The sequence below is a fragment of the Gopherus evgoodei genome, chromosome 12, assembly GCF_007399415.2.
Source record: "Gopherus evgoodei ecotype Sinaloan lineage chromosome 12, rGopEvg1_v1.p, whole genome shotgun sequence".
In the NCBI taxonomy this organism is placed as follows: domain Eukaryota; kingdom Metazoa; phylum Chordata; order Testudines; family Testudinidae; genus Gopherus; species Gopherus evgoodei.
In genome coordinates, this window is record NC_044333.1 from 38,401,346 (window position 1) to 38,978,061 (window position 576,716).

The 576,716-nt window shown below is 42.7% G+C and overlaps 2 protein-coding genes across 5 annotated transcripts; one reads left to right on the forward strand and one right to left on the reverse strand.

Annotated features, from left to right (window-relative positions):
* Positions 1–3,665: 3,665 nt before the first annotated feature.
* On the reverse strand, positions 3,666–23,307 carry CA5A (carbonic anhydrase 5A). 3 transcript variants are annotated; one of them, XM_030581742.1, is made up of 7 exons: positions 23,169–23,307; positions 19,750–19,947; positions 13,884–14,002; positions 10,215–10,310; positions 10,005–10,067; positions 7,820–7,975; positions 3,666–5,833 (listed from the first exon to the last, which is right to left on the reverse strand). In XM_030581742.1, the coding sequence occupies exons 1-7, from the start codon at positions 23,305–23,307 to the stop codon at positions 5,654–5,656; spliced, it is 951 nt and encodes a 316-aa protein (XP_030437602.1). In that variant the 3' UTR covers positions 3,666–5,653. The 3 variants fall into 3 exon arrangements, with proteins under 3 accessions (XP_030437602.1, XP_030437605.1, XP_030437604.1); XM_030581745.1 differs by lacking the exon at positions 23,169–23,307 and adding an exon at positions 22,345–23,131; XM_030581744.1 differs by lacking the exon at positions 23,169–23,307 and adding an exon at positions 21,355–22,324.
* Positions 23,308–54,581: 31,274 nt separating this feature from the next.
* BANP (BTG3 associated nuclear protein) lies at positions 54,582–305,446 on the forward strand. Of its 2 annotated transcripts, none has more exons than XM_030581415.1 (13): positions 54,582–54,667; positions 72,586–72,738; positions 75,806–75,900; positions 80,368–80,567; positions 106,140–106,262; positions 108,003–108,178; positions 147,362–147,601; positions 183,689–183,856; positions 202,829–202,959; positions 207,204–207,275; positions 210,081–210,125; positions 298,833–298,976; positions 304,636–305,446. In XM_030581415.1, the coding sequence occupies exons 2-13, from the start codon at positions 72,669–72,671 to the stop codon at positions 304,705–304,707; spliced, it is 1,536 nt and encodes a 511-aa protein (XP_030437275.1). In that variant the 5' UTR covers positions 54,582–54,667; positions 72,586–72,668; the 3' UTR covers positions 304,708–305,446. The 2 variants fall into 2 exon arrangements, with proteins under 2 accessions (XP_030437275.1, XP_030437276.1); XM_030581416.1 differs by having other exon boundaries at positions 207,213–207,275.
* Positions 305,447–576,716: the final 271,270 nt, after the last annotated feature.

Consider the following 576,716-nt stretch of genomic DNA (forward strand, 5'->3'; position numbering starts at 1 on the left):
GCCTTATGAAAGTGACATAAGAACTGCATCTGGACAAATGCACCACAAAACCAATGATATACTGGAGATGTATTGATGATATTGAAGTCCTCTGGACAGCCGACCTAAACTTCCTCCTAGATTTCCTTCACAACTTCAACTACCACCACTCATCTATTAAACTCTCTCCAGAACACTCCCACACCAGCATCTGTGTCCCATACCATGATCAGCTTCAACAAGGGAACCTTACAGATAATGATAAATAAGAAATCGCACATCATCACACCTACCTGTACTGATCCAGTAACCACCACAAACACACTCAGTCAGGCACTTAGATACCACAGAATATGCTCAGAGAAGGAAGTCCAGGATATACGCCTTAATACAGTTAAAACCACCTTCACCAAACAAGGACACTCCACCAGAGAAGTAGATCCCATTATGGAACGGGCCACCCAAATATCCTGAGAACTTGCTTCAATTCAGAAATAAAATCCCCTCTGACTGCACAGCTCTAGTTGTCACCTACCATCCCACACTGGAGCTCATACAGGCTATGTCAAACAATTACAACCCATACTTGATGGGGATCCCAACCTGAAAAATCTTCCTGAACCACGTCTTCTGGACTTTACACAATCCCCCAACCTCGCCACCCTCATCATCAAAAGCAAACTCCCCGACCACCTCAAAGCACCACCAGACCCTTCCAGAACAACAGATGCAAAACCTTAAAACTTATCTCCACTGCTACAGTGATCAACACTCCATAGTACACACATGGTTCCTACACATGCCAATCACAACACGTGGGGTAGCTCATCCAATAGCCTCTATGTGAGTTAAACCAGACAAGCACTATGCTCTCAAATGAACTCACACAGGAAAGTGATCAAAGACAAAAATAGTCACCTGTGGGTGAACACTTTTCCTAAAGCAAACACTCTATACCTGATCTCTCCATCCTTATCATCAAAGGAAACCTGCACACCACCTTCAAAAGATGAGCCTGGGAATTTAAATTCATAACTCTGCTAGCCACTAAAAATCATGGACTGAACAGAGACGTTGGATTTATGGTGTATAACAAACTAACCTCCCTTTCCCCATTTTTTTCTCTTTTCTGGCTGGAGAGGTGTTAATAGGGCATTTCACCTTCAATGGTCCTTTGAAATGTGTAACTACTTATACTAAACAAACCTGTTCCACCTCGTATTTAGCTGTGATACTGTGAGTACATTTGTCAGACCTGAAGAAGAGCTCTGTGTCAGCTTGAACGCTTGGGTCTCTTACCAACACAAGTTGGTCCAATAAAAGATATCACCTCACCCTCCTTGTCTCTCTAATATCCTGGGACTGACATGTCTACAACACCACTGCATATAAAGAAAACTGCAAAACACAAAACATGAAGGTCAGGAAATTATGAGCTATAGCAATAATGCTTAATTATGTTCAGTGTTAAACAAATATGCAATATTAAAGGAACTTAGCTGACCGTTTCTTTAGGTCATGTCTAATTCTAAGTGTTGAATGAAATAGTAGAGTAAATGGATATTCAAAATGTACAGTCCTAGTTTCTCACAGCTCAAGAGGACAATGAACCTTAGTTACACAAATACACATGCAGATTCTGTTGTATTATTTTATTGTGTATATATGTACTAGTTGAATATTTTCTAAAAATACAGCAGCTAAGAATTTCTTTATATCAGGTAACTAAGAATAAATGCATTTATCCCAGGAGAATAAATAAAATATCCCATGTTACCAGATGATTCTATAAGTAAATAATAATTATGAGCATAGGATATATTTATACATATGTTAAAAATACACAATGCAATAACTGCCAAGTATTAAGTTAAGTACAGATAATGAGGAACATAAGGTTAAAAATGAAGGCTTTCAAGCTTGACAACAAATATGAAGATTAAAGAAGGAAAACCACTACAATGTTAGGTACTTTATCAACACCTAGGATTACCAGGAAAAAAAGGTCCCTTGACACGAATAATTAAATTCCAGTACTCTGGTAGCAAGCAGACTTTTGAGAGATCAAGATAATCTCCCATACAGGTATGAATTTCAAGGCAAGAAGGATTCTTTTTGCCAAGACTTGAGGTAAAAAACAATGCAGCTCAAGTATAATATAAGTCAATCACAGATTGAATAGTGGCCTGAGAATTCTGGAATGTAGTAAATATTTTGTTGCAAATACATTCTAACATTATGAAGCCACCAAACAGCTAGGTTTTTAATCAGAGTGATACTTAACTCACAATAATACTCCCTGTGCTGAGTTTGCTCTTACTGGCAAAAGTGTGACAGTAAGACTTGACAGGTACTGCCCTGCAGTTACGATCCTCATCTCAGCCTTCCCTATCTCAATATCACCAACTCCAAGGTCACTTTTACCCTGCAGTAAATTAGTGCATAGAAGTCCCCTTGTCCACTAGTTCCTAGGAGTATAAGCTGCACATTTCCAAAAAATGTGGAAACTTTTCATTACAGCTGTATTAAATACTGAAAACGGTCATCATACAAGTCAGAATAGAATTATATATTCACACCCCTCTACACTGTGCCATCTAAAGTAAGTTAAGCCTTAAGATAACTATGTGGACATCTGTCAGACTTAATGCAAGCTTGCAAAGTCATGATGAAATGTAATTACCCACTATTAGCTAACATATCAAATCATTTGCTTTTTACCATGATGATGGAGAAATGAGGAGAAAGGCTGATGTCCCACTTGCTGCTCCTAAAAGAACAACTCTTTCGGGGTGAATATAAGTTTGCAAGGCTGATACAATCACCATACATGTACAAAATAAAAGTCAAGCTTCTGCTAATTGCATGAACATGTGACAATTTACCGTGTAATTTATATTCTTTTCTTGCCACAGACACACAAAACCATATGAACATGTAAACACCGATGCAGACACAAGTTGTAGTGAAACTAACAGAAAAATCCCTGTACAAATCTTGTTTATTGTGCTAAGAAAATATAACAAAAGTCTTTAATACTGAATCTGTTTCCAGATATTTTATCTTCATCAGAGTGTAGAATATCTAACTGAAATGTACCTCCTGACTGCAGCTTATCATCTGTATAACTGGTATGTGTGCACATGTTTACGATAGCCCCCAAAGAACAAAACATATTTTGCATCTATGTGTATCATGAAAGCTCTATCAACTAGTGAAATAATCTTTGCAAATCAAAAGAGAACAAGAACTTGCTGATAACTCATCAAGGAAGCTAAAATGCTTAAGTCCTGGGTATGAAATTATCTAAAACCTGCAAAATCCATTCCACTGTCAGTGACTTAAAAAAACACCAACAACTGTAAATCAGTAACTAGTCAGAAAAATAACTTACAAAGGCGATTGTGGGGTTCCTACTTACTTCAAAGTAACAGTCACACAGTTTTTCTACCAGAAGGAACCATTTTACAATCACTTTTCCCCACTATACCCATGTGAATATTTCAGATACATTTAAGATACATTCAAAAAAGAACTAGATAAACTCATGGAGGATAGGTGCATCAATGACTATTAGCCAGGAAGGGCAGGGATGGCATCGCTAGCCTGTTTGCCAGAAGCTGGGAATGGGCAACAGGTAATGGATCACTTGATGATTACCTGTTCTGTTCATTCCCTCTGGGGCACCTGGCATTGGCCACTGTCAGAAGATGGGATACTGGGCTAGATGGACCCTTGGTCTGACCCAGTGTGGCTGTTCTTAAGATTTATTTACTTATAGAATCCTAGTCATCACTAGCCTTTAAATGTAAAAGCAGCATTATTAAGATTACAGAATACCATAGTTAGCAATTTCTAACAGTTTAAATATCACTCCCTTACTGGAAGAGTGGCCGTGGTCTAGGAAGGTATAAAAGATACCTTTCAGTGACTGATTCAGAGTTACTGCCATCTTCAAGTGTGGTTCCACTCTGAAAAGTAGACGTAGAAATGGCATTGCTGAGCTTCATGTTCACTTTCAATGAATCCAGGTCAAATATGCTCAGTTTAAAGAACAAAATGATGCTTTTCCTAACTTGTTCGCACTGTTGTTGTAGCAGTGTTGGTCCTAGGACACGAGAGAGACAAGATGGGTGAGGGAATATCTTTTATTGGACCAACTTCTGTTAGTGAAAGAAACAAACTCTGAGTACCTTTCCCAGACCCGATGAGCGGTTGTTGTAGCTCAAAAGTGTTTCAATCACCAACAGAAGTTGGTCCAATAAAAGATATTACCTCATCCATCGTGTCTCACTTTTCCTAGCTGTGAGTCCAGCTAACTTCACCTCATCTCCAAGAGTCACATCTGTGCCAGCCACTGTTTTCAGTTACAAGTGATTGAAAGTTAATAAAGCGTTCTGTTGATGATGCAAAAGAAGGAATAGAATCCAGCTCAATCCCACCTAGGCTGGGGGGGCTCTGAAGGGCTAACAGATGTGAAAACCTATCTGTATCGCTTCAGTGCGCAGATCTGATCTGACTACACACAGGAGAGCAGATCTAGGGAACGAGAATAGCCATTTACACACAGTTGCATTTTAGAATAGAACCACACCTTAAGGCAGATGGGAAAATGTCATTCTCAAGGCAAAAAGGCAATCAGCTAAAGGCAGAGTTAATGAAGGAAGCATGGACAACAATAAGGCACTCAAATGAGCTAGGAAAAGCCTACACTCAAAATAAACTGAGTCTCCTGCCCCTCCACCCCACCCCACAGTGTTTTCCAACCAAATATGCAAACATGTCATAAGGCTCAAAATCTAGCATTGAAGGGCTAATGTACTGATCTCTCTCACACTGAGTGACCTCAGTTATTGGAGTCTTTCCCATTTACTAGCTAAGGTCAAGATTTCTCTTTTGTTCTCCAAAATGACTTAAATAAATCTACTCCATATCACTTCTAAGGTCTAAAGATAGACTTCCTTTCCATCAGAAAAGAAGAGTTACTTAGCCATTTGTACACAAATTTCACCTACATGACGGACATTAAACAAAGTAAAACATACAAAGTAAGTGAAACACGATGAATATGGAGAAAACCATTGCTAGCAGAGGTAGATAAAAAGAAGACCCTCTGGACTATACTTTAGGATAAGTGCCACATTCCTCAAGAAACCGTTTTCAATCTTTACAAAGTGTATCCATTTTCTTTTTGCCTACAGAAAGCTGTTTTCCCCTCCTCTCCCAAAGTAATCCTACAGTGGACATGATCTATTATCTATGAGAGACTTCTTTTTGTGCCCCAATCTGCTAGTGTTGCTCTAATGGGGTTATTAGTTTGAAAACAAGTTTTTAAGCAAAAGCGTTTCATGAGACACAAACTAACTATGACATGGGATAGGGCGGTGAAACCTCACTCTCTTATTTTGCCTTAAATTCTCAAAATAACTCCTGATACATGCTATGAGTTATTGCTATTTGCTTTAGAAGTTTGGTAAAAAATAAGTTTGTACTTTTATAGAAACGCTGACCCACTGAAGGTAAATGCCAAGCAGTAACCCCCAAATCCCTTTAAATGACTGACCATGAAATTCTATAGTGTACACACACACACTACATACAGAATTTTTAAAAATAAAATGTCTGTTAGTAACTTTGAGATAATGTAACATGTGCGGTCTCTTTTTAGGCTATCCTATGGGCTATGTTGGTGGGCAAGTTCGCTGGATCTTGTTTCAATGTTCAATAGGTGGTGGTTTCGGAAGGATGAACGGACGGTCCGATTCATCAGTGGCTGAAGCGGGCGGAAGTTGTCTACCATCCTCTTTTCCTCCTCCCCAGCTGAGGTAAAGAGCAGCATCCGAAACTCCTCAAGCTGGGAATGACAAATAGTGAATATGAGTGACTGAACAGTCAGAACAACTGGAGTAAAAGGAATACAGGATCACTCAGGTTTGGAAACTATCAGAGCTCGCACTAAACTCAAGTACTGAGAGGTTTTGGCATTAACTTGCAGCATATCTTCACCACCGGCTGATAAAGATCATGTTCTGAACTATATCAATACAAGATATGAACTGCCAATCATCTGTCATCTTCAGGTGAATGACGTCTTTATTCACCTTTAACTTCTTGCCAATCCCGAGACAGTGATGAGTCCTGAGTATTCATGGGTTGCATATGCACCACCTTTATATAAATCTTTCTGTACTTCATCATTCTTAGATTACATCCTGCCTGCAAAGTCTGTTCTCCTAATTCAGACACACACGTTGATGCATGGGAAACATAAGTTTCAGCAACAGTCACGTGTTGCTGCTAGCTGTCAAAACCCAGGCATTAAGCAGATGAGGTTTTTAGCATAGTTTCTTTAAAGCCCATAAGGGAACTGCAGTGACCTGTTCTCTATCAGAAGGGATGGGATTTTTAGGGAGAGAAAGGAAAGACACAGTACAGAAGAGTCTGAATTGAAAAACAGAACACACTATACCTCAAATTAAAGTTTTCTTCTTTGCTCTGTTATACCTTTCTCTTCCTTTCAAGCCACTCTAACTCTTGCATTCCCCTTTGTGTAAAATAAAGCCATATGCCCATCTATACTCCTATTCTTAACAATTTGGAATCTCTGAATTTATTGTTGGACATTAATGTCCCATGGAGCTTTTACTGGGAATTGTCAGTCTTGCATTTGTCATTGTAAACCCCTCAATAACTTGGTGAAAATGAATGAATTTGCCTTCGGTGCCTCCTAAACTAAGAGGAATTGTCAGATCAGATCATGTGTCATTCAAATGGCACATTTTCCCTAGATCTGAAACAATCACTTTAATGTCACAATAATTGGCCATTCTTGATGCGTGTTTTCCTGGATGGTTGGAGAATACTGAGGAGTGCCAGCGAGAACTGTAATTTTAGCCTCTTGCTGCTCCTAATCTCTGTGCCTCTTCTGTCAGTTTGGAACTTCTCCACCTGTATTTTAAGCCAAAGAGCAGTATTAAACTGGCAACATGAGGCACTAGAATTAAGAGCAGCAGGGATACACAGTGACAAGAACTGGATGAACGTTAGAGCACTAAGTATAAATATCAACCTAAAACTGCTAAGTTCCTATTTGAGGTGGCCTCTAAATAGTCCACTTGTGGGCACCCTTCCTTCCTCTTTTTTTTTTTTCTTTTTCTTAAGAAAAAGCTGACTGCCACTCTAATCAACTATAAACAAATCTATCTCCCAAAAGGGCATTAAAAAAAGCTGATAAGCTTTGAGCTCGCAGCACCCTCAGCAGTCAAAAGGAACCAAAAAGCAATTAGGGACTCTCCTCTTTTTTTAAAATATATCCTTGGAACCTTGCACAAGGGGAAGGGAAAAGAGGGTGTGTGTCCCCAGCGCTCTGTAGAAGATTCTGGAAGTCTATAATACAAATGCCTGGATTCCACAACCATGAACATGTATAGCCAACGCTCACTGACACCAGAAGACACTGAGGCCAAGATTTAGCAAGACTCCAAAAAGGATAAGATGTTTCTCTGGATAGTTAACGCTATCAAAATATTTTTGAAGAGCTATTAAACGTCATGTTTAAGCCAATCTCTTAGATCAGGATGAACCCTATTTGTGGAGCAGATTATCCCACATCTGCTACTGTGAGGTTCTTACACCTTACTCTGAAGCATAAGATTCTGATCTCTGTCAGACACAGGTTAGACTAGACTAGACTAGACAGACCTTGGGCCAGGTGGCAATCTCTATGTCCTCCACCTTCCTGGTAAGTAACTTCTCTTTCTGTGGAGCATTTCTTTCCCCCTCTATCCCAGAAGGAATAAACCATCTTTATTTAAAAGCAAACTATTAGCATGATAAATACCTGATTTTGATCAACTTCTATTGGTGTCTTCTTAATAATCCAGGTGACAGATTCAGTAAGTGGTGGAGTGGTCAAAGATCCATCATAGGTCCAATAATCTGGGCATGATGGCATCAAGCAGGAGGGATCAAAGACATCAAACTCAACAATTGTGTCCTAGAGTGCAAGAAAATTCATGTATTAAATATTTTAACCTCTAACAAAAAAGGCCTAGAGGATATATTTGAAAATAAGATAAGTGATAAGATTAGGAACAATACAGTAGTTATTATCAATTTAATGCTGTCAATATTATTATTGAGCAACCATAAAAAAAAGGTTAAGCACTTAAGTCCACTTTCAAAAGTCCTGAGTGTACTTTGACTTCAATTAAAGGTGCAGAATGTTCAGCCTTTTGGAAATCAGGCCACTTACTTGGGTACCTAAAAATAAATGTCTATTTTTTTTAAATGTTGGCCCAAGATTATTTCAGTTTTATATGCTGAATGTGTTTCCACTCAGAGTTGAGAATTTTGTAGGACAGGGGTCGGCAACCTTTGGCTTGTGGCTCGCCAGGGTAAGCACCCTGATGGGCCAGGCCGGTTTGTTTACCTGCCGTGTCTGCCGGTTCGGCCTATCATGGCTCCCACTGGCCGCAGTTCGCCGCTCCAGGCCAATGAGGCTGCGAGAAGCGGTGCGGACCAAGGGATGTGCTGGCTGTTGCTGTACAGTGTTCTTTTCGATGCACTGGAAGTTCTCTCTGAGCAGGCTCGGTCAACATTTATTTAGAGGGGCTTTCATGGCATAAAATATATATATATATATATGAGGGTTTATTACAGGAAAAGATGAAGAGAGATTAATAAGACTGTGACTTTTCATCTTGGAAAAGAGATGCCTCAGCGGGGATATGATAAAGGTCTATAAAATCAAGACTGGTGTGGAGAAAGTAAATAAGGAAATGTTATTTACTCCTTCTCATAACGAAAGAACTGGGGGTCACCAAATGAAATTAATAAACTGTAGTTTTAAAACAAAACAAAAGGAAGCATTTCTTCCAACAATAAACAGTCAACCTGTGGAACTCCTTGCCAGAGAATGTTGTGAAAGCCAAGACTATAAGAAGGTTAAAAAAAGAACTAGATAAATTCATGGAGGATAGGTCCATCAATGGCTATTGACCAGGATGGGCAGGGATGGTGTTCCTAATCCCTGTTTGCCAGAAGATGGGAGTGGGCAACAGGAGGTGGATCAGCTGATCATTACCTGTTTTTTACATTCTCTCTGGGGCACCTGGCATTGGCCACTGTCGGAAGACAGGATCCTGGGCTAGATGGACCTTTGGTCTGACTCAGTATAGACGTTCTTATGTTCTAAGAGTGATTGCAAGTCACTGGGTTGATAGCTTTTCAGTACTCTCGGAGGCAGTTCAGGCATGGGTCAATGTAGGTTCAGGTTCAAGGACATTTGCAAGAGGGACTGGAAAACTTTCAATGTCGACACTGCAAGCTGGAAAGGCATAGCTAGCAACGTGCTACACTGGATCACTGCACTATATCAGGGAATCAAGGAGGTCACTGATAAAATGTATAACCACATAAAGCCAAGAACCAATCTCTGCAGGACTGGAAACATACCTGCTTAATAAAAATCACCCTTAATATCAGCTTCCTGACTGTGAAAATAGGGGCTGCAGAGACTTGAAAGTTATACTCATATAAGAAATCTTGACTGTAGGCTTTTATTAACAAATGTACCCAGTAGAAAAATAACGGATACCAGAAAATCTAATATCACAGACAGTAACCATTGACTATCTCTCTTTACAGCACTGAGTGATTCTCTGAAAAAATTGGCTTTTAGTTACTATGTGGAAATTTTTTAGTAGTTTGGCTTTGTATCAGAGCTCCTCAGCCTCCAGGTAAGGAAAATGCTTTTCTTGATTCAAGCAGATTGGAAAGTGATCACATAAAGTACATCTAAAATGTTAGTGGTTTTCTCTACTTGAATCCAACAACTTTCCCTATCGTTTCAAAATTCCTTAACCTCAGTCCAGTTCCCACCTCCCCACATCAATGACAGTAATAAAGAATTTATTAGTGACTTGATACTATCGAAATATTCTGCATGTTGATAGACTCACTAACAATAAGGATGGAGATATGCATTGGAATATTTAAACATTCCATTTAAAAATATGTATTACCTTGTGTTTAACTGCTGGTAACGCATCTACTAACTTCTGTAGTCCTGCATGATGAGCTCCCAGCTGCATTACACAGATATAAATGTGTAAGTCATCAAGCACACATTACAGAAATACCCACCACAAGAAGTTGAATAAAAAAAGTCTATATATTTTAATTTTAAAAAATTACATATAAAATGCATCACTACAGATGCAGTAACCATTTACCTTCAAAAATACTCCTATGACAACCAAACCATTATTCTCCATGATAGCTTCTTCAAAACTTGTGGACGTGACAGGATTCCAGTGTACTAAATGCAGCTGAAATACAAGTGAATGACAGTTTCACACACATACACAAGACAGACAAATAGAATCAAAACAAATGAAGTTTCTCCTGGTTTTTGTCCTACATTTCGCCTTTGACAATTTGAGATGTACAGCAGCTACCTTAAAAATCAAAAGCCACAAAATGAGAAACTAAAAAATATACTTGAAACTAGTATTTGGTTCTTAGCTGCTTTTTTTAAACAAAAGAACTAACCGTAGCCCCATACTTTTCATTTCACAGAAGACTGATTTTGTTTGTGAGTGACAGATGATAAGAGGGTTATTCAAAGGTGCAGAAGTAAGTTAGCTGCATTAGGCACCTAGCTCCCCTTTGTGTCTTTAAAAATCAAATGGAAACTTTCCCTCATTATAAGAAAGAGATGAGAGATATAGAACAGACAGCTCTCCTAGGGTTAAATCCATCCCAAGTGAAGAGCCAGCCCAGCACAAGACCTATCTGCACAACTTTAAAGTGCCATGTAAGCCTTCTCAATAAGGAACTTAAGTAGCGATACCCCTTGTGCTAGCTCTCTATAAGGAGGTTAATTTGACATCTTATTCATAGTCTGGTTTTTAATAAATCTCACACTACCAAACAAATAAGCAGACACCACTATGGCATCATCAACGGGGGGCGGGGAGGGGAAGAAAGAGGAGGAAAAAACCATTTTCAAGTCTATCTCCATTTTCGTCGCATAAAAAGAAAATTATTTTCACATCTGTCACACTTTCCTCTCTGAGCCTAATGGGTATTTTCTCCCCTAGTTCCACCTCCTTTATTCACTGTTCTCTTATCTTAAGACTTGTCTACACTAGAAAGTAGTACTGCTTGAACTATGCTGGTATAGTTAAAGCAGCCAAACCCTGCCCCACTCATGGTGGATCCAGTTATGTTAGTATAAAAGTGTTTATATCAGTTTGTAGGCTGCTGGCTTGTCCACTCAGCACAGGAATGACTGACACCATGCCCAGAGTCTGGTTCAGGCCCTTCCGAATAAGAACATTCAATATAATTATCCCTTCTCCACTAACCCATGATTTCCTGAAGGATCCTTACTATTCCGTCCCATCCTATACACCCAACTGAGCCACCTGCTGCCTTTTATTGATCTCTACCTGATCAGTCTCAGGTGGCAGGTAGCTGATCCATCACAGGTGAGGCCGGTTCAGGGTTGATAAAAATTGATGACAAAAATCTGATTTTTTTAAATTTAAATCAAACATTTTTATTTAAACACAGGCTTACGTTTTCAAATTAAAATTAAATTTGAAAGTGACAACCAATACTAAGGCCTAAATGTACACGTTTCAAATAATCTAAATTAAATAAAAATAATAATATTAAACAGTATATACCTGCTGCCAACTTTTAAAGAAAGTCAAACCACTGAACTGGAGGAAGTCACTGGCTACCTACCTGTAATCAGAGTTTGCTGAAGTGCTAAACCAGCTTTTGACAGCAGTAACCTCTTCTGCAGGTGCAGAGATTTTTACATTTCAGTTTGTTCATCTAATTCAGTTCAATGACTATCTCATACAAAGTTAAGAAGCCAATTGGGAGTTGTAAAAGCAGAAAAGCTTGTTTTTCTCTTCCATTCTATAAACAAAAACTAGCTGAGAGAGGATAGGGTCTAGTAGTTCTAAAATCTTGAAGGATATGCTGACCAGAAACAATCAGTTTAATTCATTAACTATAGATAATACGGCCTTTGTTTAATATCAATCTTAAATGCAAAGCATGTTTTGATCAACTTTTTTCTTATGTATCAAGCACTTTTATTTAAGAAAAGATTAAAATGCTCTTTTTGTATATTTTTAATTGAATTTGAATTTCCATCCAAATGGAGCTTGACACAAATCACAGGTAAAAAATTGATCATTTAGTAAATAAGAAATGCACCACTTACATTTTCTACCAAAACAAAACATAAAAATTATGAGTCTGAATAAATGTAAGTTAAGCTATATAACTACTTAAATAAATGGGTATAGGTACACTGCATCCTCCTGGTTAGCAAAAAACAGCACCAAATTCAGTGTAAAGGTTGTATTTAGTTGCAAACAACATATTAATGTTCACTAACTAATGAGAATCAACCTTTATCTAGGAAAATAACTAGGAAGTTCAATGCAAAACACATTTAAAACTAGTGATTTAAATCAATCTACCCAGCACTGGGCCAAATTCCCCTTAAAGGGCCAGCCGCTCTGTGACAGAGTTATAGTTAAGGCTATGTTTTATTCATGGCTATTTTTAGTAAAAGTCATGGATAGGTCACAAGCAGTAAACAAAAATTCACGGCCTGTGACCTGTCCATGACTTCTACTATATACACCTGACTAAATCTTGGGGGAGGAGGTGGCCCAGGGGCGCTGCAGGTGCTGGGGGAAACGTGGCCCAGCATCCCCACTGTTGTTGGGGGGTGGGGGACAGCAGGCTCCCTACCTGGCTCCATGCCTCCCCAGAAGTGGGGACATCCCCCTTGCTCAGCTCCTAGGTGGAGGGTGGCCAGGCAGCTCTGCACATTGCCCCCGCCCGAAGCGCCAGCTTCATAGCTTCCATTGGCCGGGAATCGCAGTGAAAGGGAGCTGCGGAGGCAGTGCCTGAAGGCGGAGGCTGCGCACAGAGCTGCCTGGCCACATCTCTGCCTAGGAGTTGAGGGAGGGGGATATTGCCGCTCCCAGGGAGCCCTCCGAGGTAAGCGCCACCCAGAGCCCGCCTCACCCCGTCCTATGTCCCAACCTTCTCCCACACTCAAACTCCTGCTGCTGTTGGGAGGAGGGGGGCATGATGGCCCAAGACTGCCCCAGCAGCAGCTGGTGCAACTGGCGCAGGGGCTGCCTGAGCTGCCCATGGGCCAGGCGCACCACCCACTGCGGAAGTCACGGGGGCCACAGAAAGTCACGGAATCCGTACTTGCAGCCTCAGTTATAATTGATTTAGTCTGAGAAGCAAAATAAGCTCTACCAGCGTAAAGCACCTTTACACAAGTATAACTACATCCACAACAGAGTTCATACCAGTATAACTATCGGTTAAAAAATATAATTCTCAACCATCATCGTTGAATGGGTAAAGCTTTTCTAGTGTAGACCTGGTCTTAGTCTCATCCGCTCGATTTTCCCTTCTACCCTTTCCCCTAAAAGAGAGTAACACGATTTGGGCAGAGACACAGTCCTGCCATCCCAAGCAGCATGGATAGTAACAGCAGTGATGTTTTACTGCATGCCAAGGGCTCATTCTGTGGACTTCATTGTCTGCATTCAAAGAGTGCCATATACCAGAAAAAAAGTGTTACTGGAATTTTCATTCAAGCAGCCAACAACCAATTTTAGGACCACGTGCTTTTCTGGAATGTATGGCAGCTCTCATCTTATTAATAGGACAATGGCTGAACTTTGCTGCTAACTAGGACTGACCATTACTGGTAAGCAGCAGTTCTGTACATCGACCACAGCTTCATACTAGCTTTCTAGCCAGGATTAGGGCTGGAATCACTGAGTTCTAGCCTCCTGCTTGTGCAAATATCAGATAGGAGTACTGTTCAGCATTCCTCCCCATACCTCTGCTGGGTAGACTTTGCTGTCAACCATGTGCTCTGAACCCCATTCATTTATGGCTCCCCAGTGGAAGTGAAACTGCTTTAGCCTGTAATGGTTTTCCAAGGGTCCTCCCATAATTACTGGGGAAAAAAAAGAAAAGAACAACAGTTACATATAGCTGATAACTGATTTAGAACTGCCTCAGTGACATGTGAAAATAATACAGCTTTCTTCTCTCCTTGCATTGTATTTACCCAGCAACAGCTTTACATTAATGTTCTCCCCTTAGCTAACTTTACAGCTCAATTCACTAAAGCATCTAAACAAAATTGCTTGGGGCAAAGGTGTGACTTTAATTAGCTCACAGATGAACTCAAGCTAAAGTTAATTTATGACTTCCCATTTTATAGAGTAAACAAAGCTTCCTCACCCAACTCCCTGCAAGGGAAAGAATTTTTACAAGTTCAATCAGGATTTGTCTGGCAGAGTCATGGTGACTATATGTAACACCTTCTCTGAGCAGGTGCATCAGAAGCGGTTCAGTGGGTTGTCACTGAATATTTACAGCATCAGGATTCAAAGACAAAAATAGTTTCTCCATCTATGACATGATCAATGAAACCTGGAACTGTAGAAGATACTGGAATTTCTCAGATGATAATACAAACCACAAATATCCTCCAAAGTCTTATTCTAACTGTACGAATACAATTAGTATATTTTGGCAAGCATACGATCTTAAATCTTCTTTAAATGTTACAGAAGTTTAGAAAATGTGACTCTGCAAGAACTGTGACTGACACGTTTTAGAGCATCAGTCCAACACTCAACTATTTCCAAAATGCCTGTAAAATATGCTGATATTTTGTATGTTGAAAACTATTTGGATGCTGATCAGGAAGTGTCTAAACACTGTCTGCATATGTGCAAAAATCCAAAGTTTGTAGAAGTTAGACTGTATTATTTACATGTGATATTTTGAATTGGCCTAAGTCATAATAGAATGTAATCCTTCCTAGTCTCATATTTATTAAATTATTAAAATAGCAACTCATAATTTAGTTTAAGCAGGCATTAGACTTTTTGTAATTGGTATACTCACCAAAACTCAAATTATGTATCTGGTTTTGAATGAACTCCTGATGTTTACCGTTTTTCCTGGTGGGAATGATCCACAGGGTCACTCCAGATTAAAAACACAGGATCCTCCTGGTTCTAAATCCCTTTTTGCTAGTCACTAGATCATAGCACCTTCTAAACTACTAGTACCAATTACATATAACGGACTATTAACTAACATTGTTATGTGCTTTACAAACTGATTTACTGATGTTAAATACATAGTACAGAATTACTATTTTATATCAAACCACTATATAGAGTAATTAATTCTAACCGCACTCTTGGAAAGAGGGGAATTAATTCTTTTCAGAGGAGAAAACTAAGGTGGAGGGATTAAGGCCTAAATTATCAGAAGTGACCAATGATTTTGGTTGTCCAATCTGTAACACCTTGGGCCTGCTTTTCGCGAGTACCACAACCCCACATCATCCACTGACCTCAGTTGGAGTCATGAAAGTTCAGCATATTTGAGAACTTTAGGCAAGTCGCTAAAAGACAGAGCAGCTGAGAGTCAGAGCTTGGATTAGAACTCAGCTATTCTTGGCTTTTAGTTCCACGTTAAGTCCACTAGACAATGTTGCTTTTCCAGCTGTAGTTAAACCAACCTAACATAGAATCATAGACTTGAAGGTCAGAAGGGACCATTATGATCATCTAGTCTAATCTCCTGCACAACGCAGGCCACAGAATCTCACCCACCCACTCCTGTATCAAACCTGTATCTGAGTCACTGAGGTCCTCAAATCATGGCTTAAAGACTTCAAGGTGCAGAAAACCTTCCAACAAGTGACCCATGCCCCACGCTGCAGAGGAAAGCGAAAACTCCCAGGGATTCTGCCAATCTGTTCTGGAGGAAAATTCCTTCCCAACCCCAAATATGGCGATCAGCTAAACCCTGAGCATGTGGGCAAGACTCACCAGCCAGACACCCAGGAAAGAATTATCTGTAGTAACTCAGATCCCACCTCATCTAACATCCCATCACAAGCCACTGGGCATAGTTACCGCTAGTAGTCAACACCTTGGCCTTGGCCTTCCAAAGTAGGTGTACTTACTTATCGGAGCAAAATCTTGCCTATGCAAGACTCCCCCAGGAACCTTTCTATATGCAGGAGGAAGCAACTCCAGAGGTCAGAATGCAGACCAGGAGTCATATGACTCATTTGTGCCAAAGACTGGCTATATGATCACTGGCACGTCACTTCTCCTCCCTGCTCCTCAGTTTCTTCATGTGCATAATAGGGATGCTAACACTTGCTCACCTCTGTACACCACTGGGATCGGGGGAAAAGGTGGGAATAAAAGGACTATGGTCCTGATCCTCCAGCATGGAAGCCAATGGGAATTTTGTCACTGACTTCAGACCCTATATAATACAAGGGTGTTATTACTAACAGAGACAGTGATTTGTTCACCTCCTGGCTAAAGGAAAGATACTTGAAAACAGCTGATGGAGCCATGTCTTTCTTAGAAAAATTTCATGCATTTGCCCCAAACTTCCACTCACACTGTAAAATTCCAATTATTTGTTAATGGAGCAGTATAGCACCAAGATGTACAACTTGACATTTAGCTCATCTAACACCCCATGACTAGTTATCTCAGCTATTTCTTTGCATCAGTGAAAAACTGAATATTAGTTTTAAAATACATTAAAGCTTTCTTTCTTCATTTTTTAAACAGGTTCAAAGGAGACAGTAAAGCAAAGTAAGTATAATGAGAGAGCACTGGGGGGGCAGGGAATTAAGACCCCATTCCTATAATGACCTCCACACCTGATCCTATTTGTACATGTGAATCCATGAATACTCAGACTAGAGTGACCAGATGTTCCAATTTTATAGGGACAGTCATGATTTTTAGGTCTTTTTCTTATATAGGCTCCTATTACCCCCCACCCCTGTCCTGATTTTTCACACTTCCTGTCTGGTCACCATAACTCAAGACTCATGGGAATAGCCCCACTCACCTACACAGGTTACTCATGTAAATAAAGTTACTCACAAGCATGTCTATTTGTGAAATCAGACCCTTATGACACGTGATAGACAAAGATAATAAACAGGGTTTACAATCTCTTTCCAGTCACTGACACTTTTTGGTTTTTCATGGCCTACAACAATGCTGATTGGTTTCACAACACCATACTTTAAAGGGACTCCCTCTTTAAAAACAAAAAAAAGTAGCAGCAGCTTGTCTGAAACTTTTTTTTTTAAACCTAAAAAGACAAGGTGAGTGAGATAATATCTTTTGCTAGACCAATTTCTGTTGGTGAGAGAGACAAGCTTTCAAGCTTACACAGAGCTGTTCTTTAAACTTAGCAATGTTACAAGTCCATTTCCATCCAGTAGATGGCAGTGGTGCATATAAATAACCAGTACATTACATACCTTTCCCACACCCCTTTTTCCCCTTGCTCTCTTCAGTCTCCTGTTCTGCTTGTCTAAAGCACCCAATGGCAGGGCTAATCTCCTTTTGCAAGTGTCATGTTTTTGTCTCAGCTCAGGAGTTCAGCATTTCTGTTTACCTTGGATATGCCCTTCTCTTTTCATCATTTTGTACTTTTCTTCAACATTTTTAATCTTATTTTTCAACTCCACTGCATTTTATCCATGTTGCTTTCACCTATCTCTCTTGCAGTTGAGTGATAGAAGCTGGGAGGAAGACAAAGCAGAAAGAGAAGCCAAAGATAGAGGAGGAATAAGAGAGTGAAAGCAGACTGTGGGGGAAAGAGAGGGAGAAGTTTAGAAAGTTGAAAGGCATATAAAAGAAAATCTCTGTCAAAGTAAAAGCAGAACAGGCTTGTACAGTACAATACGGTGGCTAATGAGCTTGTGCTGCTTCTAAATAGTGCAATTATCCTAGACTGCTCCACTGTAATTAGCACACTAATACAATTACACACTACCCTTTAAAAACATGAATGTGCTATTGCACGATTTCCTTGTTCTATATACACCTGGATAATGGATTAATATACAATATTAAATTAGCAAAACAGTCAGTGACACGGGTTGTTATAACTTCAAAGAGGAACCTGGAAAAGCACAGGGGTTTCAGAAATGGTGTACAGAAGTTGTAGCAAATGAGGTCTACACACAAAGTAGTTACATGACAGGCATTGCAATTTGGCCAGAAGGAGATGTTTTAATATGCACAATCAGTTTGGGAGTGACATTAGGATCTTCTGTTCCGAAAGACAGAAGAAAGGGAGCGATCATCATCAAGTGACATGAGGTGTTAACACTTGCAAATCTCTGCTAATAGCAACAGAAGTGCAAAGCACAAATGTTCATGACAATAAGGAGGGGCAGCCAGGTGCTTGACAATAAATTTTGAGGGGAAATAATGGCTCAGAATGACTGGATAAATAGAATTCCCACACTTCCCTCCATCAAGAGATCTGTTTCTGTGCTTGTAATAAGTGAGAACAGGGACAGTTTCCACTCCATAATACTATTATTTGGGCAAATGTTACTTGCTTATAAGCAACTTCAGGACTTGTTAATCTTCCTTTTCTTGTTAACCTGGGGATCCAACGTTCTATGAAGAAGCCACAATAATGGATCTCTTTTATAAGATGTTTTCTCAATCCCTCTTCAAACATCATCCAAAATAAAAGTGTTGGTATCACAGAAACAAGATGTTTACGAATACAGCACTGAGACACCTTCCCCAGAGTTTTTCTGATAGAAGTATTAAAACTGTGAACCTCCTAAGCTAGAGATGTTCAGACGCATTTTGCTCTTGTCCCATGAAAGAGTCAAGCCTTTCCTGCACTGCATAAATACTCATCCCAGACCACCTGTGTTTCTAATTGGGAAGGTCTGAACTCATCCAACTCTAAATATTATCTTTCCACATTGACAGTTTGGCTAACTAGGGTGAATCAAATGCTATCTAATATATGTGACCAACTGCTACTACTTCATAGATGTTACTAAATATTCTATACATACCTAATTGTAATAGAAAACTGCACTAATATGCTTTTGTCAAATAGATTTTAAGAGAATCAAGGATGAAAAACCTTGAGTTTAGCAGTAATATCTTGAATTTAAACTCACTTGAATTTGCAGTCCAAATTAAAAAATGTATCTGGCAGAGATAAAGCATTTAGCTGTTATCTATAGGTAGAGCTTGGAGATTTTTTTAAAGCAACCTGATCACATGTATTTGCTTACCACATTATCAAATCAGCATTATTTATTTTCCCTCAAGAGTTTACTCAGATTAAATAGTTCTACCAGAACAATGTACTCTTCAAAAAGGAATGTGCACCTCGCTGGCTGATTATTTCAAATGCATTACTTTTATGTTAACACAAACAGATAAACAGCCGATTATTTCATTAATGTTTAATTCCAGAATTACAATTTTAAATCCAGTACACACACGCAAGCACTACCTAAAAAAGAGAATGAGGTAAAATCAACAGGAAGGACATAAAGGCTTGTGCAACAAGTGTAGAAGGTTTGCACAATACACAACTTAAACCCTTAATACAGGGCTTCGGTGGAGCTTGTGCAGAACCAATGCACTGAGATACTGATTACAGTGAATCCTTGCTTAGAGAAAAGCTGTTCTGTAAAAGGGGGAGAAAAATCACCTTCTTTAGAAGATGATTATACTATAAATTGGTTTTCAGCCTTTGTTTTCTGATTCTTACTGAGAGAGAGAGACAGATCTTATAGTATGGCATGGACAGGATTTTTCAGCTGCAGATGGAAATAACACATCAACCTGATCTTGTTGCACTCCTTACCTGATTTGTCTGCAGAATCGTCAAATTCAACCTGGAACGAGTACCCATTGTTCCAGATATAGAGACATGTGGTTGGGTCATAGTGGATTTTCAGGGGCTTCAGGTGAGGGTCATAAACACTGTCTCTCCACTGGATGTTGATTGGAGACTGCCGAGTACCCCCAGAAACGGAAAGCTCGCTCTGCCAAAGCGGATGCACTAGAAGCAGAACCCAGAATCAGTCCCTAATGTGTTGTACAGCATTTATGACAGAATACGTTATATTTTTTTGGCAACAGAAAGTGCCTCAGAATATGACTTTCAAAGGCTAGATTCACATCAGCTTGTCTACAAGAAAATAAAGAAAACAGTACATTCCACTTGCATGACTCAGATTTACCCAGGGAAGTTTAGTAACTTGCTTCACAGCTGTGTCTGTCACAATAATAAAGCTATTCAAAGCAATTTTGTTTTCTCTCATTTGTCAGGGATAGATTTTTCCTCAATTGTCAACAAATGTACATAGGTCTTCTGTTTCGCTACTTAGTTAATATAGAGCTGTGTCATGTTACTTTATTTTTGCTTATGTATAGGCACAGCAGGATTCAATTTTAATTTATAACTATCAATAAAACATGGATTTCAGCTGACATAGTAAAATTGACCATAAAAAAAAAATAAAAAGTCAGTAACAATCAGCATATCTGCAGGGAGCCCTCTGTAGTCCTGCTGTTACAGGAGTGAGTGAGCAGGTCCATGAAAGCGGAATTACAGAGCTATTCTTCCTCGGGGCTGGTAACGGCCTTTCCTTGCAGGATTAAGGTGTGGGGGGAGGCTGTGTTTGGCCTGGCCCAGTGCAGCAGAAACCCCTGGTTAGGACTGTACAGAGGATGAGCCCCAGCTGTGGGAGAGGCCATCCTGCTGCAGAACAGTTCCTGCCAGAGAATGGCTCCCACACTGCCGGCTGGCGGTTGAGCAAGTTAAGTGGGGCGGGTGACACCCTATCCCTGCAGGCACAAGATGAGGGGAAGGCTGTGGTCCTAGCCAGGTGGAGCATTGATTCTCCTGAGCCAGAACTGCAAGGAGCCATTGTCGTTGTCATCGTCCCCAGGAGTGGGGAAGGTCACCATGCTGCTGAATGCCTGTCCCCAGGCAGAAACCATAGAACAAAGGGGTGGCCCCGTGGCCAACAAATCATCCTCCTCCTTGCGGTCCTGGCCAGAGGTCTCTGCCATGCCCCACATTTTGTGCCTGTATGGATCTTGTGTCACCAGGCCTGTGGCCATGCAGGGAGCCCTCAGCAGGTCTGCAATCACCATCCACGAGTGTGGAGCCAATTCTGGGCAGGAACTCTTCAGCAGCACGTTGACCTCCCTCGCAGCCATGGCTTGTCATCTTCCTTACTATCCTCCCCAGGGTCTCTGCTCTGCCAGGCCAGGACTTCTGAAGCCTCCCCCACACCTTGCGCCTCAGTGTTTTGGGCCCCTCCGCTGCACAGGGAGCCCCCTGCAGCCCCACGGTCAGCAGTGCCCTACCCCCATCTCCCACAACTGTCAAAATAAAGTTAAAAATTGAAAAAAATTATCACAGAAAAAAATTTGAATTCTGCCAAGCCTACTTATGTACTGGTATGACCAACTGACATCAGCGCAGCTCCAGACGCAGCAGGTGAACTGCCAGTTCAGAACAAGAATATTCTTTGGAAGGCTCCATAAAAATTGGGTCTTTTCCCATCACACTTCTCTGTTTATGCTGCACATGGCTGGTAATGGATCCCTATTAAGCACTTCTAAAGCACTTATTACAGTATCACCACTGATCTCGCAAGGTGGAATAAAAGACAGATCTTTGTGCCTGCAAGGAGCCCCACTAACTGCCTATGCAGAGCAACTTGCAGGATTGGGACCTATGCATGTACTCAACTTCCAGAGAATCATATTCAACTCATGTAAGGAAATGAGAATCAGGAGGCTGACAAAACTTGCCTGGATCTGGGAAGTCGGGGGTGCTAAATGACTAACGGGCAGCGATTCTGGTAGTCAGTGAACTACTGAAGGTCCACCGACAAATTTCTGGTCATCTACCAATTGGTCTGAAAATTTACCATAAAAATCTTTGAAGTGAGATGGGCTCAGCTATTTTATTAAAAGAATTTGTACAAATTTACCAGCCTCATTTTCTTTTATGTGAAAGGAAAGGTTAAATATTGTAACAGACCATTCACATGACAGGTGACTAAACCATTTTCCCTCCAGCCCCTCAACATGAATCTAGGCACGCTGAAGGTCACTGCTCCTGAGGAAGCTTGCAGCACTGCAGCTCACTTATATGTCAGTCAGCGCCCAATCAGGACCTCACCTCTAGAGGAAATGCACATATTTGTCTCCTATTATTGTTAACACTGTTTCTGGACACTGTAATCAGGAAAGTGTAATTAACAAGCTGCTGTAAATCTCAGCAACTTTTAATGTAACTTTTGAAGAACAGGCAGTCTATCAAAAAATGTGGAACTGCAAATGTAAATTTAAAATTAAACAGAGACAGACAAAGTGGTGATGTTAAAGAAGATCTTTCGCACTGGTTTGGGATAGCAAGAAAGGATGTGACAGTACTTACTAGCTGGAAGGACTCAAACTATGTGACAGTCCAGCTGAAGATTATGACTTGTCTTCTGCTATCAATTAACTCTTGTGCCAAACTGATCACAATGCATCTATATTAACACTTAAGACGCAACTGTTCATAGAATTGTGATGAACTGGTGGCACACGCATTAAAATTGCATATTAACACATGGTTGATGGACTGGCAATTTTTTCCTCTCAAAAATGGTCTCTTGCAATAAGTTTGAGAACCAATCTTGTGTAAAGACAGGAAGCCAAACTAATTAAAAGTTGGAGGATTTCCTTTTTAAAAACGAATAGCCTGACAGAGGAGTGGAGAAGAGCAGTTATGCCGAAAACCAGGAGTTTTTAGTAACAAAACCAGGAGTTTTTAGTAACGAAACCAGACCAGTTGTGAAGGAGAAGAATGTTGTTTACAAGGGACTGAGCCTGCCCCTGCATCGGGATCTGATGGGGGGAGTGAGAGACCGCCAGGAGCGAGGCTGAATGCATCCACCCTGGGTGTAGGGCAGTGCCTAGGGTGCCCTGGAGTCCCCAAGGGAGGGGACGGGATGCAGGGGCTGCCCCGGTTCAGGGAGCCTGGAGGTTTCCGGGGGATAAGAGGTGCTGGGTGCCCAGGTAGGGAGAGGCTGGGGCAGGCTGCCGGGGGGTTACCGAGGAACGGGTGCAGGGTTTCTCGAGGGGGGTCCCGTCCCGGGGGAATATCCCGGGGAACGGGGTCCCCGAGGAGAGCCTATCCCGGGCCGGGGGGGGGGGTGAGGGCTCTGTGGCGGATGGCCCGGGGGAGCCGCCGCAGGGGCCGGGGGTCGGACTCACGGGCGTCGCGGAGGCGGAAGGAGGAGCAGGCGGCCAGGCTGCAGCGTCTCGCCCCCCGCGGCTCGGTGCAGGGGGCGGCGGGCGGGCGGAGGCGCTGGGCCGAGGCCGCCAGGGCCCTTCGCAGCAGCTGCAACGGCATCTCCGCGGGGCCCACAGCGCCGCGTCCGCCCTCCGCCAATTCCGGAGCAGCCGCCGGCTCCGCGGGGCCTGGCCCTGGCCCTGGCCCTGCCTTCGCCTCAGCCGGCCCCGCCCTCCGCCAATCCCGGAGCAGCCGCCGGCTCCGCGGGGCCTGGCCCTGGCCCTGCCTTCGCCTCAGCCGGCCCCGCCCTCCGCCGCGCCCGCCTGGCTGCAGAGCCCAGGGCGGACAGCAGCCGGCAGCCTCGGGGCCCTGGGTGGGAGCTCGCGACGGTCTGTCTCCCCGCCCGGCCTCCCGCCTCTCGCCTCTCCGAGTCTTCCTGTCTGGGCCTGTCCTTAGGCCTCTCTGCCTCCCCTGGGCCTGGCGCTAGATTGTCCGTCCTGCCCCGGCCGTTACACTCATTGTCTGTGCCAGTCTATATGGCCCCTCTGTCTGTCCGTCCTGCCCCGGCCCTTACACTCTCCTTGTCTGTGCCAGTCTATATGGCCCCTCTGTCTGTCTGTCCTGCCCCGGCCCTTACACTCTCATTGTCTGTGCCAGTCTATATGGCCCCTCTGTCTGTCTGTCCTGCCCTGGTCCTTACACTCTCATTGTCTGTGCCAGTCTATATGGCCCCTCTGTCTGTCTGTCCTGCCCCGGCCCTTACACTCTCATTGTCTGTGCCAGTCTATATGGCCCCTCTGTCTGTCTGTCCTGCCCCGGCCCTTACACTCTCATTGTCTGTGCCAGTCTATATGGCCCCTCTGTCTGTCTGTCCTGCCCTGGTCCTTACACTCTCATTGTCTGTGCCAGTCTATATGGCCCCTCTGTCTGTCTGTCCTGCCCCGGCCCTTACACTCTCATTGTCTGTGCCAGTCTATATGGCCCCTCTGTCTGTCTGTCCTGCCCCGGCCCTTACACTCTCATTGTCTGTGCCAGTCTATATGGCCCCTCTGTCTGTCTGTCCTGCCCCGGCCCTTACACTCTCATTGTCTGTGCCCAGTCTATATGGCCCCTCTGTCTGTCTGTCCTGCCCCGGCCCGTACACTCTCATTGTCTGTGCCAGTCTATATAGCCCCTCTGTCTGTCTGTCCTGCCCCGGCCCGTAAACTCTCATTGTCTGTGCCAGTCTATATAGCCCCTCTGTCTGTCCGTCCTGCCCTGGTCCTTACACTCTCATTGTCTGTGCCAGTCTATATGGCCCCTCTGTCTGTCTGTCCTGCCCCGGCCCGTACACTCTCATTGTCTGTGCCAGTCTATATAGCCCCTCTGTCTGTCCGTCCTGCCCTGGTCCTTACACTCTCATTGTCTGTGCCAGTCTATATGGCCCCTCTGTCTGTCCGTCCTGCCCTGGTCCTTACACTCTCCTTGTCTGTGCCAGTCTATATGGCCCCTCTGTCTGTCCGTCCTGCCCCGGCCCTTACACTCTCCTTGTCTGTGCCAGTCTATATGGCCCCTCTGTCTGTCTGTCCTGCCCTGGCCCTTACACTCTCATTGCCTGTGCCAGTCTATATGGCCCCTCTGTCTGTCCGTCCTGCCCTGGTCCTTACACTCTCATTGTCTGTGCCCAGTCTATATGGCCCCTCTGTCTGTCCTGCCCTGGCCCTTACACTCTCCTTGTCTGTGCCAGTCTATATGGCCCCTCTGTCTGTCTGTCTTGCCCCGGCCCTTACACTCTCATTGTCTGTGCCAGTCTATATGGCCCCTCTGTCTGTCCGTCCTGCCCTGGCCCTTACACTCTCATTGTCTGTGCCAGTCTATATGGCCCCTCTGTCTTTCCTGCCCCGGCCCTTACACTCTCCTTGTCTGTGCCAGTCTATATGGCCCCTCTGTCTGTCTGTCCTGCCCCGGCCCTTACACTCTCATTGTCTGTGCCAGTCTATATGGCCCCTCTGTCGGTCTGTCCTGCCCTGGCGCTTACACTCTCATTGTCTGTTCCAGTCTATATGGCCCCTCTGTCGGTCTGTCCTGCCCTGGCGCTTACACTCTCATTGCCTGTGCCAGTCTATATGGCCCCTCTGTCTGTCTGTCCTGCCCCAGCCCTTACACTCTCATTGTCTGTGCCCAGTCTATATGGCCCCTCTGTCTGTCCGTCCTGCCCCGGCCCTTACACTCTCATTGTCTGTGCCAGTCTATATGGCCCCTCTGTCTGTCCGTCCTGCCCTGGTCCTTACACTCTCATTGTCTGTGCCCAGTCTATATGGCCCCTCTGTCTGTCCTGCCCTGGCCCTTACACTCTCCTTGTCTGTGCCAGTCTATATGGCCCCTCTGTCTGTCTGTCTTGCCCCGGCCCTTACACTCTCATTGTCTGTGCCAGTCTATATGGCCCCTCTGTCTGTCCGTCCTGCCCTGGTCCTTACACTCTCATTGTCTGTGCCCAGTCTATATGGCCCCTCTGTCTGTCCTGCCCTGGCCCTTACACTCTCCTTGTCTGTGCCAGTCTATATGGCCCCTCTGTCTGTCTGTCTTGCCCCGGCCCTTACACTCTCATTGTCTGTGCCAGTCTATATGGCCCCTCTGTCTGTCCGTCCTGCCCTGACCCTTACACTCTCATTGTCTGTGCCAGTCTATATGGCCCCTCTGTCTTTCCTGCCCCGGCCCTTACACTCTCCTTGTCTGTGCCAGTCTATATGGCCCCTCTGTCTGTCTGTCCTGCCCCGGCCCTTACACTCTCATTGTCTGTGCCAGTCTATATGGCCCCTCTGTCGGTCTGTCCTGCCCTGGCGCTTACACTCTCATTGTCTGTGCCAGTCTATATGGCCCCTCTGTCGGTCTTGTCCTGCCCTGGCGCTTACACTCTCATTGCCTGTGCCAGTCTATATGGCCCCTCTGTCTGTCTGTCCTGCCCCAGCCCTTACACTCTCATTGTCTGTGCCTAGTCTATATGGCCCCTCTGTCTGTCCGTCCTGCCCCGGCCCTTACACTCTCATTGTCTGTGCCAGTCTATATGGCCCCTCTGTCTGTCTGTCCTGCCCTGGCCCTTACACTCTCATTGCCTGTGCCAGTCTATATGGCCCCTCTGTCTGTCCGTCCTGCCCTGGTCCTTACACTCTCATTGTCTGTGCCCAGTCTATATGGCCCCTCTGTCTGTCCTGCCCTGGCCCTTACACTCTCTTTGTCTGTGCCAGTCTATATGGCCCCTCTGTCTGTCTGTCCTGCCCCGGCCCTTACACTCTCATTGTCTGTGCCAGTCTATATGGCCCCTCTGTCTGTCCGTCCTGCCCTGGCCCTTACACTCTCATTGTCTGTGCCAGTCTATATGGCCCCTCTGTCTTTCCTGCCCCGGCCCTTACACTCTCCTTGTCTGTGCCAGTCTATATGGCCCCTCTGTCTGTCTGTCCTGCCCCGGCCCTTACACTCTCATTGTCTGTGCCAGTCTATATGGCCCCTCTGTCGGTCTGTCCTGCCCTGGCGCTTACACTCTCATTGTCTCTGCCAGTCTATATGGCCCCTCTGTCTGTCTGTCCTGCCCCAGCCCTTACACTCTCATTGTCTGTGCCCAGTCTATATGGCCCCTCTGTCTGTCCGTCCTGCCCTGGCCCTTACACTCTCATTGTCTGTGCCCAGTCTATATGGCCCCTCTGTCTGTCTGTCCTGCCCTGGCCCTTACACTCTCATTGCCTGTGCCAGTCTATATGGCCCCTCTGTCTGTCCGTCCTGCCCTGGTCCTTACACTCTCATTGTCTGTGCCCAGTCTATATGGCCCCTCTGTCTGTCCTGCCCTGGCCCTTACACTCTCCTTGTCTGTGCCAGTCTATATGGCCCCTCTGTCTGTCTGTCTTGCCCCGGCCCTTACACTCTCATTGTCTGTGCCAGTCTATATGGCCCCTCTGTCTGTCCGTCCTGCCCTTGCCCTTACACTCTCATGGTCTGTGCCAGTCTATATGGCCCCTCTGTCTTTCCTGCCCCGGCCCTTACACTCTCCTTGTCTGTGCCAGTCTATATGGCCCCTCTGTCTGTCTGTCCTGCCCCGGCCCTTACACTCTCATTGTCTGTGCCAGTCTATATGGCCCCTCTGTCGGTCTGTCCTGCCCTGGCGCTTACACTCTCATTGTCTGTTCCAGTCTATATGGCCCCTCTGTCGGTCTGTCCTGCCCTGGCGCTTACACTCTCATTGCCTGTGCCAGTCTATATGGCCCCTCTGTCTGTCTGTCCTGCCCCAGCCCTTACACTCTCATTGTCTGTGCCCAGTCTATATGGCCCCTCTGTCTGTCCGTCCTGCCCCGGCCCTTACACTCTCATTGTCTGTGCCAGTCTATATGGCCCCTCTGTCTGTCCGTCCTGCCCTGGTCCTTACACTCTCATTGTCTGTGCCCAGTCTATATGGCCCCTCTGTCTGTCCTGCCCTGGCCCTTACACTCTCCTTGTCTGTGCCAGTCTATATGGCCCCTCTGTCTGTCTGTCTTGCCCCAGCCCTTACACTCTCATTGTCTGTGCCAGTCTATATGGCCCCTCTGTCTGTCCGTCCTGCCCTGGTCCTTACACTCTCATTGTCTGTGCCCAGTCTATATGGCCCCTCTGTCTGTCCTGCCCTGGCCCTTACACTCTCCTTGTCTGTGCCAGTCTATATGGCCCCTCTGTCTGTCTGTCTTGCCCCGGCCCTTACACTCTCATTGTCTGTGCCAGTCTATATGGCCCCTCTGTCTGTCCGTCCTGCCCTGACCCTTACACTCTCATTGTCTGTGCCAGTCTATATGGCCCCTCTGTCTTTCCTGCCCCGGCCCTTACACTCTCCTTGTCTGTGCCAGTCTATATGGCCCCTCTGTCTGTCTGTCCTGCCCCGGCCCTTACACTCTCATTGTCTGTGCCAGTCTATATGGCCCCTCTGTCGGTCTCTCCTGCCCTGGCGCTTACACTCTCATTGTCTGTGCCAGTCTATATGGCCCCTCTGTCGGTCTTGTCCTGCCCTGGCGCTTACACTCTCATTGCCTGTGCCAGTCTATATGGCCCCTCTGTCTGTCTGTCCTGCCCCAGCCCTTACACTCTCATTGTCTGTGCCCAGTCTATATGGCCCCTCTGTCTGTCCGTCCTGCCCCGGCCCTTACACTCTCATTGTCTGTGCCAGTCTATATGGCCCCTCTGTCTGTCTGTCCTGCCCTGGCCCTTACACTCTCATTGCCTGTGCCAGTCTTTATGGCCCCTCTGTCTGTCCGTCCTGCCCTGGTCCTTACACTCTCATTGTCTGTGCCCAGTCTATATGGCCCCTCTGTCTGTCCTGCCCTGGCCCTTACACTCTCTTTGTCTGTGCCAGTCTATATGGCCCCTCTGTCTGTCTGTCCTGCCCCGGCCCTTACACTCTCATTGTCTGTGCCCAGTCTATATGGCCCCTCTGTCTGTCCGTCCTGCCCTGGCCCTTACACTCTCATTGTCTGTGTCCAGTCTATATGGCCCCTCTGTCTGTCTGTCCCTGCCCCCGCTTTGCCTTGCCCTGACGGTAGATTGTCCATCTCCATCTGTCTGTCCTGCCCTGGCCTTTACATCTCATTGCTTGTACCCAGCCTATCAGGCCCTGCCCTTAGACGTTCTGTCTGTCTGTCCCCTGGTCTGTCTGTCTCTGTCCCCCGTCTGTCTGGCCCTGCTGGTAGACTGTCCATCTGTCTGTACTCCTGTCTCTCTGTCTCTGGCCTCCTTTGTCTGTCTGTCACTGGCCCTTAGACTCTCACTGCATGTACCCCCATCTGTCTGTGCCTTTGATTCTCGCCTTGCCTACTCCTGTCCTGACTTTCCCTCTGTCTGTCCTACAGTCTGACTCTGAAATAGAGGTTTTGCAAATTGCTGCATCGTCCCCCAGAACAATAGTGTTGTGGCAGTTGGCAGGTCGCATCCCACTGCAGCGCAGTCGTTTTTCAACAGTTGAGATGCTGCCGTGCATGTCGCAAGATGAGAAAGTCTGGACAGTCCTGCAAACGGTAGGGCAGGTAGCAGCCTTGCTGTGCCCCCCTCCTCCAGCTTTAGATTCTCAGGGTGCCTTACTGACCTGAATGAATTAATCCTCATAACTTGCTGTTACCAGGGCAGAAACCAAGGCGTAGCGGCTGTGATTCACTAACATTTGTTCCTAAAATCTCTGTTATGCTAGCACTAGTGTAGCCAGGGCACAGGCGCTTTAATCATGGTGTCTGCATTGGAGTAGGTCCTGCTTTGTAAAAATTTATAAGTACTGTATGTCAGGGGTTCTTAACCTTTTTCTTTCTGAGGCCCTCCCCCTCCCCTCCGAACATGCTATAAAAACTCCATGGCCCACATGTGCCACAATAACTGGTTTTTTGCATATAAAGGCCAGAGCTGGCATTAGGAGGTAGCAAGCAGGGCAATTGCCTGGGGTCCTATGCCACAGGGGCCCCACGAAGCTACATTGCTCAGGCTTCGGCTTCAGCCCTTGGTGGCAGGGCGCAAGTCCCTGGGCTTCAGCATCATGTGGTGGGGCTTCAACTTTCTACCCTGGACCCCAGAGAGTCTAATGCTGGCCCTGCTTGGCCCCCTCCCCCGAAACCTGTTCACTGCCCCCAGGGGGCCCCGGATCCCTGATTGAGAACCACTGCTGTATGTTGATTGGAGATATTTACTATGTGACTACAGTATATTGGTATAGTTTAGCAGGGAGCTGTTAGGAAAGACAAGCAGGAAGGAAAAAAATGGCTCAAAATCAGCCAGAAAATCAGGCTGAAACACGGGGATCATGCTGGGGTGTTTGAAGAAATTAGTAAGGCTGTAGATTAATTGCAGTTAACTCATGCGATTAACAACAATTAATTGTTATTTAAAAAGTTAATTGCAATTAATCAAACTGTTAAATAATAGACTACCAATTTAAACTTGTTAAATATTTTTGGATGTTTTTCTAAATTTTCAAATATATTGATTTCAGTTACAACACAGAATACAAAGTATACACTGCTCACTTTATATTATTATTTTTTATTACAAATATTTGCACTGTAAAAATGATAAAAGAAACAGTATTTTTCAGTTCACCTCATACAAGTACTGTAGTGCAATCTCTTTATCGTGAAAGTACAACTTATAAATGTAGACATAGGAATCTTTAGCGCATCTGGCAATTAAATATCTTGCAACGCCAGCTACAAAAGTGCCATGAGAACACCAGTTATCACTTTCAGGTGACATTGTGAACAAGAAGCGGACAGCATTATCTCCTGCAAATGTAAACAAACTTGTTTGTCTGAGCGATTGGCTAAACAAGAAATAGGACTGAATGGACTTGCAGGCTCTGAAGTTTTACATTGTTTCATTTTTGAATGCATTTATATTATTGTACAAATTCTACATTTGTAAGTTCAACTTTCACAATAAAGAGTTGTATCACAGTACTTGTATGAGGTGAATAGAAAAATACTATATCTTTTGTTTTTTACAGTGCAAATATTTGTAATAAAAAATAAAGTGAGCACTGTACACTTTGTATTTTGTGTTATAATTGAAATGAATATATTTGAAAATATAGAAAACATTGAAAATATTAAAAATAAATATTTTATTATTGTTTAACATTGCAATTAATCGCTATTCATTTTTTAATTGTGATTAATTTTTTTAATTGTTTGACAGCCCTAGAAATTAGGCCTGCATAAGTTATCATCAGGGGTAGGTAAGATTTTAGGTAGGTCAGGCAGGTATGTACGTAGACTGGTGTTTTTAAAAAAAAACTTTTTATCTAAATGCTTTGTTTTGAATGCAAAATAAACAATACTTTGTTAAGAAGGCTGTTTTGTCACTGTCAGAGACGCCTGAAGCATAAAACCGTAGGTGCCTGAACTCACTTGGATCTGCCAGGTAACAACAATTGATGCATAAGGTACTGTAGCTCAGGGCCCAGTCTAGGAGTGGGGAATCGTGGAATTCCGCCCTGGAATAGGTAAAGGTATGAGGCTCAGTATCAGGAGGAGATATGCTCAGGCCTAGTTTACACTAAAAAATTATGTTGGTTTAACTATGTCAGTCTGGGATGTGAAAAATGCGCACCTTTCGGGGAGTTGGATTACCTAGGCCGATGGAGAACCTCTCCCTTCAGCATAAGTACTGTCTGCACTGAAGCAGTGTAGCTGTACCCTAGTAGTGTTTTAAGTGTAGAGAAGACCTCAGAGAGGCCACAAAGGGGACAGAGGAGCAGCCAGACCTGTAACGATGACAGTGTCATTTAATGCTGCTCAGAGCAGGTCTACATGAAATGGTTTAAAATGTCGGCAGTTGCTGCTGCCTGATCTATACTACAGCTACCTCCCATGGAAAACACCAGTGCAGGAGCAAAAGTGGGAGGTTTTAAGAAAAATATGAAGTGTAGCTGAAGCCAGATTTTCCTAAATTCGTACAGTGAGTCAAACTGAATTAGAACCCACGTCTCCTGACTGCTAGTCCTCTACTCTTACATCTTGTGTTTGAATCATGTTTTCTGAAAACTTTGCTTCAAAATCCTTCTTTTGGAATTCTTTGTTTATCTCCATGGGATCATCAGTAAAGTTATTGTTAAATCGCTGCTTTTTAATTTCTATGAAAAATCTGGCAATGCCCTGACAATATACTGCTGAAATGTAGAATTGTTAAATTACCCTGTGTAAATTAACAAACTGGACACCCAACTCTAGTCAACCAACAAGTTATTTTTAAATTGTTTGTTCTAGCTGAAAGGGATTTGGTTAAAAAGGATCCAATTTGTTCACGGTAGAATATTTATAACGTTAGTTGAATTGGGTAACAGGAGGAATCTGGCTAATGATTTGCCTTGAGTGGCTACACTGTGGGAAAGCAGATGATGGGGAAATAGACAAAAATAAAGAGGTAGCCCAGTTCTTGATCCTATGCCAGTAATAGGATTTATTAAACAGGCATTAAGCCTAGTTTACTTTGTTCTTAAAGATATGGCTTCCTACTTCTTAAATTTAGTTTATTTTTTTAAATTAAAACTTGGATCATTAAAATATTGAGTTCTGGTTATGAATATGATAAGTATATTTTTGGTGTAGAGGAAACATTACCTCTCGTGTGACTGCAACCTTTGTAATGCATTCTCTCTCCTAAAATATAAAGCTTCCTTACTCTCTGCTTTAGAGACTGAGAACCAATCACCTCCCACATTAGTACTGTAACATATCTATTAATATTGTGGAATACAATACTTGCTGCTGTAGAACATAAAATACCTTTATATATGGCATTGTTTGCTATGTATTACAGCCATCTAAAAATAATACCTTAAAGCATGTCTAAACAGACATGCCTTTCACTGTGTCCTGAAAACTACCAAACCCTGGGAAACTCAGAAGAAGCAAGTGAGATCCTGTAAGGGGCTTGATCCTGCAAGTGTGGAGGACTTTGGTCCTGATGCAGCAACGCACATGCTTAACTTTAAATACATGAATAATCCCTACTGAAGTCGTGAATATGTGTGCCACGTTGCTGGGACTGCATGCACTTGAAGTTAAGGGCCTTGGGCCTTGAGCAAAAAATTGCTATGTAGACATTTGGGCGTGGGCTGGAGCCCGAGCCTGAACATCTGCATGGCAGTTTTTCAGCCCCAGAGCCCAAGGCACATGTGTCAGAGTCAGCTGACCTGGGCCAGCTATGGGGTTTTTATCCCCGTGTAAACATACCCCATATGGTTAAACACTTTGCTTGGTCACAGTGCTTGGCTTTTTGCAGGGTTGAGCCTTGAGTCCTTCTGATGAGACTGCTCGTTGCCAGACCTAGAGAGTTCTATCCCAAGAACCAGCTCCAAAAATGCTCCAGCGGCTAGTCACAAAAATTAAGAAACGTAAAAGGCAGAGGTAGTTTCTCAGGTAACCAGGTCCCAGACTATTGCTGTTATCGCTGATTGTGACTAGCACCTAGAATTGCACCCAGAAGCAGAGAGAGCCCATGAACAGGATAGAACTCAGGTGTGTTATGCTCACAGTGCCCCAGCTCCCTCCACTCAGAAGGCAGGTAGCAACACCCTGCACCAGATTTAACTTCAGGGATCAGCAAAAACAGCAACTTAATCTCTTTCTGGAAAGGTATTTGAAATACTGTGCCAAACTGGTACCTGTTGTACTGCATTTTTAAAAACTCCTCCAGGGTGTAACTGATCTTGGTATGTGTGTGTACCTACACACCTAACATACCTAACACAGTGGGCCGAAGAGATCCTTTCTGGGGACTATGGGCACTAATATACTGCAAACAATACAGATAAGTTCATGGAAGATAGGTCCATTGATGGCTATTAGCGAAGATGGTCAGGGATGCAGTGCCATGCTTTGGGTGTCCCTAAACCTCTGACTGCCAGAAGCTGGGACAGGACGACAGGATGGATCAATCCATAATTGCCCTGTTCTGTTTCGTCCCTCTGAAGTATCTGCCACCAACCACTGTTGGAAGACTGGATATTGGGCTAGATAAACCATTGGTCTGACCCAGTGTGGCCATTTTTAACTTGTTATCCTTTTGTGAATAGAATAATAATTCTCTGCAATAATATTGCCACAGGGCACATCTTGGTACATATATGCTTTCAAAAAATGATGGGGTGTTTCTCTGCATAGCAAACAACAGCAATAACTTTATCTACAATACGCTGAGTTTTCCAGTGGGCTAAATGGCATACTGGATCTGGATGCCATATTCCTGGGGGCGTTTCCATCAATTTCTGCAGAATTTAGGTATTGAATTTAAAAAATATTTCCATTCCTATTATTATGAAGAAAACCTTCAGCATGTAAACAGGCAGCAATGTCTTTTTGAATCTGCAGACAGCCTGAAGGCCCAAAGCCTGGCTCCAGGATACACCCAAAGTCCTTCTCTGCATGCCACTGTAGAAGTAGTGTTGCTACCCATCCAGTTTTCATCCAGACAGTCCAGGTTTTGTGTGTCTGAGTGCCACTTGATAAGCCCTGATATCCATTTTTTTTTATCTGTGGAAAGATGGCAACTCTCAGCAGAAGGAAGGAGGCAGCGCATCAGCAGCAGACGTCAACATTGCTTTTCGGGCTAGGCTGCTTGTGCATCCTGTGGCAGCAGGTAGCCCTGTGCAGCCCACACGTCGTGGGCAAGGTGGCTTCGGTCATGCTGGTGAAGTCCCTGTGGACGACGGGAGTGGGGTCTTGGGGGGGAAGAGGTGGATAAGGGGGCAGGGCCTCGAGGGAAGAGGTGGAGCAGAGGCGGGGCTTTGGGGAAAGAGGCAGGGCAGGGGGCGAGGCCTCAGAGTTCCAGTTACCAGCTATTAGAAAGATGGCAACCCTACGTAGAAATGGAGTCTCTGCTTGACCACTCCTATATGGACCATTCCCTTCAAGAGATGCTTCAGCTCTTTCTCTTCATGCAATGGGGAAAAGGGGGGGGGGCCTACAGAGCCACTGCTCCTTTGCTGTAGTCTAACTCCTTAAAACTGTTAAGTGACTGGAAGTTTTCATTCATCCCCACTCCTTCGTCCCAAGCCCTTTGAGCACTAACAGCAAGTAGATAAGTCTTCTGGCCAGTGGCCTACCAGATGAATTGTTTTAATACTGCTGGACCTACACAGAGAGATAAATCAATAGACCTAACTCCTAGATTTAAAACCACATAATACAGATTTTTTTAAAATGCCATGTATACAACTACAGTCGAACTCAAGATCTTTGGCTATTGTTACTTTTGTCCTTTCTCTCCACCCTTTGTTTTGTTTGTTAACTCTTTGTCATGTCTAATGTGGGCCCCAACCCTCATCCCTGGGGTAAGGTCCTGTCTATGATCTGTCTTCTAAGTACCATGCACATCTATGTTGCTGTAGGAATAATGGTGAATATGGTAGACCCAGAAATGATCTAAATGCAACAGAACAAATCTCCTCTATATGTTATACCCTTTGCACAAGTGAAGTGATATTTGATTTCAGTTTACTCTGTTTATATATATAAGTGCATCTTTACTCTCTGGCATCATCACGTCCTAGATTTTTTTCACCTTTGCTGTTTGAAATTGATAGATTAGGACTACCTGAATGGCTTCATAGGTCTTTGAATTGTAATTAGGTCCAGTTGCAGGGATTTTACAAGAGCTCTTTGAAATCACTCTTGAAAAATATATTTGGAGTTGGTGTCAGAATCAAAATCCTTAGGGAAAGTTTTTCACAGACCTTTAATGTGTTCAGAATTTACTAAAGAGGTGGGCTGCAATCTATAGGGTAGGTATTGAGACTAGTGTATTACACTATTCAGACTTTACGATCGAGAATCAATCATTGGTAAGATCTAATGGGTTCTAGTTTGACATACTGAAAGCAGAAAAGTTGAAACACTCATGTTATTTATGTTGAAGTTTGAACTGTCCAGAGCCATGTGTGCCACGTGACAGTTGTTATAACTTATACAAACTTCACAGAAAATAATTTGAAAGCCCGATTCTAATCTTAAAGAGAGTACTGTAAATCCTTAAATAACTGGATTTACTCCAGATTTATATTGCTGTAACTGTGATTAGAATTGGGCTCTACATCTTTTCAATGATATATCAGAATCTGCTTTTGGCAGAGACAAAATAGCTTGCACTTGTCTATGGTTTCCTTAGCTACTCCTGTGAAAAAGAAAATCAATAAGAATTTGGGTATGAAATTAGAAGAAAGAACATTAAAATTAATCCCCCTATATTTCAGTGGAATGAGAGGGGTAAAATTACAATTCCAATTGGTTCTCAGGCTTATGGGTGGTCAACTTTCTTTATTCAACAGATCTTTTAAAATTCCTTTTTAGTGGAGAATCTTGGTTTGTTTCCAGGGGAATCCCTGGAACACACTGACTGTACTCTGAAGCAAAACAGTGAGAACAGGAAACCAAACATTTGGCAAGCTAAACATTTTAAGAACCACACCCAGTTAGAGGGGGAAAAAGATTCTGATGCTGAGCTGGTGTACTTTACATGGCAACATCTTCCAAATGGGGAAATATACAAATAAACATATGACCAAAACAAAATAAAGAAACATATAAACCGTAAGAAATTGTGGCTCTGCTTCAACCACTTGGATTGAATGTTAACAGAGAAGTCCAGAATGGGTTGATTTCTTTTTATGGCTCACACGATAAATGTTAGATTTGCTCGGTGATAACATTGATGACTTGGCTATGTTCCATCATGGCAAGGTGTTGAAAGTTCTGTTGAGTTTATGTCAGTTTTGGATTACGTTGCAGGCCAATTTATTGATGTAAACAGTCTAATGCCTTTACTTTTATCAAATGGTATGTAGTGGACAGAGTTCTGTAAGCTCGTTAGGAAAGCAGCAGCAGATTGTTAAAGGTTGAGCTTCTCTTTGCTTCAAAAGTCTGTGGTTAAGATAGGAACCTGATAAAAACCAGGTAATTCCAACTGGAAGGGTAAAGCTAATATGGATTTAATCTTCACTACAGATACACTGTTACTGAAATTGTCCACTCTTTACCAAGCAGGCTCAAAATCTTGGGGAGGTTTTGGAGCTTGGACATGGGTCATTCAACACGTTTTCATAGGTGACTAGTAAAGAACTTTGTTAATTTATTTTGACTGAGACAAAATAAAAAGCACCTATTCATAAGCTCTGGGTGCCCTGCCAATTACAAAAACAAAATACAGTGCAATCAGCTGAACTTTCTCCTCCAGTCGCAGCACCTACTCAGACAGTGACCAATACCTGAATTCACTTACACCTCTTCAAAGGCCAGATGAAGTTCATGGGTCCTACAGTGTGCCCGGAAAGTGATTACCTCTAGGCTATTTGGGACCGGGGCAAGAAGGCATTTATGGAGAACACACTATCAGCCACTCCCTCTCTGTTATGGATCTAACCTCAACACCGCCACTTAGAGCTCTGCACGGATACAAAAAGGTGTATCTGCATCTGAGTCGTGATCCACAAAAATTGTCTGTGGATATCCATGTCCGAGCTGCAGACATCCACGTATCACAGGTCACCACACAGCAGTGAGGCAGGGCTGTGTCAAGCACCACTTCTCCCCAGAGACCTCCTGCCCTGCCTCTCGCTCCACCCCTACCGTACCTCCTTCCCCGCTCCAGGCAGAGAGGCTACAATTTGGCCCATGGGAGGCTCGGACATCCCTACGCAGTTACAGTAGCTCTAATGCATGCAGACATTGCCGCCTGCTCCTTTAAAGAACCACCCTAACTTCAAAATAGTTGTTGGCTCACTCCCTTCTGGGAGTTGTAGTTTACCTTCTCCCTCTGAGCAAGCTAGGGACTACAACTCCCAGAACTGACTACAACTGCCCTGCACACTGCTGTGTGATTCAGAGAGCCCAGCTGGAGCCTGCAGGCTGGGTGATAGCCGCTCCCTTTGGGTGAGTGTGTGCTGCAGAGCCCTGTGCGCCAGATACAAAATTTGTACCCGCATCCACACTGCGATCCGCAAAAATGATCTCTGAATATCCATGGATGCAAAGCGGATACCTGCAGATTTGCAGGGCTCTACCTCCACTGACTGTAATGATGACAGGGCATCACAAGGAGAGCTATGGCCTTTATTTGCTGATCTGAACCTTGACATAGTCAGCCACGCCTTTGTCGGATCCAGGGTGGGCTACAGCAAGGCATCCCCTTTGGAGTTACTCTTGAGGCCCACTAGTGGCAGAAGGCAGTTGGTCACTCATTTAGCTGAGTGGGTGGATATGAGCACACACTGCAACTTTGCTCCTATGAATGGCAGTGGCAGACCTCAGCAATCACTTCTCTCCCTCAGCACCATTGTGACAGCTGAGATCAGCTCAGACACTTTTACTTTATAGGCCATGATATGCAGTCTTCGTCTTTTGATGCAGTGATTTGTGTGTACATCTCGTGTCCTTTTTCTTACCCAGCTGAAACCAAAAGCCTGGTACTTGCTTTGTCTGTAGTCAAGCATCAAGCACATTAACAGAACTGATTTTTTTTTTAAAAGGTAATTTGCACATACCTCAGAAACTGTATCATCTATTTTCTTAAAACTGTGGTTCTCAAACTTGGACCGCTGCTTGTTCAGGGAAAGCCCCTGGCAAGCCAGGCCTGTTTGATTACCTGCCACATCCACAGTTTCGGCCGATTGCGGCTCCCGCTGGCCATGGTTTGCCGCTCCAGGGCAATGGGTGCTGCGGGAAGCAGCAGCCAGCACATCCGTCGGCTGTGCCTCTTCCCGCTGCTTCCATCGGCCTGGAGCAGCGAATCACGGCCAGTGGGAATCGCAATTGGCCAAACCTGCGTATGTGGCAGGTAAACAAACAGGCCTGGCCCGCCAGGGGCTTTCCCTGAATAAGCAGCGGATCGGCTTTGAGAACCATTGTCTTAAAAGATAGATGTGAGTCTATAATCCAATCTGATGTTTCAGAGTTTCAGGATGTCATGTGATCACCTACCATGGGGACGGGAGAACTTGCCCCACCTCCATACAATGCATCACATAGTGGGTTGGATTGAGAAGTGAGGTATGGGGAAATTCACCATTCTCTGCAGCTTCAGGAATTGACCACTGTCAGAAGTAGGATGCTGAACTAGATGGACCAGTGGCCTCAACCACTTTGAAGACTAAAGGCTGGAACCACGAAAGAATCAGGCATCACTCCTGGGATCTGATTCTCTCCCTGTGGGCTATGAGCAAAGTCAGTGGGAGTTAATTGTATTTTTGGGTACGTCTACACAGCAAAAGCTGTGCGTGCCGCGGGGTAGCATACCTGAGTTAGGGCTGTGCGCAAGCTAGCTTGAATCCAGCTAGCATGGGAAACAATTATGAGAGGAAGACAGCATAGCATGGGCTTCAGGGCAGGCTAGCAAGCAGAGTATGTACACAGGAGTTGTGCCAGGCTTGTACTACCCCTGCTAAAGTCTGCTGTGCGCTGTCTTCAGTGCTATGTTAACTTGTGCTAACTGGATTCCAGATAGCTCAGATAGGCTAGCCTGCCTGTGCACAGCTTCTGCTGTGCAGATTCCTCTGGGACTTGGGTGGTCTCTTTTCTTTAAGTGTAATGCTCTCTTACTCTAAATTAGGAAGCAAATCTACCCAGAGTTACATCTGTGAAACCTCACATACATAAATGAGGTTGGTTGGGTTTACCATAAATGAAGACAGATTCTGACCTCTGTTTTTAGATTAGTTTAGAGAAACTAAGGCCTTGTCTACACTACGAGGGGAGCTCTATCTAAGTTACGCAAATTCAGCTATGTGAATAATGTAGCTGAAGTCGACATTCTTAGATCTGCTTACCGCAGGGCCAAATTACGCTAAGTCAATGGGAGAGGGATCTGCAGTCAATTTAGCGGGTCTTCACTAGACCCGCTAAATCAACCACCGATGCATCAATTGCCACAAGTAGATCCCCCGGTAATTGTAGACAAATCCAATTCTCAATATACTCTCTCTCACACACACACACGTACTCTAACACACACTTCGGAACATGCTACACACAGTAAATTAATTCCCTTAAACTCTATTCAGAGCTAATAATTGATAATGTCTGATCTTTCTGATTTTAAAACTAACACAGCGTCACTCTTCTTCAAACAAATGAACAATGCCTTGATCTTCTTTTTTTTTAAATGTAATAAGTCAAGCTTCCTGAACAGGCCTGCAATAGAAATAAAACTGGCAGGGTAGCAAGTACAAAATTTTTAAACAGACTGTCATCTTGTACTAAGAACACATCTGAAAAGGTCAGAAAAGGGAAAAATACTGTCATCTGACTAATTCAAACTGTGCACTAGAAATAAATTATTAGATGGTTTTTGTGGATCTGTTTCTACATTAACAAGGTCTGGTGCTAAGTAAGCGTGGTTCTGGAGAGAGAAAGTATGCATTTTTCCAGATTAAAAAGTAAAGGACAGTTTTCAATTATGGTGAAAGTCCTATAGTTAAAAGTCGTGCCACTTGTTGAACGACTTATTCTGTCCTAAGAGGATTTAGTGCAGCTTTATTCACTGAAATTTTCAGAACACAATAAACCAACTTTACATTTTCTGTTCTGTGGAGGACAAAACAGGGAATTGACTGAAATTAATTCAAATTCATTAGGGTAACGTTGCAAATGCAATTTACATGGTTGTAAAATTATGTTATGAATTAATATGGAATTGCTGAGTGACAAAAAGTCTTGCATGTTGTATGTTACGTAAGGCTTCCATGCTCTGGAAGATTTATACAATACAATAATACATCACTGCATTTGGAGAGTAATCTCACAATAACTGGCTTATTGAAATGCCAAGCAATCAATGGCAGAATATTTATTTTGTGGTGTCACCTGCCAAAATGCATTTATGAATGAGGAGCTATTAAACATCTGCATTCTGCTTTGTTTTCTGCCACCCAAGTAAAATAAAGCTGTTTGGTCATCATGTAAGTGGATATAAAGAGTACTGATTGATTATTCAGTTTAACAAAGTATCACTTCTCTCTGTATTCAAACAGGGCCAAAATCGCATTGTTGAGAAAACTGAACAAAACGAATACATTTACAGAAATGAAAAAAGTATTCTGGATGAAATGCACTTTTTATATGTAGGATTTTATTATTTGTTATTACCCTGTGACATGATCTCCATACAAGTGATTAGTTATGCCTACCTCATGAGTAGCCCAACCACAAGTCATTTGTAGATATGTTAATAGTATTGTATACCACTAAACCCCTTGTATCACCCATATTATTTTGAATTTTAGTACGGAATTTAATGTGGATCTTCCATACAACCCATCTGGGGGCTTTATGTATTTCTATCAAACCCTGTTTTCTTAAATTAATCATTTCAGTGTTTAATCTGTATGAGCCTGATCCAAAGTTCTTTGAAGTCAAGGGGAATCTTTCCACTGACTTTGGATCAAGCCCTAAATATGGTTTCAGTTACATTTACAAATGCAACTTTCATAGAAATCAGTTAGATCATCAGGTAGAAAAAAATACTTCTTTTGCACCCTCTGCATGTTTACTAATTTAGAATCATAAACAGCCCAATGACACCCATTGGCTCTCACTGCACAAATACTGAAGAAGGATGTTTTAATCTCACACAACCAGGAGTGAAGGAAATAGTCTAGATAACATCAGGCTTTTCCATCTCCAGTTTCCCTCATTCTATTATCTTTTGAAATTCTACTCCTTATTTATTTATTTATTTATTTATTTATTTTGCAATCTCTTTTCAAGGTCTCAAGTTTTGTTGGTCTCTGCTGCTATATTAGAAAGACAGTGAGAGCAAAACTTATTATTCTTATTGGCTGTGCCCGGCCGCTCTTTGATAGCCCTCACTATTGCTAACTCATACAGGTGTTCAGGGCACTATTTTAATGAAAATGAAATATACTTACATGCTGCATTCCTGTTTATCTGAGTGCAGGTGACCATGCTGCAGGGTCTTGCTGGCACTAGTCGCTGCCCCCAGATAGTTTTCAGCTGCTTGCATAAATGTGCCAGACTAATTACCTTTATGCTATTCATTAGCACAATCCTGGCCCTTCGGTCAGACTTACAGCCAAAACAGCTTTCAAGAGCCTGACAACCTATCAACACAAAGCAGAGATAAAAAGCTATGCAAGTACAACTTTAAGATAACCAAATGATCTCCGATCCTTTTTATAAGCCATTCTGAGTGCATGGTACACACCTTTCTTTAGGGGGAAAAGAAACAACCACCCCCGAACAAACAGTTAAATTTCAACAGCTCCCTGGTCTGGCTTCCTCATTGGTTGTAAAAAAATGGGTGGGGGCAGGGCTAGTTGATGATTATTCTGCATGTGCTTTTCATGCCTCTTTTTTTGTGTGGCTCTACAAACACCCCAGATTCGGAGAAATCATTCTTGTCATATGGAAGGAAAGGTTTCTTATTCATAAATATTACAATTGCTTCAAAAAATCTTCATGTTTTGTTACTTTTGTGATGTTAAATTGATCTCAATTTTGTTTTTATAACAATCACAAACACGAGGATTGCTTGTTATTCAAGCTGAGCAATTTACAGAAGGCAACTGGGGCAGGGGAGATATAAAGCCCTTGGAGGAGAACAGATGGAGAAAATATTTTAATACAACATGCCATGCAGTGCAGTCTGATGCATTTCAAAGGCTATGGATTTGTTCTTTAGAATTATCTTGATAAGACATCCCAGGAGAGGAGTAGTTTTGTAGTATCTAGAGACAAGGATGAACTTCCCCAGAATCAAGGAAATCTCCCTCACTGTCCCTCCCGTTCGTAAAGTTCAACCACTGTGTTAGCCAGGTGGTAGTGTTTCCATTTGGGGACAGATTTAGAATTTTTCCAGTCCTGTAGTTTTAGGAATAAAAGCACAAAAATTCTATTCTCTATTTGTTGTTCTTTCACATAGTTTTCCAAGAACTCTGTTGCTTTATATGATATGACTGTATGTAAATCTCTTCCTTTTATTTCTTCATTTTCCCCTTGCAGTGCTCAATATTGTGACATGGCACATGGCTTCTGAATCTCTGAGGTGGTACTGATACAACAAGTAGCTTCTGGAGCAGGGTTTCATTCAGGCCAGGTATGCGATCTTGGGAAAGCGTTTCACTTGGTAACGGCTATTCATAATGTTATAAAGTAGCAACCAGGCCTGGACGAAGTGAAGCTATTAGAAATGACCCCCCTAAATGCCTGATGGCACCTTTCAGGGTTCTCAAACAAGTGCTTACAGAAGTTACATGATTATGTACACATTGTAAGGAGAGTTTCAGGAAGAATGTATTTGTAACTGTGTTTAAGGAAGAGGAAAGTTCCTCAGGGTAAAATAGAGTCATTTATGAACTGGTAGCAACTGTGAGACGTTGATTAAATTGTGAGGTTAAGTGTGTGTTGCTTTATTTTGATCTTAGCCCTTGATCCTCCCTATGTTGCTGTATATTAGGGCTGGTCTACACTTTAGGGGGAGGGATTAATCTAAGATACGCAACTTCAGCTACGTGAATAGCGTAGCTGAAGTCGAAGTATCTTAGATTGAGTTACCTACCGTCCTCACAGCGTGGGATCGACGTCGGCGGCTCCCTCTGTCGACTCAGCTACTGCCGTTTGCGTTGGTGGAGTTCTGGAGTCGACAGGAGCACGTTTGGGGATCGACAGATCTCATCTAGATGAGACGCGATATATCGATCCCCAAGAAATCGATTGCTACCCGCCGATACGGCCAATAGTGAAGACATACCCTTAGAGTCTAATTAGAGGAAGGATGAAGAAGACCTATATAGGAGACAATAGTCCCTTAGTTCTACCACGCTGTGTTGCCCCCTAGGTTTGCTGATGTGTGAAAATAAATACCAAATAAATTCAAGTGTCAGTCTTAATCTAATAATGTAATTTTCCCCCCACAATATTACCTAACCAATAAGTCAGAGAACCAGTGACTGGCATGGTTCAGGCCAGATCCTCAGCTATTGAAAAATCAACATCATTCCACTGAAGTCCGTTGAACATACCTCCATTGAGGTAGATCTGGCATTTTGCATGGCTGTACAACAAAAATGGCCGTACAGTTTGGATGCTTTGCAAAATCCTATATGTTGGTATCTACTTCTAAGCTTAGAGCTGCTCCCCAAAATGTCCTTGGTTCCAAGACCCTGGTCAACAAATTTTGAAGCCAAAGCAAGTTTATTTTTGGCTTCAGCCAAATATGGCTTTGGTTAAGTGCACCAGAGTTTCCAATGTATGCTTCCTACAATCGTCTAGTTTAGCAAGTGGATTTAAAAAATATTTGCTGATCTGTCTTTTCAGAGGCTTCTCATTCCAATGCCATATTTTAATCTCTTTCCCAATTAATGAGTTAGATTAATTAATATCTTGAGAGCACTTTGAAGATGGAAAATGCTACATAAGGACTATTACTATTAATAACTTAATAAGACTTTCTCTACAAAAAGGAATATTAGCAAAAGTAATAAACACACATCTGACCTACTTTTTCTTATGTTTGTTTGCAAACTCCATGCAGTTTTAACCCTACAAAACAAATGCATCAATCAGTACTGGCCACTCAGTTTATGATTAGTCTCACAAGATTTGGGGTTCTCTTTAAAGCTCCCTTCCTTCCTGGAGTCAGGAGACTACATGAAAATCTTAGGATTAATTGAAATAGAAGGTACGTTTCTAGCCTTCTCCGTTGTAAAATAAAGTTTGGAAAATCTGATGCATGCCTGCGACTCAAAAACAGAAGGCAAATGAAAAGTACTTCAAATGAACTGGTAACCAGCTCTCAATTTTTAGGGGCTGACTCACAATTTTTGAATGCTTAGGCTCAGTAATATTTGTTCAATGCCCATTTTTTCCCTAAACACTGAGGAACTGTATGCTAGGCCAGGCCAATAGCTTACCTATGACAATGCAGATATAATAGGCACGGCCAAAATCTGCTCTTATTTACCCTAGTATAAATCTGCAGTCTCTTCACTGAAATCCACTGGGTGCAAGTGAGAGCAAAATTTGGTTTATATATTTTGAAGCATCGAGATTCAACCACAGGAAAATGGAAGTGAAGAATTATGAACTTTCAGACCTTTTTTTTAAGTTCACTAAAAGTAAACCTGAAGCGTTTTAAAAAAGTCTTAATGTTGTTTTTAAAATTTTCTCGCTCTGGCTTCAGGCTAACTGATGCTTCAGTTTCCCCCACTCAGGTCGGATCTTTTGACCTTCCCAGGAGGGACACACTCCCATGCTCAAATTTCCTTCCAGGCACAATTTTATTCTTCAAACATAAAACTTTGGCAAAACATCAGATCTGAAATTGTTCTTCTCTCATCCACAGGCTACAGATCCCAGGGACTTTTCCCTTTGCCTCTCTCAATGCTGAAAGAATACACCCTTCCTTTCAGTCCCCCTGCATCAGAGCCTAGTACAGGAACCCATTTCCCCTCCCCAACTCCTTTCAGCTGATAGCCCTCTGTCCTTTACAGGGATCACCTGACACACACCCTCCCCCTTCCCAGCTGGGTCTGATAACTGATCAGGGCTGAATTGACCCAGGCCCTTCAAAGGTGCGGATCACCTTGTTACAAACTCACTTATAACAAATGGGGTTTGGGATAGGAAATGTCTTTCCTTATTGAAACTGGTTTTTGTTCATCATGCACATGCACTTCAATGTGTTATTGGGGGGTTGCTCCTTATGAATGCAAAGCTGAAGGTGTTAGTTTTGCACCCATTAATCTCATTTGCTTTAGTGGTCTACCAAGGTTGATTTTCCTTTCTAAAACCTACTGCTTAGGGTGAGCTCTCTGTTAATATATTGATCACTACCTTAGCTGCCAGCCTGGAATCAAGGTGCCTACAGATCACATGAAGTCAATGAGAGTTCTGCCTCCAAAAGGACTGCAAGATCAGGCCTTTAAGCATGCTCACAGATGTGATTGGTTGAATGCCTGCTGTATCCCTCACTTGTGCGCAATAGAGACACACTCTTTCTCTTCATGCAAACTGAAAATCTGTTGTCGTCACTGTCAATTTCACTTCTGCTGGGTGTACTTTTCAGATTGCACGGGCAAAACTAATGCAATTAATTAAATATTTGCTTTCTTTCAACATACACCAGGGTACTGCCATCATGTAAGCCCCAGCCAGCTCCAAACCCATGATTTTAGTCAGAGGAAAATATTGCCCCAGTTAGGATTCTGATTCATGCCACTGGTTTGGAATTGTCCCACTCGGTTTTGGACAGAGAGAGGAAGAAATGTTATGAATATTCTTCATATACCAGGACGTGGAAACAACAAGTGTTCACCCACAGACTATACCAGCACTTCTCTGATGCTATCTTCTTCTCACAAGCTCAGCTTTCATTCAGAAAAGAAGATTCAAGCTGTTATGGTTGCAAAGAAAACCTCAAAAAAAAAAATGAACTGAGGGCTTGTCTACACGTGAAATGCAACAGCAGCTTAGCTGCAGAGTTGCAGCTGAACTGCTGTGCCACTTCAATGTAGATGCTTACTACAGTGATGGACAGATTCTCCAATTGGTGTAGTTAATCCATCTCCCTGAGCGCTTGTCTTCACTTGCAGTACTGCAGCGTCCTAGCTGCATCCCTTTAGTGAAGATGCTACTATGTGTCGGTGTAGTTAATCCACCTTCCTGAGAGGTGGTAGCTATATTGATGGGAGATGATCTCCCATCAACATAGCACTGTCTATACCAGGGTTTAGGTCGGTATAACTGTGTCACAGGGGTGTGGATTATGCCTGAGCAATGTAGTTATACCGATATAGGTCTGTACTGTAAACCTGCCTGAGATGCGGTAGCTCGGTGAACAGCAGAATTCTTCTGTCAACCTAGTGCACTGCTCTCTACACCAGAGATTAGGTTGGATTAACTCTGTCGCTCAGGGTGTGGATTTTTCACATTCCTGAGAGATATAGCTGAATCATCTTAACTTTTAAGTATATACCTGGCCTGAGTATAACAGATACAGAGATGAGTCTGCAGAGAGTCTGGAACAATAGCTCTGCAAGGGCTGAACTACCCCATTGATATCAATGAGGTGTTAACTCAGATGCTCAGTGATTATAATTTGAAAGTCAACATCACTGGCTATTTCATTATGCATGAAAGAGAAGAGAGAGTGGGTCACAGACGTGCACAGTTTATTCGGAGTAATGGCTTACTTCCATGCCATAAGTGGGTGATGTTGGGGAGGTGTCACCACTTTTTGTTCCCCAGTCAAGAAGGAGCCAAACCCACGGACCCAGGAGAAGCCCAGTGAAACCAGGCAGCACTGACAATTACAGAATATTTGCACAACCTACTGTGAGCCATGTCTCATTAAGGTGATTCTCATGAGTGGAGCATTCTTGTCCAGTGTGATCCCTGCCATGCAGAGAGGACCTGTACCTGCCAATAATGTGGGGGCGGAGTGAGGGCAATGGCTTCAGCAGATGTTACTGAGCATGCTCAGTCCGTGTGAACATACTCCGTATAAGCCAAGCTGCAACTCTGGGGGAGCACGTGATCTGCCATCATTTTTATAGACTGAATTAGTTCTATTAAAGTCATTCTACTCAATTAGTCCTATTACAATAATCCTAAGACTTCAACTTTCCTACAGAAAGCTGGAAAAGCATTATATAAATTTCTTTGTTCACAGCTGTTTCTCTCAGGCCTTGATCCGGCTTAGTATGCAGTTGTGAGCACAATGATGTTGCACTCCAAACAAACAGGAATGGAAGCTAGATTCAGGCACAAGGAAGGGTAACTATGATGCATAAGTTATGTCTACACTGCCCCACAGTTCAGACTCTGGGGGTGTGAATAGAAGTGTGGCCCAAAGTGCTAAATTGTAACTCGCCCACGTGGACGTTGCTTCTAGATCAGATTGATGTAGTCCTATTTGAAGAGAACTACGTTAATGTGAACTAGCAACCTTTTAGTTTGTGCTGCAGCATCTATGGGGGGGAATTACAGGCAGAACTTTGGAGTGTATTGCTGTTCACAACCCTGCAGTCCAAACTGTGGGGCAGCATAGACAAGCCCTTAGTCTTCTGCATTGAAGTCTCAAGCCTTCAGCATACCAGTTTCTTTGTAAGTAAGCAGGATAAAAAGCTGGTGGAGACCAGGTGCATCCGAAAAGCTTAGCATTTCCTTCTTTGGCCTCATGACTCACGTCCTCCCTATACTAACTTCCCATAAATTCTAAATCAAGCTCAGGGTCTCAATTCTTATCTTCAAGGTGCTCCATGGCCTGGACCCAGGACACCTAAAAGACCATCTAAAACTCTGGGACTCTGATCACTCCTCTATCATAATGAAACTTTCCTTAATAACAGCACAGCTAGTCTGTGCAAGAGACAGAACTTTCTTCAGGGCCCGTGGGCCATCCCAGACTGGAACGAACCCTCTCAGGAACTGACCACCACAATCCTTGCCATCTTCTGCTCCAAATGCCTTTTTGTTAACATTGCCTTCTCTAACACGTATCTCTAAAAGCAAATAAATCCATACCTAAACAAGACACTCCACTGCACATGATTCTTCCCCACTGGCAAGAGGATGAAAGAACAAACAACACATGACAGGTGTTGGTCACATTGCTTAATGCATGACTGGCAGTCCCTCAGACCCCATAGTGATATAAGAGCCTGTAGACTAGAAGAGCTGCATATGTTAAGCAGTGCAAGAGACAGAACATGGGATCTGATTCCCCTGTGTTACCTTTGTGCACAAGACATTGTTGAGTCAAACTCAGCACTTTAGGGAATAGCTACTCGTAAGCAGTTATTTTAAGGGCACAGTATTTTACTGTTAGAAAGACAGTTTAAGTGAATGAAATAGACACTTAAAACAATTCTCAGAAGAAAAGAAGCAATGGCTGCCCAGAATTGCTGGGTAAATTTTAGATCTGGAATTTGGTGACCGTGAGCAGTCGTCAAGTCCAGTCCCTTGCGCTGGGGCAGGACCAAGTAAACCTAGATCACCTCTGGCAGGGGTTTGTCCCACCTGTCCTTAAAACCTCCAGTGATGGAGATTTCACAAGCTCAGTTGGAAGCATATTCCAGAGTTAAACTACTCTTACAGTTAAAATGTGTTTTCTTAATATCTAACCTAGACCTCCCTTGCTGCAGATTAAGCCCATTACTTCTTGTCCTGTCTTCAGTGGACGTGAGAACAATTGATTCGTGGCCTTTGCATAACAGCCCTTAACGTATTTGGAGACTGTTATCAGGTTCCCCCTCAGTCTTCTTTTCTCAAGGCTAAACATGCCCAGTTTTTTTAACCTTTGCTCATAGGCATAGACACTGACCTAGTGTGTCGGAGAGTGCTCTCCCTGGCTCCGCCCCAGGCCCTCCCCACATACCACCCCTTCTCCAAACCCCATCCCTATTCTGCCTCTTCCCGTCCCCACTCCACCTCTTCCCATCCTGCCCTGCCCTGCCTCTTCCTGCCCCTTACCCCGAGCCCACCCCACCCTTACTCCACCCCCTTCCTCACTGCATACCCAGTGTGTCCTGCACACTGTGGAACAGCTGATCCATGGTGGGTGGGAGAGACTGGAGGGAGGAGATCACTTGATCATTACCTGTTAGGTTCACTCCCTCTGGGGCACCTGGCATTGGCCACTGTCAGTAGACAGGATACTGGGCTAGTTGGACCTTTGGTCTGACCCGGTACGGCTGTTCTTATGAGGAGGCACTGATGGGCAGCTGCCGGTGGGTGCTAAGCACCCACCATTTTTTTTACATTTCTCTGGTACCTGAAATCAAGGAGGTTACTTATGTGCATGTTTGCAGGACTGAGGCCTATGAGGCTGAATTACTGCTTAGGGTAAGGCCATGTCCGTACTCCAAACTTTGGTCAATACAAGTTGTGGTAGCATACAGCTGCCAAAGTTTGTACATTGCTCATGAACATGCATATTTGGCTGCTTGCATTAGTGCTGCTCATACTCACCAGGAGTGCTTGTGTTGTTGCAAAGTGAGGTGTACTACGGGCAGATATTCCACTGTGACACAAGCTGCCATCTGGTGCAATGCTCTTTGGGAACTTTTCATAATGTGTTGTGGAACAGAAATGACTTGTCAGGCACCTCTCAGAGCCAGCGATCAAGTTCCCAGCATACAACATTTCCCATCCTATAGTATCATCCAAATCTCCTTTTTTTTTTTTTTTGGTAAATGGAGATATCCTATCTCCTAGAACTGGAAGGGATCTTGAAAGGTCATCAAGTCCAGTCCCTTGCCTTCACTAGCAGGACTAAGTACTGATTTTGCCCTAGATCCCTAAGTGGCCCCCTCAAGGATTGAACTCACAACCCTGGGTTTAGCAGGCCAATGCTCAAACCACTGAGCTATCCCTCCCCCACATAATTTTCATACACTTTTTTTTTTAAATTCCAGCATTTTTCAGTGTCCTATAGCTTGCACAGCCCCTTCTGCCCACATGCCCAGGAGATCAAATTTCTCTTGTCTGCTCCAGGCAGGACCTTATCTAGTGGAAGGAGCCAGCATGGTCAGTTGGGCAGTTGCACACAACAAAGGAGAGCTGCTAAGTGTGCTCATCAAGGTGGGCAATGAGGAAAAGGCATTTCAAAAACATGTGAGGTGTCTTAAAAGGGGAGAAGGATGGCTTCCATTCTCTGTGATCCCCCGGGCAGTTACAGGGAATGGGGCATTGTGGGACAGTTGCTGAAAGACTGACAGGGTCCACGTAGGTCATGCAGTATCTACACTTGCATTGCTTTGACCTCAGTAGGTCAACTGGCTCCATGCGATTGGAGAGGTGGTTCTATTGCGTCACTGAGACATATTTGATCTTAGACACATGAGCAAATAGGTCAATGCAAGGCGACTTACGTCAGCCTAACCTAACTTTGTAGTGTGGCTTGAGAGTGAAATACATTTAGCAGAGCTGTGGAAGCAGTATTGAAATTGCAGGAGACGCTGTAGGTTGGGATTGAGGTGCACTGACAGATATGACTATGGGAGTCCAGGATTTCAGTAGTATGGATGTTTCAAATCAAACAGACGTGAATTCATAGACAAGGCTTACAAATCTCATTAGCAGTCATAAGATGATACCATTACAGTGCTCCGTTTCAAAAATGCACGTTATGTATTTTGTGACATTTTGATTGAACAGCTTTTCTTTTAACATGCACCGTATTTCAATTCAATGTATTACTACAGCACAATGTGCCTAGGGCCATGTGTGTGCTTCTTCCTGAGTGTCAGGTTTATTATCCAGAAACTTAATAAAGTAAACTCAAACAAAAGTCTCCAAATATAGATCATATTCAGACGCCATCGCACAGATTTTGTTCATAGTCAAAGAAAACATCCCTAAAGAGATACTGTAGCTAATGTTCTTCAGCTGCTCATATTCGCTGATCACCTCTTCTCTTTTCCTCCTATGTTCAGTTTTCATCTGCTCACAAATACCAGTGAGTTCAAATTGTGAATGCCTGTCACTTGTTTAAACAAATGCCCTGGAAGAATACATCTGTCTCTTAGGCAACCTTTGTTCTCCTGGTGTTGGTACAGTTGCAAAACTGTGTGCACAGAGAGTTAATTTTTTACCTCTGATGGTGTGCTAGGCCATGTGATTTTTCTAAGAGCAAGAAAGGGAAACTGATGAATGAGATATCAGCTGGTGCCAAACATGGTGATCCATACTGGAGATGTGAGAGTAGCAATTTCCCCAGGAAATTCTTCTCAAATGAAAGCTAAAACAAGGGGGAAATAAAACAGATGTCATCTGTGAGCAAATGCTTTTCAATAGCACAGTAGATAAAAGTTAGCGTATATATATCTATTTTGCAAAAAAAAAATATGGGCCAAAATTTGGCCTTTTGAATTCAAATAACAAATCAGGTATTCTTATCTGAGTGGGAATAACAAAGCGCGTTCTGGTAAGACACATTTGGAACTATATAAATAAAGAATACATTTAATACCCTGAAATTCTTACTCATTTTTCACTCCTGTTGAAGTCTATGGGAATTTGACCCAAGTTAAAAACTGAGATCCAGATCAGGCTCTGTTGATCTAGGGGCAGAGAAGGTCTCCAAGGTGGATTCCTTCCCCGCCTTGCATGGAGGAAATGGGCGGCTCAGTTACCTCTTCCATGTGTCCCCATCTGTCACCACTCCTTCCCATACCCTCCACTGGGATCCCTCTCTGGCTGTGTGGATACGTATGAACAGAGAAAGATGTGGGGGCTGAGATGGCAAGAGTGAGATGGAGATTACTGTGTGACTGTCTTAACAAAAGCTTTCATAAGAAAAAGCAAATTGGCACTGATAATTATAACAAATCTAAAATAACACTTCCCAGTAACCCTTAATGGAGTTAATATACTTTTATACTACCACCTAGTGGTCACATTTTGTTTTCAATCATAAGCGGTCCTACATATTTCCTACAAACCCAATGCACAGGACAACAGAGCCACATTCAGCCAAATGCAATCAGGTATTGTAACTAATTTGGTAACTTTGGAGCCAAATTCAACTATGACATAAATGATAGTATAAATAGGTAGTGAGATGGGTGTCGGGGTAAAGTACTGTAACTTGTACGGATTTGGGATTCAGCGGCTGTGCAAAACATGTGGAACTGATATGCCAAGGGAGGAGAAAAATAACTAACAGGAAAGTATATGAGGGTGCTGCACAAATACACCTAATTCAGAGTCTGGCTGTGAGCTTCAAGGCTCTTCTCATGCACAACTGTTTTATATTAGACATGCTTATGAGCTATACGGTTACTTTAGAAGGTGTTAAATAAATGCAGAACATAATCTCAGTCCTACACTCTGGTACCAGACACTCCTCTTCAGGCAGTGATCTTATCAATTCTTTACTTTCACCCACCACTAGGCCTGTCACACGAGCATCAGTTCCAGTCACACCTTGGTACTTGTGGTGCACTTGTGCTACTTTTGGGGTAGCAAATGTTGCGACTGGGCTCTGCATGATTTTAGCTGCTGTCATCTCTGCTCTTTGGAGCAACTCTTCTAGAGTCCCCCAGCTTCCTTGCTTTCTTTCTCCCTATGACTATCCCCAATGATGCCTCACAGTTTTTCTTGCCTGTTGCTGTCTCTAACGTGCAGAATGCACATTTATGCATGGGAGCAGGTCTGTTGAAGTGCTGCACCTTTCTACCAGGCTATTTCTGCTCAGTTCCTCCAGGATCTCCTTGCTGAAGCAGCACATTGTCCCAGGTCTCTCTGCCACAATAGCATACAGAGTGCTGCTAACCCCAGATCTCTTATTATCACTCTATTTACTATTGTTGCAAAGAGGCAGTGTGCTGCTGAACCACAGAGCTAAGAATTGAGTACACTCCCTGGTGCCAGTTCTTTGCTGCACCCTGGTACTTTGGTGATGGAGCATGTGAAAACATCCCCTGGGCAACACTCCTCATATGGGTGTTTCCCAGCCAGCAGTGAGCTGCTGCAATGGCCATATACTTTCCTCTGCATCCCCAGTCCCAGGTGCAGGGAGATACCAGACGCAGCAAATGGAAGAAATACTGGTGACTGGAGCACGTTGCGTTCTTACTCTTCAGGGCTTGTGGATAACTCCTAAAGAGACTTTTTTTTTTTGACCAGAGCATAAATGAGAGCAGTCCTACTGCTTCTCTGGCTTATGCCAGAGCCCACCAGGGCCCTCAACAGCTTGAGAATATGAGAAACACAAAGGTAGTTTAAAGCCACTTTTGCCTGATCCCCAGTTCATGCTCCAAACACAGGAATGGAGCAACGGAAACCCAAGCCCAGTGTGTCATTTTTGCCAATTCCTACTGGCAGCCTCTTTCAGCAATATGCTGAACCTCATTAAATGCTGCTATTTTTTTTTTGAAGCAGCACAAGTGCTGCAAGATCCATTAGCCTGCCCACAGGGATGAAGATGTTGGAATTTCCTTTGAACACACATTAGGATCTGCAGTTGACTGACAATCCACCATTTGGGCATGGGTAGACTTCTTCGGGAGACTTGGGAAGGGAGAAGTAGAAGGCAATGTGTCAATATGTGACAGGCGTGATGGTGGAGGACCTGTAGTTCTTATGCAGTTAGCCAGCCTGCTGCCAATTTGACAAGCTCAGTCAAGTGGCTTCTTGAATTGACAAATCTGGAAGGGTTCAAAAACACAAGACAACACTGGGTTTTGCAAAACCCCAGCGATACCAGACCAGGAACAGAAAAATGGGTACAGTCCCGGTTTTCAGCAATAACCAGACACAAGGGAGACCAAACAGCAAATGTGAAAAATTGGGATGGGCGTGGGGGTAATAGGAGCCTATATAAGACCCCAAAATTGGGACATCTGGTGACCCTACCAGACAAAGAAGCCCCAGTGTGACTCAGCATTGGTGGTTATGTATTAAACCTCACCAAGCCCTGTGATGAAGTCATGGGAAAATCTCCTTACTCCACAACTCCGTGCGAGACCACTGCACAATGTGATGCCAGTGTGCGAAAACACCATAATGCTGCACGATGATGTCATGTCATGTCATGTCATGATGCCCCAGCTCAAGGTGATGAGATTTCATGGACTCCCAATATTCATCCCTCTGGGGGACATGAGGATGGCACCTAACTGGCATGAAATGGGGCTAACTACCCGCACCAGCTTTCACAGAAGATCCAGGGCTCCTTTGGACTACAACTCCCAGCAGGTACGGCTACAAGCTATGGTACTACACATCCCAGCCTGCCCCCCGAGAGCGCCGGCCCCCGGGCAGCGCGCGTTGTGTTCTGGGAGTTGTAGTCGACATTAGCCCTGCGGCGGTTAAGGGCGGTTGCGAGGAGGCTTCTCTGGGCGGCTGCGCAGCCTCTCGGGGAGGGCGGGGGAAGGAGTGGGAGCGGCAGCGGCACGGTGGCGCCTGCGCAGTGAGGACGCGGAGATCTCTCGCGAGGAAGGACGCCATTATCGCAGCCGCTCGACAAACACCACGAGAATTCGCCACCACACACGGTAACCGCGGTTTCCCGCGGCCGGCTGGCTCGGGTCGGCCTCTCTGGGGCCTGATGGCCGGGGCCCAGCGCGGCTTCCCCGCTCCTTACAGCGTCAGCCAGGCAACCGGGCCGCGAGCGAGATGCTCAGGGAGGGGCCGAGCCCGGGGGGGCTCTGTCCCCGCCCCTACGGTCTGCGGGTGCCGGCGAGTCTCCGCCCCTCCCCCATGGGGCTACTGCCCCCGGCACTGTGGTGGGGTCTCCCCGGGGGGCTGGCAGGGGGCGTGTCTCCGCTTTGACTTCCCCCTCCCCCGCCACTGGGCCCCTCGCATTACTGTGGGGGAGGGGCAGGTCTCTGCCTACCTCAATGCTGTGCCCCCATAGTCCTACTGGGAGGGGCGGGGCTCAGCCCCCCCATGCCCATTGGGTTGCAAGGCTGGCACTGAGGAGCGGGGAGTACCCCACAGTTCTTCTTCCCCCATGAGTAGCACTCTAGTGCGGGAGCTACTCCCACCCCCGGTTCTGTGATGCTCTTCCTGAGAGGGCTGGGGGGAGGCAGATGTCATTCCACCCCCACGCTCCCAGCGTAGCACATACACTGCATCGCGAGGGAGCTTTTAGCAGGGATGCCCATTTCTCCAGGTGCACATTCTACCCCACAATGGATTGTAAATAAAACTAGAGCGAGTGTTTACTCCCTTTTCCCACTCCATGTGTCACTTGTGGAATTCTGTAATGGAAAGGGGTTTGGGCTTGCACATACAAACACTTGACTGCAAAAATTATGTAGCTGGGCATGCAGTTGGAAGTGGTGGATGACCTTTCCTTTCCCTTTCTCCCCCACCCCCAAATTTGAGTGGATATTTTCTGAATCAGTCTGCACTTAGCCAAAAGACATTTTCTTCCTCTTGTCTTTGGAATATTAAGATGTTTTTAAATTTTTTTCCTCATATGGTGAAAAGTACTAAACTTATAACCAAATATAGTCAATTCTGCTAGGGGGCTATATAGTTTGTATACCCGTTTATTTTTAGTATTCCCAAGAGAAGAGTTTTGTTTTATCTTTTTAACAGAAGCACAAATTTAAAGAGGCATTATGAACATAAAAAAACCTCATTTTCTGAAAATTGTTTACCTACTGTTTTTACTGATAACACTTCATATTACTGTAAGGGAAAGTTTAGAGCATTTTTTTTGGTTTTGCTACTTCTCCAGTTAGTTTCTGTATAGTTAATTTCAGTTTAATTATAGTTTCCCCTCTTTTGTAGGTCTTTCACACAACATACAGAGAAAGAAAAACACTTAAAATGTGGCTGAAAACCATCAAAATATGCAGGGACAAGAGTGGTACTTGAAATTTTATCTTTTGAACACAGAACTTCAGTTGTGTCCCTTTAATATTTTCTCTGAATAAAACAACCAATAAATTAATTTATTTAAATGCATGTTAAATGAATGTGTAAAATCTAACAACTAAAAATTCTAATTGATTCTGAAACACTGTAATAAACTTCAGTAAGTACAGTAAATACTGTATTTTAGCCTAATAACTCAGTTTGCAATGAGACATTGGAAGATGACAGGTAGCAGAAGTTTATAAATTGTTAGGGCAGTTAAAGGCAGAATCCAGTTTTCCTAGATGTGAACATCCTGCCTGTTTCAGAAAGTGTTGAGCACATTTTGTGGATGTGGCTTTGTCCCAAAATCTAATTTATGGTAACGTAAAGGTTTTAAAATCTTTATGATCCTGTCAAGTTTAATTCATCAGGTGGCTGCAATACAGGCCTAAAATGTAAGGCTCTTTAAAATACTAGTAATGTTTAATGCCTAATAGTATCGCACTAATCTAGTGGACATTAATTCTGGTGTCTGATAATGTTATGTTTGGTGTTAAGGATTCAGCTGGTTCACGTTCTGCTAAATAATTTTTTTAAGTAGTCCAGTGCTTATGTTTAAGGCCACGTTTAAGTCAGGGAAGTCATGGAATCCGAGACCTCATGACATTCTCTGCTTCAGCCCCAAGGGCTGTGGGACTCGAGCTGGCAGCTAGCAGGGCCACTGGGTTCCAGTGACAGGTGATAGGGGGCCCCCTGCAAGGTTCCAGCGACAGGTGACCCTGAAGGGACCCTCAGGGTTCCAGGGATAGGCAACAGCCTAGCGTGAGGCGAAGAGATATGCCTTGGGCGAGTGGCTGGGCATGACCTGTTTTGTCTTTGGGAAATATGGTCACCCTGCCAATCACAGGCACCATGGGTGGAGGGGTGCACACACACCCCCCCAGCTTCCAGCTGCCCTGGGCAGAAGGGGAACCCCATAGCTCCCAGCCACCACGTGGCAGGGGAAATCATGGAGCCACAGTAGCAAAAGTCACAGACAGGTCACAGCATCCGTGGATTTTTGGTTATTGCTTATGACTTCCATGACTTTTACTAAAATTAACCATGTCAAAATCTGAGCCTTACTTATGTTCCCTGGACAAAAATGAGACTATTCTGTGGTGCACAGGATACGTTTTATACTGTTTTCCATTGATTAGCTAAGGAAAGGTTAAATAGGTGATATATCTTCATACCATAAAAGATTATTCAAGGTTGTCCTGATTAAGATCCTTATTCTACAGTGAGTGCAGTGCAGGCTCAACCCACATTAACCAAATTTGCAATGACTTACATAGGCATAGTGTAGGTTCTTTCTACCCCTTATTTTCATAGGAAAAAAATGAGATGAATTCACAGAAAATGTACATTCTCATCTTATCAGAACTTCCATGCTCTTAATATTTTTTAATGAGGCGTTGCTTGAGTTGGAATTTCTGTGGTTCTTGTAAGAAATGTATACATAAGGATACTTCACACAATAAAGTCAACCATTTGTTTTTAATGGGAACTTGTCTGCATACATAGAAGCACATACAAAAATAACACTATTCTATAGGTCTGCAGAATATTTTTGTGCAATGAATCTAACAGGCCAACCAATGCTATAATTGAAGCAGGAATTTATGCAAACCTACTAACCACACATTTTTGTTGTTGAATGCAGTTGTGCTATGCATAGTAAACTCATTTTCAATAAAATCTTTTCTTCATGTGTGTAATTTCTCTTGGCCTGGAATTTGGTACTTAGTTGCGATTTTTAATTATTGAAATTACTTTTTTATTTATATTTTAGTTTAAAAAAAAGATTCCATATTTTCATTTTTTTTAAATTTGTGTGAGAAAGGAAATAATTTATTTGAAATCAGGTGCAGGGCCTGTCTTACCATAGTTTTAAGATTTTGTTAAAGCTACGTGTAAATCCTTAATTTGCTCTGTTATTGTGTTGCAGAACATATATTAAGGCGCTAGTCAGAATGCGCAATAATTTAAAATTTCCTTATTTTAAGTACACTTGTATTCTGGCCTATAAATGAGACTATGTTTTGACAAATAAAATCATCCACTGGACAGAGCCCTCGAATACCTTTCTGCAGAACAGTCATTTAAGGATCAGTTGGAATTTTGAACTTAATTTACTTTTATTCTCTTACTGTAAATTTAGAGCTTAATTATTTTACAATTAAAAATCAAATACTTCTTTATGTCTAGGGTGTGGATTTGTAGAAATAATAAAAATTAAGACTGGATCTATTGCATAAATTCACTCGTATTTGTCTTCTAAAGATCAGTGAGTAACTTTTGAAAGCACATAAACTTTCATAGGTTTAAAGGCTGTAGCTATCATGTTTTCTGGGAAGACTTACAAAATGGTATAAGCACAACAGGATTGTGCTAGGAACATGAAGTAAAATTCAGAAGGTGAGGAAGAACTTCAAGAGTCAGTGTTCTCCTTATGATTGTAGATTTTTCTTCAATTTAATTATTTTGAATTATATATACTTAGCAAGAATTTGAACAATATTAGTATTCTCCCTGTATCTTGAAGCTCAGTGTGATAGTTACATAAGTTTCCTAAAGCTTAATGCCCTGAATAAACAATTAAACTATTCCTTTTTGTAGAAATCTAGTGTGTGTTTGCAGGAAGTAAACATCTTAAAACAGTTCTTTTGGGGAATAAGGAAGAGCCTCAATAAATGGAAGTAATCAAAACTGACTTATTTTACAGTATATTTTACAGGTTCACTACCATACTTTTTCTAAATTAGTTTGACTGGAAGCTTGTGTTAAAATGTTTACTTTTTCTAAAATGCTAGGTTGGACTATTTTAATATAGAAATTTAATAATACATGCTAGAAAGAGAACATAAAGTAATGTTGCTCTTTCTGGTTGTGAAGCATTCTGAGACGAATTGCATAAGAATAAAACAGATATAACTTAGATAATGTTTTCTCCCCTTTAGCTGGAAGGCACATTTCCCTCACCTCCTCAGCTAGATTCAAGTGTATCCAAATCTGAAGTCGACAGATTTGTGTTTGAAAAAAATTATTAAAGGCTAGTTTCCTGAGTCAAATAAGGCAACTTGAGTCAGTATTTATTACTAATATAAGTAATGGTGTCTGTCCTTATACTAAGTGCATGCTTTTTGCCTGATATGAATAACGTTTCTCCAGGCAGAAACCTCCATGACACCATAACAAAGCAGCTTAACTAGATAGAGAAAGGAAAACTTAGCATGCAAGCTGAAACTTTGCAGTACTGTGTCTGGCAGTGAAAAGCTTGAATTAAGTGTTGCATCTTGCAAAGCTTCCTGAATGAAGCCAGATACATGTATATGTCTTATTCCTTGATGGTGGCTAAGGTCTTTCACTGAAAGCACTGCCTGCTGCTCCCTTCAGCCTTACCCTTATAAAACAGCTGGACAAATATAGTTGGTCTAGTGGGTCAAAGGGATGCTGACTGTTGAAGCAGCTGTGCCGTAGGCTCTATACATAACTCTCAAAGTCCTATCACTTCTAATTTTACCGGGAAGGTAACTGAAACTGCAGAATTCATCTTGCTGCAGCTATTTTCTGCGCTAACTAAAGTCTCCCAATGGTCTAAATAGTTAGCTCAGGAAGGTATTGTTATAGTTCTCCATCCTAAAATAAACACAGGCATGTATATAACCGTGGTGATGCAGGAAAAGGCTTAAGCTTTTGATCAGTCAAAGATTAACAAAGGCGTTTCTGGCCACTGTTGTAAGCTGGCAGTGAAAGAAGAGCTGAATTTAGTAAGAGCTAAACAGAGATGAAAAGGTAGCGAATAGAACTTTCTTTGAATGGTTTTCCTTACCTGCTTTAAAGTTTTCACAAGTGATATTGAGTAGAACTCATCATTTTATCAAAAATATTATTACAGAATAATTTTTTGATATTTTTTGTTTTTTTGATGTAAAACTGACAACTTTTTTATTTTTTTTTGGGAAGGCAGTTCTTTTGTTGAGGGAACTCCTCCCCTCAAAAAAAAGTCATGGGCAATCGATAAACGTTTTCCCAACTAAACTTCCTATAAAACATTAGAGTACCTTTTTTTAACCAGAACTTAAAACTATTGAAACAACATATACTGTTTTGTAACAGATGTTTTTCAACAGGTACTAATAACATTTTCCAGGTACTAATAAGCAATATTTATTGATCTGTGAGCCAAGGTAGAATTTTCTTCTGCAACATTTTTAACTTATTTGGTGTTAGCTTTAGATTTCTAAGGCAAATTGGTGAGAACCTTTGGTTTAAATTGCTCTCTCAGAATCTCATCCATCTACCCCAGTGGTGGGCAACCTGTGTGCTGCACGTGGCCTGTCAGAGTAATCCACTGGCAGACGGTGAGACAGTTTGTTTACATTGCCTGTCTGGAGGCACAGCTGCCCGCAGCTCTCAGTGGCTGAGGTTCGCCATTCCTGGCCAATGGGAGCTGCCGGAAGCGGCATCCGGCATGTCTGTGCGGCCTGCACTGCTTACAGCTGCTCCCACTGTCCAGGAACAGCGGCCACTGGGAGCTGTGGGCGGCCATGCCTGCAGACGGTCAGTGTAAACAAATTGTCTCGTGGCTGCAGGTTGACCTCTACTGATCTACCCCTTTCTCTGTGGAAATGGTGTTAGCTTGCTGCCATGACTCTATCCTTCCCTTCCCATGAATATCACTCTGTAAGGCTGGGGTTCATGTTATAGAGAGGGTTGAAAAATATGGGGTGGCTCCTTGTAATGTGGCTGTATTGGAGCAGAGCTGTCTGGGGCAAAATCTGATGAAGAGGTGCATGACCTCCATGTGATTTCCATGTCATCACCCATTTTGGGGGCAGATTGTGCAGCTTTTTGCACTGAGTCAAACCCTGACCTGAACCCTCTCCCCTCAGGATAAAGTTGAGCTCTGCAAGGAAGAGTCCATCTTTAGAGTCCTTTTTTGTGGGTTTTCCATAAAAGAGGGTGGTTAAACTTTTATAATTAGGTAACTGCATTCATTTGAACCAGACAGAAATACTATCTGATTAGTTTTCTGTTGGGCTCAACTTGTCACTGTGTTTATTAAGCTGTATATTGTAAATGCTAAAATATAGAGATTTTTTGTCAAAATCCTTACTTGGTTGTACTGAAACTGAAACGTATGTAGTGGAAATCTGAAATTACATCTGAAGATAATGAAGAATGTGGCAGTTTCTCTAAAACCTCTTCATAGACACTAGTACAAATACATTCCAATCTAGTACACAATAAAATGTCTTAATATTAAATAGGGATGTTTAGTTCAAAATGTCAAAAACAAGGAAAGGCAACAAACAGATGTCATAAAATACCTAAGGTGGTGTGTAGGTTGTGTATTATTTGTTTAGCAATAGGAACAAAGCATTAGAGGAGAAAATAGGATATTAAAACAAGCAGCCAACGCACATTTGTTGCCTAAAGTCCTGCTGCCCTTTGATGCTGAAAGGCAGGTTTAACTTCTCCTGTTCAGCAGGTTCCGGTGTCTGTCTGGCTTCCTCCAAACTACTGCTTCTCTTGAAAAAGTGTTTTAGTGCTGCCAGAGTTTCTTGTTCTTCTGTGCTTGGTGGTTCATAAGTAAGGCTGCATGTCTGTCGCAGATTCTGTGACGTTTCATGACCTCCGTGACTTCTGCAGTAGCTGGTGTCAAAAAAGTTTACTAGAACACCCAGTAGTTAGAGGCTGACATGAAAGAGGAATTGGGGGGCCCACAAACAAAGTACAGGAACAATGAGATTGTGAGAAATCTAGTTGCAACTAAGCTACCCCTGCTGAGAAGGGTGCTGTCCCTAGAGCCTGCTTGCAGTTGCCTATCTTTCATATACAGCACACACACACACACACATTTCTGCTGGAAGGAAGACTGAACTTTCTGTTTTCCCACACCATTTTGATAGTTGTGGGTTCACGCTGTGTTAGCTATACTGTGGGAGAGGTCTTTACTACTTTTCTTTCTTTCTAGCTGTTGTTAGTGATAGTGAAACTCATCAGCCTTGTTAATTTCACTCTGCTATGTGTTGTATGTGTTATACTGAGGAGGATATTCCTTCCCTAAACACAAACCTCAATGATTTTCATTGAGTTGAATGAAAACATGTTAGTAAGTGGAAATTTTTTTACCTCCCATGTAATCTGTGCTTCTCTGCATTCATCAAAAATGGGTTTAAAAATAACCATGAACGTAAACTTCAAAGCATATGCTTCAGATTGGTATAGATACATATATCAAGCTGTCTAGAGTAGCTCATGAGCATGAGTGCCAACCTCAGGGCAGACTGTCAAGGGACAGAGCACAAATCCCCAACTGCTTGTAAGTTCTGTGATTAGATTTCGCCAACCAAGTAACAAGTGTGAACTCCTAAAGCATTGTAATGTGGAGTCACAGTCTCCTTGGGCACTCTGGTCTATCTTGCCACCTGGCATGCCTGTTTTTGTGATAGATGGTCCCTTACACCAGAAATCACAAGTTACTTACAGTCCCAAAGGACCAGTCACTTACCCAGGTCAGTTGTTTTTAGTTTGAGATCAGAGGTACAATATTTGTAGCCAAGCCTATAATACTAACTAAAGATTTATTAACTATGGCCTTGTCTACACTGGCAAGTTCCTGCACAGTAAAGCAGCTTTCTGTGGTGTAACTCCCGAAGTGTACACACTGCCAAGCCACTTAGTGCGCAGAAACAGCGCGGTTGCAGCACTGTAAAACAAAACCAAACAAAAACCCACCCCAGCAAGAGGCGTACAGCGCTGCAGAGCCAGTGTAAACACCCTGGTCGATTACAGCGCTGCAGTTGGCTTTGAGGAGGTGTCCCACAATGCCTCTTGCCTCTCTGGTCATCGATTTGAATTCTACTGCCCTGCCCTCAGGTGACCAACCATGAGCTCCACCCTTTAAATTCCTTGGGAATTTTGAAAGTCCCCTTCCTGTTTGCTCTGTGACACGTGCAGTGGTCTCAGTGCATCTTTCCAGGTGACTATGCCTGCACCACGCACCAAGCGATTCCCCCTCTTGGAGCAATGCCGAGCTGCCGGACCTAATCAGCATTTGGGGAGAAGAGGCTGTGCAATCCTAGCTGTGCTCCAGCCATAGGAATTACGATACCTATGGACAGATTTCATGATGCATGACAGAAAGGGGCCATGTCTGGGACACACTGCAGTGTAGGGTCAAAGTGAAGGAACTGCGGAAAGCAAACGGCTGCTCTGGGGTTGCGCCCTTGAGCTGCCGATTCTACAAAGAGCTGGACGCAATACTCGGTGGCAACCCCACCTTCGTTGTGAAGGCCACTGTGGATACTTCGGTAGCTTGTGTGCCAGTCGAGAGTGGACCAAGCCAGGAAGAGGAAATCTTGGACGAAGAGTGGGAGGGGGACCCAGAGGCAGAGGACAACTTCGAGGTCAGGGATGCATGCAGCCAGGAGCTCTTATCTACCCCGGAGGAGGCTAGCCAGTCACAGCTGTTGGAGTTTGGCAAAGCGCAAACAGGAGAGGAGGGCCCTGGTAAGAGGTTTTGATTTTGGGAATCACTAAAGCAAGCTGTTGGGGGCAGAGGGTTGCAGAAAGGAGGCTTGTGTCTGTATGATGCGCATACCACCACATTCCTAGTCTGAACCGCAGAACAGAGTGTTGATTGACTCCCTCACTTCACAGGAGTCTGCCTCAGAGATCTCCATGAAACTGTCATGAAGATACTGGACAATCCGCTGCCACAAGTTCTTTGGCAGAGCTGCTTTGTTTCTTATCCCCATTAAGGGTAACTTTCCCGTGCCACTCTGCCGTCACAGGGTAGCATTACAGCACACAGGTGAGCTGCATAAGGGCCAGGGTGGAAGCCACAGTCTTTGAGAAGACCCTCCCTTGATTCCCTGCTCACCCTCAGCAGTGAGATACCTTCCATAATGAACACAGCCTGGGGAAAATGTGGGGACGGTAATGATTATAAGCCCCCCTACCCCCCAGTGCTGGTTCTCCCCGAGAGCCATGTGTCCAGTGTCCAGTACGGTCCAGGGACAATGATTTCCCTTGTCCCTGTGGTTACTCCCAATTTGGTGGTCTTGTAGCTCATGTGTGCTTGGCTGGGGTCAGCCAGTTAGTGAATAGTGGCTGTTTTTTAACTCACTGAATGAGTATTCTGTGTGTTGCAAACAATACTGCTTCTGTAAAATGTTGCATTTTGGCTTCACAGATACGACCTTGGGAGCCCAGCCTCCCTCTTTGGTAGTGCCGCCTGAATGGCTGCGCAGAATTAGAAAGCAGCCACGAAGAACTAAAGAGGACTTTCTGCATTGTGTTATGAAGCACTGCACGGCCAAAAAACAAGAATTGAAGGAGTCGCGGGACAGCGATAAGAGGGACCGAAAGGAGAACGCGGTATGCTAGAATGAAGCCACAGACCGTCTCTTAAACGTTATGGAGCACCAAGCGGACACGCTCCAGGTGCTACTAGCACTGCAAACTGAACAGTTCCGATCCCACCCTCCCTACAGCCGCTGTTGTAAAACTCTTTCCCATGCGCCCCACAGACAACCCCAACTCACTCTGATCAACCTCCTGATTCCAATCTGTACCCGCCGCATTCCACTCTTGCCCCGTCACAATCCAGCCCTGCAGACTCCCAGTACCCACTTCACTCAACACCCATCCCTCTGCAGGTTAGCCCTGCTGAAGTACAGTACCTGCTGCCCTGTAGTCCAAAGGAGAAGGTTGGATATGATACCTGGACATACACAAATCTGAAGCCATCCCAGGACTCCATCTTCTCCTGGGACCCTACCTTCCCTCATCCCCCACAGTGCTGATGTGTTGTTTTTTGTTTATCTTTCTCCTCTGGTTGTTTTTTTTTTCTTTTAAATAAAAGAATTGTTTTGGTTTGAAAGCAATGTGTGTTCCATTAATTGAAAGAAAAAAGAGCTCTGCAAAGTAACAGGCAATTTTCTTAAACCTTCCTAGTGCATCATCTGCACCAATCACAATCAACTCCTAGCATTACAAGCACCGCACTCCCGAGCATAGCGACAAATATTAGTGGCTTTCAGCTTCAAATTGCTGCTTCAAGGCATCCCTGATCCTTATGGCCGCACGCCGTGCCCCTCTAATAGCCCTGGTCTCTAGCTGTTCAAATTCAGCCTCCAGGCGCTGAGCCTCAGTGGTCCAGCCCTGAGTGAAGCTTTCACCCTTCCCTTCACAAATATTATGGAGCATATGCACGCAGCTATAAGCATAGGAATGTTGTCATTGGCCAGGTCCAGCCTCCCGGATCGGTAATGCCAGCGGGTATTCAGTACTTGCTCAAGCTGTTGAACTGCTCCTTGCTGCTGTCAAGGTTCCCGTGTATGGCTTCATAAACCATGGCATTAAGGGGTAGGCAGGGTCTCCCAGGATCACAATGGGCATTTTGACTTCCCCTATGGTGATCTAGTCTGAGAGGAAAGGCCCTGTTTGCAGCTTCCTGAAAAGGCCAGTGTTCTGAAAGATGCGTGCGTCTTGCACCTTTCTGGACCAACCTGTTAATATCCATGAAACGCCCACGTTGATCCACAAGTGCCTGGAGAACCATAAAGAAATACCCCTTCCGATTAATGTGCTAGGTGGTCTGGTGCCAGAATTGAAATATTCATGGCATCTATTGCCCCTCCGCAGTTAGGCAACCCCATAATGTCACACACATTGCCCAGAGTCGCGGTCTTTCAGCGCAGGATGTGATTAATGGCCATGCACACTTCCGTCAACTCATGTCCAATGGTCAACTTTCCCACTCCGAACTGGTTAGTGACCAATTGGTAGCAGTCTGGAGTAGCCAGCTTCCGCAGTGGAATCACCACAAGCTTCTCCCGTGACAAGGCAGCTCTCATTCCCTTGTCCTTGTGCCACACGGCTGGGGCGAGTTCATCACACAGCCTATGAATATGGCTTTCCTTCTCCAAAAGTTCTGCAGCCCCTGCTCATTGTCCCAGACGTGCATGACAATGTGATCTCACCACTCAGTGTTTGTTTCCTGAGCCCAAAAGCGGCATTCCACTGTGGTCAGCACCTCTGTGAATGCCACAAGCAATCTTGTGTCGTAGCTAGTACGCCTGGCGAGATCGATATCAAATTCCTCTTGCCTTTGTAGTTTAAGGAATAACTCTAGTGAGAGCAAGCAGCATATTGGTCAACAGTGCGGGATCCATTCCTGCAGACCGAAAAGACAGAGTGCGAGTACACAAACCGTTGAAAGATGGCATCAAATGCAGATGGAAGTATAGGGATTGCTGGGATGTGAAGCAATGCATCACAGGACATTGGGACAGGACCCAGCATGCCCTGCGACTCCCTCTGCCTTCCCACAACTCTTAGCAGCAGAAGAGATGCTCTATGGGATAGCTGCCCAGAGGGCACCGCTCCAAATACCTCTGCAAGTGCCGCAAGTGTGAACACACTATTGCACAGGCAGCTGACAGTGTGAACACACAACAGCAGTTTCCTTTCAGTGCTCTGCTGTAACTGCCAGTGCTGTAATTCTGCCAGTGTAGACATACCCTAAGAAAAAGAAGTGAGTTATTTACAAGGTTAAAGCAGGTAAACATACATGCACAAATCAGATATGGTCTTAGGCTCCAAAATGTACTAGTTGCTGATGTAATACGCAAGCTCCGTATGTCCTTTAGAACTAATCCAAGCCAAGCAGCTTGGGGGTCCTTTGCTTATGCTTAGAAATTTTGCCCTCTCTGAATTTCAAGCAGCATAGTGATAACAATGCCTCTTTGACAGGGATATTTATACCCTTCCCTCAGAATTCAGGCTACGATGGGACTAAGGTTTGGGAGGAAGCAATCAACAAAGTCTTTTGTCTACTAATTTCCCTCAATGGCTTGTCCGGTATCTATAGGCCTATTGCTGGGGAGAAGATGACATCTCTTGTTTTTTAAAAGAACAAGAGTACTTGTGGCACCTTAGAGACTGACAAATTTATTTCAGCATAAGCTTTCGTGAGCTCACTTCTTCAGATGCATAGAATGGAACACACAGACAGGAGATATTTATACATACAGAGAACATGAAAAGGTGGAAGTATGCATACCAACAGGAAGAGTCTTATCAATTGAGATGAGCTATCAGCAGGAGGAAAAAAAAACGTTTGAAGTGATAATTCAGATGACCCATAGAAGGTGTGAGGAGAACTTAACATAGGGAAATAGATTCAATTAGTGTAATGACCCAGCCATTCCCAGTCTCTGTTTAAACCTGAGTTAATTGTATCTAATTTGCATATTAATTCAAGTTCAGCAGTCTCTCTTTGGAGTCTGTTTTTCAAGTTTTTTTGTTGCAAAATTGCCACCTTCAAGTCTGTTACTGAGTGGTTAGAGAAGTTGAAGTGTTCTCCCACTGGTTTTTGAATGTTATTATTCCGGATGTCAGATTTGTGTCCATTTATTCTTTTGCGTAGAGACTGTCCGGTTTGGCTAACTCTTGTAGTTAGTTAGCATTTCATGCTTGGTAATGTTTCTCCACTGACTGTGGGGATTTTCAGTCTTAGCAAACATATTTATGGTTACAGAGAAAACATTTAAATGTTACCAAATAACATGGCATACAGATCTAATAAGCAAGATCTTACAAGCATTTAGTAAAGTCTAAACACTAAACTCACTCTTCTAACTCTGTCTGTTTTAACAATACTAACACAAAGGTGAGTCAGATTGCTTTTCAGCTGCGTATTTGTCAATATTCAGTGAGGCCCAGGGGCTTTAGCATGAGCTGGCATCGTTCTGCCAGCATCACTACATATGCAGTTATTCTCAAGGGATGACCATCTTCTGTACCATGCTAGAACTTCCTTTCTGTTATTTGTCTTTAGAGGTGGTCTAAACAGCTTGGGTAACTGAATTAAAATTTGCTCAGGCCAAACTTGCAGACTGGTTGTTCTTGCACAAGCATTCACAAACACATTTCTGAATAGCAGATGAATTAAATTACGAGTAAGATTTTTTTTAAAAATCTTGGATATTTTCCTCTTTCTGTGACCATTTTTGTTTCGTATGTGAGTACTTCATTTGGTCAGAACTTTAAGGTATGGTGAATCTTCCTCTCCCCCTGCCCCAGCTATTGGTATACGCCGCCACCTACTTTTCTCAAAGATCACCAAAGCAATATTGCTGAGATGTAGCCAACATTTAACTACTTTTATTTTTTAGACCCCCTACATAAGTACCCCCAATGGCAACTACAGTTGTTACCCCAGGATGCCCCTTCAGGCAGCAAAGCATTGTTCAATGTTCTTTGAATAGAAGATAAAATATACAGGAATTGATCCCTGAGGTGTCCACCTGGAGTAGTATCCTTGTCTAGACCAATTTTCTGAAAATTAGTAGCAATTGTCAGTAAAGATTCTCCACCTAGTGGATGCAAGCAATACAACTAAATAACTACATCAAATTCTGTACATTGTATTAACCGTAGGAAGGGCTATAACTGATGTGGGTAGCTCTTGTTTCTTAGAGCTGGTCGATACAGAAAACTTACACTGGCATAGCTACGTGTCTCAGGAATGTGGAAAATCCACACCCCTGAAAGATGTAGCTATGCTAACCTAACTCCCAGTGTAGTCAGTGGTAGGCCAAGAATAATTCTGCCATTGACCTAGCTATCTCCTCTCACAGAGGTGGATTGACTATATCAATGGGAGAACCTCCCCTGTCGCTGTAGAGCATGTCTGTATTGAACTGCTACAGTGGCACAGCTGCAGCCGTGCTGCTGTAGAGTTTTAAGTGTGGACAAACTGTTAGGGTGTGGATTTTTCACACCCCTGGGAGATGTAGCTATGATGATGTAAATTTTCAGTTTAGACCAGTCCTGATTTGCTACTGACCAATAATGAAACCTATGGCTGAAGTTAATTAATAGCCAGGATAATTAAGTGTTGCATACTGGCTATGGTACTTCAATGTATGCATAAACTTGGATTAATTTGGGCCTGGTCTAAACCTAAAATGTAGCTTGACCTAATTATGTCACTCAAGGCTCTGAAAAATTCACACTCCCGAGGGACATAGTTAAGTCGACCTAAGCCATTGTACAGACACTGCTAGGTTGATGGATGAATTCTTTTGGCCCAGCTACAGCCTATCAGAGCGTGGATTAATTACTGCAGTGGAAAAGCCCCTTATGTCACTGTAGCAAGTTTCTATGCTACTGTGCTACAGCAGTACAGCTGCACTGCTGTAGCGTTTGTCTGTAGACAAACCCTTAGGCTGACATCATTCTGCACATATCTCTCTCTGGGTATGTTGACCTTAGAACCGCTACAGCGGTACAGCTGCAGCACTGTAGTGTGGACACTTCCTACACCGACAGAAGGGGGTTTTCTGTTTCTGTAGAAAATCCACCTCTCTGAGAGGTGGTAGCTAGATCGATGGAAAAATTCTGTTGACCTACGGCTATGTACACTGGGGCTTAGGTAGGTTTAACTGAATCTTTCAGCTATGTGGATTTTTCACACTCCTGAGTGGCGTAGCTAGGTTGACCTAGTATTTTGGTGTAGACCAGCCTTATTTGTTCAAAGGCCTGGTCTACAACTAAAAATTAGGTTGACCTAGCCACGCTGCTCAGGGATGTGAAAAATTCAGATCCCTGAGAGAGACAGTTAAGCCAATCTAAGCCCTGGAGTAGACATTGCTAGGGTGATGGGAGAATACTTACGGCTATCTAGTTACCACCTTTTGTGGAGGTGGGTTAACTACAGTGATGGAAAAACCACTTCCATTGCTGAAGCAAATGTCTATGCTATGTTGCTGCCACTGTAGCTCTTGTAGTGTAGATGTGCTATTAGAGGCAAATAACTTGTATGTAACAGCAACTCACCAAAGGGGATGAGTAGTTGTGAAGGCACTCATCACATTTCTTAAATGTGCTGTGAAAATCAACAATTTAAGACCTTGATTCTGCAAACATTTATATGCACCCTTAATGCTTGTGAATAATCTCAGTCAGTTCAGTAGGGCTGTTTATATCTGTAAAGTTAAACATGTGCTTGTTTTGTTTGCAGGAGTAGGGCCCAAGTCATCAAAGTAATGTTACCATTACTTTTTCAAACCAAGACTTGAAAAATTTACTTGATACCTGCTAGCCATAGTGAAAAATATTTGCACTGCTGCACCTTCAAAGACACACTCACTACAATTTATAAAGTAATAAAACAGTTGTGTATTGTTCATTTTATACTTTAGTTCATTGTAACCTATTATCATTGTTAGCTGGTCAGCTGTAGTCATCATGGTGTCAGCTAATGTGACTCTTCACAATTATGTTTAAACACACTAACATTTTGTAATGTAGATAAGCCCTTTCAGTGTTTGGTTTAATAAGAATACCATATCTTGGCTGTTTTAATCCTTATATTCATTAACTGCTAAGAGACATCTGTCCAAGCTAGGATAAAGTGGGGGCTTTGTGCCTGGATTTATTTTTTTTTTAAACGTATGCCAGTATTTCACCAGAACATGACACAAGAGGCTAGGAGTGGAGAAAGGAGGTCAGAAACGGGAAATTGTTTTTCACTTGCATTAGGAGAGGGCTTAACTAACTTGAACTAATTTTGTTATAACAAATGGATTTTGGAAGGGGAAAAGGTGTGCATTGTATATCGGCCTAAATTGAATTTAAATAAGTGAGTTACAGATCCCTTGAAAGTGATTTATAAAAAGCTGATGTATTCATAACTAGAACAGAACTGCTGGGCTAGGCTAAAATGAACCATATGAAGTATCACTGCTATGTAGCATTGTAAATACGATTTTTTTTAAATATCAAAATTTGACATAGTTTGTCCCTTTTCTAATGTGTGGATTGAAAGATGCATCCCTTCAGATTAAGGGCAGGGTTCTGAACAGTACTCAGTTAGTGACATTATGAAACAGTAATTCTAGCACAGCTGTTTTCTTATGTTAAGACTGGCCGGTTCCCAGGACTTCTGAGAAATGGCAAATTTAACTTGCCAAAATGGCAACCACATGTCCTAACCTATTGCCAGTTTTCTTAGGCACCTTTCCATAGTCTACACGATCCCAACAGTTTTCATAGTGATCAGAATTTCAAATGAGTCAGTATTGGCAGCAACATCATTTTGAGTAAATAACTCTGATATTCGGTGGTGTCCTCATTCAAAAGATACAGGCTTTTCTAATGAGCATTTGCTGCTGAGGCCAATCTCAGAAGTAACACTGTATTTTATTTTATTTTTTTTTTTAAATTGCAGTCCACCTGCCTGGTTTAATTGCTTTCATGTGTTCAAGTGGAAGAAGGAAAGAGGAAAATGTTTATGCATAGTTGGATTTGATTCAGCGTCAAGGTTAAGGGATAAATTACCATTTCCATTGGTAAACCTCAAATTATCCTTCTAGTATTCTTTGCGCCAGGTATTAAAAAAGACTGGTCTCCTGGCACGCATTGTCCATCCTTCTGTAACTGTGAGGAAACACAGATGTGAACTGTTCCTATGATTGTAATTCAACTTTAGAGGCTGAAGATTTTCCTTAATATGGTTACTAAAGACCTTTGACAGAGAATTCTGCAGGAGCAAGGCTGAGAAATGTTTGGCTCTAGAATCAGGACCATGCTTTGGAAATAGAATTAAGCTTCACCAGAGCTGAGCTGTAGAAGCGCCAGGCAGAGGTTGGAGCCAAGAGAGTAAAAATTGAACTTTGGTTCAAATTTAGTTTTAATTAGCAGCAGAGAAGTCCCTAATCTCAGTGTATGTTAACCAAGATTTGTATAGATCCCACAGGAATGTCACACTTGCAGGGACAATGTCTCCATATATGTTTGTATTGTGTATTGCAGAATGGGGGTGCAATGCTGATTTGGGTCTTTGGATGCTATTGCAGTATAAATGTTAAATAATTTCCCTGTTTTAAAAAAGATAGCCCATAAATTAAAAGAACCCTGCAATTTAGGAATGTTATTCCCTTAGTAAAGAGGCCGAAGTGTCATGTGATTTATTATTTATTGCTGTATATGTATGTGTAAGTATTGTTGCTATTTTTAAAAATTAAATTTTAAACAAAACTTACATTTAAAATAAAACACAAATACTTCACAGTGTATTTAGTGCTGGTGAATGGCATTGAAGTGCCAAACTGGGGAGACAAGGGACTAATTGTCTTTATTCACAGAAGAGGTACAGCGCCTACGCTGGGATAGTGCAAGCTTTCCTCACAGGTCCAGGGAGGACCAACTTAGAAGCGATTGGCGTATTTCAGTCTTGGTCTTCTTTGGAGATGTTACCAAACAAAGTGGCAATTAATGGCAGTTGGCATAGTAGTTTTTGGGATGTGGACACGTACCCTCTAGGAACTGGGCCAATATTTACCCTATCTGTTTCACTAGGATCACTGAATGTTCATTAGGTGGCCATAACCAAACCAATCTGAATTTGAACCAATGACCTAAAAGTGAAAGGTTCTGATTCTCATTATCAATCCTCTGAATCAGCTCCTTTTAAAGAACATGAATTAAAGTATTAATTTACTTGTGTGCGTTAACATTCTTTTTTGCTGCTGTCTTTCAGGGTAGTACGAAGTGGCAGACCTCTTAGAGTGTGAGTTTGGGGCCTTCCGTGGTATTTGAGCGAATATTGTTGCCTGATTCTGAATGATGTCAGAACAGGATTTGGCAGATGTGGTTCAGATTGCAGTGGAAGACTTGAACCCAGATCATCCAGGTACAGTAGGGGATAGTATTGACACAAGGAAGAGCAATGAAATGTTACCTTCTAAACAGGGAATAAAAATCACTATTGGACTCCTTTTACAAATTTAAAATGGCACAAAAGTTTCCTAGAGAATTTAATTCTGCCTTTAAAAGTGAGTTTGTTAACATTACTTCCCAGTAACTTTATCAACATGGTCTGAATTTTCTTACTACAACAGTTTTTATTGTTAACATTTTGCATTTAACATCTTTAAAAATAAGAGGGCTATAGCCTCTCCTTGTTCTTTGTACAGAAGTATTTTTGTACCAAATATCTAGGGTTAAACATTGCCTACAGTAAGTTTTTCTTCTTGCTGAGCATCTTTCTCAGGCTTTCCTCCAAATGAGAATTGCTACCTAACAAGTTATGAACCATAGTTTTGTACTTGGTATTTACTATTTCCTCCTTTACATGTTTGAAATTCTTTGTATTGTACCAAAGTGGTAGCAGATTGAAATCACCTCCAAAAGCATTATTGTGACATTCATTGTTCTTGAGAGTTTGTTCATTAAGGGAGAATATCAGTACTGGATGCTAGTTATTGGCCTCAATCCATATATGGCCCCATTGGAGGTAATGGTTCTATGTGTACGAGTAAACGTGGGCAGGAGTGTTTGTAGGATTCTGCCCATAATTTGGGAAGACACTGATGTTAAAAAGGCCCCATTCCCACACTCAGAACCATGTGGGTGAACCTCTGCACTAATGAAGAACTTCAGTGAAGCTGTTTGGGTTCTGCGTGTGTGCAGTGGTCTACCTATATAGTTCCTATTGCAAGACTGGGGACTAGCTTTGGAATGCGGTATTAGAGGATATGAGGAAGCAGTGAAACACCAAAGACATTGTAAGCCTCTTGGTTATATTTTTTTTCTTGTTTTTGTCCAATCTATATATTTAGGACGTATTATTTGTTTGTGGGGAGCCATGTTATTTATTTAACTTAGGTTTCTGCAAGATTTGTTAATGCCAAATGCATCTTCGTGAATAGACGTTAATATCCAAGTGCCTAGATGCTTTGATAGGTACCTTTAAACAACAAATGTAAATACAGAAAATCTAGAATAAGAGAGGTCACAAAAACGTTATATTGGTACATCAATACTTTTCTGATGAAGTTTAAATAAAAGGTGAGACGTGTGTAGTATACAAATGTGACATATGCTAGCGATTATCTTAATGTATAGTATTAGAGTTCATTTGCTGTAAAATGCTATATCCATGAAAAAGCTCTGGAACATTCTTGAATTTTTTTTGAGTAAACATGGCTTTACATCAACAACATGAGGATATTCACAACTGAGTGTAGATCTTAAGAAGGCTGAATATTAAAAAATATATTTCTCAAAAAACAGACTACAAATCCCATAGAAATCATACAAACATAAGGTGGAAAGGACCTTAAAAGGACCCTGTGCTGAGGCAGGACCAGGTATACCTAGACAATCATTGACATGTGTTTGTCTATCCTGTTCTTAAAAACCTCCAGTGATGTGGATTCTGAAACCTCCCTTAGAACCTTATTCCAGAATTTGTACTTAGAAAGTTTTCCTAAGTATCTAATTTAAATCTCCCTTGCTGCAGATTAAGCCCAACACTTTCTTGTTCTATCTTCAGTGGACACGGAAAACAGTTGATCACCATCCTCTTTAAAACAGATCGTACCATATTCGAACACTGTTATCCGGTCCCCTCTCAATCTTTTTCTCTCAAGACTAAATATGCCCAGTATTTTTAATCTTTCCACATAGTTCAGATTTTCTAAACATTTTGTCATTTTTGTTGCTCTTTTCTGGGCTCTCTCCAATATATCTACATCTTTCTTAAATTGTGGCACCCAGAAGTGGACATAGTACTCCCGTTAAGATTTCACATTTGCTGAGTAGAGGAGGACAATTACCTCCGGTGTCTCACATATGACACTTATGTTAATGTATCCCAGAATGATATTGGCCTTTTTTGCAGCTGCATCACACTGTGGACTCTCATTCAATTTGTGATACACTATAACCCCCAGATCCATCTCAGCAGTACTACCACCTAGCTAGTTATTCCCCATTTTGTAGTTGTGCATTTGATTTTTAGCTTCCCAAGTGTAGTACTTTGCCCTTGTCTTTATTTAATTTCATTTTGTTGAATTCAGATCAGTTCTCCAATTTGTCAAGGTAATTTTGAATTCTAATCCTGTCCGCCAAAGTGCTTGCAATCCCTCCCATCTTGGTATCATCTGCAACCTTTATAAACATATGCTCCACTCCATTATCCAAGTCATTAATGAAAATATTCAATATTACTGGACCCAGGACAGATCTTGTGGGATGCCACTAGATATGTCTCCCCAGTTTGACAGTGAACCATTGATAGCTAGTCTTTGAGTTTGGTCTTTTAACCAATTTCATCTAAAACACGTTTGCTTATGAGGATGTCATGTGGAACTGTCAAAAGCCTTACTAAAATCAAGATATATGATGACATACTGCACTCAGCATTTCAGTGTTGCTCTTTATGAATATGCCATTAGAATTATTTCATAATTTCTAATAATATTGACATGATTTTCCTCATTCAAAAGTAAGCGTATTACCAGTATCACAGTAGTTTCTCCCCCGGAGATAAGATCACCCTTATTTTTTCTAGATAATCTACATGAGATATTTAAGAAGCTAATATGCAACACATCATACTTAAATTGTATATGGACATACCATATATGTACAGTGCTGGATGTTTTCATTAGTCCAGGTGATGTATTTTAGAACTGACATTGTTTCAGAGAGAAATATGAGAGCATATAATGGATCAAATAATTGAAATATTCAGTGTGCAAACGGTGCTTTTCTTCTGAAGTGGTAAGTAGAGTGCTTACCTATTGTTGTTACATTTTAAAATAAATAAGCAAATAACTGCTCTGCGTAAAGCTCAGTCAAGCTAGAGCTGTTTTTCTCTGTGCTGCTGGATTCTTTCAGTTAGTCACTTCAGTGTCTTCATAATTTATTTTGCCCTAGAATTGTAGTGTGACAATGCTTACTTTTGCTTGCAGTTGTATTGGAGAATCATGAGGTGACAGATGAAGATGTAGAGCCTGCTCTGAAACGCCAACGGATAGAAATTAACTGCCAGGATCCCTCTATTAAGGTTGTGATAATATACTTTTCTGTTGTTCAAAACATCAGATACATGCAATTGCTTTTCTTTGCGGGAAAAAGTATGTTAAAAGCAGAGGATGGATAATAAAATATTAATAGTATATTTAAATGTGAACCGGGGGCAGGGGGTGGTAGTTACCCTTTCTGCAAATGTTTTAGAATTATTATTATTTTATTGTTTATCATTATTTATACAATTATAGTACTATGAGTTACGGATCAGGACCCCATACTAGGCAGAAAAAACACAGGAAAATAAAAGGTTCCTCCCTTAAGGGCTTACAATCTAGATGGTGATGTCTGCAATGATGGAGAAAGGAGGTAGCAGGGAGGGCTTGCGGGGAGGGGGAGAAAAACTCTATTTTAGCTATGTTGAGTTTGAGCTGATTGCTAGATATTCCTAAAGAGATCTGAGAGAGAGACACCTAGATTCTAGTTTGGACAGGAGGAGACAGGTCTGGAGTAGAGAGGTAAATCTCTGAGTTGTCAGCATAGAAACGTTAGTTGAATTTGTTTTGTGTGGATGAGATCACCCAGAGATGAGGTACAGAGGGAGAAGGGGACAAATACGGAGTTCTGTGGATCCCCCATGGAAAGCTGTAGAGGGTGATGAGGAAGACCCTCCTCAGGACACAGTGAAGAAGTGATTAGAGGTAGGAAGAGAACCACGAGTGGAAGTCACAGAAGCCAAATGAGGTCAAGATTTCAAGAATATGTGCATGGTTCACAGTGTTGAAAGCAGCTATGGCAGGTCAAGGATATGAAGATGAAATACTGATTTTGAGCTTTAACTAGGAATATGTCATTAAAGACTTTAGTGAGAAAAGTTTCAATGGAATACAAAGAATGGAAGCCAGATTGGAGAGGGTCTAAAATAGAATTGGGGAGGAACTTCAGACAGTGATTATAAACAGCATATTCAGTGATCTTAGAACTGAAAGGGAGAAAAGAAGTGGGGTAGTAATAGGAAAGGCAAGCTGGGTCATGGGTGGGAGTTTTTAAGATGGGAGAGACTCAATAATACTTGTTTGTATGGGGAAAGAGCCAGAGGAGAATGAGAGGTGAATGAGAAGAATAAAGGAGGGGATGAGAGTAGGCATGAAGAAGATCAGGAGATGGGAAGGGATGAGGTCACTGGGATTAGAAGAGGAGAGCAGATGAGAACCTTCTGTCTCCCTGACAGGAGAAAAGGACAGAATTGTAGGAGGGGAAGGAAAGGGAAGCTATGGGGAGTGGGAAAGTCTCATCAGATTTTGTCAGTTTTCTCTTGGAAGAAATTGGTGAGATCCTGTGTGTTTTATTGGTAGTTAGCACAAACACCCATATGGCTTAAAACCTGGAGGTTTGCTGAGTACCTTGTTATCTTCCATAGCCAAATCAGTTCAGTCACTTTTTAATAATTCTTTTAAAATTATAGTTTTCTTTGAATCAGTCCAGCCACATTTGACTTGATTTCCCTCTGTTCACAGACCTTCCTCACCTCTCTCACATATGTTTCTTATTGGTAGTGTGTATTGATAATGTTTCAGTCTTGAGCACCGACAAACATGTAGATAATATTCTGCTGCTACACAGATTGGCGTATATAGTCTTACCTTCTTAAGATTGCCCTAGAAGCTGTGAAGATCAGACAAGTCTTCCCAAATTAAGAGTGCAAGCTGGCCAGCAGCATTATCAAATAGTTCTATACTGCTCATTTTATACAATGTTTTCTGTAAGCTAGGCTAGCTGTTTAAATTAATTTTAAATGGAGGCCACTAGGTGGCATGCTGGCTGTTTCTTAAAGTCAATTCAAGGCATATGTATTATCAGTAGGGCTGTCAAGTTAATTGCAGTTAACTCATGTGATTAACTCAAAAAAAATTAATTGCAATTAAAAAATTAATTACTATTAATCGCAGTTTTAATCACACTGTTAGATAATAGAATACTAATTGAAATTTATTAAATATTTTGGATGTTTTTCTACATTTTCAAATATATTGATTTCAGTTACAACACAGAATACAAAGTGTACGGTGCTCATTTTATATTATTTTTATTACAAATATTTGCACTGTAAAAATGATAAACAAAAGAAATAGTATTTTTTAATTCACCTAATACAAGTTACAACTGTAGTGCAATCTCTTTATTGTGAAAGTGCAATTTACAAACGTAGATTTTTTTTTTGTTATGTAAGTGCACTCAAAAACAAAACAATGTAAAACTTTAGAGCCTACAAGTCCACTCAGTCCTATTTCTTGTTCAGCCAATCACTAAGACAAACAAGTTTGTTTACATTTATGGGAGATATTGCTGCTTGCTTCTTTTTACAATGTCACCTGAAAGTGAGAACAGGCATTTGCATGGCACTTTTGTAGCTAGCATTGCAAGGTATTTACGTGCCAGATATCTAAACATTCATATGCCCCTTCATGCTTCAGCCACCATTCTGGAAGACATGCTTCCATGGTGATGACGCACGCTAAAAAAAGAAGTTAATTAAATTTGTGACTGAACTCCTTGGGAAAGAATTGTATGTCTCCTGCTCTGTGTTTTATCCACCTTCTGCCATATATTTCATGTTATAGCAGTCTCCGATGATAACCCAGCAAGTTGTTTGTTTTAAGAACACTTTCACTGCAGATTTGACAAAATTCAAAGAAGGTACTAATGTGAGATTTCTAAAGATAGCTACAGCACTCGACCCAAGGTTTAAGAATCCGAAGTGCCTTCCAAAATCTGAGAGGGACAAGTTGTGGAGCATGCTTTCAGAAGTGTTAAAAGAGCAACACTCCGCTCCAGAAACTACAGAACCTGAATCACCGAAAAAGAAAATCAGCCTCTTGCTGATGGCATTTGACTTAGATAATGAAAATAAACATGCATTGGTCTATACTTCTTTGGATTGTTATTGAGCAGAACCCTCTGGAATGGTGGTTGAAGCATGAAGGAACATATGAACCTGGCACATAAATATCTTGCAACCAGACATGCCAAACCCATGAAAAAAATGCAGAAATTCAGCTTGTTTTTGGCTTAATTGGCTTGTGAGTTGCCTGTTGGTTAGTTTTTGGCTTTTAGCTTGTTGTAGCTTGTTGCTTCTCTTTTTTTTTTGATTGGTTTCCGGCAAGTAGGAGCAAGGGGCAAGCAGAGGTAGACGGGAGAGAGAGCCAGGGGTGCATAGCAGGCCCACCACAGTCCCGGACTGTGCACCGGAAGGTCTCTAGTCACATAGAGTGTTGGGGTTCTTAGGGATTCGCTTGTTTAGATCTTGTTTTGAAATGGGATTTACTTGATTTTTGGCTTATTGTGAATGTCGGGGGGGCTTATTTACTGCATGAAAGTTGGCAACTGTGTGTTGCAAAGCTGGCTACAACAATGCCATGCGAATGCCTGTTCTCACTTTCAGGTGACATTGTAAACAAGAGGTGGGGAGCATTATCTTCTGCACATGTGAATAAACTTGTTTGTCTTGAGTGGACTTATAGGCTCTAAAGTTTGATACTGTTTTATTTTTGAATGCAGTTATTATTTTGTGCATAATTCTGCATTATTAAGTTCAACTTCCATGGCAAAGAGATTGCACTACAGTACTTGTGTTAAGTGATTGAAAAACACTATTTCTTTTTTTTACAGTGCAAATATTTATAATAATAAATATAAAGTGAGCACTGTACACTTTGTATTCTATGTTGAAATTGAAATCAATATACTTGAAAATGTGGAAAAGCCCAAAAGTATTTAAATAAATGGTATTCTATTATTGTGTAAGAGTGTGATTAATTGTGATTAATTTTTAAATTGTGCATTTAATTGTGATTAATTTTTTTAATTGCTTGACAGCCCTATTTATCACTGTTCAATTGCGTAATTTCCTCCAGAAAAATCTTGCAGAATATGCCTTCAAAAATGGATATATTTGCTTATGAAAACAGATCTTATTTCTTTCTTTGCGTATGCCCAAGTTAGCTGTTTGATATGGAATGAAAGTCAGCTACACTTGTTGCCTTTAAGGTTATGTTGTTTGTTTTAATGTATTGACATGATCATTCTACACATTTGTAAGCAGCTAACTTTATCTTTTTGGGGAGATCTTTTCAGACTTATCCATTAGTGCGCTGAAGCATGTTTATAATCTTTTCTTTTTTATTCATGAGAGAGTGAGATGTTTTGGCTTGTCATCTTAAACTTTGTTGTGGCAGGTGAAATCATTAATAAACATTAATAAGATGTTTGGTTTGGTTTGGATGCTGTTGGCTTTTACATGAAAAATTACAGGAAGTCTGAGAATGTTAATAATGCTGCTGGATTTCATCAGTTTTAAGGATGATCAAACTGTGACTAGAAAAGTTGATAGTGTCCCTTGAATTGTTTGCCAATCATATTTAGGTGGCTGTTGCTATATATAAGTTCCTGAAGATAAATTTGTAAGTTTCTAAAAATGGCTCTTTTTACCTTCTCTCTTCCTCAGTCATTCCTGTTTTCCATTAACCAGACAATATGCCTACGACTGGATAGTATTGAGGCAAAGCTGCTGGCACTAGAGGCTACCTGCAAATCATTGGAAGAGAAATTGGACCTTGTCATGAATAAACAGCATAGCCCTATCCAAGTCCCAATGGTGGCGGGTTCTCCTCTTGGTGCTACACAGACATGCAATAAAGTGCGATGGTAAGAAAAGAACAGGCCAGTCATCAATGTACTTTTTCAATACTATCCCAAATCCATCTCTCTCTGGCAGTACCAAGCTCTGCAGCTTTATGTATACCTGTCAGCAGCTTGGTATTTTGGTTAGAATATAGAATTAATTCATCTTGAAGGTAATTGCTATGCCAGTTCATGACGTTACTTCTATTTAGACTGAGACTAAACATATCACGTTGGTCCATGAATGGCTTGGAACTATTTCCACATTTCATTTTGATTTAAACCAGACTGATTCATCCTTCCTTTGGAAAAGTCGCATCAAATATTAGATGTGTTTTTTAAGCTTTTCTTTTCTTTATTTTATATTAACATTTCTAGTTAATGTGTTTATTGATTGTTTAGGCGATATCATTCTAATCACTTCTCATTTTATGTTTATCTACTACAAATTAAACAGAATTGCTTAGTTACATGTCCCTGTTCCCTAAAAGTTCTCAGTAAAATAATATCTAGTGTTTATTTCTCAGACAGAATCATAGAGGTTAGAGATGGAAAATACCTATTAAATAATCTGATCCATTTCACTGCAACTGCAGACTTGACCTACAGTACATTTACGTGTATATTATCCAGTATTGTTTTAAGTATCTGAAGCATTGGTAGTCCACCCCTTCGCTTTGAGGATTCGTCCAGTCTAATAGATTTGACTGTCAAAGGGTTTTGTGTAATGATGAGCTAATTTTTCCCCATTCATAATTTCATTCAGTTTTCCTAGATATGCTTCCGTAAATAATTTGACCTAAATAATTAATGTCTGTCATTGTTTACATCTTTGTAATATTTATAGAGCTTTTTCATAGTCCATATCCTCCTTGGTCAATTTGTAGTCAAGGTACACATATTTAACTTTGCTTTCATAAATCAATTTTTCCAGCCTCTGATCTCTTTCATTACTCTTCTCTGAACTCTGACTAGCTTCTGAATATTTTTCTGATCTGTGGTACTCAGAAATAAACACAACATTGTAGGTGCACTAAAGTCTTATATAAAAAAGCAATTACCGTCTTGCTTCATACTGTGAGGCCCATGAATGTACACGTTAAAAAAAAACAAAACCTTTGTTCTTCTTTTACTGCCATATTGAACCCCAAATATCTGTGTAATTTGCTGGCCACTGTCATGTCGGGTTCCCCTTAAGCTTTACTACTTTATAAGTTAATATGTCTTTCAGATTGCATTTCCCCCAAGATACACACTTATATTTTTGCACTTCTGTTCTGAGGTTTGTTTGCAGCTAACTTCAATTTAGTAATGACAGTTCATTAACATACTGTTTACACCCTCTCTCAGTTCATTAATGAAGATGCTAAACTAGACTGGACCTAATACTGATACCTTAAAAAAACACATAGATTAAGATATTTTACAGTCAGAAGGAACCATTATGATCATGTGATCATTCTTTCTTACTGCATAACACAGGCCACATAATTTTGCCCAGTAATTCCTGCATTGAGCCCAATAACTTGTAGTGGAAGTAGAGTATATATTTTAGAAAGACATCCAGTCTTGATTTAAAGACTTCAGATGGTGGATGTTCTTTGGTAAATTGTTTCAGTGGTTCAAATGCATCTTTATTTCTAGTTTGAATTTGTCTAGTCTTCAACTTCAACTTTAATCTACTACTAGATAGTGTGCTGGTCACACATAACTCAAATGACTTCTTTGGGAGCAGTTGAGTGCCCAGCACTTTTGAAAACAGGCTGCTTATTTAGGTACTTAAATATGACGTTTAGAATCTAACTTTTTAAAAAAATAGTGGCCTCTTCTGCTTTACTGGTGATAGAAGTTACTCATGGGGGATCCATAATTGTCAGGATTATATTTCTTTGAAACAGGTACCTCATAATTGTATATGATCTTAAGAAATAATTGTCAGCAATAGGTAATTCCCTTAATAACTCAGCTGCATTTTTCAGACTGTGGACATGTATGGCAGGTGCTAAAATGTTGTATGTTAAAACATTGCAAGTACCCCTTCACCTACTCTTTATCATTATCTATTGTTACAGGGACTTCCTTTCTTATTATTCAAATTATTTGTATATATTTGTTTTTGTTATATACAGATTTTTAGAAATGAATTCAGGGTCCTATATATAATTTAAAAATGTCCCCTTATAGTGGGCTTTATACACAAAGCATACATTTAAAAGATTTATTCACAAGTATGTGACCTTGTCAGGAACCTATCCAGTGTGCATTATCCTTCCTCAGCAGGTTTTTCTAATTATACTGTTTTAATTCTCTAATGGATTTAGTGTTCAACCTGAGGCTGTGTTCTCTCTCTTAAGGCCATGCATGCCTCCCGTAGGCATTCCTGTGAAGCTTAGAAGTTAATCTCTCACTTCAGGATTTCAGATTTTTGTGACTGTTTTTCTGGTAGTCTGAAAACATTTTAGGTGATGAAGCCCCTGCTACCCTGCTTCACACATACTTTTCAGAATTATAACTGAACTAAATGATCTTAAATATTTTGTGCATTTGTTATTAAATACTAGAGAAAATGGATTCCTGATCCAATGATTTCCAGCTAGTGTGTGGCTTAGGGTACGTCTACACTACCCACCAGATCGGCGGGTAGCGATCGATTTATCGGGGATCAATTTATCGCGTGTAGTGTTGACGCGATAAATCTATCCCCGATCGCTCTCCCGTCGACTGCTGAACTCCAGCAGTGCGAGAGGCGGAAGCAAAGTCGACAGGGGAGCTGCGGCCTTCGATCCAGCGCCGCGAGGATGTGAAGTAAGTAATTTTAATTCGATCTAAGATACGTCGACTTCCTCTACGCTATTCTTGTAGCTGAAGTTGCATATCTTAGATTGATTCCCCCCTCCACTCCCCCAGTGTAGACCAGGCCTAACTAGAAGCTAATAGCTTCTTTGCTAGTCAGGGGAGAAGGTAGGGGGAAGAGATACTTGGTATAGCTGTGTCTGTGTGTGTTTAAAACATTCAGTTTGGTTTTTCTATTTTGTAGAATTACTTCTGTCCTTTGATTTTAATTAAAAAGATACTTAGCATGATACCCAACAAACAGCAGCATTCCCTCCATTAATTTATTTTAATGAAATATGAGTGACAGGTATAGTACATCAACTTAAAAAAGTTTTAAATTTTTGACAGCAAGTAATAAATTGTTAGGAATATCTTCAGCTTTTGTTGTGAAGAAAACATTGACTTTCCCTGAAGTTCAATTCAATTTCTGGGCTATATAACCAAAAAGAAAAATAGGAGTATATACTCAAAGGACATGTATTTAACTTACAGATCATTTCTGCTTTAACAAAGCTTCTGGAGAGTAGGTGAAGAGCTGTCAGCTAAATACCAGAGACTCATTCATGTGGAAAGGATCCAGACCTGGTTCTGAGCCAGCCCAGCTTTGTTAATGGCTGGCTCAGTTTCACTGTGATAGGATGTATCACTAAATGCCCTATCTCTCATCTCATAGAAACTAGTTCCACTTGTTGATTATTTCTAATTAAAAACCTGCATTGACTGTTCTGTCGTAGGACTCTCTCTTTATGTTCTCCCCCTCCTTAAAACACAGATGGCGGTGAAGAACTGCCAACTTCAGTTGGTATTTCAGACACAGATTTACAGATTCTACACATGAATGAGATCCTTCAACCCCTTTCTTCTCCTCCTGTAATTACACTAATACCAGTTCTACCATTGTAATAAAACCATTGTGTGCAGATAGCAGAGCCATGTCAACCAGATGGTGTTACACTTCATGACAGTATCTTAGTTGTGTGTCAGCAATGCAGACTTTCCATTTTTTCCCAGTAAATGATTTAAGGTTGTGATATCTCCTCTTTTCCCCCCAAGCAACTTTGAATGTTGTTTGTATATTTTATTTAGTGATTAGCTGTTTGTATTGATGTGCTGCAGATTTACCACTATCAAGTTTCATTTGTTACAATATTGTACATAGTAGAGTGTATACATTATAAATTCACACATCAATTTTATTGCTCTGTGATATTTTGCTATTTTTAAATACTTGTTATATAAATTTGTTCCCTAAGGTTTGTTGGTTTCAAGTGTGTCTAGGCCATCTTGTAAGGAGAACAAGGGTGACTTGGATACGAGCTATTATTTTTCCTTCGTCACCTTGTGGCGGGATCTGACAACTGTAGTGAAGCAGCAGAGTTCATAGCTAAGCATTCAGGCCATCCTGGATTATGATTTGGAATGTCATACTACCTGCTTCTGCTGCAGAGGTCAGAATAAAATTACACAAGGCTTGTTTATAAGATTGAATGATGTAATATAATCTGGCTATGCAACTGATGTTTTATAGAGCCAGGAGTCTCACTTATGTAAAAATTGGCAGTTTGAAGCTCAACTTTCTATTGTTTTCCCTAGTAAGCTTAACATGCTGATTTATTGGGATAACTGATGCTTTCCTCCTTTTTTAAAATGCCAACGTGTAGTTTCCAAGTTTTAAAAATTCTCATTAGGGAAATAAAGCAGAAGTTTCAAGGACATTTGCAGTAAATCACAGACCTCGCTACATTATTAGCTTTCAGAACAGAAATTTGTTGCATTCAGAATCTGAATCTGATTTTGATTTTGATTAAACGTAGGAGAATTGATATATCAGGGTAGAACTTTTCCAGCACTCTTCCTTGATTTTATTTTTTTGTTTTGTTTTTCTTGAAGACTTGCTAACACCTCTTGGGAAAACTACAAAATATTGAAAAATGACGATTTCCCGTGCTTTTGGTGTTTTCATTAAATACAGTGCATAAAAGCTGAAGTCTTGTTCCCACAGTTGTTCTGCTCCTCTTAACTCCCACCTGCTGTCATGGAACTCTGTTACACACCAACTAACTGCAGTGGAGATGGATCTGATGTTACTCTAAGGTTATAATCTTTGGTAGCAAACAAGCTGAATGAACATGTGGAGTCTTGAGAAACAAAAAAGATTAATCTTCAGAACTCTTAATAGAAAGGAACAGATAAAGAAGTCACAGAAAATCTGACACACAAGAGGAATTCTTTCTAAGCAGAATGTTACTGAGTTTTCCGTAAGATGTTGGTAGATTTTTAAAAGGGACTTAAAGAAAGTAACTAAACACAAATAAGCCTTGCAATCATAAAAACTTAATAAAAGAGACTTAGAAAATAATTTCTTAATGCTTAATGACTGTTGTTTAAAAATATGTGGTTTTCAACCTTATCTATGAAGCCAGGACTATGATGGTTCCATAATATTACTGTTAATATGAATTAATCCCCCTCTCCCCCAAAAATTAGTAGAATAGACAGATGTTCTCTGGCTGTATACAGAATTTTGTTTAACTGTACAGAGCCTTAAAATAGCCAAGAACAGTAGTACAGTAATGTAATAAATATCTTAGTAGGAGAATGTGTATTGTTTTGGTGTTCTGAGTCTTGTCTTGTCTGACGTCATTCAGCCTCCCACTCAATCTCTCCAGAATCTGACTGGCTCTGTGTCACTGCCTTCATCATTTTTTGGTAGAATGACCATCAGCTGTATCTTATTTTTGAGGTAACATGCAACCAGAACTTTCAATAGCTCCCATAAGATTGTTGGAGAATTTAAGGTAGTTCCTTCAGTTCGCTGTAGTGCAACACTTGATATCACTTAAATGCAACCTCAAACAGAAATTTGCAAACTTGGAACATGTTCAGACAGAAGAGAAGTGGTTCATAGGTTTACTAACTAAATATATGGACCTGATAGTACAATGAAACTCATGTTCGTATGTCTTTTAAAACATTTTCCTTGGAAAAATTCAACCTAGATACAGCATTTTTTTACTTTTTTTTGTTAGCATACTGGTGTTACCCAGTTTTTGAACTGAGTTAATCTAGGTAAAAGCTGTTCAAATGGCTAGTTAATTGGTTAATTATGCCAACCACTGATTAAAAATCAACATTGTAGTTTTATATTTTTCTGTATAGAACATGGACTGCAAGGCTAAATGCACTGCTCACCACTGTCAACAGATTTCGAGTGACATCCACTAATAGGAAGTTTTGCTCATGTTGGCAAGGGAAGGAGGATGGTGTCACTTTTTAAAAATGGAATTACTCTCCATAGACTCTCCTCCAGCATACCATGTGGGTAGCGTCTGTCAACTTACATTTTTTTTTCAAAAAGCAGCATTTGTAGCTTTTGACTAAGGTTGCTAAATAGAAAACAAAAGGGGCATGACACAGTTCCACTACTAGGTGGGATATGCAAACTTCTTTTTATTTGTTTTTATATGAGGTGTTGTTTGTCCTGTAGTCAAGTAAAATCTGACAACAGGGCGGGTTAGGTTTGGATTAATAGGATGTATTCTTCTAGTTTGTATCTCCAGTGAGCCAATTGGAATGCCTTTTGGCTTTGGATTTTCCCAGTTCAAGGAGTTCAACACCTGTAATTTCTGGACAAATGTTTTTTTGTTTTCAAGTTGTTTTGTATTCCAGTGCTATGGAAAATTAAAAGTTAAGAGAAAGATTTAATTTAAATGGATTTGCAAAGCATTGAAGCAAGAAAACAGAATTAGAGCACAGTTGTAATTCAGGAATAAGATAAAAGAATGTAAGATAAACTGCTGCATAGAAGGTCTTTAAGAAAAAACAAAACATGAACAACAACAACAAAAAAATCCAGTCTATAGAAATTAAATTACAACCAGAATAGAAAAAAGTAATTAAACTATATATAATATGAAAAAATATATTTTCTGTCAATTACGAGTAAGTAGCATTACACACATGCTTATGTGCTTTGCTGGATTGGTGCCTGTAGAATCAGTGAACCAATAAATGCAGGTTCCAGACTTCTGCAGTTCTCGGTCAATAAAACTGGCGTACAAACAAAGCTATTTTAACTTGTTAATTACTATGAGCCCAAATCTGTAGCTCCAGCCTACACAGAGTTCCTTTTAAAATCAGTGGGATTTTTACATGAAAATCAGCTCCTGAAAGGGCATGATTGTTCAGCCCTCATGTGAACGGTTCTTAATCACACAAGTCATCCCACTGATGTTAATGCATGGGAAAAGATTGGATGATTGGGTCTATGATCTGTGCTAAACAAAATCCGCCAAGTTCATTTTAGGTCTGTTCGCAAAATGGGGGAATAAAACCAGTATTTGCAAAATGGAAAAGGACTGTCTTCAGCGTGAAAAAATAGATCTCCAAGTTTCCAGAATGTGTTACAAAAATAAAATGGGAAAAACCTTCAAAACTATGAAGAGTTTGTCTTGTTCTTGTAAAGATAAATTGTATTTTTCATACTGAAGTACACCTTAAAATAATTTTGATATTAAAAATATTAGACTATTAAAAAATACAGAGCAAATCCTGCTATTTAGGCTGGTGAAGGTTAGTAGCATTATTGAGATGACTTTGGAAGAGAAGGAAGTTAGTGGTTATGTTCTTAGAATTGCAGCTGTTTCTTGGAGGAGTTTAGAGCATATTTTTTTCTGTGATATTCCATGCCAGGGGAAATATTGTGGCTCCTAATAAAGGGATGGATAAAAATCCAAAGACACTGCATTAGTAGCACAGTCATTTTTGGGTAGATGATTGCATATTTGAAAATGCTGCTGGAATGTAAGGAGGGGCTATTTTAATTTAGTCTTTTTGAAACTGTTTAACAAATCCAAGACTAGAGTGCTGAGTGTAGTCTAGTTGCGTATCTTTCCCCATATCCATGTCACCTAGAATAGTAGAGTTTTAGTTTCTCTTGGATTCAGTCTGAACAAGTTCTGGCCTAGTTAGTTAACCTTCTCGTTTGTCACATGACCACTTCAGTGACATGTTTGAAAAGTTTGATGTTGATTCTTCCTTTGTTGGATCATGGAGTTACTATATACTGATTACTTACCTTGCTGGCCAAGCCTCTCTGTATGTCACATGCGTGTATTCATGCTCCGGACGAGGTGGACCTGTATCATTCTTTGTACTTAAATGCAGCACAATTCTGCACTGAAAATATTTTAGCCCAATTTTTATGTTTGTTTTTTGATATTTTATCATTTGTGCTAGTTTAAGGGTATGGATCCGGTGGGTACTAATCGATCTATTGGGGATCAATTTATCGCATCTTGTCTAGATGCAATAAATCGATCCGTGAATCAATGCCCGTACTCCACCTCAGCAGGAGGAGTAAGCAGTGTCGACGGGGGAGCCGCGGCAGTCAACTTGTGCCTCAACGATGTGAGAACGGCCAGGTAAGTCGAACTAAGATACTTAGACTTCAGCTACGAAATAGCATAGCTGAAGTTGTATATCTTAGATTGATTCCCTCCCGTAGTGTAGACCAGCCCTAAGATGCACAGAAGCACTGTTCTAAACTCCAGTTAGATCCTCATTCTGAATATTAGAGCTGGATACTAGGTATTTCTGAATTTAGCCTTTCCCATTTCCTTTATTTTAGTTATATGAAGTCTTTATAAATTCAGACTTAGTGTTTGTATTATGAATTGTTGAACAAATACTAAAATGCTGTGTGTTTTATCATTAATGTAGATTGCATTTCTTTGAGTGATTGCTCATGTTGATTCCAACTAGATGTATGCGCGCCACATGCACAGTCGCCGGAAAGTTTTTCCCCTACTGGTACCTATCAGGTTGGCTGTGGAGTCCCCTGGAGTTGCTCCTTCATGGCAGTGTATATATGTCCATGCCGACTCTCCGCCTCTTCAGTTCCTTCTTGCTGCCAGTGACAGTCATAGGAGCAGCTCCTCTCTTGCTAACAGCAAGCAATTCCATGGTGGACTTTTTTTCATTACCTGTAAATAGTTAAAAAACTAAGTGTGTTAGTTCAGATAGTCCTAGATAGTTTAGAGAAGTTTCAGTTGGAATCCCCCCCTGCATGTCACCGACCGGGGCATGCCTTAGGATTTCAGACCGTGCGGATTCTGTCTGAAGCCTATGCCAAAGGAAGACTTACAGGACTCCTGTCTGAAGTGCTTGAGGGAAGCCCATCAAACAGATTAGTGTAAGATATGCAGAGGCTTCTTACCCGGGACCAAGAAGGAGAGGGACTTTAGGCTGAAACTATTCCTCATGGAGTCAGCCCTTCGTCCCCAGCTGGCACAGGCATCGTCTGACCCCAAGCCCAGCACTTCAGTGCGGAGCGTGGTGAGCATCACCTACTGTCAGTTCACGGTCCTCCCCTTCAGTCTCTCGACAGCTCCTCGGATGTTCACCAAATGCATGGTGGTTGTGGCAGCCTTCCTGTGGAAGCAGCAAATGCAAGTATTCCCATATCTAGACAACTGGCTAACCAAGTGGAGGACCATGTGAGCCTTGTGTGGACAATGTTCCACAGGCTCGGCCTCATTCTGAACATGGAAAAGTCAACCATAGCCCCCACTCAGAGGCTAGAGTTCATAGGAGCTCTTCTAGACTCCGGTCAGGCAAGAGCATTCCTCCCGGAATCTAGCTTCCTAGCCATGCACCATCATAGAGATTTCTCAGAAGATTTCCCACTACTATGGTGTGAAATTGCCTGTAGCTGTTTGGACATAGCCCAGGTATACAGGCCAAATTGAGACTGCCTATACAAATTGGTCACACTCACTCCTCCAGTCCTCGAATCCCTCCGGTGGTGGCTTGACCCGCAAGCAGTATGTGCAATAATACCCTTCTGCAGGCCTCAACCATCACTGTCCCTGGATGTGTCAGCGATGGGTTGGGGGGCACACTTAGGAAGATTCAGGACCCAAGGTCTCTGGTCCCAGGCAGAACTTTCGCTGCACATCAATATCAGGAAGCTGTGTGCGGTTCACCTCGCTTGCCAGATGTTTCAAACTCATCTACAGAGCATATGTATATTGGTATTGACAGACAATACCATAGCAATGTTCTGTATAAACAGACATGGTGGTGCTCACTCCTCTCTACTGTGTCAGGAAGTCCTCAAGCTGTGGAACTTCTGCATTGCCCACTCCATACATTAGGAGGAATCGTACCTGCTGGGCTTGAAGAACGAACTAGCCAATCACCTCAACAGGTCCTTTCATGGCCACGAGTGGTCCCTCTGCTTGGATGTCGCAATCAACATCTTCCAAAGGTGAGGATTTTCCAGATAGACCTGTTCGTGACACGACGCAACAGAAAGTATCAACAGTTCTGTTCATCCTGAATCACAGCCTGGGCTCGCTGACAGACACCTTTCTCCTGTCTTGGAAGGGGCACCTGCTGTATGCATTCCAGCCCTTCCCGCTTGTTCACAAGGTCCTGCTAAAGGTCTGACAAGAAGGAGCATCAATAATCTTGATAGCACCAGCATGGCCATGTCAGCACTGGTTCACCACGCTTCTCTACCTGTCAGTGGACACATCTATAACTCTATCCCTGGTCCCAGACATGATCACGTAGGACACTGCTGCCTCTAACATCCTAATCTAGAGTCTTTCCACCTCACGACATGGAAACTCCATGGCTGAATCCATTAGAGCTTGCTTGCTCAAACTCAGGCTATGTCTGCACTAGCATGGTAAGTTGACCTATGCTACACAACTCCAGCTACGTGAATAACGTAGCTGGAGTTGACATAGCTTAAGTGGAGTTACCACAGGGCCTACAGTGCGGGGGGGGTCAATGGGAGAAACTCGACACCAGTCCTGTGACCTATTGGCGGAATGGGGTCACTGGTCACCCTCCTGCTGGCACCCATCGTTGAGACACGAATTCTCTCAGTCAGAGAGATTCTACTGGCAATTGGCCCACTCCGACTCCCAGTCCCACTCTAGATCTCGGTATAGGTCAAGCAGTGTGAGGCATAGATCGCTGGTCTTTCGATGCAGATCCCCCAAATGCCAAAGATCCCCAGGGTCCTGTGGGAGGGACTCGTCCTGATCGGAGAGGTCAGCGTCGAGGCACAGTGGCCAGAACCACTATGATGAAGCCCGCTGGGCCAGCCGATCATGGTCACTCTGCAGCGTCTGCTTTGCTTACAATTCTGGTGTTGATCAGGAGTCCCTGGTAGCAGAACAGGCTCTGGCTTCAGTGGTACCGTCAACTTCATCGGCACTGCAACTGACCCCATGGTCTCTGGGCCAATGGCCGGCAGTGTGGTACTCCGAGAATCCTTGGGAGTTCACCCAGCATTTACAGGCCGCCTGGTCAGTAGAGGGGACCTCAGATAGGCCATTGGTCACAGCATCCTGCCCTCCTCCTGAGGTGGAGGCCCCACACAGGAAGAACCCCCAGGCCCATGAGGACCTAGGGAAGCAGCCAGTTGGACCACCAGGGGATGTGGAGGATACCTCAGTGCTGGCTACGTCCTCCTCATTACCAGATGAAGTGATTATGGGTTCCCTCACCCAGTTCCTCAAGATGACGCCGAGGCTCATCAGGAGCTTTTAAAGAAGGTTGCCTCTAGCCTGGTGCTCCAGGCAGTCATCGGACTTATTGTTCAATGTCCTTTGCTCCACGGCTGGAGTGGCTTTACTTCTACAGGAGGGAGTATTGAAAATAATTAATGCCCTATGGCAAACCCCCTCCTCCCTACTACCCATCTCAAAAAGGATTGAGCGCAAATATTTTGTGCCAGCTAAAGGCCAGGAGTATCTCTATACTCATCTGACCCCAAACTACCTCGTAGCTGAGGCCATTAACCAGAGAGAGAGGCATTGCCGACCCAGGGCTACACCCAAGAATAAAGACTTGAAGAATCTGGATCTGTTTAAACAAAAAATTTATTTGTCTTCCAGCCTTCAGTTGAGAGTGGCCAACACCAAGCCCTTCTTGGCTGCTATGACTACAATATGTGGCAGTCTGTGGCCACATTTGAGATCTCGATGCCTGAAGGGTCCAAGAAGGAATTCCGGGCGATCTTTGAACAGAGCACAGCTGCAGTGAGAACAGCCCTCCCAGCAACCTTGGACGCAGCAGACTCCTCAGGTTGCACCTTGGCCTCAGCCATCTCCATGCGAAGAGCGTCCTGGCTGCTCCTCTTGGGTCTGTTACCGGAGGCTCAGCAATTGATGCGGGACCTCCCCTTCGATGGCTAGACCCTGTTTACAGAACAGATGGACAGTAAACTGCATGGCCTTAAGTACTCCCTCACTGCCCTGAAAACCCTGGGGCTGTACGTTCCCAGTCCAGCCTGTAAGGGGTTCAAACCGCAGCAGTCTTGGGGCCAAGGGAGTCAACCCTGCCAGGAGCGCCCCCCCATAAGTAGAGTAGGAGCTACAAGCGCCGGCTGAGCCACCCACCTTCGCCCTCTGCCCAGTTGGGTTCGACCCACAATAAGCAGAGGGGCAAGCGAGTGTTTTGAGGATGCGCTTGAGAGCAACCTACCGAACTTTACCCCAGATTGGTCTGTGCCGCTGTTATCCAACCGCCTTCCTTTTTTCTTCCCTGCATGGACAGCTATAACTTCAGACTGCTGGGTTCTCAATACTGTGGCAGAGAGTTATACCCTACAGTTTACTTCTTCCCACCCTGCTTCCCCCTCCCTCTTCAGGGACCCGTCTTTCGAGAGTCTCCTTGTGCAAGAAGTAAAGGGGTTGCTGCAATTGGGTGCAGTGGAAGAAGTTCCTCTCCAGTACAGGAACAAGGGGTTCTATTCTCAGTACTTCTGTATCCCAAAGGCCAGGGGCGGTCTGCGGCCCATCCTGGATCTGAGGGACCTCAACAAGTATCTAAAGAACCTGAAGTTTTGCATGGTTTCCTTGGCTTCTTTGAGATGTGTTGCTCATGTCCATTCCCTGACCCGCCCTCCTTCCCCACTGTCAGAGTTTCCGACAAGAAGGAACTGAGGGTTGGACAGCTGGTGGCGCCCCTTATACCACGGCATGTTGGCATCACTCTAGAGAGTGCCAGAGCCAATCCCCTATGGATACTGCTAAGGGAAAAACTTTCACCACCGGTGCACGTGATAAGCGCACACACCTAATATGGAATGCACATGAGCAACGTATCTCAAAGAATACCAGTTACGGAAAAGGTAACTGTTTTTTCCACTATTGTTGCACTAAGATGTTAAGGAACCAAGTATGCAGTAATTTGGTGTCAGGATATCGCAAGTCCAAGAAAACATACAGCTTCCAATGTAAATGTTTAGTGTTGAGTTTCACAAGGTCAATTAAAATAACCACTTAATAATAAAATTTCATCTACATTTAAGAGAGGAATACAATAATTTATACAAATATGTTGCTGAATGCATTTGTCAAAACATTTTGATCTGACCAAGATTTGACCTGGGTTGATTCACATTTCCTAAGCCAATTGCTATTAGTTAAATGGTTTCTAATGAGACATTGTGAATGGTTGTTGAATGATTCAGATAGCAGTTTATTAATGAAGATTCAAGCATTTGAAAGATAGAAACAGATTGGAGTTCACATTTTTTATTTGGGGCTTGACTTTTAATTAGGCATAAAACAAAAACCTACCTTTTAAAAAATATTACTTTAAATTCTTTTATAAAATTTAATACTGTTCAGTGAAACTTTTCAGTAACGTGAACTTAACATAAACCCTACTTAAAATCTCTGCAAGCTTTAGACTTAGACTGATTTTATTATTTTTTAAAGCAAAAAGAAATCTGAGAAAATAATCTTAATGATAAATAAAGGAATTTACAGAAGCACAAACATCTGTTTTATAATGGAACACAAAGATATTTATAATAGTGCACCAAGAAACAACAGAATGCTGAACACAAACACACAAAAAATTGACCTTGACCTCTCAGAAATGAATCCAGTTTGATTATAAGTGGCCTGAGGATGAAAAACAAGAATAAATGCCTCTGGCTTTCATTAATAAAGATTTGGTAGGGTGACTGGTTTCTAAGAACATACAATAGAAGTGTAGGGATATAAAAGTCCTTGGATTAAAAAACAAAAGCATAGGATTAGATTAGAGGATTTGTGGGTAAATCCTAGTACCCCCATCAATTATTGGATTCTGTGAATGTTAACAAGTCATGAGTTAAACACTTCTGTTAGCCAGGTGTTAGATGCGACTGACTTGGGAGAATGGTTCAAGACAATCCCCTTCGTTTATTAATTTGTTTCTCCCTCTGTCCAAGTAAATAGGAGGAGGAAGTTGTACAGTCTAGTTAATGTAATTTTTATCTCAGCAATATAAACGATTTAGAATAGTGGCTGCAACCCTGCTGTGTAAAATCATCAAGAGAAATAGCTTCATTGAGTGTTTGTAAAGTGAAGAAGAGTGACTATTCAAGATAATATTACAATGTAGCCCTAAAAATTTTGATTATATGTTTGAAAGCAATGCAACCATGTCTTGGGAGCATATGTTATATACTGGATATTGATTGGACTATAATATATTAAGTTTATAATAAACAGAAGGGGGTAGAAAATCCTTATATATTAATCTTAGCTTCTGTCAATGAAAGTTTAGAATGTATTGCCAAATATTTTTATGAAAATACAGAACTAGGTTGAGAACCAATTTTTAAAAGCAACCTTCCTTGAAATTTGTCCCATAAATCAGGGTACTTGCAGCTAAGGTACTATAAAAATAGTGAATCAGAAGAGATCATGTTACCAGATCATTACGGAAGGGGATTAACTTTCATCCCTCTTTGGAGGGCATTAGGTGCATAATGTCCAAGTTGTAAATAAATGTGCAGATTATTATGAGTCACACCAGAGTAAGGTGTCTATAACAAATGTCACCCATTACAAATATTTGCCAGAAAACTAGTGGTCTGATCTTGTAAGTTAATTAAAGTAGTATATAAAAGTTCAGGTTTTTTTTAAAAAAGGAAGAAGTAATATGGCCCATGAGGGTGTCTTTGGTGGATTTCATTTAATTTCTTTGGGGTAAGTGGACTGAATTTTAGATGAATAGGGTGAGACAGCCCAACTTCAGAAAGGTCTGTACAAGAGATTGATTGGTGTAGTGCCATATGCCTTAGTTGGCAGTTGATGCCATTTTAATGATACACTTCCAAATGTAAAACACAGATTATTTGGAATCTGAAAGACTTCCCGAGTAGACTGTTTCCTTTCTGTAGCGCTGTGCGTTTTCATACATCTTTATCCCACTCTCTCTTTGTTCCACACTGAAGGGTGAAGTATGAGAAACTGAAAGCAAAACTGTGCATAACTTCTTTTAAAATTATTTTTGTTTTAAAACTGAGTAGCTGTGTGTGTTTAACATCACATACGCTCATGTGCTGGAATGGCAGCATAATTAAACATTTTATAAAATGATGCATTATCATGGTGCTAAGTGTGGATACCTTCATGGTTAAATATGAAAAATAAGGTATCTTTCTATAATGCTAATATCAGTGGTTTATGCGCTTAAGGTGTCTTTTAGGTGTAGAAAAAATACCGCACATAGTTGTTATTCCATCTTCATTCTCACACTCTGTCTTCAATTGCTGCACTTTTCCTGGTGCTTTCCTTCAAAGACTACTGTATAAAATTGTTTTTCCCTGGGTACATCAGTTGCATGGTGAGCTGTGCAGCAAACATTAAAACCTTAAAATTGCCTATCATGTAATCGTACTAATCAGTCACTGCATAGTATTGAAGCTTTACACAAATCTTTGATCTAGGAGTAAAAATATTCTTCTAAAACTATAATATATAAAAATGTATACTAATGTGACCATAATGTTTAAAGCAAGTACAGTATTCATTGGGCCTTTTCAGTATTACCTTAGTCCAGAGAAGCCTCATTAAACAGTTTTGAAGGAACATTTTTAAAATTAAACTCTGGATGTAGTGGGCTCAAGTTGTGCAACTATTGACTTTTCTTATTTCTTCTGACAGTCGTGTTTTTTGAATACAATGGCTCCCTCTGACAATAAAAGATATTGGCTTAAAAGCCCGCAAATTGAGGATATTAATGGGATGACAGGAATAAAAATGGTCCAGTTAATGCAATAGCATTCACTGAATCACTGGAAATCTGTGGATAATTTTGAAAAATAAGCACAGATGTAATCAAATTTATGTGAGTATTAGTACCCAGGATAATTTGTCCCTTGATAGGAGTATGTCCTTTTTAGATAATAAAGTCTGCATTACTTAGAACTGTGGCTCGTTTTTTTGCCCAAGCGAAATCTGGATAGTTAAAGTCTTCCATGAACATTGTAAACTGTGGTTTCAGATACCTTGATAATTGGTGCGGGAATTTTTCATTTTCTCTCTTCTACACTCTTGATGGATGATAACTTATATGTTGTGTGATGCCTTTTCGGTTTCATTCCTTGTCTCCTTACCTGAATAATTTTACTATCACATTCTGTTTAGTTGAATCTGTCTGACTCTGCAGATACTTTTGAAATCTAAAATGTGTAGCCACCCTTTTACTGCTTCACTTTTTTACCTGTGCAGATTATATGCATCTATGTTGATAATTTGGTTATGTGAATCAGCTGATAGATTTGTGGCATGCCCATCAGATCACTATTAGTTCTTGCTGTTTATTGTACTCCTTGCATATGAAGCTCTTTGACACAGGAACTGCCTTTTTGTTATACGTTGGGCTCATAGCTATAGATTCCAAAATGAGAAAAGATTAAAAAAACTGGGCATGTTTTGTCTTGGGAAAAGTAGACTGAGGAGGGACCTGAAAAGTCTTAAAATATGAAAAGGGCTGTTACAAAGAAGATGGTTCTCAATTGTTCTCCATGGGAGAGACAACATGAGTGAGGTAATATCTTTTACAGGAGCAACTTCTGTTGGTGAAAGAGACAAGCTTTTGAGATACACAGAGCTTTTCTTTAGGCCTTTGTATAGCTTGAAAGCTTCTCTCTTTCACCAACAGAAGTTGTTCCAAAAAAAGATATTACCTCATCCACCTTGTCTCTCTCTTAGCTTTGTTTGGTCCCAGGATGTAAGAACTCTGCAAACAATGTTCTCCATGTCCACTGAAGGTAGGACAAGAAGTACTGGGCTTAATATGTAGCAAGGGAGATTTAGGTTAGATATGAGGAAAAACTGTCTAACTATAAGGATAGATGAGCATTAGAATAGGCTTCCACAGAATGTTGTGGAATCCCTATCATTGGACGATTTTAATAATAGGTTAGACAAACACCTGTCAGAGATGGTATAGGTGTACTTGGTTCTCAGTGCAGGGGGTTGGACTAGATGACCTCTTGAGGTTCCCTCCAGCCCTGCATTTCTATGATTCTATGCTACCACAATAAAAACAATAATATTTTTAGGTGGAGACTAGCGAATATAAACACATCTTCTTTCTCAAAGGTAGTCTAACATTCTGTGAACCTAGAATCCTCCTCTATGCTATGGTCTCTCTTGTCAGTCATTCTTTCCTCTCACTCAGTGTGGAAGGATATCAAAGATGTTCTTCTTCACTGTCTTTGTTTCGCTCCAGTTGCCAGATTCCCCAAGTTATCCTTGATCTTGGCCAGATTTACAAAAGCATTTAGCAGATAAGTGCCTAGTGGGATTCATAAAAGTGCCTAACCTGCTATCTGTATCTTTAGGCACCTGAATACCTTTGGAAATTTGACCTCTTATCCTGTCTTCCTTTTCTTGCATTTTTTTGTTTCCATATGGACTGTAATTTTTGGAAGTCTACCTTCGTTCTTCAGTGTGCTCCACTCTTCTTATCATATATCTCCTATTCCAGTACAAGGAGCCAGTATACCATTCTGTACACTTGATCTGTAATCCAGTTAAGTCTGGCCAACTCCTTTCCTATGAAGAATTATGTATACCTCTTCCTTAGTGGGAAGTTAGTGAGGATGAGATCAACCTTTCTGATCCCTAGTTGCAGTTGATCTTCAGGACTGCATTACCTGGCCATAACTCAGAAATTTAAGGCTCAGGGAATGGTTATCAGCCATACATTTCTTTTTATGGTTGGGTCAAAGATTTAATTACTCTAATGTTTTGATTTTATATATATTTTATTCATATTTATATATCTATATTTTGTTCGCCTTAAGTTACAAGTTAGTAGTATGTATTGTTCTATTTTTGTAACCTTTACCTGTCTCTGCCTAACAGTAGAATGTTAATAGTTAAAGGAGTTAATACAATTTCTGACTGTTTTAAAATAGCCCAGTTTTCTTAAACTCTGCCTCTGTCAATTATAACACTGTACAGAGCTACTGTTTTTTTCTGTTTCTCTGTATCACCAGTCAAGAGCTGAGACCAAAGGGTTCTTTGGAGACCATATATTGCTGTAAATTTAATTTTCAAAGCACTTCAGTTGTGTTAACAATAACAGGCGTAATAAAGAAAATGCATGACAGTTATATTTATGGACCCGCAGGTATTGTAAACCCCCTTAAGTAACCAGCCTTTGTTTTTTGTGGTGATAGGATCCTGGGGTCCCTTGTACCTTACTGTTGCTTAGTAGGTAAATTTTTTAAAATCTTCATTTATGAATGGTTACCGTGGACCATGCCAATGTGTTAAATGGCATTCCTCAGAGAACAATAAACCAAAACAGACTTTGTTTAAACAGCTTTCCTCATTTTTTGGTGAAATTTGTCTAGAAACCAGTAAATCATCTCTGTGTGCTTGTCAGCCAGTTCAAAGGCTCTCTGTGTGTAGCTAAGGCTGATGGTAACACCAGCCTTTGTACATAAACTCTGCATAAATGTCTTTTGTAATTTGGAAAATCTCTGGTTCTGACTTACATATTTGAGCTGGAAATATCAGAATGCTTAAAATGTTAACACTATGTTTTAATAAATGCTGTTTTTTGCTTTGCCTTTTTGTACTATCAATTGTCTACAACTTCATAAATCTGTTAAATATATAAGAAGTTACTCTGGGATGATGGCTGGTGTACTTTGGCCTCTGTCTGTAAAGAACCTAATCATAAATGCTATCTTTATAAAGGCTGGCATTCTGTGATACTCTAGATGCTAGGGACCCAAAGATAATTTTCAGTGACGGAATCCTTGTTACATTTTATGAATAAAATTATAGTTTTGGATGACAGTCAGATGTGGCCGGGGGATGAGAGATGTAGATGACAAGGCTGCTTCAAGAATCAGTTACTGAATGTCTGTCCATATGTAGCTTTTGACACCTCATCCTCCGGACATCAGCTTGTTGTTTTCCTTTACTGTGATGCATGACGCATTCATTCTCATGATCTTTCCTCTCTGGGACTTTAGGGACCTGATTTGTTTAAAAATTTGGATTTGTGCATTGCTTTGCATCCATCCATATAGTAATGCAAATCCTCAGGTCAGGGATTTCCCCGTTCACTGGGTAGTTGGGAAATCTCAAGTGCTTGTACAATTCCTGTTAGAAAGATCAGCCTAGAGTAGAAGGACCCTGTGAATGAAAGCAGTATGGACGAAGATAAAAAAAAATCCAGTAATCTGCTGATCAGAAGAAGTGAAAAGATCTGTAAGAACAGATATTTTTCTTAAAGATGCACTTGGGTACCAGTGAAAGAAAAAAAGGTGTGGATAAAGAGTTAAATTTATAAAATACTTTCCTGTACATTACTTATTTGTCTGTTTGTGAGTGCAGTTCTCTGATTTGTGCATGCATATGTGGGATTGTACATGCAGAGTAGGCTCAAAGAGTCTGTCAAAACATGAGGCTGTCTAAGTTCCCCTCCGTCCATCCTACTTTCCTTACCAGTTGGAGTTTTGCTATAAATATCGCATCGGTCTATATAAGTGTGTCTAAGGATGCAAGAAGAGAAACTGCCTGTCTGAAATGTTCCAGTCTCAGTTTTTCCATAACTCATTTCCATCCATTTGAAGAAACTGATCTTGTACATTATGGGAGATGAAATGTCCGTTGGTTCCTTCTGTTTTATTTTTCTCTCCTAATTAGAAAACTAATCTGGGAAGGGAGGAGATGTTGGTTTTAGGGGCAGCAAAAGTTCTCTTCTTTTATTGTCTGCATTCTGTATAATTGAAAGGTGATTGTCCAAGAAAAACAACAGCTAAGACTGATGGATATGAGTCATACATTTTCCCTGTTAAAAATTACCTTTGGCAGGAACCTTCCTTTGCAAAGTGTACAAGGTTCTTTTGTTGTTGTTTTTTAAAAAGTCAGAGACCAAAATATGAATACTTGAAAATAATTATATTGCTTGAAAATCATTGTATTTCATGTTCATTACTTATATAAATAATATTTTGTTTGGAGGTGTCATGGATTGTTGACCTGGTAAATTGTATTTTTTTTTTTCAATCCATAAATATGTATTTACCTATAGACAATGTAGATTTTTTTAAAAGAATTTTTTATTGTATTCAGAGCTCAAAAAATAGCCATGAGTATTTTCTTTCCATACTCCCTCAGCTCCCTGATCTGTCCCCAAAAGTGTGTATGCTGGCAGCACTGATAGGAAGAGTTGTCTCATTCTTTCTGTTGCTAGTTGATCTTTCTATATTAACACAGGAGTCAACATCACATTATTATTCGTCTTCACTGATGAATGAGCAGCTTCTGATAAGCTCTGTGAGTTTCTGCGCTGAATATTTAGTCTATTTATTCTGCTTCCTTCTTAACTATGGAAGAGGAACAATTTTAATAGGGCTACCTAAAGATGATAATAAAATGTTATATTATTTTCCTCTTTCAGATCTCCTAAGGCTGGCTGTGTCCAGGATTTTCATAGAATCATAGAACTGTAGGACTGGAAGGGACCTCAAGAGGTCTTCTAGTCCAGTTCCCTGCACCCAAGGCAGGACTAAGTATTATCTAGACCATCCCTGACAGATGTTTGTCTAACCTTGTCATAAACAGATAGTTAAGGGTTAATGTCTCTCTTACCTGTAAAAGGTTAACAAACAGGGACCCCAAACACCTGACCAGAGGACCAGTCAGGAGACAAGATAGTTTAAAATCTTGTGGGAGGGAAGCCTTTGTTTGTGGGTTTGGGGTTTGGCGTTGTTCTCTCTGAGTCCTGGATGGGGCTAGAGGTGTAACCAGGTTTCTGCCAATCTCCCTGCTACAGTCTCTTATCTGTTCAGAATTGTAATTAGAAAAGGCGGTCATAGTCTTTTAATTTGTTTTCTTTTTCATTAGTATATGTGTACTTGCTGAAAGTAGCTTAAATTGTGTTTCTGCTGAAGAAAGGTTCTTTCTATTGTTTATAAGTTGAAAGACCCTGTAACTTTTTACCATCTAAAGTGCAGAGATAAACCTGTTACTTTTTTCTTTCTTTTTTTATTAAAAGCTTTGCTTTAAGACCTGTTTAAGTGTTTTCTCCTAGTTAAGGCTCAAAGAAGCTTGAGTCTGTATTGCCTGAGGAAGGGAATGGTAAAGTTCCTCTTTGTGTTAGATTCACGGAGTTGAATCAGGTGATCTCCTAGTGTTCCCAGGGCGGGAAGGAGCTGGGAAGAAAGGAGGGAGGGGGAAGGAAATGGTTTATTCCCCTTTGTTGTGAGACTCAGGGAATTTGGGTCTTGGGATCCCCAGGGAAGGTTTCTGGGGGAGACTAGAGTCGATCAGGCGCTCTACTCTAAGTCCTGATTGGTGGCAGCCTATCAGATCTAAGCTGGTAATTAAGCTTAGGGAAATTCATGCTAATACCCATATTTTGGACGCTAAAGTCCAGAATTTGGAATTATATTATGACAAACCTGCTCTAAAAATCTCCACTGATGGAGATTCTAGAACTTCCCTAGGCAATTTATTCCAGTGCTTAACTACCTTGACAGTTAGGAATTTTTTCCTAATGTCCAACCTAAACTGCCGTTTTTGCAATTTACAGTCATTACTCCTTGTCCTATCCTCAGAGCTTAAAGAGAACAATATTTCTCCCTTCTCCTTGTAATAACATTTTATATACATAAAAACTGTTATGTTCCTCCTCAGTCTTCTCTTCTTCAGACTAAACAAACCCAAGTTTTTTAATCTTTTGACCTGGTGTAGAGCTCGTTGGTAGTTTTGTAGGTATTGTGCAGACTTCTTCATATTGTCCCTCAAGACCTTGATGTGAAGGTCCTGTTCTTATCTAGATTTTGCTTTTTTTTTCTCTTGCAAGTGCAGAATTGAATTCTCTTTGACAATAGTTCTGTAGATAGCTGTTCAGAATGCTGTGGTATTGTGATTTGTTTGTTTTAATAAAAAAAGCCCTGGCATCTTGGAGGATGGAGGAGTGTTTGTAAAGGGACTTTATTCCACAAACTGATCTATGAAGGCACACTCTTGTGCCTGTGTAGTGTCCCATGGATTTCAGTGGAACTCCATGCAAGGGGGCCTCTGCTGTGGAGCAGTTTACAGGACTGAGGCATTGGTGTGTAACTGTTGTGTCTTAAAAAAGTCATTATGCTTGCAGATTGGTAAAGTGGCCTAAATCATAAACTCCTTTATCTCCCAAATAGGTAATTGCTTGGGCTTGAAAACATCAGCCCAGAATAAACTTCATCTGGTATAAAGTACAGCCGCATACCTCAGCAACATGCATTGCCAAGAGCACATCAGCCACGCTGGTGGCTCCCCTATAGGATACTGATCCAAATTTAAGATCTCGATCAAGTTATTTTTGAGGTTCTGAATGGACAGGAACCAGGTTACCTAAAGGACTTGCCTCATCTTCCGGACATGGATTGCCCTCAACAGCTCCACTCCTCAGGAATGGTAGAATGCATTAAGAATTGTAAACGCCTTCATATTTAGGACCAATGTCAAATTCAATAATTAATACAAGTGTCTTTGGACTAGCAGATGAAAAGTTTCTATTTCCATGTTCTGTATCTACCATCAATATTTTCTGGCAATAGATGGGGAGCTACGTACTGTTATTCTGAAACCAGATGTAGCCTTCTCACACTGTTAAATTAGCCAGTGCCAAAGGTTTAATAAATCTGTGTCTGGATTAGTAACCCAGGGTTTAATGCTTCCAGATAGAGCCTCTTCCTAGCTGGTTTTGGTTTTGCTGTGACCCAGTTTCCTCCCCAAAAAGACTATTTTCCCCAGCAGTTGTTGAAGCAGAATAGCTATTTAGTTCTAAAAGAATAACTTAATACACGCAATTTGGCAGTTGCTTGCTTACAATGACTTACTTCATCGTGGTAATTGTACATGGTGTCTGTATAAGTCTGTGTATGCACCGTGATAGACAGCTCTTTTTCAACAAAAGCATATTTAGTGGCCATACAAGGAGTATAGTGGCTTAAAAGCCAAATCACTGTGCTATCGCCTCGCTACTTGTATTCCATTTGACCCATTTGGCCAAATTCATCTAGAGCACTGATTTCATGGGCTTTTACTGGGGACGAATTTGGCCTCATACAGAAACACTGAATGAAGCAACCGTGAGCATGCTGTGGTGTGAATGCAGAAGAGGTAGGAGAAACAAAAAATTGCAGTGTATTGGCAAAGCAAAATTCACCCCCAGTACTGAGGAGCCAACACACTATGTGGCTCTTAAATCCAATATTAATGGCTTATATCAGGGTGTTTCCTCTCCATTCATTTTTAAGTTGGCTTATGTTAACTAAATGCCATCAGGCACATTTTAAAATGCTCTTAAAAATGAATTAGTTATTTCCTTAAAAAATAGGTTTTCCCATTTTATATCAATTCTGAGTTCTAAGATTTTGGAGTGGGGGGAAGAAAGCCCGAGGACTTCGTAAATAGAAGCTTAATTTTACTGCATTTATCTCTATAGCTACAATTAATTATTCAGCGTATCCATTAAAAATTAAGCCTTGGTAAGTGACACTTTTAAGCATGCATTCAAAATTTATTGAAAATGGGGGAAGTGATGATAAAAAGAACAATGTCTAAAAGAAAAATAAAATATCTTAAATAAAATATCTCAATCTGTCCTTAAAAACTTCAATATATAACCTTTAGTACATATAAAAAGTGGAAGAGGAGGGGAATAGAGCTGGGAAGCAATGGGAAGGAGTGGGTAGAGCAGGGCAGCTTCCAGTGTTGCTAACTTTCATGATTTTATTAAGAGTCTCGTGATATTCAGTGCTTTCTTAAAACTGCAGCTGCTGGAATGACGAGATTACATGAGAATCTGAGCTTTTGTTAGATAAAAATTCTATTACATAGTCATGGAGAAATGCTTGAAAATGTGAATTAAGTGCACCATAAACACTCAGAACCCAGAAAGCAAATAAAAAGAATTTCAAATGCATTATTTAAAACAATCTCATGATTTTAGGCCAGTCTTGTGATCTTTTGAGACTTGACTCTTTTTTAACGTTTGGGATTGGCACATAAAAGGCCCAGAACGTTCTGTACTTGTTCACAGTTCGATTAAACCCCCTCCAGAGTATGTGAGGTTCACGGCTTCAGAGCCAACAGATGGTTGTCAATCTATAATGAATCCCATTTGTTATGGGCAACAGATACAATTATACATAGATTACACACATATCCCTTGGCAGTGGGGCTAGAATGCTGTTCTTTTAGCTCATAAAACACAGACTTCCGTCATGAGAGATAAAGAACAATTCCCTTAATTTACTGTTAGTTCTTGTAGTATGTGGCTTATTGTCTCTGTAGGCCAGTCATGAAAGGGGTGACATCACATGCATATGGAGACATACATATACACACACAAACATACCATATGTAACAGTTGAAATAGACAGAATATTGCTATCAGATTGCTCATGTTATTTCTTATGAGTGATTCTAATATATGGCAGACTAAAGTTAAGAAAAATGAATAAATATCAGTGATATTTTTCAGATGTTGACCAATAAAAACAATAGAAAAAATGTGTACAGTGTTGAGAAATCAGTTAGTCTTCTCTTGCCACCCCAACAGGGGAAAATGTATGTGTGTTTTACGCGTATCATTGAGTATAATGAAAACATTTAGTTTTGCACACCAAAACTATTCCATGCTTTTGAAAGATTTTTGTAATAGGATGATGGTAATCTCTGAAACCAATTAAAATAATAAACTGCATGCCAAATAAGTTTATTTACTTTACCTTTATTTTTATATTAACCCAAAATGTTACCCTATGCATTTTTTGTTTGGATCATGGAATTCTTATCAGATTTTTTTGGCACATTAAATACACACAAACAATGGTCTAGTCCCATCAGTAACTAAAATTAGAGTCTTTTCCATTTTCTCCGTTCTGTCTCCATGTCCTAAAAAAAATAAAATAGATTTGTTAGAAGATCAGATGTCTTCTCAGTTAAGCCCATCAGCTCAGTTTACAGCAGAATGCCTTTCCTCTCCTTTTCCTTTGGGGGAAATATTCCATTAAAATGTTGCTTTTTATTGTACAATGGCCAGTTTACCTCACAAAATCTTCACCTTCGTAGTAATTCTCCAAAGCAGAAATTTGATGGCCCTTAGTAACATTTTTGTTTACAGATTTCCTCCTGGTTATCTTGAGTTGATACATTCTTTATCACCCTAGAAGGGGTCACAGACTGTTAATAATTTCAGTGAAGCAGTCAGTCCCTTGGAATAGTATGGATGCCAAATATGTGGATTACAAGCTGTAGCATTTGATACATAGTATATAGCTCTGATGTTGGGGGTGGGGGAAAAACAAACCCAGAAACTGTCTTTCAGTTTTAGTGTAACAGTTCATTTAAATACAAAGACTTGGGTTAATGTATTATTTAAAAAGGTTTGCTTCTTTACATTCTGTTTCTCTCTGATTTTGTCTTGTAGTGTTGTCCCACAGACTACAGTTATACTGAACAATGATCGGCAGAATTCAATAGTAGCCAAGATGGTTGGGCAGGAAGAGCCATTGAGCAGAACAGCGGATTCTCTGGAAAATATCCTTAGCAAGTTAGTAGCAACAATTGCAATCCTTCCCCTACACTTCATTATTTCTTACAGGAAATCCAATAGAGGTCTGTCTACTGCAATTACAAGTGCAAAATAAGAACATCCTAGGCAACTGAGCTTGAGGAAAAAATATTCACAAAGTAGTGAAAAGGGCCAAATTGACAGCCCTGCACAGCAAAGTCCTCTATCAACAGAACAGGTACAGCGCAGTGCCTCAACTTTGAAGTGGAGGGAGCATCTCTGAGGGGGAAGGGTTAATTCAGTCTCTTTGGCCCACTGAGTCCTTAGTATCCATGCTGAGCTCTCCAAGAAGGGGGCCCATTGTGACGGGTTTTGCAATGTTGACTTTTGTCGACTTCGAAGGGTACTGAGACCTACCAATTCATTAACAAAAGGACATTCAGTGGCCATCTGTAGTAACTTTTGTTGTAGCCAAGGCTGGATTTGAACTAGTTACTTGAAAATAAAGGATCTGTACAGAAAACTGTTTGAAGTAACAAGCCATGCTAATTTAACAGTTATGTAAAGAAGTTTCTTTATACTTATTGGTTGTATGTAGTGTATAGACATTTCATTGATAAAATTTTCAAATAGACTTAAACAGCAAACTACCTTCTGAGTAATTAACATTAGATAGTAACTATAAAGCAAGCCAAAGAGCACTTACTTTTAAACAAATATTGACACTTACAAAAGGTTTTCATTTTCTAATGCGTTTATCTGTGAATAGTATGTACAGCTTTTTTGTGCAATTTGTATAACGTTAACACATGGACATTTATTTTAGAAAGCTGGGGTTATTGTTAAAATGTCTTTCATCTGTACAGAACATGTTTCTTTCTATAAACTTTCTTAGCTCTTTTTGGAGGCTAATGGAGTCAGTTGAGATGTCTTCAGTTCATTCATGCCATACAATTAATAGAATATACATTTTATTTAAAGCTTACTTAACTGAATAGCTAAAAGCTATGGAAGGAAATTAGTCAACCTGAGTTTTCTATAAATTGTCCTTCATCTGAACCAGAGGCAAATGGATTTATTTTTATTTAATGTCCTACAGGGAGTCATGTTTTGATGCTTTCTGAAGAAGAAACAAAATTCTTGTGTAGCTTCTTGTGTATTAATTTTTGTTAATATCAAAAGATTTTTGGGTTTTATGTTAACTTAATTTGTAGAAATATAGTATGTAATTCATTACTTGATGTCAAACACCTGCTGAATGTAAACAGTTTTAGGGTTATTCTGCTACAGCTGTCAAGGTAGCTCTTAATCTAGACCAGGGGTCAGCAACCTTTGAGAAGTGGTGTTCTGAGTCTTCATTTATTCACTCTAATTTAAGGTCTCATGTGCCAGTAATACATTTTAATGATTTTAGAAGGTCTCTTTCTATAAGTCTATAATATATAACTAAGCTATTGTTGTATGTAAAGTAAATCAGGTTTTTTAAAATGTTTAAAAAGCTTCATTTAAAATTAAATTAAAATGCAGAGCCCCCCGGACCGGTGGTCAGGACCCGGGCAGTGTGAGTGCCACTGAAAATCAGCTTGTGTGCCGCCTTCAGCACATGTGCCATAGGTTGCCTACTCCTGATCTAGACAGACTAGCTTTTACAAGAAAAGTCATATAATCAGTAAGAAATCAAATTGTTAATATTTTTTAATGCACTAGTAACTGTCTATTACATTCTTTGAGTCTGTAATCATGCTTTGCCAAAGTATGAATTCTTCTTTTCTTTCTCAGTGCTGTTCCCGGTCGTAGACAGAACACCATTGTTGTGAAAGTGCCAGGGCACGATGATAGCCACAATGAAGATGGAGAGAGTGGGTCTGAGGCCAGTGACTCAGTTTCCAACAGTGGCCAGTTAGGAAGCCAAAGTATTGGGAACAATGTTACTCTTATTACACTGAACTCTGAAGGTATGTGATCAAACTGTAAGGCTGTTTGAGCAAAATGAGCAGGGTGGAGGAATGAGCTAAAATTCTATCAGAAGCTCTTGAGATCATGTCACAGTTCAATCCTTAAAGAACTATGAAAAAATGTTGAAGTGACCTATCCTATAGGAAGCATCAGATAAGACCTAGTAACAAGCCAAAATAATTCAGTTTCCTTTAACTTGCTATTCATTTTTCTAGGCGAAAGCAAATTAAGTGTATTTGTAATACTTAATAGGTATGCCCCAGAGCACAGCCCTTGATTTAACAGACTCTTTTGCATTAGCAGTATAAGAACACTTAATTTCAATGTTTTTAAATTTAAAGATTTGCAAAACGATAACGAAATACTTTGGTCCTATCTCAAAGTTGAAATAGAGAACTAGGGAAATAACTGCATTCTCTGAGAAGCATCAAAATGTACCAGTTCATTGCCTCCTTTAACTACTTATGCCATTCCACTGATGCTGAACTCTTCTGAAAGTTAACAGTTAGTTATTTTGGAAACTCTAAACAGTTTTTTAACAGGAAATTCCTATCAAAAATGTATTGTTTACAGTTTTCACAGTTTCACAGTTTTCTACAACCTCTACACAACCCAAAATCTCTGCAAAACAAAGACAGTAGAATATAGCACTTTGAAATGTGTCTTCTGTAGACAATCTGTTACGTGTTGTAAGTACATAGGGTATTAAAATAGAAAATGAATGCTAGCTGCTATATTTTATGCAATCACAAAAATGATGAAAATATAAAACAATTAGAAAGACACATGTTTTAGGTGAAAAGTGTCATGTAAGTAAAAAAAAGAAAATCACAATAAATCATAGGGTTTTTTTAATAATTGGTTTAATTAATCATGTCACTAATTTTTAAACAGAGGGCTGTAATTTGAACCTTAGACCATAGAGTCTTTTAATTAAGATAATTACCCACTAACTCTTCTTTTATTGAATTCATAAGTGAACCATTCCTTATATTTATTTCATATATGTTAGTTTGTGTTTATATTCATGCACCACAGGGGAATATATTAGTATTTGGGTGCTCAGTTTATCACATCTTAATACCTGATTTTTCAGAAAATGCTGAGCATCTACCCTCTGAAAAACAGAGGTATCTTACACTGAGCACCCAAAAACTGAGGCTCTCAGAATGACTAGCCACTTTTGAAAATGTTGGCCCATGCTATTTGGGGCAGATACTTTACATTTTTTATATATACATAGGTTATGGTCGCTACCAGAAATAAATGAATAATGATTTGACTATTTCTCATGGAGAGCTTCTTGACTCTTCCAACCTCTGACATGTCTCGTGACGAAATCTGTGTCCAAAAAGTAGTTTGTATTGGGGGGGAAAGACAGGAGATCCAAATTTTGAAGCTCCCACATTACAAAATAGGCTGGTTGAGGACAGTAATGGCATTGCCATTTGAAAAATCAGGTCCTGTAGCAATGGGACTTGGAACACTTTATTTGTACAGTTGCTGATGTTTTTGGCTATTTATTTATTTATGTATGTGAAGAAATTGAGTTTCACTGTTCTGGTGTCTACAGAGTCAAATTCTTCTCTCAGACACATATGTTCATGTCTTATTGGCTCCCACTGTGAGGACATTTGTTCATACTTTGTGGATAAAATCATGTGGAGTTAGTCCCAAGCTGACTGCTTCGTTAGGGTCAGGGAATATCTTAAAGGACGAATGCCAAGTCATCTGCTCTCAAGTTTCAGCCAGTGTCACTCTCTGAGATACTAGATGTGTTGGGTGTACTTCAGTTTTACAGTCCATGTTCTGGACACGTGTGTTCTTCCTCACTGAAAAAAGCTATTGAGAAGGAGGCTCAGTCAGATAAGACTGAGGTTTATATCGGTTAGCTGGGGGAAGCAACTGGAAGATATGGCACTGATGGTATTTGGCCTTCTGATTGCTGTTTTATTGTTTGTTTTCACAATGTGGAATTCTGATTAGATCACTGGCTGCTGCTAGATGATTTGGTAGGAGCAACGGCTAGGAGTGCATTTTCCATTTACCAATGCCTAGGAAGGTTGTGACTGTTCAGCTGGACCTTGCGACTATCAGAAGTGCCTTTGTCACTTTGAGATTAGATTAGTGCAATATGTTGCACATAGGGCTACATCTTAAATATATCCAGAAACTAAACCTGGTGCAGAATTTGGCAGCCCATTTGGTCTAAGCAGCATATGTTACAGTGAGCGTTTTACACCAGTGCTCCATGATCTGCAGTGGCTGCCATTTGGTTTCTGGGTGGAGTTTAAGGTCCTGGTTTTGACATAGAAAGCCCTGAATGGCATAGGATCTGCTTACCACTCTCCTCCATGCCACATTTGTGGCCTGCAAAGATATTAAATTTGCAGTTCCTTCAGTATAAAAGATGAGAGCTGCAGACATGGTGTTCTCAATGAGGGCCCCTTTGTATATACCTTAATTGGAGCTAGGGGGCTCAAGCTAGCATGTTAAAAATAGCTGTGTGAATGTTGTGGCATCAGCAGAGGCTTGGGATAGCCCCCTGATATTGGACACAGGAAGAAGAGTGAGCGTGAGCTCCAGTGGCTAGACCAGCTTCCGTTAGTGCTGCTATGTCCACTTAGCTATTAGCATGCTAGCACAAGCCCTGCTAAGACAGGTCTCTCTACCTGGGCTGGGTGGCTTGCTCCCAGCTGCAATGTAGATGTATGCCTTGACTTTGGAACTCATTTTCACCTCCTTCATCTACTTTCGTCTAAGCCTGTTGACCAGTAGAGTGTACTGCAAATTCTTCTTGTATTTTCCCTAGCTTCCAGAGAGCAGAGAGGATGATGAGTAAGGGGCTTTCTTGTTGTTAGATTTTTACCTGGCTGTAATTCATTAGGATGAGTGAGGTGCAATTGGTAGAACAGTAAATTATAACAATTGTATTTCTAAATATTGTCAAGGGCCCTAGAGGATGTGCTAAAGTTTTTTTTCCTGTAAAATGGAAATTGAAATAAGTAATATAAATAAATATATATTTTATTTTTAAAGGTTAATGTCACGTTAATGTGTTTGTTTTCTCCCAAAGATGGCCTTTGCAAAAGTCTAATGTAAGTCTGACTGGTTTCTGAGATGAGAATTTTGACATGCACAGTGTTATCAGAAAAGACAGTTTGTGACATTGTAATCCAGATGTAGTTAAATACCTACAACAGCAAAAAAGTATTCAATAACTCTTTCCTAAACTCTTGTCAGGTGGCACTAAAATGTTGCCTGTTGCAAAGACTGTGCACTTTCTGGGAAGAGAGATCCTCTGCAATTTAAATTTCAATTATCTCATGTTTGACTGAAATTGTGCTGATTTTGCAACTACTCAGGCTTTCAAGATGGATTTAATTTTCCTGGTTTTAGGGCTTTTTCCTGCAAGGGAATCTATCTACAGGGGAGACTGATGTTGCTCAGTACCTTGCAAAAACCAGCCCCTTAATCCTCTGCTCCTTTGGAATGGCAAAATTCATCTTTTGGAACTACCCCGTTTTTATCAGCAAAATATAGACCAAATGGTTTATTTGTTAAAATTTCATACAGCTCTGTGTCAGTTATTTGTTGCAGGGATGAAGTTTCTAATACTATGAAAATATTTGTTGTAATCTGCCCTCTTTGACATGCTTGTTTGGCATAGGTTTGTACAGAGATAGACATTGGCCTTTTATGTGATTGTTGTATATGTAAATGTAGATGAAACAGCTAATCCATTAATGTCTCACATCCGATTTACCTTGGACCTTTGGTAGAATCATCCATTAAAAATCTCTGAGATTTATGAATGCTTTGAGAAATGGATTAGCAATCCCCCTCTCCCTTGCCCCTCCTTCACTCCAAGGTTAGAGAAAGCTTTGCTCAGCTGTAGAGAATACTAAGGAAACGAGTTTACCATATGTCACAGAAATTAAATGATTAATAAGAAAAGTTCTGCAGAATGATAGATCTGTCTTGCAGATTCATTTTCTTTACTGATAAAAGCCAGAAGTTGCAGTTTATTCTTATATTTTGCAAAGAGCAGAATTTTGAATGGCTAAAGTTGTTCAGAGAAATCTTGAATGATCATAAAAATTTGTACAATTTCTTGAGAGGCCAAAATGGCACAGAATAAGTAAGCCTATTTAGTGGCAACAAAAATTATCTAGTCCTATCTACTTTACAAAAATAATCATGTTTAAACAAGTTTGTGAAATGCTATGGTTTCCGTCAAAGGATAGTCCCGATCCTGTAAAGGGATTCACGTGGACTGACTACTGTGGATCTGCAGAGATATAAGGGTCTGTCGTTGCTCATTTAGATGCCTTTGCAGGAGCAGCACCCATATAATAACATTTATATTACTTGTCAGTATATGCAAAAACCATGTTATAACCATGTTGAAGAGCCATGTTTGAACTCTTGTAGATTACTAGACTAAAACATAGTTTTCCAATATGATTGTAACATGCAGGGCCGGTGCAAGGATGTTTCGTGCCCTAGGCGAAACTTCCACCTTGTGCCATCCCCCCCCGTGCCCCCGCCCTGAGGCACCCCCCCGCTCCAACTCACCCATGCTTCTCGCATGAGTACCCCAAGTACGCCGTGGCTGCTTCACTTCTCCCGCCTCCCAGGCTTGTGGTGCCAATCAGCTTAGGCACCGCAAGCCTGGTAGGCGAGAGAAATGAAGCAGCCACGACGTGCTTGGGGAGGTGGCAGGGCAGGGATGAGCTGGAGGGGGGAGTTCCCCTGCATGCCGCCCCCCCCCTTTGCTGCAGGCGGCCCTCCCCGTGCTCCCCTATCCCAGCTTCCTCCGCCTAAATGTTGGCGGCGATCAGGGTGGCCGAAGATCTGTCTGACGCAGTCACTGCCGAAGAAAATGGCGCCCCCCAAATGCCAGTGCCCTAGGCGACCGCCTAGGTCGCCTAAATGGTTGCACTGGCCCTGGTAACATGTTTTTTTCTATCAACAGAGGCAGGAATAAACCATGTTAAACATAGTTTGGCCACAACTGGCTTTGAATATGGTAATTTATGTTGTGACAGTGTGGATAAGGCCAAAATTATGTCAAGACATACCATAGGCTTTCAAGACCTATCACACGATAATCCTTTCTGGTGGATGTTACTGTGCCTCATTCCTTGTAGCTTGTGATGCTTCATAAACTAACCTGGAAATTATTTCAATTCAGTGTATCTAGAGACTCAGCACTACGGACCAGATGCTTGTAAGGTGATAAATGCTTCCTGAGAGGCAAGGGGATTTAGCACCTTGAAGAATCAGGTTCATAGTATTGGATAACCACATATTTAGGTGTTTGTTCGCTGTTTACATAGGCCATTTTCCCCTACCCAATAGTCTTGCTCAGTCTTAGCAATACAGTTTGTGCTCCATATCTGAAAAATCCAGGTACTACTAGAGGTGCACTGAATCAAACCCCCAGATTCAAGAAGCTCCAAATCATGAATTTTGTAGCTTGTTTTTATTAATAGTTATTCAAAATAGTTTTGTATGTGAGGTAAGGGATAGTCTTTGTTTCTTAATAAGACAGTCTGCTTTAAAAAAACTCATAAAAACCTAAGGTATTTACCCATATTATAAATACAAATTATTGCCTGCAGAATTTTAGTTTTAAATATTTTGCAGTAATTTATATGAAAAAAAGCATTTGAAAGTGACACGGTTTTAATTTTTAAATGTTAAATTTCACCGCCTTAAAATGGGGCTCACAGTGGAAATACTGACGACTTAGTGAAATACAAATGGAACTGTAGTAATAAAACTGGTGCCTATGAAGTAATCATGCTGTATTGAAGATAAAGCTCAACAACATGTGTTTTTTGGAGAACAATATCGGTCAAGAAATTCCCAGTGTGAGTCCGCATTAAATAGGCTGAAAGGCTTATTTTAAATAATAACCGTTACTTTCTCATATTCTTACATTAATCCCATATTTTTGACATAGAAAATAGCAGGTGCATCCTTAATTAGTCCACTAAGAAATAAGTCTTTATACTGAACTCTTATTTTACCCCTCAGCTATTAATAACACTGTCAGCAAAGATTAACCTATTGTCATTTTGAGTGTAGGCTTAATAAAGTGTGTGTCTTGTACAGTATATAACATCTTAGTTACAGTCTGATTTTATCTCTTGGGAGATCAGAGAAGCGTGGTGTGTGAGGACTGGTTGTGTGAAGTGTAGTACAAGGACATGGTGAAGCATTTTAGATTAAAAACCATGTGTCTGAGGGTGGGTGATCAAGTAATGTTGATGCAAGCTGGAAACCTTTATTCCAGAGGGTCTCTTTTGAAGAGACTACCTCTTCCAGAAATAATATTGTAAAAATAAACGCCACTGGTTTCTAAGTGATTAAATGGTGCTTTGCTTTAGGCCTTCTGTTTCTGGGGTTCTGGGTTTAAGCCTTCACTTGATTCCTAAGTGAAAATAAGTTTGTGCTCACCTTAGTCCACATCAGAAAATCCCCCATTCAAATAAAGCTGCTAGCAATATTTTTTTTTCTTAAAGATGAGACTAGTTGAATGTGTGCCATTAATTCAAACTTCTCAAGACTTTAACGAGGGTACAACACCTACTTTTTAAAGTTTATCATCCAGGTATTCTTTTTTAAGATATATTTTGACTTTTGTGTCTCTGGGTCTTCTCTTGTCTTGGTTATTATTTTGAATAAAAATCCCCAATTAACTCACTGCCTTTACATAAAATATTTCTGTTTATCAAACTGAGGAGACAGCTATTGGATTTAGCTGACATGGTTTATCTGAACAGAATATAATTTTTTCCCCAATATTTAATCACTTCCAAAGCAAATTAAGCTAAACTGAATTAAGGTCACTAGAATTCTAAATGAGTGTGTCCACACAAGGGACAGTTTAACTAATCCACGTTAAATTCTCATTTTTAATTCATTTGGAATTTTCCTGAGTGTCCCTGTATAGCCAAACCCTAATATACCAGTGAAAATAAGAAACCAAAGTTATGCAAATTTTAAAGCATTGATTACATGTATCTATAAGAAGACAAAATAACTAATATCAACAATTACTTCATTGGACTAAATGCCAAGAATCATAGCTAAATCTCCAGTGGAATACCAAAAACGTGTGATTGAAAGCTGCCTGTCTTTTATCCTGCCTTCTGAAGTTAAATCTTCTACAATCTTTTTATATATTATTTTACACTCCAGGGGGAGCTCTGTGTCAAGTGAACTCAACTAAAGCTTTTTTGATTGCATCTAGTTTAATTTACAGACTTTTAAAAAAGAAATTTAAATGTTTCATAATGTTTGATGAATTAATATTTGTAGTTGATTATAGACCTAAGAAGGGAACTGAAATATAAACTCTTTTTCTGTATGGGATTTTCTTATTCTTTACGTAATTTGCCTGTAAAATTGTACATACATTTTATTGAACGTCCCACCCTGGTTAAAATAGACTGAAGTCTTTCTAGGTGATATAGGTTAAAACTTCCAGAAATGTTGAACTAACTTGAACCTAAATCTCATTTTCAAAACAGAGTTAGGCACTTAAAGGCTTATGTTTCATTGACAGTTAATGGAAACAAGGCTCCTGAGTGCCTAAAGTCACTTTTGAAAATGGAATTTAAGCTCCTAAAATCAACTAGGTGCTTTTGAAAATGTTACTTATAGACTGAAAGATGTGTGTTAAACACTCTTTAGATCCATGACAGAGTTTGTTGTTATCCTATCGTTGTTGAATGTGTGCTCAGGGTAACACTGAGCAATATTTGGAGGAATCGTTGGATTAGAATTGGCTAAATTGCTGGCTCTTTTGTGACTGTTTCGATTTACATTACAGTTATGATGAGAAAAATGAACTGTTTTAGTCTTTTGCTATATGCATTTCTAGTTGTCAAGGTCATAAATATGAAGATTTTATCTTGTGGTGGAAGCACATCAATGGAGTGTCCATCTGCAATGAAGTGTTTTCATATGAGTGACAAGGTGATAGGTTGAATATTTGTCAAATGTAGCATTAAATGTTCTTATAAATCCATTTTTTCCCTCTGAAGTATGGCTTTTAGATATTTGATGAGTTACCTGAATGTTTCCATGTGCACACTGTTCCCATCTGCTTCAGAAGTCTTTTGGATAACAGTCATTCTCTGAATAGAGAGACATTCTTGTTTCAGTACAAATGCTTACTTAAAAAAAACATTCTTGTGAGTTATAGCATGACCTGTCAAGTATTAAACAAAACATTTTGCCATGCCAGCATTTATCAATTTGAACAGAGACTCGTCTTCTCAAAAGTTTTGGTGGATAAAAACAGAGTTAACATTCATGAAAAGCAATGTTTTTTTTTTCTTTTTTTTTTTTTTCCGCTTTCTCATCAGGCATTTTACATTTTTCTTACTCTAGAGGAAACTTTAGTTTAAGACTGTCCATAGAGATCTTTTTCTTTTCATTGTTCTTAATGAAAAGTAACATTTTTTGACAATGCAGATTTTTTTAAAGTGTATTTTATTTTATTTTTTAGAGATGAAAGATGGTTAAGGGGGAGAGATTTTATGACCAGGATTAATCTGAGGTTGACATTAGTGATAGATAGATGTGCCTTTGTTCTCTGTTTTGTTTAGCAGTCCGATATTATTGTTGCATTAACATTTTCTTAATGTTGTTTTGGTGGGCAGCATATTCTCAACCTTTATTCGACTGTTGCAGCTTTTTTGTCTGAGAACTACTTTTAGTTAAAGTTTATAAAAATATAAATCAATAATTCTGAAAATTCTCATTTAAGATTCTGGCACCCACTTTACGCTGTCCCCATTTATCTTCTAACAATGGCTCAGAGACCTTCACCAACTGCTATTTACGGCCTGGTTGTGTATAGTAATTCCAACAATATATATATTTTAGGTATATGGTGCATTTACCCACACTTGGTCTTTTAGCTTCTATTAGGTATGGGACGGATGTGTGTCTGTTATATTTTGGGAAGGTGTTGGGGGGAGAAAAAGGGAAGAATCATTGATCTAGGCTATCTTCTGGAAAGGCCCCTGAAGCATGGAATAAGTTACATTTTCTCTTTCTGAGCTTGTGTATCTTGACTACAGCTGTGTGAATAACTGATATTTTTGACTTGCTGACAGTTCTGAATAATCAGAAAAAAAAACTGGTTTGGGTTGAACCAAAACTGAAGATTTTCAGAGTTTTTGGCAAATTGAAAAAGTCAGGAAAAATTTGTTGGGGGTATTTTCAATAAAAGCAAAGGCAGTTTCTGAAAGAGAGAGTATTAAAGGCACAATCTCAGATTATCCTGATGTGAAGGAAATATAGGAAGGTCCTCTCACGTATCAGTAACTAGTTAATATAGGAAGAATATAAACCGACCATTTATTCCTAGCCTTTGTACTGTGTGTACTTCCTTTTGTTTGTTTTAAACCTGATGCTTATGAATTTCATTGTGTGACTCCCGGTTCTTGTGTTGTATGAAGGGGTAAATAACACTTCCTTATTCACTTTCTCCACACCAGTCATGATTTTATAGACCTCTATAATATTTCCTTTTAGTCATCTCTTTTCCAAGGTGAACAGTTCCAGTCTTTTTAATCTCTCCTCATATGGAAGCAGTTCCATACTCTTACTCATTTTTGACCAGAATGACCGGAACTACATGCAAGATTCAAGGTGTGGGCATGCCATGGATTTATATAGTGGGATTATAATTATTATTTATCCCTTTCCTGATGATTCCTAACATTCTGTTAGCTTTTTTTGACTGCTGCGGCACATGTCTATCAGGGATAGATTTGGTCCTGCCATGAGGGCAGAGGACTGGACTCGACCTTTCGAGGTCTCTTCCAGTCCTAGAATCTATGAATCGAGTGGATGTTTCCAGAGAACTGTCCACAATGATACCAAGAGCTCTTTCTTGAGTGGTAACAGCCATCGTTTTGGATGTATAATTGAGATTGTTTTCCAATATGCATTACTTAGCATTTATAATTTCATCTACCATTTTGTTGCTCAGTCACCCAATTTTGTGAGATCCCTTTGTAACTCTTCACAGTCTGCTTTGAACTTAACTATTTTGAGTAATATTTTTTATCATCTCCAAACTTAGCAGCCTCACTTTCCACCTGTTTTTCCAGATCATTTATGAATATACTGAACAGCACTGGTCTCATACAGGTCCCTGGGGGACACTACAATTTACCTCGCTCCATTCTGGAAACCGACCATTTATTCCTAGGCTTTGTTTCCTGTCTTTTAACTAGTTACTGATACGTAAGAGGACCTTCCCTTTTGTCCTGTGACTGCTTACTTTGTTTAAGAGCCTTTGGTGAAGGACCTTGAAGTCCTGGTATGCTATATACACTGGATCACCCTTGTCCCCATGTTTTTGACCTCCTTCAAAGAATTCTTATAGTTTGGTGAGGCATGATTTCCCTTTACAAAGGTTATGCTGACTCTTAGCCAACAAATAGATTACATTCCACAATTAGTAGTTCTGCAATTTCATATTTGAGTACCTTCAGAACTACTAGGGAAATACCATCTGGTCTTGGTGACATATTACTGTTTAATTTACCAGTTTTTTCCCAAACCTCCTCTATTGACCCCTCAATCTGGGACAGATACTGGAACAAATTATTAAACAATCTGTTTGTAAGCACCTAGAGGATACTAGGGTTATGAAGAATATCCATCATGAATTTGTCAAAAACAAATTATGCTAAATGAGCCTAATTTCCTTTTTAACTGGGTTAAAGGTCTAGTGATTTTGGGTTGAGAGGAGGAAGTAGTAGACAAGATATATCTTGATTTTGGTAAGGCTTTTGACACAGTTCCACATGACATTAGGGTGACCAGGTGTCCCGATTTTATAGGGACAGTCCCGATTTTGGGGTCTTTTTCTGATATAGGCTCCTATTACCCCACACTTCCTGTCCTGATTTTCACACTTGCTGTCTGGTCACCCTACATGACATTCACATAAGCAAACTAGGGAAATGTGATCTAGGTGAAATTACCTTAATGTGTGTGCACAATTGGTTGAAAAACCATACTGAAAGAGTAGTTATCAATGGTTCACTGTCAAACTAGGAGGCTGTATAGGGGTCTGTGCAAGGGTCTGTCTTTGGTCCAGTAGTAGTCAATATTTTCATTAATGATCTGGATAATGGTGTGGGGAGTGTGCTTATAAAAGTTGCAGATGACAACAAGCTGGGAGGGATTGCAAGCAACTTGGAAGATGGGATTATAATTCAAAATGGCTTTGATAAATTGGAGAATTGATTTGAAATAAACAAGATGAAATTCAATAAAACCGATAAAAGGTTTAGAAAACCTGATCTATGAGAAAAGGTTAAGAAAACCAGGCATGTTTAATCTTGAGAAAAGAAAACTGAGGGGAGACCTGATAGGTCTTTGGATACAATAAGAGTTGTTATAAAGAGGGCTGTGACAATTATTTTCCATGTCCCCTGAAGATAGGACAAGAAGTAATGGGCTTAATCTACAGCAAGGGAGATTTAGGGTAGATATGAGGAAAAAATTTCTAAACATAATAAAGATAATTGAGTTCTGAAATACGCTTCCAAGGAAGATTATAGAATCCCCCTCATTGGAGGTTTTTAAAAACTAGTTGGACAAATGCCTGTCAGGGTTGATGATCTAGATTTACTTGGTTGTGCCTCCATGCAGGGGGCTGGATTTGATGACCTCTCAAAGTCCCTTCCAGCCCTACTTTCTATGATTTCTATAATTCTATGAAATGAAGGGCTCGTTTCACAAAAATGGAGAGATGGTGGTGCCTTTCTTATTACCTTTTATCTAATGGTTAAGGCACTCACCTGGGATGTGGGAGACTGGGGTTTGAATATCTGCTCTGGAGCAGGGACTGGAACCCATGGGTCACCTTCTCCCAGGTGAGTGCCCTATCAACCAAGCTATAGAGTCGGTCTCACTTTCTCTGGCCCAGTGACTATTAAAATATTTGGTACAATGTGGAACAGCTTCAACGGGAGAGATTGGGAGGGACATACCCCAGAATACCCGTAACCGAGTGTTAGGACATTCACACGAGAGCGGGGAGACCTAGGTTCAGGTGCCTCTAGTGTTCTCACAACAAATTTGCTGGTGGCCGCTGTGACAGTTTTTCCAAAAAACTTAATTAACTTTAGGAAAAGCAGATAAATGTGTACATATACATGTCCAAATCATTGTAATTTATTTATTTAGGGCTTTTTTTGTAGATTCGATAACAACAACAATGTACGGTTTTCTCTGTTCTTTACTGGACCTAAACTGAATAGAAACACAAATAAGAATAGAAACACATGCTTTGTATGTTCTTGTCTTTTTTTGGTGGTGGTGTTTTTTGGTTGTTTATAGAATTGCTAACTAGTAAGTCTGCTTCGGTGAAAAGGGATATTTATATGATTGTTAATATTACTTTTCACAGCTGCAGACTTGTTAGCTAGCTTGGAGACAATGAAAAGTGATATTAACAAACATACAAATATCACTTTTCCCCCCAGATTTACTCAGCCATGACAAGCCGGGGAACAGATTAAGCCTTGGATGGGGAGGTGGGTAGGGAGGCATCGGAGGCCAGGGGCAAAGGGGTGGATGGGTTAGGGGCCGAAGGAGGCAGCAGAGGCCACGGGCGATCAGGTGGGTGGTGAGCCTGAAGCCCAGTGCCTGGAGCCTGATGCCTTGCGGCTGGAGCTTGCTGCCCGCCACCCCAGGGCTGAAGTCTGAAGCCTGAACTCCACCACCCACGAGAAGGTGGGGAATTCACACTAGCTGTCTGCTCCTCCAGTGTTTGTGACTCCAGAGTAGGGCAGGACCCAACCCCTCCTTTCAGCCCCAGGAGAGGAGCCACTGCTTTGCCCCTCTCCCCAGTCACCACCCAGGAGGCTGTGGCCACAAGAAAACCCTCTGGTGGCCACATTTGAGAAATGCTGCTCTAGAAGCAGGGATTTAAATCTGGATTTCCCAGATCCCAAGTCAGTGCACTCACCAAGGGGACTATTGCCAACACCCACTCCTCCAGTGGTGCCTGCTCCTCCAGCGGTGCCTAAATCCTCTTTTGAATCTAGCCAGAAAGATCAAAATGTTTTTGCTTTAATAATCTTGAAATGGTTCATTTTGACACTTTGGAATTTTATTTTTTTTTCATTTTGACTGAAGCCATTTGTGGAAATTGACACACATTCGCCAGATGTTTTAGTCAACCTGAATCTACATTTTTTGTCAAAACACTTTTTGTCCAAAACATTTGCCCAGCTTTAATCTTGACTTCTTGACTTGATGTTGGAGGTGCAAATAGGGCCTATGAACCTACTGTACTTAAGAATATGCTTAACATTAAGCATATGAATAGTCCCCTTGAAGTCACTGGGACTACTTGTTTTTAAAGTTATGTGCTCAAGAGCTTTGCTGAACTGGGGCCTTAACCTGGAAGTAAGGTTTTCATTATACTCATGTCAGTCCCAGCTCCGAAGAGCTTACAGTCTGTACCTAATAGAAGGCTGAGAATGGTGTCCAGGATTTCAGTGCCAGTACAAACATAACCATAGCAGCATGAAGTTTAGTTTTTAAATTCTCAGTGTAAAGACTGAAGCAAACTGCTGGATCTGTTCCCTCCACCGCTCCAAATTTTGTGGTGCTCTGGATGCAGGTATTGTGCTTTACGCCTATCTCTATTGAAAAGATAATTACTTTATTTTAATTGTGGATTTGTACATTTTCATGGTTTGTAGCAGCAGTCATGACCTCTGGGTCAGGGATTTCCTGGCAGTTAAAGACTAGCTGTAAATGGGCCCAAAGCAAAATTAAAGCAGACTTGGATTCTTCACTGTAGCTGATCATTAGCTGACAGAACGTCTGGCTTGAAGGTTATTATTGCATAATTATTTTCTACTTATCTCTTTGTATGCTTGCACAAGTCTGTTACCACACCTTGGTCAGAAGGTCTCTTTTCCTACACTTCGTAAATCAGTCACATTCCATTTATTGTTATTGGGTCATGTCTGGGCTGCATTAATTCCCTCAGGACTTTTATGCCTATCATGGGTCTTTTTCTTTTGCTCATGTGTTGTTTTCACTACTAGATACATGGTTTATTCATTGATACATCCTACCCTTTGAACTGTCTTTACATTCATCAGTATTTAGCTCTCTCCTTATTACTTTCCTTGTTCAGAATCCCTGAAATAGCAATTTAAGATGACTATTGAATGGGGATGGCATATCATAGAACAGAGGTTCTCAGACTTTTGTACTGGTGACCCTTTTCACACAGCAAGCCTCTGAGTGTGACCCACCCCCCATACATTAAAAACACTTTTAAATATATTTAATACTATTATAAATGCTGGAGGCAAAGTGGGGTTTGGGGTGGAGGCTGACAGCTCGCGACCCTCCATGTAATAACCTCACGACCCCTTAGGGGTCCCAACCCCCAGTTTGAGAATCCCTGTCATAAAACATCAGCAAGTCCTGCTTGACAATCTAGTTTTTCCAAGTCCTCCTGTTGCGTTTTGTAACATATTTTCTGTTTCTAGTTATATGCTCATATCAACCCTGCACTTGTCACTGGGTTTCAGACTAGCAAATTATATGATGGAAAGAGAGGTCTTGTCATGTAACTAAGCAATGGGCTTATTCTGAGCTGTTCTGCCATTCTCTTTGGTGCTTTTCAGCTATTTTCTTTCTTGCCCTTAATGCCTGGGTGGAGGAACCTTTAGGTGATTAGATGTGATTTGGCATCTGATTTTTCTGCTTCTCTAATGTTTTATGTTGTCCATTAATTTCTATTAGCCAGGATGGGTAAGGAATGTGTCCCTAGCCTCTGTTTGTCAGAGGATGGAGATGGATGGCAGGAGAGAGATCACTTGATCATTACCTGTTAAGTTCACTCCCTCTGGGGCACCTGGCATTGGCCACCGTCAGTAGACATGATACTGGGCTAGATGGACCTTTGGTCTGACCCGGTACGACCGTTATTATGTTTTTAAGCTCTTATGTTCTTAAAAGTGTCTATGCAGACTCTGAAAACATATCACCAAGTTGAGAAGATACTATAGATGTTTTTGTATCTCTGCTGCAGCTACTCACAGAGTTTATTTTAGCAATTGATTCCTCAGGTTTTCATTAAGTCCTTGCAAGTAGCTGCCAGGTATTTTTCTTCATTCTGATGTTAGTAAATTCAATGGTTTTGATGTATGGCTGTAAACTTTCCAAGGAATTGTCTTTCACCTGGTTAAGTTGTAGCATGGTAACAACAGAAACTTTCAAACTCACCAGTCTGTTCTGCAAATACATTTGAGAATGTAATGGGAGAACTTTTATAAAACATGCATCTGACGAAGTGGGTATTCACCCATGAAAGCTCATGCTCCAATACATCTGTTAGTCTATAAGGTACCACAGGTTTCTTTGTCACTTTTTATAAAACTCGTTAATGAGTGAGAAGTATTTGTCAGCATGAAGCGAAGCTCCAATATTTAAGAGTAACTTTTATGTCTTGCATATTCTTTCTGCATAGCATCTGTAAGATATGGCCTTTCCTGATTCATCCACACAGTTAAAACTCTCATCCAGGCGCTGATTATTTTGTGTCTCAGTTATTGCAACACCCTGCTCTCTCTCTGGCCTTAACAAAAGCAATCTTGCTCCACTCAGTTCTGTCCACAATGCTGCAGCAAGGATAATTTTGCTAGCTATTTGTTTGACCATGTCACCCCTCTCTTTTTTATCCCTCTGCTGACTTCTGTGTTGCATCAAACATAAGCTACTTGTCTTCACTTTCAAGGCCTTTCACGGTCTATCCTAATCCTATCTATCCTCTCTCATTCACTGTTGAGATGCCAGACCCTGCCTCTGACTGGCCCATGATGCCAGCCTCTGTTGCCCACTTGTTAAATTTTCAAACGAGCATCTTTGTGCTTTCTCCCATGCTGCCCCTCACATTTGGGTTCCCTATAAACATCTGCAAAATTAACTTATTTTTCTCCTTCAAAACTCTCATGAAAACTCTTTTTCTGTGGTCCCTCCAAAAAGCTTGACAATAGCTAATCCACTGGGTGCGCTGAGACCACTGCTTTATCATGCTTACTAATACTGTCTCATTGTTTCCTTGTACCCCCCTGTCTGTAGCCATTTGTTGTTTCTTGCATTATAGATACTGATTATAGATTATTAGATAGTAAGCTCGTTGGGGCAGGGAGTGTGTTGTGTATTTTGTGTTGTGTGAGTGCAGTGCCCAGCACAATAGGATCCTGGTCCATGACTACGGTTCCTAGGTGCTAAAGTAATACAAATTAAAAAATATCTCATAAGCTTTTTTGAGATTCTTTTATAGTCTTCGCTTTTTCTCCCTGTTGGAGATTAAAAACAAAAACAAAAACCAAACAAAAAACCCCAGGATTTTTTCCTAAGTTCTTTACTGGATTCCTTGTCTTTTTCTGTTTTGTTTCCTTTTTTATTTGTTTCTGGATTAAAAGCAAAGTAGTCATATCTTTTATATTTAACTGGGATGTGTTGTGAGTCTGTGTAGCCAGATGTGGACTTTGCAGGGGTGAGGTGGTAGAAAAGGCCTCATGAGGGCCCTCTGTCCAGCAGTGAATTTCATCCAAATATTATTATTTTCCAGCTTGGAAATGGATACTGTAGAAAACATTAGATCCTCGACAGTTTTTAATTACGTCACAGTGATAAGCCTAATTGTAAACTACAAACATGATTCAACATTTATTCTAATGTTAAAAACATAAAAGGAAAACTACAAGTGTTAACAAATGAGGATAAACAGCCTTTTCACAGAGGGAAAAAAATAACCTTAGGGTACAGTTGCTCAGTTAATTAAATATTGAAATCTGACCAAGGATTTTTGGTTCATATTGCTTCCAGACAGAGGGACAAAAATTAATGAGCCAATAATGATGATGATAATTTATTGTATATGTCAAGGTTACAGGGGTAGCTGCAACTCTGTCCCCTTTCTAGTTTTTCTGAATGCAGCCCTTATGTCAGGCCTTGTGCCATTATTCCTTCTGAGGTGGAAGAACAAGATTTTCTGACTTTAGACTGAGCCCTAGGCTATAGTAGTATCAACCATTCATATCCTGCAGGTCTGCCTGAGTTCTGACACCTGTTGTTCTTCCTTTGGGAGTCTGTGACCCATTGTATACAGTGACAAAATAGCCTTTTAAAACCATAAATATTATTTATTTTGCAGTAGGAACAAAGCATTTAGAGAAAAAAGATTTTTAAAATTGCACAGTCTACAGTTGTCTTTTTTACCTGAAGTCTTACCATCTCAGGATGGTAACCTAGGCAGGAATAATTTCTTCAGATACCCCAACCAGGGTCTTGTGTCTCAGCCTGGTTCCCCCGAACATCTACCCCTTCCTTCGGGAGAGTGTTACTTTTCAAGCTGCCAGAGGTCTTTAATCTTTTCCTGGCATTGTCTCTTAACAACCCTCAAGTGTTTGCAGAGAAGTGGCTTATCTTGAGCCAGTCTTTCCTTTCCTGATTGTTTTCTCCAATAGTCCCCTATTAAACTAAACTAATATATTATACCACTACTTCCCAATAGCCATATGAATGTATAGTATTAATAAATTATTGCAGAGCAACTCCAGATCTGTCACAACATAAAAGTGTGTACTGGCACGCAGATTTGTTTGTACAGATACTGTCTACTGTCTGTAGAAAAGTCTAGTTTATTTTGGAAGGGTAAAATTTACAGAACCCCACATTGTGGTGGGGAAAACTACACCTGACTCAGTCGTTATAGTGATTTTCATCTTAGTAACAAACAGTAAGAGTATGACTGGCTCCTCTGTACATACCAATTTTGGTGGAAAAAAGTGACTTACTGAATTAGTAAATTTAGTTCAATTCTGATGACATTTGAAAAAATAATGTACCAGGATGCTACAGATGGATTCACGCATTTTTAGAAATACATGTGTGCAAACAAAGTGTGGCTAATTTGAACACGCAGTTAACCATGGTTGTGTGAACATGCAACTTGGTCAAGTGCACATGCAAGAGGTCAATTCTATAGTTATGGTTGTTTGCAATCTCAATTGTGGCAGCTGCACACACAGTTGATACTTGGATGCACAAACTATGTTTGTATATACGTTTCTAAAAATTTGGCTCAGAAATGAAATAGAACTGTTAAGGAAACAACATTAGACAATTATACTGTTGATTTTAACAGTTTTCACTTGAAAATTCTTTTTTATACTGAAATTCCATTTTGGATGTTTTAGGAAGTCTCAGGATTTGGAATGTGTGTGTAACATTTTTTGGCTTCATACTATCTTTAGGCTCCTTTCAGTTTGTTCAATGTCAGCAGCTAACTTGCTTCAAACAAATCAAAGGAAGTTCTAGCAATTCCAAACAATGCCCTAAAACCAAAGTTGTGAATTTCGCCATTTCAGATGAGGTTGTTCAGGTATAATGCTTGTATTTAACAGATATTAAAACCAGTTTTAGGCCTTGTCTACAATACCAAGTTTTGTTGACAGTAGTGATGGTGACACCCAAAAATCGACGCAATAAAAATCGGAATGTCATGCGAGCAATGCACTGTGGGTACCTATCCCATAGTCCAGCTCAACATCTTCTATTGCTAGATGTTGTGGGAAAATGGAGTGGATTGCGGTGCATCTTGGGACTGGGCTCAATGTCCCGTGATGCATTGTGTTCTGTCACAGCACTCCACGGGCTTATGGCTTCCTTTTGTGGGATTTTTCAACAGCCCTTCTTTGCTGTGCACCCCGGCATCTTTTGTGAGCAGGGATGGATCCCACACTGCTCTCCTGTGCTCTGTTAACTGTCATGAAGACATTGCGGATTGCAGTGCAGTTAATCCTGAAGTTCCTAACTGAAGAAGACTCCCAGTTGCCTGACATGCTGTGTGATATGGATAGGAGCAACTTTAGAGTGCTTTTAGCATTCACAGAACAGCTGCATAGGGTAGACTGTTGCTTTTAGTTTTGGGAAACAAGCACTGAATGGTGGGATCATATCATCGTGCAGGTCTGGATTGATGAGCAGTGGTTACAGAACTTTTGGATATAGAAAGCCACCTTCCCAGAACTATGTGCGGAGCTTGCCCCAGCACTGCAGTGCAAAGACACCAGAAAGAGAGCTGACCGATCAGTAGAAAAGCATGTGGCAATTGCTGTGTGGAAGCTGGCAACTCCAGACTACTACCGGTCTGCCACGAATCAATTTGGAGTCAGGAAGTCGACCACTAGAGCTGCATTAATGCAGTTGTGCAGGGCAATTAAGTGCATCCTTCTACGAAGGACCGTGACTCTGGGAAATGTGCGTGAAATAATGGATGGATTTGCAGAAGTGGGTTTCCCTAACTGTGGAAGAGTGATAGATGACACACACATTCCAATTTTGGCACCAGACCACCTTGCGACGGAGTACATCAATAGGAAGGGGTACTTTGCCATGGTGTTGTGGATCACTGTGGGCATTTCACTGACATCAACGCAGGGTGCTCCAGGAAGGTGTATTTTGACATACTCATCTTCAGGAATGCTGGCCTGTATAGAAAGCTACAAGCAGGGACTTTCCAAACCAGAAGATTACAGTGGGAGATGTTGAAATGTCCATGGTGATCCTGCGAGACCCAGAGTACCTCTTACAGCCATGGCTCATGAAACCTTGTATGGGAAACCTGGACAGCAGTAAGGTGTGATTTAACAACAGGCTGAATAGGTGACAATGGAATGTGTCTTTAGCAGATTAAAGGCATGCTGGCAATGCCTTTACGGAAGGTTAGACTTTAATGAGGATAATATTCCCATGGTCACAGCCGTGTATTGTACGTTACACAGTCTTTGTGACGCTAAGGGTGAAAGGTTTATTCAAGGGTGGAGTGCTGAGGCAGACTGCTTGGTAGGTGATTTTGAGCAGCCAGATACCAGGACGCGATTCGAATCAGGGAGGCTTTGAGGCAACACTTTGGAAATGAGAACCAATAATGTATATCTCTTTGATTGGTACTGCAATGTTACATTACATGTAGTTTTCTTATCTGGCATAGATGCTCGGTCGGTGTGTGTGGGGTGCTGCTGAAGGCCACATCTGCCGAAGCACAAGGAACAAATGCACAGCAGCATGATTATTAAATTTACGCACAGCATTAAAACATTTCAGTAAAATACACGTTTTGTAACATAACAATCACTTTCTCACTGATCCTAGCCAGGCATACATCTCTGTGAACACCCAAAGCATGGTGAGTGTTGGCGGGGGGCACTCCACATGGGGAAAAAAGCACTCACTCTACAAGAGTTGTAGTGCAGCTGAGTAGGGAAAAACGTCTAAAATTCTCCCACACTTTCCCACAAGTGGGGGTCATTCTAGCAGATATCTTAATAAGACAGGACCTTAATAACTGCAGGGAAAGCAGCAGTATCCTTTTGAAAACAGTCATCTGCATGAAAACTGATATGGTATATTTTCAGCATTGTTTATGTCAGACCAAATATGCAGATTCTGCTATTTTTAATATGTGTTGTATATCTAATCTACCATACACAAATTATTCTTGTGTTCAGAAAGGTACATAAGCACATGGCTGACTCAATATTGGTAATTCCAGGCATTCAAAATTCATGAATCAAGCTCCCTAGAATAGTTAGATTTAAATAAATAAATTAAGTGCTTTTTATTTGCCTTCTGGTATTTGAGCTTTTAGTTGGCATTTGGGGTCACGTTTTCTCTGCAGCCATGAGGGCTAGAAACGTACTTTTTTCAAACGAAAGCCATGATTCTCAATGTCACACAATTTCAAGAGCTGTGACTTTAAATAAATATTAAATATAGCAAGACACACATTAAAATCACAAGAGTTGGCAACAATGCAAGTTTACTTTCAGCATCTGAGTAGTACTGTTGAACTCAGTTAGACCTACTTGCATACTTAAAATAAGGAACATCCAGTTAAGAACCTTGCTGAATCAGAGCCACAACTGGTAGAACTATACTTAGAGAGATTTAAAAATTATTGTTGAAAATATCTTTAATTTTTCAAGCCTTACCCTTTAGAAATTTGAAAATGATATTTAAAAAAGTTCTAAATAACTCTATTCTATGTGCACATTTGTTTGATATTGTAGGGTTATTTGTGAATGTTGGGTTGCTGACAATAGAATGATCTAGAGCCCAAAGGAGTCTCCCAACTTGACTACAGTGGGCTTAGGTCAGGCCCATTGATATGTTGTTGTTTTTTAATTGTATTCGAAAAAATAACACCATTTTCTATCCTGCTTCTTGTCCCTACCACCATAAATAAATAAATCTAAAGAATTATAGTTAGCAAAGAGGTGATTTAAAAAGTACATCTTTGTGCTTCCAACCTTGTAAGTGTGTCACTTTAAGAATAATTGCTGAAGAATAAATAGGAAAGCATATTGACATATCATGATGCATTTGTATCTGCAAAGTACTTGGAAAACAGCTAATAACTTACAGATTATTAAATATAATAAATAGGATTTAACAGTTAAAATAGATTAGAGATTTATTTTCCTACAAGCACAGTAGCTTGACAGTGTTTTTCATATTTTTTTTTTGTTTTGTTTTTATTCCATTTTATGTTTTGTAAGTGTTCTTCCTGCTCCTTCTAATGCAAAGCTTTGACAGATGATTGGAAAATGTAAGAGAGCCTAAAATCAGGAAGAGGTGATTGAGGTCTGCCATACTTTTTCCTCATTTGTTTTCCACATACCTCTTTAAAATGGATACTGACAAATGGATCTTATTGTCCCTAAGCACAGTGGTGCTTCTTTCAGTGTCCCTTCCTGGTAATTTATTCCAGATGTTTAGAACCCTTTGTGTGTAAATGTTTTTCCAAAAGTATTTGTGTTCCCAGTTTCCTAGTGTTGAGATCATTTTCCTCGGGTTTATTTTCTTGATCATTTTGAAGTGTTTGTCAGTTTCATAAATCCTCTTCATAATGTAACAAAAAAAAAAAAACAATTAAGTCACCAGAAATTCATTTTTCTTGCAAAAGTCCAACAGCAAAGGAGCCAGTATTACAGTAGATGTTGGAGCCAGTGTCGTGCAGAAAATCACAGGAGGGTCTGTGTGTATTGTATGTGGGATAAGTAATAACTAAAACTAGCTAAAGAATAGGACCTCAAGGTTAATTTTCTTAGAAGTGGCACTTGTTCCCTCTTCATGGCTAGTTGATTGTGCCAAAGTAGGAGCTTGAATTCAAGGCTGAAAAATTGGTTCAGACAATTGGCTGTTTGGTTGGTGCTACTTGGAGCTGTTTTTGTATGTGAAGGTGAGATATAACTTAATTGAACCATCACCAATATACTTGCAGAGAAGGACTCCTTTTTAATACTATAGTATATGCCAGAAACCATGCTGAAAAGAATTCCGTACAGTTAGTGAGGGATAGCTAGTATCAGCCAAAGTCCTCTTGTAAGGCAGTAGCTAAATAGTAACAATCATTAACATTAAAGTCCACATTTGCGTAGCTGTCTTCTTCCATACAAGATCCTGGCTATAACACCTATGAAAATGTTGAACTTTCCATTGTACGTCTGCTGAATTTTCTCTGTTTTTGAGGGAGGGAAGCATCTCCAAATTATTCTGTTTGGAACCTGTAATAAATTTCCTTTAATTCATATTTCATTTCTGTAGATGTACACTCCTATTTCCTGTTTGCTGCTTTGCTACATCTGCATGTTCAGCTGAAAGCATTAAGGACTTTTCCAGAATAATTACCAATTCCTTTATTTTTCCTCCTTACAATGCTATAGTGCTTTCTATTTAGTGAATTTATGTATTTTTTCTTTGAATCAGTTCTTCACTTCAGTACAGTTTTACATATATGTCTGCAGAGCTGCTTTTGACGTATAAGACCTCAACTATCCAAATTGTCCAAAATCATCCTTTCTAGCCTGTCATTTTAGACCTTGATCCTGCAAAAACAAATACATGCTTCATTTAAACCATGTGAGTGACCCCACTGAGTTCAGTGGGACTACTTATGTAAAGTTAACATACATCGAAGTCTTTGCAGGAAATAGAACCGTAGAATTTAATCTCACATATGAAACTTTGTCAGATGTATATTGTATTATCCCTGAGATTAATGTCTACAAATAATACGGCAAAGTTAGTGAAGCATGACCTTTCCTCCTGAAATGAGGGTTGCAGTCTTGTATGCTAGTTAGAGCATGAGACTTGGAGTCAGGATTCCTGATTCTAGTCTTGTCTCTGCTGTGGAGTAGTCAGATCTTTCTCCACTTCCATTCATCCTAGTAGTAAAGTGGAGATAGTAATACCTACCTAACTTAAGAACTTTAATATCCTCTCCTTAAAAGGTGATATATAATTATAAAATGCTATTATATAAACCTTGTTGGTGTCCTTAATCAAACTTCTTCCTCCTTACTGTGTTCCTTTGTTTGATCACACAAATTGGGTTTACAGTCTTTCTGGAACCCTCACTTCCATAGTAAACTAATATATAAACTAACATATTAATTCATATGTTAAGAAATATATTACATACCTTGTGGAAAACAAGCAATCATTTTGTACAAACTTCCCTCATTTCACCTTGCGATACATTGCATCTAACCTAAAAGATGAACAATCAAACCTTTACTGACATGAGTAGTTCTGGATCGATTGAAGAGTTCTGCTGACTTCAGTGAGGTTACATGCATGAGTCAGGATTACTTATGTAAAGAAGAGTTTGCATGACCAGCTCCGAGATTATAAACTTCTTGAAGCTGGTAACTTTTCTTTGTTCTGTCTATGGAGCAGCAGAAACACTTAGGGCACTAACAAAAAATATTAAATAATAGCTTTTGTGGGCCTGATATCAACTTGATTTGTAGTTGGCTTAGAATCCAAGTCCCTTTGTTGACTAATAGCTTTGTAACAACCATTTTTCACTACTTGAGGCACTTTCTTAAATTGAGTGTTTAATCGGCCTACTAAAGCTTTTAGTACTCTGGGATGGGTGTGGGGTTCAGATGTGCAGCCTTGTGAATCATTGGAGCGTTTAACTATTTAATAACCTTCTGGTTGGCACTTTCATAATTCTTCATTTTTTATTCTGAACTATTTGATTTAGGAAGAGAAATTAAAAAGGGGGGGGGAGGAAATATGCAAACTTGCTGCTCTATATCTGTTGTGTTCACTTGTCTCTGAATCCCAACGCCCTTTCCTCTCAGGATCAATTCTTTTATGTTTGGATGTTCCAGCTGATGTTACTTGTGCTAGTGTATTGGCTTATTTCCACTTCTGTTGTATCAAAAGTTTTGCTTCCTTTTTTTCCTTTTTAAATTGATCCCATTTCCTTGCATCTTTCTTTAATTGGTTTGATTTCTGTTGTCACTTTAGACTCTTAGATATTTTGGATTGAATCTGCTGTAATATTGTTTCTTGCCTAATTGATCCTTAAATGATTTGCCCCAGTGTTTTATATAGTTGATTCTTCTTGCCTGTAGAGGGTTTTAATAAACATTCTGCATGCCCTCACAGTCTGCCCTTTTTAAAAACAAAAAATAATACTCCAGTACTTCAGCACTCTGAACACCTACCCTTTTCATTTTTCACATGTCATTCAGAAGTATGCTATGCAAAATATTTCTGTCAAACCTCAAATCCAGTTAGGTTGAGTTTGGGCTTGAGGCTTAGTATATTTGTGAATGTCGGCAAAGGTTGATCGCACCTCCCTTCCTTGGATGAAATCCTGTCCCCATTGAAGCCTATGGGAGTTTTGCCATTGGCTCCAGGTGTTGCTAGGATTTCACCCCAATGCTTTTTTCTATCCAAATCGAGTCCCTGTGAGCCCAAAGGCACATGCCTTCACATCATGTTCTGTTGCTTTTCCCAGTTCTTTGGGGATGTTGGATGGACTGTTTACTGTTTGGTAGGCCACTGTGTATGGATCACTACCATCTTCACATCCTAAAGGGACTTCTGGAGTCGGAGAGAGGCACAAATAGCTTGTCTCCCAGTAGTGCAACAGGAGAGGGGAAAGCACTTCCTTTGTCTGCTGCCAGGCTCTAGAGAGCTCAGGAGCATGGTGCCCCTTTGGTGTTAGCAGACTTTGTCAAATTTGAATGTCCAAGTGAATGCCCTCCAATCCAAATTATAAGGCTGAATTTGCAAACTAAACCTGCACGATTCTCAGAGCCTTGGAGTTTTTAGAAATCCACTTATTTAACAAACAACTGAACATTTGAAAAACATCACAGTTGTGACAAAACCCAGCAACCCTGTTCTTAGCTCACAATGCTGAAAGCTCTACTTGTGTGTGTAAGAGAGGGGAGATGACAAGATAGGGCTGTAGTTTTATCTTTAATGCTTTGACAGTTGTGTAGTGTTCTCACTAAGCTGCAGAAGTCTGAGTTCTTGCAGTGTGGCTGTTTGCCCAAAACTGAGTTCCTAATAAACAGCAATATGTATTGCAGGATGTAAATCCACAGTTCAGTTAGGAAGTAAATAATAATCATGATGTTTTCAAATACTGTATTCAAAATTTGAGCTGTTGCTTAGTTGCGATTGTTCAGGTAAATCTCTTGGTGTTGCTCCACGGTTGGATGAGCTGCAAATATTAGTGTGTATAAAGACTGCATAGGCAGTTCACATAGTACTATTTCTACTAAACTTTGAACTTAAACTAATTCCAACTGGAGCTTCAGAATTTTCTCCTATTCAGTGCTATGTTACTCATAATCTGGTCAGTTTGTACTGTGCAGAGTACATCTGGGCAAATAATGCAAAAAATTGTCCAAAAATATTCATTGTAATTTTTCAGTGAATTCTCTTCTGATGTGTTCATGCGCCTTTTGTGCATTGCTTTCAGTGAACATTCAAGGCATTGAGTTTTACCTTTACATGTTTTTTCCCCCAAGGAAATCTCATTGCACAGTCTGAGTATTGGCAGAAACAGAAATTTTAATTTGTGTGCATATTTGCAGTTCATCCAGTCAAGGAACAGAAATATCCTGTGATTTAAATAAGCTGTTGCAACTAAGCAACACAGCTCAAAATTTGAATGTGTGTGAACAAGCCATAGAGTAAAATATTTAAAAATATCATGATTATTATATACTTCTCCTACCTCATGGATTTGTGGGAAGACTATTGATTAATATTGGTGCAGCACTTTCAAAATCTAAAGGACTATTTAAGTGTTAAGTAATATTATGCGTACATTTTATTTACATACTCTATTTATGGTGTCTTGAAATATTTAGGTTACTGTACATAAGCATATGAAGTAGAGCTGCTGATATCCTTGTATAGTGAATGTATTCTAAATTTGGTAGGATGCTGCATCATGCCTTTCTTTGAGATCTCTGACAACAAATGGCATTATTATTCTTTTTCTAGGATGAGAAAAAAGCATAACCTGTTCTCTTTGTACTATAGGATGCCCCATCTTTTAGTCAGTTTCCTCATGCTGGCTTTAAAACAGTTATTCTTTTTAGTGTCTAAGCTAAAGTGGAGACTTTGAATTACTAAGAAACATACTATGTCAACTGTTGAGAGTCTCAGAGATATGTGAAGATGCATTTTTAAATTTCAGAGCACTCCACTTATGTGGTTAAATTAAAACTGCAACATTAGTTGCTTTAGACTTCTAAGCAAAGCCTGGGGAGTGTGGGATCTGAAGCTTTGTTTTCTATGTTTTGAGAGAGACATTTACTTTTAAATATTTTTTTGGTATGTGTTATTGACACAAATTTTACAGAGTTAGTAGCAATTAGATATTGATAATACTGTCTAAAGGCAGATATAGTGTAGGCTGGTATTGTATAAGCTTTCTCTGCACAGCTTGGCCATTGTGTCTCAGGGCTGTCTTGCAACCAGGGTTAAAAATTATCTTTTTTGGAGGGCTAGGGGAAATCTGATCCACACAGATTTGTTCAGCAAAAGGCAAAAACTTCTGTTTAAATATAAGTGCTTTATCACAAAAGTGCCTCTACAAGGGTTATTTATCAGTATACTGTAACTGGCCAATGGTGTTCAGAATTTGTCATCTTAAGTTCTGGATACCAACAGCTTATCCAAATCGGCAGGCTGGAGCTTTAGGCTGATCTGTGCTTAGGACTTTCTTTCACTTAACCAATTTAATTCCCAGTTTTTAAGTCCTTCTTGCCGCAATGCTGGTTTTGTAGTGTCAAAGCTCCTTCTGAGCAGAGGCTGACAGTCACAGCAAAATCTGTGCTAGTTTTGTGATTTCTAGCAATGCCCATTGGAAGCTTATTAGAGACCTTCAAATTCATTTCACTTGTGATATCAAAATTAAATCTTTGTATTAAAATATGAAAGGCTGGTGCACGACAGCATTGCCCCACTTAAGCCTTAACATCCTCACCCCAAAATGTTTATTTTTTACATTAAACCCAAGCTATATTATAGTAGACATTAGGACACTGAACATAGCTCTTGTGAGAACAGTCTTTATTAAGCTCCTCAGTGACATATTAAAGCCAAATAAAACTAAAGAAACGAAACTCTCTAGCCAAATGTTCCTGCTAAATTCCTTCTTGTTTTGAAAAGATTTTTATTTATTTTCCGATTACACAGAAATAGACAAGTGAGGAATAATAGCTCTCAGGAGTCTTTCCAATGTTTAAAATGACCTCGATAACAATACAGATCCAAGTCAATAAGTGTAAAGTTGGATTTAATAAAGGAAAGAGAAACTGGAAAGTGTGCATAACTTAATCAGTTTAGATTATCTAAGCATATGACATTAAATACTTTTCTGAGTGTATCTAAATCCACAGATGTTAATTTGTTGAATATTATCCAGGTTTACAGGTAAACAATTTTAAATAATGGCTGTTCAAATCATGTTTAAATGCCCTAGACCACCGTGAGCCACTAAGTATGAGTCTCCTCTTTATGTCCCCAATTCAGCAAGGTAATGACGCACATGCCTTATTTTAAGCATGTGATAATCCCATTGACTTTGTACTTAAAGTTAGGCACACACTTCAGCACCTTGCTGAACTTGAGCGTATACAAGTGCTTTGATACGGATGTGCATGTGTTTTTCTCCTTAATATATATGGCATCACAAATAAATGTTCAGCGATGGAAAAATTAAATGATGTTTATATACAGTATTCAGAATGGCTCGCTTGGTAGTGCACCCATCTTCCAGCCTGAAGAGTATGGGTTCATAGAAGTATACTGGAGCTATCTACTTCATGTAATCCAATTTTTTGTGCCATCCTTCAGATGAGGCTTCAAACATAGGTCTTTTCTAACTATCTTAGATGGCTAATGTCCTCATGGACATTAAATGTATATTTTCCAAAAGAATATAGGAGAAACCCAAGTGTTGTAGCCAACGTTCTTCTTCAAGTGCTTTCTCATCTCGATTCCAATTAGGTGTGCGTATGCTGCATGCATGGCTGTCAGAGAATTTTTTACACTAGCAACACCCAGTGGGTCAGCTGTGAAGGCCCCCTGGAGTGGCGCCTTCATGGCACTCGATATATGCCCCAGCCAACCCAGCGTCTCCTCAGTTCCTTCTTACCGCCCATGACGGTTGTTGGAACTGTGGAGTCTTGCTTCGCTGCTGAGACTCGTGGTACTGACACTCCCCAGCACTGCAATCAATATCATCAGCCTGGCACTGCTCCCATTCTCGTGCCAGAAGCAGCACTGGAAGCTGGAGAAGGGTGACCCACCTCCACAGAGACCAGCCTCCCTGGAATGCTCGTGGAGAGGTGTCCTGGAGAGGAGGCACAGCCTACGGCCTCAGCACCGTTGGGGAGAGCCATTGAGTCTGGTACTGCTGGACAGCCCAACACGCAGTGTGGTTGAGGTCCAGTTGCTGTCTACCCCAGATACTTTTGTGGCTTCAAGGGATCTTATTGCCATGACGGCGTTGGCATCCCCTCAGCCACACTCCAAGGCCCCAGTGCCTCTACGCACAGCACCGTCTCGGGGCAAGCCGGCCCTAATCCACCTGTCAGCACCATTGGTCAAGCCACAGCATCAATCCCACTCTTGGCACTGTTCCCATTCCCGCCACCACTCACAGTTCCGGCACTGCGCTCCTTCGTGGCACCAGTCATACTTGCAGCACCAGTCGTACTCGTGGCACCGCTCCAACTCCCATTGCAGGTCCTGGTCATGGCAGTGCTCTGCCCGCCAGTCGTCGTCGAGGAGCAGATTCTGGACCTGACACCGCTCTCGACACCGGTCATCATCTCAGCCCAGATCCAGGTTCCGGTACCAGTCCAGGTCCTGGCACCATTCCCCAGAATTGTGGCACCGTTACTCATCGACATGAACTGGCATAGATCCGCTCGACACCACCATGGCCCTCACATTCCCTTTCTCACTCTTCGGGATCGGAGGCAGAGTCGTGTTTTTTGGACCGCTGCCATTTGGACCATAGCTGCCTGGAGTCGGGGCTGGGCCCTGGCATGCGCAGGGGCAAGGACTCGCTCAGGGGCCAACTCAATGGCTATTTTAGATGCCCTGGGCGTACCACCAGGCCCAGGGTGCTCTGTCTGGGGCTTCCCGATTGGCTTCCCACCCAACTGCTAAAGGGGTGGAGCAGACATACGTTGTTCCCTCAAAGGGGTGTGATTATCTGTTCACCCACCCACAGCCCTGTTTGCTCGTAGTGGCATCAATGAACAAAAAAGAACGGCATGGCCACCAGGCCCCAGTGCCCAAATCAAAGGATGCCAAGCGCCTTGATTTGTTTGGGTGCAGAGTTTATTCTTCAGAGGGACTTCAGCTCAGGATTGCTAATCAGCAGGTGCCCCTGAGTTGTTACAATTTTAACTCCTGGAACTCCATGCAGAATTTTAAGGAGTTAGTACTGCCTGAGTCCAGAAACGAGTTTGGGGCTTTGGTGGATGAGGGAAAAACAGTGGCACAGACCTCATTGCAGGCCTCCCTGGACGCTGTGGACTCCGCCGCACGTACTTTGTCCTCTGGGCTACAAGCCTCCGGCCTGCCACTGGAGCTTCAGCAAACAGTGCAGGACCTCCCCTTTCTTGGAGAGGACCTGTTCTCAGAAAAGACCGACTCAAGGCTACATAGCCTTAAGGATTCAAGGGCGACAACGAAGTCCTTGGGCATGCACACACCGGCTACCCAGCGGAAACCCTTCAACTCCCAGAACAACGCTCCTATTCTCCTCCTTGGCCAAGGCAGGATTTCTACAGGAGGTGGGGGTGTAATAGCAGGACAAAGCCCTCCAACCCCACATCTGGGCAAGGCCAGGGCACGTCAAAGCCTTTGTCAGGCTCAAAACTGGCCTTTTAAAGGGATGCCATTCAGGATCCTACCCTATCTTTCTTGAATCATTTATCCCATGTCCACAGTGCTTGGTTTCATCCCAAGGTGGTGTTGGCCTTCCATATCAGCCATGACATTTTTCTCCCATTTTTTAATCTAAAACCACATGCCAGTTGCCAGGAACAGCGGCTGCACTCCCTCAGTGGCTGTAGGACGCTGACCTTCTACATTGAACGTACAAAGCTGTTCAGGAAGATGACCCAGCTCTTCATTGTGGTGGCGGACCGGATGAAAGGCCTCCTGGTCTCCTCTCAGCAGATCTCTTCATGGATCATGTCCTGCATCCGTGCTTGCTGTGATCTGTCTGGTGTACCAACCCTGCTCGTCATTGCTCACTCCACAAGGGCCCAGGCCTTGTCTGCGGCATTTCTGGCCCAGGTGCCAATCCAGGAGATCTGCAGAACCGCGACTTGGTCCTTGGTTCACACTTTTGCTTCACACTATGCCATCGTCCAGCATGCCAGAGACGACGCGGTGTTTGGTAGAGCAGTCCTGCAATCCACGTTACTTCACTCCGACCCCACCACCTAGACAAGGCTTGGGAGTCACCTAATTGGAATTGATATGAGCAAGCAAAAAACGGTTACTCACCTTTGTAACTGTTCTTTGAGATGTGTTGCTCATATCCATTCCAAACTTGCCCGCCTTCCCCTCTGTCAGGGTAGCCTGCAAGAAGGAACTGAAGAGGCGCTGGGTCGGCCGAGGTATATATTGAGCGCCATGAAGGCGCCACTCCAGGGGACTTCACAGCTGACCCATAGGGGTGTTGCTAGGGTAAAAAATTCTCTGATAGCCGTGCACGCCGTGCGCGCACACCTAATTGGAATGGATATGAGCAACACATCTGGAAGAACAGCAATTACAAAGGTGAGTAACTGTTTTTTCCCTATTCCATGAATAAGCATGTTTTATGTTTTTCTGTCTCTCTTTTTTCCTGAACTGTCACTTTTTTTGCTTAAAAGTCTTTTGAAGAGCATACGTTTAAAACTAGTTCTACTGGGTTCTTTTCCGTAAGGTTCATGTTATGTGACTAGTCCTGGATTTTAACTCACTGCTTGTTTTCAGTCTGTGATGCTCAAGCATAAACCTGGTTTTAACTGTGCTAGGATTGGAAGTTAATAAAGTCTGCACTCTAAAGTCTTTCCATTAATCACTGCCACTTTGAACTCTGGCAGTGGCAAAGGAGTCAGCCTAATTGTTGGAGGTTTATTTAAAAAAAAAAAAGTTGAATCCCTTACTAATCTGCCAAAATATTATTTAATTTCTCTGAAGACAGGAGTTTATTTTTGTGGGTAGGAATTGGTTTATTTTCAGAAGATTAATTCTGCTTTGTGCCTTCGTACTGCAGCTACCAGGCATGTTCCTCTGGCACAAGTGCCAGAGTTGTACCCAGCTTTGTTAGTAAAATAAATAAAACTATTCTGAATAATGGAACAAGTTAATTCTTTAAATATTTACATGGGCAGGTGTTTCACTTTATTTTTCTTTGTTTTAAAGGGATGATTGACGGCACCTAGTGAGAGAGCGGAACTTAGCTTTGCTTCTAGTTTTATTGCTAACACTCATGTATCAAGCTAGTTAAGGGAATGAATCCCAGAAGAACGAAGTGAGTAACAGTTAAGGGTCAACCATCTCCCTGTGCAGGAAAAACGCACATGCACACACATCAGAAGGTATTCCACGAGGCTGAAACAGCAGCAAACCTTGTCTGTTTTTTGTTCTCTTGACGCAAGGGTTTCTCTTTACTAAAAGTTTTAAGTCCCTCACTCTGTTTCTACAGCAACAAATGTTAGTGCAACAGCTCATAACACCCCTTTCACTCCACCTCTCTCTCACACACATACATTCTTGTTGAAGCCAGTACAGTCTCTGGTCACAGTGAGTGGCCAACTGTCTTGTGAGATGAAAGCAATTAACATAATATGGCTAAGAAGGATTTGAGAATGGCATTGAAAAGCAAGCTGCTTTTCTATGCAGTAGAATGGGGCTAAAAGAAAATGTATGATCTTGAAAGAACAGCAGAGAAGAGCTAGATGTTCTGATCAGTGTCATGAACTGAGCTCCTGAATTAGTGAAGAGAGCAAGCCAGACAGAAACAGTATGTCTTAAAACTCTGTATTTAAAAGTACTGATGAGGGTAAAAGTCCAGTTCTGACCCCCTCTCCCCCAATATTTTGGAGAAGAGTTTCAGGATCTGAACATGGATCCAAACGTAAATGTATACGCCTAACTGCATGCACACGTATAGTAACTGCTTTGCCAATAATCAGTTACCAGTATGCATCTAACTCCTCAACCTCTTCTGCTCCATCAGTAATGCCAGCTTTGCCCACCCCTTTACTTTCTCAGTCCAGCTTCTCTCACTTCAGCCCTTTCTGCATGGAACACTCTCCTTGTACACATCTGTAAAGCCCCCTCCTTTAAATCCCCTCTTCAAGACCCACCTTTGCTGCCATGCATACAAGACATTAGCTAATTAAGGACAGCTAGGTTGAGGGGCAGATGGAGAAAGTTGCCAGTGTTTTTGTAAATATATCATTATTTTTAAAAATGCATGTGTATATTTGACTGTGTCCCTGGTCCTACATCCTTTGTGTTTCTTTTATCTTTAAAAATTCTGAGCTCTTGAGGGTAGAGTCGAGGGCTTTATATGTGTTTGTACATTGCCGGGCATAGTGGGACCACTAGCTACTACAATATACATATTAAATAATAATAACACTGGTCTACAATTTTTGAGAAGTCATCTGCTTCAGAGATAAAATTTGATATTTATTATGTATTTTGATGTGCTGAATTCAAATATGACAATTAAAACAACTAATTGGCTACTGTTTCTAAGATATTTAAGTTTTTACATTTTATGTCTGTGTATATTGTGTAGATAGTAGAGTTTTAATCATAAATTGTAAACCCAGGTCTTTTCATGTGTTTATGCTTGCTTTACATGATAATATTTCACCTGTCCTGTTAATGTAACACTTTAAAAATCAGCAAAGGATTATATAAATAAACTTTATTATGAAACAAAAGGCAAAAAACTATTATGTACATAGTTTAGTCCTATTCAGTGTCTACTCGGTGCTTCTTTGGCTTGTTTCTTATATTCATTAAATGGAGCATCTCTTGTCACTGTCCAGCAATAGTCTACAAGCATTGATGGGCTCCATTTGCCCTGATAGGCTGTCAGGAAATTCCACTGCTGTAGTCTGGAGCCCAACAGCTCTGCCTTACTCTTGGGTAGTTCCAAATCCCTGACAAGGTCATTCAGTTCACCTTGTGTTATGAGATGTGGTTCAGAGGAGGAGGATGGGAGAAAATGTGGGTCCTGTGACATTGATGGTTCAGGACCAGAAGTTTCACCCTCTTCCTCTTCCTCGTCTGACTCAAGTGAGAATGATTCTGGTGCACCAGGAACCGGCAGTCCTTCTCCGTGGGGTACTGGGCGTATAGCTGATGGAATGTTTGGATAATGCACAGTCCATTTTTTCTTCTTTGACACACCTTTGCCAACTGGAGGCACCATGCAGAAGTAACAGTTGCTGGTATGATCTGTCGGCTCTCTCCAAATCATTGGCACTGCAAAAGGCATAGATTTCCTTTTCCTGTTCAACCACTGGCAAAGATCTGTTGCGCAAGTGTTGCAGCATATGTGTGGGGTCCACCTCTTGTCCTGATCTCCAATTTTGCAGCCAAAATAAAGGTGATAGGCTTTCTTAACCATAGTGGTTAGACTGCGCTTTTGTGATGCAAAAGTCACTTCACCACAAACCTAGCAGAAGTTATCTGCACTGTTCACACAAGTACGAGGCATCTCTGCTCACTTTGGCTAAACAGAAAAGTGTCCTTTTGCAAAATCAAACACTGACAAATAAGAGAGCACGACACTGTATGATTTCTAGAGCTGATATAGGGCAATTTGTTCAGCAGAGTGATGTAAGCTTTGTTATGATTGCATCATCCATGACTTCTAAGATTAACATGATGCATTTCATATAATGTATGACGCAATACCAGCTTCAGATTGCATCATTCATTGTTTTGCCTAAAAAGGAAGTACTGTCCAAACCCAGTCATAGATTTATTCATAGATCCAGTCAAAGATGTATTTTAGTCATTTCTGGTTTAAATTGAGATCCCTTCCCTTTATAACTCACTTATCCTCCGCCATTCCCAAGTCAAGGGTCGTATATACTGACCCAATAGCGTATCTTGAAAACTAGAGCCAATCAACAATTTTAAGCATCATTTTCGTTCTCAGTGACCCAGAATTAGTAAAGTTGGGCTACATTTATTTCAGAAGCATTTTGGCTGTAGAGCAGTGTAATTGGTTAATTGGATGTGTAGTTCCTGCAGCTAGAGTGCAGTCAGTGCTGGGAACTGAAAATCTGTCTTTTAATCTAAACTGCCTACCTCTCTAGTATTTGTGTGCCAGAATCATTCCCCTCTGAACCCCCTCCATTCCAACTCCACTGGCCTTCATTCTTCTTTTGATTGCTCCATTCCCTCATTCTTTCTTCCATGCCACTGGAACAGACACTTAACTCCCATATGGCTGGCAACCTCCCTGACCTCTAATCCTCTCTGAAAACTCCACTGTTTCTATGATTCTTCCACCATTAACCTTTACTCATGTTCTCCTCTACCACTTGCATATCAGACCTTGACAGATGAAGTAAGTAAAAATAACGAAAATGGATTGTAAACTCCTTGGGGCTGGGACCTTGTCTTATTTTCTATGGGTAAAGTGCCTGTTACATCTATGATACTCTATAAATAATAATGCATATGTATATAATAAGGATACTTAGTAGCTATATTGCCTTCATACAGTGTGAATGTAACACAAATGCTAGCTAATTATTCCCCTGATCTTGCAGAGACTTATGCATGAGCTTAATTTAAAGCATGTGAATAGTACCATTGAACTGAAAGTTAATTTAAAGCTTTTCAGAATTGGGGCTTAGAATAGCAATATTATATGTATATGTAGCCTAAACTGCAAACTCATATGTGTATCCTGTATCTGAACGGTTGGCAGACCCTTTGAAGTGTCTAGTCAATGTATTTTGTAATGTTAAAGATTTCAATACGTGAATTTTTATGTATACTTTTATTAAAGATATAAGGCCCTGAAACACTAAAATAAATTTTAAAAGTGCTACAATATTGTAGCAACTTTTTCACAATATACTTTGTGGTTCTGAAATAATATTATACTTACAGGGATCACTGGTATGAAAATAATAAATATTTTCTATTTTTTAAAATAAGGAAAGGAAACAACATAGATGTTTTTCTAAGTGAAGGCAGAAAACTCCACAAATGACCTGTCAAGCAACAGAAACTTATAATAAAATATAAATGAAATATAAATGAACAATTCAGTTAAAAAGTTTAACAAATTAGGACTACAGTTGAATTTCTTATATTATTAAAAAACTGCGCCCAACCCACAGAGGAAATGCTGGTGATTGATATCAGTGTTATTCAGAATATTAGAAGTAACATTATCTGTTGTCACAGATTACAGAAAAAAATTCCACCACGTTATTTGTTTTTCTTTATATTTTGCCATAGTTGTGGAAATTAGATTCAATTACACTTTGGATAAGCTCTAGTCAAACTTTTGAAAACACTTCAGCTTTAAGATAATTCTTTCCTGGGTTTTTCGGTTTTTCTTATTGTTGGTTTAAAGATAGTATGACATGTTGATTCGTCTTTCGATATTTGTGTGTTTTCTGTATCTCCTCTGTGTAATGTAAGTGCATTGTATTCAGGAAAAAAAGCTTCTGGATAATTTCTCCTCATAAAAACAGAAGATACTTTGGTTGCTGTATATTCTGAGATGCAATTTCCCTATTAATTATTGGGAGTTGAATAAAGGAAAACTAATTATACTGTCAGTTTAATTTCTTTGCAGAAATACTAGGCTGTTTTAACCCACTGATCTCTCATCACTGGGAGCACTTTGGTACCATTTCCAAATGTCTATCAGTCTCCAGAAGGGTTTTCATTTCAAAGGCAGCACTCCAACACAGAGAAATGCAATAGCCTGACACATTCAAGACGATTTTGTTTGGATTGAATCAAAGAATTGCTGTAAACATTGAGTAGAAATGTAAAAGGGCAATTGAAGGTTCCACACAAGCCATTTTTTGTTTGGTGAATTTCACATTGACCAGTCCTCCTGCTATGGGATATAGAGGCAAAGGCAGAATCTATTGTAATATTTTTAAAGTACAATGTGAATGCAAGAGCTGAAACGGTTATGCAGGGCTTACTGTATAAGTCAGCACAATCAAGTGCTGTATTCTTTCCCAAACTGTAAGTAACAAAAGTAGAATTACACATAGTAGAAGTTGTAACTTCAGTAATCAGTACTACTAGTAAACTTGCATTATTCTGTGAATGGAAAAAATCTTTGATTCATATATGCTGAAATCATTCATTAGCATGGCTGCAGATGAAAGGTGCTTTATGATTGTAATGAATTATATTATTAAAAATATTTTTAATCATTTGAGCTAAATTGAAATCAGGCAGAAGAGTTCTGATAGCAGTTTATAGACTAGTTCACTCAAGTTTGCTAGATTCTCTTGGAAATAAAAACATAGGAGATATATTGGAAAACTAACACAGCCATACAGTCATTTCTCTGCTTTGCCTGGTGTGTCCTGTTTGATCATTAGTAGCAGGATATTTTTTTCAAATCTTGTTAAATGCCAGGAATAGTTGCATTCTGAACAAGTTATAATCAATCTGAGCAATTGACTTCCCTACCAAATCGCGCAGATGCCATCTTGCACATTGCAAAGTGTAACTAATGCACTGCAGGTTGGGTATTAAAAAAAAATATATGAACAAAAACAATTAGGGTTCTTCATTTTTCTAGAGCAGTGATAAAAATGTAAGAAACAAGCAAATTCATTAGGGAAAATCAGATTTTTCTAAATTAAAAATATAATTATAACATTACATTATGCTCACATTTTGATGCTCTACAATAGTTTGATATAACAGTAATGGTTTATGTATGGAGGTAAATATTTGCCTTTACTTACAAATATATGACCATTTGAGATTTCTGTATCAATACTGTATAATTTAACATTTACTTAATATTATCACTATTCATTGCAATAAACTTGGATCTGATACTTGCTTTATCAGTCAGTCCCAGAGATCTTGTCTCAAAAGCATTCTTTAGAGTGTGAGTTTCTTTCTTATTGCTTGCTTCTGGAATATAATCTAACAGAATGCAGACTAACACAATCCGATATCTGGAAATAAAGATATTGCTTTTTCAGGGGTCACATAAACCTATTCACCTTGAAAAGTGCTCATTCATGTGAACTTTGTCATGGTTAGCAGATGAATAGGATGATTATGAAAAACAGGCATTTGTGCCTTTGTATATACCAGCGTTCTTCACTACATGCATGTCTTAAAAAAAATAAACCATATAGTTAAAAGATCTGTGTCATATTTATACCACTTTTTGAAAATATGTATAAAAGCAATACAATGCTAGCATGGCATGAATGAATGGCATGAATCCCAAGTCAGCAGTCTTTATGCCCTTTACCCCACAAAGCTGTGCGAACATTGAAATTAAATCCATACAGTCTGTGTCAGTCATTATTGAAATGTTAGGCTTGACCACTGGGTTATTCCCAATATATTGTCAAGATTGTTATAGGAAATTTCATTTTAACTGGAACGAGCAAACTCAGCCTGGCTTAGCATCTCACTCAAAGGGACTGTACATTTCCTTGCAGCTGTATCCCACACTCCAGGTGTGATTCTGGTGTCCACACTGAACTTTAGTCCAATTTGTGATTAGTGACTTGAATTCACAGACATCTGGCACTGCCAACAAAATTTTATTTCTATTAAGAATTCAGTGCTTCCCTTAGCTTAAAATTAGTATTTATTTTCCCAAACCATGAGAGGCCAGAGCAAGAGCAAAATCCACGGTCTTCTGAATACAATATAAGCCAGGTATGGTGCTGGAAGCCAGTATAATGAATACATTTTCTTCAGCTAATGAGCTCACCTTTGACCAGGAGGAAAGAGACACTAGAGAGAGGAATGGTGATTCATTCTCAGTGCTGGGGCTGGTCCTTTGGTAAATGACGTGTTTAGGAAATAATGCAGACTACCGTTCAGTAAGTCTGAAACAAAAAAACACACAAAAAGTTTCATTTGGGATCTTCAGCTACAGTTGAATAATTGTCCTTGGTAAACCCCTTAAGTAATTCTTCAAGGAAATTACCCCTCATCACTAATTATTTATTTTCTCAAGTTGTCAGCCTTGATTAAGTTCATCTTGTTGCATTGCTTAAGGGGAAAATTGTGATTCAAATTAATGAGGTTGGCGGGACAAGCCTTACCAGAAAAGTGGCTCACTTTAAGATCTCAGCTTCCTTACCCCACAAACATGCCCTGATCCTTATCTTGAGGGGGCTGAACGAGCACAACTGAGGGTGAGAAGATTTTCTGTGTTCTTTTGCTCATTGGCCTCTTCAGAGACTGTTTAATTTCATTTGTGAGTTGGATGTCTGGACCAAGACCAATTGCTCATTTTTTGCAGGCCACAGAACAGCTGTTAATGGTAACCACTTTTGGTCACTGCTGATGTGGGTTGGATAAACACTCTTAATCCATTACAAATCTTGTGAGCCAGCCAGTCACTAAGAGCTTTGAAACAAGTTAATGGAGGACATAAAGAAAATAGGAAGAGCTGATGATATTTATACATTTTAAATATAACTCTTGCAGCCTGTGCCATCACTTAGAATTTCCTTGTTTTCTGTTTTTAGAGGATTACCCCAATGGGACATGGCTTGGAGATGAAAACAATCCTGAGATGCGAGTCCGTTGTCCCATCACCCCAGCTGATATGCTGCATATCAGCACCAACTGCCGCACAGCTGAGAAGATGGCACTGACGTTGCTAGATTACCTCTTCCACCGGGAAATTCAGGCCATCTCCAACCTTTCAGGGCAAGGGAAGCATGGGAAGAAGCAGCTTGATCCTCTCATGATTTATGGCATTCGCTGTGAGTATAACTAAAGTATCTGATCTTGTGCTGTATAAAGAGATTTCCATCTGCTTTGTCTGACAGTTGAGAGCAAAAGAGACAAACAGAGCTAGATCTTTAGAACTAAGTGTTCTAAAATGTTCATGCACGTTCCTTTTTTGGTTTATTTGTCTCAATAATTTTGAGTAGGCTTGCTCAGTAATGGCTAATGTTATAACCTGCTCAGGTATTTGTATAAACAGCGAGGAGTATGCATCTCTTGACTCCAATCCTGCCTTTCCTTCTCCCCCTCTCTGGTCTTCTTCCCCCGCCCCCAAAAACCAACAGCCCATAGTAATTAAATTGTCCTTTGGACATCACACATTAGATACAATGTTGATTGCCCTTTACTGAAATAAGAGTGAGGTCCATTTTATTTATTCTGGTGTCATCTATGCCTCTAATTTATTTAGTCTAATCTCTGTATGAATAAAGCTTCCATTGCTGTGGCACCGATGTGCAGTCGTTAATGTAGCTAATCACTTCCACCTGCTTGTTGCTCAGATATTGCATTATCTGCTCCATGCTCTGTATTTTTTTGTAGTTCCATTTTGAATCTCACTATAGGAAGTCCAATCCCCGAAAGATGATTGGCCGACCTGGTAACATTATTCTAGGCAGCAGCCCAAGTCTACAGATATGGTCAGGCAGGTCATGCATCAATCTGACCAACTCCTCCTTTACTCTACAGTTATTTTGGTCTGCATGTTTATTTTTAAATAATATATTTTTATGTGGAGGGGTTAGCTCTAAAGAACTACAGCACATTATAACAAGTCATGGTCCAAATTCATTTTTCTAATATCTATGTTTTGTGAAGTGTGGTTCTGCTCTAAAAAGTAACTTCATTATGTTACTTCTTCAGTTATTTTTGTAACAGACTTTTATGCTAATCCCCCATGTAACATTGAGCATACTAGCTAATCCTCCGGAAACCTTGCTAGCAGGCTGTGTGACAGTAGATTCCAGAACTTGCAGTCATGGAAAACCTGGACAAAAAATGCATCAAATTCAAAATGTGTTCGGGAGTCAGCTCAGATGTATTTCCCTTCAGGTGAGTTGTAGAGAATGCTCTGCCTCCCTATTTCTGCCAGTCTCCCTCTTCGGACAGACAGCTGAATGTAGGTGGCATGGTGGAACAGAGAGGATGTTTGAAATTGCTCCTACAGTGGTGCTGAAGTGTGTATTGCACAATGGTCTTCCAAAGAGCTGGGCTGAGACTGTCCATTTATGTTGGGCCCAATCCTTTTCTCACTGAAATAATTGAAAACACTTATCTTGATTTCATTGATAGCAGGATTAGGCCAATTATCTTATTTAGAAACATGTTGTGGGTATAGATCTTATGCTGCTGTAGTGTAGGAGGCAGGTGGATCAGTCCTTAGAAACACCAAATACAAACTAAAATGCTTCTCTCAATTTACTGTGGTCTGAAGCGTAATGATAGGATCTGGAAACATAGAGAATTGCAGGTTTTAAAGATTCTTGTTATATCATGACAGTTTTCACCAAGTTTCTCATAGCCTATGGTAGGCTGAGTAGAAAGACATTTATGGAGAATAGTCTTGATGAATATTCAAATTCTGGATTTGTTTTTTAAGTCATGAAAACATTAGAAGTAACATTAGAATTGTACTCAGCTATCTCAAATGATCAAATTAAATTACATTCTGTGAGAGTTGGGTGTGTTTTTTGTTGCTATTGCCACCAGACAGATGTTTTCTTAGCTTCTATTTATGGGAGGATCCTAAAGGACCAATTTAAATTAGTCTGCAGTGGGTGTTTCCTAGAAATATCTCGGGCTCTCTTTTTTGGTTTAGGAAGCCACTCTGAGTTCATACTAGTTCAAAGGCACAGAGCATACCAAAGGTAGCACATTTCTAGTTGAGAAATACCAACCATGGTGATAACTGAAATAACGAAAAAAAAATCAACTTGGTTTTTGTTAGAAATATAAATAGAGATCACGTAATCAAAATAATATGAGCTTGGATCTCAGTTTTGACCTATTGGAAACAAATGGGGAGTGTGGATTGTCTATAAATTCAATGGAACAAACTCATTTTATTTTTTATCAGTATGTATCATTTCAAAGGGTGGATCTCACTCAAATTGAGATGAAGGAAATTGTAGCAGGCTCACTGCAGTTCACACAAATGTTTCTCTACTTTAGGGAAAAGTTAAATACCACAAAGTGTGTGGATTCAAGATAGGAACTCTTTGGATGATAAAGCACTATGGTTCATATTGTCTCTCCTTGTCAGGATGAGTGTTAGGAGGCTGTCACAGTGTTGCAATGTATATTAGGGATATAGACAGTTTTTTTCTGTAGCTTTATGGGTAACTAAGATGCTGTGGGAAGTAGATTATGGTACATAAAGTGTCTGAAATGTTCTTAGACATGGGTAATGGACAGCCTGACTGTTTGAGTAAGCAGTAGGCACCATGCTGATATGACACTATGGTTACTAGCAGGGGATTACTGAACCAATTGTTTGATGACAGCAGCCAAGTTAACTTTATAAGCATAGTTTACATTCAGGCAAGGTAAACCTGCAAATGCCTTCTGAATAGTTGAAATCCTGACACAAGCTATAGCACATATCGGGTACCTTTGCTATCCATACTGTCTAAAGCAGTGGTTTTCAAAGTGGGGTACTTATACCCCTAGGAGTGTGTGAGCTCTTGTCGGGGGTAAGTGAGAAAAATCCTGTAATGCTGGATAATGCATTTAATTTAGCAAGACTTGGCAATCTGATCATAGATATATTCTGACCCTATCTCAGATGGGGGTACATGGTAGACTACATTATTTGAAAAGAAGTATGCAGCCTACAAAACTTTGAAAACCTCTGGTCTTAAGTATACAAAAATACTAATGTTAACGTGGAACTATATGGGGAACCATTGAAAAAAATGAGCAACATTCCTGATTGAAACAAGCTCTATAGGCTACAAAAGCACCACTTAGAGCTGTTTTAATTTTTCTGAGGAATTCAATACTGCATCATTATATTTCTGCTAGTGCAATACAGAGTTACATGGAGAAAATCTGTGGAAAGTGATTGCTAATGAGCCTGATAGCACTGTTCCTTCTTCAGGCTGGACTGAGTTTGGGAAGTACGCTCCTAATGGCCTCATTTTGTTGATGGTGATGTCACCTGACTACTGTGGTGGGGACCAGTGGGCTAAACTAGAAATATCCTGTTGGACTTGTTGCGTTGTGGCCTATCATTGGTTCACTCTGTAAGGGAAACAGAAGCCTTCAAAGGCTTTCACAGTGTTGTTTGATCATGTTAAAAATGTGTTGATGGCTCTGTAAGGGCTAATAAGACCTACAGATAATTTTGTTCTTGCAAATTTTGGAGACCTCTTCAGATACTTATGCAATGTAAATGGTACTTTTCTAGGTTACTGCATGTAACACTATTATTTTCACAAGTTTTTATAAGGCTAAATAGGTTTTGTTTGAAAATTTGTTCATAAAATGAAGGGGGGTGGGAAGCAGTGTGCTTGCAAAAAGTGCACATGCAACCCCCTAAATTGAGGTGTGCAGATCGGATTATTGTAGCTCTAAGTGCTGTTTGTATGTGCAGTTACCAGATTTGTATATGCAAAGCAGGCTTTTGAAAATGAGTCTCCTTAAGTGAAAGTGTGATCATATTGGCACTATACGGCTAAGCTGATATAATGTAAAAGGGAGATTCTTTGTAAAAGTAGCATTGATTGAAGTTAGGGGTACTTACAGCATCTAAAACAGAGGTCTGTTGGCTTCACTCAGTATCTCGGCTAACGTGTTGCCTTTGTTCTGGAGCAAATCCCCATGCATCAAAAGAATAATACACTCCCTAAATATAGACTGTTGCAAGAATACCCACATACAGTGTGTTTAGAGAATCTGAAAGTGATTGTGTAGTTGGTGAGGCTTTAAATAACATAGCCAAGGCATCATAAAATTACTACAGCACTGAATCGGGGCGAGGGGACCAAGTAACCTTTCTAAAAAGGGGTCCAATATTAATGTGACTGGCTCAGCTGTAATGATTTCATATCATCACTGGTAATAAGTGAGTGAAAATGAAATTTCCTTTTGGTAGCTTGTTTATTATTGTCTGTAATGTAAGTGAGCATGTGGGTGACTGCATATCTGTAATGACTAGGGTTGCTAGCTTTCTAATCGCGCAAAACCGAACATCCTTGCCCCGCCCCTGCACGGCCCCTTCCCCTATGCCCCGACCCCACATTGCCCCTTCTCCAAGGCCTTGCCACTGCACCACTCCGTCTCTGAGGCCCTGCCCCCACTCACTCCATCTCCCCTCTGTCACTCACTCTCCCCCACCCTCACTCATTTTCACTGGGCTGGGGCAGGGGTTGGGGTGCCGGAGGGAGTGTGGGCTCCAGCTGAGGGTGCAGGCTCTGGGGTGGAGCCAGAAATGAGGGGTTCAAAGTGCAGGAGGGGGCTAGGGCAGGGGGTTGAGGTGTGTGTGTGTGGGAGGATTCTGGCTGGGGGTATGGGCTCTGGGGTGGGGCTGGGGATGAGGTGTTTGGGGTGCAGGAGGGATCTCTGGACTGGAGCCGAGGGGTTTGGAGTGCGGGAGTGGGCTGAGGGCTGGGGAAGGGGGTGCGGGAGGGAGTGTGGGGTGCGGGCTGCAAGAGGGAGTTTGGGTGCAGGAGGAGACTCGGGCTGGGGCAGGAGACTGGGGTGTTTGGTGAGGTGGGGTATGGGCTCTGGAAGGGAGTTTGGGTGTGGGAGGAGGCTCAGGGCTGGGGTTGGGGTACAAGAGGGGGTGCAGGCTCCAGCAGGGAGTTTGGGTGCAGGAGGAGCCTCAGGCTGTGGCAGCGGTTTGGAGTGCGGAAGGGTGTGCAGGCTCTAGAAGGGGGCTCAGGGCTGGAGAAGGGTGTTGGGATGCGGGCTTTGGCAGGGAGTTAGAGTGCGGGAGAGGGTTCCAACCTTGGGCAGGAGGGTGGGGTGTGGGAGGGGGTTCAGGGTGTGAGCTCCAGCTGAGCAGCACTTACCTCAGGTAACTCCCAGTCAGCAGCGCAGTGAGGCTAAGGCAGGCTCCCTTCCTGCCCTGGCTCCCCGTGGATCCTGAAGTGGCTGGCATATCTGGTTCCTAGGCTCGGGGCGGGGGGGCTAAGCAGCTCTGTGCGGTGCCCACTGCCAACTCCCGCAGGCACTGTCCCTGCAGTTCCCATTGGCCTCGGTTCCTGGACATGCCAGCTGTTTCCAGGAGCCGCAGAGAGCCAGGGCTGGCAGGGAGCCTACCTTAGGCCTGCTGCACCACCGACCGGACTTTTAACGGTGCAGTCAGTGATTCTGATCAGAGCCGCCAGGGTTCCTTTTCGACCGGGCATTCTGGTCGAAAACCGAATGCCTGCCAATTCTCATAATGATTCATAAACACCAAGGGTGAAAGCCTGTCCCCGTTGAAGTCAAGGATAAAACTCCCATTGACTTCAACGTGGCCAGGATTTCATCCCTACAGTTTATCAATGATGTACTGAAAGAAATGCGAAGCCCTGCAGTGCTGTCTTCTCTTGGCCTCACCAGTCTGTAGACCAGCTGTCTTTTATTGCTGATATGTTGTTCCATAAACTCCAACAAAAACTAAGTACAGCAGTAGGGTGGGAACTGAATCATATCATTGTCCTCCATATGCAGTTTGATGCTGCTCTGTGCAGTAATACTGTGCTGCGTTTATTTTAAACTTACATGAAGATCTAATGTCATCAGTCAAGCATATGCCAATCATAGCTAGCAAGTTCAGGTCATCATGGAGATCTTTTTGGCACAAGTTTCATCTTCTAGTTTATCAGTGGAAAGATTTTCCTCCCTTTCTTTTTCTGGGAAAAAAAATAGCCAACCAAATCTTTATTTAATAGAAAATATTTTGAAAAGTATAGCATGCAGAAGCCACTTTTTCCAAATGAAGGGATGTATGTTTATTAAAATGTCTTGATATATTGCATACATTCTGCCACAACAGAAAGGCAGAGTTTATCTTTTGGAGGTATATATTTTCATTTAGTTGCTGGTGGGGTGACAGTGGTAGTGAAGAGTTTTGGGCAAGTAACCAGAGCAGTATAAATATACTATGGCTTTAAGTAGCTCACTACTTCAGCCTACCAAAAATGTAGGGATTTTCTGGTGAAATATGATCTAAGAATGCCAGCAGTTAGGACTTTCTTTATTGTAACTGAAAATGTAGGCTTAGCTCTTATGAGATTTCATGATAGCATCTGCAAAGATGCTTTTTTAAAAAGATCCCAAACTCAAAGTCTGTAATGTCGAAAGTGAGAAATGCAGTAAAATGATGGATTGCTAAATGGCTTTACTTGTGATCTTAGAAAATACTGTAAAAGAGGGAATTTGTTGTTGGTGATGAGCACTAGTGGGATAGCACTAGTGCCCTTATAAGTCACTTTCAATATTTCACAGTTCTTTTAATTTATCTAACAATATAGAAAAGCTGTAAAATGTTAGTTACCGCCTGAATGTGAAAAAGACGTGAGGTTTTGCAGTTTTGTAATAATTTTCACATTAGCAAACATGATAGCTATGAAAACAATTCCATTATAAAATCCTCTCTCTTCTAGCTTGTAACTTTCTGGAAAATTTCTCTGTGTAGAAAGTTTAGGCAAAATCTGCGCAGCCTTTTTCAAGTTCTTTTCTGAAAGGAAGTAGAAACTAAATCTGAAAAATAATGAGCAATACCAATGTCGGAAGTAAGGGCATTAGATTTAAAATGTCTGTTTAATGCTGCAGAGAACTTAGCACTGTTCTGCTGAATCTTGCCCTCAGCCTATTACAGCACAAACTGTTGCTGACTTCAGTTCATGGTGGGTTAACGTTATTTCATCTTGAATACGTCTGTGTGGAGATGTTTACAATAGCACAGATCTACTGCTAAAATTGAAAACACAGATTATATGGCACTATCAAAATATATGCAGGAAAACAAGCTTTCACATTTTTCATATTATGTTAAAGTCCATCTGAGAATATGTCCGAGTCAGAGCTGTGCTATAAAATGTGTCTTTTCTTTTTCACTTGGCATGTGGCTGTTTTTTTTTTTTAAGGAAGGTCAAAGTCATGTGATAGAAGAGACATGGTTACCAAAGTTTAGTACTCTTGTTAGGACATACTCCTAATACCAGTAAAAGTAGATCTGTCTTTCTAAGTGACCAGATTAGCTCAAAGAGTGTAAACATAGTGCCTGATAGAAAAATGAACTATAGGTTTGCCTGGTCCAGGAGAAGTAGTGTGAACAGCTTAATTAGAATTGAGCATCCCACTGCTTTACAAAAATTGATTAACATGACCTTTCTTTTCATGATGGAGAGGCAGATCACTCAAATCTGTGTATTAGGAAATGCATTTGATTGAGCCTGATTGTGTAATTTGTGCCAGTCTGACCGGTGTATGTATATAGACATTCATTCACATAACCCAAATATATGTCACAAGTTGTGCTCGTCTGAGCAGCTCATAAATTAAAAACGTATCCTGCCCCAGCTTGCTAGGCCATGCAGTGTGTGGAGAGGCCCTGCAGGTGAATTGTGTGCCAACTGCGTTTGAGAAAAACTGAGCTGTAGCCAATGAACTACACAGATCATTGGAGAAAAACTCTGCAGAGGAGAGCACAATGAGCTCAAACACTAGATGGCTATGTAGAAGTGTTCTGCTGCATGAAATGGGGATTTCTTCACTTCTAGCCACCTACATAATTACCCCCACCAAACCTCTTTAGTTGGGCATTGCACAGTTTACAATGACGTCAAGATGGGAATCTTATAAAAGTGATGGAAGTGATCAAAGTGATTCCATGTACTGGGATTTCTTTTATTATTTTTTGGCCTTCTCAGGAAATATATTTGAGTGTTATAAGCTGTGCATGTGATCTTGAATATCCAGATCTATGACTGAGGAGACTACCCTTTAAATATTAGCATCTTGACTGATCATCAAGTTGTCGTTTAAAATACACAGATCACTATTAATTTATTGTTGTGTCAGCTTCAGCCTCTCTTTCTGAGGATTTTGGTCTTAACAATAACATAAGTTAAATCACACATGTTCCACGGGTCAATTGAATCTTCAGTAGATACAGAACATTTAATAACAGAGGAGGAGCAATGGAAAGTCTTGCATTCACAGACCATAAGCCCTGGAACCACTACGCCAATGTGACTGCTTTATAGGTTACTTCTAGTAGTTGCCATTATTATAACTATTGAATAAAGGTCTATCAAACTTCATTTATAAAATAACAGAAATATAAAAGATCCCTAACCATTCTCCCTTTGTCCTTCTCTTTGCTCTCTCATCTTTTTATGGGTTTCTTTGGCACCCTTTAATTTTTTTGCCTCACCTCTATTTTTATGTTGTCCTTTCCTTTCAATGATTCTGCACTGCACCATGTGTGATGTATGGACACTGATTCTATGCCTTGTATCAGTCTCTGTATGATGGAATATAATCAGAAATACGGTTTAAAAACACTTGGACCAGATAAAACAAATGTAGCCGCAAACCTTTCTTGGGCCCAACACCTGGAGTCATGCATGCGGCACTTGGATTCCATCAGAAGAGCTAGAAACTCAAGCTGTTCTCATTTTGTTTAATGTCTTGTTTTAATAAAATGCTCATTAGAGAGCTTAAATGACTCGTAGAGCAATCTGTATTTTATGCACCAGATGAACTGTGTAGGGTTATGTAGATTTGAGAAAAACTAAAAATCTTGCTCTTTAAAGAGGGTGTATGTTTTAACTGGGGTGGGTTAATACTCTAGGGAGCCCACTGTAGAAGGCCATGTCAATCATGTTTTAAAAAAACACCCATCACACTGATTTCATCTGATCCTTAATTCCAAGATCACTGGCAAACTAAAGAGAATGGGTCCATATTTCATACTTAAGTCTGTAGCTGAGGTATTAGGGAGAATAATAAAGGAGTGTTGGGAAAACAACAGTCCAGTGGAAAGATTGGGTATAATTCAAATTCAGTGTTTATATCTAGGCTCCATTAATTAGCATAAATTTTGGTGTGATTTTTCCTTTCTTCAGCCTGTGGCAATAACTAGTCATACCTTATCAGCCTCCTCCCTTACTAATAGCCCTCCGATGGCTGGCACTATAATAGAACCTCAGAGTTCCGAACTCCAGAGTTATGAACTGGCTGGTCAGCCACACACCTCCTTTGGAATTGGAAGTATGCAATCAGTCAGTAGCAGAGCCGGAAAGAAAAAAAAAGAAATACTGTACTGTATTAAATGTATACTACTAAAAAAAGTAAAGGAAAAGTTAAAAAAAGATTTGACAAGATAAGAGCACTATTTCTTTGCTTGTTTCATTTAAATTAAGGTAGTTAAAAGCAGCGTTTTTCTTTTGCATAGTAAAATTTCAAAGCTGTATTAAGTCAATGTTCAGTTGTAAACTTTCGAAAGAACAACCATAACGTTTTGTTTAGCGTTATGAATATTTCAGAGAAATGAACAACCTCCATTTTGGAGGTGTTTGTAACTCCTGAGGTTCTACTGCATATAATATGTGGACATACATAAGGGGCCAAAGCAGGTTTGGACATGGTGCTTTCACTGTAGTCAGTTTACTGAACAGAAATAAGCCTGGCAAAAAGGAACGAAGAAATAAAAGATGCACTCTTTCTTTTACTAATAACCTTTCCTGTGTTCTAGAGTAGCCCTTTGAATCCAGTCTCTTAAGACTGTGTAATGCAACAAGTGCAGGCAGGAACTGATGTTAATCCAGATGTGGTGCCTCAGGATGATCCTTAAGTCTCCCACTGATGTGAGTTGTCTTCAAATATTGTAATCTCATATTGCAGCTACTAGTTTCCCAGTATGCCTTGCTCTTAAAGGTGCCACACACAGAGTAATAATAATAGTGTGTTTTGTGAGTCTCCGTCTATGCCAGATTCACAGAGGATCTGAGTCTGTTACAGCCCCAGCTATAGGGCGTGTGCATCTGTGCTGGTGAGCTGTTTTAAAGGCAGTGAGAAGTGCTTTTAGTGAGAGATTTCTTCTACCAGTAATGCTTTGAACTATGGCTGTTTGAAGACACACCATTACTTCTGCCTGCCCCCGTCAGATGCCATAGTCTATCTCTACGGCTGTCAGTGTGTTATGTCATGGCTTTGAGGTAGGGCAGTGCTATTATCTCCATTCTACAGATGGGGAACTGAGGCACAGAGAGATTAAGTGCCTTCCCACGGTTATACAGGAAATCTGTGGCAGAGCGGGGAATTGAACCAGGTCTCCTGAGTCCCAGGCGAGTGCCATAATAACCACTGCTATGGTCTCCCTGTCTAACGAACCAGCCCCTTTTGATAGCCTCCCAGAACCTGAATCATGGTTCATTCTTGGGTCATGTGCTATGGATTCCCAGTTAGAAGTGGTATTTACTACAAAGGAGGACTTGAAAACAAAAAAAAAGGAGGTGGAGGCAGTGCTGGCCTCCTCAAGTGGAGGAGAGTGCTGGTTAGCATAGAGCCATTCAACAGCTCTTTAAAGAGAAAGAGAAGAGGTAAATCTTTTTGTTGCCCTCTACCCCCAAACAAACCCCTTATTTTTTGAAGAGTGTCTTAGGGGAAGGTGGTGATGCCACAATGCTGCTTTTTACAAATACTTCTCATTCCTTACAAGGAGCTGCAGAATTGTGGCTTCAGTTTCGAATGTCTCCTCCTTTGTAAATCAGTTAAATGCTGCCACATGGAGGGACGTGATAACCCTTTTTTGGGCTAGGCAAGAGGATGATAGGGAGAGCCTATTGAGTTTAACTCAGCACCACAGTTCTAATAAATGGCACCAGTGCTGGCATCTGCTTATAGATTTGATGTAAAATACTATAATTTTATATTGGCAGGTGTTCCCCTCTTTTCTGGGTACTTGTATGGATTGCATTTACTTTTCCTGGCCAGTTACTGTTTAATAAACTGACATTAAGGCAGCAAAATTCAAGAAATAAATTATTGGCAATGTTTTTTTCTCTCCTTCCCACCCTCTCTTTCCCTGTTATTTTGCATTACACTAATGGAGAATTTATTTTCCACATCTGAGCACAACTGTTTAGTCAGTCAATCATGATATCTTTTAGCTTGATTGCGCATAATATGCTATCAAGATGCCATCTGTTCATAGACTTATAGAAGCTAGAGATGGAAAAGACCTCTACTGTATTAGGTCATCTGCACCCTCCGTTTCCAGCCAGTGCAGGATTGTTCCATACCATCTGTTCCGACTCCAGTACTTTGGTCAGACTAGTTTTAAATGTGTCAAGTGCAGGAGGTCCCCCCCCACTTCTCCTGGGAGGCTGCTGGTGTTGTAAAAGGCCTCAAACTAGGTTATGAACCTAAAGATAATTCAGGTTGAATCCCCCATCCCCCCTCAGATTTTGCATGTCACTCAGGCATACACAAGATCAGTTTACAGCAGGGGGAACAAAGATTGTTTAGGAAATGCTGATGCCTTTAAACATGAGAATTGGTGCTCCACCTGGATGGCTGAGATGAAGATGAGGAGGAGGAGGAGAGTGCTTGTTTTTTTAAAATGAAATCCACTAAGTTCTTGCATTTTTTTAAGCCCTTGTGTGCAACCCCCTCCTTCATTGCTCTTTGCTCGCTGCAAACTCTAATTACTAAAATGTAATGTGTTGCATCCTAAGAGCTTCTTTACTGTACTATGAATCTATCCAAAGCCACGAAATTACAGATGGAATGGAAGTGTGGTTGTATCACAGTTGTTCTAATCAGTACTCGCTCTGGGTTAATTCTTCCATATGTGGAACTTTTCTAGAGTAATGACTATTTGCCTGTTTATTTACAATGCAGGACAGTTACTAGAGTAACGGAGTGGCAATGTTGATTTAGGGCAGTGGTCTCCAACCTTTTTTATGCCCAAGATCACTTTTTGAATTTAAGTGCAACCCAGGATCCACCCCACCCCTTCCCTGAGGCCCTGCCCCTTCCCCAAAGCCCTTCCCCACTTGCTCCATCTCCCCGCCCCTTCCCTTCGCTCACTCACTTTCATTGAGCTGGAGCAGAGGGTTGGGGTTTGGGAGGGAGTGCAGGTTCTGGGCTGGGACTGAGAGGTTCGGAGTGTGGGAGGTGGCTCCAGGCTGAGCCTGGGGCAGAGTGTTGGGGTGCAAGAGGTGGTCAGGGCTGGGGCAGGGGGTTGGGGTACAGGAGGGGGGATGGGGTGCTGGCTCTGGGAGGGGCTTGGGTTGGGCAGGGGCTTGGGTGCAGGAGGGGGTTTGGGGTGTAGGAGGGGGCATGGGGTGCTGGCTCTGGGAGGAAGTCAGGGCTAGGGCAGGGGGTTGGGGTACAGGAGGGAGTATGGGGTGCAGGAGGGGGTGTAGGGTGCTGGCTCTGGGAGGAAGTCAGGGCTAGGGCAGGGGGTTGGGGTGCAGGAGAGGGTTCGTGGTGCAGGAGGGTATATGGGGTGCTGACTGTGGGAGGGGGCTCAGGGCTAGGGGTTGGGGTGCGGACTCCCACTAAGCAGCACTTATCTCAGGTGGCTCACAGTCAGTGGCACAGCCTGCCCCAGCTACATCCGCTCCCAGAAGGGCCCAGTGTGCCCCTGCGGCTCCTTGGGGGAGGCATTTGGCTCTGCGCACTGCCCATTTCTGCAGGCACCACTCCCGCAGCTCTCATTGGCCACAGTTCCCTGTTCCTGGTCAACGGGAGCTGCGGGGGCGGTGCTTACAAGCAGAAGCAGTGTACGGAGACCCCTGCCCTCCCTCCTCCCACCCAGGGCTGCGGGTGCATGCTGGCCCCTGCCAGGAGCGGTGTGGGGCCGGGGCAGGCAGGAAGCCTGCCTTAGTGGCAACCCCGCTGCACCACTGCCTGTTATTGGCCAGAGATCGCAATCGACTGGGATAGTGTCCGGGATCGACCAGTTGATCACGATCGACCAGTTGGTGACCACTGCTTTAGGGCATGATTCTGAGATGTGCTTAGCACTCTCAATCCTCATTGACTTCAGTGGGGGCTGGTGTTTACTCACTATTTCTCTGGCTCAGGCCTTGAATAAGCAAAGTATCCTAACAATGCTTGAATGGATTCTGGAAAAGAAACCTTTACTTAACTATCAAAGGCTGTGTAAATGACAGAGCAATATTTTTTATCACAGGGCTTAGAAGACAGAAAGCATCTATGAAAACATTTAATCCCTATTGTCATGGTGAGAGGAAAAGCAGTCCAGCCACTGAATACAGATTGTTCAGTTGCGCAAGAATTAATATACATCTCATCTGGAAAATGCATTGCTTCATGCAAGAAAAGTTTTATGATTTCATGAAACTCATAAATTGAATTCCAGAAAGTTGCATAGCCATTTCTCTCAGGGTTGGAAACCTACATATTTCCTTTTTGTTTGTTTTTTGTTTTGTTTTGAAAGAGTTAAACAATGAACTATGGAGATGCCTAAGGCTGATAGTTCTACTGGTGGTAAAATGTAAATAAATTCATACAGTGTTCAGATTTCTGTCATGCCAGTCCTTTCCAAACCCACAAGCTCCTTTGGAAGGGGAGAAATTTTTGTTGTTGATTCATAAGTTAGTTTTTCTTGGCGGCACATATGGTGGCTTTTGCCATCCAGATGGAATTCTGAGACACTGTGGAAAGGGCTTATGTAACAGGATGTCTCAGAAAGGATTTTAAATTATATATATTTTAAAGTGACAGACCTACATTCTTCCATCAGCTTTGCTGCACATTGTGATGTCAGACTAAATTGTGCTGCTTTTTCCAGCATAAACATAAGTGTTTTTGTTAATTTATCTTTCAATATGTGGCTATCAGAAACTGTATAGAGCATTGCTGTTGGCAACTGCTGCTTAGAATCAGAAATATTTATTTTCACAGAGAAAGTACTGTCATTTCTGTTATAGGTGATTCCTCCTACTTAAACGTCAGGCTTTAATTTCAAACTGTGGATTGCCCCACATAGCTGTAAATTCATGAATTATTTAGTTTTGCTCCAAGGCAAAACAGAATTACATTTGAGGAACACTGGGGATCTGTTTCTCCATAAAGATCAAATGCAGAAAATTACCACTTATTCACCCAGGTCATAAATAAATGCTGTGATATTAGTACCTGCAGTTCAGTAAGGTAAATGGAATTACAGCACTTTGGGGGATGGCCTTCTTGAAGATTGAAAGTTCTAGTAGAGAGAGTTATGGTTACTCAATAAGGTGACAATATATCCCTTTTTGCTTGCTTGCTGTTTTAACAGAATATCTGGGGAAGGCTAAGGCAAGCAACAAGTCCCTTGCAATTCTTAACACTGTTAAAAACTATTGAAGAGCTGACGATATTTTGAAGATCATTTTCAACCTATCATGAAAATGGTTGTGTGCTATTCAGTAAAAGTGCTTTGGTCTAATATTGTAATTACAATTTATGATTGTTTAGATATAGGAATATAAAGTTTACACTATATTAGTATACTTGGATGCAGGTTTCAGGTAAAAATATTTAGTTGACAAAAGGAAATGAAATGTGAATTGTTTGTCCATTTAGAGGCAACTTCCATTGTGTGCCATGGATTCCTGGAGCTGCAAGACACACATCAGAGCGTATTTGTGCAGGATACTGCAAAGGGAATGGTAGATCTTCATGGTGGAAGGGAGGGAATTTTTGTGTTTTGTAGAGCTTTGAGCTCTGAAGGCGTGTGGATTGCTATTTAATTTTAATTTGGTTCTTGTAACTTTTGTTGTTCTTCGAGTGCTTGCTCATATCGATTCCAATTAGGTGTGCGCGCGCCGCGTGCACGCTTGTCGGAAGATTTTTACCCTAGCAACAGTCGGTGGGTCGGCCTGGCACCCCCTGGAGTGGCACCATCATGGCGCTGGGTATATACCCCTGCCAACCCAACGGCCCTTCAGTTCCTTCTTACCGCCTGTGACGGTTGTTGGAACTGTGGAGCGCAGCTTTGCTGATCTCCACATCCCTAGCTACTCTAGTTCTTTACTGTTACTGTGTCTATAGTTCGAGTTCTTCTAGTTATAGTTAGTATTAGTTCTTGTCTTTATAGTTAGTGTATATAGTTCAGGGGGGGATCGGGGATTAGCCCCTTTCCTCCACCCTGGTGCGGGCCCATGCCCAAAGCACCAGGATTCAGACCGTTCTCGGCATGCCAAAAGCCGATGCCAATAGGGGATCCCCATGACTCCTGCCTCAAATCCCTAGAGGAATCCCACCTTACTGATAAGTGCCGCATCTGCAAGTCCTTTAAACCAAGGACGAAGAAGGAGTGGGACTTTCGATTGAAACAGCTCCTCATGGAGTCGGCACTTAGTCCTGCAGTGTCGGCACTGAGTGCCCAACAGATTGCTTCGGTAAGGAGCGCCCCTTCGGCACCGGACTGTTCCGGTACCGAGAAGGAGTCCTGGCACCGACCCTTACCGACGTCTGCTCGGCACCGCTCCCTGTCCCCGAGACCTGGGAAGCAACATAGTGCCTCAACTTCGGCTACACGGAAGGAGCACCCTTCCAAGACGATTCGTCCGGCACTGTCATCTGCCATGGCACCTTCGACTGTGACACCGCAGATTGCGCCTCCGCCAAGCTCGGCACCATCGATTCCGGTCCCACAAAGGCCGTTGAGTCCGGTGCCCGACAGCTCCCCGGCTTATGCTGTGGTTGAGCTTGCCCTCCCTTCTACGCCAGAGACCTTCTCCATGGCAAGGGAGTTCATCGCAATGATGGAGTCAACATGGCCTCAACCCCCGGCACCGCCGGCGCAGATCATACAATCCACCAGCAAGCCGGCCATGGTAAGGCCTCCTTCCGTTGGTCCCCCAGAGAGACGTCGTTCAAGATCCCGGTCTCGCAGACGCTCTCAATCGCGCCGTTCCCACTCCCGGCACCGCTCGCAGTCCAGACACTGCTCTCCATCGCGGTACCGGTCGCACTCGCAGCACCGTTCGACATCTCATTCACCGGACAGATACTCATGGTACCGATCTGGCTCACGGCACCGATCTCGGCACCGTGTATCCCGCAGTCGCTCCAGACGAAGGGACTTGAGATCTCAGTCAATCTCCTGGCACCAATACATTAGAAGGTCCCAGTCTTGCTTGCGGTGCCGTTATAGCTCCCGGTACTGCTCCCTGGTACCGCCCCGGGCCTAAGCTTTGAGAACAGTGGCGCCCTCCCAGGGTGTATCGGCACCGCCGTGGCCTTCCAGACACACATCGGTGTCATCACAGGCTGGTAGCGCATCCTATCATCAGGAGCGTGACTCTGACGTCCCTAGCCATATATTCTCAGAGAGACAGAGCCACGAGCAAGGGCCTCATCACTGATCCTTCTGGACACCGTAGGCATACCACCAAAGCCACGGTGCACCATCAGTGGCTCAACGGTCGGCCCTATCAGAACACCGGGTACCAGAGGCGACAGTAAGCTGCCCCGCTCCCCACAGGCATGGATGAGGCACCAATACCATCTACAGTCGCCGAGGTTCCACCGGATGCAGATGATGCCCATCAAGTACAGGAACCACCACAGGAGCCTTTAGTCCCGGGCCTCTCCTCCTCCTCGCCGGATGAGGCGGTGGCAGGGACCTCCTCCTCAGGCCCTCCACCAATTGACCTCAGGGCCCATCAGGACCTTTTGCAGCGAGTGGCTCAGAATATGAACTTGCAGGTGGAGGAGGTCCCTGAAATAGAGGACCCGGTCATGGACATCCTATTGGCTGATGCACCTACTAGAGTCGCTTTTCCGTTCATCTGCACTGTACAGGCTAATGCAGACACCATTTGGCAATCCCCAGCTTCAATTCCACCTACACCAAGGGGAGTAGAGAGGAAATCTATGGTCCCTTCAAAGGGGTATGAATATCTCTACATTCACCCACCTTCTTGCTCTCTAGTTGTCCAATCGGTGAACGAACGGGAGCGTCATGGCCAGCAAGCCCCGGATCCTAAGTCAAAGGAGGCTAGGCGTATGGACCTACCAGGCCACAAAATATACTCGGCGGGGGGCCTCCAGCTTAGGGTGGCGAACCAACAAGCCCTCCTAAGTAAGTATAACTTTAACACTTGGGTGTCCTTGGGAAGTTTATGGAGCTTCTTCCCCAGGAGTCCCGTCAAGAATTCACGGCCCTACTTGAGGAGGGTAAAAAGGTAGCGAGAATCTCCCTCCAGGCCTCTGTGGATGCAGCGGACTCTGCAGCCAGAACTATGGCGTCAGGAGTGACGATGAGGCATATCTCCTGGCTCCAGGTATCAGGCCTTTCCCCTGAATTGCAACAAACTATTCAGGATTTACCCGTTGAAGGCCAGGGCCTTTTCTCAGACAAGACTGACCCCAGGTTGCAAAGTCTGAAGGACAATCGCTTTATAATGTGCTCGCTGGGTATGCACACGCCAGTGACCCAACGCAGGACTTTCCGGCCCCAGATACACCGTCCTTATGCCCAGACTAGGCCATGTCAGGACGTTACCAAAAGGCGTGGCAGGGGGAATCGTCGGAGACAGTCTGGCCCTCAGGGAGCTCAAAATCAGGTGCCCCTTATACCACCAGCAGGGCCTAAGCAGAACTTTTGATGGGACGCCTGAGGACGGCCCACCAGTTACCCTACCGGATCCTTCTCCTCCCTTTTTCAACCGCCTCTCCCGATTCCTCCCTGCCTGATCCCAGCTAACTTCAGATTGTTGGGTCCTGCGCATGGTGGAAGAGGGATACCACCTCCAGTTTGCTTCAACTCCACCTTCCCACCCTCCCTACCCGTCCCTCTTCAGGGACCTCTCTCACAAGCAATTCCTCTTACAAGAAGTCCAGTCGCTCCTAGCCATGGGAGCCATAGAGGAGGTGCCAAAGGACATGAGAGGCAAGGGGTTTTATTCCCGCTACTTCTTAATCCCCAAGGCAAAGGGAGGTCTATGACCGATCCTAGACCTGCGAGAACTCAACAAATTCATGATAAAGCTGAGGTTCCGCATGGTATCCCTGGGGACCATTATCCCATCCCTTGATCCGGGAGACTGGTATGCCGCCCTCGGTATGAAGGACGCGTATTTCTACATTGCAATTTATCCACTACACAGACAGTACCTCTGTTTTGTGGTCAACCACCGACACTTTCAGTTTACTGTACCTCCGTTTGGCCTTTCTACAGCTCCGCGTGTCTTCACAAAGTGCATGGTTGTAGTTGCCGCCTCCCTCCGGCTTCGTCGAGTACACATCTACCTGTATCTCGATGATTGGCTCATTCGAGGGACTTCCCAGTGGCAAGTATCACAGCACCTGCACATCGTCAGAGACCTCTTCAGGAACCTAGGTCTCATGATCAACACAGAAAAGTCTACTCTCTCACCCACGCAGAGAATAGACTTCATTGGAGTGGTTCTGGACTCCAATCTGGCCAGAGCCTGCCTCCCGCAGTTGCGTTTTCAGACAATGGCTTCATTAACCCGAAGTCTTCAAACCTTTCTGACAACCTTCCAGTGCACCTGCCTCAGCCTAGTAGGTCACATGGCCTCCTGCACCTGGCTTGCTTCAATATACAAACCACGCAGAGACAGCCTGGACTTGGTGCTCACTATCCCCAGGAAGGTTCTGGGCTCCCTAACCTGGTGGCTAGACCCCACTCTAGTCTGTGCAGGGATGCCATTCCATCCACCTCAACCCTCGATGGCCCTAACCACGGACGCGTCATCACTGGGTTTGGGTGCCCACCTCGAGGGACTCCACACTTAAGGCCTCTGGTCGCCTCAAGAACTGGCCTTACACATCAATGTGCGGGAGCTGAGAGCAGTCCGTCTAGCATGCCAGGTGTTTCGAGACCATCTCCAAGGCCGTTGTGTATCAGTGTTCACGGACAACACAACGACCATGTTTTACATAAACAAGCAGGGCGGAGCACGCTCCTCCCTCCTTTGCAAAGAAGCCGTCCATCTTTGGAACTTTTGCATAGCCCACTCGATCGAATTGGTAGCATCTTTTCTCCCAGGAGCCCAGAACACCCTGGTGGATCACCTCAGCAGATCCTTCCGGTCTCACGAGTGGTCGATTCGCCCAGACATCATCTATTCTGTTTTCCGGCAGTGAGGCTTTCCCCACATAGACCTCTTTGCCTCCTGAGAGAACAGGAAATGCCAGGTGTTCTGCTCCTTCCAGGGACGCTCCCTGGGCTCCCTCTCAGACACATTCCTGATCCCGTGGAAGAAGCACCTACTTTATGCCTTCCCACCATTTCCACTCGTTCACAGAGTCCTACTCAAGCTCCACAGGGACAGCGCCTACCTGATCCTGATTGCTCCAGCGTGGCCGAGGCAGCACTGGTATACCACGTTGTTCGACCTCTCTGTGGCAGACCCGATTCCCCTGCCACTCTGGCCGGACCTCATAACACAGGACTTCAGCAGGCTTCACCATCCAGACCTGCAGTCCCTTCATCTCATAGCGTGGTTGCTGTGTGGTTGAGCCAGTCTGAATTGCGTTGCTCTGCCTCGGTCCAACAGGTGCTCTTGGGCAGTAGGAAGCCTTCCACTAGGATGACATATCTCACCAAGTGGAAGCGTTTCTTCTGTTGGTGAGTTCAGCGTAACTTAGTCCCCAGACAAGTGTCCGTTCCCAGTGTCCTGGACTATCTTTGGTCCCTAAAAGAGCAGGGCCTAGCGGTCTCTTCCATAAAGGTGCATCTGGCAGCCATTTCCCCCTTCTATCCGGGGGAAAATGACTGATCAATCTTCTCTCACCCAATAGTTTCAAGGTTCCTCAAGGGATTGGAACTTTTGTATCCTCAAGTTAGACGCCCAACCCCTACCTGGGATCTAAACCTGGTGCTAGCCCAGCTTATGGGTGCTCCTTTTGAACCACTGGCTACCTGCCCGCTGCTGTACCTTTCGTGGAAGACAGCCTTCCTCATCGCTATTACTTCGGCGAGATGAGTATCTGAGCTTCGGGCTTTGACAGCGAAACCCCTGTACACTGTTTTCCATAAGGACAAGGTACAGCTGCGACCACACCCCTCTTTCCTCCCTAAGGTGGTGTCCGCCTTTCATGTCAACCAAGACATCTTCATCCCAGTCTTCTTCCCGAAGCCACACCGATCACGTCAGGAACAACAGCTACACACCCTGGACGTCCGCAGGGCTCTCGCCTTTTATATCAAGAGAATCAAACCCTTCCCAAGGTCTCCTCAGCTCTTTGTAGCAGTTGCAGACCGGATGAAAGGCCTACCGGTCTCTTCCCAACGCATTTCATCTTGGGTAACATCCTGCATCCGCACATGCTATGAATTGGCTCATGTTCCGGCTAGCCACCTCACTGCCCATTCTTCTCGGGCACAAGCTTCATCTGCCGCCTTCCTGGCCCTTGTCCCCATCCAGGAAATATGTCGAGCAGCTACCTGGTCATCCATTCACACCTTTGCTGCTCATTACGCATTGGTTCAACAGTCCAGAGATGATGCAGCATTTGGCTCAGCAATTTTGCATTCTGCAACATCTTGCTCCGACCCCACCGCCTAGGTAAGGCTTGGGAGTCACCTAATTGGAATCAATATGAGCAAGCACTCGAAGAAGAAAAGACGGTTACTCACCTTTGTAACTGTTGTTCTCTGAGATGTGTTGCTCATATTCATTCCAAACCTGCCCTCCTTCCCCTCTGTTGGAGTAGCTGGCAAGAAGGAACTGAAGGGCCGTTGGGTCGGCAGAGGTATATATCCAGCACCATGACGGCGCCACTCCAGGGGGCGCCCTGCTGACCCACTGAGTGTTGCTAGGCTAAAAATCTTCCGATGAGCGTGCATGCGGCGCGTGCACACCTAATTGGAATGGGTATGAGCAACACATCTTGAAGAACAACAGTTACAAAGGTGAGTAACCGTCTTTTCGGGGCACCTCAAACCTTCGATAGATGCTCCTTTTAATTTCTCTGTAAATCAAAACAAATCAATATATTTTAAAAAATGTAACCCATGTTACTAATTAAACTTGAATTCATTGGAATTTTTTTAGAAACATTCCAACATATTGGGAGTAGCAGGTAGTTTACCTTTGTTTTATGTTAGCTTTTTTTTTTAATGCTGATGCTGGCTCTTTTAATATGTTAATATGTGTCTGTGGAGTCCAGTGGGAAATGGGCATCAGCATTTGAGTCCAATGGCTTTGGTTTGTGGTGTTTTTTAGCACAATATACCACTGACGTTGCATTCTAGTCCAGAACTTAAACTCTGGACTAAGTGCACCTGGCACTTCATCATTTTACAGAGGGCAGGGAGAGGATTCCCTCCTTGGGTTTCATTGTCTCCCCCCAGCCTTCCCACTTTTGCTTGTCTAGCTATGGCCCACTTTAAGTCAAAGTATTATAGTTTTAATTCAAAATACCATAGACAGTTCTCTGGAAGGGGCAAGATTTCTGGCAATTAACTGTAAAGGATGAACAATCTGATGCCCTCATCCTGCAATTTGTAATGCATGGGCAGCAGTTGCATTTGCATGGAGCTTCGTTGACTTGAATGGAGCTCCATGTGGGTGCAGCTCACCTGTCCTCACATAGCAAATTGCAGTGTCCAAGACTTTTAGATGGCAGAAGAATGTGTTCTGATTGAAGCATTGAAAAATATATATGCTCATTTCATCTAATGTGTGTAGATATTTATTTCTGGAAAAGTTGATTTCTGAAATTCTTTCTTGATTTGATGGAATAGTTTGGCTTTTATTATAGCTTCAGTGCAGCTTCTTGTGTGATCTTCCAAACTATTAGAGCTCTATTTACATAAAACTTTCATCAGTAAATTGTCTGAACTGTCTAACAATTTTTACAAATACCAGCTAGAACCTGGCAGACTATAGTTTAACATTTCATCTGGTTGTCTTTAATGTTGGCAGATTAAACCATTCCATGTTGATCCCCAAGAATTGTTCCGACCAGACAGACATTTAGTTAGAGCTCTGTTTTGTTTTGGGAGTTGGGGCAAGGGATGATGGTTTCGAGTTGGTTATGTTGAAATGACTACAGTATGTTTTCTCCATATTTATTAGAAACTAGCATTTTCATTATAAAGAGATGGCAGTGAAGGATAGGTTGCATATTGCTGAATTTAGGGACTTCTCACAGAGTAAGAAACAGATAGTACAAGGATAGGTACAGTTACAGCTGCATTATTGGATTTGGAGGAACAATGAAATAGACTAACAGTTGTATGTTCAAAGCTATATTTGAAATAGACTAATTTTTTTGTTTTTGTAGTTTTAGGGACATAGTTTCATTTCTCATTCCAAACATTTTGTAAAACGAATACAAATCTAATGTTTAGGGTTCAAATCTTTAAAGGCTAACATGCAAATCTGTGTAACCTCTCCACATGCAGTAGACCCATTACCATAGTCTCTGGAAGCCAGCAAAATTATGCCAAGCAATATACTCTTAGAAGGACCATAATCTCCACCTGTCCTGCACTTAGTCCCTAGTTCAGCAGGGTACTTAATCACATGCTTCGCTTTAAGTCAGTTGACTTCAGTGGGCTTACTCAGGTGCTTAAAATGAAGCACATGATTAAGTGATATGTTGAATTGGGGCCTTAGTGCTATTTGTGTGACACAGGTTTCTATTTCTTTTAATGGTGGTTGATTTCTCTTGCTTTTCTCAAGGGAAATTATTCCTGGGTCACTCTGCAATATTTATTGTTGGGAGGATTGTGCAAAGTGATGGACTCTGCGTTTTGCCATGAAGTGACATGGGGACAGATTCATTGTGTTCTCTAGTGGGATAACTGAGGGGTCTCAGCAGAGGAAGTATTGCTCTGCCAACTGAGAGTTTCCCTTTAAATCACATTTGTGATGCACAAAGGCTCCGAATATTGCCTTTTAGAGCTGGTAACATCCAGTTAGAAAATGTAAAGCCACACGTCTGAAGGGAGCATTTAAAATATGTGATTTCATGTGCCAAGATTTTTTGTGTTTGGTGTCAGCAACAAAACAGTTCATAAACCTATCTGTAGCCATGTGATGGCATAGGACTTTCACAGTTTTTGAGACTATCTTTTCAAATGGGCCCTGTATAGAATTTTTATTGTAGTGCACACATCTTGCACCCTGTAACAGTCTTTGAATAATAAGCATGCCTCTTTGTTTGATAGCTCTGGGTGTGGAGTTTTAAAAAAGACCATGGAAATAAAATTGAAAACAAGAATTTTTACTCAATAGCTGAGTCGTTTCCCCCTTTTTAAAAAGGCCCATCTTTCCCCCTTTCTTTCTTTTTGGATGTGGGTTAGCTAGGGAATGAGAACGCTATTCTGGGATGTGATCACCTGATGCCATAATTGTGCTTTGGAAACATTGCCAAATGTAGGCAGTTCTGGCAACAGGCTAGCTTTTCCATGAATGTGCACATTTTTACTCTCTTCTCCTTCCTCTCCTCTTCCCCACAAACTTGAACATTTTGGGGTTATTTAAGAGAGATACGTTGGCCTCCATGCTGTGGATATGAAATATGGAATTTACAAAAAATAAAAAATCTCAAGCAAACAGTGACTCTTCTAAAATTATTTCTGTATGGTCAGTGCATGACCACAATTACACTTGGAAGAATTGAAACCTAAAGGCACAAAACCAACTTCAGAGGTGTTTACTGTTCAGATATTAAGCATTACGCAGAATTTAGTTGTCACATGCTATTATCATTGCCAGCGTTAGACTTGCTGGGGCTCAGGGCACAAACAAGGAGTGAGCCTGCAGACCAAGGTTGAAGCCCAAGCCCTGGGGCTGGGCCCGAAGCCTGAGCTGCCTGGCGTCACTGCTCGCCCCTCTGCACCACCCTAAGGGGATGCACCCCACAGTTTGAAAACCTTTGCTTTAAGTGTGATTTATTTCTACTTTTAGAGATTAAATTACTGTAATACTCACTTTACATTTACCCACAGTGACTCTCTAGATATGGTGTAACTTAGCTTCACTGGGCCCCCTGTGCCATGGGCCCCCAGGTAATTGCTCTTCTTGCTACGCCAACACCAGCCCGGTTTAGTAGAAATGACTCCAAATTTGACACCTTCTATTATAAAGAAAGAAGAGTTTTGCCAGCCAAAGTCCCAAATAATCACCCCACTTCACTATTCTGTGCATGCAATAATTCAAAGCCTAAAATATTTGACTTACAGTTTTCATCTAATTCAGGTCAATTTTTTGTTTTTAAAAAATGAAAAAAAATGTGCATCTTTTAAATTTCTAGTTGACAATCTACTTTTCCTTCAGAAGTTTGAAAACCATGTTGTAATTGTAAAAAGAAAAGAACACGACCTTTATTTATAGATTAAATATATATATTTATTTAAATTTATGAAAATGCACTTATCTAGTGGTTATGGGGTATATGTATTTATTATATGTAAAAAAAACAAAATAAAACAAAAAAGAAATCCCACGGTAACTAGGATCAGTGAGAAGTAAATATGGAATTCTCTCAGATACCTGAATATAATAAAAATATAAACACTCTTATCTTTCATATTCGTAGAGCAAAGGCAGCATGCTTAATTGTCCATATTTATAAATAAGCAGCAAAGGCTTATCAAGAATCCTTCTAATTTTATGATTAGGAAATTAAACTGTTGGTATCAAGTTTTGTGTTTTAGGGGATAAAATATTGCATTTCTTCTTTTGATATTATAATTGTATTCTCATACATTTGTTCTTAAATATGTTCCTTTCTTTATAATTTAATGCTTGCTGTGGATTGCTTCCTCTGCTGAATGAATTCTGACTTTTAAAGAAACAAGAGGCCTATTCTTGTGTATGTACTTAAACAAACAAGCAAAAAAAAGACTATCCACTTTTCTCAATACACTGCCCATCAGGTTTCTCTAGAACTTGAAAGTACATGTTGCTTTTACATGCAGATTGTGACTAGAATTTTTTTTTTTGATGCATACATATTGTCAGGCCATCTATAAAATCTTCCTAAACATTTTTTTTTCTGACCTACACAAACATGGTAAAGAAGAAACCTTCTAGTTTCGGAAATATGTTGAATACTGTTTCATTTGAGTCATATTTTAACTTTTCCATAAATGTATCCCAAATTAGAATTCAAATTGAATCCCAAATTAGAATTCAAAAACAAACTTGTACTCCAGTCCAGGGTTTCCCCTCAAAGAGTTATTAAGAAATTCTTGTTTAGTTTTAGGATTTTTTTTTATTTCCCTGGACAATTTATTTTCTTTCCTGTCTTTGTTTAGTGTGATGGGACCATTTGTTTTATAACATTGCAAAAAATTGAATACAGGAGGCAAACCAAATGAATTTCTCTGTATGTATTTCCAAGAACCCAGAAGTGCTGTATGAATCCTTTGTGCAGATCCCATGCTGCTCCTGCTGCTATCTGGGCCACAGAAATTGCTCAAGCTCTTAGCTCAGATTTTTATTAAGATGTATTTTGAGTCTCATGTGTGTTGTTTTTTTTTGTGTAGAGAACTTTGTTTAGGAAGTGAGGATCCCAAAGAAAGCAAACATTGAACCCTTAATGTTTAAAAACAAGCACATCCTTTGTTTTGAAAATTACCATTGCCCATTCACAGCCCTAAAGGAAAGGATCTTCTGAAAATATATTAATTTCTCATTATATAGGCTATATTCTTTACTTCCATTATTGTCTGTATAAGGGCATCTAGTTCCCAAAATACTGTTATTGCGTCTTTTTCCCAAACTGGTGAATTGTAACTGTTTTTCTGTTCTTTTCATCAAAATGGTTACATGGTTCCTGCATTTATTCAGAGATGGATTTTGTTGGAATCTGTACTCTTTAGACACCAGAATGATTATTGTGTTGTCTGAGTATTCTCCATGCTGCCATTGTCTGTAGCTGTTCTGATAGAAGCAATTCTCTTATTTACTGAGTGATCCCCATGCTTTTCTAGTGTGGACACCTCCAAGTTAGGAATCTCATTCACAATATCTTATCTCTGCCATTCTCTTTGGAGGGTTGGCATCATCAAAGGTGCAGTTTGTATCCTCTTGAGGCCCTTGCTAAGTGCTGGTCCAGAATGTAGTCACTTACTGCTCGAGAACAGAACAGAAGATAGTACTGTAGTTTTCTCATGTTATTAATGCTCAGATTGCCATTATCTGTACATGAGTCCCTGGTACCTCATATCCCTGATTTAGTTATACTGAACCTTTTTGTTAGGATGAATTTATCCACTTCTAAAGGATTCCACTGTACTTCTATTTACCATTTAGCTGAATGGTAAAAAATGTTCTTCTATGAGTGCTTGATCCTGTAGATTCCAGTTAGGTATGTGTGCCGCGTGCACGGTCATCGGAAAGTTTTTCCCCTAGCAGCACCTGTCGGGTTGGCTGTGGAGAGCCCTGGAGTTGTGCCTCAATGGCAGTGAATATAGGCCCCTGCCGACCTGCCGCCTCTTCAGTTCCTTCTTACTGCCATGGCGGTTGTTGGAACTGCAGTTGCGTGCTTCGCAAGTGCTTCCCCTAGTCTTTCTTATTCATAGTTGTTAGTCAGTTTGTAGTTTTAGTTTGTAGTAGTTAGTTGCTAGTTGTTACAATTAGTTTTAGTTGGGGTGGGGTTTAAGCCCTGCGGAACCTGCCACAAGCCTATGCCAACAGGCAATCCCTGTGACTCTTGCCTTAGGTGTCTGGTGACGGCTCCCTAGTCCCCGGCCAGCAGGGACAGGCCTCCAGTGTCACAGTGAGCAGCATCATCTAGAAGCATGCCCGCCATGATGAGGCCTTTGCCATCTCCAAGATGTCGCTTTCCTCGGGCAATGGTCTCCACACCGTTACCCGATACTGCCATTGTGGCTTCATTCTCTGGCACTGGTGTTGAGACAGGCTTCCCCGGCACTGGCGTCGCAGCATCGTGACACCATTCTCCTGCACTGACTGCTCAGCACTGCTCCCCAACACTGTACTGCTTGGCACCGCCATGGTCAGCCTGGTCTAGGTCCCGTTCACCGTACTCAGAGGCGGAGTCCTACTATTCTAGGTGCAGCTGGTACTGATCAGACCAGCATAGGTACAAGCAGGACACCAGCATGGTGCTGTGGCAGGCACAGTTGCAGGAGCCCGCGCAATGGCTGTTTTGGACCCCGTAGGCTTATCACCAGGCCCAGGGCATATTTTCCAGGGGTTCACAGTCAGTGGCCTCAGAGGGACGTGCACTCCCACCAGCCAGGGAGCATCCCACACCTCGAGGTTCTGAGGCAGCGTCGGCTCATGGCGCTCAACAGGATCCAGTTCCTGCACCTGCTCTCAGCACCGAGACCACAGTCGGCACCAAGAGCCACAGCACCAAGCAGGACGATCTCAGGGATCCGGAGGGCCAGGAGGGCCCGGTGCCACCTCTAGCTTTGTTGTCTCTATCACCTGACAAAGCAGTGGCAGGGTCTTCCTCCTCTGGACCGCTCCCCATTGATATCAGGGCACATTAGGATCTGCTGCACAGGATTGGCGCAATGTCGGACTACAGGCAGAGGAGGTGTTTGAACTGGAGAACCCTATGGTTTATATTCTAACACCTTAAGGGCCATCCAGGATCGATCTGCCCCTTATAAAGACCATTTAGGCTACTACAAAAAATCTGTGGCAAACCCCTGCCTCCACCCTCCCATGACAGCCAAAGGAGTGGAGAATAAGTATTTCATACCCTCTAAAAGAGGTGAGTACCTATTGTCACACCTGCAGCCCTGCTTTTTGGTGGTGGCAGCAGTTAATGAGAAGAAGAGACAAGGGCAACAGGGCCCAACCCCCAAATTGAAAGACTCAGAAAAGATGGACCTTTTTGGCCGGAAGGTCTACTTGACTGGGGAGCTCCAGCTGAGGATAGCTAACCAACAAGCAGAGTTCACGTTAATAGTGGATGAGGGCAAGGCAGTGGCATGAACCTCTTTACAGGCCTCACTGGATGCTGCAGATTTGGCCGTGCGAGCCTCCTCCTCTGGCATAGCCATGAGGAGGAGCTCCTGGCTACAGGCATCCAGGCTTCCTCCCGAAGTCCAACAAACTATCCAGAACCTGCCCTTTGACAGCATAGGCCTGTTTGCAGAGCAAACAGACTCCAGGCTTTACAGCCTTAAAGATTCCCAGGTGGCAATGAAATCGTTGGGCATGCATACCCCAACAACCCAATGCAAACGTTTTAAGCCCCAACCCCAGCAGCGCTTCTATCCTCCCTGGCCCAGGTAGGACTTCTATAGGAAGCGGGGCAGGAATGGCAGGTGCATATCTCCCCATCCTCTGCTCGGCCAGGGCCCGACAAAACCATTGTCAGGCTGTAAGCAGGCCTTTTGAAGGTGCACCCGGATGGTGTACCAGTCAGTCCCGGATCCTCATCCCTATTTCCTGAACTGTCTGTCCCACTTTTACCCTTCTTGGTCCCAAATAACATCAGATCTTTGGGTCCTTCACACAGTAGAAGTGGGATATTCTCTCCAATTCTGCTCCTCCCCTCCCTTTCACCCCTCTTCCCTGTCCCTCCTCAGAGACTCTTCTTACGAGCATCTCCTCATACAGGAAATGCAGACGCTCCTTGCCACAGGAGCAGTGGAGGAGGTTCCTCGGGAGCTAAGGGGCAAGGGATTCTACTCCTGTTATTTCCTAATCCCCTAAGCCAAAGGAGGTCTCAGACCCATTCTAGAAAAAGTTGAGGTTCCGCACGGTCTCCCTAAATGCGATTATCCCTTCTCTGGATCCAGGAAACTGGTATGCTGCCCTCTACCTCAAGGACACATACTTCCACATATTCATATTCCTGCCCACAGACAAGTCCTCAGGTTTGTGGTCAACCACTACCAATTTACGGTCCTGCCATTTGGCTTGTCAACAGCCCCATAAATGTTTACCAAGCACATGTCGGTCATGGCAGCCATCTGACCGTTGGAGGCAGGTACAGGATTACTTGTACCTCAACAACTGGCTGCTCAGGGGGCGTTCCAGGGACCAGAGGGAGACACAGGTCTGCTTTGTCACATCCACCTTTGACAAGTTGGGTCCCCTCTTCAACGAGAACAAGTCGAACCTGTTACCAATGCAAAGAATTGAGTTTATCGGGCCGGGCCAGGGCGTCCCTGCTGGAGGCTCATTTCCAAGCAATGATGGACATCATACAAGGCCTGAGAGGGTACCCTACCACCACAGCAAGGGGTTGCCTGGGGCTCCTCGGCCACATGGAAGTATGCACATACGTAATACAACATGCCAAGCTGTGGCTCAGACCTCTCCAAACTTGGCTTACATCGGCTTATCGTCCAGGGCGCAACTGCCTGGACATAGTGGTCACCCTTCTGGTGCAGGTCCTCGACTCCCTCTGCTGGTGGCTCAACCCACAGGAGGTGTGTGAGGGAGTCCCCTTCAACAGACCCCAGCCCTCTTGTGTCTGGTAGTGGACACATCAGCACTGGGATGGGGTGTGCACCTGGGAGACATTCAGATGCAGGGCCTCTTGTCTCAGGACAAGCTCTTGCTCCGTATCAACATCAATGAGCTGAGGTTGGTCAGACTAGTGTGCCAAACCTTCCAAGCCCATCTACAAGGGCAGTGCATGGCAGTTATGATGGACAACACAACTGCAATGTTTTACATAAGCAAGCAGGGTGGAGCCCATTCCTCTCCCCTATGTCAGGAAGTCCTCAAGCTGTGGGAGTTCTGCATAGCCCACTCCACTCGCCTGGAAGTGTCCTACGTCCCAGGTTCCCAAAATGAGCAGGTGGACTGCCTCAGCAGATCCTTCCACAACTACGAGTGGTCCATCCGTCCAGATGTAATTCACAGCATTTTTCAGAAATGGAGAGTTCCCCAGGTCGACCTGTTTGCCACACGAGGCAACAGAAAGGGCACGCAATTCTGCTCCTTTCAGAATCACAGCCTGGGCTTGCTTGTGGGCTCATTCCTCCTCCCCTGGATGGAACATCTGCTGTATGTGTTCCCACTAGTACACAGGGTCCTGCTCAAGATCTGTGGAGACGGGGTAATCATAATGGTGGCACTGGCGTCGCCTCACCAACACTGACACACCACACTCCTGGAGCTGACACCCCAATCACACTGCCAAAGGTCCCAGACCTGATCACCCAAGACTATGGTCGGCTTCATCACCCTGACCTCCAGTCCCTTCATCTCACAGCCTGGAAGCTTCATGGCTAAACTCCATGGAACTCATGTGCTCTGAGCCTGTTAGGGAGGTCTTGCTTGGTAACAGGAAGTCCTCCACCAGGGCCATGTACCTGGCCAAGTGGAAAAGATTTACAATCTGGTGTGCTCAGGGCTGCGCACCTCCAATGCAGGCCGACTATATCACTCATCTTGGACTACCTACTGTACTTGAAACAGCATCATTGATCAAGGTGCACTTGGTAGCCATTTCTGCCTTCCATCTAGGAGCAGCTGGGCATTCCGTCTTTGCCAACCCCATGGTTGGGCATTTCCTGAGAGATCTGGAAAGGCTGTACCCGCAGGTTAGAAAACTGGTCCCAGCTTGGGACCTCAACCTGGTCCTTTCCAGACTAACGAGACCCCCATTTGAACCTCTGGCGACTTACTTCTTGTGACAGATCCAAACCAGTGGGGTACAGGAGTCTGGTAGAAGGCAAATATACTGGTCACTGGATGAGTAGTTTTCTGTTCCCTGAGTGACTAGAGCAGGGGCTGCACTAGAGTAATCAGGAACCTGCTAGAACCAATTAAGGCAGACAGGCTGATTAGAACACCTGCAGCCAATCAAGGCAGGCTAATCAGGGCACCTGGGTTTAAAAAGGAGCTCACTCCAGTCAGGGAGTGGGGAGCCAGAGGAGAGGAAGTGTGTGTGAGGAGCTGGGAGCAAGAGGTGCAAGGAGCTGAGAGTGAGAGGCTGTGCTGCTGGAGGACTAAGGAGTACAAGTGTTATCAGACACCAGGAGGAAGGTCCTGTGGTGAGGATAAAGAAGGTGTTTGGAGGAGGCCATGGGGAAGTAGCCCAGAGAGTTGTAGCTGTCATGCAGCTGTTACAGGAGGCACTATAGACAGCTGCAATCCACAGGGCCCTGGGTTGGAACCCGGAGTAGAGGGTGGGCCCAGATTCCCCCCAAACCTCCCAACTCCTGATCAGACACAGGCGAAGTTGACCCAGACTGTGGGGAAGATCACTAAGGTGAGCAAATCTGCCAATAAGCGCAGGACCCACCAGGTAGAGGAGGAACTTTGTCACATTCTATACCTGTCATGGAAGATGGCCTTCCTAGTTGCCCATGTGACTGTCCATACCATTTGTAGGGCTTCCATCACCATATTATTTAGGTAGGAATTGCATGATCTAATTGCACATGTGCATGCATGGTTCTGAAAATCTGAGCCCAAAATCTGTTCTCTCCTCCTAGTTTAAAATCTGCTTCTTGCCTCCTTACCCCTGTTTAGCTTATGAGTGCAATGATTTACAAAATCTCATTTGTGAGCTATTTCACTCTAAACAGATGTCCTCATCTTTTTCCTGTGTTTCAGTATTACTACCCGTTATACTGGTGATATGGTGAAATGTATCCATTATCTGTTTGTAACAGGGAGAGGCCTCCTTTTCCTATGCTTCATCAACATGGCAAATTCTGAGGCATCCTTAATGTACAGCCCCAGTACACAACATCTGTTCCCATATGCTCTTGGCATGCAAACACTGACTCCCCTAGCATGAGCTGCTTGCCGCAGCTCTGATCATCATGTCTCCAACAGCTTATATTGTTTGATTCCTGTTTGTATAAAGTGACAGTTAGCCTGAGATGTCCCATGAATTACTTCGTAAAACTTAAACCTTGCCCTGCTGTATTATGCTGCCAATTCCAAATAGTGTATCCCCTTCCCCTCAACCCCAGAATCCACCTGCAGTTTGTTGATTTACCTTTACTGGAGGCAGTGTGCAACCTGAAGTGTTTAAATGTATTTATTAATGAAATTTGAACCTACGGAAGAAGAATATATGGAAATCCAGGGTTACAAGAGTGATCGCCACAGTATGTGACAATATATCTTATCTGGAAAGTTTTGGCACATAGTGGCAGCTGAGATATACTCAGAGTGAAAATGCAACTGATGTTATTGAAAAAAATTATAAACCTATTTCTGTGCATACAGCATATTAGGTTGCAAGGCAATAGATGACACTCCGAAAAATGTGGTCTCAGTATTTACAGTACAGAATGTGCTTTCATTTTGCTGACACCTATGGAAAGGAAAATATTGTACAGCAACAGATAGTTTCAGTCAATTTTCTGCCTCCTTTCTGAGGCAAAATGTAGTAGTTGTAAAACAATCTCGAAATAGCATATTTGCTTGCTGTCAGTTGCCAGTGAGAACTTTTGGGGCTTGCAGTGCTTCTGTAAGGGGCTTTTTGATGCCAGTTCTTTCCTGACTTTAATGAATTTGCCTTTGTTCATTTTCTGGTTGCTCTTTAAACAAATATGCAGCTAATTGAGACCAACAGTAAACAGAACCAGTGTTAAAAAAATGGTGATGGCTTAATCCATATAATAAACCAGATAGATTATATATAAAAGGTGGTAAGATATGCATATGAATAAGTGAAATTCTACAAGATCTTCCATTTATTTAAAAATTAAAAGAAAGCAGCAAATGTTATAATATTTACAGTCTTGTGAATCTAGAATTTTAGCCGTTTCAGCCCCAATCTGGCAAAGCACTTACACACAGGTTTAACATTAACCACACGAGCAGTCCCCATGATTTCAGTGCAACTACACAAAAGCTTGAAGTTAAGCACATGTTTAAGTACTTCACAGGATCAGGGTCTTAATGGAAGGCTTGACGGTAAAACTAGCTGGTTGTTGAGAAGAGAGACAATTTGTGTCAAGAGAGGGGGCATAAGAAACAACTGTATATTAAAAATCAGAAATTTAGACTCAAAATAATGTTTATGTGTTGAGCCTATTAGAATAGAATATTCAGCTAAATATATTACAATTAGCAAAGCCCTGGGAACAGGCCGACAAAATAAAAAGCACGAAGGAAGCCTAAAGATAGCTTTATTAGTTTAACAAAAACGGTTGTCTTTCCATTCTAGGAATTTAGGGTGACCTCATAGTCAGCTGAGAGGAACTGGAAACTCCGTACTGTGTTGCTGGGCATATTGATTGGTTTAGTGGAGAATCATCCAACTCAATTTTCGATCAGAAATTGGACTAAGTAGTAGCTATGGGTTTTGTAACATGACTCTTTCATCATTAAGGTGGTTAGATGGGATTTAATTGCAATATTGCCAAACCCAAAAGTTTAATCATGACTCAGCTCTTCAGAATTAACATTTTAAAGAATAATATACATATTTTTTTGCCTTATAGTTTTTGAAACGTTAGGGTTTATCCTTTAAAACTTTTCCTCTTCAACTGTGAGGGCTAGAAACTTCTTCTTGTTCTTCTTTTTTTTAAATGAAAGATGAGATTACTGTATAATCAGATGACTTCAGGCAACTGGGACTTTAAGAAAAACACCAACTATTGCTAGACTTGCAATAGAATCGTGAGAATTGGCAATGTTGTATTGGGAACTCATGAAAATGCTAATAATGCCTTATGTATTTCTTTCCCATTATTTTTAACCATACTGTCCTGGAAACTGAACCCATTTCTGTTACAGTTGAAACACAACCCTGTGTTTGGTGCTTGCTGCTTCTGTTTCTCTTGAAACATGTTTACTGCAAAGCTTGCGAACCTGGATTGTGTTTGCAACAAAACCAAACCAATGAGCTTCACTGGAAAATCTTCATGCAGCTTAACTCACAGGATCATTTTATTTTTACACAGTGGATGGGGAGACCAAAATAATCTGTTGAAACGGCTATATTAGGAAAGTGTAGAAAAGCTTCCTTAGAATGACCTGACTTGATAGCGCTAGGAATACCTTCAAAAGGTCACTTCCTTCATCTTGCAATTTACAGTTAGGTGATTTTGAAGAATCAGCTCTCTAGAACAGTGGTTTTCAAACTTTTTTCCTCGTGACCCAGTTGAAGAAAATTGTTGGTGCCCGTGACCTAACATAATTATATCTGTTGACTAGAGTTTTCATAAAATCATAATGTTGCAATAGATTCCAGCTTAACCCACTTTACATAACTAACACTAGACATTAGCCTTAGTAAGCCTATGGTAAGGAGTGTGGGAGGTGGCCCAGGGTAGGGGAGAGGTAGGGTGAGCGCTATGTCTAGGGGTGAGGCCTGTGGCGTGGGGCTAGGGATGAGGGGTTGAGGATGCAGGAGAGGGCTCAGGGCTGGGGCAGAGGGTTGGGATGCGGGGGAGGTGAGGGCTCTGGCTGGTCGTGCAGGCTCTGGGGTGGGGCCAGGGATGAGGAGTTTGGTTGCAGGCAGGCTGCCCCAGGGCTGGGGCCAGTGGACCCCCCCCCAGCCCTCTCCCTGCCGGCAGCGGCTAGCTTCGGGGGAGGGGCCTCTCTCTCTCCCTGCCAGCAGGCAGCTCCAAGCACAGAGCTCTGGAGGAAGAGCCTCTCTCTCCCCCTGCCAGCAGGGAACACAGAGTTCCAGGGAAAGGGTCCTTCTCTTCTGGCTGGCAACAGCGAGATCCGGGGCTAGGGGAGAGGCCCGCAGGACCCCTGCAAGCTCCAGCTTGCTCCTCTCCCCAGTTCCCACCCACCCCCTACCTCTGTTCTCTCCAGGTCCCTGCTGTGCGGCCCTTTAGAGCTGCTGTGCGGCAACAATCATTGTAATTTGAATCATCAAGGTGACCCAGTCAGTGTCTGACAATCCGCGACCCAGTATTGACTCGCGACCCATACTTTGAAAAACACTGCTCTAGAAGGCCATTAAACAAAACCAAAAAACACTTCAGCTTATATATCAGTCTTGTTAGAGAATTAGTCCTGGCATCTAGTCACCATTAGTTTTCTAGAAATTGTGACTGTAGGGAAGGTTTAAATATAGTTTTGTCCACATTTGGCCAAGGAGCAACTCATCTATCAAATTTTCAGGACTGTGCATCTCAAACTTGATGGTGCCATTTCCACAAATGCACATGCAAATTGGGAAATTGCATATACTGGTGGCCAGTTAAATACACAACTGATCATATGCACACATTCAGAGTAGCAGCCGTGTTAGTCTGGATAACACTAACCCAGGAACCTATCCTTGCAACAAAGCCTGATGCCAGCTCTGTCCACATATCTATACAAGTGACACCATCATAGGACCTAATCACATCAGCCACGCCATCAGGGGCTCATTCACCTGCACATCTACCAACGTGATATGTGCCAGCAGTGCCCCTCTGCCATGTACATTGGCCAAACTGGACAGTCTCTACGCAAAAGAATAAATGGACACAAATCTGACATCAGGAATCAACATTCAAAAACCAGTGGGAGAACACTTCAACCTCTCTAACCACTCAGTGACAGACTTCAAGGTGGCAATTTTGCAACAAAAAATCTTCAAAAACAGACTCCAAAGAGAGACCGCTGAACTTGAATTAATATGCAAATTAGATACAATTAACTCAGGCCTAAACAGAGACTGGGAATGGTTGGGTCATTACACGAATTGAATCTATTTCCCTATGTTAGGTTCTCCTCACACCTTCTATGGGTCATCTTAATTAATACTTCAAAAGTTTTTTTACTCCTGCTGATGATAGCTCATCTCAATTGATTAGACCCTTCCTGTTGGTATGCATACTTCCACCTTTTCATGTTCTCTGTGTGTATAAATATCTCCTGTCTGTGTGTTCCATTCTATGCATCCGAAGAAGTGAGCTATAGCTCACGAAAGCTCATACTGAAATAAATTTGTTAGTCTCTAAGGTGCCACAATTACTCCTGTTCTTTTTGCATACTTTCAGTTACTTGATTTGTATGTGGTAATTCGTGTGATGATTGCTGTAATTGCACACAACTGCAGTTTTGATAATCTCTGCCATCGAGCATCTCATGTTCCTTGAGGTGATTTTGGGCACTTTTCAACAGATGCTATTTCATATAATGCCTTCATCTCTTTGAATGTGTGAGAGTCCTTGCAGCCCCATGTAGATAAGAGCATTTCATACAGAATATGGATTTATATTCTGTCCTATTCTTTTGTGTTTCCCCCCCCCATCTTTCTAGGTCACCTTTTCTATAAATTTGGAATTACAGAGTCTGACTGGTACCGGATCAAGCAGAGCATAGACTCCAAATGCCGGACAGCTTGGCGGCGAAAACAGCGAGGCCAGAGTCTTGCAGTGAAAAGTTTTTCCAGGCGAACGCCTTCCTCTTCATCTTATAGTGGCTCAGGTAAAAGAAACATTGGAGAAATGGAAATTTACCCTAAACATTTCATTTGTCTTTCAAAAAACTTGAAAACAAAATTAGCTTCTATTAATCTACATTTACAACAGGCTCATATGTAGACACTACAAATTGCAGTATCTTTATGTAGCTATAATGTACTATCTATACTTGAATATAAACTGAGAAAGAGATGATGAAATTTCAAGTGATCATTTCGGAATAAGACTGTGGCTTATTGCAGCTTTTCTTGCAAGTAGAGTTTAATGTTGACGAACAGACGTGTGTGTGTGTTTGTTTCTGGCTTGAGATGGAGGAAGGGAAGCCGTCCACCAAACCGTCAATAAATATGTTCTTGTTTTGAAATGAAAATTTTAACTGATTTCAGTAGGTAAGAAACATACTAGTTTCAATGGGTTGTATACTTATGTCTCAACTTCTTTCTGCAATAATATTCTGGTTTGAATACCCCTCCCCTGACCCCAAACAAAAATTTTGGCTGTTTAAATACAAATCCTCATATACTAATAATTTATGTGCACGTTCATGCCATTATGTAGCATACCCACTACGTGGTAAGCAGATTGTTAAGCTTTTTCAGTAGAGGGGCTGTATATTTATCTGTGATTAAGATTCATAATAAGAATAAAAGAGAAATGAATCTTGTTAAGTCTTTTTCACAGTATGTTCATACAGTTTATTAGGACATGTTTAATTTTGTTCACAAAATATTTACCAGCTATCCTTAAAAATCTAGTAGGCAGTTCTCTGTTTCCACATAGATATAGGAATCAACAATAATAAAATGAAAAATGTTGACCTAGGAAATATTCTCATGGGATATTTTTGGCTCATGCTTATATTAAAAGCAGTGTTGTGGGGTGTTTGTACATCATATATTAAAAGCAGCATTTTGGAGGTGAGCCCAAAGAAGAGGAAGTAAATTTGCTTGCCTCCATGAAGTTTTTGGTTGCATGTTAACACTAACCGCTGTATCTTATGCAAAAATGTCAAAATCTGCTTTCAGTGGACAATTTTATATACTGAAACTTGAAATAATTTCCAGAATTCTCAGATTAAAACAACTAATCAGCATAATGGTTACCATAAGGTATATTTATTGATGGGATATTATTTTGAAGCTCTCTTTGAAATCTCTGTTCTTTATACAAAATGCAATAGTTGTGGACTTATAGCCACATTAGCATGTACATATTAGCAAGTGTTGGAGTTCATTATGGAAAGCTATTAATCATTAATCTGCTGGATGAAAAAAGGACCAACAGTGAGATGTAAAGCCCACAGATGCAAGTTGAGGGCATTTTGTCCTCTAAAGTCCACTATATTAACTCAAGGGGCAGTAGTCTCCTATCTAAACAAAAACTGCATTCTCTCTGTCTCTTTCTGTTATAGCCTTTAAAGATGTCTTTTTATCCTGAATGTGACTAAGTTCTACTGAAACATCTGCACATTTAACTTTCAGGGCAATGAGATCCTCTTTGCCAGTGGTGGGACACAGACAGTAATAGTAGCCTCCATCTTTGATAAATGTGGATGAAATGTTCCATGGATTTCATGGTTTCTGTGTCTTAACGTTTTCCTCAGAACATGGTTGATCCTACTTCCTGGGAGAGTTTGAGGTCCTGTGTGAATCCACCAGGTACCTTCACATCCAGGAACTATGAAAACACTGTTAGCAAAAAGCAGCAAACTCTGGTCAGGCTCCACTGCTGCTCTGAAAACATTTATGGCATCCCAAGAACAAGTAGGAGCAGTAGTATATTTCACCTGAAGCTTCTCCAGCAGCTATTTGAAAAGAGTGGCAGAGATATAAAGAGAGCAGGAAGGAAAGGATAAGAAGCAGGATGAGAGTATAAGGAAAAGGAAGAGGGGAATTTTTTTTTAAAAAAATTGATTCATGCAGTGTGTGTGTGGGGGGGGGAGGATAACTTTTGGATGACAGAGTTGTAATTCCATCTCAGTGTTCAGGTAAATACATAAACCACTTAGGCTTTGCTTTTGTGGTTTGACATCCCTGGAACCCCTCGGTTGAATTACAGGTCCATAATTCATAGGCATCTGTTACTTATTATATACACTGTATAATGGATGTGGCAAAATTCCCATTGCCAGCTAGTAGGGAAAATAAGTCGTATTTTACAGCTCTGAAGTAATCTAAGGTCTGTATTTCACACTTATGACAACATAGCTGTCAAATATGGCTTTTTAAAGTGTTGCATATGAACCCAGACAACTTTTTATGGTAGCATTTGCTTCAGGGAACAATTTAAGGTGAGTCTTGAATGATCTGAAATTCAGCTACCTGAGAAACTCTCTCTTTCTCTGTTTTTTGTCCAAGCTGTTGAGATAAGCTCAAGTGTTCCTTTAGTCAGATCTTAGGATACAACACTATGAGATAAGGGGGAGGGATAGCTCAGTGATTTGAGCATTGGCCTGCTAAACCCAGGGTTGCAAGCTCAATCCCTGAGGGAGCCATTTAGGGATTTGGGGATTGGTCCTGCTTTGAGCAGGGGGTTGGACTAGATGACCTTCTGAAGTCCCTTCCAACCCTAATAATCTAAGATTCTATGATAGATTGCAGGGTCTTCTCAATACATGTCCTTCCCTCACCTATGGAACTCTCTTATCCTGCTTGTTTGCTGGAGTTGATATATTACTGCTTTCACGTCATACTAAGGTGCACCTACTTAGACAGATATTTAGTTTAGAATTTTGTTTTTGGCTGGTCAGCGAATGTTGCCATTGGGACTGTCAAGTGGACTGTCAAGTGTAGATGCTGGACTGGACTGGACTGTCAAGTGTAGATGCTTCTATTTGATTTAATTAAATTGTAGAAACTGTTAGGTGACTAAGTACAATGAGTGATCTATATAAATAGGTATATAATGTGTATTTTAATTAAACATCATCACCTTTCAGGTAAAGTATGGTAGCTGCTTCACACAGTAGAGGAAGACTATGACTTACATAAAAAGTACATCTCAGGATTAGTCTGCCATCAAAAACCATTCAGTTTTCTTTCTGTGTTCACTGTGATGTCATCAAAACATTCTGAAGAGTGTGTGGCCTTATAGCTCAGTTTCTTGTGGAGTATTACAGTGATTAACAGGAGTCGTAATCTTTGCACAGTCAACAATAATAGTAATTATTTTCAATGCACACTTTTGTGCGCTCAAATAAGTAAAAAAGAGAGTCTAAATTTCACAGGATGTGATAAGTGAAGGTCATAAACAGACCAGAAAAGTAGGGTGGGAGAGGAAGGACAAAGTTTACAGTAATATCTCAGACTTAATCAATAAGGCATGGTCATATCTACATAGTTTCTTTAAACTAGTTTCTCTGTGTTTCTTTTAATGCTTCATAAGACAAGGTGGGTGAGGTAGTATCTCTTATTGGACCAGCTTCTGTTGATGAGAGAGACAAGCATTCAAGCTTACACAGAGCTCTTCTTCAAGTCTGGGAAATGTAGAGGGTCACAGTTGTCTTGTAAATATTTGAGGCAGGCAGCAATGCTGTCACTGTGAGGGATGTTGGTATATCGGGAAGTAATATGTATGGTGGTGAGGATGGTGTTCTGAGGGAGATAGTTAACATTGTGGAGTTTGCGGAAGAAGTCAGTTGTGTCCTGGAGGAAGCTGGCCCTTTGTGTAGTGAGCGGTTTGAGGATGGGTTCTATATGAGTGCCGACATTTCTTCAGTGAGTGTGCCATGGCCAGTTATGATGGGCCTGCCTGAGTTCCCTGGTCGAAGGACCTTGGAGTGGAATTGTGGGGGACGAGTTTGTAGAGTGCTTCTTGGAGTTGTTTGGGGAAAGATTTGATGATATCCTTAAATTCCTGGGTAAATTGTGGTGTGGGGTCTTCTTTGATTTCCCTATACTAGGTGGTGTCCGACAGTTGTCAGTTGACCTCGTTAATGTAGTTGTCATGGTTGAGCACTATGATGGCACCCCCTTTGTCTATTGGTTTGATCACTACTTGGTGGTTAGATTTCAAGGACTGTATAGCTGTCCCCTTGGCTTCATGGCAGGACAGAGTTTTTAGGATGGATGTAAATGAGGTGAGAGAGATGGTTTGGTTGAATAGGTTTAGGAAGCTTGTCTCATACATAGGTGGCAGCACATAAGAAGGCCTACAGTATAGTTAAATAATATATAAAACACTGCCATTATGGAATTTAACAGTGAAATTATTCTACTGCAGAAATCATAGTTGAGCAGTAGCATGGACATCCAATAGGTGGATATTACTATTCACTAAATTTTCCCTTTAATATGTGTTTAGAGTCCAAGATACTTTTATCTTCCAGCCACAAATCAGGTTCCCATGATGCATACAGAAGACAAGAATGTTTGAGGTACCTACGATGGCCTTTGGTATGGAAAACACATTTTTTAATAACTGTTTGTTTTGTAGATCCCATTCAGCTCTGAAATACAGCTAACTGCCATCCACCCCAAACTTGGTAGTACTCCAGTCCGTAGTGCAGGATAGCAGTTTAAATCAAATGCATAATTCAACCAATAAATAAAAATAATATTCCAGCCATGTTTTTGTTGATGTGGACTGGAATGTTGTAGAGTCTGATCTGATCTGTCAAGGTTAGCTGTTCATACAGTTCCAAATATTTTTAACATTTTAAACCTGAATAGCTTTTCTCTGTTGCTGATGATGATAATTAGCAAGCCAGCTGTATAAAAAGTCTTTTAGCTAGTGGATTTCTGGAAAGGAAGAACTGAACTTCAAAAATCTCAGTGAATAACATATGTGTTTTAAAAACAAATAGTTTTTAACTGAGACTATCACTGATTTTTTTTGCTCAATACGAGACATGTATTGACGATTGATTTGGGTGTACTTCTACCACAGCACATTTTAAAATTAGTTTTAGAATTTTACATATCCTTTTGGCATCTTTCGGTGTCCCTAGCCTCTGTTGCAAGAAGCTGGGAATGGGTGACAGGAGATGGATTACTTGATTACCTGTTCTGTTCGTTCCCTCTGGGGCACCTGGCATTGGCCACTGTCAGGAGACAGGATACTGGGCTAGATGGACCTTTGGTCTGAACCAGTATGGCCGTTCTTATGTTCTTAATTAACTAAATTGAATGAGTTTGCTAAAATGTAGGCAGCTTAAAAGCCACTGTCAGTTTATTAAGGGCTAGACCTTTGCTCTTAGCCCCGAGTGTGGGGTTGTGTATAACAGTGCTGCCCTAGGAGAAACTCTCAGGCAGAATTGTGACTCCCTCATTATTCCCATGAGCTTCCAGTCTACTTTAGCTCCCCTCAGTCCATATCTCTCCTCCATCCCTTTTCCATTTACTTGTTTGCATATGGGGGAGGGGACTAGTAGCCCTACTCAACTTATCTACCTCCCTGTGCCTGGAGCAGCCATCTGAGCAGGCTGCGCAATTAGGAGGATGAGCCTTACAACCCCTTGCTCCCCGTACATCTGCGTTAGGCTGGGCCACAATGTGGCCCAAAGGCTTTAAAAGCTAAAACATCTCAAAACTGTTATCTGGGGAGAAATATTCTGCAAAATCTGAATATTTATTTCATTTTAAAATCTTCCACTTTGATCCCTGAGCCCCACAGAAACATAACACATCTCAATTTCAGTGTGATCACACCAGAGCACAGCATGTACACTGCCTGCCGGAGCTGCTCCCTTTTCTCTGTGGTAGCAGCTGTCTAACAAAACACTGCGCATTTTATTCAGAGGAGAATATAATGAGCTGGGCACACAGTAGAAGCACCCTACTGCAAGTCCCTCGAGAGCTAGGTGTAAGCAACCTGGTGTCCTGGAGGAAATAAACTATACAGCACGCTCATATAGTACTCTAGGGTGGGGAGCAATATAACGTTTACCAAATAATGAGGGACAAATTGAAACACATTTTCTAAGCTTGTAAGAAAGCATTGCAGGTAATGGAGAGTGGAAAAACTTTATTGACCCTTTCACCAGGTTCAAGGTGATAAAATAACTGTTGTTTTGTAGCTCTGTTTAAACTCATTGGCTGCCAGATAGTTATTCTTCTTAATATCCCCTTGGGAAGTGTTAGTGGGGGTGCAGAAAGTATTTCTGTGTTCTTTTGAAAATGTATTTTCTTTCGTATTATTTCTGCCAACTGATATGTGAAGTGGGCGCACAGTGTCAGTTTGTCTGCATTGCAGCCCAGCTGTTCTGAAAACATCATTTAAAAGCTTAAAAATATTTGTGAGGGCTTGGGAGGGGGGCTGGGCATGAGGGTTTACTATAGTCTCTGTATTAGCTGTTTTCCTGAGTTTTAGGTTAGTTTTTCCCACCTCCTGAGTTTATTGATGAACCCGAATCTTTATTTGAATATAGTGAATGAAAGGCACTAATGAGGAAAAAGATCTAACGTAGAGCTGAATTACATACCGGTAATTAGCATGCAGTGATGTTTTTAATCACACATCTCTGAGGGCTGATTAATCTCAGAATAGCTTTCAACTGTAAATCCCAGTGTGTGTGTTTCAGTCAGGGGATGCTTATTAGTACTTTTAAAAAGTGCTGTAAAACAATGGCGTTCTCTTCTGTAGGGGACATTGGCTTGCCCTTGTTCAAAACTCGGCAAGTACAAAGTAATAGTTTAATACTTTTATATTTGGGAATGGTAAATATCTAACGCGTCTCACTATCATTTAAACCAATGTGTTCTATTAGTTCTGGCATTTCTTTTAAGAACACAGTGAATGAGCTGTTATATAATAGCTTTTGATGAAAATGCAGGCCCTAATTAATTTGTACATTTATAATAACCAACCGTGTGGAAGAGAGCTTAATACATGACTGGGTTAAAATGCTTAACTACCTTCTTTGTGGTGGAAATGTGTGGTGGATGTGCTGAACTGCAGCCATCCATGTTGATGTGGGTAGTGCTGCTGAATGGCATATTCTGAGGAGGGAGACAAGGATTAGGCCAAGTCCACACTACAGCGTTAAATCGATTTAAACAGCGTTAAATCGATTTAACGCTGTACCCGGCCACACTACAAGGCACTTAAAATCGATTTTAAGGGGTCTTAAAATCATTTTCTGTACTCCAGCTAAACGAAAGGAGTAACCCTAAAATCAATTTTACAAAATCGATTTAGGGCTAGTGTGGACGGAAATCGAAGTTAATGGCCTCTGTGAGGTATCCCACAGTGCACCAGTGGCCGCTCTGGACAGGTAAAGGAACTCTACTGCACTGGCCAGGTACACAGGAAAAGCCCCGGGAACTTTTGAATTGCATTTCCTGTTTGGCCAGCGTGGAGCTCTCAGCAGCACAGGTAACAATGCAGTCTCTTGAGAATAGGAAAAGAGCTCCAGCGTGGAACACACAGGAGTTATTGGATCTGATCGCAGTATGGGGAGAAGACTCTGTGCTATCAGAACTGCGTTCCAGTAGACGAAATGAGAAAACTTTTGAAAAAATTTCTAATGCCATGAGGCAGAGAGGCCATAGCAGGGACTCGGTGCAGTGCAGAGTTAAAGTGAAGGAGCTCAGACAAGCGTACCAGAAAGCAAAAGCAGTAAATGGCGGATCCGGATCTAAGCCAAAAACATGCCGCTTCTACGCGGAGCTGCATGCAATTTTAGGGGGCAGCGCCACGACAAGCCCCCCCCTTGTCTATGGATTCAGAGGTGGGGGTAGTAATCTCAGCCATTGCGGACGGCGAAGATGTGGAGGAGGAAGAGGAGGACGAGATGGCAGAGACCACACAGCACTCCATTCTCCCCAACAGCCAGGAGCTTTTTCTCACCCAGACAGAATTACCCTCCCAGCCCTCCCAAGCCACTAGCCCAGACAATGAAGCCATGGAAGCGACCTCTGGTGAGTGTACTTTTTTAAATAAAAAACATAGTTTAAAAGCAAGTGTTTTTTAATGATTGATTTGCCATGAGGGCTTGCATGCATTAGCTGGCATTAAAGTTACTGGAAAAATCTGTTAACATGTCTGGGGATGGAGCGGAAATCCTCCAGGGACATCTCTATTAAGCACTCCTGTAGGTACCCCAAAAGCCTTTTCAGAAGGTTTCTGGGCAGGGCAGCCTTATTCCGTCCACCATGGTATGAAACTTTACCACGCCATGCCTGGAGCACGTAATCGGGTATCATTGCATGACAAAGCCTAACTACGTATGGTCCTGGGGATTGCTGGCATTCAAGAAGCATAATTTCTTTTTCTCTGTCTCTGATCCTCAGGAGAGTGATATCATTCATGGTCACCTGGTAAAAAGTAATGTAGTTTATTAAGGGGACAGAGATGACCATTCCTTCGTTGCTGCTTTCCTGCGCCTTTAAAAAAATCCTTCCCTTGCAGTTAGCCATGGGGGGGGGAAGGTAAAAAGCAGCCCATTCCTATGGGGAGGTGTCTCTAATGGTGCTGACCTTTTTAGCATTTGGGCAGCAGGAATTTTCGCTGCTAATTGCCAAGGGAGAGGGGGGAAGGGGGAGGTGGTAAGGTTTCAGTGACCTGCCATTACAGCAGACATGCAGAGTGGGGGGGAAAACCATTCACAATTTTCCTCTAGTGCTTTACCTTTCTGATGGCATAAGAAAAGAAGCAAAAGATGTGCTTTTTAGCAGTTTGGCTGCCAAGCATGAATGTTACATGGTAATAGCCATGGGTAGGGGGGAAAGGAGGAGGTTGTACGGTTAACTGCCATTAGATGTATGCCTTACCATGTCCGCCTGCAAGCTGATTTGTAATCCCCAGACCTGTTGATCTCTGACACCACAGCTGCAAGCACTAAATACTAAAAGAATCCAAAGGCGACCTTGTAGTGAAGTGACATGTGCTACGTACGGTGAATAGTGTAGTTCACTGTGAAAGAGTATAACCATTGTTCTGTGAAATGTATCTCTTATGATCCTTCTATCACTCTTTTCCCCCACTCATGCAGCTGCACATTTTTCAAGCCTCCCTACCCCAGTCCGACTGATAGGTCAGATAAGGAGAATAAGGAAGAAGAGGACACGGGAGGAGATGTTCACAGAAATAATGGCAGTAACCCGCAGTGAAAGAGCTCATCTGGGGGAGTGGAAAGACGTGGTAGCAAAGTACAGGAATGCTGCCAGTGAACGTGAGGACAGGAGGGACCAACGTGAGGACAGGAGGGACGCTCGAGATGAGATGTGGCGGCAGGAAGATCAGCGGTGGCGGAATGGAACGCTGGAGCTGCTGCGCAACCAAACTGACATCCTCCGAAGTCTGTTGGAAGAGCTGTGGGGTCACAGAGTGCCACTTCAGCCCATGTTTAATCTCCCTCAGTACTCACCATGTCCCACATCTTCCACACCCAGACGTGTAAGAACGCGCGGGGGAAGGCTTTCTGCACCTGCCCACTCCACCCCCGTGGACAGTCCAACCAAAAGGCTGTCATTACATTGAAATGTCCTTAATGGCCTTTTTCTTCCCTCCTATACTCCTCCCAAACCACTCCTGGGGTACCTTTTTATTTCTCTTACTCTTCTTATAATGACATGCTATTCAAAGAAAGTGGGAGGCTGGGTTGGTTACAGGGAATGACTTTATTTCCATAAGCAAGCTGTTATGGAAGGGTGGAGTGTAGCTTGCTTGCAGCAGGAGTCAATACATGGGGGGGGGAGGTTCATGAAGGGGAAAGAAACACAGCAGTCAGACCATACCCTGGCCCATGATGAAACTCGTTTTCAAGGCTTCCTTAATTGCCTTTTTCTTCCCTCCCTCCCATCCTCCTCCAAAACCCCTACTGGTGTATTTTTAATTACATGCTTTTTAAAGCAAGAGGGAGGGTGGGTTGCTTACAGCAACTGAGTTTTAATAAAGAATACAAGGTTTTTTAAAAGATAGTAACTTTATTTCCATAAGCAAGCTGTTAGGGAAGGGTGCAGGGTAGGTTGCTTGCAGCAGGAGTCAATACGGTGGGGAGGGAGGTTCATGAAGGGGAAAGAAACACAGCAGTCACACCGTACCCTGGCCCATGATGAAACTCGTTTTCAAGGCTTCTCTGATGCGCACCGCTTCCTGGTGTGATCTTCTAATTGCCCTGGTGTCTGGTTGCGCGTAATCAGCGGCCAGGTGATTTTCCTCAGCCTCCCACCCCGCCATAAAGGTCTCCCCCTTACTCTCACAGAGATTGTGGAGCACACAGCAAGCAGCAATAACAAAGGGGACACTGGTTTGGCTGAGGTCTGAGCGAGTAAGTAAACTTCTCCAGCGAGCTTTGAGACACCCAAATGCACATTCTACCACCATTCTGCACTTGCTCAGCGTGTAGTTAAACAACTCCTGACCACTGTCCAGGCTGCCTGTGTATGGCTTCATGAGCCATGGCATCAAGGGGTAGGCTGGGTCCCCCAGGATAACTACAGGCATTTCAACATCCCCAACTGTAATTTTCTGGTCTGGGAAGTAAGTCCCTTGCTGCAGCCGTTTAAACAGAGTAGTGCTTCTGAAGACACGAGCGTCATGAACCCTTCCTGGCCATCCCACGTGGATGTTGGTGAAACGTCCCTTGTGATCCACCAATGCTTGCAGCACCATTGAAAAGTACCCCTTGCGGTTTATGTACTGGGTTCCCTGGTGCTCCGGTGCCAAGATAGGGATATGGGTTCCATCTATGGCCCCCCCACAGTTAAGGAATCCCATTGCAGCAAAGCCATCCACTATGACCTGCATGTTTCCCAGAGTCACAACCTTTCGTAGCCGCAGCTTAATGATTGCTTCGGCTACTTGCAGCACAGCAGCCCCCACAGTAGATTTGCCCACTCCAAATTGATTCCCGACTGACTGGTAGCTATCTGGCGTTGCAAGCTTCCAGAGGGCTATTGCCACTCGCTTCTCCACTGTGAGGGCTGCTCTCATCCTGGTATTATGGCGTTTCAGGACAGGGGAAAACAAGTCACAAAGTTCAAAGAAAGTGCTCTTACACATGCGAAAGTTCCACAGCCACTGCGAATCGTCCCACACCTGCAAAACTATGCGGTCCCACCAGTCTGTGCTTGTTTCCCGGGCCCAAAATCGGCAAGCAATGGGTAGAACCTCCCCCATTACCATCAGGAGCTCCAAAGCGCAGGGGCCCGCGGTTTTGGAGAACTATCTCCAGGTCCTCATCACTCTCGTCACCGCGCTGCCGTAGCTGCAGCCTCCTCTCCTGCATTTGCTGTTCATGGTTCAGCATAGACAGCACGAGAATACGTGAACTGTTTACAACGTCCACGATCAAGGTACTGATCAGACCAGGGTCCATGCTTGCTGTAAAATGGCGTTTGCTCACTTCACCCAGTAAAAAACACGCGAAATGGCTGTCTGCTGCTTTCAGGAAGGGAGGGAGTGAGGCTGTACCCAGAACCACCCACGACAGTGATTTTTGCCCCATCAGGCACTGGGGTAGTAACCCATAATTCCAAGGGTCAGGGAACACTGCAGGAACTATGGGATAGGTACCCATAGTGCAACGCTCCTGAAATCGATGGACGCCTGGGACCATGGACACACACCACCGACGTAATGTGCCCTAGTGTGCATGCGTAAAATCGATTTTATAAACCCTGTTTTATAAAATCGATTTTACTAATATCGATTTTAAGCTGTAGTGTGGACGTACCCTTATACTGAGTGTGTAATTGTAGGGGACTGGATGCATGGCTCAGGGGATTAGTAATGGGATCTAACATCTTTTATCTCTAGGTTGCTGGTCTGTCTGTAGTTCTGGTTTGTAGTAACTGATAGCTGTTTAGTATATGATTTGAAATGAATTTGGTGTCAGTCCAGTTCCCAGCAGAGAGGTACAAAACTCACCACTATTGCCCTCCTTATTGGCAGTCCCAGCAGATTGGCTAAGGACTGGGGTTGCTAGGAAGACTGAACTGTTGGTGGGAATATGGAGAAGCTGGCATGGTCACTGCCCTGCAGTATGTCCTATTCTGCGACCCAGTAAATGACTTCAGTCTCCAGAGCTTCTGAGCTGGTATTTTTCACCATCACTTCATTTTTTAAAATGTGATTTCCCGAAACCTATCTGGCTTTAACGTTGGGTTCCTTTTTTGTGGGTCTGAAGAGCCCATTATGAGAATTGAATTGTTATGTGCTTCCTAGTCAAAATGATCCGGATACATTCACGTTTAAGGAGGTTGCACGTGCTTGAGTTGCGTTCTTAGATGCTTGTGCTGACTGTCATTAGACATGTTAAACTGTATGAGTGAAATGTTCAAACTGAAGTCTTTCTCTGCTTTTGCAGTACAGATAAGTTCATATGATGTGACTAGCTTTAAATCATATATCTTAAAAATAACAAATTTCCTCTTGTCTTTTCAATATATCACAATTAGACGTTAACTGTGCTGACCCCTGGTCTGCAGTGCCTAGGACAGCATGAGATGGATACTACAGTTCTTAATCAGGCACTGTCAATGTGAGTTTTGCCTGGGTAATTATTGCATCTTGATACTGAAATCCTAAACGTTCAAAAGTATCTAATTTCTAGACTACATATGTCTAATGAAGCTGTTAGAAAAAAAAAATGAACTTATGCCTTTTCACTGCTATTTCCCTCCCCTCCCCCCAAAGTTATTCATTAAGATTCTTCTAAATGTAATTGACTGTGCAAGTTTACAGCAGCCGCAGGATTTATGGGCTGTGTAAAGAAATTAGAGTAGATTGTTGGGCTCAGGGAGACATCGTATTCCCATATTTCATCTGGCACTTCAGTTTGAAAATGTCACTCTTCGTTGTGCTTGAGGTATTAATTGTAATGGTCTGTCCTGCTCTGGTCCAAGCCAGGGTTTTAGTTCTCAACATGTGTGTTTTTTCTGACAAGAGCCATACACATGGCTGCCAGAGTAGGTTAAGCAGATATCCTTTTAAAAAACATGCATATTTTTTTTTGGGGGGGGGGGGGCGGGGACGGGGGGCAGAGGGAGGAGGGAATTGGGTCCATTTTTATTTCTGTGAATTGTCCAGTAGAGGGTGATGTAAGGTGACACAGCCAGTGCTTGTGCCCTTTTTTGGAAGGGTAGATTTCTTTGATTTTAATTTGTTTTCCTTATTCCTCTTTTTCTAAGAAAAGAGTTCAGGCCACCCAAAACTACCTTCCCATTTGTTAGTAGAGCACTGACAGTGTTATGTAATAACTGTGAAGTGGACGAGCACTCTGGATAATAATATGCAAATAAGCAGAGCAAGCAAAAAACCACTTTGCTCCAGAATCCAAACCTCCATCCCTTCTTGCCAGAACAAGGGGGAAGATCCTCAATTCGTGTAAATTGTCATAGCTCCATTGACATCAATAGAGTTAGAACAGTTTATTCCAGCTGAGGCTTTGCTGCCAGTCTTTGGAGAGAAGTAGAGGTACACTTATGGTGTTTAGCTCCTATTTAAAATAAAATTGGGGTGTGAAGACAAATGTCTGCCAGTCGATTTTTAGGAAACTATTTTAGAAATAAAGATGCAGAAACCCACAGGGAGATTTAAATAGAGATTAATTCAAAGAATGAATGAAGCAAAATGACAGTGGGAAAAAGTGATATGGAAAATATCAGAGGTTTTTCCTTTGGCATAAGGAATTTTCAAATTGTTCTTAGTTGAAAGTTAAATACACACATGCTTGACAGAGTTGTGAATTACATTTGTCAGACAAATCCCATCTTGCTTTCACAACTCCTGAAGAGGATTAACTTTGAAAAATATGCCACAGAAACAAGTGTTTTAGTGGGGTAACTTTGTCAAGTGTTGAGGATTAGCCCAAAAAGATAAAGACCTTTTTTAGATAGCTTTACTTTTTTTTTTGGCTCATAAGAACATACAGTAAACACATATTTTAAAGGATCTAATTTTCCAGTCATGAAAAAGGAACTAGTCAGTTATAACATTTTCCATTTCGTAACTCTCCATTTGTGAAAAGGTAAAAGCGGCATCTTTCGTTCAAAGGATAACTGCGCTTCTATTGCATCTGATCCACCTGGGGGAAAAAAAAAAGGTGCTGTGAAAATACCACACAGCACTAACTCAACTGTTCATATGATGTCCAAGCAAATCCTCCATTCTAAAAAACGTGGTGGAAAATTTCAACATGCGAGTTCAGCTGTACAATTTCTCAGAGCCAGGGATTCTCTGTTATATCAAAGTTGTAAATGTGAGGCCAGATAGTTTACATTATAGTGATTTATAACTGTTGACATATTCTCCATTCAGGCTGTGTGCTGTTCAAGTTTGTATTTGTTTTTTATGGGGAATGTTTCAAAATGGATAAATATTACTTTTGCCTGGTCAGAGCTTTAGAGGGGAAAAAACAATTATCCATAAAGGATGTTTTGTTTTTGGACACTGCTGAGTTCTCTTTTCCTTTCTTCTTTTTTTGTTACTAACTCTGGCCATTGCAATGAAGCCAAAGATTGGAGTCTATTTATAAGCAAGTTTGCTTCTTGAGAGATGTACAGTTCTGAATGCATTTGACCGCATTCCTCCCACTTCAGATTGAGTTTGGTATATGCAGTGCTTACCGACTCCTGTTTAAGCTTGTTGATGCAAAAATAGTTTTTAACATCTATAAAGTAACAGCTGGACTACAGCAAATACAGGTCTCTTTGTATTATTCAGTTACAAACAAATGTCAATATTTCTTTAATGGGTTGCAGGCCTTGCTAACTCATGGATACTCTTGAGTTACAGGCTGTTCCTGGTAGGGAAATAAGAACATATTTATAATGGGGGTTTAAGGTTTTCTCTGAAATATTGTATTGCGCTGATATAATTGTCAGGTCCAAGCTAGCTGAAATGAACTTTTAAAATGTTGCTGAAGTTATAGGTGAAACATATTTCTTACCCCATCATTCAGTTCCATCTTGAGTCCAACAGTTACTAGGTGGAAAAAAATGAGAATATAGGATTATGTGTATGAACACCAGGACTGATCAGCTTTTGATTTGTGCAGTGGGGTTTGAAAAACACGCTGAAAGCAAGAAGTCACAGCTGGATGTACTAGAGGTAGCCTGTAAGGAGCAAGGTGAAAAACAGAATTGGCATTCCTTATAATCTAATAGCCTAGTATGTGGGAATAAATTTATGTTTAATAAAACAGAAATTATGGAAAATCAGTTACGTGAAGACGACATGAAAATTCATGGTACACAGACAGGAGAAGGTAAAAAGATATTTGTTTTTCTGAAAGAATCATTTACTCAATTAATTTAACTAAATAATAATCCAGTCCTTGATTCCCTTCAGTGGTGGCTCGACTGCAAGCAGTATGTGCGGGAATACCTTTCTCCAGGCCTCATCCATTGCTGTCCCTAGTCACAGATGCATCAGCGATGGGATGGGATGCACACCTAGGAAGACTCAGGACCCAAGATGTCTGGTCCCATGCAGAACTTTCACTGCACATCAATGTCTGTGAGGTGTATGCGGTTCGCCTTGCTTGCCAGATGTTTCAAACCCATCTACAGGGGAGATGTGTATCAGTATTGACAGACTATACCATGGCGATGTTCTGTATAAACAAGAAGTCAGGAAGTCCTCAAACTGTGGGACTTCTGCATTGCCCATTCGATACATTATACATTCCAACCCATTTACTCTGAACAGGGGTATCTGGTACTGGACCTCAGAGTAAATCATATGTTGGGCCTGATCAGTGACATCAAGTACAAAGTCTCTGGTCGTTATAACTAGCACAGGGAAATTTTGTTTTTCCTTCAGTGTGGGTCCACTAGGCCCCAGCCAAATATTTGGTCCTGACTCTTGTGAAAAAACTTGTATTACAAGATATAGAAATCACATACCCATGAAACTTCATGAAAATTGTGAGGGAGTATTTAAACACTGACTTTCTATAAATTAGGATAATAGTTAGCCATATGACAACTGACCCAGCCTCCATGAATAGCAGGAATAGAACCACAATTAGAGCATAATATATAACAATTATACATGAGTTATTTTTCTCTTTTTGGTAGCTTTACTTGGCTGCTTTATTCATACTTTCTCTTGACAGCCTTTTATGTAATTAAATGTAAAAGTAATTTAAAGCTATTTATTTGGACTACAAAAACAAGTAAACGTTCCACCAAATAACTAGATTCTAGCTTAGTCATATTGAGTTGGTTTTCAGTTTCCAGACTCAGGTTACAAATTTGTTGTCTTGCACTAGTCTGTTCATAAACAATGAGTGTGAGAACAGATACTAATTAAACAAACTATTTTTTCAGAGCACTGCAGCTAAAATATTAGCACACTAGGGTAAAATGACAGAGAGTCCTGTGGCACCTTACAGACTAAAGAACGCTCTAGTAAAAGTAGCCACCGATGACCGCACCTCACATTAAGCAGGGCGGGGACGATGACTGTTTACAATACTCCGGCAATAGAAGGAATCCTCCTGACGTGGATGTAAATGTAATTTTACACCCACTTTAAGATGCCTTTACTCACCTCTGGCAGTTAAGGGGTAGAGAGAGACAGAGTGATTTTGCAGCAGCTGCAGATCAGAGTGGGGACACTGACCGAGGAGACCAGAAGAGAGAGGAAGTTATATAAGTAAATGCCGGGCAAGAGCAGCCCTCTTTTACCCGGATCAGGTGGAGCAGCACCCACCCTGCCACCCATGGAACTGGTGAAATAGCAGATTTGGTCAGGATCCACTGTCAGCATTGCGCTAGTTGCTCCTTTCTCAGGGGAGCTAGGAAGGAATTTTTTCTTCGCCTCCAGATTGGTGAGGGAAAGAGGGAAAGTGTGTGTGGGTGCGTGGTGGCGGTGGTGGGGGGTTTGCCTTCCCCACAGCTGGTTCAGGGAGGGGGCTTAGTTGGGGCAAACATGGCACAGGAATTAGGCCAACTCATTATGTTGATTTGGGACGGCTGTCCAGTGCAGGTGCTCCACAGGGAGGGGATACAGTGATCTGATAAATGGAGTAGTAAAGGATTTAAAGGAGGTATTCGTTAAAGGAGCAGAAACAGGATAGTTCAGGGCTTCTATGACTAACTCCCTTCCCCTTTTATAGCCCATCTTAACACTCACTGAAAGATTGGGGGAGGGTAAGTTTCCAAAAGCAGGTGGGCTGGGGACCAGGATGGGAAAGGGGGAGGGTTGATGGATGCACCCCTGTTGTATGTTGAAATGATCATGGAATTACCTGAACTGTACACCTTTTTTTTGCTGGGTACTCCCAGATAGTTGTTAATAAAGTTGTGGCCTAATTAAACTATATCCAGTGTCTCCTGTCCTTCCTAAATAGCTGGACAGTGAGCACTATTGTACTGAAGATCATTTAGTGGTTCTAGAATAAACCTTCAAAAAGATTGAAGTGGAAGTTTTCCATTGTGGAATAGGGTTCCCTTGTTTTGTTTTGTGTTTCAATAACTGAACCCCCCCCCCCCGTGTCCTTTACAATGAAAATATGTAGCTCATTAGTCATCTGCTGTGAGGACTAGGCTCATCTAATCTTTATTTGAACAATAAATAAAATGTTAAGTTATTAATATAACACAGTTGTCCACTGTACAAATGCAGTAACATTTCATGTCTTTAATATTTTCATTATGGTCGTTTAATTCCGTGGTTTCCTGTACTAATATAGATTCATAGTCTCTCTTTATGGAATGCTACAGTGTGTGGCAAGGCGCACCTCATTACGTTACCATATAGTGAATAAGTCATTGTTGGGAGTGGGAGGGAGAATGGGGAGTGAAATCCACATTTCTAAGAATTTCCTAAATGTATATTTATATGATTTACCAAAATAGCACAGAGAAAGCGGTTACAAATTATCAAGGAAATAAAATACATTTAAGTTTTTTTCTAAATCCATGTTGACATGACAATGCTGTCTATATGCATGAGACGTGGTCTCAGTTAAACTTAAAAAATGCCCTCCAAATAATATTCCCACATAAAAGGAAGGGAATACAGGACTGGTGCTGAATTTTAATCATCCCTGTTGTGTTGGGTATTTTAAGGTTCATCCAAATAGATGATCTGACATACCTTGTGTGCTGCCAGAACCATGTGTAACTGAGTTTTAACTAGCTGTGTCTCAGTTTGTGGGTGCACACAAAAACCTTGTCCCGATGCTCTGCGACTCTGTTCTAGCCTCTTTTTTTCAGAGAAGGATTCTTGACTGTGTCAGTATCTCAGTATCGCTAACCCCAAATGTTACAAAATGGAATCAGGCTTCAAAAAAATTGTGATTAGTTAAAAATCACGGAATTAAAAAAAATACACTTTTGGTTCTTTTTTATTTATCTTCTAGTTTTTAAATTTTAGTATACACTTTTCTCTGCAACGAGGGCTAGTAACTTACTTATTTTTTTAATGGAGGTTGAGATTCTCATGAAATCCTGACTCCAGCAATTGGGGCATTAAGAAAAATACACAAGACTTGCAATAAAATCACAAGAGTTGGCAGCACTTTGCCTGCTCACAAGAACAGAACTGTTTAGTCCTCCATGTTGCAATACTGAATGGATTGCAGATATGATATAATCTTCAATAGCTCCAGTCAGGCAATCCAGAGGAACAGCATGATTTGGTATGTGTATTACAGAAAGTTGCTTTCCAAACTTGGAGGAAGATGGTGTGCTGGCAGATGCTGAACAGGTGGATTGAGGATTAGAAAAGCTGAGAAAAATTTAAAATTTTGCTACTTCGATGGTCCATTCACCTTCATGTCACTACTTTCTGAGTTTCTTATTGTAGCATAACTTGCATTTATAGCAAAAATACCTGTGTAAATTTGTCATGTTCCAGAGAGTAAGCTATAACAAAAGCCTTTTTATTGTACTTCAATTTGTAACCTGACCCGTAGGCTAGTAATGAAACTGCAGGCGAAGCATGAGGGTAACAAACATTCTGCATCTGCTTATTCTCTGTTTGTTTGTTAGTTTCCTACCTATCCATTATTGCATGGCAACTGGCATGGAGATGTGCAAACGAAATAAGGTTGGATTTTGTCTTTTCTTTTTCTTTCCAGAGGGTACTCAGAGCACAGTGTCAGCAACTAATGAAATCCAGCCGAACCAGCCACAGGCGCTACACTATGCACTGGCTAATGCTCAGCAGGTTCAAATCCACCAAATAGGAGAAGATGGCCAAGTCCAAGTAGTATGTACTCATTCTTCATAATTTCTTCCAGTTTAAAAAGTCCAGAACACTGAACATTTTAGGTGCCACATAGCTCAGATTCAGCTCTTTCTGTGGTCCAAAAAAGATGATTAGTTTATATCCCCGCACCTGGGCCTCTTAATCATGTTTCAGAAAATCTCGCCCTCCAAATAGTAATCCATCCATTTATGATTCACGTGTCTTCCTTTTTTTTTGTAAAATGTGTTCAAAACCTTTTTTGGACATCTGTTAGCTGAATCCTTTACATGTGCGTTCGTTTAAATGTAGGTATATAAGCAAAAGCTGTAAATATTGATGTTAAACTATAAAAAAAAAGTTTTAATAAACTTAACATTTTGACCCAAATCCACAAAAGCCAGGAAATGTAAAAGTTAAGGCTGACACTACTACAATAAGTCAAGCCATTGTGCTTTTTAAATGCATGGTGTTGGGATACTCTGAGGAAACTTTCCCTGGCTTTTGTAATTTTATGTCACCATCTTAATGCAAGAACTATTTTGTATGTAATTCAATATTTGTAAAGGGAAAAGCAGAAGTGAGGTAAAAAGGGTATTGGAATACGTAGTATTGTGGACCCCTAACTTTCCAAATTAAGACGTAATTATCTGTATTACTGTGTAGTGCTTAGGAACCCTAGTAATGGACCAAGACTCCATTGTGCTAAGTGCTGTGCAAACAAAAAACAAAAAGTTGATCCCATCCCCAAAGAGCTTACTATCTGAGTATAAAATAAGAGAAGACAGATGGAGACAGAGGAATATAAGGAAACAATGAGACAATATTGGTCAGCATGATGGGCAGTGGTAGAGGTAGAGAAGGGAGAAGCAATGGAGGGATGCAATGAGGAGGGTAACATGATCTGAGCAATGAGCCAGGAAAATGATCTTTGCAGCAGCATTCTGAATGGATATAGTAAAGCAAGATTGCTTTTGTCAAGGTCAGAGAAAAGGATTTTACAGTAATTGAGATGTAAGAGGATGAAAGCTGAACAAGACTTTTAACTGTGTAGATCAGGGGTAGGCAACCTATGGCACGTGTACCGAAGGCAGCCCGCAAGCTGATTTTCAGAGGCACTCATGCTGGCCACCAAAAATAGAGTTAAAGAAGCCAAAGGAGGACAAGATTTCAAGAAGAGCAGCATGGTCAGTGGAGCTGAGGATAGAGTACTGATTTTGAGTTTTGGTTAGGAAGAGGTCATTCGAGATTTGGGTGAGAGCGATTTTAGAGGAGTGAAAGGGTGGAGGCCGAATTAGAGAGGCTCTAGGATAGAATCGGAGGAGAGGAACTCCAAACAGCAGGTTCAGATATTTTAGAGATGAAAGGGAAAAGGGGTGGCAGTTTGAGAGGAAAATGATGTCAAGGATGGGGGTTTTTTAGATGACAGAGGTTTAAGCACGCTTGTATTGTGGAGATAACAAGCCAGAAGAGAGTGAGAGGTTAAGAGGAGGAGTAAGGAAGGTTGGATGCGACTGGGAATGAGAGAGAGAATGAATCCTGGAGCTATGAGTCTGGCTTTAAGAAAACCAGCAGCTACCATGTGAGACTTGCCATAAAATAGCAAGAGTTGGCAACAATGCATCAAGCAAGTTTTTCAGGCCTAAAGATGAAGGCAGAGCTGATTTTCAGAGGTACTAAAAACTCACAATACTCATTGATTCCATATTTAGTATTGCAACAGACTGTAGCAATCTGTGTTATTTCTTTAAGTAACATCAAGCAACTTTTCTGTGTTGTAGGGGAATTGCCTGGTGAAATAAAGCTGTCATAATCAGGGCCTGAAGGGAACATGCAATGCACTCTGATTTTTCACAGGCACAAAGCCTGTGAAAGACCCATTCTAGCCAACATAAATTAGAGCAGCCCCGTAGCTACTGGAATTTGTGCCCCAGGATCAGAATGAGGAAGGAGGTATGGCTCCATGTCTGTCCTCCTTTTCTCAGAGGCACCAACTGGTGATAAACTGGTATAAACTTTTTTTTTTATGAGAGTCTGTTCTAACTTGTATAGGATCACACAGTTGCCTTGATGCAATTATGAATTTTTACAGCTTTTCTTGGAGCATCATGCACAATGGATAGCAAATCCTATATTTCTCTGGAAAGGATCATTGTCCCCAAATAGCAACATATCACAGCTTTCCTTGAGGGTAGGCTAAATTTCCTATTGGAGTTAGTCTATAGGCCAAATAATTAAACCTCTGAAATTTGGCAGACCTGTAAAGAAACTTTCAAATCCAGTGGTGTAAACTCTCTTCAGCAGTAAGCTTGTAAAAGAGAAACCTCCATTTGAGAAGCAGTGTTCTTTAAAAGAACTGGGAATCAAGGCTATTGGATCCATTCCCAGCTTTGCCATTGACTAGCTGTGCGATCTTGGAAATTCCTTTGTATCTTAGTTTTGCCATCATATTAATTCTTACCTACCTCCCAGGGGTTTTGTGAAGTTTAATAAAGGCTTTTAAAGAATGTTTGAGATCCTTGAATGAAGAGCACTCTAGAAATGCAAATTACCGTTATAAGATATGTAGACAAAAAGTCCATAGCAGTAGATGTAAAAGGTAAGGGCATGCCAAATAAAACTAAATTTTCATCTGTGGAATCAAAGTTTAACTGTAACTTGGCGTTTCGGAAACCTATTGCAATTTCCAGTCAAAATCTAAACATTGCTGCTATAAATCTGGTCCAGTAGGTTCTGTAGAGAGGCCCAGGACTGCACCAGATGGAAACGACATTACACTTTGTTCTCTGGAAAATGATTTGCGTAGATCAGGCTTCAGGTCATTAGCAGGGCATGATGCATTTGTGGTTACATGCCCCATACAGTGTATGTGAATTGCTGATGGCCTTCAGTTTTCAGCATTGCCCATGCTTGCACATTCAGTCACAAACAAATATTTACACAGAACATGCAAAAACACAAACCAACAGTGCTGGGATTGAACTGGATGCCCAGGAATTGCAAATGCAAATTTTCTTTGGGGGATAGGACTAAAAATAATGATTTCTTTTTTTTGTGCTTGAATTGCTTAGGTGGCCATACTAAAATCATTGGCCTTGAAGGTTAACTATGTACCTGCAATGGATGAGTGAGCAGGTTTTTTTTTTCAAATGATCTGTGTCACAAAGATGAACAAAGTCACCTTTTTGCCTTATTCTGAAAGAATTACCGAAACTATAAACGCAGCATAATAATACCCTTTTAATTTTCAATGCTCTTCCCTGGGAACCGCTGAGAGCTTGGTGTTAAGAAAGGAAAGCGATTCTTATCTCAACATGGTTTGAGTCTATGCTCTAATTTTATATACAGTCGCTATTGTCAGTTTGATACTTTCAATATGTTTTTTTTTTCTCCCTATAAATAGACAGTTTCCTTTCAAAGGAAATGAAACTGTTTGAAATAGAGGGATCTGTGTTTCTTTGAAATTCACATGCAATTGTTCTTGTGTTATAAGAAAGGCTTTTGACGGTATTCCAAATGGATATCTTTAATCTCAGTTTCATACAGGCATATTAAAATGAAAACAAAGCCTTATAAACCCCAAAGTAGGTTATTTAAAATCCAATTCATCAGCAGGTAAATTACAGTAGCAAAAGCTTCTTTAGGCCAGTCAGGATGCACAAGGAATTCTTTCACTTTCCTCCCCGCATTTTTACCAAATGGAATACTTGATTTCTTTCAGGAGTGGTTGTTAAGGGGCAGCAATATAAAGTATCAACTTTATTAAAACCACGTTAGGGCCAGATTCTCAACAGGTGTAAAAGTCTGGCCACTATATATCCCTTCTTGTATTTAGTTCAGCTGTGGCTGAAGTGATCCTTGTATTTCACTGATATACGTTAAGGGCCTGATCCTATAGTCTCTCTGAGTTGTTTGCAGGTTTGGTCCCATAGTTTGTGGAACAGTTAAAATTGCAAACTTCTCTGAGATCTTTTGAGGAGAAAGGCACTCTATAAATGTAATCATTATTCCCATTTTTGTCCTTTCTATCATTGGACAGTTAAATGCTTTTCCCACAAGGCGTTCTATTCCATTTGAACTTCTTATAAAAGAATGGAGAAATGTGGATACAGTTAATTTTTTTAAGCAATTTTTGTACATTTGGGAGTTACAGTGAATCATTTCCCTCCATCCTTGAATACATAAAACTATAACGAATCTGAGATAATAGCTTCTTCCTCTAGTTTTGATTTTCTTCTGATGCTTCTTGGTGTTTTCTTTTGTTGCGGATCCCACAGGGTCACCTACACATAGCCCAGGTGCCTCAAGGGGAGCAGGTCCAAATCACACAGGACAGCGAGGTGAGCCAAAATGCCATGTCATGTGAGTAGATATGGTCAGAGCCTAGGCTATGTTTCTTAAAGCACTGTTCTCAGTGAGCTGAAATAAGCGAAAAAACCCAGTGAAAGTGGAACTGAATGCATGTGGGAGAGCCGCAATGAAATATGCCTCAATCTCAGCAAATGTAGCACACTCCTTCTCTGTCTGTGGTTGTATTTGGCCAACCAAGGAATGCATAGGTGTTTTGTATTAGCAAATTGTGGCTTATAGCAGATGTGCTTTATAATGGGCTTCATGGGAGGCAAAGTATAGTACATTCAGGGTACCACTATAACTAGTAACAGCTTTTGTGCTTAACAAGTGCTGCAGTTCAGCAGTAAAGGATTTTGGTAATGCAGCCTGCAGAATATTTCCAAAATACCTCACGGTGTCTTTCACTGTGGGAACTGCAAAACTGTACTAGGAGGATTTTTGAGATTCCTGTTAGTGAAAGTATTTAGAGAACGAAGCAGTTTCTAGAAGCCTGGCAGTGACTACATGCTTCAATTACAGTTCTGTCAGCCCCCTGGCATAAAAATAGTGCAGAAAAAAGAAAACTGATTCTCCAGAATTATGGCCCCAGCCTGGAAATTGTTACACAGGCAAAACTCCCATTGGAGCCAATCTGTCCTATGTATTTTAGTGCATGGAATAGTATGGTATACTGAGGTCCTTTGGTGAAGGGTATGTTCTGATTCCCTGCACTCTGAGGTTAAAATTATTACAATAAATATGAGTGAGTTTTAGTGAAAAGAGTTCTCCTTTCAGGAGCTGGATGGGGTAAAGAGAAACAAGAATGAATTTTCAAATTCTGTGGCTCTGAACGCAGCTGTGGTCAGGTGGATATTTGTTGTGAAAGAGTCTAGTGTGGGCATGAGAAGTCACTACAGAGACTAAACTCCATTGACCTCAGTGGGAGTTGCCTGCATATAAAGACTCCAGGAACAGGCTTACGTTTTAGCCATGTGGTTTGAAAACAGCTGGATTATAATTTATTCCAATATATACTCCTTTGAAAGAAAGTGGAATTGCAGCTAGTCCAGATGGATTGATTTAAATCATGATGATTTAAATAATTGATTTTAATCAACTTTTCCATTTGTTCTTCAATTCTTTTCTGAAGAGAGGTGCATTCTCATTGGTTGATATAACCATTAAATCATGTTGATTTACAACTAAATACAGCCTTTCCACTAGATTTGTTACACATTTTTGCTATCTACCAGGGTACACTATAACTATATATGTTTATTTAGGGAATTATATAGCTTAATGCTTTTGGATTTCTATTAATTGTTCATTTTAGTATATTGGGAAATGGTGAATGATATATTGCTTATTTACTAGATAATTAACTTTTTGTCATGATTTGTGTCAAACTGCATTAGGGTGGTAACTGTAATTTAATTAAACACACAAAACAAAATTTACTTTTATTAAACAAAACAGCCTTAAATGTTTTGGATACGTAAGCTTTCTGTCAAAACATGTTTCACTTTACAACTAAATGATTTACTAAACAGAGGGATTAACTGTAGTCAGTAAATTCAGCTGATTATTTCAGGTCAGCCTGAGAACATTTTCAAATACGCCTAAGTGAAGGTGACTGGAGCTTAAATTCTCTTAAAAATGAAACAGTCGCGTAAGTTACTTGGGCTGATTGATTGTGCCATATTTATAAAGCTTGGCCTCAAAAGTTAAATGTTTTCTTCCTGATTCTTTCTTTATATAGAAAAGCAGTCTTTAATTCAAAGTATTTGATACTGACTCATAGATTCAGCATATTTATTCTTTATTAAAATGTTTTAAGAGATTATAATAAATTACGGCCTTGACATATTTTGTATTAAATGCAGATTTTATTTTAAACAGGTTTAGTTTTAAATAGAAAAACTTATTATAATTTAAATAACAAAATAAAAAAATCCAATTTAATTTTTTTCATAATAAAATTGTTGATTTTTATTCACCGTGCTGACAGTATTATGGAGTTAAAAAGAGGAAAATGAAAAAACTGCGTGTGTTTTTCCCACAGAAATTTGCCATTTTACTTCTTGTGCTGAAATTGTTTTGGGGAGTTTTTTTCTTGATTTGTTTTGTTTCTTTTTACATAAACATATTTTTAAAGGACCTTTTTAAGAACTTAAATCAGAGTTTTTTTCTGTAATGAAGTTCCTTCCCTTTTCAATGTTCATAGCTAAAGGTCTTTTGCAAATAGTTTACAGCATTTAGAATCTTTTGTAATATGTGCCTTGGAAATTCCTATACTAGAACTCTTTGTTCTCATTTTGGGTTGAATTTTAATAAAGTAAAATAAATGACTGTTAGTACTAATGATAGCTTAGTAATAACAGACATTATATCCATTAGGAATGGCACATACAATAACAGCCAAAGATTAAAAAAAATTACTCTAGTGACAGATGTTTTGAATTGTGCATGTTTGCAATTTTACAAAAATGAGGGAATATGAGAAGGGAAAATCTACCTCCATAAAAGCCATATAAACAGATTGCTACTTAATCATTTTACTGTAACACTCCCTTGCCCCCACCTCACCCCTGAAGAACTCTTTTTAAAAAAAATTTAAAAAATCAGTGAAGTAGTACAGGCATCCATTCTCTGTGATTGAAGTGCAGAAGCACTTTATTTGAGTTTTACTGCCAAAAACATAGACTTTCAGAAGAATTTCCTAAATTAATAGATTTCCTCAAATAAATACACATCTCTTTGAGAAGTGCTGCTTTATTTCTAATTCCTGAGTTCTGTTTCTTCTTATTTTACAGGGTAATCTGCAGATACATCAGGTTCATGTTGGTCAAGATGGACAGGTAGGAATTGATCCTTCTCAGTTGAGTTTTAGGTAGTGTTGCAGTTCAGTCTTCATAATTAAACATTACATATGTATTGACTTCATATTGCCAAAAGTTGTTTTAATTACCAAAATGTGTGCTATGTCTTCTACTTAAATTTTATGGCATAAACAGAAAAAAATGTTAAGCCACCAATTAATATTTTGCCTACTTATGATGAAACAGTTTGATATTTGACCATCATTATTTCATCACTCATGCAATAATATGTTTCATCCATATGTTTTATGATTTCTTGTCTTTGGCTACTTCGTTGTTGTGCTAAACTAGACTGATTATCTTTTGCACAGGATGTTCCTTGTACATACTTTTGTCATTGACTGTCAGTGTGGCCATATGTAGACCACAAGCTATGCAGACATAAGAACATTTGTTGCTAAGACTTAAGCAGATATTTTTGTATTGTATGAATGTCGAGAGAGAGAGAGAGATCTTTCACATCTGGTTGTGTTCTTTTTGATAAGATAGCTTTATTAGGCACTTACGCATATGTGGGACAGGATGAAAATGAGTCCCAAGCTGCAGCAATGAGTCTGGGAGATTGTTTGAAGTAACATAATTTCCATATCAGGTGAAAGTGAAATTGCTAACATCTGATCACAGGACATCCTTTATCAAGTTATGTTAGGTTAAAATACCCACAGTAAAAAGTACTCATGTAAGGGAAGCTTCTGTCCAGGCCACTTGAATGAAAAACTGTTTTTGTTCATGCTGAATATTATAATACAAGCTGTGTTAAGATCTATGACCAGGGGCTTGAGCTTTGGCAAGACACAAGCCACTTGGAGTCTGAACCTCTGGGGAACTATCGGAACTCTCAATCTTTGGCCATTCCTGGCCTTTTGTGTGGAGAAACAACCTAATCTGTTATTACAATTAATTTTCTGAAGAGATTTTTTTAATCAATTTTAATCTGAAGTGTCTTGTTGTTGTACTATTGTTAGGTCACTGAAACAGGATAATGTGGAAGTCACATGTTGGAGCATTCTTTTTGGGATTTCACTATTTCCTTTATCTCCCATTAGCCCTTCTGCATGTAACAAAATGCCAAGTAAAGTCTTATTGGAAGCAATAGTGCATATTTAACCCTGGATCTTTTATTTCTTTGTGACACTAACAAGTGTGCAGAATATTTGCAATTTTCTAGTATTACAAACCTAGCGTTTTTTCCTTGAAATGTTATTTCATACCACATAGGGCACATATTTACCATAGTAAGTGTTCTGAATCTCTGCATCTGTAAATAGATCCAATACATGCCAGTTAAAATATTTTTATTATTAAAACAGTGTCAACTTGCAAGCAAAAAGATTTGGATGATCACATTTTGCTGATGGTACCTATGCGGTGATGGTTAAGTGAACCCATTAGAGCAGTGCTTCTCAGAATTGAGCTGCTGCTTGGAAAGCCCCTAGCAGTCTGGGATGGTTTGTTTACCTGCCGTGTCTGCAGATTTGGCCAATCACGGTTCCCACTGGCTGTGGTTTGCCGCTCCAGGCCAATGGGAGCTGGGGGAAGCGACGCCGGCCGAGGGATGTGCTGGCCACCTTTCCCACAGCCCCCATTGGGCTGGAGCAGTGAACCGCGGCCAGTGGGAGCCGCGATCGGCTGAACCTGCATACGCGGCAGGTAAACAAAACGACCTGGCCTGCCAGGGTCTTTCCCTAAACAAACGGCAGACTGGCTTTGAGAAGCACTGCATTAGAGTATCATACATCCTATGTGGCTGTTTCCCATGCTGGAATAAAAAGTTATGATGTAAATATGAGTTTTCAGGGCTGAACTATTTTTGAAAGAGTTCATGAAATTTTGGAGATCTAATAAATTATTTCTAAGAGGTGCAAACTTAGAAAGGATGAGTAAGAAAAATATATTCCAGAATTAGGGTTGTTTTCCAGAAGAGAAGAAAAATACAGATTAATCAGTTTTGGCTTGATTAACATCAGTAGTTCATGTAAATTAGGGAATTTTTCACTGTTACTGGACTTAAACATCAATGTGTGTTGATAGGAACAGTTATGGCCCTGCAGAAGTGATTGTGACTACAATTAGTTGGAAAACTTCTGCCTACATTTTTTCCCCCTGATTTCTTATTATTTTTAGTTGTGAACCACAAATGATAGTATTGCAGATATCATTGACTCTACTTTTCAAACTTTATTTTCACAGTATGTTACAGGATGCAAAACGAATAGTGTAAATCTTTTTATTGTTTTCTTCACCACGCTTGTATTTGAATTCACAAAACTAACTGCTACACCATGTGAATCACCAGGGACTTTTGTCAGAGGACACCTTGCATATGTATCAAAGCAAGTACCTTCCCTTAGGCACCAGTTTTCAATAACTTTTGCACTCTTGGAAGCACTACTTGCTACTTCCTGTTTCCCTGCAATCTTGGAAGTGTGAACAAGTGTGCAATGGCTGGGGTGAGACTAGCTCCATTCTTAATGAAATTTATGTGCCCCTGATTTTGTGCATATTATCAATGCTTTATTATTTGGAGTGTAGAAGTGCTAAGTGGTCTCAGTGAGGACTGGAGCTCTATGTGCCAGGAAGGAAGAATGGCAGCTCTGGGAAAGGCCCTTGTGTAGCATTATAGATGTATACTGTGCTGGGTAATGGCTGTACCTGACATTTCCTCAGTCCTTTCCCCAAAAGTAGTATATTATCTGAAGGTTGAATATGTACATAGGGTGACCAGATAGAAAGTGTGAAAAACTGGGAAAGAAAGTGGTAATAGACACCTATATAAGAAAAAGCTCAGAATATGGGGACTGGCCCTATAAAATCAGGACATCTGGCCACCCTATATGTACAATACAGCCCAGAATCAAACGGGAGAAGTAGTAGAGTGTGGTCTCTACTGCTGGAGTACTTCTCAGAACATTGCCCGCTGTATTCTTCCAACTGTCCATCACCACTTTGAAAAGTCACTTTATTCCCCCCCTCCTTTTTTTCTTTTTTTTTTGAGCTTTAATGCACCTTACCAGGAGAACTTAAGGACATCAGTAATGAGAGAAGTGAATAATTTGTCATTTTGATGGCTTTCAAGCAGGTATTGAATATTCTTGCAAACCAAGATTTTATTAGATCTTAAGTTTTGCTGGCAGCAGTCCCATTGGAGCACTAATCCCCAGCTTCCAGATTCCACCTATTAATGTACACGTTATTAGCACAAACAGGCAGGCAGACCTTCAGAGGGCTTCCACTATTCAGATACTGTTTTGTACTACAACTTTCCTGATCTAAATTGTTACCCTGATCCCCAGAAAAGGGCTTGTACATCAATTAGTCCAGAGTGCAAAGAACAGGATTGTGTTAGCTCCATACTAACTAAAACAAAACATAGTTTAAATCTACCATTACATTTTATCTGTGAAACTTTTCCAAACTGATAGCTATATTTCAAACCTTGCAGAGGATGGTAATACTAGCTCTTTCTGCGTAATGTTGCCAGCTGTTTTAATTTTTTGTTTTTATTTTTTCCTGTTTAATTTTCTGTCCTGGTAGTTGCATTGAATTTAGATCTTGCTTTTCTGGCATGACTGTCCATGGAACCAATGAAATCATGCCAGAAAGAAAACTCTACCTACACATGTGTTCTATTAGCTCATAGTTTCATATTTCAGTGGACGTTTAATAAAAATACCAAACTGCAAAAATAATTAGACTTTGTATTAACTAATAGCTTAAGTCCTCAGACCAATGGGAGTCTGTTTGTATTTGGCAATGACTGTGGATTACCAGAAGTTTCCTCATTGTCTTTTCTCTCCCTTTATTCCACCCTTTGGCCCCCGAACCCTTCACTGCATCCTGTTCTTCCTTTTGCTGAGTTTTAGCGTGTTATAGGTCCCCAAAGGTGTTAGATGTATACATGCTCCACAGCATATGTGAAGATAAGTCTATGGTGTTCAGAAACCCTATCCTATGTGTAGAAGTAGGCAGAAGTGTAACACATTCAGCATTTCAATACCCCTTTATTTCATTTTCTAGATTGTTCTTTGTACATCCCAATGCCTTACCAGTTAGCCAGTTTAGGAAGTATTTAAAATGACACCAGAGAAATGGTTTTCAGCTAGTCACTTTTAGTTTACAAACAAAACAAAAAGTCATTGCTGTTTTAAAAGTCAGAATTTGATTGAATTTATTCCTAATGAGCAAATAGTTTGCTATGTGTATAGGTTCTTCACAGAGGGAGCATTCATAAGATTAGTTTGCGTCTTTATCTGAAGTGTGTGTGTGTGCGTGCGTGCGTGCGTGCGTGCGCGCGTTAGTGGCATCTAGAGAAGTTAGGAGAATCCAAAACAAACTGTAGCATCTGTCACAGGTTTAGTGAAGAGAAAGCTAATTATTGTAAATTGCTTTTGCAATATCTGTCTATGTAATCTATCTATTGGATGTATGTGTAATATATACATTGTATATGATATTAAATATATAAATATGATATTTTTCTACCGCCCAAATATATGCTAGGCATCTCACAGAAACAAGTATAGGCATGGTCTCTGCCCAGAGGAGTTTACAATCTCAAATCAAAATAACGTGCCAAATTAGGTTCATAAATGGAATAGGTAGTGAAAGGATCCTGGTGACATTAACAACACATAGGTATTCAGTTCAGTGAGGTATGTATACATTGTAGTGGTAGCATTAGTTTTTTTCTGCACTGTTTTGCCCACCTCAGTCACTCCTCATAGGCTTCATGACAGCAGTGAGTTTAAAGAGTTGTTGGCTGTGGCAAGGGAGGTGGCTCAGCAAACAGGTTTTTACAAGAGCACTTCAAGCATAAGGAACGGCATGGAAGTCACAGAGCTGATTTTTGAGAGGCAGAGATGAATCAGTGTGCTTGGTAGAGTGGAGAGAGTGATGGTGGAGGAATGTGAAAGGAGTTCAGAGTTGTAGGGAGGGGCTGCCTTCTGGAGGGCGAGTTCAAGAAGAGTGTGCATATCTATGTAATACGTGAGTGATGTTGAACTGTGAAGTTCAGGTCTGAACATCCCCAGAATGGATATGTATCTGATATGCAGATCAGACCATCTCTCACACACACTGCACTCAGTGTGCAATACTACACAGATGACAATATGTTAAAATGATATATAGAGATACATGACCTCATGACCAGATCTGGAACATCATAAGAACACAAGAATGGCCATACTGGGTCAGACCAAAGGTCCATCCAGCCCAGTATCCTGTCTACCGACAGTGACCAATGCCAGGTATCCCAGAGGGGGTGAACCTAACAGGTAATCATCAAGTGATCTCTCTCCTGCCATCCATCTCCACCCTCTGACAGAGGCTAAGGACATCATTTCTTACCCATCCTGGCTAATAGCCATTAATGGACTTAACCTCCATGAATTTATCTAGTTCTCTTTTAAACCCTGTTATAGTCCTAACCTTCACAACCTCCTCAGGCAAGGAGTTCCATAAGCTGACTGCGCTATGTGAAGAAGAACTTCCTTTTATTTGTTTTAAACCTGCTGCCTATTAATTTCATTTGATGACCCATAGTTCTTATATTATGGGAACAAGTAAATAACTTTTGTTTATTCACTTTCTCCACACTACTCATGATTTTATATACCTCTGTCATATCCCCCTTAGACTCCTCTTTTCCAAGCTGAAAAGTCCTAGCCTCTTTAATTTCGCCTCATAAGTGACCCATTCCAACCCCCCTCATCATTTTAGTTGCCCTTCTCTGAACCTTTTCTAATGCCAGTATATCTTTTTTGAGATGAGGAGACCACATTTGTACATCCCATGCGTTTCTGTAAGATCTGCTTGTTATGGTCTGATGTGAAGGACAATCTATACATCTTTGTTAGGGGGAATGGAAGTGGAATAGAAGAAGGGGGTCTGCCAGTTGATAGATAGTATACTCCAATGACCATTTATTTCTGATTAGCTTAAACCAAAAGGTAAATATGCTTGTTTATAAAGGAAATTATTTAGAAACCCATCTGTCTCTGAGAAAATTTTGAACCAGTCCTGTTAAGATCTACTTTCTGTTCTTTTTCCCTCGATGCTAATTACTACGTATTAGGTATCTCTCTTAACAATAAGTAATGGCACCATATAACTGATTATTATCTCATTAAGATGCAATTTAACCAGAAACTCCAAGAACAATTTTTAATAATAATACAATTAATATTGATTTTAATTCTGCTTTTGCTGAATTTTAGGCTATAGAACAAGTTAAATATAGCCAGTGAAAATATTGGAAATAATCTTTTTCTGTCTGAAAAACATAATCATAGACCAGTAAATAATTTTTTTTTAAAACTATTTTACTAGGACTCTTTTGCCAGTTAGATTTTTTTTTCAGGGCTATGAAAATCATTATCAGGCAAAATGTCTCAGATGTGTTGATTATATACAATATATTGCAGCGAGGAACATAACATTTGCATTTTGTTTGAATGTAGCACCTCATTACCCAGGTAGCTAGCACTCAATAACTAGAATAATGTGTGTGTGTGTTATTTCATAGAATAATCAATTACAATAAACTGTTTTAATTCTCTTTTCTGAATACTCATTTTAATTGTTCATTTTGATACTGTAGAGCAGATACTGCTAATATGTATTAATAAGGCCAGTATAAACATTTTTAATCATGCCATGACTTGAACAGCTGAAAGAACACATGTATACTACAGATATTGTTTTGTTGACACTGGGAATCAGGCTACTGTAAGGTAGTGTTGAAATCCCTACTTCAAGTCCTTGACTATGGTATTCTGCTCTTCCTCTGTGCCTCACTTCTGAGCAGCAGAGGGCAGTGCTGTTAAGATCATTGTCAGATGCATGTTTCCTTTGCAAAAGGTTGAGAAAAGGGGGTGGATTTTTGAATTGCAGGCACTGTGCTGCTCTGATATCCCCCTTGTGAACTGTCGTACCATGGGACACAGAGATATTCATATTGTGGGTTTTTTTGCCATATGCCACCGACAGAGAGGAGTGAGAGAGTGAGTGCGTGTGCGCGCGCATAGCCCTCAACTTCCGTGCCAGCTGTGTAGTAGATTGTTGAAAAAGCTGTTTTCCTGTTTCAGCACATCTGCTTTGAATAATCTACATAGAGAAACAAACAGAATTGTTAGAACAAAAACAACAAAATGAAAAATGCAATGTTATACAGCTGGAAATTAGAATCTGTTAGTCTGGTTTTGAAAAAAAAAGATTCATAACTGGCAATTCTTTGAGAATTGATTGTACAAAGTTCTTGCAGAGCTGCTTTGTTCTTCAGAAATGAAGGTAATGAGCAAAGCTCATTTACTTGTCTGTCCTTTATACACATTTGAAACAAAAAGTGTTAAGTATTTGCGAAAGAAAAATAAGGTTGCTCGAAGTCCTTGATTGTGATCATTTTAATTGTGAAGTGGTTTTTTTGTTTTAGTCTAGCTTGAAGACCACCCCTTATGCATGCCTGCGTGTGTGTATATATGTATATATTTATTGACATTAGTCCACACAGTAGAACAGCTGTTCCCCACTTTGGGCACTGCTCTTTCAGGTCCTGTTTACTATCAGCATTCACTGAACTGCTTACATTAGCCTAGGCTGGTATAGTGGGATATTATTTTGCTGCTGTGATGAAATTTGGCAGATATTATAGCAAACTGAGACTGGAAAATGAATGTAAAATTAGTTTGATATGAAGATTTTTAGAATATTTTTCCATTTGATTTAAATATACTGTATATTGTAAGATATAAAGTACCTCTGGAAAAAATAAGCGTGGTAATGCACTAAGACCAGTATAATCTTTTTCTAAAGTAAGAAATGGGTATTAAGTATAGAAATAATAAATTACATCTTTAAATACTGCATTTAAAAGCTGTATAAAGTTTAAATATTAAAAAAAAAGTTTCTGGACATCTGTTTTAATTGTTTACATGGAATGATATCAATCACTCAACACACAAATATTTTTTCCACAGTTAATGAACCTTGATGAGGCAGGCTGTTAAAATTTGCACACTTGTACCCAGTTTGTAAAAGTTGTGCACATTTTCTATAATGGCAGACAGAGCACCATGAAATAATGTTCTGTGGTATAGTAACTGCTTTGGGATCATAATCCTGGGCTCTGTATAATGCTCTTTGATATTCAGCTGAGGAAATTCTGATTTGACATGTAAAATGTCAACTACAGGTTATTAAATTTGATTACTGCCGAGCAAACTTATCTGTGCCTTAATAGAGTGGAAAATGTATTATATGCTGTGATGACAATCAGCACGAAAATAAAAAGATGAGTAAAATGTGAAAAAAAAAAAAAGACGGGAGCTAGTACTGAGGAGGTATTAACTAAGATAGAAGATACAGTGTACACTCCAAGTATACACATAGAAGATATCAGAGAATGCTTTTGATTTTTGAATGGAAGTGGTACTGACTTACAGGCCAACTACACATTATATTTTAATAGGAATCAGAATGGTTGATTCGGTACACTACTAGTGTGATTTTTCAGACGTGCCTCAGTGACTTCAGAGCACCATGTTTGACTGGGCTTCAGCTCATCTTTTGAATTACCTGGTCAGGATGCAACTGGATTCTGGAGTGGTTGTGTAGACAGGACCACACTGAACCATGCCTAACCATTTATAACCGAGTTAGACAATTCTCCTGTCTCCCAGGTATCTTTGAGAGAACATCCCAATGTGTATTAACAACTAGATTACATAAAAATATTTGAGTTCTAGTTATACCTCTATAACAATTATCTATAGTAAATGTCAGAGGTGAGTTGGTAGACAGGCCAACTTTGCCAGTGGTTACTGCAAGTCTGGGTTTTTCTGGGAAGAAACATCATTCCCAGATCATTGCTTCTGTTTCTAGTTTCATGGTTTGGAGCCTGGTAATCTGTAAAATATTTTCCTTGTTTTTCTCCTAAGTCACTTAAAGAATGCAAAACTTTCTGAAATTCTTGCCAGACCAATACTTTATACTCTGTTACTTTTATAGTTTTTTTTTTTGTTCTTTTTCACTTCAAGAAGGACAAAAGTCTTTGGTTTTTTAATTTTGGTAACAGTTCCATCCCATTTATTTGACCACTTCTAATAATTTCAGTCACTATTTTTACTGCTTCTGAATGTTTTCAAGACGTTTGGGCACGTTTTGGAACACAGCAGCACTGAGACAATCATTTTTTTTTTTTTTAAGAAACCTAGCAATATTCATAACCTCTTTACAGAGGACACCAAAGCAAATATAAAGTTACAGGGTTTTTCTTTCTGCTCACTATTTCTCTTCTCACTGCACTATCCCTCTCCTTTCTTCTTGTTACTTTCCCTGAAATGCACTACCATAAGGAGTTTTAAGGACTCCTGCTTCATTATACCACATAGTCAGCAAGGTCACACCCTGCAGAACTCTGTCATACTATAACATTGTTTAGCAAACCCAGACTGTCTACACTTAAGTTCTTGCAGAGAGAGTTGCTGGTTTATCACCTTGTTTCCCAGAGAAGATCATCCACATCCAGTATGTTCTGATAAGCCACCAAGAACATGCTTAGCGCAGGACAAGAAATACAACTGCCTGCTTCCAATAATTTGGGCCACTCCCCAAGTTGTAGTCATGGAAGCACTGATGGCAATCAGGTTACTGCTTTCCACTTTTAGCCTTCGCTGTTCATCAACAAATATTCCTGTTTCTCCTCCAAGAAGCTGCAGGGGTGAATGGGAGCACCTTGACGTGGCTCAGGTCCTTCTTCAGATCAGACCTATGGGGTCATTATGAGCAACTGTTCCTCCACTTCCAGAGTCCTCACCTGTGAGTCCCACAAAACTCAGCCTTCTTCTCATGTTATCCAGCTTCTGTCTGAAGCCGTTGAGAGAGTTGGTGAGACAATGTGCCAGCTCTACTTCTCCTTTACTTCAGACATAGGTTGCACCATTTCCCCATCTTTCTTGATGCCTAACTGTAATCAGCTGGCTAAATCTGAATCTTAAGCAAGGCAAAGATCATGCTAGTAGAAAGAAGGAAGGGCTTAGAAGAATTTGTCTCCTTTATGGCATCCCCCGTTATTAAGACAATTTTCTCATTTGTTCATCCACAGCCTTGGCATCCTTTGGACTTTTCGTGTGATTGGATGCCTGCATAGCCATGGCAGCAAAAAATGACCACTTCCATCTGTCATTGACCAAAAGGTGATGCTCCATCCTGTCAGACTTAGACCTAACCATAGTGATCCATGCATTTGAGATCTCTAGACTTGATAATTGCAACTTGTTATATCTAAAAATGGAGCCATGCACCCTGGAAGCTCCAAGTGGTACAAAATACAACAGGCCCCCTTCTTAGCAGCGTATGTAGTTGTGAATATATCACCCTAATGCGTTTCTTTGCACTGGCTCCCCATTGACAACAGAATCCAGTTCAATATATCTGCCCAGATAGTCAAAGCCATCCAAGGGATTGTACCTAATTTCCTGATAGATTGCCTCTGTCTCCTGGAACCACGAAAGAGACAGCACATTCATAGGAGCTGAACCTAGACTATGGAACTCACTCCGACAAGAGACAAGAAGAACCACAGGCCTCACCGCGTCTCAAAAATAAATGCAATGCTCACCTCTGTAACTTGCAATATCTTTTAATATGGTCTTATCTTAATTCATTTTTATTTGTGTGGATGTGTTCAGTTCCTCTCATGTTAGCCATAGAAGTCCCTACAGTAGGTAGGTAGATAGAATTTCTTCAGCAGTGCCCAGCTACTGCTAATAGTAACACGAGCCAGAGCAGCAGTGCATCTAGAGTTAGCAGAGAGAACAGAATCCAGCTGTGTGGAGATGGCAAAAACATTCTGTGGGTATTTGAAGCTATCTGCCAAATTGCCTTCATGTAACCAGTTTATTCTTCCAAAGATTTCATCTTCTGTGATGCAATAAGTTTTTTGATAATTAATATAGTAATCCTGAGTGGTTAACCTGCCATAGAATGAATGGGGAGTTTAGCTAAATTATGGGTAAGCATTATTTAATTTGTTTAAGTCACTGTTTCTTGAGAAAGCTCACTGGATAGTGATTGAACAGAAGCTTGGTGGTAGAACTGGCATTAATTTAGTTTAAATTTGTATTCCCCCTCTCCTTTTTATGATGTGCATAGAGCAGGTGTTTGAGTGATTTATTTTATCCTTGCAGAGCTGTGTGGAGCAATAGGCTGTAACTATGACTTTTCTTATTAATGTATACATTTGTGCCCATGTCATGCAACTGAACAAGTGTGTGAGGTTTTCATCCTTTAATACAGTGGTTTTCAGCCTGTGGTCCGCGGACCTTGGGAGTCCGAAGACTGTGTCTAAGGGATCTGCGGACTCTGGGGGTCCAAAGACTATGTCTAAGGGGTCCACAAAAGGTGGTGGTTACCAGAGAACAGTGGTTTTCAACCTGTGGTCTGCAGACCCCTGAGGGTCTGCAGACTATGTATAAGATTTCCGAAGAGGTACACACCTCCATTTGAAATTTTTTAGAGGTCCACAAATGAAAAAAGATTGAAAACCACTCTTTAATAGGATAAAGTTTGGAAGCAGTATTTCATATTTCTAGTACCTAATGCTATTAGACACATGATTCCAGTTATATATCATTGTAAGAGGAAAAAGAAAAGCATGGAGGGGAAAAATGGTGCTCAGATTAGTTACTTATATCAAGACTAGAACTGGCTTTTTGAAATAAACTAAGATGAATGAATGTTTTTAGTGTACTTAGGGTTTGGTTTGAAGATGTTTGTATGCTTTGGATTAGCTAATATATGTAGTGTTTAATCTTTACTATAGTATTTTACAGTTCAGCATGTATTTAAAGATGCTAACTTAGCCATACAGTAGGCAAAATGTACTGTATATCTGTCTTCCCTGGTGTAGGATAGTGTTCCACTGATGAGCATAATGCTGCTCCAGGAGGTATAAAGCTACTTTGTTTTACAATTTGAAATGCGCATGAGAAATTCTAACTTTAAAGAAGACTGTAATTTCAGAAATAGGGGCCTGGTCTTGCAAGGTGCTGAGTTAGTGTTGTGCTTTTTTAAACTAACTCATATATATATTTATGCACACACACACACACACACTTTTCAGATTACCACCATATTTTTCATTTAAAACCTATCCAATTTCTAGTACTTTAATCTACAAATGTAATTTAGGCAAGTTGGAAAAAAGTGTCTTGCAGTAACTATAAACTGAGCTGCTGTAATGAGAAGATGAAAGTCCAGTGTTATAAAACCTCAGGAAAAGAAAGCATGTTGTTCGTAATAAAAATGTTGGTGTGGGCAAGTTAAATATGATTCAACTTGCATAAGACCTCAAGTGTTTTTTTATCAATAGAGCCTCTTGAAAAACTCCCAGCATTCTTGTGTATTTGGCATCAACCATTTTTGGACTATAATTTGACAGTAGCTGCTTAATATTAAAATTAAGGCCCTAACCCTGGAATGGGACCAGCTATTATTTATTTATTTATTTATTTTGTATTGTGGTAGCACTTAAGGGCCCCAATCATGAATCATGGCTCTGTGGTGTACAAACTCTTGATCAAAGAGTTTACAGTCTAAGATTAAGAGCCTGGGGAGTTTACAATCTAAATTAGATTTGTGATTCTCAATGTTTTCCATACAGTGTCAATATGTTACAATAGAAAACAATTATAATGATTCCTCCTTCCCTGCAAGACCTATTCATAACACTCACAGGGGTCATTACTTCCAGGCTGATAAATCATAAGTTAATGCATACTTGCATCCATACGACAACCTATTAAATTCAGTGGTACTTTGCACAGGAACAGGGGTCTATGCTAATGGTCACATAGCAGGATCATGGCCAAAGTCAGCTGTTTGTGCTAGCACATGGTTGTCTCAGTCCTGCTGTGGATGTTGTGACGAGCTATTTGCCCAGATATATCTAGTTGTCTGTGGCAAAAATCAATGCTGTTGTGGGTGCCCTGCACTTCTCAGGATGAGCTACTTAGTATTTATTTGTTAGAAATAACTATCTCCTAGATATAACAAACATGCGTGGAAATATATTGAGATGTCTTGCAATCTGTACCTTGGGCAAACGTTTAAAAAAGTGTCATAAAAGGAAACTAGATGCAGAAAAATTGTAAATACTTATCCCAGTTTTCCAGGTACTAGTCAGTGGTTGGGAAATTTGCTCTGTTGTCATGCAAGTATTCTCTTTCTGCTTCAAATCCTTCCTTTGAAATCTATTCATTGAGCAATTTTTCTCTTCTTTTTCCAGTTATCAATAATCAACATACTTCAACTATGTTGTCCTCTGTCTTGTGGGGTTTTTGTTGTTGTGTTGTTGTTGTTGTCTTTTCTAATTTAGGGCCCAATCCTGCAAATCCTTTGTTTATATGAATAGCTCCACTGGAGGCAAAACAAGAAGAAAATCTTAAAGTTATCATATGGAGCAAAATGTGTAACAATAATATAATTATGGAGTTGTTTTGTCACTTATCCATATTCTAAAGAAAATAGTTTCAAATTAATAGTAAAGGATTTGAATTTGGCCACACTTTCATGCTTCATGTAAGAGTCAGCAGGTAAAGATTTATTTTGGGAACAAACAGTATATTCCAGGGGATAGTTGGCTGCATTCATATAATATAACGTCTGTATTAACTTTAAGATTACTCCTAGCACTTCCCATCGATTTTAGACATTATGTCACATGCCTATTTTTGTCCTCCATTCAGAGTTCTTTTGAGTTCCCATTACTATATCAATCTTAATGGCCTAAAACATCATATAATATTACTTTTTTCATGCCACAAACCTGTTTGTTTGTTTGGCAAGACAGAAAAGCAGTGAGATGTAAAATACACAGACGTACATTCAAATCAAGTAACATAAAATATATTGGGAAATAATTTTTTTGTGTGCAGATTATTTGTTTCCATTTGTAAAACGGCCTGGGAAGTGGACAGATTTTGTAAAAGTGATTTGCTGCTAATGTTCTGCAGGTGCTTTGTTTTGGTGCACTTCCTGAGTGGCAGAGTCCATAAAGTGGTCTCTTGTGATTGCAGAGCAAGACAGCATAATGAGTCTTCTGGAAAACGATAACGTTTTTATCATCCTTTTGTTTTTCTCCTAAAAGCATATCAGAGGTGTTTAAAGGATGCTAACCTTTTCATGGAGTCTACATTAAGCATAACAGTAAATGACTGATGAAAATCAAATCCATCTCTGATCCACCATAAGGTCTGACTATGTCATTTTGTGCCGTTTCAGCAAGGTGTCTATATCAAAACCAGAAATCTTCTGCAACTCATTTAAGTGTGTTAAAACTAAAATGCATTTCTTTGTCTCCATCTCCCTTAAGACAATTGTTTTCTTGGGGATTAGATTACATAGGATACAAGATATATGCTTTTTAAATTTAAAATATAATGTAATAGTCTGCAAATGAAGAACACACTTGTCTTTTAAGAAAGTACTAGGCAATTCGCACGGAGTTTTCAATCCCTTGCCAAATGAGTGTTTGTGTTATAGTAAAGTATGATTAATTGATTGACTTTTTATCTCTATTGTTCGTCTGTCTAATCTTTTTCATAGCTTCTATTTTTTCAAGCCAGCCACACTAGGACAAAGTACTTCTAATACTTTAAATCAGCTGAGAGAATATGCAGTAATTAGGGGAATAAGGTTCACACAGCTGGGCGTATCATTTTGTGTTTTACATTATTTTAGAGATGTAGAGAGAGAGAGAGAGAAATCCATACAGTTTGCAGTAGGGACTTTTAATGCTTTGTTTAGAGCTGTTTCAAACAGGTACTGACATTCTAGAACTATTAAATGACCAGTAGATGAGTTATTTTAGACACTGACATCCCACAGGAACAACATAGAATGTTCTCTGTTCTGATCTCAGATGATATTTTTATTAGATTTTCAAAATCGGTGTCTCTCTTACTCTAAATAAAATTTAGTAAGTGTATTTGGAAAAGTAGTCACTCTGAATTGCTGAGGCTCCAAGCCATTCTTTTCTAAGAATTAGTATTTTCTGTTCAAAATTCTCAGTGTTAAATTGGAAGAAGCATTTTAACTTAAACTTATTTTATTTTCTCCAGCCTCCAGGGACTATTAGTAGATGATCAATTCTTGATTGGAAGCTAACAGTTCATAACTTGTATGTCTTGAAGCACAGATCAATTTTACTCACAAGGATTCTTTTTTCTTTGCTACATAGGCTTAGCTCAAAAGAGTCTTGAGTTCTTAATGATCAAGTTTTATAAATCACTTTATTATTTACATCTGTTTTCCTCTGAAACATCTCATTCCGTGTATCTGTTGCTAAATATTTGTGTTAAAAAGAACAAACGCTACAGAGCACAAAAGAAGGATTGATTAAGTTATTTAGCCAGTTGGTGTGATGTTTCAGTTAACTGTTTTAATATAGGGCTTTTGTAAAGACAGTGAAAAAAGAGATGCTGCAATTCCAGAGTACGAAAACAAAAGGTCCACTGTCTTCAAATCCAGTCCATCTGTCCTAGCTTGTGTAGTGCTTTCCAAGACTCCCGGGACTTTTCTTCTCTAACTGAGTTGGCACTGCAGTGTTTGCCAAAAATAGGTTGGTTCATTAGGTTGTCTGGTAAAAATGTTGAAGACGCCACAATTTGGTGTAATGCAATAAATTCAGACCTTGGTAAAGTTTTACTGCTACCAGCAAGTAAATATAACTAGTCTTATGAAACTTGAAGCGAGAAGAATACCAGCCAGTAAGTATTTTTAAACTCCAGAAGTGCATATTTTTGTTAGGAATGAGACAAGTATTACATTTCACTTTTATTAAAGTTGGGAAAGAGTGGTACAGCTCAGGGATATGAAAACATTATTGCTGTCTGTATGGTGTAAGTGTGAACAAATGAAATGCCGTAGGGGTGGGGAGGGGTGTCAACCTAGAGAAATCCAGTGAAATGTCAGACACATGTAGCACAAAATGAAGTCACAAAGGCTGAACCAAGAGGCAATGCTCTAAAGTGAAGTGAATAAGGCTCACGTAAAAATGACACAACTTCTGTCCATTGGAGTTTTGCCTTTGACTTCACTGGGGTCACATTTTGCCTCATAATGAATTTGTTTTATATTATCGCAATGTGCAGTGAGGATCCTGTCTGACTACTATACTGGCTTTGCAGTTTCTAAACCTAATATATCTGCTAGTACACACATCATAGTGTTTGAAAATCAGGGGTAGCCTTAGGCTTAGGCTGAGTAGGTGGCTGGTTAGGGCACCATGTCTAAAGATAAAAGCAATGGGTCTAAAAGGTCCCAAACTCTGCTTTTCCAGCTGTGGAATTTTTGCCCACCTGGTCTCCCCTTCTCTCCTCCATTCAGATATAAAGACTGGTCACCTATAAATTGCAGTTGTGACCCATAATCCTTTGTATTGACAGCCACAATGCAAAGGACTGTGAGGTGCCCACCACACATGACTGGGCAGATATCCTATTAGACTGGATGAGGAAATGATGTGGCTGGGGGAATAGATGTGTTGCTGAAATGAAGGAATGGTGGCTATGAGCAAGAGGGTAGGGCCTCGAATCCCAGTTTTGCCTATGGACTCATCATACCTAGGGCTCCCGTGAAAATCAAGCATCTGTCCTTAATCCCTCCCTTCCCCAGCACATGTATTCCTACCTTATTTGTGTATTTCTGGGCTTGGCTAGTTAGAGCACAGTTAAAGCAGCCCCAGGCACCCTAACTCATGACTTGTCCACACTGGCAAGACACTTAGAGTGCCTGGACTCTGCAGCTGGAGTGCTCCTGGTAATCCACCTCCACGAGAAGCATAACGGTTGTTGTGTCTCAGCTGAAACGCCCCAGCGTCAGTGTGAACAAGGTGTTACATTACTGTGCTGCGATTGGCCTCAGGAAACATCCCATAATCCCCTTAAGTCAAGTGGCCACTCTTGTCATTGTTTTGAACTTGGCTATAGGAATGCGGATATTGCCCTTTCAAAGCTTCTTTTCTGACAGCTGGCATGCTTATCTGGACAAAGCAACCATTAGTGTGGAATGTTGCTGCTGTGAGTGTGTGAGAGAGAGGCGGGGAGGAAGAGGGTCTGCTGCTGTCTGAACTTACAAGGCAGCATGCTGACATGCTCTCAGCTCCCCAAAAACCCACTCTTTCCCCCTATATACACCCAACACACTCCCTGTCACACTCCTCCCCCCCATTTGAAAAGCACATTGCAGCCACATGCATGCTGGGATGGCTACCACAATGCACTGCTCTCTGTGGTGTTGCAAGAGCTGCTAATGTGGCCATGCCAGTGCGCTTGAATCTAACAGTGTGGACACACTGCAGCGCTTTCCCTACTGCACTCTCCGAGGGCTGGTTTAACTCGCAGCACTCTACATCTGCAAGTGGAGCCATGCCTTTTGTCTCATGCAAACCCTTACACACTTATCTGTCTCGATCACCCATTGTGAGCTCTCTAAGGTGGGTACTGTATCCTTTATTACTTGTTTTACAGCACCTAGCAGTGGGGCCCTGATCCTTGACTGGGGCCCCTAAGCACTGCTATAATGACAAATGATAAATCATTTTACCATCAACGCTAAATGTTCTATTTTGCTAAAGACGTGATAGAGACACCATCTCTTTGGAATTTGAAATGTAGAGTAACCAAAGAATGGCCTCTTTGGAAATGAGCAAAGCATGATTAACACTTGAACAAGAGAGAGGGGATTTTCTAAAGCACTCGTGTTGCCCTAACTCTGCTCCCAGTGAAGTCAGTTGGAGTTTTACCATTCACTTAGTCGGTTAAATGGTGAAAGTGAGCTTGTTTGAAAATCTCACCCTCAAGTCTCGCCAGGAAGAGATACTCTGTGAATTGAAACCACATCTTAGACCAGGGGTCGGCAGCCTTTCAGAAGTAGTGTGTCGAGTCTTCATTTATTCACTCTGATTTAAGGTTTCATGTGTCAGTGATACATTGTAACATTTTTAGAAGGTCTCTTTCTATAAGTCTATAATATATAACTAAACTGTTGTATGTAAAGTAAATCGTTTTTTTTAAACGTTTAAGAAGCTTCATTTAAAATTAAATTAAAATGCAGAGCCCCCAGACCGGTGGCCAGGACCAGTGTGAGTGCCACTGAAAATCAGCTCGTGTGCCACCTTTGGCACGTGCGCCATAGGTTGCCTACCCCTGTTGTAGACTGTTGCCCCATCTTAAGGACAGAATGTGCTTGACGGGGTACAAAGCAAAGGCATACATGGCCCCTGGTCCATGGAGTTTTACAGTCTAAAATCACAGGTCTGTGAGGTTCTGACCAACTCCTTTAGGGTTGCTGAACTTTTTTTTACCTCCACTAGGATAAATGGTAGTTGAGGACGCTCTGCATTTTGCAGGATCAAACAGTAAATGGGAAGATAAAATTATGCAGACTGGACTGGTCTGGAAGGCCAAAGGGGAAGGTCGTGAAGTTTTTAAACATACTCTGGGTGTGTAAGAGTCTTTGTTAGTAAAGTCGATTAACATTGTTCTCTTGTTCATGATGCTCAAGGTGAGAACTGTATTTTTCCCTTCTGTGGAAGAAATTAAATGAGATTAATCATCCCTGAAGAACAAAATAGAATAGAATAAGCTGCTCTTTTTATGTCTAAATCGAATGCTTTTAAGTATACGTGTATGAGCATGGTTAATCATGGTTTGGGTCTAGCTGCACCTTTTGACCCCTGCCTTCTTAAAGTGTTGTTTAATCTTAACACTGTCACAGTTTCAGGGTTAGTCTTCCTCTGTGATCCTTTGAGGGCACGCACTCAAGGTTTCAGGCTCCCAGCAACATCTTCTCTTGGGCTCAGACCCTTATCTCTCTCCCTCTTCACTGGGGGTTTTAAGGCTGCACAGCCCTCTGCCATACACTGTGACAATCCCAGCAAGCCAGTGAGCCTGAAGGCCATCCCTGTGCATTGCTTTCTCTTTGAGAACAATGACAATATTTTTACCAGTGAGCACTCAGCTTTTCCAAAGGAAAGGACATGTATTCTTAAGGCAAAAGCGTTATGGAGAAAACACAAAAAACATTAAACAGGTTTAAACCCACACTAAACATACCAGAAATCATCCATCAGTCTTATAAGACCCTAATAGGCTAAAGTCTTTTGAAACTTTCAGCACAGACTGGGGCCCCCCTATGACCCAAGCCCCTGTCTGTTTGTTGAATCAAAAGGAAGGCCTTGAGTCAATGCAAGCTCATCCTTTTATACCGAAAGCCCTTTCTTTGTTTCTTAGTCTCTGGAAAACTCAGATTACATATACTATGTCAGGCTATCTTAAGGACTGGTACTTCTGTGGAGCTGTTTATTATCTCAGGAACTGTAGTAATCACACCCCACTGTTTTTTGGTTCCTGGGGTAGCTGTGCTAACCCTTGTCCAATGGAGTTGCACACAATCCCTGACCCACAATGATCCATAAAACAGTCATAAATGTAATAATATGATCCCCAAAAATACAGCATGGGGTTGCAATGTCTGTCACACATGCTGCGTAACAAAAGAAAAGGATATTAAAACAACAAAAGCATTACACACACACTTGTCTTATCAGGAGTCTTTTTATCTTTCACCTAGGCACCATAATAGGTCTAACTTCCTACAGACACCCCAACCTCTTGGAAGTCTTCAGTAGTCAGTCTATTCCCAAGACTCACAAAACCTGTCTCCTTTAGGGAGCATGTGAATCTGTAAATGATCCCCACCTTTATGGGAGGGATGATGGTGGTGATTCAGCCATGGGAAAAGCCTGGCTGGTGGGAGTGGGGAGAAGTGGAGGTAGCATATCACACTTAACAGTTCTGGGTGTTTGTGGAGGAGCTGTTATATGCCTTCCTGGGTAGTTTCCTGAGCACCTAGCTGTTGAATTAACCTACTATATGCATTCAGTGAACATCTTTACAATACTCCACCAAACCTACAGAATTCCTAGATTATTACAGGCAACTCCAAATCTATCACACATACCAAGGTTTGTGCTGGGGCTGTGGGTTTTGAGCCCTCGATCACAGTATAGTTAGAGCCAGTGTGGTCCAACCAGCCACCCAGTGACATGTTAACAATCATCCGAACTAGAAGTTCAACTTTGGTAGAGGACTCCAGTCCTGGGATCTGATTGGGAAAACTCCAGGGGTCCTATTTGGTTCCCTGCTTCTGTTTAAACCAAGCAGAGGAACAGGAAATCATCTGAGAAGCTGGGTTTTCCCTGTTTAGGATGATCTCTCCTGCCCTACTTGCTGCCTGACTCTGACCTCCTGGTATACTGGTCTGGTGCCTTTTGATCTGCACTCTTGCCTCAGATTCTGATCTCCTGGTAACCTAATCCAACCTGCCTCCAGACACCTGCCCCTCTGTCTGTCATCTGGCTTGCCTTAGATTCCAATCTCCTGCTATCCAGACCCGGCCGCACATCTCTTGGCTCCTGACTCCTGTACCGACCACCAGGTCAGACCGCCTATGTCCTGGTCAAGACATTCTGCAACCTCCTCACACTAAATATTTACTGAAGATATTTACATGGATAACCATCTTTTGTGTGTCACATAGCATGTTTTCTCCTTTTTTATGGCAAAAGAGTGAAATGTCAGCTCAGTGCCACTAGTAGCCATGGTTGAATGCTGCTAGATGGAGTAATTGTAATTTGTTCTTTCACTCCACAATCCAGCAAAGCTTTGCTTTTCAAGAGAGCTGTTATGAAAAGCCATACCAAGTCTAATGAAGTCAGAAGAGTAAAAGAATTCCTAGAATGCCACCCAAAAGCTGACCAAATGGACTATACTGCTTCCTGTTGATATTGTTAGTAGTAGTAGCATTAACACATTAACGTGTTTCCCATTTCTTGGAGCACTGTCAGTTTGCTGTAGCATGTTAGTTATCCTTTTCTAAAGTAAATGTTCTGTTCGCTTGGGAAACGTTGATGGCTTCTGTGCAGAGTTTGGAAGCAAACATATTCTGAAGTGATGTAAGGACATTCTGCTTTAATGCAGTTTAAAAACTAATAACCCCTGTTCCATTAAATCTTAAATCTTCTAGATTCATAATCATATTAAGGCAAATTGGTTTGGTTTTGTTAATTTTATGGTTCTCCTTTGTCAACCGTTTCTCCTTTGTTACATATAAAGCAGAAGAACCTTCCTTGCATTATCTTACAGTCTGTCAAAAAAAAAAATCTAATGATTACTAAATTAAGCTATCTCTGCACTGTCCCGCAGTTCAGACTGCAGGGTGGAATAGCAGTCTACACCAACATGCTGCTCCGTACCTTACTCACACGGACACTGTGGAAAGGTTCCTAACTCGTGTTAATGTAGTGCTGTTTGGCGAGAACTATGTTAACACAAACTACTAACCCTTTTGTTTGGGCCCACAGTGTCCACACGGGGGAATTGCAGTGCAGCACTTTGGTGCAGATTGCTGTTCATACCTTGTAGTCCAAACTGCAGGGCAGCATCAATGGTGCCGGAACAGTTCTTATAGTGAGGGGTGCTGAAGGCAGAAACCATGTATTTGGGTTGTTATTACTTCAAGCCAGGTGGTGCGGCAGCACTCCCAGCACTTCTAGTTCCAGCAATTATGGGCAGCATAGACAAGCCCTTAGTCTTGAATCCCTGTGTGAAGGGACAGCACAAACTTTGGGTGAACCACATTTTGACTTACTTTGGTTCTCTCTTGTTGTTGCCCCTCCCCGCCCCTAAATCATTTGCAAATTCCAGAAAAATCTTTATATTTTCTCTATACAATGTTTTTAATAAAAAAAAAATCAACAACCATGTAATAACAAACTAATATGTACATGCAACAGATGAAAGTACATTTGAGAAAGAAAATAGATCCCTATTTAAAGCATGCCAGCATTTGGGGAGATTTTTAAAATTAATAGAAAAACCTTGAATATTTTTTTAACCTGGTATTATATACACCTAAGTAAAGATAATTGAGAAGTAAAGCTGGGACTCCGTTCCTAATTCATTCAGCTTACTGTGATGGGATATTGTCATATCTAAAGACATGTAACATCCATCAGCAGTTGTTCTGAGCCTTTGTAAAAACCTAGAGGAAAGAGAGTGTGAGAAGCTTCAGCCAGATCAATTAATTGTCTTGCTTTCATTAATCTGAGTGAGATGCTTACATCTGTGCATTGAGAATATTTATTTTGGATTTTTTGCCAGAATTCATACAAATGCACGTATTAACTCCAAAAGCTGATTACATTAGCAGTGGCATTTTCTGTTAAAAGGAAATACCTTTTTCTTTTTCCTACTCTCAGTTGTAACTATTTTTTAACCATGTAGCAGAGTTTGGTGGTGGTTTTATGGTGATATGTTGCAATTATATAATGAGACTGGATCAAAAATGCTATATTTTTGGGGAATTTTAAAAAAATAAATACATTAAAAAAATCCCATAGAATTTCTCTCTTTTTCAACATACAAAATCCCGAAAGGTTTCAGTCTCTCTCCACACATACAGAGTTCTGACACTTTTTTTTCTCCTTTTTTTCCCCACTAGAAAAGGGGCAATAGGGGGGAAGGGAAACACCCAAAAAATCCCCCCCCCATCGAAACCACTAGGTTTCTCCAGTGTTTCAGAACCCAACAATTTTGACCAAAATTAACATTTTTTGTATTCTGGATATAGAGAAAGGCTCACAAGTCATTTTTCATTTATTTTTTTCACAATATGTTTTTAACAGATGTAGAAATAATATTTTAAAAGAAAACTTACAAATTTACCGAATGTAAAAATGAGTAAGAGATTCCCCTATTTATCTAGCTATGATTACGTGGCTCCATGTATCAGTGTGGTTTTATGGTCGATGTGACGTTACCTGCATAGTCACTGCTGGAATCTCAAAGGGGGAAAGACTGAGCAAGATGAGCAAATTGCCCCTGATTCTGCAAACATGCATATGCTTAACTTTACTAACATCAGCAGTTCCATTGACTTTAATGGGGCTACTCATGGTAGTAAAGTTAAGCAAGTGGTTAAGGGTTAACAGGATCAGGGCCTAAGTCTAGTTTTAGTAATGCTGTGATGTGATTAAGAGGGAAGAAGGAGAGTAATGAATTCATAATAAGCTGCTCAATGACCCTTGTAGGCTGACTAGTGAGGAGCATTTATTTCAAGGAATTTTGATAAATTCCTTTGAGCAAGTCACTTTCACAACAGTACTTGTTGGTTTGTAGCAGCTGTGAAGAACGTCAAGTTTCAATGCCATGCCTTTGAGCTATAAACATCTGAATGCTGATTAACCGCAAGGTAGCTATGGGAACTCTATTAAACTGTTTTTATATTAGATAAACAGCACTATCAGTCTGTAGACATCAAGTGAAAAATAGTTGCATTAACAGATGTGTAAGGAAGAAATTTGCCTCTTTTTGGAGAACTGAATGAGTATAATTGCTTAAACCAGAAGATAGGGGATGAGAGAAACACTATCCAAATGTGTCTCAGCTAAAATGTTGATCAATACTACTGCGGATTAGTGTTGCTATAGGAAATGCAGTGGTTGCAAAATACAAATCAGATTAAAATCTTTTACGTAGAACAATAGGTGCTATGAATAGTTTGCAAGCTAAAGGAACATTTTCAAGGCAATAGTTTGGAAGTCCTGTCTTTCTGCGGTTTCTCAGAAAGAAGTTATGTAGATAAAGAAAGTCTTCTGGTGAACAGAAGTATTTTGTTTCAGTGAACAAGAAGCTTTGCAAGCTAATAACCTTGCCATGTAGCTAGCTAGCTTGCTTTCTTTTCTTTCAACAGCAGAGTGGCAATTTGAAGAGATCTGAAAAGTTTGCACTCCTCAGCTTTATTTGAAGACACTAGCTGTGATATTAGTTTTGCAAACTATGAATCACGGTTCCTAAATGATGTTATAAAACCATCATCCTCCCAAGAGTGAATGTGTCATGGCTGAGACCAGCCGTTATTACTGATCAAAGAAAAATGTTGTTCCTCCATTCAGAAAATATCTAGGAAACATGTAATGTTTAAAAATAAAGAAATAAAAAAATATCTTGATGCATTAGAGGTTTTAGCCATAGGAATTAGAACCATGTGTTCTCATTGTAAAAAAAAGTTAAGGTCATTGTTTCAGATTTACATAAAAATTGACAATACAAATAGCTTTATTTTAGCTAATACTTAACACAAGCAATACTTTATTTTTTTGTGTAGAATTTAGAGCATGGTAATATTTTCATCTCCAGGATCTAAGAGCCTCTGTTAAATTTGATATGATTTGATGATCTGATTCCTTTACACTTCTTTATAAATCCCAGCCTCAAACCTTAGTGACTTACCGACAAGAGCCAGTTTTCATCCCTGTTATTCCAGTGTGTGCAGGACCAGAGATGCTGGCACAACACCATAATATGGTCCCAAATCATAATTTCATGCAAAAATTGTGATATTTGAAAGACCTGGACGTAATATTAAAGATCAGAAAATGCAATGTAGTGTCCAGTTTTTCTGTGTTTTCATTTCTTGTTTATTGTTTCATTGATTCAGTACTCATGTCATCTTGATTTGATTGCATATTTCTGACCGTTTTCCTCACAGTTTGTAGTCTTTAAAAAATGAAAGTTTAGTGCCATACGTTTAGACTCCCCCTTCCTTGGTAACAAAATAAGAACTTTAAAATCTTTGCATTTTATAAGTACATAAACATGTCAGGATTCTACTCGCTCAAATTAATCAACCCATAACATATTCTTGCATAAGAAAACCACATTTTTATTATATTGTACCAGCCATAAAGACAGCTTTAAAAACACGACTACAACTAACATCAGAAAGAAGGCACCAATAATTAGAGTTTATATTTATGATTGTTTTATACCCAGGAAGAAATAAATGCTGACTGCCAAACAAGGCAAGACTGTACTAGTTCTCTTAATTTTCCTTTTGAGCTGATCTTTTAATTTGGAAGACATAACTCTTCCAGGTGCGCAGAACAAGCTACATTGTTTTGCCACTTTACCCTTTGAATGAAACCTCTTCTATGTCCTATTTCCCAGAAGACAATGATTATCTCTGGGTCCCTGCCATTTTCATCTACTTTTATCCTTCTTGAAAGAATCTATAAAGGGGATGATTCTTTAAGTGAAAATTCTTAGTTTCTGTTTTGTTTGTATGTAGAGCTAAAGTTCCCAGATTGTTGTTAGAGTAACTTCAAATAATCTTTATCTTGTATCTCATTATTATGGTGTTTTATATCAGTGATACATCTTTATAGGAAATTGCCTTCCTAAATCTAATACCCGCCACTCACAACAATCTTTTCCAACAAATTATCTTTCTAGCAGATTTTATTCATTAAACCTATTTAAGACACAGAACTGATCAGAACATACAGTATTTCACAACAGAGTAAACAAAGACAAGTTCGTGGTCAAAAGCATCTGACATGTTCTCTCAGTGATGCTGGGAAGCATTGGATTCATGTTCTTGTTGTTACTGTGGCTTTTAATTCCCATTGCTTTCAGGCTTATTGGAGCACTCAGTGTGAGTATGGAAGACCCCATAAATTTCTTAGCATTTAAAGTTGGAGTGTGAATCATTTCTTTCTTGGAACAACTTTAATAGAAAATCAAAGACACAACCCAATGAGAAAAATGTGTAAGACCATTTCTTCCTTTATTTGTTCTGTGTTTGAATGTTTTCTCCAAGCTGTTTTTATCATGAACGCATGAGTAGTTTGAGAAACATGATAAACTTTTAGAATTCTAACACTTGCAGAACCACAGAGTAGACTGTAAATCCTCTGCAGCACTTCAAGAAGCTTTTCATTATGAATAGAGCTGAGCAAGAGTTGGAATTTCTGTCCTATGAGAAGTTATGCATTTTGTGGAGGGGGGGAATCCAATTTGGAGCAAAAGGTTGGAAATGCAAATTTCTTGGGCAACAGAAGTTTAAAAAAATAAGTTTTGAGAAAAAATAAACATAATTTTTTCAAAAATTCTAGTCTGATCTCCCTGCTGCTGTTAGGGCTCCCAGTTCCTTGGCAGCCCTCCTGGAAGGTTACAGTGGAGCTGGGAACCTGGAAGCATTTTGTCAAAATTGACATGTTCCTGTGGAATTTTTAGCTTGTGACAGATTGGCATTTTTCAACAGAAAAATGTTCCGTTGGAAAATTTCCAACCAGGTGTAGTTATGAGTACTTTAAGAAACAGAATGAAGGTTCAACAAAGTTGAAGAAGAATACTTCTTATCTGGGATATACATAGTTCACAGATTCAGACTTGCAAATTATATTTTTTTACCCAATTTCTGCAGTTTCTGCAGTGCTCAGAAAATGCTGGATTGCAGAGTGGGTTATGGAAAAACATATACAGCACTGTTCCTGGTGTATTTAATTAAGAAGTATGTGCAGGAATATTACATGGCAAAAACAAAGTGCAATTTCTGTATTCCTGCTGCTGCTGCTTTTCCTAAAACATTATAATGTGTTTCCTTCCATGTAGCTGGAAAATGACAATTATATAGCACCTTGCATCTTGATGGATCCCAACAGGGTCCAAACAGGGACACAGTCAACTCACCGAAGCTCAGTTTAATGATCTAAAGGAAAATTAGTCTCTCTCTCTCTTCCTGAGCCTGAAGTCAGAGTCCATTCCTTATATTGGCAGTATAATACACAGTATAATCGATTGAGCACTGAACAGAAAGCCAAAACTCCTGAATTCTAATCTTGTATCTGCCTCTGACTCACTGTGTGACCTAACCGTAACATTTTAAAAAGTACCAATAATATTGGCTCAAAACACCACAGGAGAATTAATGCAATATTTGAGGCTACTGTTGAAGAATTCTGTAGCAATTTCTTTTTACAAGTGTTGGGCAAGTCACAAAGGCCTAAAGTTTCCATAGTATGAAAACGCACAGTCCCCAGTCTTTTCTAGTGCAGATTGTGGGGTTTGCACGTGCTCTAATCTATATGCCCAGGTACATCTGAAAATATAGGGTTTAATCTTCCTGTCTCCATTTCATTGTCTATAAGATAGAAATAATACAAAGGTGTTGTGATTCCAGTTTAATTGTTTGTAAAGCACATTGAAGTTGTAGAGCATTGTAGGTACTAAGTATTATTATTCATCCGTAATATGGTTTGACCAAAATTGTATTCAGCATTTGACTGTAACTTCTTGTTTGGCCTCTTGACTTGCAGAGCACACCTGGAATTATTGTAACTCAATTTGGAAGTGGCAAATCTTAAACACAAGTACTTCCTTTGCACCTACCCGACCTCCCTAAGCACTTCAATGTGGTTAGAAGAGGTAGGAAAGTGCTTTGCTGTGCTTAAAAAAAAGACATAAATGGTGCAAAAATCTTGCAAGATTTACAATTGATTGCCACAGTATCCAGTATTTTCTAGCCATATATACTGAGCGAAAACAGTACAATCTTCTCTTTGCTACTGGGATTCTAATGAATTTTAGTAGCAAATTTTATATTTAAATTTTTATAAGAACAGCCATATTGGGTCAGACCAAAGGTCCGTCTAGCCCAGTAACCTGTCTTCCAACAGTGGTCAATGCCAGGTGCCCCAGAGGGAACTAACAGAACAGGTAATCATCAAGTGATCCATCCCCTGTCACCCATTCTCAGCTTCTGGCAAACAGAGGCTAGGGACACCATCCCTGCCCATCCTGGCTAATAGCCATTGATGGACCTATCCTCCATGAACGTATCTACTTCTTTTTTAACTCTGTTATAATCTAGGCCTTTACAACATCCTCTGGCAAAGAGTTCCATAGACTGACTGTGTGTTGTATGAAAAAATATTTCCTTTTGTTTAAAACCTGCTGCCTATTAATTTCATATGGTGACCCCTAGTTCGTGTGGTAGGAGGAGTAAATAATACTCCCTTATTTACTTACTCCACACCATTCATGATTTTATACACCTTTTATCATATCCCCCTTAGTCATCTCTTTTCCAAGCTGAAAAGTCCCAATCTTATTAATCTTTCCTCACATGGAAGCTGTTCCATACCCCTAATCATTTTTGTTGCTCTTTTCTGTACCTTTTCCAATTCCAATATCTTTTTTTTTGTTAGATGGGGTAACCACATCTGCACACAGTATTGAAAATGTGGGCGGTACCATGGATTTATATTGAGGCAATATGACATTTTCTGTCTTATTATCTAGCCCTTTGTTAATGATTCCCAACATTCTGTTCACTTTTTTTGCCTGCCGCTGCACATTTAGTGGATGGTTTCAGAGAACTATCCACAATGACACCAAGATCTCTTTCTTGAGTGGTAACAGCTAATTTAGACCCCATCATTTTATATGTATAGTTGTGATTATATTTTCCAACGTGCATTACTTGGCATTTATCAATACTGAATTTCATCCGCCATTTTGTTGCTCAGTCACCAAGTTTTGTGAGATCCTTTTGTAGCTCTTTGCCTGGGACTTAACTATCTTGAGTAGTTTTGTATCATCTGGAGATTATGCCACCTCACAGTTTACCCTTTTTTCCAGATAATTTATGAATATGTTGAATAGGACTGGTCCCAGTACAGACCCCTGGGGACACCACTATTTCTCTCTCTTCATTCTGAAAACTGACCATTTATTCCTACCCTTTGCTTCCTATCTCTTAACCAGTTATTCATGAGACGACCTTCCCTCTTATACCATGACAGCTTACTTTAAGAGTCTTTGGTGAGAGACCTTGTCAAAGGCTTTCTGAAAATCTAAGTACACTATATCCACTGGATCCCCCTTGTCCACAGCTTCTTGACTCCCTCAACAAATTCTAATAGATTGGCAAGGATCGATTTCCCTTTACAAAAGCTATGTTGACCTTTCCCCAACAAATTATGTTCCTCTGTGTGTCTGACAATTTTGTTATTTATTATAGTTTCAACCAGTTTGCCTGGTACTGAAGTCAGGCTTACTGGCCTGTAATTGCCGGGATCACCTCTGGAGCCCTCTTTAAAAAAATTGGCACCACATGAGCTGTCCTCCAGTCATTTGGTACAGAAACTGATTTAAATGATAGGTTACAAACTACAGTTAGTAGTTCTGAAATTTCACATTTGAGTTCCTTCAGAACTCTTGAGTGAATACCATCTGGTCCTGGTGACTTATTACTGTTTAGTTTATCAATTTGTTCCAAAACCTCCTCTGATGACACCTCAGTCTGGGACAGTTCCTCAGATTTGTCACCTAAAAAGTCTTGTCTCAGGTTTGGGAATCTCCCTCACATCCTCAGCCGTGAAGACTGATGCAAAGAATTCATTTAGTTTCTCCCCAATGGGCTTATTGTCCTTGAGCGCTCCTTTAGCATTTCGATCATCCAGTGCCCCACAGGTTGTTTAGCAGGCTTCCTGCTTCTGATGTACTTTACATTTTTTTTGTTATTAATTACTTTTTGAGTCTTTGGCTAGCTTTTCTTTAAATTCTCTTTTTGGCCTTTCTAATTATATTTGTACCCTTCATTTGCCAGAGTTTATGGCTCCTTTCTATTCTCCTCACTAGGATTTAACTTCCACTTTTTAAAGGATGCCTTTTTGCCTCTCATTGCTTCTTTTACTTTGTTGTTTAGCCATGGTGGCACTTTTTTGGTTCTCTTACTATGTTTTATAATTTTGGGGTATAAATATATATCGAGCCTCTATTATAGTGTCTTTAAAAAGTTTCCATGCAGGTTGCAGGGATTTGACTTTTGGCACTGTACCTTTTAATTTCTGTTTAACTAACGTCCTCATTTTTGTGTAGTCCCCTTTCTGAAATTAAATGCTACAGTGTTGGGCTGCTGTATATTATGGTCAGTATTACCAAGCGATCCAGCTATAGTCATCTCTTGGACCAGATCCTGCGTTCCACTTAGGACTAAATCAAGAATTGTCTCTCCTCTTGTGGATTCCAGGACTAGTTGCTCCAAGAAGCAGTCATTTAAGGTATCAAGAAACTTTATCTCTGCATCCCATCCTAAGATGACATGTACCTAGTCAATATGGGGATAGTTGAAATCCCTCATTATTTTTGAGTTTTTTATTTTTATAGCCTCTCTAATCTCCCTGAGCATTTCACAGTCACTATCATCATCCTGGTCAGGCAGGGGTGCTGGAACACGTGTTTAATGGGAGTGCTGAGAGCCATTGAACCAAACTGTGAACCAGTGGTTCTCAACCTATTTACCATTGTGGGACACATCCAATACTACCTGTACGGCCCTGGGGATGTCACATGGGCCTCAGCTATGTGCTGACTGGCCACAAGTAGTCCACAGGCCGCATATTCAGAACCACCGTAAACCCTGTATATAATGGAAACTACTTTAAGCCAGCAGGTGCAGCAGCACCCCCAGTACCCCTAGCTCCAGCACTCTGTGGTCAGGTGTTCAGTAATATATCCCTACGCTATATTCTTATTCTTAGAGTATGGAATTTACTATCCATAGAGATACTATGGTACAGTTTGGTTCATTTAAGATTTTTACTTCGTTTTTGATTCTACTCTTTCTTTCATGTATAATACCACTTCTCCAGCAGCACGACCTGTTCTGTCCTTCCAATATATTTTGTACCCTGGTATTACTGTGTCCCATTGATTATCCTCATTCCCCTAAGTTTCTGTGATGCTGTCATAAACAGATAGCTAAGGGTTAATGTCTCTTTCACCTGGAAAAAAAAATAACCTGAAGCACCTGACCAGAGGACCAATCAGGAAACAGGATTTTTTCAACTCTGGATGGAGGGAAGTTTGTGTGTGAGTCCTTTTGTTCTTGGGTTTTCTGCCTGTATGCTCTCTCAGCTATGAGAAGTGATTTCTGTTTCCTGCTTTCTAATCTTCTGTTTCCCAGTTGTAAGTACCAAAGATCAGATAGGGATTTATATGTTCTTTTGTATTTACATGAATATAGTTGCTGGAGGGCTTTGAATTGTATTCTTTTTGAATAAGGCTGTTTATTCATATTTCTTGTAAGCAATTGACCCTGTATTTGTCACCTTAATACAGAGAGACCATTTTTATGTACTTTTTCTTTCTTTTTATATAAAGCTTTCTTTTTAAGACCTGTTGGAGTTTTTCTTTAGTGGGGAGACTCCAGGGAATTGAGTCTGTGTTCACCAGGGAATTGGTGGGAGGAAGAAGTCAGGGGGAAATCTGTGTGTGTTAGATTTACTAGCCTGACTTTGCATTCCCTCTGGGTAAAGACGGAAGTGCTTGTGTTTCCAGGACTGGAAATAGAGAGGGTGGACTCCCTCTGTTTAGATTCACGGAGTTTGCTTCTGTGTATCTCTCCAGGAACACCTGGAGGGGGGAAGGGAAAAGGTTTATTTCCCTTTGTTGTGAGACTCAAGGGATTTGGGTCTGGGGGTCCCCAGGGAAGGTTTTGTGGGGACCAGAGTGCCCCAAAACACTCTAATTTTTTGGGTGGTGGCAGCTTTACCAGGTCCAAGCTGGTAACTAAGGTTGGAGGTTTTCATGCTAACCCCCATATTTTGGACGCTAAGGTCCAAATCTGGGACTAGGTTTTGACAGATGCCTATCGTATCCTCATTTAATACAAGGCACTCTAGTTCACCCGTCTTATTATTTAGACTTGTAGCATTGGTATATAAGCACTTAAAAAACTTGTCACTTTTTAGCTGTCTGACATTACTTGATATTATTGAATGGGAATCTTTTTCATTTGACTGTTTCTCATCAGATCCTACCCGCATTTTATCATCTTCCATCCTCTCCTACTTACTAGAAAACAGAGAATCTCCATTAATAGATCTTCCCCAAGGGATGTCTCTGTCCGAACCACATGCTTCTCTGCACCTGACGGCTTTCCTCCAGCCCTTAGTTTAAAAACTGCTGTAAGACCTTTTTAATTTTAAGTGCCAGCAATCTGGTTCCATTTTGGTTTAGACAGAGCCCATTCCTCCTAATAAATCTAACTAATTATATTTAACTTTTGAGTAGAGTGCTTTTTTTCTGAAGTTTTAAAAATTAATTTGCATATGTAATTGTGTTTTAAAAGTTAATTTTGTTTTATATATAAATCATTTACAAAGCGAAACTCCACACTGGCATAGCTTAATTGGATTGACCAGGTGTTATACTTTGGGATGAACTTGGGGCTCTGGATTCATATTTTACCTCCTGAGATCTTAGCCATATTTTCATACTGATTTATGTTAACAGTGTTACATATTTTTGGTTTTGGGCAGGTCATTTCAGCTCTTGCTTCAGATTTATTGTGTGTATAATAGGAAAATAACAGTTACCTGCTTCGGGTGTTCTGCAGTGCTTTGAATATGTAAAGTGATACATTTATGATTAGTATTACTAATATATGACACATACTTTTAGTAAAGAAAAACTAAATTACTATTATCCAGTATTTGAGACTATCAGTGAGATCTTTCAGCTTGAAATCAGTGCATCCCGCTTCTTTCAAATTTTTTTTTTTAAACAATATTTGTTACTGGGGCCTAAAAATTATACCTCAGTGATAAATCCTTCTCTTTTTTTTTTTAGAAGATTGGCATCAACTGCTGGCTGACCTAGAATGTTTCTTTAATGACAGTGTCTATGATCCAGCTGGGTTTGCTGAACCATTGAATAAACAAAGACAGATAGAAAAATTTGTGGGAAGAAAGGCTTTTTTTTTTTTTTTTTTTTTTTTTTGTATTACGCAACTTGTCTTTAGTGAACTACAGGACTGATTTTTAATGCCAGATCTACAAAAATGCACCCAAGTTAAGTCCCCTTATGGACTCCATTGTATTTCTGGAATTTCATCCCTGTGTCATCTAGCTTCTTATCTAAATTTAGAGGTGTTTAACACATGATAAATAAGTCACCTGATGCTTTATGGATGTCTTCACACATTTGAGTGAGTTAAGGATAGAGGGGAAACATTATGTCTCATTTGCATTGGTACTGCTAATTAAGTTTCTCACATCCTGACTTAATGTAGTCTTTCTGCATTTCATTTACAGTTTTTTTTAGAGGAAAAAAGGAGAAGTTCAAAGTTCCATAGACAACAGGTGGTAAATTGGCCAAGGCCAATTAGTGCATTTCGACATCATTAGTAAACTGCAAGCATGAAGCCAAAGCTAAACTGGCAGCAAATAACACTGCTGGCTAAGTATGCATTTTCATACCAGTACATATTTATACCCACACTGCACAGTTTAAAAATCCTTAAGACATGTTTCCCACACCCGGCATCAGCCCTCCAACACCCGTGATAGTCCTCCAACTTGTGTGGGGTTGAAGTATTTATTGAGGGTTAAAGCAATATCTAAGTTTTAGATCATTTCATGGCGCTTTAAACAGTGTGTGGTTTTAGATCAGTTTGAGCTGCTTGATTTTTAGGTTAAAATTTTAAAAAATAGGAACCTAAAGTTAAGCTCCTAAATCCATATCTATGCTCCCAAATAAATAAGCTTGATTTTTTAAAAGTGCTGAGTATGCAGCTGCACTTACTAAAATCTGTTGATCCCCAGCAATTTTCAGAACGTGACCATTTATTTTAGAGACCAAATATATGTTTAGGAGCTCATTTTTTAAGGTCCTTCATTCTGAAATCTTGGCCTAAATTGTTTTAAACTGGAAAATATTTTATCATAACACAGCCTGAGTAGGAGGATAGCGATAGTGATGGCAGGTATATTTTCAGCCATGGATGCCCTGCATCCAGGTTTACAAAGGCTGAAGAAACCTGAATGCAGGGCAACTTGGAAATTGTTGCCTGAGCTATGGATTGTGTATTAATTATATTGATTACTTAAGAATTCCCAGTTAACATTCTGAAGCTTGAGAGGTTCTTGTCCCAAAATCAGACCCAGTATTATTAGAATTGTTGTTCAGTTGGAAACCCTGACATGCATGGTTGCAACACTCATGCTTAGGAAAAACCTTCTGTATTTTATAATAGCTCCCTCCTAGCAAGTAAGAAGTAAGTCTTGAGAAGGGATAAGAAAGATCCAAGTGAGGTTGCATAGGTAAGGGAGGCTATTCCAGGCAGAAGGGATTGTCTGAGTGAGAGAAGGGAGGACACAATGATGGATGGCTTGGAGTCATGGTGGAAGATGAAGATCAAGGTTCTGATCCAAAGCTCATTGATATCAATGACTGCCTTTCCATTGACTTCTGTAGACATTGGGTCTGGCCCTTGAGAGTTAACAAGGCAATATGAGTTGATACCATGAGCAGGAAGAAAAGGGTAAGATCTATGGATGTAGGAAGGACTGTACAAGGCTTTGAAGATGAAGAATTTGAATGTAGAAGGAGATCAGTAGCTAATGCAGGCATTCAGAGAGGGGTGACGTTCCTGGAGCAGCAGGCAAGGAAGACTTTAGCTGATGCACCTTGCATGGAGTTGAAGGGTATAATGTGAAAAATTGGGAAGGCAGAGAGAGGTTCCAGTGCTAAAGATGAGATTGTTACATCATATTTAGTTCAAGCTTCTTCAGAACCAACTTATTTATGAGGGCAACACTGCAAGCAGACCAAAGACTCCCGTGTACTGAAGCACTCAAGCTTCCTCCTAGTAAACTAACTAGCATCAAATCTGCAACATTAAAAAAGAATTTCAGCAAACAACATGGTGCTGCTCTGGCATTACTTATCTCCTCTCATTAATAAAGAAGAGCATTAAAGTAGATCCACTGCCATGAGAGCCAGAGACAGTGGGCCAAATTTGGCACTGGCACAAATCCTCTTGTAAATTTAGGGCAATATCTGGCACAGTATGATAGAGTAAGGACCAGGTACTACACTGAGTAAATGCTCCTTTCTTTCCATCACTTTAGCCACTGGCTTCAAATCCAGGAGCAGTTCAAAAAAAGAAAATTAGCATTGTGAGCTCATCTTAATTTTCATTTTCAACATATGGCCCATTGCCAATCACTTAGACACAGTTGGTAGTCTCTCAGGTAAACATAGCTGCCAGTACGGAAAGAAACCCACCAAGTCCCTGAACTCTGCAGGGCTTGGTAGCAGCTGGGGGGGCAGAGAAACCCCATTGTTATTTTCTCTGTAGAAAATAATTTTGCAGATCAGAGTCACAACACAAATATTGTGAAAATATTTTTACAGTGGAAACAGCCCGTTATATTAGTAGTAGTTACTGTGTGTCATAACAATAAGCCATTTTCAATGTATGTAAATTAAAGAACCAGCTGCTCTCCAGCTTTTAAATACCACTGTGCTATCAGCAGAAGAGTTTATTTCTACCATATGAAACAATTAGTATGCCCAACAAAAGCACTCCAGAAACTTTCTACAATCATAATAATTATGTTTGTCTTGGATTAGGATTTATTAGCTTTGAAGGAGTTATTTAGATTCTCTTCTGTTTATCTGTTTCTAGAATGTTAAAAATGGCCTTTCACGTATAATATACTAAGCTTCATGACTTAGTATAACTTTTTCATGGTTCATATTTTCTGTAGCAATAAATAAAACATAATAAGAATAAGTTACAAATATTTTAAGAATGTTTTTGTCTTTCGTTAGGGCTTTATGATTTAGACTTTAATGAGCCAGCCAAAGTTTCAGTTGGAGCTCTTCAGTCTAATGTCGAAAGGATTGTTCAGAATTTTACTGCTGAAAAGTAAGGTTGGCACTTTAGAATTAATCTTGATGACTGCAAAATCCTCATCTATATCCGTGCCAAGGAAAGCATATGGTAACAAAGTTAGACAAACTCAGACACCCAGATTGGGGTTATAGGGTTCAGCTGCCCTAAGCCTTCTTACTTCCAGTCCCATGCCCTAGCTACCAGACCAGATAGATTTGTGGTATCACAGTCTCTTGTGTAGCGTACAATGGGTACTTTAAGAAACATACTTTTTTTTTTTTTTTTTTTTAACTTCTCACAAATCAAGAAAAGAAACTCTCTGTGCTGCAGGATGAAAATGAACTCATGCAACTAGCCTCAACTCAAGAGACTGCTGACATTTTGTTTGAATCAAATCTGTATTTCATTTGTAGTCTTATAAAATTTGGAAGCTAGTTTTCTGGGCCAGAAGAACGTGGGTGATAGTTGTAGAAATTAAATGAATGCAATCTGCTTTTACCCATTCGTTGTTGGAAAAATGTTCTCAGAGACGCTTTTATTCTGTGACCAGATGTGAAAACTGAAATGTCACCATAGATGGGATTACTCTAATCTACTGCGATTTTTTTTTTAGTTTGCTGTGTGGAGCATGTTATTCTGAAACACTTCCCACTGGAATATATTACTGATGTTTAGTACATATAATGATTAAAAATATACCACCTAAGACAGTTTTATTACACTCTCTAGCAATCAATTACACAGTCATTGGATTAGTTTCCTACTGTTACCAGTCCAAAAGTAAAAGTGGAAATCTCCCACTCTAAATCTATTAATGTTGGTGATTGAATAGAATGTATTGATTTAGATTTCTTGTTAAAGATGAAGCATGTTTTAAAGTAATGGTAGAATAGGTAACAGAATTGTTTATGCACTGTTTTTGTTATCCACTATATACTTTGTTCCTTGGGAGACATTTTCATTAGTGACCTGCTTGATTTGTTGTTCTGAAAAATGCCTTATTACCAACTGTCTAGAAGGTAATTGATTCAGTGAAATGAGTGTTTTCAATAGAGTATTTGTGTAAAACTATGTTACTATTTTAATTTTGATTAATATCTTCATATGTAAAAAATGTCCAGGGCAGAAATAGGGTTTTGCTGAGTTAGTGACTAAATGAAATACATAGCTCGAATAAAAATATTATCTAACTTTCTAGTGTTTTTTGCTGATTGATATAGTTTACTTAAAGGATTTAGAGAGAGAGATCCTATTCCTAATGTATAACAGATCTTTTTAAAAATGAGATGACAGATTTCTGTTTTGATTAGATTCTGCAAAAGCTTTAAGTACTAGTTTTGGATTTCACAGATCACTAAGTTGGCGGAAATAGAAGTGAAAGAATTTTCTCACTAGATACCTCAGGAGGCTTATCTTAAATTCTTGTTGTTGTTGCAGAGTACGAAGTTCATACTGCATATACACAGAGAAAAGAAAGTTTGATTAAATCAGCCTCAGATAGTACTTTTATATTCTTAAATGTTAAGATATTAACTATATGGTGATATATAGTAATTAGAAATGTATTTCTTCTGCTGTACCTGTTAAACAAAGCTATTAGTGTGCAGTCTGCTTGCTAGAATTTTTAAACTTTATTTTTAAACCTATAATATATTTCTGTTTTCTAAAAAATATGACCTCTTCTAGCATTTGAGCTGGGTTCCCAACTGCAGCTGCTGTGTCTTGGTGGGTAACATTTAAGTCAGTTCAGCATATTATTAAGAATATTAACATTATTAATATATAATTGGAATGAACACCCAGAAAATGTTAGTTAGCCTATAGCAATTTGCTGTGAGGTGGGGGCTCATTTTTCATCAGGGATGTGTAAAATAAACCCATTTTAGAGAGTGGAATTCTTTCAAGCACTCATCTATATTGGTGCCCAAAGACAGGTAAGGGCATGGAATTTATAAGGCTTCTTATGTACCATTCTGCCATCTGATATTTTGTTATATCTTTTAATCTGAAGTGTATGGTCAATTTCAAGCCCCTCCATCTTATTTAAGGTGGTGCAAATTTATTTGGCTATGAAATTTGCAATATCCTTTTTTTAAGTTTCAAAATTGGACAAACTGTACCATATTTTTGGTTGCTGTTGGAATAATCCAAGCTGGCTATGTGTATGTGTTTGTGTGTTCAATGTATGCAGTGCTTAGAAGTAGTACTCAGCAGTATTAGTGGATCATTTTCAGCATTTTCATTTTACATATTTATGTCTATGTAGAGATATATAATTTTCAGCTATTAAAATGAAATATGGGCTTAAACTCCGCATTCCGGTTCCCCATTTGCAGAATTCTTTCTGATGTTTGGACTCAGGATGGCCATTTTTCTTAATTAACAACAGCAAAAAAGAAAAGAGTAAGTGGATTGTTTTGGAACATTTTTTATTCATCTCAAATATGGCTTCATTTTAAAAAATATTCTATGCTCTTGGTCGAAACTCTTTTTTCCTCCTCTGACCTCTAGTTTGCTCTGTACTTAGTTCACCCTGCTATGCTTAGGTATTGCAGCAGCAGCTGCTGATTTTAATGCTGATGTATGGTTTGAAGAGTCCTGCAGCACCTCAGCACATCAGTGTGAGCTAAAGATGGAAAGGTATCCTTAATCAGACATTTCTTAGCTTTGCTTGGTTTAAGATAGTCCCTGAATATTGGAAATTAATGTTACGTAATATATAAAGAGAGGATATACCTTAAGTATTGACATAATAAGTCAATATATAAAGAGAGGGTATGCCTTAAGTATTGCTTCAGCATTAGTTTTTAAAAAAATGCTGCAAGAAGAGCTAAGATGAAAAATATCTCTTGTTATTCTACACTAAATCAGAGCAATTAATGAAAACAGTTTTTTCCAGTATTTTCTTTTGGACAGTCTGTAGCAGAGACGAAAGGAACAAAATAACTTTCATTCTTATATATTCATAATGTTTATTAATTTTTCCAAGTATAACAAATATACCAAAATACCAGATTTCCCATAGTACACAAAATAAATAAAGAGGTTTATGATACAGAAAGGCGAGGGAAGCGACATGTCTGTCTTAAGGTCTGTGTTAACCATAAACCTCTAAAAAGTCAGCTCAAATAGCTTAGAATTTTTTGCGCATTCCCCTTCTGCAGAATGCCAGATGTTCATTAGCTGCAAGGTCAGTCTTCTTTTCCTTGTGGATGGTTCTTCTATCTTCACTCACCCAACCACCATCTGCTTCTTTCATGGCCTACTCAACACCTTCCCATCAGTGTGGAAACTTACCCCCTCCTGAGATCTGAATCTCATTCTCTCTGCCCTCAGTAAGCTGCTCTTTGAATCCCTTGCAATCTGCTCTCTCGCCCATCTCTCCATGAAGGTGATCTTTTTGATAGCCATTGCCTCGGTTTAGCGAACTGGCAGCCATGATGGCCGACCCACCCTCTACTGTCTTCCATAAGGACAAAGTTTTACAGACTATGTCTTCTTGTGAGTCCTCGCACCCGTCTCCAAACTGACCACTGCTCTCTATTCTCCCACGTCTGGAATCCATTTAGGGACCTGCACTCAAAGAAGGGAAGATTGCTTACAATAACTTGAGGATCTTGGAGATGTGTGGTCCCTATTTGGATTCCAATACCTGCCCTCCATCCCTTTTGCTGTGTACTCCATCGCTTGCTGGTAAGAGGGACCTGAAGCGGCGTCAACCCACACAACATCTTAAAGCCCCGGGCGCACCACCCAGCTGACACATAACATACATGCAGGTCAATGGATACTACTACAAGCTGGTGAGTCTTGCCCACATGCTCAGGGTTTAGCTGATCGCCATATTTGGGATCGGGAAGGAATTTTCCTCCTGGACAGATTGGCAGAGGCCCTGGAGGTTTTTCGCCTTCCTCTGCAGCGTGGGGCATGAGTCACTTGCTGGTGGATTCTCTGCAGCTTGAGGTTTTCAAACCACAATTTGAAGACTTCAATAACTCAGACATAGGTTAGGGGTTTATTATAGAAGTGGATGGGTAGGATTCTGTGGCCTGCTTTGTGCAGGAGGTCAGACTAGATGATCATATTGGTCCCTTCTGACCCTAAAGTCTATGAGTCTATGAGTTCCAGCTCCGCAGCATGACCTGCATACGCACCCACGTTGGAATCCAAATAGGGACAACACATCTCAAAGAACGTTCAGTTGGAGTAAGTCACCTCCCCTCACATCTTTTTACAGTACTTTCCTACTTGAGTATTGGCTTTGTACATTTATATAGTGTTAGGTCTCTTTTTACGCTATGTCTGTTTAACTTGAAAATCGTATATTATCTTTAAAACATCTCTTTGTGAAAACACCTGCCAGATGAAGGTGTGTCTTATTTGTTATTGTAATCCAACAGAAAGCTAGACCATTTTTACAGGAATACTTCTCAACATATATTTTCAAACAGTTCACAGTCAGCCAGCCAAGAATAGCATTGGCATCTTTCAACTTTAACCTTGTGTTCCTTGAAATTCATTTAACAGCAGCAACAGCAACATAATCATCTAATAACTTTTAGAATCTTTCCCATGAAATGATTGCTTTGAAATCCATATGGGAAAAGATATTAGGAGCGGTGAGAATGTTCTTCTACTTCATATTTTATATGAATTTATATGCATAAAGCTGTGTTGGTGTGTATGTATGTATGTATACAGGAAAGTACTGTAAAACAATGCAACAAAAAATTCATCCTGTTACTTCCTACCTCAGGTCAATTAAAATCCCTGAGATTATCACATAACCCTCATTGACCCAATGAATTTGACAGAAGATATAAAAATGGGATATGGATTCAAAGTCTGAGGAAGTTCAGATTCAGAGGCTTGGTAAGAGCCCATCTCTTCATTAAATGACTAAAATGTTTAGTCAAAGCCTTTTAAACAATGATGCAACTCTGTAGTGCAGAGGTCCCCAAACTTGGAGGTGCGCCCCCACCAGGGGGGCATGGAAGAACATCCGGTTGGGAATCCCTGTGGGACCCAGGCCAGCCCCTCTGTCCTCCCCCCACCCCCAGCCATGTCCCTGGATCCCGGCCCTGCACCTGGCCCTAGTCCCAGCCTCGGCATGACACTGCTGCTGGCCTCACTGCTGACCGCAGCTCCATTCCCAGCCTGGGGCCGAGGCTGAGGGTGAGGCCAGGAGTGGAGATGCACTTGGCTGCAGGCCTGGCTGCTGGCCCCCACTGCAGCCTGGCTGCGGTTTTGCTCCCACCCCATCCTTGGCACCTGGCTGCGGCCCCACTCCCAGCCCCAGATCCACCCCCAGCCTTGGCCCTCTTACCCCTATCTGTCCTGTCCCACCCCCGACCAGTGGCCCTGGTCTCAGCTCCAGTTCCAGGGGTGGGAAGGAGCATGGATACGGATAAGGGGGGAGCATGACCCTCAAAAGTTTGGGGACTGCTGCAGTAGTGCATACTGTGACATCACAACAATGTACCATATTAATATTTAGGAATGCGCATTGCAATGCCAAATTAAACCCATCCCCAGAGAATTCTATGAAATACTAATATTACTTTGCTTTTCTAAATATTTTATATTTATACACACAGCAAAAATGTGTGTCCTGTAGCCATTTCCAAAAAGTCTTTGCCCAGCTTTAATTGTTTGTCACATATGAATGTAGCTTGATACTTGAATGGTTAATAATTGTATTGGTTGCCAAATGATACCAATTTGATGAGCTGGAGGCAATAGGGTTCTAATCCCACAATCAGACACAATATAATTAAATCTAACAAGTTCAATATCTTGTAGGGAACCCCAGGGTGTATGGCAAAGACACTCACATTGAGGGCAAAGCAAAGCCTTAGCCACTTCTATTAACACAATCAATAAGACAAGACAACTCCAAACCATATAAACAAATAGCAGTAATATAGTGCTGGGGATATCTGTGGTATCATTCCTTGCATATGCTCATGGACTTACATACTCACATCTTTCCTGGGATTCTGGTGGTCAGAGACGAAGGGCCAGCTGTCCCTGGCGTGCCAGATGAGTCCAGTGATCCAAACCCCAATGCCCAAAGGTCAGTGGTAAATAGTAACCATGAAGAGCTGAAGGGTCAAGGACGGAAAGCTTGCCACCCAGCCAGCGGCGGCTCTAGGCACCAGCGCTCCAAGCGTGTGCCTGGGGCGGCAAGCTGCGGGGGGCGGCCTGCTGGTCCCTGCGAGAGTGGCAGTCAGGCTGCCTTCGGCGGCTTGCCTGTGGAAGGTCTGCCAGTCCCGCGGATTCAGCGGTAATTTGCCAGCGGGTATGCCAAATCTACGGGACTGGTGGACCTTCCGCAGGCAAGCTGCTGAATCCACGGGACCGGGGACCTCCCGCAGGCAAGCCACCGAAGGCTGCCTGCCTGCCTGCCTGCCTGCCATGCTTGGGGTGGCAGAAAAGCTAGAATCCCCTCTGCACCCAGATACATGTTGCCTAGCCTATTATAGGCCTAGCGTGAGCATTCAGATGCCCAGCCTTCCATGTCCTTATATAACTTCCTCACCCTAATAACGTTGGGCTGCCTTTATCCTATATTTAGCACATTAATGTCTTTTACCTCATTACCATACATGTCAACTGTTGCTAAAGCAAGTTTGAGTTTAAACATCTGCCAGTGATTTTATCCCCAAATATCCAAGTCTACTATCAGTTCAGTATTCCTGCAGTTGCCTGATATCATTATGTACCAACTCCCCTCTTAAACAAGTTTTTCCCAGTTCCCCAAAATCTAGGGTAACTGTCTGGCCATTGTACCTATGCTAAGGGTCACGGGCCTGCTTCACTTATGCTGACCTGCTTAAGACAATGTCTTACAGGATAGAGGGCTATAGGTTCCTTGCTTTACTGCTAAGTAAAATAAAAGGCTAAGCTAGCTCTATGGGGTATGGGGAGAATAATCTTAATGCAACAGGCAAGCACATTCTGTCACTTTTCTTCTAACAAAAATGTTTCTTTCAAGTAAAAATGTTCCTGCATTGTATGCCAAAGCAAAAACAGAAATCTTGGAGAGCCTAGGTAGCCCAGGGAATTAATCCCTTATGGGAAACCCGTCCCTACCAGAATTAGTGGAAAATATCATTTAAGCCATAAGTGAAATGGGTTTGGTATTGACTAGTTCCAAGAAGCATCCTATTAAAGTTACAAAAACAACTGAACATCAAGTGCAGGTCTGGCAAAGGGAAATGTGGCCAAAAGAGGCCCATGACAGAATGTGTTAGATAAATATCCATTTTCAACAATTGATCTCTGCTGGTTATTGTGCTTTGCCTGGCTTATGTTGTCTCTGAATAGGAAATGTGCATTTTTCCACTCAGTTTTCACTGTTAAATCATATCCCTCCAAATTATGAAATCATAAAACTTAGAACTTTACAAATATTAACTACTCCTTACAGTATGTCCATGGGATCGGTAAGGGTTAGCTCTAATTTGCAGATTGTGATGCCTAGGCAGGAAAGTTCAGCAATTTGCCCCAAGTCACAACGAGAGTCAGAATTATAAAAGATAATTTCCTGTCTGTTAGTTCTGTGCGCAGACCACTAGACCACACCTTTCTCTAAACATAATGAACTTTAACAATAAAGCACAGCTGTCAGAGTAGGTGTAGGATTCAGCAGTACACAGCTACTCCTGTTTTTTCCATGTGACTTGCTATAAAAAGTTAGATTTAGGAATTTTCTATGGCCTGGCACATTGAAATAATAGTAGTTTGTTCCAATTTATATGCGCCATGATCTATTTTTAGTGATACCCATCTATGTTTTATTTTTTTTAGTAGCGATTTCTAGTTGTTGCTAGCTAAAAGTGTTCCAAGCTGGACAAAGAGCCCAAGATATTCCTGGAAAATAATTCTCAGCCGGGAAGGCTATTAGCTTTCTTGGAGAAAAGGAAAAACCTGAACATTTAATGACCCTAATTACTAATTAATTTTTAGTAGTTCGTGAGACTGTTGAAAATGTGTAGACATAGCTTAATGGATATGTTAAAATATTCACTACATGAAGCTTTTAGGTAGCATGAGGTTTTTAGGTTTGTTCTGGCAACATTTCAAAAGAGTTTGTAATCTGATAAACGGAAAACGTGAGCAGTGTTTGTGAAATGTACTTATATCTTACATTAGTACTTGCACTTAAGTGCTCTTGGCGTTCTCTTTGCTTTACACTTGAACGGATATATTATCCTTCTGGTACTAATAAAATAATAGGTGGCTTGAGAGCCTGGTGTTTAATATTATATTACCACATACTGACATACATGTAGGTATTTGTGTACTCCTCTCTCACTCTGATTTATAGAGCAGTGGATTGCTTATTTGTGGTTTAGTGACTCTATGGTACAATTCCAAACTAAGCAGCCGTGATGCATTGAGTAGGTATCGTTAAGACTGTAAGCCTTTATATTAACACTAATTAGCCTCCAAGGTGTTGTTGGAGAAAGGGGGAAACTGGCCTAGGCATATACAGTAGTAGTTATTGTTAACTATCCAATGCTTTAATTGCATTTGGTTGAACATACTGTTCAGGGTCTGTGGCAAGTCCATTAGCTTAACATGATAGAGAGTTTTTCCAGCCCAAGCATTTAAAAAAAAAATACTATGGTGTTAAGCCAGCATGTGCCTAAATAAAGAGAGATACAAATGAGAGAATGGCAGCATTGTCTGAGAAAAGACTTCCTGGATCTGAATACCTCTCCAGAATCTCACAAGAATTCTCAGCCACTTCATTTGTTTGTAGAATCATAAATATTGGAGATGGAAGAGACATATTAGGCATATAGTCAACCTCCTGCTGGTATAGAATTTGTTCTCTTCAATGTATTCTCAAGAGCATCATACACTTCATTTTTCATAGGATGGAGGTATTTTTTCTCCCTCCAATTACGGTTGCATATTTGGCACTAGTTTATACATTTCAAGAACAGTTGCCTCTTAGAGTGAGAGGACAACCCGGAGAGACCTGTTTGGATGGAGTAGAATACTGTAATAATAGAGCTATAGCCAGAACTGGCTGGCCTCCAAGACTGAAAGTGTAAAATGGACTAAGGGGCTAATATTACAAAGGCACTATTAATACCAAAAGTCACTTTTAGGGAACTCTGAGAGAGGAACAAAATGAAACTAGGGAGCTACGGACAATGGGCAGGAAGGTGTGTTACACAACTTATTATGTATTCGGATAAAATAGGACATACAACAACATCTGAGAAAAAGTGTTTTGTCTGGACATTGATTAAAATCATCTCCAAGATGGTCTCCTGTTGGGACAGTTTTATTACAAAAAGAAACTCTATGCGAGTAATTATTGTGAAATCTGGCACCCATTTGCAGACTTGGAAGGATGACCAGTAAACAAAGGACAAATGTGAGATTCATTGTATTTTATGAAGACTGGTGATTCTTGTAAGCACTGAACCTGGACCCAATGGACCCTACAACAAAAATTTTGTTTAAAATAGCTGCTGATAAACACAAAGACCAAACAACCTGGATGACTATTACATAAGCCTTTAGCATTTGTATTTAAAATCGCAATTGATTAATCAATACAAAAATGTTTGAAATAGTGTCTTTGGGAACTGAGAATTAATACAGGATTGTCTGTCTGAGAACTGAGGGCTTTTTATGAATGCCTACTGGAGAGAGATCCATATCACTCTGTGTGTGTTTATGTTTGCATAAAAACAAGACTGGCTAATTGAGAGAGACAAAACAGGAGGTCATGTAGGGCAGGAAACAATTGGTAGAGCCCTATTTGATATAGAATTTGTATCCGATCTGCAAAAAAATGATTTGCGGATATCAAGCAGATATCTGCATATTTGCAGGGCCCTAATGACTGACTTTTCTAAGGGCCAGTTCTGCACTCCTATTCACATTGAGTTGCAAGTTAAGCTACTCAATTAATAAGTTTATTCAGCGCTAGTAAGAACTGAACATATGAAGTAAATATTCAGTAAAGAATTATTGATTTTGGAACCTGTGATACTACAGCTGTGAAAAGAACAAGAGTACTTGTGGCACCTTAGAGACTAACATTTATTTGAGCATAAGCTTTCGTGGGCTAAAACCCACTTCATCGGATGCATGAAGTGGAAAATACAGTGGAAAATATATAGAGAATCATAGAATATCAAGGTTGGAACCCCCTGCTCAGAGCAGGATCAATCCCCAGACAGATTTTTGCCCCAGATCCCTAAGTGGCCCCCTCAAGGATTGAACTCACAACCCTGAGTTTAGCAGGCCAATGCTCAAACCACTGAGGTTTTCCTGTGGCTGTAGTTAATCTACGTCCTGAGAAGCAGTACCTAGGCTGATGGAAGAACTTTTCCTAGAGCAGCACAAACACGAAAGCCTGAGGTTATAGTTTTTTTTTAACTGACCTGTATTTTCAGCTAAACTCGTCACATTCCTTAGTAAGTTCTGTGAATATCAGTTAGTACTTCATTCTCTTCACTCTATCGTAACATGCCCTGTTATTTCAGGATAGGGCTCATTTCTGTTCCCATCAAAGCCAATGGAAATTTTGCTGTTGACTTTAATGGACATCAGATTCGGACGTGAAATCTTACACTCCGTCTACAGATGCTCATTTGTTTGTTTAAGATTTTTTCTCTCTTTTGTATGCTCAGTAGTTTGCAGTTGAGACTATTGTTCAGGTTACTATGTGCCACTTTGTGATACAGAAATCCAATGCAATACATTCCTATGCTTTTCTTCGTTGGAAATCTTATACTGTAATTGTTCTACTTAAATTAATTCAATATAAATCTTATTAAAAAATTCCCAGTCAGCTCTTCTTAAAGGTGTTTTCTCATATTTTCCCCTTTCTCTGCAGTTGACAAAGTTCTGCACTCCTAACACCCATAGACACATTCTTTCCTTTCCTTTCCTTTCTCCATCAGTTATAAAAGTTTTAACATTCCCAAATTTTATGTGAAAATTCTCATGCAGTCCTTTGCATTTCCTCTCAGGATTCTGAGTCCAGGAATGAAATATGTGTGAAGTGCCCTCTGGGTTCTGGGAGGAGGTAGAGACTGATTCAGATTGGCAAAAGGTGAATGTCTGAGAACATGAGATTTTTTTAAAAGTAACATTAAGAGAAATTAAAAGCATATTGAACTAGTTTACTTAATTGGCCAAGTTAGTGAAATATATATATGTATGCACATAATATGAAAAAGTGAGTTCAGGAAATATTTTTATTCTATGACAAATGTAGCCATTTGTTTTCATACTTTGGAACTAGACTATAAAATGACTCCTAAGGCTGGAAGAAATATGGTTGTGATGAGTCCAATTCTGTCCTGCTATTTGCAAATCTGTACTAATTCAGCTATAGAACGAGTTGTAATGTCAAACATGTAAGATCACTAATTATGCAAAAGGTAAAACCTTTTATTCTTATGTAATGTTCTACATATAGAATGCCACAAAGCACTAAAAGAGCTAGAGCAAATACTTTATGAATCTGGATATGGCAACTCTCAGAGAGACAGCACAGGAGAAATCACGTATGAAGATAGAACAGAGTTAGATAGAACTGAGATTTACAAGGATGCAGAGAAGTATTTTTACTGGCTAGTTGCTGTGAGGGGAGCAGTAGTAAGAGAAACAAAAAGTGATTGAGAGTTAGAGTGAAACGTTTTAAATCAAGCAAAGATTATACATATGCAATTGATCTTTTTATTTTAAGATCAGAACTATTGGTATAACTCATTTACATCAAGGCAAATGCTAACCCCTCTTTTCAAAAAAACTCTTACTACTGTAGCTTTTTTAAATGTTGCCGTATAAACAAAGATTTTGAGTATACACCAACACAGTGTACAATACTCAGTGCATACAACATATGCAATGAAGACTGTCCTTAAATATTTAGAAAAACAAATTTGTTGTATATGTGGCTGTATGTCAGGTTTTCTGCATCCCGTCTCCTTGGGTTTTATATTGATTGGTTTTTAAAATTATTTTTTATACCTCATTCATTTACAACTGTAATTTTAGTCGGTGTACCAGAAAAGCCAGTATTCAGCCAAATGCAGAATTTGCTTTCAGTGACAGGACTCGGTTCTTAAGTAACTTTGCAAAACGTTTTTGTCAGCTTTAAGTCATGAATAATCCTTGTGAGCTAGTATGGGAAATGTTTTACTGCCAATTTTAAAATAAAAGCGGTCTCTCTTTTGTTGTTTTACTGTCTTTGCTTTAAAACCCATTAAGAAGTGTGCTGCAGTTGTGCAACAGTTGCAGCCTCAGCCTCACTGTTCAGCAGTTATTGTAACGCCATCTTTTACATTTTAACGGGCTGGGAGAGAAGACAATGAAAATAAATATGTGCGCTTGTTCCAGGGCCATAATGTCACAACAGTTTATGCATAGTATGAATGGATATGGCAGTTGCCTTTGAATTGGAAAACATTATGCAAGAACATTAAAACATGCGGCCCTCCTTAAAAACCAGTGTATCACCACAACACTAGTAAAGTGATAATAATCAGCCAAGTTTGTGTGCAACTGGCCTACGTCGGCCTGTGCATGGCACCTAAACTTTAAGTTATAATGTGAATAATGCCTAAAACTTATCCTAAACATAACTTTAAAAATAATAACCGCTCCCTCAAAGAAACACACAAAACCAAACAAATCCACTCCTCAGTACACCAGATCTACTGTGGATATTCCCAAGTTCTGGGTATATAGACAACGTTTTTAAGAGGTATCAGTCAACAATAAAAAATCATTGATGTGCTTTGTGAGAAAGGAATTTGTCAGCCTCCACCGTTCTTATACCACGTGGTGCTTAGGGGTTCTGCCTTCATGCTTTGTCAGCAGCAGTGGTGCATGGTGCTTAGGGGTTCTGCCTTCATGCTTTGTCAGCAGCAGTGGTGCAGTGGAGCCAGAATGCGCCGGAACCGCATTGCAGCACCACACATCACTGTCGCCCCCTGCAGTGTGAGGGTGGTGCTGGTTAGTGATCAAGCTTTTGATGTGGCAGCCCCGACAGTGTGGCACTTGGTCCCTCATTTAATCTCATCTCACTTCTAAGAAAAATGCCTGAACTTATTTTTTCCAGAGGTGGTTATTAATTTACTGCCACTGTTGCTGTTTTATTGTGTTTTGTTGTTGTTTTTTCTGTTTTCCCAACTTGTTTGTAATTTTGTCAAGGTTGGGATGTTCTTTTTGTTTAATGAGAAATTGTTTTATGACTGCTGTTCAACACTCTCAGTGCTTTTGAGTGGAGTGCTTTGTAAATACAATTTATTATTATTATTTATTATTATTGTAAACCCATTTTAGAATGCAGCATTAATTATTGAGTGACTATCAGGTGCTTCCATAATAATAGCATCTCTTACAGAACACTTTTCATCGTCCAAGCCTGTCACACACGCTAATGCTCTTAACATCCTGCAAGGCAATATTATTAACCTCATTTTGCACACTAGTAAATAGAAGCAGTGACTTGCCCAAGGTCACCAAAGGCAGTGGAAGTGCTGGGGTTAGAACACAGGAGTCCTTGGTTCTCTGTCTGTGCACTCAAGCCATGGCTTTATACCCCTGAATGTCTGGGTAGCTTATCTTCTGCTTCATGTCTTCTATTGAGGTAAATTGTCATAGCTCCATTGGCTTCAGTCAGTGGAAATCACAAAAACATAGGTCTGGAAGGGACCTCAACGGGTGATTGTGTGCATTCCCCCGTGTTCAGGCAGTATTACATATGCATAGGCCATCCCTGACACATCTTTGTCTGTGGAGGCATGACAGTTTGCACCAGATGAGGGTCTGCTCCCATGTGTTTTCCTTACACTTTCTTAAAATAGTAGGAGCTTCCAAGATTGATTATGCAATGTACAGAAAACTTCTCTTTTAGTTTTGGGGTAACCATAATAGCTCTCAATTTGCCAAAGGATCTCATTGTAAATCAGGAAAGCAGAGTTTCAAGGGAGGTATTCTTCCCCAGGAAAGGAATAAGACAGTGCCCTTTGTTAAAACTCTCCTTACTCATTCAGTATCATTTCTATAGACTTCGCTGTGAATCATAGAATCATAGACTTTAAGGTCAGAAGCAGGGCCAGTGCAACCATTTAGGCGACCTAGGCGGTCGCCTAGGGCACTAGGATTTGGGAGGTGCCATTTTCTTTGGCAGCGACCGCGGCGACCAGATCTTCGGCCGCCCCAGTTGCCGCCAACATTTAGGCAGAGGCAGCTGGGGCAGGGGAATGCGGGGAGGGCCGCCTGCAGCAAGTACGGGGGGGCAGCATGCAGGGGAACTCCCTCTCCAGCTCACCCCTGCCCCGCCTCCTCCCCAAGCACGCCGTCGCTGCTTCACTTCTCCCGCCTCCCAGGCTTGCTGTGACTTAGCTGATTGGTGCCGCAAGCCTGGGAGGCGGGAGAAGTGAAGCAGCGACGGCGTGCTCTGGGTGGAGATGGAGCAGGTGTGAGCTAGGGCTGGGTGGGGGTGGGGGTGAGGAGCTGCCAGAAGGGGGGGCGCCTCAGGGTGAGGAGGGGAGCTGCCTCGGGGGAGGGGGAACGCCTCAGGGTGGGAGCGTGGCGGGGAGCACAAGGTGGAAGTTTCGCCTAGGGCACAAAACATCCTTGCACCGGCCCTGGTCAGAAGGGACCATTATGATCATCTAGTCTGACCTCCTGCACGAAGAATCCAATTTAATCTGTGGTAATAATAATGTACCTATTGCTGTGGTATTTAGACTTTGATTTAAGCTTTTGAAGGAAGCTCTGCTTCTGGACTTGACTCCATTCTCTCTTGGTCAGAGAGCATTTACCACTGAAAATCTCTTCACCTGGTCCTCCCTTGCTTAGGGCTAGTACTGGAAAAACTAGCACCTTCCTCTTGTTGCATAGGCACCCTCCATTTAGACACCCCCAATATACACACTTTGTTTTGCTACACTCTCAAAGATGCTCCTGAATGGACCAACTCTACATAGTTGAGGCTGCATTAGAAAGCCTTTTAAATACTTGCAATCTATTCATCAGGTCAGGTTTTAGGCAGATTCCTGAATGTCACTGCAGCTCCTGGTCCAGAGTGCAGGTGACTTGGAAGTAGGTTTAACATATGATGATCTGTACTGCGGCAAAAGCACTTTCCTCTGTATCCAGATGTGTTGTGATTTCAGATGGCCATAAGCATATTTGGGGGAAAGTATAATTCAATAGTTTGCGTTATTTGCTGTTGGGATTGAGGACCTTTGCTTTTCTGTACCATTATTTCAATGTGCCTTGTCTGCCTTTGGTTTGCTGAATGGTTATGTTTTGGACCACTTCATTATGATTCATTATTTTCAAAATGCAACTTTTTAAAGCAGCTTTTAAATTAATGGTGAATTTAAATGACTTGTTTTTGCCAAATTTTATATTTATTTTAGGGTTTTTTTTTAATAACAGAGCTTGGCAAATGATATAATACACAGTTATCTAAAATGCAGCAGCTAATTCATTATGGCTCAGATTTTGAAAAGTTAGGAACTCAAATCCTACTGAAATGTGTTAACCAGGTGTTTAAAAATGAGCTTATGTGTTTTCAGTACATATGTGGTGATGGGTCTACTTATGAATTATTATTTCTTAGTTTCTTTAGGATTACATTCACTATTTACTACAAGTAAGTAATTTGAAGGACAATATTTCTACTGAAATACATTTCATTTTACATATCCTCAAAAATCATACTTTCAACATGACTGTAATTTCAATGATATTTATTCCATGTATCATCCTTGCTTCACTATTGTAACGTTGTTTTGTCTTTAGGATGTATTTTATTACACACACATATATGCACCTTCTGTATTAGGAAGTGCCAGTATTATGGTTGCTCATGCAATTCTATTATGTGCATCTCCAACAACCTCCCCCACCTTAGTGTTAAAGACTCTTGAAACTTTTTTTAAGACACTTTTGCACCTCCAGTATTTCCTGCAGCCCTTTGGCTAGAGAGGATGCCTCAAGCTATGGAAATAGCTTTTCTTTGTCCCAAGGATTTGGTTCAACTTTTGCTAAAATTTGCATACATCAGGAAAATGTTGATAGTCATGCCAAATAGTAACATATTGCTGCCAAAACATCCGCAGCCACTCTACTGGGAAAACCTTGGAACAGCCACAATGGGGAGTTGTTACAGTTGCATATAACATAATATGTTTTACCTTTATTCTTAAGAAGGAAATTGCATATAAAAATTATGTTAGAAGAACATTATTTAGGTTCAAGCTCTGGAAAGTTAAGAAATGCCAGATTTGTGGTTGCCTGGGCAATCTTAATTTTGCCTCCTTGTGTTTCTGCATTATAATACAATATTTAATTGATCACATACAATTTTTGCCACAGGACCCCTGCTCCATTAAGTCCCTAGGATGAACACACAATGGGCAAAATTAAAGTTGCACAGGCAGCAGTAAATCTAGCACTTGTAACGTTCGAGTGCTTGACTCTGCAACATAAATAACATTATTTTAATGTATTTTAACATAATTGTATATACTGGACTGTAACAGCCTCATGGTGTCTCAAATTGTTTTTGTTAGCAGCGTTTTATGAGAAACAGAAGAGCTTTGATGAAATATATCATTCCCACGTACACTCAGTATATTACATGTCAGATTGCTCTCAGTTGTTTTGTATCTATAGGTGCCAACTCCATGGGTGCTCGGGGGCTCAAGCAGCAACCGAAAAAATAGGACGTGCTCATTAATCTTTTGTGGGCCCTTGTGCCCAGATCGTGGCCCTGCTCTGCCCTGAAGCCCCGCCCCCACTTGGTCTCTTCCAGCCGAGGCCCCAACTGCCCTTGCATGTGGGGGGAGAGTGGAGAGGAGCTCCCACTGGCAAAAACAAAAGTCAGTGCCTGTGTTTATATCCTTGTTTCTTGTGCCCAGTTACTCATTCAGTTTCTTTGCTTTATTCCAGTAAAGTTAACCAAGAGTCAGCAGTAATAGCCCAAAGCCAGCAATTTGTGTCTTTTGATATTGGCTTTTAATCTTCATAATTAAACTAGAAATATTTGTGTCTCATTAGTTGGCTGCAGAAATTTTCTATTCATCTAGTAGTTACCTAGAGCTGGAATATGAGACAGAGAAAATGAACTTCAAGTGCCATTTGTTTTCAGATAAAATAAATACTTGCTTTCAGAATGTTTTGATTAATAAAGTATTAGAGGCAACTTTCGAATATCTTCTGTCTTGTTTTTTCCCTTTACTCTTTTTCACATATTTAATTTACAAGCTAATGAAAAAGGTTATGAACACAAGAAAGCTGTGTACTTTGGGCCATAAATTACAAAGTCTGTAAAAGTAGTTAGCAGTATTTGGTTAGATATAGATGAGATAAAATTTTATTCTGGCCTGCTTGGGTCCAGAAGGGTCTGAATCAAATCTGTCCAAATTCCCATCTCTGCTAGATCCAGGCAGAACAGAATAAGCTGCTCCTTAGTATCTGTCAGCAGTCTCCAGCTGGAGGATGTAGCTTGGTCAGATATTTCATCAGTTCCTCTTTCAAGGTGTTTTGCTTTTTTGCTAATCTGTACAGCTAAAAATGCTCCACCTTTCAGAGTCATTAAGAATACCTACTGGCAATTCCATTTGAATAGCTGATTGAGGATGCATCTGAAGAGTGAGGTTTTTTTACCCACAATAGCTTATGCCCAAATAAATCTGATAGTCTTTAAGGTGCCACCGGACTCCTTGTTGTTTTGGTTTAGGCCTGTAATAGAGGAGGCTACAATTTCTCCTGATTCTTGCCTTTAAGCAATCCTTGGAAACAAGTTCAATCAGTTTCTTTCTCAAAATATTTTGTCAAGGGCCTCATATTCATATGTAATTTTGATGATTTTTTGCTATAACATTTTTAAAGCACTAACAGAGTTCTTCACTTTGACGGAAGTATGCTAAACATTTTAGGAATAATAATACATATCTCTTATGCATCTTTTTAAAACACACCCATCTCAGACCATAGGCACATAAGCAACCAATTTTAACTGAAACATTTCAGATAGGCCTTTGATATAATATACTCTTCCCAGCCCACTGCAAAATATATTTCAGCTTACTCCTTGCCGTCCTGACTCAGTCTCTTTGCATATGCAGCATGACCCCAGAATCATAAAACTCATTCAGTGTTAGACCAGGTTCCATAGTCTTGGACCTTTTGTTGAGAACATTGTACTGTCAGTCGGCTCCTGTTTAACAAGCTACTCTACAGACATTAACTTATTAGCCAGATGAATCAGAATACAGATGTTTTTCAAATGAATATTTATTAACAGTTGTTGTTTGCAGTGTTGTTGTAGCCATGTTTGTCCCAGGATATTAGTGAAACAAGGTGGATGAGGTAATACTTTTTACTGGGACCAACTTTTGTTGGTGAGAGAGACAGTTTTTGAGCTATGCACAGCTCTGCTTTGATTCAGAACTTGGTGTAGCTCAAAAGTGTCTCTCTCACCAACAGAAGTTGGTCCAATAAAAGATTTTACCTCAACTACCTTTGTCTCTCTAATAACAAGGCCGCCTAAAACAACAAAACAAACTCTCATGGTTTAAGTGAAAGCTCTGAAAAACTCTTGATTTTAAGCTCTTGTTTTTAATAAAAATGAAAAATCTATAACAAAAAGGTATGAGCAAAGGAGCTAAAAGCAGAATTTGTTAAGTCAACCAATTAGAAGGGTCAGTTCAGTCTTAGCCCTGTCTCTCTTTACAAAATCACATGTGATTTTCTTAAGTACTGTTACTCATAACTAACCAACAGAATCTATAACCTGTTAAAGAATTAAAGCTTTTCTGCAGCAGTTCACTTCGTTACAACTGAGTAAATAACCGGTCAGCAATGTATAGTAGATTAGCATTTTATTAAGATTCATTTCTTTGCCTTTGTATTTTGGTGGTCCATGAAGGGTTTTATCTAATGAAATAAAACCATCCTCATATTCATTTCCTTTTTAAATTCCATGAGACACGCCTTAGCTATTAAGCTGTTTTTGCTTCTCCGGTGTTAGATGGTCATTTGGTAAAGCAACATTGTCAGAGTAAAACAACTTAAAATGTAATTATAATGCATTAAAAAACCCATGCTTTTTTTCATTTTGTAGCTCTTCTCCATCATAATCCTTTATGTTAGTTCTGCCGAATGCGAATTGAGCAGTTCCATTTTATTGTACTGGGTAATCCACTAGCCACAAATGTAGAGGTCTAGGTGATGGTAATCCCATGTCCACTTCATTCTGCAGCCAGGGTATTGAAACACACAAACATCCCGCTCTACCAGTTTTTTACAGATCTGGATTCTTATCAGTTGTAATCATCTACCAGCTCACACGCACATAGCCAAAAAGAACAAATGGACAATAGTCTCAACAAATGAGACTCCTAGAAGTTTGTGGATGAGTTGCCAACCTTAAATCTGGGTTAACACTATTGGCAACCCGTCTTTGGGAGGGGCTGATAATGGGAAGAATTACCAGGAGAGCAGTTTATAACAGGAAGGGTCAAATGTAACAATCCTAGTGTAACTCTACTACAGTCAGTGAAGTTAAACCATAAATGACTTTGTCTTAAAAGCTCAGAGGCAGGGCATACAGCTGAAGCGGGCGCCGTCAGCTCGGGGAAGAGAAGGGGAGGTGTGCATGCACATACAAAGGGGTGACATAAGACTCGATACGCTGGATCGATGCCACCAGAGGATCCTCTTATGCTGATGGCTATTTTGAAGCTTCTTGAGGACGAAAATCTGATTGTGCTTTAATACAAAGCAGTCACGGCCACAGGAGGATCTGGGCCAAAACTTTCAGTGCATGGGAAATTTTGGGTTTGTCAAACTCATGATTGTCTCTTCAGTCACACATAATTCAGCAGCATGATTTGTATCCTTAACGTACAGACTGGTTACTCTCTCACCCTATGATTTGGAAGGTCAGGTTAATTGCTTTGTTTTCTTTGGATGGAAAACTTGTGCTGTTATTGACCTACAAATAAACAAACATTCATTTTCAGACATGAGTTCAAATACTCTTTCTCCCTTCTTCAGTTAATAAGCTTGTATTTGAAGCTGAAGTCAAACTGCAAACCATAGTCAAAATGAGGGAAATATTAACTTTCTCTGTAATGAAGATGCAGTATTACAGTTTTCATACATTTATCCAAAGTATTCATATGGAAGACTCTGTGATCCAACCATCCTTATATTGTACAGAAGGATGTTGATCAAGCTATTAAAACACAGCGTGGGGATAGAAAGGTTTTGCTGCTTCTATACATCAGTTATCAGAGGGGTAGCCATGTTAGTCTGGATCTGTAAAAGCAGCAAAGAATCCTGTGGCACCTTATAGACTAACAGACGTATTGGAGCATGAGCTTTTGTGGGTGAATACCCACTTCGTCGAATGCATCCGACGAAGTGGGTATTCACCCACAGAAGCTGATGCTCCAATACATCTGTTAGTCTATAAGATGCCACAGGACTCTATACATCAGTTGTTATAGCCACATCAGCAATTTCAAGTATGGAGCTAAATGTAGCGCCTGGGACTCTAGCTACCTTTACATTTTTCTTGATTAAGGAAATATTCAGAACTCACTTTTGGCCTTTTGATTATATGGTTTTAATGGAGCTGGCAGAGGAAATGCAGTGTGCTATTCAAACTGCTCTTAAACTGTCTTACGGTCTAGTATTTCATCAACGTCATAGACTCATAGACTTTAAGGTCAGAAGGGACCAATGTGATCATCTAGTCTGACCTCCTGCACAAAGAAGGCCACAGAATCCTACCCATCCACTTCTATAATAAACCCTAACCTATGTCCGAGTTATTGAAGTCCTCAAATTGTGGTTTGAAGACCTCAAGCTGCAGAGAATCCACCAGCAAGTGACCCATGCCCCACGCTGCAGGGGAAAGCGAAAAACCTCCAGGGCCTCTGCCAATCTGCCCTGGAGGAAAATTCCCTCCCGACCCCAAATATGGCGATCAGCTAAACCCTGAGCATGTGGACAAGACTCGCCAGCCAGCAGGAAAGAATTCTCTGCAGTAACTCAGATCCCATCCCATCCAACATCCCATCACCGCCCACATGGCATACTTATCTGCTGATAATCAAAGATCAATTGCCAAAAATTAAGCTATCCCATCATACCATCCCATCCATAAACTTATCAAGTTTAGTCTTAAAGCCAGATACGTCTTTTGCCCCCACTACTCCCCTTGGAAGGCTGTTCCAGAACTTTACTCCTCTAATGGTTAGAAACCTTCCTCTAATTTCAAGTCTAAACTTCCTAGTGTCCAGTTTATACCCATTTGTTCTTGTGTCTACATTGGTACTAAGCTTAAATAATTCCTTTCCCTCCCTAATATGAATCCGGCTGATATATTTATAAAGAGCAAGCATATCCCCTCTCAGCCTTCTTTTGGCTAGACTAAACAAGCCAAGCTCTTTGAGTCTCCTTTCATATGGCAGGTTTTCCATTCCTTGGATTGTCCGAGTAGCCCGTCTCTGAACCTGTTCCAGTTTGAATTCATCCTTCTTAAACATGGGAGACCAGAACTGCACACAGTATTCCAGGTGAGGTCTCAACAGTGCCTTATATAATGATACTAACACCTCCTTATCTTTGCTGGAAATACCTCGCCTGATGCATCCTAAAACCGCATTAGCTTTTTTAACGGCCATATCACATTGACGGCTCATAGTCATCCTGTGATCAACCAATACTCCAAGGTCCTTCTCCTCTTCTGTTGCTTCCAACTGATGCGTCCCCAATGTATATCTAAAATTCTTATTATTGATCCCTAAGTGCATGACCTTGCACTTTTCACTATTAAATTTCATCCTATTACTATTACTCCAGTTTACAAGGTCATCCAGATCTTCCTGTATGATATCCCGATCCTTCTCTGTGTTAGCGATACCCCCCAGCTTTGTGTCTTCCGCAAACTTTATTAGCACATTCCCGCTTTTTGTGGCAAGGTCAGTAATAAAAAGGTTAAATAAGATTGGTCCCAAAACCGATCCTTGAGGAACTCCACTAGTAACCTCCTTCCAGCCTGACAGTTCACCCTTCAGCACTACCCGTTGTAGTCTCCCCTTTAACCAGTTCCTTATCCAACTTTCAATTTTCATATTGATCCCCATCTTTTCCATGAAATCTCAAATATTTACCATAAAATAAAGGGAATCCATTGTACACTAAACTTATCTTTATGTACAGTAATAAAATTGTTTACAGTGTGTATTCCTTAACTGCAATAACATCATTGCTTGGCAGAAGGGTTTCTTCAGGGTTATAGGTGGTCTACCCAGTTTTTCCTGTAGAGTAACCTGTTCAGAATCAAACACTCTTCGATGTCTTTTAATTTTCCCTGCTTATATGTCTATTCTGAAGTCTGTGATGGATCATCTCTGCCTTTTTAATTAGGTGCTTATTTGGATGGTATTCTTTGAAAAAGCTAAACGTACAGATGACTGTTTGAGTATGTGTGTGAGAGACCCCCTCATATACATGGGCACATTTTCAGATTCGTGCATTAGTGCAGTTGTGTGCACAACCTGTACTTTAATGTGTACCACAAGGTACTTTAATAGAATTCCATTTAGTAGTTTGAAATGTCTAAGCGTATGAAACTGCTTTCCCCTCATCAGTTAAGAAATTTCAGACAAGCTCACAACTAAAAATCTACTTGTTTTTGAAATCTCATCCTTGCCTTGGATTGAAGACAAATGAATGCCTTTTACCTGTCTGAAGAATTTGTATTTAGCAGTAACAAAGTTGATAAGCGTATCAAAGCAGCTCTCCTCATTGAAGGCACAAAGCTCCAGGTTTGGGCATGCATAAGCTTCCTTTGTAAACTACATGGAATAGTGTGCAAGCAGAGGGAGAATATGTCTGTGTTCTGTTTTATGTTTTGATCTGTTGCTCAGTAGAGATCCTGAAAACTCCTATGGGAGCTGTGTCATGTAGCCATTCTGCTGTTTCCTTATACAATGCCTTGATAGCTTAGAAATTCATTTTGAATGTCAGATACTGTAGTCGTGTTTTACATAGTGAAACCCCACTGATTTGTAATGGTTCAAGGAAGTGCATCCATCTGTATGGAACTTGGCTCTAAATTCAAAAGGATTCTTTGTAAATAAAGCTTGTAATGGGTATAGAACAGGCCTGCGTGGGCCCCTGCAAAGAACACAGTAAATGTCATAGTAGGCCAGTTCAATTATGTGAACAAAATGACAATATACTTTTACAGCAGTGGAAATTAGCAAAGTGGCAAATTTTGAACCCAGTACAGAAATATCAAAGGTTATCAAAGGTTCATCCAATAGTATTTGCCTTGTTGTAAACATTACTTAAGGCTAATTTTTTCCCTTGCTAGAGAAAAGAGTTGGGTTGCCTCTTGATAAATCAGACCATGGTAATATATTCTAATGTAAAACATTCAGCAAAAGACCTAGCACAAACCCATGAAAAATAATCTAGTATGTCACTAGTCAGAATAATTTTCATATGTGTATTCATGTAGGGTTTTGGGAGCACGGCATGGTTGAAGTCTTCTGAATGTTTCATTTGTAGCTTTGAGAGTATATTGAAAAGTGACAAGTAAGAGTTTTAGTATAAATACCTCCAAGATGAATTTGCCATCTGATTCTGGCCTGCCCCTAATAGGGAGGCCCTCGGAAGCAAACCTATTCATTGCTTAGTGGTTGAACCATCCTGTGATCCTCAAATCTTTTCTCTCACACTGCCTGGCAACACCAGTTCTGCTGTATCTGGCAGACTCCACACTTGTGGAGAGTGGGGCGAGATTTGCCCTTTAGGAAGTCCTTTCCAGCTGTCTGGCTGCACAGTCAAGCAGGGAAACCCTATATAGTTATGCTCAGGAGATTGCAAAGCTAAAGGCTAGGAATTTCCTTAAAACAAGCACATTTTGTAGAAAATTTGATCTAAGGGTATGTGTACACTTGGAGCTGGGAGTGTGATTCCCAGCTCATACAGACATATTTGTGCTAGGTCTCTTCAAGCTAGTGTGCTAGAAATAGTAGTATAGCTGAGGTAGCCTGGGCAGAAGCGAATGGTGGCGCAGACTTTTGGTGCTGGGTACAAACCTGCCTGCAGCCCATGGGCATGGCTATCCTGTGCCACCACTTGCCGTTACTGTGGCTACACTACTATTTTTAACATGCGAGCTGGATTACAGATAGCACAAATATGTCTACACAAATTGGGAATCACACCCTTAGCTCCATGTGTAGATGCAGCATAAGTCTCTCACACATCTGGGAAAGTTTCCTATTCACCAGGGGCAAGGATGTCTGTCAAGGCTTGCATGCTGCCATTGACTTTTAAAGTCCAGTTATTAGCTTGCTGTATAGACATACAACATTAGCTACAGATGCCATGAGACGTTCAACAATTTTCACCCCTATGGTGTTTTAGAGTTATTCCTCAAGGTGTTATCTTAGCATTTGAAAATACACAGCATAGGGGATTGCTGAAGGTTTTTGCTCTAGGTATGAAAGGAAGGAGGAGGCATTTTTAAGTTAAACTTTCCCAAAGCTATTCTGCTACTTATCTCCTGCCTGTGTTATTGACTGCTGTGTGTGCTGCTATTCTACGTTGAGTGTATGATCTAGTTTCTAAGTCAGACCCATGGGATTGATCTCATTACCAGTCTATGAAAATTGGTATGTGACAGCTGATTTCAAAAGGTCATGTGTGCTGAGCTCTCTCTCAGCCTATGCTTGGAGTTCTCAAAATATTTTCAAATACATACAAGTAATGAAAATAAAAACTGGATCTAGTAGAGGTCATGAGTTTCGTAAACGCATATAAAGTGAAGTTTGGAGTCCTTGCATTATGATTGCTGTCACAATTACAACAAGATGTAATCAATTAATTTTCTTCAGGAAGACTTTGGTACATAGGGATAAGATCTGATCCTGGAAATGCTGCCTTATTTGGAAGGAAAGGAAAATATGTCAAAATCAGACTTCCCTGGTCCACATCATACTGCAAACTTAGGGCTAAAATCTGCCACTGTTATTCACAGAGAGTAATAATTCACTCCTCCAATAGGCCAAATGATTTCAGTGGAGTAGCTTATGGAGAGAACATGGTACTTATGACAAGTAACGGTGGCAGAATCTAGCCCTTCATATTTATTTATTGATTGATTGACTAAGCCCAAAATTGTGCTGTGGTTTTCTACACAGATGTAGCATGTTATGTGTTATATATGAAGGAAAAATGCTTTGTTACCACATGATATATGGAATCTTTATATTAATAGCATCTTGGCATTTTACATTCCCAAGTCAGTCCCAGAAACCATCTAAGAGCTGCAAATCTGGTTCATAAGTACTGTAATTTGTATCAGGACCAGATTTTATCAAGTCCAAATGTTTTTATTTCCAAAATGTTGAATCTATTTTAAGTCTTTATACAAATCTGTAGAAATAGCCAGCCATACAAGGCCAAATTCAGAGGTGATATGTAAAGAGTGTACAGTGAGTTACTATGTGGGTACTATGTCAATTTTAAGTTGAAGTTATTTACGCATCAAGGAAGAAAGCGTAAATTACACCAGTTTAGGCTTACCTCAATACCACTTTACATATCACTTCTGAATTTGGCCAAGGGATAATTTCTATATATAGACATATGTTACATTTACTGATACCATTATTAGGTTCCTGCCTTTATCATTTTGAAGGCTACACGTTGTGAATCACTCACTTCTGCCAATCAAATGTGAGATTGTGTGTATATGCAAGAGAAGTCTATAGATTCAGTTTTATGAGACCAATACCTGCTATTTAGTTCACAGTTTCTCTGTATATGCTTCAATATGCTTAGATTCCTAAGAATTAAACTTTTATCATTTGTTCTTCCCACAGTCTGAATGGAAAAAGTTCATGCTGGCAGGACAAAAGATTGTCTGACAGCCTGGGGAATGTTACTACAATACACTTTTTTTTAGTCATGGGAAAAACACTCTTTAAATATGTGTGTTATAAAAGCTTGTGTTTTGATTGTAATAGTAAAACAAATTAAACATTTTAAAAGCAGGCTGTTTATGTCTGAGGTATGGTTTTGAATGTGGGGTTTTTTTTCAATTCCTTCTCCTTGATATGACCTTTCTGTATGTTGGTAAAATCCTGGTCAGGTTCAACTTAATACATACAAGTATTGCTGAACAAAAAAAGTGCTTATTGCATTTAATTTTAGGTTATACACTAGTTTTACATTATCTCAGCTGGGTATTAAACTGTTTTACAGAACTGGCAGTATGTTGGGGAAAACCAGATGTGTACTCTAAGAAAACAATAGTTTCAGGTCCAGAGCTTTCATAGAAGTCTGCTTCAAATTCACACCCCATATTATTGCTCTCCTTTACCCTGAAAGAAATTGAGTTTTATTAAAAAATGTGGGTTGTTTTTGTTGTTTTTTTTTTTTAAGTCCAAATGATGATTGGAAAATGTAACATGCATGCAAATGTTATCTGGATATCGCTTCGGAAAGCAAAGAACTTTGGTTGGCCCAGTGGCTCAGCTGATTGTGAAATATCTTGCACTATGGGAAACCCTGTTTTAAGTTCAACCACAGAGCAACAGGAAAGAACAGGAAAGAACAGAGGAGCTGTGCAGATTACATTACTGATGGACATTTCCTATTGACAGGCCACAGAGTAGCCATCGAGCTTGGCTTTCACTGCAAAGGAGAATAAATATAAAAGGTAAATGAGCAAATGGCAGCTCTAAATAAGGCAGTGCAGAACCTTTCAGCCTCATTCAAACTGTGTCATATGCTTGGGGAATAAGTGTGTCCTTGATAATAGGCACATGGTTGGAGTCAAATCTGATGAACAAGGGAGAACCAATGCTCAACTACCTGGGCCAGCTGTCTTCTACCCCATAAACAAAGAGAGAGAAGAATTGTAAATTGTGCGCGTGTTTCCTAAATATGTTTACAATGAATTGAAGTAGTTTTCTAAGACATGCTGGAGGCGAAGTGCGTAAACAATTTATTTCTGCTCTTTTGTATTTAAACCTTATGTACAGCTAGGTTTCAGTTATCAGTAATGTTATAAATGCCTTACCATAAATTTTAGAACGTCATGGTATAGGCTTACATTGCAGGCAAGCCACAAAACAAACCTGAAAACCCCACCTCAACAAAGATTTCCCTTATTTTCTCATTGTGGAATGTAACTGGGTCTTAACACAGATTTTTAATGGTCTATATAATTCTTGTGTGTCAGATTATTGGCTCCAAGTCAAGGAAACTTGATTAAAAATAATAAATGAAAACATCCACTCAATAACCAAGCCCTTCATTCTCACAAATGAGTAAATATCATCTGTGTAACTGTAATATTTAGAACTTGACATATTCAAACAACTTGACGGTCTGTTAGGATTCATTCTGATTTTATTACTCTAAATAAGAAAGCACATGTTTGCATCATTACAAAGTCTGGTGTGAAAGAAACATCAATTCACAGGCTTCTCTAGGGTATAATAAACATTTGTCCTGCTATTGCAGTATCTAAAGAGAAAGCAGATGTGAAATAAAATTACTGAGAAGGTTCTCCCCCGATGGAGGAATTGAATGGAAGTGGTAAGGTCCCACCTGAAGAGCAGTGTGTGTGTGCGCGTGCGCGCATGCACGTATTCTGGGTCTGCTCAGTGAAATCTGAGTGGAGTTCAGAGGTTCTAATAAACAGAGAGAAATGATGCACACTAGTCTTAAGGCACCATTAAATCCCTCTGGGTGGAGGGTGCGGAGAAAAGCTTCTATAGAAATTACTATAGATACAAGCGGGAGCATCCAACTCAAAAAAAATCAGTGTTTCAAAATGCACTTATTTCAAAACTGCTATATTTAAATTATTTTTGCTGTTCTGAATTGTAAAATGGTCATTTTATTGTAGTGAAATGTATATAGTCAGTTTACTGTAATGAAATACTATTTTCAAATATACATATTTTATATACACATATATACATAAAATTTATGTATTTGCAATATAAGTTTAGTTTTTTGCCACCATTGCAAAGTGAGTACATTTTCATGAAGTTGTTCACAGTGATACCTTTGTCTTTTTCTTGAGTAGTTACAGATAATTTCAGACCCATCAATGTGTGTAAATACAGTTGTTAAACTGGATTACATAGGATTTATTCGCATGAATTTTACTATAGGGCAGTAATCAAGATTAGAGCCAGAGTTAAGTATATAAAGTATGTCCTCTATGGAACCTTTGTTTTGTCCTATTAGTATTGAAAGCAGGATTAACCCCCCACTCCTATTTCTGAATGATTGGGTTCAATTCCCCCTTTAGTTATTCTTCCATTGGTCTCTTATAGTCTGTTCCATACATGTTTTGAGAAATCCAGGTATTTTTGCCAGATATTATTCATTCCATAGGCCATTTGATAAGTGATTATTTCTGGATTACATTCTGCTTCCCTGTACATAGGATCTTAGATTTGTATTTCCCTTTTTCTCCACAGATAGACTCAGAATTGTAGCTTTTCTGCTTGCACAAACTTACATTTGTTTTCAACTTTCTGAGTGATTGGAAAGTCCAAGAATTTAAGGGTCTCCTGTTTCTGTATAAATTGAGACGGATTGGATCTTTGTGTCTGAGAGAATTAAGTCTTGGTCACCCTTAAATCCATTTTACTAAGGCCATGACCATGTCTTGGGTAGAATTGATTCAACCATAACAAACGTTTCTCTGGATGGTTACATGGAATCCTTCTCTTTTTTGAGTAGGGTAGAAGTTGGTCTTCTAGAATGTGACCTTAGCCACAAGAATTTCAGTACCATATTTTAGGATATTTTGGTAGGCTTGGCTCTCTTTGTAGTCAGGTACCCATTCAAGTTTTAACTAATGCAATTTTAATTTGGAACACAGTAATCTGAATTGTTAGATTTAATGAGCAGAAAGCATAATTTTTTAGTTTGTAAATAGTTCGTGAAATTCAGATCCACCATGCTGAAATCTGCCAAGCTTCATCTCTGGCTGGCATGTTAGTTTAGCTGCAACTGTCTGTTACACTTGAAAAGCAAAGACAAAAAACAAATGAGACAGACAGACAAGATATATTTTTCCAGCATTAAAATTCTGGATTCCAGTTCATGTATCAGCTTAATTGTCAGCCATGAGATTGTGAAAGAACCTCCATTTAGGCTGTATCGTCACTGGGAAAAAACAAAAAACCCATAATCTTCAATTCAATCTATTAACTCATGTGAAACCTACTACCTTGTTTTCACTATGATTTTACCTCGACTTAACTAATTCAGGTTAACACATCTTTTTTTTTTTCCAAGTGAAGACTCAGCTTTAGACCAGTGGCCTTGAACCAAAAACTTGATTTCTAGGCACTATGGAATAATTCCACTTTCTTCACCCATTGCTGCAAAGCTTGTATGACTGGTATAAAGGGAATAGTATTGGCTACCTTTCAAACAACCTTAATTAAGATAACTTGGGTAGTTTTCAAAAGTACTAAACTATTGTAATGGTTCCTCTAACTGCCAAGTACTTTCTTATGACTTTCTCACACATTAAATAAGATCTCCTGGTACTATGAGTTCATGTTCTGCTGGAGTTAAATTTTGCCGAGGTATTTTTTTCCACGCTTTTTGTGAAGAAGCCATCAGATGCTTTTGTTTCTGCTTAAAATATAAATTGTGCTGAGTACATAATTTCCTATTTAAAATACAGGAAACAGTATATTTATTTTTTCTTCCTTTGAACTTACCAGAAACACAGTACAATGGCCGTCCTGTGCTTCGGTGTGCAGGAGGGTTGTGCCACTGTCACATGTAATTTTCTCCGCAGTTCTCCCAATTTATTATGAGCCTGCAGTGTGCTGTAGAAACAATGTTTTGTTACCCTGACAACAAAAGCCCAACTTTTGGATGTTATTTTGCTTGTTTTTTTTAGATGCTGCCAGTTATGATGTAAATTAAACATTTGAAGAGTTAACTACTACTTTTTTTTTTTGTTAACATTTTTCTGCTTTTTCATTCTGGAATTAAAATTAAATCACAGTTTTGAGTGTAGAAAGATTGTTTTAGATTTTTAAGAGCCAAATATTGTATTTATGTGATACTGGTAGATATTTGGCAATGAGGGCATGCTAGTTTTAAGCAGCGCATTTGATACAATTTTTTTTTTTGCTTTATTTAAAAGGTATAAGCCCCATTCAATGTAAGCCTCTCATCAGAATTAGTATTCAAAATTTTACTGATAAGAAATTACTTTCAAAGGGACAGAATATTGTTTCCCATTGAAATTGTCTGAAGATTTTGGCAAATGTCCACACTTGATATTTCTCTTAAAGGGAAGTCCTTCAGTCTGCATCTTGAACTTCTATTTTTCAGCATAACTAATCCCATCAGGAATTTGATGACTGGAGGATGAGACCAGCAACTTGACATTTTAGAACCCTATTTACATTTATTGGGCGGCTGGGACTTGCCATATAAAAATGTAAAGGGGAAATTCCATGACCTTGGAATATTGAGTAATCATCTCCCTCTTGGCTACATTATGTCACAACAAAATATTTCCCACCAGCCAGACACTGTGGTGACTCACCGTTTATTATTCACTGAATAACTTTTATCTGTGCTGGGGAGAGTATGGGTCATCTTTTATGGCTTGCTCCTCATGCTTTTGTGTTCAGCAGCAGCATCCCAGTCAGATTTCTTTGAGGTGGAAGTATTTTTCTGTGATATATCCATTTCTTAAGAATACTCAGTTGTAAATTTGACTAAACCCCTAAAATACTAATGTGTAGAAAAACATTTAAGCTAAAAACCTTCTTTAGTACTTCTCAAAATAGGGAGTTATTGTAGAATCATATGTAAGGTCTGCTTCTGAAACTCTTATTTATGTTGGCTGTTCCCTTGATTTTACTAGATTTACACCCATAAGTAAGTTCTTCAAGACCAGACACTTTATCATAAAATGTTCCCGTTGTGTATATTGATTTAGATAATCTTTTCCCATTTTTGAGACTGAATTTATAGAAGGATTACAAGTGCATTAACAGAACCTACATGGCATTGAATTGGAATGCTTGGGTATGGAATTTCTGGAATTTTATTGACACTTTTTCTGAAAATGTGTTTGATGTGTGTAAAATTATAGATCACCTTTAAAAAAAAATAATTTTAAAACTAATTTGAATCCCTTCTTCCTTATGGCAATGTTCTCATCTTTTCAACTGCTACAACATCTTTCATAACCAAGAGAGCATAAATCCTCAGTTGAAGTTTGACCTTTGTTTAGGTGGAATATGGCCCCAGGAAGAAGGATGGCCATTAGGGTTACCAGTTTTGATTGGCTATGTTCCTGGAGGTTTCATCATATGACAATCCTAGAGGGTTAGCAACCCTCATGGTCATGTGGATTGGGAGTCTGCACTCTTCACAGACTTTGAGCAGATCATTTTCTGTGCCTAAACTTCCTCCTCTGTAACATATGAGGGTGATTATACTTCCCTACCTCACGGGATGTTTCTGAGCCCTAATTTACTAATGTTTGTAATGAACTCATAGACTTTAAGGTCAGAAGGGACCAATGTGATCATCTAATCTGATCTCCTGCACAAAGCAGGCCACAGAACTCTACCCATCCACTTTGTTAACAAACGCCTGACCTATGTCCGAGTTACTGAAGTCTTCAAATTGTGGTTTGAAGACCTCAAGCTGCAGAGAATCCACCAGAACCTTGAGATTCTCTAATGCTGTAGAGGCCTGAGCCAGTTCCCACTGAAGTCAATGAGAATCTTTCAGAAGGCATTGGTTCAGGCCTTGTATATGCAAAGTATTACGACTTTCACCAACAGTTTGGTTGGTAAAATGTCCAGCGCATCACAACATGCATAAATGTTTCTTTGAGATATTTCCCTCACTGGGGCTGTCTAGTGAGAGAAGTCCATTTCCCCACTAGTATATCAGCAGCAGACAATAAAAAACAGAGTAAACCAGGTTCTCTAAGAATTTGTGATGAGTCAGATGCACGAATATGATTTGGTTACAAACCTCTGACCTCAAAATAGCCTCTCTAATTAATTACAGAAAATGAGTCAAGATGAGGTAATTCTTCCTCCAATAACAAGATAACACCCTAAAATTACAACCTCGCCTAATCACCAATTCATGATAAGTAACTTCTTTGAGTCTGTGCCATCTTTATAATCTAATCTGAACCGTGTTTGTTTTGTCTTGTGTACTGTAGTGTGTCTGCTGTGCTTTTTAGGTCTACAGGTTGGCTCTAACCCCCATAACAGTCAATGGAAAGATACCTTTGAACCGATGCGAGTTGGATCGAGGCCCAAGCACCTTGGGGAAACGTGTGTTTGTTTGGCAGACCTCATCTGTTGTATTCATTTGTTTGTGGCTCTGGTGCTGCCTGTCTGCAATATCTATCAGTCTCTGAATAATAATAAAGAAGTGCATTTGACGCAGATGTGAATTACTCATGCTTAAGAATTCTTGCAATCTCTCTGTATTTAGACCGAATGATATAAATCTTGGTTTAGACCATTATTTCATTGCAGCTAGCTTTGAATCCTTTTCAAACACGATAATAGTTCATAGAATACATTTTCATTTATGCTGATTACTCTTATTCCTCCATAGCATGCAATTCTCCTAGGAGTTATTAGTCTGCTTAGAGCGCTCAAGCCTGTAATGCTACAGTACATTTGTCATTTCTGTTGATATAGTGAAAACAGGCACTAAAACATATTTGGCTGCCACACCTTTGTTTTTATACATTTGTTTTAGTTTAGGCATAAAGTACAAGTGGCAGGATGTGTTTCGGTACATTGAGCTGCAGGCTTTAACTGCCCATTATTAAATATTCTATCTCACATCGTTTTAAATATTTTAGAGATTGGGCCAGATCCTCCAGTCCAGCTGATCTCCTCTGGTTCAAGCCCTCAGCGCTAGTTAGAACAGCCTGAGTCCTGGTCTAATCTATGTCAGCTGACCAAAGGTGGTCATATCTGGGGATTACTGGGGCATGGGGATGTGCCCCTTTTCCATAGATGAGCCCCAGTGTCATGGGCTGGGAGAGGGGATGACACAGGTACCACTATGGTGTTACTCTGATAATGAAGAGGGAAACTTCAGATAGTTTGGGGAGCTGCTGTGCGCTTCCAGACCAGCCCAAATCAGTCAGGGTGGACCTAGCCCACTGATTGTAACTGAGAGTTGGTAATTTTACTTCTTGATTGCTTTGTACAGTCTTTTCTGATCTTTTCAGCGTGGATAATTATTGGAACTGGTTTTAATACAGGAAACCATCATGGGATACTTCCTTGTGGTATCTTTCAGTGTTGCTAACATTTTGCTGTCGTTTTATCAAGAATCTTGCAATACTAGGTTATTTTTCTTAAAGCTCCATCTCCTGGAGTCATGTTATTTCATGTGACACAGCGTTCTCGTTTTTTTTTAAAAAGTAAGTTTGTAGCCCTCATTGTTGCAGAGAAAAGCTTTAAACAAGTTCACATGGTATGCTATAAGTTCAAAAGCCAGAAATCAAATTAAAAAAACTGCACATTTACTATATTTTTAAAATCTCATGATTTTGGGAGCTTGTTTTGTAATTTTTAAATGTTTGTGGTTAGCAATGCCATATGTTACATACAAGTTAATATAGACAAAATGTCCATTCTGTATCTTGCACAGAGCCTCTATTGACTGTGGCTAGCAGAGGGTGACAGAACAGTTTCACTGTGTTGCTAGAGGTGCTGTCTTTTGGTTGACACATAAATTGATGTCCTAGCTGTTGGCGGAATGGCAGGGACATGTTTTCAAACACAGCTTCTGAAATTGTTGCTACAGATAGTACATGCACGTGCCATGTATGCCATACAAATGGGTAATTATTAATTTAACTACACACAGATTGAAGAGTGTGCAAAATTATCATGCACAGATTTATAAGTTGGTGTGTAGACAGCTGAACATATGACCTAAAGTTCTAGTGGCAGTGTTTGTTATAGTGGAGGTATTAATTTAAGCTTTCTGGGCAAAATCCAATTATCCTGCCTCTCATTAACTTCCTATTTGTTGTTTTAGTTGGCTGTTATTCTGTGCTTCCTGTCCAAAAGTTGTGTAGCTTTGTTGCAAACTTTAGAACAGTGTTTTTATTATAAAGATATGGGTTATCTTATGCATTTGAAAACAAAATAGAAGAGCTATATGTCCTATCCAGAAGGTACTGGTGCTGCCTCAGCCATTCTTTTTCAAAACTCAGCTCCTCTGCACATTTATATTCTATTGTTTGAAGTACTACTATGGATTTTCCAGGTGATCATGCAGAATTAACAGGTCACAAAATATTGTTTCAGTTGTTTAGAATCAGAAAAAGAGGAAAATAGATCAATTGATTCATAGATCGATTGATCAATCTAATCTATCTACGATGTGTGTGTGAGAGAAAGAGATAATATGATAGAGAAATGTGCCTATGCTAGTTCTATTTTATTACATTTAGGTTCTTATACTACACCCATCTCCTTGTTTCATAACGGTTCATGGTTATTTAAATGAATTATTTTTCTCTCATTTGAATTATTTCCAAGAATATCTTCTTGTTTCTCAGTTATGCCAGTACTACAATAGAAAAATAAGAGCAACAAAACACTATAAAGTTTGTAAAAAGGCAAATGTGAAAATGGATGAAACCCTACATTTTGTGTTTAGAGTATATTAATACTTTGAAGGCAGAAACATTATTGAATCAAATCCATATTTTCTTTGGAGCTTTGTGTTGTAGCACAGTGTGCAGCTTTATGTAAAGTAGTTATGGAAATTACCACCTTTGCTAAAAATTGTTGTTTTCCAAAATCTATGCTTCTTTAAAGCTAGATACCAATAATGAATGAACTTACAAAATGTTAAGAGAAAGATTTTTAGAGTTCCTCTGCTGCTATCATTAGATCCTTTTACTCCTTATAGATTGAAAATTAAATGATGGAGTGAATTTATTGGTTTATTTTTGCTGTGGGGAGCAGTAGCATTTAAATATGGGATATCCCTTATCCCATCAGATCCTGATCATGATGCATGTTAAGAAGTATCCCCACCCCTTCCATCTGAATTTTTTCTTGGAGTCTGAATGGAGGTCTAAGGGCTTTCTACCATCCTTTCCCTTCTGAACTGTGGCTGATTCCCCATATCCCATTCCCCTTCTCACAGGGCTCCATGGAGTATTGCACTGATCCCTGCAACTCTCCCTGATACCATTAATGGGGATTTTAGATTGTGTGAGTAGTACTTGTACTTCACCAACATAAGCTGAGAACTTTACTTCCGAGATCTCCTAGCACTGAGGCATAAAGGGCTTAATAATCCATAGGCACCTGGATCTCATGCAATAAGGTGTGCTACAGATATGTTAATATTCTTCTGAAGATGCATGTAGTGAAAATATAGTAAGCCGCACCATGCCATGGTTTATCTCACTCAAACTAACTGCATTAGCCAAAAAAATTGGCATTTTTTGGTTAAAGTTGTATCATTAATCACAGCAGCTGTGGTGTATGTTCTCTCCACTTCTTCAGTTGTTTGTACAGGCACAATCTTAAAGTAGACATTACACAATAAATCTATGTTGTAATATATGCTACAAGTAAAAGCTGGTGAGATGGGTGTTTTATTATTTGTTATGCAAGGAAACGATACAGATAATAAAAATGGACTCTGGAATTATTCTTTCCCCCTTTTTTCTCTTGGTAAAGTTCAAATTGGTTTTGGTTTTCATGGCACTTAGATGATACTATACAGGTGTTAGCTAATAAAGTTTTGAGAGATTTAAGGTCACTTTTTACATGGATGGATTCAAGACGCTTAGAAACACACAGCAATGGGAGTCTCTCTCTCCTTGTGTGTTGGACTTTTCATATGCTCAACCTAACTTAACTTCTTATTTCATTGGCTTATGGCATGTAAACAATGAGTTGCAAATTTAGGGCCAGATGCTGAAATTGAAATTAAAGAGATTGTTGGTGGAGTGAAGGTGCTACTCTTTGTGAGTAAGATTTTATGATGAATCTGGCCCTTAACTTCTGTAGGATATCCTGATCTTTAAGAGAAGTGTACTGCTGCTATATAAATGTTTCCAGTTCATTTACATCAAGTATAGCTTTCTTGTAAAATACAGACATTTCTTTTAAATTCCCTAAGTGGTTTGGGATCTGGCTTTCTGAGAAGCTACTGTTCTCACCAAGCAGCACCACAACAATTGAGGTCAGATGGGGTGTTCTTGCTACCATTCCCTAGATTTGAATGTCTTAGGCTAGGGATAGGACATTCTCAACAAAGGGCCCTTGATTTTGGAATTCACTTCCCTGCCACTGATGCCACAGATCCTAACTCTTCTGTTCTCCAGGGCACAGAGTCTGGCCCATCTCTTACTTACGTAGGGCAATGGGGTTATCTTTATCTCTATGGAAGAGAAACCTTCAGTATTCCATTGTCATGATTTTAAAAAGCTTGGCAGGTAAATACTTCTTATAGTCCTTAAAACTACTGGAGTAATTTCCGAGAGGTTTTTAACAAAATACAATGATTATCATTTAATTTTTAATACTGTATAGAAAGAAAGTCATTATATAGAGGTGATCCCTCATGCAGATGATCAGTTCTTTGGTATTAAATGTGTTATGTATTTTACACTAATTTAATTCTCTGGAAAGGTTCCAGAGTGACCGCTCTGGAAACTGCTGGCATTTTTTAGTATGGAAGTGTGCATGTATGTTTTTATTTATATATATATAACACACACACACACACACACACACACACACACACACACACACACACACACACACACACACACACACACACACACACACACACACACACACACACACACACACACAGCTTTGACTTGACCCAGACATAGAGAAGACCTCCTCTGGAGGGAGAAGGTAGTTCAGTCTCTATCTCCATTTACTCCTTTTCTGCTCTGCTGATGTTGCCAAGAGATCAGTTTTATGGGAAGTGGAAATGATTTTTGCATCAGCCACCAAACAGCTATGAGATAATAAGAACTTTCAGTTGGTGATGACCTGGGTTGAATTTGAACCAGCGACATAGAAGTGAAAGGATGTAACATATATCCCATTACCAACACCTAGAAACCTTTATGCCCTTCTATATTGGGTTTGGTTTTAATGTCATACATTATTCTATGATTGCTCTGCTTTCTCCCATGGCAAACTTAGCAGAACAAATTTCTCCATTGAAGTGAACAAAAAAGAAATTGTTCTTTATGGATGGATGGTAGAGCCTTAGAATTCCTCCCATTTGACTCACAATTGCATTGACATACTGTGTGTACCTTTCTGGATTCTTCAGTTAGTTGTGTATTGTTTGAGAACTAGATTGGACCAGACCTCTGATTTCTTGGAGAAACCGATTAATTCACAATGATAAAATAATAAGTGAATGTTGTAAAAACTGCAGCTTATCAGAGTCTGGTTGCTCCAGTTTATATTCATCTACCTGCCCAGTAAATCTACTGAATAAACAATGTTTTGCTGGCACCATCTATACTGGATCTTATTAGTCTTAAGGCTCCATGAAGAAAACATTGACTGGAAAGAATGTGCTAATGGGTATAATAAATCTTATTTAAGTGAATAGATTTATCAGTTCAGCTTATAAATATTTAAAGAAACTACATGTGCTACTTTGAATGCCTTCATATAATTTTTGCTATCATTGCAGAAGGAAAGTGCATGCCCATCTCAGAAGGATAGGCAGATGTTTCTTAACTATATGTCTCAAGATTAAACGCAGCTTTCTGTGAATCATCTAAACCTATCGTTTCCTTTGTGCCTTCAGGCCCAAACTGGAATGTGTCACTGGGGTCTTTCCTTTTTCCTGGCCATGAGTCTTTTCTTTTGCGCAAAATTTGCTGAAACACTTTGCCAACAACCAGCACTGCAGTATTTCAGACGTGAATATTCTATAAACCACCTTGCTCTCAGTGCTTCATAGACTCATAGACTCTAGGACTGGAAGGGACCTCGAGAGGTCATCGAGTCCAGTCCCCTGCCCTCAATGAATGGTCTCATTCATTAAAGGAACAGCATCTTTTATTGCATTCCAGCATTAGAAATATGAAGAAATGATGGAAAAAAGACATAGAATTCCTTTTGTGTGGTGTTACTGAGCTTTTTATAGGTAGACAAACATATATGTTTGCCCAGGTTAATAAAAAAGCACAACACTACAGTAGCAAGAATTTGACAGAAATGAGCGTGAGTATCTTGTCTTTTTTCTGGAAAAAGACTTTCAACTTTTCCAAAACAATTACCCTCTCTTGCAATTCGGGGCTCAGAGAGTGGCTTCATATACTGTTGCTATCTAGAAGAATAATTTTCACTGATAAGTATAAATCCTCTGAGAATGTGATATGTACTGTGCCAAGTTTGGAAACTATGCTAGAATGATTTCAGAAGAAGCCAGAGGAAAGGTGCATTTTAATCTTTTTTTTTTTTCTTGTCTTGCAGTTGAATTCTAAATGGGAACTATTAGTTATGGACTGAAAGCTGTTTTTAAATGGAAAGGAGGAGAGCAGAGAATGTAACTGGGTTTTATTATTATTATTATTATAGTTTATTATCAATTAATTTATTATTCACAATTATTATTATTTATTATTACATGCATTTGTATGGCAAGCATCACCATGTTACCTGGCTTAAAATGAAGTTAAAACTTTTTCCGGGGTTCACAGAGCTAATACCCTGCACGTACCCAGTGCACAGTCAACTTCTGGAACTCATTGCCAGGGGATTCTGTGAAGGCCAAAAGTATAGCTGAGTTAAGAAAAAGAATTAGATAAGTTCCTGGAGGATAGGTCCATCAATGGCTATTTGCCAAGATGGTCAGGGATCCAAACCTATGCTCTGGGTGTCATTAAATCTGTAACTGCCAGAATCTGGGACTGGAAGACAGGGGATGGATCATTTGATAATAACCCTGCTTTGTTCATTTGCTCTGAAGCATCTGGAATGGGCAACTGTCAGAAGACAGGGTCCTGGGCTAGGTGGATCATTGATCTGATCCAGTGTGGCCATTCTTATGTTCTTATTCTTCAGCAGCAAAACAGACTTCAAAAGGAAAGAGATGAGAAGAATATTGAGAGAAGGCTAGATAAAAAGAAGCAAGTGAGGCTGAAATTCAAGTCAGTGAGAGCACAGTGGTATAATACTGCAAAGCTCTGTGCCTGTGTTATATTTCTAAGCAGCACACCTCCATAGATTGTCGCTGCTGGGAAGAGGGATAGTGTGGGTTTTTGTGTGTGGTTGGGGGGGATCTGTTCGTTTTGTTTTAATTCATTTTATCTAATCTGCCTGCCTACCTTCCTAATATGTTTATCACTGTGGTATCCATATACACCGCTGCCTTGATATAACGCCACCCAATATAACATGAATTTGGATATAATGCAGTAAAACACCGCTCCGGGGGGGGGGCTGCGCACTCCAGGGGATTGAAGCAAGTTCAATATAACACGATTTCACCTGTAACGCGGTAAGATTCAGCGTTATATTGAGGTAGAGGTGTATTTAGTATCTGAAATAATCAATTCTGTTGGAAGTGAAGTTTCTGTTTTCCTTAGTTTAGCCAACTTCTATTACCTGTTCTGAAGCAGTGAGAAGGGATGTCAGAGAAAAGCCCATTGGAATTGAGAAAGAAAGTTCATTTTTAGGACAGATTGTTTGTTTAGTTTTTCACTACAGTTCCTTTGTTTTTAAGGTCAGTGGCAGGTAAGAATTATAGAATTGAACTGGTAGTCCAGAGATCTTATGAACAAGCAAACAAAGACTGGATTCTTCTCATTAGCTAAGGTTTTCACACACAACTCTTGGTTTTTTAGTGTTTTATGATATAAAACCTTCAGTCTTTTGTCTCTCTTTTTTAGCATTTGCGACATACTTGATCCAGGAATTGCCATGAAATGTGTAAACACGTTAAAGTAAAAATCAGGCTGACTGACGTGTCCAGGCATTCAGATAATTTACTGAACTCAAGCTGTTTTAATTGTTTGTATTAGTGGGGAGCATGATCTATCGGTTAGAGAACAAGACTGGATTTCATTCTCGTCTCTGTCACTGACTGTCGGTGTGACACTGGGCAAGTCACTTTCCCTTTCTAGACCGTGGTTTCCTCATGTGTAAAATGAGGATAATAATATCCACCTTTGTAAAAAGTACTTTGAATATCTTGGATTAAAAATGCTCTATAGGCCCAATCCAAAAGATGGAAATACTCCCATTGAGTTTAGTGGGCGGTGGATCAGGTCCTTTATTTGCAGTGTTATTATTACTGTAGCAAGTAGAAAGTCAGAAGATAGTTCTTTTGGTATAAGCCATTTTCTAATATCTTTTTAATTTTGGTATTAAGGCAGGGATATACAGTAATATAGCTATATAACCTATTGCCTGTGAATGAAGAAAAGAATTTTCTGTAATGCCTACATGGAAATTACATGGGTGTTTGTTTAATATATTTCATCCAGTTGAGTCTTCCTCTGAGGAGGGACTGTCCTTCTCTGATTATTTGCATTGTCTTATGAATACAATGTGGTGGCTTTTCTTCTATTTGGTGGGTCCTCTTGTCATTTGATATAGAGAAAGTGTGAAGTCATGTGGAGGGGGTCAAGTATGCTGAGCTGTGACTGAATTTGGACTGATCCTCTCTTTGGCTCAACAAATTGAAAATAATATACTGCACCATTATCGCTGCAGTTTTAGGTTCTATTTCTAAGTTCTTCTTCAATAAAAAGGATGGATCAAGTCAGGAATTTTCCATCTCCACTCTCATCCATTCATGTTGTAATCTTAGAAGCAGGGCAGTAGGCTGAATAGAAGTTACAAGAATTATTTTATTTTATTTAGAATATAATCTGTAAACTTTGAAGACATTAAGAACTTTCCCCTCACTCCCCTCTTTGAAATTCCATCCTGGGTTTAATTTAAGGTTAGGATTTTTTTTTCTTGTTTTCACTTTTACTCTTTCATTTGTCCAATGAGTGCTTCACATGGTTAGTTACACCACTTTCAGTAGTTAAGCGTGATTTAATCAGATCTAAGACAATAATTAATATAATTTGTGCAGTGGCTGGGGAACACTAATAAATCATAGTCAGCATCAGATTATTTTGTCTTTAATTCATAAATACCAGACTTGTTTTGAAGTGTTATAAACAAACAAACTGTGGTTGGGCCTGGAATACAAATGTGTAAAAAGGAGCACAGAAGAGTTCTGTTTGTTTACTAGTTTTGAAAGAAGGCTGTGGTCTCACTTCCAAATCATAAAATAGCCTAGCGTGCTTGACGTTGCATCTGTAGCATGTTGACACTAGAATTCCCTTTTCTAGAGCGTAAAATGCACACAATATTGCTCATACCTGTGACATGTTACCTACTAATATGAAGTTAAAAGACACTTTTGATTGCTGCTACTGTATAATCTCAAGGAAACATGCCTGTTAAATAAATAAAAAAAAAAGTAAACCATGAGATACATTTATTTTATTTGAACTACCGTAGCAGTTAGGGGCACCAGTCATGACCAGGGACCACCACCGTGCTAGGGGCTGTACAAACAGAGAACAAAAAGATAGTTCCTGCCCTAGAGAGCTCACAATCTAACTATAATACAAGAGAGAATAAGATGAGTAGAGATAATTAGATGGGGGAATACAAGGAAACAATGAGACAATATTTGTCAGCATGATAGGCAGTGGTATCAGCCCACCAGTGGCCTAACTCTTGAAAAACCTGTGTTCCATCCTGTGACTTACCATAAATAAACCATCTTCCTTTTTTGCAAAAGTAGAGGTGTAAACCCCAGTGTTCTAACCAATTCCATTTTGTATAACTACATTCCTAAGATGTTTGAAATGTACTAAGATTTTCAATTACCATTTTAAAATGCATTTTTAACAGTTAAAGTATTTAGAATGAGACTGCAGTATATCTTAGCCTCAGGTAAGATTTTCCTTCTCTTCAAGATTCTGATAACTTTGTAAGATGAAAAATATGTTTGGTATTTTCACCAATATGGCAATAGGGATGGTAGATCTATTTATGAGATAGGAGATCTTCTACTATACACATCACTAATAACTTGAATGAAGAATATTTGAAATTATTTTATTATCTTTTTTGCATACTATAATGTTGTTGCTTCAACTACATTTCCAACGGTCAAGCCATTTTTTTGACCAAAGCTTTCTTGCACTGTGCAGTTCGCCTGTTCTCACAGCTATTGCCATAATATATTTCATGTCATTATTGGTTAAACACATTGTGCACAGTGTATTCTTTTCATCACCAAAATCCTCATTATCTTTAGTGTTGTCTTTGTTACTCTTATCAATGTGGATTCACAGTGAGTCTCCTAAACAAATATGCTGACAGAGAGAGGTGGGAATTGAACTTAAATGCACTAACTTTATATACTGTATACAAAAATGAGTTCTGTAATGCGGAAAAAGTGAGAAAAATGCAGGTGAATAGGGGGAAAAAAGTTTCACTCAGTAAAAAAAACTGAGATGGATGATGCATGTATAGGGGTTCAAAAAAAATCACTGAATGGAAATGTTACAGTATCTTGTTTTAAGTATTTAGATATTTTAATAGGCCAAGATATACACACAAAGCCATTCAGTTCATGCAGATTTACAACAGGTAGTTAACAATGCTTTATTACCATCAAGGAAACAACTTCTGTTTCCTTGTTTAATACTCCAGAGTGAGACTTTGGAATTTGAATAAAAGTTGATGTGATAACTGCCACAGTTTCAGTTTAACTGCCCCTGTGTTCCTCCTCTGTGGTCCACCAAAGGCACCCACTGCAGGTTTTCTGGTCCCAGATGTCACCTCTCTTGGGTGAAGACCTGCATCTCCCACCCTTCCCACTGGGGATTTTAAGGTTATACAGATCCATGCCTTACATGATGATATCCCTAAACTGCCTAAAACGTCCAGCCTCTGCACTTTATTTCCACTTCAGGGCTATGAGTCTGAGCACTGCATTGCCCATAGTTATAAGTTACCACACAGCTCCTTCCAAGCAAGCACAATTATTTTATGGTAAAAGCATTACAGAAAAAACACATTAAAACAATAAAGGAACTAACAGGCATGCATGCTAAAGAGCTTACTAAAGGTCACCCCCAACTCCAGCCGAGGGATCTAGTAGGTTTTAGTCCTTCAAAACTCACAGCTGGGTTTTCCCCGTGGTTACAAGTTAATCCAACTTAGATCCAGAACCCAGGCTGGGCAGATCAACTGTTTCTTTATACACTTCAGGCTTTGATCTTGGCCTTCTGTAACAGGTAATCAGCAGACAAACACTCTTTTCTCGTGGTGTAGTTCACAAGGCTGCATCTTTGCATAAGCAGAGTTGGGGAATTTGTATTAACCTCTCCCTAGGGATTCCCAGTATTGTCCCAAAAGTCCACACTTGTCTGGCACGTTTTCAATAAAGTGTTTTGAATTCTCAGGCAGGGTTGGCAATTTCCTGGGAAAAACTAGTTAAGGACAGAGTGCTGGTAAATACCAGCTTACACTGGGAATAATAAAATTATTATTAGACTATACTAATAAAAAGTATTGCAAAATATTTAGCAATTTGATAATACTTTTGCAGTAATATGAACTGTTTACTTTTCATTAAAAGAAATAGAACAAGAAAAGCCTCAATCTAAAGCTATATGCTGTTGAGTTGGCTACCTCACATAGAAACTGAAACTTCTGAATCTGGGAATTCCCTTTCTTTATCAATGAAAATTTCATACAAACAAAGAAGGGGAATTCCCAGTTCCCAAAGTTTCAGTTTCTGTTTGAGGAAGACTCCAAACTAACTGTCCAGTCCAATACTCTGTCTCTTGATGTAACTGGCTGGATTGCAGCTGACCTCCTGGAGTACAGTGACTCAAATCCAAATATCTCAACATGAGCAAAGGTAGAAGACCACTTGCCCTAATTCACAGCTATTTTGAGAAAGTCCATGAAGATGGCAAAGAGATTTTTAGATGCAGAAATAGCAAAGAAAAAGTGATTGGAAGGCAGACCATATGAGGAAGCATTTTGTAAAATACAGTGGGAAGAACAAAGGGATGCAAGAATCACTGCCTTTGGCTAAACATCTGCAAGTATTAGAATCAGAATCTGAGGATGAAGGTGCTGATTATACTGCATTGCCATTGCCGACTACACCAAAACAAAGTGAGATTCAAGTCAGCCAAAGATGAAGGGGAGGAATTATCATGATTTTTCAACCACAAACAGATATCTTTGTAACAAAAACAACTATTTAACTGAAACAAAAATTGCAAAATTTTTATGGTGGTAATATTCCCTTTTCTGTTATTGAGCACACAGTTTTTCAAGGAATGATCAGCTGCCTCAGGCTAGGTTACAAAGCACCCAACCAAAAGCTGGTAGTAGGTGAACTGTTAGATGCCGTTACTGATGGCTTGAGGGTGTAAATACACAATGAATTACATAGAAAAGCAGTTATATTGATACAAGACGGCTGAAGTAATATGCACAATGACTCACTAATAGTTAACTGTGTGCAGATAGGGAAAAGCTGTGGTTTATGTATCAGCTGTTGATATTGGAAGTAATAAGAAGATTGGAAAGTACTGTGCTACGCTGGCAAGAGAAGTCAAGGCATTAGCAAATAAACTGCATGGTTGTGTTCTTAAGAGCTACCTGACAAACAATTTGGAACTGGATGATGAAACTTTGGTTACGTATGGATGTGTATCACATTGGCTCAACCTGCTTGGACAAGACCTTGCACCAATTGCTTTCATGAAACATGTAGATTTACAAAAGTATTTCCATAATCACCATCAACCTGGAGCCTAGTTAAAAGAAGGCATAGGATCTGTAAAAACCAAATTCCTGGCGACGCATGATGGAACAGTCAATGAACATGCCTGGAAACATACATTAACAACAAGCCCCATTCTCTCAGAATTGTGAGGCAGAACTTGAAGATAGAGTGATCAGTATAATTAATAATCAAGGGATTTATGAAGAAGCAAAGAACTTGATCAGTCAGTTGAAACCAGTTGTTGTGGCACTGACACATTCCAAAGGGATGCATCACCAGTTGCTGCAGCATGCAAAATATGGTTGCATCTACTGAAAAATGAAGATCTTATACCACACAAAGCAAAAGCACAAAAGAGATTTCATGAATCATTTACTCCTGTACACAAGTTGGACAATCTCCTTTATCCAAAATACACAGCTGAACAAGGAGAAATTGTCAGCTGAACAAGGAGAAACTGCAAGGCAGTGGTTGCTTATCAAAAATCCTGACTTTCTGCCATATTTACTTGCATTTAAAGTAGAAGAAGATCCCTATCCAGAATCAATATTTTCACCATTATAAAGGAAACGGTTTCTGCCTATAACATGGCTGAAGAATGCTGATATTCCATTTGGCTTCACAGAAATGGTGGTGCAATTGCATCAATGTCCAGCAAGTCAACTTTGGATACATCAATTCAAAACTGAGGAAATAGGCTCATTCTATTCCACTGCATTGAAGTTAGTCTTCTGTTGCAGAATGCTGCGTGCCCAAATGGACCTGGACTCGTAGTCTGCAGCTCCGCATGCTTCTGATTGCTTAATGCTTCATTCCTACAACTCTGCATTATTGTTGTTTTAATATACTCAATTTTTTTATTTTTCTGTATATATTGAAAACTGAAATGACTCATGGCATGCATACCTTCCTTGAGAGACTGCCAAGCCAAAATATATAGACTTTCCAATGTTCAGTATTATAATTATATATATTAGTATTACACCAACTGTAGTTTTTTTTGTTCGTACAATCCTCAATTGATCTCTGAATCTACTGCCTTTTGTAACCAATTTGAATATGTAACTAAAACTAAGTGTAATATGGTGTGCATTTAATGAAACAGTTTTTAAAATAAAAAATGCCTTAAACTAGGACTAAATAGTTTTCCTGGGGTGGTAAAAATCACCTTTGGTAAATACCATGCCATCCCTGCTCCCAGGTCTTACATCTGTGTGTGCGCCCCCCCACCCCCCGAGAGGTTATATACAATCCTGGCCCACAATAATATATAAATTTAATAAAATAAGGTTTTTCAAGGATATTGCTGGAAATTGCCATCTCTGTCACAATAGCATCACAGCATCTACACAACAGTGAGACTGAATCAAGGGAAAAATTGTGAAACTGGGTTATTTTCTGAAATGTTGGTGGTTAGCCATTAAAGCTGTTTATCCAGATGTTTTAGAACACTGCTATTTTATGGTTCTGTCTGTGAGATTTTATGACTTGGATACAACGGATTAATATGAGTGATTTCCTTTACTTCTGAATTCATGAAGACATTGCACAAATGTAGTGCCAGAAGAGAGGAGAACTTTTTTTTAAAATGTATTTTAGCAATTTATTATACTGACCGGTATAAAGTGACATTTTAAAAGCCATCATCTTAGGGATAGATATGCATTGCATTTTTTTCTGCATAAACTGTAAAGAACTGTCATAGTAACTCATTGGAAGCACGGTTTATTCTTAGTGTAGGAAATTTTTTTCTGATTTAAACACTTCTTGTGTATTACAGGAAGGGCAGGTGTGAGTCTATGTATTTGTTGCTATAGTGAGTGGAATCTTTGTCAGCCAAGCAGATGACTGCAGTGTTGTGATAGCCATGTTGGTCCCAAGATATTAGAGAGACAAGGTGGGTGAGGTAATATCTTTTGGAAGTTGGTCCAATAAAATATATTACCTCACCCACCTCTGTCTCTTTAAGAAGATGGCTGATATTTATTCTCCGATACACTTAAAAAAAAATAAAAAGTCTGGGACTACTTAATCTCAAACAGTACTATTGGTTAGATAATCTTAGAAGCATTACCTATGGGATTAGTAACTGGTTACAAGATAGGAAACAGGTAGGAATAAATGGTCAGTTTTCAGAAAGGAGAGAGGTAAATAGAGGTGTCCCCCAAGGGTTTGTACAGGATCCAGTCCTATTCAACATATTCATAAATGATCTGAAAAAAGGGGTAAACAGTGAGGTGGCAAAACTGACAGATGATACAAAACTACTCAAGATAGTTAAGTCCCAGGCAGACTGCAAAGAGCTACGAAAGGATCTCACAAAACTGAGTGACTGGGCAACAAAATGACAGATGAAATTCAACGTTGATAAATGCGAAGTAATGTACATTGGAAAACATAATCCTAACTATACATATACACTGATGGGGTCTAAATTAGCTGTTGCCACTCAAGAAAGATCAAACTGAAACTGCTCCTCTTAGAAAACTCCTTCAAACCTTTGTCTGACCCTGGCCAGCAAAGCTCTTTAAAACCCTCAAGGGAGAAAGGTAAAACAAAGAAATGGCCAGCTTCCTCCCCCCTGAGGGGCTGCTCCTCAGCAAAGAAGTCTCAAGTGACTTCCACCTCACAAGTGCCCACCACTCATTGGCTCAGCACTTTTAAGTCTGCAGGCACCTCAGGCACGGCTGCTCAGCTTCCTGGTGCCGAGGCTCAGGGCTTTCAGCTGCCCGCCCCCTACCGCTCTCCCTCGGCAACCTTTGACAGCACAGTGCCGAGAGCACAAACGGCGATCATGGCACCGCCGTTTGATCTTGTGGAGCCCTTTCTCACCCGCTGCAGCTAATGCTCCCTGCACCAAGCCACCTCATGTCACCTGCCTGCCCGACAGTGCCCACGTCCTGTGGCACAGTATGCACCCCCAGTGTAACCTCCAATACAGCAGCTGCCTCCACAAACTCTGACTACACCAACAGCAGCAGCACCAGCTCCACTTCCGTTAACCCTTACTCCTCTCCTGCCTTATCATTCAGCACCTCGAGTCACTGCAGCACCTCAGTTTTTACATCCAGGGGATTTAAGAGTGTCACATACCCCTCAATCTCTGCTACTCAGCGCCAATCTATCACCAAGACCTTCAGCCCCCTATCTGCAGTATTCCCCTACCGCTCCAAGCCTCTCAAGTGGAGAAGAGGAGGAGGAGGAGGACGATTACCATATGTTTTCCTCACAATATTCCTCGCAGGTTCGCTTACCTACAAGTGGGAGGTGCACTATACCGCACTCCTCCTATCCTAGTGGCTACCCACACTGGTAGGCAACCCCTGGATGGGACCACCTACCCCCTTTCCTGGGCAATGGCCACGCTGGGGTCCATGGAACTACACCACTGCACAATTGAGCCTTCACCGTGCCGCCTGTAGAAAAGCTGTCAGGCGCTCCACGATGCTTTCTTACAAGGATAGGCAGATAAGACCTGAAATAGCCGCTCCGTCTGCACAGGCCATATCTCCCCATCCTACAGTGATAGCACCACAGGAGGCCACGGTGCCCCCACCACCTACCACCACAGATGAGCTCATTTACTTTCAGGAATTATTTAAAAGGGGAGCTGATGAACTCAAGATTACCCTGGAGGAGGTACCAGAAACCCGCCATGAACTCACCGACATATTACACGCTACTACCTCATCCAGAATAGCCCTACTAATTAATGGGGCCGTCATGGAACCAGCTAAAATTATCTGGCAGACCCTGGTCACGATAACCCCCTCTAGCAAGAGACTGGACCGCAAATATTTTGTCCCATAGAAGGGTTGGGAGTTTCTATTTACTCACCCACCAACCAATTCGCTTGAGGTTGAGGTGGCCAACCAGAAAAATAAGCACCAGCCTTTCCGATTTACCCCGTCTGACAAGGAGAACAAGAGACTGAACTCCTTTGGGTGCAAAGTGTATTCATGTTCCACTTTGCAATTTCGAGTAGCGAATTATTCATCACTGTTAGCAAAATATGACCACAAAAATTATGCTAAAGTAATGCAATTTATTGATAATGTGTCAGAAAACAAACAACAACAATTCAAAGCAGTTGAAAGGCCAGTTGATCTCCCACACAAATCTTCAGGTTGTTCTCGATGCAGCTGCCAGATACATGGCCACGGCCATTGTCATGCGTCGTGCCTCATGGTTTACGTCTTCCTCCTTTTCCAAGGAGATACAGAGCACTGTCCAGGATCTTCCCTTCGATGGGGACAAGCTCATCATCCTTACAACCAATGAAGTCCTCCATTCCTTGAAAGAATCACGTGCCACACTCAGATCTTCAGGCCTCCAGCCACCTGCCACAAAAAAGAGGCAGGACATATATCAGCCATACCAACAGCCACACTACCATGCTTTTGTGCAAAATCAACACTTCAGACAATATGGTATGCAGCAACAACAACACCATACACCCAGAACCCAACACCATCGCCCTCCGCAAATGACAGCGACCCACCCTCCTGCCTCAAACAAACAAATTTGAAGCCTTGGTCGAGGGTACAGAAAACCTCCCACCCTCCTCAGCATCAATTTCAACCATCCATTTCTTTGGACACCGTCTGCACCCATTCCTTACCAATTGGGAAGCTATCACTATGAACAGATGTGTCCTGGAAATTATCAGATCGGGTTATGCCATCCCCTTCCTCTCCGTGCCCTCTACCCATCCTCCCACGTAGTCCCTCTTCAGGGATCTCCTCACGAACAGTTGTTCCATCAAGAGGTACAACACCTCATACAACTAGGAGCAAAAGAGTGGGTACCAGCTCGATACAGAGGGAAAGGATTTTACTCCAACTACTTCTTGACAGAAAAGAAAAACGGTGCATGGTGCCCTATCCTTGACCTTCGACACCTAAACAAGTTTGTCAAGAAACAGAGATTCCGGATGGTTACTCTATCAATAGAAGAACACTTCAACCTCTCTAGCCATTCCATAACAGATTTAAAGGTGGCAATTTTTCCCAAAACCCCACGCTAATGCTTTTGAAATAGCAGTGCACATTCTTTATGTGTGCAGAGCGTTATCCTTTTACCTGGATAGAACAAAACCCCTGTTTAGGAAAATACCCAAACGTTTAGTCTCTATCAGTCAGTGATCACAGGGAAAAGCTATCTCTACCCAGAGACTCTCCAAATGGACTGCAGACTGCATAAGTCTCTGCTACCAACTGAAGCACATACAACCCCCAACATCAATTAGGACACACTCTACTAGAGCCATCTCCACTTCCACTGCCTTTCTCCGTAACATCCCGCTTTCTGACATATGCAAGGCAGGTACCTGGGCATCGAACCTCACCTTCGCCAATCATTACACTCTCGTGCACATGCAGCATGCGACGCCAGGATCGGTAGAGCTGTTTTGTCAATAGCCTCCTTACCTGATCCAAAGTCCCAACCATCCTAAAGGATACTGCTTTTCAGTCACCTGAAGTGGAGCACCCACCGGGACATCTCTCTCTCAAAGAGGAGGTTACTCACCCTGTGCAGTAACTGATGTTCTTCGAGATGAGTGTCCCTGTGGGTGCTCCACTACCCACCCTCCTCCCCTCTACCTTGGAATCTGGAACGGACTGCCTTGAAGAGAAGGAACTGAGGAGCCCGGGCCATGCATGCGCTATTCAAACACTGACAGCTTGTGAGGCAGGCGCAGTGTGTGCACGGCCCGTAGGAGTCCTGCTGTAGAAATCTCCGATCAAAGGCACTGGGAAGCACGTTGACCTGAAGTGGAGCACCCACAGGAACACTCATCTTGAAGAACGTCCATTACTGCACAGGGTGAGTAACCTCCTCTTCATGTGGCACTGTTGTAGCAGGTGTTACAAGATATTTATGTGCCAGATGCGTTAAAGATTCATGTGTCCCTTCATGCTTCCACCACCCTCCCAAAGGACATGCGTCAATGGTAATGAGGAATTGTGCTCGATAATGATCCAAAGTAGTGCAGACTGACGCATGTCCACTTTCATCATCTGAGTCAGATGCCACCAGCAGAAAGTTGATTTTCTTTTTTGGTGATTCGAGTTCTGGACTTTTCACATTGGAGTGTTGCTCTTTTAAGACTTCTGAAAGCATGCTCCACACGTCATCCCTCTCAGATTTTGGAAGGCACTTCAGATTCTTAAACCTTGGGTCAAGTGCTGTAGCTATCTTTAGAAATCTCACTTTGGTATCTTTTTTGCGTTTTGTCAAATCTGCACCGAAATTGTTTTTAAAACGAACATGTGCTGGGTCATCTTCCAAGACTGCTATAACATGAAATATATGGCAGAATGTGGGTAAAACAAAGCAGGAGACATACTATTCTTCCTCAAGTAGTTCAGTCACAAATGTAATTAATGCATTATTTTTTTAACGAGCATCATCAGCATGGAAGTATGTCCTCTGGAATAGTGGCCAAAGTATGAAGAGGCATACAAATTTTTAGCATATCTGTCGCGTAAATATCTTGCAATGCCAGCTGCAAAAGTGCCATGCGAATGCCTGTTCTCACTTTCAGGTGACATAAATAAGAAGTTGACAGCATTATCTCCTGTAAATGTAAACAGATGTGTTTGTCCTAATGATTGGCTGAACAAGAAGTAGGATGAGTGGACTTGTAGGCTCTAAAGTTTTACATTGTTTTGTTTTTGAGTGATGTACATAACAAAACCCCCAAAATTTGTAAGTTGTGCTTTCACGATAAAGAGATTGCATTACGGTATTGTATGAGGTAAATTGAAAAAAAACTGTTTCTTTTGTTTATCATTTTTATAGTGCAAATATTTGTAATAAAAATAATAATATAAAATGAGCTCTGTACACTTTGTCTTATGTTGTAATTGAAATCAAATTATTTGAAAATGTACAAAAACATCAAAAATATTTAATAAATTTCAATTGGTATTCTATTGTTTAACGGTGCAATTAAAACTGTGATTAATTGCAATTAATATTTTTGTGTTAATCAATTGAGTTAAGTGTGAATAATCGACACCCCTACTACTTACCTTTTCCAAAGTGATTTTAAGAATGTAAAAAATTGCAAATTTTGTGAAAATATGGCCTATTGCATTAACAGCACTGTATATCCTTGTAAGCTAGGGATCAGATACCTTGTCTAGTAACAAGAGCCAATCATTCCTGCAAAGCCTTTCTCCTACCCCATATTGTGGGCTTTAGGATACAGCTGTAATAATAAATGAAGCCAAAGGTTTTTATGCAAACATAAAATCTAGCAGAAAAAGCCCCAGCTCTGGTTAATTACAACACAGCACGCTGGTCACTGGCTGCAGGGCTCTAGGTCCTCCTCTCTTCTCACTGAGCAGTTTATGTAGAGCTACTGGGTTTCTTCTGGAGGTGTCGTTGGGCCATTAGCCCCCAGTGCTGCTTTATTACCCTCCCCCCGTACACTTATAGGTGACCTGGGCAGAGATCTTCCTCTGACTATTGGGATTCAGGCAGGGCCTACACCCTGATTGAAAGGTCACTGGAATAATGGACATGCTCCCATTGACTTGGCTGGGCTTTGCATTAGGGCCACAGAACAGCATGATGTAAACACCAATGTTCCATTTTGTTTCTCTCTTCGGAATGTTGGTGTAACCCCCACTAGGCTGATGGGAATTGGGTGCACTCGTTACTAGGAAAATAGGTTCAGCAGTTATAGGAAGCAATGTGTAAGTGCTGCATAACAGCCTCATTCTGTTTGTGTTAATCAAAGGTGGTTTTATTTTAATTAAAGAAATAAAACCCGGAGTATTTCGCATAATCCCTTGGGATAGTTTTGTACCGTCACTAGTGCTATTTTGTATTACAGAATCATAAGAGAGGTAAACGTTTCCAGGTATGTTGGCTGTTAACCATTTCACTAAAAAACGGAAGGAATCCAGATTTTATAAAGCACAAAAAAGTGCTTCTGGTCTAACTGTCCTTCAGTATGAATACCATATTCTCTTGAAAAACCTTGCAATTTAACTTAACCATTATTGATGGATAGTTTTTTGGTGGGGTTCTTTTTTTTTTTTAGATCTCACGTCTGTTTTGTAGTTACAGATGTTTCACAATGTTCACAAGGCCTTTGTAGCTATGGTTGTTTACAGGATATTTTCTGTGTTGGTTTGTCTGCAGGTGTTACAGGGTGCTCAGTTGATAGCTGTTGCCTCTGCAGATCCTGCATCCGGGGGCGTAGATGGATCCCCACTCCAAGGGAGTGATATCCAGGTCCAATATGTCCAGCTGGCGCCAGTGACAGACCACGCTGCTACTAATCAAGTATGTATTTTTTCCCATTTGAAAGTACTTAAAAAGATGCAAATACCTGTCAGAATAACTATATTTCTGTCCACAAATATTCCATTCCCTTAGGGTTTATAATATGCAGTTTCTCAACTCTAAAAATGTCTCCTACAATGAGTGCCTCCATTTATAAACAGCCTTTGACTATTCCTGGCCTTGTTCCTACCTCTGAGTCCTTGCTTGATTGCTCCTAGAGTATAGTCATTTTAGTCATCATCATTTTCCTGAATCAGTAAAAGAGGCACACCGAGCTGATAGGACAGGGGGAAGATGTTTGCCTGGAGTCATAATAGGAAAGCTTCTTTCAGCCTGAGGTTCTCAAGTCCAGTGTTCTTGAAGGGTGCCCGCCCTTCCTGCCTGCAGTTCAATCATTTTCATCTACTGCTTGGTTCCCACATCAGCTGCAGTGTTAGCAGTTATAAGCCAACACTTGAGGCTCTCCTTTAAAACGGAGGCATTATCCTTCACGCCAACATGAATGTTCATGTAGCTGGCTATAGAAAACTCTTGCTTTTCTCAGGAAATATAAAGGTACTTGAACTCGGCAGTGATCTCAGGCCATCTGACTGCAACCTGACAGTCACTCACCAAGAGTACATGCCCAATTTCTCATCCGCTCAAAGCAGTGACTGATGCTGATGGCAACAAAATGAGGCTGGTCTCAAACAGTGTCACATTTTTGAAGGTAGTTGCTTTACTCCCAAAACTGCTCAAAGGAGCCCAGAAGGAATGCAAACTGAACTGCCAGTTATGACAGCAGTGCCACAAGCTGGCTCCAGAGTTGGATTTTGTCACCATTCCTATTGTAAACCCCTATTTTGTGGGGCTCTCTAAACTGACTGCAAACATTGACTATGGGCAAAACATTGCTTTGTCAGCTCTCTGGAAAAGAAAATGGTGCATTTTGTAAGTTAAGATGTTCTCCAGTAGTGTGTATGTGTATCGAAGGCTACTAGTTTGACCAGCTTGTTTTGGACTGTTAAGATTAAAAAATCGTTTCGTTTTACAAACCAAAGTCCTGCTTTTTTGAGGGCCTCTTGAGAGCATCCTGGACTCAAATTGGAGTGAATGCAAGTTGAGGTTGCTCAGCAACTTCAAGTTATGGGAACAAAAGAGTTTTAAATGGCCTGACTTTTACATGAATTTTGAGTACAGAGGTATAACAAGCAGGGCCTGCTGATGACAGTGTATTCTGTCATGAGTGGAAAGAAACCCTTCCAAGTGTGCTGGAAGTGTGCATATGCAGAATGACATGCAAGAGTGATAAGCCTTGACATGTAACCTGAAGCTGGTCTATTGTGTCCAGGAGCCTTCTGGTGTTTTAAGGCCACCGTAAAAAATTATAAAAAATTATAATAGTGATTATGCATTTTTATTTATAGATCCCCTGTGCCTGAAGGCCTCTGTGTGCCTAAAATAATATAGCCAGAACTATTCCATAACAGAGAATATGTGGCCCAATAAATTATCAAACCAGTGTTGGAACAAAATATTCCTGTACATTCTCTGCCCGTAACGTACAATAAATAAGGACAAAAATAGTTTTTTTACTAATGTCCACGTGGCTCTTCCAAAGCAAAGTACACTTAATCTTAAGGCAGAAGCATCACAGAGAAAACATATGAAAACAAAGAAAGATCCCACACGCGTACTAAACATGCTAGAAATTGCCCATCTTCCACATGAGGAGGCTAGTAGTACAATATCCGTTCCAACCCTTCAGCCAAGGGTTAGAGTCTCCCCTTGTACAGAAGATCCCATCTGTTTGCTCACTCAAAATGAAGGCCCGAAGTCTGTTTAAATTCAGAGAAACATCTTTCTTTGTCTCTTGGTCTCTGGAAAACCAAGTTTGAACTGGTATATGCAAACCACCTCAGCGCATGGTATCTCTCTGGAGTTGTTTACAGTCTTCGGTCTGGTCTACACTACAGACCTATATCAGCATAGCTACATCACTCAGGAATGTGAGAAATCCATCGCCCCAGAGCAACATAATTATACTGAGCTAGCCCTCCATGTGGACAGCGCTATGTCGGTGGGAGAGCTTCTCCTGCCAAGAAAGCTACTGCCTCTCAGGGAGGTGAATTAACTAGCATCTTCATTAAAGCACTACAGCAGCACAGGTGCACCGATGCGGCATTTGAACTGTAGAAGTGCCCCTACCAGCTCATCTTAGTCTGTTTTGAGTTCCTGGAAGAGCTGTGGTAACCCTCCCCTATGGCACAAAACACAATCATACATACATCATTCATAAATTTAAAACAATGGTCCCCAAAGATACTGCATGGGATTGCAGGGTCTATCACAAATGTCACAGACAATAAGCTTCTCAATACGGGGCTCTTGCCATATTTATTTATTTTAAATCTTTAAAGTGCCATGCATACTTCTGGCTTGATCCAAGTAATAAAAAACTGCTGCATCACCCATTCAGACGTGCTCGTTCATAGTAAATTGCCATTGCAGATCTGGGCCCCCAGAGTGTTAACTTAAATCACTTCCCATTGAATTTGTTTGGGAGCTGTTTTTTTGTGACATTATCACCCCTCTCAGCTATTAGATCTGACAGGCAGTTGGTTGTCGAGTCCAGCCGTTAACATAGGCATCTGTCTCCCACACGATTGGCAACCGCAAAAGGAGTCACTTTCTTTCAGAGACACTTTGCACTGTTAGGTTTTAACATTGTGGCTAACCACAGAGATTTATACCAAGTTGTAGATAAACTGAAAGGAATGTAAAACAAGAGGGGCATGGAAAGAAATGCAAAAAGGCTAAAAATAAGTTCACAGTAAATATTTCCTAGTTTATGCAGACTAAAAACTAAGGAACTATAAATGTAAATTAGTAAAACAAACCTAATATTTGCATCACTTTAAAATGTATGGATTAGTTATGAACTCATAAACAAATAACCAGTTTGGCTGAAATGATGGAGTGGTCCTGCATAACTGGAAATGAACTGATTGGATAAAGGGAAAAATATTAAATGCACATCTTAGCTCAGTAATACAGCAGCAAGCTGTATTATTTCTTTTTCCAGAAAGTTCTATGCAGAGATATTTTTGTGGTCTCAAACATTTTGAATCTGTTTATGTATCCAAGCTTGTCAAAAGTGGGGCTCATTGTTGTCCTCCAGGGCCAAAATCCAGTACCCTGCACAAATTTCAAGTTGAAAACATCACATGTGAACACCTACTTCAGGTCTGAAAATCAGCCTCTAATTTCTCATCTTTGTGCCCTCCAAACAGTGCCTTATTGTTTATGGATGCCGGGTTGCACATGTCAAATTAGAGGCAGAAATGAGGCTCCTTTGAAATTAATCACTCCTTTCAGTTGAACTGAAGCAGATATGAATGCCCTGATGTTCAATACTAATTTCAGTTTATTCAAGTTTTGTATTTGCAAGTTAATTTAAGTCTGACTGGTAATTTGTGCTCACAAATCAGGTACTTAGACATCTAACTAATAGTAGGTCAGCGGTGCATTGCAGGGACAGAATTGCAGCCGCATGTCCAAAGGTCGAGTTGAGATCTGACAGATATTCAGGGCCTAGAAGTAGTTTGCATGCTTTCATGTCCTGATTTCATTCTTTACTTATAGAAACTCTAAGGTTTCTTGACTTATTAATTTGCAAGAACAAAATGTGGTAATATCACACATTATTTTTTTCCCTGAAATCTCCTGATTGGGGATCAAATTTGGTTAACGTGGGGGGAAAACCACACAATGCAGCTCACTTGCAAGCCCTTCAAACAGTCTCGTACTTCGGGCCTGATAGCCTGAATTCTGGATATATAGTCAGTGCTTATGTTATAGATTTTTTTCCCCAGGTGTTTAGGTGGTTGCTTTACAGCTTAGCTGTTGACAGGCCGTTAGCATCATTCTTCTGATTGGCACTGTTATATAGGACAAATAAATAATCAAATGACTCGTAGAATTCCACATGAAAAAAAATTGTAGTTACATGTAATTACTGGCAACAGAACACAAAAAAGCAGGCAAGAATTAATTTCACAGTGAAACCTTATTTTAAGAAGAAAGCTTTGACAAGTTGAACCTGACAGTATTTTTATTTGAATAAGCCACTACAGTCCAGCAATGTTTGGGTAGGAAAATCATTAGCTGTGTTTCACCCCGGGTTTCTCTGAAGCCCCATCCCAAGTGTTGATGCTAGTTTTTCCTTATTAGGAGAGAGAGGGCAGTAAATAGGGTGCCAAAAAGTATCTTTTCCTGTAATGGCAGTGCTGCTACTCTATTGCTCTTGCACCCTGTCCTGTTCCCAGAGCATCAATTGGCTCAAAGTACAATTTATATGGCAATCTAGGTTCGCCTTGCTTCATGCAGAATCTCTGTCACAAATCCCTGAGGCTCTCCACATTAGCTACTCACTTGGAGGCCTCACTTGACTGGACCAATATGTGAATAACTCACATTCTTAATACAAACATCTTTTTTTTCTTTTTAAGAGTAAATCAGTTGTATGGGGTTTTGGTTTGTTTTTCTTTTAATCCTGTTCATACTGTCTCCTCTCTGTAGGAATCGAGAATACTTTGCCTCCTTTTAGAGGGAAAAGGTTAATTTCCCAGAAAACACCAGGATTATTTACAGTATTTTTATTCTTATTTGACCTTGTTTATTTGGTGTGAAATGCCCCTGTCTTGTGTTATCTGAGAGCCCCAGGAGGAGTATACAAAAGGCCCATCGTACACGATAAAGGTGGAATGGTACTGTGCTAAAACTTATATAAACTCCCATTTCAATTCCAGTGTGTGCCTGAGCCACACACAAGTTTTGGGTTGGTGTAACTATTTTGGTTAGGGTTTTGATTTTTTTTATTGAAATGGTTGTACTGATACAACCTTTAGTGTGGATGGAGTTATACCAGTATAAAGGTGCCTTTTAACAGTAGAGTGTATTCTCCTTCCCATACGAACATTAAGCACCTATATATCAATGTAAGTGCGGCCATCCTGGAGGGAGAGCTGAGGGTGGTGTACTGCTTAAACTTTACTTGTGTGTGTATGTGTGTGTGCATCTTTTTTTCACTTTGCTCTGGTTTAGGTCCCCTTGATCGTCATCCTTTCCAGCTTCTTTAAAAAAATTGGGATTTACAATTTATTTTCTGAGCAGCTTCCTAAGTATTTTATTTCTTCTGGATGGTATTTTACCAAACCTCATAACTTGGGTTGGCGCTGATGGTTCTCCTACATTCTCTGCCCATCTTTGGAAAAATAAACTTTAATTTTGGACACATTAGGAGGATCTGGTAACTAAGTGAGATTTATATGTGGGCAAAAGGAAGATAATAAAACATTTAGCATCCAAAGAGATGTAGTGTTTTAATAACACTTTGCATTTTTATTAGCTTTATGTTTTTCAAAAAGCGATACAAACATGTACTCAGCAGTTTTCCCTATACTCCTGTGAGCCAGGTAAGTGACATTAGCCCTTTCTCCCAGCTGGGAAGGATGAGACGGTGAAGCAGCCAGCATAGAAGTCCACATAGCAAGTCAGTGGTGGAGCAGGGGTTAAAGATCTTGAGTAACTTGCGTTTAGCATCTTCTTTAATGCACTTGTGTTGAGAAGATAATATGAAGTAAAATATGAATTCATTTTTTTGTGTTTCTTTCCATAGAGCACAGATTCCCTTCAGTCAACTATCCAGCCAGAAATGCAGATAGAACACGGAGCAATCCAGATCGAGTAAAGCAGGGATTGTGGAAGCTTCATAGATCCAGATGCCAGTGACCACAGTCAGAAGCTAAGGGTTGCTGCCCACGTACAACAACAGGAGAAAGGATGTGAACATCAGACTAACAGACATTTTCATTTACGTCTCTTGTAAATATCACTGTTCTGTTGGTCTGTTTGTTTTTACACACAAGGCTAGATCCTCACCTGGTATAAATCAGTGCAGCTTTGACTTCAGTTGAACTACATCACTTTACACCAGCTGAGGAGTTGGCCCTCTAAATATACAGGTTCATCCCTTAGGTATTTAAGGAAAAATATTTCCTCCATGAGAAAAAAAAAAACCCTAATCAATCAAAACATTAAAACCAAATTAATGTTTTATCCCATCGTTTCTTCTGTGAATCATACCACTGAATGTCCGTAGCTCTCTTACCAAACACATTGCTGCTTTGCAGTACGTGCTTTGTCACATATAGAAATCAAGAGCTCAAATATTTTTCATTGTTTAAATGGCTTTTTTATTTGCTAAGGTGTTTATAACAAAAAAAGAAAATGTTTAAAAAAAGAAAAAACCCATACTGCAAGTATTAGCCTTTTGCTGGTGATTTCTGTTCAGTATAATGAAAAATTGTATTTGCAAAAGACTAACAATTTTGTTTGTATTGTTGCTTAACTACTTTTCTAAGGAAAAAATTCTATCAAATGCTGTAATTATGCATTTCTAAAGAAACAAATAAATGTGTATTTATGAACAGCGTAATTTCCCTCTCCCTTCCACCCCCCATTGTATGTCCTTAGCTGACGTTGCGTATCTTAGGTTGACACCCCCAGTGTAGACCTAGCCTAAGTAAAGTCTACAGGGAAGACAAGGTCTAGTCTTACTTTGATCCCACCAAATAGGCATGATGCTGTTATTAGCCAAACCCTGGTCTATGGACTTGCAGTGACATTCCATCATGGGAAAAATTTGGTTTGTTCCAGTGTGAACCTTTCTGAGCTTCAGAGTCTGTAAATTACATCCTACACAGTAAATTGATGAAGCCATTTCAAACCAAACTTTATAAGGGCTCCTCAGAATTCTCCCTGGAGTGACTCCTAACTCCTGCCTCCAGCCCTGTGGGGGATGTTGCACTTTGAGTGACAACATTGCATGTCAGCTGTACTTTCTGTAAGCAATAACTAAGTGGGTGTGGGTTAGACCTAGTTAGATGATTTGTTGTCAATAATTTAGACTGGGATTAAGTAAATTGGAGGTGGTCACCTGACTCCTTTAGCCAGTCCCCTTTGAAACTCCAGCCTTATTCTGTTCATTTTTGCTCTATTGATTGACTACATAGTTCCTGGATAGATGTTTTCTACTTAGGATACTGTTCTGCTGCTGCCACGTACAGTATATGCAATATGAGTGTTTCTTTCTCAAGAAGTTTTGATCTAGCTCCTGGATCGGCAACCTTTCAGAAGTGGTGAGCCGAGTCTTCATTTATTCACTCTAATTTAAGGTTTCATGTGCCAGTAATACATTTTAATGTTTTTAGAAGGTCTCTTTCTATAAGTCTATAATATATAACTAAACTATTGCTGTATGTAAAGTAAATAAGGTTTTTAAAATGTTTAAGAAAAATTTAAAATTAAATTAAAATTCAGAGCTCTCCATACCGGTGGCCAGGACCAGGGCAGTGTGAGTGCCACTGAAAATCAGCTCGTGTGCCGCCTTCGGCACACGTGACATAGGTTGTCTACCCCGATCTAGTTATTTATTCCAATTATTTATCTCTGTTGGGCCAGCTGAGTAGTGCCCTTTAGATTAAATGATTTTGTAAGATTTCTGATTCAGTAGTTCAGTAATGATGTCTAATTTAGTAGGATTCATGATCTTGAAATCACTGATCCTTCTTTGTAAGAAACTTTCCTACACCACCCTGGGTTTGTTTACATTCACAAGGGACTCTGGACTTACTCTGCTAAAAGCTTTCAAATAGAGCAGATCCATAGTTACCTCAAAGGCCACCTCTCCGCCTGCCTCACCCCTCCAGGAGTGCAATACTGGCCCCATTGAAGTCAGTGGGAGTTTTGCCACTGATTTCAACACAGCCAGGATTTCACCTCAGATGTGTTTGTTTAGTAAGCTAAGTTAAGGGGAAGAGATATTGTTTGCAGGACCATTACTGGTTTAGAGAACAGACCTGCTTGTGTGTTTCAGCCAATGAGAAAAATATAGTTGTTAGTTTTTTTTAACTGAACAAGCTAGTTTCTTATTGACAGATAATATATTGTATATCTATTAAAATGTTAGTGAATGAGAAATAGCCACAAATTCTATTTGGCTAAACTTAGGAAAACATCCCTCCTGAGCTGTGGGCCTCAACACCCAAGATTTCTTGCAAATATTGTCCCTGGTAAGTAATACATTGCTATAAGTTCACACTTTTCATTAGGATATTTGCTGAGGCACAAGTACAATACAAATTACCAGCCAGAGTCTGTCAAAACTACATTTACAACAGGTTAAAGAATATGGCTACTTGCCCGTTTCATTTTTTAATAGTCCTTCCCAAACTGGGTGATGTTTAAATAACTTTGCATCCAAAGGGAAGCCTAAAAATACAGTGATTCCTGCATATTTTAGAGTGGCTGTTTAATAAGAAAACACTATATGGAAGTGACAGTGCAGAAGCTTGGGAAGGTGAAGTGCTGGTTATTGAGGACAAAGTTACATAATACTCCCTTATGATATTCCTGTTGGAGGTAAAACCTTCATTCTGATGGACAGCAAGTGCTGCCTCTTCCCCCTGCTCTGAGACCTGAGGAAAACAACAAGTGCACATGCTGCATTGTGTAAACACAGCACACATGCATTTAAACCACAGAGTTCTCTCTCTCTCTCTCTGAGTTGTGTTCTCTATGCAGCTAGAGTACCAGATGGAGCAGATGGCAAAGGCTTGTTGTCAAGTGATTTTCCATTAACCATTTGAGCACTGCATGCTCTTGACAGGAGAGGATGAAAGTGATAATAGTTCCGTGTGTGTGTGTAGATATATATATGGGCAGGGATGGTGTCCCTAGCCTCTGTTTGCCAGCAGCTGGGAATAGGCGATGGGATGGATCACTTGATGGTTACCTGCTCTGTTCATGCCCTCTGGGGCACCTGGCATTGGCCACTGTCTGATCAGGGTGAGTGCAAATCACTTAAAATAAATAGGAAAAGAATATTAAGGTTCTCTTATGGATTCAGATATTTAGATTGTGCACTCCTAGAGGTAGGGACTATATCTTCCTCTGTGTTTGGCTAACACCTAACACATTATAGGCAGTATCATAGTATAAATAATAGTACTTCAGAGAACAAAGGGCATCGGTGTTGGATCACTTCTGTTGGTTGTTCCCCTTCCCCTAGCCTCTGTCTTTAGATTAGCCGTTCTTTGAGGAAGGACTATCCCTTCCTGAATGTCTAGAAAGCAGCTAGTTCATCGTGGGTCCTACCATATACAAATAATATTAGTCCTGCATGGGAGGACATAGGCTTCAATTCTAAACTGAGTTTCCCTCCAATGGACCCTTGCATCTGTGAAGAGCTGCAATGGTCCTCTGTGCCAGTGCAGGGGTCTGCCCATGTAGAGCTCATTGCAGTATTGGGGCCATAGTGATCAAAAACTCTGTGAGGTCTTACAGTTTGCCTGGCTTTGCATGCGGCCAAGTTAGCATTGTTTCGCTTAGCTTATGTCCAAAGTGTTGGTGGCTTGACCTTTTAAGCAGGCCAGTTGGGAATGGAGCTTTCTTGTTATGTCTCCCTCATTATTTTCAGTCTCTGCCTTTTTAATAAGAAAATGGCTCTTTTCCCTTGCAATAAAATGTCTTTAACATCCTGCATTTTTTTTAAATTGGATTTTTCGCCATGCTCCTTTTGTTGGGGCTGCAGATATTGATAAAATGTGACTGCAACTATTCAGAAAGAGAGAATGTTTATAACAAGTCCTAGTCTTGTCAGCAGCTCACCTTATGACCGATGGGATAAATAATGCCTGAATAGTGTTTTATTATTTAATAATATTTAGACTTGAAGCTTTTCAGGGCAGAGACCTTGGATGACATCTTGGCCCCTTTGAAGTCAATGGGATTCTTTCCGCTGACATCAAAGGGGCCAGGATTTCACCACTTCTATTCACACATGTCTAAAATTCCTACCACACTGTTGGTGCTGTATCTGCAATAATACTGAAAAATGCTTTGAGATCTTTTACCATTAGAGGCCTGATTCTTAACCCAGCTAAGTCAGAGTGTGTCTGTCCATTAACTAATAAGGGCTTCTATGGTCCTCATCCAGCAAAGCATTTAAGCATGTGCTTAACAGTAACTATGTGAGTAATTCCACTGAAGTCGATGGGATTTGTCCTTAAAGTTAAGTGAGAGCTTTTCTGGATCACAGCCTTTTCCAATTCTAATATAACTTTTCTGAGAAGGGGTAACCAGAACTGCGTACAGTAGTCAAGGTGTGGGCGTACAATAGATTTATATAGTAGCAGTATGATATTTTGTCTTATTTATCCCTTTCCTAATGGTTCCTAACATTCTGTTGCTTTTTTGAATGCCGCTGCACATCGAGTAAATGTTTTCAAAGAACTATCCACAATGACTCCAAGATCTCTTTCTTGAGTGGTAACAGCTAATTTAGACCCCATCATTTTATATGCATAGATGTTCATTACTTTACACTTATCAATACTGAATTTCATCTGCCATTTTGTTACTCAGTTTTGTGATATCCCTTTATAACTCTTTGCAGTCTGCTTTGGACTTAATTATCTTGAGTAACGTTGTATCTTCTGCAAACTTTGCCACTTCACTGTTTACCCCCTTTTCCAGATCATTTATGAATATATTGAACAGCACTGGTTCCAATACAGATCCTTGGGGACCTCACTATTTACCTCTTTCCATTGTGATAATTTATTCCTAACCTTCGTTTCCCATCACTGCTTGCTTTGCTTAAGGGTCTTTGGTGAGGGATCTTGTCAAAGGCGTTCTGGATGTTTAAGTACACTGTATCCACTGGATCACCCTTGTCCACATGCTAGTTGACATCTTCAAAGAATTCCTATAGGTGAGGCATGATATCCCTTTATAAAAGCCGTGTTGACTCTTTCCTAGCACATTGTTTTCATCTGTGTATTTGATCATTCTGTTCTTTACTATAATTTCAATCAATGAACCTGGTACTGAAGTTAGGCTTACTAGTATGGGATAGCCAGGATCGCCTCAGGAGTATTTTTTTAACAAATGGTGTTACATTAGCCATCCCTCCAGTAGTCTGGTACAGAGGCTGATTTAAGCATAGGTTACATTCCACAGGATGAAATGCTGGCTGTATTGAACTCAATGACAAAACTCCTATTGACCTTTCAGTGGGTCCTAGATTTCATCCCATCTGTCTGCCTGTTTTAGAGTTTTATACTATTGCCCATCAGCGTAGCATCTTGTCTGTAAAACTGAATGCAATAGTGAAGTCCCTGGTGGGCTTTGCAAAGTCTGAGCGCCCCTGAAATGTGCAACAGAAACCAAAGTAACAGGAAAGGTGAAGTAGCTGCACTTCAACTTCCTACACTAAGTCAAGCTTTTATAGATGCTATTGGTTTCTAATGGTACACTAGCTGAAAGTTCCTACAAGTTGATTCAGAACTTAAGCTCAGGGATCAGAGCAGAGAATCATCTCCTGGTATTCTAGAAAGCACCACTGTGTAAGTACTGAAGACAAAATGAAAACCTCACAAAGTGCTTTAAAATATAATAAGTAAAAGGAAGTTTTAGGAATCCCGGGACTGAGGTGAGATCGATCTCCACATCCTAGGACTGAATTTGCTGAGGGACCAGAGCACCTCTGAAGACGTACAACCTTTCTCTCCCCTTGAAGTCAATGACAGTTCAGACCTCTCAGCAATGGAAGCTCAAACCACAAGTGTATTAAAGTTTGATGGACTGGAGCTCAAATTTAAACTACCTAAAAATATCTCTTTTTTTCGTTTATCACAGTGTCACTTTATGCTGCAAAAGTGGCAATGGAAGAATAGACAGTGGCTCACTGCGTCTGCTGTAACCCAAACAACAGCTGAATTTGTTCCTTAGGTTTGGTTTTAGGCCTGTTAATCCCGTTAGAATCCCTTTAAAGTAGGGAATGCTTACCAAACCCCTGGTTTCAATCTGAGAGTACGTGAAATGCATCTCTGCATCCTGCTTGCTGCATTGGTGACTATCTGCTTCACAGAGCTTCTTGTGAGCTTCACATGAGGAAGTTCAATGTGGCAACTAGCATTAAAAAAAATCCTTGCAAAATCTGATTTTAGACAATTATTTCTTTGGCAATCTGTGAACCTTTTGCATTTTTAAATGTCAGAAATAATAATGATCTTATATTTATAGAGTTCCTTTTGTACAAATGGATCCTAAAGCACTTTACAAGTTCTGCTAATTTAGACCAGCTATCTGCAGTCAAACTTCATTTATTTGGATGAGACTGGAGATGTGAAAGTCATTCAGATGTTCTGGGGTTTGGGGTAAATTGAGGCCTTTTCTTTTTTGAATGTGTTGGTACAAGCTAAGGTAAGTGATCTCTCAACTAAACACAGTTTGACAGTACGTATAGGAAATGCTTGACACCCCACGAAAGCACAACTACTTAACAATGAACAACAACAATACATAAGACTTAGGTACAGCGGTAAAGAATCCTGCTACAAGTTGAAATTACAGGGAGAATTTAAGTGGTTGGAATGTAATTACCCATTTACCATTTGGTCAGAACACTAGGGTTAACACCCCTATTCTTTCAAAAAGTACCCTGGGATTTTCAATGTTTTCTTCCACAAGATATATTTGGCTGGAAATGGACCAAAAAAAAAACAACTTGCTCTCAGCTGCAGCTTTACATGAGAAATCTTGATCAAGAGCAAATATTACATCTCCTTTGTTTTTTTAAACAAGATGTATTCCAGTTGTGAAAATTTTCTCATGATTGTTTTCTATGAAAAAGAAAAAAATGCTTAAAAGAAACTGGCAAAGGAAAATGATTCTCCAATATTGTTTAAACAAATTTGGTTTTTTGAGCTAAGTACATAAAAGAATAAATAAAGAAAATATGCTTAAGGTTTTGCTTATTGTTACAGATACTACAGTTATCCAGTACACTGGAAAAAACCCAGAACCTCATCTAGTTTTCAGATAAACAGTGCATGTTTGTAAGTGCTTTAACAAACTGTCCAGCAGACTGGAGTGGGCCTGAATGACTATCCACTCAGTAGCCTTCAGTGGAATAGTTTCTTTCAAATTTTTCATTCAATTTTTAAACACAACCGAAATCTTTAAATAATCTGGTTGTGAAACAGATCAACAAAAGCCAGGAAATTCTGAGTTAAACCTGACACCTTTGCACCATTATCCATGGTGTAAACTAACTAAGACGAGATTATTCACCTTCATTTTGTGGGTCACCGTCTGAACACCTATGGCATTTAATTTTGAAAACAAAATCCCTGCTTACCCCCTGGTTCCCCACTTTTTAAAGCCTAGCTCCCTCTGTGAGTCCCATTTGTATTTAGGATTCATTGGCCCTTGCTTCCCAGGTTACCGTCTGTGTCATAATGTAGAACCTGGAATTGGAGCAGGGGACTGGAAATCAGAGGGACTTTCCCATTTGTCACTTCCAAAGGGAAAAAAAATCTTTCCTGAATTTATGTCTAAAAATAATCTCGTTTTAAACTGTGAACTATATATAAAATTTACTGCAGGCTTCCTGAAGAACCAAGGAGAAGTTGAGGAGCTGGCCAGCACCAGCCGAGTGTATGTGTGAAATATGAATTTGAACAGTCATTTTTTTTGACATACATATAAACTGCCTAGATGTCTTTGTTGCCTGAATTTGGCACAGCCATGCCTCTCCCTTCAGAACTTCGGATTCAATTTCTAGCTGAAAAATGCTGCTTTTTCCCCCACCTTGGCTGGATATTTCCCCCCCCCCTTTCTCAGTAATACTTCTTTTTGAATCCAATGAAAAAACAGAACTGTTGTCACTGCATAGATCTTATCAGAGAAGTTAGGTCAGCTACTTTAAATTAAAAAAAAAATAAATCATAAACCCATGGGCTGCTGGGTGCCAAACAGCTTTTAACAGAGAAAACAGCTGTAGGCTTTACCTTGTCCATGGAGAGTGCTCTCTCTTGCTGCTTAGCTTATTTAACAGCCTGGAAAAATGTCACAGCTGGAACGTATGTGTCAGCCATTAATTATTAATATAACCAGTTTTGTATTTCCCCTGAGCCGCCTACTGTAGCAAAATTAAACCTTCTGAGCATCCCCATTGACAATGAGATGCTGGTAAACAGTAAATCACCTTGCACAGAGAGGGCGGCTTATCTCTCAAGCTAGGTTCTTAGATGGCAACCAAAATCATGATTTCAGTGATGGTCTTTCTTTCCCACAACCCCCATTCCCACCCTCACACCTCCCCATCCACTCAGCTGTCTTTCTCCTCCTAGTTGAGGGTCACTCTCTTAACGGCAGCTTACACTAGTCTGAATCAGAGAGCATGGATGATCCTGGTGCAGAGCTGTATGGTTTTGTCTCCCCTGCCCATCCCCTAACAGTTTTGAAATTGTCTGCTCTCCAGCTGGTCATGAGTGGCTGACTTGCATAACTGCTGTTATTTAACAGCAATTTTATTTCTCAGTAATGTCACTTTTAATATGCAAATGTCTCTATTCCAGCCACCTTAATCCTGCTCTGATTGGCTCTGAGTATTAAAAGTTTCTTTCTCTCTTTTGGCAGTGACTCTGTCGAGTCAGTGTATACAACACCTTATAAATATGTGCAGCCTTTGTGCTATAGATATGCACCTGACTAGTAAAGTTTGTTCTGGAATCTCCATTTCCCCAGGATTTGGAGGCATTTGGATCTGAGCCCCTTTGAATCTTTCCTGCATTAATCAGTGTATATTGCGGCACTAGCCTTTAAGGCCAGAGAGGATAATCTGAGAAGCCAGTTCCCCTGTTCCACGTCCAGGGGAGCAAATGTAGCAGTAATTGGGACAGAGGAAGATGGCCCCAGCGAGCAGTTAGTGTCTGGGCCCTTTAAGGATCTGATAGCAGGAGTCAGTTGAGTGGTTGGGACAAGGGTCCCCTCTCTCCCAGTCAGCACAGACAGGTGTTAGTGGTTATTAGACCCAGCTGGGGAAGTTCAAGAGACTGATTAATTGACCAGGTTGGTGACTCAAAAGGAGGCTCCAGGCTTAGTCAAGGATCTGCCAGGAAGCTGTTGAGGGGAAAGCGCAGCCTGGACTCATGCCCAAGGGGGAGGGCCAGCATCCGAGGGGAGAGTTGAGAGGCCCGGGGATGGCCAGGCCCCAAGAAGGAGGACTGTAAAACCATGAATCTAACAGGGGAATTCTTGTGGGAGAGCTGAATAAATTAGACCCTGAGAGGGAGGGAATAGCGTTTTAACGGCTCTGGGTATAAAGTAAGGGCTTTGCTTTTTTTTTTTTTTTTTTAACTTCAGAGGGGCATTGAAGCAGAGTGTTTGCAGGACCTTGCTGGGCCACAAGGGAGCACCCTGGGACAGCACCTGTCTATGCAACATATAGTGATCAAGTCCTCAAACATGGGGATAAGTACAGTGTAAGACTCAGAGGCGATGTGATTAGAGTGTGTAAGTATCTTTTCGGGGAGATAATACTGGTGCTGAAGGGCTTTATAATCTAGCAGAGAAAGGCAGAACAAGAGTTAATGGCAGGAAGCTAAAATCAGAGCGGTTCAGATTAGAAACTGAATGTTAACCACTTGGCAAAACTACCAAGGGCGGTGGTGAGGGGTGGGGGGTCTCCATCTCTTGATGCTTGTCTGGAGATCTGCTGTAGCCAAACACAAACTGTGCTTTAGTCCAGCACAAGTTATTGGGCTTGACACAGGGGCAAGGGTGTGAAAAGTAATGGCCTATGATATGCCTGAGGCCAGGCTGGATGATCTAATGAAGTCTTTTCTGGCTTTAAACTCTGTGAGTCTCTGAATTTACAGCCCTAGGGATGCTCAGCTCCACTGGTGTGACTAGGCCTTGACGTGTGCAGCTCAGATGGTTCGGCTTGAGTAGATTTTGCAGGATTCTCTCCCCTAATTTAGGAGACGGGACTGGGACCTCATGGCTTGGGATGTGTAGCTCCAGGCTGAGCAAACATGAGATAGTGTCCTGCAGGGAGCTGTAACACAGTACTGGCCCTTTAAGGCTAGGGGAGGTAATTACTCTGTTCCATCCCACCAGGGAAAGCAGATAAAGGCCTTGACTCTGTCATCTGGAGAAAGGAAGTTGGTTCCTGGGAATAGTCTGCATCTGGGAGAAGACAGGTATAGGAAACCCAGACCACTGTTTCTTTAAGGGCCTGGGCCCAGGAGCCTAGAAGAATGGGAAGGACAGGGCTCCCCTCTCTCCCAGCTGACCCAGACGGGTTTGGGGTAATTAGAACCACCTGGTAAAGGTCAAGTGGTCAGGTGGCTGGCAGGTAGGTTACTCAGAAGAAGGCTCCAAGCCCAATCAGAGAGAATGAGCTATTTAAGCCAGGGTGGAAGAGAAAATCAACCAGGATAAGAGAGCTGTGTGAACCCGTAAACTGGAAGGGTGAGTTATAGGCCAGGGAGCCAGAATTTAAAGCCATAGTCCCTAGAAGAAGGGCTGTGCAAATCTCTATGCGTAAGGAGAGAAAAGTAGGCTAGGGAGCATAGCTGCCAACTTACTCAAACCCCGGGGGGGTGCTCAACCCCCACTCCGCCCCAGGTCCCATCCCCACTCCACCACTTCCTCCAAGCCCCCAATCTCACCCCCACCCTGCCTCTTCCTGCCCCCACCCTGCCTCAGGCCCTGCCCCCACTCATATCTTGCCTCTTCTTGCCCCTGCTCCTCCCTCTCCCCCACAGTGCCTCCTATATGCTGCTGAACAGCTGATCCATGGTGGGCAGGAGGCGCTGATCTGCGGAGTGGCCCGTGGGTGCCCCAGCTCCAGAGCACCCACAGAGTCGGTGCCTATGCTGGGGAGGCTGGTACTTAAAGGGCAGTCCCTCAGAGGAAGTCTGTAAAACCCTGAACTTTCGAGATGGGAATGGGGGGAGGCTCTTTTGGGAGCTGGATGGTGCTTAATAAATTAGATCCCAGGAGAGGGGGAATAATCACTTTAAAGACCTTTTGCTGTGAGTAAATTATTTCTGGGACCTTGGAGGGAAACTGAGGCAAGATGCCTCAAGAGCCATTCCAGGCCACAAGCAGGCTCCCTGGGATTGCACTTGTCTACAGGGACAATCTTGCATTGGCTGGGGGATAGCCCAGATGATCTAAGAGGCCTCTCTTTACACAGGCCTTGATAATTCCAGAGGGGGAAGGCACAAATTGTAGCTGAGAGGATGCACTCTACAGCCTCCGCTGTACGACTGCCCTAAGAACCTAGACACCCTGGCTGGATGCTAGTCCACATGGAAGCCATTGAGTCTGTATTCTCCAAATGGCCTGCAGATTGCCTTCAACATCCAGACTAGGAACACCCTGTGCCTTTCACTGTCTTACGCCTTGCCGGCCTGGGTGGAGCACTGTGATGGGGTATGCAAGCACCACACTGGGGTTGTGAGCTGCTGTGGGCTCAGTCAGCTCCACCCTGCTGCACTGTCCTAGGTGTCAGGCTTGGAGAGAGAGGGATTCAAAGAGGGGGCCCTGCTCACTTGGGAGCTGACTGGGAGGGATGGCAGACTTCCAGCTCTCGCGAGAGAGGCCTAGCTGGGGCCAGGAACTGCATGAGACACGCTGCCTGCCAGACCTTCCCGGGGGAAGGTGGGCCTGGGAAGCACTGCTGCTGCCTGAAGGGGGCAACAGCCAAATAAAAACCTTTCCCCTTGTGCACCTGACCACAGGACGCAACGGGGGTTGGCTATGAGCTCAGGCCAGATCCTGTCACAAGCGCTTGGTGCCTTTTGCCCCCTGCCAGGCAAGGAGAGGCACTTGGCATGCAGATAAAACCAGACTTTTCTTCATAGGCCCTCTGGATTTGTGGCTTGGCTGCTCTCGCTTCCCAAGGACTTTGTGGCTTGTCTCGAGACCCTGTGAGGGGCATGAATCCATCCTGGAGGGCTCAGGTCAGTCATCTCTCTAGCACATCAGGTGGCTTTTCAGACTGGTTTATGAAGGCCCCTGCAGGCAGGTATGGGGGGAGCTCGCCCTGCTGTGCTGCTTGTTCTTATAGGCCCATTTACTGGAACTCTCCCCATCTGCTCAGGAAGATCTCAGAAAACATCCTTCCTAGGCACTAGCATGTAGCGAACCTTCCGTTTAGGTGCCTGGGCCAAAGACACCTGCATAGGCTCCTGGCTCGGCTTGTTTTGTGGCCAGCTCAGCCACAGTATGGCGGGAAGGAGGGGATGGGTAGCTCGGCTGCTTTCTTCAGCATGTTCGCTTAGTATCTGTTAAAGTGCTGAAGTCCTCTGTCGATCCCCTGCTGGGCAGCAGCAGGGCAAAGTTCCCCAGCTCGCTGTTGGCTAATGCTTCTCATCTGTCACTGGGGTCGGGTTGGGAGGCAGTTCAGTCTCCATGTCCCATTCAGTCCATAGCCTGGACTCCAAGCCTGCCCTGGAGCACGGCAGCGAGGGCTGGTGGAGGTCACCTGTGGGAGGTCTCCATAGGGGAGGCTAAGAGGTTATATGCCTATAGTGGAAGCTCTAGCATTCAGGTTTTTCCTGTAAGGGCAGAATTCACCCCAGATGTGCTGGGCATGCACAAGTCCCTCCCGTGGGACTGCAGAGAGGGCCTCTACGCATTGTGTGTTTCGGAAGAGTCTTCTCCCCAGCTCTTAACAGGCTATTGCAGAAGGGGCCAGTGCAGGCAGCCTGGGTTGTCGGGTTGCCACTAAAGGACACTTTGCGTCCAAATCCAGACACTGATGGCAGCAGCAGCAATTATCCCGTCCCATCCCACAAAGCATCAGATTGGGGGCTGTGTGGTTCCTAATTGACTAGGGCTGTGTGGGACCAGGGTGAATTTCATCATCAGTGTAAACAGGGAGTGTGATAGGTTCCAGTTCATAGTTGATTGTTTGTGGTGGTCTAGGATGGGAGGAGGGGGTTAGTATGGATTAATAACAAATAAAACTCAAGATAGAAAGAAGTAGTAAAAAAAAGTTCCTTGACATCTGTCATTCTCAATGAACAAAAATCCCTAAAGGTCCAGGATTAAAAAGAGTTTTCTTGAAGCCCAGAGTTAGCAAACAGAGCATCTGTGATCTTCCTTTCCCCGAGAATTCAGCCTTCCTGCTTTCTCTCTCTTCCTGCAGTCTCTGTACCCAAGAGTTTTCTGTGGGTGTTCACTAGACACTGCCAGCAGGAGGAGGGTTAAGTGAGTGGGAAGGGGGTGGAGAGGGAATCCCAGCTTGGAACTTGAGACTTTCCAGCTGAGAAGGAAAGATTCAGAGATGCAGACGTAATCATACAACACTGCAATCAACTCCTGTGTCAAAAGAAGTCAGGAAAAGCACATAAATAACTTACAGCCACATTTAATATAGTGCAGGACATATATCAATAATGCCACCACTTCCTCCACGGTAAGTATAGAAAAGCTTCATGTCAAAAACGCTTGCAAATGGTTTGAATACTTTGAACTGGTTCGGTGTGGACTTCAGAAATTGAGGTAGCTTTAAATTCAAGCTTTTCTGGTACCAGCTCAAATAGAAGCTCTCTAGCTTAATGCAAGTTTCAGGCTTGCTTGCAAATAATCTCCAGAACTAAACTCTGATGTGGAAGGAAGACGAAGTGTAATCTATATTGTTTCCTGCCGTAAATTCAAAACTCCAAATGGAGTGCCAAGAAATTGAAAAGCACACTCATTTAGTAGGAATGCAAATCTGTCTGTGATCTTTTATCTGCAAATGTAAGGGCACTTAATGAATTTACTCCTCGCTGCAGTCAGGATTGGCTCTGGTACCTTCCTGCTTCAGTGTAGTGCACAGCACAGCATCAGGTAATCCACATGTTAGGATGGTCTCTTCTGAAGCTGTCACTTTAAGGCTCTCAAGTGTCCTCTGTAAGTCTGGCGTAAGCAATACATTTTGCTCTGCTTCATGTATAATGTACGATAGCTTCTGTGATCACTGAGGCGAATGTGTGGTCAGTCCATTTGTCTGAATGATCCATAGGGGTTTTGTAGATGTAGGCAGAATAAAATGGCTGGAAGGAGAGGAGGGATGATTCGAACTAGATTCTCAGCAGGACACTCTCTCCCTTACTTGGATGATGATGTTAGGAACAGTGACTTACTGCGTTCTGATTAATACCAGTCTGTATAGAATGGCTTTTGGTCAGTATGCTTCAGTTCAGAAACAGTTTCATGCCGAGGTATTTGTGTGTGTGTTTTTGTGAAATGTCTGTTTTCCATTATTAAACTGGGAGACAAACTAAGATGACTGTCACATTTTCCTAATATAATTTTCTCTCCCTCTCAAACCTTCTTGAAAACCATTAATTTCAGCTGTGTGTCCTGGTGATCCAGCTGTCAAAAAGCCACATGCTTGGAGGTGGGTTTGCAAGCCCAGTGTTTCCCTGGGTCAGGTCCTCACTGAAGGAAAGGATGGATGCCCAAATGGAAACATGGAAAGGGAGAAGAGTTGGAAAAGAAGGATGCACAATGTGGGAGGGGAAGAGAGAGGTTCTGATGTTGAGTCTCAGATGATGTAACTCAGGTGGGGGATGGGGATTTTCCGCCCATTTCCAATCCCAAGACAGCATCCCTCTTGTCCTTCTGTTTCCTGCACTGATTGTTCTTGTCTATAAATGCTTGTCAGTTGCAGCTGTCTGGATCTAGGCTTGTTATTAATGTGAAGCAGCAATTGCTTACACCTTAGGACTAGTGCCCAGGGATCCTGGGAACGCCATCTGAATTAGCCTGGGGTCTGCCCTCATTAATGAAACTAACAGTTAGCCCAGGTTGTGGGTCTGAAACCTTGAGCTGATTTGGCCTAGGATTACCTACCCCCTAGACCCCTTTCTTTCCACAGTAGTACACTACTGCTCCCTTATCAATGAAGTCTTCCACAACCCTGTATCCAACATGCTCATCACCGTTGTCTGGGTACCAATATTCTGTAGGGCCTTGGCCTGCAACCCTACCATCTTCCCACTCTGGTCTGATCTCTTCTATGGGGATTTTCTATGGCTGCTCCCCTTTATGATGAGTCTTCCAGGGAGCCCTCCGCCGCAGGGTGATGGGTAGTCTTCAGTGCGCAGCATCCTCTTGTAGTGTATGGCCAGTAAATCCAGTTCCATGTAGAAATAGGCAGTCTTCTCATTTGTGCCCAGGTGTGTTTTTTTAGCCTAGTAGAATTTGCCACAGATAAGATTAGTTTGGGAAGAAAAAATCTCCCTGTCATTTTGCGTGGTTGGGTGGCTGCCTGTCCAGAGATAGTCTGAGCTCTGCTCTTCATGTTTTGGGAGCTCTCATGGCTCCATTACCACTAGGATGGCCACCTTTTCAAAAGGCAAAGCGGGACACATGCAGGAGCCCGTCCCTTCTGTGGCCCCACCCCTGCCCCCTCCTCTTCTCTTGAGGCCTCACCCTCTGCTGCACTTCTCCCCCCGAGGCCCCTCCCTCTTACCAGGCCAGAAGCCGGAGCCGGCCTGTAGTAAGAGCCACCCAAGGAGCCCAGTTTGCTGCAGGGAGTCCTGGACCTTCCACCTTATGGAGGCTTTTATAGAATTCACTACCATGGCCTGGCTTGGGCGGGGAGCCTCAGGGGGAAGAGGAGGAGTAGGGGTGGGGCCTTGTCGTGATGGGGGGTCTAAGCCCACCTCAGCCCCCCCCCCCACACCTTGGGCAGGCATGGAGCAGCATCACAGGGAATCCGGGACAAATTCTGCCCCAGAATCATTCAGCCCGGGACCAGGCCTTGAACTCTGTATTTCAGGACTGTCCCGTCCACTTTGGGCTGGAGGTCACCTCAGTTTGAATTCTGCTGGTGCACTGAAGTTTTGCTATAGCTCAGCCTATTGAATAGTCTCTGTTTCGTTTCCAGGTGTTTTCAGCCTGTGACTCTCCCACCCCCCTTCGTTGTTGTAAATTCAGCTGTTTTCATTCTTGGGGGTGGGGAGGGGAGGTGGCAGAAGACCTAGTACTAGGTCAGTTCTTCACAGTAGCTGTCAAGGTTCCTTCCCCACTCTGAACTTTAGGGTACAGATGTGGGGGACCTGCATGAGAAGCTCTAAGCTCAATTACCAGCTTAGATCTGGTCTGGCTGCCACCATTCACAAGCACTCTCTTCCTTGGGTAGCCTTGAGAAACTTCACCAATTTCCTGGTGAACACAGATCCAAATCCCTTGGATCTTAAAACGAGGAGAAATTAACCATCCGCCTTCCTTTCTCCCACCAACTGCTGGTGGATCCAGATCCAACCCACTTGGATCTAAAAGCAAGGAAAAATCAATCAGGTATTAAAGAAAAAGGCTTTTAATTAAAGAAAAGAAAGGTAAAAGAAAACCCTCTGGGAGAGATTAGCATACCAGCTACTCTCACAGACAACAGATTCAAAACACAGAGGATGTTCCCCTGGGCAAAAACTTAGTACACCAATGAAAATACCCAAATACCCAATTTGATTCTACCTCTAATTGCACAAGACAGGTTACAAAGAAATAAACATAAACCTATTTATTCCTTTCTAAAACTTACTACTCTGATAAGAGGCTGGTTCCTTCATCTTTTTCACTCTGGCTGAAACTGAAAACTAACAAAGGAAAAAACCCTTCTTCCTTTTGAAACATCTTGTTCCCCCATTGGTTCCTCTGGTCAGGTGTCAGCTAGGCTAGGTGACCTTCTTAACCCTTTACAGGTAAAAGAGGCATTAACCCTTAACTATCTGTTTATAACAGTAGCAGTGCTTGAATCGAGGCCTGTGATGACTCACTGACACCTTGTTCTCCCTGAGGTTGTGTGGGGGAGGGAAAATTAGAGATGGGGAGGAAAAATAAACAACGGTGTCCTTATATTTATTGCTGGTTGTGACAAAGTTCCTCGTCTACCTTGGTGGGTCCTGCGCTTATTGGCAGATTTGCTCACCTCAGTGATCTTCCGCACAGTCTGGATCAACTCCTCCTGTGTCTGATCAGGAGTTGGGAGGTTTGTGGGGAACTCGGGCCTGCCCTCTACTCCGGGTTCCAGCCCAGGGCCCTGTGGATTGCAGCTGTCTAGAGTGCCTCTTGTAGCAGCTGCATGACAGCTACACCTCCCTGGGCTACTTCCCCATGGCCTCCTCCAAACACCTTCTTTATCCTCACCACAGGACCTTCCTCCTGGTGTCTGATAACGCTTTTACTCCTTAGTCCTCCAGCAGCACAGCCTCTCACTCTCAGCTCCTTGTGCCTCTTGCTCCCAGCTCCTCACACGCACTTCCTCCCCTGTAGCTCCTCCCCGCCTGACTGGAGTGAGCTCCTTTTTAAACCCAGGTGCCCTGATTAGCCTGCCTTGATTGGCTGCAGGTGTTCTAATCAGCCTGTCTGCCTGAATTGGCTCTATCAGGTTCCTGATTACTCTAGTGCAGACCCTGTTGTGGTCACTCAGGGAACAGAAAACTACTCATCCAGTGACCAGTATATTTGCCCTCTACCAGACTCCTGTACCACACTGGCCTGGGTCTGTCACATGGTATAACAGTAACCCCCAGAGACACCAGCTGAGAGCCGGGGCCCATTGGGCTAGTTGCTGCACAGATGCAGGGAGAGACAGTCCCTGCCCTGAATAATTTATAATCTAAATCTACAAGACAAAGGGAATATTATCCCCATTTTACAGATGGGGAGCTCAGGCACAGAGCGTTTAAGTGATCTATGCTAGGGAGTCTGGTGGAGCCAAGAATTGAACCTAGGTGTCTTGAGACCCAGTCCGGTGCCTTAATCACAATCCCTTCATTTCTCTTGTTTCAGCATCAGAATTACAAATGGAGAAGCCCTGTTAGGTCTCATCTAGTCCATCCTCCCGTGAGTGCAGGATTGTTCCCCGCTGTACATGTTGATAGTGGTTTTGATTGGATTAGTTTTTAATGTTCCCAGGAATGAGTCTTCTACTACTGTTGTAGCCTAGTTGAGCTCCATTTCAGGAAAACTAGACAGCTGAAATTCCCTTTCTCAGCCTCATTCCATGATATCCTAGTTGTACCCACAGGAAATCCATCATAATCCATCATGCTGGAGTTTACTGGTGCCATGATTTTTCATTTAAACTAACTGTTGAACGAACTTACCTAAATGGACAAGTTGCAGTGGGCTGGGACTCAGGAAACGTGGCTTCTATTCTGGGGTCTTCCACTGGCCTGCTGGGTGACTTTGGGCAAGTCACATCACCACTCTGTGCCTCAGTTTCCCCCTATGTAAAATGAAGATAATGATTCTTATTCTTTTTTTAAAGTACTTTGAGATCTACACTGAAAAACATTCTAAGATCTAGGTATTATATTCTTCTTGTCCCTGAGTGCCGTTTTCCTCCTTCAAACCTTCATATATGAATGCTTCTAAAAATTCCTGTGCTCACTGGTTTTGTTCCTGAACTGAAATGTTGGAAAGGCCATTAACTGGGGACAAGATTTTGTGCTTAGCCTGATCGTGTGTCTGTTTAGGAACATGGTGCAAACCCACAACAATTCTCAGCCAGGAAGCTGCAGCCTCATTGTACAGAGATTAAATTTGATTGTTGCTCCTGGCCGCAAGGAGCCCTCTGTAGAGAAATTCTCTAACTGTCGATCAGGGATTCTTCAGTACGTGGGATACATGGGTTGGCGTATGTGGGGAGCGGGGAGAAGGAACTAACAACAAACAGAACAATTATTCATCCAAATTGGAACCACACCGAGTTATTTTGTATAAATCCTCTGTCACCAGGCCCAGTTTCAGATGTCCGTTACTTCCTTGAAGTTTAAATTTAAGGGAGCTGTGATGGATGGACCAAAGCTGGTTTCTCTTCATCGCCATCTTGGCAGAGACACTAGGGAGTGGCCAGAGCTAAAAGGATGAGCTTGTGCTAGAGAGTGGGGCTCTGTAGCTGAGGACTGTAACAGACTCACTTCCTCTGGTTTGGGCACGGGATATGTGGGTGTGTATGTGTAAGACACACTCACCCCAGTAGGTTACACTAGCACTCTTCAGAGCTGGGGTCTTGGAACATGGCTGCCCCTAAGTTTTCCAGAGGGAGAGGAAACCTCTAGTTGGTAATGCAGTGTCTTCTCCAAGAGGCCACTTCAACTTCAGCCAGCCCAGACTCCTTTTTTAAAATAACCCCAGGGATGCTCAGAACAGAGCTAATCATTCTCCAGTGCTTGAGCACTAGTGACTTGGCTACCAGGTGGCAGCCGGACACTGGATTTAGCTAGTTAGCAAATGTCTCCGCCCACTCCCCAGACTCACTGTGTCCCCTGACTCATAGCTGAGGCTGACTGGAGACCTTGTGTTCAGCAGGCAGCAAATTCTGCTAGGTGAGCCAATCTCCAGCCAAGCCAGAAGGAGCTGTGCCATGATAATTTTGCTCGCAGGGTCTCTTGTCTCAACCAGACCATCCAGCCCTGCCCTGTTCCAGCAGCAAGGGCTACTGGGACTTGTGGTGTGAGGGCAGTGCTTGAGTGTTATGGAAGCCAACTGCAAGGCATCCTGGGTAGATAACTCTATCTCCACAGTTATGAGGATCTGCGGTTTCCAATAACCACCCCTACATGGGCCAAGCAGCCAGAGATGGAGCCACAAGCAGGTTTTCAGCCAGTGGGTGGGGAGACTGGTGGAATTGGGGGATATGAGCTGAATTCAGTCTCTGCATCAGCTCACTACACTGGGGGATGTGGGGAGAGCCTTGGCGGAGGAATCACGGATAGTGCTTTGATTGGTCAGGTTAGTGTGCATGTGTGGCCCACAGACTCCTTGATGCCAACTGGCAGAGGACACAGGGGGCAAATAGGATTTACAGGGATCCCCAGGGTCAGATATCTGCAGAGCGGTTCACCCAAGGATGGTATGGGAGGTCTCTATCAAGAGCCAGTAGCCCACTGGTCACCATCATCATCGCGAGATGTATCTATGGACCTTATGTAAGGAGTGATGTATCTGTATTAAAACTCAGGTTGTTACGGTGCTGGCATTAAGGCAGGTCACCAGGAGGTGATGTGCGCTGGAAATGTTCCTTTCAGGGAGGAGTTAACGGACACTTGTCTTCCTGTCTGGAGTGTTGGGTATTGGATGCCTATTTGCGTACTGAGCCAGCTGTCTCTTATGGTACGTCTACGCTGCAAGAAAAAGCACCTGTGGCAGGGCATCTTGGGCTTGTGTTACAGTGCTAAAAATAACAGGGTAGATGTTTCCAATCAGGCTCTGAGAGCCATGCCGTTCGCTGGGTCTCCAAGCCCAAGCGGGAACATCTACCCTGTTTTCAGTGCCATAGCACGAGGCTTTCCAGTGGAGACACACCCCTAGGGCTCATGGAAGCACAGGGCTGTCGATGGGTCACGCAGGTCCCATTTGGTGAATGCTGCCGCTAGCAAAGTGCCCTAGATAAAGTAAGAATGGACCTGAACTCTTCCTCAAATCCTTGAATGGAGCTGTTTGTGGCTCAGTTAGATATATGTCCACTTATCTCTGGACTAGCCCTGAGTGGGAGTATCTGAATATCATGTGGGAGACTATTCTGGCAGCATTTCTGACCTGGCCAGAACAGGAGCTATTGGGAATCCTGATATGGAGTGATGGATGGACAGGTCCTAGCTGGAAGCTCGGCATATTTTAGCTCAAAGCAGGCATTGGTAATGGATCTAGTCCAAGGCTATGCATCTTGTCTGATTTTCACAAGCCATGACTGGCAAGGGTCCTACCCTAGCTCCCCTGGCACCCATTAAAGCCCAGTGAGTATTTGAGTGCGTTTGTGCCCTCCAGTTCTATCACTGTCAGGTTCAGGGCAGACAACCTGAGCACACTATGTTCCGCACCGCCCTGAACGCCTCCACTAGGTGACCTTCCTCTATAATGGTAAACAACGGAGAGGAGAGGCCACTGATTCACAGCGATCTGGATCGCTTGGTACACTGGTGGCAAGGAAACAATATATGTTTTAATATGGTTAAATGGATACATCAAGGAACTAAGAATGCCATGCTTAAAGGATGGGGGACTATCCTGAGAAGCAGTGACTCTGAAAATGATTGGAGGGCTGTGATGAATTATCAGCTGAACAAGGACTCCTAGTGTGACACTGTGGCATAGGTGCTGGAAGTAGGGGTGCTGCTGCCACCTGGATGAAGTAGTAATAACAACCCAAATACATGGTTTCCGCCTTCAGCACCTCAACTATAAAAATTGTTCCAGCACGAACTGCGCTGTGGCCAAAAGAGCTAATGTGATCCTGGAGTTCACAAATGGGAATTTCGAGGAGTAGAGAGGCTATTTTACCTCTGTGTTTGGCACTGGAATCTTGTGTCCAGTTCTGGTGCCCGCGAAGGACTGTGGCGGCGTTGGAGCATCTGCTGAAATGTCGCCGAATTTCTGTGACGTTTTGGCGGCGGCGCCTCTCGATGACATCACTTGTCGGCGGCAAATGATGTCATCGAGAGGTATCGCCGCCGAAATGCTGCAGAAATTTGGTGGCATTTCGGCGGATGCTCCACTGCCAGCCAGGACGTGGGCGTATTTAGATGCCCCTGTGGGCGCCATGGCACCTGTGGGCACCATGTTGGGGACCCCTGGATTAGAGGATTAGAAAACCAGCCTTAGAGTGGTAGACTCAGAGCTCCATCTGTTTAGCTCAGGGGTGGGCAAACTATGGCCTGGGGGCTGCATCCGGCCCTTCAGATGTTTTAATCCGACCCTCGAACTCCCGCCAGGGAGTAGGGTCTGGGGCTTGCCCTGCTCCTGCACTCTAGCCGGGAAGTGGGGTCAGGGGTTGGCCCTGCTCCATGCAGCTCCCAGAAGCAGCAGCATGTCCCCTCTCTGGCTCCTACGTGGATGGGCAGCCAGGGGGTTCCGAACGCTGTCCCCACTCCAAGCGTGGCCCCCGCGGCTCCCATTGGCCAGGAACAATGGTAAACGGGGGCTGCCAGGGCAGGGCCTGTGGCAGGGCCGGCTCTAGGTTTTTCGTTGGCCATCCACTCTGTTCAACACCTTTTTCCAGTGGCCTGTTTCTCCCCTGTGACTGGTTTTGATTAATGTCCTCTTCCCCATGATGTGAATGGTCTTGGTCAAATTGTTGTCTTCAAATTGCTTCCATTAACCCATTTTCCTGGAGTAGTATGGAGAATTTGTTCCAGTGTGGCTGGCTGGGTCATGCCTGCCTGAGTTTTCATTTGCTTGGCATGATTTCTTGCAGCTGATTCCCTATCCTAAATTCTCCTACCAATGTATGTGATAGTGCGTAATGCTGTACGATTTGACTATTTCTCTAGTACCTTAGAGATGTGAAATGCTACAGAGGAGCCATGGACTACACTAGCATTTATCACTTGATTCTATGCAGGTCAGAACCCTGTCATGTTAGTCAGGTTCGACGACATAACAATGATGGGAAACCCCCCCTACAAATATTAGTTTTGCTTTTAAAATGAATTGACTTCTGTTGCACTAATGCCCCTCTTTCGCTGGCAGACTGTGATTCAGTGTGACCCAAAAGTAAGAACAGATCCACCTCTAGTGTTTTGAATTTCAGAGTCCCTGCATCTCAGGCCATTGAATGTGTAAGGACAATTCAGGAACTAACAAAAGCTGCTGCACCTTTCTTCTTTTCGTAGATCTTTCCCCACAGGAATTTAATCCAGACATCATACATAGAAATATCCAAAGGCTACTTAGACCTATGTATAGAAGAATAAAATTTTCACTTTCCCTTCAAAGATCCAATACCATGTTCAAGCCAAAACACACCCACTATCTGTAGATAGCACAGAATATGCATGTGTTTCAGTACGTGCATGAAAAACTCTTACAATCTGCTTTCCTCACCTGTCTGTGTGCCTGAGCAGTGTTTGACCTCAAAGCTCTTCATCCTGAGAATGACCAGTTGGGAAATACCCTACAGAATTTAATAGAAATCTATCCACGTCCTCTGTTTTTTTAGCCCTCATAGAATTGAATAGAGAATCCTTGCTGCCTAGTTCTATAGGATGGTCCCTATACAGAGGATCTCATCCCGTATTAATTTCTATAGAACGCTACTAAGTTTCTATTAAATTCTGTCAGTCTCATTCATAATTGTGTGCTGCCTTAGTGGTGGCGGGACATTAACTAATGAAACTCCAAAGCAGGCTGACTAGAAACATTTCTGTTGTAGAAAGTTTCTGTGCACAATCACTGGTTGTGGTGATAAAGGAAGTGATGGCTTCTCAACAGGTGTGGCATTAAGGATAAAAGTCCAGGGAGTAAAGGCTGGAGGGTGAGGGAGTAGAGGGAAACCAAAGGAGGCTCAAATGCAGAGTCCCTGAAGTCTCTTCAGTATGGGCTCTATCTTGCAAGGCATAGATCACCTCTCGTTGATCTCAAATGAATTTGTGGGTGCTCAGCAGCTCCCAGGAGAAACTCCCCATCTTGCAGGACTGGGGCCAAGGAAGGCCCAGTAGGCATTTGCCAACTTTGCCCACCCATAAATACCCCTCTGGTTCATGATGAATTAGAGAGGAAAAAGTCATTCTATAACCATTGCCTCACCAGTGTATGTTACCATATCTTATCCAGGGTACTCCACTTCTAAGCAGAGCAGGCTGGAAAATGTGAATACATTTTTTGCAGAAGATTTGGATATAACTTTTAGTCTGCAGTTTTCAAAAGGGAATGATGCATTTTTGTGTTTTTTAAATGCTGAGTTTTTCAAACAGATTCTCTCCCAGTGTTTTGGGGTTTGTTTTCTTTTTTGCCTTTTGGTGTTTTTCCCTTTCATCCCATTTTGCCACTGAAAAAGGAGGGAAAGTAAAATAGGGGGAAAATAAAAAATCATTCATAGTCCACAATATTTTAAGATGAGCTTTTTTGTATTTGTCCTTTTTTAAAGCCTTTGCAATTGCAATGTCATGTTGAAATCACTTTTTTGAAAATAAATATAATCTGCAACCTAACTTTCACACCAGTAGCCCAACATATTTAATGAACACAGTTGTCAGTGGAATCTGTCGGTCTTTCTCTCTTTCTTTCTTTTGCTATGAGAAAAACTTCCAACGCCAGATGGAAGAGAAGCAAGTTTTTTTCATTTCTTACTAAATACATAATTAATGACATACTCTCTAATTGGGAACATTTAGATCAGTTAGCTTTACCTTAAATAATTTGTGACTGGAATAAAAACACCCTTATAGTTGGGAAGAGTATAGTTGTGATTCCTTCTCCTAATGAAGCTACTGTGGGTTCTGCCACTGGGAGTTTGGTAATTAATTACAGTTTCTGACTTTTCTGTTTGAATGTTTGAATGGGTTGAGATTTATTTGTAGAGTTTCTTCCTAGCACTTGACTTTTCTTACAGGGGACACTGGCAAATAATTTTAGGCCCCAGTAATTAAAACACTTTCTAAAAAATGATGCAAATAGAAAGCGGCGATTAATTTTAACTAATGTAAATGAAGGGTTACAGAATGTAATCTGCTGCAACGCTGAAAGACCCAATGCCTTCTGCAAGAATCCACACTCCTGAGTGACACAATTATACTGACCTAACCTCCCGTGTAGACAGCGCCTCCTGTCAACCCAGTTACTGGCTCTCAGGGAGGTGGATTAACTACGCTGACGGGAGAAACTCATAGTAGCGTCTTCACTAAAGTGCTGCAGTGGTCCAGCTTTTTAAGTGTACACCTGCCCTCAGTGTGTGAGGACAAGAAAGTGAAACAGAAATGAAAAGTGCAAATGACTTATTTATATGCAGTAGCTCGGAGGGCATGAGCTAAAATAAAACATGAAGCAGAAGGCATGAAAATGAAATTAGACTTTCAAACACTTTGCATGGTTTTAATAATCTGTAATATGTGGAAGAATAAAACTAGTAAACATTCACTTTTAAAATTAATAATGCTTGTTGCGGGGGCACCTGGGTACCCTTCTGAAAAACAACAGTGATTTAAAATCAGCACAGCTATGTCCTGCAGGGCAAAAAGAGCTTTATGACATTTAGTGTGAATGTATTCAGTGTTTTTTAAAAGACCTGTGTATAGCTCTATCTATGTCTGTGTATAGAAAAAAATTCAAAATAATGCTATATCACTTTTTAAAGCACTTTGGGCTAGATTTACAAAGCGAACTTAACGGTTTAGTATTGCAATGCTTAGGTGTCCTGCTGCCTAATGGACCTCACAACCCAGAGTTAGGTGCCCAAGCTCCATGTATAAAGCACAGGGAGAGTCAGGAATCTAAAATGGGATTAACAGAAGCCAGCACATTGAGCAGGGAGCTAGCCAGTTGGAAATACCAAGGAAGGGCTGGAGCCTAAGCCCCACCCCTCAAAGTGAAGTTGATAGTAACGAATATAAATCAGATGTTAGAAAATTGTAGAAAATTGATAAGGGAAGCCAAGGGACACAAGGAGAACTCTATGGCTAGCGGAGGTAAAATCCTTATTTTCCTTAAGTTATATTTGGAACAAAAAGCATCCTGACAATGGTATTAATCCATTATTAGATAAAAATGGTTGAATTATCAATAATGATGCAGAAAAGAGAGAAGTGTTCAATAAATATTTCTGTTGTGTATTGGGGAAAAACAGATGATCTTGTCCCATCATATGGTGATGGTTACACTATTTTCATTCCTCTAGTATCTCAGGAGGATGTTAAACAGAAGCTACTCAAGTTAGACATTTTTAAATCAGCAGGTCCAGATAACTTGCCTCCAAGAGTTTTCAAAGAGCTGTCCGAGGAGCTTGATAGACCATTAATGCTGCTTTTTAATAAGTCTTGGAGCACTAGGGAAGTTCCAGAAAACTAGATGAAAGTTAATGTTGTGCTGATTTAGAGAAGGGTAAATGGGATGGCCCAGGCAATTATAGGCCAGTTAGTCTGACATCAATGCCAGGCAAAATAATGGTGCAGCTGAGATGGGTCTTGATTAATAAAGACTTAAAGGAGGGTAATGTAATTAATGCAAATCAACATAGGTTTATGGAAAATAGATCCTGTCAAACTAACTTGATTTTTTTAAAACATTACAAATTTGGTCAATAAAGGTAATAGTGTTGACATAATATTCTTAGATTTCTGCAAAGCATTTGACCTGGTACCACATTATATTTTGATTAAAAATCTAAAATGATGTAAAATTAATGTGGCACACATTAAATGGATTAAAAACTGTCTGGCTGGCCTCAAAGTGTAACTATAAATGAGGAATCATAGTTGAGTGGGAGTGTTTCTAGTGGGGTCCTGCAGGAATCAGTTCTTGGCCCTATGCTCATGAACATTTATCAGTGACCTGGAAGAAAACATAAACTCATCACAGAAGAAGTTTGCAGATGACATAAAAATTGGGGGAAGCAGTAAATAATGAAGAGGGCTGATCAGAGTGATCTAGATTACTTTGTAAATTGGGCGCAAGCAAAAAATATGCATTTTAATATGGCTAAATGTAAATATGTAAATGAAGGAACAAAGAATGTTGCCCATGCTTAGAGGAAGGGGGACTCTATCCCAGGAAACAGAGACCCTGAAAATGATTTGAGTGTCGTGGTGGATAATCAGCTGAACAAGTGCTCCCAGTACAATGGGGTGGCCACAAGAGCTAATGAGATCCTGGGATTCATAACCGGGAATTTCGAGGAGGTTGTAGAGAGGCTATTTTACCTCTGTATTTGGGATTGGTATGAGAGCAGCTGGAGTACCATGTCCTGTTCTGATGCCCCCAGCTCAAGAAGGATAAATTGGTGAGGGTTCAGAGAAGAGTCATGAGAATGATTAGAGGTTTAGAAAACCTGCTTTAGAGAGGTAGACTCAAAGCTCTCCATCTATTTAGCTTAATAAAGAGAGTTACATGATTATAGTCTATAACAAATATTTAATAATGGGCTCTTCAATCTAGCAGAGAAGGGTCTAACACGATCCAGTGGCAGGTAGTGCTAGACAAAGTGAGCCTAGAAATAAAGCAGACATTTTTAATACTGAGAGTAATTAACCACTGGAACAATTTACTAAGGGTCATTGTGGATTCTCCATCGCTGGCAATTTTCAAATCAAGACTGGATATTTTCCTAACCAATCTGCTCTGGGAATTATCTGGGGGAGATTCCATGGCCTGTGTTATACAGGAGGTCAGACTAGATGATCACAATGGTCCCTTCCGGCCTTGGACTCTGTGTATCAAAGGAACCTAAGCACCAAGCCCTAGCCTAGAAAAAACAAGGAGATGATGTCAGTGTCGCCTCCATAAACAAAAGTCCAGGGGTTAGACCATTCACCCAGGATGTGGGAGACATGGGTTCAAATCCCCTGTTAGCCTGATTCAGAGGAGGGCTTGAACTCCAGTCTCCTGCGGCCTCGGTGAGTGCTCTAACCAATGGGTTATAGAGTTATTCTCACGCCTTCTCTGGCCCAGTGAATGTTTAATTTTTTTCATACAAAGTGGAATGGTGTCAAGAGGGGATATTGAGCCCCACACCAGAATCCTCAATAGCATGGTGGTCAGGTCACTCACCTGGGAGGTGGGTGCCTGGGTCTCTGGTGCATGGTGGTGCAATTCTGGTTCTGCCCAGCAGACAGCGGTGTTGCACATAAACGCTAGCCAGCTCACTGCCATGTTATAGGTGTTGACACTCTGTAAGAGAAGAGAGGACTTGGTTGATGACACTCCCTGTGTGTTTCCCTCGGGGGGTTGAAATACAGGTGCAGAATGGCATCACCAGAAGTCTCTCGTCAGCCAGTCAAACGACAGCGCTGGACAGGCAGCGTTCATTTGTATCTGATTTATCTCTGGTCTTGCTTGCAGTCTAGAGTCTCTTCCCTGGGGTGGCAGGAGGAGATCTGGACACCATGGGTTTATCCCCAGGGTTGTCTGAGGGTTATGTGGAAAGCTGTTGCGGGAAATGTGTGAAGATCAGCTGCTTGCCCTAGAGCCATTGCCTGCAGGTCTTAACAGGCCCACTTGAACAAACAGCAATGGCGTTTAGGCCATCCCTTCCAGCTGGTTACATCTGTGGTCTGCTGTGTTGGTGAATTATTGCTTTTGAATGTCTCCCTTGCTCAGGGAGGGCTGTGGTGGGGGTTAGTATGCTCGCTTTCCTTCTCTGGAGACCTGGGTTCGAATGTTGGCCTCAACCCCACGGGGAGGTGAGATCCACGTGACCAAACCACCATTTGGCATGACTGGCGAAGTCAAACATGGCCCAGGAATGAGGTGGCAGGGAGGGGTATTACAGGTTAACCTTTCAGCGCCCTGCAGGTGCTTTGTGATGGGACTGGAATGTGACAGGTTAGACCGACCAGTACTGGCAGAGCTGTGTCAGAGGCCCAAGGTGGAACAGCAGGGAGTGCTATGGATCAGGCTTGAGGTGCATTTGCTGAGCTGCGGATGAGGCCCAGGAATAGCAGGATAGAGATGCACTGACACAGCTTTTGGGGCGGAAGACTGGTGAGGTAAAAGCTGTTGGGTACGGAGCAGCTATTGGTACAGATCAACAACTGGGCCTTGTCCATACTGGAATTCCAATCATTGCCACAGCCACAGTGGTGCAAAACCCCTGATGTAGACGTGGAAGGTGCATGTAGAGAGCTCTGTGTTACCTTGTGCCTGCCTGCCCTGTGCCTGGGTGAGGACAGCACCGTCAGTTCCTTATTTACAGACCTCCCATGGCTAACCACATCCACCCATATCCTTAAAAAAGAGCAGAGGGCTAGATTGGGAGTTATCCTGGATTCACATCAGTTTGACGATGCCAGAGTCTGGTCCGGAATCTCTTAGTTAGGCAGCCATTTGTTCTGCTCCGAGCTGCCTCCTCCGTTACTGGTATTTCCAAAGGCTGGCCTGCTCTCTCCCTTCTGGCAGAGGTTTTCTTGTGGTCGGACATGCATTAGCGTGAAGCTGATGATGACGAATTCGTTTCTACATACAAATTTTTTGTTTCAGTTGACACAATGGCGTCTGCGCCATCCAAAGGGAGTTATTAGCTGGTTGTGGGATTTAAATGAAATTGACTTCTAAATGCACTGTTAATCAGAGACAGCTGTTACCAGCAGCACCAATGGCCTCACCTCTTTAGCATCAGATTAAAAATCATTAATAATAATCAGTGGGAAACCATGGAGGAAGCCGGCAAATTTCCACCTTGCTAAACGCTTGCCCCAGCTGATCTGGATAGCTTGGGGGGACAGTGGACACGAGTGAGCTATCCCCAGTGACAGGGGCTTGTGAGTGCAGCCAGGGGCGGGTTTGACTGAGCACACGTGGCTCTCACATTCTTCGGGCACTCAAAAAAGAGTGTGAAATGAACAATCTTTGGAAAATGCAAACAGGGATGGAAGTGCAGAGCTAAGCACTTGGCTTTGGGTTCTTTTTCCCTCCTTCGAGTGATCTGGATTTAAACAACACAACTGGCAAGTGAGCAAATACTCTCCCTCTCTTTCAGTTCCCTCTGGTCTTTATATTAACCTCCCTCAACTTGTCCAAGTTTGTGAGCAGAACAAAAGCTTTTTTCGTTTAAAGTTATGTGGTCATTTCCAAATACTCTCTAGGGTCCCTCTACAGATGCCCTTGCTCCGCACACGACATCTCTCACCTGCAGGCTTAAATGGGAACTCCGTGCACCAATTGAGGAAAGCGTGTGGTACAGTCATTGCATCCATCCAAGGTTCCCCTCCGTCTGATGCTTTCCAAGGAGGGATCTGCTAAGGGCTTGTCCTCACATGGAGTTGTTCCTGAATAACTTCATCAGTGCAGTCTTATTCCAGAAGAAGAGTGCCTTTGAAAATGGATTAAACTAAACGGGCTCACGGCTCTCTTGTTCCGGAATAAGAGTATCCACACACAGAGTTATTCAGGAACAGCTATTGCTCTTGAAAGCCACAGCCAACCTTAATCCTTGTTAGCTTTCAAGAGTAGACAGAGTGAATGGAGGTGTCTGTAAGGTTTGCTTGGGAAGATGGGATGCTGCAGTCTCATTTCATACAGGCAGCAGAAGTTTGTATTGGCGAGGAAAGACAGTTTTGTTGTCTCTGCCACAAGCTCCCTGGCTGATCTTGGGCAAGTGGCTGAGGGCCAGATGTTTCAGGTGAAGCACCTGAAATCAGTTGAAGCACCATGCCTACATACCTTCTAAACATCTGGCTGTGAGGGCCTGATCCAAGCCCATTCAAGTCAAAGCGAGCCTTTCCACTGACTACAATTGGCTTTGGCTCAGGCCCTCAGTCTTTCTGTGCCATCCATAAAATGGGGAAAACAGTGCTTTTCTACACTCGGTCTGTCAGATCAGTTTTAACTAACGCTCTTTGGGCAGGACTGCCTCTGGCCACATGTCTGTAAAGCACATTGAGTGTGTCCTAGCCTGGGGAGATTGCCTTCAGATTCCTGACCCAGACTTGGTGGTTACCAAAGAGACCGAGCCTCAGAGGTCTGATATAGAGCTGGTGCTGGCTCTGTTGATACCCATACAGTGCAGATGTGATTAGTGAAGCTCAGAGGTATGGCTCATACTGGTGAGCCTCCGTGCATTGATTTAAGGTGCTCCCTGTAACCAGAGACTCAACAGAACCCTCTTGTCTTTCCTGAGTTCCCAGGAGCACTGAGAACCTACAGCTTCTACTCCTCACTCCAGGAAATCAGCATAACTTAGAATATTGCAAGGAATTAAGACCAGATCCTAAAAGGTATATGAGCCCCTAACTGCTGTTGAAATCGAAGGGAGTTAAGTGCCTACTTACCTGTGAGGATCTGAGCCCTAAAGACCAAACGAGTCATTCTCTATCATGTGGAACTAGCTAACACTGCATTCCTTCCCCATCCGCAGACGCATCCAGCTTCATTCACTTATCCTGAGCTTAACACATACTGCAGGTGCAGGCTAACAGTTGTGACCCTTCCACATTCTCTATTTCCCAGATTCCTCTAGCTAGAAGGAATACAGCTTTTGGTCCTTGTTAGCCCAGGGGAAAGAAACCCCAATAATTAGCCCTTCAACTGCCAAATAATGCTATTGTGCAAAGCACAGACCTCATACCATGACATTCTGCTGTCCCTCCACACTGCTTTAATGTGCCATGAATAATATAAAGGAACAGAGCCATTAAACAGCCTTTAGGTGAAGTAACAATTCCCATCTCTCTTGATGACATTCCTTCAGGGAGTGAAGCTGCACTTTGTAAATTGCAGTTGTATGGTAGGATCCCATTAAAGAAGCTTGTAAACATTCAGTCCATAATAGATAGAACCTTTTTTTTTGGTGACAAAGACTCTGCATGAAGCTTGTTGCCCTGGAGTGCCCAGATGCGATCTGTTTCCAGCAGACATTTGGCAATCAGGTTGTTACCGCTCCAGTCCCATTTCTAATTTGTCCCAGAGGGAAACGGCAGAAGGCAGGAGGCCATCTGGATCAGCAACTTTGCAGGCAACACAGGCTGTAGAGCAGTGTTCTGACCAGATGTCTGAGCCTGGAAGCCGCATCTGCAGGGATCCTGCTCCCACCAAAGCCGGGGTCAGGCTGCAGAGAACGGAATATTCCTGTGATAGACATGATCTGTGTGTTATATGCATTTGCACAGATGCTCAGCAGAGGGAGCAGGAAGCCAGTTTTCCCACCAGCCCCAAGGGAAATGACAACCCCACCAGTTGTGCTCCAGTAGGGCCAAGTATAGGAGAAGTGATAATGAATGCCACCTGTGTTATTACACATCTCAAAGTGGGTGTGGCAGGTCAGGGGCATGTCCTTAGCCTCACCCTCACTCTGCACAAGCTGATGTTCCAGGTCTGGCCGCAGAGGCTGAGTCCACGCTGCTTTTGCATGCACCGCCCAAGCCTCATACAGGCAGATAAAACACCAAGCAAAACTCAGTCCAACCCAGCTAGAGCTCTGCCCAGTTTCAATCCACATTCACTAGGATTTGGAACTGAACCTGGCGAGAGTTGGTCAGGATTCTCTAGGGCTGCTGAACAGAACTTGCCTGAAATGAGGATGAACGAAGTGAGTTCTCTCTCCCCCTTTGGGCCGCATATTCAGAGGCAGCCTGTCCCGGAGTCAAGAAGTAACAGTCACCCTCTCTGTAGCTTTGGTGTGACTATACCTGCCCTATTCAGCTCTAACCGCAGCCCTGATGGAAACATTTGTGTCATGGGCTGCATCTAGGGTGATCAGATAGCAAGTGTGAAAAATCAGGACAGGCGGTGTGGGTAATAGGCACCTTTCTGAGCCCTGAATATCAAGACTCTCCCTATAAAATCGGGACATCTGGTCACCTTAGCTGCATCATAGGAATAACAGACAGACTTTGGGTGACAAGCTGCTATTCACTGATCTAGCTCTTTGCTCCAAGCCGTGGAGTCACTACTCAGCTGTTGACCCTCTTCCTCTGCATTTTGGGGTGAAATGAACACACCCTTATTTTGGCTTTCCCCTGGGTTCTGCCGCTCTCCCTATTAACTCATGGCAAAACCCCCCCGCAGCCCGGGCGACCGCGTGCTTGGCTCAACGCAGCGCTAAAGCCTGCACATGTCGATGTCTGCGCTCGGCTGCTCCTGCCACCTGTAACTGTACATGTCTCTCTCATTCCGTCTCCCTCCCAACTCTGCTGAAAACACGTCTGTCCTTTGCCCGTGCCTGTCATTTCTCTCTTCCTCCGCTACTATTTGGCTTCACTTGGTCACCCTAATTTAGGCCCACGTGCTCCCTGCTGTTCTAGGAATTACAGTCCAGATCGTCAAAAGGTCTTTAGGTGCTTAACTTCAGTTGAGCCTCACTACTTCGAGGGTCTGGCCCTACAACCTGGGCACTATTAACATGGTGCTAGCCACAGATCTCAGGCCACCTCACAGAGTTTGAGAAGTGTATTTAGCCCCAGCTTACAAATGAGGAAGGTGAGTCACACAGAGCTGACGGGACCTGCTTGAGGTCTCTCAGGCTGAGTCCAGAGTTCAAATCTTTGGATGCTGACTCCCGTCCTAGCCCCTGGACCCCAAATTCGTTCATGCAGGCAAACGTTTGGCGGCTCTTTTGCAGCTATTACTCTTCAAAGCAAATTGCCAGGTGCTATCTTGTTTCTGGGGATGTAGAGCTGCCCAGTTGTCCCATCTGGCTCATGCTTCCAGAGTAGGGTCCTGAGAAAGGGTGAGTTCCTGCAGCATGCTCTGTTCACAGGGAAAAAGAGGCAGGAGCTCCCCAAATTGCTGCCCCTGCCATCCCAACCCATTCATTTGCCTTCTGGCATGTGATGATTTTGCTGGTTTCACTCTACAGCAGATGCACGCCTGCAAGGCGCCGCTCCAAACGTGCCTTCTGCTTTCAGATCTGATGGCAGCAGAACCTAATGGGCTGGCAGGCTTCAGCCTCCTGCTGCAGCCTGTCGCAATCCCCCAGCAACCAGGAGAATATTTAGCTCCCCAACGCAGTTTACTGCACATAGCCCTGATCTGTCATCTGTTTCCAAGAGACAGGTTTCCATGGTGACTCCAGGACAATCGTAGACGCTTGGATTTTAAAGTTAGAAGGGACCATTATGACTCTCTAATCTGACCTCCTGCACGACGCACTGTCTCACACAGATTCCTGCATCAAGCCCATTTCATGTGGACGCTCTTTAGCAAGACATTCACTCTTGATTTAAGGATTTACGGGGCAGAGAATCCACCATATCCCTGGTAAACGACTCTCGTCTTGGAAAGAGGTTCTAGGTGTACAGGGTCTTGTATAATAGTGCCTCAAGCTGGATATTTATGGCTCCAAGCACCATACCAGCTGCATACTTCACAACCCCAATGTCCTTGTTGGACACATGGAGACTGGAGGAATAGAGATGAAGTGACTGGCCTGTCTGTGGCAGCACCAGAAATTGAACCCAAATCTCTGCCGGGGGCATTAACTCAAAGCCCCTCCTTCAAACTCTAGGAGATTTTTCTCCTCTTTGAGGGGGGCAAGGGGAATCACATTTCATTTTCTCTTTCACCTGCCCCATGCAATCTCTTCCTTAAAACCCTCCCCTACATCTTTAAACAACTTGAAGATTGTGCCCAAATGCACTTATTTCTTTAAATGCATGGGCGCCAATTCCATGAGTGTTCTGGGGCTCCAGCACCCACCCCAAAATATAGGGGGTGCTCACCACCCGCAGGGCTGGATGAATCTTTGGTGGGCCCTGGTGCCTGGATTGTGGCCCGGCTCTGCCTGCGCTCCGCCTTTTTTCCCCAACGCCCACCCACCATTCCGCCCTGAGGCCCTGCCCCCGCTCAGCCTCTTTGCCCCGAGGCCCCGCCCACCGCTTGCACTTGGAGGTCGAGGTCGGAGAGGAGCACCCACTGGCAAAATCGTAAGTCAGTGCCTGTGTTTAAATATTTCCAGTATTCCGGGGCCCAATCCTATGGGACCTCTCCTCTCCCTTCCCAGGCTGCAACTGAAAGAGGAAGCCTGGCTTTGTGTCTCTTCAATCTTGCGAATAAAAAAAAAACCAAAAAAAACCCACTCCTCCAAACCATGTGCCTGGAGCACTGAGTGATCCTTGAAGCCAATGGTCAAGACAGTAACTGCCTTGTGAGCTGCTTCTAAGTGAAGTCCTCTGAATAGCTGTATAGACTGGAGCTCTATCATTGCTCTAACGGGTTACTGTTACAAATCCTGCCTTTGGCTGCAAATGCACTTGGCTGATTGCCAAGGTCAATGCAATCATTTAAAGATTAAAATCTTCAACGAGCCACTCACTGCCCCTGCCAGCGTCAATGCACTTTGGTGAGTGTCACCTCGGGAAGGTTTTCACGGCCCATAGGTTAACAGGGAAATGCACTGCCTGAGTGCAGCTCGGAGCTCTATCCAGAGGAAAGAGCTGAGGGCAGCCATCTCTCCATTTATGTTGACCATATGACATCTCTAGCAATTCGCCGGTCTCTCCAGTCTGAATGAAAACCTATTAACTAGCCTTGCAATCAGCTTTGGCCCAGATCTCTCAAGATCTAGGCCTTTGTGGGAATCACAGATGGTAAAGCTAAGAAAGATGCGAAAGGTATCATGTGGTCCCTCTCCCTAGGGAGTAATTTGGGATGCTTTCTAGTGCTTAGTCCAGTCTAGTTTTTGAAATCCCAAGTGATGAGGCTTTGACAAAGCCCCTTGGGAGATCGTTTCACCGTCAGGGCACTGACAACGGAAAGATGCATGTATACAATGAATCTTTGTGTTTTTATCTCCATGAGTTTAAACTGAGCTGAAATAAAATGGAAATAACTTCCTGTAGAATTGCCATTGGTCTAGGCTGGGATTTTGATGGGTGCAGCTTGAAAGGTATGGAGGCTGTGATTACACTTGGCTGCTTATCTTGGCTATCAGAACTGCCTGGGCGTGGAAGTCTCCAGAGGGATGACTCTCTCACGTCACTTCAGCATTTCTGCTTTAGTTCTAGCTTTGCAAAATAATGGGGTGGGGGAGGAAGCAAACTGTGTGATCTCTCATTCTGGGAGAGCGGCAGAACTCGGGCCTTTGCTACTTGTGAGTTATGTCCCTATCCCTCACTCATGCCGAGAACTCTTCTACAGCACTGCACCAACCACATACCCTGGATATTACAGAATTGTCCCCTAGATGTCTCTTCCCTTGTCCTCCAGGAAAACAGCATCAAGTGCACACATCCTTTTTGCCTGCTGCTCAGGCGGAAGGAGACTGCCCTCATGCCACCCCTTTCCCCTGAGGCCCCGCTCTTCTCTGTCCCCTTCCCCCCATCACTTGCCCTTATGGCCAGTAAAAGTTGGTGGGGAGCATGGTCCCATGGCCCTCCTTCTATTCCAGCACCCCTACACCACAGCATAAACCTCAACTTCTTGAAGTGGCTTCCAACATTGGGTGCCCCTGATTTTTTCAAAGGTGCTGAGAACCCACTGAATTCCTTTTGAGATGCTGGATGCATTAAGACCTCTCAAAATCAGGTGCTGGTTTCTAAAGTTGAGTGCCTCAGAAATTGAAGACCCCCAAATTAGAGGCCACATGGGGCCATAAGGTCGCTGCACTTCAATTTCCCCAAATGAAAAATTAGATCTGGAGAATGAGTTAGTGTTTGTAAAACACCCTGAAGGTCCCATGACAGAAAGGGCTTTATAGTTGTTATTAGAGCTGCAATTAGGCAACATATGCAGATGAACTCTTTAACTAGCACCTCGGTTTCATGCAAATGTCCCTTAGTAACAAGGGCTCTGATTTTCTATGGAAGCCAAGTGAGTTATGTGCCCAACTCCCACTGTAATTCAAAATACCCTGGCAGAACCATCTCTAAATTGAATGCTGGTGAAGTCTGCAATGGCACTATCATCCGGAGGCGATGGGCCTGTTGGAAAGGCCTGAATAGAATGTCTCAGTCCAGTTCCTCAACAGCCAGTTAATCACAAAACTAGCCATTCCAGCTGGCAAGAAGCGACCCCAGTAGAGTAGCTAAGGATTGACTGGCCACTGGCAGAGACCTGTGCTCTCTCTTGGAGGGGTGTTTGCTCCAGCCAGATGCTGAGGCATGTTGATGGAGCAGGGCTGTGCATGCCAACTAGCTCCGGATCCCTAATGTTGCAGGTGTGGCTGATGGGGGAACTCATACTGGTGCTGTACCTGTTCTTTGGGATTGGCAATCTCCACGGCTGCTGGTCTGGCTCCTTTCACCAGCTCTTACCTCCATGTGAAAAAAGTGTGCTTTAAAAAGTTCCATCAGTGGCTTTCTACAAGCAGGGCAACTTCCTCCAGTATTTCTCTGGGGAGTTGTTTCGCGCTTGGTGGACCACAGACCAGGGTGCCTTATGTTTTGGCCTCTACAGGGTCTCTGCCTGGATGTCTAATTGCCTCTGGGGCATTGGCCATGCTGAGCACTTGCTGTTGCTCAGCTAGGGAGAATTGTAAAGGAAGAATTAAGCATTTAAGCAAACAAAACCTGGAAGCTCTGAGGGCCTGTGGTCAGAGGAGACACCCTATTGTGACAGGACACCATGTTTTCTGAGTTCTGGTTGCTTTGCCTGGCTGAAAAATCCTCTGGCACATTTTGGATTTTAGGATAAACTCTTCCTAGCTGGGCATTAAATCTTTTTAAGTTGAGGGAGGCGATGCTGATTCAGGGCAAACCAGCAAAAGTTATTTTATTTTAAAACTGGCAATTCTGACATGGAGCGGTACAGAGAGTGCTTCCGACAGCTCTTCTCTCCTGAGCTCAAACACCCGCTTCCCCTCTGGTCATAGGGTGGCTTGCTCAGCGCACGCCTGTGGATGAGCTGGGAAGGAGGGGGGATGGGTCCGGGCTGCCAAATCAGGATTTTTAAGCAGCCAAATGTGCAGGAGCTTTAGTTTGGGTCCCTTTCATGGGCCCCTAGAACATCTTGTCCTCCCAAGAATGACTGTGGTGCAGCCACAGATGAGGTTGAATCAGCAGCTGAACAGCATTCCGCTGGGTTATAATTTCGGCTGGGGTAATGGCTTACACAGAAAACACCAGGGAGAGAAATCCAGGCCATGCTCTGCCAACTTATCTAGTCCCATTGCCCAAGCAGGGGAGCAGTGTTGGTGGCCAACTGTTAGCTTATTTTCCAGTCCCAAGGATGGAAGACAGATCTACACCTTGAGGACTCCCCCCTAGCTACCCTTGTTACTTGCATGTGTGACTGGGCTTACTCCGTGGTTCTTGTGACTCTGACCCCTCTCACGTGACTGAGGTCTGGAAATTAAGAATTGGTCTTCAAATACTTGAAAGCCTGCTGTTAAAAAGCTGGAGAAAAGTTGTTCTCTCTTGCCACAGAGCACAGGACAAGAGGTGATGGGTTCTTAATCCAGCAGAGCAGATATAGATTAAATCTCAGGAAAAACTTCATAGTGGTAAGAACCGAAGGACAGTGGAACGGACGCCTGGGGAGCTCATGGAGGCTCCCTAACTGCAGGCTTCAAAAGAGGCTGGAGAGCCATCTGTCTGGGATGGTTTAGACACAACAAATCCTGCATCTTGGCAGAGGGTTAGACTTGCTGACCCTTCTAATCCTATGACTCTACGAATCTGTGATTCAATCTCTTATTACAATGGGTGTCTGGGTGGTGGTAGAGTGTTGGGATGGTACTTTTCATTGGATGAGGTGAAAAGGAAATTATTCATCCCTTCCAAGACAGCTCAAGGTTGTGTAATGGCATGTGTCTGTGTGTGTAGGGGGGGGGTAAAGGGATGCCATATTGAATCTTTGCTTCTTCAAGTCAGAATGGCCCAATGGGTAGGGTGCCGGACTGGGAATCAGGAAACCTGGTTTCTAATCTTGTCTTGGTTCTGATCAAGGGCAAGTCACACCCCTTTTTGTGCCGCAGTTTCCCCATCTGTAAAATGGGGATAATGCTACTGACCTTTCTTTGTAAAGTGCTTTGAGATCCACAGACCCAAAGTGCTGTCCATGAGCAAAGCATTGGTAATAATGGTCAGTCCATCCAAATATTATTTCATCCCTGTACTGAAGACCAGCCAGCGTGAGAGCCAACAAAAATGTGGCTGAGCACAGTCACAGACCCAGGGCCTCTGGGAGGGTGGAGGGCAGACAGCCGGGCAGCCTGACAAATGGAGAGAGTTGCATCCCTGTTTCAGCTGATGTCATTTTGTAGCACCAAAAAGCTGCTGGATGTGTATAGCTTGGCCCTGCTGCAAGTGTGATCTGCAAGTGCTGATGGGTTTAATGGTCCCAGCATGACATGTGAAAGGGGACAAACTGGAAATGAATGTTAATTCTTTACTAGCCACCTCTTTGAAAGCACTACATGAATGCCAGAGCTAACGAGCCAGCCCTGCCTGCGTCCCATGCTCCCTTAATTGCCTCGCTGCGTGCAAACTGAGCTCGTTTCTGTCAGTGAAAGACATTTTTTTTGTGTTATCTGCAAAGCATTTTTTTAAACCAAGAGACATGAAAGATAAGAACAGCAAAATATCATCCCTTCCAAGTGCCGTGCAGAAGGAGAGGGGGCTGCGGGTGGGGAGGCAGGGCCGTCTCCCATGCCCAGGGATTGCCAAGTATGTGCTGACGAAACATAGCAAACAACTAGTAAAGGAGAACTGTAGGGCTCTGAAGAACTGGTGGTGAAGCCCTTCACTTTTGGATCACTGGATCGCATCTGTCCCCGGTTTGGTAGTGGTGAGGAGATGTCACCATCCGACTTGCAGCGGCGTGGTGTGGTCTCAGGGCTTCTCCTCAATGGGGACAGGGTGGTCTCAGAGCTTCTGGCACGCACTGGCTCTCGAACTTCTGAAGATTGTCGCATGCGCACTGGAGGGTCAATATGTTTGGCCACCCCGCTCTGTGGTATGGTGCTGGGTGCCTTTATAAATACAGTGTTAGGCCACGTCCAGACTAGGAATTAAAATCGATTTTAGATACGCAACTTCAGCTACGTGAATAACGTAGCTGAAGTCGAATTTCTAAAATTGAGGTACTCACCAGTCTGGACGGCGCGGCATCGATGTCCGCGGCTCTCCGTGTCGATTCCTGAACTCCGTTCGGATTGATGGAGTTCCGGAATCGATGTAAGCGCGCTCGGGGATCGATACACCGCGTCCAGACTAGACGCGATATATCGATCCCCGAGCAATCGATTTTAACCCGCCGATGCCGCGGGTTAGTCTGGACGAGGGCTTAGATCCTGGAGAGGTCAGCTTGCTGCTTTATGTGAACTTAGCGTGCTGGCCTCAGGCTAGTTCGTACAGGGCAAGTGTCCATTTCACAAAACCTTGCCGGAACGATTAGCTTGATTTGGCATCTTTGTTGAAAGCTTCAGCAAACTGGCCAAGGAACATCTGAATGTTGAAGGCTGAACTTTTCATTCATCCTTAGTGGATGGGCTGGAAGGACAGAGTTTGGATAAGATTCAATTTCCCCAGACTGGGAGGTGATTAGATTTAGTGTTGGGATACAGGCCCAGGGTTGTATGTAGGGAAATGTGCCCTGTGTTTGCCCGTATTGTACCTGCTGTCTCGACAGAAAGTATCCAGGCTGTCAATACAGCCCCGCTCACCAGCACTACGTTCACTTAGATTTCTTAAAGGGGACATCTGCTCAGATTGCTCATGAGCACAAATTTTCTCAGGGGACATCCTATCTCCAACCAGCCTGGAAATAACGCTGAGAATAACTCTTGGGATATTTTGATTTATGGTCCCAGGCTAACCCCCACTCCAAACTCAACAGGGGGATGGAGCCTTTAGAAATAAACTCCTCTTGTTCCATTAAAGAGATGACCCAAACTTATCCCAACTCTGCAAAGTGACCCTCTGTGGCTTGCAAACTTACTCTTCTTTAGGTGTCTCCTTGCGACACATCCTTGCCGCTAAGCTTCCAGTCCTGACTTCCAACTGGAACCATGCTCATTTCAACTCCAAGAATGCACCAGCAGATTGCATAACAATGAGGGTATCCCAGGAGTCAGCTTGTGGCATGCGGGTGCAAGAAACTGGGGGAAGCTACCTAGTTCCTTGTACACCATCCTTGGGGCCATTAGATTGTAAACAATTGTGGGCAGAGACCTGCTATTTCAATGGGGCTGCACAGCACCATGCACCATAGGAAATAATAAATGGCAAAGCACTGCATGTGCTAGTTAGCAATCGTTGCTGTGCCTTGAAGATCTGCGTGCTGCTCTCTGCTACCCCAACGCACAGCAGAGCCTTTCCTTCGCCTCCCATTCGCTCCTAGATCTGTCTCTCTTGGAAATGGTTGACCCTGTGCAGAGATGGCCCCCAAATGAGTCTTGTATCTGATCCTTCCTGAACTCTGGGTAAAATGGAGCTCAGATCGGAGCAGTTGCTGAATTTGCTCTTTTTTTTTTTTTTGTTGCAAAACCACAATCTGACTGATGAAGTTTTGCAACCTCCAGAGATCTCCCAGCTGGATGTAGCAAGTTCCTGGGGCCTGTACCTTGCCCATTCCTGCAGCTGTGTCTCAAACCAATAGCAACAGAGCCACTCCAGCTCATCACCTTTTGCACAAGTTGCAGGGGGACAAGAGCTTTATGATGTCACCTGGCCCCTTGTGTGAAGACAATACCCAGCAGGCCTGATTTCATAATGCCCTGTGACTACTTCTCACCAGCTACCTTGGTGCAAAGAGGTTGCAAAGAAGCCACACAGGGCTCCCACGGGATAACTCGGGCAGAGTCCCTGGTGCAGGAGGTTGCTGGTGGGAGGTTCAGGAGTTGAAGCAGGCCTGGCCAGGGCGTCCGTATGTTCCAGCTTCTGTAAGGCCCATTGGCATCACAGCTTCTGGATTGGCCTGCATGAAGATAAGGGAAGTGCAAAGTGCCTCTCCTTTGTTTCTGTACCAGATTCTGCACCACAGATTGGGCCCAAAAGATGGATTCAGCTCTGCTTTCTACCCACCTGGTGCCTAGCAAGTTTTCCACCATCCACTCCAGGCCTTGCAGCAATGGCCATTTGGTTTGCTCTTTAGAGTCCGTAGCTGGTGGCAGTTGGTGTTAATATCCTGCCAAAGACAGATGGATAAACAAGCCTTTGAGAGCTCTGTGTGTGTTGTCATCACACCCACTGAAGTCAAGGCGTCAGCGATAAACACTGCAGCCTGGCAGAGAAAGAATCTCCCCTGTTCTGTGCACAGTACACATGGGGCTGATTATAAATGTGCTTGCTTGGGTGTTGTGGCTTGGAGAGTGTAACATGCCCCACGCAGTCAACCACAGGCTGGAGGAACTGCCTCTGCTGGCAGGTCTGAGGTGCAAAGAGAGGGTGTGTGTGTGTGGAAGATAATCTGTTCCATCGAGTAGAAATTGCAAGGGGCAGGGGGGAGGGGGAGAGATCAGTGGCACTGTTTTATTTTAATTTTGACATGGTATCAAAAAACTATCCCAGGTCCAGCGGTTTGTTCGCAGCTTATCATCATCCTTTTCCTGTCACGTCCTGTAAACAGGCCAGACACGGAACCAGATGTTGGACGGGGAGTGCTGTGAATGAAATCAGCGAGCCATTCTGCTTTCTCCTTTCCGACTGGATCTGTGTTAGCTGAACTCCCTGGGCCTGACTCCCTGTTGACCTGCACTTTGTGCAGTCATTTACTTCAGTGCAAAGGATGTGAAAGTGGGTGTAAAATCAGGGGTGTAATGAGTCTCAGCTGACTGCGTTTGAGGGGAGGGAGAGACTCTGGTTACATTTTCAGCCTAGCAGATCAGATTGTTTGGAAGGTGATGGTCCACAGAGCAGGCAGGGAGAATGGGAAGCTGCTTTTTCAAAGAGATTGGACAGTAATACAAACCAGGTGGGATGGTTCTGGTGATGACACTTATTTTACTGGCAAAGAATGTATCACTGACAGCTCTCTGCAGCGGTGCTAGTCTGACTTTCCCACGTGGACAGTTGCTATGATCTTCTTCGCGGTGTTCTGCTGGAGGCACGTAACCTGTGCGTGGATGGGAAAGGTTTCAGATTTGCCAAACTTGAGTTGACAAACAGTTCGTCTGATCTTATATCTTTGCCCAGCAACAGCCACTATAATAGGATGCAGGTGAACATGTAACATCCAAATCTTATTATTTTATCATTTGTATGTTGCCATAGGGGCTCCCGCCCGATAATGCAAGTAAGTCCATAGCTCTATATCCCACAAAGGAAACCGCTTCCCTGAGGCCAGCCTGTGAGCAGCTAGGTTTGCTTTTCAGAAGACCTGAGCATCTGCATCTCCTGCTGAAGGCAACTGGCACTATTCTGAAAAATCAGCTCTCTGGAGTCCAGATGCAAGAGGATCGATGCACTTTAGAATTTGTATCCTAGCATAATCCCAGAAGCAGAACTGGGTGAAAAAGGGAAATCGCTATGAATGCCTCTGAGAATTGATTTTCAAAATTAGCAAATCCGCCCCCGCCATTGTTAAAACCCATTACACTGGAAAAATCCATCTTAGATCCTATTGCGTAGTATCCCCATGTTGACACCATTACAGACAAAAAGGGTTGGACTCCAAAAGGACAAGAAAAAGCCAACTTGTCATCTTATATTTATACATATATATATATTTGTAATGTTGCTAAATTTATCACTCAGACCAAGGCAGCAATTTCTGAGGCATGAAATAGAGAATCTGCTTCTATTTTCCTCAAAACATCACTGCGTTCTGAAAGCCACGACGTTCAATTTGCAACTTGTATTTGCTGACCTTCACCGTGTGTTAACATGTGCTCGGCAGATCTGCAGGCTCGCCCGCAGAATGTGCAGCGTGACCTCAGTTAAGAAAACACTCGGCCTAATCGCCTCCAGATCTGCCGCTGTCTTTGATCAGCTTAAATATCAATCTATCTTATGGTATGAATATGTAAAACATCCATTTTTTTCCACGTTGGATGCAAATAAATCATTGCGTAAGTTTATGCACGAGCGAGGGAGTGTGGGGAGGGGCAGCGATGGGCTCATAACTCAGGAGAGGTGCAGACTTGAAGGTCATTACTTCATGAATGTTGATGTTTCCTTTTCCAGCAAGTCCCTGTTCTGCATTATTAAAATATACCAGATCACCCACCCTAACCACAGCAATTGCGAACAGTACTGTCAATGACATTCGGGTGCTCTCCGACTTGACATTTTGAATTAGCCGGTTTACAATACTGCAGTGGTGCATGGGCATTGCCTTGGTTAGTATGTATGTCATTGCTGCCCCCTGGTGGGTGGAGTCTATCAAGACCTGGTCGTGTCTGTTATAGTTCTCTCTTCACCCATGGAGGCGGGGCTGTTCCTCTCGATCACCAAGGTAGATTCCTGTTTTGTTTTTGAAGCTGGTTATGGCACTGGACCTGTGTGACCTTGGCCAAACACCTCACCCTTTTTTCCCCTTCCCCTTCCCACCCTTGCTCTGTATCGTCTCTTTAGAGTCTCAGCTCTTCATAGCAGGCACTCTCTCTTGGTATGTGCTTGTGCAGCGCCTTGCACAATGGGTCCTCGATCTCAGTTGGGGCCTTTACAATGTATGGTGTAATACAAATAACCTGTGCAACTGGCTGCTCACCAAGGTGTATGTATATGTACCAAGCAGGTTACGTTATAATCTAGCTTTTGCTTTGGATTATTTTAATTGTGTGACTGCTGCTAGAGTTTCCCCTACACTTCTATCCCAGATCCTAATAAATCCATTCTTATGTCCTGGTGGGAGTTACGGAATCCCTCTATTAATATTACTCAGAAGTAATTCCAATGTACCTTCATGTCAGGTTCAAGCACCTGACACCAGGATGACTCTGCAGAGTAGGCTTACATCCCCTGAGTCTGCCAGACATTATGCTGATCTTTGGCTGAAGGACAGGGTTAAGCCCCTCAGCATGCAACAATTCCCATGTGGTATTAAATCAGCTTATACAAATATCTGGCAGGAAAATTGAGTACAACAATCAGCTGTTTAGCGTACTACACATAAAGCCTTTGTATCAGGACATTGGCAAAGGCTCAATGTCCCCACTTTGTTTCTGTCTGTACGTAATAATCAGCGACTGCTAGTCTGGGTCAGCTGACCTCTTCCTTGGATCAGACCCAGTGCTGCTGGCTGTTGGATTTGAAATAGCAATTTGGGCTTATTCATGCCTCTATTTGTACATTTCATTTTTCAGCCTGTTCCCTTATAGGAATAAATACACCCCATATTAACCATAGCCGAGAATTGAAATCAGTGCCAGAAGGCTCTGTAAAAATATAAAGCAACATGATAATTATGATTAGGGAATCTACTGTACTGCTGATCCATAAACCAGGAAAATGAACAGAATCTCTTTCATGTATGGTGGAAAACTGAATCCCTAACCAGCTGTGGTCACCTAAGATCCCATAACATTTTTTCCCAAGAGAAGGGGCTTCAGCTCTAGTGTTCTGCCTTAATTCCTACTTGTGTCATTATATTCTACCTGCCTAAATTCCCCATGCTGTCTCTGGCTGTTAGAGAATCTTTCACTTCCTATTTTAACCTGCTGTGAGGCATGCTTGATGTGTTATACCGGCTGACACAGTCCCCCTTAAAGGTGGCTGCATTTTGGGCAAAGTGATTCCCATATGCAAACTTTGTGAAAAAAGCAGCATCAGTAAATAATATTAAACCATATTTCACTGGTGTTATTGTTGCTCTCAGATGTCCTGTAAAGAGAGCACAGAGAGCAATACGGAGATAAGATACTGTGCATAAAATAGTGCACCATGATTAATGAACCTCTTGTCCCAGTGAGTGTGATAGGATATCTTGGGCTACTGCCCTGCATCAACAGTATTTATATATCACATTTTTCTTATTATTGTTCTTATTCAAAAGGTATTTTGCTGTCTGTCGTTGTTCAAGGACAGATGTGAAGCCTGGTGAATCGAACACCAAAATCTGTCATTTCTCCTAACTGAATTTTATTCTTCAATCACAAAGACCTTTTTGCCCTTCTTGTTTGTTTGTTCCATTTTCTTGCCTTTGCCCTGAGTTTGTCTAGGCTTCCAGCGGTGTCCATGACAATTAAAAGCCCAATTTATCAGCATCTGCTAATATGGCAGCACCAGCAGCTGGCTGCAAAGGGGCTTAGGCCTTTCTGTTTCCAACTGTAAAATGTACTGTAGGAAAAATCTGATGACACTAGCATTCAGTTCCTTCCCTATAAAGACTGGCTCATGTGGTGTCCAAAATGAAATGAAATACACTGCAATGGTGCCATTTGACCTTTCCTATTTTCTGGGTATTGAGTTTTATTTGAATTTATACCTTTCCCTTGGCTGCTTAGCAGCAGCTGACAGATATTTGCCTTGCGTACAAATCCGTCCCACCTCAGATACACGCTGTTGCCTTTGAACTGAGCTCGAGAGCCATAAGTAACGGTGTGTTCATTTCACATCTGTTCCCAACATCTGTTCTTCTCCACATGTGTTTGGAGTGTGGCGCTGACAGTGCATAGGCAGTACTTTGCACTAGCTTCCCCTCTTCCAGTGTTCATCCTCTTTTGGACAGGCTTTATATTCATACTGGTTAATTCTTTTATGGCTGATCCTGTGACACATTGTGCAGCTGGTTATACTTTTAGATTATAGAAATAGCACTGAGCAGGTGATAAGAAAGGAGTGTTGTGTGCTGTCGTTGGAGGCCTGAATCTCACCCTGCAGTGGTTTTTCACCAGTTTACATATCCTTTGACTTCAATGGAGTTACTCCTCATTTACACCAGTGTGCACGAGGTGAGAATTGGTCTGTTAAAGGAATATAATAGCTTTTTAGAAAATTGGCTACCGAGGTAGCACAAGTGCTCGACTCTCTCCAAAGTCTGTCCCTTGATGGTGACTTGTGGCGGGTCATGTGCAAGGCCTGAAGCAGGTTGATGGAGCACTTTAGTCTTCTCAATATTGAGTGAGAGTCTGAGGCTTTGATAAACTTGTGCCAAAATATCCGGTGTGGACTGAAGGTCATTCTCCATGTGTGCAAGCATGGCCCCGTCATCAGCATGCTGAAAATCAGTAATGGACGCCCTGAGGACTTTAGACTTCCAGCGGAGACTTAAATCTTAATTTTAATCTAGCAAAGATTAAAAAGCCCCCCATCCATTCTGTATTGAATATCAACTTCACTGGGGTGGCGATCTTTAATGAGGACCAAAATGACTGCTAAATAGATGGAGAACAGGGTTGGAGCAAAAATCGACAGTGAAATCCAGCACCAGATCCAGTGCACAAGTGCTTCCTTTGGGAATTTGCTCTGACGTGTTTTCACAGACCGTGACCTACGGCGGGACACCCAGATCGAGGTCTATAGGACAGTTGTTATTCCTACACTCCTCTATGGATGTGAAACCTGGGTGACCTATTGCCAGCACCTCATACCTCTGGAGAGGTACGACCAACGATGCTTCTGGAAGATCGTTCTCATCAAGTGGGAAGATCGTTGCACTAACACCAGCATCCTCACTGAAGCCAATGTCACCAGCATTGAAGCAACAATCCTTGTGCACCAATTCCACTGGGTTGGACATTGTGGGTGGATGCCAGACTCACCTCCCAAAACAAGTCCTCTACTCTCAGCTCACCCATGGTCACAGATCCCTGGTGGTCAGAGGAAATGCTACAAAGACACACTGAAAGAGTATCTCAAGAAAACTGATGTGAGCATCACAAGCTGGGAGGAGCAAACCACTGTCCAGCCCCAGTGGCACCACATCCTCCGCCAGGCAGTGTCCTTGCCCTTGAAGCTGAAAAGAGAGAGAGAGAGAAGGAAGGAAAAAGAAAGAACTTCTCTCAGCAAGCAGCTGGCCCACCACAAAAGGTCTGTCCCTACTGGGGGCGGATCTGTGGTGCCAGGATCAGATTCCTGAGTCATCTCAGGACCCGTATGTAAATCCGTGGTAGAGATCATCTTCAAATTGAGGGATCATTGATGATGATGATGAATAACTTTTTAAACATTTCTGCTGCCTTGAAAATGGAAATTAATGCCTAAAAATGAAACTAAACTGGAAAAAAAGTAGACTTTAGTTTGGGTGATGTTGCTAAGCACAGTGGCTTCATTTTCTCCTACCAGGGAAAAGCAAGAAGAAAGACTGTGAAGCCTGTCTCATCCAAGCAGCAATTTGAAGTGCAAATCAGAGGAAAGACTCTGCTAGTGCTCTGAGTTCCGGCGCACAGGGAGCCCCCAGAGAGCACCAGAGTTCAGCTCATAAATACCTTTTCAGGATCTCGACCCAGGTTCTTTTTCTCTTTATGGATGGAGACTTCATGCATCTCTTCTAAATCTGGGGACATTGAAGAGGGCTGTAAGTAGCAGAGGATTCAATTCACCCCTATGCAGAGAGCCAGCACATGACTTAAATGGGACTGACTTGGAGTGTAGACCTTGAACTGGCCCTCTACAGGGGTGGATTTCACTTGGAAGAAACTGTAGGACGCTCTCTGCCTGTTGCTCCAGAAGAAGATGCTGGACCCATCGCTCTGACCCTTGCCAATTTTTGGGGTGTGTTCCAAATACACATCCCTGCAGATTGACCATTTGAGAAGAGAAACTCACCGGTGCAGATCCTTCTCCTTTGTGTTATATTTCAAAATTTCCCTTCACTGCTCAAAAAAATAAATACATTCTACCGAGATGGCAGGTGAGTGGTGCATCAGCTGCCTCTCTGTTGTCCCAGGAGGTGTGTCAGTACCATCACTGCTTCCTGTCCTCCATACAAGTACATAACTGCCTACCATTGATCGTCTCCCGGGACCTACTCTTCCTCTCATTGATAATCTCAGATGCACCGTGCCTGAGGATTGCAAAAGTGATTAACCCCCACCCCAGCTATCTGTTATATCTATGTCACTTGTAAGGCACCTCTCGTTTGTATTTTGCAGCCCTGGGGCTTCAGCAGATGTGCTCTTATTACCCACCTTCAGGTGGTGGAGGCTGAATGGCAAATCAGGGTTTTTTTCAATGCTGCTAATTTGAACTCTTGCTTTATGGGTTTCACTGCTCACAAACCTAGACAGGAAAACGATTCCTGGCAAACGTCTGCCCAGCTGGCTGGGTTCCCTATGGCATTGGCTGGCCCTGGTGAAGCCTGAGCGGATTACAGCTGCCTCTGCCCCCTTCCTTTCTGGTCTACATTCCTCTCTCTGCCACATGGCGTTTCACACGTCCTGTCACAGGCTGCTGCTGCTGCTGCATTTTAACTTAATTCGTTACACATTGGAAAATAACCAAATTGCTTAGTGTGAAGAGCCCTTCATCCTTATGTCACAGGCAATGGAAGGGGAGTTTGGGCTTCAACCTGAGTCTGGGTTTATGCTGCAGTGTAGACATACCCTCAGTTGCATGGGGAAGGGGTGTTTTAAATGGTCTATGGATGGAAGGGGCTGGCCAAAAATAAGAGAAACTGAAGGCTGGGATGGGATCTTTCCCCTTGTTATAGCTGGGCTGCACTGGGCTGCTACCATCACTCCTTGCCTTCTCTTCACCAGTCCTAGTGATACCATCTCTCCTCTGCACTTTAGGTAACTCTACAGTGGAATATATCTATATCTATATCTATATCAATATCTATATCTATATATCTATATATATATCTATATATCTATATCTATATCTATATCTATATCCATATCCATATCCATATCCATATCCATATCCATATCTATATCTATATCTATATCTATATCAATATCTATATATCTATATCCATATCCATATCCATATATCTATATCTATATCTATATCTATATCTATATCTATATCTATATCCATATCCATATCCATATCCATATCCATATCCATATCCATATCCATATCCATATCCATATCCATCTATCTATCTATCTATCTATCTATCTATCTATCTATCTATCTATCTATCTATATCTATATATCTATATATATATATAAAATTGCTTTCACAACTGCCCTAAGGGCTGTGTGATTTTGTGATCAGAGCATGGGTCAGCGAGTCAAGAATATTGGATTCTGTCTCCTGTCCTGCCACTGATTTGTGTGACCTTGGGCAAGTCTCTTAATCTCTCTGCCTCAGTTTTCCCAAGCTGTAAAGCCTGGCTAATATTTGCCTCAATCACAGAGGTGCTGTCAGGGTTCATTAATGGAGATCCTATTATTAGCTGCCTTCCTCCAGTTACTATGCTTTGGCCACCTTTGCTCTGCTCTGATCTATTACCCATCATCATCCTGTTGCAATTCCCTCACTACTTGGGAAGTGGCTGATTTCTGTACAAACTTCTGATCTGCCCAGTACAACCCTCGTGCATGCTTAAGGATTGGAGTGCATCTGTTCCTCCATCAGAGGATCTAATCACATGCAGAGGATGATGCGTGTCAGGAATGGACAAAAGATTCAGTTCTATTGGGATAAACACTCTGAAGTTGGAATTCTTATCCAGACCTCTTAGACCTGCAAAATGTGGGTGGAGAAGGCAGCAAAGTCGTGCAACTAATGTGCAGGACTGGACATCAGCACCTCAATGTCTCAGTAAAACGTGCAACAAATTCCTTCATAAGAGGGAGATGCTTTAAAATCGTGCCCTAAAATAAATGCAACATGAAGGATTCCCACTTCAGAGGAGAGGGACATGGGCAGCTCTGTCTGTTCTTGGAACGAGACAACACTAAATGTGAGAGATTAATTATCTCACAGCCCTCAAAAGATCACTGCATTAGAAAGCTCCTGTACAAATGAAATACTGACCTGTGCTGGAATAGAGGCCCAGTTCGGACCTGCTTCTTGCATTCTCTGTGCAAGCAGAAGGAAAGAAGAATTGGATTCCTGCGTGCAGAGGGAGTTCAATATTTGTTCTTAAAGGTGAGGTTTCCAAAAGCCTCTGAGAGTTAGGAGCACAATTTCCATTGACTTTCAGTGAGACTTGTGCTCCTAACTCTCTTAGATGCTTTTGAAACAAATCTCCTCCTAAAGGCTTTGACCCAGCTTGCTAGAAAATGTCAATTAATGCCTGTACATCGCACACCCATCTCTGGTATGTAAATACTGTGCAAGGTTTAACGGCATAACGGCTGCCCTAGCAAGGCCTGTTGCTTTATTTCTCCATATTCTGGTAGTTTTCAGTCCAGTCTGTTGGGTCTGAGTGTATTATTAGTTCTCTGCCCTGCTCTGGATTCATTTGTGGGCTGTTATTACTGAACACACTCTTGGGGTTTTTCTCTTCTGTCTCTTTGGGGAATGCTAGCTTGAAGAGGTATCGATTGCACATAAAGATTCAGGCATGACACATTCATAGGAGCTGATTTTATTCCATTTATATTGTAGCTGTTTTGATTAAATTTGGACATAAATACTGGTGATGTGCCCCTTTCTTTTTATAAGAAATATTCAGGTTTCCATCGTAGATAGAAAGCCTGCAAAAATTCACTTACCATCAGGACAGGCTTGATCTGGATAACTAGACAGGTGCAAAACAAAACTTCAGAGATGCAACCGGAGGAAATGTTTGACTGTGTGTGTGTTGGTGACGGAATTATAGAAACACAGATATTTAAAAAAAAAGTGTTTTGAAAATTTACTATTGGACAGAGATTTGCTGAGAATTACTTTTTATTATAGCTTATTTATTACCCCGTGAAAATGGGCTTTACTCTTGGAAAAACATATACTGCAAATACCAGAATAGCACTATCCTGTTTCCTAAGGGCCCTCCAACATTCATGTAGAGCGTTTTCGCAAGGGGTGTCACAGCTGGTTTCCACTGGACCACTTTTTGTTGGGAAGTAGGAATCTTGGCAGTTGTAATTTTTGTTGCTCCTCCAAAGGCAGACTTGACACCGTTAATATGCCATGAAAGGTTTCTCCATAGGAATTACATGTCATAAGTCAAACTGTGCATATAGGATTGAAGAAGAGCTATTGTCTTCTGCATTTTAAAACGTTTTTTGGTGTGAGGTTCTAGGCTCTGCACCCTATATTCCCTGCATATGCCCAAATCGTTGATGTGGGTTTTCAGAGTCCGAGAGAAATGGTGTAGCAAAGGTGATAACAAAATGAGCTTGTTAATAACTTTATTGCAATAAAGATTTAAGATGACGCCTTGCAGATGTGTTAAATGTAAGGGCAATAACTTGCACTCTTCTCAGTGTCTTGAATGCATTAGAAAAGCAACCCATTCAGTGCCCTCTGATTGGCTTACCCTTTTGGTTAAGAAGTTCATTTCAAATGTAGTAGGTAAGGTTATAAAGGCTGCCTCTTTGTTAGCAAGACAGTATAATCCCCTTGATGAAGATGATATGACTCCAGTGGGATGCTGGTTCTGGTGAGTCCCTGCTTGTATTAATAACTTTCAGGGGTGCCACTAACACGAAGGAATTGATTGTGTTTGGGGCAGGGTTAAGATAGACCAAGACAGCAAGGGAAGGACAAAATTATAAAGTGTGTTTAAGCTTCCCACCCCATCTACACTGTGTCAACATCAGGGGACTTGGTTACAATACTGATGATCACAGCTTGGATGGACCAGAGAATCTAAGCTGCTGTTTTTCTACTTAATGGATCTGAGAAGCCCAGGAAGCATGGGAGAAATTGTTCTTTTTCTCTTCTGTAGTTTGGCAGAAAAGGAACATGATTCAGCTGCAGCGGAATTGTTCTTAACAGCTGCTGGTTATAAAGGATTTTACAACTGATAAGAGATTAAACTGCTTGTTACCCAGAATGTGGAGTGAGGTGGGGAGAGGCACCTCTGTGCATCTGCAGTTGACGTGCAGTGTGGATACGTGAAGCAACAACTGGTGAAGAAGCTATACTAAGTAGTTTTGCAGTGGAAGGCTGCATTCCAGCTGCAGAACGAGGCCAGTTAATTTTAAGAGTCATTAGTATGGCCTTCCTTGGGAGAGGTGTCATGGTGTCAATCTTTTTATTGATGAAAAATGGGAGCTGTCTGGCAGGTCCTGTGGTGTTACACCATTGCATATGGGTGCATGCATAAGATATACTTCTCTCTTTTCTAGAGCTGGTTGGAAAATGTTGACCTAGCGAAAAATCAAAAAGTGAAATATTTCAGTTCAGAGATGCAACTCCTGTGTGTTATAGGACTTGTTGTCCGGATGCTTCTTGCTCCCATTTTCTTCTGTAGCTGGGCTCACTGGCTGGACTATAGCTCTCATAATGCACCAACGTCTCCCATATTGGTGAAGGGAGGCTGTGCAGCATGGGAGTCCCTGTTAATGGTGCATCATGGGAGATGTAGTCCGGCTGTGGAGCCCATAAAAAAGAATGGGGACAACTGAACTATAGTTCTCACGAGCCACTGTGGCAGCATATAAAATACAAATATCTTGATTTTTGGTTGAAATATTTTTTTTGGCTGAAAATTGAATTTTTCTGGGTTTCAAGCTTTTTTTTTTTAAACAAAAACCAGAAAGCAAATGCTTTTCATGAAGAATTTCGTTTTGCTGAAAACCCAGTTTTTCATCAAAAAAAAAAATTTCAGCAGAAACTTTCGCCCAGCCCTACTCTTTGATTCCTTTGTTGGCATCACTGTGGGCAGGCTGGATTGAGGAAATGGGTTTTACATTTCCTTACAGCAGTGTTGAGATCTGCATGCATCTTGATCTCTTCTAGGTGTGAGTTTCAAATTTCTGGGCCAGTTGATGAGAAAACTCCATATTGTGTACACATGATGAACGCAGTCCCTGTGGAATACAGATGTCTTGGGGTGGGAGGGTAATAATTGCACACAGTGGGGTGGCCTGTAGCTTACTAGGGCCAGTCTCAAAATTCTTTGAAGATGAGGATTTTGAATTTGAATAGATATTCAATGGGAGGGAGGCAGTGCAGAGAGCAGAGCGCTGGGGTGTGTTGGGCAGATGGGTTGCTGGTTCTAAACCACCAGTAGCTCTTTTTAAAGGTCACTGGTTTCAAACCTACATGTGACCTTGTGTGTCTTGTACTGTTTTAAAAAATAAAGGAAAGCTGCTGATGCATCATGGAGAATTTTAAAGAAGTTTTCTTTAGAGGCAATTCAGCTGTAGACACTTCCATGGAAAGAGCAACTTTCTTTATTATGGGTCCTATCTTGACTTCAGTAGGCACTCGGCTCAAGGGAAGACTACAGGCTTTGAATCCATAGGAGCTTATCAGGTCATTATGTCCCATGATGGGGATACCTTGTCTCAGAAGTGTTTGCTCAGGGAAATGGATATACAGTAACACCACACACCAGAGGATCACATCTTCAGGTGAGAGAGAAACACGATGAGAAGATGGTCATATAAAAAATAAAGAAGATGCTTTCGCACCCATAACTTTAGCAATGGAGAACAAGGGAAGAGAAACTCAGAGGGTGCAGGGTAGAGTATATCAAAAGGAGTGGTCCTCAGCTACAGACTAAGGTCCCGATCCAAGTCTTTCCATTGCTTTCAATGAGAGTTGGGTTGGACTCTGTGCTGTTTGTTCATGTCAGGGGTCCAGAGTAGCAGTAGGCTGGAGACTAGATCTGACAGCAAGCTTAGTTAATAAATTTTTGCACGACTTTTGCCAGAAGCTGGGAGTGGGCAACGGGGGATGGATCACTTGACAATTCCCTGTTCTGTTCATTCCTTATGTGGCACCTGGCATTGGCTATGGTCGGAAGACAGGATACTGGGGCTAGACAGACCATTGCTCTGACCCAGTCTGTCTGTTCTTAAATGGGCACCTCCCTTTTCTACCAGCTTGAAGGATGGAAATATTGAGGGATCAGCTCTGCTCTTGAGATTTCTGGCTGAATTTGATAAAGTATAGCCCTTTTTTATGGTTTTGGCTCTGTCCTAGAACCAAAACTATTGACAGGTTCAGGCCCAGAGACTTGACATTCAGATCTGAGGTCCTGACTCTGCTGTGTTAAAAACAGAATGTCTTTCACAAGGCTCCTATTGTCCCTTTAATCTGCAGAGCAGCAGCAGCATAATGCATTTCTTCATAAATGTGCTGTTGGACTTATTCTTGAGGTTTCATGCACTATACATGACATCTACACCCTGTACTAGGCCTTGCTTGTTTCATATGGTGCCTTGGGATGTCAAGCATGCAACCCACAGTAAAAATGTTATTGTATTGTATAGAGCAGCCTTTGATTCAACCCCTCTCCCACCCCCTTAACTCCAGATTAATGATATTTTGCTGTGGGCTCCTGGATATTATGATGAAGTCTTTTCCTGTCTGATCTGTAACGTACCTTCAAATATTAAGGACCTGATTTTGAGCGATGCAGCCAGGGGAGGATGACCAGATGTGTTTTTGTGCTGTCTGAATCTGGCCTGCTCCAGGGGCCAGTGCAATCTGTGGCATAAATTGACCCACTGCTCAGTGTTGGTCCAATTTATGGCAGCCTCCTGAGGGCTGGCTGGAGGCTGCATCACAGCCTGAAATCTCAGTAGCAGCATGTACCCCATGCCCACGCAGTGTCTGCACCAACGGAAACTTCCTCCAGTCCCTTGAGGCATCTTCCTGGTCCCCATGTATTGCCAGAGCAGAATATAGGGCTGCATCGGGAATCTCTCCAAATGGAAATTGTGCATGCTCAGAATGTCTGAAAACCAGGCGCTAAGGCTTTTAATGAAAAATCAGAGGCGTTGTCTGCAGTAACTGAAGACTAAGCCATGTGATGGAGAATGTCTCTAAGGGGCTTTAAAACCCTTCCTCCTGCTCCCCTCCAGGGCACTGCTGTGTCAGCTCCTAGTAAAGGGAGCAGGTTGCCTCTCCCTGGCTCGTCAGTGAGGGAATCTGCGGAGGTCAGTTAAGAGCACAGAGGAGAGAGCGATGCCTGGCTTTCTCCTCTTGGTGGTGTGCTCGACTGATTGCAAGAGCTGGGCTGTGTGCTGCTTTGGAGGGAAGGGATTCTGTGTGAGCTGGCATGCTGGTGCCACTGAGACTATGATCTTGTTTCTTAGTTAATAACTCCCTAGCATATGTAAATGAGACACAGCTGGGCTGAATGGGCCTTCTGGGATGTCTTGTCTTGGTGCCAGCAGGCTGACTACCTGTTCAAGCCACCTGGGGGCTAACTCCTAGCTCAAAAAGAAAATTTACCATCTATTTTGTGGGCTGGCACTTCTTACATTAACCTGTGGCATGGAAATTTGCACATATTCCCAGCTACGTAATCTACTTTTTTTACACCAAAGATGTTTACAGAGAACATTGCAGCCCGCTCTGGTGTGTAGCATGTCAGTTGTTTAATAGCCCACAGAACCCCTGACTGTCTACATAAGCAGTAAAAAATACCTCTGAGCCTAGCAAATTATTGAAGGCTATGGGGGTATTTATTACCCCCTGTTTTACAGATGTGCTCTATGGGGCAGCTAAGGCAAAAGGGCAAACGATCTACTGAAGGCCATGTGAAGAGTCCTTCTGAGAGTGAGATTTGATGTCTATAAATCCTGGCTTCCACTCCTGTGCTTAGCCTATACCCTTGTCTGCTATTTAGCTAACTGGTGTATGCGGTGGTTTTTGATCTTCTGTTTGTTTAAGGAACGCTATCTTGCTCGACTCTTCCCAGGTTATTGCATCCAAATTGAATAACCTTTAGATTTGCTAAACGTCTCCAATCTCCATTAGCTATTGTCTGAAAGCATTATGTAGTGCTAATCCTTTGGCCCTGGGGCTGTGAAATCTCATCATATAGCCAACTGTGACCCTATTTCAGAGGAATATTCCTTACTTTATTAGCAAAATGGTGATCATTTTTCCACTCTGTCCCTGCAAGAAACTCTCCCGGTCCTAGTGTTCTGATGTGGTTTAAAGGTGTGTCCTTATTTTTCTCCCTACATGTCTCTCTTTAGCTTTCAAATGTTGGCAGGTGGACTTGGTGAGCCTCTAAGTTTTATCATTGCCAGATGCCGATATTTCTCCTCCTTTTGTTTTCCCGACCTTGTGTCCCTGTAAATCTCATTTAGGACAACGGCTTTCTTAAACTTAAATAATTACATAATGTCTCTGCTATGTACCACACTTACCTCCTGCTTCTTCACTGTCGCTCTGGAGAGGGTCCGCTTTCTTTCACTAACAGCTGTCCACTTTGTATAGCAGTAAACCAAAACAAAAATACTCCCAAACCCACTGTTGTTCCTAGTGAAGATAGGTGGATATTGAACAAAACGCACTATCTGGGTCACGTGTGAAACTTGGTTGACTTTCCCACTCCTGTTTCCCACTCTCTCTCTTGTGGTTGGATGACAGCATGATCCATGAAATCAGGCACTGGACTGGGGGAAGTCTGAGTTCTCTTCCCAGTTCTGTCGATGAGCTGGTGTGTGACCTTGGACAGGTCACTTCAGCTGTCGGTGCCTCAGTTTCCTCGTCTCCAAAATGGGACTGAAATGACCTTCTCTCTTTTTGTAAAATCTGTGAGATCTAGGGCTGAAAAGTGATCGACGGGCCTGATCCAAACCCCATCCAAGTGACTGGAAAGGCTCCCATTAATTTTTAATGGGGTTTGATGCAGCTCCCGTAAGAGCTAAGTATTTTATTAATTCACTCTTTTTTTTACCTTCATTAGCACGCCCGCAGCTTCCACGCCAGTTCTTGTAGCTGCCCTCATTTCTGACTGTACTGAAGTGAAACCCCTCGATCAGTTCTAAATGAATAGTTTAACAAATTCTTTCAGGCTGTCCCTCTCGATGTGATAACAGTCCTCTAGGCTGAACTTTTACAGTTGTACATTCTTATAGGGATCCTTAATTTTCAGACAATACAACCACACACCAAAGTGGAAGCCACACACCTAACTGGAATATGCGCTCCCCATGGGAGTTAGGCACTTCTGAATATTCTAACCGTCTTCCAGCTGCATCTTTAGGCACCTAAATACCTTTGAAAACCTGCCCCAAAGTTCTTTCTGTTTAAGGTTCCTCTGTTGGCCCTAGGGCATCTTTGCAAACCTTCCTTATGGCTTTCTGGAAAGTAGCTGGTGTCAATTTTAATGTATCAAAGTCATGTTTAATTAAAGGTGCCTGATGTGGTTATTTCCCATTCCTTCAGTGTTTGCTTTTGAAAGTACAATATGCTAGTGTCATAAACAGATAGTTAAGGGTTACTATCTCTTTTACCTGTAAAGGGTTAACAAACAGGGAACCAAACACCTGACCAGAGGACCAATCAGGAAACAAGATACTTTCAAAAATCGGTGGAGGGAAGCCTTTGTTTGTGTTTTTGGGTTTGTTTTTGTTCTCTCTGGGTCCTGGAAGGGACTAGACGTGCAACCAGGTTTCTTGCCAATCTCCCTGCTACAGTCTCTTATATATTCATAATAGTGAGTATTAAGTAGAACAGGCAGTTACAGTCTTTTGATTGTTTTCTATATTTGCAAATGTGTATCTGGCTGGTAGAGTTCTAATGTGTATTTGGCTGGAAGTATTTTAAATTGTATTTCTGCTGGAGGAGGCCTTTTCTCCAGTTTCTATAAGCTGACAGACCCTGTAACTTTTACCATCTAAATTGCAGAGATAACTTTTACTTTTTTTCTTTCTTTTTATTAAAAGTTTTGCTTTTAAGACCTGTTTGATTTTTTCCTCATGTTGAGGCTCAAGGGAATTGAGTCTGTACTTAATAGGGAAGGAGAAGGGGGAGGAAATGGTTTATTCTCCTGTGTTTTAAGACTCAAGGAATTTGGGTCTTGGGGTCCCCAGGGAAAGTTTTTGGGGGGACCAGAGTACCCCAAAACACTATATATTTTTGGGTGGTGGCAGTGTATCAGATCTAAGCTGGTAATTAAGCTTAGAGGAATTCATGCTGGTACCCCAATTTTTTGGACTCTAAGATTCAGATTGGGGAATATACTATGACAGCTAGCACCACTCTAAGACATAAGTGGAAGCAATTGTTTGTTCATAGGAAACCATGGCAAAGCTCTCCCTAGCTACCTCACACCATGCACGCATTCAAGCTGCCTCTGGTATCATGTCCCAAGTTCCTTTTCTGTAAAGTTTGTCTGAGTATAAGAAAATTGGGCCTTCTTCAGTGTGTTATGGTATCCCTAGCGGCAGCCTCTGTAATGGTGTTTGCCTCTGTTTGCCAGAAGCTGGGAATGGGTGACAGGGGATGGATCACTTGATGATTACCTGTTCTGTTCATTCCCTCTGGGGCACCTGGCACTGGCCACTGCTGGAAGACAGCATACTGGGCTAAATGGACTTTTGGTCTGACCCAGTATGGCAGTTCTCATATGAATTTTTCACTAAGCCTATACCAATATGATAACTAGAGGGCATGTGCTTCCTTCAGAAGAGCGTTCACTTCCGGGCTGGCTTTCATTTACTTTGGTCTTGTTTCCATTGCTGGGTTTAGTGTGCGGGTGCTGGATGCAGGTTGTGACTGGTGATACGCAGGAGGTCAGACTAGGTGATTGGGCCTTAAACTCGGACTCGCCAGAAAAAACAAAATCCCCATCTTTGAGGATGGTGCCCAGGGAGGAAGGATGGTCTCAGAGCTGATGCACAGGGCTGGGTACTCAGAGAGATCAAGTGAAATTCTGCCTCTGTGGAAATGAACAACAAAACTCCCACTGGTGTCAGTGGGGCCAGGATCTCACCCCTCAGTTCTGTTCCTCATTCTGCCATTGACCATGAAAGTAAATTGTTTTCCCAGTCTGCACGTCAGTTTCCCCATCCATAAAGTGGGCACAGTAATATAACTTGAACCTATAACGTACAGGAGAAAATCTAGTCTGGCCCTAAGGGTGAGACTCTATAGAGCACAGGCAATGGTGAGACTTTACCACCCAAACATTCTTTTGGTGTAGCCATGGCGCCTCCTGCTGGTCACTCTGGAATTAGCTTAAGTCCTTCCTCAGGGCGCTCTCCTCCGGTGGTGTCTCTCTTGCCGTTACTCCCACTTTGCTGTCTCCACTGCTCTGGGACCCGCGTTGCTCCCTGGACCGCGGCGTCCTCTTCTGAGCACAGCCCTGCTCTGCTCCACTGTCTCCCTCCCTTTCGGGGGAACCAGCAGTCTATAGTCCAGCCACTTGCCTCAGTGGCCTGCTGCAGTCACCAGTCTAGTCCCTTGCTCCAGGGGCAAACTGCAGTCTGTGTTAGCCACTTCCCTCAGGGCAAGTGGAGGCAGTCCTAGCATCTTATTTGCCCTCCCTCCAGGGCCTCAGTCTGGCAGCGGTCAGTCGGAAGCTCCTTCTGCTCTTCTACCCAGCACTGCTGTAGTCGTAGTGCTCCTGGGCAGCCAGTCCTTCTCCCTAGCAGGCCAGCGGGAGACTGCCCTCTGTTCTGTTGAACGGCCCTTTATATATGGCCCCTGCTGGCCCTGACTGACTGCTGTAACAAGCCACCTCCCAATTGGCTCCCTCTGGCCTGCTTTAACCCTTCCTCTTCCTGGTGTGAGGCAACCGCCCCACTACAATATACATTGTACAGCTGCAGTTTGTCCAGAGTCTAAATGGCTTGCATTCATTCGGCTGGAGGGAGGCTTGCTTTACATTAGAGAGCATGAAAGAAACATGCAGACCAAATTTGATAAGATTAAGGTCCAATTGTAATGTATTAGCATCCATTTTCCATAACAACCTAGGAATGTAATCTCGACGGTGAGATGGAAGTATCAGAATATCATTTTAATGGACTCTGCAGCTGAGAAGTCACAAAATTATTCTGTTGAAATGAGACTCTAATAGACTTTCTCCCTTTCCCTGATACTCTTTACAAAGGCTTTTCTGCAGCAAAAGGTGCAGGAGTTTGTATGAAGACTGAGCTTTTTTGGGCAGTCTAGTTAACATGTAATTATGCTGTTAACCATTCAGTAAAAACCTGGCTCCAAGAAGCGCCCTTTTAGGAAAGGAGTTTTTTCTTAGAGATGAGAATTGAAATGTGGAACATTTGATACTTAAATGTCTCTCTGTTTGCTACTCCTTCACCATGCTAATAACAACAAAAAAGAAAAGCAGATCATTGTTTTCTGTAAGGCCCGGTCATTCTAAGTTTTACTAGCTTGTTAATTTCCAGTTGTTAATTTAAAGTGATGCACCCTCCACATGCAGTGGTGAAGCCTAGAAATGCTCCTTGTTTGACTTTTGAGATAATTAGCTAATACAGGGAGATTAGATCTCTGGAAAGGATACTGGGTGGGGGAGGTGGGGTGAAATGTACAATAAAAACAAAACTGTGGACATAAAATTGATGCAAATGGGAAAAGTAGAAAAGTCCCTGCAAAACACAGGAAATCAGTTTTAACTGCTTAATGATCTACTTTCAAACAGGCAGAGATCTCTGCAGGGCTGTTGAGTGGTGTTCTCATCTGGGAGTTTTTTGTCCTTCAGATGTATTGTAGCAGGTGAGCATTGGTTGCTACCATTGGGTAAATGTTTTCTTTGTCATACTCTGATGCCACACGAAGCACTAAGGTGAAAACTTTGGAAACAAAGTTGGTTGGAGCAGGTATGTAAAAAAAAACAATTTTTTTTTGTCAGTTCGGTGCCTACTTTTATGCCTTTAGGCATAAAAACTTGCCTTGATATGCTCCGACGACAGGTGTTGGATGGGGTAAGTGTAAATCTCCTCTGCCTCACAGGCTGAATGGGAAGTCAGTGGAATCATGATGTCAGTGGAAGTTTGACGAAGGAGGGATAATCACTGAGTAAGGGTGGAGGGTTTTGTCCCTGTGCTTGGGTCTTTGTACGCTGCATAACAGGTCTGGTCTGCACTCTCACTGTCTGATTATGCCTTTAGGCATAAAAGAAGGTGTTTGACGGAGCTGGCAGGCATGCGTACAGATAGGTTTATTGTTTTTGTCACAGTTCTGCTTTCAGTGGCTCACCTCTTGGGGGTGACAGATGGGGTTTCCAGTACCAGCCTCTTTGACACTTTTCAGGTTTACCTCAGGTGTCTGAGGGGAATCAATCCCACCTCCTTGTCGCCTGAGGGAGTCTAGTCTGTGCCCATTGGAGGAGATTCTTGGAAAGCGACCAGCTGAAGGCAACACAAGCTCTCCACTCCCAGCTGCACATGCTCTGCTCTTTCCCTATGTAGACCCCATCTCATTACAGTCGAGTGCCCAGTCCCATGTCTTCTGGACACCCGTAACATGCGGCCTCTGTGGAAGCAGTGTGTCCAGTTTACTCGCTTCACCTAAGTTCAGCACAAGGCACTCAGACAAGCTTACAGGAAAACCAAATTGAAGTTTGTTTAACAAACCTTGAGAAAAAGATTAAAATAAAAGCCAGTAAAAGGGGTAGGAAATAGAAGGTTACAGATTAAAAAAGCAACATAAAACTCAATCTTTAGCCTATACTTATTAACAAGTTACTCTCTCGGCTAATATGTTTCTGACCCAGTGGTCAGTCAGGCCATAAGGTGCTTGTCCAGTCCGAAATGCGGGATCTACTTTTCATGATACATTGACTAGCAGAGCATCTCGTCCATAATGGATAACATCTTGTGCCCTTTCTTTTTCTCTTATACAGTCCCAGGCTTTTTGGCTGTTTTCATAATCAAAGTGATTAACTTCAGCTCAACCCTGAGGGTCCTCTATTCAGAATCATTTCTTAGGGTTCTCTTGTCTTTGTAAAAGCTCAGGCCTGCACTTGGTCCAGACTGTAAACCCAGGGCTGGGCTGGTTGAAAAATTTTGATAGGTCTCACTCTTGAGTGAATTAGCAGAGATCCCCCCTGCTTCCAGTGACTTCATCTCCAACAGTTTTGGACCATAGAATATTCTGTTTTAAAATATTTCCCATACAAATACTCACAATGACCATGCCAATCAGCTAGTTTTTAGCTTTCGGCAGAGACCATACTCTTAGCAATGTAATTTTTGTCATATATTCTTGGATTAAACATGCCAAACTTACTTTAGAGAAAGGGGTGATGTTGATTCTTGGATTCCCATTGCTAGAAATACGACTATCAAGGGCTTCCTGGAATATCGGGATGATAATCAGACAGAGGTGTAATGTATCGCTGCCTGGGCATGTCTGTGGGTTTTGATGGGAGGGAGCCGCTTTAATTTCTACCGGGGGCTCTGTGCGAGAGTCATTGGTAGAGGCTGCGGCTGGGATGTGTTTAATTGGCTCAAACTCTAGCTGGCCTTATCACCTTCCCAGTTGTCTGGCCTGCTGAGATAATTTCAAAATGCTTTGTTTTGAATTTTGACCTTTTGAAAACGTTTTTTGCCGTCTAACTAGGTGACATTTTGAAGCAGTCATTTTGAACTGGAAAATAGGAATGTTTCATTTCAAACTTGTTTCATTTTGACAGTTTCAAAACTTTTTCCTCAACTCTTTTTCGAGTTGGGAAATAGATTGAGACTGACACTGTTTCGCACACAGTTTTGGTTTTGATGCATCAACGTTTGATGAAAAACGATTAGTCAAATAATTCTCAACCAACTCTCCTTTCATGTCTACTGCTAGTGTGGTGGGATCTCCTTCCTAAGTAAATCTAGCCTTGATCTCCCTACCTAACCTGGACTTTCCATTGGCACAAAGGTTTTATGGGGATCTGGTTACATGAAAACAAATCCCTGCTCAAAATTGGAACAAAATACTCTTATTTATTTATTTAAAAATATATATAACTGCAGTTTTGGCCCTTGGAAACCAGTGGCAGGCGGGAATGATGCAGTAGCATTGAGGCTTCGTTGTTAACAATTCTGGAATGTCAAGAGCGGCAGGCACAGTATCGTGTAATTCAGTGTTTCTCAACCCTGTCGCAAGTGCAGAGCCAGTGTTAGGGGATGGCAAACAGGGCAATTGCATGGGACCCCACACCACGGGGGACCCCACACAGCTTAGCTACATGCGTCAGCCCTGGGTGGCGGGGCTCGGGCTTGGGCGTGAGTCCTGGGCGACGGGGCTGAAGTCTCAGCTTAAGGAGGTTGCAATTTTTTCCGTTAGTCCAAAGGGGGTCACCAGCACACACAGGTTAAGAAACCAATGTAACCATTTCTTTGGATGGTCTCACTCTGCCCAGGAATCAAAGGAACCGTGAGTTTGGACTGCCTTGTAAACTCCCCCGCCGTGAGCATTTCAGAGGGGAACAATGCAGCTGAATCAGAACTAAGCCAAGGCTTTGGCAAGGTGCTACGGGACACCGTGCTGGTAGGAGGTCCCACCACTCAGGCTGCTGTGGAGAACAATGTGGAAATGGTGGGTGCTGAGCAGTACTCAAAACTGGCTGAAGAGATATTACGTCAAAGAACTGGACTGAGCCCAGGTGTAAATGGCAGTTCTGGAGAGCATAGGATTTCAGCCTGCTTAGGCTAGGATTCAGCTTGCTCCCCGGGGGTTAAAATGGAGCAGAATCAACTGCAGATGAAATCAAACCAAACCCAGTTTTGATCACCCCTGGATCTTGCGGAACTTTTGGGTCCTGATCCAAATGTTGCAGCTTTGGACCACTTCTGGTATTGCCTAAATGAAGAGTCGACCCATGTCACCAATTGTAATGAAATTCCTAGGCACCCTCCCTCCCCCCCTTAGTATCTCCCTTCTCCCCCTGCAGTTCTGACATTTCCCTTGTACAAGTAAGTGCATTTCAGTATTCTCTGGACAGTCCTCATTGCAGAGGTACCCGGTGGGTGGAGCTGGGCTCTGGGCTGTGCACGCTTTCCCTGCATGAATACATCTCTGCTAAATAATGTACAGTGTGAAGCGAAGCTGGCTGCTGCTCTCGTACATCTGTTCAAATACTCCCTTTACAATGACAAGTGCCTTTCTTTGCCTTGTCCTCTTCCACAGAATACAGCATTGTCCTTGTTATTTGTAGCTTATTGTGTAATTAGGCAAGATAGACAGAAGATGAAAGAAAAGTAGTCATAGTATCCCCATTTGTTTACAGGTGGGAAAACTGAGACACAGACCGATGACGTGACTTGCCCAGGGGAACACAGGGAGACTGAGTCAGATCTGGGAACTGAATCTATTTCTCTTGAGTCCCAGACCACTGACTTAACCAGAAGACCATTTTTCTTCCCCTCAATGGCTGGCTTTCTTAAACATCTCTGGAAAGTAAATCTTTCAAGCATTGGCTTAAGTGTGAGGGGCCATCAAAAATATTAGCACTGCGTAAAACATCCTGGGTTCTTACCAGATGCCTGGTAGAAGATGCTGACGTAGCCTGCACTTGGCCTTTTCCCCCCACTAGCCCTAACACATAACACTTGCAAAACACTTGAGCTCCTTGACTTGAGGACCAGGAGAAAGGTGTGTGTATGTGTGGGGAGAGGGGCGTCGCCCTATTGCAGGATCTGGAGTTGACTCCTGGAAAACTAGACTCGCTCAGCAGCACTTTTGGCTCCTTTGTCTTCAACATACCGGTTGTCATGGTCTAATTCCCCACTCTGAACTTTAGCGTCCAAAAGATGCGGTACCAGCATGAATTCCTCTAAGCTCAGTCACCAGCTTAGTACTTGTAGCGCTGCCACCAACCAGGAATTTCAGTGCCTGGTACACTCTGGTCCCCCCCAAAACCTTGCCTGGGGACCCCCAAGACCCAGCCTCTGGATCTTAACACAAGGAAAGTAAACCCTTTCCCCCTACGGTTGCCTCTTGCAGGCTTCCCCTCCCTGGGTTACCCTGGAAGATCACTGTGATTCAAACTCCTTGAATCTTAAAACAGAGAGGAAAATGCACCTTCCCCCCTCCTTCTCTCTTCCCCTCCCAGATTCTCCCTGAGAGAGACAGTAATCCTAACACAGAGAGAATATAACCTCTCTCTACCCCTTCCCTCCTTTCTCCCCACCAATTCCCTGGTGAATCCAGACCCTGTCCCCTGGGGTCTCACACCAGAATAAAAAAACAATCAGGTTCTTAAACAAGAAACTTTTAATTAAAGAGAGAAAAATTGTAAAAATTATCTTTGCAAATTTAAAATGGAATAGGTACAGGGTCTTTCAGCTATAGACATTGGAAATACCCTCCCAGCCTAAGTATACAAGTAAAATTAAAATCCTTTCAGCAAAATATAAATTTGAACTCCTTCCAGCCAAATACACATTTGCAAATAAAGAAAACAACCATAAGCCTAACTCGCTTTATCTACCTAGTACTCACTATTCTGAACTTATAAGAGCCTGTATTGGAGAGATTGGAGAGAAACCTGTTTGCACATCTGGTCCCTCTGAGCCCCCAGAGAGAACAACCACCAAAAAACTAACAGCACACACACAAACTTCCCTCCCTCAAGATTTGAAAGTATCCTGTCCCCTGATTGGTCCTCTGGTCAGGTGACAGCCAGGCTCATTGTTCTTGTTAACCCTTTCCAGGCAAAAGAGATATGAAGCACTTCTGTTCCATTAACTCTTAACTATCCGTTTATGACACCAGTGTTACAGCAGGATGCGTTGATACCACACTCAAAGCTGGATCTGGCTAGAAGACAACAAGTCAATTTTGCAGCAGCTTTCGAGGTTGTGAAATTTGTTTTTGTTCCGCATTGGAACAAACTCGAAACCTTTCGATTGTATTCATGGAACTGAATTGTGTTGAAATACCCAGTTTTGGCTTGAAAAGGTCAGGTTTTCGATTCAGGAGGGTTTCTCTCTGGAAGTGACTGGAGAGCCCACCTTGGAATACAGAAACCTTCCCACCGAAAACATTGCCAGAACCTATAGATCTGCAAAACTCGGTGGCTTCGACAAAACTGCATTTTTACACACCCCCTCCCCCCAAAAAAAAGCTTGTCAAAAAAGTTGCAACTCTAGTCACAACAAAAAATTCTTCTGGGTTGCCATGTCCTGGAACCAAGCCTCAGAGAACTGGGAAAAGAAGCCAGCCTCCCATGCCACAAAGGATGCCCCATTTAAATGCGGGACCACAGGAATGTACCTATGCCAACCTCCATTATAAAAAAAAAATAGTATTCTACTGTAACTCTCTGAATCACTCCAGTTTAGGGAGTGACCTAAGATGGTGTGGCTCAATGGTTAGACCATTGTTCTGGGATTACAAAAATTTGGGTGATGTTTTTGGCTGTCGCTGACCTGATTTGTAACCTTACGCCAGTACCGTTACTTCTCTCTGCCTCAGTTTTCCCCATACATAAAACGGCAGTAATTCTGCTTACCTCCTTATAAAATGCTTTAACACATATTACATATTGCAACATTTCTTTTTTCTAAGGGTAAAGCTAGCCTTGTTTTTCCACATATTTTTAAAGACCTTTTGGAACATGATTGTTTTGGCTCTTTGACCTTCAAAGAAGTATTGGGTTGCAGAAGACAGCAGTTGCCAGTTTCTGTATAAAACATCCTGTTAGTCAAAACCCGCTTTGGAAGTGCCACTGAATAATATATCCATTCCTGAGCGGCTGCTGACTGAAATCTTGCTTTAGTTGCTTGGGTGGAGGTTTGACTCTAGTGAAGTTCTATCTGTTAGCAAAATGGATTTTGAAGATGGGCAGTCTGTCATGGTCCCACCCACATCACCAAAAGCCATTTGTGTTCAGATTTGCCACCAGGCGGTTTTTATCGTACTAGCTGACCATTTCAGGAGGTTAGGCGGTCAGCAATGAAGAGCTTATCAACCATTTTAAGAATGGATGGGTTGTCTGTTAATGTACCCATGATCTAGGGTATGAGTTTGTCCGACGTTTCTAAAAGACGCTGCACGTGGGGTGCTGTGTGTCACAATAAAACAAGTGTTTTCTTGGGATGAGCAGTTTTTCTGTTTTAGTCTTTTGGAAGTGCAGGTGTTTTAGAATAAGAACGTAAGAGTCATAGGCAGCTGATTCCTATCTGTTTTATTTGTACTAGGAGAGTGTAATTTAACTCAAAGGACATTTATATTGAATATCTGGAATATCTTTTACTGTGTGGACACTCATGGTGTCTAGGGAAGAGTCCTGGCCCTGGAATCTACCAGAACAACTGTCTAGAAATTGGACTTGATGCTGTTTTGCATTTACAGCATCTTCCATCTGCAAATCTCAAAGTGCTTTTACTGGAACATCAAGGAATTAAGCTTCCCAGCGCTTCTAGTCTCTCCATCCTTGAGTTTGATACTGTATTTGTCATTGCAAGCTGTTGGACTGATTCAAGAGAAGCAAAACAGGCGATCAGGAGAGAGGTTCCTGAGACAAGAAGTAATGGAATTTCCCCAGCCCAGTGTCCTACGGCCTTTGTGTCTCCTCTACATCTGTGTCTTAAGCAGTGGACAAATATTCCTTCCCTTGGGCACCTGGGAAAGGGGGAACTGAGCTAAAGGTAACCCTTTGTTCACTGGGGTTAACCTGAGCCCAGGTGCCATCTGCTCATGTGTACTATTAACAAGAATGCACCCTATTGTAGTACATCTGGTGCTGTTAGGACTGGAAAAATAGAACTGAAATAGTCAATGTGATTTTGTTAGCATTTTTCCGCACAGCCGAGCAAAGAGTTACTCAAAGCTCCACCTATCTGTATGCGATTCACCACCATGCGCAATCTCTCTGCCATCAGAACATTATATAAATTGCCTCTTTGAATAGTAAGATTTTCATTAAAGTCTTATTCATCTTGGATAAAGGACAGTTGAAGCACATTTCTTAAGTCTTGATTTCATTAGCACAGTACCGCAGTTCATCAAAACTCATAAATATTTATCTTTAAACATTCTTTGCACCATTTCAAAAACATTTGTCATATTTTAACAGGAGGTTTCATGTTGTTTATTGTGCAATAACCTTTTCTTTTCATAGATGGACTGACAAATCTCTCTGATGGTCATAATGAATAGGAAGATGTGTTCTCTTCCAGACATTTCATAAAACCTGGCATCTCATTTTTGCAGAAGCACTCCCAGAGGGGGAGTGACACACAGGGATTCCTCTGGCACATGTCATGAGTCAAAAGGGTTTGCAGTATTGCCAACCACAGACACATAAAAATCATGAGTTTTTTTTTAATAAATACATTTTTGTGGTTTTTTTTGGGGGGGGGGGTGTTATTTTATTTGCCTTCTGGCTTCTGAGCCTTTAGAGGTGCCCTGGGTTCAGGTTTGCAGGCTTTTCTCTGCAGCCACAAGGCTTGGAAACTTACTTTTTTATTTTCATGAAGCTGAGATTTCCACCTGATCACATGCCCCTGGACACTGAGGATTTATAAAACACATTGAATATTGTGAGATTCATGATAAAATCATGAGTTGGCCACACTGGGCTTGCTAACCATTGATAAATTAGAGAAGCCCCCAGGGTGGATGCAGGACCTTTCCTTGGGCATTAGAGACCAGCAGGGAGAAACTGATATTCTGAAGAACTATTTACAGAGACATGAAAATAGCAATGGGAGAATGTACAAAATGTGAGACATTAATTTGGGTTAAGAATCCTGATCTTCCTTCTCGGGTACACTACAGCTCCTTTGTACTGCTGTGGCTATTCTGGAAAAACGGGAGTAAATTACAGCATGTAGAGGGGCCTTACTGTAAAAGAAACTCAAGCCTCTGACTTTTTGGATGTTTATTTCAACTCCTCTTGCAATATTCCTGATATTTTCTGGTGTTCACCAGGTTAAAAAGAAAATGGAAACAGCCTTTCTCCTTCACTTCTACTCTCAGCAGAACACAGGAGCAGAGGCACCAGAAAAGTGGGATAAAGGTGCTTGACAAGAGATCCATCTATTATAAGTATAGATAGACATAACTTGAGATGTAAATACATTTATACATTAACCAGACTTTTATTAATATTAACATGTTTGATATTTAAGCAAGGGTTTTAGAAAGCTTTGGCTTTTACTCCAAATAGGCTGCTCACTTTAATAAATAGATACTTTTGTTTTAAAACATAGATTTTTGAGGGGCCACTGAGTATTTCACATTGTTGTAAAAAAGTCTTTTTTTTTTTTTTTTTTTTTTGCATTATGAAACAGATTCCCTGATTTAAAAAAAAAACCCCTCAACGTGTTATTGCAAAGTGGGCAGGACTGATCACAAATTGTTCGATGGAAAGTTATTTGGCGGAGAGGAGCTGGTCACTTTTTATTTTAAATTATTCAACCCCCTCTCTTGTTTGTTTTCCTGTCTTAGGGGGCCTGTTGATTCCAAGCACCGAGTCCATCCTGAGTGAAGTCCTCTCCAAAAGTCCTGAACCTGGTATTTATTTCTTTAATTTTAGTTACATTAAAATGCCAGGCCTGATTCTGCTTTCACTTACCCCAGTGTATCTGCATCAAAATCAGCGGCGTTACTCCTGGCCTAGAATCTGATCCAAAGCCCATCAACTCATTGGAAGGATTCCTATTGATGTCAATGGACATTGTGTGTGTTTGGTGTATGTGAGGTGCATGGAGCCTGTTGGTTTTATCCCAGTTAATTATCTGCAATAAAGTGGCCAGTGTATCTGTCTTCCTAGCTGACAATTACAGGAGTTCAATTGTTCTATAAACTGTATTGGTATACTAAAGAGACACATCACCCAAATCTATTTGTGTTATATTTTGCTTTTTATTGTGTTAATTAAGCAGGAACCCTTTTATTATTAAACAGGTGGGGCTGCTCTGTAATGCCCACCCTATGGGACCAGGCATGGTACTGCAGGCATCCCCACCTTACTCTGTAAGTTTTAGCCACCTGCTTGGAGCAGGGTTGCCTATGCCATCAACTCAGCGTCATTTTGTTATTCAGTTGTTGAGAGACTAGCAACTCACGATCTGGCTGTCTGAGCCTTTGCATAAAGAAACAAAATCTCAAATGCGAACACTTCCTTGTAGTGCTTGGAGGCAAGGCCCTGACCTAGCCTGAGGGTTCTGTGCTAGCACTGACGAATTTCTCTGCTCCAGTCTTGCCCAGCTCTGCCCCTGGGGAGATGCATGTGAGCCTTCTTAACTGGCCTGCTGGCTCCTGATTGGTCAGTGTTTCCTTCAGGCCTTTCTATGCCCCAGAGGACTATCTTGTTGGCAATCTAGTCTGAGCAGGTTTTCTTTGAGCATAGGGTGTCAGGGCACCAGGGCCTGCCTCCAGCAGAGGGCAGGAAGGCCTGATAGACCCTCTCATGGGACATAATTCAAAGTAAAATTGCTATGAAGTTGCTTTTTAATTGTTGCAATAGAAATTGCTCGTTTTATTTTCCTTTGTGATATTGATTGATAAATGCTAGTTTTAAAATAATTTTAGTGAGTGATACAATGTTTCATTCTTCAGCTCTCATATAGTATTTAATCTATAGGCCTCAAAGCAATTTACAAAAGAAGGTGAGTATTATTAACCCCCTTTTAAGATGGGGAAATTGAGGCAGAGAGGTGAAGTGAGTTACAGGAGATCGCACGGCAGGTCAGTGTCTGAACCAGACCCTCCTGTTCCCTGTTCAGTGCTCTGCCCCCTGTACCACAGGCTAATAATTGACTGCCCTTGAATGGTACTGACGATACCAGAAATAATCAAGTAGAATACACCTGCAATGTTGCTGAATGGACCAGGGATAAACTAACTTTCACTGCAATGGAAAGTCGCAACAGAGTGTGTGCAGTTAAGAGCTAGATCATTGTCATGGAAAATACCAAAGGGCTGTGGCCTCTGAGCAAATCAAGCGCCCCCTCCATCCATCCAGGAGACAAGAACCACAGTGTTAATTGATTTATTCAGTGTCAGTGAGATGCGATGAATGTGGGACAGATCTCGGTGTGTCTCCAGAAAGGAATCCTTATTTCCTTATTAACAAGGGTGTCCTTAGAATCTGCTTGTTAGCTTCCAGCACTGTCATATGCCCTAACAGGGGAGCCAGCTCTCTGGTCAGCAAGGAACCAATCGGTTCCCCTGGAGCAGGCTGGTTGGGTATATGCAGCTAATTAGCCAATCAGGCTGGGGGGCTGATGAACCAATTAGCATCAGCTAAGGGGTATAAAAGAAGAAACAGGAAGGCAGTGGAGGAGAGTGGACCTGGGCTAGCTGAGCTCAGTGTGTGCTGAGATCCCAAGAAGGGAGACCTCTGTTTCTCTCTGGCCTCATGGGAAAGGGCTAAAGCAGTGGTTCTCAAACTATTGTACTGGTGACCCCTTTCACACAGCAAGCCACTGAGTGTTACCCCCCCCCCCCCCCCGCAGAGGTAAAAGTAAGCCGGTACGGTCCGGTACGCCATACCGGCAAGAGCCAGTACACCATGCCGGACCGCACCTGCTTCCGCAGCGGGGATTTAAAGGGCTCTGGGCTCCCCGCCAAAGCAAGCAGCCCAGAGCCCTTTGAATCCCGACCACAGCTCAGGTGGCTGGGCTGGGACCGGGATTTAAAGGGCTCAGAGCTCCCTCAGCTGCAGGCATCCCAGAGCCCTTTGAATCCCGCCCACAGCTCAGGCGGCTGGGCTGGGACCGGGATTTAAAGGGCTCAGAGCTCCCTCAGCTGCAGGCAGCCCAGAGCCTTTGAATCCCACCTGCGGCTCCGGTAGCTGAACTGGGACTGGATTTAAAGGGCTCAGAGCTCCCGCGGTTGCAGGCAGCCCAGAGCCCTTTGAATCCCGCCTGCAGCTCTGGCGGCCGGGCTGGGGATGGATTTAAAGGGCTCAGAGCTTCTCGCAGTGGCAGGAGCTCCGGGCCCTTTAAATCCCGGCCCCAGCCTGCCAAGGCTCGGGGTTCCCCGCAGCTGTGAGAGCTCTGGGCCCTTTAAATCCCACCCGCAGCTCCGGCAGTCGTGAGCCTAGGGGGCTCCCAACCACCTGTGCAGCTGGGAGCCCCAAGTTGATTTAAAGGCCCTGGGGCCTCCAGCCACAGCCGGTGCCCCATGGCCTTTAAATCTTGAGGCCATGCCTCTTCTGGATGAGGCCACGCCCCCCTCAGGACTCCAGCAGTACCGGTAAGTCCTGTAAGTTACTTTCACCCCTGCCCCCACATACATTAAAAACACTTGTTTATATATTTAACACCATTCTAAATGCTGGAGGCAAAGCGGGGTTGAGATGGAGGCTGATAGCTCGCGACCCCCCATGTAATAACCTCGCAACACTCTGAAGAGTCCCGACCCCCAGTTTGAGAACCCCTGGGCTAAAGGGTAAGAAACACTGTACGTAAGCCTGAATTGGTGCGGGTGATGGCAATTTCATGTCAGGGGTGCTGGAGCAATGTGTAGAATGGGGGTGCTGAGAGCCATTGAACCAAACTGTAACCCCTGTATATGGTGGAAACCACTTCAAGCCAGGAGATGCTGCAGCACCCCTAGATCCAGAACCTCTGTTTCATGTGAGTGTATTTATATTCCCACTAGCCGGAGAGTCTGAGAGGTGTCTGGGGCATTAGAGGGTGGCGATGGAGGTGCCCTGTTACAGGACCATATAACCCCCTCAGTCCGTGTCTGCTAATTTTGGTCCAGTTCTTGCAGGCTGCTGTGCAGGGATGGCGTCTTGTGCCTGTGCAGAGCCCCATAGACTTCCCAGATGCTTCTTATCGTAAATCTAATGTGTGGAAGAGGAAAAGCCCTGCACGTGTCTCGAGAAATCCTATATTTCTAAAGTACTTGAAATCTTGTCAATTCTTGTCATCCAGTCCTCAGGCTCCTTTCATCACGTTAAAGTGAGGGCTGTATCACGTTCTCAAGTGACCGCAGAGACCCTGGGAGGTGTGTGGAGCTCTGGTTGTGCAGTTAAGCCATACTGAAGTACTTCATCTACACATGTGATAGTTTTCATGTGTCCCTTCCTGGTGTTATTTATTACTGTACATTATTCATAACCCCGTTAACATAGGAAGAAGTAGAGCTGCAAGAATACAGCAACACGAAAAAATCATCTGGGTAAAATTTGCCCCTTTGCAGAGGGCCAGCGTAAGAGCTATACTTCTCTATAATGTGGGACATATGTGGTGCACGAGCACTGAGCCATCCATTTGCATAAGAGTCAATGTCACGCATAGTGAATATTCTTCCACATAGAAACTGCTGATCTGCTTTCCTGGTATTTGTGACTCCCTTTTCTGTGCTTATTCCCCAATCGATTCAGATGAACAAGATTGCATTGGCAGGAACATTTATGGGAAAGCAAAAGTACAGCGTGTACTTGTGCGAATAAATATTCACAAGAGGATTTACATTGAAAATGCTCACACGGCCATTTTGGACGCTCTTCTTATAACTCACCAGATAGATGTGTTGAATGTTTGTGGGCAACTAGCAAACAGAAAAAGTTAGAGAGACTCCTAACAGAGCAAGCTTTGATCACCACGGCTGCGACAGAAATGAAAGTATGTGGCTCAGGTGAGTAACTGGCTGCCATGAATAACAGAGACTTGTAGCAACTAGTTTGTGTTTGTAACAATCACAATAGCTTTCCATTTTTGTATGTAAACTTCTGTTAAAGCAAATGAGTGGGGAATCATTTCCTCTTGTGCTTACATTTCAGGGCTTTGAGCTGTGGCTCTGCTTCCCCATCACGAAAATCTAGGGCAGGGTAAGGAGGGCAGCTGCTGTCTGCACTTGTTGCTAGAGAAACACAGGAGCCTGAAATTGGGACTTGACAGGTTTATAAAAGAGTTTTCCAATTCATGATGATTGCGTGAGCTAAAGTGGTGGTGCAAAACACGTGCAGTTTACATGCTGTGGCAGACGAGTGTGTCACAGGTAAAGCAGCCAACAGGAGGATGTACCTTTTGGGAATCAAGTCTGGTTAGATTTTTCCTGACAAAACTAACAAGGTACTGCTCAACTCAGTAAAGTTAGGTAGAATTTAGATCATAATCTGGCCCTATATTTATTTTCTCTCTGTGTGTCCCTGCTTTGCATTACACCTTCCTGTTAGTTGTTTTTCTTGCTACATCCCTCCTTCCACCCCTTCAGTGCCAATTTTTCACACCCACTGGATGTTTAAATCAGGACAAAGTATGCTACTTAACGACTGATACCTTTTTTCTCACCAATTTACAAAGTCGTCCCTGGTATCATTCCAAGGGCCCCGATTTGTAACATTTATATCCGTGTTGAATTTGACCGGAGAAGCTTAGATCAGTTTGGTTAAGAGTCAGATAAGTATTCAAATGTTAGGTTTCTTATCCAGACAGAATCAAATCTCTGACCCTTTTGAAATTCTCAGCACCACATGTATAACCACTGGTTTCTGCATGGCTGATTCCTGGAGCAAAATATGGGTTTTAATGCAGATTTCATTTTCTGTCTAAATGCAAGTCAGCTGCAATGCAGTAATCTTGAAAATGATAATATTGATAATTGTATTGAAATAAATGGTCTGACTGCAAATCAAACTGGGAACTGTGATCACTGGAGTGGAGAATAGTTTAAGATATGAAAATGCTGAATTAATTGGCAGTTCTGATTCTAGCAACGCAATTAGTTTACTCAGAGAAGGTCTAATTATTTGGGCTAGCACAAGTATTTTCCCTTGTAGTGCATGATTCATTTGTGCGTTATCCGCTCTGCTACAGCACACTGCCCTCTGGTGTCCAGACAAGAGATGATGATGAGAGATAATAGAATCCTTTTCTGTGGTAGAAACAGTTTTGGAAAGTCAGCAACTGTTTTTGTAAACAAGACAGACCTGTTACTATGAACCACATGCTGCTTTCAGCTTTTTTCCAGTCTTTAGTAAAGTGTAATCACTTTATTTAGTATGTGAAAGTATCTAAATTTGTGGCCCAATGTTGAAATACAAACAGATTGTGTCTGTTAAAACACCAGCAGCTGTACTGCATGGCTCAGGATAGATGCCTTGTTTGAGGATAGAAACTGGGTATATGATAGAGGGGATGCATGTCGTTTGTAGAGGTGTGGAATAGAGGAAAAGTTAGTTTGATAAGGAGAGACACCATTTGCCTACCCAGAGACGGGTCTAGGTTTTTTGCCACCCCAAGCAAAAATTTTTTTGGTTGCCCCCCACCCCAGCCCTGGGCTCTCACCCCCCCCCCCCACCAGGGCCCACCCACACCCCCTGCCGCCCGAGCCCTGGTCTCTCTCCCCCCCAACCTGCACCCCCTGCCGCCCCAGCCCTGGGCTTCCCCTTGCCAGTGCTGACTCCACCCACTTCCCCCTCGTCTCCAGCCGGTCTGGCGCTGGCAGGGTCGGGGTAAGCAGCGGGGCTCCCGGGCCACACCTCAGCCCAGGATCCCTCCAGCCAGGACTTCCACCTCCAGGACCGGCCGGGACCCGGGAGGGCAGAGCCTGGGGACCGCTCCAGCAGGGGGCTGATGTGCCAGGGCACCGTAGCCCCAGAGGGAGCAGAGCCCCAGAGAGCAGGATGCAGGCCCCACCTGGCAGCAGCCTTACCTCTATGGTGGTGTTGCTGCTGCTGCTTCTGGCCACCCTGCCGCAGTCCCTGGATGGCTCGGGCTACTTTGCCCAGCCCCAGCTGCTGCATTGCGGGACGGCCACCCTGTGGCACCTGCAGATGGCTCTGTGTGCCCCACAGGGCGGCCCCCAGCCAGAGTGTCCCCCACTCAGAGCCTGCCCGGCCCAGCCACAAGGTGCAGGCGCTGCTCCTCCGCGGTGTGAGTCGCAGCGGCCCCAGGGTGCGCCCCGTGTATGCCGTGTGCTGCCGCCACCAGGGCCAGCTCTAGGCTTTTGCTGCCCCAAGCAAAAAAAAAAAAAATGTGTGTCCGGTATGTCGCCTCTGAAAATGTACCGCCCCAAGCACATGCTTGGTTTGCTGGTGCCTAGGGCTGGCCCTGTGCCTACCTGTAGTTATATTAACCCTTTGGAGTTTCATCTATTTCATCTTTGGAGAGTCTCTCTCATGAAATCTCAGTTATTTCCAGCTCTATAGATATAATGCTACTCTTCCTCCTAAGTATCAGTTTCCCTGAGCACAGCAAGGACAAACAGCAGCAGGCAGTTTCGTTGCTCACAGTTCCAAGCCATTCTTTCCAGCCAGCACTCTGCCCAAAAGAATTTCTCTCGCTTGGCTTTCCATCAGGGCCATGCTACCAGTGCTTCTATGGCTTTCTCTTCACTTTTCTGGCCATTTTCTGCTTCTGACACACAGCTGCAATCCTATCAATGCTCCAGTCCCTGGATTTGCAAACAGTTCTCAGGAAAAGCCTTCTTATTTTCCTTGAGTTAGTTCTTCCTCAGGCCTTCCATGTGGCTTGTACCTTGGATGGTGGCTTCCATGGTTTCTGCTATCTTATTCCATAAAAGAAGCTTAATTGCTTCTTCTGCTTAGCCAGAATCAAGGGTAGCCAGCATTCCCACCAGCTTCAGAGAGGTCTGTGATTGTGCATAAATCAAAGACACCCTTAATCACAGCTGCCAACATCCTCCAACATAACAAGCTAGATCAGGAGCCCTGGTTTGTGCCAACAGGTCTATTATAGGTAAAATGGGAGTGAACAAAGCTGATGGCCCCAGTCCTGCAATGAAATCACTATAGGCAGACCCTTGCTCCCGCAAAGCTCCATTGGGACTCAGCATGGGTACAGAGGTGCACCTGTGTGAAGTAAGCCTGAAGCTAGATATAGTCCAGTTAATTTACACCTTTCTTGGGTTGAACTCAGCACATTCTCTCTGGACATCAATCTCAGCAACTGAAGTAAACTCAAAGGGAACCAGACTGCTTATTATAATCCCCTGTTCAGCGGCATCACCCTTCCCAAAAAATCAGGCAAATTGCACCAAGCTCTGCAAAATGCCCAAGTCAATGTTTGTTTTACTTTACATACATTCTTCGAACACATTGAAGCTTAAATTAATCCAGCCAGATATACATGGCCTTAATGCATTCCAAAAACACAGGAATCCTCTCTCCTCCTTTCGTAGCCGCCGGTTTTGATGGGGTCAGCAAAACAAGATTATTCTCATAGAAGGTATCTGAGTCCTACCCCTTGAGTTATTATTTCCAGCGATGTTCACAAAGAAAAGCCCACCCAGTAGACTATACCTTCATTAATGTATTTATCTTTAAACTCATCTGCAAGGTGAGAAGTGCTATCCCCATTTTACTGATGGGGAACTGGGGCACAAACAGATTACATGATTTGCCCAGGTCATGCCTGTGACAGAACAAGGAATTCAACTGCGATCTCCTGCTTACCAGTCCAGTGCCTTAAACACAAGACCCTCCCTTATTCAATGATGTATATAAGCACAGCGCTATCTGCCATTACTGCAATGCAACACATATTTACAAGAACTCATCAGCAATATAAAATATACTCGTTTATTCCTTAAATATCTTTTCCATTGTGGATCAAATAGCTGCCACTATGCTCAAACTGCCTTCTCCTTTTTAACCTTTCCTTTCACTGTAAACACCACGGGTTGCACCTTCACCACAGCTTGTTGTCATGAAATTAGGATATGCCATTCTGAACCATCATTAGATGGTGAGATACAGGAAGAAATGTAAAACTTTTATTAAACATGTACTTTGATGGACTAAAGAGAATGCATTAAATATATTCAACGAACAACCATGAAAAAGAAAGGAAATTAAAAAAAATGCAGTGTTTTTCCCCAGTTCATTCTATTTGGCTTCTTTCCATTTGCATTGTGAAAACTTTGATGACAGAGGCAATTTCCAGACACTGTCAGCAAAACAGGAGATTATGTTCATTCTTTGTAAATAAACAGGATTGCACCAAGCAAATATCAGACTCGTGAAAAATTTCTCCTCATAGTGAAAACAACCCAGCAAGCCTTTGAATATAAGCTAAGTGCTGGGGCTAACAGGGGCAAGAGTTTATCTCTTGTACTTATTCCTGTAATGTGCCTGAGTGCCTCAAACACCCCTGCAGTCCTGTTTTCCCTTCCCTAGAAACTGAGACACAAAGAGACTAAATAACTTGCCCAAGGTCAGACAGGAAATCTCTTGCAGAGCAGGGAACTGAACCTGGCTCAGCTGAGTTCCAGGCTAGCATCCTAACCATGGAACTGTCCTTCCTCTTTGTCACAACAAACTAGTGTGCAAAACCTAGCCCTCATGATCAGCTATGAGTATCAAGTGTGTAAGCATGTACAAGAGGAAAGACGCATTGGCTAAAGGGGCTTGAAAAGGGGTGGCTATAATAAACCATGCTTTTAGAGTGACGGAAAAATATTTTGGGCCTGTCCTTTTTAATGTTGAGTTTGCTGGTATGTGGCAGTGGCTGCTGGATGAATGCTCATTTCTCTGGGTTTCCTGTCTCTTGTGGATTAAATGAAGACATTTAATGTCTGATAGGACATAGTTTTTGTGTTTAAATGCAGTAAAGGCAGTGCCATATCAACATTATCTGATTTTAACAAATGAGCACACACGTAAAATAAAGACGCTTCGCTGCAATATCATTTTAATTATTAAGAAAAAAATTACATTTTACAAATTATGATAAATTGAATTTTATTGCAGTTCATGTGAGGACTTATTTAATAGTAAATTACATTAGACACTAACAAAATCCTTTCCCCCTCTAAGGTTTATTTGAAGCTTGTTGAACTTTAACTGGAAAAATGAGCTGTGAATTGACTCTTGAGGCTTGCAGAGGCAGTCCAAATGGTGGTTTGTATATACGGTTTAGATTAGCCCAGTTTAATTCCAGATTGCATGCATACATTTCTAACATCTGTGAAATCAAAACCAGACACTTCTGCTTTATTAAAATAGAGCTTCTCATGTGTCCCCCTCCCCCCTAGTTAATTTGATAGGATTCAAATACTGAGCTCTGCCTCTTTTGTTTTGGAGCAAATGTTTCTTTTTTCCCCACCCCTTTATCAGTTCATTCTAGTTGATAATCCCTGGGCTCTGACAACTCAGACCTACCTCCTGAGCCACCTAGCAAGTCCTACAGTGGAGTGGGTGGCGTTTGTGATAAGGATGCTGTGTGTCAGCCAAGAACTAGAATGAAACCACGGGGAGGCGTTACCCATCACCCTCCTGCGAGGTGACTCACTACTATTGTGAAGCACATTCCAGCTGGCCAGCAGTGACTTTCCTCTTTCTCTCTCCTGCGTCTCCCCATTTCCATTCCCCTGGGCTAGCCATATGTCCCCAAAATCTGTCTGTTTTTAAAAATTTCTCATTCCTCCTCTTTTTTTTATCATGGCTGTTCAATTTCATTGTGACTGGCATTGCTCTTTGATTTCTCTGGAGGGAGGGGGAACCCCACCTTCATTTAATAAATAGGTGAAACCTGTCCTGGTCCGGTTTGACAGGACCACGTTATCAATTGCTTCAAGGAGGTGGCATTTAAAAAAAGAGGCACAAAGAGTGGACTGAGACTCGGGGGTTTGGTGGGGTAGATACTTTGTGGTGATATCTTAAGGCAATGGGATGCCTAGTACAGTGATCTATAATTCTTAATAATAACCAGATAGCCTCGTTACTTAGGTTTGGGGAGGATGTAACTTTCTATAATGTCTCCCAGGGGAGCAAGGTTGTGAAACTGATCTGTGCCATCTTAGCTTCTTCATTAACTCATTTTAAAGAGCTTTGCCTATTCTCTCTGATTTACATTACACCGTTCCCAAGGACCCTGATTCAGCAAATCCCTTTGTATGGGCATCAGATTGGGGCCTAGGACGCTGATTTTCACTGAACAGATACCGAGGAGCTCTGTTAACAGACCAGACTGGCAAGACACAGGACGCTCAGTCTATCCAAATTACTTAACCTCCCTCTGTAAGTATCACTGTGGCGAGAAGATTTCTGAGAGTAGAGATCTCTCTGATATAGCAAACAAAGGCACCATAAGATTCAGGGGCTGGAAGCTGAAACTAGATACATTCTGGCTAGCAATAAGGTGTAGATCTTCAACAGGAAGGGTAATTAACCATTGGGACATATTACCGAGCAATGCAGTGGCATCTCCATCACTTGAAGTCTTTAAATCAAGACTGATCTTATCGTTAAACAGCACCAACAAAAACCCCACTTGAGCTCAACCACCAGCCAGGAGATTGATGCAGGAATTACTGGAAGAAATGATCTGGCCTGGCTTATGCAGGAGGTTGGACTAGATAGTCGCCATAATGGTCTCTTTGTAGATTTTAAGGCCAGAAATCTGGTATTCTTTCTTTGGCAATGGCCATTATCTAAGGCTGTAGAGGAGAATGAGCCCCTCCCCACAACTGCATAGCTGTGCACTTAATCAACTGTTCAGTGCTGAACCGGAGAAGAAGAGAATCCTCCCTGATTCCTGCAAGTAATCGGTTTATGCCCTGACGCGTAAGATTTGATAACCATTCTAATTAGCCAGTGGTCTTACAAAAAGGGTTACATTACAAGCAGTGAATCATAGAATCATAGGCCTGGAAGGGACCTCAAGAAGTCCTCTAGTCCAGTCCCCTGCACTCATGGCAGGACTAAGTATTATCTAGACCATCCCTAACAGGCATTTGTCCGACATGCTCTTAAAAATCCCCAATGATGGAGAATCTACAACCTCCCCAGGCAATTTATTCCAGTGCTTAACCACCTGGACAGTTAGGAAGTTTTTCCTAATGTCCAACCTAAACCACCCTTGCTGCAGTATAAGCCCTTTGTGTCTTGTCCTATCCTCAGAGGCTAACAAGAACATTTTTTTTCTCCTTCCTCCTTGTAATGACCTTTTACGTACTTGAAAACTGTTATCATGTCCCCTCTGAGTCTTCTCTTCTCCAGACTAAACAAACCCAGTTTTTTCAATCTTCCCTCATAGTCATGTTTTCTAGACCTTTAATCTTTTTTGTTGCTCTTTTCTGGACTTTCTCCAATTTGTCCACATCCTTCCTGAAATGTGGTGCCCAGAACGCCAATCTGAGGCCTAATCACTGTGAAAGAATTACTTTTTGTGTCTTGCTTACAACACTCTTGCTAATACACTCAGAATGATATTTGCTTTTTTTTATGTTGGCAGCAGTGTTACACTGTTGACTCATGTTTAGTTTGTGATCCACTATAAGCTCCAGGTCCCTTTCTGCAATACTCCTCCCTAGGCAGTCATTTCCCATTTTGTATGTGTGCAACGTATTGTTCCTTCCTAAGTGGAGGACTTTGCATTTGTCCTTATTGAAATTCATCCTATTTACTTCAGACCATTTCTCTAATTTGTCCTGATCATTTTGAATTTTAATCCTGTCCTCCAAAGCACTTGCAACCCCTCCCAAGTTAGATGTTATCTTGATAGACAATGGGCCAAATTTGCCAGTGGAATTATACCAGGGATGAATTAAGTCTGTTGCAGGAAAGGATCTGCAACTACTTAAGTGTATTGTATTTATCTTAAAGTGTAATTGACGATGCTTATGTGCCCTGCACTGATTAAGAGGGAAGAACTATAGAGGTCAATATAGTCCAGGGTTTCTAATCTTAAACATACTGTGCAGTGTAAATAGATAGCAGGTTTATGCTTCCATTTTAATTACATTCCCTAAAAAAAAAATGTTGAAAAGAGTAAAACAAAATTATAAACAGTTAAAAACGTTTTCTGATCCAGTGGCCACATCAAACATATGCTTGAGAGGATATGAGCATAATTGAATATGCACTCAGTCAGCTCAGCTTTCCCTCCAGAATGTTAGAAGACAAGAGTTTATGTACAATTTATAATAAATTATTCATCCCTTTTTTGGTTAGCATCATAATTGCTTTTTGTGGTAGCCCAAGTGAATGCTGAAGCTGTATGAAAGCGCAGAAATTCCGTTAATAATTTTTCCAGGGTTTTTTTTCATTTAGCTTCGTCCTGGATTTTCCCCACCCTTTAGATTTGGACGTTATTGGAGCGCAATGCATTTATTGTTTTCTGTTGTACAGGTAAAAGGCACAAAACATTTTCCCTCGCAGCATTGTGCACTAATACTTGCACTGCTAAAGAAACATGAAAACAGTTTAGTCAGAGAGGATGCCAGTCCTTTCCATACACCCCTGAGAGGAACACCTACCTGTCAGCAGCTATATCCAGAAGTATTCTAGTGCTCTGTCTCCATCCTGGATTGAAATTCTTAGCAGTGACCGCCTATGCTTTTATGTCAACAGAGCCTCAGATTTGAGTGTCTCACACTCTATTCATTTGCAAACTGTCGTGCCTTAACGCTGCTGAGGTCACTGTTAAGGTTTTGCATTAGAGCACAAGTTTGATGAAGTTGGGGGTATGTATTGCTTTCGAGCAGCTGCTGGGGATGGAATTGAAAGCCTCATGAAGTGTTGGAGTGTGTAGTTGACAGCATTATATGCAATATGAAGGGGGAAAGGAACGCACAAGTCTTTCCCCTTCTTGTTTCCGGGCTTTTCAGGTTTTGGGTGGGTGAAGTGTGTCCTGATGCAGTCTTAACTGTCACTAATTAATGCTAATTAATTTGACTGGCTTCCATGAGATCACTAGGTCACTTAGACTGCATATTAATGGTCCTTTAGATTAAATAGGATTAAACCTAGGGAACCCTTTCCTTCCCTATCATTTCACAATAAAGTAATAATCTTGATCCAACTTCTAAAGTTGGCTGCTTAAGTTGTATGTGTAAATGGCAACTTAGAAGTTCAGTTGCTTGTTTTGCATGCTTTAGGGGGTCCTTTGCTGTGCAAATGTGGGGTTTGTGCGCACAGTTCTTGCATGACATTTTGCAGTAATGATCTGCCAAAGAGTAAAATTATAATCAAACACACACCTTGTGCCATTGTGAGTTTGGATCCTATCTGATTCAGCACTTTATTTTGTCTCTGGTGCTCCAAATCTAACCTCCTCCAATGAAAGTGCTCTCTGTCTTTCAGCATAGAATAAACCAGTAAGGTCTCAGTTAAGCAGTGTACTTAAGCATGTGCCTAACTTTCAAGCACGTGAGTAGCGTATAAGTACCTTGAGGCTAGGAACCATATCAGCTTCTGGCTCTTGCCAGAGCCAGACTGGTGCTTAACAAAGTCCTACTCATCTGTCTCATCTCTCTAGTTTAGGTCATAAGCCGTTTGGAGAAGGGACTGCACTTTCCTCAGCACTAAGCCCTCTGCTAATGCTCAGTAAATTCAACAGTCTCTTTTGAGAGTTGTATCTGTATTGCAAAGTGCCTTCCAGCTTTAATAATGGTTGCAGGTCTACATTTCCGAGCAGATAACAGAACTAGATCTGTTTGGAATTACACAGTACAGTTACATGCAGTGTGTGATTCAGAGAGAATAGCACAGGAAGACAATTGCACTAAGTAAGGGAAGTAAAGCGAGATTTGAAAGAGGTGGCTAGTTGATCAGGCAGAGAGATAGAGGAAAACCTTTTGAGGTGATAGGAGATGCAGAGAAGATGGCTCTTGCACCAGCACTGGTGGGATTGTGGGAAAGAACAGCACTTAGATGCTAGATATGGGGATCTGAGAGAGAGAGAGATGATGGCATAAAGCTGGAACAAATCCAGAGAGAATTTCAAACCAAACCAAGACTGAGCTAGGAAACACAGTCAGTTTCTGCAAGAGGATCTCCTGCTAACCTACATTTCCCAGCTTCACCAAACACTGTATTTCTACTTGTGATTTTCATTGTAGTGGTGGAAAGTAATATCCTTGCTTGGAGCTGACACATCCTTCAGTGAAAGCTCTGGGAGGTCTGTTTATTACCAATGAGTGACATGCTGAAATCCTGACACCAAACTACTTACGTTCCAACGTAATTGTTGACTTTCTGCCAGGGAATGTGCATGTCCTTCCAAGAGCTGCTTTCATCCATGCTGTGACAGACACACACAGACTCTCTCTCTCTCTCTCTCGAGCTGTCTTTAAAGAAGCAAGCAAGGAAGGGCATAATGTAGGTTGAACACATTGCGCTAATCATTGCTTAGCCATGCAGCTTGATTTGGATGCAGACACGCTGACGTGAGGCAGTCCTCTGGCATTTCAGTGCTTCTTTATCAATGCCAGCAGATAGCAGCCCTTGGTGTAGCAAAAGGTGAACCATCAATTTAAGATTTCCATTCCGGGGTATCATAGTTTGCCATGAAGTTGTCTCTCCAATATCAATCAGAGTGGGAAAGAACATGGGGGAAAGATGGCAAACCTTAAGCTGAGTGACGGATCCCACCCCTTTCTCTCAGGTGTGGGTAAATGTCCTGGATTATTTGTCAATGGAAATTTTAAAATAAATGTAATCCACATGTGCCTAGAAGCAAAAGGGTTAATAGTGAAATGTATTGCTTGTGTAAATCCTGGTGCGTCAAAGAAAATGGTGGTGCAAGTAATAGTGCAGACTCCATTAATTATTTATTAATTAAATAAAAATATTAATGAAAATAATAAAAAATAAAACAATAATTAAGATAATGCAGACTAGCAATATCATCTGCCCGTAGCATTTGCTATACTTATTTTATACCCACTTAATGCCTGATCACTGCATTACTTGTCTTCACCCATTTTTTTTTTTTAACCAACAGAACTTTCTGCATCAGGTGTTGAACTTGGATTGGTCTTGTCTCCACCAGCGGCTAAGCCTGACAGTGTTCTACCATGTTTGGAGGTAGCAGGTAGCTTTGTTTGGCATCATATTTCAACTACAGACATGGTCTTAGAAGTGGAACATGCAGGGCAGAATGGTATTACTTGGCTTTTGGGAAGAAGCAGAGGGATGCTCATTATGGATGAAAGTCATTGGTGACAAATGCTAAGTAATCCCACCTCAGGGGAAATAATTGAATTGCTCCTACAGTTTTCTGTGTTCTAAATTTACTGTATCAACTCAGGAGAAAGCCCTGGATTTCTTTTGTGGACTGCTCAGTAAAGATCTCAGTTCAATGGACAGTAGCAGTAACAGAGGAAAAGAAGTGAGCAGCAATGTTAGGGTTCATTAGGAACTGAACAGAGAATAATAGGGATCATGTTATAGTGCCATAATATAAATCAGTGGTATATCTTCCGCTGGAATATTGTGCAGAGCTCTGTTCAACTCCTCTCAAATAAGATATAGCAGCGTTAGGAGGGATTCAGAGATAGAAGATGAAAATAGAGAGGTAGGAAAACTCAGGAAGAGAGCTGGGACACTGTTTACTTTAGAGAGGAAGCGAACAAGTAGAAGAATGATAAAAGCATAAAAACAATGAAGGGTCTAGAAAGGGGAGAGCTGCGAAAGGCAGACTAGCAGTTCTCTAATATAAGAGCAAAGGGGACTTTCAATGATGTGGAAAACTGGCAAATTCAAAACCAATAAAAGAAAAGGCTTTTTCATACAATGTGTAATGAGCCTGTGGAACTCATTGCCACAAGATACCATTTAGAAAGATTCAAAGAAAGATCAGACATTTCTATGGAGAATGAGAATGTCCGTGCCCCTGGGAGGTAGGGAAGTATTACCCCTATTTTACAGACTAGGGGCTAAGGCAGAGAGACTTAAGTGACTTGCCCAAAATCACATAGTGTGTCTGTGGCGGTACAAGGGCTTGAGCCCAAGTCTTGGACTAATGCCGTAACAACTGGCTCATCCTTCCTAACTGACAGGTGTTAAGAATAAGCTTTGTGTGGGGACAGCTTATCCCATAACTGTCCACCACAAAATTTCTTACATCTTCATCTGAAGCAGCTGGTTACTGTCCAGTGTGTGAGAGAGGTTGCTGAACTAGATGGATCTCTGGTCTGATCCAGTCTGACAATGCCGTGCTCCAGCAGCTGTCCTTCCCTACAGGGGCATCTCTGGGAAGGAGAATTTAAAACCAAAAGCAGCTTCAGGAAAAGTTTTTTGATTTATTTACCTGAAATATGGCCCCATAAGTCCCTGGGATCAGAATGTGATGCTGTCTTGCTGCATACCACTGAACAGCCTCTATTTCTCACCTGTTGCTACTTTACGTCTATTTTCCATCACCTTTCATCTGCCTGTAGTTAACTTTCCCCATTCTACAGCCAGGTACGTACCCCGGAGGTTAATGTACGAGGAAACACAGAACTTCAGAAGAGTTGAAAATCAGTTTGTCCTCTTTCCATGTGCCTGCCACAGCCTGAGTTCAGGGTTGGAGTTTGTCTTCCAACATCGAATGGTATCACAGCTACCTTCAGTCACCTGCCCTTCACTGTAAAAAGGAAGTTAGCAGCGATGCCCTGGCTGAATTTCAGTTTGAATCATTACATTCAGTCAAACAGGAAGTGTTGATTATCTGTAAGAGCTGGGAACGGAGAATCAGGTGGTATAATAATGAAGTGAAGGAGACGGGAATTCCAGATGCCTGGGTTCCACTCCTCTCCTGGGTTAGTCTCTCACTGCTATTGAGCTGGACAAAGAGTCAGGTTTTGCAGCTAAATACTCCTTCATCCAAAGTAATGCAAGTGTGCAAAGTGAAGGGCATCAGTAGTCATCAATAGCTTGCACAGTTTCATTAGCTGAGCCACGTGATAGGCTTTTGCATTGCCAGCAAACCATCTTTACTGGTGTTTGGTGTGAAGTTACGTAATGTCATCTGCGCTAGTGATATGCCAGAAACTGTAGAATTATGGGGTTAAATCATGTTGTATATTCACCACCTCTACCCCCAATAAAACCATTACAATGTAGATCCAGGTGGGACCTTGAGGTTTTAGATCTCTTAGTATCCAGCAAGTCAATTGTTTACATTTTTTAATTTCTAAGTATTTTATTTCTATAGGATGCAGTGAGGCGGAGTGGAGAAAGAGAAATACCCTACAGAATGCTTAGGCACATGCAAACTGAGGGATATTCCAATGAAGCATTGTGTGGTGGTAGAGAGAAATCAAATGCCCTTAGTGATTGAATTGCATGTTTGTGTACTAGTAGCAACAAATAACACCCCTCCGCTCCCTGTAAGGATTAAACATAGCCAGAGAAATGCCAACCAGTAACAATTAGAGTATGACATATAGTGGTGGGGTGGTAGTTTTGTCACAAACCCTGTATAGAGGCCAGCACATAGTTATGTGGTTCTGGAAGCGGACTGGAAGCTTTGATTGAGAAATATGGGTCACAAGCTGCCTGCTGGTGCGGTCTCTCACTACAGATTCTGTGCCGGCACTAGACCATCCTCTAGCGTTGGAGGTGGTGGATGCAAGACTCCATCCACATAGGGCAGGGCAACGTAACATCCTCAAGGGAGCTGCTCTCCCCTCCTTGCTGCTCCTCATGGTACAGGGCAGGTCTTACATGCCATTAACCCTATACGCAGCACACAGGCGTGGGCCTTTACTCTCACATGTACTATTTCGTCAAAATGTTCAAACCTAGGTGCCTGAGCTTAGTCTCCTAAATCTATATATAAGCACTTACTTGCTGTACTTGTGCTCTTTTCCCCCTTACCCCTATTGCCTTCTAATTCAATAACAACTCAGTTGACTGGCTGGATTCTGAGAGATGTCCCGTGGCTGAATGGGACACGGAGATCTAGATCCGGCATGTGCTTAGATACAGTGACGTCTCACTTAATGTTGTAGTTATGTTCCTGAAAAATGTGACTTTAAGCAAAATGATGTTAACCAAATCCAATTTCCCCGTAAGAATTAATGTAAATGTGGGGGGTTAGGTCCAGGGAAATTTTTTTCACCAGACAGAAGATTATATATATATACAGCATAAGTTTTAAACAAACAATTTAATACTATAAACAGCAATGATGATTGTGAAGCTTGGTTGCGGTGGTGGAGTCAGAGGGTGGGATATTTCCCAGGGAATGTCTTACTGCTGAATGATGAACTAGCACTCGGCTGAGCCCTCAAGGGTTAACACGTTGTTAATGTAGCCTCACACTCTATAAGGCAGCAGGAATGGAGGGAGGGGAGATAGCATAGCAAAGAGAGGCAGAGACACACACCCTGTGTGCAGTGCCGGTGCTAGGATGTTTCGTGCCCTAGGCGAAACTTCCACCTTGCACCTCCCCTCCCGCGGCAGCTCCCCCCCTCTGCCCTGAGGTGCCCCCCCTTGCAGCAGCTCACCCCTGCCCCACTTCCACCCCAAGCACACCCTCGCTGCTTCACTTCTCCTGCCTCCCAGGCTTGCAGTGCCTAAGCTGATTGGCGCCGCAAGCCTGGGAGGTCGGAGAAGTGAAGCAGCCACGGCGTGCTCAGGGAGGAGGCGGGGCAGGGGTGAGCTGGGCCGGAGAGTTCCCCCTTACTTGCTGCAGGCGGCCCTCCACGTGCTCCTCTGCCCCAGCTCCCTCTGCCTAAATGCTGGCGGCAACCGGGGTGGCTGAAGATCCGGCCACTGCGGTTGCCGCCGAAGAAAATGGCGCTCCCCAAATCCTAGCACCCTAGGCGACTGCCTAGGTCGCCTAAATGGTTGCACTGGCCCTGCCTCTGTGTGTGTGTGTCTGTGTGTGTGTGTGTGTTGGTGTTGGGGGGGGAGAGAGCTGCACATTGCCCCTTTAAGTATGCTGACCCCACTCTAAGTACATTGCCTTTTTAAGTAGATCAGCAAGTTGAGACAGTAGCTGCTGCTAGCAGGCTCCCTCCATCCTGAGACCTGAGGGACAGCAAGCTCCCTCCATCCTGAGACAGCAAGCAGGAGGCTCCTGGGAGCAGCTCCAAGGCAGAGGGCAGGAGCAGCACATGGCAGTGGGGGAAGGGACAGCTGAACTGCTGGCAATTGATAGCCTGCTGGGCGGCTGCCGCACAGGGAACTTAGGGGAGCAGGGAGCTGATAGGGGGCTGCTGGTCCACCCTGGTTCCAAGCCCCCACCGGTTAGCTGCAACGGGCTGCCCTTCCTGCATGCAGTGAACAAAGCAGGCGTCTGCCAAACGACGTTATAAGGGAGCAATGCGCAACTTTAAACAAGCATGTTCTCTAGTTGATCAGCAACCTAACAAGGAAACAACGTTAACTGGGATGACTTCAAGTGAGAAGTTACTATACCTTACTATAGGATTTGGGAACCTAGCATCCAGCAGCCAGATTAGAAAAGGAGCCTAAGAGAGAAAAATGCCCCAGTGCCATTACATTTCAATGCGATGTGAGTGCCCAATTCCCTTAGGCTCCTTGGAAAATCCTAACCCCAGAGTGTAGGGTGGTGGTGTTCTAACCAATCAAACCAAAGGATGTGTGTACTTGACTTTCTAACACTTAAGCACCCTGGTTTTTAGCAGTGTAAGCTGGTGGGCAGACATGCCAGCTAGGGAAGGTTAAGTAAAGCTTCAGACTCCAAGTCAGTCCAAGTCCCTTTGCTCAAGGCTGGCTTTATTAACACCATGAAGATTAACCTCAGAACAAAGGAACTCACCCGTTTGGTGACAGCCACCAGGATCCTTTCCTGCTCCCAGCAAGTGGGGAGGGGAGGGACAGGGAACATCTCCCCCTTAGATAGCAGCTGCTCCACCAGCTCCCTGTTTGCTTTCATAGATGCACATGGGGAGAGGAAAGAACTGAGACAAAAGCCCACTGCATAAGTGCCTCTTGTTGGCCAGCTCAGTGGGTAGCCCTGGCAAGACTTTAAAACACTGGACTTGAGTATAGTTCTCTCCACCAAGCTGATGTTTGTATTAAATTCAAATGTGTTTTCAAGACATTATTTCACTTAGGAGCAGGCAAACCAATGAATAATGCACTAGGGTGATCAAGACAAGTATTTGCAGAAGAGCTGCTCTGTACACAGCCCAAACATACTCTGTGACCAGATGTAAAGGTGGCGTGTTATGTCCACGTATAGTTTTTTTAGATGTTTCTCTGGTTGGTTGCTCCCAATTGAAACAGCATGTCCTGAAGATGCATTTGAATGTAATATGATTAGGGCTTGGTCTACACTACATACATATGTGGGCATAACTATGTCGCTTGGATTTTCCACACCGCTGAGCAACACAGTTATACCAATCGCACCCCTGATGTAGACAGCACTGTGTTGACGCTGTATGTGTAGACAAGCTCGAGGATAGCCTCCGGAGTGGTGCTAGCTAGGACAACAATCACAAGTGGAGTTGGTCAGAAAAACGTTGATGGGACATTTTTTCATCAGAATTTGCCAGTTCTTCAAAATCGAAACATTCTGCAGGACCACGGTAATTTTGATCAAATTCCAGTGCAAATTCCAGATCAAATTTACCTGCTTCCCTGCCAACTCACCCACTTGACCCCTCAGCAGCCTGCCTGGCTCCCAGGCCTCCTGGCTTGAGTGCAGCCCACCCTGTAATGCTGGGTGGAGAACAGTAACTTGATTTTTATAGAAAATTTTGAAGGTTTTGGTTTCCATTCTGAACTGGAACTAAACCCGATTTAAGAACCTTAAAATCCTCCATGAACGCGAATTACCATTCTCCACCCAGCTCTAATTCTGAGGGCTAGCACCCCTCCTGCTTCAGTGCATAAGCTTCTTCTGCTGAGCTGAGGAAGAAAAGCCGCCTGGTGTTACAGAACTGCAAACCTAGGGACGTCCTGGGGAGAGTTACATATTCTGCTGAAGCATCGTGTGCTGCCCACTCACAAAAACAAGTTACTAGAGTATGAACCGTTGGTCTGTTCACAGATTTGAAGGCCAGAAGGGACAATTATGATTATCTAGTCTGTCCTCCTGCACAACATAAGCTGGAGAATTATGGTTCTTCTGCCTTTAAATTTTATGCAGTATTCTTTCTCCCTTTTTTCTTTGTTGTTGTGATTGGCTTTAGCCTAGTTTTCTTTTCTTTTCAAATCCAGTAATTTGTCAACATGTCAGTGAATGAGAATAAAACTTACTCAGGGCCAAGACAATACTTGGAGAAACGGCAGTGTCAGAAGTTGGGCATCTCTTTTGTTTTAGGGGAAAGTGAAGCACAGATATGAAACTAATTGTCCTGAACTGGTAATTAATGGGTTGTGATTTACAAAAAGAGATACTAATTAGGAGGCTCCGAAATGCTTTATTCAGCAAATAATAGGCTGTCGGTCTGTTAGATTTCAGGTGCCCTGTAACAAAAGTTAGGTTGAAAAATTATTTTTTTTGTTTCCATTGTCCTGCTCTGAATTGCAACACTGTACTGTTTCTACTTTAAATTAGTGCTCAGGCTTTTTATGATTGGAGTGCTGGTCTCATCTAAGTGCTAGCATGTTAGCCAGGCTAAAGTTCAGTATCTGGGTTAGGAACCAGAGCTAGGGTTTGGTTCGATGGCATGAAATCACGCAAGATTTCTACCTCCTAGATACTAGTCAGTTTTGAAAAACCAACCCTTCCTGGTTTGGGGCCTGATCTGGAACCAAAATTGACAGGGCAGATTTAGAGCTAGGAGTTAAAAATCTTAGGGGGAGGGGAGAAAGGGTTTTGCTGTGGAACTTCACCTCCCCTTCCACCATCATCCAGTGATGACAAATGGGAGTGGAGGAGGGGCTACATATTTTTGGGTTCTTGTCCCAGACAGAAGGGGCAATTTTCCAGGTATGATTTGAATGCAATGTAGGATGCAGATTATCATGTATGATTTCAGCACTATTAAATCTGAATCCTAACTCTGGTTGAACTTCTAACCCCAGAACATTGACCTTCAGTTTGGGCCTGCCCCAGCTCTGAAGTCTGCCATCTTAGCCTGTCTCCACTATAGACGTTTGATGTATGAAAGAAAGAGACCTTTCCAGGCTACATACACATGCTTTTGCTCCCTTGGTGCTTGTTATGGGAAGAGGGAGGAAGGGTTCTTCAAATAATTCTGATTTTTGCCAGAGTTTCTGCTTGAAAATTACTTAGTGGGACAGATTTTTAAGGACCTGATTGTGACTGGCCCTTGCACAAATGTTCGAGGTGGTGGGGAGGACACAAGTAACCTCACCCCTCTAGAATGCCCTGCACAAGTACCAGTCACAATTGCAGTCCCCACACTCAAAGTGCAAGGACCCAAATAGTGCAATCTACACTCTGGTCTGTGCTCTGGGTGTCTTAGTGAAGCATTGATGAGGCGGCACTGCACTGCGCCCTTGTGGGTCAGTGCCTAAATGGCAGCGTTTGGCCCAGAGGTGAAGTAGAGGGTATTTGTGTTGTGGAGCACCTAGGAGTCCAAGTCATGGATCAGGACCCTACAGTGCTAGGTGCTGTACAAACACAGAACTCAAACTGTCCCCACCTCCAAAAGCAGCATGTGCGTGCATATTTTAGAGCATACAAGCTATATGAATATGCAGATAGGTCTCAGAAACCCATTCACTTGTTTGTGTATTTTCTCCATCTCCGCATGCATATCCAGTAAGTGTCCATGCAAAAGTAGGTGTCGAGGTGCATGCACAAATGATACCCCTGGTAGATATAAAAGCCAAGGGTTAGATGTCCATCCATATTTTATCTGGTCCTGGGTTTTGGGGCACATGGGGAAAGTGCATAAGAATCTTTTACTGCTGCTGCAGTTTCCCCCCAACAGCAGCTTTTGTGCTGGTATGTGACTGGTGGTTATACAGACTGTGAGGCAGCCTGTGAATAAATAACAAAAGACGTGCGGCCAAATAGCTAGTTGCATGCCCATGTGGTTTAACTTTTAAAAAGCCATCCATCTATTCTGGGCTTACCTCCCAGTAACATTGGCACTGTCACTTCCAGAACCCGGTGGCTTATTGCTTAAGCTTGTCTGAGAAGGAGCAAATAGGAGGATCTCATGTTTAAAGCAGCTTCACCAAGGCATAGCAATGCTTTTGTTTAACATTATGAAAAATCTATGGGCGTATAGCTGTCCTTTCTGGTTTTCCCTTTGGGTCTCTTGTATTTTGTAGGTCCATTATAGATGGGTCAAAACTAAAACCAGCACAGGATGCTTACCAGAAAGAGCTGATTGCTTTCACTGGAAAGTAAGTTTATGAGGTGGGGAATCTGATATAGCTGATACCCAGTTTTGACTTTTAGTATTGTGACTTATTTGCATTACAGCAGCACCTAAAGACTCAAACCAAGATCACGGCTCTATTGTGCAAGGCAGCAGGTTTAAAACAAGCAAAAGGAAGTACTTTGCCACACAATGCACAGTCAACCTGTGGAACTTGTTGCCAGGGGATGTTGTGATGGCCAAAACTATAATGGGGTTAAAAAAAGTACTAGATAAGATCATGGCGGATATGTCCATTGGTGGCTATTAGCCAAGGTGGTCAGGGATGCAAACCCATGCTCCGGATGTCCCTAGCCTCTGACTGCCAGAAGCTGGGGGTGGATGAGGGGATGGATCAGACAATAATTGCCTGGTCTGTTTATTCCCTCTGTAGCACCTGGCATTGGCCAAAGTTAGAAAACCGCATACTGGGCTAGATGGACAGTGGTCCAACTCAGTATGGCTGGTCTTAGGTTTTTATATTCTTATGCTGAATGTACCCAACAAGACACAGGGTTTATAGTCTAAATAGACAAGTCAAACAAAGGTTCGGGGAGAGGAAATATTATTATTGCCATTGTACAGATGGGAAACAAAGACACAAAGATTAAGTGACTGACCCAAGGTCACACAAGGAGTCTGTGGCAGAACCAAGAATTGAACCCAGATGTTCTGAGTCCCACTCTAGTGCCTGAGGTGGGTTCTATTTCAATTGGCCAAGATGAGTTTGACTCTTAAAATTCAGGGCTGGCTCTGAATTCTCCTGAAGTCTGCGAAGATGTTGCTTTCTAACTGTGTTTATGCTTCCAAGTGTTTGGAGTGATCAAAACTAATTGTTACCAAAAATGTAACCAGGTTTGACCAAAGCAACGGCACACTTCAAGAAAGGTAGCTCCTAGAGGCTGACCTTCATCCTTTTTCCTCCCAATACAGCTGAAGCATGTGGGTGTCCCGCTAACTTCACACCTTGCTGTACTTTATAATCCTAGACTCATGGAAATGTAGGACTGGAAAGGACATTGAGAGGTCATCTAGCTCAGCCCCCTGCCCTGAGGCAGGACCAAATAAACCTAAACCACCCTGACAGGTATTTGTCCAACCTGTTCTTACAAAACTCCAGTGATGGGGATTCCACAACTTCCCTTGGAAGCCTGTTCCGTCCCTGTCTCTAGCATTGCCGATGGCTGCTCCATCTCACTATAGAACAACCATGCACTGCTATTGTTGTTTTTCCAGTACAGCTGATTGTAGAAATGGCCAGCAATTTCACGGTGACTTACATGGGAGATCACTGTCAGCGAGCTGTAAAGCAGAGAGGTATAAAAAACAGCTGAACCTTCCTTGGGGAAAATGTCAGACATTTCGAAGCAATTGTGTACATTCCATCCACTGGAGTTCTCTTCCTCATGCCTTGTTACAAAGGACATTTTCATCAACAAAGTGTGTCTTGTTTTGCCCTGACTTGTGTACTGTACAGCCCCACTAAAAAACGATTGGGAATTACTGGATATAAATCAGGGCTGAATTTAACTCAGGGTCTTTGTTTCTTTGGCATTTCTGCTTATTCTCCACCTGAAGTTACAATCCTCGTCTGTCAAGTTGTCGTCATTTCCTCAGTAACACAATATTTTGATTGTTTTGTGTTGAAATGACTGTACTGAAATGTTTTGATGTAATATTCCAGTTTACATTATAATCCAATACAAAATAAGTATGTGTAAATGGAAACTAAATCTTTTGGTTGACCCAGAACGTTTTTTCCCTCAGAATTTTCCTTCACAGAGAATTTTGATTTTTTTCCCCATTCTGATTCAGAACAAAGCCAGATTTTGAAATCTTGAAATCCCTTGTGAAACAGAACATCCATCCTCTAGCCTTTAGCTCTGCATCAGCTTCAGTCTGCGTCGTGCTCTGGCTGGTAGGGATGAGAAACAGCAAGTGTTTGCAGCTGCATTGGTTCCCTTGGCTGTCCTGCGTCCATTCCACAATCCTGGTTTCAGTTCCAGTGCTGGACACACGTTATTAGATTGTGCTTGTAGCTAGGGACCCCAATGATAGACCAGGAGCTGAATACACACGTAATGAAACGATACTTCCTTGTGCCAAGGAGTTTACAATCTAAGTGTTAGGTGCTTCCAGAGTTCCAAAATGAACCAATACCCCATAGTTGTGAGGTGCACCGTGTACGAATGCACCAAAATAGTTCTGTCTACAACAGTATTGCTGTGCAGATGTGCTAAGGGTCTGACCCAGAGCCAAAGGGAGTCTTTCCATTGACTTCAATCAGTTCTGGATCAGAATCTAAACCACTGCAAGGACAAGAGAGTAGCTTGCCCACTGTGTGGAAATGACAGCCCTGCTGTGATTTCCTGGCTTAGTATTAACATATTAAGGCCCTTCGGAAGGGAAAATTTGAAAGGGTGGGGAAACCTTCGCTTTGGTTGCTCCAGGTCTACATGCGTTTTTCATCTGGTCTGGTTACGATCATCATCCTGGTGAGTAACTGACCATGGTGATTACTCTGTAGCAGGTCCGTCTATGACTCTTCGTTCATGCAGCTGTATCAGACTTACAACAAAAACAACCTCAGCTATCCTATTTGGATGTAAAAGTGGGAGCGTGTTCCATGAGAAACAGTGATGCCAGAACGTAGAGGTCAATGTTGCTCAGTGTTTCTTGGCAAGCGAAAGCACCGTCATGTGGAAGTAGGTGCCTGGGGATCCACATGAGGGATGAGTTGAGCTCCAAAACATGATTGGAAATAATGGCATGCGGGAAGGTGATTGAGCCAGAGAAAGATCACAGAGCAGTGCTGGGAGGCAGCCAACTCACCAGCAGTCCCCCAAAACCCAGTGGCCACCCTCATGCGTGATGAAGTCATTAGAAGCTACACAACTGGTTAATCTGGTGTAGGTTGCCAGGGAGATGACAGCTGCCACTCAAATATGTGAAGGCGCCAGTGAGTTCCTGTAGTGCACCAGTGGCCATGTGTGAAGACAAGTATGTAAGTCTGGTGCTTACATGTACGCTCTCACTACTGATAGCCCAAACACTCTTGGATCAGCATGTCGAGCCAGTGTGTTTCCTTTGTTCAGATGATCTGCTTTTCTTCCTTGAAGGAAAAAGTGCTTAGTGCCATCACCCTAGCACTCAGGAGGGATCCTACAGTAATAAACCAGTCTACACCGGGGTGCAGGGAAACATCTCTGTAAAGGAACAGACTTTGGTTTCAGGTATCCACTGAGATTATTATAAATAACAAGTGGAGAAAGTTATGTTCATAGAAGTATAGAAAATACCATTGACTATTCTTTCAGCCTGATTTTCAACCTCCTTTGATAGTGTGATGAGACCAGGGCACAAAGTTTTGAGTCTTGATTTTCAGTGTTCAAAGGTTCAGGGGTATTTGGATCATAGGTGGGTTTCTCTCTTAATCTGCAGCAATGGAGGTCTAGGTTGTACATTAGGAAAAACTTCCTAACTGTCAGGGTAGTTAGGCACTGAACAAGTTACCTAGGAAGGTTGTAGAATATCCATCACTGTAGGTTTTTAAGAACAGGTTAGACAAACAACTGCCAGGGATGCTCTAGATAATACTTAGTCCTTCTTCCGTGCAGGAGACTCAGTTAGATGACCTATTTCAGGAAAGATGTGGATAAATTGGAGTAAGTCCAGAGAAGAGCAACAAAAATTATCAAAGAGCTAGAAAACAGGACCTATGAGGGAAGATTGAAAAAATGGGATTTGTTTAGTCTGGAAAAGAGAAGACTGAGAGGGGACATGATAAGTTTTCAAGTACATAAAAGGTTGTTACAAGGAGAAGGGAGAAAAAATTGTTCTCCTTAATCTTTGAAGATAGGGAAAGAAATAATGGGCTTAAACTGAAGTCAGATAATACTTAGTCCTGCCTTGAGTGCAGGGGTCTGGTCTAGAAAATTTCTTGAGGTCCCTTTCAGTCTGAAGAGTCTACAATTCTACTAAAGTCTTTGGCTACACTCACACTTTACAGCGCTGCAACTGGGGTGTGAAAAAACACCCCCCTGAGCGCTGCAAAATACAGCGCTGTAAAGCGTCAGTGTAATCAGGGCAGCAGCGCTGGGAGCGCGGCTCCCAGCGCTGCACGCTACACCCGTAAGGGATGTGGTTTGCATGCAGCGCTGGGAGAGCTCTCTCCCAGCGCTGCCGCTCTGACTACACTCACACTTCAAAGCGCTGCCGCGGCAGCGCTCTGACATTCCAAATGTAGCCATACCCTAAGCTAGTCTCCAAGGGGCAGGACGGGGGGTGAGAGGGTTGCAGACCTGGACAATAAATGGAGCTATTTCTACTCTGCTGGAGCAATCCAGACAGGCTTGCCCTGTTGCTCAAATTGCTGTGGCCCCTTGTAATGGCCTGTAATGCAGTTTTGATAAGTTTCACATTTTGCTCTGAGAAATCTGCAGCTTTTCATTGTCACTCTCAAGAGTTGGATCCACTCTGAAGTGCAACAATACATGGAAAATGGAATATTTTGCTTATTAAAGTAAGTTGGAATCCCATTTTAGGGGCTGGCAACCAAAACTTTGAGAGCCTAAGGAGCTGGAGAGCATAAAGCTGCCCCCTTCCAAAAGAAACCTCGGTGCATGCCAGTTCTTTTATTGATATTGTTAAAATAAGTTGAGTACATTAGAAGGTATTATTGAGAGCACAGAACTTAAAATATATCATTTTAATGTTATTAGGCCTTTCTGAGTGAGGTGTCCTACTGCAACCAGATAAGCCATCCCATTGCCTGGATTACATGCTGGAACTTACTGGAAGCTTTTCACCACAAGAATTTGAGGGAACAGATTATTTTCAAGAAAATAAATGGGACAAAGAAGAAAATAATATCAAAATACATAACTGCAAACCACACTGGAGAAATTTCCTGACAAAAATTCTGTGTCTCATGACCACCTGATTATTTCTGCTTATATTAGGGGTTTTTGCTGATGCCCTGGGGGAATCTCAACTAGCTGTGAAGGGTTTGGGTGTAGGGGAGGGAGGTCAGCTGCACCTGGAAGCTTGGAATCTGGAGTCAGTTTCCCCCTCTTGCATTCCACTCTTTTTTATTTTACGGGAAAGAAAGCAAGGGAAATCCTGAAGGAGTCCAGACATTTTTAAGTGTAAAGTAATTGACCATAATGACGGGTCCATAATGTTTAATGTTTTGTGATATGAACCAAGACTTGACCAGATACTGACATCTGGGAAAAGGACTCTGGTGTACTATGGGGGGGTGTTTTTCTAAATGAAGAAGCAATTAAAATGAGAATAGCCAGCTAAGTATTAAGACAAGAAGAAGAGAAAAGGTCATAGTTAATACAGCTGCCCACAGGATGACTGAATTTAAACATCATAGGATACATTGCAGAGGGTAAAGTCTCTATGCCCAACTGCATCCCTGCTGTAGGGAAAATACAAGGGTTACACTTTCAAAGTTGGGTGCGCCTGTACAGGGTGATGTGTGAGCACGTAGCAGGCACAATGTATGTCCAGTTTGACACCCAAGTGGCATATTTACATACATACTTGATGTATGCGTGTATATTGGGTGTTTGTGTTCCCATTAGATATACATGAATTTACGTGTGCAGTTGCACATGCCTAACTTTGAAAACGCAGCCTGTCATTCTGGCATTTGAATGAGTGTAGAAAAGAGAGGAGTGTTTATCTCTGAACTGGAAACAGAGAATGAAAAACTGTCTGACAGGTTAACAGAGGAAGAAGTGATCCTACCTGCAAACACTCCTAGCTTAAGGTAAGAACAGTGTGAAAGACTAGTTAGCTGAATAGTGCTGCAATACAGAAATACTGCTATACTGTCCGAATGCTGCAGGCACAAAGCAGGAAATACGGCAAAAGGAACAAGGAGTCCTTGTGGCACCTTAGAAACTAACACATTTATTTGGGCATAAGCTTTCGTGGGCTAGAACCCACTTCATCAGATGCATAGAGTGAAAAATACAGGAGCAGGTATAAATACATGAAAGGATGTGGGTGCTTTACCAAGTGTGAGGTCAGTTTAACGAGGTAAATCAATTAACAGCAGGATACCAAGGGAGGAAAAATAACTCTTGAAGTGGTAAGAGAGTGGCCCATTACAGACAGTTGACAAGAAGGTGTGAGTAACAGTAGGGAGAAATTAGTATTGGAGAAATTAGGTTTAGGTTTTGTAATGACCCAGCCACTCCCAGTCTTTATTCAGGCCTAATCTGATGGTACCCAAGTTTTCAAATTAATTCCAGTTCTGAAGCTTCACATTGGAGTCTGTTTTTGAAGTTTTTTTTGTTGAAGAGTTGCCACTTTTAGGTCTGTTATTGAGTGACCAGAGAGATTGAAGTGTTCTCCTACTGGTTTTGGAATGTTATGATTCCTGATGTCAGATTTGTGTCCATTTATTCTTTTTCATAGAGACTGTCCAGTTTGGCCAATGTACATGGCAGAGGGGCATTGCTAGCACATGATGGTATATATCACATTGGTAGATGTGCAGGTGAATAAGCCCCTGATGGTGTGGCTGGTGTGGTTAGGTCCTACAATGGTGTCCCTTGAATAGATATGTGGACAGAGTTGGCACCGGGGTTTGTAGCAGGGTTTGGTTCCTGGGTTGGTGTTTTTGTTGTGTGGTGTGTAGTTGCTGGTGAGTATTTGCTACAGGTTTTGGGGGCTGTCTGTGAGTGAGGACTGGCCTGTCTCCAAAGGTCTGTGAGAGTGAGGGATTATCCTTCAGGATAGGTTGTAGATCCTTGATGATGTGCTGGAGAGGTTTTAGTTGGGGGCTGTAGGTGATGGCTATTGGCATTCTGTTACTTTCTTTGTTGGATCTATCTTGTAGTAGGTGACTTCTGGCTACCCTTCCAGCTCTGTCAGTCTGTTTCTTCACTTCACCAGATGGGTATAATAGTTTTAAGAATGCTTGATAGAGATCCTGTAGGTGTTTGTCTCTGTCTGAGGGATCAGAGCAAATGTGGTTGTATCTTAGAGCTTGGCTGTAGACAATGGATCATGTGATGTGGTCTGGATAAAAACTGGAGGTGTGTCGGTAAGTACAGAGGTCAGTAGGTTTCTAGTATAGGGTGGTGTTTATGTGACCATCGCTGATTAGCACTGTAGTGTCTAGGAAGTGGACCTCTTGTGTGGACAGGTCCAGGCTGAGCTTGATGATAGGATGGAAATTGTTCAAATCTTGGTGGAATTCCTTAAGAGCCTCCTTCCCATGGGTCCAGATGATGAAGATGTCATCAGTGTAGTAGAGTAGGGATGTAAGGGGGCAAGAGCTGAGAAAGCGTTGTTCTAAGTCATCCATAAAAATGTTAAGTATCAGAGGGGTAGCCATGTTAGTCTGGATCTGTAAAAGCAGCAAAGAATCCTGTGGCACCTTATATACTAACAGATGTTTTGGAGCATGAGCTTTCGTGGGTGAATACCCACTTTGTTCTGTCTGTTACTACTTGAAACCACTTAAATCCTACTTTCTGTATTTAATAAAATTACTTTTACTTATTAATTAACTCAGAGTATGTGTTAATACCTGGGAGGGGGCAAACAGCTGAGCATATCTCTCTATTAGTGTTAAAGGGCGAACAATTTATGAGTTTAGCCTGTATAAGCTTCATACAGGGTAAAATGGATTTATTTGGGTTTAGACCCCATTGAGAGTTGGTCATCTGAGTGTTAAAGACAAGAAAACTTCTGTAAGCTGCTTTCAGTTAAGTCTGCAGCTTTGGGCAAGTAATTCAGACCCTGGGTCTGTGTTGGAGCAGACGGGTGTGTCTGGCTCAGCAAGACAGGGTGCTGGGGTCCCGAGCTGGCAGGGAAAGCAGGGGAAGAAGTAGTCTTGGCACATCACTTGGCTGTTCCCAAGGGGGTTTCTGTGATCCAACCCATCACAGTATAAATTGTCCCCAAATCTGAAATTGTTGTGGGTGAGGACAAAGTCAAAGTTCAGCCACCAGATTTGCCGTGATGGTATCGGGGATGCTATTCCTGATGGCTTGTAGTCCATCTTTGTGTGGAATGTTGGTGTAGAGGGCTTCTACATCCATAGTGCTAGGATGTTGGTTTCTGGAAGATCACCAAGGGATTGTAGTTTCCTCAGGAAGTCAGTGGTGTCTCGAAGATAGCTGGAAGTGCTGGTAGCGTAGGGCCTGAGGAGAGAGTCTACATAGCCAGATAATCCTGCTGTCAGGGTGCCAATGCCTGAGATGATGGGGCGTCCAGGATTCCCAAGTTTATGGATTTTGGGTAGCAGGTAGAATACCCCTGGTCGGGGCTCTAGTGTAGATTTGTTACTCTGCTTCTTTAGGGAGTTTCTTAAGCAGATGGTGTTGTTTGTTTTGATAATCCTCAGTGAGGTCAGAGAGTAATGGCCTATAGAATGTGGTGTCAGAGAATTGTCTTGTTCATATTCCGACCTGTTCATGATGACTCCAAAAGGAGTTGGAGATGAGACTAGTTTATTCCAAAAGGAGCTAAAAACATGTAAATGGAAATTATGATTATCCCATTGCAGGGTGTAATTCAGACCAGTGAGGGGTTGTATTACCACTTTCCCTGTAACTTCACAATGATTTGCTGCTGTGGCTCTCAACCTGGGCCTCACACAAACAGCCTAACATGCAGGTCACACTCTCTATCAATTACCATGCCCCACAACTGTTGTCACTACGGAAAAAGGTTTGTCTTTCTCCCCAAACAGCTAGGCTCAAATCATGCCCTTTTAGTATCTGTAATTTCTAGACTCAAATATTCTTAAAACCAGACAGAGGTCTCAGTCTTGAGAAGTATCAAAATAAATATCGTAGCAGTGCCCAGCTGTTTTAAGTGAAATAGAAAGTGGTGGTTTATAGCTGTAAATAAATGGATTGGGGAAATTTTCAGACCACTTATGTATGCAAAGGTCCAGGAAGTTGTGAACGTAAATTAAAAGCCGTGATTATATCCTTTAAATCCCCTGTCTACAAGGGTCTGTATTTCCACAGAATGGGTTCATTGACTTTCAGCATTTTTCCGTCAGACCGCATCAGACCTGCCTTTGATGCTTTCAGTCCCTGCAGCTTACCTACAGCAGCAAACAACTATGAAAAGGATGCTCAGAGCATGGACAAAGCCATCAGCTGCCAGTGTCTCGCTGGGTCTGCCAAAGGGTGATCAGACCCTGGAGTGGACTTAACTAATTAGCAGAGTCCCCATGCCAGTGGCTGGGTTTGCCAGGTGTGTTGGAGGAATGTTGCCATGGCTAAGTCACATAAATCCACCACAAAGGGTCCCCCTATCAGGTGACCCAGAAGGGAGCAGCTTTTTTGCCACATGGAGAAGGGCTGTGTTATGCGGGTCTTAGCAGGAGGTTGCTCTTTGCATAGCATATGTTGCTCAGCTCTGTAGCCGAGATAGAAAAATGAAGAGCTGGACTATAAAGGCAGTGAGCCCAGGGCAATTTTGCTTAGCTACAAGAAAGAGTGAGTATTGCTGGTGAATGGAGTGAACCAGATGCTATGTCTACACTACCTTGCAGTTCAGACTCAAGGAGTGTGAATAGCAGTGTGCACTAAAGTGCTGAGCTGGAACTCCCCTGTGTGAATGCTGTGAGTGCAAACTAAAAGGTTCCTAGTTCCCATTAATGTAGTTCTGTTTGAAAAGGATTGCATTAACTAGGAACCTTTCAACTCATGCCCACAGTGTCCACATGGAGGAATTACAATGCGTCATTTTGATGCGCACTGCTATTCACACCCCAGTAGTCCAAACTATGGGACATTGTGTAGACAAGCCCAGAATTGGCGGATTCTCAAACAAAGTCAGATTAGTATGTCCTGCCAGGTTTTAAGTGCAGAAAGAATGGTTCCCAAAGAAGACTGTTCCTTGTGCCCACATGCCCCACCCTGCTGAAGGGATTGCCTAGTGGATCCTCTCCCTTGTAACTCCACCAGTCATTTCCCCCAGGTATGAGGCATGCAAGTGGTGAGAGGCTATTCCAGCCTAGAGGGTGGAATAATGGCATGAGAGGAGGGAAGGTTTCCTTCTTCCCAGCCCCTCAGCCCCTGAGGAACTGCTCGGTGCACAGTCTGACTGCTGAAGCCATGCAGTGTGGTCAGAGCTTTGGCCTCAGTTATTTCCCACTAAAACGTGCTCAGTTTGCCAGTGGAAAAAAATCCATTTTTCTAACTGTCAAGACCAAAAGCTCCCCTTGGGCTCAGAAAATCCATCTGTGTCTTCCTGCCTCGGATACCGTCAACAGTCTCTGCAATCGGACCTGTGGTGACCATTTCGCTGCTGATGCACAAATGGAAATAGAACTCGGCTTGCCGCATTGGTAGACACATATAAGGGCAAATGGAATGAGAAGTCGGGACTCTCATCGGTCTTTCTGCAACTTTCTTGTAAACGAACTGATGCTTTGCTTTATTTTAGTCAGTTCCTCTAGCCCAATAGCGCAAGAATAACAAACAAGCGAGGCAGGGAGTGTCTTTTTATTCTGCATCTGTGCAGCCCCTAGCCCAATGGGTTTGCATTGTGTCAGTATTTTTAAAAAATATTTTTATAATTCTAAAATGATTAAGCTAATTTTTGAGGGTAAGGAACTAAATTGCTCCTGGCATTGAGATGAGGGTTTGAACTGGCTCAGAAGGACACTTTGCCAGTGGTGTGAGGTAGAATGGCACAAGCAGGGTTAAATTCTCCTAGAATAAGCAGGTGTGGCTCCATGGACTTCAGCGGAGCTGGAGTTGCTGATGTGGTGATCGTTCCCCGAAATATGAGCCAATGATCACCTGTGTTCGTTCGGGGCAGGTGCTCAGTCATTATCGGAGTTAAAGATCCTGAAAAGGGGGCTTAGTGTGGCCTAGTTGGGAGGAAGAGTGAAAGGAAAAGTAGATAAGAAGCTTAATTATGTCCTCAATGCACAAGGTAGTAATGAGGGGTGTCATGAGCAGCTCAGAGACAGGATAGCTGCAATACATCTCTTGCAACTACCATGTTTAAGGTCTTGTCTACACAGGGACACTCAGGAAGATGAACCTGAATTAACTTTTAATGTGGATTGTTAAACTGTATTAAATGCCTTTGTGGATAGTCTTATTCAGAATTAAAGGGGCCTTAATTTGATTTCACTTAATTTAATTTGGAAGTGAATTAAACTAAATCAAATGAAAGCTGCTTCCGTTCTGAATAAGAGCATCCAGTCAGGGGTTTGATGCAGTTTAACTAATCAGTTTTCAATTCTCACCTTTAGCTAATTTGATTTACTTTCTCGAATGTTCCAAGCCCTTAGTGTAGGATATTGCCGGGCAAGTAAGCCACCTGCTCTTAAGTCATCCTGTGTAAACTACATAGCAATTGCCTTAGGGGATCAGACCAGCAGTCCATGTAGTCCTGTTCCAGATACTTCAGAGGAAGGGGCAATACCCTTTAACTGCAGGCAATTTTGGCCTAACCTGCGTCCTCCCACCCCCGGGAAAATTCGTTTGTTTGATTTTTGTCCTGACCTCTGTTATACAGTTATATCTCTAAGGTACTTATACAACCTCCATCCCTGTAGTATCTGAGCAACTCACAATATGTATTTGTCCTCACAGTTCTCCTGTGAGATGTAGGGCATGTATAGGTGAGGAAACTGAGGCACACAGCAACTAAGGGACTTGCCCAAGTCACAGTCTGTAGTGGACAGAAAGTAAAGCCAGCACCCTAATGACTAGACCAGTGGTCCCCAACCTTTTTTGTCTGGCAGTTGCCAGACGACGAGCCACAGAGGACCATGGTGGCAGATAAGCATCCGCCGAAATGCAGCCGACAAGCAGCATCATCCAGAGACATTGCCACTGAAATGCTACTGAAAATCTGCAGCATTTCGGTGGCAACACCTCTGGATGCTCCTGCTTGTCAGCAGCATTTCAGCAGATGCTCGTCCACTGGCCAGTATGCGGGCACACTTAGACGCCCCAGCGGGTGCCATGGCACCCACGGGCACCGCGTTGGGGACCCGTGAATTAGACCCATCCTGTGCCCTGAGACAAGTGTATTTTCAATCTCTTCTAAAACTCATGTTTTTTTAAACGCTTTTTATTATAATCCTGGATATCTTTACCATCCATATACATGTCCAATCCTTTTTTGAATTGTGCTAAGTTCTTGGCTTCAGTGATATCTTGGGACAATGAGTTCCACAGACTAAAAATGTGCATTGTGGGAAAGTTAGAAAAGACTGCAGGCAGCCATGAAATTGATGTATCTTCCATGATTACTAGGGTGACCACATGTGTCAACTTTATAGAGACAGTCCCGATTTTTGGGTCTTTTTTTTATATAGGTTCCTATTACCCCTCACCCCCATTCCGATTTTTCACGCTTTCTGTCTGGTCACCCTAGTGATTAGCCTTGTCAATAGTGCAGACATCACCTTGGATCTTAGTGGTTAAAGAAAGAAGAACCAGCGGAAAATAAAAGGGCTGTGTCTGTTACTATTTTCATTTCTCTGTAACTGTGTGGTTTAAACTCCTAATCCTTCATTTTACAATTTTGTTTTGCTTCCCTTCTATCCTGATCTAGGGGAAAGCTTTTCTCCTCCCAATTGAGCCAGATTATCGATGAGGAAAAATGAAGAGGTTTTCTTAATCATAATGCATTCTCTCCTTATCCCCTGCCAGTTGGGTTCCCTTGCGTTGCTGCTGCTGAATATATTTGGGATGCAGTGAGGTTTCTCTTGTTTTTTGAGGTTTGCTTCTATTTGCTTGAATTTCAAACAAGATCTTCAACATGAATTTGCACACGGATTTAATTGTGAAAAAAGCCAGCACAGAGCTGAACTGTCTCTGGTTCTGTTTTGTTTATATCCTCAATGCTTACTTTGGGAAAAAGCATCCACTCTCATTTGGCACAATCTGCTTTAGATAAGGCTAGAGATGTTTTGTCTCTGAACAGTACTAGACAACACTTTTGTTTCTAATTGCATTTTATGTATTTACCAAACCTAATAAATAAAGGACAAAGAGCTTCAGCACGGAATTCATATTTTTTTCTTAATTTCCTGATCCAGCTGTTTCATTATCAGCTGTTTTTGTTCTCTATAGTCCAGATTCCAGATGTGCTTGGATTTAGTGTCAGCTGAATTAGAGTGAAATGCTGGCTTATTTTTTGTTGATATCCACTACTTGCAGTGAATACAGCGATGGTGAAAAGTGCCAGGCATTACAGTTTCAAGCCTTCTGTTCATCCAGAGTGCTGGTACCGCTGAGTCAGCTGCAGTGTAGACATCCCACATATGCTGCCTCCAGTCAAAGTGCCTCAGCCTTGTGCTGGAGGAACTTGTGGTCTCTCTGCTAAAGCATTCCTTGGTCCCTCCGCTGAGAATGCCAGCAAGGGGGCCAGCCTGTGGTGCTGGTTTTAGTACTGTGGGCACCAATCCACAAGGAACTGAAAAAAAAGACTCCCCAGTTCATTGCACATCACCCACCAAACATCAGTCTGATGGTAACAACTTTTGGTTACTACCACTTTGGCTTGGATTTGAGCTGGTGGTTGGCTCCAGACCCCATTACCCGTTCTCTAATCCTGGAAAAGCAAATACTTTTTGCAGTAGAACATAGATGAGAGACTGGGTGGGCTGGGGGCTAGAACCAGCCATATCAGAGTTTTAATTTCAGTGGTTACATGCACGGTCTGTGTCAATTTGAAGCAAGTCTCTTAACATTGCCATATGTTGTTCCCCAACTGTAATGTCGCCAGAGTGTTGCAAGGATCAGTTAGTTGGTAAAGTGCTTTAAAGATACAAAGTGCAGTATAAATGCCAAGTATCCTTAATGATTAGATCAGAGTGTGGGCAAACTGGACTCCTGGATTCTATTTCTGCCTCTGCGAGCTAATGAGTGTTAAGCATTGTTATATAACTCTTCACAGAAAAAAACCAGATAGGCCATAAAAAGGCCAGTATCACTTTCTTTTAAGAAGTTACATTTTATTATTCATAACATGCAGATCACATGATAGTAATTAAATTTGGTGTTACCAGGAACTTGAGAACATTGGGGGTAGCTGCCAACAAGTACATGGCATGCGCCTCAGTGACTTAAATGTTAGCAAGACAGGCTGCACTAGGGTAGGCTTTGAAGGCTGCAGTATCTAGTGCAGGCATCAGAACTTGGTCAGAACAGTTTAACTAGAGGATGCAGGGTGTTGAGGGGGAAAAGAAATCCACACTCTGCCCCCCCAAAACAAGTGGCTTCTTATGGATCCAAATCCCTGCATTCAAACACTTCCATGGCTCTGTATGTACATCCCAAGCTAGATCCAGATCAGAATTTTAGAAAACCCTACCAACTTTATTGTGGGCCAGACCAAAAGCCTCTCAAAGTTTGGAGCATTTGCAATGTAACTCTGGAAGCACGGGCCACAGGTTTCAGGAGGTTCTGAGTTCTAATCCAGGTTCTGCCCCTGACCAGCTCTGGCTTTGGTTCATGTCCCCACTTTAAATTGTCTGTAAAATGGAAGTGACAATAATGTAATGTTTCCATAGCTACCTCGTGGGGTGTTGTGAGGATTAACTAGTCAGTGGCTGAACACACAAAGTGCTATTTAAGTGCAAAGTGTTATTACAATGAGGCTACGTCTAGACAACCCGCTGTATCGGCGGGTTAAAATCGATTGCTTGGGGATTGATATATCGCGTCTCATCTAGACGCGATATATCGATCCCCGAGCGCACTTATATCGATTCCGGAACTCCTCCAACCCCAACGGAGTTGTGGAATCGACAGGGGGAGCCGTGGACATCGATCCCACGCGGTGAGGACGGTTGAGTAATCCAATCTTAGATATTCGACTTCAGCTACGTTATTCACGTAGCTGAAGTTGTGTATCTAAGATCGATTTCCCCCCGTAGTGTAGACCAGCCCTCAGTATCTAAACTTCATAGCTTCATCCCATATTTGCTTTTCCCCGCATGATGTTAGAAGCTGGTGGCGCATATTTGATGATACCATGTCAGCCTGTGCTGGAGAGTAGGAAGTAGAGAGCCATAGTACAGGAATCTCATGTTAATTTACCAAAGTAACTTGTCCTTTCTTTTTCTGTTTCAGTAAAATCATTGTTGTGTTCAGGTGAACAAGTGTTAAACTTATTGGTAAGTGACAGAGGAGTTCACTCCACTGCTTCTTATTTTCCTTCTATTTTTTTTCCAATTCAGCTGTCTCCTTTGCTAATCATCTCTTGGCTCTATCATGTCTTTCTTTGGGGCACAAACTGGAGCTTGCTCTAAACAACTTTAAATGCATGATTATTACGAGGTGGAATGAATCATTAGGAGGTGGAATGAAAAACCTTAATCAGGAAGATCTGCCTTGACTCCTGAACCAAGACAGCAAAACTAGTAATCAGTGTCTCCAAATGGAAAATAGAATCTCCATCCTATGGGGAAATTCTGACATTTTGGAAAAAAATCCTCCTGAATCATGATGAAAAGTAATTTTTTCCCCCCAGAATGGAAATTCTGAAAAAATTTCCTTTTGGAGACATTGAAAAAATGTTGGTGATGTGTAAGCATTATAACAGAATATTACATTCTTCGTATAATATATAAATATATTAAAATAATAGTCAAAATTAAATTAAAGACTGCTACAACTTTGAAATGAAATGAGAAAGTTAAAATGAACCATCAAAATTGTCTTGTTCCGACACAACATTTAGATTTTTACAAAAACTACATCTTCTGACCAAAACAAACCCAACCTAGTTCATCAATTTTTTTGGACCAGCTTTATTGATACCTTCAATGTTATGTCATTTTAGGGGTATGTTACTGACTCTAATACATGGTTAAACAAAATCTTTTTCCCTTCTGTCTTTGATCCTTCGCTTCCTTCCCATTCTCCTACTAGTCCTGTCTATAGCTTTGGGGCATTTTTTAATCCATACTCTCATTTCCACAGACCATGAACTCAATGGTTTGAATTTTAAGTTGAGATAGACAAAAGAGGAGGCAGGCTTTGGTTTTGCAAAATCTTACTAGCAGACACATCTCTTAGTTCTATGTCAGCCAGGACTGTCTTTAATTCCTTTATTTATTTTTTCCCTGCTGAGCTCTGATTGCCTCATTTCTGAGGCTTTGAATGTGTGTGGCCTGCAAGATTTCCTACCCTTAATAGAAACTTTCTCTACAACTTCAGAAATAACTACTGTTTAGTAGCTAGTCTAGTAACTGCTACAGCCTTCTGGATGTTTCTAGGTCCTTCAAGCTGATCTGCCCTGCTGTCAGTATGAGTGCAGAGAGAGATGTTTAAAAAAAACTCCACATCTCCTTCCTATGGCTACTTCTCTCTTTCTTTGGACTTAAAAAATCAAAAGCTTCAGTATAAAGCATGCAGGTTACATTAATAACTACAATTAACTGATATCTAGTTGTGCCACCTTTTCTGTTTGTCCATCCTGCATATAGCAACATGGAAATTGGGTGGAGGGAATTAAAAGTTAGGGAGTAGTGTCACAAAAATTGGAGAGAAAGAATGACCTAATGGTAAGAGTAGGAGACTGGGAGTCAGGACACCTATGTTCCGACTTCAACTCTAGCATTGACTCACTTAATTGCTTTGGACAAGCATCTAGCACTGTGAGGCTCTGGGCACATTCAAAATATAAATGATAGAAACTAGAAATGGGCCAGACCACATAACCTGAATCTGAACCTAGGGAAAGCCTGAATCCACATTTTGCAGATTTGCCTCCTCTCTCCTGTAAACATTGTGAGCGTGGCCATTTTTTGATGCCTCTCAAAACATCCAGATCGGATAATGCTATCCAGAGAGAGCCGCTTTTGCAGTATCTCATAATTTCCTGAATTTCTCAGATGGGCAGCAGTTTACAAGCGCAAAAGTTAATGATTTCTCTACCATCAAAAATGTGTTTCTTCAGTTGAAATGTTGGCGATAAAGATTTCTAGGGCGGGGGCCAGTTCCTGCTCATCTTAACAAGCTGTCCCCAAATAAAAGATTTGTAATTCTAAGCAATAAAAAAAAAAAGCATCTTGAAAAGAATCAAGTGGAGAGCTTCTATATTGCTGTTTTCTTCCAAATAATATGAATTCCCAAGCATTTCTGAAGAATAACAGCATAGCAGATGTGAATAATTTAGATATTGAACAATAAACCTTTGATCCATATTTGAACAGGATCAACTTTGCTCCTATGGAATGCCTGAAACATATTTCCACCTACCACCGTAGAGTGTTAATACAATACAATCAGAGGTGAAGCCGTAATGTTCTGTGACTTTCAGGCATTTTGCATTTCAGTAACAAGTGTGAGAAGCATGGCCTTTGGTATAATCCTAGGTGTAACAGAGCTGGGTGGTTCATTTTGATGTATTTGATATATGCTACAATACATAGCCCAAGACAAAATGGCATCATGAAAGTGTCATGGCTGCTGTCTTGCCCAGTGCTATGGAATGAACAGAAATCCTACAGAGCTAGTTGCATGAGTTGTTATCGCTTGAGCTACAGAGCCAGATTACATAGCTGGAGCCTGTAACAGACTCATATCCTCTGTGGATTTGGTACAGATGGGGATGTGTAACACATGCTAACTAGTGAGTTACAAAAGTATCTGATATTACGGGCCTGAATTGTCTACCTCTGGATGGACATGTGTGCACACACCTGGTTCTTCCCTGCTGCGTGGGGTCAGTTCCCTCCACCTCACATGGACTTCACAAAGTCTTATCCAGAATCTGTGTAGGGAGGGGCCAGAGACTGGGCGGGATTGAGGCACATGTGGATGAGCAAAGGATGAAGCTGGAGGCAGAACACCTCTCGATTCCTGGAGATTCCCCAGAAAAGATAATACAGCTTGGGCTGTTTTATCTTTTCTGCCAAGCCCCATCAGGGTCCCATGGGCCAATGGCTCCAATGATACAGTGTGAGGCAAACAGTGGGACATGCCAAACTTAAATCTGACCATTTGACTCCTCCATTTCCACACCATAGATGAATTTGGGTATATTTTTGTTAATGTTCTCACTGACTAATATTGCACTTGTTTTGTAGCTGAGTGACTATAGACTCTTTTGAAAAAGACTCTGACCATGAATGTATCCCACGTGATTTCTGAGATGTTAGTAATATTTTACCAAGGCAGTGATGCCTTTACTGTGAAAGATGCAGGAAGCCTGGGGGAAAAAAAGTTTGTCTTCAGATTTCTCTAAGTTTGCCATTTTCATTGTTACCTGCTTCAGAATGAAAATAAAAATAATTCATCTTTCCTTCACGTTTATATATGGCAAATCATCGGATTGCGTCTAAGCCATATGGTAGATGAGATTTGCTCCAAAAATTGTTTACTTTTATATCAATAACAAACCATAGAGACCCAAATCTGAACTTGTGAACTTGACTCTATGATCATTATTAGAAATCTTGCATAAAAAATATACTGAATACCAAATAATACAGTATGTGGTCATCAATCAGTGTATAATGTAAACCATTCTCATGTGTCACTCCCAGGGATGCTTTTAAATTTGCTTTGGATGATTTTCTTAATTGTAACTAGTTTAAAATCTTGTTTGCACATATGCGAATGATCTCCTTAGTGTTTGCATATATAAGAAAGATTATGTTAAAAAAGGATGTATTTTATGTATAATTTTATAATTTTATGATATATATAAAAATATCAGTCCATTGCTTTAGAAATAGTTAATGTGAAAGATGTTCAGGTGGGAGAGCCCGTTAGTGCCCAGGTTTGTCATCTGTGTATGCGTCTGTTCACTTTGATTTTCATTACTGTGTGATGCCAATTTGTGGTCCTATAACTTCTCACTAATGGACTTCTGCTCATGTCACAAAGCCTGGTGAAGTCATAATGCTTCAGATTAGGGTGATGAGGACAGTCTAATAGAAGCTGCACATGCTCTGTCTGATATGTAGTGCAAAAACCAAGATCACTTTAAAGTGAAAGGAGTATGTGTGCTGATGGGAGATGGAGGATTGGTAGCCCTAGGGACAGAAGTCTTCTCTTTATTTGCAAAATGGCACTGCAGGCTTCTCTCATGCCATCTCACCTTTGTGCTTCCATGTGGATTGGGATGATCCTGTCTGCTGGACAAAAGAAGAGTTCAGTCTCTATGGCCCATTCAGACCTTGGCCTCTCTGTCAAGACTGGCCAACCAGGGGGCTGAATGTGGCAGTGGTTTCTCTGATGTGCAGTTGGTAGCTGTCCTCTAAGAATCAGCTGGGGACTAGCTCATTCATATCAACAACCCTCAGATGGGAACAATGTTTGGTCATTACTGCCCTGTGCTAAATTTAAGCCAGTGACCTAGATTTGAAGTCCATTACTCCTCCACCATGCACCATCTTCACTCCATATACACCTTTTGAGAGAGAAGAGGTGGGCACTCGGATAATTTGGTTTGCCCCTGCTTTTATGCCAGATGCTCGGCTGGCGTAAATCAGTGTCTGAAGTCAATGGCATTGCACAAATAACAAACAGCCCTTTTAAAGAAAATGTCCTGCAGATGAAATTCTCTGTAACATAAATTTCATTACTTAAAAATTTTGGGCTGTGGTAGACAAATGCTAAATCCAATTACGAAAGAAACCTGGAAAAGAACCCAGCTATCTTTTAAAGAAAATCTAACCATTTCGTTAAGCTTTCATCAGACACTTCAGATTGCACAAGGGGCCAATGAGTCTGCAGCTGAGGGATTTGGTGGGTCAAAGAGAATCCTAGTAAAATTTCCTACGCCCAGCTATTTACTGTGTTTCTGCTATCACTTATTAAACCTGAGCTGATTTGGTGGGGAAAAGACAGGCTGAAGATGGTTCAGCTGTTTTAACCACCTGCATGCTGGTCGTTTTAGGAACATCTAGTGCCCCTTATGGGCTATTGAAAGGGTCAGGTATTTCCTAAAGTCTCATTGATGGTAACAGAATGTTAATAGACTGAGAGCAGCATAACAAAGCACCTGGAGGAAGAGTTAAAGCAAATTCCTGCTGTTTGGTGGAGACTGTCATTTTTTAAAGACTTATGGCTGTGGGCAGAAGACTCAAGAAATAGGGCGGCAGAGTAGTGTGGTTATTAGAGCTGAAGACTGAGAGTCAGGGCTCCAGAAGCTATTCCATGCTCTGCCACTGACTTCCTGCGTGACCTTGGGCAAGTTTCTTAACCTCTGTCTCTGTTCACTTACCTGTAAAATGGGGGTTAGGGGTGAGCAATATTCAGCTCACTTTCCTCAAGTGGTGTTATCTGTAGTAATGTGTAAAGTGCTTGGATGAAGGATGCTACTGAGGACCACAATGCCTTTGCCATTATAAAACTGTAGTCATGTGGGAATTCGGGGTTGTTAATGTGCCTCCCAGGCACCTGAGTAATGAGATTCTCATTTATTGGTAGCAGTATAGGGCCTATGACATGGTTGTGCAATTAAGATTGTGATGGAGGCAATGAGGGACATACTCTGCAGCCAATATGTTTTATTATGAGATGGGCAGGTCCCTCTGGCACGGTAACTTTCAGTTGCTGATTGATTAGAAATGAAACATTTCACATTCTTTGTTTTTAGAGGAGACTGTTTTAACTGGAAATGCTCAGAAAATTTAGCAAATAACAGAAAATATTTTACATGAAAATTTTTGAAAAAAAAAAGTTTCCCATTTTCTAGCCAGTTCTAATTTTACCATTCCATCAGTGCTTCCCTTTCTTCAGCTGACCCCAGTCTTTAGAGAGGGCTTTACCCACTCCCTCTCCTTCCTGGAATGCAGGGTCTTTCTTTGCAGATGGCATTTGTTTGTATTGTGGTTACTGGTTTGAAGAAATTTTAAAAAATAGTTCCTTTTTTAGGTTTTGGGGGAGGACTTAGTATCTCTCTCTTTACATTTTGCATACACTAAAGCTATCACAAGCTATGCATGGCTGTAATCAAATCTCTATTCCAATCAGATATGAGCTGAGATTATGGGGAGTAAGTACAGACTTGGGTTTGCTTTGACGAACAGGGAGTTTACAAAGGTATAAAGAAAGGAGAGTGTGCTGAAAAACGGTCACATATTTCTATACTTTCCAGAAGCCCTGAGCCGTAACCACATAGGGCCATAGTCACAGCAAAGGCATAAGTTACACATCAGTAAGTGTTCAAGTATCTGGAACAGAGTCATTAAACGCAGAGGGACTCAAAGTTAATGTAAATTAAAGCAGGTGCTGATGAAGCAGAGGTGGGTGTGAGGACCAAAGAGTCTTGACTCTCTGTCTTCTGCTCTAACCATCTTTCTTGTCAGTGATGTCCCTTCCATGTGAAATTCCTGAACTGCGCTATTTAAAGATTGGCTGTTCCAGTCCCTTATGTTGTGAAATGCCTCTTCCCTCTGCTGATAGTAAGTTTTCCGGCTGTGATGGTAATGGCTGTGGTAAAAAAGAGGATGGAATGTTGTTTTGGTCCCTACTGACTTTTATCAAAGTCTTGCCAGTTTCACTTCATATCTTATAGAAAACGTATGTTTTAGACACACATATAGATAGAAACAGAGACAATCAGAACATCGAGAAATGCATTAGAGATCTCCAACATATCTAATTAAATAACACTGAATCGTAGAAATGTAGGACTGGAAGGGACCTGACTAGGCATCTAGTTTCATGGCTGATTCAGCAAACTAATGCATTGTATTGAAGCTGCTGTGGGTTTCCAATCTTTTGACCCATAAGAACACACAACTTCTGTTTTATTTTTGGTTGTTTTCCCATATCAGGGGAAATCTGCACTTTTCCTCTCTGGAGGCAGCGTCTGGCACAGTTTGCCTCCTGACTTTGCTCTCTTTGAAACCTCAATGTAGAGAAGAGAAACTGGATCGCTTTGAAAACCCGTGTGTTGTATCGTAACACGGGGCATCGGAATAGCACCTAAGGTCTCGCGCTGCCTTGAATAACTCTTGTTTATAATGGCTGCTTCCAGTAGTTCAGAATCTGTTCTTCTCAAGACCTATTGCCAGTGGCAACATTTTTATGCTTTGGCATTTTAGTTTGGTATTAATGAAATGCAGCTGCATGGTTGGATTGACTGATGCTTGGCTAGGACTCTATATGATCAGGCCTCTAGTGCACTGGAATGTAATGCAAAAGTCACACTCTGAACTCCCTGGATGGATTAGGACTCAGAAAAGGAACAGAAGCTCTGTTAAACTGCTTCCTTCCCTCCTTCTGTTCGTATCTGCTGGAAAGAGAGTCCAGAGTTCAGACACAGGATTAGGAGGTAGGAGACTTGCTGGGCCACAGACTTCATTAGTCACCCTTGGCAATGTCTCTGTATTTGGATTTTCCCCTCCTGTAAAGGAGAAATGGTACACGGCTGCTTCACAGAGTTGGTGTGGAAACAAAATTAACAGAAGTGTGTGTCCAGCACTTCAACCTATAGATTCAGAGTTGCAGCAATAAAAGCTGTAGGTCAGATAGAAGTAATGGGCTTGATGCAGAAATTACTGGATGAGCTTTCTATGGCCTGTGTTATACAGGAGATCAGGCTAGATGATCATAATGGTCCCTTCTGGCCTTTAAGTCTATGAAACTATGAACCTTCAGTAAAATAAGAACTTTATGGGATCATAGAGGACTAAGAGTAAACATGATGTGAATCTACTAAATCCACTCTCTGTTTAAGATCAGGCTTCTTTTGAGGGATCCAGTATTTGGCAATAAATCAATAGGAGATCCAGGAATGCACCCAAGAGTCCCTGAAGGAACCATAATGAATCTGCCCCTCCATAGCAGCATTGTGCCCTAAAGGCTGGACTCTTAACTCAGTGTAGGAGCAAAACTTCCCTATCATTTAAGATGTTCATGGAGAAAAGGAGGGATGGGATTTACACACCTCAGCAACTGTTTGTTAGACTTTGGACCAGCCATATCCTGCTTTTGATCCATGCATGGACCTTGCCCTGGAAGTGAGGAGCGTGGTCTAAAGTTAAAAAAAAAAATCTGTGGCATAAAGAATAGTGAATAATGCCTGGCCCGGACACTGCATGGATATCTTCAGCTAAGAGCATGAGTGACAGCATTGCCATGCTCATCAAGAGGGACCTGTGGAGGGGTGCCCCAGGAAATAGAAAATGAGCAGCTTCTCACCCCAGCCTGGCTATGGCATGGCCAATCTCGTTTTTCTGAGGTAGTGGGAGGGAACACGGGGTTATAAGGAATGGGGGAGGAGAGTAATGATAGTCTATTATGATGGGGCAAGGCCAGATGGCTACAGTAAAGTACTGAGAAACAGGTATGTTAGCCCCAGGCTAAACAAATCCCTAGGACCCTGGTAACCAAATGGCAGTTGCTCCCGGTTAATTAAGGCACCTGGGGCCAATTAAGATCTTTCTAGAAGGCAGTGGAGATAGCTACTTTAATTAGAACACCTGCAGCCAATCAAGGCAGGCTAATCAGGGCACCTGGGTTTAAAAAGGAGCTCACTCCAGTCAGGGAGGGGGGAGTCAGAGGAGAGGAAGTGTGTGTGAGGAGCTGGGAGCAAGAGACACAAGGAGCTGAGAGTGAGAGGCTGTGCTGCTGGAGGACTAAGGAGTACAAGTGTTATCAGACACCAAGAGAAAGGTCCTGTGGTGAGGATAAAGAAGGTGTTTGGAGGAGGCCATGGGGAAGTAGCCCAGGGAGTTGTAGCTGTCATGCAGCTGTTACAGGAGGCACTATAGACAGCTGCGATCCACAGGGCCCTGGGCTGGAACCCGGAGTAGAGGGTGGGCCCAGGTTCCCCTCAAACCTCCCAACTCCTGATCAGACACAGGAGGAGCTGACCCAGACTGTGGGTTCCACAAGAGGGGAAGATCACTGAGGTGAGCAAAATCCGCCAATAAGCGCAGGACCCGCCAAGGTAGAGGAAGAACTTTGTCACACTATGTACTGGAAATAGTCTGGAAAAATAGTCTGGAGAAGAAGAGACTGAGAGGGGACATGAGGGGACATGAAAATTGTTCTCCTTAACCTCTGAGGATTGGCTAGGAAGCAAGAGGCTTAAATTGCAGCAAGGGCAGTTTAAGTTGGACATTAGAAAAAACTTCCAAACTGTCAGGGTGCTTAAGTACCAGAATAAATTGCCTAGGGAGGTTTTGGAATCTCCATCATTGGAGATTTTTAAGAGCAGGTTGGACAAACACCTGCCAGGGAAGGTCTAGAGAATACTTAGTCCTGCCTTGAGTGCAGGGGACCGGACTAGATGACCTCTCGAGGTCCCTTCCAGTCCTATCATTCTATGATTCTTCCTCTGGCAGAGAGGGACTTCCTAGCCCCTGGATAGAGCCTCATAACCTGCCTCCCACACAGCAGCAGTGCAGCTTTTGCCCTAACTCTTGCATGCCCAGTGCACCGGACAAGTGGAGCTGTGTCCCAGGGAGGCAGTAGGGGGCAAGGTCAAGCTGCTGCTCAACCACTGGCCTTGTGAAAAAGCCAGACAACCCGTAGCTTCTCTTCCTTGTCCCATATACAAAGCATCCCACCTACTCTGAGGCCATGGAGTAAGGGCACTGGCTCGGGTCAAGGCCCTGTTTGTATCAGCCAACAGAATCTGCAAGGCTTTTCCCAAGGGAAGAGGGGAGCGAGAGGGAGTCTGGAAGGCTTTGGCAGTCTTTTGGCTTTTTTTTTTGTCTTAATGATTTTTCTCTGTTTTGAGCTGGATTCTTGCCTAGAGGTTGTGTCGTTTTTGTTTGTTTGAAGGAGTTAAGAAATCAAAGGGCCTTTGTGCTCCTCGCCCTTGCTGAGAAATGGAAACGTGCATGTTTTTTGAAGTTTTGAAATGCTACCAGCAGGGCCGTCCTTAGGATCTGTGGGGCCCTATGCAGTATTATTAAACTGGTGCCCCTATGCCGGATGGCAGCCCAAGCTCACAGCCTGGTGGGGGAGGGGGAAGAGGGACTTGACAGCAAAGGATAATGAGATGCCCTGCCTGCCTCATGGTGGCGGAGAGTCACAGTTCCCCACAGAGACTTCCATGTCCTCTCCCTCATGCAGAATGGACATGAAGAAAGTACCTAATTAAAAGCACTAAAATTTGGGAATAAAAAATGTCAGTCACAGGTTTTTTGATATGCCCTAAAGTTTGTCAGAGATTTATTTGCAAAAACTTCATAGTAAGGGTGAGTCAGCTGTCCTGCTGAATACAACATTACATATAATGGAATACATGATGCAGCTCTTCTCTGTTTTACATTTTCTTAATCAGTATTTCTAAACTGAATTTATATTTTAAATGTACTCAAATCTTAAGCCAGCGTTCCAGATTACTACATATTTAACTCACTGAAACAAAGACATTCTTTTAAATTAATCAGAGAGGTTTAGTGTGTTCATAACAATGTTCATTGCTTTTAGAAAAAGGGAACAGTAATTTACTTTGTGTGATCTCCATAACAAGAGACATGGTTATGAAATCACCAACTTTAAAAAAATATGTTTCCAAAGATTTTAGGTATAACAAGGATTTTGTCTTACTAAGGTACTGATTTTGCTGGAGGGTTCTTTTAAAACTAGTTTGTCGGATAGTCAGAAGTAAAGAAAGGGAAACTCTTTGTCCAGCTATCTGGAAGGGAAGGACTGTTGTCCCTTTAAGGGCTCTCTTCAGTGGGGAGTAGGGGGAAAGGTGGTGAAGGGATGGACAGAAAGGACACAGGAAGACTTGGAAGCACTTTTTTTTTTTAACTATAGTAATTAAAATGTGTATTTTAGATAAGGGAGGTCTTTTGAAGGATTTATTTAAAAAACTGAATGTCTGAAGATCCACACATTTAAGGCTAAAGATGATTGTGCATCTAAAACTCTATGCAAGCATTTTTTAGAAATGTGATTTTATAATCTTCACCAGCTCACTAATGAAATATTTTTAAAGCAAATTTTAAACTAAGGTCCTGTAGACTGACATGTTTTGTGTAAATATTACATTAATGCACAACTGTTTTTGTCAGTAAAGTCAGAAACTGACAGTATAAAAATTTATTTGGGCATAAGCTTTCTTGGACATCTGATGAAATGGGTTCTAATCCACAAAAGCTTATGCCCAAATAATTTGTTAGTCTTTGAGGTGACACAAGGACTCGTCCTTGTTTTTGCTGATACAGACTAACAGGACTACCACTCTGAAACCTGTCAGTATATACCTTGGGGTTGGTAATTGCCTGTTAAATGGCTTTATTACCCCTTGAATGTCTCTTTAACAGTTTCAATGTTGTGCTAATAGGTCTGGCAGGCTGGAGGTTTTCACTTTTAACTACTAGATTCCCTCCCAAGGAAGACTCACCAGGCTAGAGCAGCCATCTGTGGGAGCCTGCAGGAAGGGTCAGAACAGGGATAGGAAAACAAGAGGGTGGACACTAAGACCCAGTGGTGCCCCAAATTTTCAGGTGCCCTACGCAGCTGCCTATGTTGCCTATGCCTAAGGATGGCCCTGGCTACCAGTGAGCCTCATCCGTGTCCACTTGCTCTTTATTCCAAAGTCACATTTAATTAAGGATTTTATTTAGTTAAAGGAGAAAGACCAACTTCTGTAGGTGCTTTTCAGACAGATCAAACTGCAAAGTTACCTATTTCTTTTGTCCTCTGAACTCATTCAAGTATAAGAGGGGTAGCCGTGTTAGTCTGGATCTGTAAAAGCAGCAAAGAATCCTGTGGCACTTTATAGACTAACAGACGTTTTGGAGCATGAGCTTTCGTGGGTGACGAAGTGGGTATTTACCCAGAAAGCTCATGCTCCAAAATGTCTGTTAGTCTATAAGGTACCACAGGATTCTTTGCTGCTTGAACTCATTCAAACTTTGTCCTGTTCTAATTCACTTCCTGTGTCGCACATTGTAAAACAGAGACCTGAGCCCATACTGTATCTTGCAAACAGTAGCCAATAGCCTTCTGTCCATTTGAGCATCTGAAGATAAATTACTGACAATGGGTCTGATCTGTTGAAGTCCCTGAGTTTCCCATTACCCACCTGTAGTGAGGCAGGGTGGCCTCCTTGCTCTGGGGTCAGTGAGGGTCCACTATACTCCCCTTGGAGGGCAGAGCCTAGGTCGCCTTGCCCCCCTCACCAGAAGTACCAGGGTATGGTCAGAAGTATAAAAGGCAGGCCCCACAGCCCAGTGGGGGCAGAACCTGCAAGGGAGGAGGACGCTCCTCCTGTTCTGCAGCGGCCTGGAATGGAACCTACTCCTGGCTGTGCCCAAGCCCTGGACGCCGATGAGGACTGGCCCCAGAGTGCCCACTGCTAGGTACCCCGAGGAGCCAGATGAGGCCTACAGGCCAGAGGTGCCAACCCCTGGGGAGTCAGGAAGTAGCCCAGGGCAGCCACAGTGCAGCCGGCTGCAAAGCCAGGTGCGGCTGAGTCAGTGTGTTGCAGCTGGATCCCCAGCAACGCAGGGGCAGCTGATCCTGCCCCTGCTAGGGCCCTGAGCTAGGACACAGTGGAGTAGGGTGGGCCTGCGTCCTCCCACCCTTGTGGGGGCCAACTCCTGCCTAGCACTGGGAAGCTCCTGCTGTGGAGAAGGTGCCTCCCTCCCCAGGCACCTACCTGATACTGCTTTGGTGCCCAGGCCCCAACCTGCTTTAAGACTGGATTATTTGCTGGCTACCTGAGCCCTGCCCAGGCTAAAGCCAGCCGCTTGGAGACCGTTTGTTGCGGGTTACCTGAGCCTTCTTAAGCCCAGAGCCCAGCCCTTAAGACTACATTGTTTGCTGGCTGCCTGAGCCACTTCAAGCTCAGGTCCCAACTTACCTATAGACTGTTACTTGCTGGCTGCCCGAGCCCTGCCCAAGCAAAAGCCAGTGCCGAGACTGTGTTGATTACGGTGGGTCTGAGCCTCCTCAAGCCCAGGCCCCAGCCCCATGATAGACTGTTGGTTACTGGCTGCCTGAGCCCTACCCAAGTGAAAGCCAGCCCCAAAACTGGTTTGTTATGGCCTACCCGAGCCGCCTCCAGCCCAGGCCCCAGCCCCCATAGACTCGGTTTAAGGGCTGTCAGCTTGAGTCGCCCAGATCGGGCTAAGGCCTGACGGGGAATATGTGTCTCATAGCCCTATTGTGGGCTTGAGACTGTCCTGCGGACTCTGGTTGTGGCCAAACAGGACTGGACAGAGTGGCCTCCCTCCTCGGGGGTGAGTGAAGGTTCACTGCACCACCTTAAGAACTTTATGCATGTGCATAGTCCGGTTGAACTCCTTTGGATTATACATGTACATAAAGTTAATTGCATGCCTAAGTGTTTGCAGCATTGGGGCCTTAGTTTCCAGGCACACTACTGAATGCAAAATCATTTGTGCATGCAAGAAAGAATATGTGTATGCCAATAGCGATGTGCATGTGATTGTGTGTGCAAAACTAAAGGTTTAAATTTAGAGGTCAGGTTAGGCTCGCATTGAGGATCAGACCTTTGGTAATGATAGTTTTCAAATTAGTGCCCCTATTTACAGCATATTTATATATTCAGAGGTTTATTTACATAGTGGTAGTAGAGGCCTGGCCTGCCCTTCAGTGATGGCTCAAGAATAGTGCCACTTACACACAAGGATGGCACCCAGGGATTGTTTTCATTGAATGTTGTCTTGGGATGTGTGGTTTGAGATTTGGAATTTTGTGTGGGAATGGTCTTGCTTTTAAAAACATGTTGTGCCTTTACAGAAATGATCTCAGGAAGCAACCGCAAATGACTAGTTTTAAAAGTCAAGAGAGGGATTTAAAATGTGACCAGAAGGCTTAATTCTCTTGCCACGTGCTTACTTTGTTACTGTGAATGACAGTTTTACTGCATTCATGAGGGGTGAATGAACCTCCCACCCGCAAACATTAATTTAACTATGATCAGTGCCGTGCTATATGCTGTATACTATATACACCAGATGCTACAATGATGGGTACTTTAGAAACACGTGATAATAATGCCTCTGTTGCAAACCAAAAAGGATAGGGCCAGATTCTCTCCTCCATCATACCCCTGCATACCTGTGCCCACAAAATGTTGACTTGATTGTGGTAGAATTGGGAAACTTGGATGAAAAATGTGAATCTGTTTTAGTTTATTTGTCAGCCATTGCAACACATTGCTCAGCATCACCTTACTGTGAGATCAGGCAAGAACTGTAAAGATGATCCAGAGGACAGAGTGCTAGCCTGAAATTGAGAACATTTCCTTGTTCCCTCACAGACTTCCTGTGTGACCTTGGGCAATGACTACACTGCAAGTAAATATCTGTGTCTGGCCCCTGTTAGCTGACTCAAGCTCTCTGGAGCCCAAGCTCTGAGACCTTCCCACCTTGCAAGGTCCTAGAGGCAAGTCTCCAGTCCGAGCCCGGCATCTAGACAGCAATGAAATAGCCCTGCATCCCAAGCCCTGCGAGTCTGAGTCAGCTGGCACAGACCAGCTGTGGGTTTTTCAGTGGTATGTAGGCATACCCTTAGCCTCTCAGTTTGTCATCTGTACAATGAGATTAATAGCACCGTTCTACCTCACAGACATACTTCTACTGGGAGAAGAAATACATAAAAGGTTGTGAGGCGTTCAGATACTCTGGTGATGTGGGCCAGATAAGTACCTCAGGCAGCCGTAGACCGAGTTGGTCACTGGCACTCAGGCCATGAAAGGTTGTATCGTGCTGATAAATATCTCTTAGTGGTGACATGTAGTACATACACTGCATGCCTCCCCCCAGCCCAGATACACAAAGCAGTAAGGTGAGTAGAATAGAGACACGCCTAGGGCATATACGTTGTACATCTCTCTACATGTGCCTCCCATGTCTACACTGCTATTTTTAGTAGTGTAGTGTCGCATTGCACGGAGCCTTTCTCAGCTACCTCTTCCCTGCTAGAGCCTTTCACACGTTCACACACTGCGGTGTGCATGCAGCCTGTTTTTCATTGTGGTGTTTAGTGACACGTACCCTACGCACCGTCGCAAGTATAGACAAGACCTTGTACAGCAAACTGAGACTCCACTTAAGCTTGTTCATAAGATGGTGACTCTACAAAGTTCAAATGTTTTAAAACTATTTGTTGTTTTCCACGATGAGTTTCTCTCTTTGCTGCTGGTAGCTCAGAAGAAGTCAGCTGAGTTAGCAGTGAATCAGATAAACTCCATATGGGTATGAGTAAGCTTGAAGACTTCTCAGGGAATTTCTCCCTCTTTGGAAAAACTCTGGCCTGGATTAAGCTGGTGTTTACCATTCTAATGGAAAGGTACTTATCATCCAAGTGTGCCTGTCAACTAGAACTGTTCAAAAAATTTCTCATTTTCAGCATTTTAATGAAAACTCTTCACTAAAACATTGACAATTTTTCATGGTAACTTTTCCACCTCCCCTCCCCCCATTTTTTTAATTTGCTGTCACAGACTAGCAACTCTTGCCTGAAGCCCCCTCTGAGTTGCTATTGATCCTGCTGGGAAATGATTACGGGGGAACTGCTGACTACCGAGGTAAGTGACTCATCACCCACATGGATATAAGGGAAGTGGGAATGGAAAGAGAGAGGATCTAGAGTGTGGGCTGAGCCATCCTGAATGAGGATCCCTAGAAGCAGCCAGTGCTGGGTAGGAAGTTTGAGCTGAACTTGTGTTCCTGTTAATGTCTTTATTAATAAAGCTGCACTCCTGGAAGACCATGTTTTAAGGAATGTTGGGAAAGGCACCTGCCTCACAATTATCTTCTTCTTTACTACTTCTAATACTTGAGTACCCAGTTTGAGTACAGGAGAACAGCACTAAAAGATAAGCCCATTTGTGTTTGAAAATGGTTTTTAAACCACTGATTTAAGGAAAACCTGCACTGCTGTGTATAGTGTGCAGAGTTACTAGGAGCATCTAGAATCAATGCATTAAGGCCATTTCTACATGGGGACACAGGAAAGTGAAGTCAATGCACATAAAGTAAAACACATTAAACCCCCATGTAGATGGTCTCGTACAGGAGTCAAGCGGCTTTAGTTCACTTAATCCCATGGAGAGTTAACATGGGGTTGTTAATGTATTTTAATGTGTGTGCATTGACTCGACACTTTTAATTGATTTGCCTTAGCTTTGCTGAGGGTCCTTGTTTAGACAAGTCTTCAGGGTGAAATTCATCCCTGTGCACCTTTCCCCCAGGACAACCAAGAGTATATCTGGTTCTCACCCTGGTTCTGGGATTTGTCTGAAAGCTCTAAAGGGATTAATAGACAGTTAAATGCATTTCTCCTTTTTTGATTCAGTTATTATTCATCTAGGGTGTAGCTCACCTGTGCAGAGAGACCCAGCACCAAGGCTGTTCACCACTTAAGCCCCACCTAAGCCCTTAAGCGATGCATAGGGGTGAGATCAGCCTGAATAGCTATCCTCTTCACTGGATGTGTCTACCCTGCTTGGGCATCTGCCCCCACCAACTCCAGCTCCCAAAGTTCTGTCCTAACATGATACCATGATAACATGGGAGCCATCGGTTTTTCTGTCACCCCAAAGTCCTGGTCAGGAATCTGACTGCATTTTTTCCCAGCATGTCACACTATATAAATTGTGTTTCATTAGGGCCTGGGCTCCACATAAGGGTGTATGTGGTGGTTCTTCACATGGGAGTGAAATTCTTCCTAGATGAATAATAATAATTAGATCAAAAAAGGGAAAACCACATAGAGCTGTTAAGTTCAAATCCCAGAACCACTGGTGACTAATAGATTTGCTCTTGGGCAAGTTGAACATTTTCTATTTTTATTATTTGTTTGGGTGAACCAAAAAAAAAGAAAAAAAGTACAAAACCCCAAACTGCTCTGTGCCGACTTGAGTCATGAAAACCTTTTGCAATTCCATCCCATTCTCTGGACCCAGACACCAGAGTCCTACTGAGCTTTGCTGCTTTGGGCAAGTTAAAGCCCTGGAACATTCCAGTGTGAAATAACGTCAGGGTAATTAAACCCAGCTTGAATCCACTTTGACTCATGGCTGGAACGTCAGGGTCAAATTGTCATGTTCAGGCAGAGGGGATGGGAAATGATTTCAAGTTCTGGTTCTTAGTGATGAAATTATTGTGCGGATTTATAGGATCTATGATGTTGTTAAGCAGTTATGATTCTATCCAGTAGGAGGCAGCAGAATGTGCACATACCAACTGAGTATAATACCCTAAGTTATTAAGGTTGAAATTCACCCCGGTGCAAAGAGCCAGCATGAGGCATATATGCCACTGAATTCCCATGCTGAGGACTTAAATGGCTTTGAAGTAGTGTCTAGGCTGTGTGTTGGTTCTCCACGCAGGAGAATCTTTCCCTTCAACAGAATAAATATTACATTTAATTGAACAGCACGATCCAGGGCTATAGTTTGAAGGAGTTGGGACATTTCACACTTTTGAGTGGAAACTATGTGGAACATGACTGAGGGTTATATATGTGTGTGTATGTACGTGCGCGCGCACGCACACACACACACACCCCACCAAAAAAGGCAAAACGTGATGATTTGTACCGAGTTACCCTTTGAGTTGTTGAGTTTACTTCCAACGGAAATTCTAAGGAATTCTAATCTATACAAACAAAATCTGGACAGAAGATGCATGCAAACGCCAAGGAACCAGAGAAACAGCCCAGGTCTGTGCAGGTCAGGGTTTGAGTTTCTCCTTCAAAAGTTGATGTATACCAAGGCTCCAATTCCGCACGCTGGCGGAGTCCTGTTGACTTCACTGGGATGCTGTATAGGCATAAGCATCATGAGTGCATCCAAATGCAAGCTCAGGGCCCAAATGTGTTCATGAAGAAGGGACAGTTCCTATATTTTTAACAAAATATAATCTCCACTCTCTCCCTCTAATCAAACAGTTGGGATGAAACCAAGTACTGAAATAGAAATTCCATGTTTTTACCAGCTCTATTAAAAAGCATGTCCTCATTTTTTCCTCCTCAAATATCCCGTAAGTTTCACATATTGCTATGTCCAAAATACATAAGACCTCCTGAACACCTAACACAGCATAAATAACCCAGATTCTTATGCTGGTTTAGTTGCTTCCTGTGCTATCAGCAGTTGCAAGAGAAACATCAACCTTGATCTCGGATGGGCAGGTAAACAGTCACTCACTTGACTCTTAAAAATGTCTTTCTTTGAAACACAAGTAGCAGGATTCTATTCGGAATCAGTTATTTGCTTTTCTAAGGAGGCAGTCTGGCATCTGATGAAAAGCACTATGTAAGAGCCAGGTATTATTTCAGAGAGAGAATATGCTCATCCCAACATTGAGCAGACTTCCTGCAGGAAATGCTGTGGCAGCATTTACACTGAGCTGATTCTTCTTTACCCAAAAGAGGGGAGGTTGGATTTTTGTGAACAATTTTTGTTTCAAAAATTACCAGTTTCTTTTCAATGAGAAACTGAGGAAAATTTCCACAACACACACACCCACACACCCACACAAAATAAAGATGACTCTGTTTTGAACACAAACAGGTTTGAAATATCCCTAAACTACTTCTGGATTTTGCAACCAGCTGTAGTTCCTTCTCAGAGGATTTCCTGCAGCCCCCAGTACTGAAATTTTATATAAAGGGTATAGGATGCTTCTGTTTTCCAGTCATTTCAACCCACCCTCAATGCACCCACTTCCCAGCACAATTAAACCCAGTGTTTGCAAATGAGTTGCAATGTTATGACATACAGTTGCATGACTCAGCCTGAGAACCTTTGATGCAATTGTAGCTATTGCTGTCTGGTTAAAGATGACTGTATGCCCATGGAGTGAAACTTACCTCTTCACAGACGGCCAGCAGAAAGTGCTCCAAGCTGTTCATATCTATTTGAAGGGCTTAAGGGGAAATTAAGTGGTGCATGGGGGCCTGTGCTGTATGTGCTCAGTGCTTCTTAAACCTGTAAAGTTCCTCGTTCACCCTGGATTTGTTACATTACTATTATTACTTATTTTGAACAAGGGCAGAGCCTGAGGCAAACTGCCCTGTTTTGATCAGTACAGTGTTCTGGTCCTGGAAGCGGAATATATCATATAAACTGCGGAATGCACTGCGAAATGCATGTTGTTGTGTTTTAACTAAACTGGGTATTTCTGTGCCTTAATTCTGGGCCTGGGAGCCACCTGGCTGAGAAATTATGTCATTTGCAAAGCAGACAGTGTTGGGGATGGGAGGGGGCCTGCCTTGAGATCCTAAACCACTTTCCATCTGCTTTTCATATTGGCTTCATATTTTAAAAAGAACAATTTAGCGTTTAATATTCACACAAACTCTTTAACGCTGGGATATTGAAATTGTTCTGGCTTTTGTCCAGGAGAGACATCAGATGTGAGCTTGTTTCATATTTCTAATACTGGGAGGAACCCATATTGCTGATGTCATCACAGTGCCTTTTGCCAAGAAGACTGCCACCAGCAGGGGGCTCCGAAATGCTGATTGTCATTGATGAACTATTATTTCTGCATCCGTCGAAGTGGGTATTCACCCACGAAAACTCGTGCTCTAAAACGTCTGTTAATCTATAAGGTGCCACAGGATTCTTTGCTATTATTTCAGCAAACTCTTTTATACAACCGTCTTTTGGATGAGATATAAAACAAAGTGCTCCATATCTTATTAAAATTCCTTGCTGCTATTCAGAGAAGCAGGAGTGTGGGTGCTGGTGGACTGAATTCTGATCTCATTTACACTGGTGACAATCTAGAGTAGCTCCAATTGACATAGGTGGAGTTGTCTGTGTTCACATTGGTGTAACTGAGATGGAATCTGGCCCAGTGACCAAATGCCATGTTAAGTGATTACATTCTGTGTATACAACATTTGGATTTGTCTGGGGTATTCTTATTTGCTTTTTCTCCTATTATCGCTTTGGTGGTATTTTTGCAAGCTGCTACATTTCACTCCAGAGGTGGCTGCCTTTTATGGAAAAGTGAGCTGATCTGTATCTATTTAGTGAAGGTCTGTGACACTGGGGAAATGGGATGGTAGGCAAAACTGTGACACACAAAGTGTACACTTGTAATTGACAGCCATGAATTGTGAGATACCTTCCAAGTATATAGCTTGGGAAATGCTTTGGCGATCCTTCAGGGTAAAAGATGTGAGATTCCAGCACTGCAAATATAATTTGGTTTCTTCTTGCTCTGAAATAGTTCCTTCTATTTGATCTTTCAGACTGCTTTGCTGAGCAAAATGGGTGAATTTTACTTTGTTTACACTGTCTCGCCCAAACCTAAAACAAACCCTAGACGTTCATATATATCTCTTTACAACCACATACACTGCGATACTCCACTTTTCCTTTTTTCAATTTACAATTAAACTGAAGTATGTCCAAAATAGATCTTGGGTTATATTATGTTGCCAACATTACTCCCTTATAACAATTATTTCAGGCTCATCAAACAGTCCTCAAGCAGATACATGGTATGTTGGAATGGAGCAGTACGAGCTTCTTAGTTATTCAGTTATGTATTTTGCAGGTGTAACCCAACCATTTACGACTTAACTCCTGAAACCTTTGGCAAGATTACTAAAATAAACTCTCTTTATATGGGCAAATGGTTTCATACTGCTAAGTTTGCTTATTACTAAGGAGAGGCATAAAAAGCAGAAAGGGGGGAACCTCCAGAGATTGTTTGACTTGGATAACAACCCATCGGTTTGGATGATTGCACAAAGCTCATTCAAACTGTCAACCTCTTGTATCTGCAAAGTTGGCCTGGGACTTATGGAATGGCCCGAGTTGCACAGTTCTGATCTGAAGAATTGGAATGCCTCCAAACTTGAAGCGGTGTTGGAGATTCTGAATTTTGGTTTGGTCTGTGGTAGAGGGACAACTGGAAAATTGGCCCTCTACATTTATATCTCCAAGATATCGGGCATGGGCCATTGGATGCTTGAGACTTTGTGTGCCCCCAGATTAGACTCTCTGAGAGAACATGCTGTTTGTGCAAGCAAATAATTGACAGATATGGAGAGACAGAAATCACACAGAGAGACTGAATCAGGGCTAGAAGTTGAGTTCAAATCTCCTGAATCCCAGTCCAGTGCCTGAACAATGAGGTCGTCCTTCCTTAAACACCTTTGAGAATTTAGCCTGAGTGGATGCAGGACTACAGTATTCAAGCCTGGATGTTAAAAACCTAACATTTCTGGAGTGTTTGTAGCCAGAGTTTTAGTTGTCTCTAATATAGACTTAAGGGACAGCTGCTAAATTTGAATCTGAATCTTGGGTTTGGATTTCACATCCAGCATGAGAATATTTGAATCTGGGCCTAGGCCCATCCCCTGTAAAAATGTGGGAAAGTATGGTGATAGTGCGGGTAAGACATTGACCACAGAGGCACCTGGGTCGAAAGACTGAATGCGTCTTTGGATAATAACTTCTGAGCTTCTATTGGGAATCTGTTCTTGCAAATCTACATAGAAATATCCCAACATCTTTCTTGTTTTCATAAAATCCATTGTCAAAATGCCGGAAAAAGACATTTTGGGAATGAGAAGAGTAAACTTTTAAAGTTCAGAGTCAGGGACTAAAGGCAAAACTCCCATTCAGTCCAGTATTTTCATATGAAACAGATTATTTAATGTGAGATTCTTGCAAGAATTTCCCCCTCTAAATGCTTGAAAAAACACGTTAGTACAACTCAAAGGAGACAACCTTTGAAATGTCCGACATTCTGTGCATATATTTACACTGTGGAGGAATGGGCCAGTGTCAGGGACTTAAGCAAACAACCAGTGTATCGCTTCTAACGGACAGAAAGATGACAGAGCTTTCTAGTGTTTTTTCCCCAATGGCAAAGTTTGTGGCATTTTGTTCTGACTATCAGAGAATAGCCAGTCACGCCAGCTCAGCTTCACACCACAAGGCCAATGGGATTTTTCTTTTTTCCAGCTGCATCTGAACCTGCTAGGCAGCATTGGAAATTGCAGCTATACAACCCTAAGAAAGTAACAAAGAGGTGAGTAAAAAGCAACAGTGGAGCCCAAACCCCAACTCCAGACACCTGCAAACATGGGAAAAGTTTGGGTCCAGAATATAATGTTTCGGCTTGGCTCCTTGTGTTTTAAGAAGGTCCACCCATCTGGATAGCAGATTCTCTCCTCTCCTCCTTTCACTTGCCTGGGGTTCAGCTGAGCTGATGCCAGCCCTCTGCACAGTAGTGAATTTGACACATTGGTAATGGGACTTTAGATTTCCCTGCAGGTTGAAGGCTTCCTTGTAAGCTTTTTCTGAGATGCATGGCAGAATGGTTCTCTCTCATACTACGGGAAAGCGTCCCTTCTTAACTTGAGTTTTCTAGACTCCCTCCCATCCTCATGTTGATCAGCATATGGTGTTCTGGCCTCCAAATCTAACTGGGGCATCAGACCAAGACAAACTGCTTGTGATGGCTTATGGATGTCCAACCCATGAGTCAGTTAGTGGAGAGCGTACACTTCTGCACTGATGGAGCAGTGTTGTTAATTGACCACTTTGGTGCGTGCCTGGATGAATGAGCCATAATGGGAGTCTGGTTGTTTCGGTTGTTTTTGTTTCTTACTGATTTTTAAATTGTTCACCATTTTTGTGGTGGTCTGGAAGTTTGGGTGGAAGAGCTGTGTCCAAAAGCTGTGCATTGCATTTTGATTTGTGAGGGCTCTCCAAGGCACACTCTTTGCAAGGGTTTTGAGGCGCCATTTGTCAACATTCAGAGCTCCCATTGATTTGAGCTGGAGTTCTGTGCTTGGCCGGGCCTTCCCAAGCATGGTAGACTTGGAAGATCAGCAGTTGGTTCTATCTGTGTTGGGTGGTGGGGTCCTCAGAGGTGGGGCCTGGACAGGCTGAGAGGTAAATGAAGAATTCCTCCAATGAAGAAAAATGTAAAAATGATAAATCATAGAAGATTAGGGTTGGAAGAGACTTCAGGAGATCATCTAGTCCAACCCCCTGCTCAAAGCAGGACCAACACCAACTAAATCATCCCAGCCAGGGCTTTGTCAAGCCGGCCTTAAAAACCTCTAAGGAAGGATATTCCACCACCTCCCTAGGTAACCCATTCCAGTGCTTCACCACCTCCTAGTGAAATAGTTTTTCCTAATATCCAACCTAGACCTCCCCCACTGCAACTTGAGACCATTGCTCCTTGTTCTGTCATCTGCCACCACTGAGAACAGCTGAGCTCCATCCTCTCTGGAACTCCCCTTCACGTAGTTGAAGGCTGCTATCAAATCCCTCCTCCCACTCTTCTCTTCTGCAGATTAAATAAATCATCTTTCCTGTGGGGTGGGGAGGCCTTGCTCCCCATTTCCCTGAGAGCCCTGTTTTGTGTCTGGCCAGAATCTGGGCAGCCCCAATACAGATATCAGGAAAGCATTCGGATACCCCAGTTGTTGGTGCCGATAAAGAAACTAAATAGAAAGTCCACCCCACCACCCCACTTATTAGTAAGTAAAGTCACTGAGAAACTTCAGCAAGCGCAGAACGCAGCCGCCCATTTACTTAGCAGGATTACGTATGGGGCGTATTGTACATGTGCGCCATGGGCTGCACTGATCTCCAGTTTGTTTCTGTGTGTAAGGTGCTGGTTTGCTCTTCATGGTTTGTGTCTTTTGCAGCTTAAAAACCAGCTCTCTCTGAGTTGAGATCTGCTGAGCCGCTGAAGGATGACAGTTATCATCTTGCGGGGCTGGGGGCTGGGGTACTAAATAGAGGGGCCCTTGAGTCTGAAATCCCTTCCCTCCTTGCCCTCTACTTCAGTTTTACAGAACTAGGGTTTGTTGATGATCGGATCCCAGAGCATGAGCTATCTCTGCTCTTAGGCTCTTTCTACTGGCAGGCTTGAGGGAGAGGGAATATAGGGAGTTCATTAATATTGGTTCACCTAATGAGTATAAGCATGTGGCTCTGATGGTTTTTGGTACATGTCCATTGAAGCCTGTAGAACTGCATTTTCATAAACTGGGGAAATAACCAAGGTTTGTTTGTATGTTGAAAATAAGGTGCTCTGACATGTCACTATTCCCGACAGCCCTGGGAGGTTTTCTCCTTGTGATGAGTATAGCTCAACTTAGACTAGAGTTCCCCCAAAGAATCCACAAGCCCTTGGCATTAGATCCTCAGCTGGGGGAATTCGGTGAGCTCCACTGAAGTGAGTGCACACAATGCCATTCTCAGTTTCCTACACAAAGAATTCTGTTCACTGGTTTTTGTTGGCCACTTGGGTTGTCATTTGAGACAGGTTTCACTGGATTCACTTTTGTAAACATGCAAAGATCCCTTGGCTCCCTGAACTCGATTAAAGAAAGGGAGTTCTGAGATTACAAGCATTACAGAAGACACGTAGGTGCCCGGCTACTGCAGTGATAAGGCACGTATGATCAGCCAGGTATATCAGTATTCTAGACTGTAATAGCATTGCACAAAGAAACCTGACTCTCTCCTCTGTCTGGCGCATGGCATTGTGCAAATAATCGCTCTGATCCTACTCCCATTGAAATAAATGGGGTTACATTGCCTTCAGCTTTTATGGAGAGACGTCTCTGGCCTATTAATAACCATAAATAGTTATGAAAACCTAAAGTGCAAATAAAACATATAGAAATAATAGGAGAAATGGACCCATCTCAGGTGCAAATGCTGGGACTAAACCCTGTTTGCCATCATTTATATAGATCGACCAATTGACTTTGGTGCAGCTACATACCTAAATATGGAAAGCAGTGATTTAGCCCTTTAGTACTTTTGAAGGCAGCCTCTGGAAATTACTGACTAATCTTAGTGCTTTTTGGATGACTTGGGCAGGGAATCCTCCCTCCTGAAAGCACTGGGCATGTGTCTCGTGTTTATAGATTCTCAACATCACATGCTAAGGAAGGGCGATGCTGGTTTATAGAATTGGTTTCCCAATCTCAGGAGCAAGATTAGGGAACTGACAGGTTGATTATTTGCACTCCACAGCAAACAGCTATGTTGAAAAGTTTTTCATGTAGCTGCTAGTAGCTGGGAAGGGGGGAATTTTTAACAAGTTCCATGTCCTAAACATTCCAAACTCAGCCAAGGGTTCTATAAACAAATTCCGAAATAGCATAACTCCCTCCACGCACCCTACACACACACACACACACACGCTCTCTCTCTCTCTCATTACCATGGGGAACGTAGTTCAAAATGCAATGACACTTCATTTCCCACTAAATAGATATGACATCTTCTGAATAGTACAAATAGTTAAATCATGTGCTTATAGCCAGCTGATCTGCCTGGACTTCTTATGTAGGAGTCTATCTGAAATAATATTTACCCTTTGTTTCCCTTCGCTAGACTCTCTCTTCCTTTCTCTTTTGGCTCCTCTTTTTCTGTGCTTAGTGCCTTGTGGCAATGTGGTCCAGTGAACAGAGCACTAGATTAGAGATCCAGGTTCTAGTCCATCTCTGCCACTGGCCTGCCGAGTGACCTGGGGCAGCTCACTTCAGCTCCCTATGCCCCAGTTTCCCCATCTGTAAAATGGGGATAATGATACCGACCTGCTTTGTGAAGGATTTTGAAAACTGCTGATAAAAGTACTATACAACAGCTAGGTGGTATTATTATTCTGCTGCCCCGTCTTTGTATTCTATAGCAGCTCAACCTCTGAGGACTGAGAAATACTTCAGTGGTTTCAGTGATTTCCACATTAGGCTGTGTACGCCTGCTTCTTTACTCCATCAAATTACTTCTCTAATTCCACCAGTTCTGTGAAGCTTGCTAGTGACTGCATCTCTCTCTGTGTGTCGCTTTCTTTGACAGCTGTGTTGTATCTGTCGATGGCTATATGTTTTAAACTCTCCAAGACAAGGGTTTTGTGGTTCAGTTAGTATATTTTACATGTTGTAAACCACTGCCTAAAGTTATCTTTATGGTAGAAATAATAATATGCAGATATTGCATCACCTGCCTCTGAAATGTGACTGCCTCTGGAGTGGAGTGTGGCAGCTGCTTAACGGTGCACAGGAAATAAAGAATTCATATGTGATTTTACATATGCCGTCAGATTCAATATTGAAACTAAAGCTGGTTGCAGTAATGTCAAGTTTCAGAATCTGAATTTATCAAGCAATTTGCAAGAGCCTTTTCATCCCTCTGGCGTTTGCAAGTTGATGGCTAAGGGTGTGATCCTGCACCTAGCTACACCTTTCACACAGTCCTCTTGATTTCAGTGGCAGTCTGAGCAAGAGTAACTATAGCTCTTTGCAAGATACAGCCTGATACCAGACACCTCTGTGTTCTTGGGGAACCAGGGTGCAGTATCCAGCCTGACTCATGAAAGAATCCCCCCCACCCCCGCCCCTCAGCCTCTGCTTAAACCAAAACCCATCAGAGAAAAGAACTTGCAGAGAGCAGTGAAGGGTGTTGGGAGACACACCTAGACCCCTCCTGACAAGGGTGACAAGATTAAGACATCTCCATTGGCATACAGAATGGAGAGCAGAGACGACTCCCCTATCCTCATCTGCATGAAAGATGGGACAGGAAGACATCTCAATTTGCATACAGAATGGAGAACCAAGAACCACACTGAATTCTGGGACTAGAAAAAGCAGGGAAGTACTGCATCATCGGAATCTCTGCTCCAGATGCTAATGAGCCTAGGCCTGCACACACCCAGCTCAGCAATTATCAGGCCAATTCTAATAATGAATTTTTAACTGATATCCAAATAGTAAAGCCGCCTAGTTGCGTTGTGAGCTCCCTGGAAGAAAACACCACCCATAGCCAAGAGTGATCAGCTCCTTTTGTCTAGTCTAAAGAAAACCCTTGAGTTATCAGCCTCACCTATAAACAAATCTATTGTTCTCCCTTGAACAATTGTATTTTCTCTACAAAAATCCCTACTTACCCTCCAGTCAGTGTTCTGATGCTCAGATCCAAACTCTGCACCAGTTCCACGGGGACTCCCTAGTCTCCTGACTGATCGTGCTGGGGACTCTGCCTGCCTCCTGCCCTCAGGACCCTCCGTTACCAGCATCATCTGGGAACCCCGACCAGTTCAAGCTTCAGGGAGTGGTGAGATCCCCTTCCTCTCTCTCTTTCTCTTTTCATTTTTCCTTTCTACCTTAGGTATTAACCTGTAATAATGTATGTTATGTTGGTTTAGCCTTCTTGTGTAGTTATCACCTGTATTCAATAAATAACTTGTATGATTAAGCTGGTTGCTTCTCTCTCTCTGGCTGAACCTCACTCTTTTGTGTTTTTAGCTTCCCTCATTTACTCTGCAGCAATGCTTCTTTTACCTAAGCTAAAGATCCCTGTAGTACCCAAAATACCGTGGGGTTTGCTCATCAAGCGGGTTACAGCCAGTGCAATTGTGTTGTGAAGGTGAGGATAGGGACGTGCTGAATCTGGGATACATGAGGGTAACAGCTTGAAAGTGCGGCTTGACCCAATCCATGGAGCCCAGGGGCATATAAGGAGAGTCATCTTGAAAGTGCTGCTTCGTCCAGCGACATATAAGGGGTCAGTTTGACAGTGCTGATTGACCCGGTCTGCTCAGACTTGCTCTGTTGATGTATGTGTGGGTGGGTGTGTGCTCATCCGGTTTTGGAGCTGGAGGAACCCAGCCCTAGGGAACCTAGGTCCTGCAGGATAGCTCCATTGGGAGGGGACTTGCAGAAGGGAGAAGTAGAGCTCCATACGAACACACAAGGGACACAAGCAGTAATTTGATAGAATTACAGAATCCCCTTCCCCAGAAAAGTAACCCGAATAAATGAGCCTATCCCAAAGTAATGGGCAAATCTAGTAACACAGCCCTAATAGCCTATATACCTCGAGCCAGATTTGCAAAGGTATTTAGGGACCTGAAAAAGCAGACAGGTGCCTCGTGGCATTTTCAAAAGCGCCTGAACATCTAACTCAGTGGGAGATAGGCACCAAAATACCTTTAAAAATCTGATGTTTGGTGCCTGCTGCAAAGCCCATTGACATCAGTGAGGCTTCAACCAGCTTTGAATCAGGCCTGCAAGGACTGATCCTGTTCCCACAAAAGTGAATAGGAGGTTTTTCCCCCCACTGGCCGCAGGCTCAGGCCCAATGTCATTTCCTAAGACCTATAGCTTGGTTTGCACCAAAGCCTCTTATCTGAAACCTCTCTCATGTTGGAGTGTTCCAGAGCAGAACATAAATTTTGTGGCTCTGTCCCATTTCTGTGAAGAGCGTGACAGTAAATTCACCCTGCAAACATAAGCTGCCTTTTCTTTTCTTTATTTCTTGCCTTGCATTCCTTCGCTTTGGTGCTGAAATCATAATGGAATGCCTCTAAAATGATTTATTTAGCAAAAGAAGCAGCCCAATTATGTTTGTGTGTCCGTTAGGCACAAGTGACACCATTTTTACACTCGGCAAAATAATGGTGTTTTTACACCAATCTATCATGCTTAAACGGATATACAAGAACAATTTTTGTAAATGATTACAGAACATTGTTTTATGGTTCCACAAAAAATCTGCGTCAGATGGTTTCTTTCTGGTATGAAATAAAATCACATTAATTATCAGCAAGCTGGTACCATTCCAGAGCTGGCAAAAAGCTTCATGGCAAAGCCCAGAGCTCTTGGGCTTTGGAACTGGCACCAAACAAATAAATAAAAAAGAAGAGAACAGCTCCGTAGCGAAACATGTGGTTGATCTTTTGCCTCATTTGTATTGTTTGCCCAGTGATTTACACTGGATCAAATTCATTCCAGAGCATGAGAGCAGATTGACCGCTTTCCGTGAGGGACGCATTCTCGCCTGGAGCCTGATTTGCGGCCACAGCAACGTGCACAGCAGGTTGAGAGTCAGATAAAACTTTTCTACTGCATCCTGCATGTTTCAAAGTCTGCTTTTTAACTTTGAATGTGCTCTTGGCTGGCCAAAAAGACTCACCAACTCCTGAACGGTCCTTCATTAGCCTGCATTTTTTTAAATAAAACTTTATTTCCACCAATAAGTTGCTGGCCAAAACCATCTTACGCTGTGAACCTGACCCTGCGTAGGGCTGCCAAAGAGACAGTTTGGAGAGCTCCCTCTTATTCTAGGCTTCATCATAACTTCAGCCTCTTCCCATGACAGCAGCATATGCATGAGGGAGAGAGACATAAACCTCCTGTTCATTCTTTCCTGAGATCCATAAAGGTGTGAGTTATCTTTAAGCTTCACCTCCTGAGGCATGCAGGCAGGGTGTTGTGTGTGCGCCTGTGTGCAGGTAGCTATATTGGTATGTATATATGCACATACACAACGCTTACACTCTTGCTGTAGCACTGAATTATCCAGGATTCTCAATCTATCTGTGCTAAATTGACTTCACAGTTTTTAAATGAAAATTGTCTTAAGCAAAACAACCCTTCCAAACAGCTTCCTCCAGAAATGATTGTTTGGAGATCTACAAGTTTCTCTCACATGGATGAGTCACTAACGCTCTCTGAGTCAGTCCCCCTGACAGCTCCATGAACATGACTTCATTGTTTTAGATTTAGACTTACTGATAAATGAAATTTTCCCAAGAAGGAAAAATGATGACAGTGGAAGTCAAAAGAGTGGGAGTTGTATATTCATCCTGATGCCAGTGAAACAAAGAGTTGAATAAGTGATTCACGTATTGGGGGTGGGGATGAGTGCTAGCATATATCGTTATGCTAAAAGGGTACACGGGAAAAGAAAAGCACTAATGTGTAATAAAGACTTGCATAATTCATGAAGACTCTGTGTGTGTGCACGTGCGCACGTGGTGTGTGTGTTTGGTTGTTATCCCTTTGTTTAGTGAAATAATGAAGAACTCTGATAATGTGGAAGACAAATTCAGTCCCGTGAAGATCCTAAATTCTTGATCTAGGACAGGAACATAGGGCTAGTCCAAATAGCAGAGTGTGCGTTCTGCAAACTTCAATACATATAAATGGTCTGTTGGAATCATGTCTAAGAAGTAGCATTACAGCAACCAAGTCATTAGTAGCACTCTGAGCTCCCAAAAGTTCTTTTCATGCCTTCCAGCTTCCATGACTGGACTGGTCTCCATTCACCCTCATACTCTAGTGATTGTGTTTGGAAGATCAGAAGCTCTGATGCAATTTTTCTTGGAGGATTGACTTATCTCACCCAGCCACCCAGTAACAGGGCTGCCCAGAGGATTCAGCGGGTCTAGGGTCTTCGGCTGCGGGGGGCCCCCCGCTTTGGCAGTAATTCGGCGGCAGGGGGGTCCTTCCACTCTGGGACCTGCTGCCGAAGTGCCCCGAAGACCCACAGCGGAGGCTCCCCGCCGCCGAATTACCACCGAAGACTCAGCTCTTTGGCGGCCGGTCCCGCTTTGGCAGTAATTCAGCGGCGGGCGGTCCTTCTGCCCCTGCCACCAAAGACCCGGAGTGGAAGAAGCTCTGGGGGCCTGTGCCCCATGAGAGTTTTCCGGGGCTCCCAGAGCGAGTGAAGGACCCTGCTCCAGGGGCCCCAAAAAACTCTTGTGGGGGTCCCTGTGGGGGTCTGGGGCAAATTGCCCCACTTGCCCCCCCTCTGGGTGGCCCTGCCCAGTAACATGACAATGTTTCCTTTCTTTTAGTAGACCTTTTGTTTGGTCATTTCTTTCAGACATGTCTGGCACTTGCCCAGATCATGAAGGACACACATTGTCCCCTTTTATCACGCGTACATTAGAGGCCAAGGACTGAACTAGAGTGGCTCCTGTTTCTCATAGAAGTGCTTGCACAAAGGGTACGGCTGACAAAGCACTGTGTGGGTGAGACAAATGCAGGACTGTGGTCTCAAGGCATTTCAGTCCCAATGACTTGCACTCTCCCAAAATTTCTTAAAACAATGCTATTAAAAAGACCAATGCAGTGGGTGTGAATGTGATCACTGAAGAGCTGTCTGTTTTTGGTCAAAAAATGTTGATTGCTGCAACCCCTTTCTCACTCAGGCACCTGATTTAAATAAGATACAATCAGTAACAGGCATGGCTGTTAAAGAATTCCTGTTTAATTATAGACTAATACAAAGTATAGAAAACAAATGAAGTGCAGATGAACAGATGAAAACATATGGCTGCAAAGAGGATCTTGAGATGAGGTGTTGGTACAATGAATTGGATGCCATCTGCGGAGAACACAAAGTGAAGCCAGATGTTAACTCTTGTGTCCTGGCTAAATTCCAGCTGTGTGCTTAGTTAACTTTCTGTCTACCTGTAACTCCCCTGGAACAGCTGTTCCAGTGTACTTCGCTGTGTTTCTTGCTCAAGTCCTTTGAGTTGGCATCACACAGCTGTGGTGGGATGTACGTCTTATGGAAGGAGAGTGAGGTTGCCTGGGTCATCAGAGTCAAGCTGAGCTGTCTTTTAATAGCATTAGCACCTCTCCAATGAGTGCAAATAGGCTTGGCAGCTGCTGTTTCATTGAGACGAATGAGAGGAAATTTGCCCATCTTGTCTTTGCCATTTCACTCTCGTGATTTTTTCTCTCTTTTTAATGTTAAAATGTATTAGAGGAACTTCAAATTCAAGATATGTCTGAACTACAAGAAGGACAACAAAGTGGAGACCTCTGGATGCTACCCTCACATCCTTAATCCTTACCCCTTTGCTGTCAGTTTATTTAGACCAATAATCTGTCACCAGTAACGAGCAGTACTCAGTTCTTCAGAGACAGATGTAACAAACCCTGCAGTAGGCAGTTACAGGCTAACTTACCCTTAGGGAAGATTCGCTCCTAGCCACTCCACAGTTAGAGATTGGCTTGAGTCCTGACGCATGAGAGTCTATATCCCTTCTCCAATTCCAAACTTTTTTTGTAGCATTTACTATTATAACTCTTGATATTATCATTCTCCATAGAAATTTCTAATCTATTTTGAATCCTGCTAAGCCAGGGATCCCTAACGCGGTGCCCGCGGGCGCCATGGCGCCTGTGGGGGCATCTAATTGTGCCCGCATCCTGGCCGGCGGTTGAGCATCCGCCGAAAAGCCGCCGAAAGCAGCATCGTCGAGAGGTGTCGCCGCTGAAATTTGGCAACATTTTGGCGTATGCTCGACCGCCACCACAGTCCTTTGTCTGGCGCCCGCCAGATGAAAAGGTTGGGGACCACTGTGCTAAGCCATTGGCCTCAGTGATATCTTGTGGTGGTGAGTTCTACTGGCTGGTTGTAGCTGTGTGCAAAAATGTTCACTTTTATCGATTTTGGATTTTCCAGCTTTCAGTTTCTGTGAAGGTCCCATTGTTTTGAACCATCCCACCATGAAACTGGAGATAGAGGCCTTGTGATTGGGTGTACCACTCATTTGCTGCCCATCAGAGGCCCTACTGCCTTGGTACACCCTGCCGTACAATGGTGTCCTTTTGAAAGAGAAGAGCAGTGAGTTCAGACCTCTAGGGGTTGCATAGGGCGGCCTCTCAGGATCATTTTCTGGCAGAACCAATGAGAATTGGTCCTCCGGTAGCTAGAAGGGCTAGAAGCAGGCAGTGGCCAATCTGAGCCCAGTAGACCAGATAAAAAGGGTTAGCTGCTTCTTGCAAGGGCCTGTTCTGGGCGTGTTGGGACTGGAGAAGAAAACTCTCCCTATTTCACCCAAGAAATCTGGTTCAGTCAGGGGCTTAACTCGAACAGCATTTTAGTTGGCCCACCGACACGCTGTTTGAATTTGCCCAGGTGACCATTTTCAGTTAAGCGTTAATTAATTTTCTGTAAAACTGAGGCGAGCCCCTCACATGCCTCCTGGGCAAATTCAAACTGAGCAGCTAATCCACAGTAAGTACTGTAATTGATTAATTTAGCCTCTTTCTGGTTGTGAATTGCCTGTGAGCAGTTAGGATAATTGTGAATTATCAGTCTCTTCATAGTTTGTGAGCCATTCATTGTGATTATTGAGAATTGGAGTGCCACTGGTTGGTGCTGATTGGACATGTAGCATCAAATGATATTGTTTCTGTTCCTTGGTTGGATGGACCATATCTGTTTGGTTTTGAGCGTGGACATGCACGTTGATCAGTTTGAACTTATTTTTTCTGTGTTCTCTAATATTCTTTTACAATTTATTATTTCCATAAACATTCTCTCCACGAAACACATTCACGGACAACAAATACAAAGTTATTGTAAGTAGTATTTTATTATTACTAATATTTATATTGCAATAGCACCAAATGACCACAAGGAATTTGGGCCCCATTGTGCTGGGTGCTGTACAAACATGTGACATTCCCTAATCTTAAGTAGTGCCTAGAGGCCCAAACATGTTCTGGGCTATATTGTGCTTGGCAAAGCACGTGCACATAGTAAGAGACAGTCCCTGCCCTGAAAAGCTTATAGACTAAATAGTCGAGACAGATAAAGGGTGGGAGGAAAAACAGAGGCACAAAGGTAGGTGGCTAGGGCTAGCAGGGTCTCAACCCCCCAAATCTATCTACCTACCAGCTCATCAGCAGCCAGCCTCCCTGGTACCTATGCCCAGCTCAGCAGGCAGGCTCCTGATGTGTGCCACTTGACACTGCAGTGGCCTTCTTGAGGCTCCTGCTAGTGGTGAGAGCCAGTAGGCCGGACTGGGGAGTTGGGACCAGGCCAGACCCGAATCAGTGCTGCCTGGGCTTGCTCTCTAACCCCTGGGCCCAACACCATGGGACAGGAGGAGCCGGAGGGCATGAGGGGCTACGCAGGCTCGCTCTGTAATCCGCGAGCCTAGTGGGACAGGAGCGAAGTTGCTACTGCCTAGTGTGAATGCAGATTGGTCTCACGCTTCAACCCCCCGGTGGGGATAAAGCTGGTCCCACCTCTCTCCCCAATATTTTCATCCTCCCCCTGTGGGCATAAGGAGGTGAAGTGACTTGCCCAAGGTAACACAGCTAGTTAGTGGCAGAGCTGGGACTAGAACCCAGGTCTTCTTGCTCTATCCAGTAGCCTGCACTGCCTCCTGAAGTCAAGGTCCATTTATTTCAGCAAATGTTGGTGGGAACTGTTTTGAGGCATTTGCCCTGCTTTTCGGTAAATGCATTGAGCTTCCTGCCAGAGAAGTGGTACTGTAGCCTGAGGTTCACAGACCAAACTCGCAGGGGTCACATGTTCAGGCCCCTTCTGAGGCTACGCCTCACGGCACTCAACACCAGCTGAGCAATAGCATCGACGTGGAGGTCTCATCCTGCTTGGCGGGTGCGAGGGGACTGATTACTAGAGAAGGCTGGAGATCAAAGTGAGGTGAAAAGTAGGCAAATCTCCCTAGCTGTGTAGCAGTGCAGTGAACCCCCTTTGGAGCAGGTGATGCATTGACAATGCATCTTTCCTTGTTTTGCAACAATCTGTGCTCAAGAAGATACAGGAGACCACTGATGCAGAGAATCCTGTGCAAAACACATATACATTAGCCATGCTTTAGAGTTGCATTTGCATCCTAATTCTCCTCATGAGGAGCATGCAAGCAGCTTGTAAACGGAATGTATTTACTGGGCAATATTACTGCAGTGCAACCCCCCCTGAAGTCCTTGGGGTTCTACCAAGTGTTTCTGTGAGGGAGAATTTGGCCTGAAGCATGTTCATTAGTCAAAAGCTGGCCTGAGTTCTGAAATGTGGTCATTAGCGTTCCTAATTCCATGTTCAAAAAAAGAGAGAAAAAAGTAGAGTTAGCGTTGGTAATCACTGTGTGCATTTGCCAGGAGGTTTCATTAAAAGATAACAGATGTTTCAAGGATAAACTAGGTTTAACAGTTCTGCGGGATTATTAATTTGTTTTAAATACATCTGCTACCACTGAATACTGCAGGACTACAGGCCCATTCATAACTGTGGCTTCAGTTATGCTAACAAACAGATTATGTATATTTTCCTACTGCTGAAGAATTCACGCGGCCAGGTCCTTGATAACCAGCATGTTTAGGGAATGGGTAAAGGACTATGTGTTTCAGTGACTGCCATAGGGTGTTCAGGCCTTTGGAGGCTTATTATTCTGGTCCCAAATCTGATGGCCTGACTGATCCTGTGCCAGTTTCCACATGGTCAAAGCAACTTCCAGAGACCTGCTGCATACCCAAAGCCCTGGGTGAATGCACTCCTGGATCATTGAGACAAAACTAGATGTTTAATTACTCTTCCTCTTCGAATAGTGACTCTTGGTTGTACCCGCACAGCTTCTCTTTCCCTGAGGTGTAGGAGAGCAGGGCAGGCTGGGAGCTGTAGTCCATTGTGGCAACGCACAGTCAGATTCTTGTCTTCTGGCAAGATGGTAATAGGGGATTACATCTAAACGCCCCCTTTCTACAGACCAAAGAGACTTGGAAGGAACCTTTCCAGGAAGTAGTGGGCATATAAAACAGAAAGAAACCAAGTCTATTTTGTAGTCGTTTTTTAAAAATGGCGTATTGTAGATGCCATGAGACTGTGTAGCTTTCACTCCCTTTCAGAGCTGCTTAGAATAAAGATGCCCAGACAAAGGTATTTTTTAAAAATATTTATTTCTTTACTTCTTGCTCTCAAAACCTGCTTTCTAAGTATATGAAGAGTGCCAGCAAATCGGGGGTGGCGGTGTGTATGGAAGGGGAGGGCTAAGAGAGGTAAAGACAAGGTCGCCATGATCTCATTGCAGCAGACACAATGAGCAGCAGTTATGGCGTGCCCATTGCCCAACTGGCTGAGTGTTATTTGTCAGGGTCAGTGTAAGGAATGAAGGAGCTGAGTGCTTCACAGGGTCAGACCATTTTAAAGGTCACAGGGAACATTTTAAAAAACACTTAGAGTCCATTTTCAAAAGTGAATTAAGCCCTTAGGGCTGAACTTTCAGATATACTTTAAAGCCTAAACCCCACTAGGCACCTACTCTGATTGAAATCAATAGGAGTTAGGAGGCAAAACACTTTGGAAGATCCCAGTAGGTGTCTGGCTGCACCTTTAGGCACCTAAACACCCTTAGGAGTCTGTCTTGTTTAAATTCAATGGCACGGAGGAGCTTAAGTCCTGTTTTCAAAAGTTGCTGAGGCCAGGTCAGCAGTACAGACCTATAACGATATAATGCTGTTGCTCGAGGTGTGAAAAATCCACATCCCTGAGCCATTTAGTTAGCCCCACCTAGCCCCTGGTGTAGACAGCGCTATGGCGGCAGGAAAGCTTCTTCCGTTGCCATAGCTACCGCCTCTTGTGGAGCTGGATTGACCACAGCATAGTTGCGTCTTCACTAAAGCTACACCTGTGCTGCTGAAGCATTGTATGTGAAGACAAGCCCTTATACACTGTTGAAAAATTCCCCCTGGATCTCATTTAGTTACCTATTGAGCCTGATGATGCATGTTCTTACCACCAGAAAGATATCCCCCCTGCATAAGTCATGAGATATATTTGGCCACGGCTCATTTTAATGGAGGCTAGCATGTATTTAGTTGTGGATTTATGTCTCAATTGTATAGCTTCTGTGATATCCTCAGTGAAAGCAATACCTTCTCAAGAGCATGAAAGGATTAGAATCCTGAAAGTTTTGGTTAAACCCATAAAGAGCTACAACTAATAGGCAGCCAGCACACAGCAGGTACCAGGCACTGTCTGCCAGTTCCCAGCTATAAAAACACACCACTCATACAGTTCACGCAACATGCACAGATGCACTGTAAATGTCTGCCAGCAGGGAGGAGGAGAAAAAAAGACCATTTGGATGGGAGAGGAGAGGAGTTGTGCATTTCTTCCCAAAACAAAAATAGGAGCTCGATATGAAGGCAAAGCTCTTCTGGCAACAATAACATATGGATGGGAAGCACATTAGTAGATTTTCCTAGAATGGAGCGTGCAGCTGTTACTGTGTCCACTGAAATTATGGCAAAAACCATACAGCATAATTCACCTAGTGCACTGACACAATTTTGATCTCCCCTGTGTAATCAAGGCGATTCCATTGAAGTCAATGCAATTGCACCAGTGTATGCCAGAATTTAGGCTTTACTTATACTGATCCCAGGAGTGGTATCTTGATAGGTAGAATATTAAATGCTGAAGATGGACCTGGATGGAACCTCTGGACTTTATGGAAGTTCAGATCTAAACACAGACTTCACAGCTGCACCCCATTGTCTCTGAGCCCAATAAAATCCTAGATCTGAACCACCTGCAAGCCCAGTGAAAGTTAAGATCCTGATCAGGTTTCATGGCTTGGAGCCATCACTGTTAAGCACATGCAGTATGGTCCTGACTCTCCTTTCACTCAAACTGGTGTAAATCAGAATTAACGCCAGGGAAATCAACTGAATTTCCCCAGTGGTGTAAAGCTGGAGTAACTGAGAACAGATCAGGCCCAAAGGATTTTTGAGGAGGAAATGAACTCCTCTCTAACCCTGACCTAGACTGAAAGGTTATCCTCCTTCAAGAGGGGCATTGCTGGAGCCTGAGATTCGATTTGGACTAATTACCAAGGCACACTGTTGGGGAGTATGAAGCTGAACAATGGGTAGTTGTGTTTCGAGCTCATCCCCTTCTTGGTTTGTTAGGAGAGCTGATGCAGCAAGAAGTGGAAATCTAGAATGAACTCATGCAGAAAAATAAATGATAGAAGCCCAAAGCACGTTATCACTTGTGGGTGAACACTTTTCACAGAGCAATTACGCTATATCTGACCCATCAGTTCTTACCCTCAACGGAAACTTGCACAACACCTTCAAAAGATGGGCCTGGGAGCTTACATTGATACCTTTGTTAGACACTAAAAATCATGGACTGTACAGAGCCTTTGGATTTATGGTTTATTACAGCAGTCTGTAATCTACTAACACCCACTTATTTTGTCCTAAGACTGCAGAGGCCTCCATCTTGAATGGCCCCTTAGATTGTGTGCTAAGTACCTATTCAAAACAATCTGTTCCAACTTGTATTTAGTTGTGTCACTCTGAGTACCTTTCATAGACCTGAAGAAGAGCTCTGTGTAAGCTCAAAAGCTTGTCTCTCTCACCAGCAGAAGTTGGTCCAATAAAAGACATTACCTCCCCACTTGTCTCTCTAATGAAAAAGAAAAGAGAGAGAGAAGAACTTAACTGCTTGAGGGGCGACACATGGACATCTCCTTATCATAGGATCATTTCTGTTACTCAGGTTAAGTAGAGCCGGGCCAGTGGGAGTGCTCTCCACCGAAATACTGGCGTGTGCTGGTTCATGGCAAACAGATGTTTGCTTGTACGGTAACTCACTCTTTGACTTCATGAAGGTGGATGCAAATGACATAGCTCATATAGCAGCGGTTTCTGTCTCAAAGGAGGGAATGTGTGCTGGTTAGAGCAGATGATATCTTGCTGCAGAATGCTGGGCAAGTAACTTAATCTTCAGTGCATCAGTTATGCCATCCACAACACTGGAATAAAATGTGTGCAGTGTCTCTCGCCGGACAGAAGAGACAGGACTCAGGTGTTATAAACCCAAGAGGAATTCTTTATTCTGAATGTTGGATGCACGTGGGCCCAGGTAGCTCCTTGGTTCTGTGGCTTGCGAACTGAGGGGCACAGTTTATGCTGCATGGTGTTGCCACGCAAGGTCTGCCTGAGTCCTAGCCCATGTTAAGTCATTAAGAAATGGGTTGGGGACTGCATTACATTTGCCAAGCTGGGGAGATGTAGTCTGTCTGAGGAGTCTGGAGGAGAGAGGAGAATGGGGGTATGATGCTTCTGAACTCAACTCCTGAGGAAGACAAACTCCCATCCAGACCAGGGCTGCTTTCTCAGCTACAATGACACCCCATGCACACCACCACTGTGGCCTCAGGAAGTCATGAGAACTCCTCATCAGCCTCCTCCTGGTGTTTGCCAAGGTGGCCGTCTGTGACTGTGGGGCCTATTTCCGTTCCTCCTTTAGGTCATGTCTCTGGGCAGAGTTCCTCTGGGCCATGTCCACTGGTTTCCTGGATGCCTTCGAGGAGCAGTGGGGCCTGTCCAGGGTTCTCTGTTCGTGTCCCTCTCTGGCTTCCTGCTTTGGACTCTGTGACCCTCACTCCCTTCCCTGTTTTTTCATCTGTTGTCCCCTGGAATTGCTTGAGGCCTGGGTTCAGTAGCATTTCCCCTTAGGGTGAGGGAGGGGCCTTTAGATGTGGGTGGGCTCCTGCCTGCCCATTGCCTGAAACTCAATAGACACAGAGCCTGCAGTGACACAGCCCTCCAGCATGCTGCAGCAGCCTGTCCTGGGCAGGGCCCAGGTCAGATGTCCCCCAGGTGCAGGTATTTCGCTCTCATTGCCAGAGCTGCAAGTTAGTCTGGGAACCTCCTGCTGCCTCGTGGTGTTACAGACTCCCCAGGCTTCCAGCCTGTCCTCGAGCCTGGCCCTGCGCCTGCCCCAGCCTTGCCCAAGGCTTGTTCTAGCCCACTCCAGCCTTTTCCATGCCCTATTCCAACCCTGCACCTGCCTCCCTGACCCCCAGGCCCAGGACTGACTCCATCCCGGCTTCACCTTCGGCCTGTGTCTGGACTCTGACTCTGATCCTGATTTGGCTTGTCCTATGGGTGCTGACCCAGTTCTAACCCATGGCCTCTTCCCAGAGCCCAGTATCAGCCCTGCCCTCAGCCCAGTCCTGCCTCTACATCCAGCTTTGACCCTTGGTACATGTTCTTGACCACTGCTCCAACCAAGTCTGACCACCTAGAGCCCAACGCCTGCCATCTGTGAGGCATCACTGAAGCATTTCTGAATCAACATTTTTGGTTTCAACAGTAATTTTTTGTGCTAAAAAGCCAACATTTTGATGAACATGGATTTTTTTTTTCATTTTCATTGATAGTTTTCATGGTGGAAACCCCCCTCTCCCTCCCCATTTTCCAACCATCCCTAACCTGATTCCTAGTGTAAATCTTTGTGAAACATTTACGTTTAAAATCGATTCTGCCTTCAGACAATATGTCCTCTGTTATTTTTCCTTCCCTTATTCTTTATTTGGGACCCCTCCTGCCACTACTCAAATGAACATGGTTCCTCACTGAGCTAAAGTTTTTCAGCTGTGAATACATGGGTGTTGGGAGGAACCACTAGAAGGAAACATTTTCACTCGCACTAGACCAGTGCATCCCCAAAGCAGTCAGAACCGATTAAAACAAAGGACCCATTTTCCCCTTAATGATTTGTGAAGCGGAGAGTGAATGAAAAGATACAGTCATCTCTAACTAGAAAGGCTCTCAGTGTTGTCCATGAGTCATCAGTGTTCCTTTTACTTTTACTATATATGCTAGAAAAGCCACTCCTGACTGATCTTCTCAGAAGACACAAGCAAACCTGATTTGCTTAAACACCACCAATACAAATTTGCTTAACGTTAGAGTTTGGACAACCCGTAATAACAAATACAGCCTCCTGCCTCACGGTTTTGTACCCATGTCAGTCACTATAGTAACCTCAGGCCTTCTTGCTGTCTATTAGATTGCCAAAGCAAACTCTCTAATGGAATTCTTGGAGTTGTCAGATCCTTCTCCCACCCTTGCACGAGCCAGCACGCTAGATATGGCTCTTACATTGTTGGCTTTTTAATACTGCAATTTCCTGAAGAATAATCAATTTTTTCAAATCTATTTTCATAGAAAATACTCTCAGGATCAGTGCATTTCCTATTTCCTATGGAACGAACGCTTGGCATTTCCTGGTTGGTTATTTTTACATGACATTATTAACGGTGTGTTTGAACTTTCTGCTGTTATTATTTACAACTTCTGTGTCTCATCTCTCACTAGCCATCTGTCATGCAGAGGTAGTCCTTTCTCAAAGTTTGCTGCATGTGAATTGATTGGTTTAGTTCCATATGCAATAGATCTCTATGTCCATTTGCTTTTGTTCTTGGACTATGCCATGGAAATGCTGCTGGAAAAAATTCTCCAGTCGAAAAGAAGTTAGGTGCCTGATTATTGGGATTCTAATTTGCAGGAGTTTAGTTCCACTGTTTTTTTTCTTGGAAATCTTGCTGTTTTCCCAGATGGTGGAAACATTGTGTGGTCGAGCCTGTCAGCCATTAAAAAACCCTTCAGAAACCAAACCAGCGTGGCGCCAGGCGTGCCATAAGTATCTAGTGGGAATTGCTCTGAAAAAACCACCTGATCTCTATCTATAAAAATTCCCGTTATGCAGTACAACAAGGCAGGCTGGTAAAGCAGATAATGTTTCCATAACATTAGCAGCTCCTTGACTAGTAAGTAGTGGGTGGTGAGTATTTGGAACTAATGCCCTCTGGTGAATGGAATCAGACTTGCCCAAGTGTCTAATTGTAAAAACCTTGAAGAATTCTACTCTGCAGCACCCTGTGCCTATTTTTTTTCTTTTCTGAAGAGTGAGCAAAATATCATTAGTTTTCCTGTCCTCCTCCTCAAAAGAAGAGTTGGGCAAGTTGATTTTGTGTCTAGGCTTAGTGCTTATGTGTTGCTTTTATATGATCAAAGCGCTCTATATGTTTCCCTCCAGTGGCTGTGATATATTCAGAGACCTCTTGGTACTCCAGCTGCTGTGCTGGAGATTCTCTTTTAGCTCAGTTACTAGAGGTCTCTGTTTCTGGAGCGGAAGGTCCTGGGTCATAGTCTTCGTATCGTATCTTTGTTCCATCTCTGCCTCAGTTTTCCCACCTGTGAAAGTGGAGATGATAATCTCTACCTGTGTCATGTTGCATGGGTTAGTCAGTCAGTGTTTGCCCCGGGCTTTGAACATATGAAGTTCAGAGAGCCGAGTTCTGCCCTTGGATGGACCTGGCTTCAGATTTCAGTGGGAGTGGCACATAGCCAATTAGTGCCCTTGAAGCCTTACCATTGGCTTTAGTGGGCACAGGATAAAGCCATGAACGTAGAGGGCCAGATACTGATTTTAGTGAATGCTAATGTAAATCTGGAGTAACTCCACTCAGGCTAGAATGTGCTCCTCTGAACTGTGCAATCCATGCGATTTCTTATTTCCAAGATAAAGTAGTTTGCACAGTTAAAGCGAGTTCCCTTTGAACAGATGTGGCTAGTTTGCAAGGACTCTTCCTTCCAGAGTTCTGATCCCAGCCTTCTATGCAGAGCTGGATTTGAAAGCCCAGGGTTCAGACGTGGTTTTACGACACCAGGGGAAGGTGTGCAATGAAGGCTTCATGATGTTGGTAGGTTGTTGTGTGGTTAGTTAATGTGACTATCCAATGCTTGAGAAATCAGTGGAAAATAAAAATAGCTCAGTAAATGGCCTTGTAACTATATAGTGTCCAAGTTACATTGCATTAAAACACCATCCATCATGCAAGTTTGTCTCTGAGTATTCCCTGAGCATGCTGTCCAAAAGTCCTAGCAACTCCAGACACAACATGTAATTCCATCTGCCTGCCGTAAACAGAGTGGAGCAAGCAGCTTGGCTTTTAAACATAACCCATCTTGAAAGAGAGCAAATACAATTGACAGCGTTCTGTGTGACTTGTTAGCCTGGGTTTCTGCTGGATTTTTCACTTCTCTGGCAGCTGGGGCAAATGCGAGGAAGTATTTAGTAAAGTCAAAGCTGTGCACTGTTATGTTTAGATATCCTGGGTATCGCACAGGACTGGGGGTTAGAGAGATCTAGACGTTAGTCCCAGCTCTACAATAGTGTAGACATAAAAGAGGAGTAAGCAGTTTATTAATAATCACACTTTATGTTCAACAGAGAGTGCCCAGTTATCTCTCTAGGTTACTTATCTGGCCCCCATCACCAGAGTATCTGAGCACCTCACACCTTTTAATGTATTTATCCTCACAATATCCCTGTAGAGAAAGAAAGTGCTATTATCCCTGTTTTACAGATAGGGAAACTGAGGTACAGAGAGACTGAGTGTCCTGCCCACGGTCACACATGGGGTCTATGATAGAGCAACTAATTGAACGTAGGTTTCCCAAGCCCCAGACTAGCACCCCCTAACCATTTCATCAAGATGAGATGTACAGGCCATTTTGGTGCCTCACTGTGTAGCACTCCAGGGTGCGCCTAGGAGGAGTTCCCATCAAATCAAGCCACTGCCTGGGATTTTAGGGGCTGATAACCAGGGTGGCGAGAGAGGTAATCCCAGTTTGGAAGTTAAGTGGGTTAAGTGGGGGCAGCTGCGCTGTTCAATCTGAGGACTTTGCAGAAGGGTGGATGAGCTGTAGGCCTCTGAGAGATGCAGGGGACTTGTGCTGACCACAGTCCTGGGCAGAAGGTTCCCTGTTGGGTTTTTGCCTTGGTTTTGTGTGTTTGAGTGTGTTGCCCACAGCCTGGCTGGGAGGGACCTATGGAGGAAATGCAGCCAGTGAATGCCAAGTTTGGAACAATCTAGACTAAACTACAATCTTTCCAATAGACACCCCCCCGGAGTGTTCAGCCTCAGGGCTACCCATTCATGGGTTTAGCGGGACATCAGGAGTACAGCGGCAGCCCTCTCCCACATTCATTGCACCTGTCGATGGCATTTGTGTATACGCCATGTACTGGGACAAAGGAAGCTGGGTGGTTCTGCCTCCCCAAAGCGTTTGCTGTAGCACTTCTGATGGCCCTCAGGAAGTTCATCAAGGGCGTATAGCTTATCTAAATGTCCATCACCCAAGAGCGGGCAATCCTGAGCCCTGTGTGAAATCACAGCCTAGGTGACCAGGAGATGATGAATTATTATTTGTCCTTTGGTAACACACAGTCAGGATTGAGGCCTCTTCCTGCTACTCAGTGTACAGCAAGTTCACCTCCTCAGACACGATTTAGGATCAGCCGGCTCCGTATTTGTTACTATAATTTCATATTTGTATCACAATAGCACTCAGAAGTTATGATCAGGATCTGGGCCTTGTATTTTACAGTTCCTGCCCTCAAGAGCTTCCGGTCTAAGGCTCTGTATCCTGACTGCAGACAGTTGGCTCTGTGATGGCAATGCACTGCCCTATTCCCTCCATCCTCAAACAATTAATTTCCCTTCCTGTCACCATTCATTTCAGCCGCCAACTTCTCTTCATTTATAAATGCCTTATTAAACTTGCCCTGGGCTGTCTCCCTCTGTTCCCTCCACTTACATTGTCGTCCCCTCTTTCCATTCACACCGTCTCTCTGCAGCTCCTGCCATCTGGAACAGCTCCTCTGTATCTCACTGTCTCATCAGCGCTCTGTGTTGCTTTACATCTCAGCTGAAAGCCAATCTGTTCTCCCCTCTCTGTGCCTCTCCCTTTCTCTGTAGCACAGAGAGTCACACTGAGCACTGCAGCTGTATTGTCTGGCTCTGTAACATATCTTGTGTGGGTACAGTTGTTCTGGAAGGTGCTGTCATGGTACAATTCCCCAGTCTGAACCTTAGCATCCAAAAGATGGGGTACCAGCATGAATTCCTCTAAGCTCAATTACCAGCTTAGGACCTGTAGCGCTGCTACCAACCAGGAATTCCAGTGCCTGGTACACTCTGGTCCCCCCAAAACCTTGCGCAGGGACCCCCAAGACCCAGACCCTCTGGATCTTAACACAAGGAAAGAAAACCCTTTCCCTCACCGTTGCCTCTCCCAGGCTTCCCCTCCCTGGGTTACCCTGGAAGATCACTGTGATTCAAAACTCCTTGAATCTTAAACAGAAAGGAAAATGCACCTTTCCCCCTCCTTCTCTCTCTCCCTCCCAGATTCTCCCTGAGAGAGACAGTAATCCTAACACAGAGAGAAATTAAACTTTCTCTCCCCCTTCCCTCCTTTCTCCCCACCAATTCCCTGGTGAATCCAGACCCAGTCCCCTGGGGTCTCACCAGAATAAAAAAAACCCCATCAGGTTCTTAAACAAGAAACTTTTAATTAAAGAGAGAAAAACAGTAAAAATTAGCTTTGTAAATTTAAAATGGAATAGGTACAGGGTCTTTCAGCTATAGACACTGGGAATACCCTCCCAGCCTAAGTATACAAGTACAAATTAAAATCTTTTCAGCAAAATACCAATTTGAACTCCTTTCAGCCAAATACACATTTGCAAATAAAGAAAAAAACATAAGCCTAACTCGCTTTACCTACCTAGTACTTACAGGCTCTTATAGATCTAGAATAGTATCAGGGAGATTGGAGAGAAACCTGGTTGCACGTCTGGTCCCTCTGAGCCCCCAGAGTGAACAACAACCAAAACTAACAGCACAGCACAAAAAACTTCCCTCCCTCAAGATTTGAAAGTATCCTGTCCTCTGATTGGTCCTCTGGTCAAGTGACAGCCAGGCTCACTGAACTTGTTAACCCTTTACAGTCAAAGAGATGTAAAGTACTTCTGTGCTATTAACTTTTCTTATCTGTTTATGACAGGTGCTATGCACAGAGAAGTTGTATTGTGCTCTACGGTGATGTTTCCAGGTAGAATCAATGGCTTGCTGGCAGCCTCTCCCCTGTGTTCTGCAAGGGGCTGGGTTTCATTGGGACCCTCAGTCCTGTCTCATCTCACACACTGTGACAAAGTTCCTCCTCTACCTTGGTGGGTCCTGTGCTTATTGGCAGATTTGCTCACCTCAGTGATCTTCCGCACAGTCTGGATCAACTCCTCCTGTGTCTGATCAGGAGTTGGGAGGTTTGGGGGGAACCCGGGCCTGCCCTCTACTCCGGGTTCCAGCTCAGGGCCCTGTGGATTGCAGCTGTCTATAGTGCCTCTTGTAGCAGCTGCATGACAGCTACACCTCCCTGGGCTACTTCCCCATGGCCTCCTCCAAACACCTTCTTTATCCTCACCACAGGACCTTCCTCCTGGTGTCTGATAACGCTTGTACTCCTTAGCCACAGCCTCTCACTCTCAGCTCCTTGTGCCTCTTGCTCCCATCTGCTCACACGCACTTCCTCTCCTCTGGCTCCTCCCTGCCTGACTGGAGTGAGCTCCTTTTTAAACCCAGGTGCCCTGATTAGCCTGCCTTGATTGGCTGCAGGTGTTCTAATCAGCCTGTCTGCCTGAATTGGTTCTAGCAGATTCCTGATTACTCCAGTGCAGCCCCTGCTCTAGTCACTCAGGGAACAAAAAACTACTCAGCCAGTGACCAGTATATTTGCCTTCTACCAGACTCCTGTACCACACTGGCCTGGATCTGTCACATATCCCTCCCCTCTGCTCAACACCAAGGGGTTGGGCAGTTTGGGATGCAAGACAGTGGACACGTGACAAGCCATCGGCATTGCCGTGACAGCTCCCTGCTCTGTGTTGCACACGGAACTGGAAAGGTTGGAGGCATAAGAACCACCTGGTAACCCTTGTGTTCTTCTCCTTGTTCCGCTGCATCCATTGAAGAGGGGCATGGTCGGTCACAAGGACAAATCTGTGCCCGAGCAAGTAGTAGCGCAATGCTTCCATGGCCCATTTTATGGAGAGGCACTCTCTCTCCACCACTGCATATTTTTGTTCCCTCGGAAGGAGTTTCCTACTGAGGTAGAGAATTGGGTGTTTCTCCTCCCCGACCATCTGTGATAGGACAGCCCCCAACCCTACTTCCGATGCATCTGTCTGCAGGATAAATTCCTTGGTGAAATCAGGGGCTGTCAGTACAGGGTTCTGCAGAGGGCAGTCCTTAGGTCTGTGAATGCTTCCTCTGCTGCGTCAGACCACCTTACCAGATCAAGTCCACGGGCTTTTACCAGGTCAGTCAGGGGGCTTGCCCTTGTGGCAAAGTGTGGGATAAATAGTCGGTAATACCCCACTACGCCTAGGAATGCCCGGACTTGTTTCTTGCGACGCGGTTGGGGCCAATTTTGGATGGCCTCCAACTTGTTCACTTGGGGTTTTACCAGACCTTTTCCCACAATGTAGCCAAGATATTTGGCCTCTGTAAACCCTACAGCGCACTTGGCAGGGTTTGCTGTAAGGCCAGCTCGCCTGAAGGTATCAAGGACTGCCTTCACCTTCTCTAGGTAGGTTTCCCAGTCTAGGGTATGAATGACCACATCGTCCAAGTAGGCAGCAGCATAACTGTTATGCGGGCGTAATAGCTTGTCTATGAGGTGCTGGAAAGTAGCTGGGGCCCCATGTAGTCCAAAAGGGAGGACAGTATATTGAAAGAGACCCTCTGGTGTAAAGAACGCAGTCTTTTCCTTTGCATCTTCCGCAAGGGGAATCTGCCAGTATCCCTTTGTCAAGTCTAGGGTAGTCAAATACCGGGCATTCCCCAGACAATCCACTAGCTCATCTATGCGAGGTATGGGGTACGCATTGAACTGGGATACTTCATTTAGTTGCCGGAAGTCATTGCAAAACCTTGTGGTGCCATCAGGTTTGGGCACCAGCACAATTTGGCTGGACCACTAACTGTGGGATTCTTCGATGATCCCCAACTCCAGCATTTTTTTTACTTCTGCTTTTATTTCCTCTCTTTTGGCTGCTGGCACCCGATAGGCCTCATTGTTATTCTGGCCCCAGGGTTCGTGACGATGTGGTGATATGTCTCGGTTGTTCGACCTGATTTTGTCGAGAACACATCTTGGTTCCAGAAGATCATCTCAGACACCTCATTCTTCTGGTCTGGTGTTAAATCGGGAGACACTCTCACCTGTTTGGAAGGCTTGTTTTCCTGGGTTAGGGCTTTTCGGATAGTTATGCATGCCTCTTGTGCATGCCAGGGTTTCAGAAGGTTGATGTGATAAATCTGTTCTTGTTTTCGGCGTCCTGGCTGCCGCACCTTGTAGGTTACTTCCCCCACGGGTTCAACCACCTCATAGGGCCCCTGCCATTGGGCCAGAAGCTTGCTTTCTGCTGTGGGTATCAACACCATCACCCGATCCCCTGGTTGGAACTGTCGGACTTTTGCCTGGTGATTGTAATAGGTTCTCTGGGCCTCCTGTGCCTTTTCCAAATGTTCCCGTACAATAGGGGTGACACGGGCTATCCAGTCTCGCATCTGTATTACATGTTCTGTTATATTTCTCCCCTCATTGGGTTCCTCTTCCCAAATCTCTTTGGCGATATCTAGTGTGCTACGGGGGTGACGTCCGTATAATAACTCGAATGGGGAAAACCCAGTTGAGGCCTGAGGTACCTCCTGGATAGCGAACATAAGGTAGGGCAGTAGGGTATCCCAGTCCTTCCCGTCCTGACTTACCACCTTCCTTATCATAGCCTTGAGGGTTCGATTAAACCTTTCTACCAATCCATCAGTCTGCGGATGGTAAACTGAAGTTCTCAGGGTATGTATATGGAGCAGCGTACAGAGGTCCTTCATTAGCTTTGACATAAATGGGGTTCCTTGGTCTGTTAATATCTCCTTTGGTAGCCCCACTCAGGCAAAGATCCCCACCAGCTCTTTGGCTATCGTTTTAGAGGCTGTGTTCCGCCTCTGGGTAGCGAGTAGCATAGTCCAAAACAACAAGTATATATTGGTGGCCCCGAGCCGTCTTCTCCAGGGGTCCCACTAGGTCCATGGCTATTCGCTCAAAGGGGACCTCTGTGATGGGAAGGGGTACTAAAGGTGCCCTCAGGTGGGGACGGGGACTGTGCAGCTGACACTCCGGGCAGGATGCACAGTACCTTTGCACTTCTTCATGTACTCCGGGCCAGAAGAACCGTCATAGGACTCGTGCCAGGGTCTTCTCTACGCCCGAGTGCCCCCCAAAAAGATGACTATGCGCAAGACTTAATACAGCGTTCTGGTGTTTTTGAGGTACTAAGATCTGCTGTACCTTCTGCCCCTGTACTGATGCAACTCGGTATAAGAGATTCTTCTTCCACGGGGACCCCATCTATTTCAGTCGCCTCCTTTCTAATGTTGTTGTACTTTGGGTCTTCAGCCTGGTCCCGTCCAAAATTTCCTCTTCCGGGGCTAATCTGCCCAAGATCTAGGGGCCCAGTCTCTGTTGCCTCTACTGGTTCAGAAGCGTTAGGGTGGGGGTCAGACTCAGGAGCTTCTCCCTCCTGGGTGGCCTCCTTTTCAGCTGCTCGAGTCCGCCTACCTATGAGAGCGACCCTCTGCCATATCTACAGTGGACCTTTTATTTTTGGTTAGTGTTGTGCATATGCAACTAGTGGTGTGGTCATAAAAATACAAGTGGGTAAACTGGCCTAAACTAAACTCCATATCCCCCAGATGAGAAGTTCGTAAACTCGCATTTACCCTTGACTACATGACTATGTGGAACCACTGGAAGTCCTTTCACACAGTGGCTTTTGTGTGACTCCAATTAGAACCACCTTCCAGATCTTCTGCACACTTTCCATGAACAAATGACTGTGCTTTAATTATCTCCACATGCCAGGTGGATCCACAACTATGCATCTATTTTTGTGCATGCATTTGCACACCTTAAGTTCCGGATGCTTAAGTAGGAGAGAGAATGTTTTAAAGAATATAATTCTCAAATGCCTGTTTCAGAGCGGCTTTGACTTTCCCCGAGTGCAGTGAACACAAACAGATGTCCTCAAAGGCCAGGGTGGCTGGGAAATTATTAATTAGGTAGTGAGTGAAACAGGAGATTGCAGTGTTTGGATTTCCTTTAAAGATAATTATTTTTGTCCTACGCTAACATAGCCCAGCACAGCCCAACACAAATTTCCATCAGGGCAGAACAAAAAGAGAGAGAGAAAAGTCCTAGAAAGATGGAAAGAAATGAGATTGTTGCACATTCTGATAGAGACCATGGTTGAGACTGAACAGATGGGCTCATGATAAATTTTAGTCAAAGTCTGGACACTTATTTTGAAAAACAAAATGAAAACATATTCCCCCAAAAGAGTGAAAAATAGGAATACAAGAAGTGATTTGAGAATAAGAACCAAACTGGACCTCTCCCCAATTCTGGAAGTGAATCCAAGTCAAACTCTCTTTTTGAGGCCACTTCCATTGTCCTTTTTCTGTACCATTCTGCCCTTATACATTTCACCCAGAACTGGGAATTCTAAAATCTCCCACAGAGTGTACTGGAATTTCTTATGATCTATCCAGCCCTAGTTTGCAAATCAGAGTGTTTTAAGACCCAATCCTGCAAGGTCCAGAGTACCTACGGCTGCAATGGACCTCAGTGGTTGTTGAGGACATCTAGAGCATCACAGAAAGTACCTTGCAGAATTGGATTCATAGGTAGTTTGGAGAAATATTCACACTTTGGGGTACTTATCCAAGACAAACATCCCAACTCCTTTGATCTTCACTGATCAATAGTAAAAGTGATAACAAGAGATGTCTGTCTGGAAATAGGTCCAAGATGCAAAATTAAAATCCATATCTAGACTTCAAATATACCAGAGTTTTGGATGATCCTTGGGGTTTGGTTCATGTCCTTCCCTATATGCTACTCCTCTTCTATCTCCTTGACCATTAAACCAAACCCTGTTGTGTATGCTGTTTCGTGTAGGTTCTCAGGAGGTTTCTGCTGCCATTTGAATCAAACTGCAAATGATGATGCACTTATGAAAAGAAAAAGTAAATAATCCGGTTGGACTGTGCAACCAGCTCCTAGAAAAACTGACTTGAAAGGTATGTGAGGTTTAGCGCATAACCCCTGAGGATGTTCATTTCAATTTGGAAGAACTGTTCAGTTCATCCAATGTTTTCCCCTTTTCTGTTCGCAGTTTTTTTCAAGAGTTTGTGTGAGCTGATATTTGGGGAACTTACTCCATACTTACATGCTGGCAAAGATATTGGTGCGGGAGTGTGGATATTTGCCATTCATGAAAGAAACGCTTGTGCGGTTTTATTACATTTGTCATCTAATCAGAGAACAGAAACAACAGCATGTGGCTAAGGTGGCCACTCGTGCACCATGAATAGAAAATAGTGATGTAGCTGAAGTGAACAGTGTGTGAAGAACTCATTGGCTGAGTTTTTTTGCATAAAGCTGTTGGACAGACAATCATGCTTAGTAAATAAATTAGTCAAAATCCAAGCCTGTTAACGGGTAAGTTGTGAAGAGAAAAAAACAGGTAGGATTGGAATAAATTGTTTGCTCCTAAAGCTCCTCCCAGCTCTAGTGATGTGCATTCCTTCTGCACAGTAACAATGTGCCTTCCCCTCCCTAGCCCTTTCATGGCAACCAGCCCTCTGGGAGGCTTTCAGCCTTCCCCTAATTAGTATCACAATAATGAAGCTTGACCTGGCAAATATTATTTTGTCTCTGACGTGCTTTGCAATTTGATATCAGAACAGCTTCCCTTCTGGATAAATGAGCTTCGCTAAGGGACAGGCAAGCCAGCTCACTTTGCTGTCCTAGGAGATCACCAAGTTCAGGGAAAGCCATGTGTGGAGATTAAGGGTTCCATGGCAAGAAGCCAGCTCTATGCAGGCTTCAGGAATTGCTCGTACTGGACATACTGTATTAACGATGCTGGATTATGATTACAGACAAAAATACACTATGAATAGACAGTACGTTTCTACCCTCAGTTCTCCACAGGGTAATACCAGCATTTCCTTCAGCCAAGATTAGCGTGCTGCAGACTAGTAACAATAATAGTTTGCATATATGTAGCTCTTTTCATCAGCAGATCTTTTCTCTCTAAGGCCAGTTCTTAATTTGTGCCAGGGATGAGGCCTGTCACCTCTGGGCTTGGCAGTTTGTATCCCGGCACCCAGGACCAACTCTACAGTTTTCACCGCCCCAAGCAGCGCACCGAATTGCCGCCCCGGGCGGCGGGGGCAGTCTGTGTGCCCTTAGGGCGGCAGGCGCGTTCCTGTGGCGGTGGTAATTCAGTGGCAGCTTCTATGTTTAGCTGAAGCTGCCGCGGACAGCTAAATATAGATGCTGCTGCCGAATTGCCGCCACCGTGGAAACGCACGTGCCGCCCTAAGGGCACACAGACTGCCCCTGCTTTCTGTGGCGGCAGTTCGGCGCGCTGCTGGGGGCAAAACAACAGGGACTGCCGCCCTTTGAAGATTGCCACCCCAAGCACCAGCTTGGAATGCTGGTGCCTGAGGCTGCTTAAATTGCGGGATGATTGTCAAAAAACTGCGGCTAAGTTGTGGACAAGCCATAGAAAATTCCGGAAAAGTAATAATAGATCTTATTATTTGCAGTAATAAAGTCCATTATTACTTTTCTGCAATTTTCTGCTGTCTGCCGCCCGGGGCTCAGAGTGGGGGCTCCCACTGCCATCCATCCAGGGCTGACAGTGGCTGCCTCGGGCTGACGGGGGGGCTCCTGTTCTCAGACCCAAGGCAGCGGGGGCTCCCCTGGTTCGCCCTGCACACAGCAGGGCTCCCGCTGTCAAAACTGTGGTAGAAGCCTACTATTGCAGAATCCACAATATCACAATTTAAACATTAGTTATTTCCATTTTAAAGATGGGGGCAGTTGGGACCTAGAGAAACAATTTGCTCAAGGTCATCACAGCAAATCTGTGGCAGAATGGCGAATAGGAGAGTCATGGTGGATAATCAGCTGTACATGAGTTTCCGGTGTGACACCATGGTCAAAAGGGCTAATGCAATCCTGGGATGCATGAACTGGGCCATCTTGAGTAGGAGCAGAAAGGTTATTTTACTTCTGTCTTTGGCACTGGTGCAACTGCTGCCAGAATCCTGTGTCCAGTTCTGGTTTTTGCAATTCAAGAAGGATGTTGATAAATTGGAGAGAGTTCAGAGAAGAGCCACAAGGATGATTAAAGGGTTAGAACACCTGCTTTAGAGTAATAGACTCAAAGAGCTTGATCTGTTTAGCTTCCCAAAAAGAATGTTAAGGGGTGACGATCACGTCGGGAATGAACATTTGAAAAAGGGCTCTTCAGTCTAGCCACAGCCTCTCCAGAAAGGGGTTATCCAAACAGCAGCAAAAAGCTGGTGAGCCCATGTATGACTGCAACCCTAATTACCATGAAACCGAATCCTGGATTCCTTTGTGTGAGCGTGCGAATGCTTCCCTTCAAGGGAAGGCCTTTGTTTCTATAGAAAACACAACGCGGTGAGTGATGGTAAGGAAGAGAAAGAGGCTTTTAGTACGTTCTGCAGGAGTTTGCTGGCTTTTGTTTGATTTCAAAGCTTTCCTCTCCTGCAGGGTTGGAGGGAATTTGTCAACATGCAAATCTGGCTGTGGTCCTTGTTGTCTTTCCCCTTTCACACCGTCCCTTGGGCCAAATTCAGAAGTGATGTAAACAGGTATGACTTACATGTCCTGGGGACAGATTCTGATCTCTGTTGGTGTAAATGATATCAGAATCGGGTCCAGTGAGTGCTGGTTGTTGTATATACTGAGGTGGGGGAAAGCTGAGATTGTTCCAGGAAAAAGCACCAGCAGCAGTGTGTGAGACAAGGCAGGATGCCTGTTTTCTTGTAGTCCTTCTTACACTCTCCTGGTGTTTGCATTTTCTGGGCATGTTCATGGGCACTTACCCATGTGTGACTTTCACTGGCACTTACCTTGCTTCTAAACTGTGTGTTCATAGAGTTGAACTTTGCAATGGCAAGCCCTGCCCAGAGGTAAATTCATTCTGTAGGATAATTTGTGGTTGGTGTTGGCAGCAGGAAACAAGCTCACAAATCCTTCATAGGTAATAACTAGGAAGAAAATGTTCTCCTCTGGGTAGGCAGGATGATTCTTGAAAGACTGTGTGATTCTCAACCTTCCTGTCACCCTATCCACATACTATTGTCACAATATGTAGCTAAGAAGGACAACTAGTGTGATGGCATTTATCTTAAAGTCTAAGGAGAGGCAACTAAGGTATACGTAATAATAGGTGAAGGCCTGTGGCCATGCAGTGGGAACATCATTAGACACCTGTGCTATGAGAATACTTCCTCGTATGCTTTTGAAGCCAACATAAACATGGACAGATGAGTGATTTGCACAGGTGATGGGAAGATGTCTGTTGCATCAGTAACCTGCATCACACCCCACTTTGGATCTGCTCCAACTCCCAATCTGGCCAATGGGAGTCTTTAAATTGACTTGAATTGGAGTTGGATTGGGTCCTTAATCCCCACAGAACACTGAGAATTTGAGGTCCTGCCAAGAGCATTAGAACCTTTGTAGAAGTGTTGGGGGGGAAGGGGGGGAGCGGGGGGGGAGGACCAAGGCCAAAGAGACCCCTCCCTCTTTGGGGCTGGCTGCTCCTGCTGTGAGCCAACTGCCGTCTCTTCTGGCATCACAGCAGACTCTGGTGGGCAAATGGTGTAATTGCAGTGCCTCCCTGGCAGAATCTATTATTCTGCTGGGGAAAAAAAATCTTTAGGGGGCATGAATTCTGCGCATATGTTTATTTTGAAAGCTGGAAAATCCAAAATCGATAAAAGTGAACATATGTTTATTTTGTTAAAAAGGTGAGAGGGGCATGGCCTCTGACCCCCCTGGTTCTGGCGCCAGTTCTGGGCCTGCTACATGAAGGCCCAAATTTTCAAGAGCTCCCCTAGTGACCTACTGGGTGATCTTGGGCAAGTCTTGGGTAAGTGTAAGAGCATACCAGGTATAGTTGTGTCTCTACTGATGAAACATCACAGATTTTTTTCCCTAAGGCCAGATGACAAAATGGCCAGAAGAGTGTCTCTTGGCTTTCTGTTGCTTTAATTTCTTGGCACCATACTGGCAGATGTCTAAAACTAAGAAGCCCCTTCTCCTCAAACTGAAAAAGCTTTTACAGCAGGTTAAATGTTGTGTCTAAGCTTCCTTTCAATGTTTTTCTGCAGTATAAAGTGCACAGGAGTGAAGTGTGGTTTAATATGTTTGGTTCCTTTGGAACAGGGGAGCTTTGAATGCATTGACTAGTTACGTATTCCAAACATGAATTGTATTATCCTGCTGTAGATTTTTTTAAATAAAAAAATGGGTTGGCTGAACAATGCTAACAGTTTGAGCGCTCGCTATATGATGAGCAGTGAATTGAAATAATGTTTACTTAACCTACACTGACAGACTCAAACTTTATTGTTTTTTATTTTAATACATATTTTACATAGGTGAGATGACATTGTTATTAAAAATGAAAAGATGTGTTGATCTAAAGCATAAATGGACTGTAGCCCCAAATCCTTTGAAGTGGTCTCTCTGTCTCTTAATGTAATACACCTGGGCTTGTGAGCATAAGCAGAGTCCACCGATCTCATGATATGCATTGGGGCCAAAACCCAATATAGCAAATTATCTTAAAAACAAAAAACAACTGAACATCCTACTTCCTGTTTGTCCTCAGTGCCTGCAGTCACTCTGGGCAATAAGCTAGGACCAAGTTTCATAAGTGCAGCTGTAGGCTGACATTGAAATGCTGTGCTAGGCAGAGTTAGATTGCTAGGTGTGTTGGTATGGATATATGGCTAAGCTTGAGCAAAAGTTTGAGGTGTATCCAAACAGCGATATTTACAGCTCTGAATGAGCCATAGAAAACGAAAAGACGGCAAAAGGAGAAGGCGACGTGTGTTAGAGGTTAGCATGAGGTCTCGGGGTTTGTATTTCAAGTTCTACAACAAAAAGATGCCTGCCCAAACCTTTAGATGACCTGCCATGTTTTAGAATTGCTTACATCATGCAATAAATAAAACGACCCTCAATCAAGCTTGCCTCTGAGCTATACCAGCTGCAATCGAGTCATAGCATAAGCAAGCCAAAACTGCTGTCTGCTTCAGACCTCGTCTCTATTTGCATGTTTTGCTGTTAATCTGCTTTCAGTGGCAGAGAGAAGGATAGTCATGTGGCTGAGGGTACTTGGGATCAGATCTGAGTTCCATTCCTAACTTCACTGTATATATAACACTGGTCAAGTTACTTCACTGCTCTGTGCCATAGTTTTCCGATCTGTAATAGGAGGATAATGCTTATCTTCCTCAGAAGAGTGTTATGCAGACAAGTGGCTGGATTTTCAAAAGGTGTTAAGAGTTTGCCCCTCTTTTTGACTTTATTGAGCATTCTGGGTCTCAGCACTTCTGAAGATCAGGACATTATTAATTAATCATCCTAAAGCACCTGGAAATACTGGTGTGGAAGGTCATAGTGCAGTACAGATAGATATAAGTGCAAAACATATATTGCTGTTGATGGCTAGATGATCTCAGCCCAAGACAACTTGGAAGTGCTCATTTCACCCAACTGACAATATCCAAAAAGCACTATTAATTATTTCACAGAGTACAGCAACATGGAACACTCATGGCCAACCCCTCCAATTCCCGTGACATGAACATAGCACAGGGCTGAAGCTATAAAGCTCTCAGTGTCTCTGTCTTTTGCACAAAGTTAGCAGTCTCATGTTGACTGTGGTTTGGAAAACAGCCTTAGTCAATGACATGGTCCATGGGTTCTCAATGTGTGGGTTACAACCGTCCTACTTTTCTTTATGGCCAGATGAGATGGAGGAGCCAGGGCCTAAAAACAAAGGGTGGAGGATGCGAAAACCTTGTATTATAACGTTGAGTCGTGGTATGGAAAACATTCAGAACTGCTGCTTATGGGCAGCAAGTCCCTGTGGACAGGCTCCCATAATACTTGGGAATATACACGACTGTATATCAGATATGTCCCAGATGATTGACATAGCAAGGCTCCAGCCCTCCACTTCTCCAAGGGGAATTTGTGATCATGGAACCACTGTAAATATATGACTCTTACTTTTGGCAGCCGCAGCCAAAGAGCACTCTGCGTTTGTATTCTGGGAAGGTTTTTTCCCTAATGTTTCTTCTTTGTGAACTTGTATGAAATGCATCCCAGAGCCAGGAAACCTTTTAAGTCTTCTTCCATCTGCTTCTTTAGTCTAAAGTACCCTGAGGTGTATAGCTGAAGTGTGGGAAGCATGTGTGCGTAGGTCCTGATGTGCTGTGATCAAACAAGGAAATGTTTACTTCTTTATATAGGCCCCACTACACATATGCTTGATTACAGTGTATCTTACTTGGGGAGAACACAGCAAATACCAGAGGGCTCTTTAATCTAGTGTAGAAAGTCAGAACGAGAACCAATAGCTGGAAGCTGAAGCCAGGAAAATTCAGATTAGAAATTAGGCACACATTGGAAGCAGTGAGGGTGATTAACCACTAGAACAAGCTGCCAAGGGAAGTGGTGGATTCTACATCTCTGGATAGTTTCAGATTGACGCTGGATGCCTTTTTGGCAGATATGTTTTAGCCAAAGCCCAGCTATCATCCTCATTTCCTTTTTCTGTTACCACGGTTGGGTAAGGCCAGCTTCTGTTGCTTGCTTGGCTTAGTAAGGACCGCCAGCCACCTGAAGTGTAGGCACGGCGAGTACGTCTCCTGATGAGTCAGCTGACTCAGACTCGCAGGGCTATAAAATTGCAGTGAAGATGTTCAGACTTGCTGGACTCGGAGACCCTGCAGGTGGGGAGGGTTTCGGAGCCCAAGCCTCTACCCTGCAATTGTATAGACCTGCAGCCCAAGTCTAGGGTGGCCAACTTTTTAAAAGGAAAAAGCAGGAAGCAGGAGCCCCTCTTTCCTCTGTGGCCTCCCCCATGCTACTGCTCTTCCTTCCGAGGCCCTGCCAGAGAGCAGCCCCTGGCCGGTGTCCCCACCCTCAGGGCAGGTGGAGGGTCTGGGGCTCCCACAGCGGCCTGGGCCGCTCTTACCACAGCTTGGTTCTGGCTTCCAGCCTGGCCAGGGTGCGGAGCCTCAGGGGGAGAGGAGAAGCTGGGATGGGGCCTTGTGTCAAGGGGATGCTAAGGCCCACCTCCGCTCCCCCATTGGGAAGAGGCTGGTGCCGCCCCTGACCCTCAGGTAGGCATGCAGCAATGCCACAGGGAATCTGGGACAAATGCTGAATGGAGTCATTCAGCCTGGGACCAGGACTTGAACTCTGTATTTTGGGACTGTCCCTCCCAGTTGGGGATTGGTGGTTACCTTACCCAAGCCTGAGTCAGGCTTCGAGACTCAGTGCTCTGGGAGTTTTATCTCAGCATAGATGTACCCAGGGAGGTTAATTGACTTGCCCAAGGTCTCATAGGAAGTCTGGGTTGGAGTAGGGATTGAACCCAGGGTCCCCAGTGCTGTAGGCTCATGCCCTAACAGCTGGACAATTCCTCTCAAATTTAGTAAATTAGAAATTATTGTGCTCCATACAAGAGTAACTGGATGCAATTTTATGGCCAGTGATACCCAGGGGATCTGGCTAGATGATCTAATGGTCCCTTCTGCCTGAAGCCCTATGAATCTGTGAATCTAGGCCATTTCCAGCCTGCCAGGTCCTGCATTTTATTTGAAAAGTTCCAAAGGATGAGTAGGAAATGAAGTAAACAAAGGTCACATTTGTGCTGGAAAGGATAAATGCAGAATGTCGACTGTTCACAGCAGATATACACATGCCACCTGGGCTGCAGCGTCACATGGTTAGAAATCGATTGCCGTTGTACTTAGTGTTAGGATATAGATAGTTACAGAGGTACAAAACAAGAATCAAAATCAGTCTGCCTGTTTATAGGCCTTCTCTCACTAGGATAGTCTAAGGCAGGGGCAGCTATAAGCTGGGAAGTGAACCAGGGCTGCTCAGAGGATTCAAGGGGCATGGGGTCTTTGGCGGTGGGGGGCCCCCGCTTCAGCGGTAATTTGGCGTCGGGGGGTCCTTCTGCTCCGAGACCTGCCGCTGAAGTGCCTCGAAGACCTGCGGTGGGGGTCCCCCGCCGCCAAATTGCCACCAAAGACCCGGAGCGGAAGAAGCTCCAGGGGCCCCAGCCCCGTGAGAGTTTTCCGGGGCCCTAAGAGTAAGTGAAGGACCCCGCTTCAGGGGCCCTGAAAAACTCTCGTGGGAGCCCCTGCAGGGCCTGGGGCCTTGGGCAAATTGCCCCACTTGCCCCTCCCCTGGGTGGCCCTGAAGTGAACCGTCATGTCCTCACCTGTCACACTGAAATAAGGCAGCTTTGGGCTGTTAAAAAGGTGCTCCAATCTATCACCTCCAGAGAAAGGGAAGAGCCTAGAAGATTTAAAGAAAACTTAGTTTAATAGCATCCTGTCTGGCAAGAGCTCACTTATCAATAGCTGGGATATGAAATCCTCATTTCTTTGTTGTTCTATCACTGTAGTCCCCACTTGCCTATTGTTTGTCTGTATAATCTCTGTCTGGTTCTGTGATTGTTTCTGTCTGATGTATAATTCATTGTGTTGGGTGTAAACCAATTGAGGTAGTGGGATATAATTGGTTAGATAATTATGTTACAATATGTTGGGATTGGTTAGTTAAATTTCAGTAAAATGATTGGTTAAGGTATAGCTAAACAGAACCCAAGTTTTACTGTGTAGTCTGCAGTCAATCAGGAAGTGTGGGGGGGAATTGGAATCATGTTTTGCTAAGGGGAGGAATGGGAACAGGGACACGGGCAGGGCTCTGTGGTGTCAGAGCTGGGAAGGGGGACACTGAGGAAGGAAATTGGAATCATTGCTTGCTGTAAGTTTACCACAATCAACATCAAATTGTTTGCACCTTCGGATTTGGGTTATTGCTGCTCTTTGTTCATGCGAGAAGAACCAGGGAATGGGAGGGTGGGGATAAGCCCTTTAACGCTTAACTTCGGAACCACTCAGGGCAGCTATCTGTGAACCTCTGGCCTGCTGTCAGGCATATGGTAGCAGGTGTCGGTTTTGGTTGTGGGCAAGTGAATAGGTGTTTTTTGTTGTTGTTGCTAACATAGCAATAAGGCAGTGATTAAATCACACCAGTCTGTGAGCCCTCAAATGTATACCCGTGGAAGTGAGTGCTGTTAAACATCACACGTCTCCCTGACATTGCAGTGAAAGCATCTTCCGAGTATTCATATTGGGAGCTCAGACCACTGGATGTTGCTGAGCTCTGACCACTGGAGCATGCCTCTTTCTGCCTGTGGCAGTGCAGGGAACTGAACCAAGCTTCCTAAGTCCTACTCTAATACCCTACCCTCTAGATCAGTGGTTCTCAAACTTTTTTTTTCACGGATCACTTCAATATTGCTGAGGGTCTCAGCAGACCGCCTAATGATCTTTCCAAATGTTGTTTGTACCCTTAGCTAACTATTGTAAAGTGCTTTGGATAAAAGCGCTATATAAAAAAACCCTTAATAATAATTAACCTTTTTTTGTTGTACAAATAAAAGCACACAACTCATATTTTAATATCAATAGTCTTACCTTTCTAATGCGATGGATGTGCCCTCTCTCCCCCACCATGGCAGACCCCGAGCTGGGGCTAGGAGGGGGGGGGTCTGTCCCTCTCTCCCCCACTGCAACAGCCCCCGAGCTGGGGAAGGGAAGGAGGGGGATCTCTCCCCTGCCACAGCAGCCACAGAGCTGAGGCTGGGAAGGAGGGCCATCTCTCCCCGGCAGCCACAGCCCTGGAGCTGGGAAAGTCACCTCCTTCTCTGGCAGCCGTAGCCCTACACATCCCAAATTCCTCCCATCCCCTCTTCTCACTCCACTGCCCGCTCCCACCTACCTCCTATTCCCCTCAAAGCCATTACCTCACCTTACATGTGTGGCCTTCTCCAGTGTCCAGGCGTGGCTCCACTAATTAGGTGGGGTGGCCCTTCATTCTCTTGTGTTTGGCTGCCCAGCCACAAACCTTAGAGGGAACTATCCGCGGACCACCTGAATGGAGCTCGCGAGCCACTGGTGGTCCGCAGACCATAGTTTGAGAACCTCTGCCCTAGATGACACTAACTTTCCCAAAGCTCCCTTTCCCCAGTGTTTCCAGTCTATGTACATCCCTACGGGCATGTAGGCTGCAATATAGATCAGGTACAGTTATGCTATGTAACCTAACGAGCAGGCACAGAAGCCATGCAGTGCCGGGAGGACACATGCCTGCACAGGTGCAATGTGTCGCTGTGCATCTTTCCTTTGAGAATGCATGTGCCTGTATTGCGATGTTAGTTATGATCCCACGGGAAGGCATGTTGTGAATCATATAGTAATCCTGGAAATATCACTTTCCTGCTTCTGGGAAAAATGTAATGCCAGTGTAACTCAAGCCTCGGCGGCTTGATCGCTCAGGTCTACGTGTGGCAAGGCAGGGATATTTCTAATATTACGTGAGTACTTTGTACATTCTGGTCTGTTAGCAGATATGGCCTTAGAAACGCAATGTACATCAAACATTTATTATTGTTGCTGTTTGTTCTTGGTTTGGAAGTAAAACCTTTCTGGCTGTAAATGACCACACCAAATCTGATTAAAGAGCCTGCAGTTTCCTCCTCTCAGGTCCCCTCCAATGCTTTTGAGTTATCTGTTTTCTAATACACTAATAACATCACTTAAACCAGGAAAAGGAAGATATCTTCCTGTAGGCTGCTTTAATTCCACTTTTGACAAGTGCCTACACTTCCCTGATTATTATAGATGAAAATGTAGCAAGTATTGGCACTTTCCTTCCCTATTAACAAGCTTTAGGATTGAAATAATTTAGTTCTCTGGGTCCTTTAGGATCTTTTTCTAAACAAATCTTCCTCCCTAGTTCTTGATCTGAATGATGCTGCCTAATCTAATTTGTAACTAATTATTAAAAAATAAACAAACTTAAATTGTCTCCACTTACTTGGCCTGTTAGAACTTTGCCAAGATTTTTTTTTTAATTAGGTGTTGAAATATGTACTTGACTCATTAGAATGTCAATTCAGATTAGCCTCATACCTTTCATCTGTGTCTGGTTTGCAGAGATATCTGATTTAAAGGGGCTCTGCCAGACTTCCACAAAAACACAATTTTTCCTGAAATCCTTATGCAGCTCCCATTGGCTTCAGTGAGTTACTCTCCTAGGCCTCCATTCAACTTTTCTGCCCCTGGGAAAGTACATTCAATATATGGAACTTTCCCTATTATGCTGGCTTGTTTTTGACAGACACCCCTTTGGTTCTGACATGTCCAAGACACAGCTTGGTGCTTAGTACAGTGTGCGATTCCCAGGAAATAAATAATCACAATTACTATTTATCTTTTGGAGGTCTGTAACTGTTTTTGTTTTCAATAAGAAATCCCTTATACAGGTAACCCCTTCAACCCGGACCCTCTTTTCCCCCTCTTGGATTGTAAAATAAATAGCATCACCTGAAAAATTACAGAGCAAGCCCAAGAGGTTTGTAACATTTTGCATATTTCTTTAAGTCCTAGAGTGGGATTTAACCTATGATGATTTGGTCTAGAAGTGTATTCTGCTAACTGAGCCATGGTCATGACTAAATAGATAGCCAGAGCAATCATTTGTTTGCACTAATTAAATGTTACTTGTTTAACATAGAATTAACATAATGCAAAGACTGAGCAAATCACTGGAGATGAAAAGGGGGGACTCCTGCACTTGGACAAATAGAACCCTGTAAAATTTCTTCCATCTCTAATTATCCTTGTAGCTTATTATTTAAAGCCTTTCCATTAGGATTCTTTAAGAGTGGAGGAGACAAAATTTCAGGCTGTTTTTGCGCAATGAACTATAAAGTCTCACTTTAATCATTGTTGTCTAGTAAATAAATATATTAGGACCAAGTTTTAAAGTGCAAATATTGGTAAGTGTGCTAAGGGGGGGCGTGTAATCTAACAACAACATATGACCAACAGGCACAGGGGACAAAGCAAAGCGCTTCCTACAAGAGACCTCACCAGGGAGACAGTCTGTGTGTCCGATCAAAGATTGCAGCTGGTGGTGCTGAATCAATTTGAACAGGGTCAGCTAGGAAATGAGAGACTAAACTAAATCAGAAGCTCCGCTCGAGGGCTTTTCAGTTGCTTGTACAAGTTTCCATTGATACTTGGCAGTTACTCTAAAGCATCACATCTAGGAGATTTAAACAGAGAGTTCCTCCTTATGTGCTTAATATCTGGCTCCTGCTGGCTGCTGCTGGCCTTGAGGGGAACAGAAGTGCTAAATAACAGGTTCCATGGCATGTGTCGGCCCTCTGTTCCCACTCTGCTAGCCCAGTCCCGTTCTGCTCTTCCGCTTCTGGGGGTTTCATCATTCTTTATGGAATTGTTCTTAAAATCTGATAAGCAGACACTTGGCTCAGGGTATGTTAGTCTGCAGTTTAGCTACCTGCTGAGGATCAGCAATGCAATCAGTCTTCTTGGTGTGTTAAGACTAGATTTTATCATAAGAGGACAGGTTCTGGGCGTGGGAAGCATGGACAGACAGTAGTTGAATTAATGCAGGTAAAGGCTTCTGGTGAACAGATTAATTCATCTTAGCGGCTTTGCTAGCGGAGATACTCCTTTGTGACTAAACTGACTGCCCAAGAGGAATTCATCTGTGCATAAAAATTGTATGTGCTGTGATGTTTTCCCTCTCTCCCCCACCTTTCATGTATCACATATTGTCTTAAATTGTAACTTTTTCAGGGCAGGAACCATTTCTGTCTCAGTCTGCACAGTGCCTTGCAGAGTCTTAATTGGGCCCCCTGGGTGTTACCATCATATTAGTAACAAATGACAATACTAGCTCTCGCCGTGCCCCTAAAATGTCCCCATGAAATACTTTTGGCAGTAGAATTGGGTCAGAGATAAAAAGTTTAGATTCCAATCTAGATTGAAACCTCTCCGGAGTTCTAGGCTTTTTGCTTGGGTCCTAGTAGAGATGAAACACTTACCGGAAATTCCTCAAAGTTTGAGTAACTTCACATCTAAACTTAGTCTGGACCTGTCTTTCTTGCCAGGCTGAGTCAGACTATTGATCTATGTAGTCAACTTATTGCCAACCAAGGCCAATAGCTGGCACCTTGGAGAAAAGTGGAAAGTCGCCATGATGTACAGTCAAATCTCGCAATAACACACCCCGCTATAACACGAAATCGCATATAACGCGATCATAGGTTGGCTTCCCTTAAAGCAGATACAACTTAGATAATGTTTTCACAGTACTGTACAGTACCAGTGGTCCCCAACACCATTGCAGGAGAGAGAAGCTGCAGCCCCGCGCCTGCTGGGAACAGAGAACTCCGGGACTGCAGGCGCCGGTGCTCTCTGTCCCCAGCAGGTGCGGGGCTGTGGTTTCTTTCCGGCTTCAAGAGGAGCCTTGGCTCCCCACCTGCCGTGGACAGAGAACTCCGGGGCCGTGGGCACTGGTGCTCTCTGTCCCCGGCAGGTGTGGGGCCGCAGCTTCTTTCTGGCTTCGAGGAGCCGTGGCTCCCTGCCTGCCGGGGACAGAGAACTCCAGGGCTTCGGACACCGGTGCTCTCTGTCCTCGGCAGGTGTGGGGCCGCGGCTTCTTTCTGGCTTCGAGGAGCCGTGGCTCCCTGCCTGCCGGGGACAGAGAACTACAGGGCTGCGGGCACCGGTGCTCTCTGTTCCTGGCAGGCGGGGGGCCGCGGCTCCTCTCCCCTGCTGGGCACTAGGCACTAGGGGCACTAAGCGGCGCACATGAATGCACCACTTTGGGGACCACTGACAAACTGACTGGTTTGAAACCCTGCTATACCGCGACCCCACATTTAGCACGATGGACATTTTTGGACCCCAAACGTCGCGTTATAGCAGGGTTTCACTGTAATTGATTGTCACTGAAATGCCATATTATATTATGTGTAGGCCTTGCCCTGTTGAAGATGAAATCAGGCACATTGTTCCAGAAAATTAAAGGAAATGTTTTCGGAGGCTGCAGGAAAAAAGGTGTTTTAAAAGATTTGATAAAAGCCTGTTTCAGCTTCACATTGCTGATTTTACTGGAATAATGTAGCATCAGTAAAAGGAACAGTGCAGCTTCAGACCCTGCTAAATTTGCATTGATCAGATATTCGTGCTGTGACAGTTGATGGGAGTTATAGGGGGAGCAAGAATGGGGATTAAAGATGTTTGCTGTTTTCATCAACTTTGCGAAGGCATTTGATTTGGTTTGGAGGGATGTTTTATGGAAAGTAGTAACTTCATATGAAGTGTCAGATAAGGTAATTGCAATGGTAAAAGCTGTGTATGAAGGCTCTTGGGCTGCTTTAAGAATTGATGGAAAATGAAGCATCTGCTTCAAGTTGAGGTTTGGTGCAAAACAAGGGATTATGGAATCATCATCACTTTTCAGTCTGTTCTTAAACTGGATGTTAAGAATGGTAGATGAGTTGCAGGGAGTGACATTGGATGATCTCAAATTAAGCTCCTTAGCTTACGCAGATGTTATTGTATAAATGTCAGACTTTGCTACCTTGGAAAAATGGTGTAGTCGACTTGGACTTACAGTAAATGCCAAGAAGACAAAGTGGTTACATCTTGTAAAAGGGGCAATAGATGAAGTGTTGAAATGCAGAAGTGGTGAGGTCATAGAATATGTAGAATCTTACATGCACGGAGGATGCTTGATCAGAACCGATGGTTCCATTGAGGATGAGGTTAAAAGGAGATGTCTCTTAGCCACACGCGTTGTGCAGAAATTATGGACTGATAAACACATTATATTTGGTACTAAAGTGAATATTTATTAAAGCATTGAACTACCAGTATTCCTCTATTGTCTAGAAGCAGCTGCATTAAATGAAACAGACGCCAGAAAGTTGGAGGCAGTAGAGATTTCAGTGGTTGGAAACATGGCAGTGTCAAGTGGAATGATTTTAAGATGACTGAAGTTAGAAGGAGAGTAGGATGTAAAATCACAGGGACTGCAGAAGACACACGAGATAGGATTGCCAACTTTCTGATTGCAGAAATCTGAACACCCATGCCCTGCCTCTGCCTCACCCCTTGCTTGAGGCTCCGCCCTGCCTAGGCCCTTCTCCGAGGCCCTGCCTGCCGCTTACTTCATCCCTTCTTCCTCCGTCGCGTGCTCTCTCCCACACTTGCTCATTTTCACCCAGCTGGGGCAGGTGGTTAGGGTACGGGAGGGGTGATGGCTCTGGCTGGGAGTGTGGGCTCCAGGGTGGGGCCAGAAATGAGGGGTTCAGGTGTGGGAGGGTGCTCCGGGCTGGGGTGGGGGCTCTGGCTGGGACTGCAAGCTCTGGTGTGGGGTTGGGGATGAGCAGTTTTGGGTGCAGGAAGGGGCTCTGGGCTGGGGATGAGGGATTCTAAGTGTGCTCAGGGCTGGGCAGGGCACTGGGGTGTTGGAAGGGATGCGGGCTGTGGGCTCTGGGAAGGAGTTTGCATGCAGGAGAAGGTCAGTGCTGGAGTGAGGACAGTGTGAGGGGTGTGGGCTCCAGATGGCACTTACTTCAGGTGGCTCCCGGAAGTGGCAGCATGTCCCCCGTCTGGCTTGTAGGCAGAGGTACAGCCAGGTGGCTTGGCTCCATGCGCTGCCCTTGCCCACAGGCATCACCCCTGCAGCTCCCATTGGCTGCAGTTCCTGGTCAATGGGAGCTGTGGGTCTGGTGGCTGAGGTGAGGGAAATGAGTGAAGCCTCTCTGGCTGTCCTATGCCTAGGAGCCGGAGAAGGGACATGCCACCACTTCTGGGAACTGTGCAGAGCCAGGGCAGGCAGGGAGCCTGCCTTAGCCCTGCTGCATGTTAAAAGTCCGGTCAGCGGTGCTGACCAGCGTTGCAAGGATTCCTTTTCAACTGGGCATTCCAGTTGAAAACCAGAAGCCTGGCAACCCTAACACAAGATAGGATGCCAATGAAAATAATGCAAACACGACCAAGCTTTGTCCGACCCCGAGGTTGACCGCCAACTAGATGGTGAGACATCATATGCAGGACTTAATGGAGGAACGAGCCATGAGCAGGAGTCAGTGGCAACCCTGTAGTGCTCCCCATGTCTGCAAAGATACATTGGGGATTTTTTCTTTCATATGTCTTAAAACCCAGCAACGTTAGATGTCCAAGTCTAGGTTGGCAATCCATGGATTGATTCAGGTGACGCGGCGGGGATGGCAGAGATACCACTGGGCTGGGATTGTTTGGGACACTGATTGATGAAATTAGTCCTGTGGTCTGCCCTGTGACTTGCTAAGGCACAGCCAGTGTCATCACATCAGCATCGAAATGCTGCTCAGTGAAATGCTGGATTGAACAGCAATGGAAAGGTTATGTTAGGGTGAAAGAAGAAGAAAGTAATAGCCTTGCTTTTTAAGCAATGATTCTCAAAGCATTAGGGCAGCACAATTACTGTGAGTGAATGTGCAGAGAATGGTGTAGTGAAGCTGGTGGGAAGATGCAGGGTTTTTTCCATGAACTGATTTCGACTTTTTGTTGAAAAACCAACAAGTTTTTGACCCAAAAAATTGAAAAGTTTTCAGAGTTTGGGATTTTTTCTTTATTTTGTGGATGAAAAGTTGACATTTCTGTGAAAGTGTCCACTTTCCAGAAAAAAAAATAGTCAAAACCCAGTTTTTCATGTAAAAACTATTTTGACAGTAGTTTTTCACCAACCCTACCAGATATACATATGTATGTATCTGATTTGTGTGCACAAGTTAGATCTGCAAATAAACACACATTTGTGTGCCTTAACTTGTGTCATAACCTTAGTCCCAGATTTGGACCTTAGCGTCCAAAATATGGGGGTTAGCATGAAAACCTCCAAGCTTAGCTACCAGCTTGGACCTGGTACTTGCTGCCACCACCCAAAAAATTAGAGTGTTTTGGGGCACTCTGGTCCCCCTGAAAAACCTTCCCTAGGGACCCCAAGACCCAAATCCCTTGAGTCTCACAACAAAGGGAAATAATTCTTTTTTCCTTCCCCCCTCCAGGTGCTCCTGGAGAGATACACAGACACAAGCTCTGTGAATCCAAACAGAGTGACTCCCCCTCTCCGTTCCCAGTCCTGGAAACAAAAAGCACTTTCCTATTCCCCCAGAGGGAATGCAAAATCAGGCTAGCAAATCCAACACACACACAGATCTCCCCTAATTTCTTCCTCCCACCAATTCCCTGGTGAGTACAGACTCAATTTCCCTGAAGTAAAGAAAAACTTGAACACGTCTTAAAAGAAAGCTTTATATAAAAAGAAAGAAAAATACATACAAATGGTCTCTCTATATTAAGGTGACACAATACAGGGTCAATTGCTTAAAAGAATATTGAATAAACAGCCTTATTCAAAAAGAATACAAATCAAAGCACTCCAGCACTTATATTCATGCAAATACCAAAGAAAAGAAACCATATAACTTACTATCTGAGCTCTTTGTCCTTACACTTAGAAACAGAAGACTAGAAAGTAGAAACTACTTCTCCAAAGCTCAGAGAAAGCAGGCAGACAGACAACAAAGACTCAGACACAAACTTCCCTCCACCCAAAGTTGAAAAAATCCGGTTTCCTGATTGGTCCTCTGGTCAGGTGCTTCAGGGGAAAGAGACATTAACCCTTAGCTATCTGTTTATGACAACTTGCAAATCTGGTCCCAGGAGGGAATGCCAAAAAAAAGCGCAGGTTGACAAGTGGGAATTACTCCAGTACGGATGGTTGTATATTCTTTAGGAAATAAAATCTGTAGGCGATCCCTAACAGGCCATTAGGATTATAAATACAACCAATCATCATCTTATTTTTAATAGCTCCCTCACAACAGTGCAATCCCTTCTGTCCACAGAGCACTTTATAGCAACTAACCACTGGAACAGAAGTGCAAAGATGGGCATATCCATGTATTTTACACTGGTGACGCACAATAGATATGGAGACACTTTCTGCAAATAAAGCTTCTGCTAATAACATGTTGCCCTTCGCTAATGCCTTCCATGTAGGCATTTTTAACTATATGACAAATATGAATGGATTTAGCTCAGTAACACTCCTCTTAAGTTATGACCTTTTTACAGGTGGGGAAACTGCGGCACGGAGTGGTTAAGTGACTTGCCCATGGTTGCAGAGGAAGGAGCAAATTTGTCCTTTATATGCAACTTCGCTGGTTTCAAGTGGAATGTTTTTGGCCTGAAGTCCGTGGCAGTCAGGAATGGAATCCAGAACTTGATCATTAAGGGCAGAATGGAGCTGTCTCTATCTGTCTGACTCGGAGTTGTGCATTTTGACCGTAATGCTGTCAATCACACTAGTAATGTCAGGTTGCCAGGAAATATTGTATAGTGTTTCAGACTAATAGAGCTGTTCAGTTAACTGTTAGCAGTGCATGTGTGGCCATCACAATGCATTCATGCCAATACCAGCAGAGCGATTAGAGTCATTTCCTTTTCTTGGATGAAGAAACTCTGACCAGATAAGTCGAGCACCTGAAAGGATATTTTAGCTCTTTATTGATTGGGTGAAGAAAAGTGACTATCTGTTCCTGGCTATCTGCTAATCAAAGGGAGGCACTGACTTCTCAACATTAACAGAGAGGTGAAAAGAGAAAAAAGGGCAAAGGAAATTGATGAGTCAAGGAAATGCTGGGAACCTAAAAGTCAGAGATCCATAAGCTGTGCTTACTGCTCTGCTGCCATCACGGTGGGATCCCTGTACATGTTTATGTGGTGGTTGTTATGCTAGAGGGGCCTTTAAGAAACCTCAGACATCACATTTTTGCAGTGGTTTTCATGACCATGTAGTATTATTTTTTGTCCCAGTGCTCCTAAAAACTGATGAGAACAGCCAGAAATGAAGCTCGGGCTTGTGAGGAATCATAATCAACAGAGTCAGTGTTTCAAAGACCTGTGCAGTGGGTGAGATGTGCAAAGTGAACAGCCGCATGCGGCTGACTCCTGCATTCATGACTCCACATGTGGGGGTGCATTTTGCATGGCTTCGTTTATGGCAGGGGCCATGGTCACTCCAGGCTAGTATCTGCCTCTAGCATTGGCATATCTACCTACAGTCCTTCCCTTTTCGCCTTTACTGACTGACCCAACTGTGCATGGGCTGCGTGTGGTATTCTTTCCTTCCTGGATCCTGTTCTACAAATCTCTGGCTTATTCCCTGCAGTGCGGGTTGAAATGGAGCATGTGCTCTCCAGTGTCCAAATAGAATTTGGATTTCGCTGTCTCTAAAGTTCAGTTCCATTGAGTTTTCTTCTTTTCTTTTGGATTAATTATTAGCTTTCTATCCCAAGAGCAATAATACTTGTTCTGGATGGAAGCTCATGGCAGCCAAGTTCTTAATATATCTCTTCCATAAACATATTCTCCCTATACCTACATTCTGAAGCCTTCTGCTCCCAATACTGAGTGTTAACAGTATGTTTTTCTACTCTAAAATAAAGAAAAAAATGCTGCTTTTATCCTTTGGCACACAATCCCTGCCAGTGCATTTGAGTTAGAGACACCCCACTAAAAACCCTTCTATCCTGCAGAAGGGACCAGGGACTATTGCATCATGGAAACAATTCTTTGCTCAAAGGCTTGCAGTTGGCTTTAGCCACATGATAAAGAGAGAGGCCCTTTCAATGCAAATTAGTTTGACACCAACGCCTTGTATGTGCCTTTGTTGCTTTCCTTGGCACACCACATCATCTGTCAAGCCAGGCAAGGGAGCTGGGGCAGCCGGGAGATGTGCTGGCGCTGAAAGAAGGGAGACCTCTGGGGATGTACAGGGCAACTGAAATCCCATGCCTTTTGCATTACGAACCCTGATTGCAAAAACTCCTGGGACACCCACAGGTCAAGATTGCTGTTTCTAGCTGTATCGTTCATTTACAGGTTGTAATGACACACATGAAAGCTGAGATCATTTACAAACAGCCAAGAAACAGTTAGAATCCAGTGTGACTTGTATATTAGATTTAGGGAAAACAAGGAAGAACAAAAGTAAAGTGTCTGAGAGAGAGAGAGAGCGAGCATGCGCGCAAGTGAACATTCTCTCTCTTCTGGAACAGGCTGCAGTAATGCTGAAGAACTATGGCCGCTGCTTCTGCAGGCAAAACCAAGTTCTTAGAAATGTAAGTAGCAGTGTGATAGGAGATGCTGTCATTTTAAGATGTCTCTCCAACTGTGTTGCAGTAACCATTGCTTACTTTTCTTCGCATAGCTAAATATTAGCCAGCATACTTCTGTCTTCCTGGCCCCTTTTCAGTGATCCTGCAGAGGAAAATGGATAAAGAAGGAGTAGCCCTTTAAGACTGGGTCATGATGGGAATCCATTCTAGGATATAAAACAAGTTGCTCAGTTGGGTGGAGGCTGTGGTAAAGGGAGAGCTTGTGAGACTTGAAAGGACCTGGAGGCTGTATGCGTCTGATTTTTGTCACTTGCTTTTCCTTTGCTGCATTTATTTTTAATATTAATAAACTCAGATTGAGGTTATGTATTTGCACATCTTAAATCCTTGCTTTGTTTACTAAGAGCTCTGGGATCCTGGTGACCCCCTGCCACAGGCAGTACACTGAACACCAGTGCATTACACGCCTGATCCAAAACCCATTGAAATCTAGAGAAAGACTCCCGTCATCTCTACAGGCTTTGGAATAGGCCCTCTATGCACTGCAGGCACACAGCTGCAAGCATAGCAAAAATGAGGATTAGCTAACACTTCAGACCTGCATCCAAAGTCCTTGTGTTTTCTGGATCTTTTCAGGTGTGTCTAGTGCTAATCCAGAAAGCCCAAACGAAAAATATGTAACTTATTACATAGTGTCTCTGTGTGGCTCAACAGCTGGACGGAATTCCCAGACACAGAGAGAGGATGTAAGGGAAACCACCTGCAGTGTGACTGCCACCAAAGCCACCCTACCCAAGTGAATCAAGTTTTCCCCATCGGCTGAAAACTGCTGGCCTTGAAAATACAACTGTGTGCAGCTGTGGTGTTTTGTGACTCCTCAATGAGCTTGTCCCCAGTTCAGCTTCAGACCCACCCTTACTGGATGCCTCTGTGGTGATTTGAAGGAGGCGAGGGCCAGAGCCTTAGAAGGCAGTTGGGAGCGGTTCATGGTTCTTTATAACAGCCCCATAATGGAATTGCCTTGAGTACGTTTTGAATTGAGAAGGGGCTATCCAGAAAGGTTTCAATACGTTGTTCTTCTGCCAGCCCCAGGCATTCAAATACTGTTGTCTTACTGCAGAGCAGAAGCATGAGGTTGCTGTCATTTTGCTGCTTTTGCAGACCTACACGGGAGACTATAAATTAATTGGGCTGAAGTTTTGTTACTGAAGACCATTCAGAAGGGTCTTCTTCAAATACTGGGCCATGGAAGTTATGCAAATGGACACGATCCAAAGCCCATTGAAGTTAATGGAAAAACTCCTATTGACTTAAAGGGCTTTGGATCACGCCCATAGATAGCATCCAGGATTGTGGCTAGTATTGTAAAATCAAGTGGTGTCTACTCTCTGGTCTGCCAGTGTACTTCAGTCATGTTTTAGAAGGACCTACTCTAAGGGTAAGACAGGAATTCAGTCACTGGCCTCTACTCTAACCCTCAGTGAATCTGCCAGTTGTGATGCTGTTTTATTGAAACGTGGGCTCTTGTCTCCCGGGAAATGGAGTGAGAACAATATTGCTCTATGTAGGTCTTGCTCATTTCTGGGAAGCACTCCGTGCTATTTGGTAAATGTGGGGTGTTTGCTGGTTTGAAGGTGACCATTTGGGGCCTGCTCCTGCTCCCATTGAAACCAGCAGCCAAACTTCCATTCCCTGTGAAGGTTGTAGGATTGGGTCTGTTGTGAAAGCGTTTCAAGGTGTGGGGGGATTCAGAGGGGTTTTGTTGCTCAAGATGGTAATCCTTCCATCTCAAGCTGTGATCTTGTCACATGTCATAAGTTAAGCAGGGTAGAGCATGCTCTGTTCTTAGATGAGAGAACCCCAAGTAATGCTAAGTATCAGAGGGTAGCTGTGTTAGTCTGTATCCACAAAAACAAGGAGGAGTCCGGTGGCACTTTAAAGATTAACAGATTTATTTGGGCATAAGCTTTTGTGGGTAAAAACTACGTCTTTAGATGCCAAGTAACGCTAGCAACTCTTCTGATCATTAGTGGACAAATACCCCAGCACTGGACAGGATGGCACTATGCTCCCGGACAATCCCTTCCATTGCTTGAAACCTAGTGCTAAATTGCTGGTTACTCATTAAAAGGCCTTTTTCTCTTGTTGCGTGGAATCGTGCTAATAAATTCACATCCTCCTGAAGTCATGACTCTCTTAGAATGGGCCAGTAGTTCTGAGACCTGGCTTGTATACCTAAGCAACAAATGCAACGTATGTGATTATAATCAGGTCTGCTCCTTGGAGGCGTAACGGAGACACAAGACTAACTAGCTGATGCTTTAATTGTAGGTATCCACTGTTAATGTTCTTCTTGTTTGTCATTGTATTAACAGCCCCTTCACAAACTGCATGTATTAACCACGTCAAACGTTTTTAAGAAGTTAATGTTTTAAGCCTCCTCAAGATAAATAAAACAAAAATTGCGTGGTTGACAGCTTTAGTAATTCAATATTTTGAAATGTTTTTTAAAATCTATTTTTAATAACTTTCTTTTTTGAGCCAATAATCCGCAGCCCACCCTGTCTGATTCTGCTCCTCTCAGCTTTCTTTCTGTTTAAAATAAAATAAAATCCTCTTCTCTTTTAACAGCTGCATTCTTACTTGGTGTTTTTTATTTTGGAACAGGATTATTTGCTTCAGATGGGTGGGATTTTACATAAGGAACGCTAAGCATTCCTAGTCCTTCTCACTACATTCAGCCCTCTCTTATCTCCTACTGTAGCCTTTTGGAATGTGAAACCCTGAGGACAGAATAGGAGTGCTGTTAATTATCTCAGGTTTTCAGTGTGGAGGTTAAAAGAAAACCTGTGGAATTGTTCTGGATACCTAGGCAATTAGCATCTTTGCTAGGTGATTAGATGCCACATTTATTGCCAGGGAAAGTTTTCCAAGGCCATGTCTACATCTAAAATTTTGCAGCGCTGGTTGTTACAGCTGTATTAGTACAGCTGTATAGGGCCAGCGCTGCAGAGTGGCCACACTTACAGCAACCAGCGCTGCAAGTGGTGTTAGATGTGGCCACACTGCAGCGCTGTTGGGCAGCTTCAAGGGGGGTTCCGGGACGAGAGAGCAAACCGGGAAAGGAAACCAGCTTCCCCGCGGTTTGCTCTCTCGGTCCCGGAGCCAGCCAGCAAACCGCAGGGAAGGAGACCTGCTTGCTCGGGGTTCCGGGACCGAGAGAGCAAACCGGGAACGCCGCGGTTTGCTCTCTCGGTCCCGGAGCCACCCAGCAAACCGCAGGGAAGGAGACCTGCTTGCTCGGGGTTCCGGGACCGAGAGAGCAAACCGGGAACGCCGCGGTTTGCTCTCTCGGTCCCGGAGCCAGCCAGCAAACCGCAGGGAAGGAGACCTGCTTGCTCGGGGTTCCGGGACCGAGAGAGCAAACCGGGAACGCCGCGGTTTGCTCTCTTGGTCCCGGAGCCAGCCAGCAAACCGCAGGGAAGGAGACCTGCTTGCTCGGGGTTCCGGGACTGAGAGAGCAAACCGGGAAAGGAAACCAGCTTCGCCGCGGTTTGCTCTCTCGGTCCCGGAGCCAGCCAGCAAACCGCAGGGAAGGAGACCTGCTTGCTCGGGGTTCCGGGACCGAGAGAGCAAACCGTGGCGTTCCCGGTTTGCTCTCTCGGTCCCGGAACCCCGAGCAAGCAGGTCTCCTTCCCTGCGGTTTGCTGGGTGGCTCCGGGACCGAGAGAGCAAACCGCGGCGTTCCCGGTTTGCTCTCTCGGTCCCGGAACCCCGAGCAAGCAGGTCTCCTTCCCTGCGGTTTGCTGGGTGGCTCCGGGACCGAGAGAGCAAACCGGGAAAGGAAACCAGCTTGATTACCAGAGGCTTCCTCCTTCCACGGAGGTCAAGAAAAGCGCTGGTAACTGTCTACATTGGATTACCAGCGCTGGATCACCAGCGCTGGATCCTCTACACCCGAGACAAAACGGGAGTACGGCCAGCGCTGCAAACAGGGAGTTGCAGCGCTGGTGGTGCCCTGCAGATGTGTACACCTCCTAAGTTGCAGCGCTGTAACTCCCTCACCAGCGCTGCAACTTTCTGATGTAGACAAGCCCCAAAGGTCTAGGGTAAGATGTGGTGGCAGCTCCAGCGCTTGAGTGATTTAACATTGAACTTGATTATTTACTGTAGTGAACATTCATGCCTTGGGGGAGATTGGAGATAATTAGGTCTCTTACATCTCTAATTTCTGTACCACTTTAGCATTTGTCTTAAAGGCTATTTTATACATGTGCCCTAATCTGCAGTTATGGAGAATGTCACAGAAAGGTTATGTGTGTATCCATATTGTAGATGAGACTGATCTTCAAAGTTCTGATCTAGATGCAACATTTCCTGGTGGTTGGAGATGAGGCATTTGGAAGGTTGGTTTGATCCATTATGAAGAGAATGATCAGCCATGAGGTTCCTATCCATATCCCAAAGTTTCCCAAGGTCCAAAGAGCAGGGTAGGTATTTGGTTTGGTCCCATCTCTGCAGAGTGTGTAGAGAGGCATGTGTACATGCGACATGACCAAGCAATGCTTGCTGTGGACCTCTTTGTTACATCAGTGACTGATGAGATCTGGAATTTTGGCAAAGCCCCTTTTGTAATATTAGGGCCTTTTTGAGCCTTTTCACTAGTACCTCCAACACTACAGCCAGGGAAAGGGAAAACTGAAAAGAAAACAGGACTTCAGAAATCTGGCTGGAGCCCAGTCCGTTGTCAAATTCTTACTGCCAGAACGATTTGGCAACATCTGTGCAAGAAAATAGGCTTTAATTTTACGCCGACGTATCCAGAGTATGGTGGGGGACAGTCTGACTTTTGATTTCCAGGCAGTATTGCTGAAATAACAACATGCACAAAACAGACCCTCTTGGGCCGATAAACTTCAATAATGGCTTGAGTGAAAATCGGTATTTGCATATTGGACAGGTAGTAGCAGCCACAGGGATAGATGAATTTTGTCTTTGTGGCATACTTTGCTCCTAGAGTTGGGAAGTAAATAGGTGTAAATAGTCCAAGAAATGCATGCTTCTCTCCTGTGTGATTTTTAAAGCATAGGCTACTGGCTGTTGTGTAACAGGCTTACTCTAGGTGGAACTGTTCAGATGACTATTTAGGGCCTCTAAAATATTCTCATCTGGAAATAGAGGAAATTGGAAAAATTTTATTTAGTTGCAACTGGCCCTATTGCAGTTGGTGTCTTGGGTGCTTTCCTTTACTGTGTCCTCTTTGATTTCTCCTGACCTTATTCCTGTTACTCTGAATGCCTAACTTTGCCTACTTTTGCTGAATGTTTCAGAACCATAAACATGATTGATCACTATGCTCAGCAAGCTGTTGAGTTATTTATGGATCTGCTGGGATCCCAGGACTTGCCAGTTACAGGCATTCAGCCAGTGAGGAAAGGGGCCAAATTGTGAAAGGGAAAGCCTCAGCACACACTGAAATTAACTTGAGGAAAACAGAGTGTGTGGTAGTTCAGTTATTGTTCTCTGCAAGATCTTATGTACCCATCCGATTGGTGTCCTATACAGTAATGTTCCAACTGCAATGTAAAAGGCCATAGAAGTTCTAACAGTGGAATTCTTTTGGTCTTGATTGTGGTAAAATGCTATTAGTGTCCAGGAAGGTCAGACACTGTGGAATAAGATGAACTTAGTTCTTGATCATTAAGGTCTAGAAAACGGTGCATAGTCAGGATTGTAGTGTATTGCAGCTACAACCGGCTGTCTCTGTTCATGGGATGCTGCAGGCCAGGACTGCGGTGCATTAGTAGAGCTGTGTGGGAGGGAGCTGGGGGCTCTCATAGATCAGGAGTGACGTACATTGGCAGAGAGGTTCGTACGCTTGAGAAAAAGAAGGAATACAAAAGGGCCAAATGCGTATGGGGACCCAGGAGTGGAAGAGCAGGGCGTGTTTAGTCCCTGGGTGAAATGCTTTGGCAGAACTTTACATGGAGATATGTCGGACTGCTAGGACTGGGATCATGTGTGGAGAAAGAGGAACCAGAAGGCTGGGGTGTGGGTCTCTGGACTGGAATAGCACAGAATGCTGCAGGTCAAGCCTGGGGTGTGTTAGTGGAGTTTGGTACAGCAGCTGCCCATTCTTTTGCCTGTCTCTAGCCTGCACTGTCAGGTCTTTGCACCAAATTCCTACAAAATGAAATAAAATTGTGAGAGAAGTGTAATGAAACCAGTTAGCAAATTAGAATAGTGGGTGGCTGGCTTTCCTCGGCTGTTATAGCCTTTAATTATCCTTTTCAAGTTCTAGTCCTGTTAGGATGCACAGGCTTTGGGAGAAAATGCTGCAATAATAAAAGCCATTCATAAAGTGAGATGGGGCTGCATAATCCTGACTCCATTTGTCATTCTATTTTTTGGAGGAGGGTAGGCTTCAGATCCCGAGCTCCTGCCCGAGTCTGTTGACCCAGGCTGGGAGGCTTGCTGCCGCAGGCTGTGTAGACATATCCATAGATGATTGAAATGAGAACAGGTTGACTAAAGTCTGAAATGGCCATGAGTTAAGAACAATGGGTCAGATTATTTCCTGATCTAGCCCCTTTGTGCTGAGCTGTCCATTCCAAGGTCCTGGATAGCTGCCAGATCTCCACAGCTAGGAATTAACCCTGTGTGGCAGAATCCCTAGCTAGTATAGTGCCAGAATAACCAGCATCCCTGGCACCCCCAGCAGGCCTCCTTGCTGAAGGTGGCCTGGCTGGAGCACTGCTGCCCTCTGGCAAGTCTCAATCAATGCAAAGGCTTCTTGGGGTCCTAGCCAGCCAATGCAATTTGAAGCAGACCCCAGGCTGCTCTGAAGAAGGCCAGGGCCAGGCAGAACTGGCCCCAGAATTAGGTCGTCACAGTTGTCTCCGGTGCAGTATCCCACCAAATAAGTCATGCCCAGCAGCCAATGGATGCGACTGAGAATCTAGCCCAGTGAAAGGATGAGGTTATCCATTTAGTCTCTCCAGCCTGATAGTCCTGAGGCTGATTGTTGCTGGGGCATTTTGCCTGGATTCCCTAATTCCAAATGACAGATTTTAGATAGATTGGAAGCTTCTGGAGCTCCAGCCCTTACGAAGATTTATTAAGAGCTATTGCAAAGAAGATTTCTCCTGTCACTGGCTAGGAGGTTTGAATAAAACAGAAAATCTTTGTTTTCACTTTAAATGTTTTAAATTGAAATGCTTAAAAATAGTTCATCATTGGAACAAAGCTTTGTAATGCCTGTTTGGTTGGTTGGTTGGTTTGTTTGTTTCTTCTCCCTGAGCAAGGCACTGCCTGGAGGATAGACAGCTTAACACAACAACAAAAATCATTAACATGACATTTTGTACAGGCTCGAATGATCCATTTGTAATTGCTGTTATCTGCTTGGTTTTTGCAGCATTGCGGGAACAAGGTAAGCCTCCAGGTGCCATTTCTACCCCCCACATGCCCAGAATATATTTTTAGTGTTCGTTACAGTGGTAGATTTCTTGAATGAACATTTTAGTTGAGAGCATATGAGTCTATGGTCTAAGGAGACAGTTAGCAATATACATCTGTATTCTCTGTATATGTTGTAATGGAATGGCTAATGTGCATGGACCAATGCCCTCTACTGTATAGAATCTGAAGTTCTCCACCGTGCATCAAAGGGCCTTTAGAAGTCAGTCATTTTCCTTTAGCTCAAGAGGTTAGAGGCCAGTGCTTTTGAATAGGAGGATCGAGTTCTATCCCTGCTGTTGCCATAAAGTTGCAAATGGCCTTGGTGTGCAGTACTGCGACAACTTGGAAGGCTTAAATGGCCGCAGGTTTGTTACAGTACCAATTACATTCAGGCTGTGAAAGCTGCCTTGTGGATCATGCATATGGTAAATGATGACAGTTGTCAGATTTGGCTTCAAGGACCAGATAACCTGGATGGGACAATTTTAGGCCTCTTTTAAGCGGTATTTGGAAATGTGTTGGCACCTTTCTTGAAACCATTTTCAGGTTTCTCTAGAAAGGAATAGGTTTCAAATCCCAGTGCAAAGAGTGCTGCGGTATTGCAGTTAAGGCCACATTAACTTAATAGCTGATAAAGCAAGTGAACACTTAACATTCCTGTGTACCTACCCGTGGAACCTGGAACTGTGAATGAGCTTCTCTTAAATGATCAAACACATCACAGAATTGTTAATAAAATTCTCACATTAATAATATTCATTGTGCCTTCATTCATCTTGGTGCCACCATCCATTCTTGATTAGCCAGGTTGTTAAGTTAATTTTTATTTGTATTCCAGTGGCATCTTGGAGCCCTAACCACAGACCGTTGTGCTAGGGGCTGTACATACACAGTACAGAAAGAAGGTCCCTACCCCAAGGATCTCACAATTGTCCAACATTGGTAAGGTGTGAAAAGTCACCTTTTCTTTCCCAGCAGTGTCACCCAAATGCAGTGAACACTCATCCTACTATGGCAGTGGAGTAATGAACTAGGTATGTGCCAGCAGCAGTTTTTAATTCGCTGTTGGCATCTCAGTTATCTGAGCACGATCTCTATTATGAATCATCCAAATGGCCAAAAAATGCATAAATTAATCAAAGGTGAGTGGCTGCAACATTCATTGAGGGTGAGGTCCACAAAGCCTGAGTTAGCTGGGCTCTATGCACGTGAGCAGTTGGGGAGATGAATTCTATCTCCCTTAACCCAGGGCCAAGGTGCAGCGCTACTGGGAAGCTTGCTTGCAGCTGCTCTTTCAGCCTACAGGCTGGAATAGCGACCAGAGTTCCTCTGTATCAGTTGTGTGAGGGTACTGGGGGCAATTGATCTGTGGATCTGCATGGATTCACAACCCTTTTCTTTCCTCCTTGTGGCCTTCTGGGTTGGCATGGAGACCCTTTCTGGCATGTGTAGGGGGTGTGTGTAAGCACCCATGGGGGGTTGCTCTGCCATTCATTCCTCCCTGCCCCACGCAGTCCTTATGCAGGGATTATGTGGTACAGAGGTAACTGCCCTGGCCCGCCACAACATATGTGAATTTCACCCTTAAACATCACAAACCCTGCTATGCTAGGTTCCTATGTGTATTTTACTTTAATGCTGATCCCCAGCGGGGATGATGTAATTATTAGATTCATATCTCCAAAACTCACTGAATCCACACGTTCCAGTATCATGGGAGGTCAGCTCAGCCCTTCATCCTTTTGAGATACAATAGAATTCCCTGGAGTTTACTCTGTGTGTGTGTGTGTGTGTGTGTGTGTGTGTGTGTGTGTGTGTGTGTGTCTGTCCTTGTCTGCTTCTCTTTCTTTGTCCATCTGTCTCACTGATGTGAATGTGAAAAACAAGTTTATGTTGGTTACTCTGGACATATTTTATAGGGGCAGGAGTTTGCCCTAATGTCACTGGACAAAATCTCTCCACTGTTGTTTTACAGCATCCTTTGGATTGATCAGCTATTCCCCTCCCCCTAATAGGTGGCTGCATTTCTCTGGCATTGTGTGTACAGAGGTTGTGAAGCACTTTAGAATGAGAGGTGGTATAGGTCTGTGAATTATGATTGCTAATAAAAGGCCTTTATTAACAATAAATTCCTTTTTAATAAATCAGATGCAGATACAAAATAAGAAAATGCCATAAATTATCAGCAAATATTAAATGCAGCCTGACAGGCACAAGAGCATTACAGGCATTACACAGAACAATTGAATATCTTATAAAGGTGAAAAATAAAGAAGGTTTACTGGGTTATATGCATTTGTGTGACTTCACTTCTTGACTGCTTTTCCCATCTACACAGGGACGCACGTGATTCTTTGCCACTTCTTCCTGTCCATGGCACAGGTTCATAGGTCTTGGAGTTCCAATCCTTTTCTCTTCAACTTCTCTTAACAGAGTCTTTCCATTGTATCCCAGTCTTCCATGACCTTTCTTGCTATCCTCTTTGTCCCACACTTTCTTTGCTGGTCATTCTTTTCCCATTCTTATCACGTGTCCATCTCAAATGTCTGCTCTCCAGTCTATCTATAACCGAGAGTCCCAAGCTCATCTTATCCCTGATTTCATCCACACACTCTCTTTATCCTCCACTTTCTACCATTCTCCTCAGTATATTATTTTCTACTACATTCTTCCATTCTGGAAGACCCACTTGTTCCAAACCATAGAGAAGCCAGAGATAAATAGGCAGCACACACTTTTCCTTCCAATTTATTACTTAATTGCCAGTTCCACAGTACTCCTACCACCTTTTTCACTGCCGTCCATGCACAGTGGTTCTTCTTTTCAATTCTCCAGAGCTCTCTCCAGTGGTACGAAATGTACTTCCTAAGCGCACACATTTTTTTCTTCTGATTCAGCTTGTCTCCTGAAACTTCAATCAACATCTCTTTGTGTGACTTCCAAGTATTTAATAAATTAACGCCAGTTTTCAAGACCCTGGTAATAGCTATAATTTCTAATTCTGAATATCTAGGCTGTTTTTGTTCTGTTTATAGGTATGGAACCCTCACATTGATCAAAAATTATAGCTATTTTTGAGAGATTTGGAAGCTGGGGTTTTACTTTTGAATGATTTGCCTAGGGTTAGGATGCTGTACTGTATTACTCCTATAAATCTTACGGAAAAGGAATCACTACCTTTGGAATAACCTCAACATTAAGGCACAAACCCTGCAAATATCAAGCACATGTGTAAGGTTACTCATGTGAGCAGCGCTATTCAACTCTATGTGGCTACTCCTATGAGTAGAGTTATGCATATGCATAAGTGTTTGCAGGAGTTGAGGCCTAACAGAAAAGTCTCATCGTCTTTAAGGCCAGAAAGAACCATCGTGATCTGACCTCCTGCACATTGCAGGCCAGGGAAGCTGACGCATGCACTCCTGTAATAGGCCCATAACCTTGGGCTGAGTTACTGATCTAAAGACTTCCATGTACAGAGAATCCACTGTTTACTTTAGTTCAAAGCAGCAGGTGACCCATGGCTCAGGCTGCAGAGGAAGGCGACCCCTGGTCCCCCGAGAGTCTCTGCCAGTCTGACCTGGAGGAAAATTCATTGGCCAGGCCCTGTATACTCTGCAACAAGCTGGACCTGGATCCTCTTGCAAGGCCCCATAGTATTTGCATCACCCTAGTGCTGATTCCTGTTGCAGCGCTGAAGAAAGCGTAGGCGTCCCTTTGGGCTTGTGTTTCCCCAGAAGTAGCTCAGGCCTGTCTCTGGGCGGGGACCTGTTTCCTTGTTCCTGTCCATGTTGTAGGCGGGGCAGAATGACTTGAAATTCTTTGTGGGATGTTGAACTCCTAGGTCTCCAGTTGCCCCACTGCCCCTGCTTAATGGAAGCTTCGTCTGAGGTAGGACTGTATAAAAATAGCATCACAGAGTTTAGGGCCAGAGGTATCAGACCACCTGTATATCACAGGCTGCCAATCCCACCCAGTACCCACACACGAAACTCAGCAACAGAAATGAGACCAAAGTAAATGAGACCCCCCAGGAGACTAGACTATTATGTGCCACAGGCAGAGAATTGGAGTGACCGAGGTGCATCAGCACTGGAGGTCCCCTGCAATGACCGGGAAATGTTTGAGCACCTCCGAATTTGGCTCATAGTTTTTACTGGGAATTTTGCCTGAATAATTCTTGAGTAAGAACTTTGGCATTTGGTCCAGGGGTTGGCTACAGCCAACCAAGCAAACATCCTTTTAAAAGTCAAGGGAAAATTCAGAGATGACTTGCAAAGAGAAAATATTTTTGCATTTCTGCTTTTTGATGTACAAAGGGCTGAACTAGAAACATCAGTTCTACTGCTTTTTTCACACTAGAAATACCAGTGGGGGGGGGGGGGTGTTTTAAATCTTCCACAGCGTGGTTTTCCCCCAGCTGTGCAGTAGGAGGTTGAGTTGAATAGGTGTTGAGAGTTTTAAGAATTCTAACCATAAATCCCTCTCCCTCTCACAGTTGCTCAGGTTTCAATCTCTTGTGAGGTCATAAACCAACCAGTTCTCCAGTTGTCCATGGAGTTTCAGGCTAGACTGGACTTGTAATTCTAATATAAAAATGAGCAAACTTAACTCATTTTGGCCTATTTTATACATCATAAAGAAGCTCAAAAGGGTCACAAATGCCATTAATTTTCCTTTGTGGGTCAATTTTAACCAAAGCACCATGATAGAAACAAAGACACAACAAGAGTAGCCCCCCTTTAAAAGGTATTGAGGCTGAGAATGAAATCATTAGGTAGGCTGCATTCCTGATCTGTTATACTGAGAGGAGTACATTTTTTACCTGGGCTTGGGAGCTGCCAGATGGCATGGTGCCAATTCTAGATGCCTGCTATTAACCTTAAAACAGTCTCACATTGTTGGATTAATGAGTCATCGTTGTATCAACACAGAGACAAGCCAAGCGTATTATTTCTTCTCAGGGAAATTACTGGAAAAGACAATTCCTTCCTTTTCAAATCCCACTTCACCTCCAGCTTTGGCATCCAGTAGCCAGCGTCAGCTGTTACTCTGCAGCATGCTGTGAGCTTGGGCAGGGGTTGTCTGAGGGATAGGGAACTAGCCCAAACCTGGGCTGGGGGCGAGTTTGCTTCTTAAAATATACTCTGATGTCACAGCTTCTCGGTAAGGAACAGTTGGTGTCTGGCATGGGAATAGGACAGACTGGCACTTCACCCAGAGGAAAATAAAGAGGAGAAGCCTTCTATTGAGTGGGACTCCCAGCCGATCAGAGAGGAATTTGTTTCACGTTTCTGCATGTTTTTCTTCTTACCTATATTAAGGTTGAGTTGATAATCCTGTGCCTTTGGTTGCTTACAAAATACATATATAGATAGATTAGATAAATAGATATTTAAGCAACACTAAGACTGGCCAGAGTGAGATTGGGAACCCTAGCAGAAGGATTGTCCGTTGTAAATGCTAGGCACCATTACAGCGTGAGGATGGATTTTTTAAAAAATGAATATTTTTGCTAGGAGGGGTCTGGAGACAGCAGACTCAGGCTTGAGTGACAGGGAAAGAGAATGTCACACGTGGCCTGGTTCTTCTAGGTTCTCAGCACCTTTCTGGAAGGTACTGAGCACCCTCAAACCTTGCAGGATTTGGCCCACAGTTTTGCAACATCCAGCTGTGCTGCTTGGGAGAAAGGTTTCAGCTGGGCAGGGGCGGTCAAGATTCCACTCTGAGATGGAAGCAGAGAGGGAGGATCCTAGAAGAAACAGACTAATCTACTTTTTTCTTCAACCCCCTTTGCTTGCCAGGTTGGTGTAAGACTAGCTCACTACATTATACTGTAGCTCATTCCTTCAGTTGTTATGGTTAGGACATAAGCACTACCATCTAGGAACAGACTGATCCTCCCCTCTCAGTTGTCTGTCTCCAAGAGTGGCTGATGCCAAGTACTTTAAAGAAACATGTAAACCTTCTATAATGCACCTAATTGTGCAATCCAATCCTGTGGGGGGAATTGCTTCCCAGCCCCAGCTGGTGCATCTGTAGGCTGTGTATGAACATCATCTTGATCTAATATTCATTTGGAAAAAGCGCACATCTCGGCATGTCCAATAATGAACTCAGAGTAACTTCCCTCATGCCTTCACCTTTTGAACATGCTCTCATGTCTTGAATACACTTTCCACCTATATGTCTCTAGTGTAGAAAAACCAGTGACTTGTCCATGAAATAAACACAAATGGAAACCCTTTCCCATGAGAGCTGGGAAGTGAACGTTGGAATGTTAAGATATGCATCTTTTGCACTAAGGATTATATCTTCCTCTGCAGGCAAAGCCTTAAAATGAAGTCAACAGTATATTCAAAGTATCATTGCAACATTTATAATAATTAGAAAAGCACATGCTGAGGGCGGGGGGTGGGGGTGGGTATTGTAATTGGATATCTAGTCTGTCAGCTATAAGTTACTAGTTCAGCTCTCATCTAAGGTTCAAATGCTGAGGTTTTATTAAACCCAAAGAGTCTAATGTGCAGAGATCTGAGCAGACAATCCATATATTGACTTCAACTAGGGATGGGGGTGTTGCACCCCTCTGAAAATCAGATCACTCACCTTGGTGCCTGAATGTGGAGTTAGCTGCCTAATATCAGGCATTCATGTCTGAAAACATGCACAAAGTCCTTACTCCATCCATATTTCTATTGGCTTCTTTGGGAGGAAAGCTGCAGTAAGGGCTTTGGGTTGGACGCTCAAAGCGCACTTGGGCTCCCAACTCCCACTGTCTTTCAGGATGCCTTTGAAAATCTCCCCCTTCGCCATCTGTCCCTCAGCTGGCAGTGACCAAGTGCTGGTGACTGTTCAGGAGCTTGAAAGGAATGACTGGTGGTGGGGATCTGAGCTCAAGTCTTAATTGGGGAGGGGTCCAAATAACAAAAAAAATGACCAGTCCGGTTGGAAATATCGACAGACATCCAATAGGATGGGAGACACTTCTGTCCATTAAGGACGTGGTCCCTTCCAAACAAGGATGAGGTAGATTTGCAGGGAGCAATAGGTGAGAGAAACTTGCAGAACCATTGCCCAGGATGTACCCATTCTGCAGATAAAGAGAAGTCACTCTTTAAGGATGTTAGTTTGGAACAAATATGATCCTCATGTTAGTAAGAGAAAACACTGGATGAAGTTTCAGGTGGGAAACAAAAGGGAAGGAAAGTCCCCTTATTGTAGCTGATTTGGCTCACCCACCATTCATACTGATTGCTCTATCAATGTAGGACCTGCTGTGAAAGAACCTACACCCAGTGGCAAAGCAAGCGAGATTTGTTTGCTGACTCATGTGGCAAGGTCATGGAACTGTATTGTAAATCAAAGCAATGTTAATATTAGGAAATTCCATAACAAATCATATTTTCTCTTGACCTTTCTGTTTCTGGAAATGTAGACATAATAAACCAGTGTGGAAGGGATGAGCTTGTACTGAAATATGAGCATATGGCAGAGTGGAAAATAAAGAGAACAAGGAAGCAATTAAACGCACAATGAGAGGAATTAACATGCAGTCCGTTACATATTTATTTATACTCAGGGGCTTAGCAAATAATAATAAGGTTTCCACACGGAAAATGGTCTCTGTTCACTATTTAAACACCCTTATGGAATCAGAGCAGTTACAGATGGAAAAATCCTTTCTGTCTCCTTGTTCATTCAGGGTTCTTCCATGCAGCAGATTTTCTAGTACTTTTGGCTGTGCTTATAGAATGGTTGTGGAAATGAAGTTCCTGCAGCATCTTAGATTGTAAGCTCCTTGGGACAGGGTTTGTGTCTTCATATGTGTTTGTACAAAGCTTAGCAGAATAGAATTCTGATCCTGCTTGGAGATTCTGGGCAGTGCCATAATAGAAATATTAAATAACCACAGCTGTAAGAATTGGCTGGAGGTGGGCAGGAAGGAAAAGTGGCTTTGCTTTTGCCAGCACTCACTGATCGGGGTTCAGTTCTGCAAACACAAATTCAAGGGGCTTTTGGATCTGTATCCCATGTATGCAACCATCCTAACATTCGGTGGAGAGAGTTTGGGGAGATTAAATAGGTTTTGGTCTAGGCCAGTGTTTCTCAACGTTTTTGGTACCAGGGATTGGCTAGCTGCCAGGGAGAGCTCAGAGACCAGTGCCGGTCCATGTGCTGGTCATTGAGAAACATTGGTCTAGGCCATCTGTAATTGGCTGATTTGAAATGTAGTCCCCAGGTTCAGCTCCCCACTGCTCATGTGCTTAAAATTAGGCAGCTGCTTGTTGAATTGCAGCCTGAGCATCTATGTAGGTAGTCTGATTTTCAGAGGTAGTGAGCACTCGCAGCATCTGATGATCTTAATGGGAATTTCAGATGCTCAGCAGCTCTGAAAACTATTTTTAGGTGCTTAAATATGTGTTTGGTGGTAAAATTGTCAAAAGCTTCCAGTGGGTTCTTAAGTCACTTGAGTACTTTCAAAAAATTTCCCCTGCGTGTCTAACTTTAGATACTCGAGTCTGAAACTTTTTGGTCCTTGTCCTTTGACAAGTGAAGTCCTGGTTTGGAACTGCCCATGGAACCCAGATATCTCAAAGCTTGGCTCCTCTCAGGGCTGGCATTGGACTGCTGATGATATTGGATGTGTTACTTATTGCTTGCCATTAAAGGCATCTTTTCCATCTTGCTGAGCTGCTTGATGGATTCCAGCCTCAATGTGGTCTTCTCTGATTCTGCTGTTTGTCGTTGGGAGGGGCGGGGGGGCTTACGTCTCACACTAAAGGTTGTTCCATGTCTGTGGTTATGCATGGAAACATTTCCAAGTCTTTATCCTATTATCTCTGGAGTCCCATAAAGTTTGGTTTGAGGACATAGCTTTTTTCCTCATTTTTCTCTGGCATTTTGGTTGGCACGGTGCTATTTGTGAGCATGGTCGAAATTCTTCTAACCTGGGTGATGCCAATCTAGCATACTGTTTGTTCCTATGTAAAAAATGACGGCGGTGCAGTTGACATAATTAACAAGTTTGCTGGAATGGGGTGAGGTCTCCGTAAGGATGGGATATCTGTGCATCTTCTCTTTGTGACTCAGAATTGTTCATTGTTGGCCCTTCTTGGGATGCTAATGGAATGCAGAATTTCCCTTTTACATTTGGGTCTGGATATTATTATACCAAAAAAAATTGCGATCTCTAATCTTGGTTTATTTATGGACCTGGCTTGAGCTGTTAAAAACCCTGTTTCAAATGTGATTAGAGCTGCCTTTTGTCAGTGAAAGGCTTTGGCATCCGTCTGTTTCCCTTTGGATGATTCTCCTTTGGCCATCATTATCCTGGCTGTTTTGATCTAAATGAGTCTGCACTGCATTTGAGCCTCTGCTTTGTTAATGGGCAGCCACCTTCATTCCTGAAAGGCCAAGGAGATAGCTAGAGTAGGTTGAAAAATGATTTTCAGAGTCAGACTGCCTCCCATTTGGAGCCGTCTACTCGGTGGCATTTACATTGCTTGTGGGATTAATTAATTAGTTGGTGTGCACAACATTTTGGAGGTGTTATACAAATGGCATTAAGTGCTGTTATTTATTCATCATTTATCTCCAACTATCTATGGCTATCGTGCAAAAAACCAACAACAACCCGCCACCAAACACACAAATGAAAAAACAAATGGGTTAATGGAATCTTGTGGTTGAAATAGCAAACACTGAACATTAGTGAACATATGGGGAAAGTATGGTGGGTTTTTTTCTTCAGTTGCCAGTTAGAAAAATGATGTTGCTCCAACTTTGATACGTTTCCCCCACACACACACTTTGGACTCAGACAAAGCACGGAAAACTTAAGCTTGGAAGGCATTTGAGAACATTATGAGACATTGAAAATATGGGGTTAGAATAGAATTTGGAAATCAACTTTAAGTAGACTGGGGGGCGCTACCCAAAGGCATTCTGGTATAGATTCAAACTTTCTATCTATTTAAGTACCAGTAGGGCCTCCACCACACTATACTTAAGCACCTCACAGTCTTTAGTGTACAGCATGTTTTACCCTTTTTTGCACTGGTGTTCATGACCATGCAAGGTGCCCAGCAATGGAGAATCAGCCCCCTTGTGGCTATTCTCTGTATTACATGGATTCATTACAGCATCAGCCAGAGAATCCAAAGAGAATTCATAATCATTCTTTCACCCTTCTCGCTATACCATTACATTGGCCTGCTTAGGATCTCCTGCCCCTGAACTACTGGGGCTTAGAATCACCAGTTAAGCGGCACATTCAACCTTACCTCTCGAGGTGTTCCAGCACGAGCAACTTCAATGGAATGATACAGTTGAACTATCTGTAGCATAGTGTTCATCAAAGGTGCTCCTTTGGATCTTGCTTGTCAGCCCCTGTTCTGTTTTGCGTTTCCCTGTGATCAGTTATTGTCTCCTTGATTGAAAGCCGACACTATTAAATGTACCTGTCCTCTGGGAGCATATGAGGTAAATAGATCATTCGTTTATTTTTGTGGCAATTACAGGAATTTTTTTTTTTACATAATTATTTTCTATTGTTGGGTTGTTGTTTTGTTTGACCGTTTCTTGGCTGGTGTGCTTTGCAGGTGCCCTCATTATGGGTTATGCCAAACACAATCTCTTAGATGTTCAATATTCCGGTATAGGCTGGAACCCCGGATGGCATGTGCACTAGCGATTGAATCCAAGTACAGCTGTGTAATGCTTTTTAAATTGGAGGCCCTGTAGGAGAGAGCTGCTGAACTGCTCCCTAGTGAAGTGACTTTCCTGGCTTTTCACCTAGAGGAGCTGATATAAAGAACAATCCACAAGAAGCCACCATATGGAGTGACCATATGGACATCAAAATGACTTCAGTATAGGGGAGGCAGCGTTACTTATCGGACTGAGCATTAGACTTGGACAAAGAAAACTTATGTTCCAGTCCCAGCTCCCCTAGTGAACTGCTGGGTGATCTTGGGCAAGTCATATCATGTCTTTGTGCCTCAGTTTTCCCATCTCTAAAATGAAGGCTATGATGCTAACCTCCGTTGTAAAGTGCTTTGAGATCTACTGATTCTCCATATACTCTACAGAAATATATATATTTAGATATTAGTAATATACTTTATATAGGTATGAATTATTTAATATACTCTGCATAAGCATTAATAATATTCCGTATCGCAGTGTGGGTCATTAAGTTTTCTCTCCTATTCGAAGTCCCACTGCAGTTTCAGTTGGATGTTACAGTTTTCATCTCCTCCTCTTCCAAGCGGTCGCGTAGTCTTGCTGTGCACTGTTAAACAGCTGCCGAGCTCTACCCAGAGAGGGCTGCTGTTTACCGGTGACGTGAAATGATTCCAGTGTAATCAATAACACAATAGAGAATCTGTACCATTGGTTTTTAAAAGGATGCTGTCAACTCATCCAGCGAAAAATGGGCCTTATTTTTACATTGTTCTCAGGTGAAGAGAATCATTCTCCAGATTCTAAATACATAATTTTAAGACCAGAAGGACCATTAGGTCATTTTTGTCTGACCTCTTGCATAGCTGCAGGCCATAGAATTTCATCCAGTTATTCCTGTGCTGAGCCCATATCTCTTGTGAGTTTTATTTCACCTCTCATTATCCCAGATTTATCACAGAGTGCAGTGGGAGCAGAATTAGGCCAACACTGAGTGCTTTTGAAAATTCTACCTGTTGGTTTGTTTGTTTTTTTAGGAAGGGTGGGAGGAAGGAGGGAGCCAGTTCCTAAGGGAGTGGTGGAAGCGTTTCTTAAAGGATCTGCCCTACCCACAGAAGTATTCCATTGAAAATGCTGGAGGAAAGGAAACAGAACGCTACCTACATGCATTTGTATTGAGAAAAAGAAACTGGGCTTATTGGGAAGACGAGAGGAGGAGATTAAAGGATTAATATTATTAATCATTTGTATTGCATGAGAACTATTGGATAAGGGCAAGAGACGCCGTATTGGCAGGGAAGTGGGTGACTGCTACAGAAATGGCATCGGTGCACCTGATCAAAACATCCGTCTAAGGACAGAGGAATAGAAACCAAGATGGGGAGAGGAGAAGCTATTTTTTGGGGGGGCCTTCCTGCGAGAGTCCAATTAACACCAGTGTCTGCAGCGTTTGAGCTAATTTCTGCAGTGGAACTCCCCTGCATAGGCTGCAGTTGCTGCTTCTGACTGAACTAATTAAAAGTGACTTACAGGCTCAGTCTTGATAAATGCAGAAACCGAAACTGAAAAGAGAGTCAGTGGTGCTGCAGGCAAAGGGCACGAAGGATGCTATCAGGCTGGCACTCGGCTGCTTGTTTCTTCCTGCTCGCATTTAATTATTTTCTACGAGATTTACAAAACCAAACAGACATCCCCTACTGGAAGAAAACAGAGAAAGGGTTGTTTTGAAAGGGGCTGCTTGGCACGTGGCTAGTGGGCTACTGGGGATTATGTTACCACACCACTGTGGAGAGGTCTACCTTCCAAAAGAGACAATATCTTGATTTCAAAATGTTATGCTAGTTGATAATAGAAGGCCAATAGGTCAGAGGGGAGCTGGATGGCTCCCTGATCCCAAACTCCCTTGATGAAATGACTTGATAGGTGCTGCAGCTGCTTTTAAGATTTCTGTCCCTGGAGGTTTCAGATACAGTTCAGCTGAATATCAGGGGTCTTCTGAACAGAATCTCTCAGCCTTTTAACTTCAAGTTTGCCCTTCATAAGTACTCGTGTGATGTTTTCTCCCGCAATAGAATGTGATATTTCTCTAGCAATAGAACCGTCGGAGTGCTTTAAAACTAGCACCAGAAAAGCAGGGGCAAGTCTGTCCTGGTTTACACTGGTGCAGGCTGATAATGGAAAGGAGCCGTTTTGTCCAGTAAGGTCTGACGCTGCATTTTAAGCCGTGAGTTGTATTAATTCTTGCCTTGAATAGCCCCTTGTCGAAGCCTTGTTTCTTATGCTGGTTTAATGCACTCAGGCAAAGTAATCATCCAGAACTGAGACAAAAGCATTTGCTTAAATAGAGCAGCATAACCTTTTGTGAGAGAATGATGATGCTAAGCAAACCAGCTCCACCTCTCTGTGTGATGTGCAGGGAACTAGCTGCTGTTTAATATTAACATCCTGAGAGCTCCTAAGGGTAATAAGCTGATGGCATTACACAAGGGAGGAAAACCTTCCTTTTCTATTCAGTCTAAAAACCCCAAAGCTGGGGCAGCATTTTCAAAGCGTACCTCTCCTTAATGTGCCAGAGGGGGCACTGGAGAGCCAACGGAATCATTCCTTCCTTCTCCTGGTGACTTGGGATCCAATCACATCAGTCTGAGATGGGCCAAAGCCAAAAAGATTCCAGTGCCAACATTCCAGGGCACTCAGATTTGGGTTTTGGGTCAGGCCTTCTCTCTAAAACCCGTGTCTCTTGTGTGACAATCTGTTCTCAAGGCAGTGCTAGTGCCTCTCTACAGGCATCCTCACCACCATTCTCACCACTTAGGGTCAAGAGGGAAAAATGGAAACACCCCCAGAATGCTTTTGGCAGAAAACCCCGTCCTTACACGCATCTTGTTTGTGCGGATCACCAGTGCCTGTTGTTACTGTGTTTGCTTCCAGATCCCTTTCTTTCCAAATGAGTCATTAACTGGTCCAGGAATCCATCCGGCTTCATCGGTGTGAAGTAATTGTTCGGTAGGGAGGGGACAGTGCTGTGTGTGGGACTGAAGGCTGCCGAAAATGAGTCACAAAAGGTATCTTACAATTTTAGGTGGAATCAATTGACCTGATTTTGCTGTTTATTTAATATATTTAGAGGGGGGAAACAGCTTACCTCAAATTTTTGTTAATTTTTGTAGCTCTCATGTCTATAGGGCAGATTGTCAGCCCCAGCTATTTAAAAAACAAAGTACATAGACTAAAAGCCGCATGGTGTTGTGAGTTCCCGTAGGTGGCAGACCAGGATGGCTATACAACTCCCTAACTCTGTTAGTTACCTAGGTAGATGCCTTTCCAGTGTTTTGCCTCGTGGGGTGAGAGGCTTATTTAAGCATTCTGCATTCAGAAATGAGGAGCGTTTGCAGCCCTGAATGCCCTTCCCCCAGCGCTCTCTAGGACGCTCTCTAGCTCATAAATTTCCTTCTCAGAAGAGCTCATTTGTGCTGTAAACTAATTAGGCAAGTGGTCAAATATCACAAAAACCTTTCCTACCATTGGAGACCAATAACTGTCCAGAGTGGGTGCTGAAATGTTTCATTAACAATGAGTCGGGGCCTAACATTAGCAGGGACCTGCTCCCCAGGATCTGTACTAGAAAAACAAAACGTCATCTGAATGATGCAGGAGGTTATAACCCTAATCTGCTCCATTGCTAATCTTTTAAGTGCCAATTAGCTAACCTTGAATTACGCCCATATGGATTGTGGCTATGCCTGGGACATTCACATGGCAAGAATCATTTTTGTTTGAAAAGGAAAGGAGCTGTTCTGAGGTTACAGTGGGTAGAGGAGCCTGTCCCCGTTCCATCAACCTCATACCACCAGTCCTGCAAGGTCCCTTCCCTCTTACTTCTCCCTTGCCCCCTTCTCCTTCCTCCCCTTCTATCACGCCCTCCCGGCCTCTTTCTTTCCATTTAGCTCTGTTCCAGTCCAGAGGGGTTCTTATACTGCCCTCAAACCACAGTGTGAAAGCGCCTTGCGGCAGTGCCTTACGCAAGGCGACTAACATCAGTGGCACATGGTTCATTCTCTCTCATCTCCTGCCTTAGAGAGAATTGTGCCTGCAGTGGCGATTTCGTTTTGGTAGAGTTGGGGTTTTGGTTTGTTTTAAATAGTCATGCTTCTGCCGTGTGTGTGTTGGCGAAGACAGGTCGGAGAAATGCGCCTGGTGGACAGGTCTTTAGATAATCCCATCTCAACACTCTATGTATGAAAAAAAATGTGGGATTTTTGCATGATGTTTGCAAGCCCTAACTCTGCTCACTCGGCTTGTTTGTTATATCTCATCCCTCTCCCCGACCCCATCTTGTCTATTGAGATAGAAGGCCCCTGTCCTGGACAGCTTCCAATTCCTTGGTCTGTACAGTGCTTAGCACAATGGTCCCTCCTTGTCAGCTGGCCCCTCAGCGCTACTGTAATACAAATAATAATACTAGTGGAGACTGACATCGTTCTGTGACACCGGCTCTGTGGAAACTCAAGGCCAGGATCCTGAACCTGGGCCCAGTGCCCTTTCCATGCTGGTTTATGTAAGCGGGGTAATATGAGCAGAATGGATATGCTTAAGCCTGGGTACAGGAGCGTTAAAATTCACACACCCCCTTTGCCTGAACCATAATGCCTCTGTGTAGGATTCCTGCAGATTTAGATGGAAGCCAGAATCGGGGTAGGCAGTTTTTGCCCCTTGATGTCCCTTCTGTCTGCAGCTTTCCAGGGATCCGTCTCTCACAGTGTTCATACGTGGTCTGCATCATTGGAAGTCGTGGGTGCTGCCCTGAGTTAAAACACGTGCGTTGACATAGCGAAGACCAGAGTGTGGGTCCCAGTTTTACATCCCTTTTCAGATTGTTAAAGCCGAGTAGTAACTGAGAACCAGGCTCTGGCCTTGGGTTCTCCTCACAGCAGTGTCAACAAAAGTGGGCCACCAGCCAGAGAATCAGAAATGCCAATTGGAATCAGAGACAAGCTGAGTGAGGTAATATCTTTTATTGGACACGCTTACAGACTACACTTCTTCAGGTCAAGCTCTCTGTAGCTGGAAACCTTTTCTCTCTCCCCAACAGAGGTTGGTCCAATAAAAGCTATTACCTCACCCACCCTGTCTCTAATATCCTGGGACTGACATGGCTACAACAACACTGCATACAATGTTTGGACTTAAAGACCTGACTCTGCCATGTCTACATCTAAAATTTTGCAGCGCTGGTAGTTACAGCTGTATTAGTACAGCTGTATAGGGCCAGCGCTGCAGAGTGGCCACACTTACAGCAACCAGCGCTGCAAGTGGTGTTAGATGTGGCCACACTGCAGCGCTGTTGGGCGGCTTCAAGGGGGGGTTCGGGGAACGGGAGAGCAAACCGGGAAAGGAGACCCGCTTCGCCGCGGTTTGCTCTCGCGTTCCCGGAGCCACCCTGCAAACCGCAGGGAAGGAGACCTGCTTGCTCGGGGTTCCGGGAACGAGAGAGCAAACCGCGGCGAAGCTGGTCTCCTTTCCCGGTTTGCTCTCTCGTTCCCCGAACCGCCGAGCAAGCGGTTCTCCTTCCCTGCGGTTTGCAGGGTGGCTCCGGGAACGAGAGAGCAAACCGCGGCAAAGCTGGTCTCCTTTCCCGGTTTGCTCTCTCGTTCCCGGAACCCCGAGCAAGCAGGTAAGGAGAACCGCTTGCTCGGCGGTTCGGGGAACGAGAGAGCAAACTGGGAAAGGAGACCAGCTTCGCCGCGGTTTGCTCTCGCGTTCCCGGAACCCCGAGCAAGCAGGTCTCCTTCCCTGCGGTTTGCAGGGTGGCTCCAGGAACGCGAGAGCAAACCGCGGCAAAGCTGGTCTCCTTTCCCGGTTTGCTCTCTCGTTCCCCGAACCGCCGAGCAAGCGGTTCTCCTTATCTGCTTGCTCGGGGTTCCGGGAACGAGAGAGCAAACCGGGAAAGGAGATCAGCTTGATTACCAGAGGCTTCCTCCTTCCACGGAGGTCAAGAAAAGCGCTGGTAAGTGTTTACATTGGATTACCAGCGCTGGATCACCAGCGCTGGATCCTCTACACCCGAGACAAAACGGGAATACGGCCAGCGCTGCAAACAGGGAGTTGCAGCGCTGGTGATGCCCTGCAGATGTGTACACCTTCAAAGTTGCAGCGCTGTAACTCCCTCACCAGCGCTGCAACTTTCTGATGTAGACAAGCCCTCTTGGGGACAATGCCGCACACTATGGCCATTTACTTATCTTGGCCAGATATTCAAAACAATTAGCTGTTTAGTGAAAATGAGTTCCTGAGTCATCTGCTTATCTTGTTAATTCCCCACCTTCCCTCAGAATCCTGTGCTTGCAACATGCAAATATTGCAAGCTGGTTTGGGGATTTTGATCAATGGTGCATTAATTTATATGCCAGACACATTTGAACCATGGCATGACATCACATCTAGCCAGGGGAGGCGGTGGCGGGGGGGAGAGGGGCCGTGATTAGCCTAAGGTTTTCTCTAATCCTATCCTAGCCAATCACTGACACACTGTTTAAACCAATCCTAAATACATGTTTTACAAATCAGGCAGAGGTAAAGCAGTTCTAGTTCTTCTGCCTAGACTTGCCGAGTTAAATACACTTGCCAGCCAAATCACAGAGGCAAAATGCGCACACTACATTCTTTGGATGCTGTCCAAATTGACATGTATGAAAAAGAGCCATTATTTACTGCCTAGCCAATAGAGGATGTGTTTGCTCAGAATCAATATGTTACCTGGATGACTTTTTTGCCTTAAGGAACAAAGCAGAGCAAATGGCAAATTCCTCAAGAAAAGTGACTTTTTTGGGGGGCGGGCGGGGGGCAGGTTTCAGATTGCCAGCTGCAGCAACTTCCAGATGTGAGATGATGAGTGACTTATCAGATCTGCAGCCCCTCCCATTTCAAGGTCTTTAAATGTTTTGCTCCTGCTGGATAGTCCATCCCAGAAGGCTAGTTAACACCTCTGCACAGATGTGGCTGGGTGCTGATGGGTCCCTGATTCATTTGCTTTCAAAGCAAAAACTCACTCACAGCTGGCTGAAAAATCAGGGAAAGGTTTTTTATATGTAATAATAATGTTAAATGGACTAAAACTCCCCCCCGCCCCCGCCATGGTCTTTCTGAACCTTTGCTGATTAACAAACAAATTGATTCAGCCTGTAGTGTGAAATGATCCTTTCAAGGATCTTAGAGCACAGCCATGGGAAGTAACAGAAGAATTCGCTGCAGAATTTAGGTTAACAACCCAGCAGTCTGGAGAAGAGAGAAATAGGATGCTCTCCAAGTTGATACGGATGGGTGAATTCATTCAGGATAAGACCTCTTCCCACCCACTTTTCAGTGCCATTCCTAACCCTCATGAAAGAGTCTGAAATGTTCCTTTGACTTGTTGACTGTTGCTTGTTTTTACTGTGTCTTAACTCTGCTTTTTCTGGTCATATTGGGACTGGCAGTGCTGCGCCACCACTGCTGAGATTTTTCTTGATCGTTTTCTTTCTCCTCTCCTTCCTAGTCTCGCCTTCTCTTCTTTTGTTTGGCTCTTCAGCTCCTCTTGGTTGGAAAGCTTTAGGGAGGAGGTGAGTCTTAAATTGGGCTCAGGTTTTGGGCATGCTGGATTCCCTCTGATATGGCTTCCATCCTGTAGAGCGCTCTGTCGAGGACTTTCTGACCTCGAGCATTTGAAAGTTTTACCTGGGGCACCATTGCTGTTATGGTGGTAATTCCAGTCTGACCATTGGCAGAGAGTGCTGCAAATCTCCTTCTGGAAATTTCCAAATTAAGGATTTCCTGCCCTACAGACCCTTTATCACATGGGTATCCCCAACAAAAGCAATTGGACTGACTTGCATGAAAAATAATTACTCACACAAGGAATTCTGACTCATGCAGGTAGCCCCACTGATCTTAATGGTGATAGTATTCAGGTTTGGACCTTAATGTCACAGACTGATGAGGTCTGGATAAGCTTCAGGTGCTCATCTAAAACATACCTAGCTCTAAGCCCTCTGCAGTTCACTCAGCACTAGGGATTATTTCTCAAAATCCAGTTTGCTAAGAAACTCTGCTCCTTCCTCCCTGGTGAGGATCTAGCGATAGAGATTAGTGTGTCCATCAGCCTGGATTACTGAAGCTGCTCGAATGTGGGTACAATGCAGAGGCTTGTGGAGACTCCAGCTGCCTGCCTCAGTAGGATGAGGTGCCATGAGAACATCCACCTTGTGCTCTGCTTTCTCTCCACTGGCATCCAGACTCTTCAAAGTCCAAAGCCTTGGTCTTGATCTTCAAAGTCACTAACCTGGCTACACCAGTGACTGCATCTGTGACCTTCCATGTCAGCTTGATGATGGAAATTAAAAAGCTCTTTGAGACGATGAAATTTACAAAGCTCCAGATGAAATGCATAAAAAGCTTCGTCAGTTATGGAATGAACTTTCCAAGGAGGTCCAGGTAAAGAATCTGACCACTTTCAAGCAGTATCAGCAAACCCTGATATTTGACCAAGCACTTCATCATAACTGGTGCGATGATTTTGTCTGTCTATAAAAACCATGTGTGGGTGTGAAATATTCTTCAAAGACAGCTTCTCTATCTAAGGTGGCGAGAGCAGCAAAAAATGCCAGGCAGATTTAACATATGTAGGAAGCACTCCGATACTAGGCAGTGTGTATTAAGAAATCCCTGTAATAAAGAAAGAGCTAGATTAGAGATGGGAGCAAGCTGCACAATTCAGGCCTGGATCTGATCTTCCCTGCAGTTCTTGGGTTTTGGGTCAACCCATTAAAAATATCGGACCCAGCTGCCTGTTCAGATTCAGATCAAACTTCCCCAGAGTTGTGCGGTATTAGGAGCCATGATTTTGGCTGAGGACCATCTTTAGTCTTCATTAATAACTTCCATATAAAAACTATTCTGTTTATGAGACAAAGAAAGATTTTTCTAATTTCCCAGTACCGCCAGCTCAACATAATCTGTGAAAATCCAGCTGTTTGTTATGCTTCGAATCTCTTCTCCAGCACCAGCAATAAAGATTCTGGAATCTGAATCTGGCTAGTATATTTTGTGGATGGTGTGTGAAGCAGAACATAATCCAAGTTTCCTCTTCTGCAGTTCTATTGGCCTCTGACAGTAGCAAACACTTTTTGGGTTGGTAAACTATAAGCAGATGATTCAGGAGACACACAGGCAATAGCTATGGGCAACAGTAATAAAATAAAGGCCTATTTTCAGTCACTTCTGACCATATCCATACTTTAAAGGAACATAGTCCAAGTTAACAGGCTTCAAATCTTTCCCCCACCTCCCAAAATATGTTATTTGACAGACCTCTTCCTCTTCCATATTGCATTTCTCCAGAACCGTTCATGCCAAGATTCTAAACTGCTTTACAAAGCTAGGTAACAGAACCAGTCAGTTTTTTCCCCCTTGATAAAAATGAGGGTTTGATGACAAGATTTTTCCCTGAAAAGCAAATTCTGTCCATTTTTTTCCATTTTTGACTACATTTCTATTATGGGGAAACTCTCAATGTTTTGAAAAAACTTCCCTTCCATTTTTCACTGCAAAAAGAAGGAAAAAAAGGTTTTAAATAAAAGGGAGTGAGAAAGATTCTCTACTTTCTCTGGCCTTTTTACTCCCTACTCCTTTTTTCAGTGAGGGGTGGGGACAGGGGAAGGGAGGAATTTTAAAAAAGGAGGGAGAGAGAGAGGCTTTCCCCACCAAAAAAAAAAAAAATTGAAATTAAATTTCATTTTCAGATTTTTAATCAAGAACCAAAAAATGTCATGAAAAGTGAAAACTCCCCCTTCCAAAATGTTCATTCAACAGACCAGTCCTTTTTCAACCACCTCCAGTCAGGCAGCATCCTTTTTATAGACTGTCACTGCTGGCCAGAGAGAGAGACACCAAACCAGTGGCATTAGAAGGCCTATGTTCCTGTTCAGTGCTCTGTCCACTGGACCAGGAGCTTCTCAGCCATCTCCATTATGTAGGGTTGCCACCTGTCCGGTTTTCCGCTTGTGTGTCTGGGTGACATTTAACAAGCCCGGATGTCCAGTTTTCGTTTTATCTGGAGGGGAAGATGGAGCAGGGGCGGGGCCCTGGGGGAAAAGGCAGCGCAGGGGCGGGGCCTTGCGGGAAGAGGCAGCGCAAGGGCAGGGCCTCAAAGGTCTGGCTACCAGCCATTAGAAAGGTGGCAACCCTACCACCATGGCTGTGTGACAGAATGCTGAGAGCCAGTAGCTGATCACTGCCTTAAGGATTAATTAGCTCCTGCAGGAAATGCCTGATGGAGGAGAAGAATATTTAATTGCCTAAGTAGAGTGGGACTGATTAGCTGAGGAGCTAATTACCAGCTGTGGAGGCTAGTTCAAAGCACAGGAAGGCAGTGCAAAGGGGGAGGGGAGAGTCTAGTGGAGCCAGGAGAAAGGAAGGTCTTAGGGTGGTGAGGATCTTCCCTTTGAAGAAAGGGCTGAGGGTTAGCACAAGCTGCTACACAGGATTGTGATGGTGGTTTGGTGAAGGCAATAAATGCAACTTGCAGAGGTGATAACTGCTGTAAAGGCATCCAACACTATTTGTGTGGGATCTGGGGACAGGAGAGAAGCCTGTCCTATCTAGGCTGTGCTCTTAAAATTCCAGCTGTTAGGATGGACAGTGCAGGTAGAACAGAGATTCCAAGGCCAGAAGGGACCCCTGAGGTCATCAAGTCTGACTTCTTGTATAACACAGGCCAGAAAACGGCCCCAAAACAATTGCTAGGGAATCAGTTTCTGGTGCCCTCTGTATGGACTGTAATGTTTGTGTTCCCGTTGCACATGCTCAGTATGGACTTGTTGAGTCTAGGAGCCTGAGCAGATTCAGACTGAGCTGAGTGCACTTGTGGTTGAGCTTGCTTTTTTCTTCAGTGACCCTTGTCCTCCTGTGTGCTTACATATCATTGCTCTCCTGAGGTAGGCATGTGTCTGACCTAAGCATGCTGTGTTCCTCTTGGGCCACTGCCTCATCCCTTCCTGCCTGCCAACTAAATGCCAGATTCTATCCCTGTCCCCCTTTAAACCTGCTTGTTCTAAGGAGTACGTTTGTACATTTCCAACTTGCTTCATCTTGGGATCATTCCTCAGCGTGTGTTACTTTTAGGATTTCCTTTAGTCTTCTGCATGTTTTGAGTTTGCCCAGTGCATGGAACCTTGACTGAGATTGATGGGACTGCAGTGTGGCTACGGGATGGAACTACATAGAGTAGTTGCAGGATCAGGCACTAAACATGTCACTGGAATCTGCATACTGCACTCCTGTCAGGAAGGGGCTGGGAGACGAGCAGAACTCGGTTAGATTTACAGTTTGGCCCCACATGCTGCTGGTTGTGGCTTACAATAATGATTAACGTCACTGCCACAAGATACATTGGCTCTCCACAGTATGCGTCTCAGCTCTAAATCAAAAGGGCTGGAAAGGAGCTGATACAAAATGTCACAGCTTCATTCTGTCTTACACTGGAGCTAAATTCACTGCTGGTACTTAGGAAGTTGCCCCAGGTACTCGCAGTGATGCATCCAGGCTTGATTTTACCCATGCTGGTGAATCCTTGGTTGAGGTTCTTGGTTATGCCATGGCTGTTCCTTGAAGAGGTGTAAAAGCAAATGGGAAGGGAATGATTTTACCCAGGTAGCTCTGTTCTGCAGACCACACTGGGGCCAGGAGTGGGAAAGCAGTGTTTATAAGTACTGTAAGAGGCAGGGTATCTGCATTATAGGCTCACTTACATCGCTTTAGTGCTGACGGAAGGTACCTCACTGAAGATTGTTCTTTGTTGTTAGCACAGGCAGCTGCAGAGCAAATTTCCTTCATGCTATTCCAAGTTTTGTAGAGAGTTTCACACCCGGTTAGTCTTACACACAATGTAAAATGTGGGTAGATCAAATTTTACTGGTATATAGGTGAAAAACTGGAGTGACTTCACTTGATTCATGGCGCAGATGCATGTGAAATAAGCACATGCATGCATCTTGGGCCCCTCTCATTACCCCTGCCAGCTTAGAGGTGTCAGCAGAGTCGGTCTGGTTTTACATTAGTGTAACAGAAAAGAATTTGGCCCCAGGATTTTACAATCACTTTACAAGTTATACCCAATCTCTCAATTCACTTGTCAGGAGAAACATCTGGAATAGTAGGGCTTTATATTGTTGTGTAAACCACAAACCAAAATTTTGATTTTTGTAGGAGGAAATTTAAAAAAAAAATAAAAACCTAACAAATAGAAAAGACTTGACAAACAGAAAACCCAACAAATTCTGGAGAGGTCTTACATGTGCTTCTGTCTTGCTGGAAGCCTGGGTTTCAGGACCTGACCCTGCACCACTGCAGTCAATGAGAGTTTTGTCATCAAGTTCAGTGGGTGCAGAATCGTGCCCTCAGTAGCACTGAGGTGGTGAACAATAACGAGGAATCAAAACTGACTGAAACCAACAGCAAAGCTGTCCAGTCCAGTTTCAGTGCCCAAGCTGGATGAAGTGCAGAAAGTGAACACACACCACAAAGGAAGCACAAAGTCAGTTAAATTTGTAAAGTTCTTTCAGTCTGAGATTTCATTAGTAACACAAGGAAGGGGAAATACAACCTGTTGCCAAATTCAGTCAGTTCTAAAGGTACCATAATGGCCCTCGGGTATTTTTTTAACTCAGCAGTATCCTTTTAATTTGGACTGTTGATGAGATTTCCCTGTCTGTTGCCATCTTTGCTCCTGATGTGCTGCCCTTTGGAGGAGGTGGAGGCTGGTGTTTACTGAAGCAGCTGCATGTTGGCAGAGGAATCTTATTAGTGTGTCTGTGCTTGAGGAAAAGACTGTTTATTTTCCCAACGTTAATAGTGATACGATAGGAGGCACGGGAGGGGAGCTATCCGCTGGCCTTTATTAAATCCAACTTTGTGTAAAATACTAATCATTTTGTAATCAACCTTGAGCTTGGTGTTGGAATTGAGCGGTTCCCCAGCATTCTGCAAAGCAATGTATGCTGTGTCTGTTAGATCATTCGGATAATGGGAATTTAGATGTCAATGTGAACATCCAGCTGTTGGATGTTCCTTTAGTTTGCATACCTGTAATTCTTCAGTGACTTCATTCCACTGACTGTGAGACTAGAGGGAGATTCTCTCAAGGAACTTTTGTTCTTATTCTGTGGGCCACCAAGAAGATCGCTGTGATGCACTGGTGCTCTATGAGGGTTGCAATTTGAGAGCCACTGTATTATATAGAAAGGATAAATTCTTCTCCTTTATCCTAGTGTAAATGCTGGGTAAGTCTACTGAAGTCAGTGGATTGGCCGCATTTACGCTCAGGTAACCGAGAGCAAAAAATGGCTCAGAGATTTCCAACACTCTGAAGTTCCATAATGAGGTTTTCATTCAAGCCCTCATAAGGGCAGGGGCCATTTGCAAAATTGGGGTTTGGGTTTGGATTTTGAAATTTCCCTCTTCCGCATAATTCCATGGTGCTCTGATCTGGGATTTTGGTTCAGGCCTGTCTCAGATTAAGAGTAATAAACTAATATGTCTGTTCAGAGAACTGCATGAGCTGTTGTCTCACATACAAATGGATCAAATGTAGTGCTGGAATAATTTACGAGGATCTGGAGGGTCATTTCAGAGCAGCACCCAAATCTTTGCATGTGGAGTTGCTTGAACATCAGTGGTTTTGGTTTGCCAAGAGGTATTGTTCTTGTGGGTTTCCACCCCAAGTTTCATTGGAGTTTCCAGTTCAATTGAACCCAAATACTTGACCCACACAAAACAAACCCTTGCTTTTCATGGTTTTAGCAGGAAACCATACAATCCTCTCCTGGACACCTAGAGAATAGGATGAGATTCATAGGAAATGTGGCCCAGATTTGCTTGAAAGATTCATGGTGGTCAGCAAAGTTCCTAGAACAATAGTTCATGAGAACAATTCTGCATAAACAAGTTCCATAAGCAGGTGACACTGTTGGGTTTGTTACAAAGATTTCACCTAGAACCGATCCTGGACCATGATGCTTAGATCTGGATAGAACTCCTACAAAATGCAGAGTAGCTTGGATCTGAGGTTCTGGTTAAACCTGTTGTAGCACTAGGGACCACGGGCTAAGTCTGTATCTGAATACAAACTTCTCTGCAGTGGATTTGCTCATTGGTCTCTTCTTCCAACATTCTCCAATGCCCCAGAACCTTGTAAATCTGCAAAATCGGGCTGGAAATCTCACTAGATCCCACTTTCTTATGGAGTTTCGAGGGCTCTGGTGCTTCCAGTGAATCTGGAGATACCAGGGAAATAGGATTTTCCTGCATTGATTCAGTGCTTCAGCTTCCAGCGGAACCTGGCAGAGCAAAAGACGCATGAGGGTTTATGGGATCAGAAGAGATCTGGAGAACGTGTCTGAAATCATCTTCTAATTGAATGTGGTTTCTTTGAAAGCTGGGTTAGCCCCTCCACCTCCTTCCCCTCCACCCCCAGGCGAATGTGCTACTGCACAAGGAATGCAAGTGAGTACAAGGAATGCATACAGCATAGGGCTATCTGGAAATGAGGAACGGAAAATAAACAGACACTTGTGGAATATTTTTTCCTCTATGGAATAGGCAGCTGCCAGGCAGAGTTTGATTCTGAAGGCCTGCAGGAGAGATCTATGCACCTTTTGTTTCTACCTTTTTTAAAGTGTTTCCATTACGACTGCAAGTAAATTAATCTATCCAGCTAACAGCCCATCCGCCCTGTCTGCTACCGCTAATTAGCCATCAGAGCAGAGATTGCTATGGATGTCAGACCCCCAACATGCAGGTTAGTCTGTGCTTTTGGGGAGTTTGGCTCAACTAGAGAGAAGGGTTCTCTATGTCAGGGACACTGCAGTTTCAGGCTGGGTTGTGATTGCTTGGTACTATACCCGTTTATTTCATTTGTCTGCCTAGGCCTGGGCGGTCACCAGACGGAGGGGAGCAGGGAAAAGAGACCTGAAATACTTCAGGGAAGTAAAGAACGTCCCTATGCTATAACATTTCTGAGTGCCTTCGGGCCAAAGGGAAAGCTGATCAATAACAGAAAGCACCCAATATGTCCTCTAGAGTAGACATCCATCCCTCTGTTGCTGGAGAATTTCCAGGGGCTTCACTGCTAAATCTCTGTCTGGATAATGAATTATCACATCTCTGAGCTATGACGCCCCATCCCCACCCCGGCATCGTTTTCCAATCACCTCCAGCTTCTCAGCAAAGGCCCACTCTTGCTTCCCTGGAAGTCCATGGGAGTCATAGGGAGCTCAGCATGGGATGAGTCAAAGCCCTTGAGATCAGTGGGATTCTTTCCACTGATTTCAGTGGGTTTTAGACCAGGCCCCAGGTGCTTAGTCCCTGCTCAGGATCAGGGCCTTTGGGGCTCAAACCTGTGCCAAGAAAATGAATAGGAACAGGGGAAGGCTCATGCATCCCAAAGTCATTTATGCTCCATCTTGCCTGCCATGACGTGTCAGCTCTACTAGGATCATGTAATCTAGGCTGTGCTGTTAATAAGGCATCATGTTGATTAAGCGTCAGCCTGGAATGTTACCTTGGCCAGGTCTCTCCCCATGATGATCAGGGAACGTTGCCAGAACGACACATCCAGGAAAGACCTGGGGGCTCCGTGTAATGGTTTAAAATAAAAACCAGCCTCTCCTGTTAGCAGGAGGGGTGGAGAAAGGCTAATGGCAGATGGCTCTGAATTATTCCACAGCTCCTCTGTGTGAATCTCAAAGGTGTCTCATTTGGCCCAGCTTTGTCTCTAAAACCAATTACGAGCTGCAGTGCGGGTGGATTGCACTAGAGAGTCCATTGTAGGTAATTGCACACTTAGACTGAAGTGTATAGAAGTGATATGACTTGAGAGCTCCATGGTCTGGGCAATATCAGGAGTGAAAGGGCAAAGGACAAGTCCAGCAGTCAGGAGTGAGAATGGGGACATCCAGTGTTAATTGTAATGATACGTTTCCTTGCTATGCAGGGATGCCACCATAAAGGAAACGTGGCTTTCAGGATTATTAAACTCCCTGCTGATTAGGCCTCAGCTGGAGTGTTGTGTCCAGTTCGGGGCGCCACATTTCAGGAAAGATGTGGACTAACTGGAAAAAATCCAGAGAAGAGCAATAAAAATGATTAAAGGTCTAGAAAACATGACCTTCGAGGGAAGATTGAAAACATTGGGCTTGTTTAGACTGGAGAAGGCTGAGAGGGGACATGATAACAGGTCTGAATACATATAACGTTGTTACAAGCAGGAGGGGGAGAAATTGTTCTTAACCTTTGAGGATAGAACAAAAAGCAATGGGCTTAAATTGCAGCAAGGACGGTTTAGGTTGGAGTTGGACATTGGGAAAAACTTCCTAACTGTCAGGGTAGTTAAGCCCAGGGAGGCTGTGGAATCTCCATCACTGGAGATTTCTCAAAGCAGGTTAGACAAACATCTGTCAGGAATGATCTAGATCAGGGGTGGCCAGCCTGGGACTCCGGAGCCACATGCGGCTCTTCAGACGTTAATATGCAGCTCCTTGTACAGGCACTTGTTGGCTCCTTGTTGGCACCTGTAGCTCCAGGGCTGGAGCTACAGGTGCCAACTTTCCAGTGTGCCGGGGAGTACTCACTGCTCAACCCCTGGCTCTGCCATAGGCCCTGCCCCCACTCCACCCCTTCCCGCCCTTTCCCCCGAGCCTGCCATGCCCTCACTCCTCCCTCATCCCCCCCCGAGCCTCCTGCATGAAACAGCTGATTGGAAGGTGCAGGGAGGGAGTGGGAGGTGCTGATTGGTGGGGTTGCCAGTGGGTGGGAGGCACTGAGAATGGCGGGGGGGAGCTGTTGGGGGGCTGCTGATGAATTACTGTGTCTCTTTGGCAATGTCCATTGGTAAATTCTGGCTCCTTCTCAGGTTCAGGTTGGCCACCCCTGGTCTAGATCCTGCCATGAGTGCGGGGGATTGGACTAGAAGACCTCTCGGGGTCCCTTCCAGAGCTATGATTCTCTCTCCCTCCATCTCTCTACTCTTCTCCAGTGACTTTGATCTGTTAGTTCAGCTATATGGAATTTGGGCTATACCTGACACATCTGGCTGTTGTCCATTGATTCCAACCCAAATTCCTTTGATTTGCCAAAGACTGCAGATTTTGGCCAATGTGCTGTACCCTAGAGACATCAAAGATGCCAGACTGCCTGTCTGTCTGTGCTGGTGGGCTCTGGGAGCACTGAGGTGATGTCTCCCTCTAGCAGCGCTAACCCCAGTGACTACAACAACCTACTACGTACTGCTAATGGTGATCTCCTAGCTCACATGTTAAAGGCTTATGCCGAGTTTGATGCCTGCTGGTGACCATAATGCCTGTAATGTACATAGACACCTGGGCAGTGCAGGGTTGAGGCAGGGTTCCCAGGGATCCATGCCAGGACAAAAAAGCAGCCAGTTTGCATTAGCATCTCTGCAAACACCCCTCATCTGTGAGATGATACAGCAGCTTGGGAACTTCACTTGTTTCTTTAACTCCCTCCACCCTGACTTTGCTAAGAGTAATTAGTCATTCGTCACATGGTTTGACAACAACAAGTGCTGGTTTGATCACTTGGGGAGGGAGGGGGTAGGGCGGAATGGATGTGAGTTTTCTTCCAACAGTGAGGTTTAGCTCCTGTGCTTTAATTGCTAGGTCGTAAGTAGGAGGGTTTCATTTCTGGTAGCCGTGGGCCAGGATTTACTAGACTGATGCTCCTCTGGCTTTACTCTCCACTTGTTTTGGCTAATGGAGGGTTAGGCAAGCTGCCATGAAATGGGTCCTGTATCCAAACAGGTGCTGGGTGATGGCATGTTGACAAAGTTGAGCGTAAACCTTCCATCTTCTAGCCCTTGTCTGAGGCATTGTGTGGATGGGAAACTAAGCAGGACATTGCGTAAGTCACTGTGCCCAAACCCTCCACATTCTGCGCAGCTCTGGCTTCTAGGTACACTTAGAAAAGTGTACAAGGATAGGTCCATCAATGGCTATTAGCCAGGATGTGGAGGGATGGTGTCCCTAGCCACTGTTTGCCAGAAGCTGGGAATTGGGTGACGGGATGGATCACTTGATGATTCCCTGTTCTGTTCATTCCCTCTGGGGCACCTGACTTTGACCGCTGTTGGAAGACAGGATACTGGAGTAGATGGACCTTTGGTCTGACCCAGTATGGCCATTCTTATGTTCTTAAGTGACAATATCATAAAGTTCCTGAGAGTTTGGTTTGTTTGTTTCCAGGCTTTTGGGGTGGGATATCCTGGAAAAGAACTGTCAACCAGAAAAAACGTACATGCTTCTAACCTAGAATGAGCCACCCGCTCACTCTGAGACCTCAAGGTAGGTACAGGCGGGTCAAATGCTTCCTCAGCTGGCAAACTGGTAATAAACCTAACCTGCCTGGAGAGGTCCAGAGAGTGCATCTCAGCTGAGCTTTCCTAGATAAAAGAATCCACTGCACTGAGTAAAGTTTTACCACAACCAGCTCCTCAAAACATGAGGATTCCATGCGGGTAAGGAAATGAATTGCTAACACACCATGTGATACTGTGGAACCAAAGCCATTTTTTCAGTATTTGGGGGATTGTATATTTTTAATCATTCATATTCTGTTTATGGTTCTTGCATTCAACATTCTTAGCCTGTTTAGTATCTAGCCTGCTTCAACTCTTTGGAGTTTGAATATCTGTCTAAAGATAACTGTTCCCACTGACTCATAAGCATTCATTTGGCTAGTAATTTAGGAAATGCTAGTTCATATAGTCCTGGATCTACTGGCGCAGCAGGAATTACACACACAAAGCAAAAGTGGTATGTACCATTTACATCTGCTACCGCTGTGGTTGACATCTCATTCTTCTCTTCAGTGTTTTTCGCCCGGGAAATCTTTTCCGTTACTAAACCAAAACCTCATCTTGAATGTTCAGGTCAGTTGTTCCCTCCTAGACATGTGGTGAGGAGTTAGTTGTTCTTGTGAGGCTTTGCTTGCCTGGGAAACTCTACTAGAAAACTGGCCTTTTCTGGTTTGGTCCTTGGACCAGAAATACAAGAAATGACACCAGATCTGGTAATTTGAATGTGAATCTTCCCAAAATATAAAGAGTTTCCATTTCTGAGGCTTAGGTTTTGGCCCATCTCAAATTCTGTTACTGTAACCAGCAACCTTTCAGCGATGTTTGAGGAGAGGGACCCCACCCAAACAGGTGGCTGGTTGCTCAGTTCTTAGCAGCCTTTTAAAGTAGGAGTGAATAGGAGATCGACCCCCTTTGACTTCCAGTAGATGGCGCTGTCACACTGCTTGGCTCTAGCTGCCAGGGCATCTATCTGGCTGTTAAAGTCAAGGAGAAAAGTGGGAAGAGCAGGTTCAGGTCTCCGCATCGCTTCTAATGCTTGCAAACGTGCAGCTGACATCTGCTTCTGCCATGGCCTCTATCCCCGATCCTGCTTCCAAAATAAAAAGATGTTTAAAGATGGTCCCTTCTTTCCCCCTCGCTCCACCCCACGATACGTGCAGTCAGACAAGTGCATGGGCTAAAATGTCATCTCAATTTTATTATTTAATCCCAGAGGAGAAAGCCTAGATACTCTTTATAAACTGACAATTGCTGTAGGAGGCAATTGCGTATAACAGCTCCTTGAAAGGTCTTTATTTATTTATGTTATTTTATTTTAAAAGGACAGTGTGTTGATGTGGCCACATGCCAACCAGGAAATACCAGAAAGCTGAAGATGGACCCAATACAAACAGACTAACCAGCCTCAGATGTCCCTTTAATATTGGAATATGGAGAGTAATAAAAAGCACATGGATAAATAATGAGATTATTAACAAATATACAGAAATAAATCTGTTTGCATTAGGGAACCCCAGTAAGCCACCAGTTTCATACAGAGTCTCTTAATCTCCTCTGAGTATGTTTTAATGGGGGCATTATGCAGATTATCATGGTTTATAGCTCTGTAATCACTTGTCTGCGTTACACTGTACATATGTGTGTACTGCTGCTTAGATCCTATCAGTCACACACAAGAGGGAGTGGGCAATAGAATAAGGATGGAATTACGTGATGATGCGAAAACTGGAGGGAGAAGGAAAAGGATGCAGATCTGGGAGGGGAAATGGGAGAACTCAAAAGTCTGACAGGCAAGTAGCTTTCAAAGGAAGGGAGATGGGAGCGTGAGCAGAATTCACTTCCCTGATCTGCAGATGCTCCTCCTGCAACTACCACTTTGGGAGGAAGCTATTTACCAAGGGAGGAAGCTATTTAGAAACAGACACACATTGGGAAAAGCACGTAGCCTGAACTTTCAGACCTGGGATCCCAAGGTCAGGCTCCTCAATCCCTATCTAGGCAGCTCAATAAATAAGTGCTGAGTGGCCGCAGACTCCGGTGAAATTGACTGCAGGTGCAGGTGCTCAGTGTGTTAAAGAATCAGGCTGTTTGTCCTGGTGCCTAAGTGTGGATCAAGGAGCTTAACTTTTGAGCACTCAAGTTTGAAAATGTAGGTCAGGTTTTCAGTCACTGTGTCTGGGGAGTCGTTCCTTGGGCTGGGAGCATAGGGGAGAGCCTGGGTGGAGGAGTCTCTTGCATAGCTGTACAAGGATCCCACTAGCTGACTGAGGATGGAGCCAGTCAGTTTATGTAATGAATGTCCCCCAGGCCTCTTAAATTCAGCCTCCCTCCCATGCTCTAAAATTTGGGCTGGAACGTTTCAAGCCATCCTGAGCTGAGGGAGCTAACTGGAGAGAGAACGCCAGCCATGCGGTTACCGTGACAGCACTGACACGAGAAACTTTTATTAGCAATTTTCCATTGTATCCACAAACTGCCAGGCTCATTATTACACTTGCATGCATCCCGCTGTCCTGGAGAACTAGTTCTTCTCCGAGATAAGGCAAATCGATTTCACCCGGTGTTAGCTCCAGGGTCTGGAGTGGGACCCAGACATTGCAGATACAGTGCAATAGTTCTGCTGGTGCTCACTTTTGCCTGGTGGTTAAAAATGAAAACAGATTGTAAGAGTCTTGCTGTCATCATGGGGTATGAGGAGCAGGAGGCAGGTGGACAGTACTGCTATTCTCATGGATGAAGTAACAAGGCATCCCTGGTTACAAAATGAGGATGGTAGAGCTGATTAGGGGGAAGGGATAGCTCAGTGGTTCAAGCATTAGCTTGCTAAACCCAGGGTTGTGAGTTCAATCCTTGAGGGGGCCACTTAGGGAGCTGGGGCAAAAATCAGTATTTGGTCCTGCTCATGAAGGCTGGACTCAATGACCTTTCAAGGTCCCTTCCAGTTCTAGCAGATAGGTATATCTCCAATTATATATATAAATATATATATATATTTGCCCAGGGATAACTCAACTAGGCCTCATTGAGGACCCTGAGCACTTGGGATCCTTGAAGAAATTATATTAAGAAATATAATGTAGAGAAATGATTGGAAATTATTGTCCCCCCATCTAAAGTAATGCCCCATCTCCATGATATCTAGGCACTTATATTGCACTTAAAGGTAAGCTCTTAGGGGGAGGGACCGTCTTTTTGTTCTGTTTGTACTGCACCTGGCACAATGGAATTCCAGTCCGTGACTTGGGCTCCTAGGTGCTACCACAGTACAAATATTAAATAAGAATAATAGGCGCTGCAGCACCATTCACCAAGCAGGCACCTCACTGGGCTCTGACTAAGCTATGCAGCTCTTACCTGGGCTTGATTTGCCTAGACTTGAGGGCACAGTGTTGTTTTAATAAAAGTTGCCAAACAAAACATTTTGCAGGAGGGTGGGAAAAATCATCACTAGTGCAGGTAGACAGTTCCGCCATTCTTGGCTCCTTCTCCCAAAGGAGTCGTCACAGGAAAAGACAAGTAGCAAAGAGTCTTTTTCATGATTTATAGAATCCAATGCGTTAATCAGGTCGCCTTAAGAAATATGTCTTAATGAATGTCTATCCTGACCCCGTTCTGTTCCCCACTCTCATCTGACACCCAGCTCTTCCCTCCTTTAGAAATATGGCTTATGAGTCATCTCTAGCACCATGCCAAACCTTAGAAAGAAAACTCCAAATTCACGTGCCCTGGGGTCTTGTCCCATGCTCAAACCTTCTACCAGGGTTTCCTAAAGGGTCACAGGCTGGTTCAGTGAATTTGGTGTGATGCAAGATTAGATGCTGTTTGACTAAGAGAGGCTGAATGAATGTGCCGCCCTCTTTCCAAAACGTGTCTTTATTAATGCTTAAGCCAAGAGGAAATGTGAGCCTCTATTCTACAATGAAAAGATCACGGTGACACTAGTCTATGGACACCAGCCTGCTCACAGAAAAGAGCTTCGTGTTTTGTTACCATCTGGGGAACAAATGTGCCCTGGTGAGGGAACTTTAGTCTGACCTTCACTTGCTTTGTTTAGCAATGAGAACAAGGCAAGTGTGTAACATCTATATGGAGGATCTCCTGACAGTTCACGCAGCAGACCAGGTCTGAAGAGCTCAGTCTCATGTTTTATTCTGGTGAGGAGCTGGAAAGCTACAGATGATGCGAGGGAAGAGGGAGCTCCCATATGAGGGAGGCTTTTTTGATCTGTGTTTATGAGCCAGATGTGAATAGCAAGTCCCGCCATACGCTGACAGTGGTGCACAATGCGCCGGTTCATTGCCGCAGCATGAGCGTCGCCAGTAGGCGACTGTCTGTGTTATGTGCCCTTTGGTTCATGGCGCCCATTGCACGGATCAAGGCCAGCAGTTAGTCTGTTACTCTGCAGACTGTGAACACTTCGTTGCTTGTTTTGTCAATTATTAGTGCAGATGAGCCCTGTTGCTTTTGTGACCTGTGATCCTTGGGTAGTTCAGCAGCCAGCCGTTAGCACCAGAGCACTGGAACTATGGCACTGTGGAGCTGGAGAGGTTAGGTAGTGCTGCAGCCAGCCAGAAGCACCAGAGCACTGGAACTATGGCACTCTGGAGCCGGAGAGGTTCGGCAGTGCTGCAGCAGTGGAGCCTTAGAAATCTTTAGAGGACACGATAAAGGAGTCTTAGTGTGTGTAAATGAAACCCCCTGCCCGCAGCCATTTCTGCGTATGAGGTGAGCCAGGTTTTTTTAAAAAGAGCAAATCTCAACTTAGCCTTTTTAAAGGTAGATGGGGGTGGAGTTGGGAGAGGGGGCTTTTCTGAATTGTGTTCAAATGAATTAGGAAAGTCTGGGTGTCCGCACTGGCAGAAGGCAAGTCTCCCATAAGGCTGTCCACTGGGCAGATTGATAATCCACCCAATCTACTGTCCTGCCTCCTGAAGTGGCTGGTACCAGATGGGTCAGAGAATGGTATTAAATCCCTCTAGCATCCCGTCTAGTACAATATTGTGTGTGGGTGTGTGAATTACTTCTTGTTGCTCTGGCTTGGGAGCAGTTTATGCTCTGAAGCACGAAGATTGAGCATTGTCCTTTCATTTTTTTTTGAGTCCTGGTTAGTATCACTGCAAATTTCCCTGCATCTAGATTCTCTTTCTGATAAATATTGAATCCATGTCTGTTCCCTCCCTCCTGCCAGTCAGCCTGCCTGTCTGCCCGGTGAGATGGGCAAGTTGGAGCTGAGGCCAGAGCTTGGAGTATGGAGGGCTAGCTTGTGACTTTGGCTGTGCATCCATGGCAGGGAGTCAGTAACGTCCCTCACACATGCTCCCTGGTTCCTGAATGCAGGTGTTTAACAGTCAGCTGGGCAGGTGGGTGGGGAGGGCTGTAGAATGGGGAGGGAGTGGGCAGAGCCTTGAGATCCACTTATGTCCCCTTCTGATCCATGTGTTGTTCAAAGTGGCTGGGCCAGCGTGGGGTTGGATGGCAGCTTGCTGCTGGTACAGGCCAGGAGTCAGAAGGAAGCAGTGAAGGACCTGTGGCTCCCAAAGAGGGCTCCGAGTTCTAGAAGTGCTGAGGATTGGTCCTAGTCTTGATAAAAATATTGCACTGTAGGTTAGAAACATTTTGAATGCTCCATACTCCGATGTGACCAGGCAGCCAAAGCACTCGTCTGGGCCCTGCTTGTCCCATCCCGCGCTGATCACTGGAATCTCCTCCTCTCTGGCCTCCCCGACACCCACGCTGCTTCCTACAGACACATGCTAAACACGGCTACTCGGAGGCTACTACCTTCCTTGCCTCTTGCTCAGCCCACAACACAGCCCTCTCTGGATCTCTCCACTCACTCCCTCTCTTTCCCCACATCAAGCTCACATTTCTTTTTGTAACTTCCAAGGAGCCTTCACAACCCCTCCCCTCCCTGCTTTCTACTCTGTTACTGCAGTGCTCTCTCCCCCTCTCTGCTCCATGGACAGGGCCAGCCTCATCTGCTTGTGGGTCAGCTGCTCCCACAAACTTCCCTGACCCTTCCCTGACCCTTCTGCCGCTTAGGCATGGAATGCCCTCCATGAGGTGCTGCATAAGACCATTACCTTTCCCTCCTTCATCCCCTCCCCAAGAAGGACCTATTTCTTACCTGCAGCCTGTAAGAAAGAAGCCAGTTAATAACAGCTTGAGGGGAAGTTGGTGGAGACTAGGAACTTACTTTTTTTGTAATGGGAAATTATTATAATATTTTGCAAATGTTTCTGTGTATCTCACTACTCCTGTGGTATGACACGTTATCTTAGGTGACTTGATGATTAGACGCTGTCCTCATATGTGTTTGTACAACACAGAGCACCATTTGGCCTAGATCCTGATTGAGGCGTCTGGGCACTATTCTGAATCTCAATACTTCCTGTGCAATCAGACGTCACCAGGATGAACAAGCTCCGCCATCCCTGTCTATCATGCTGAATAGCTACCTCATGTTTCTAGAACATAACTCTTTTACAAGGATAGTTTGTTGGGATATCGCTCAACCCTCACCCTGGAGGACCAGTGGGTTGCATTTCATCTGGCCCTTATCCTTTGACATGTCAGGCATCGGTGGTCCAAGCAGGAGTTAAAATTCCCACTGGCACTGCTTGCAGGGTCACTGGAATGCACAAGGCTTTGTACTGTGTCAAAGTGCAACCCCCAGGGAAGGATGGGCACCCTGGCAATATAAAAATTAATTATACTGCCTTGTATGTTATCTCTAAATGGACACCATTAAGATAAAATCATATAATACAAAACCAGATCTATGCCTGAATTATATGCAATAATTAATAAATAAATGTATTTAGTAAACAAATGGCTGGTTTATATTTTTGCCTTAAACTCAAGTGCTGGTATTGATCTGATGTCCACTGATTTTTACATAGCTATAAGTCCATCGGCTTAGCTGGAGTCACTCCTGATTTACACCAGCCTAAGCAAGACTAGAATGAAGCTCTTAGGTTGGACAATGAAACTAGACTGGTCTGTTTCACTTGGGGTCCCTGTCGGTTTCACTTGCCAGTTTTCTCCTGCTAGCCCAAGAGTGTGGTGCTGGTTGGTTTTCCCATACTGCTGGCCAGCACTTCCATTTTCACAACCAGAAATGGTCATTGACATTTGTTTACAAAGAACCATACAGACATTCCTGGCGTGTGTTTCATAACATTATTGTGTTTTAAAACACAAAACCTTATTTGGAGCCTAATAGTTACATCACTGTTCTTTTAAGTGAAACATGAATTTAGCAGAAGAATTTTAGAGGCCGTGGCTTTTGACTCATGCAGGTAGGGTGACCAGATGTCCCAATTTTATAAGGACAGTCCCGAATTTTGGGTCTTTGTCTTATATAGGTTCCTATTACTCCCCACCCCTGTTCCAATTTTTCACATTTGCTGTCTGATCACCCTACAAGGAGATGGCTTTAGTTAGGGTCGTTTTGGTGGCAGGTCTCTGGGATGAGGTATTTCCAGCAAAGATAAGGAGGTGTTAGTACGGTTATATAAGGTGCTGGTGAGACCCCACCTGGAATACTGTGTGCAGTTCTGGTCTCCCATGTTTAAGAAGGATGAATTCAAACTGGAACAGGTTCAGAGACGGGCTAGTAGGATGATCCGAGGAATGGAAAACCTGTCATATGAAAGGAGACTCAAAGAGCTTGGCTTGTTTAGTCTAGCCAAAAGAAGGCTGAGGGGGGATATACTTGCTCTTTATAAATATATCAGAGGGATTAATATTAGGGAGGGAGAGGAATTATTTAAGCTTAGTACCAATGTAGATACAAGAACGAATGGGTATAAACTGGACACTAGGAAGTTTAGACTTGAAATTAGACGAAGGTTTCTAACCATTAGAGGAGTGAAGTTCTGGAACAGCCTTCCAAGGGGAGTAGTAGGGGCAAAAGACATATCTGGCTTTAAGATTAAGCTTGATAAGTTTATGGAAGGGATGGTATGATGGGAGAGCCTAATTTTGGCAATTGATCTTTGATTATTGCTAGATAAGTATGCCCAGTGGTTGGTGATGGGATGTTGGATGGGATGGGATCTGAGTTACTGCAGAGAATTCTTTTCTGAGTGCTGGCTGGTGAGTCTTGCCCACATGCTCAGGATTTAGCTGATCGCCATATTTGGAGTCTGGAGGGAATTTTCCTCCAGGGCAGATTGGCAGAGGCCCTGGAGGTTTTTCGCCTTCCCCTGCAGCGTGGGACATGGGTCACTTGCTGGTGGATTCTCTGCAGCTTGAGGTCTTCAAACCACAATTTGAAGACTTCAATAACTCAGGCATAGGTTAGGGGGTTGTTATAGAAGTGGATGGGTAGGGTTCTGTGGCCTGCTTTGTGCAGGGGGTCGGACTAGATGATCACATTGGTCCCTTCTGACCCTAGAATCCATGAATCTATGCCAAAAATCAATCTCTCTCTCTCTCTCTCTCTCTCTCTTTGCAGTCAATAAAGCCATTGAGAGAATCCTTAATAAATAAACAAAAAACATTTTCAACAGACAGTGGGATGGAAAATGACTCATAGGAAAACAGAGTATAAAGTATACTCTAGTATTAGGTATTACACGTGTCAAGTTTCTGTTTTGCATCCAAGAATGCTGTGGTTTTTCCCCAAGGATTATGCCATTGTGGAATAATGTCATTGTGGAGTACTTGGTCAAGATGACTTGATCGTGTCTGGTGGTTACTTGCAAATAGATATCTATGTATTTTTCAGAGTTTGGAAAATCTTTGACAAGCAGTTTTCATGAGACTGCAGTCAAATTGTTGCCATCACTGTTCCCAGCCTTGCCAAGTACCAGGCGAATTGCTCGAGTCATGCTTTCTTATCTCCTTTTCCACTGCCACATGGGAACCTATTTGTCCCTGGGGTTGATATGAGCAGTTAGGTCATGTTTCTTCACCCTTCACTGGTGTGACTGGACCTAGTAAAGCTAGTGGGACCAACCACATGTGTGAGGGTAGGAGCAGGTTTCACTTGTTTGTATTAATGCCAAGTTAATAAAGCCCCCAAGTTATTGAAACGAGAGAGGGAGAACTTGATCCTAGCAATTTGCATGGTATTTAGCAGAGCGGGAAACTCTCATTAATGTTAACAAGGCTGGCTGTGGGTTACTGGTGGATCCTTTGCAGAATAAACTTCCAATTCCCTGGCTTGGTGAGTATCAAGAATTTCCTGCCCAGACCTCAGTACACTACACTGTAATTTATTGTGTCTGTCAGCCAAGGATCTCAAAGCAATGTGCAAACCTTGCGTACTCAGCCCTTGCATCTCCCCTGTGAGCGTACTTGTACCCCCCAGTAAAATGTGTATCATCAGTGACTTGTGGGGTAAGCCATCAACTGAGTTGAGAAGAGAATGCAGGAGTGCTGACTCCCAGTTCCCTGCTCCAGCTGTTCCTTTTGTCTTGTGTCCACACTTCCAGGGCTACAGTGCCCAGGAATATTGCTGCATCTGTTTCTGGGGTGGGTGAGTGGAATAGCATGCTTTCTCTGGTTATTTAAATCCATTGAAAATTACCTGTTAAAAATAAACCTTTTACAGTAAAGTTTGGCTTCCAACCTCTCTGTGGGAAAAGTGTACTTGCTGACTATTCAAAATGTTATGTAAATTTACTGTGTAATTGCTTTTAACTGGTTCTCAGATATTCTACCTATACAAATCCATGTTCCACAAAGGCCTGGCCATGGTTTTGACAGCCCAAGGCCAATGCAAGACAGACTGTAGTAAAGAGGCATTGAAGTATGTCGAGAAAGTGTTGACGGATGAACTCTGAGGAAGGGGTTCCCACACCAGGTTCTGTCTTTTGTGAGTCAATAAAATACTTTTAGAACAATACATACAGTTGGGGACTATCTTTAAAAATACTGAAATCACAAACACTTGAGGCAAACAAGATAATTTAGCTGTAGAGGGGCTGGTTTTGGACTCTGCTGGCAAAAAGTGGGCACAGTTGCAAATTTAATTGACACACATGCAGGGACTGTGTACACAACTAGGGTAATTGCACACACAAATTGCCATGGCCATTGGCAAATGTTTTTATTCTTATTGCCACTAGCACTTTACAAGCCCCAACTGAGACTGGAGCCCCAGTGTGCTGGACACTGTATCTACACATAGCAAGAGACAGCCCATGCCCCTGAGAGCTTATTCATAATAGACAAAACAAACAAAGTGTAGGAGATGAAGCAGAGGCAAGAAGCACAGTGATTTGCCTATGGACACACGGTAGGTCAGTGGCAGAGATAGAAGAACCTATCTCTATTTTCTTTGGCTTTTTTGTGGCTGAGTAGTGCAGTGAGGGCATCTAGGGATTGGAATGGGGTGAGTGGGTGGGTGTGTATTCATGTTTGTGGGGATTTTGTGTGTTTTCGGTTGGCTATTTTCTTATTTTACTCATAGACTCTAGGACTGGAAGGGACCTCGAGAGGTCATCGAGTCCAGTCCCCTGCCCTCATGGCAGGACCAAATACTGTCTAGACCATCCCTAATAGACATTTATCTAACCTACTCTTAAATATCTCCAGAGATGGAGATTCCACAACTTCCCTAGGCAATCTATTCCAGTGTTTAACTACCCTGACAGTTAGGAACTTTTTCCTAATGCCCAACCTAAATCTCCCTTGCTGCAGTTTAAGCCCATTGCTTCTTGTTCTATCATTGGAGGCTAAGGTGAACAAGTTTTCTCCCTCCTCCTGATGACACCCTTTTAGATACCTGAAAACTGCTATCATGTCCCCTCTCAGTCTTCTCTTTTCCAAACTAAACAAACCCAATTCCTTCAGCCTTCCTTCATAGGTCATGTTCTCAAGACCTTTAATCATTCTTGTTGCTCTTCTCTGGACCCTCTCCAATTTCTCCACATCTTTCTTGAAATGCGGTGCCCAGAACTGGACACAATACTCCAGTTGAGGCCTAACCAGCGCAGAGTAAAGCGGAAGAATGACTTCTCGTGTCTTGTTTACAACACACCTGTTAATGCATCCCAGAATCATGTTTGCTTTTTTGCAACAGTATCACACTGTTGACTCATATTAAGCTTGTGGTCTACTATGACGCCTAGATCTCTTTCTGCCATACTCCTTCCTAGACAGTCTCTTCCCATTCTGTATGTGTGAAACTGATTGTTCCTTCCTAGGTGGAGCACTTTGCATTTATCTTTATTGAACTTCATCCTGTTTACCTCAGACCATTTCTCCAATTTGTCCAGATCATTTTGAATTTTGACCCTGTCCTCCAAAGCAGTTGCAATCCCTCCCAGTTTGGTATCGTCCGCAAACTTAATAAGCGTACTTTCTATGCCAACATCTAAATCGTTGATGAAGATATTGAACAGAACCGGTCCCAAAACAGACCCCTGTGGAACACCACTTGTTATACCTTTCCAGCAGGATTGGGAGCCATTAACAACTACTCTCTGAGTATGGTTATCCAGCCAGTTATGCACCCACCTTATAGTAGCCCCTTCTAAATTGTACTTTCCTAGTTTATCTATAAGAATATCATGCAAGACTGTATCAAATGCCTTACTAAAGTCTAGATATATCACATCCACCGCTTCTCCCTTATCCACAAGGCTCGTTATCCTGTCAAAGAACGCTATCAGATTAGTTTGACACGATTTGTTCTTTACAAATCCATGCTGGCTATTCCCTATCACCTTACCACCTTCCAAGTGTTTGCAGATGATTTCTTTGATTACCTGCTCCATTATCTTCCCTGGCACAGAAGTTAAACTAACTGGTCTGTAGTTTCCTGGGTTGTTTTTATTTCCCTTTTTATAGATGGGCACTATATTTGCCCCCTTCCAGTCTTCTGGAATCTCCCCCGTCTCCCATGATTTCCCAAAGATAATAGCTAGAGGCTCAGATACCTCTTCCATTAACTCCTTGAGTATTCTAGGATGCATTTCATCAGGCCCTGGTGACTTGCAGGCATCTAACTTTTCTAAGGGATTTTTTACTTGCTCTTTTTTTATTTTCTCTTCTAAACCTACCCTCTTCCCGTAAGCATTCACTATACTAGACATTCCTTCAGACTTCTCAGTGAAGACCGAAACAAAGAAGTCATTAAGCATCTCTGCCATTTCCAAGACTCCCGTTACTGTTTCCCCCTCCTCATTGAGCAGTGGGCCTACCCTGTCCTTGGTCTTCCTCTTGCTTCTAATGTATTGATAAAAAGTCTTCTTGTTTCCCTTTATTCCCATAGCTAGTTTGAGCTCATTTTGTGCCTTTGCTTTTCTAATCTTGCCTCTGCATTCCTGTGTTATTTGCCTATATTCATCCTTCGTGATCTGACCTAGTTTCCATTTTTTATATGACGCCTTTTTATTTTGTAGGTCACGCAAGATCTCCAGGGTAAGCCAAGGTGGTCTTTTGCCACATTTTCTATCTTTCCTAACCATCGGAATAACTTGCTTTTGGGCCCTTAATAGCGTCCCTTTGAAAAACTGCCAACTTTCCTCAGTTGTTTTTCCCCTCAGTCTTAATTCCCATGGGACCTTGCCTATCAGCTCTCTGAGGTTACCAAAATCCGCCTTCCTGAAATCCATTGTCTCTATTCTGCTGTACTCCCTTCTACCCTTCCTTAGAATTGCAAATTCTATGATTTCATGATCACTTTCACCCAAGCTTCCTTCTACTTTCAAATTCTCAACAAGTTCCTCCCTATTTGTTAAAATCAAGTCTAGAACAGCTTCCCCCCTAGTAGCTTTTTCAACTTTCAACTTTGGGGAAAGCTACTGCAGTTTATTCTTGTTTCTACCAGTATGATTGTAGTTCAAATATATGTTGAAGGTGCTAGTGCCCAGCACAGGTTCTTGTTTTAAAGTATAGGATAAAGACATCAAATAAAATAGTGTCTGGAGTTTTGAAAATCAGGCTCCCTGTTACGACTGCTTGCAATTTTGAGAGCTACTGCCGATTCCAGTAACATCTTACTTACCTGGGATAGCTGGGCTGAAAAAGAAAAAAATACAGTGAAAATTTAGTCTGGTTTTATTTTGCATTTTTCGGATGTCAGAATTCCAGATTCCAATGAAAAATGTCAAAACTTGAAAAATTCTACCCAGCTTTATAGTTGATTGCAAAACCTGGAAAGAAGTCATGAAAAAACCCACTTTTATTTCCATAAAAATGTTGGTTTTTTTTGCAGGTGACGGGGGTGAAACAGCAACTTTGCCAACAATTTTGATCAGCTTTCTGATCTGGACCATTCCTTCTCCATTCTTTCACACCCCCACTACCCCAAGTGCTCTCTTCTCCCCTCCAAAATACACATACTTCACTAATAAAATGCTGAATGCCCTCAGCAATTTTCAGGACAGAACAATACTTGTGTCACAATGGGTCTACCTTGGAGGGATTTTGTATATAATACGGGTCAAGAGACAGCAGATCAGCTAGTGTATGGCGAAGCATCTAGTGACAGTACATCGCTGTGTACAGTCAGGAATGCAATATCCTGGCTATAATGCAGTTATTTTTCTCAGGTCTGTTGACCTGAAACTAAACTCATTGCAAACTAGAGCTTTCAGGCAAACCTATGTCTATATATACACGTATGGACTAGAAAAGAAAATCCAGTTCTCCGTCCACTTGGATGTTTTAAGTGGATTAAGCTAAAAAAACACACTGCAGGGCTTTCTTAATTGGAAAGTCTGAAGACTTACCTATAGGGCCTGATAGAATCCATTTCTGGTTGACTGGAGATTTTGTCCTATTAGCAGTGACAGAAAGTGTGTCCAGTGGTCTGGAAGTGTACCCCATGCTGTCAGAAGAATGATGCTTAGTTTCTTCAACTTGTTCTGAAAGTTCACCGCTGTCTGGTTAGTACAGTAGCCAGAGGGAATTTTTGGTCTATGGTACCATCCTTTTACATGCTATCGGTCGATAGTCCAGAGGAGGTGTCTTAGGTTTTTGATGGAGGAGCAGGGAAAGGGATAATATAATACTCTTCAGATGACCTGGGGGGATACTGGTGATCTCTGAAGGGAGGTGTGTCAGGTTGTACTTGTTCAATCAATGGGTCATCCCAATGCATAACTTGAATGTGGTGGAGCAATGAAGGGGGCTAGAGAGGGGATCCAAAAAATGAGATCTACCTAGGGTGTTTTCTTGGGGGATGGTTCCTCATGGGAATTTTTTTTCTCCATCAAACTGATTTGTTGGTCCTCTATTCTATTTTCTTGAAACATGTAAATTTAGTGCTAGGACAGTGGTGGCCTCTATCTTTCCAATAGCTCCAGCATGAACAGTTTCCAGTTTCAGTTCTAGCTTCTCACCGCTAAACCTCAACCTGACCTGGAGGAACCACTTCCAGGAAGGGAGTGAGGCACAGCCCTTTGAAGCCAAATGGAATGGAGGTTTTGTGGTGGGGACACCTTCTCACGGGCAACTTTTGGTCTCTACACCTTGGGCTGGATGTGGACCAAAGATCTAGTTGTCTGAGATTCGATGGAGGTCTTTAGAGAGTGGTCTTGCTATGTTTTAGTCTAGACAATTGGCATCAAGCATGAGCATTAGATAGCAAGAGATGTTTTCTCTGCTACTTTGGCTTGACTCTTTCCTTCTAAAAACTTCCTAGGTATTTTACCCAGCTGTGTTTTTTATCTAGTATCCTAGGATAAAACAACTAGCGAAAATCAGCAAAAAGTGACATTGGTCTTTCTATGGATTCTTAAATAAAAACCTCTAACAGCTATTTGTTCCTAAAGTTTTCTGGCAGCAGATGACAGACCTGGATCATGGTGTGAGAAGTAACGTGGATTAGCTCCGTGCTGAGACACATCCAAGACTGTATAGCTGCCCATCAGAATGCAGAATAGGTCAAGCAACAATAAGAAAATGCTTTCGTATTTCCCTTTCATTGGTAAATCCTTTACCATAAATACTGTACAGAAGGGTTCCTAAATGTAGGGCTAACTTAGCTGACATGAGCAGGCCCAAGTTAACATGCAACAAGCCTGAACAAATAACTGCTGAACAAGCCCAACCAAGCAATTGCTGAAAGAACTAACTCTCTGTATTTTTTCAGCACTCACACACAGACATGAGTTGCTCTGATTGCTAGCTATTGAGAATATGTTTATAGTAGATAAAGGAGGCAGAAGCTAACTATCATCGCTATGTTAGGATATTTGAGAGACAAGATCGGTGAGGTAATATCTTTATTGGATCAACTTCTGTTGGTCTCTCTCTCCAACAGAAGTTGGTCCAGTAAGAGATTATTACCTCATCCACCTTGTCTCTCTGTTGTGGGTATGTTTATAGTAAACAAATTAGGCAGAAACCCCCTACACTGATGTTTGCCTTATGCAATCGGCAGGAGGATTGGTCCTTATGTGCAAGAAGTATAGATATTAGTAGCTAGGAAAGATGTAGATAAACTGCTGTGTGTGACATGAATGGAGTTGTGGTATCACCCCCTGCATCTAAGCCTGGCCAGTATGGGCAAAGAGCTGCTACATGTCTAATAAAATAACCCGACTGACAAGCTAGAGTTGAACTGAGGTTTTTGGATCCCAAAGAACTGGATAAGGTGTTCTGGATAAGGTCTTGGAGGGAATCCCAACACTATATAGTTCTCCCATGCCCAAACAGGGCCTTGGTGACTGGAAGAATCATTTTAATTGTTACATTTAAAAAAAATTGTTGTTTAAAGGCACCAGGCTGTTTTCTTAGAAATTTGTGTTCTGTGCTATCATACGAGAGACCCAGGGCTTCTTAGAGGTCTTTGCTATCATGCGGGAGACCCAAGGTAGATTCCCGATCTTATCCATTTGGTGGATCCCCGGTAGAACAGGTTTTTAAAGTGCTCCAAAACCAGCAAGCTTAATTCATAAATCAAATGGTGACATCCTTGAGTCAGGTTAGCATATTTCATAGAAATAAATAAGCCCTTCTGTACCAGGGACATATCACCTATTACTAGCTACTCACTAGTTATTGTTAAGACTGGTGTTTGTACAAGTTCAGGTATCCTATGATTTTTTTGCATTTTTGGCTATTAATTTTCAGATTTGTGTCTGAGAGTTTAAAAAGACCTATAACTGCTGGTGTTAGGGTATTGTATTATGTTACAAACCCCACAAACTGTTCATTCTCAGACAGGAAGTAATCTAGGCCCAAAGTTCTAGATCTTCCTCTGCAAATATGCACCTACATAATTGGTCTATATAGTGCTTTGATGGCATGGAAGTGGGAGGGACAGATCACAAGTTAGATGCCTACCTGGACTTCTGCATGTGCACTTGCAAAGATCATGCAAGAAATCGCAGTACATACGCAAACATATCTATGTATCTTAACGTTTTATACTGCCATCTATCACCGTAGTATCTGAGCTCCTCCCACCTAAAGTTAATAGCAATAGCAAGGTCCCTAGTGGAGTGGATGGCATCACTGACACTCCTTCTTTACAAGTTCAGAACTCTTTTTGGAGTAGGTTTCTATTTGGGTAGGGTGTGTTTTGGGAGAGGTTAGGGGAAAAATGGTGTTTGAATAGTGTGTCACTTATGGTTGAAAGGTTTCAGAGTAGCAGCCGTGTTAGTCTGTATTGCAAAAAGAACAGGAGTACTTGTGGCACCTTAGGGACTAACAAATTTATTTCAGCATAAGCTTTCATGGGCTACAGCTCACTTCTTCGGATGCATCCAAAGAAGTGAGCTGTAGCCCATGAAAGCCTATACTGAAATAAATTTTGCGAAGAAGTGAGCTGTAGCCCACGAAAGCTTTTGCTGAAATAAATTTGTTAGTCTCTAAGGTGCCACAAGTACTCCTGTTCTTTTTATGGTTGAAAGGCGTTCTAACAGAGTAATCCTCTGCCACGTTTCCTAAAGATGGAAGACTTCCTAAAATTAGCCTGGGGCATTTCTGTGCATGCAGTTCCAAAACTCTGGACCCTAACAGGACTAGCATGATGGGTTAGGATTACCGTAAAGTGTTGAGGTTAAATACATGTGTGTTATTAACAGGCTTAAAAAACAGTGACCACAGCCCCATCTGCTGCTTGAAAGTACGGTTTGTAGCCTCCCAGTTATGTTTGTAGCCCGCTTGTTTAAAGTTTCAGCACTTCATTTTACATTTTTTTAAATACATCAGTAAAATAGATTTTAAAAAAGCAGAGAACATAAGACTGGGTTTTCTTTGGCATTTTAAGTTTTAATATTTATTTCCAGATATGCTGGTGTGATGGTATGTTGCTGTTAAGAATTTTAAGCTTTTAATTGAAAAATAAAGAAAATCTTGTTTAAAATAACCTAAAACTAACTTGGTCAGGGATGGTATTTTGGAGGTCAGCTGGAACATGAAAGGGGCATGGCTTTATGGGAGGGCCTCCATGCAAGATTTGGTTGGATCTGTGCCTGGTCAAAAGGAAGCAGACCTACTTCTTTGCTTGGAGGGAAATAGTTTGCTGAAAATGTATTTAGCTTAGATAATAGGATCTTAGGTTGCCAGCTTTTCCGTCCAGGCAACTTATGGGCCTAATGCTCCTTTCACTTGCCTACCGTAAATCAGGAATAATTCAATGGAATTATCAGTGTAAAATCACGTGAGAGACAGCACAATCAAAGCAATAATCATTATTGTTCTGTAAAGCACCATGGGCCAGATTTTTAAAGGTAGTTAGGCACCTCACTCCAACAGAAAACGGTGGGAATTAGATACCTAGATACCTCTAAAAATCCGTCTCCATGTGTGTTGATGATGTCATGCCAATTAACGGGTGAATCATTATTGTACTCCACCTCCCATTCTTGCTGGTGCATTCTTTTATCAGTCATGTCTGTAGAAAGGCCAAAAGCACACCCCATACTTAGGTTCTGCATTCTGATCCCATGTTCTATCATTTGAAAATACCTCAAGCAACATGGAACTATCAGTCATCCAAGTTAATGTTGTTTGTGTGTGTGTGCGCGTATGCGACAGGCTAGTTTGTTTCCACGTTTGCTTGGCTTTATGCCATCCTCTAGATATGCCCAAAAAACAAATGCAGGTGCCCAATGAAAGCAGCAAGAAGGGAGCACATGTTTAAAAAAAACCAGATCCATTGGTACATTTGAAAGGATAATTTTTAATCTGGAGCGAGGCTGAAAGGTAAGAAAGTGAGCAGGTATCAGAAGGAAATAACAAGCCTGCTGTCCCGGTGGAGCGTGAACCTCTATTTCCCATGTTTGTTTCGTGATTTCTCCCCCCTCCCCACCCTGTTTTGGTCATAATGGATCGTTGTTTTAGCCTAAAGTTTGACCTAGTTTTTTTTTTCTCATTCTATCTCTTTGCAAAATCCGTCATTCTTTGTGGGTGATTTTCCAAAACAAAAGCTTTATTGCAGTTATTTTCTAAAGAAGAAAAATCAGTGCTGTCAGCTCGGCACTCAACAGCCTTCCAGTAGAAACTAGTGTTTCTTTGGGATCCAAAAAAGTCAGTCCAAGTTTCTCAGTGCTCCCAAGCAACCCACACTACAATAATAAACGAAGTGTGCAACCCAGAATTATGGAATAACCTTGTAACGAGGCAGCCATCAAAGTTCTTGATCAGCCGCTACCGTAATAGCCGAGATCTCCTGAGCAACTCTATGATGGCAAACCAGTATGTGAAGCTACAAGAGAGCAAAAAGAAACTTAATACTAAAGAAACAGATTTCTCTTTTGAGCTTCTGGGGAGATGTAAATAATGTGAAAAAATGCTTTTTAAACCTGATTAATTCTGTTCTGGTGGTATCATTAATCAGATATAATCATCAAAACATTTTGGGGAAGGAGTGGAGAGCAGGGAGCAGACATTTGTATGCACTGTTTCTGATTCCCAGCTAAAACAAATTGCATCAGTATTTTCTTGTGTTGAGAGTGAAAAATGTCCAATGTTATGCTTTTCTGATGACCACCTAAAAACTGCTCTGTAAAGTCAAGAGGGCCTGGTACAGTCTCTGATAGCATTAAGGGCTTAGTCTGGTATTTTCAAAAGAACCCAATAGAGTTTGATGCCCAACTCCTTTAAGCAACATTGAAATTCCCAGCCCTTGTTTTTAAAATCTGAGCAAGGGCATTTGCAGGGCAGGGCATCTCAGGTTTTACTCCAGTCTTCGATGACACTGATAGTGATTTATTTTACTTCATTTTACTATTGTCACAGACCTATGACATATGCTGAATCCCCTATTTGGTCATGCACAGGCTGGGGCGGGGCGGGGCAGGGGGTTCCCAAGCATGTCAGGAAATTAACTTCCTCCTGACTCTCCAGTATGCAACTGTCAGTGCGCTTCTCAACGGAGCAGGAGCAATAACAGGAGCCCTAGTGAAACATCAGACTTAATGAGTGTCCAGATAAAGACTGTAAAACTTGGCACGTGGGAGGTCGAAAAGTGATATTCAGAGTATATAGCCATATAGGAGCAGGCAGTCAGCACAGCAGGAAATCCACGCAATCAGTAGACTTTTATAGGCTTATATAGATTTCATGGGACATTTGAACGGACCCTAAGGAAATCATACAAGCCTTGGCATGCTCGCCTTAGGTTTTCAATTCTCCTGCCATGTATGTGCACGCACACAGACTTTACAGTGCATGATACTGTAATCCCAACCTCAGATTTCTGATTATTTATTTGTATGATCATAGCACCTAGAAGCCCCAGTCATGGTCCCCAATCCCATTATGCTAGCTGCTGAACGAAAAGACACTCCCTGCCCAAAAGCGCTTATAGTCTAAATGTAAGACAAGAGCAAGGCTAGAGTCCACCAAGGCAGAGAACACTGAGATGATATTGGCCAGCACGGTAAGCTGTGATCTCAGCACACCTGCAGCCTAGCCATCGTCAAATTATTTTTCCTAGACCACAATGAATCCTATTTTCCCCTCTGGGTTTGGACTCTCACCTTCTTTGAGCCTGAGACCAGCCTTGGGTTTCCAAATGGATCAGACTCCAACATCCGACCTTCTCATGAAGGTGGTTCACGAGCCTTCACCTTCCTCAGATTTTCCTTCTCTTGAACTCAGCTGGTTTAGTGAACAGTGGTGGTTCTAGATTAGAAGTTCAGGATGAATAAATATCCATGATAAATTGTCTGAATTTCAAAAGTCTCCTGGACATCTTGGCAAATATTAAACTCCCAGCCGAATACTTGCAAATAGCGAACAATGTGGCCCCACAAATCATAGTGCTTTGTGGAAATGTTTGCAAATTGAAGTTGGGTTTTCTTCCTATGTGATCCATTCAGTTTGTTAATCCAGAAAGGATTTACACAAGGACTGAAAAGTCATTTGGACCTTATGCTAGGGTGACCAGACAGCAAGTGTGAAAAATCAGGATGGGGTAGGGGGTAATAGGAACCTATATAAGAAAAAGGCCCAAAAATCAGGACTGTCCCTATAAAATCGGGATATCTGGTCACTCTACCTTATGCACTGGTTTTGTGACTGCACAGCGAATATTAAATTCATTAGGACCCTGGATCATTTGTGTGAAGAAAGCACGAACTTACCAACTTGACATAAAGGAGAATCTTAGTGAGGTGCAGCAATATAAAGATTTATATCCTAGAGTTGCAAATGGTTAAGTCTGATGTTCCATCCAGCCAAGGGCAGGGATGCCCCAGACACACAGTATCAACCCTCGATCCATGGAGTGTTCAGGCAGCAGTCTGTGACCAGCCCATGACTGCCAATATAGAAATATGGTCGTCATTTATCCCAACCACAATCAACATTAAAACACCTTATGGTGTAATTGAGACGACAGTTTCAGTTTAGAATATAATTATTTTTCTTCTCTAGTTTCTTAAAGTGATCCTGTAAATCTTGCCTGCCAGTGATATTACCTACTAACCGATGCATAACCCCTGCTAATATCCTTGTGAAATGGATACATCTGTCAACGAAACATTAAACTTTGCTTTTTCCACACATTTCCCTCAGTCTTTCAGCTAACTTTTGTGTCTTTTAAATGACAAATTTTATTTCTCCCCTCCCCCCCCCGTGAGCCACTTGCTAAATACATTTGCAACCTCAACACTTTGTCTTCTGCTACTTATTTAATTACCTTCTCTTGCTTCCACTTGATTAAGTTCATCTGTCTCTGGATGTTTTGGTTAGTATTAAGTTCCCTTTATTTCGGGAAGTTGATTTCCACACTTGTGTTTTCTCCCAGTTCCTGTAAGTGAGGAGTGTAGTTTTTGGTCCAGGTTTTTCCTCCCTGTTTTGCAGTTCTCTCTTAGCTTAAGGGATTTCTTTGAGCACTTTTTCCCAAGCAGACTGAAAGGTTCTGACGCTGTAAGGCAGAGCACATGGTAGTGAGAACAGCTAGATAGGTGAGGAGCTGAGACTATTGAGTACTATGCAAACTGTGCTTGTATTACTCTTGTCCTCTTGCCCTGCACTCCCCCTCCTTCTCTGTTCCACCCATCTGTTATGTCTCCTCATAAACCAAGATTGTGAGCTCTCTGGAGCAGAAATTGCTTTCTTCCTAAGTGTTTTTATAGCTTCTAATTCAGCGAGGTCTTGATCTTCAACTGGGTCATGACTGTCATTCAAATAATAAAGAATATTGATGGCGGTAATGTAATTACCAGCTAAAATGCTCCAACTGGAAGCAAACCCAAATTAGAGCTCTCATTCCAAGAGCTCCATGACTTCGGAGAAGTTGGGATCAGAATTACAGTATTAACAACGTAAGAGCGTTTTGAAATGATGCCTCTTTGCTAGATTAGTGGCCAGTGCGGAGAAGGCTATTGGATGGACTGACTGATTTGATCCAATGTGGCCATCCCATAATCAGAAATCTCCCTCGTCTCTGTCATAACTTTCCTACTCAGATCTGAACCTTAGAGTTCAGAACATGAGAAGCTAGCATGAAACCTCCAAACTTAATTACCAGCTTGGATCTGATATCGTTGCCACCAGCCAGAAAATTCCAGTGTCTGGCTCACTCTGGTCTCCCCAAAACCTTCCCTGGGGGACCCCAAGACTCAGATGCCCTGAGTCTCACCACAAAGGGAAATAACCCACTTCCCTTCCCCCTCTTTACCTCCTCCCAGATTTCCCTGCCCTGGGTACTCTAGGATATTCCCTGCTTCAAGTCCTTGAAACACAAGTACCGAGAGATCAGATCTCTCTCTCCCCTCACCTAGAGGGTATGCAAAGTCAGGCTTAGTAAATCTAACATAAAGAGATTTCCCCCCTCCCTTCGTTTCTTAGCCTTAACCAGTAAAAAAACTCAAACAGGTCTTAAAAAGAAAACTTTGTATAAAAAGAAGGAAAAATACATAAAAATGGTCTCTGTATCAAGGTGACAATATACAGAGTCAATTGCTTAAAAGAAAAAATGAATAAACAGCCTTATCCAAAAAGAATACAATTCAAAACACTCCAGCAACTACACACATGTAAATACAAAAAGACAATATAAACCTATTGTCTTACTATCCTTGTACTTACAACTTGAAAGCAGAAGATTAGAAAGCCTGGAGATAGAGAGATCCCTCTCAGAGCCGAGACGGTCACCGAACCCAGACAAAAAACACTCACCCCAAAACTTCCCTCCCTTGACATTTGAAAAATCTTGTTTTCTGATTGGTCCTCTGGTCAGGTGTTTGGTTCCCTTTGTTAACCCTTTACAGGTAAAAGAACATTAACCCTTAGCTATCTGTTTATGACAGTCTCCAATGATGTTTTGTATGTAAATTTTACACTAAGCAAAATTAGTGTTGAAAATGTGTTGGAAATCTCTTCCCAGAACGTACAGTCACGGGTCGTACAAGAAGTGCAGGACATTAATGAAATCGAATGACACTGAGCAAGAATATCCTGCTACACAATTCACATGCTCTTAGAGAATTTCTAAAGGTTTGGCTACAAATTTTTGCAAACCTAATGAAATTTTTCACACACTTGTTGAAAGCATGAAAGAATTTGCCTCAACCGGTTAATTAGTAGAACACTAGAAACAGGAAGAAAGAGTCATATCCAAGAGTCACTTGGGTTCAGCTGAGTTTTATGTTCTGTACAATCCTGTTGAATTAGGCACTTTATCAAATATATAGACGTGTTGGTATCTTAGTGCCAAGTCCATAGTTTCTTGTGTGAGCTTATAACCTGTTAATATTTCTCTATCATCTAAGCATAGTTCTGCTGAGAGGAAAATCTTTACTGCATAGTCACTTCAAATAATATAGGGGGCCAAAATCTGGTCTTCTGTATGTATGGCTTATGTGCATATGTGCCAGTAAGTCCCTCAGCCTGCGTCGCTTCCAGCAGCTCCCATTGGCCTAGAGTAGCAAACGGCAGCCAGTGGGAGCTGCAATCGGCCAGACCTGCGGATGGGGCAGGTAAACAAACCAGTTCAGCCTACCAGGGGCTTTCCCTACACAAGCGGCGAACCCAGTTTCAGAAACACTGAGCTAATTCTTAAATGCTTTGCTGAGTAGGAGATGCAGCGTAATAAGAATACTATGTTCTAATGTATATATAGGGCATGTGCCACATAGACACAACCATTCCCACTTTACAAATAGTAGACTTGTGTTTTTTATTTTTGAGCCAAACTATCCCGACTCCTGCAGAGATCAACATTTAACATATTTAAGTATTTACTGCTCTTTCAGGGGACAGGAAATGCCTACAGCTGTGTGGGAAGCTCAACGTTAGATAGACAGAAGAGGCGGGGTGGGGGGAACAAGGCATTCAGAAAACACTTTGCTTGATGCAGGCTCTTTGCAGGATGTATTGTATATAGCACTGGGCTTCCCCTTTCCCTTGCAAGGTTCTCACAAGACTTATCATGCTTTTGGAATGTATGGGCCTGGCTGATTAAGTCCAATCGGTGAGGTGATTGCACAGTTACAGTTGTACCAGGAGCTGACAGCCTGTGCTGTTGCACCAATGAGGCAGTTGGGTAAAGTAGTCCACTATCCGCGCAGTCTTCCTTGCACAGCCAATGAAATTGTTGCATGCAAGTTAGCTGTAGAGGAAGGGTGGTGAATGGTTGAGTTGCCTCTGACACTGCGATGGTCTCGGACTCTCAGCATGGCACGAATACATGTCTTACGCTAGCCGTACACTGCACAGGTATACTTCGTAACGTAAAAATGGCCGAGAACTTAAAAACTGGGCATTAACAGAATGCAAAACCCAGGAATGATTGAACTTGGTGATATTCTGAACAGAAAGAGCTCTCAGCTATGCTTGTAGTTGCTTACGTTGCTCCACGCTGACTCAACAGCTGTTCTAGGTTTCAGAGTGACACCCAAAGTGACCGTCCTGGAATCTTACGATATAGATACGATCAAAAAGGTACCTCCATAGTGTCTGACTGATTGCTGAAACTTCTGTGACCCTTGGACACCCTGTGTGCAGAAGGGTTAGGCTTTCCTATAAACAATATGTTGAGCAATCATAAAAATCAAGGAACTGGATTCAGATTATCCAAATTTTTCAAGGTTATTGGCTGTGTTTTCCAAGTGGGCTCCAATTCCTTTTGCTGTTCTCCTCGCTGTTTCCTGGCATCTGTAATGAGCTGTTGGAAGAGAAAGGAAGAGAAGGTCCAGCCCCCTCAGAATCAGGTGTGGACTGGGATTATTTGAAAAGATCCCCGTGTTACTGTAGCAAGCTAACCCCTGCCATCAAGTTCCAAAAGAATGGGGCCAACACAGAAGAATCAGAGAACCAAACACAACAGGTTGTTATGGCAACTGGAATGTTTTGGTGACTTTTTAGGTCCTGAGAATTTAATAGTTTTGCAGGAGCTCACAAAATATCCTGGCTGGCGTTGCCTGGCTGTGACCCCTTCTGCTGCTTGTGGAGTTATATGTTCTAATCCTTAGTCTGATTTTATGTGGGCCACTGAACTTTCTGGCACCTGAGCAACTGGAATGCTGGCAATTTTGTTTTGCGCTTGTCACAGGTAAAGTAGTATCTGCCATGACGCTGTCCATTTGAGGAGCAGCTAGAGACAACATCAGATGCAAAATGCAGTTACCCTACTTTTGAATGTGAGCAAGTAATGCCCATTGGGAGGCTAAATACTTCAGTGTTTGTAAAGCTTCGGGCCATTTAACCAGCCTGTGCGAAGGTAAAAATAAAACCCCAAGCAGTCACTCTAAATCTCCTTTCCTCACAATTTGCTTTAACAAAAGAGCCCAAAACAAGAGCCGTTTGACACAGAGTACTGGGGCCATGTCTACATCTAAAATTTTGCAGCGCTGGTTGTTACAGCTGTATTAGTACAGCTGTATAGGGCCAGCGCTGCAGAGTGGCCACACTTACAGCAACCAGCGCTGCAAGTGGTGTTAGATGTGGCCACACTGCAGCGCTGTTGGGCGGCTTCAAGGGGGGTTCGGGGAACGCGAGAGCAAACCGGGAAAGGAGACCAGCTTCGCCGCGGTTTGCTCTCGCGTTCCCCGAACCCCCCTGCAAACCGCAGGGAAGGAGACCTGCTTGCTCGGGTGTTCGGGGAACGAGAGAGCAAACCGGGAAAGGAGACCAGCTTCGCCGCGGTTTGCTCTCGCGTTCCCTGAACCACTCTGCAAACCGCAGGGAAGGAGACCTGCTTGTTCGGGGACGCGAGAGCAAACCGGGGAAGGAGACCAGCTTTGCCGCGGTTTGCTCTCGCGTTCCCGGAACCACCCAGCAAACCTCAGGGAAGGAGACCTGCTTGCTCGGGGTTCGGGGAACGCGAGAGCAAGCTGGGGAAGGAGACCAGCTTCGCCGCGGTTTGCTCTCGCGTTCCCCGAACCACTCAGCAAGCCTCAAGGAAGGAGACCTGCTTGTTCGGGGAACGCGAGAGCAAACCGGGAAAGGAGACCAGCTTCGCTGCGGTTTGCTCTCGCGTTCCCCGAACCACCCTGCAAACTGCAGGGAAGGAGACCTGCTTGCTCGGGGGTTCGGGGAACGAGAGAGCAAACCGGGAAAGGAGACCAGCTTCGCCGCGGTTTGCTCTCGTGTTCCCGGAACCACCCAGCAAACCTCAGGGAAGGAGACCTGCTTGCTCGGGGTTCGGGGAATGCAAGAGCAAGCCGGGGAAGGAGACCAGCTTGATTACCAGAGGCTTCCTCAGGTATGCTGGGATACCTGCTTATTCCACGGAGGTCAAGAAAAGCGCTGGTAAGTGTCTATACTTGATTACCAGCGCTGGATCACCAGCGCTGGATCCTCTACACCCGAGACAAAACGGGAGTACGGCCAGCGCTGCAAACAGGGAGTTGCAGCGCTGGTGGTGCCCTGCAGATGTGTACACCTCCTAAGTTGCAGCGCTGTAACTCCCTCACCAGCGCTGCAACTTTCTGATGTAGACAAGCCCTGGGTGATAATCACCAGAGGCTTTTCCAGCTGGGAGGGGAAAGGACACGCTGTCCCCTTAGCTTGCCTGAACTTCCCCATACAGAGATGTCCCTTTCCTTTATATAGGTCACAAAAGTTCCAGATCCCCTGGTCATGTGACCTCTGACCTCTCAGTTCTCTGGAGAACTACAATTCCCAGGATTCATACTCTTAAAGGCCCAAGTGCACAGTGGAACCAGAGTGTGTTGATACATGCATTATATCACAATTTGTCTTTGAGGCTTCTGTTATGGTGAAAAATATCAGACCACGCAACAGGAAAAGCTCAGAAGTTTTGGAGGATAAGTTCACTCCAATTTAGATGCTTTCACTGAACCATGTCTTGGGACAAATTTATCCCTAGAGTAACTCTGCTGACCTCAGTGGGGTTACCTCAGCTTGCAAAGTCTGCAAAGTCCTGGAGTCTGCAGAGCCAGAAGTCTCCTAAAGAACAGGTTTTGCATTAGATTTCCAGGATGCTGTGGTTCTGATCAAGCTGGGAACAGCCTAGTAATAGCCTTTCTGTGCCCAGAAACACAGAGGGGTGTGAAAATTAAACAATGATTCTGGAACTGTATTCTGACTGTTGAAATTCAGATGCTGAAATTCCGAGAAGAGAGGGAGATTTAAGAAATTAAAGTAGCCATGAAATGAGCCACATCCAGTCTACTTGGTTCTTATCTCCCTTCCTGGTCCAGGTAACCACATTGCATGTTGTTCTCTGCTTCTGGATGGAGAACAGTATAAAGAATATTGATATTTGCAAGCGTTTAATCTCCCTGGGTATTCACCATGCACAGTTGGATGTTCTTTCCCAAGAACTGTTTTTGAAAATCCTACATAATACCAGGCCAATAGGACAAAACACCGTCGAGTTCCAAACTCTCCATCCAAGCAGGAAGGAAATACAAAGCTTTGGATGTTTCCAATACTGATATAGTTCCGCCCAGCCCTCTGTTGCACAATGGAGCTTTAAATTGAAGACAGAACCGCAAACTTCTGGAATGCAGTTGCTATAAAAGCCTCAATAAGAATTCAGGAACACGTTTTGAATGACAGGCAGTATCAGCGAGTCCATCTGAGAGCAGTTTGTAAATCCAAAATGAAGCCTGTATGTAAAGTAAACCAGCCAGCGTGAGAAAGCTGTGAACCCCGCTTTATACAGCATGCTCTTTTAAGGCTTGTCTACATGGCACGGGCAAAGGGGTCTGGTTTGCAGAGTACTCTAATGTATTGTGATCTAACTGCCCTCTGTAGATCCTGCTGGCACATTCTAAATGTTATTAAAGAAATCACTTTTTAAAAATCCCAAATTATGGCCTTTCTGATTGCTCCTTTGAAAGGTAACTGAACCTTGAAGACCTCATAATACATTAAGGTTAATTAGGAGTGCTGTACATACTCCACCGACCACAGTGCAGATATACATTATATGACTTATGTGTCCAGTCAAAACTACCCAATATGGTTTCAACTTCAGATAGATAAAATTTAATGTAAGAACATAAGAACAGTCATACTGGGTCTGACCAAAGGTCCATCTAGCTCAGTGTCCTGTCTGAGGACAGAACAAGTGATCCATCGCCTGTCACCCATTCCCGGCATCTGGCGAACAGAGGCTAGGGACATCCCTGCCCATCCTGGCTAATAGCCATTGATGGACCTATTCTCCATGAACTTGTCTAGTTCTTTTTTAACCTTGTTATAGTCTTGGCCTTTACAACATCCTCTGACAAGGAGTTCCACATGTTGACCATGTGTTGTGTGAAGAAATACTTCCTTTTGTTTGATTTAAACCTGCCGACTATTAATTTCATATGGTGACCTTTAATACTTGTGATATGAGAGGGAGAAAATAACACTTCCTTATTTACTTTCTCCACACCAATCATGATTTTATCATATCCCCCCTTAGTTGTCTCTTTTCCAAGCTGAAAAGTCCCAGTCTTATTAATCTTTCCTCAATGGAAGCAGTTCCATACCCCTAAATCATTTTTGTTGCCCTTTTTTGTACCTTTTCCAATTCCAATATGTCTTTTTTGAGATGGGACGACCAGATCAGAACGCAATGTTCAAGATGAGGGTATACCATGGATTTATATAGATGTAATATGATATTTTCTGTCCCTTTCCTAATGACCTCTTCACAAACAATTTGCTGACCAAGAATTCTTCTCTGAAATTATTTGGTGAATATTTTTGAAGAAATAAATTGGTCTTCAGGCTACGCTCAAAAGTTTTCCTCTTCCAATAGGAAGGCCCATCACTGCTGTTACTGGTTGAATCGAATCTATTATGTTCGCACCAGGAACAAGTGGTAATAATGAGCAAATACCTTTTTCTGGCTCGATCTGCCATCTAAAAATAGATCATGCGTAGAAATGGCAAGAATTTAGAAAACTGACAGCATTCTCCTCAGCAGTCAGGTGAAATCTGTCAGCTACTCCCTGTATATTGCTGCTACACTGATGACAGGTTAGATAATAGCTATTCCTAATAGACAGAATTTTTTCTCCCATTAAAGTTCCCTGGGAGGTCAATTCACTTGGGGGGTTGGGATTTTTTTTCCCACCCTCCCCAGTTGTAACTTATGTATAGACTCAACCGCAAAACTAGCATGGGACACAAGTCTGTGATTTACCTTGTATGGTGAGTTACCATTTGCTCCAAACCCTAAAGCGAGTGTTGCATCCATAGCTCATGCATGTCAGTGGGGGATCCTAGAACTTTAAACTTGATCAGAGGCTGCTGATTGAAGATATTTTCCCTAAGTAGAGGAATTAAAGTATCTATGGATTGTAGTGATGGAAGGATGGAGGGCTGCTTGCATTGTGTATGAAAGCAAAAGTTTGGCCTTACAGGAATAAGGAAATTTAGATCAGAATATTCAGCAGGGCGCAGCGCCCACAATTTGGCTTCTGAAAAGAACTCAGGCACCTAAATAAAGAGCTCACAGTGGAGAATCCTTCCCCTCCAGTTGCCTTGAGAGCAGTGAGTGCAGCTGTAGGCTGGGCTGTTTTGGAAATCTGGCTGTTAGCACTCATACAGCACTTTTCATCTTCAAAGCACGTGAATATCACTAATTAACTGAGCCAGTCGAGCTCTTACTGTCAACATGAAATGAGGTGAAAAATGTAGGAAAAATGTAGAGTTTTTACCTCCCTGTTTTCCAACTGGCTTTACAGATCAGCTCCCCTATGAATTCCATAAATATCAGTATCCGTATTTTACAGATGAAGAAAAGGAGGCACAAAGAGTTGAAATGACTTCCCCAGACCCACACCGAAGAGCCAGGATTAGATTGTGAGTCCTTGTCCCTCTCATGTACTCCTGTCTCTTTCTCAGACCGCACCCGTGTCAGAATTAGCCCTGGCCTACACGATGAATTTATGAACCAGACTTCTGAGCAACGCAATTATGTCAACCAAGCTTCCTGTGTAGACAGGGCTATTCCAATGGGAAGGCTTCTCCCATCGACATAGCTACTGCTGCTCGGGGAGGTGGATTAACTATGCCACTGGGAAAAGCCATTGGCAACGGTAGCGTCTTCACTAAGTCCAGCAGGGGCACAGTTGCACCGGTGCATCTGCGCTGCTGCAGTGCTGCAATGTAGACAAGCCTGTAGGCATGCTGGGTAAGTTAGGCTCCTAAATCACTTAGGATGTGTTTACACTTCAGTCAGAGGTATGATTGCAGCACATGTAGACACAGCTGAGCTAGCTCAGGTACCAGCAGCAGTGAAGCCATGGCAAGACGGACTTCAGCATGGGCTAACTGCCCGAGTGAGAACCCAGGGTCCCCGGTGGTTCAGTCTGCTCTGAAGCCCCTGTGGCCGCAGCGTCACTGCTGTTGTTCCCCGTGCTGGCTCCATTGCACGTGCTGCAATCACACACCCCAACCGCAGTGCAGACATACCCCGTGGGTCTTTTGAAAATATGCCCCACTGTGTTTAAAAAGCACTTATGGAAGAAAGTGCTGTCTAATGGCTAGAACAGATCACTCCAGGACCCCAGGGTCTATTACTTTCTCTACCACTAACTCACTGTGTGACACTGGGCAAGTCACCTAGTTAGTCCTTGTTTCTCAGTGTACGCATCTTTTAAATTGTGCTGTCGAGGTTCTTATATTGCATCTACCAACTTGGGATCTGAGCGCCATCCAGAGTGGAAGATATAGAAAATAGCTCCCACTTGCCAAGTGCGGTTCCGCTCCATTCCTCCCCCAGGGGAAGAGCTTATCTGTGCATGGGTATTTTTTATTCCTCTGATTTTATTAGCTGATATGAATGGAGTGTTGGGGAAGGTGAGATGAAGAAGTGCAGCGAGACTCAATCCTAGTTTGTAAAGTACCCTGAGACCCTTATGTGACAGGTACAATAGACAAGTGAGTTATTATGGTTTGCATTGATTTGCTTGGCATCAAACTTGAGTTTGAGAGTGTGCTGTATAAAGGCAATGCAACAGAGATAGGTAGTACAATGCATGCCTGTCAGAGATAAACTGGAGGCTCAAAGATACTGCAACACCTTTTAGAAGGGACCCTAGCTTAACCTGAGTCTTTCCAAGCAGCGACAGGTGTTCTTTTTCGATGAAACAGCCTTGGAGAAGGTTTACGAAGCAGCCAGCCAGCCTCGCAAAGTCCAGGTGCCTAACTCAATTTATGAATGCTCTGCTGCAACACATTCAGGCATTCATTATCTTCCCAGTCACTCTGAATCAGCTGCAGAAAGCCAAGAGAGGCTTTCATGTTGTTGCTGGCTTTGGCTCCTGAGTAGCTGAGGGGTGATTGACGGCTCTCCGTTTTACCATCGTGACACCTGCGAGAAGCAGCTGTTTGAGTGCACCAAGCAGTGTGGACTTGCAGGAGAGAGCATGTGACTGCGTGAGAGTTTTCCTCCAGTCGTATATGTGGGCAGCATGCAAATACCGGCATACCTGGAACGCCAGCCAGGCAGCGGTTGCTCAGCACAGGCCACTCTAGCACCCTGCCCAGTGAGTTGCGAATCGATCTCTCCGTGACCTTCTTTGCGTGTAACCCTGAGGATGAAAATGTGTGGCTTCCATGTTTCTCCAGTGACTGACAGCGCCACCTCCTCCTTCACCCTTGCTCAGACTCTCCTCTCCATCTGTCTTTTGTCTCCCTGCTGTCAACACCAGCTCGCACTCAGCATGTAAAAACTTTTCTTTCCTCCAAAACACTCGTCTACTCTTCCTTTCACTTCAGTTCTCAGCCGTCCCACCATCTTCCCACAGACACAGGAGGCCATAGGTGTCATTGTGACCCCTCTGTCTCTCTTCCCCCTTTCTCCCATGTGAACACTGCTCGTTTTAACTCCCTGGCCCATCCTTTCTTCTTTGACCCCATCACCAAAACATTTGTCCAGGACTCAGTCATCTTGCTTTCCAGCTTCTGCTGCCTCCTGTCTGATGTCTCTGGAACTCAGCTCGGCCCTCTCTGGCTCATCCTTCCATCTCTGATGCTGTATCTCACATGATGCTCCATCTACATTCAGAATCTCCAGAAATCCTTCACTGGCTCTCTATTGCTCATGTTCTCTTCACCAAGGCCCTGCCTGACTTAGCTCCTTCCCATCCCTCTGCTCTTGTCTCTTTTTACACACCTCCCATCTGCTCCCCTCTATCCCATCCCCGCTCCGGCTGCCACTGCTCATGTGACCAAGCCTGTCAAGTCATTCTCCTGCTCCTGCATCCCTTCCTCTTCTCATACCTTCTGCTGGCAGGGAAGTGCTGGTCCTGGTTGTCAGGGTTCTCTCTAGGAAACAGACATGATTCCTAGAGAGATTGGTCCTGCTTTGAACAGGGGGTTGGACTTGATGACTTCCTCAGGTCCCTTTCTGATATTCTATGATGCATCTGTGCTACCCTCTCTCCTTTGTCCACAGTGCCTCCTTTACCTTTAGGAGCTGGCTGGTCCATAACACTTTAGGATTAGCCAGTGTCCCAGGGATGAATGCAGGGCCGGCTCCAGGCACCAGCTTATCAAGCAGGTGCTTGGGGCGGCACCTCCGGAGCAGGGTGGCATTTTCAGGTATTCGGTGGCAATTTGGCGGAGGGTCCCTCACTCCCACTCGGAGCGAAGGACCTCCCACTGAATTACCATAGATCACGATCGCTGCTTTTTTTTTTTTTTTTTTTTTTTTTTTTTTTGGCTGCTTGGAGCGGCAAAACCCCTGGAGCCGGCCCTGGATGAATGATTATAATTATTTACCATTTTTCATTGTCTATTAACATAGGAGATGGTGGCTGAAGGACAGGACTCCTGGGGTTTGGACTCCTGGGTTCTGTTCTCATTGTGCTTTCTGATAAACTCTCTGCATAACCTTGCGCAAGTCACTTAGGCTGAGTTTTTCAAAGGAGCCAATTTGTGCCTTCAAAAATCTTCTCTTCAGTCTCTCTCTGCCTCAGTCTTGCAGTCAGGAAGAGGGGGATAATACCTGCTTATCCACCTTCTAAAGCTCTCTGAGATCTTTGGATGGAAAGATCTAGAGAAAGGTGAAGTGGAACTATTATACTTAATTCAATTGCTTTCTTATTCCTAACCATAATAAAACTGTTACACCATTAGTCACAGCTGTCTCATTCACTTGTAAAGCCCACCAGACTCAAATAAAACTAATGAAGATGGCTTGAAATGATATCAAGTAAGATTAATAGATTCTGAGGCCAGAAGGGACCATTGTGCTCACCTACTCTGACCGCCTATATAACACAAGCCAGAGAACTGCCCTACTATAATTTCCAGAGGAGAGCTTTTAGAAACACATCCAACCTTGATTTAAAAATTGTCAATGATGGAGAATCCACCACGACCCTTGGTATCTTGTTCCAATGCTTAATTGCCTTCACTTTAAAAATGTTTACTTTATTCCCAGTCTGAATTTGTCTAGCTTCAACTTCCAGCCGTTGAATCGTGTTATCCTTTTCTCTGCTAGATTGAAAAACCCATGATCAAATATTTGCTCCCCCGGTAGGTATTTCTAAGACATTGGGACGATCCTATTCAGTGTCTACGGGAAGGTGAGTTTAGTCATTCAGCAGGGCAGTGTCAGTTACCACTAGTTTAATTTAGAAGTCTAGCTCGCTGAAAGGCACTCTGCCCTGGAGCATGGAAATGGCTTCCCAAAGAGTACTTCAAGCAGAAATATCTGTCTCTGCTTGTCCCAAATGCTGCTCCCATGGCCCCCATTCTCTCCTTTCCAGTACCCTGCTACTCTCTTTCTTTCTCTGATGTTTAGGGTTGTTTGTCCTGTTCTCTTCATGAGACGCAGGGTGGGCGGCCTAGTGGAATCAGACATTGAACTAGGGAGCAGGAGATAGAGCTTCTCTACCACTGATCTGCTGTACGACCTTAGACACATCACATCAGCACTCCGTGCCTCAGTTTCCCTTTCACCCTTTGTTCTGTCTATCAAGATTGTAAGCACTTTGGGGCAGGGACTGTTGTTTACTGTGTGTGTACTACTGTGTGTGTACAGCATCTAGTGCAAAGGGTCTCCAACCTCTGCTGGGGTCCCTACGCTCTGCTATAATCCAAATAAATGACACAATCCTGCTCTTTTTCCTGTGGTGTTTAACTCTCACAGATGAGTGTCTGAAGATGTTGGTAGGATTAATGTTAATTGCAGTTAGCCGGATAGGTGGAGAACTATAGTTTGCTATGTATTGACAATGCAGCATCAGTGATAAGAGTCCATATAAGAGGATGTATGAAACAGGCCACTCATTGGTGTATCCTTTCTTCTATGGAGTCAGAGGCACAGGGGCCTTTTTTGGCATCGTGATGCTGCAATATGGTGATAAAAATGTTGACTTATAAACAACACAATTTTAGCAGTTCCAATCTCAAAACCCAACAACTAGGCAGTTGTGTTTCATTGTCTTTACTGGATGCTGTAAATCCAAGCTTTCCCCATCAATCTGTTTGGGATGTATTCATCCCACTCCAGAATGCTGTCTGTTTTGTACCAATTCGTGGTGTGAAATTGATGCCTAATGCAAGACCAAGGGAGAGATTTTATGGTTCTTGAATGAAGATGTTTGGTTTGTGTGCTATATGTTTAGTGCAATGATTCTCAAACTTATTTGATTGCACCCCCCTTCTTTGTGTCTGTTGCAGTTTACACCCCTCCCCTCTCCGCCACATAAAGTACATATACCGATATATGCAGCGGTGGTGTTTCACTCGAATCAGTTTCAGCTTCTTTATTTTTCACTTTTTTTTCTCTGTCGCACAAGTGAGCCAACGATCCACTGTAATAAGAATAAAAGCAAAACTGCGACTGTGGCCAATGCTCACAATTAAATGTGCGCACCACATCGTAGCAAACGGATTAATGTACAGATGGCAGCGACGTTGTGTAATGCTATGCAGGCTAAACAGAAATCCACCAAAACGAACATCGCCATCTAGAGCCAAATGCACAGCGCCATCTGAGGATTTGATATGGCCAACAGCTTTGCTAGTTATTCCTTGCTGTGGGCAAACTGTGCCTAGTGAGGGTTTTTACCTAAAGCTTCTCATTCCCCGCCCCCAAAATACATTCCACGTCCCCGGGTTTGAGAACCTCTGATCCTCAGCTCCTGTCAGTGAAGCTCTGCTGATTTATACCAGTTGAGGCTCTAGCGATTACATTTTATATCTGTCTGTCTTTCTCCCATTAATTTCTTTACACACCATATTGATGTGTAGATCTGCACATGTCGCACTTCGTCACATGCTTCCTTTTCATGTTAGGTGTTGACGTGAGATCAGGGGGGTGGACAGGGCAGGTAGCATCCCAAGGCAGAACCCAGCTGCTCGGGTTAAGCTATCCTGCAACAGGAGCAGCAGAGAGAGAATGAGCTGTATCTGTCTGTTATATGCTCTTCATATTTATACAGAACTCTGTTCTACCTCCCCGCTTCCTGTTCAGCGTAGTACTTCACTTGGTCCCCAGTTCAGGAAGCAGGCATGTACAAACGTAAGCCCATCCCAAGTTAGGACAACGCTTAAGCACATGCTTAACTTTAAGCACTTCCCTAAGTCCAGTTGATCTCAATGGGACTTACTCACGTGCTTAAGTGATAAATAGGGATGCTTAACTGAACTGGGCCATCCATGGAAACATTCATTGAAATCTTATGTGTAGTAGTTAGACTGGAGTTTATAATGCTTACTCTACCTCCATTTCTTGATGGGAATTGCAAAACTCCATAAACTTTTTGGAAATGCTCTGCGGCTGGGATTCCTTCCCCTACATTGCAGGACACATTAGATTTCTCATGAAGAATATATTATCAGAGCTTGAAGTAGAGAAAGTGATATAACTGGCCCACTCCAACATGCTTCATGGCAAGCAGACGGCATCGGCAGCCCTACAAAATGCTGTCTCTCATCCTCATAAAAACGTTGACAAATTGTATGCTTATACTTGACTCTGCTCCTCTGTTTAGATTATTCCCAGCCCCGGTACATTTTTTAAAGCAAATGAGGTTTCAAAAAGCCTGTTGATAAAGATCTTTCTTGCCCTCAGTGGAGTCATTAATTCAATATGTTGAAATACCATTTTAATTAGTTTGCATGACAGTCCCAGGAGCTATGAAATAATGCTCTTTATTGTATGAATATGTACCATACTGTGTATGAGCCTATCCTTTATCTCTGTCCACTGTTCTGCATCTTTGGCAAATATTAGTGAATCCGGTCTCATAGCTGTATTCTTTAGGGAGCACGCCAATAGTTTTAAGTTAAATACTCACCATTAAATTAAAATAGCATTAGAGTTATTACTCAACTGACCCTAAAGCCAGGAAAATCAGAGTTAGACTGCCTTTGATTGCTTGTGTTGTGGCCAGCTATTACAAAAGGCCTAGAGTAGCGTGTTTGATTATCTATCGTTATGCCCTGCAATATCTAGCCCTAAAGGAATGCGTTGAGAACGTAGCTTTTTCTCTCACTCTTTATGCACTGTTATTTATTATGTGTATTGTGGTAGCATCACAAGGCCTCAAAATTGATCTTGACCCCATTATACTAAGGTGTTTACAAACACATTGTAAATGACAGCACAAGTGCCAACTTTCATTTTTGCCGTTGGGGCAGGGTTGCCAGGCATCCAGTTTTCAACCAGAATGCCCAGTCGAAAAGGGTCCCTGGTGGCTCTGATCGGCATCTGGAAGTGGCTGCCAGATCCCTGCGGCCCGGAGTTGCATGGGCGGCCAGGGAGGCTTCGTGCGCTGCCCCCACCCCACGTGCCGGCTCCACAGCTCCCATTGGCTGGGAACCGCGACCAATGCTAGATGTGGGCGCGGCTCCTGCAGGCACGAGGTTAGCACGCAGAGCCTGCCTGGCCACCCATGCTCCTAGTGGCTGCAGGGACCTGGTGGATGTTTTCTGGGAGCCATGGTAAGCACCGCCAGGACCCTGCACCCTGAACTCCCTCCTGCACCCCAACCCTCTGCCTCAGACCAAAGTCCCCCCTCCCCGCACTCAAACTTCCTCCTGGAACCCCTCACCGCATACTCCCCACACACCCCAACCTCCTGCCCGAGCCCGGAGCTCCCTCCTGCACCCCAAACGCCTCATCCCTGGCCCCACCCCAGAGCCCATACCCCCTCCTGCACTCCAAACTCCTTGGCCCCAGCCCAGAGCCCCCCCTGCACCCCAAGTCCCTCACCCCCCACACCCAACCCCCTCCCCTAGCCTGGAATCCTCTCCCACACTCTAAATCCCTCATTTCTGGGCCCACTCAGAGCCTGATCCCCAGCCCGGAGCCCATACTCTCATTGCACCCCAACACTCTGCCCCAGCCCAGAGCCCTCTCCCGCACCTCAAACCCCTTATCCCCATCCCCTCCCAGAGTCCACCCCCAGTCAGAGCCCTCACCCCCCCTGCACTCCAACCCTCTACCCCAGCCTGGTGAAAGTGAGTGAGGGTGAGGGCGAGCGAGCGACGGAGGTGGGGAATGGAGCAAACGGGGCAGGGTCGCGAGGGCGGGGCAGGGGTTTTTGGTTTCGTACAATTAGAAAGTTGGCAACCCTACTAAGGGGGGAAGAGGCTGAGAGGTGGCAGGCCCTTGGGGTAAATTGTGCATGTGGCCAAGTGGGGAAGAGGCCAGGCAGGGATGGGGCCTCAAAGTGGAGCATGGGTGGGGCTTCGGGGGAATAGGCTGAGCGGGGGCGGAGCCTTGGGGCAGAGCAGTCGGTGGGGCTTCGGATGGGAGGGGCAGAGCACAGGGCAAGTTGTGGGGTGGGTGAGCACTCCCTATTTTTTTTGGAGATGCTGCCTATCGATGACAGTCCCCAGTTGAAAGAGCAGACAAAAGTGATAGGTTTCAGAGTGGTAGCTGTGTTAGTCTGTATCAGCAAAAAGAGTGAGGAGTCCTTGTGGCACCTGAAAGACTAAGAAATTTATTTGATAGTATTATCCCCATTCTACAGATGGGGAATTGAGCGACAGAGTGATTAAGTGACTTGACCAAGGTCACCCATGGATTCTGTGCCAGAGCCAGGAATTGAACATAAAAAGAGCTCGCATCTACTGTATCTGTCTCCATAGGTACTTACCTGGCTCCTTCACAAATAGTATCTAAGCATTTCTCAGGGCTTGTCTATACATGGAAATTGTGCCAATTTAAATAGTCAGTTTAGTTAAAATTAGTGTGACTTCTGCATGCACACCGCTAAATTGTTTACATTGTGTTAAGTATCAGAGGGGTAGCCGTGTTAGTCTGGATCTGTAAAAGCAGCAAAGAATCCTGTGGCACCTTATAGACTAACAGACGTTTTGGAGCATGAGCTTTCGTGGGTGAATACCCACTTCTTCAGATGCATGTGGTGGAAATTTCCAGGGGCAGGTATATATATGCTAGCAAGCAAGCTAGAGATAACGAGGTCAGTTCAATCAGGGAGGATGAGGCCCTGTTCTAGCAGATGAGGTGTGAAAACCAAGAGAGGAGAAACTGGTTCTGTAGTTGGCAAGCCATTCACAGTCATTGTTCAATCCTGAGCTGATGGTGTCAAATTTGCAGATGAACTGAAGCTCAGCAGTTTCTCTTTGAAGTCTGGTCCTGAAGTTTTTTTGCTGCAGGATGGCCACCTTAAGGTCTGCAATAGTGTGGCCAGGGAGGTTGAAGTGCTCTCCTACAGGTTTTTGTATATTGCCATTCCTAATGTCTGATTTATGTCCATTTATCCTTTTCCGTAGAGATTGTCCAGTTTGGCCGATGTACATAGCAGAGGGGCATTGCTGGCATATGATGGTGTATATTACATTGGTGGATGTGCAGGTGAATGAACCAGTGATGGTGTGGCTGATCTGGTTAGGTCCTGTGATGGTGTCGCTGGTGTAGATATGTGGGCAGAGTTGGCATCGAGGTTTGTTGCATGGATTGGTTCCTGAGCTAGAGTTATTATGGTGCGGTGTGCTGTTACTGGTGAGAATATGTTTCAGGTTGGCAGGTTGTCTGTGGGCAAGGACTGGCCTGCCATCCAAAGCTTGTGAAAGTGTGGGATCATTGTCCAGGATGGGTTGTAGATCCTTGATGATGCGTTGGAGGGGTTTTAGCTGGGGGCTGTATGTGATGGCCAGTGGAGTCCTTTGGTTTCTTTCTTGGATTTGTCTTGCAGTAGGAGGCTTCTGGGTACACGTCTGGCTCTGTTGATCTGTTTCCTTATTTCCTCGTGCGGGTATTGTAGTTTTGAGAATGCTTGGTGGAGATTTTGTAGGTGTTGGTCTCTGTCTGAGGGGTTAGAGCAGATGCGGTTGTACCTCAGTGCTTGGCTGTAGACAATGGATCGTGTGATGTGTCCGGGATGGAAGCTGGAGGCATGAAGGTAGGCATAGCGGTTGGTAGGTTTTCGATATAGGGTGGTGTTAATGTGACCATCACTTATTTGCATCGTGGTGTCAAGAAAGTGGACCTCCCGTGTAGATTGGTCCAGGCTGAGGTTGATGGTGGGGTGGAAGCTGTTGAAATCGTGGTGCTTCCACCGCACCATCAACCTCAGCCTGGACCAATCATAGTCCAACAACATCCTTTACTCTGACCCATCAGCAAGGATCAAAATGTGGAAGAAAGGAAAGTGGGGTTCTTTCCTTAATGCCACCCTATTGTAGCACCAAAATGAGCCATCATTCACAGTAAATAGTGCAAATCTGTGACAGTCCATTTCCTGGGCTTGTCTACACACAGGAGTTACTCTGGTTTAACTTAATTGGTTTAAGTTAAATTGCTGCAACTTTTGTACGTGGACTATCTTATGTTAGTTTAAAACTGGATATGTCAGTTTAACTTGTGCCTATAAATAACACAATGTAAAAGCAGCAAAGAATCCTGTGGCACCTTATAGACTAACAGTGTGCCAACATTATTAGCCTAATGTGAAGTTGTAAGTATAATTGAATGTACATGTAAATTATCTTAACTGGTCACTTGCATTTTTGCTAAGGTTTAGAGATTTTTATTGGTAATGTTCGTGGTATGCATTTTGTATAATGATTAAGTCCTTTACTATAGCAACCTTCACTGTAAATGAACAAAGTCTTTTGTCAAGTATTATGATAAGCTTGAGGATGTATTGCCCTTTTAAGCAACGTCAGTAGAATGTCTATAGCCTTAGAAAATCCTAACCATCAAATTCTCAGTTAAGGTTCCAACACCAGCCTTAACTCTGCCCTCTTATCACCTGCTTCATCTGCCTTCACCTTTGCCTTTCACTTGGAACATGGCTGTTAGGTGCCTTTGGTGTCTTTAATAACATATTGTTGTTTGAATGGAATGATTTCCTGCTCCAATATTCTCACAGGAAAGGCCAAGGCTGTGACTGGGATGCCCAGTTGTTTAGAGCACTACCCTAAAATTTAGAAGGCCTGGGTTCAAGTCCCTGTTCAACCCCAGACATCCTGCATGACCTTGGACAAATCTCTGTAAAATGGGTATATAAGCACTGCTCTACCCTAGCGGTGTGTTGTGAAGATTATGAGACATTCACTTTAGGCTTTTAAGCTGTTCTCACACAATGTTCTTCCTTGGAAGTATCTCCACAGCAGGGAGCGGTTGGTAAAGTTGGTCCAGTTTCCTCTGTCTGCTGAACAGAACACTTTGGAATATAATGAAACCTCAATGGACGGCTGCATATGCCAGTTTCTTTATCATAGAATATAATTTGCAAACCATAAAGAGGCTGTTTGTGACTAAATAAATATGTCGGTCAGATCATGTAGCATAGGTTCAAAAAAAAAATTCCAAAGCAAAGTCGCTCCCAGCAGATTACGGGGATGAGGCAGATGGAAACCAGAGAGCCCAGAGTTTACCAAAGTAGGCAAGGGGGTGTCCAAAGGGATGTGATTTACAAGCTACCACTGGACTTCAGCTATCAAAGTAATAGGCCACAAGGGTTTACCCGTATGGGTTTATGAGAGTCCAGTGCTAGATGCAGAACTCTATAAACTGCATCAGAATGAATATATTGGCTAAAATCCTGCCAACCTTTTTCAGCCCACTTCCCGTGCGAGTCAGTGGGAGCTGCTCTAGTGAGCAGTGCTTTAAGGATCTCACACACTTTGGCTCTGCTGCCCATTCTCCTCTGACCTAAACTAGCTATGCCTTAGCAGACAGATCTATTGCAGGCTCTCCCTATAACATTCTTTCCTGTTAAATAACAACAGTTCTTGGAAGTTTTATATCATTTTTCACCTTCAAAATGCTGTGTAAATGTCAGCAGTCGTAATCCTCGCCTGCCCTCCTGTGGTGTAGTGTCACACCCATTTTACAAAAGGGGAAACTGAGGCACAGAGGATTAGGGTGCTAGTCTGGGACAAGAGAGACCCTGGTACAGTTCCTTGCTCTGACAGATTTCTTGAGCAAGTCACATAGCCTCTCAGTGCCTAAGTTCCCCATCTGTACATAAGAACTGCCATATTGGGTCAGACCAAAAGTCCATCTAGCCCAGTATCCTGTCTTCCCACAGTGGCCAATGCCAGGTGCCCCAGAAGGAATGAACAGAATGGGGAATTATCAACATCCTCTGTCGCCCATTCCCAGCTTCTGGCAAACAGAGGCTAGGGACACCATCCCTGCCCATCCATGAATTCATCTAGTTCTTTTTTTGAACCCCATTATAGTCTCGGCCTTCACAACATCCTCTGGCAAAAAGTTCCACAGGTTGACTGTGTGTTGTATGAAGAAATATCTCCTTTTGTTTGTTTTAAACCTTCTGCCTATTAATTTCATTTGGTGACCTCCAGTTCTTATGTTATGAGAAGGAGTAAATAACACTTCCTTATTTACTTTCTCCACACCAGTCATGATTTTATAGACCTCTATCATATCCCACCTTAGTCATCTCTTTTCCAAGCTGAGAAGTCCCAGTCTTATTAATCTCTCCTCACATGGAAGCTGTTCCATACCCCTAGACATTTTTGTTGCTCTTTCTGTACCTTTTCCAATTCCAATATATATTTTTTGAGATGGGGCAACCACATGTGCACACAGTATTCAAGATGTGGGCGTACCATGGATTAATGTAGAGGCAATATGATATTTTCTATCTTGTCTATCCCTTTCTTAATGATTCCCAATGTTCGGTTTGCATTTTTGACTCCCACTGCACACTGAGTGGATGATTTCAGAGAACTATCCGCAATGACTCCAAGATCTCTTTCTTGAGTGGTAACAGCTCATTTAAACCCCATCATTTTATATGGATAGTTCTGATTATGTTTTCCAGTGGGGATTTCCAATTATGTTTACAATGGGGATAATATCAGTATCCTATGCTGTAGAGGTTTTGTGAGGATAAATACTGTAAAGATTGTGAGATTCCCAGATACTGCAGTGGTGTGTGTCATGGACAGACTTGCCTCAGGTCACACAGTGAGCCAGTGGGACAGGCAGGATTCTAGTCTGGTGCTCAGACAGGAAAGGTGGTCTTGTGTTTGAGACACTGCACTAGAACTCAGGAGCTCTGACTTCAATTCATGGCTCTGCCACAGACTTCCATAGTAACCTTGGGCAAGTCACTTAAATCTATCTGCGCCTCAGCTCCTCCCCTGCAAAATGGGGATAACACTTCCTTTGTCTTGTCTCTTTAGACTGGAAGCTTTTCGGTTGTTAGTATGTTCATGTCCAGCTCCAAGCACATTCGAGCCCTGGTTTCAATTGGGCCTCTAGGTGCTATTGCAGTGCCTCCAAACTTTTCCCATTGTACCCCCTCCTTGCCTCTGTCGGCGCCCCCTCTCCTGGAGCCACAGTTGGGAATTGGGGCCAAGAGCAGGGCAGCGGTTCCCGGGAGTGGGGAAACGCAGGCAGGGGTAAGGAGGCTGAGGTTGGGGCCAGAGCCACAGCTGGATGCCAAGGACTGAGGCCGGGGTCGCAGCAAGGGGTGGGGCTGGGAGAGAGCTGCGGCTGGAAGCCTGGGCCACGGCTGGGGGTGGGATCGAAGCAGCGCTCGGGGCAGAGCTGGGTGGCACTCCCTCTTCGCCCCCTCGTGAGGGCTGGCTCAGGCCCACTGCAGCCCCCTGAATGTTCCTCTGTGCCCCCCAAAGGGCAGGGAGTGCCCCACAGTTTGGGGACCACTGTGCACCTGGAATACAGACACTAGGCCTCTCTGCTTCTAAAACCCCACTCATATTGCATGGGGAACTCCAAAGAACTTCTAACTCATATGTTGCCACATAGCTAGCACCCGGCACCATGTGTCCCTCTCACTGTTACACGTGTCCTCCCTCACCCAGCCCTTCTACTTGTCTCTTAGACCCGTGTGTTTGGACTTGTCTCCACTTAGTCTATAAACTCTTTGGGGCAGGGGGACTGTTTGTATAGTTCCTAGCAGAGTGGAGACCCCGATCCTCACTGGACTGACTTGGGGTATTACGACAGTATTAATAACAATATATTCTGTACATCTCTCCTATGGATGGTCTGACTAGGGAACCTTTGTTTTCAAAGAGTTAATCTGTTAGTTCTGCTTCATTCATCCATTTAAAATCATAGGGCCAAATTCAGTCCTGGAGTAACCTGACTGACGTCTGACACCCACCTCTGCCAGTATCTGATGGTCACCTAGCGATTTCAGGTGCAACATATGCAACGGGGACACTTGAAACCCTTAGGGAAAACCGATCCTATTTTCACACAAAGAAGGGTCCTTAAAAAAACCAGAAGAGAAGTACAGAAATAACGAAAGTGGCTGCTATTGAAAATCCATTGATGGATAGGCAGAAAAATTGAAGCAGGTTGGTCTTTAAATAGACTAGTCTAGTCTAGTCTAGTCTATCAAGGTTCTTATATCATGCTCATCCTTAAAGTATCTGAGTGCCTTCCAGTCATGCATCAAGCAACATGACTAACATCTCTCACGTGTTTATTTTCTCAGTGCCTTCTCATGGGAAAAAGTATGTGCAGTGGAGTGTTTTTGTTTTGGAATTTTTTTAAAATCTAAGTGCACGTGGATAGTGATGGGTAACAGACTAGGTGACCTCTTGAGGTCCCTTCCAGCCTCTTGAGGTCCCTTTCTATGATTCTGTGTTGTTATATGGATGTTAGAGAAGGTGAGATCAAAGAAATGAGCCTTGACTTGGAGTGGAAGGTGGCGAGGTTATGATGGTTCTTAGTTCCTGGGGGAACTCATTCCATAGTCTTGTGCCAGCCTCTGAGAACGCACTATGTTCTGCACAAATCAGCTTTTCCTCTTGGGCCAAAGGAACAAAGCGGTCAACCTTGGTCTTCATCGTGGAACATTAGTTGATCCTTTAAATACCCTGGGCCCAAATCACTGAGTATGCTGAAGATAAAGACCAAGACCTTGAACTTGATTCGATGTCCGTGTAAGGAGCGGCAGACAGGTCTGATGTGTTTCCATGAGCCAGTGTTGCTGAGGAGACGCACTGCAGCATTCTGGACCAGCTGGAGTTTCCTGAAGGCTGAAGGCTTCATGCTAAAGTACATGGCATTGCTGGAGTCCTGTTAAGAGGTGACAAAGCTGTGAGACCGTACATAGAGTATAGCCTGGGCTATATACTGCTCTTGAGTTCATGCTGAGTGGTATGTATCATGCGGGGAATATGGCTATAAACACAGTTTAGGGTTATCAATTTGAATTCAAAATTAGTAGCTTAGCTTTGTGCAAGCCCTTCCAATGCATCACGTCCCCAAGTCTATTTTAGTCAATCGGATGTCAAGATTTATCCACAAGCCCTAACCAACCCTAATACGTTCAATGGGCCTTACACAAAGACTGGAACATAGATTAATTATTTTCATCCTCCCTCAAACCAGTACAGATGTTTTTGCATTTTGTTTAAGTTGTATGGAAAAGATATATGTGCCCATCATTAAAGCACAAGAGAACAGCAGTTTCTGAAGTACACTGAGTATCCTGGAACATGGAGGTGGAACTAATGTACAGCAGAACCTCAGAGTTACAAACACTCGGGAATGGAGGTTGTTCGTAACTCTGAACAAACTCTGATTGTTCTTTCAAAAGTTTACAGCTGAACATTGACTTAGTACAGCTTTGAAACCTTACTCTGCAGAAGGAAAATGCTGCTTTTAACCATCTTAATTTAAATGAACCAAGCACAGAAACAGTTTTCTTACCCTGTCAAATCTTTTTTGTTTAAACTTTCCTGTTAGTTTTTAGTAATTGAAGTTTAACGAAGTATTGTACCGTATATACTTTTATTTTTTGTCTCTGCTGCTGCCTAATTGCGTACTTCTGCATACTGGGTTCCAAATGAGGTGCATGGTTGACCGGTCAGTCCATAACTCTGGTGTTCGTAATTCTGAGGATCTACTGGACTGTATCTAGTCCTTTCCCCAGCAGGGGCAGGGTTGTGACCTACATTCTGTGTGTATGTGTGCATATATATTATGTACACACGTGTATATAACATAAGGCATTAATATATAGAGTGTGTGTTTGTGTATTTCATGTGTGCATGAAATATGTATATATGCACGCTGGTGGGTTTGGCCAGTTCAATTTTAAATGACCTAAGGGAGGAGTTTTCATCATTTCCCTTGGTTTAATAGCTCTCCCTAGACATTTTCCTTTGAATGTCATCAGCTCCCCTTGATGTGCTAGAAGAAAAACTTTGTCCAGATAAACTCTATCTCAAAATTCCCCCAAAGAGGCAGGTTAGCATTTCTCACTGCGATCCTTTTTGCGAATTGCCTTGAGGGGTTAATAGATTTTTTTCCCCTTTAAGATCTATTCAAGTTTAATTTGTAAAATAGGGTAGGAATAGACAAAGATCTGGGACATTTAAAAAAAAATCCAATATCTGTATTCTCTTCAGACGTTTCCTGAGCCGGCAGTTCTGGACATATGCACCGCCTTGCATTTTACTGGCCATTTGCAAAGTAATTAGCGTTATTAGTCTTTATGTGTGCTGTAAAAATGTAACCTACTTTTGTTAATATGGAACGCAAAGAGATTCTGTTACATAACATAGCCTGTTGCTCTCTGAACTGTTGTTTTTCCAGTAGGATGGCTGCTTTCTTATTACGTTTATTAAATAATATGAAAAGCATGTGGAAGTGGAAATGCCATTGGGTCATCATGAAGTGATTAAGTTTGTTAGAAAGTGAAGCACACATGCAGTAATTTCTCATAATCAGTGTTGAAAAGATAATATCCATCTCAGCCTGTCTACACGTCTATCTGTTGTATGCTCATCAGCCCATTCCGTTGGCTTGCACCTTCAAAGCATATTTACCTTAATTGTGGGCCTTTTCTCTCTGCCAGAGGAGAAGCAATCATGATTTTCTCCTCATCTAATTGGGGAAGATTTTAAGAATTTGCCTCAGTGTGTTTTGCGCTTTTACCTGTTTTATCCTTTGCAAATCTTTCCTCTGCAATTTTGCTGCTTCAGCAAATCTGTCTCCGACCTAATCCAGCTACAGTATCTATCTAATCTAGATAATGCTTCTTATTCTAAACCACTTCCTCCTTTCTGCTTAATCATCTCTGTTTACTATTTCTATGGGCCTTTTGCTTAGCTGGGGCCTACGCCAAGCATTTAAACATGTGCTTAACTTCAAGCACACAGATAGTTCCATTGGAGGTCAATAGTGCTTTCCATTCAAGTTTAGCTCTGCTGAATCTGCTGCCTTAGATTGCAGAAGCACCAACGTTGTGGGCTGTGATCTCATCTGCTCCCAGAAGCTTACCTGGGGGAGAGACTGCAATGATCTTGCTTTGCTGATACGATCTGATGAGAACTGAGCTGTGGTGATTGACAGTGCATCATTAAAGTGGTCATTGGCACTTGCCTATAACCACAGCTCAATGACAGCACCATGGAGCAAACTGCAGCAGAACATGGCTGTGTTTTATAAGCTCAGACCCTGGCACTGACATCAATTTTTTGTGTAGCCGAATGGCTTCTGAATTTGCTGGGTTTTTTTTTATGCATGTACATGTGGTGGTGTCTTGCGACACAGGTGGAACATAGTAAAATGTCACCCACAAGAACAGCACAATCTGTGACTCTGTTAAAATATTATCTCACTACAGCCACCACCAGGTGTTCTGAAAGCAAATGCTTTAAAACAAGCAAAGGACTTCATCCATGCACAGTAATTGCCCATAATTTCTATAGTCCCGGGATCTTCTGTAGCATAGGTCTGAGGCTTCGACATAGCCAAGGCCAGAACAACTTAACCGGAACAAATAGCACCTAATTATCTTTGGCCTTTGCAAGTCTTAATTATTGGTGTACTGATGAGATGTTTCTATGTAGCTAATTTAAGAGGGAGTGAATTTGTGCCAAGGGGGCAACTATAGGGAATTGGCTGCTGCATTAAGACCCAGAATACATTATTCAGTTAAACTGGATCAGCTATTAAATGCTTCTACGCTGACAGAAAATTAAACCTCAGATGTGTTATCAAACCTACAGTCCCTCCAACTTCTCTCCAGACCCCACCAGATTGGGGTTTATTTCATTTAATCACCCCCCCCCGTGTGATGGCAGATTTTAAATTTCACATGCCATACACAGTGGCTAAACCAGGTTTTGCAGCCGGGGCGGCTATGGGTCATTAGTTGTGCCACCTTCAATTATACCAATTGGCTTGCTAATTTCACACCTTATCATGCCTGGGTAGTATGGCCACCAAACTAACGTGATATTGCAAAGTTCAGCCGCAGACATAGCCTCCCTGCTCAGTGGGTGCGCTCCTCTGCTGCTGCTGCCTCCTTTCCTAATTGTCCGCCAAGAGGGCACCGACTACCTGCAGCAACACCCTTTGCCCTGGCACTGCACCCCTAATCATGGTCCAGTGTGAAGTGGGGGGAGGGACTGGAGAGTAAACCTGCCCCACGTTTACCTAGCAATGGTGGCTCCTGTCTCATAGGTCCAGTCCAGCTCCCCTCTCCAGGCATTGCAATCTGGCACACAGGGTCACAGTGCTATTAAGGTTTGGCCCAGCCACCCCTCTGTCAGAACAGTGGGGCGGCTGGGCCAAATGTGGTGAGAGGCGTGGTTGCATCACACGACCCTGCGCGCCAAGTCTCAATGCTTGGAGCTGGGAGCCTGGCCGAGCCCTCCAGCACGGGCACTGCCATTGCCAAGGGAGTGTGAGATGGGCTCACTCTCCAGCTCCATCACATCCCAGGCCCTCCCCACCACACTGGGCTAAGATCGTGGGGGCGGAGGGGGCTGCTATGGGTGGCACCACCAGGTTGTATAAATGCTTGTGTCATACACCTCCTTTTATCCATTGCATAATATGCTTGAAAAGGTACCAGACACGTTGGGGCGGGTGCCTCCCCCAGCCCTTTTAACTCTGCCACTTGCCAACCACTGCAGCAGGGTACAGGGATTGTCACCTTCCCTGCTAAGTGACTCTTATCCGATGCCGTTCCTCTCTGGTGGAGAGAATTGCAGACCAAGAACCCACTGGTGCGTGCTCTTACCTGATTAGAAAGCAATAAATAACGGAGAATAATGCGGGTTTTGAAGGTGCGACTGAGGCATGGATACATTCATAAGGGGCACCCTTGGGAATGGGGCCCTTGTGACTATTTTGCCTCTAGCGTTAGGCTGTAGTTTTAGAGGGTTTTGTTTTTAAATGAGCCCTAGCATCTGTTTTGTAGAGAAGAGCAGATGCTACTTATGTGTCATGGCTGCCGTTTGACTGAATTGCTGCTTCTTTCCCCACCTTCTCATCATCGTCAATAATGTCTTTTCCCTGGTCTCTTTCAGAACTGTTTGAAAATCTCGGACTATCCCACCTGCTCTGTAGGAAATCCTTGCCCTGTTTCACCCTGTCTCACACACAATGCTCCCCCACTGTGATTCCAGGCTAGACTACACTATGGCTAATCTATAGAGTTTGACCCCGTTACTCTCACAGATGAGCTGCTTGCACACCCATTCCCATTGAAATCAGTCAGCCTACACATGTGAGTAACAGTTCACCCATGGGGTAAGAGAGTCACAATGTGTCCCGTCCCTCCTCCCCTCAATGAATAGCAAGAGCAGCATAAATCTTCTGCTGATGAAACCAATCCAAACTCAGGCCAGATTTGTGCAGAGTTTTGCATTGGTGTGAACAAGGGCTGAGTTCTGAGTAAGCCAGGGTTTATGCCCTGGTGTGGGTGCTCACCGGCACTTTTCTTCCTGGTTTAGACTAGAGATGGGCCTGAGCAGAAAGATAGATCCGGATCCAGACTGAGAATGCCCCCCAAAACCGGGAATGTTCAGATGATCCCTCTATAGCAACAAGACCCAATTGTAAAATTCAAGCCCAGTTTGTGATTCTGTAACCTTTCCAGGAAGAGTCTGGGATCTGGTTTGGGCCCACTGGCAAAATGTTGTGTATTTTCCTGAGTCTCATGACTTATTTATTGGGTTTGGTGAATGTGGGATGGCTATTGAAACCCCAACCTCAGAGCACAGATCCAGGAGTGCAAACCCCTGAAAACCAAAGCTGAACTAAAGGTTGGTGGGAACCCCTGGTGACATGGCTGAATTGTGCCCAGGTCAGTCTCTGGCCTTCTCCACTCAGCCTGTGAAATTCCTCCTTCCAGCCAGGGCCGGCACTTGCATTTAGGTGGGCTAGGCAATCGCCTAGGGCGCCAGAATTATTGGTGGGCAGCATTTTGCCGGAGGGGGCGGCAGGCAGCTCCGGTGGACCTGCCGCAGTGGTGCCTGCGGGCGGACGGTCGGCTGCTCGCACGGCTCCGGTGGACCTCCTGCAGGCACGACTGCGACAGCTCCACCAGAGCTGCGGCACCAGCGCATGGGGCAACGAAATTGCCGTGTGCCTAGGGTGCTTAAACCCCTAGCACCGTTCCTGCTTCCAGCTTATATCTTCCAGTATTCATAAGCTGCTCTTGTGTTTTCCACTGACTTACGGCCCCAGTTCAGGAAAACACGTAAGTACTTGGCATCAGGGGGACTTAAGAACTCAACACGTTAAAGTTAAGTGTGTGCTTAAGACTTTTCCTGAATAAGGATGAATTTAAACACGTACTTAAGTTAAAGCACATGCTTAAATCTCATTGGTTTCGAGTGTTTGTGCTTTCCTGAGTCAGGGCCTAGGTTAGGAAGCTGGAAGACCGATGAAGCTCTTACTCATTTTTCTCACCTCTAACCCAGTGTAACTGGTTCTTTCACATTGGTCACTTTTGTTCCAGGCCTGTCTGGTTCAAGAGAGCAATGTACAGATTTCTTGCTCTACGTTTTTTTTCCCTTTGAAGGGAGGAAATAAAACCCAACTCAAATGATGAATGTATAACGTGACCCAGAGCATTACAATATAGACTATTTACTTCAAAGAGTTGCCCTTTGCCATGGTAACTAGCAGCATAAGGCACATGCTGTATAAAGGAAAATGTCCTGCTAAAGTAATTCGTGCACACTACAAGGTCCAGTTACAGTACCGTGTTGTACTGCTGCATGCACTAGCACAATGGGAAGCTTTCCAACAATTCCTCTGCACTAGACTTTTTTTTTCCATAGGAAACTTCTCTCTAGGGCCCAGAGTTCTCTATGAATCGATGATTGCACAACTGCAGGGGCTGCTGCTCCAGTCCAGGAAAGGGAAAGTATTGCTTAAAGACGCTGCTCCAATTCCGAGTCCTATTTCTAGCCAGCAACAGCTAAGACCTGGCCTCCCAGTCCATGACCCACTGCGATGGCTGTGCTCCACTTGGAAGATGTTGCTGGTGGAGGCTAGGGTGAGTTTCTTGGAAGCTGGGGGAACGCCTTCAGCTTTGGAACGCCTTACTATTGCAGAGGAGATTGAGCCTCACCATCTCCAAAACATGATGCAAAAGCCTTCTACCAAAGACGATCCAGCAGCGAGCCAGCATCTAGAGGAGCATGAGGAGGGAGAATCAGAATGGAAGGAAAAAAGAAATACCAAAAAGGGTAAACAGGGGCACGTTGGAGAGAGAAGTCACTTTGGGCAGTTTCATCAACCTCTTACTTGATTAATCTGACATCTGAGTACCACAGGCTGTCTAGAATCTCTGTAGATAGAGATACATGATGGCCCAGTCATGCTACACCCTTTCTCCCAGGCTGTCTGTGACACCACGCATTCCGAGTCACTTTCTTGCTGCTTTGTTTAGTATTTGGTTTTCAAAGGGTACATTTACAGCAGGTGAACAGTGTAATTTGCAGCTAGGATGGACATAAGGATGTTAGCACTGATCAGTCTAGCATGCTAAAAATAGCAGTGTGACCATGGCAGCATGACGTAGCTAGGTCAAAACAAATATTGTGTGTTTAGTTAAAGAATGTGTCTCACTCTGTGTGTGTGTGTGTGTGTGTGTGTGTGTGTGTGTGTGTGTACTATTCTTCAAACACTGTTTTTTATACTTAGTTGTGTAACTTCTGTTGTATTATGTATCATAAACATTTTTTAATAAATTTACCATGCTATAATTGTCTAGTGGACAGAAATCAACTTGTTTTCTGCTATCATGGACTGATGCATTTCAGCATATTTTTCATCCTGGAGAGAAAACCTTCTTAGCTGCATAATTATTTACGTTAAAAAAAAAAAGGTTTAAAAATGCTGTTGCTTTTATTGGATCAGCAAATGCAATGACAATGCAGCAATCAGGAGATAAGCCAAAAAGAGAAGAAGTCACCTGGGCCAAAAATCTGATGGGCTGTTATACCTTTATTTGCCAGTCTCATTAAAAGTGTCACATTATCTACCTTGACCAACATTCTTCCAAAGATGATTAGGAGAGAGGAACAATGCTAGAAGTATCCAGCAGAGAGAATTACGCTCCAGCTATAGCTCCTCAGAATCAATTTTCAACTCACATTCACAGATTTTAAAATGCTCACAAAGTGACCTCCCGTCCGTGGTTTACGTGTGTGGTTGTCACCTTCACTGCAAATTTGACATGCCTGATCCACACTAAGATCTGCCCACCAGGTTAACGTAGCCCAAGTGTGAGCAGCCTCCCGGCCAAGCCCCACCCAAGTTACAATTTCCCAACCAGTGCTGCACTCATCCTTATGTGTCAGTAGGACTCCCATGGTTCTGCGCACTGGAGTAAGCTGAGCTGCTCTAGGATTCTTTTCCAGTGAATCATGGAACAACTTGTCTAACCTTGTCGGCACAAGAAGGGGAATTGTGGGATAGCACTGGAGGACTATCAGCACTCAAGTAATTTATCCTTTGTCCTCACTACAAAGAGGACAGTTTACCAGCCTGAGTGAACTCAGAACTGGGGCTCAAACCTATATCCCAAGATGGACTAGCTAATCTGAGTAAAACACCACTAAACTCGGGTAAGAGGGTTTTGTTTTGTGTATGTGTAGGAGTGGATTTGAGGCAACATCTGGTAAGAAACAAGGCCAACTCTGCAGTGGAGACAGACCCTCTGGGTAGTATTTGGGACTGTAAAAAGCACAGACACTGGCTCTTTTACATGCTTTCAGTTACACTTTTGCTTTCTTGGTTGAATGGCCAACTCTTCTACCTTTGAAGGACCGATTTCATTTTGATAAGCAATGGCAAAGTAAATTAAAGAGATACAAGTGGCAGCTTACTTTAGACTCAAAGCATAGGTTTTGTAACAAAAGGATTTTACAAAACCTAATATGAAGCAGAAAGATTTCCATTACTATTTAATTTCCATTAAAATAACCTGGGCTTTTGTACTTATTTAAATCAATCCCCTGCAGTTTTAGGAACATAAATATAGCAGCATTGTGCTAGTGCATGGAAACTGGAAAGTGAAACTGACTGACAAAGCTGGTCAAAAAATGGAAAAACAGTTTTGTGAAATTTTGCAACATTTTAAAGTTGTTACATTTTAAAGCCTGCAAAACAGAAATATTTTCATTTTTTCAAAATATTTTAGTAAAGTTTTTCAGGTTTTTATTTGTACAATTTTTTTTCAAATTTTGACACTTATTTTATTTCTTTTTGCCAATGAATGAAATAAAATGTATGATATCCAGAAGGTGTGCTCCCCTTGTTTTCATTTATAACTTTTTCATTTTGCCACTGTGTACCTTTGCAAAACTTCTCCACTGGGAAAAGGTATAGAATTTAATTTTGCCTTTGCCAATCTGTAGCTTTTCCAAAGTTGGAGAAGTTTGAGAAGTTACATTGTGGCAAAATGGAAAAAAAATATGAAAAAATGAAGGAAACCCCCCCCAACAACTTTAACATCATTCATTTTATTATATTCAGCTCAAAAAGGAGAAAAGAGGGAAGAAAGGGGCAAAAACAAAAAGTAAATTCAAAATTTTGGTTCTGATGACAAACCAGAACAATTTCAAAAACTAAAAGCTTTTTGTGAAAATTTTGGTTTCAACAAAAAGGCCATTTTTCAATCAAAAAATTAAATAAAAAATTTCAAATGAAATTTCAAATGAATAATTTTGACCAGCTTTACTAAATATAAACAGAAAGAGAAACCGACTAGTGTAAATAACGAGGAATCCTTGTGGCACCTTAGAGACTAACGGATGTATTTGGGCATAAGCTCTTGTGGGCTAAAATCCTCTTCCTCAGATACATGGAGTGGAACATACAGTAGGGAGGTATAAATACACAGCATATGACTAGCATAGTTTTCCTGGGCAAAAAAAGTGGAATGCAGAAGGAAAACAAATGGAATGAATGGTGAAATATACCATGTATTCTTAAACTACTTCACTTTTTAATATTAAATTAGGAGATTTGGGATGAACTGAGCATTTGATCCAGGCCCTTGTTGGGGAGGTTTGGAACTGATTCTACATCTGAATGTTGTGATTTGGGCCTATCTCAGGATATTAGTAGATTGCGTGAAATGCTAGTAAAATGTCAAATCAGGCAAAACTCACCTGGTTTGGGGATTAGTTTCTCATCTAAAATGTAGGCTTTTGTCTCTTCTGAAAGGCAGAATGTCAGCACTTGCTAATGCATTAGATGTGTACTGTATGCCACCTGGTGAATCTTCAGCATGGTGTCTAGAAAGAAGAATTTGGGTATTACTTGGAGGTCTCCCATCCAAGTAATTAATCAGCTTCATTTAGCTTGTGAAATCTGGCAGTACCCTAGCACAAGACAATCTGCTTCCTACTCTTCTCTTGCAGTCGCATGGAGGGGAACTTTTCAAAGAACAAGAAGGAACTTAAAAATCACTGTGATTCTGAGTGTACTGGTTCTGATCAGTCTATTGAGACCAGGTGGCTCAAAGCCATTCATTGGAATTCCAAATTGAAGAGTGAATTTGGTTTTAATTGCCCATCTGTTGGGTGAGTGGTTGTATATTGGAGCCAGGTTTCCTGGAAGGTCAATCAGCTCTGATACATCAGAACACAACCCCCTGGTGAGTTCTTCTGTCTTGTATCACTTCACCTTATATTTTGTTTGGCTTTTAAAGTCACATCACAATTTAATAAAAGCTTGGAAAATGTAAAGAGAATGTTACCAGCTGCATCTGTAAGCAAACACTCATTTTCCATATCTGAAAGCAGCTTCAGTGTCTGAAATGGCTACTTAAAAATAGGTGCGAGGGAGAAAATATGGTGCCAAAATTTAGGAGGATGAATAAAGGGCCTTGTGAAGTGTCCTCTCTCTAATGCTCGGGGGAGCACAGATCCATCCTCCTTTTGTGTCAATAATTGCCTCCTTATGTGGCACCACTGTCTCTGCCTCTTTTCTTCCTTTTCTGTTTTTCCTATTTATCCCTCCTATCTGAGATCAGCACTTTCACTGGTATTTTAGTAACTCTGGCTGGTATTGTTTGCAAGTCCTTGATGCGAGTAGCAGACTGTCTGTGGCCTGTCCGTCTATGGACAGAGTTCATCTTTTCTGGAACTGCTGCGGTTAAGGTGACCAGACATCCTGATATTATCGGGATCGTCCCGATATTAGGGGCTTTGTCTTATGTACGCAACTAGATGCTCCCCCGCCCCCGAAAAAAAAGTGTCTGAATTTTTTACACTTGCTATCTGGTCACGCTAGCTGCAGCATGGTTACATCAGGAACAAATATGGCCTTGTCTTTCTAAATGGTACAGATATTGACACTGTCTCTGCAGGGGCCTCTTATCTTAATAATAAACGGCTGGCGCTTCATAGCGTATGCCATCCCAGGATCTCAGTGGGGTGCAAAATCTTTAATTATTTTAATGGTCATTGTAAAATAGGGAGAATGAGACAGAGAGGGTAAGCATCTAGTCCCAGGCTACATGGAGATTCGCTGGCAAAGTCAGGAACAGAGGCCAGGGGTCCATGACTCCTAGCCCGCGGCTGTAGCAGCTAGACCACACACCTTTGCTGAAGTCTTTTGGTAGCAAGAATCTGGCCTGTTTTAGCTCAGTGAAGAGTCTAAGAGTAGAACCCTCCAGTCTGGTGTATTCGGTACATGTAACGGTTTAACAGTTCGTGAGCCTCGCTGTTTTCCTTTTTCCACCTGGGAACGGTAGGCAAACGGAAGGAAAAGTGAGATTGGGTTTAGGGGTTCCTCCTCCCCCAGTTTGACAGGGTTCTCACACAACTGCTCTTTGTCTGGATATTAATGGTTATTTTGCTTTCTCCCATGTCTTGGCCTCAATTCCTGCCACTTTTAATACATGCCAAATTCCTGGGTGGCTTTTCCAGGCCTTAGGAAATCCGATTGCATATTTGCATTAGGAAAGAAATGTTTGTCTGTTTTCCTGTTTATCAAAATGTGGATGAATTCAGTGTTTCTAGCAAGGCTAATAGTCCTGGCTTGAGTGCCCCCCAGTTTATATATAATCACGGTGAATGGGCACAAGTTTGCCTCCATCCAGAAACCTTAAATATTTGACTATTTCCCACTAGAGTCTGTGGACACTTATATCGTACTGGAGCCCGGGCATTATGCAAAGCTCCTACAGCCAAGGCGGGACACCACGCAGTTTCCAGTGGGGTAACTCCTCTCCTAGTGTACGACTCTGGCTAGTTACTTCCTGCTATAATAAGCTGGCACCATTTCAGCTCCGTGTGCCGTGGGGTGCACTGTCTTCCACCTAGCTCCTTGTTTTTGTGGACAGTCAGTTCTGCAGCAAAAATTAGATCTTTTTTAAAGAATCGTTAATATAACACATGAGACCACCATAAGGCCACTCATCTCTGATTCTTAAGCCTAGCAACAGCAATGCTAGTGTTGCTTTTAAACTGTAGTCTGGTGTGATAACTTACAAATCTGGGATCCAGGTTTGGCCATGCAGAGCCTTCCATGTGCCACATCAAATGTCACCTCCATAAAACAAAAAGTTAGCCATTTTTAGTGAAAGAAACTGGCACTGCTGCTGTTTTGCGCCACTGCCTCTGTAACAGCTTGCCCTAGTAAAGCATGAGTGTGCGTCTGCTGGTATATTCTCAGAAGTTCAGACAGCTTTCTAGCCATTACTTTCGAGGCTTCTCACTGCGATCTCATACCTCACGTGTGAGCTCCGTTAAGTGTAACACGTGTCAGCCTGTTTCAGCTCTCCAGTCGCTGCTATTGAAAACTGGATTTCCACTTCAGCGGAGGTGTGGTTAAAAATGCACATTGAGGTTTCTGTGTAGGAAATGGATGATCTTTTACAAGTGACATCCCCTTGCCTATCTGCCACTTAATATATCAACCATCTGCCTGGGGAACCTGCTTATGAGTGTGTTAGAGAGGTCAGTTGCCAGCAGCACCATCAGGCCAGGCGTTGGGTTACTAATATTTTCATTTTCTTTTTATCCAAAGGAAATCTTAATACATTAGGTGCATTTTGTATGTGCAACTGTGTTATTTTCAACAGTGGTTTAAGTAAAATTTCAAAAACACTTTGAATACAAAAAGGGCTAAGAGGCAGATCTGTTCTCCATTATGCTGATCTGATTTTCATGGAGTTAATCTAGATTTAGACATGTGTAACTGACACTAGAATCTGGCATTGTATATTATCATTAGGCTTATTCCACTTATGTTGCTTCCAGAGTGCTCATATACACACACACACCCTGACCATCCACAATGCCACTCTTAGCACTCCATTCTATCCACCTGTTCTCCCCTCGCAGTCCTGGGTCAGTTGTTCTTTCTTCTTATTCTTCTCCCAGGTCCTCCCTCAACTCCTTGAAATGATTTCCTTCTGCCTCTCAAGCATCTTCTGTTGGTGTCCCCTCTTGTCTTTTCTTGAGGATGAAGAAGCAGCAGAGCAGGGGCCGGAATTGCAAAGTTACTTTGCAGAAAAGGAGTATTGTTACCCTGTTTTTACATCCTAAAGAATTTA

Bases quoted from the DNA above. Each gene is read 5' to 3' on its own strand.
- CA5A (XM_030581742.1), bottom strand. From the start codon at position 23,307: ATGCCGTTGCAGCTGCTGCGAAGGGCCCTGGCGGCCTCGGCCCAGCGC. The intron at 14,003-19,749 runs GTAAGGAGTGCA...TTTTTTCCCCAG, and splicing joins CGATTCTGCAGACAAATCAG to TAATTATGGGAGGACCCTTG. The intron at 7,976-10,004 runs GTAATACATATT...CTTGCACTCTAG, and splicing joins TACCAGCAGTTAAACACAAG to GACACAATTGTTGAGTTTGA.
- BANP (XM_030581415.1), top strand. From the start codon at position 72,669: ATGATGTCAGAACAGGATTTGGCAGATGTGGTTCAGATTGCAGTGGAA. The intron at 106,263-108,002 runs GTTAGTAGCAAC...TTTCTTTCTCAG, and splicing joins CTGGAAAATATCCTTAGCAA to TGCTGTTCCCGGTCGTAGAC. The intron at 183,857-202,828 runs GTAAAAGAAACA...TTTTCTTTCCAG, and splicing joins TTCATCTTATAGTGGCTCAG to AGGGTACTCAGAGCACAGTG.